The sequence below is a fragment of the Hippoglossus hippoglossus genome, chromosome 13, assembly GCF_009819705.1.
Source record: "Hippoglossus hippoglossus isolate fHipHip1 chromosome 13, fHipHip1.pri, whole genome shotgun sequence".
Taxonomy (NCBI): Eukaryota; Metazoa; Chordata; class Actinopteri; order Pleuronectiformes; family Pleuronectidae; genus Hippoglossus; species Hippoglossus hippoglossus.
The window spans coordinates 6,433,803-7,010,518 of NC_047163.1; the positions used below are offsets into that span (position 1 = coordinate 6,433,803).

The 576,716-nt window shown below is 43.7% G+C and overlaps 2 protein-coding genes across 17 annotated transcripts; one reads left to right on the forward strand and one right to left on the reverse strand.

The window, feature by feature from the left end:
- Positions 1 to 32,276: 32,276 nt before the first annotated feature.
- robo2 (roundabout, axon guidance receptor, homolog 2 (Drosophila)) lies at positions 32,277 to 291,163 on the forward strand. Of its 9 annotated transcripts, none has more exons than XM_034605253.1 (31): positions 32,278 to 32,859; positions 147,998 to 148,324; positions 234,034 to 234,191; positions 234,497 to 234,617; positions 235,150 to 235,288; positions 244,810 to 244,946; positions 246,149 to 246,160; positions 250,055 to 250,179; positions 251,900 to 252,071; positions 254,391 to 254,596; positions 255,549 to 255,630; positions 255,763 to 255,928; positions 256,028 to 256,194; positions 257,406 to 257,527; positions 259,320 to 259,551; positions 262,353 to 262,477; positions 262,576 to 262,747; positions 263,790 to 263,978; positions 264,914 to 264,940; positions 267,684 to 267,726; positions 271,697 to 271,824; positions 272,694 to 272,966; positions 273,962 to 274,087; positions 278,220 to 278,379; positions 279,942 to 280,205; positions 281,207 to 281,424; positions 285,340 to 285,522; positions 285,988 to 286,146; positions 286,276 to 286,542; positions 287,821 to 288,015; positions 288,469 to 291,163. In XM_034605253.1, coding segments are annotated over exons 1-31 (4,821 nt in total). In that variant the 5' UTR covers positions 32,278 to 32,735; the 3' UTR covers positions 288,471 to 291,163. The 9 variants fall into 9 exon arrangements, with proteins under 9 accessions (XP_034461150.1, XP_034461153.1, XP_034461144.1 ...); XM_034605257.1 differs by lacking the exon at positions 32,278 to 32,859 and adding an exon at positions 133,336 to 134,097; XM_034605259.1 differs by lacking the exon at positions 273,962 to 274,087 and having other exon boundaries at positions 32,277 to 32,859.
- Positions 291,164 to 313,989: 22,826 nt separating this feature from the next.
- Positions 313,990 to 525,030, reverse strand: robo1 (roundabout, axon guidance receptor, homolog 1 (Drosophila)). Of its 8 annotated transcripts, XM_034604195.1 has the most exons (32): positions 524,642 to 525,030; positions 505,310 to 505,434; positions 451,925 to 452,014; positions 420,601 to 420,927; positions 355,020 to 355,177; positions 350,268 to 350,388; positions 349,034 to 349,172; positions 348,722 to 348,849; positions 344,502 to 344,510; positions 343,401 to 343,525; positions 343,016 to 343,187; positions 341,150 to 341,355; positions 339,206 to 339,287; positions 338,877 to 339,045; positions 338,613 to 338,779; positions 338,380 to 338,501; positions 336,463 to 336,694; positions 335,425 to 335,546; positions 333,688 to 333,859; positions 331,527 to 331,727; positions 329,021 to 329,047; positions 327,531 to 327,573; positions 325,780 to 325,934; positions 323,012 to 323,401; positions 322,145 to 322,261; positions 320,837 to 321,026; positions 320,373 to 320,606; positions 319,159 to 319,658; positions 318,894 to 319,055; positions 315,775 to 316,050; positions 315,484 to 315,677; positions 313,990 to 315,287 (listed from the first exon to the last, which is right to left on the reverse strand). In XM_034604195.1, the coding sequence occupies exons 2-32, from the start codon at positions 505,395 to 505,397 to the stop codon at positions 315,273 to 315,275; spliced, it is 5,133 nt and encodes a 1,710-aa protein (XP_034460086.1). In that variant the 5' UTR covers positions 505,398 to 505,434; positions 524,642 to 525,030; the 3' UTR covers positions 313,990 to 315,272. The 8 variants fall into 8 exon arrangements, with proteins under 8 accessions (XP_034460086.1, XP_034460081.1, XP_034460084.1 ...); XM_034604190.1 differs by lacking the exons at positions 505,310 to 505,434; positions 524,642 to 525,030 and adding an exon at positions 469,988 to 470,877; XM_034604193.1 differs by lacking the exons at positions 505,310 to 505,434; positions 524,642 to 525,030 and adding an exon at positions 469,988 to 470,876 and having other exon boundaries at positions 320,882 to 321,026.
- Between the last annotated feature and the right edge of the window lie 51,686 nt (positions 525,031 to 576,716).

Sequence of the window (576,716 nt, forward strand, 5' to 3'; positions counted from 1 at the left end):
ATTTAATCCTCATATCTTACAGAGACAAGGCCACTATGCCCTTTGCTGTCAAAGCGCTCCACTGGCTTCCATCCCTCCCTGTGACTTGTTTTATTTATAGCATGGCAGGAATTGCTCCACTAACAAGTGACAAGTTCTCAAAATATACACACACACACACACACACACACACACACACACACACACACACACACACACACACACACACACACACACACGCAGCACACACGCAGCACACACACGCAGCACACAAGTGCCAGTTTTCAGGGGTGGTAAGGGGCAGCAACAAGGTTAATGCACAAGAATTGGGAGTAGTGTACTCAGCACTTATAAAATGAGCTCTGATTAATGGGCCTCAGCTGTGGCATATGCCAGGGTGACTCGTGTGGGAGGACAGGGAAGAGCCCGACCAGGAGGAGACTAGAGCCACAAATATCAAACACTCACCTGACATTCAGAGGAATAAGTCCACACTTTCCATTTTCTTATTTTGAAAATGTTCCGTCAGCTCGTTTCTCTGAATGAGTATCGAGAACTTCCCCCACTTGTGTTTAAGTTACTTCCTTTTATTTAGCAAACATCCTTCAACTCTTAACTTGTTGCTTGTTACTGTTTATTTTTTAGCAGTTCAATATATGATCATGTGAACTGTTAAGTGTCAGAGATACACGTGGCCAGATTGTGTGAAAATGGAATAATTGTAAGAATACACATGAGCAGGGTGAGTGTGAGTTTCCTATGCTTCAGTTTACCACCGGCTCTATTGTGGGTGACATCTGGCGATTAGCTTCTCGGCCCTCCCATGCTTCTTTACCTTCTGCTGCGAACACGATATTGTTGTCAAGGTGAACTATCTGCTGCAGAGAACCAGTCAGGAGAGCAAGCTCGTCCAACACGCTCACAGTTCGCTGTGCCAAATGTGAATATGACAAGAGACAAATAACTTTTAAGACTAAATGTCATGTGAGTGTTAGATTAAATAGAAATTCTTTATATTTCCGATTTTTAAAATGTTATGCGATACTTTTATTTTGCCATAAACAACAAGAGTAATGGATGCTACGTTGTTGTTAAGCAGATACTTGATTCTTTTTGCTGGATTAGTGGGTGTGTGAACAAGATTTCTATCAAAGCACTAATTCATCTCATAAATTTTCCCATAATTCATCATGAAAATTGCACAGGTACGGCCATTAGACACCCACCCCCCCCAACCTCCTCTGATGTTTTTTAAATGAATTTGCGTCGGGTTAGAATTACAGAGTTAAAGTGCTGAGTAAACACCGGGGAAAATGCAATACCCATCACGCAGCAGATATTAAGAATCTGGCTTTTGAGAGATTAATGTTGGATGTTTTTCAAAGTGTGCGTCCCACAGGGCTTTGGATTACTTTATAGGATCCTTCATTTTCTGCTGAATAAAGACGAGGCCGTCGTGTTTATGCATCTTTTACTGTTAACTGCAGGGAAAGTATAAGGATAATTGCAACACAAATTATTTGTTTTTGCAGCACTGACTGTATTAATTATGTCCTAAATCAAAACAGAGACAGATTCACATTCATTTTGTATCTGTGTGCTCCACAGTTAAGTTGTGTGTACGAGCACAGCAGAACTCTTATTTGTTTGTAATGCCGGTTACATTAGACATAGTGGGAGGATATTAACGTGGTTAGGTGTTCTTTGTGTTTTGCAGTGCACTGATTTGTTGTGATGATTGTAGTTTCATATTAGTACTGACATACAGTTTTGAAATTAATTATCTGTGGTGTTGTTTTCTTTCCCCCTGTCGGTCTCTTTCCTTTGTATCGTGGCTTTTCTTGTCTGATCACTTCCACCCTCTGGAGTATAGAATCACGCAGGCGTAATCAAATCACGTGGCGTGCCTTATGGGTCTTTGGGTCCAACATTATTCTGTGAAAAATTCATTATCTGATCATATGTTGCACTGAAAAAAAAAAAACGAACATTGGCAAGATAAAGATCTTTAACGTGGTATAAAAAGGCAAAATTAAAATCGTACAAAATAGCCCGGGAGTCCTGAGGGTTAATTGATGTCAATTATTCTTTCACACTTTCCTCAGCATCTACTTTGTTTGATTTCTGGATCAAGACATCATTCCGTGGAGCCAAATTATTGGCAAAACATTACAGCAATTTGCTTTGCCCTTCATACTTTGGGATGATGTAAATCTCTGTGATATGAGCTCATCATACTTGTGCACTCGTTCTTAATTGGTTCTGGGAAGGGGAGCATCTAAAATGCTTCAACTCCAAAGTGTGCTGTTCATGCTGTTCTTGTGCCGTCACATTAAACTGTCATACAGCTCAATTACATCTGTTGATGGTAACTCTGCCAAGTCACGATCCCTGATTAAACAATCAATGTGAATGATATGCAAGTAATTTCTCAGATGCACTGGACAACTCTGGGTGCATCACGAGAGGCACTTCAGCTGCCGGTAATGTGCCAAGAGCCAACTCTGCCTCATCAGCAGCAGCGGATGTCTGCCAACCACCTTGCAGATTGATTTTTTTATTACCGAGAATAAATGGATATTGAATCTGTGAGTAAGGGAGTGACCTCGCAATGAAGACACTAATGTATTTAGGTCCAGTGTTGGATAGAACAGTTTGACAGCCTGGCTTGATTCCATTAGGTTGTAGTGTTTTACATTTACATAATAAAAAGTGACCAATCCTGCGACACTGAGAGACTCATTACACAACGGTCATATTTTTAAAACCTTTTTTTTAAAGTAAAGTTTTTAATTGTCAGGCTCTGTTTGTGTAAACTGTCACTTTATATGAAACGTGTATTTCTAATCCCCACACTTTATTGCATCATAAGCGCTTCTTTCAAACTTCTTCATATGATGTAATATAACGACAGTCACAAGTACAATTCTTGCTCACACTCACAGTACAGGGTTACTTCCTATGATAGAATAATAGAACAGGTCTGATTGGCTGATGAGAACCTCTTGTTTTCTAATAGCAAAATGTAAAACTATACACCTATGAAATAATTCCCAAATATTCATTCCACTGGAAATCAAATATTGTGTTTGCTTGCATCAGTGCAGCGCCATGTAGGGCTTTGACAAAACATGAGTCAACCTCGCTGTCGTTACCAGGGCAACTTTTGATGCGATGTCCCTTTTTAAAGCGCGGACTGTCTTTGTAAGTGTTCTGGGTATCATGTTTCTTCCTCTGTCTCTAATGTGATGATGAATCAGGTAAAGATGTGCTGATATCCATCAGAAGAGGCAGGAGACGACTACGACCAATGTTTAAAAAAAAGCCTTGAGAGAGCGTGGCAGACATTCAAAGTGGAGGCGTAGTGGAACAGAGAAAACAAAAGTGTGGCCTTGCTGAAACAACAGCGCATAGCTCCACCAAGGCCCAACAGTCCCCTTAAGTTCAATCAAGCTGCACCAAATTGCACACACTCTAATATATTAGTCCCCTAAGTATGCTGGATTAAAAAAAAATAATATCCCTGAATTATTCCCTGTGAAAATACCCTATCTTGCAATGTTGTGGATGGATCTGCCCCTTTATCTGGATCTGTGCCAAAACTGAACCTGTTCTTGGTTCTTTCTGGGCTCATATCACATCTTCGGGGTCATGATCTGAAAACAAGATGGCAGAAAAATAATCTAGTAAAGTTTAATTTATGTGGAGCTCAAGTCTTCAACATAATAATCGTCATTTTCCCTCTTTTCTCTTTATGCATTCTGTGATAAGCACTTTACTGCATTTCTTAACCTGTGTTACCTCTCCAGGATTCAACATAGTGGAACTAACTTACTGATTTAATATGGAGAGGCAGAGCCACTATGACATTGATCGTATAACCTTGGACGGATGACTTCTTTTGAAGAGGTTGCTCTCAGCATAAATATTGTTGGTGAATACCAGTATTACCAAAAGCTGCTGCCACACAAACCCATTAATACTTAATTTATTGAACGCCTGTCACCATAAAACTATTTTTCAAAGAGATAGTTTGTTTTCGAAGCTGCTGGTAGAATGAACTGTCAGTCAGTGTCTCGTCTTTAGTTTTCTGAAGGACCCTCTATTAGTCTTAATGCCACTGTTGTGTGTATTCGTTCTTTGTGTTGTTTTATATTGCATCTTTTGGAGGATGTGCCGATCCACTGAGAATATGTTCATTATGTCTTCTCACACTAGATGGCAGTATTGCTTTTGTTTAAAAGCTGTTATTCAGCCTACTTCTCTAATGTGAACCATGAAGTGTCAAGAGGACATATAGGGTTTGATGATTTTATAAGTACTCTGACGTGATGTGGCTGATTGTATACATTGATTATATTCTATGCCTTTGCATTATTTGTTTTTATTTGTGTCATGAAGCGCCTTAATACACACATTTCACAAAAGCGTTTCTAATCTCTGAAAGTGTGGTGATTCTGTGAGAGGCTCTGCAATCTCCCTTTTAATTAAAGTGTGGAGTCAAAGTCATCTAAGATTCATTAGCCCAAACATGGTTGCTGTAGTCAATTGGAAAAACCCGACAACACAACAGGGTGCAACTCCATTACAACACAAATGACTTCGACGCCATCTTGTGAAAATCACCATTTAGGGAGTTCCTATCAGATGTTCGTGCTTATTTCCATGACCCTAATGTCACAGAGCTGGAAGGGTTTGTTTTAGAAGACTGTGCTGTTCATCTGCTTCACTCTGATTTACCAATGTCTGGGGTCATGAAATATTAGCGGGTCATAAAAAGCCACAGCACATCCACTGCCAGTGCAGAACAATGAGAGTCAGGTCCCAGTGGACTGTGTCACAGTCACCACCTCTGACTCCCTCCACACACCAAGGCCCATTAAGTCTAAATATCTGGTTTCCCCACGTCCCACCAGCAGCACCTCTTCTCCAACTAAAACTGCTGTGATAATAATGTTTATTGCATGTGTCAGTGTAAATTGTGACACACTATAAGTTTATATTATGAGGTTGTGCCCTTTACATTGTCTCCCTGGAGAAGTAAAAGAAGAGTAACACAGAAAATGCATTTGAATTCATTTTAGTCATTTTGACCCAAGAAACCTTCTAACAGATGTTTAAAATCTAAATTTTGCCTTTCATAGATCGTATACTGCGGAGATGATAAATGATATGACCAAGAAATCTCACTGCAACGTCCATTTTTAGTTGATGCTCTGGAGCTTTTGATTGTGTCACACGTTCTCAAGATGGAATTTCCCCAGTTATTGCGGAGGTTGAATATTTCTGAGCACTTTTAATGTGGCACTGAATGAACACCTGAAGGTCTGTTAACTTGTTGTGGAGAGGATTACTCTCCCTGTGGACGAGGCCATATCCTTTCTTCTCTGGCTCAGGTCCTGTCTGACTCAACCCATGAACACCTCTGAAGATGTGACAATTACCACATGGATGAAGTGTAGCACTTTTCTTTTTTGTCATGTTGCATGAAATAGAATCCTGCATTTTTGGATCTTGACTTATTCTGGGGAGTAAAAGTTAAATGTTTCCCTTGCAAACCTATAATTTGTGGGAGCTCAGCATCAAATCGCTGCAGTACTCTTGTACAGACTTCTTGTCCATGTTGCCTTAAATTCACTCTGAGAAACAGAAGTTTACAAATCCAGTCTAAAAATCAAGTTCAGTTATTCTCTTCACTTGATCTTCTTCAGCAAGTTTAATTCTATTGACCTAATGCCTTCATGTTCTAGATGTTTTGGATGTTTGTAGATCCACTGTCATGGGATCCAAGTAAAGGTCAACCACGTACTCCTAGCAAGGACCTATAGGATAACCCTTTACAGCAGAGGTTTAGTTGGATTAACAGAAGCAAACGGTTAATGGAGCGTGTTACTGCGGACTGACCTGCCTTGAGGGAAGAGCTAAAGCTGCAGAGGGGAGAGGTCCAGTTAACCTTGTCATCCTACACAGTGGCTCCTGCATTGTGTTGGCTTGTGTAATGCCCCTTTCTCCCCTGAGAGGAGCTCAGATCACATTCTCTCATTGTGATCCTCGGGCTTTAATGGCTGTGTACTCAGGATTTAGGCACCACCACTGTATGCCCTTGGAGAGACGATCATTAAGCAGATATGTTTGATTTTTGAAATGAGACCCGCTGACTATGCATGGGAGTTTTTTTTTTTTAATCTCCTTTGCTCGCCAGTGTGATTATGAATTTAGGAGTATACTGCCGGAGTTGGAAGACACCCAATGTCCTCGGAGTGTTATGACTGTTTGTCCTCTGAGCCTGGTGAAGGGGCGTGGCTGGGGCTCCTGCTTTTGGCGGCAGCGCTGCCACTGTTCTTCAAAATGACATCTGAGGGAGGGACCTTTCACCAACTGCATCACAGTCTCATCAAGTGTTGCAGTCTCCCCAGATTAATGGGGCTGCGAGCTGATTATGCAGAGCTGTACATCATGTCTGGCTAACTGCCTGCTGCTCTCGCTGCCTGTCAATGATCCACCATCCTGTATCCTTTTCTTTCCCTCGGAAACTGGCAGGGCTCAGAACTCCTATGGTTTACCCCCCCCCGACTTCTGCAATATAAAGAGGTTGAGCCACCAACTGAATTTTAAAGATGGATGACAGGACAGCTCCCCAAGAGTGAAGCCAAATGATCTTTATCGCTCCCTGGTCGCTGACTGTAGTTATAGGTCATAAACCTACTTTATGTAAGCAGATGGGACATGGACCAAACTAAAAGGTCCAAGTACATATTAAATAAATTGTTTGTCATTTTCGATACTTCTTCTTACACTGATGTATGTGCAAGTGATCGTTAGTAATTTGATGCCATGAAAACGGGGTTGAAATGTCACTGGCTCCAAATCATGTCAAAAATGCAAGATGGCGACACATGGATATTTTAGCTTCACTTATTTTACAAGGAAGTGGAGACGTGTTCATCTTTATTTAAAATCTACGGCAACTAATTTGTAAAGTTATACAGCTTGTGTGCAGAAGGATAATGTTATAGTCATGTATGTACAAATATTAACAAGTCATATAATGTAAAGTGTGTGTGTGTGTGTGTGTGTGTGTGTGTGTGTGTGTGTGTGTGTGTGGTGGGCTAGTAGTTTTAATTTATGATGGTGTCAGACTGTAAAGATTAAAGTGTAATTAAATGGATTGGAACTGCTAATACACCGATATTTTACAACTGCAAAGGCCTAACTGCTGTGTTTGGTTACCTGCACGTGTAAATTACCTCTGTTGCCACATCCTATGAACCCAGCCCCGTGTGCAGAATGGATTAATCTTCCCAGCACATTATTGAATGTGTTCCCTTGCTTGGAAGCAGCCAATAAATTGTGCTTGTCACAATGGCTGTGCACCTGCTCTCCGTAGCCTTGGAATTTTCTAACAAAGCATCACATTTCTGAACACAGCTCTCGGGGCTATAAAAAAATAGTCACAACGTGGATGGAAAATGCTTTGGGGAGGATGGGAGGGGGGGGACTGGTATGCGGAGGAAGGAGAGGTAGATATAGAAAAACGTAGAAAAGGGAGGTGTCTCATCCTAGTTGGTGCTTTGCATTTATGCCGTGCGTCATGCAAACACATGCCATAGAGAGAAGGATTTTGGAGGAGCAGTGTGGAGGATTTAGGGCACTCTATTAACAATCCTTTATATTTTAGATAATAAAAGTGAGAATTTGGGTGTTTGTGTCTCCTTATAACGGCCTTCTATACGTCCATCTGCACAGCTGTATGTCTACAGAAGTCCGGCATTCACAAACACTGGCTCCAGACAGGACCTTTCATGTATTCTTTCCAACTCAAGGCCACCGTTCTCCTGCAAGCTTTGAAAAGAAGGGGGATGAGGGGAGGGGGGGTGTTCAGTCGTTTCCATTCTGCAACCTCAACTTCTCGGTGTGACTAAATCCTACACGCTGACCCTCTGAGCTCAGAAGAATCTTCTGCAAGGACATACAAATGTAATTATTCCCCATCATAGCTGAGCCAACTTCAGATATTTTACACAGATATTGTGTTTGCCTTCAAATCTGACATACAGCTGTTATGGGCACTGTGATTGTAGTGGCCCGATCCTGAGCCATTTACAGCTGTAAACAGTCCACTGAGCAGAATTAACCAGCCATCTCAATCTGATGCCCTAAAATACATGTCCACTCTGAATATTTTACATTTGAAGACAAACACCAAATAATCAATGGGCTCCCTTTACACCCTGACCGCTGCGTAACGATTAACTCCCACAACCTTTTTTAAATTTTTTTTTGAGCCAGTCCTCCCCCTTGCACCTTTTCTATCCAATTATTGTCATCCAAATCAATATTCTCCACACTCCATTTCATTCAGTGAAGACTATTGAGTTCATGAGAATTTCTGTTTGGCTCCTGCTTTGCTGCTCGACTCAGAAACATTCTTCATGCATAAAGCCTAATATATAATTTAACTGAATGATTGGTGAGCCTGAAATGCTCCATCTAGGATTTGCACTGAGGTATGTGGGGTGAAAATGCTTTTTCCATCAATAGGGGGCGCTTTCACACTTATCATCACCCATGTTTCCTTCACAAGCTCTTCTAATTCTTTCGTCGTGCATCTTTATTCACGCCCCATCTTATAGCCTTTTATTTTACAGCTTTTGTTTTACTCTCCCCCTTAAAAAGGTCATCTGCTGTATATCTTCACTGCTTTTGTTTGCTCACATTGGTTGTAAATGGTTTGCAGGGCTCACACAGCAGTGATTAGTGGAGTCAATAAAAATATTGTGTTTCCTAAGCAAGACCATTGACACCAGTTAAACGAATTTCACTACACGTCACCCCTTGTCGTTCATGTCTCTTTGTTTTCACTCACTCACTTCTCACTTTGTCTTTCCGCCAGAACCACCCCCCCCCCCCACCCCCACACTCCCCCACCCTGGCTGCGCTCATGCAGTTTCATCCCCAGAGGTGAAGAGCCGACTCCTATAATTACCCAAGTGTCTGTGAAATGAATCATTGGGCGGCTGATTGAGCTGCATGATGGGAAACATCCATCCTGAGTAGTACGACTGAGTGTTCTCAGCCCTCTACCCCTTCTCTCTGCTGATGCCCAGGGCTGGCTCATGTGCATACTGAGCTGAGAGAGAGAGACAGGGTGTGGTCTGCAGCCGCCTCGCACTGTAGCAGGAGCCACGACAGCTATCAGGGAAATGTAGTGATCATCAACAGTGTAACATGAACAACGCCTTGATTACTACTCTTGAATAAGTCATGATTGGTCTATTAGATTCTTAGTTTGTATGATTTTAAAATGAGCCAAGTAAATACACAAGCCAGATAATGATTAATTGGTTATTATTCAGTTTAGGTAATTATTCTAATCAGTTTGAAAAAGTTTACATGTTAGGGCTGTCACAAGGTCAAATTGAGCTGCACTGGCATATTATTCATACAGTTTTATTTTAAAATGTCTACAATGTTTGCTAGGGCTATAGTCAAGCAAACAAAATCTCGGTAGACTGAAATCGTACCTTGTCCTCACCAAGTTGATTATTTACATCAAATTGAACCATTTTAACCAACTGTTAGACCAAAAATATTGAAATATGCCAATTCTGACATGTTCAGCCTCATGCGTTAAACACAAAGTTGATGTTGCATCTTAACACAGACAAGTTAGCGCACAGTTTATTAATAATACGCACAGTTTATTAATAATATGCCATGTTCAACAAGGTGCCAAACTAAATCGTTGTTTATCTTAAGAGATCAGATCAGTTATAAATTATAAAGCACATGGAATATGACGAGTCCAGCACATAACCCTCAAGGTCCAACTGTCTTCGTTCACTGTCCATATTTACAGCCTCACTGTGTTCGTAGATGCTCTCATACACACAAAGAAGTGTTTCTGTGTACTATCTGTAGTATTTTATTTTCACTAGCCTGTTTCTTGATATCTTGAACAACAATGAACATTTGTGCTTTGTAATTCCCACATTTACAATCGGCTTCTCACCACAACGTAGAAATGCTTCAGTATATGTACAGACTTGGAGTCTCGATATCTCAAAATCTTATCTAATGTTGACCTGAGCCACAACACTCTGGTGCAGTCAACACAGATGTCAGTATATTTATATAGATTTCTATCACAAGAACACAGCTGAATAAATATGTTTGTCTTTTATCTACAGTTAAATCTTTGACTTTATAAGAAGACATTTGCAAACTGAGCGCCCATCTTTCTTGTTCTTTATCAGTGAACATAATTGCTGCAAAGTTACAAACTCCTGACTTTATCGACTCCTTGTACATCATTGAATGAATGTGTCACCAGTGACCTTATTTAAACAGCGATGAATTCCCAAGAGACAACACCTCTACGGTCCTTAAAAAACACGAGATCGTTTACCTGCGGCAGGTGACTTGTCATGTTTTTAGGACTCGACAAACAAATCAACCTTTACAGCAACGCCTCTCTGTCTTCTGAGCCACTGGATGTTGCCTGGTGATTTCCCACGAGAAATAAATTCCATGACTGTTTATGTGGCTGACGGCTTTAAGTTCCTGGAGACCGTGATCCGACACCATCCGATGTGATAACACCCTCTTCTTTGAAATATAACAACAGACTCCATGTACAAATATGAAACCTTTTAATTCATCTGTAACAAGATTTACTCGTATGCCACTTTCTCCATTTAAAATAGCAACTTAACTGTCGGTGAGGAAAAGCAGTATTGTGTATTGTGGATGCTGTGCACATTATAGTATGTAATCCACCAAAGTTATCGTCACTGAGTGTGGTTCAGATTAGGTTAAGGTTAAAAGTGGCTGGTTCTCGTGTCTCTGTAAGTGTGGTGGTCTCCATGAGAGGACAGAGCACAGCACAGCTGCTAGATGGCAGCATTAGCAGGATGTTCAGGCCGTGTGTAGTTATGCTGAAGACACTCCCACTGAAGTGCTTATTGGCCGGTTGAACAGAGCTGGAGACTCATTCCGCCAACGCCCTCTGGTTTGGGGGGATTGCAGGGTTTTAAGATGCCTGTTTGAGAAATGCCATTAATAGTGCCTTCCAAGATTTTTCAGATTCTATCTTTACCTTTTTAGATTAGCTGACAACCCAATGTGCCCACTGGTGCTTAGAGACATAATGCCATGTGAAAGACTAGAGCTTGTAGATTGTGAGTCTGTGCAATTAATGTTTTGCTCATCATACAGGCTTTTTATGGTTTTAATTTCACTGGTCAAAACCACTTCTGTAGCTTTTCAAGTGGACACTGCGATGCTATGAAGGCTTTCTAAGAAAGACCGTTTGAAAGTGTGCACCATTATCTAAATTTGAGCGATCATTACTTTCAGTCATACATTTCTGACAACAGGCTTTTTACTCTTCAAGCGTGTCACTTTAATACTTTTGTAACTTAAGCTGCAGATTTGTTTGTTTAAAGTCAAATTAAAAGGATAAACAGCCGTCTTTACATTATATACATTTATTGACTGTGATTCAAACTTCTAGCTTGAATAATCAGCCTGGATTATTATGCTAACTTTATATATTTTTGTTGAGATTGATATATACTTTGGGTGACATTGCTATTAAATGGTTGGATGGAGGCAAGTCCTTCTCTCTGTGCACGTTCCTATATATCCTCACACCTTGTTATGATTAAGTGCTGTGTCCAATGGCTAATTTCTTGCATCCACGACATAAAGAGAAAGTTGTGAGGCACTTTTACAGATGCAACTCTTCAGTACAACTTCATTCATGTTTGTGCTCAGCAGTTTAGCTTAAACTCAACACTCAAAGCTGTAGTTTGCTCTCAGAGCTCAGCGGCTGCCGCTTTGATGCTGACTCTGCTCACAGAGACGAGGAGAGATAGGGGAACAAACAGTGTGAGACAACAGTCCCTCTCCCTGGCTGGCATTAGACATGGGACTTTATAGTGGGAAGAGGATGAGTGCTGTGACAAAGTCAATAGGACAGAGGAGGAATGGGACTGCATGGGTTTGATTGTTTAATTAGACTTCACTTCATGGCATGCCAAGCCAAATGAAAAAAAGAGGAAACTGACTGACTGAGGGGGGAAAAAATCCAGACTTTTTCGGCCAAAAGTCATTGTCGCAGACTGTGATGGGCTCAGGAGATTCTGGTGAGCTGCTGATAGTGTTGTCATTGTACAGTTAATAATGACAACTTTAGATTCAGTTTATTTTTGAAAGTGTCAGCAGAGTCGTGCAGCTCGACAGTGGGGCTGTATACGTCCTTGTGCATCTCGTCCACTTCAGAAATGTCACTCGTTGGTTTCACCCCTTTTAAAGCCGGGATTAGACCTGATGTCATCTTTTCCATCGCTTCATAAACTCATCTAAAGTTTGCTGTCACTGAGCACTGCCTCTGTCATAGTGAGAACCTGGTGACATAGACCCTGCTCACTAGAAACTCAGGCCAATAAAACCTGAGGCATGACTGGAAGCTCTGACATGAGTGGGCACTGTTGCACTGACAACTTCCAGACAGGGGCCATGGAACATACGAGTCCTCTTCCCAAACACAGCTTATAAAGATGATGTGCATGGTTTTTAGGGTTGATGCTGATTAGCTGGGTCCCAATTCAGGGACGGCGTTGCGTCACAGCAGTGTGACTTGGCTGAAGGCTCCTTCAAATGCGGCTGTCAAATTCATCCTTCCATTCCTGAGCAACGACAGGGATCCAACAGGTGGATCCAGGATTCGTTGTGTGCCGGTGACAAAGACATAACAAGCTAGGTACTGTATGTGGATGGCTGAGCTGCAGTAAGTAAAGTAGCTAAACATGCTTTGGTGAGGCTGGTGACCTTTGTCGACCAGTCTGTCTCATTTTGGCATGACCATGAAGGACGTGGGTCCTCAATTGGAGTTAACATTAAAGGCTGAAGAATAATGCTGTTCTAAATGTCTGTTCTTCTGCAGTCATGCAGTCATGTTGTCATGTTGAGATGTACTGGCTGAAGGTGAGCTAAGCAGATAACCTCTCTGCATCACCATGTTTTTTTTTTTCTCCTTTTCATTTGGGAGGAAGACTAGTAGATCCGAGGAAGAGTTTGTTGATGTGCTGATTTGAAATCTTGAACTGAAAGTCCCCTGTGTATGCTTCACCACTTGTTCTTTACCAGTAACATGTCTTTTGGTCCCTGCTCTTAACACTGCAGCATGAAAACACAGAAGATATTTCCCACAGGCTTGTCTCAATATACTGTGATTCACCTGTACACCTGATTTTACAGTAACACCGATTGAACAGCGATTCCCACCTGCCTTGAGAAATTGACAGCATGCTGTTCTGTAACATCTGTTTGCCGTTGCTGGGTACTCTGGGTAATCCAGTGCGTTTGTGTGGAGCAGCACCCTGATAACTGCAGTGGCTCCGCAGCAGTCTGAGAGGGATTAGGACTGTATTGTGGATTTACCTGACTATTGTCAGAGCCGGCACCAACGCAATTTCACCCAGCCATCACAGGATGAGGAATGATTGAACTTTCAAAAATATTAAAGTCCTTGTGTCCTTCATTTTTTTTTCTGTATTTATCATTGACAGTCTTTCTCAGTCTGCACTCAATGAACATCTATACTTATTTTCCAACGTGAGAAAAATAGTGAAAAGAAATGTTGACATCAACTCTTATTTTAATTATTGTTTTGTTGACTGGCGTACACAGTATTTCTGTCCTCAAGAAGAACCACATATTGCGTTTTTCATATGGTTTTCTGCTCAGAAAACAAACAAAAGATATTACTTTTTTTTTTTTTAACTCTTTTTCTATGTTTAATGCATTACTTCTTGAATATAAGTGCCTATAAGGCCTCATGCGGTCTGTGATATGTGACAAAGTGTAATATCACTGCTGTAGCCATTGCTTGTGTAACCACTGTCTGAGATTGGAACAAAATGCCTGCAAGGATAAGCTGCATAAGGCGGCGTGAGATAGACTGTGAGTGAATTTGCACGTATTTATTGAATTTTCAATTGGAAATAGGGGAAAAAAAACTATCAAACTAATAAAACACAACAGGACATTTTCCTATAGGGCAATATTTATACCTTCAATAAGCACCTTCAGTGCATTTGTCTGTGGGCTATGTTGTAATTATGAATCCCCATCGCCCTGCTAAAAAGGGCCAGTCACACAGCATTCAAAATGACTTTGGTGCTGCCTTTTATTCTCCTGTCACACTGACACAGTTATATTCAGACTTCCTTTTCATTTGCTTCTCTTTATTTGAAGCATGATTTACATATGCTGCACTTTGGAAATAAAAATGCTGAAGTGTAACAAAGGAATGAAGTTCTTTCGCTGTACATAATGTGAGTTGTACACAGAGATAAATTAGCCTGAAATAGCCACACGTGTATTTCATGATCTGCAAATGGAAAATAAGATGTGTACAATGACTTACGGGAACCAGTTAAACCAAAATACTTATAGCAGAATAAAGGCATGACTTTGTTGTAACTCATTTTCACTTTCAGATGTATAATTGTGCTAAATTAAATGCATAAATATAGATGCTGCTTATCCAGATCCAGTGCACTTTTTAAAACATTGCTCCCTTCAGAGTTCTCAATCAAAAGATGGATTCCATAGAAATATAACTCTTTGGATTTGTCCTTAAATCACACATCGACTATCGTAAGGTCCTGTGGATGGTGTGTTTTTCTTTCACACCACAAAACATGACAGAAACCATTAAAGAGAGTCCCATTCCAGCAGGGGGAGGTCAAGATAGCTTGGCTTCACTTTTGGGGAGCTGTCATTTCGTCCATCTCTGCATATGGTCGATGTAGTGTCAGATAAAGGTTTTAAAGTTGTTTTGACTCACAGCCTTCACACATGCCTATAAACAAATCAAACCAAAGAGGCAAATGCACAATAATCTGATCTGAAAAGCACTTAGGGCAAATGTTTAAATTGCCTTATAAAATGAACACCTTTTTAAATGCTGTTTTATTCTATTTTCCCCCTGATGGCTGGGCTTCGACTCAATGTCATACATTAACAAATTGTTTCAGAAAGGCTCAATTATCCTCATCGAGACCTTATAGAGCAAGACATCTCAATTGAATAGCTCAGTCCACCCCCACCTCCATATCTCCTCTTTTTAACAATGACAACCCTCATCACCAGAAATTGATATTTTAAATGCCAAGTCTGGAGCTTCATTAAAGTGCTGACAGGGGCCATAATACATATCTTTAAAGTAAGAGGAAATGTGTTAAATAATTACTTAAATGTAATTCATATTGTCGTGTTCCTGTGGAAGCTATGAGATCCTTGCGATTGGCGTATACCTTTTTGTCTGGAGGCTGAAGTGAGCAACGACCCATATTTTTGTTAAGCATGATATGAAAGCATTAATTCTCACCGGCAAAGCTGACAGAACAGGGCTCCTCGGGGCGAGTTAATACGAAATGATCACATTTTCAGTCATAATCAATATTGGTCAGTGACAGTGGTCCCCTATTTTTCATTCCGCCAGTTGTCTGGAGAGAATGATATGTGGCTCTTTCCCGGTAAAGGGCCCTCTCAGCGTCTCGGAGATGGAAATGGCATTTTTAACAAGTGGCCTGGGAAGCTATTGATTATAGTGCCATTTCTTGTGCTGCAGTTTCTGTGCCCTGAGAGCCTCCTCAACTGTGGACGCCTGTTGGTTCTCAACGGATTGAAAGCAGGAATATTGAAATTGTGTCCACTGTTACGTGTCATTTGCTTTGTTTTTCTTGAGTTTGTCAAATAGTTTTAAACTTAGTTTGCCTGCCTGGGCTGTTTGTAACTAAAGTTGTCGTAGTGTTGTGTTTTCTCTGCTTTTACATTTGTTTAGAGATTTAAAAAGATGAATGCAGGCCGTCCATCTATTGGACGTTTGTATTAATAAAGATAAGAACAGCTTTAACAGTTTTCTGTCACGACTGTTGAAATTACAAGACCTAGAAATCTTTGTGGCTAAACACGGATTTATGTACAGCTGCTTGTTAAGTCGACTTCAGGCATAGCTCACTTTTGCAGCTTATTTCCCATATGACACCTTTCCCTCATTGCTCCCAAGCCTTCTATATAATCTTGTAGCACTGAGAGCAAAAGCAGTCTAGTAACACAGCAGCATAGCAACACAGATTGTTTTGTGTTTTTGAAACCAATCTGAGAGAAGTATTAAAAACCATTGATGTCCATGGTTTTTCCAGAGGGATGGGATCTGGGCTAATCCAGGGATAGTTGGCACAAACTGTCAATATATGAAATTAAATAAAAATATAAAGCTGTTATTATTCTGTCAACAAACCCCATGATTGCTGAAAATCATCTTGTGACCCCTCCAGGAGGTCCCGACCCCTGGTTTACGAACCACTGGCCTACACAAGACTCAAAAATTGAAGCGTTCTGACTTGAAACTCTTACCCATCTCTCATGTTCGATGGTATAATGCAAAGCAGAAGTGAACAAGTGAGCAGGACCTACCTACTGGCACACATCTATTCGCCAGATGGTGGATTCACCTGGGTAAACAGATTTGCTGAGTGTGATTGTGTTATCCTGGTGCGAGGGTCCACAGAGACACAGCTGGCAGGAAAGAAAATTGTGTATTTGATCTGTGGCACGAGTCTTAACCTGCTTTTGAGGGGGGGGGGGATTTGTCACGATATTAAACCTACGAATGATTATGTGGGGGACAAGGTGTGTAATCTGTCGCAGTTATATCTTAAATGTCTATAAGATGTCACTGTGATTGGTATTGGACTAAAGTAAATAAAAATGTCTACTCTGTAGGTGTAACGTGAGGAGCCAGTTAGCATGAGCCTCAGTGCTCATCTATATTTTATCTCCACGGCTTATTACTGTTTTAGAAACACAACCTTAATGACTCCTTTCAGTCCGGTTTTCATAAACCAAATTTAACAGATGGTGGGAAATGCTCATTATTAGTTTTAACTTCAGCTCTGCCTTTGATACAGTTGGCCCAAACTAGTTGTGGGTATCCCAGGTTCTGCCTTGGACTACTTCTCATCCCATTGTTGCTGACAGACAATTTTTTAGTCTCTATGGTCCAGTTCACGTCAGACACAGTGCCTCAGTATACTGCCTTGTGGACAGGTCATTGGTTGTTAAAGCGGCATCACTTATATAAACCTGGTGAGAGTAACCAATTGTGCATTTTAAATGAATGTTTGGATGCCATCAAAAGGGTTATCAGGCCAATCAGGCTCTTATGTCTCACTGCTTATCTATTTGCTTCTTACCGGCTCTTCTTTGTCTGTGTTTGGAAGTGCATCCTCATTTGTTCTGAATCTTTGCTATTTTTAACATGTGTATTTCTTATTAATGCAAAGTACTTTGGGATTTTGCAAAACGCGTTAACCTCAGTTGGACTATATTTCTACTTTCCACTTTTTTGTCATATTTCACTTCGATTATCTATAATGCATGGGCAGTGTTTTGCCTGACAGTCAGTGGAGTGAGTAATTATGGCAGTGTTTTGAATGGATTCTTGGTATTTTCTAATTGTCTGCAATGGAGAAACAGGAGTGTGAAGAGAAAGTGTGCACAAGATGACAAGAAGCAATATAAAACCCTTTTGAGTGGATTTTGCTTTACATTCTGAAGGATGAATTCATGATTTATAGAACGACTGCAACATTTCCACATTGGGTTAATGATGGTGTTTTGCAAAAGTGGACCAATTGGTCAAACATGGGTTAGGGTTCAAAGTCAAGGTGTTGTCATTGTGTACTTGTGATCATTTTAATTTAAACAAAAGTTAACTTTAAGTTATTGTTGCATAAGACAGCTTTATTCCGCCTGTCAAGATAAATTGATACAAAACATTGTACATTTTGCCAGTCAGTGTTTTTAAGCTGGATTCTCTGTGACCTTACTGCCCCTTAACTTTGTGTAAATGCTTAGAGAAGCATTCATTTTCATTGTTCATTAATTGCCTAATGACTTCCCAACTGTCGTTGTTCCAAATGATGGCTTTCTGACCGAGAGGGCAAGTCTCCCAGCTGGTGTTTGAAAACATCCCATTAATCCTTTGTCACAGCGATGTTACCAACTTGCTGGCACTAGCAGTTGATTTCACTCTCATAATTTCAGTGTCGGTTTCCAGAATGCAAATTGTGGAGAGTATACAGGCAAGTCAAGTGAGCCTTGAGTTATTATTGAAGGCAAATAACAAACGGCAGCCAGCAAAACAAGAAGAACATTATAATCTTAATGAAGGAAGAATTTATTTGCTCGGCTGTTCTGTGAGACTGTGTCAGCTTTAGCTTGTAGCAGTCACCTGTGATGAGGGGACATCAACTCAATCATCACTTTTACAGTTTAAAAGACGACTGGAAGCTCAAGTCTAACAATTATCTTATTCTACACAGACCAACACATGAATGAGTTGTTTCACGTCATTGCACTGGATGAGCGTTAGTTGGTGAATGGTTTGGCTCACCGCTCAAATCTAAACAGTTTCCTGTTATCCAGCTTTTAATGCTGTTAAAATTGCTGTTGTACTGTTTCCTCCAGAGAGCTGCAGTGCACACTTGTGATTTTTAACATGTTTTAACAGTTTTTTAACAGTCTATTTTTGTATGATTCACTCAGTGTCTTTTTGTAAAGCATTTTAATGTGCATTTCTTATGAATGGGTTAAAAATCAATTCGAAAAATTATACTGTTTCTTGAAAGTTCTGTCATCACTTTCATAGCATCCGCAATCACACAGACACTGTTGCTGGGCAAACATTGTTAAGGTCTTAATAATGTTAATGTGCAAATTGTATTGACAGTAGTGAGAAGACATTGGTAATATTTTCAAAATCCCTCGAGATATCTTATTACCTTATTACGCCCAAACCTATTTTTTCATAGTACACATGTTAAAGAAATGCTATATGTTCTTGTGACAGGGTTGAACAGGCAGCAAATGGAAATATACAAGTCTCCAAACATGTCGGATCAGTTGTGTTAGAAAATATGACTTGAAAATAATTTACAGTTTTAGAGACAGATTCTCATTTCCCCTCGACATCAATATTCATAGTTCCCCAAAAATTATTTTGACTTAAAATTTAAAATCTATATTTTTGATCACAATCCTTTCAAATATCTAACAGTATTTTAAATTTGAGTCCCAGTGAATTGAAACTGCGCGTAGACTCCAAGTGGAGCTTATTCTGAAAAAGGATTTAATGTGGTGGCATAGCAACCACTTGCACACCACCATGTGTGAGATGATAATCACTCTTCTGTCCTTGTGTCCTCTGTTGTTGTTACATGTTGCTCATTAAAGCTGCTTAGTGTGGGGCCGGGCCACAGCTGTACATGTGCGGCCATATGCAGGGATCCTCCTGTCCTTTCTCCTGTTTGACACATAAGCTCTGCTGGTGCCAGATGAGCTCTCGCTGACAGCTGGATGTAGGCTGGTCAATCCTCACGGGTTCACCTGTCAGCCCGTGTTTCTCTTTGCCTTCCAAAGCAACGCTGACACTTCCTCGGTTCCCTCTCCTCCACTCCTCCGCTGTCACTCCCTCTCCGCTCCTTCACCTTCTCACTTACTCGCTGACTCCTATCACCAGTGCAGGGTTAATCATGGAGCTGCTTGGCTGGGCCACGTGTCTTTCCAGCAGTCGAGATCATCCTCCAGAATGGATCCGTCTCATAGTCTCCCGTCTCCTGGACACTCGCCCTGTCCCTCTCCTTTGGTGTGTGTACAGTCAGTTTGTTATCTGACGACACAGGATGCTTTCACTCTAAATTCCTTCATTTATTTTCTGCCTGACTCATCACCATGTAGTAGAGTAATTGGTTTGCACACAACATGACATACATTTTATACAAAATACCCGTTTTACAAAATGTTTCACTGGTATGATAAGGCGTTATAGAATAGGCCACACCCAGTCTAACTCGTTCGCTCATGGTTGGATATCAATGAAGAATTTGTTAATACATTTTTGAAAAGCCAAAACTGACCAAGGTCAAGCAAATAAGTTCCTGATGGCCGTGAGATGTGGAAACCACACAATGGGGGAAAAAGGTTCATGGCTTATTTTATTATGTTTAAACCATTACTTTTAAACGGCTGCTGGTTAGAATACCTGTTTTGTTTCGTTTTGTTAAGTTTCTCTTTCAATCTGTTCTCACTGAACTTGATGTCATGGTCTTTTTGTGTTTTATATTATTTTTTCAGTTTTATAGTCATCCATGCCCATAGATAATATTTTTCACAACACTCTGCCAGAGAGTTAGGTAGAAAATGTGCACACTATAGCTAAATTAAACAAATATATTAGGGTGTAGGTTTGATAGCTTTTCACAGATTGTGAATTTGGATTACTAGAACAAAAGTCTCAATGTTAACAATGACATACATAGCTATAAATAAAAGAGCAGTCAAATGAAGATGGTTTGTGTTTGGTAATGAAAGTCAAACGTTGAGTCTACTGGAAGTACTGCCTGTTTTTGTGCGCTAACATGTTAGCCATCGGTACTTGAACACGTAGAATTCTGGGCTTCATTTCTTTGGGGTTGTTTTGGTACCTTCATGCCCCCTAGTGGTGTAATATTTTTTTTTACGAGTGTAAATAATCTAAAAGTTGAATTCTCATAAATGTGCTGTATGTTTTTAAGGGTTTGACACTAACAGTCTCCATTTGATGTCTAGCTCTGGTTGCATTTGTTGCCCCAGTTGGCAACCACCTTCATGCCCCCCCCCCCCCCCTCTCTCATTATGGAAAGTTGAAGTGCTGCTGTTGCACGTATTTAATCAGGCAGACACGATGAAAGCATTGGGTGTAGTGAGCATCAAAGAATAACACAAAATCAATTAAGGCAGCTTTAATAATATCGAAACAGCTGAACTTGAACAAAACAGACCACTGGCAAGCAATTATATACGTTACTGATGAATGTGTTGTATGACACTACACAGTAAGGTTATCATGCATTTCATTATATAAAAAAAAAAGATGCTTAAATAGCAAATCTGTTTTGTTTGGCATGACCGTATGTAAATGATCTTTTCCACCATATTGAATTTGGTTTTGTTTCATGTGATCATTGGAGCATATTTAGCCTGGTGGTTTATTTGTTATTCTTACCCAACGTAATGTCATGATAATTAATCAGCCTCGCCTTTTCACCTTAATTTGAGTTATTGCTCTTCTACAAAACAACATATGGGCACGTCATTTATCAGGAATATCTGCTGTTGGTATTAAAGTTCAAATAACAGCAGCATGAATTACAGAATAGATGATTGCAATATACAAAAAAATGTCACAGTTACAAAAGAAACAGATAAAAAAAACTGATGCTATAGATTACATACACCTTAGCTATTAGGCACGTGCATATATATACATGTAGACCTGCTCAAATGCACTGATGTCCTTGGGCAAACTGTAGTTGAGCATCTCAGTATGTACAGAATGCTAGAGCTTTGCAGTTGCATTTCAATATCCTTCAATAGGAAAAACTATATCTAATATTATTAGATTTACATCATAGAACTAACACATACATTATAGATTTGAGGAGGACAACAATGAAACCACAGAGGGAATTGATCAGCTTGTATTTACTACAACAGCACGTCCGTATGAGAGAGAATATTAAGTGACTAAACTGTCAGTGCACATTGGCTCTGAGATAATTATTTGCACACTTTGTAGATCATAGATTTTTATAGTTCATATCTTTGTTGGTTTATTTAATCTCTCTGTCGGGATGCTTTGTTTGTAATTGCTTGAAAGCGCTTGAGATTGTTTTTTTAATATTGATGCTGGCAAAAAAATTTGTTGAAAAGCAAATCTCACTGGGAACAGGACATTTCCAAAGACTGATGTAAAAGAAATTATAGGAGAAATTTAAAAGAGTATTTCACTATATTCACTATGATGCACTTGTCAGATAAGAATGTTCCACCTCACTCTGACTCAAGCTCAAGTTCGATTTCTCGGCGCACAGCCTGGTTTTAATGCTAATGGGGGGTTGTATCAGTGGGGACAGTAAAGGTGATGGCTAGCCTGAGTGGACCTGTGTCCTGTATAAAACCCTATCTCCAGATGGGCCGAGGAAGATTTAGTGAGGAGCAAAGGGGTCTTTTAAATGAGGGAGTGCTGGAAATGTGGAGACACATCTCCACACCCGGCCATTTGGACTGGAATGGCAGAGGGGTGAGCACGGAGGTCCTGTCCATTTGGAAGAGTGACAGCACAATCAGAGACGTCTTAATCACCTCTGGTTGTCTCGTTAATCAACCAAACTACTGTTGTGAAATGTTCCGCCTCTGACCGTCACTGCACCAGTGCGTTTCTGTTAATAATTTGGCTAACCTTCAAGGAAAGTTCTTTCACCGAACACATCAGGAGAGGCTCGCAGCCGATTCACTATCTGCTGTATTTCTGTGTTTTTAAACATCACAAAGCAACATTTTTTTAAGTGCTGATAAAGCAATGATGGTCTGGTTTTGAATATTTGATTTAAATGACATTGGAGATTTTGAAATGCAAATTAATAGTCTTTTTATATATTTAAAATAAAGAAAACCTCAGAAAAACAAACATGTCTATAGCAAAAGCACAACACCCGACGACAGCAAACTTGCATGTTACAAAAAATGTCATCAGTTCAGTTAGGAACCTGTGAGTATTTGACTGAGTAGAGAAGCCAAATAGTTAATGTACCTAAGTTTATTTCAAAGTGTAAATGCATGAATTCCCATGTAGTGTACTGGTAATAAATATTTGTCAGAAACCGAAGACGTCCATTTAAAACATTTAAAATATATCTTGAGGAAAACATCATGTTCTTTTACACGTACTTCCAGAATCTTTTAGAACAGTTTTCTCATTTTCACCAGATTTCATTCATCCTCCTAACTGCTGTGACCTCTCGACCCTGGACAAGGCCGGGGTTCTGAACACCTGTCTGTTTCCTCGCTGACTGACCGGAGCTGTAGTAGTCGAACACCCCTCCTGAATGTTGGCCCATGGAGCATTTCAATCATTGCAGGAAATAGAAAGACGTCTGTGTCCGTGAGGCTTGATAACACGAGAACATAAATTCTTAATAAAAAATTGATCCACAGAATCAATCATCACCGATCAATACTTGCGGTGCAACACTCTTGGTGTGGATGTGTATTTTATCCCACTCTCTGTCTCGCTCACACGCTCCTTTTGCCTGATGCATCGATATTATGTTGTAGGACAAAGGTTGTTTTCAACTCGTGGAAACATGTTGACATCTTTGTACAGTAAGGTGCGAGGTTCAGCCGGGGATAAACACACAACACGGGCTCGTGATGAGCGTCGGCTGTGACCGGGTGACAAGCAATTTATCTCCAAAACATTCATATTCAGCCTTGCATCATAGCCCATTTGATAAATGCACTGCAGTCAACTTCCTGTCCGGCAATTTACTTCTGTGGAACAGGATTTATGGACTAAGTCACACTTGTTTTTCTCAGAATCGAGTTTATACATTTTTGTTTGTAGGTGTTTTTAATTGAAAATCCAGCAATGACAACACAAAAACAAAAACCCACTCCCGTGTTTTTCAGGTGAGTTTCAACCGCCTCTCTGCAACCTTCAAGTCGGACTCATAAAAGCTGGCTAACTGTCACTGCTGTCAGCACAGTCTGAGAGGTGGACGAGGCTTGTCATCCACGGCAAAATTTAAAATGTGTTTTGAGGCCCGCTAGCTGAGTGGCTGCCACTCTTTCTCATCCCCGGGCAGATTTAATGCCCGGCACTACTCCCGAGAGCGATGGGCCCACCCCGGCACATAGAAGGGTGTATTTCCCTTCTATTTCTCTCCATCTTCCTCTCCGTCGATGTGGATGTGGGACCCAGGTGGGGGAGGTGGGGGGCTCGTATTGTGGTGCTGAACCTTGAATTCCCTCCAGCGTGTTTCTATAGGTCAATAGATTGACCTTTCTGCTGCCTGTTGAAGGCATCTGAATAGGAATGATGTGTTGTTTGCCCACACAAGGTCATCATAAACAGTGTGTGCCTGCAGTTTAGTAATGATACGCCATACCACCGATCAATAGAATAAGTTCATAGACTAAATAAATGTAAAATGTTTTTGTAATCTATGGGAAACTGGGCTGCTGCCTCGACCATTAACACATACTTATAGATTTTTCTTTAATTTTCATCAGTGTAAAGTGAATATCTTTGTTTTGGATATCACTACAGTAGCAGGGATGATGTGAATGTTTTGCCATTTTCTAGTATTTGATAGATCAATAATTAATTAATCCTGCCTCATTTGTAAACATGTCCTCTAATCATAGGGAAGTACTTCTTTTAATCCAAAGCATGGTTTCCTTGAAACCCCAATCAAGTAGTTTTTGTGCCTAAAGTGTTTGCGTCTCAGGCTTAACCTCTTGTGTGCATAGCAGTGATCCAGTATTCCTGGTGCTGCAAGAATGCTATTTCAGGAGACACTCGAGCGGGTTGTATGGGAGCACAGTGACAAACGACCAACATGGTAATCTGGGGGTTGGAGAGTTGTTGGCCCTACCCCATATTGTGCTCCTTAACACTGAGATCGTAAACTTTGTGGTGTGCTGTCATTTTTCTCCAGCAGCGTTGAGATTATTAAACTGCGGCGAAGATGAAGCGGAGACAGTCGTGTGCAGCTCACAATTTATTTAAATCAGCTGATGCAAAACCCCAGAAAATGGGGCCAGTTTACTGCTGTATGGGCTTTTATTGTTGACTTAGATACATGGAAATACGAGCATGTTTTGAAATGCACTTGCACCTTATTGGCAGTATTGTCAGTCTGGACAGGCAGGTACGACAGCTGAACAATTTTCCCCTGGTAGAATATGGATCTACAATGTCAACAATTTACTGGTATTTATCAGTCACACTTAAACATCTCAAACCAGTGTGTTTATAAACTGACACCTTTTCAATATCCCCCCCCCCTGTATGTGTGAATAAGTGAACGGCTGTAAGCTTCATTTTGTTCCCCACATGAAACGCGATGCCATTTTCTGGGAGTGGGCAAAAGAGCGCAGAGCGAAAATATGTCATTAGGAAACACCTGACTTCGGTCTGAGTGCACTTTTCTCCTGCTGTTTCTGCATAGTCAAATTTTGAACTGGATATAGGGGGGGTAAATTTCATATTGACTGGCTTATTATGCTCATTCAATTTGCAGCGATCAAAAGTGTTGCTGAACTGGGAGGACGAGCTGTTGGCCCGGGTGACTGTATGGATGCGGGTTTGGCAGCTCCAATAAAAGCCTGAGGGGGCTCAGGTCTACCTGGAAGTGTCTGGGAGATGATGTGATTGCTGCTGATGATATGGGGTAATGGATGTGTATAGCCTTCATTCTGCCCAGCAGTCTCTCCTGCTCCTCTGCCTGTATCCGAGGATCTCATTTTTGTAAATACCTCCAGAAAGTTAGTCTCTGCGTCTCCCGCCTCCATCCATCTGACTTAACAGCATTTGCACAATGCTTTGGGTGCGTGTTTAATAATGAGAGCTTCCTTCGCTGATCCCAGACCACCTTTTGGCATTTCAGCCACAGTTATTTTTTGTGTTTGATAATAAATAACTTTGGTGGAGTCTGTTTATATTCCGAGCGCAAACAAGCCTCCAGACTGTATACAGCTGATGATCAATCGGTGAACAGTCTAGTGGTTTGCAAATGTACAGTATTCAAATGAATGAGACTGTGCAACAGCCTGAAGCTAAACTGAGGCAATGATTTATGTCTAGTGGTACATCGACTTCAGATAAGCACAGCCTATTTCTCACCTTTCCATAACATTACCTGTGATGGTTCTTTTCTACTTGATGCAGCAGTATTTGTTAGAGAATGTGCTGTGTTCTTCAAAACACAAATGTTGTTGAATGTTTGAATGACTGAAGGTAAGGAAATTAGTGGTGTAACTTATTAGGGACTAGTTATCCGTATCTTGAAAATACAGATTGAATTGTACTTTAAAATGAAAATGAAATTAGAGTGGATGTGGTGTTTTCCTTAAGGTACAATTATAGTTTACCATCGTACTTGTTATACTTGATGTTAATACTATTCAGATATATATCTTGACCTAGCATCCAATTTGACAAATGTCGCCAGCAGATTTGATCACCTTCAGGCAATGAACATTATCAAATCTTATTAGATCTGAATCGTGTGTCTCTTTCAATCTGTAACCTCAATATTAGCTCAGCATCCAAAGCTGAGAACAAAACAAATGTAATATTAAGGGGCCATCAGATGTATTTATCACAGGTAACGTCATATTTAATTTACTCTGACTTTGTCACTGCTGTTACAATTGGACAGCCTCTTTTTAAATGCCATCACAATTAAATAAACATTCGGTCGGAAATTCCAAGCTCCGAGGTTTAATCGACATCGGCATCAGACCTGGCACCGACCCGAGCTGGAGGGTGAACGACGAACAGGTCAGTGCCGAGCCTCATGTTGCCCTTCAAACCACCTGTACCTCGGCATCATTACATCAGCGTCTTGAAGGACGAACATGTGATTAATTATATAACCAATATTGCTACATTCTACCAATGCGCACTACCATAAAACAGGAACTTACTTCTGCAGACCACAGCTCAGTGTGTAATTGAGATTTCATAGTGTTTTAAAAATATTAGAGAGATGGAGAATGAGGAGAGGGAGTTGATAGCGGGGACTGTTGAAACCCAGTATTTAATAGAGTGTGTGATATAGAGAGTACAGTGCTTTTGGTCTGAAGAGCCGGTGACCTTGACCAGTGAGACCGGTGATCAGGTGAATCTCTTCAGCCAGAGAGGGGATGGGAGCAGCATCCACATCTGTCCATGTTCTCTTCACCTCCATCCCACTAATGGAGACCGGAGCCGCAATAAAATGATTCTTCTCATTACAGTTTTATAATGTGCTTGCATTCTAGCACAGGCTGTGCATTGTGATTGTAAACAAACACTGTTAGCGCTGTAATGGTTCATAGATGAGTGCAAATAATTTCTGCTAATGTGTGCATCACATACATCGCTATATTTCTACTGAACAATAATGCCCCCCCCCCCCCCTGCCTTTTTACTTTGTGTTTTCTCCTTTGTTGGCAGGTTAGATGTGTGACTGTGCACAGGATAGACTGATTGTCTGGATTGATATAGACCGATGTAGCTCCAGCCTTGTAGGTTCTGGCGTGGTGAAATCACGTGACGTGTTTTGGGTCCAATTTGTTGATATTCTATGACAAAATGAAAAATGAATCGTTTGATCGCATGAACAATATCGTGCTGAAATAAAAAGACACAAACATTGGAAAGATAAACATTTAATTTTGAATGTTAAATATTTAAAAAGAGCAAAAATAGCCCAGGACCCCTAAGTGTTAGCCACATATGCCTCAGACACATACCCTCTATTCGATCCCCTGTCCCCATGTGACTGTCATGTATTGACAGCTAAACCATCCCCTGGGACAAGTGAATAGGCTGCATCCTTACAAAGATACTGGTGAAAGCTGAATGAAGCTCGTAAGTGGACCTTAAGTTCAAATGATTAGTTTAACGTGTTCAGCTTGTACCAGACCATCTCTGGATTGTGTCCACCTCATATTCATATTAATGCCATATTTTGTGTAATAATTTTTTTTCCATTACTCAACCGTGTGACGTCATTAATAGGATTTCACCATTGCCAGTGGGTTGTTGGTGTGGGTTGTTTTTGTGTTGAGGGGGGGACAAGGGATTGATGAGCAGTGTGGGCAGGTCTCCGAGCTTCAGGCTGGAGCCCGCGCTGCCACCAGAATACCTTATACTGTAAGCATGACGCTGTTGCTTTTTTTAGAACCTGCTTTCCAGTTTGCAATGCTCTATTAGACAAAATGTCTATCTGCCAATATATTCAGAATGCAGTATGGAGGTTATTAACATGCCCTTGGCAAAAAAGGCTTTAGCTCTGTGGGGCAAGCTTCTCCATAAATCGCAGCAGAGGCAGTTTTATTACAGGTTGTAAATAGAAGCCCCTGCCATATTTTATGACAGCAATCACTAACTCATTCTGATTCTTATTACCTCTCTGTTCTTTGACTTGCGGGACCGTTCACAGACACATTCCGTGCGCGAGTTTATTCGGTATAAAGGATTGACTGTGAAGGAATTTATTCCTGATGTAATTGCGCCCTCAGCTTCGTGCCACATTTTTTGCCTCCGATTGCCACGTTTGTGTTCATTGTAACGAGTGCACCCGGTTTCCGAGTGCATACATATAAAATTTACATACCGATAATTTACTAGCAATTTGACTCAAGAGCTGTATGGAAAACACAACACATTTTGGATTAGTTAACAAAATTGCATTGTTCACATTAGTTTGAAGGGAGCACATATATTTCCTGTTTACAGATACAGGAAGTGTTTATTAGAAAATGATAAATCATATACTGCATTTTGTAGGAGTACTTTATGTAATTGTTTCATTAAGAATTGGCGCTACCTTTAATCAAACCCCAGAGTGTTTATTAATGGACACTGTTTACAAGCTGTTGTGGTTCCCAGTTTTCACAGTGATCAGTCATGTGACCGAATAGTCAGGGGCGTATTTACATTAAAATCATATTCACAAAGAGTTTTCCACAAGCGCTGCCCTTTTATAGTCTGTCTTGTTTACTTATTCGAATTGGCTGACAGAGCCATAATCAGCTTATAATCTTTAACATTTGTTTGCCAGGAGCCAAACTGGGAGTTGTGCCCTATTCAAATATGTGGCTTTGTGGGCCATAATCTAAAGAGAAAATTTAAACAAAAATACAAACAAGCAGCTGGCATGCATGGATGTCTTAGCTGTGATGTATTAGCTTTGTCCATATTAGAGACTTTCAAAATTCTGGAAAAGAACAAAATTCAGCCGCAAACAAAAGAAAGGCTCCACCGCTGATTGTCTGATTGAAAGTTGCGGGGGTCTCTGATTCTGGTAAATTATAATTAGAGTGTTGCTCATTACCTAGAGGTTAGCAAGGCAGGAGAAAAAAAATCATTTCAGTGACACATAACAATCATTTCAAGAGCGACAAACAACCAAATCTATTCCATTATAGACCTCCAAACTAGCCTCCTGTCCCGTGCTGGGACACACATGGGCGGAGTGAATGGGGATGGTTGGTTGGATTAGGAATGCCGGGAGCAAGTAGATTATCCAGTATCTGGGCAGGCAGATGTGCAGAGGAGAGAACAACTGCACAAAGAGCCAGATCTCCATCAGGGGATCAATTCATGGTGCTCGCTCTGTCACTTCCTGTGAAAAAGCAAATTTCATGGTGTGTTTTCAAGGGGCTGGCGTCGGACAAACATCAAGAAGACGGCTTCTCTCTCTCCGCCTCGCCTCTTTCCGCTCTCCTCGTTCCCATCCTCTCCTCTTCCTGCTCCACACTCCCTTCCTCCCCTCTTTCAGGTTCTGTAGTGAGATGTGCAATCAAACGTGCACACATGCACGGTTACACTTAAGACACATGAATGCATGCATACATGCGGTAACCTATATTTGCTGAGTATGGTGGATGCCTTTGTGTAAATTTTTTAAGAGGTTTAGCCAGGAAGAGTTGGAATGAACATCGCTGTTGGCTGAGTTTCTCCGCCCGGGGCCCCTCGCCTCACTCCCCCATTTCACCCAGTAGAGCTTCATCCTTATCGCTGTCCTGCACCCCATCACTGCTGAAGCTGGGCTCCTCTCCTGCTTGACCACATTTATCCAGGGGGCTCTTGTCTGGGGGTGATAAGCTGTCTGACTTACCAGTATGGGTGTAGTAGTCCCCGCATCCCCTCCACTTCACTCCACTCTACTCCTCTTTACTCCTTCCTCGGCAGCAAGGACTGTTTTTGGTGACACCGTAAACCTACTCGACGATACTTCGCTGCTGTTTGTTTCTGTGCATCTGCCTCGACTATCACACCCTGCACAGGTTCCCCTCTCATCCCTCTTATCCCCTCTCCTTCTTCCCTCCTCTGTTTTGCATGACTGTATTAAAGAGGCAGAAAGTGTTTTTGAAGCAAAAACAACTTTGAATGGTTAGTTTAATGGGCTCACAGGGACCTTAGACAAAGACACTGGATGCTAATTCCAGCTACACTTCACCAGATTTATGTCTGTGTGAACTAATTTTACACAAGAGGCGGCAGACATCAAAGTCTGTCGCTTTCATCCGCTGATGACACAGGCGCAGAGTTTGTTTTGGGAACATCTGTGCTGTTTTTCTGTTTCTGACATTTGAATTTTGAACTTTTTTTTCCCCCATCTTTTTTAATACGTCTGCTACATATTCAACTGTTGAAAGGGATTACGATGCACCATCCCCTCTTTAAATTTGCCTCGTTAAACATAAATATCTCGTCTTTGATGAAGTGAAGTGAACTCAGTGATCGGTGTGGGAGTTAGTTTTACCTTTTACGGTTAAACCGAATGCTACGCGGTAATGGCAAGAATGCTACTCTTGTTATAGCAGCGATTTGCTTTATGAAAATGCACCGCTGTGGGACATAGGCTCTAACAAATGGTCACTATAGACCACTTAGAACCAGCTAAACCACATTCTCTGTGTATTTCCTGGTCCTCCCCCCACTAACTGCTTGCATCTAAACTACTTTGTGCTTACCCTTGCCAGCATCATTTAAATTTGGAGCCCAAGGTGCCACACCAGGCTCTTTATATGCAAAAAGAATAATCTCATGAGTATTACTGTTCAACACAAAAAGCTCCAGGTTACTGATTAAAAAAACCCTCCTTAGAAGTGTCGACATGGGGGAAGACGTATTGTAACATTAGGGTTTGAATCTACCATGTCTGGTGCAGATTTTTCAGATTTTATAAGTCGATTAACAGGAGTCTGTCAGACGTTAGAGTTGCGTACTTTCGCTGTGTTGCAAGAGGCCACAGAGAAGCAAACAGCGAGCTTGTTTAATCCGTCGTGGGAAATGTGTACAGCCAACACACGTGCTCCTGCTGGTGTCTAAGAGGAAATACACGTCTGTCTCTCTCATGTGCAGAAAGCTTAATTATAGTTCCTGGTGTCGTCGCAGGTTGTTTTACGAAAGGAACCGAGACGGCGTGAAGGAAGAGGAGGATGGGGGTGGGCGGTGTGGGGGGGTTGAGCAGGTAAGATATGAGCGAAGATCATGTGTGGACTCAGAATATTAATTTGCGCTGTGTATAAAAAATGATGGACTTGATCATGGGTTTCCACAGAAGCTGTAATTAGGACATTAAAGCCGTGGTGTGTGTACCAGACTGCCGGCTCATACTTGTGAGGTACTTGTTTTATGAACTTGTGAGCATAACGACCTTGGAGCTTTGTCAGGGAAATGCGGCTGATCAACAGAGTGCCTCGTATCTCTAAAGATCTTGGCAGCTAGTTACAAATGAGAGAAAAATTATATGTTTTTAATTAAAATATTATATTGCATGACTTGTATTTTTTTTCAATTGTTGGTGCGTTAGAGGAGCAAAAGCTTTTCCAATATTCTTTAGCATGAATTGGCTAAAGAAAGGTTAAATAACAGTTTCCCATTGCGTCACTACCACAGTCACAAACCCGAAGTTTCCTCTATAGTTTGTTTCGGAAATTAATACGTTACGAGTTTAATGATGGGATTTGTGATTTGATTAGTTTTGTCTCTGTGGAGTTTCGGAGGAATCGGAAAATAACAACTTGGCCAATGGGAATTGCAGTTTTCACTATTTTCAAATTGGTTTTGACCAAATACTCATCTTCCAAAATGTGAAATAAATACAATTCTCCTCAATAATGTTGATTGACTTTGTTCAGGGATATTTATAACACTATTTTTGTCCATGTGCTGTCACTGCAGAGGGGGTTGGGTCAAGAAGCAAGGACCCTACAATCTCCCCACCAGTGATCTTTTCTCTTTTGGTTTTTCCCGCCCAGTCTTTCTCCTTCTCTCTCTGCTCCATTGCCTCGAGGAATGTTGAGCCTTTCCTTACTTTGGCGATGGTCATGCTATCCCCATGCAAATGTCTTACTCGTAAAGAGCATCCCTACAAATTCATCTGCCTACCACACTCACCAGCTACCTGCTATCCTTACTTGCCTGTCAGCAGGTTCACACTACCAGACTCAGTCTCAGTCCAACACCTCCCTGGAAACTCCTTTGTGGAGTGCACAGGGGGGGGGGGTGTCGTGCTAATCTCTGTCTTCTCCACAGTTTGAGGCTTGGAGCAAAAGAGCGAGCTCAGAGGACTGAATATCCCCTGAAACCTAGAGTGAGGAGGGCAAGAAATTATTCAGCAGCAGCTCCCGCAGCAGCATCGACAGCGGTGGCAGCAGTGAGCGTGAGAGAGACGGAGAGAGAGGGAGTGTGTGTGTGTGAGTGTGTGTGTGTGTGTGTGTGTGTGTGTGTGTGTGAGTGTGTGTGAGAGCGAGTTCCTTTGCACTGTGCCGAGCGTAGCTGAGCTGTGCCGTCGCGTGGCAAGCTGTGTGTTCCTGTTTGGTTCCCATGCACTGTGCTGAGGCAGAGCTTACAGAAGGGAGAGATGCGGCTCCACTCGCTGCTCCAGCATCAGTGAAGATCAGCACCCGGCCGGGGCATCACTGAGCAGCATGGTAGGACTGGAGACCCACTGCTGACACCAGCGTGACTGATGATGACAGCCCACGCGTGGGCTACCATGCGCCACAGCCGCGCCGTTCTAGGAGGAAACACAGCCATGTGAAAGTGACTCGGCTGCCAGCAACTCTTGGACATGTTTTCCAGGGCAAAGTCTGGATTTCTTTCTGTGTTTGAACTTGTTTTTTTTCTCTTGGTGTTCTCTGGCTGTCCTGAACTCACCTATCAGGCAAGGACTAAAGGCAGATGGAACAAGGGCGGTAAGTGATGATGGACAACCATGATACACACGTCTATTTATTTGTAGATTTTGCGTTGTGAGTATCTGTTCTGGAGCTGAATGATTTTGAGATAGTTTGAAGATTTGATCTGCAGGTGATCATGGGTAATAAATTTGGCTGACACATTCCCATTCCACACTGACCTTGCTTTTAAACACTTTAGGATTTGGATGTTGTGTTCCACCATATTTACATATATTTGACATACAAGTCTGGACTGGTTTACTTATTTTTGTGGACAATTCTGACTCACTGTGGCAGCTGAGGTGTGTTCATGGGAAGTTGATGTGTGTTTTTGAGCACAAGAGGAAGTGATGACCACTTTCGTCCACTGGATGTCCTAACTTTTGAGTGCTCTCCACAATTTCTCCGTTATTGGCGTATTCGCAACTATGTTACTGTCCCGCTCGTATCGTTTTGTGTGTTTTGAATCCCCCTAACACTCTTAACACACACACATTCCCACACACGTTCCCACACACACCCCCTGCCCGCTCGCTGAGGCGGAGTGTGTTAGGCAAGATCACATTTATCTGTGCACCCTGGTATGTTTGGTTGACAGGACATGCCACCAGTGTCTTAGAACTGTGATTTTTGGTTTATAGACTTAGATCTCCCGTATTGAGCAGAGGTGTTAATAATTCATCTCATCCCCTCCGTGGGAGCGGCCCTCTCGCCTCTCTTGTAGCATTTAATCCCCTTTTTCGGATTAAAGGAACCTCTAATCTTGGTGCTGGTGCTCAGCGAGAAGCCTGAGAGATGCTCCCTGCAGCCTATCAGCATTGGAAGCACACGAGACTCGCGCTCGGTGGGATCCTGGTTGTCTTCAAAGAGGCAGTCACAACTGTGATCTATCTTAATGATTCCCTGCCACTCGCTCGTGCTCGTGTCACCCACTCTCGATGTTTTACATTTCTTCAAACAAGTCTCTTTTACACCTTCCTGTCACTATACAGTTTCCATGCATTTCTCACCAACACGGATCCGTAGCACTCAGAAGTTCTAACTTATTGACGTGGATCAAGCTCTGGGATCGATATCGCACACTTAATTAATGGATGATTAACAAATCTAGTTGTTCTCTTGCTTAAATCACTTAATATCTATATATATTTTTCCGACTTAAGAACTTACGATAGAATGTTGCAGAGACAACGAGATTGAACATAGAATAAAGTGTCAGCTTTGCCGGCGCTTTTGTGAAAGCAAAACACGTTTTCAGCCCAATGTTTAAATCTCTTGGAACAGTGGGTAAAATGTGCTCAAGGTTGGAATTTGATGTGTTTGGTACAAATATGAATCAGCAATCTCTAAAACCAAGGGTAAAAACAGATCCATTATGAAATCAAAGCTGTCGCCTGCCTCTGGTGAAATCGAGGGCACTGACCTCCCTCCACGTAATTAGGCCATAGGCTCCGTCCCTATATCTATTCACAGGTGGGAAAAAAATAAAATCATTCCACAGCCAAATGTAACCGTGCTTGGTTAATTATAGTTTTTGCGACACATTTTTTTGGAAAGATTTCTATTTTCCAGAGATCTGTACAGGGTTTACAAATCTTGATGGATATTGGGTGGGAAGAAGTATTTAACATTTAATTTGTGTGCCAGCACTGTGTCATTGGATTTCTCTCACCAGTGTTAATTCCCATTGACTATAAATTGCCATTCATTATCACATTTAACATCACAATTTTCATGCATGTGTGATTTGTCCCTGCACGGTATGGGCAACATTATTAACCCTTTCCATACTGTTAAAATGTATATTGCTAGGAGCACACTGGAGATATAAACTATTTACTCACAGTATTATACATTATGTGGCAAGCCTCCATGTTACACAACTACACACCAGGCACTTTATTAGGAACAGCATACTAAAACTGGATTCCTCAAGGTGTTGGAAATATTCCTCCAAGAATCTTTCTCTTCCACCTCCTTAAGTTGTTCTGTCCGATTCGGATCTTGCGACAGAAAAGGCAGTTGAAGTGCACTGAACTCGACGTGTTCATGAAACTACTTAAAGATGAATTTGGCTTCGTGACATGGTGCTTTATCATATTGGGAGTAGCCATTAGAAGATGGTAAACTGTGGCTATAAATGGATGCACATGGTCAGCAACAATACTCAGACAGGCTGTGGCATTCATCGACGATTGATCGGTGTTAACGGGCCCAAAGTGTGCAAAGAAAACATTCCCCACGCGATTAGACCACCACCATTCGTCTGGACTGTTGCTGTTCATGCTGTTGTGAACCTGCTATCTGCCTGTCTCAGCAGAAATCGAGATTCATTAGACCGTACCACGGTTTCCCAATCTTCAACTGTCCTGGTTTGTTCCGTGTGCACCCTCGGATTTAGATTCCAGACTGATGGGAGAGTGGAACTTGATGTAGGTCTTCTGCTGTTGATCTCCAACTTTGATGCGTTGTGCATCCAAATCTTTCCTGCTCACCCCCAGTTGTGATTGCCTGAGTTACAGTATCTATCAGCTCCAATCCGGTCTGGTTTTCTTCGTCTGACCTCTCTCATCAAAAAGACGATTTTGTCTGCAGAACTGCCGCTGACTGGATGTCTTTGTTTTTCAGCCCATTCTGAATCAAATCTAAAAACTCAAACTAGCCCCACTGGCCATAACACCCTATCAAAGTCACTTAGATCCCTTATGCTTTACCCATTCTGACATTTGATCTAAACATAAACTGAAGGTTCAGTGTTTGTGTGATCGTACACATTACACTTGGCTGATTTGCCGGAATGAGCAGGTTTACATTTGCTTGGTGATTTGCCCAGTAACATTGACCAGGTACTTTCCCTATACTATGTGCAAGATGTTGCCTAACATGCAATTTATTCATTGTCTCACACACCAAATATTAACACAAGCCGCAAAACTTTCTTTAAAAGCAAGCATTGAAGTGATCATCCAACAAATCTGCCTTCTGAATATCAAACACTCTTATCATCTGTGGACTTGAAAGGTTGCTGTGTAATTTTGTTTTTCTTTGCGTCTGTGGCTTCAATTCCCGTCACAATGCAATTCAGTGTTTAAGTGTCACGATGGAAAAAGCATCAAAGCTCCCATAAAAAGATCTCAAATTCTTTTTACAGTTTAAATAGACTAATTCCCCTGTCATGTCCGTGAGGCGTCGAAGCTCGGCTGCTGTTGCTCTGTGAAGGAAGAAACTCAATTTTACTGCCACTTTTCAACTATGCAGGTGACGAGTGTTTGATATTGAAAGATTTGTGTTGGCGTACAAGATGGATAGCACAAAGTGATTTTTGGGGTTGTTAAAAATACTGATGTACAAATAAAACTAAAGAACTGCATTGCATGCCACAACTGCAGCTGACACTTTGAGGTCTGACTGTGGGGACGGTAAAAACCTCATCGACTGTACCGCGAGCATGTGGCTAATAGTCATTTTACTGGTGCATACGACAACACACACAACATAATTGCACTGACACTGAGATGTTCATACTGTTTCAATTAAAATAGTAAGTGTACACTAATAATAAGCTCAAATATTGTGAAGGTTTTCCCAAAATAAATGTCTCTATATGTGTATATTGGTCTTAGTTGGTTGTATCAGACTATGGAGAAGTGTTAGACCAATATATACAAATGAATATGAAAGAATTGTGGAGGTTTGTAAAGCTCGCTTTGTATATTTATGATTTGTTGGAATCAAACTGTGTTTCACTTCCACTTTCCCCAATACCTGCTGCAGTGGAATCACACCAGGTGCACCAGCTGCAGTAGAGGCGGCAGCAGAACGCTGCTTGTTGTCATCTCATTTCTAAGCGTCGAACACTAGTTCTTAAGGTCTTGTGATCAGGAAACAAAACACTTACTTCCTACGCACGATGTCTGACATCATCCCGAATACAGCAAATTACTGTTCCTTCATATTCTCCTACTGCCCTGCAGAGAGAGCCTCCATAACTAATATCACCCTGGCAGCAGAGATGGAAGTGAGCCTGGCAGTTGGGGGCAAATTCAATTGGATGTATTACGATCCCACCCAACTGTAATGCATGGTAATGTGAAGACAGTACCAGGTGGAGAGGAGCCTGGCTGTGTTCACACTGAGCTCTGAAGCCAAACAATTTCAGGAGTAGCCCAGTATTAGAAAAAGGGTCATTTTTTTGCAATGTTCTCAACAACTGATTTACTAAACAGGGGCCTTGCCGAGGCAGTCAGCGAGAGAGTAATGGTTTAAAGAAGTGACCAACACCTATTACAGAAATACCACTCTCACTCCTCTATCTCCCAGGGCCGAGGGTATCTGACCGGCTGGGATGGGAGTGAGAGACTATTAGATTTATAGACCGGGGCAGGAGAGGAGGGATTAATATTACCACTTCCTAATCACACAGGAATAGTGTAGCCTAGTACGGATCAACAGCCCAAATGGCTTACTTCATCATTGTTTGCACACAGGCCGCAGCCGTGCAATTAGTGAGTGCTATTCAGGGGCTGCTCAGACCGCCAGACAAAATGAAGCAGCCATCTACAGTCAGCTGAAAATGTTCCTCAACAACATTACCATAACAACGTTTACTGAGCTTTTCCTCGATTCTAACTGGAATTAAAACTCTTATTGTGAATGATTTAAATGGCAAAAAGTCACCGATCAACTCATTAAATTAGTGTCCATCCTAATTTTGATGCACTTCTACTGGAAGGATAATTCCTTTTAATTTGTAACGACTAGAGCAGAGTAAGGAACTTTTTTTTACATCTCAAGGGCCAGTTAAATTTTTACGACATCATCCGCCAGCTCGTACCAAATTATTGGACACACATCACACTAACCTCTGTACTGTAATGGCGATCTTTAATAGTATCTGTTATCTGCTGCTTCAATCGCAGACCAGAGAGAAGAACAGGAAATTTCTTTCAGTGTCCTCCTCTGTTTTTTTTTTCCAATATCTTGTTCCATACGTATCAGTGATCGGCTCAGTAACCGATGCTTAAGAACAATTTTACTTTGTTCAGTGCAGAGCAGCAACAACTGCCCCTCAATCAGGTTTCTGATTCTTCTCTGTTAGCTTGCTTATAATCAAACCTGCCTGTATCCACAGCTGATTGTCAGGCATCGACAAGAAATTCATTCAAATGCCTTTGTCCTTGAGAACTCTTCTGTATTTCTGAGTTTCTTTTTTTTTTACAAATTGCCTTGCAGGGTCATATCATGTATATATCACAGCTCAGTCCTGCTTTAAAGTGCTGAGACCTTAGATTAGCAGGTTATTTAAAACTAAAAACCCCAAACTGAAGAAAACAGTAAAACATTTTACCCAGATAATTTTGTATCTCTTATCCATGACAGTTTACAGGCCGCCTCTGGTTCAGATTTGCTGCAGTGGTTCTAACAAACTGTTTTTTCTTGTACAATGAGGGATTATTGCTCATGTTACCTGTGTTTACTTTCCCCTTTGCCATCTAATGAAATGGGAGATAATACACTTAAGCTGTTGTCTTGTTGCTTGTGCTTTGAGCTACTTAAAAAAAAAGACGTTTAAATGAACCGGAATTATTTTGTAATGCTTCATATTCATAGCTTCTACGTCTTAGATTAAATGCTTATTCATTGTGGCTGCCACAGTATAAATGTCAATGTAGTGTATGTATTACATGTTGGAAAGCATATTAGTGACTAATTGTATCTCAACTGGTGGAAAATAACGACACATTACTCAGCATGTCTTTGTTTTTGAGTTATTTGAGTAGATCTAGTTTTACAGCTTGTTTTGCATAGTTTTCTCAAGAGTTAAGTTCACTGCTTTATGAACCAGTCTCCTATTTATGTCGAATTACTGTTAATGGACCCGCCCCCCCAACTCTCATACCCTGGCCCGAGCAGGAAGTCCACACTGACAACGGGGACAAAAATAATAGGGGAAAAATTAGGCAAGAGCCTGACAGGGACAATTGCATCACTGTCATTACGTTCAGTTAATTTGTTTTGACTTTTGTCTCGGGGCAGGGAACAAAGGGACCAAGGGGAACATCTCTCACTATCTGTTCCTGTGACGTATTGCTTACACACTCTGACTCAGTTCTGACTGGTGAGATCTCTGGAGAATTGTCTCCGGCACATCCCGTGTGTGCTAATGTAAGAAATGTAGGCCAAGTTTTCAGTTCTGCCAAACATTTGATTTTTTAGAAACAAAATGTTTACAAGACAGACAGCGAGTACATCTATAATGAAGTAGACTTGGCGCCCTGGTAATTACTCAATCATGGTGAAAAAGGCTAGAAAGGCAGAAAATGCGCCTGCTGTTCCTCGTTCAATCCAATTAGATCATTAAGCTTTGTGCCACTGCAAGTGGAGAAGAATCAGTTTCTCAAATGTACTTGTCTTCATTTTGTACGCCTACGCCTTGTTAGAAATAAATGTAATGCATACGAGCTGAAAAGTGTGGGCGAGATTACAGATGCATTGGTAACAGGGTTGAGTCGACATTAGGTAAAAGCAGTTCCTCCCCAATTTAGAGCAGCAGAAGGCTGTTATTGAATTAAATCGAATGGTAAACAAGTTTTTGTAAATCTGTGGTTCTGTTAAAACATTGCTCTGCATCATATAATATGCAAAGCCCATGTGAAATAGACCTAATTTAAGAAAAACAGTTACCTCACATTGACGTCATTATCAATTAATGTAAATAAATCATTGTTTCAAAAGGTAACTGTGCTAAAATGTCATTGTCTTTCCAAGACAAAAGTCAATTTTATGATTGTGTAACGCAGTACACTTTTTAAAATAGCGTATGTCTTAGATCAGGATGACAGTTATACATCCTCAGTTATTAAAACAATAATCAAACATGCATGTTGAAATATGATCACTGTTATAAAAGCTACCTGTTGGAATTTATTTTAATTATTACAATTGAATAATCCCCCAAAAAACTAAAATATTCAAAACCTAAAATTAAACAACCTAAAGGTAACTAAGATCATTTAAGGATTATAGATTGTTTGTTGATTCACAGAAGTCCGTCAATTACTCTGATTGCAAAAAGGACAATAATAATAATGATAATAATAAAGATATTATATTTTATTATAGGTGGTAATATTGACATTTTTTGTTTCACTCATTACACTAACACGTTCTTCCTTAGATGCCAGTCATTATAAAAATAGCTCTGGTCTTGCACTACACTATTATCAGGTTAAATAATCTCGATATTACACATTTGAACCAATAAATGATCATTTACCACCTATCTTTCACAATCTTTTAAATGATGGATTTATCTTAACATTAAAAAATGAAGCAGTTGCAATTAAAGACTGATGCAGTGAAATAACTGATTGAGTAAATGGCTAAAGTACTCTCACCGGGTATTACGTTTCCTCCTCCTCCTCCTCACCACCCCAATCACAAATCCACTTGCCATACAGCGCGACTTAATTGCCACATTCCAGTCGCACGTCCTCTAATGAAGCGGATTACTAATTGCAGAGGAAATTACACATTACAATAACAGTGTTTTATGGCTGAATTTCAGACTGTAAATATGACACCTTAGAGTGATGGATAGAAGTGTGCACATTTTATGGTCTAGGACCCTTTCACCTCGTTCTTCCTTGACTTGGCTACAACTAACTTGCAGCGTAGCCACTTGATCGCGTGTGTTCGTGTGTAGTAGTGAATGTACGAGCGCCTCACCCTGCTCCCCGTGCCTCTCGTGTTTCAGTTGTGGTGTGTTGATGATCGTGATGGAATATTTCTGGAGGTGTTGTTGTTAAAGTTTTTGATTTGTATATGTTCAGTGTAGTCGCAAAAGGACAAAGATTGCCTGCAGACGAGAGTGTAAATCTCCTCTTTAACTCGCCCGTCCCAGGCATTTGGTTTGTGGAAGATCTTTGTTATTCCCTTGGAAATGTCAGCAGCGAAGGAGAGGGAACAGCGTCTCTGGCCAATTGAGTTTTACCACTGTTGCCAGGAAGATGACGCTGTCACGGTCAGAAACAGAAATCCTTCACAAAGAACGGCAGCACTGCATTTCACTAAGCCTTTTTTTACCTTATTTGTGCCTCACTCTAACTCACTTTCTTTCGATATACCTCCTTACCTCTCTCTGCTCTGTGCAATAAAACTTTAAAGAGATAAGAAGCTTTTTTCTATTTCAGGGTCACCATTAGCCTGAATAATGCATTGACAAGAGAAGAGCAGTTTGAGTTCTGTGGAGGATAGAAGCGCAGCCTTCAATTAAATTATACATCATTATCACAGCTGGCAAGCCTGGTGCGACGGTACCCTCTCCATCCTCCACTAAATGTTCCATGTTACTGTCTTGTCCAATATTGTGTGTCTAGCAACAGCCTTTCCCTGTGCCAGCACAGAGCTGGGATGCAGATAAGACCGCCAGTGCTGGATGGAGACACACATTACAAAAAAGGGGGGGACAGTAATGCGGGGACATAGCTTAAAGGAACTGATGTTATTCTAACTCACTGTCATTAACAGAGATTGTCCCTGTCCCTAATAGACAATGACCTCTAGTTTGATGCTGTTGAATTGACGCAATCTTTCAGTAACAGCTCCAGTCAGATGCTAATGCTGTTTCCTGTTTGTGTTTTGTAATGAATGTTTGGCTGACAGTGTTCATCCTTGATTCGTGCTTGAGCATCTGTGGCAACTGACTAACTGGAGCTGAGAATTGTTTTGTCCACATATGGTTTACAAGATGAAGGGGTACCTTTGAAATGTCTTTCTGTTTATTCAAGGCACTCGGATAAGGAGGCACTGATTGAGTTGGCATTGAAATATGGTTCTTACCCAGTGTCTTTACTGTTCCAGCTCATGATGTCACCCACAGACTGTATTTAAAGATGGATGAGGCGACTCCACCTCAGCAAGGATACGAATGCCTCCATTTTGAATCCCTGACGTAATTTAGAGCAAGTCCATTTGCAAGTCAGTCTCAGCTGTCAATCATGGCGTTTCACCACGTTTTTATAGCATCAAATAACTGATTACAACCAAACTTACCAGAAAAATAAGCACGTGAACAAACATCAGTGTGATAAGAACTGAATTACAGAACTGACAGAAACCATCTTTGAGAAAAATGTATTCAACAAGTATATTTTATTTCAGTCCATGTCCCACCCACTAACATTGAGGAGGCTGGGTCAATGACCGTTACTGCAGCCAGATACCAGGGAGCCGTCATGTTGTCCATCTTTAGATACAGTCAATGGTTCCACCTAATGTAGGGAGTAGTCCCTCCTCTTTGTAATAAAGGAAGCAGCATCTGAACATACAGGACAATGTATAAATATTAAGCTATTTGAATAAGAGACATATAAATTGCTTTAGTGATTTTAATGTAGGTCTTTAGAGGAACACGGCTGCACAGACCGGCTGTATTTTTGATCGTCTGTGTCGGCGGTTGGAACATTCAGGGACCAGGACTACTGTGTATACATGCACGTAAAAAATTTTTAAACACATGAATAAAATGTGTAAACCCCCAGTAATGCACTGATACAATTCTTTAAAGTAGCTGCAGACCGTCTTTTAGGTCTGATGTGGGTCCAGGGATAGTGAGCGAGGCGGCATTTTGCCTCTCAACCGTGCAGTGGAAAGGATGTCCAACCAGATGCTGAATGTCATTCTGGACCCCAGGAGATGCAGCAAGAAGCGCTGGCTTTGTGGGAAATATGTTAGTGCAGTATTTATATGAAGCGAGGGATTTTCACCGCTAAATTAAGGTGTCTACAAATGCCCTCTTTACATTTTGCATTAGTGTGCGTTTTTATCCAGATCCCTTCTCCTGCCCTCACAAAGATACCACTGAAGCGGCTCATCAGCAAATTCTGAAAATGCGTCTCTTTCTTGGAAACTACTACTATTCATTAAATGGCTAAAAGCTGTAACTTTTTAAAAACTTGCATGCTCCATGTTTGCTGGTAACATCATAGGAAGGAGGTGAGGCAAACAGTTTACATGACTCCCATGTGTTTTTAATATGACAAAAACATATGTAGTAGTATATTATCCATGCACATCAATCTGCGATAACTGTGAATACTGATTTATTAATAATAATAAACTTTATTTGTATAGCAGCTTTCATACAAGAAATGCAGCTCACATACTATAGAGATACAAATTTAAACATATTAAAATGTAATTCAAATAAGAAGAGAACAGGTTTGAAGACGGAGCCATGTTCCTGGTTCCATCTTCCTGTCCTATTCTTGTAAACACGACATCACATGAAACACTGTGAGGGACTCAAAGAAAAACTGAGATTTTGAAGGTCAAATATAAAAGGTCAAGGCCACCGTAACCTCACGTCCATCACATTCTTGTGAAAACCATATTCCGGGAACGCCTGAAGAGAATTTTCCTCACATCTGACACAGAGATCAACTGATTTGAATTTGGCTGTCAGAGGTCAAACATGTTTTTGCCATAATTCAAGAATTCATAGTCTAATTATTTTCTGTCCTTCAAAGTCGACATATTACCTGAGTCTGGACAGACATGGATGTAAACTGTAAACGTGACTGGTTGGAAGAGACACAGAACTCTGAGGTGGTTTAGTGATTTCTTTATGAAATGGATGTAAATGTTTTGAAGCAGTTGCTAAGAAGTAGGTAGATGTTATTAGTTGTCCTGTGCTGTTAATATTAAAGAAATCTCCTTGTTCATGACAACTGGTTTCTGCAGCAAATTCACTTTCAGACATTGTTTTGGATTAAAACCTCCAGGTTAGATATACACAGGTCATACAAACACATATAGTCCATCTTAAAGTCAATAGCAGCTGGACTTAGTTGCAGGGTTTTAAATATTTCAACTAATTAACCAACTAATTTCCCATGTCTTTTTACTTTGCTACTTTTAATCAGTAATTATCAGTAAAATAATTGTACTAATGACTGATTATCATGCCACCCTTTCATTTCATTGAAATGTGAATATTTTACCGGGACAATGAATCGGTCAGTGGTGTTGGAAAATGTGTTTCGGGTGATTAAGCTTAATTATGGTAATGGGAGGGCGGCTGGCATTCATTGCATTTTAAGAAACTGTAAATTGCTATTCTGGTGATTTCTGTTGTAACCGTTCAATAAAAGGAAAGGAAGGAGTGCCATCCCGACGATGTACATTCTACTGCAGAGCAACATAAAGCAGTGTTAATGTCTGTTTATCCTGAAGAAGACATTGTAGAGAAACCGAATTGCCAGGATATATCTGCTGCTCTACTCCGAGCAGAACTGAAGGCTGGAGTTGACAGGGAAATTTCCAAGTGTGTTATTACCTGCCCTATATTAGTGCTGCATTATTAACATTGTCCTTAGCCCACTGGTTAATTAACCCCAAAGACCTTAATTTACCGGCGAATAATGCATAACAATGGATTAACTTCCTGTTCTCATTACTGAGATTGATTGATTAAAATCACAGCTGCGTTATCGGTCATGTTTAAATATGACTATATTATCAGTGAGCTGCCATTATTGAGGTGCTACCTGTGGTGAACTCTGGCAGCAAAGAATTCACTTTTCTAAAGTGGGACTCCCGGTGAAAGCAGACACATGAAAGAAGTTTTGAAACTGTAGACATTGTAAGTTTCTGTTTCAAGTTAGAGTTTAATATCTTACCCAGTTTATTCAAGTTTTTAAAACTCTGAGACCATAATTATCCTTTTTTTATATAAAGGTTTAAATATGGTTTATGAGAAATTCGATTATAATAGGTCATTGTATGTTGTGTATCTGTTCATCCAAAGTCCAATGAGTGGTGCTCGGGTATTTCTCAGGGCCAAACACAGCGTGTGATGGAGAATTACACAATTAATTAACGTTTTATATTGTGTCTGCTCTGGCAAAGCTGAAAACTGGGAGAAAGATCCTTTAGCTACAAATCCGACACACATCGGCTTGAATGAACCAAAGGCACAGTGTGTTTTTGGTGGTAAAGAAAACCAGCTATAATCACATAATATTTCTCACAATTTAAAAGTATTACACTAATGAATGCTTCGAACTGCACTGAAGCAAGTTATGCAGTCATTAGTTATTTTAAGTCATGTGTATTTATACGGCCCCCTTTTAAATATTTCGTGTACTTCCTGCCACTGACGGTGAAATTTAATTAAGATTTTTTTCTAAATGCCCAAATCTCAGAGTATGTTTAAGAATTTAGTTTTGAGAATATAACAACCAGCGGCTCTCTCCTCGCAGTATTAAAACAAGCATGCTGATTAATTGCAGGTTTGGTGAAAGAAAGTCCTTTTATTGTCTTCGTCACAGTGAGACAATCTAACTGTTTGGGTCCCTACTCGGCTGTTACGCCATATAGATTTCAATTATAAAAACAAGTGATTGTGTAATGAACACGTGCGTGTGAGTGTGACCACGGTATTGTTGGTTAGCGCCGTGCTCCTGTGACTGGCAGTGTTGTTTTGCAGGTTGTCGGCGTGAAGTCATATTTAGTGCAGCATTATGCCTCCGTGCACTTTTTGTGTGGCTGGATTAGATTGCTTATTGTCCAATTTATCATGTTCAGTTTGCCTGGCGTGAAAAAAAAATATCTCCCTATCTCTGAATATGTAATGGCTCTGCTTTGCAAATACAGGGCAGCACATATTAAGAGGTGTGCTAAGCCGTCTTCCAGCTGATACCCCGCAAAGGTTCGAGCGCACGGTTTCCTGCGGAGACCGAAATAACTTGTAGAATATTAACCTAAAGGAAAATGTGTGTAAAATGAAGTAATCCCCAGGATATTGCTTTACCTGCCAAGGATCATTTTCCGTTTAAGCCGGGAAAATGTATGAAATGAGAAAAACGTTGACTCGCCGTGAACTTTCTGTTATTGTTTCTTCTGTGTCGCAACTGTTCCGGTGGAGGCTTCTCACCTTTGCTTTCTGTCATAATGGCTGGCGAGGACGCACGGGCAGCATGAAGTGATATAAGACCGCGGATGCTTTGACAGATGAGATGGTGGTCTGCACGCTGAGGCTGGATTAGGAGTTTAATGACTGGTAAAATTGTGGCATTCCGTCCAAGGTGACCCCTGTGGAGAGGTGATCGTGCCAAAGCGAGATGAAAAGTGAAGGTAATCCTTTCTTCCTCGTTCCCACATAGCTGTCACCAGCGCCGGCTTCGTCACCGAGGCCCAAGGCATGTAATTACACTTTTATTGGCTTTAGGGTGACTGCATCATTCATTTAAAGAATAATCTCACTTGTGAGCGCAAGCCACAGTGCAGATACATCATACCTGCATGAGAGCCTCTTGTTCTAACTCGCTGCGGATTAATGGGCTTTTATGAATCTAGGTTTGATGCATTGTTAATAGTGTGTAGGCTGGTAATACCTGAGTGTTATCCAGAAATCATTCCCCTCTCCTTCTCAGATGGACGTTTTTGCGACTTGAAGAGCAAGGTCCTGCGAGTGTGACAGCGGCAGCATGCGAGTGTCTGGGTCCACTGCCAACCAGCCTTGACACCATTAGCTCTGGTGACACATTAAGGTTCTGTTTGCCTTGTAATTTGTTTTGTCTGTCAATTTGATGGATGTCTTGTTTGCCGGCACTTCCTCACACATTGGGAAATGGTGGCTCGAGGACATTGTTAAACGAACTTCAAAAAGGGGAGCAGAAGGCATTTGTTTCCCTCAAACAGGTTTTTGTGTTAATGGGTGTGTGCAACACTGTCTTGACTCCATGCCACGCCAAACACTGGATAATTAAAGGTGAAAAGCTAATTTGAGGAGAAAGGCTGGGCAGCTCCAGGGGCTCAAGCGAGCTAGAAATAGAGATTCCCTTGACATTCTTGGCGTAAATTTCTCACCTTGCAACAGTGTGGAAATCTTAACTTCCTGGCTGGCCACTGCACGCCCATATTTCCATTCAGAAAAACAGTTTATACCAAAGTCTTGCTTGTAAAATCCGCATGATGTCAATTCCATCTCGTCTTTCTTCATCTAAACTAATGTTTCCACCCGAGTACATTAATTTCACCACTAAGTAACCATCGCTTCTTCCACTGCAAATTCTTTGTTCACACTATTGACCCGTTCTCTATGACGGATCCGCTGAGACATCCATGTAACTGCAGTTCGGCACACTCGAGGAAGTGTAGAGGTGTGACATCGAACGGCTATACCTGTTTCTGCTCCGATGACGGGTCAGGCAACTGGCAGCACAGGCCTGTTGAAAATGTCCCTGCTTGACTACTCGCCCCCAGCTGTGAAGTGTGGGAAGCCATCAGAGTCCTCTACGCTCCCGGCTGAGGAAATGTTACTGACACGCCAGCAGCTCCGCTTAATGAAGCACCTCACTATTACCTACAGTGTATGTAACGTCCCGGAATGTGAGAGAATAAATACAAGGACAGTCCACACCGTATTTTTTGCTCAAGCTAATATCTTTTTCAGGCATGAAACATGTAACATAGCCAGTTTCAGCTGCTAAAATGATGACTCTTGGGCATTAGGTTGTGTCTCAGATGTGACGTGCTGCTTTCGCACTTTCACTGCAGCCCTGAACTTTCCCAAATGTCGGCACGAGCTGTATGTGTGAGCGCAAATGTCCGAGTCAGATGAACCGGACAGTAAATAGACTGTACCCTGCTAGCTCCCCAGTGCTTAGTCAGTGTCATGTCTGACCAAGCTGAGGTGTAAATAGAGACAAGTCATTCTCAATGAACGAGTGGGTGTGCTGATGACGTCTCTATCACTTCTCTTTGCCGCTGCTGAACATTCTTGTCGGTGAGAACTTGTTTCAGATACACAATCCATACTTTTGTGCTGGATGTGTGAAAGGATCATTCTGGACAATGTCAATATGAAAATGGCGAAAATAAGAAAAATATTCAGACTTTATCTCTTTATCTCTATATCAGTTTGCATGTAACTGGAATCCTTGCACAGATATTGTCGTTAACTTATGCTTGATGGTGATTTTGTCAGACAGTGCAGCCTTTTCTTTCTGTACGTTTCTGCACACTATTCTATTTTACTTGTGCCTTAATGTCTCGGAGATATTAGTAATCAAACCTAATCAGATACCATTGCGACTTTGCTTTCATCTTTATGTACGTAGGTTGCATGTCTGAGAGGCTTTGGTGTTTGGGCGTGTCTTCGTGGGCTCAACCATGCATGACAAATACGAGGAAATAAAGACTGCATAACAATTTGAAGACGGACGTATTTCTTATGCAAGTTTTCCGCCCATTTTGGTCCAGGGCACTGAAAATGCAGATGACAGTGCAGAAAGCAGTCAGGTGGCCATCTCCAAAGCATACAGCTATTAGTAGGAGCTAGGGAAACAGTGTGTGGTGGGATATCAGGTGCCACTGTACTGTTTTGTTCTGTCAGCTTCGGTTGACGGCGTGAGAAAGCACAGGCCATGGAGGCACGCTTGCTCAGTCTCCAAACCTGACTGAAGTAAGTAAGGCCGGTGTGTCATCGCTCTTCACTCTTTTTCCCCCGGTGCTTTCATTTGTTACAACAGACCTTGAAATTTGAGACATTGTGTGAAGAGCAGTTGTAAGACTGGAACAGACACATCACAGTCTCCAAGCCATGGCTTCCCCCTCCATTTTCTTCCTTCACATGTGGAGAAGATAATATGTCACAGCTGAATCTTTTCACAACTCTAATCCACGGAGCAGGGGGATGAAATCTTATTTAGGGATCAGCACCAGTGCATCACTGCCATGATAGCGACAACATGCAACTCTGCAAGCTCGGTTTAAGAGCGTTAGAGCCCAGGAATGAATCAGTCAGCAGAAATACCTCTTTGCTCAATTTTATTTGTATTTGTCAACTAGAACAAAAGCGGCCAAGATTAAGTCCTAGAGTATGTAACTGAAATGAGTGTTCATCTCTCATCCATTCACAGTGTCAACGATATCAGCCCTTAAATGTGTCTATACATTGAATATGGACGCCTACTTGCGTTGCCATAGGAAAATATTTGCGACAGAGAGCCTTGGATTATTCAAATACAAAAGCTTGGGGAATGAGCTTTGCTTTTGTATGTGTTTGTTTCTTTTTCTGTCCTTTTGAATCTGAAGCCAAGCTTGTCTCAGAAGGATATGCAAATTCAGAAGAAGAATGGCTGTCTGGCTCCCTGAGAAGCTCTTATCCTTTACTGTAGCTTCAACGCCGACTAGAGCGAGGAGATTTTAATGTGCTACAAGGTGCTGTTTGGACAAACTCTTACATTCGAGCGATGGAATAAATGTTTGTTCGTCTGAACTGGACCCTTTGGTAGAGATTAAAGCGTTTGTGTCTCTCTGCTCGGTTGTGGGAAGTCTGAATTACTTTGTCTCGTCTATAAATAGCCATCTGTTATCCAGGATTCTGTCAAACCCCTTATTTTCAAATCTTATTTAAGGTGCTGACGAGTTAGTCTTAGCTTGAATAACACCTGCACCCACGATAGAAAGGAGGGCACCTAACTCGATAATGTGCAGAACCATCGGGGGGGTGGTGAACTCGCTGCTCTGCCACACTCACCATATAAATCCGGGGGGAAAGAGTCGTTGCTGATAATCGGGACGTTGGCAGAAGTGTTACACTGCAAAGAGCCTAGAAGTAAAAAACTGCAGAGCTGCAATATGACGATGACGTTCAATCTGTGTAACTCTGACGTGTAACTCAAGTAGCTGCTGTATGTGATTTTACACCTCACGTATAAAACCTCTACTGCTAAAAACCCTTCCAATGATTCCGGCACCGAGTCAAACACATTCAGAGACGCAGTAATTTGGTTTGTCGAGACCGTCAAATTTTTTTGCAGTCAACATGCGTTTGCGATTAAGAAGATGGCATTAGCATATTGGAGCACTGTTCCAATTAATAAAGATAATTTCATCCATGCCCACACATGCCCCAGATCTGTGCATGGTGGCAGCCTACAGTAACAGCTGAGAGGATAGACTTTGACTCAAACAGATGAATGAGCAGATGTGAGTTGACAGTTGGCGACCGCAGGTGAATCTAATGATGGGGATATTATGGAAAAACAACCGACTTGCACCTGAGAGTATTAATGGTGTGTACTTTCCAACAATGTCGTGCTTTACTCTTACGTGTTTATGAGCTAAATATTGTATTACTATATTATATTTTTGGTTGTCCGTGTAAATCTATATTGACTAATTCCCAGTGCTATATGTCATGAATGTTATTCTTAAAATGGACCATGGTTATGAAGATTTTTAGTTTAATAGCTTTGCCAAGCAGATGAAAGAGTATGATACATATTCATTAGTCATATACTGTAATTTATATATACTGTATTTCACTCTGTCTTAATCTAACTACAGCCTTCCAGACAGATGCTAACAGTGGCATACTGTGTTATCCACTCGGATGAAGGTGTGGTGCTACTGTAAAGAGGCCGTCATGATCACATATGAATATTTTATTGTGTGTGCTGTAATGGGTTACTTCAGCAAGGCTCGAGGGAGGAGCTTTTTTTTTCAAACTCCACTTCCTGGTACACAGCGACCATAGCTGCCGGGTAGGTTAGGTTTATCCCTTGTAAATTATTCTCCATTATCTCGAGCCCATGGTCATAAAACTATGGATAATAGGTACTAATGTTTTATCTATTAGTACATGCATTTTACTGTTTTTGTTACTATGTCTTTATGAACACATTTAAAGAATAAGTTTGATAAAGTATTGCTCTCGATAGGAGCCTGTAGCTGAATGAATCATGTTTGAAAGGACAGATTCACAGGATGTTTACACTGCTCGCATTAGGACATTGGACCTCTGAAGGCAGGGGTCGTCACCTTTTGTCACCAAAGTTGTAAAATAGTTGACCCGTCTGTGACTGTGGTTGCACCGACTGTATTTTCAGGTAATTATAGGCCTGAGTGGCCGACACCTCTATCACAGCACAGACATGTTATCGCTCCAAGGCCATAAAAGTCCGGATGTGGAACCAAATCAATTGACACCAGCACCTGAATTACTCCTCTTCAAAATAAGTGAAAGTCTAAATAATGCCAGGACATTTTGAATGTATTGATTTATCAAAGAAACCTGAATTTTTAAATTTGGAGAAGCAGGAGAGATCACCCTTTGTGGAGAATTCACTTTTTCCCTCACAATACTTTTGTTGGCTTAAGCCCCCTACTCAGTAAAACCCTGAAAACCAGACAAGAGGCAGAGGGATTGGTTTTATCCCCAACCTCGTCCCATCGGGATGATGCGCTGTCTTTGTTATCTCACACCCAACATCAAACTCCTGATCCCAATCACAGCCTTTTTTTATCTGTCCATGCTCTGAGAGCACATTGCTCCCCCACATCACCCTAGTTGCTCTAACACTACTCCTCAGATTAGAGAACTCGCCAGCTCCCAGCTTTATCTACCACCGTTCCCCACCAAACAAAATTGGCTCCAGAGGGAAGTGGGGAGGAGAATCACTAGGAGACGAGACAGGGTGGCTTTATCTTAATCAGCAACAGACATTAAAAAGTTACACAGAATTAGTTTTTTTCTCGCTCCTCTCTGACTAGGGTCATTAGGGTTAACGCAGTAAAGAAGGGATGGGATGTAGGAGCGATTTGTTTCACTGTATTGTGACTTGTAGTGCAAGGCTTCAAGGACAGCTGTGAATTGAGCACAGCTGCTAAAACACGGTGGCGTAAGCACGAAAAGAATTTATACAATGTTTAACAGCGGTTTCTGTCTTGGTTCTGGTGTCAAAGGGCTCCTGAGGAAGGCCTATTGTATAATTAGTTTTGTCATTATCAAATGTCAGTTTCATAACTTGGATAGTTTGCTTCACTCATATCCTCACAGCAGCAGATTGTGTGGGTGAACAAGGCTTTGTTCTGAGACATCTAGTGTTCATTCTTGTGCTGAACTTAAAGATGTTCCCATTATTTTCTTACTAATAAAGTTAAAACACACACTTCCTATCCGCCATAACCAAGAGATGACGTCATCTACAGGGCCTAGGGCAGGTTTTACTTATATGGAGAACAGAGATAAAAAATGACTGATTGACCTAGAATGAAATGCATTAGTGTACTTGGTCATTTGTTTGAATGGATGATCTGAATCAGAACATTTTATCTGGAAAAGGAAAACAAAATTAGTACAAAACACATCGCAGTCCCAGTTCAGTAGGTTTCTCTCGGACTGGACTATAATTTGATCTTGATGTGAGACTGTCCTCCTCTAGTAAAAAGGAAATGACCCCATAGGTCGTCCGTACAAGGAGGTTTTTATGACCCACAGTTACGTTTTATTGTGAGCCAACCTTTTAGTGGTTGTAGTAATTATGACCGGAGCAAGGAAGTAAGTCCGATGACAAAGTATAAAATGCAACGAAGTCCATGTTAGAATGTTGGGGGTGAATTAATGTATCGTCAAAACAAGGGACTTTCACACGGAAGACAGCTCTTTGTTTCCCATGTGTAATCAATATATTTCTTTTATTCATGACCGTTTAACAACCTTAACTCCCTGTTTATATTGTAACAATGATGACAAAGATCCTTACTTTCTCAAGGAAGTTCTTCCTACTTAACAACCTTGTACACATTAGTTGTATTTGTTTCCAGACCTTCCTCAACCATACAAGCATAACTGTGTTCATCACTATGGTTTATCATGACAGTGAAGGTCTGATACGTCATCTGTTGGCAGGTTCCTAATTCATTTCCAAGGTAATTGGGACAATCAACTCACAGTCTCCTTGTGGAACGTGAATTCCTGTTAATGTTGTAGACATTTCGGTTTGAAACAAGATCCAAATTTCTGTTTTTCATTCTGTCTTCATCATCTTGTCCTGCAAGCTTAGCACACTGGTTTGTCTTTTACTTCAAACAATAGCCTTTAGGAAAGCACAGCATTCTGCATCTACATTTCTTTTCTCTACATTCACCATGATGCTTCGGTGATGCAGCGTAACATCTACTTGTGTTTCACCCTGACCGAAGCCCGTAAGCTACATAGCCAGAAGAGGCCACACTGAAAGACACATACATTCCAGATGCTTTTGGATGTCTGAGTTGTTAAAACGTACACATTGCCTCGTTGGCCAGATCAAATAATTCCGGAGGCAGTATATGGCCCAGATGTTCTCCACTGCTGGTTTAAACACTAAACCTACTGAACTACTTTTACTTTTACTTTTTGTTGAAGACTACACATTTACAGAAAACAAGGTTGAACCAACATGAAGACCAGTGAGCTGTCTGTGCAGAAAGCTTAGAAAAGAGTGAAAATCAATCAGCCCTTACAAATGAATGCCATTGCCAATAAAACAATTTTGAATATCCAGAAAAAGAAAGATACTTCTGGTGTCCTGAACAACAGACATCGAACTGCAGTTGATGACGGCAAGATTGTGAGAGCTGTGAGGAAAAACTCAAAAAACAAAAGTCACATCAACACCAACCTCCACAGGGCAGGGCTGAAGATATCACAATCCATCACTGGAACAAGACTTAGAGAGCAGAAATATAGAGGCAATAACACAAGATAAAAACAGTAGAACACAAGAATCACAAAGCCAGTTTGGAATTTGCAAAGAAATACAAAGATGTGCTGCATCAGTTCTGGGTTATAATCAGTTTGGTGATGTCACGGTCACAGGGTTGATGCAGTCATTGCAATCAAAGGTTATGTAACCAAACAAAAATATATTTGTCTAAAATGTGCAAATGATATTGTATATAACACCCATTTTATACATCCAGGAATATATGTACAAACACTTTGGTTGGTGCTGGATGGTATTTACTGTAAATTTCTCTCAAACTATCGTTAACAATCACGTTTAAATTTGAAACATGGTTTTCTGTTATATCCCTTCTGCCTTTCCAGTTTTAAAAACCTCCCAGTTCTACTCTTTTCTGCAAGCCTGGCGAAAGTCTAATAGTAGAAGATAATGCATCTTATCTCAAATTTAGTTTAAGGTATTTAAATTGTATGGTGGCTGTATAAGAAGCAAAAAAGGAAATGCATTGCATAGTTTCACTGCCCTTGACCTGGGTCCAGCAAATCCACCGGCTCTATCTCCCTAATCTGCATATTGAGATCCAATCGTAATGCAGGCAGAATTGCGACCCATATAAAGACCCATGATTCGATGTCATTATTGAGATAAAGCACCCAGACACAGACCGTATTTCAGACACAGATCACCACATTTTAATACTAGGTGGAAATTGGGTGTAACTTTTATCCAGTAGTTTTTTGTTCACTTTGAGATTACAAATCACATCATTTTACTGTAAGAAGAAAGGTTCATAACTGGTCTGGACCTTAAACGTGTATGAAAATGGACTAATTCGAAATAAATGTTTCTCATTCCTCTTAATTTGTCCTCCTGCATCTTTGGGTTTTCTTCGCGTAATCCAGTTTCCTCCCACAATGCAACACATGCAGGTTAACCGGGGACTTTAAATCACCCGTAGGTGTGATTGCCAGCGTGAATGGTTGTTTGTCTCTATCCTGAGATATGACAGCAGCCTGTCCAGGGTGTAGGCCGCCTCTCGCCCAATGTTGGCTGCCCCCAGATGAATGGATTCTCCTCAGTTCTCACTGAATCAATTGTTCTGGTTTGGATGCGAATGAAAAATCATTGCGGACCAGTGTAGATCTCCCTGTGGCCCGGATTGAAAAAGATGGACTTCAACCAAGACAAGCGGAGGGCAGGGGTTATGGACGGTACCGAGTCCCTCATCAAAATTTTGATTTGAAATGATAAGACAGTGACAGATTCACTGTGACCTTGACCCCAAGCTGACATGGTGACTGTGATGCACCAGTGAAAAAATGCCTCACACACGTCAGGCCTACTTCAAGAGCCCTAACCTAAACGGGATGTTTCTCTTTTCACTCGTTGTTAGCTGAGACGTTGCCTCGCTGCCTCTCTTCTACTCATCCTCTCTAACTCAATTCTCTGTAACCTCTCGAATCAAACCTCCCATTTGGCCTAATTTTCCCATGAGCTGCTTGTATTAATCAAGCCCAAGGCCTGATTGACAGGAGTTATCACCGGTGGATCAGTTTAGCTCTGCCTATCTGGGCCTTTCTGTCTGACTAGGAGGCTATCTGAGCCTCTGCTATCTCTTGCGCTCGCAGCCAGCGTCTACCACGAGGAAGGGCTGGTGCATCTGTGGCTCTCGCTTATCTCTTCCATTTTTAAACATCCCACAATCAAAGAGCCTGTAGCATTTCCTGGCTAATTGCTGGAGGATAATAAATTGCAAAATACCCCCCCAACACCCCCTCCCCCCACCCCGATCCTCTGCCTTCACCTCCATCTCTTGTGCTTATTGTGACTCACTGGCAGCAGGTAGCTAATAACCCGCTTCGTTGCTGCCGCTCCTAATCGCTTGACTGTAAGCATATTCAGCATTAAGTTACACGTGGAGTGACCCACTTTAATGGAAACTGTACCTGAATCCCCGAAACACATCAAACAAATGAAAAATTATCCCGAGCATCATTAGGGCCCCACTGGCCCACTCTATCTGCCAAGATGGAAATAAGGAGCACAAAGGCAGAGCTGGAGTTTTTATTTAAAGATATTGGTCTTTCTCATTGCCCCAATTTACAGGATTACTATCTTTTCATTACGAGCCAGTTATGTTACACCAGATTTACTGTATTTAAACAGATGGCATACGAGGGTGTCAATTTTGCTCGACAGGATTAGGCTCATCTTGCCATTTGGGTGTCTTTAAAGAGGCAGACGAATATTAAAAACACGCGCATTAGGCAAGATGCTTTCATGCAGTCTTGCTGAGAGAAGTACTGAGGGGTGATAATTACCAGGGATACCCCCTTGGTCCTAATAATGTAAGGCTTAATTATTCTTTGAAAAAGAAATGTTGCCTTTGGGCAACTGATGAGCTCAACAGCATTTCATCTCAGCCTTATCTAGATTCCTATAGTCTTTAATGGCCCTAATTCAGCATTTGTAAGCTTTCTGATATTAGACAACACTGGCCCATTGAGACTTATCTGTGTCAGGATGTTCTCTCTGATTATCACTTTAAGAGGAGCAATCTTCATTTTGACTCAAGTGTGACAGCTCGTTATTAACGGCATTAATTCATTTTGAAACCTCCCATAAACAAAATGTTTTAATACACACGCAGACACAACTCCACACAACTCCATCTCTCTTTAAAACAACATTTTTCACGAAAAGCATTTACCGAATGTTATTTTATACTCTGTGCTAAAATGTACGACAGATTGTGTTGGTGTTTGGATTATGCCGTTTTTTTCAGGTCTCTAAGATTGGCACAGAAATGTGAATTGTTTTGGGCATAATCTCTGACTCATGAGCAAAGCTGTTGTGAAGCATCTGATGAATATAGTTCATACGTATAAGCTGGTGAGAGCTGGTTAAGCCCTTGTATTTGTATTGAGAAAGCACTTTATTTAGCTCCTCTAATTATCAAAGAGGAGACTTATGTCACATTACTTATTACAAAAGAAAGTTGTAATCAACAATTATCTTTTGGATTTAACGTCATTTATGAAGTTTAAACAATAATTGAGGCATAATCTGAAGTTAAATCAGTTTACGGATAGATAAACTATGACTATGTCTCTCTAAGAAACTGATATTTGCTTATATAAAATTAGTTAATTAATACCTTCATCTTCTGCCCTTCAGTTTAACACTCTTATATGCTTAAGTATATTAACCTTGTTAAAAGAGCTGCTACAGACACTGTTATCTGTCTCAGTACTGCACTGACCTCCTTGTGAACATTTTTGTAAACAACACTGCAGGCAGACATTTTGCAAAGATCTACATTCACACTGAAAAACAAATGTGTTTTTACAGAATCGTTTCATAATGAACATAGTTTGAATAGTTGAACACAGTTTAGTAAAATACTGTAATAGAAATGTTATAGTACCAGTATTTATTGCTGTACACTCTAGGGATGGGTGTGATTAGTCATATTGACAACTATACATTGCTACCCCTATGGAACCAGAAATACTCGTCAGTTATACTACTTATTAATTTCTGATTTATACACCTGCCCACCAGTAAAGCCAAGTGTTGAGCGAATATACTCTATCTCCAGGTGTTGTTACTTCTGTTGGTGTGAACCAGAAAGGTTGTAAAGGTCAGGGTATCCTTCATTGAGATTATCTGCGACTTTTCCATCTTCAGTTTTGGTGAACTATCATCTAGATATTGTGAAATCAATGGACGCAAAGGATGGAGTCCCATTTCACCATCCCTGTTCACCGTGAATGTACCAAAAAAGGAGCGAACCTGTTGCGTATTCGTGGGGACGCACATCCGACAGCTTTCAGTTGTGAGTGCACTTGACATACATCTCCATTGAGAGTAGTAAATTTCTGTGGACAAACCCCCACCCCCCCCCCCCCACTACACAGGTGCCATTGCTTCGCTCCTTGCCCCTATCTGTCACGTTTGGTCTGGCCATCTGGGCTACCAGGAGAATTCTCACTGCATCAGTGGGCTGCTGGACCATCAAAAAAACCATAAAGTTTTTACTGCCCCTGTTTGTCTCTTTACAACATTTGCATACCACTGTCCACTGAGCAGCTCTGTAGCAGTTAGGAATTAAAATGTTCTGCAGTTTCAGCGAAGAGGTAAAATGCTTCTACATCCAGAGCTGTAACAAAGGTTTCACTTAAAAGAGCAGCTGTCAGATCTTTGAAATGTTTGCTCCAAATATGTGATGAACTAAAAATAAAGCTGCTTTGCCGTGATTTCATTTTTAACCCTCAGAAGAATAATCAGGCCGGCACGAGATAATTTGTTTGGAGGTTTGTGTCATGAAAGCAGAGCAGAGATGTACTGTATTTCAAACCTAACACATGAAGTACCCAAGGAAGTCATAAGTAACACGCTAAAGTAGTATTTTATATAATAACTATATAATCTGTTCTTTTTAAGACATAGAATGGGCTAAAACCTTATGCTTGGTCATTGATTACACAATTAATTTAACTTCTGAGGAGACCTTTGACAGTTATTATCACTATCATTGTTAATTTTTTAATTTTAATACATATTGACGGCATAACCCTTTAAAATAAACTTCATTTTATGGCTGTGAATAAAAAGAAACAACAGCCAGTTAGTCTCATAGCAGTAACAGTAACAACAACATAATATTATAGTGTCAGAACTTCATCTGTGTCTCCGTACATTCAGAAGTGTCCTCAGGAGTATGCACTATGCCGTGCCTGTCATTAGGGGATCCCTGTTTTAAACCCCCAATCATTCGCCTCACCATTCCCCTGTCCCAGTTCCCCCATCCCTTTTTCCTCTGGGTGCTAATTAATGTGCGTGTAGGCTGAGAAGTTAACCAGCAGCCACGTTATAGCAGCATCCCTCAGTCTCCACGGCTCCTCCCAGGACAGGAGATGCTACTTTTGATAACACCTGAACACACACCCCTGGATCTCGTCCTTATTTCTCAACTCTCCTTTCATCACTTTTGATCTCACTTACTTAGGACATGCTGACACAAATATACAATGTACACAATACAAATCAGAACTTTCCCAATGCTAAGCTAAACCCCAGTAGAAACCACTTTGACACTGTTTCTAACTAACTTTATACATACTTGTTATTTCAGTTTTCACATAGTCTTTTTTTCTAAGTCATTTCCTATTTGGCCCAAAGCAGGAAAGTGCCATTGCTCAGAAGTAACAAAGTCTCAGAATCTCATTTAGCCTGCATCTTAAATAGGCCACAATGTCTTTAATACCTGTAATAAAACTTGACAAACCGAAATAAAATGCAATCGATCTTTAGTAGACTTTGTCCATTTAGCTCATAGAGCAGTAGTTCCTTTAGATCCGATGGGCGTAATCCCAACACAGCACAGTACTAATGGACAGAAAGTCTGCTCATAATTAAAAGCCTTGTTGATACGAGCACTTTTTATTAACTTAATTAAACTGACCCCAGGAAACCACATATGTTGAACTCTAAATGCGAGCATGACCTCCATTATGGAGCCAGTAATACATGCTTTAGAATCACTTGACTTAGAGGCTTGATGTTCTACTATGGTCTGTCAGTCCTTAGCTCTTTAATAATCCCTTTAAAAAAAACTTTAATAACCTAACGTGTGTATGCATGGTGTGAATGTATTGCTTGTCACTACATGTGTAAATGTTCATGACTGTACAATATTTTTATTAGTGTTAAGGCAAACGTGATTTATCTCTCATATTTGCAGCCACAGGGCTGTTATTGATAGCAGCTATTCCGATATTTAAGAATATGAATCCTTACTTACTGTATTAAAACATACTTAATCATGCCTAATAAGAATTATGAATTATTTGTTTAGATTGTCGTGCCTTCAGCCTAAACTATATAGAACATAAAGAATGCAGCCACTTACGAAGGAAGTTGTTTGCTAATGTTTGTGTATAGCAAGTGCTGAATGCATTATTGAAGTTTTACCGTGCTGCATGTAATAAATCCTCTTGACTCCTATTATTCATTGCATAATGGCTTCCATTCATCATTGAAAACATGAGGTAAATTAGCTGCTGGAACCTGGTGTTTGGCTCCAAGGCTTTTTCTGAAAATCTTTCCAACTCTTTGTCTGTTCAGTCATTTCTGAGAAAGAAATTAAATGTTAGGCATCTATAATGTTGCTTTTTGTGTAGTTGCACTTAAACAAAAAAAGATATCTTCATACAGTGAAATGTTGTGTGCTATTGATTGGGAAATATTTCTCAGACCTCACACTTTACTCATGAGATAAATCTCACATTTGTGCTGTTTTTTTTTTTTTATCATCTCATTGCTCAGATGTAACGTGTCTGTCTCCTCCCATTATATTCAACCCTTCCCCCAAAATGATAATTAAGTGACGAATGCATCCGAAAGCCTAGAATTAAAGTACTTCATTATGCAGCCTTCACACATGCATTTTTCATGGTTTGGAAATCAACATTCTTGAATATTCAAAACTGCAAAACGTATGAAAATGTAACGTGGAAAAAGGCAGAATGTATGAATACAGGGATGAGCAAAACAAAATATACATGCAGGTGGTGAAGTAAAAGGTCTAATGTCACACAGTGTGCTGCCAGATTTTCAGTTCATTCGGTTAGAAATGTGCATCAAGGAAGGAGAGTGGGTTTAATAATCTGATTAAGAAGTGAATTCAGGGCAGATTAAAAGAATCATCTCAGTGGTGCATGAAGAGATATTTCACCTGAAACAGCTGACCTGCTGGGATCATATCAGTGGGGACGGAGTGTGGTGTGTGTGTTAACTTATCTCTGTGCATCACACACAGGAGGGAAAGTTAAGTTATGCAGAGTCTGTTATTCATTTGAGGTATTTTCCCATTAAAGCATTTAGCTCACATTCAGTGCAATTGAAAATTAATTAATTGCACCAATTTAAATATTTGCAAAAGACGAAAGTTCACATTTGAATTCATACTTCAATAGCAACAATGGCTTTGTATGTGTGTCACAAGGTCTCACTAATGCTGTGTATGCTCTGTTTGTTTGTGTATATACATCGTGTTTGTTTTTGGCTAACACCACTATGAAACAAACTCTATTAGTCACCTTGACAGTGAATGCATTTCCACTCCACTCTCTTGTGCATGTAAATGGGTTTCAAGTTTATTTATTCTGAAGGTCATTCTGAGGTGAAAGGAACAAAACCGTTATCTGCACCTCCAAAAGTCTTCTGACAGTGACTCTGTAAACCCCTACCCCAGGAAAGAGCTGTTACTGTGGCTGAAGGTCAGTCAGGCAGGTCGGTTGGGATGAAACAAGGGCTCCCAGTATGTTTCCTGGCCACTGCTGCTTCCGCCACCGGCCCCCAAAACAAAGACGGTGGCCGGAGCCAGCACTTGGCCTCTCTCTGGCCCTTGAAGTCAATCACAAGCACATGTGCGCCCGTATATGCGCGCATACACACATTACTGTGCAGGAGACTTGACCAAGGGTCCCCATGAGGGTCTTGGCCTGTCATCTGACAAAGCCTAACAATAGCAATGAGCAGATGCCTGGGTTCCAGGGCCAAACAGATGGATGGGCCAAGTGGCTTTGGATAAGAATCACCCTCCTAACCCATAAAGGCAGCTTGGGGTTCTGGCTGTCAGGGTGCTATGTTTTTAGATAAATTAGCACAGTGAGAGAAAGAAACAGTGGGCTTTGCAGGAACAGCTTGGAGGAAGGCAGGCATGAAAGAGAGGCTTGCTCAGGGCCCAGAATCCCACCATGTCTAATCTCTCACCCATGGCTCGGAAGGCCAGAAGGGAGGGCCAGAAGCTCCCTGTGAGCGACTGAAATATTAAAGCAGTTATAGACCATCAGACCGGCCCTGTGTGATGGCTGACTTGGAGTGGTCACTCGATTTGAAGTGCCAGCAGCAGTGTGAGAATAAAACGACTCATCACAAGGCGGTGCATTAGTACCAGATTAAAAGCAAATGTCGCAGCTTCCACTTCCTTCTTCTCTCGCTTTCATCTCTTGGTAAAATTTGGCTTCTCTTCCAAGCTGCTTATTTTCTGTGCCTGTGTCCTATTTCTACATTTGCTATTTGATCTTTTCTTTTCAACCACATACTGCCAGCCTTGCCCACCCCATAACCTGTGATGTGAAGACACCAGTGAAGACGAGTCTTCCTCACAGGAGAACCCCCGATGTGCTGCTGATGCGTCACTGTGGGGCCTGTGATGAGGCCTGTGTTGGCAGGCGGCTGTAATTTGAGGAAAAAGGACGTGTTGGCTGTCTGACCCCCGGCTTGTCAGGCAACCCTCACAGCATACACATTACTGAAACTCTGGCAGTCAAACAGGGACGGGCAGGCGGCGTAATGGTCTTGAGTGGAGTGGGAGAGGGTGCTTAGCCAGGGTAATTTAAGAGCAGGACATACGGATGGGATTGAGGGCACAGGAAAGACTCTGCAGGGCAGCAGTGATTAGACAGAAGGGCTCTCTTGAGTGCAGCGATGGAACTTTGCCACAATGACAGCAGAGGTGGGAGGAAAGGGGAACCCACCCTGTGACATCGTCAAAAGGGGTGAAAATGGCAAAGGGTGCTGACCGTAGAGTTTGGGGAATTTATAATCAAAGGCCTCGTGTCAAGTCCTAATGACACCGCTGATCACGCTGTTTGTTAAAAAACAACTAGGACACCAGGTTGCTAGGCTCAGTGAAAATGTCCCTGTGGTCAGCAACGTACAATAGAGGTTATTCCCACAGGATGAGGACATTAGAAGGTAAACAATTACCAGCCCAGCAGTGTGATGCTAGACTGCAGCACACAGGCTCTGTGCACACGCCATCAGGAAGAATTAAGAAACAGCAGCAGTCATCATGCAGTGGAGCTACAGGGTAGTTAAGTAAACACCCTGAGGTTCAAGAGGTCATTGTTGATAAGGTGGGAAAACATGGGAAACTTACTACGGGAGGTTTGACGGCAGGATGTTGTCGACCTATCGAGCCAAGCTATGAATACACAATGCTCGTAGTCATTGAGCCCCCTGGCTCTTATTTATCTAAAGGTAAAACATAAATGGAAAACTGCAAATGGCACTCAGCACCTGCATGCTGCCCATGTCTTTTTGAACATTAGGTGTAATGAAAGCCACACGTCCCCTGTCGGGATGGATTGGAAATGATGCAGCTCAAATGAACCTGCCTCTCTGTTAAATGTTTTCACACTTCACACTCCATTATGGCGGTGCTGATGTGAGCGGCAGCAGGTGAGCAGCAGGGATGACGGGCTGTCAGCGGAGGAGAGGGGCTGTGGTCCTTAGAGTGGGAGCGGGAGAAGGGAATGGGAATATAGCCACAGCTCATTGGGAACATCAACCTGCTACAGGGAAGAGAAAGGAACATGACTCATTAGGCATGGCCCTTTGCACTTACTATACTGAGCTGCATGCTAATGTCGGGAAGACATGGCTGAACTAGGTTTCCAGTTCCAGACAGTCACAAAGCTAAAGAACTAAAGCTTTTAGCATATAGTGAATTCAGGATAAAATAACCTGACAAGGTTCTAAGAAGCTGGTCAGTCAACAACAGGTTTAGAAAGTCATGCAACAATCAGATTGATTGAAAGTTGACTTGAATAGTTGATGAGAGAAAAGTCTTGGATCACACACATTACATCCGTTGAAGAGCACGTGAGCCTTGATAGAGACCGAAGGAGAGTGAAAACCTTTATCATACTAATGAGGGATATTAGCCATACTTTCCAGGCTTCAACGATGCTGACAATTTTACACTTGACATTAATTGCCTTTCAGAGCACTGAAAATCTTTTTTTCACCTCAAGAGTGTCATTTTATGTGGCTGGGTTAGATATTGAGGGGGCTGGTAATGAATGGGGACACGAGTCAGCCAGAAGTTTTCTGTTTGCAAGGTTGAGATGTCAATAAAAGGGCTCCTGCGATGGCATTACCACACACACACACACACACACACACACACACACACACACACACACACACACACACACACACACACATTTCTGTTTGTAATTCTAGAGTTTTGAGTAGTAGAGACTAACCAATACTTTTTGGGGCTAAAACTGATATTGGGAGGTTAAAAGATTTCCAACACATTAGATTCTAGTGAGTAGACTCATTGAGATAAGTCACTCGCTTGCCCCTAACCTTAACCTTACCCATACCATTCTCAACTAATATAACCTAAACCTAATTTTAAGATGAACCCTTAAACCAAGTCTTAACTCTCACATATCGTCCATAGTTGTGAGGACCAGCCAGACGGTCATCACAATGATAAGTTTTAAACAAAAACCTGTCCTCACCACAGGAAGATGAACTCATAACACACACACACACCTTCCTGTCCTGTGTGTCGTGTAGAAATGAAGACAAGGTGACATCGATTCCGTCACGGGGCTAAACCACCCTGTAAACGATTTACTCCGCATCAAATGCAGAACACGAGGATGAACTGTGTTTAAACACCACATAACAAATGAAGGCTTGTTTGCTCCTGAATTTTCTTTTCTTTTCTCGGCGAAGACTAATTAGATGCTGGAGGATACAACTGATTAAACAACACGCCACTCTCAAAATTAAATGTCATGTGCAATTACAATGAGTGGAGTGACTGATCCTCACACTACGTAAGGCATTTGCATATATCTTTCCATCGTCCTACCAGCTCTCCTTTTCTGTTTCAGTTTTTCTTCTTGGCCTTTGCAAAGGCAGTCATTGTGAAACCTGTGCTATTATTGATCACCAGATGCCCTTTAAAATCTTACGGTATTATATTTCACTTCACTTCAAAGTCAAACCACGGCGATTGAGTGTTATATGAAAATAGTTATATTCTAATCTCAAACCAACTGTTTTATTCTCAGTACTGTCCAATTTCTCCAGCCTGTCTGTGTCTAGATCATTTCCTGAAACAGCTGGACTCTCAGTAAAACGAGAGTGATTTTATTAGGAGCAATATTGAGCAGTGAATTTGGCAAATATTTATGGCAATGGATGTGGCATTGATTCAAAATACACTACCGTGCTTCTCTGATATGAAGGAACATGTCCCCCAGTCCAAATGTGTTGCTTTACACCGTAGAGTGTTGATAATGATAGACGACATGATGTCTCCCTAATAGAAAAGCCAAAACATCTTGATTGCCTGATGGCTGGCTGAGTACAGGTACATCCCGCCTCCTCCATGTTAGCAGATGGGACATGGGACAAACTAAAAGGGGAAACTACATGTAAAATACACCTTTTTTTCTAAAGATTGTGTAATTTTCCATAGTTCTTATCATACTGATTTGTGTGTATGTGTTCATGTTTTGAGTTAGTTTGGGTTTAATGGATTTTAGTAATTCGATGTTACAAAAACAGAATGAAGCGTGATGATTGACTCACGTTAGGTCAAGCGTGCGTATAGCTAGCGCTAGTTCAAGATGGCAGAACCCATATTTAGGTTATCCTGGCACCGTCCATCTTTGTATACAGTCTATGCTCGTGACACAGGAAATAAGCTCTATTTGAATGCACGGGCAAAACTTGTCACAGGGATCTATTCATTGTTTAATTTCATCTTTTCACAGGGTTTGATAACAGTAAAGAGAATTGAAGAAGTTGCACTTTAGACAGCATACTTTATGTGTTGCTGATGGTCCTATATTCTAAAAAGAGATGTCCCAGTTTCAAACAGATTTATATGAGATTTAAAGTCCCCAACTGAGGTAGTGAACATTCCCTCTGGGCGAAAAACTCCCACTCACTCATACCAAAGCGAACAACAACTAAAAGCGAGGTCCCTTTGCAACCTGTCTCCAGCTTTGCGAGCTTTCCACTGCATCACTGTTGTGTTTTGCATGTTGCTCACCTGCAGTGATTAATGTGTAAGGTGTACGATTTTTGCTATCATATTTTAATCTTATTTTTAGGTTATTCCTCCCTGCAGCAGGTGCAGGCTGGTAATTGGACCCAAAGCTCGTTGCCACAAACACCTGGCACACACCTGAGCCTGTTGCATTATGGGGCCATTTCAAACATATTCTATCACCGGGTCCCATCTAGACTCCTTTTGAAGAGGGAGTTCTGACTGAAGTGTTTTTTGATTTTGACTTCCACGAGGTGACTGTTTCTTTTTATCACAGCTTAGCCTGCAACAGTTAATCTCAAGGGGTCTCCTTCAGATTCCCTCCTCTCCCGCTGCACTGCTGTGATCAGTCACCTGCTCTTAGTTTCACATAAAGCTTGCGTGGGCCCTGCCGGCGGTTCATCCCCAGCGCTGCCATATAACTGGGAGAGGCTGCTTTCCCCATAGTAATCCCGATTTACTCCTCCGTAGATCCTGCACACCGCTGTCTGGATGGCTGTGGAGTTGTAGCATGCAGCTAGAGCCACCCTACTCGTCCTCTCTCTCTCGCACATTACCCCACCCATCTTACATGCTCTTCATCTGTTTCCAGAGGTGAGATTTGGAACTGGGTGGGAGTGTGTCCAATGGCATTAACCCACAGTGGAGCTTGAATCACAGATTAGAGCAGAGGAGGGACTGTGCAGCGTTGGGTTGGGTGGGAGGTGATACAGTGGGGAGATGGGGCTCCGGGCGCCTAGGGAGGGTGGACAGCTCTCATCAGGGCCAGCAGGGATGGAGGAAGAATACAGAGATGTGGGGCTTGAAATCCAAAAAGGGATAGGCTTAAATCTTCTTCTATTGATATGGAGCTTTGGGGCTAATAAAGGATTCCCTTGAAGGGAGAGTGAGAACTCGGCAGCCTCCAGAGTTGGTAGTGTCCCTGCTGGTGCCGGAGAAGACCAATTTATCATCTGTGTTCCTTCTGAAGGCTGCCACATTCATGAAGGAGGCAAATTTGCCTTCATGTCAGTGTAGTTTAGTCAAAAGTTATACTGAATCAACAGTGTCTTATCTAACGTGTCTCTTTAAACCAGCTTTAGGACGCCATATTGAGACATATTGAACCGCTTAAGTTCAAGGGCTCATGGAAGGAATATTATTTGTCAGTTTATTGAAGATAGGTTTTCCTTTCCTTTCCTCACAACTCCATCAGCACAATTTACAGTTGACCCACATACATTTTTAATGTCTAATAATCTACTTAATCTATGTTTCCTTACCGTGCACATTTTTCTTTTTGCTTGTGTTGTGTTATTATTACTATTGTTATTATATTCAGATGCTTCTGTTTTCTTCTCTTTGTTTTATTAAAGTCAGTCTTGTCTCTGTTTGATGTATTTGAATTTAAAATATTCCATTAGGTTACTAGAAGTATCATTAAAAGATATACGATAATCATAATGTAAATTCACCAGTCTGATCGGAAGAAGGATTATAACACACAGATATCACCGGAAAAAAAGTTATATATTGTTTTTTGTTTATTTGTTTGTTTGGTGGATTCTTTTCTTTTCTATTCTCAGCTTCACTTTAACTTAATAAACTTAAACACAGAGCAAAGTGAGGAAGTGTGAAATATTGAAGACAAACAAAAACTATCACGCTTATTTATTGGGATTTCTTGTAAACAGAAATCAATGTTTAGTTCATAGTACGTTATTTTTCGCAGGTATTGGCAAAAAGACAAAAACAGAAATTCTTTCTTAATATCCCCTGCTTCTCACAGCATTAATATCAGTCAGTAGGAAGAAAAATGCCTTTTTATGAACATTATTTATATCTGAGTGAACTTTCAAAGTGGTAAATACATAAATCTTATACATTCTACTCTTTCCGTGTGTGTATGTTTCGTGCTTTTGTGTGTTGGGGGTGAATGAGTCCATCAATCTTCTTTGCACTCGTTAATAAGAGTCAGGTTCATAAATAACAGGACCAGGAGGGGGTTTGGTGTTTGCATGCCAGTGGCATCCTCATGTCAGCGGCATATTAACGCCTGTCAAAATGCACAGTTCGTCTACACATGTGTACACGTTTCCCGTCGGCACACTCATGAGAATCACCAGGAGATCTGTCAATAAGGATTCTCTTGAAGAGTGTAAGTAAGATAAGAGGCAGGATGAGCAATTGAAAATGCCTCAGCTGTTTGGTAGCAGGTGTGCGAGTCAATGTTGAGTAACTGAAAAGTGAGGCACTGTGAACATTAGGGTGAAGTGCGTGGGCAAGAATGTTGTTTGTGCTACTTGAATATTGCTGCAGCGTTGAGCTGGTGCTTGATGAATAGCTTCAGTTGCTATTATTAAATTGGCATTTGCAGACAGGTTATTTGGAGCAATTTTGTCCAGATGTTTTCAATTTATGTTTGAAAAATGTGGGAAAAACTCCCCCAAAAATCTTTGAATATCATACAATGTTTTTTTGCTTGGGAGAAGTGAAAAAGTTGATCTATCGATTAAAGGAAAACACGATGGAATCAGATTCAAGAAACAAATGATGATGAACAGAAATCACATGATCACATTCATCTGATTTTGTTGTCCACTTCTCCAGTGGTAAATTAGAGCCACTTACAGTATATATCAATGAACCGTTGGCTAAAACATAACTCATAAATTTGCACTTTGTTTTGCCTTTTTTTGGTTGAAAATTTGCAATAGAAGTAGATTGAAACCTGACTATTGATTGTTAGCTGTCAATTGTCTGGTTCTAAGATAACAAACAAAAGCTCAACAACAGAGAAAAAGCAGCAGATCCCCACATGTGAGAATCTGAGCAAGACAAATATATTCATCTTTATTTTGTTGTAACTAGTGCTCAAAAACTATCTTTGCATTATATCATGGTACATTTAAATATTTCTAGTAATTCTTTTAAAACATTTTAGTTTATAAAAAGTCATATGACACAGTATCAGTGTCAATAATTTGTGGCTTTAGTTTGTCTTTCTCTTCTGAATACCTTCAGTAACTCCTTCAGGAGCGCAACCTGTCCCCCCCCCCCCTCAGGATAACTAGCCATCGCCAGCCAGTTATTTACACTGCATTGAGGCAAGTGTTCATTATTATGCAAATTCATTCAATTGCAAAAGTGGGGGTTGGGGGGAGGGGGGGTAGTCTTATGAAGACGAGGAATTGCAGATAATTAGCAGCAAAGCATTTTGTTTGAACCCAGCCACTTCGACTCGGGGATGCGCTGTGAAGGTTGGGTGATAAACAAGCAATGGAAAAACACAAGGGAAAGAGGAAAAAAGACAACATGCTCTTTCATCTAGAAGCTCACAGAGATAAGTCTGAGGAATAATCAACTGTTGTGTTGCTAAATGTTGCGAGTAGACAGCTGTGGAATTAGCCATCTCCAATCTGATTGTCCCCAGCACTTTAATCCCTAATGCAGATAAATATGCCTGTGAAGTCGTCGGGGGGGGGGGGGGGGAGAGTGGCTGCAGCAGCCCTGGGTCTGACCATCTAACAGCTCCTGTCTAAATGGCTTTGACTGTCGATAAAACGAGGCAGTGGCAGCGGCACTGATGTGATGTTAGCTTGCTCCCTCTGTTTGTCTGTGTGCCCGCTTGTTGTTCACTATAGGTATCATTGTTTCCATTCCATTTCACAGCAATCAGCCTTGGTGAGGGAAAAGTGCTTTTCTATCCTTGAGCTGTGTCTTTGTCATATCAAAGCCTCCAGCTTGAGCTTCAGATTCTGTATAAGCTCTGTGTGTGTGTGTGTGTGTGTGTGTGTGTGTGTGTGTGTGTGTGTGTGTGTGTGTGTGTGTGTGTGTGTGTGTGTGTGTGTGTGTGTGTGTGTGTGTGTGTGTGTGTGTGTGTGTGTGTGTGTGTGTGCGCATGTGTGCGTGCTTTATCCACAGTACATGCCTTAAGTTACTGCAGTTTCACTTCATGGTGCATCTTTTTTTTCTGATGTGTTGGAGTGTGTACATGCACAAGCACAGAATATGCCGCGAATGCTGATGGATCTATTTTGGGCTAAAAGAGCTCTGACAGAGGGAATTGCATTAGTATGACAACATACATTTCAGGCTTGTTGAAAGCACAGTCAGTAGAATAAAGAATCATTCCTCATATTGAATCCACTTTTTACAAATTGTATGCAAACACCTTTTGTATTTTAAAGCTGACGAAAAGTATTTTCTGGGGCTATTTGAACCGGTACGCTTTTTTTCCCTGATGGATGTGAATTCAGGTGCCAGCTGATATTGTCGAGTCCTCAATGTCGCCAAAATATGAAGCAAACTCATTTATGCAACTCTGGAACCCTGACAATGTTCGCGGCTGATTTCTTTTTCATTTTAATTGCATCTCGATAACCTTTTGTTGAATGGTGCTAGAGGTAATTAATCACACACCTTTTTTTTTTTTGTGAGTTCGTTCCTAACCAACAAACAGACTCACAAAGGGACACGCAGGATTGTAGCGAGGTGATCGATCAACCTGCGACGATTCTCCAAACGCACAAACATTCCCGCCATGGCTGCTTTTATCAACAGGCTAATTTGTCTCCCTTTGCAACCTCAAACATTATGAGTCCTCACACATTTAACCCCACACCTTTCCCTTTTATCTTGCGTCCCACCACTTAATACAGCAATTAGAGAGCTGTGGAGGTTGCAGGTTCTCATTAACACTTGCCAGCTCAGGCTAGTTGCCACGGTCACATAGTGTAACCTGTCGCCTGCTGCAACAGCAAAAGGTGTTCGGCAGAAAAAAGGCAGCGGGCCACCTCAGCCCAGTTCCTTTCCCTTCACCTCTTCTCCGGCTCTTCTTTTCATTACACACCCTGCTGATATTACCATTTTCTTCTTGCATGCAAGTATCATCGATCTCCCTGCTTGCAATTCTCCCATCTCCATGCACAGACTCGCTGGGTTGACAAAGCAATCACCGCCGCCGTAGCATTAAATAGGTAAACATATTAGCACTGCTGATGTGCTTTCTCCGCCCCTCTCTCGTTTCTTTATAGTTGCCCACATCTCATTTCTGTTTGGCTCCACGTCGCTCTCCTCCGCTCTCGTTTACTTCCCTGCTTTCATGTGCTCCCCTGCTCGTGCTCTGCCCTCCTCCCGCAATCTTTCATGTTGATTTCAAAACTGGCAAGTCCGCAGACGAGAAGTGGAATGGAGTCAGTTGAATAGAGCCAATTTCCTCGTCTCTTGTGAAGATTAGCCGAGGCTCATTGGAACGTATGCTTTGTGTTAAAGAGCCTGCCAAATGGCGGAACACGGTTGGGGGATTCATAATTATCTTTTTATTACTCTGCATGTATAATGACTGCCCCCATTATCAAACTCAAGACGATGTACACAATTACATTACCCCAGACGGCACTGAACCAGGTGCATCTATTGTACATTACAGTTGATGTCTTTTTGATAACATGTTCGTTTTGTTGGTTTGTTGGTTTGAAGTAAGCGACTGACTGGCAAACGTGGTATTTGTGCAAATACCATTACATACTATCAGATGGCATTTTTCTTATTGACGTGGTGGACGTACAATGTGCAACGTGTTCGAACACTACAGACAAAATGAACGCAATTTTCTTCACAGAGCGAGCAAAGCTGTTTGCAGTTTTCACCATATTATCTGAATTATGTGTAATTTCGAGAAACAGTGAGACCTGGTGGTAAATAAAATATGAGGGCTCATAGAGGGTAGAGCATCTGTTATAGCCTGTAGACATTAAGAAGTTCTGTGGATTACCATACAATAGAATAAGGACTGTCTTCCTCCCTGCTTTACCTCTATCGCTGTATAATTTAAAACAGGGTATGGAAAGTCTGCACAATGTACCTGACTGAACGTTTAAAAGCTTTGAGGGATCACAGGAGAAAAAGAGGAACATTAAAAAAGCCGGGGTGCAGTCCATGAGTCAGCATTACATTCAGAGCGGTTGCAGATCTTGCCTTTGACACTTTTTCTTTTTTTAACAGACACACACTGCGAATTTCAGATTAATAAGTATTTTTCTTAAAATGACTCCCCCCGTCCATTTTTTCATTTCCTGTTTGGTGGCCTGTCTCGCAGACCATGAGCATTACATCGGCCTGATTATTTTTGTTTTGTTTGTAATTATGTTTGTGTTGCTTTAGAAAATGTGTGCAAATGTAAAACACAGCCACCATGCGAGCGCACGTACATGCAAACGGCCCTGCCCATCGCGCAGATGTGAGCGAGGATCGGCTTTATGGGTTTTTGAACGAGGATGGGAGCGAGCAAATGGGTGGTTTGGCCGTAGTATTTCTGTCATCGCACCACAAACAGAAAAACAACAGGACTGCAGGCTTGTGAATAGACTTCGTTATTAACCCCATAAATCACTGAACTGCTGATGGATGCCATATATGAGACAATTCATCAGATTGCCTCCCTCTCTTTCTCATTTGCAGTCTCTCTCTCTCACACACACACAGAAAACGTACGCACACAAGCATACATACACATGTGCGAAAACTTAAGCTTGAAAGATGGGAAATGTTGCACATCTTCCACACACTAGCATGACAGTGCATCTTGGTCAAGAGCGCCACTTCTTTTACGTTTTCCTGCGTATCCAGAATGAGAGGGATGATTTTGTGTAAAATCCAATCACATCCTTATTGGTTCGAGCTAATGCTGTGAGACAAAGCATTTGCCATTTGGGCTACTAAGAGTAAAAATACATTCTCCATGAATAATCCTGGTGATTCGCAAGAAAGAATAGAGGGTAGATAAGATTATAGGTAATGAAGAGGAATGGATTGAGGCAAATCCGATGGAAGTGGGGACGGGGGGGTTGTAGTTAACTTCCTGACCAGCAGCTTTGTGATAGTGATTTAAGAGGTCAGAGAAGGAAGATAAAGGCTGGTGCATTATTAATGCTGAAGGGATCTAACTGGATGTGATTGGAAGTTTCTGCTGCTCACCCAAAATTCATCAATTCAAGTGCTGGCGTGTGTCTCACATCAGCGCCTCCTGAAATGATACGACATCTGAATCTTTATTTGAGTCCTTTCCCGTTTTGCATGGAGTAAAAATAGCTCAGACCTAATGCCTCCTTTTTTTCTCTTTCGCTAGTCGCTCTTTTCCCAGGATGAAAGTCCACGTGAAATGAACTAAATGCATCAAAATTAATTTTTAAAACCGTGCAGGAAGAACAATCCTATTGTTTTTTTTATGAAACCAGAGAATTCTTAACCGGAAAGGAAAGTTTGTGCAGAGCGCCGGTGAACTGGCACACGCGGTCAGGTCCGTGTGCACGTGGATCGGTCCTATGAATAGTGTTTGCATGTGTTCTGTACATATTTGTGCAAGTGTGTTTGCGTGTGAGATTGAGTGTGTGAGCTTGTGGTTGGCTGTCGCCCCCGGTGTGGATTGATGGTTTACAGACAGGAAATATATGACCTCTCTGTGGCTGGCAGGGAGAAGGGTGACACACGACTTTCCCTGCAGATGAATAAGCGCTGCTCCCGGGCCCACACCGCCTCACCTCTGCATGTTTGTGAAAGAACAGATTAAGCTCTGGCTCTCTCTCTCTTTTTCTTTTCCGGCTTCTCAAAGAGCTCCGCTTTCTGCTGATCTCCTCACCTTGCTGTCTTTCCTTTCATTCCTCATGCTTTTCAAAACATATTTCCCCAGCCCCCCCCCCATGTCCTTCTTTTAGTACCACGTACCCTTCTACCCTCTCCCACCCTGTTCATCGCCCACCTGTGGTTGTCTTTGTTTTACCCCCTCTCTCAGCAGGGAGCCGGGGACTTTAACACGCCAGCCATCATTTACAGAAATGTGGTGTGAAATCGATCTCACGCGAAACCCCGGCTGCAGCCGTAAATTTGGGGAGGGGGGGCTGCAGATTAATTTCAAGGTCTTTTGGGTGAAACACGTGCCCTGTCTGAAACACATGAAGGTGTGATATTATATTGTAATTCATCATGTGGCTGTTATACTCTTTTCAGCCTGTGTGTCTGTGCCAGAGGTTTATCGAGGGGAGAAGACGGTTTCATTTCAGCTGAAATAAACATCAAACAGTGGCCGAGCTCAATCAATCCCTTCGTCCGTCCAAGTAATTCTTCCCGAGAGAGGAAAGCTGTACTGAGCCGGGCGGCAGCAGCAGCAGCAGAAGTCGAATGGCAGAGAGATGTGTGTGTACAGTGGTTGACTGATGAATGAGGAAGGTATTACACCGCTGGGAGGATGTGTCATTTATTGCCAGTTGCCTGTCTTTCGTTGCGTGTTGTTTCTTTTATGGCCGTGATTACAGAGTGGATGCATGGGCAAACAGCTCCCTTAGAGATCCCCATCAGCCATATAGGACACATACGTGCACACTAACACACACACACACACACACACCTTCCACAGAGGCACCATCAGGGCGGTCGGCACACGATGCAGGTTTGTCATCAGTAAAAATTGCATGTGTCAGGTCTGCTACAGGACCTTGTCTGTCCCTGATGTGATGTACACACGTTCTTCTTCTTCACTGTAGCAGGGAACTGCTAACAAGCACAACCCCTGTCCAGGAGACATTCGTGTGCCTATTTGAGTCAGTGGCTCTTTCCCTGGTCAGTTTCTGATAGAGCTGGAATTTTTTTTTAACAATAGAGATATTTATATTTAATTAAATTGATTAAATTTACACAAGGAGTAAAAATATTTGACAAAAAAAAATCAAATGACCTGAAAAGAGACAACAAATTACAATGTTAGTCAGCAGATGGAGTTTGCTCGTGTGATAACAGGTGGTGGAATATGGAGATGTGAATGTTCTCCTTAATCTTTCTTGCTGCCAAAAACTCCCAGTCGACAAAAAACATAATCATATATGTGACATTATTAAGCTTTTAAACTGCGTTGCTATTAAATACTACCACTACGACTTACTACCTACTTTGTTGGCTTTATGACATTCACTTCATGCCAGAGTCTTTAGAGTAAAATAAAGAAAATGTTACGCATAGAGTAGTTTGGGGTATAAAGGCTTAATGGTTTTCTGCACCAGTTCTAATGTGATATCAGAGTTTTTTTTCTTCCAACACCAAAACAATAATTGTTTTTTTATAATTTACTTTCAGTTTGATTAACTCTTCTACAAATACTATTAACCTGTCACACATCCAGTAGCATGTGTTTGAAATATGTTTTCAATCTCTTATCCCAAGGACACAGTTCTGGTGGAACTGAAAAAAGTTTTGCAGCGTGATGTTGTGCTCAGTTGCAACTTCCGAGGTGTGGCTCTGTTCAGCGTTTTCACACATCGTCCCCTGGCTCCGCGTCCCTGACTGAGTAAATGACCACAAAAGGCAATTTGCTTGCTATGGCTGCACTTCCTTTGCGCCATGGCAACAAGAAAGATGCAGCACGGCTCGGCCGTAATTTTCCGTCCAAGGACAGTGCCAATTTAGTGGTGCCTGATCCTGACACTGTGCCAAGCCAAGCTCTTCTTTGTTGTCCTATTTTTCATAATACCACTTTCTTTCAGGGCTAAACAATAACAGAAGGGAGGGACTATAATAAGCCTTCGTCTCAGCCCTGTGCAGCTCAGGGGCTTGTGGCAGCAGTAACTGTGTGTATTTATTATTGATGGCTAGCACCTCGGCCCTGTGTTTCCAGTGGAGGAACGGAGCAGGAGAGAAACCAGGTCATCTACTGCACAATGGAGAAAGTGCCTGAGGCCCAGCTGACTCACCCAACCAGCATTATTGCATTATTATTGCATTTCTTTCATTACTGCTATCACCTGGCTTTTCAATACCTCTGGCTTGGAGTCACAGTTCCCATAGAGTTTACCTTATGGCCTTATGGAGAGCCACTTCTCACCACTACGTGTACTCTTTTAGAGAGACACACACACACACACACACACACACACACACACACACACACACACACACACACACACTTTAATGTTTCTCTCCTCTCAATCCTCTCCTCTTCCACCTTGTCTCTTTTTTTCTTTCCTCTCTTCTCTAGAATTATTTTCCCTCCTCTTTGAAGAACATTGATTTGCCTTGGAAACGCACCACTTCTATAAACGTTTACACAGTGTTTTACTCTGGGGTAATAATCGAGGCTTGTGGATTATTATTTCCTATTTAACAGCCTGGTGTTACATGTGGGTCTGTGCTGCGGGCGCAATTAGAATGGGCAGAACGTTGTTGTGGAAAATTATGTTTTGAGGTCAAACACACAGTGAAGCACCTCTGATATATCGCGTTGACCTCCTGTGTGTTGTTTGTGTTTTAGAGGGGAACATTAACTTGTCGTTGCTGGAATTATATTACACTGCATATAACACCCACACATTTAAGGTGGAGTAATTATAATTTGTGGGTTGAGGATAATGGTCGTAGAGTTTGTAAACATTGAGGCTGAAATTTTTTTAACCTCATTCTTATTGCTCTCTCTGTCTCAGAACGCCGTTGTGGGCGTTTGATCTCATTAATGTAGCGATTAAGTGTTCATTGTCTCATATTTTTCAACTAGAAAAAGATTTCACTCTTTATGTGCCCGTGAATTGTAAACGTAATGGGACCAAATGATGCTATCACGTCCAGTAATGGCTATTACTGTTTCAGGGTAATTGTGTTTCCCCCCGAATTAGCAGAGGGTCGACCCATACTGCCATCACACCCGGTGATCAAGGAGATGAATACAGCACGGAAATCATTCCTACATTCAAACACTTCAGATATACACTTGCAATGCGGTAACATTGCAGCCGTTTCAGTTTTCAGTCGCTGTCAATGTGATTTCGTCATTGTGGCATAAGCCCAATAGACCTTGACATCTATGTTGTTGATATACAATGTGTCAGGCATGAGGGTTAGTGCTCTTTTGACATAGAAACGTTTTTTTCAGAACAAAAGAGCGATTCTGGAGGCCAAGACCAAATGAGGAGCTCGTGCTTTTGTCACAAGGACAAGGTTTGGGCGTGGAGAGTCTGACACAGAGCAGAAAACAAGTACCTTGCAAATTATGCCACAGACGGAAAACTACGGATGAGTTGAGAATCAAACAACGTTTTAAAACTGAAACAATCGCTGTTTTTTGCTTTGACCATTCACATACACTGGGTATTGATCGTCTACTCTGCAGACAAACAAGGGACAACAATGGTAAAAAGTATAAGGGATTTATTTTCTCGGGCTGACCATGAGGTGGAACTGTAACTGACAGTAAGTGTTAACTACTCTTTGCCTTCACCGCTGTCAGTGGAGTCATGAGTCTTCACACTGTCTTGTAAACTGTTACGTCCTGGCCTTGTTTAATGGAAGGGGCAGGGCCATTAGAGGCCATGCAAGGCCAGAGGTGACCAGCGACCACACATTCCCTGGGTCAGTCATAATTACCCATCCTACACCCAAGGGGCTCCATTAAAAATGAGATGGGTCATCTCAATCTCTGCTGCTCAAGCTTTTTTTTTTTTCTCCCTTTGCTGGTTTTAAATGTATTCAGCGACCCCCCACGACAAAGTGCTTCCATAAAACACCATGCAGTGTCCCTGGGCGTCAGTCAGGAGTCAGTCGTGTTGTCTTCTTCTCCTCCTCGACTATTTCCAAAACTAGTGATGCATGAAGGCGTCAATGTAATGTTTCTTCTCCTCTGTTCTGTTTTAAATCCGGACTCTGGAATCTCTCGATGCAGACTTAGCTGTGCCTTCCTTATTGCACAAGTATAATACAGTTTTATTAAAAACCTGTATGCCTAACTAATAATTATTTATTTTCTCACAGCTGACTACCATTTATGTAAGCAACATTGAGTTAAGCGCCGTGCAGAGATGTCTTGCTCTGTACAAAAGCTCGGGCAGACTTTCTTTTAATTGCAATATAACTTTAATCTACAGCTGTCAAACTGGAGGATTATGGGCTCTGCTCCAAAAAATTGCAGAGACAAAGAGCCGCACAGAGGGAGATACAGGAAATGATTATGAGTTTGCGTGGAACAATCTGAGGTCAAAAGGTGTCAGTGAATCAGAGCAGAGTGGTTCCAGCATTATCGCTGTTCAACCATGTGATAAACACCCTCACAGAACACCAGCAGTGGGAAATATGGTTGTCTTTGTCGAGACTACGCATATCTAAAGGAACCACAGTTGATTTTGTCCCCAAGAACATCCTTTTCAAATAATCAGCTCTCTACGACTAACTTGCTCCCCGCATGTCACTTTTAAGTCGTCTTGCTAAGCTCATCATTTATCTTCAGACTCCCACAATATCCAGACGGTCATGTCTTTTTATGGCTATTATTAGAAATGGTGTCTGTCTTCAGAAGCTGGCACAAAAGTGTGAGTGGTCCCTTGGGCCCTGTTTCATATCAAGGTTAACTTGGAGTGATTAGGATAAGGAGGCGAGCAGTTGCCATGGGGATGAGGGAAACAGCACTGGAGAGGATGATAAGAGTGGAGTGGCAGAAGTTTGATGTTTCTGTGGCATTGTATACAACAAAGCCAAATATACTCTTGTATATTATTTATTTCTCCATGTTTTTTAATCCGGGCAGCATTAGTCATGATATGATGACACAAGCACATAAAACATCTCTCTTACATAATGATAGTTAAATAGTTAAATAATAGCATTCTAATAGTTTGAGATGCTTAAATTCATTATTTCAATCGTCAAACTGAACGTTACTGTAGTTTATTGTTTAATTCTGAAAATGTAACAGCCCGCTGACAGATTGTTCAAAAACTAATCAAGGCTCTTAATATTTTCCATTCACTGATGAGTTTTAGTCGGACAACTGATCTATTGCTTTGGGAATTGTGCCATCTGTCATCGGAAAATATGTTGTCAGGAACATGAGTTGCTTAATGTAGGTCAATTTACCATTGAAGGGCTACTTTGAAATTACCATAGCCCTCAGATATTCCCTGAAGAGTATTTCATCTACGCTACTGTAAACACTGAAAAGATCAATAATCCGCCGTCCGTCTTGGATGAAAACTCTGAGAATTGCTATTCTTTGACTAATTTTAGTGACGATTATAGAGTCTTTATAATAAATCCCCTTTTGAATCATAATCCCAAATTATGTAAAAACCCTAATCTCAATCTGTTACTATCAACTGGGTTATCTAGAACTGTGTATTTAGCCAAGGGATAGCTCCAAATTATAGTATGTATGGTTTTATAAGGGAAATGTAAGTCTGTTTTCATTTGGTCACTTATATAATACCCTGTAGGTTAAGTCGTCTCTCTCTCAATGCACCTCCTCCTTCGATTGAGTTGATCCAAAATCCTCTTCAGTGTACTTTTCCCTTGGCGGTGCCTTGAAAACTGCATGGATAATCCTTGGAGGAGGGGGCTAATGCCCCCAGATCTCCCCCTTGAGAGGCACTATCCTTGCAGCCCCACTGCAGAGCGCTCTCCTCTCCCTGGTGCCGTCCCCAGCAACACAATAATTAATGAGCTCAACCAGCCTATCGCTGCAGAAACCTCCCTCCCCAATCTCCATTATTCACATCGTGCAATGATCATTTTACTTACGTAGGTGCTAATTTCATATTAGTTAAGAGGCAATTAGGAAAATGTGTCTTTTTGACGGGCAGAGGGATTAAGGCTAAGCTGTGATGCCACTAGTCTTCAGAGGGTGCAGGCTTATACTGGCTACGAAAGGCCCCTGCTTGGCAACACCCATTATCGGTCATCGCATTAATAACCTCATATTCCACATCTCCATTTGATGTGCTACATTTAATTAAAGTGCGAGGTTGTGTGACGAATTAATGCCTAATTGGAAAGCACCTTTTGAACATTCCCTTTGCCCTACACAAGATGTGGTTAATTATGGGGCGAGGGGAAGTTGTCTTATTTCTTTCTCCTAAGCCAAAAATCAACCCTCCGTTCTCAATGTCCCCGCACGGCTAGAACGGACAACACATCAGTAGTAATAGTATGTAGTGAACACTGATGCATACATCGCTGTACTACCTACAGTATGTACAATATATAGCATTCTTCTTTGTTTCTTGTATGACTCAGCAGCTAAGTATTCTCAAATTAATGCTGGATTTTAATATATCATATTGTTAGTGCTAAGTTTAGTGAGTATTTAAACAAACATATACACACCTCACCTGCTGAAGGTTAAATCCCACTCTGCATTGTTGTGAACTTGGACAACTGACCTCCATCTCCTTACGCATCTGTTATCCTCCATTAGTTTAAATCTCATAAAAATGTTAATCTGCCATACAGGGGTGGAGTGTGTGTCGAAGATGATTTATAAATACCTCAGACGAGCTGTGTGTATTCCTCGTGCATTTATTTCTCCCTTTGAAGGCTGGCGGAGAACTGGGGCTAATCTGACATTTCATACATCTCCGACTATTTTAGGAGATATTTGATGATAGAGGTATTATTTCCTCTCCTATACTTCAACATTCCCAAAGCGGTAGGAGGACGATTATTATGGATTCGCAGGGAAGTGGTGTTAAGAAGTTAAGTTTCCTCCCACTGTTTAGAGGCCAAAAAGCAATTTTAACCGCAGCAATAACCGTGCAGGATATTGAAATATGATCTATGCTCTGTGGAATTCTTTAGTTCTTCATGTTCCTCAGGACTTTCTTGTCTATTGTTTCACCTGCTGTTCTGTTTAGACCCAGCCTCTCCTGACTGGACTGTTTGTCTTCTGTGTTCTGCTCTGAAGGAGACATAACAAATTAAATTTGCTTTAGAGCAGCAGGCAAATGAAGTCCCATTACAAACAAGTTAGCCCCATTTACTCCCTCGCCTTGTGCAAATTAAACCCTTGATTCAAACTTAGATTGGATGTTAGATTTCATCATGTTGCACGACAGACACTTTTTCTTTCCTCCTGTTTGTTGTTGTGTGTGTGTAAGACTTCTCCAAAGTTAAAAAGCCCAAAGTAAGCAGTAAAGAGAGACCCCCCCCCCCCTACACACACACACACAACACTGTTCCTGAAGCTTCTGAAACTCCTCGCAAGTGACCCGATCAATACTCAAGTACCACCATGATGTCATGGGACATCACAGCTAGTGGCTAGTTCGACCCTTAACAAGGCCAAGAAATGCGAGAGCGGAGGTAAACATTTCACACATGTGCTCGAAGTGGTTGACCAATCACAACAGAGTGAGCCAGCTGGCCAATCACTGCAGACCAGGCTTTATCGGAAGGGCGGGGTTAAAGAGACAGGACCTTAAAACAAGCGTTTCAGACAGAGCCTGAAAAGAGGATGAGGAAAGTCATGTTTTCTGAACAGTAAGCAATAAACCTAATTCAAATAATGAACCTTAATATGAGCACATGTCTCCTTTAAGACTTTTCGAGGTAGCTAAAATCACTTTGTTTCAACTTCCGACAACTTCCCACGTTAGAAAGCTTTATTTCAGTCTTTTCAGACGACCTAATTTTGGCCGTACACCTGCCTATGTTGCACACGCTGCAGAAGCTGAGTGGGGATTAGAGACTTTTCTGTACACAGCCGCCTAGTTAGTGTCCTGCATGTGAAGCATTTCAGGAACATCTATAGATTGCTGCACGTACCAGTCATCTGTACGCGAGGCAGAAGGGGGACATCGGTAAATTACAGCTACAGAATACAACCTCGGACCCCTCCCACCCCCCCAAACTGCACGGGTTACGTCTTCGCACGAATTACGGTCGCACCGCATGACACCCACCACCCCAGATAAATTCTCAACCTGTGGGAAACATTGCTCCCCCCCACACACCCAACCCACATCAGTCTCCTTTTTTCATCATTTGTGCCTCACACTGTGCTGTAATGACTCCCTGGAACTTGATTAATGCAAGAATCGATTTCATTGTTAAATGCGAGATTAGATGCATGGACTCTATTGCTATTCATCAAAATGCACTGGCATACAAATTGTCTGTTTATATTTTATGAGTGTGCACATTTATTAAATATTAAAGTCATGTTGGTGTATTTCAGCCGCAGGATAGTAGCAGAGAGCAAAGGTTGAAGCGTGACATCCATCTCGGGTGGTGGAGGTTAATCTGAAAACACAACATTAACACAGTCTCATTTGAGATGCCCGGTGGAATTTACTGCACATGAGGAAAGGAAGGATATTATGGGAAAAAGCTGATGTTAAATAAGTCTCTATAATACAGATGCACAGAGTCTCTGAAGCTGTAGCTACATACAGAATTTTTAAAAAGGCATTAAATTACACAGTAACAGTGTTTTGAGGAAACTGGGGTCGCTGGAAGTCCAATGTGACATTTCATTTTTGTCTATTTAACAGAAATGTCACTTTAAGAACATAATCTGTGGGAACATTAGAAGAAGAACCAAAGCTGAATTATAAAGTAAAAGCTAATAACCTTTCGGGAGCCGGCTCGTTTTTTCGAGAGCGCCATGCTTTTATCTCCAAGTGAGTCACCTGATCCGCTTTCTCATTCCTGATAACATCCTCTACTCTTGGCTCTCTCCCTTGTCCATCATCCCTGCTATAGCTATAAAAAACACACACACATACCCACCCCCACACACACTTACACCATTTCTGGGTACTGGGATTATGTACTATGTCCCAGTGCATCCATATTTCAGAGTTGTATCTCTTGTGTCACTCCACATCTTGTCTGTGGAGGCAGCATGGAGGATCCAGCGCGTGTTTAAGCATGTTTACGTTGTTGACCCACTTACTAGATTCCCACCGCATTATATATTTGGACAGGGTGGGGCAGCAGCGTAGGCATCATTTATTTCAATTTAGCTCTGCATTGCAAAGTGTGCACACGCATGAAGGTATATGTGGCTACACAATGCATGCAGTTATGTCGACACAAACACACGCATCTCCACAGGAATAAATATGTGACGTGCACTTTCCGTCTTAACCAAGCTGTTAGCTGTGATTCTCACATTAGGTGTGTGCATTACTCATGCTATACGCCAAGCACGCGCACCTATAGAATGTTCATGGAAGCTGTAATCTATAGCTACAGGAGTAGAGTACAAGTGAGCTCATGATTGATGGATAATTAAAGGCCTCAACTGTGGAGAGGAAGTGTTTAGATAACCGGGGGAAGACGGAACCATGAGGAATGCTCTAACGTTTCCCTTCACTTAAAATCCAATGTATTCAATAATGTAAAAAGCCCTTTGAAAGCTCAGCCGAGTAACAAGGTTGGGAACGTTCGAAGGCACAGCTTGTACCGAGCAGTGTTTGTGGCGAGCTTGGAAGCCAGTGTGTTGCGTATCTGTGTGTTTGTGTGTGTGTGTGTGTGTGTGAGATGAAGGTACAGAGATGTGAATGAGAGAACATGTAAGTGTATGCTGTCTCAGGATATGGTGAAATCGCATGAAACGACAATGGGGCCTCTTCTCATGCTTAGAATCTTTGCGTTTCTTTCAACCACGACTGTTTTTATGTTATTAAAACTACACATTGATGTTGAAAATGTAAATATTTAGTGAATACTCGCTCTATCCACGAACATGTCATCACCCTGAACAGTCAGAAGATGAAGTCATACAGATGGAGTCACCGTCGGTGTTCAGGCTCTTTATTCACTACAACCTATATCACCAACATCTATACGATACGTTCTCACAGGGAACAGCAACTGCGGTTGCCATCACTGACTGTTCTAGCTTGTGGTTCCCCCATTGTGGAACAAGCTACCAAATACTACTGGGACAACCTCTTAAGACTGTGAGACTATCTCCAGAGAACACCTGCTCCTCTAATACATCCAACATTCAAATATGCCCAAATTTACTGTTGCTCTTTTGATCTCCTTTGTCTTATGGAACTGATTCTGTCCTGAAGCTTAAGGGTTCTCTCTCAGTTGTAAAAGCCACTTTGGATTTGCTAACAGAGACAGGACCTAAAAAACAGGCGTTTCAGACAGAGCGTGAAAAGAGGAGAGGACAGTAAGAGGAAAGTCATGTTTTCTGAACACTGTACTTTTCAAGTAATAAACCTAATTAAAATGATCAACCTTAATATGAGCATATGTCTCTTTTAAGACTCTCCAGGATAGATAAAATCACTCCGTTTCAACTTTGGTAAATCCTGTGTTAGAAAGCCTTATTTCAGTCTTTTCAGACGACCTAATTTTGGGCCATACACCTGCCTGAGTTGCATACGCTGCAGTTACTGAGTGGGGATTATCTTATTGAACTGATTCTGTCCTGAAGCTTAAGGGTTCTCGCGGCAAATGTAAACGTAAATGTGAAATGACGTAGAACGTATTCCAATGTATTCAATAATGTAGAGAGCTCTTTGAAAGCTCAGTCGAGTGTTCAAGCACAGAGGTTGTCAGCGAGGTTGAGAACGTTGAAGGCACAGCTTGTACCGAGCAGTATTTGTGGCTCGTTTGGAAGCCTGTGTGTTGCATATGTGTGTTTGTGTGTGTGTGTGTGTTTTGTGCTTTTCACACATTTGTGATATTGTTATGTTTATTGATACAACAAAAATAGCAATATTGTCCTTGTCTCTGGTCACACTGAATGTGTATTTCATATGCCACCACTCTAAGCTGCAGTAGTCGAGTGTTGTCTCCGACCTTTTTAATTGAACTGTGGCAGCTTTTTTTCCTGTGAAGTGGTCCACTGAGTGTCTGGACCCATCATGTTCTGCTGGATCCCCAAATAATGAGCCGTGTCATCACATGTGAAGAGCCGGGCTGTCTGTTCTCTGTGGAGATGATCTGCTGCGTTGACAACACCGATACCACACACACACACACACACACACACACACACACACACACACACACACACACACACACACACACACACACACACACACATTGACACATGGCTCACTCACCACTGTTGATAAGTGCTATCAACTTCTTGCGGGTCTCAAAAAAGAGACATTTTCCCTCTCGTGTGAACAACGGATGTACATGTGTCATGTGGAACAACTGCATCTTTTACCGTGTTTATCAGCATTAAGGTGGGTTATCACCAGCTACTGATTGATACAAGCCACAAGCCGATTTACCCTCGATCTCACTGTCAACACAACGATCTGTGTCCTTCACGATTCTGCTGTCGTGTCGTGTCGAACGTGTGACACCTGTTGTCCTTGTTGCAAAGCCTGCTGCTCAGATAGTTTTAGCAGAGATTGATGTATTCACAAACATTTACTGATGTCTCTCCCCGTGTCTGCCAGAGAGCTCAAATATTAAGAATAGCACCGTTATCGTCTTGTCGTGTGTTTGGATCTTCTCCCTTTGAGAAGACACCAGACAGTTGACACCATTGACTAGCTCCCCTTTTTCTTTTCAGCAGTCAGGATGACACCATTTGTCCTTCTGCTCATGGCTCAGCAGTGGACAAGTAGAGTTATGGTGAATCCTTGAGGACATGTGGGTCTGCCAGAGACTCAGTGACGTAAATGTCCCCATCACAGCGTGCATGAGATGCTCTTTGCACCTTTGTTACAAGGACGTCAACTGCGCATGTGCTGGAAAAAAAACAAAATGGCTGAATTTGAAGAGTGGCAGCGGGAAGGTCTGCAACCATCCCTGTGTGCATCGTCACCGGAGCATAATTGAGGCCTTTAGATGGTCTTGGCAGTGCTGTCTTGGGAAGTAATTAGAATACACAGTCCTTAGGTCCTTACACAGATATGCTAATCCTCTACATTAATCTTGTCCCCTCGCATGTAAACGTGGGAGCCAGATGCTGCACCAGTCGCCGCTCACACTCTCAACTCAAACACTTTCCTGTTTTGCTGGGAGAGAGCAATCTGCTGGAAACGAATCAAGGCCGCCTGGCTGGGACATCACTGTGGAAACTCCCATGACCCCCCACTGCGGAGGATCAGAGCTATCTGTGGATTAATTAGGACAACGACTATGAGTCTGCCCCCTTCCATAACTCTTTATCAGTGGCCTCCACTCTAGCCGCCGGTTACACAGTGACCCGACGTTTGGATCATTTCCACCCCTTGTTATTTTAAAATTCGAAAATCTGTGGTTTATTTCAACAACAGTCTAAAGTAAATTAGTAAAACTGGTTTGCCGGAAGAACTGAATTAAATTAAGCCATTTTCTCCTTGTAGTTTGTGGTGTTTCTTTATAAATATGTTTCTTCACACCAAAGTTATTCAACAGCTCTGTGATGCTAAATTAATTTGTCCGTATTAAAACTTTATTATGTTTATTGGGTTAGGTAATTATTTTTTAAAGAATTGTTTTTCTATTGTAATTAATGTAGAGATGTATCAGAATATTTCCATATTCACAGACTTCTTACACACATATGCATAAAATGTACTACTCAGAACCCACTACACAGTAGTAGTATACATTTCTAAAAAAGAATTGGAAAATACCACCAAAAATACTTCCCTCACCAGAGCTAAAAACACACTTGGAATTTCTTACATGTCTGAAAAATTTAAAGTGAAACCTTTTTTATTGACAAAGTCATAACAAAACCAAAAATAGATATCTAAAAAATTTAAATACACAAGCAACTCATTTGTGGCGAAGGCAGCTACTACTTCTGAAACCAAATGACGGGGTTTCTATGAATAAGAAAAAAAAACACAGGCCATAGAGCAGAGGGTTTACTCTGGTAATTAAAAACTGCTCCGTACATAACGCATCATTGCCCCACTGTTTATCCACTGTGTAAATTCATGTCACCAGTAGTTGTATAATTTGTTTTGCCAGCACTCTGTGTACACACTCCTCCAGCGAGTCTGCACTGCCTCTCCACAGCTTTGGAGCTACTCTGGACCACTGACCATCACTTGTAGCTGATCAACCACTTTATCAGCTCCATCAGGTGCTGTGCTGTTTCATGGGAGTGGGGGGAGCGGGCATGGTGGTGGGGTGGGAAAGCGGATGAGGAAGGGCGGGCGCGTTTTGTTTTCTTTATTCACTTCATGCTTTGGTAGCCACAGCTTTGTTGACCGGGGTCTGTCTGTGTGTGTGTACTCTGGGCTTGACAGGACAGTGCGGGATCAGTGGGAGAATCAGTGGAACAGAACTTGACAAGAGAACATGAAGGTTCCCACTGGAGGAGGTTAGACAGAAAAAAAGAGTTTCTCTGTGAGGGAGATATTTCATTCAGTGTTTGTTCGATCCCCTGTTGCTCTGTGTTTTTACCTCGGAGGAGTCCTGATGTCTGATTTCAGATCGTATCATCCCGCCCTTCAAAGTGTACACTCTTTAGATTGTGAAATTAGGTGCTCTGGATTATACAAGAACCAGAAATTCTGAACAACATGTGCTCTAAAGTAATAAAACATATTTTGAGTGTAACCTCTTACTTAACCTATTTTGCATTTCGAAGTTTGTTTCCCACAGAACTACTCTGTACTTGCACTGAATTTTTAATCTGTTTCTTTTAAATCCCCCAAGACTATAAATGGAAGGAGTGCGGCTGAAAATAATCACTTAAAAAGTTTTGGCTACTGACAACTGATATTATTCAGCTGCCAAAGACCCATCAGACGTGTCGGAGAAGATCAAGTTTTGTTGTGGTCCAATCTGTTTGGCCAAATGATACGAGCATCTCATTAGCAGAAGTTGGAGAAGAAGCGGCACAAAGCGCAAAAGGACATAAACAACAAACTGGATTTGAAATCGGAGGCAAACCTTTTTTTACAATTACGAAAGTGTATCTACGAGATGCACGACTTCAAATATAATAAGAAGGAAATACAACTTTCATCAGTGGAGTTGTCAATGTTTTTTCAAGACACAATTTTTTTATTTCTTCTTTGAAAATACAATTAAATGGATCTTTCCTTTTTAAGGGGTTGAATAAATGCCACAAGTGAATCAGTCACACATTAAATTGCTATATTATAGTGTTGATATTACTCCTGATATTGGATCAAGCAACCAGCACCTGATGCTGATAAGCTTGGTCACTCATTCAGGAATATTTTTGCATTATTCTACAAAAAGTAGCACGACCATTTTCTGCTTATTAAGAGATTTCATAACATCTCACTGTGACTGCGTCTGTCTCGTAGGACAGACTCATTACTAGTTTCACATTCAAACGATGATTACCTTTTCAAACTTTGCTGACGTGCTCCGACTGCAGAAGCTCTGCACATTGACGTGTGTGCGTAAATATGATCTGCTCTGCAAACCCTGATTTGTCACTTGGCTGCAGGATCCCCTGCATTGCTGGCAGTGTCACTGTGTGTGATGGCTGCTGTTGTGATGAGTAGTTGATTATGGCTCATCTGCCTGCCAGCCTGCCCTCAATCAACAGCCACAACTAAAGGGATGAGGGAGAGGGATGTTTATCTGGGCCCGGATTCTGTAAATGTCAGCGTGGAGACATAAGCCCTGCATGCCTTATTTCTAAGCTCAACTTTCGCTGCCTCCTCTCTCTCTCTCTCTCTCTCTCTCTCTCTCTCTCTCTCTCTCTCGTTGTCTGACTCTTGCTCTCCCTCGCTCCGTCTCATTCTCTCCCTGTCAGCTTTCTACCTCGCTCCCCCCCCCCTCTCTCCCCTGTCCCTCCGCCACAATCAGAGGGAAATGTTTATGAGCCAAGCTTGAAATCATGAACCAAGCCACCCTGTCCCTCGTCTCCATCACCTGATGTGTTTTTCCTCCAACCTCCTGTCTTTGTGCCAGAGTCAAATTGGCCAACCCTTAACATTTCCTGCAGCCCCAGCAGACAACCTCCTCCCTCTCCCCGTAGCCTGGCTCAACCCAGTCTGCCAGTCTGCTGTGCTGTTCTGTGCTCTACACGCTCCAGTGCGCTGTCGGCTGGTGACAGGCTATTTGGGATTTACCCACTGCTGCTGTGCCTGTCTCTTCATCTGCAGCCTTTCATGGCAGTAAAAAGCAGTCTCTCCTCCCCCTTATCCTTTTCCTCCCTTCTCTTCTCCCCCCCCCCCACGCTCACCCTTCAGCTCAACTCATTCCACCATCCTCCCACTGTCCCTCCCCCCCTCCCACCACCTCTGCTCCTAATCCCATCCTCCTAAAGACTGTAATTGAGCAGCGCGGCATGCTGGGATTATGACTGTTATTGGGGGGTATTATCATTGCAGGAGAAATTTGGGTGAAAGTGTGGGCAACTGGAATCAGATGCGAGCAGATGGCGGGGGAATGTGCAGTGTAGTGAGAAAGGGAGGGGGGGTCGGGGGGGCTGACTGTTCAGAGGTGGCGTCGGCTGAGAGAACGGCCGCCACTGGACCCCTGTTCTGACAAGGTCGATCTCCAGGTCACTGCTGATATCCAACAAAGTGACAGAAAATCCATGAAACCATAACGCTTAAACAATAAACCATCAGCGCATACAGCCCAGTGACATCAGATCACCAAACAATGATAGACATATAGTGTTCTCCATATAGTATCCAACATTTGGAATTACATCTCACCACTATGATTGGGACCATTAGGGTGATTGATCACTTTGATGGGAATCAGAATGGAACCATGTCACACGGGATGATCTGTTGATCTGTTGCGAGATGATGTGTTATGTGCCGAAACTAACGTATGTCCTGGCACAACTGGGTCCGTGCTGGAGATTTACCGATTGGCAAGCAGCACTGTTAGATGTGTTTGCCAATTCCTATTGATCAGGTCTTTGGCTTTTGATCCCGAGTTGCAAGGCAACCCTTTTATTTCAGCCCCCATCAGGAGATAAGATAAAAGAGACTGCACAGAAAGGCGGATATGGAGTTGATTTTTTTTTCTCCCGCTCGCTCCCTGAGTTAATTGAGGGATTTGCCGTGACCCAGATGAATATTGATCCCTAATGGGAACTAGACTTCAATTGTCATGTAGGTAAAGCAGGCCATTGAAGCAGTCGATAAAAAAATAAGAGCGTTGATGCATACAGAGCAACAGCCAAAATAGTTCAACGTTGTCATGACGCTCGATGAAGTTTACATTTGCATTGAAATGTGCAGGTTTTTTATGATCGACGAACTTGTTATGTGGCCAGCATGAGGTGGGATGTCTTCAGGATTTAAAAAGTCTTGCAAACTGCTGTGGAATCATCAAGTTTATTTCCCTGTACTTTGTAAGCTGCTTAAGTCCTGTGCCAGCTTAGCATTGCCATATTAACATCACCCAGTGAGACAGCTCTGACAAGCTCCCTTCCTCCATAGCTGCTTCCTGCTCCTATACTGCCTGACTGGCACAGGAGAAAAAAATACAACTTCTGAACTCGCACATCCAGCCCCGTGAATACACATAAACACACAGTTTTTTTTGCCACACACAAACACACTTAAATACACGTCAATCACACGTCGCTTTACATACCTTATATCCAGGCTTTGCATTTTGATATTAACGAACACTTACACAAGCCGGAGCGTTTGGCAGAAATGTTTTTTTTCTTTTTTTTCTCTCACCTTAATGATACAGAAACGTAGCTGAGGTATGTAGATGGGATGATTGACAAAGCTTAATGTCACGTTACCAGCTGATCAATGCCGTTTTGCCAGCACTCACGTCCCTGGCTGGATTCCCTGTTTTCTGACTGCTGAGTTCTGTGCCAACATAAACGTCGGGACTTGCAGAGTGAGGATTATAAAGTCACTGCTAAGCAAACATATGAACACAGCGCATTTCAGTGCAATGGGCTGTTAATTAATGACACTGCATGTAAGTAATTTGCATTACATCATCTTACGTGATGAAATCAGCAACCCTTTGACTGGACTTATGGATATGCTTGTTAATTTTGTTTAGCTCCAGGACAGTCACTGTTCCGTGTTTGCCAGTTTCATGTAGCTGTTATTGTCGTCGTAAATATAGAAAACGATGGCTGGACCCCGATATGAATATGTAGCAGCGCCTATTTATATTTACAGTCCGCCAGATGTGGTAAAACACTGGCGCTCGTTTTCTATAAAAGTGTCTTGACACCTGCAGCTTTCACCTGATCTCTGTGTCAGTCTCGGCAAAGTAAAAAGAAAATATATGTCATGTCTTTTGGAAGCTGTCAGACACTGTTACTTAGATGTTCGAGCTAAATTAAACCGTGTTTCACTCGATGCAGTTATAGCAAATGTCAAGTGTGTCAGAGCGGGAGCGGCCCGGGTGAAGGCTCCTACAAAATCATATTAGATTTTGTTCAAACTAAGTAGAAGTTATTGATTGCGTTGCTCTCGGTTTTGGTCGGGCGTGCTTTGTCATGTAATTTCGACCCTGTGGACATCCACATCTGACCAGTTTTTATGAGGAAGAGAATTTAAAAAGAGGTGAACACGAGATTCGGCTTCTGACAGGTCCATCGTTTCCTCTCTCATCCTGTCGGGGGCTAAACGCAACATGCATAAGCCTCTTACCCAACACACACGAAAACAAGATGGACTTTTATTGGTTCTCACAAAACAAAGGTATCATTATTACTGCTTGAAGTAATACGCCTGCACGAGTATGTTTGCCCTGTCAGACTGATTTCTGAGGCGGTGCAAAGCAATACATTTGGCGAGTGAGAATGTAATTCTATTCATGGCATTCTATATTCCCTCAATAGTGTAACATTTATATTATATGCCAGGCTGCTTTCCCTCTGGAGGCTCTCTTGTCAAAGCTCAAAGCTTTCTGTTTTCATAATGAAGACCTTATAATGGTTCACACACGCAGCACTCTGCATTTCCACATTGCCTTCTATCAGTGATTTGCAACTTTTAAGCATATTCCTATGGCCCACATTTTAACATAAAACCAAATATTTACTGCAGACCCTCGTCTTTTCTCTGCAAATGACAGCGGGGAGAATGGAGCCCTGCGCCGGAGTGTAATTTATAACACGCACTGTATGATTTGTCTGCGTAATGAGAACAGAGCTCTTTTCTAAGCTGTTCCACCCACCATATGCCCTGATTGATTAGGGCCTGCTGAAACAAACTCCATGGATTCATGCCTGCCTTAATGCTCCGGACCCCAAGCTGGAATATTAACCTAGATGTATTGCAATAAAATATTCACCTCCTTGCGCCTTATAAATCACAAAGTGGGCAGAAATTACAGTGAATGTGGTTGTGGTGTGATCAGGGTCAGCCCCCATTTTCTCCTTTCTTTCTTTCCTTTTTTCCGCTGCTTCTTTTCATTCTCTGTGTGGCTTCCTCTCGGCCCAGGCAGTAAGAGCATGTCAAAGACAGACCACAGGGTGGGGTAGGAGGACACAGAACCAGCCATATGTCTGCACTCTGCAGCACAGCGGCCATTGGAGGGGATGGGAACGCTTCCTAATGCATCACACAGTTTATTGCACAAATGGACAAACAGATCTCATTTGTTAACCTTCATTTTCGGGGGAAAGCTGTCTTTCCCTCCTTTCTTCGTATCTGTCTTAATTAAGAGTTAATAGTGTTTGTAATTATGGGATCATGTTCTGGGACTGTTTTTTGTAATTGATGCAGGTTTACACTCCTTTGTTTATCATTTTCCTACAAGAGAGACATTCATGCAAAAAATGAATGGCTTGCATCATAAGCCAAAAGACACGCATTGCTACTTTTGGTAGCCATGTGCATTCCTGGTGTTTGGCAATATATTCCATCGGGCACTGTGCCCTGAGGCGGTGTTGTAGGTGAGTAATGGGGGTGCAAATGTAAACATTGTGTTTGGGAAGCAGTACAGTCATCAATCACGGGTTCACGCTGAGACCTTTAATATTCAACTGGAATTTCAGTTTGACATAAACTTTCATAAAATTGACAAGAGACATATTAACACAGCCACAAACATAACGGGCTGAACAATGCCCAAAGCACGCACGCACGCACGCACACACACACACACACACACACACACACAAACACAAACACAAACAAACACACACACACAAGACAAGAAGACAAACAGTTCCTCCGATCAGCGTGCCACATTAATGCAATTCAGAGAAGAGTAACAGCGAGAAACCGACAGCATATTATCAACTAATGGCTTCGGTTTTGCAATCCATCTAAAAGCAAATGCACATGCTGATATAAATAACATTACCAACCGTGCTTGGAAAAAGAAAGGCGAAGAAATGAGTGTAAAATAGCAAAGAGCAGTTATATGACGGATGAATAAAACAGGTCAGGTTCCGCTATAATGTTTAAATTGGACAGAGACAAAGTGTAGACGAGGAAGATGGACGGCTTGTGTTGAAGCTCAGACGTGAAGCTTTTCCACATGTGTGAAATGACATAGACGGCTGACATCAACACAAGAGCAGCAGGATGAGGGTTTTGTGTCTCTAGGTGTGGGTGTGTCTTGACAGCAGTCACATTTATCAGTCAACAATATGGATCCCTGGAGTTTTCCTGACTGACGTTTTATCAGTTCCTGAAAACAGCTTTTTCTTCCCCGGGATCACACTGGTTTATTGTTGTCAAACAGTGATTATAGCTCAGTGATCAGGTGTAAATTTCACTCTCTCTGTCAGGTTTCATCATATGTTTCTCTATAATTGTGCTGCTCCTCAAATCGTTTCAGGTTTTATTTTGGCGGAATCAAACGCTGCTTGCCAACTTTGATCAAAGTGCGACTTCAAGTAAAATTGAAAAAAAAAAAACAGCTTCAAGTCTCCCGAGGGCCATATTGTGAAGTAAAAGTTCTTTTTTGACTGTAGGTTCCTAGATACAGAAATATTAAATTCAGCAATATGTGTTCTGCTTTTTCTGTCACTCAGGAATCCAGCAATCAGCAGTATGCGCTGTACTGCACCGGACTGCCATTAAAACGGTGGAAATACCGAGTTGCATATTAACAAGAGGGAATGAGATGTACGTTTCACAGGCAGACTTTAAGCCTGCAGCAGTGAGCGTACCTGAGAACGAGTGCTTGAGTGTCTCTGGGTTATTATTGTGCCAGTCCTCCCAGGAAGGGAGCTGGTGGCAGGAGCTGCTCAGAGGTACAGGGAAACTAACAGGATTAGCAACTCCATCCCCCACGCGCCCACTTTGGCCCTCACATGTGCATAAAAGAGGCCATTTCTATGGTAATGCACTGTTTACATGAATGGAAAAACAAAAATCTATTATTTGCCATTTTAGATATAACAGGGCAAAATTGTTAGTTTTTTTTCTTCTTCTACACCAGATTCCTATCAGTTTTGTTTCTATTTTTAGTTTTCCAATGGAAAACAAATTGATGTCCATGCTGTTGATAAATCAGACCCCCAGGATAGTAAATAACTGGAGAGCAATCTCACCTTCATCTCAGGAAGCTTCCCCATCCCTACAGCTGGCTCATTTACAACATCTTTGTATTCATTTATATTCTTAAAATACAACACTCGTATTCCCCTGTTCATCATCGAAACGTTATTTTTACAAGTGGGTTATTGCAGCACATTCAAAACAGTCCTTTTCATTATACTCGTGAATGAAGAGCTAAAGGAACAACAGTTATTGTATTGAACACATGTAATACAGAGCAAACATCAAAATTGATTTTTACATTCTCACCGAGCCAGATAAGGGTTGTGTTGTGTTTGTGTTGCTTTTCACACATATGCAAGTCTCCATAGCCTGGACACGGAGAAGAAGATTTAATTAAATTATACATTTGCAGTAAACTAATCGGTCAGTTCCTGGCTTAATTAGCTGAGTCAAGTATCAGTGACAACAGGGCCAGCGACCTTTTCATTCATTTCTTTGTTTTAATCATAATGAGCTATTAACCTAGATGTTGTGTAACTGATGCCGTACAAAAGCTAAAGATGTACGTGTGAAAGAAATGTAAAGAATGCAGGTGTAATGGTACATCACCAGTGCAGCAGACCTGACACACTGCAACAACCCACAAAGAGTAGGAGCAAAAGTTGTGTTAACCTTGATGGTCCCTGTTGCTCGCATATGCCCTCCATTGTTGTTATCTTATTCTTAATGATTTTATTTCAACCGCACATCGGCTGAGTCAGTAGCTTAGCATTAGCTTGTAGCAGGAGCAGCACAAGTACTTCGTATTCTTGCAATAAGTCTTCAAAGAAATTAGCAGTCCACAAACGTCCTGGCTGCCACGAGACTAACGCTGGTCACTTAGAATTAACTATAAAGTAACTGTAAAGCCTAACATGTAAAATAATGATCCCAGCCTCTTCCACTCAGTGAAATATACAACTTACTGATTAAACACAGTTATAGGATCAGCACGTGGTATCAGCCGATACCTCAACCCTTGCATCAGGAGAGAAAACAGTGGTGATTTCCCTGTTAATGAAATTGCCCATACTGCAAATATATGCAAACATTCTGAACCAGGGTTCTCTGTGACTCTGTGTCTCCAGTACAGACTCTGATACTGTTTCCTGTGTGTGTGTTTGTGTGTGTTTGCAATACGAGATGGAGGTGGTCTGTGCAGGTGCAAATACAAGCAATTTCCAAACAATGATAAAATTACACATTGCTGCCTGATCTGTGTAACTACCACCTCAGCTGTGCCACTCCATCCACCTCCGGAGTCATGAAATGACACAAAAACAATGTGTGCAAGCACAAAAACAACACTTGAACTAAACAAAATTGGCTAACGTACACAGCGGCTTTGCACCAGTAGACACCATTAGAGCCCACTGAAAAAAAAGCTTCAGTTTCACGGGTAATGTAATCCAACAGGAAGCAGCTTCAGAATTAAAAAAGGGCTTTTTCTTACTGCAGGTTCTTTTCTGATTCATGATCTTTATCTAGAATGATTTGGACAAAAGTTGTAATGAGCATTTTAATTTAGATTTATGAACACACAATATGTAAATGCAGATTTATGAATGTGTACTATAAATAATGATTTGTTATCCTTCACCATGGCAGAAAACGCAATTACATTCTGGATCATTTTTTGGACGAGCACAGTCGTTTTGCACTGACAATTTTACACCTATTAGAATTTTTACCATGAATGAGTGTGTTTGCTCAGTTTCGACTGTGCACTGGTTAAACAACCCTGAGGGTTGAACTGGTTGGCATCGCTCCACATGGAAAAGAGACTGGTGAGTTGGCTGCTGTCATGTCTGCTAATAAAGACATCACATCCAATGGGCACGCATGCTCATGTCCTTGGTTGGCATGACAAATAATACCATTAACCCCACCTCCCAAAGCAGCCATTTTGATTGATGGCAGAACAAAAGTGAATGGAGTGTGCGTAAATGTGTGCGTGTGGGTGAGTATTCCTCGTGTTGTGGGGACCTAAATCTGTTTGTACTGACACATCAAGGGGATTATATTCCTTATGGGGACCTTAGGTTAAGGTTAAGGTAAAGGTGGTAGCTACGGTTAAGGTTGAAGTCTGCAGGAAATAAGTGTAAGTCAATGTAATGTCCCCTGAAATCATGGAGACACAGCTGTGTGTGTGTGTGTGTGTGTGTGTGTGTGTGTGTGTGTGTGTGTGTGTGTGTGTGTGTGTGTGTGTGTGTGTGTGTGTGTGTGTGTGTGTGTGTGTTGCTTTGACCTTTCTAATCTGTATTCAGCTGGTCAGCGTTCCAATTAAAAGTGTAAATGCTGAATGCGACGATAATGGCGCTGAACCCTGGATCAGATATTTGTTTGATGCCTGCACAGATTTACAGCTCAGCTTTCACTGCAGACACATGGGCTGTCTGGGATATATCACCAGGTGGCAGTATTTATGTGCAGAATAGGCAACAGCTCCAGTGGGTCTGAACTCAGCCCTGTAGACTCATACAGCTCAGCTAATACACAGTACAGGATTTCTGCACATTTCATATTGGAAATGAAAACTCTCTGTTCTGAGGACGAAACATCCCGATGTCTCATAATTAAAAAATGGGAGACATTTAACGTGTATAAAAATTTAATGGCTCATTCATAATTTACAACAACAGATGGACATTCTGGCACATGGGACTGGGTGCATGTTAAATGCTGTCACTTTTCGGGGGGGTTGTTGTGTGCTTTGCATGATCACAAAGTGATGGGGGTCATTTTTGTTTTGTTTACCCTGAAAATGATCCACTGTCTCAGTTAAACAGGAGGTGGTTTTCGATTTGGCGAAATTACAGTTGCTGAAGGTCAGTGGTAGTCAATGACGCTCGATTGTCCACATTTCTGCAGATCATATTCCAGCAGTGACTTTTTCTTATTTTACTCTTTTAATGCAAGAAGAGCTCACTCTCCAATAGCATTATTGATTAAAAAGGTTAAGAGTGAGTGTGGTGGCTTATTTTAGTGGAAGATATTCTGACTCTAGTTTGACTCCACTCTGACAGATGCTCCCACACGTTTATTGCACTTTTTTTTACCAACAGAACGAGTGCATTGTGAGCACTTGTGGCCTTTAGAGCTGCGTACGTCACCATTAAATCTGTCATTAAACAGCTTGTGAAATACACATCTGCTGCATTACAACCCCCCCCCCCCCCCCCCCCACCCCCCCCACCCCTCCCCCCCCACCCCATCCCACCCCATCCCTCTGTCGCCTCCAGCAGGCCCCTCCCTTCGGTCAGTAGATGCTGTGCAACCCAAACTCTGTGAACAGGACTTGATGTGTATCTGACCGTTTTAATAAAGGAAATTGCAGTCAGAACACTCTGGATCCAAATCAAATTTGAGTGATGATGATTCGACTTCCGGCAAGACACGCCGAGAAGTCTTTTGTGTCCTGTGCAGCATGTGTCTGCGTGGGGGTACGTGCGTGCACACACACACACGCAACTATGTGTGATTTGTGTGGCTGATTGCATTAGGTGCTAGGAGTTAGTCCCTGCGGAGGAGCCACATGCTCGTTGTACCCCAGCTGTAGCTGAGATCTAATATTCTTCCAACAGCACCATTATGTCCTTGATGGGCCAAACCCAATCTTCTGCTTCTTTGTGTCTGCCTGGCAGGGTGGAGAACAGAACAAAACATTGTGTGAGGAGGAAGTGCATCACATGCAATATTCATTTCTTATGAAGTAGTCTTACAACACCGGCTGGAAGGTAACTTCAGTTCAGGATTTTTCTGTTTCCTGTGCCTGGGTTTTGAGAAGCACGGGAGGTCAAACACTTGTCTGAAGAGTGACACTTTAAAAGGTTACTGAACCAGCATGTTGCTATTAATCATAGTCCTGAATAGGAACAATACTTTTTTTCCCCTATATTCATCTTCCGTATTGCGTCTACTGCGGCAGACCTCTAACTTCTCGGTTCACTGCTTTGTTAATTTTCTCATTTCAGGAAATAGGCTTGCATCTATCTCTGCTTGTAGTTGATGTTTCCGTTGATGTTGTGCCTGAGGCTGTTTGCATGAATGGTTGCGGTGGCATGGTGTAGTGTGGGCGGGCCAGACAGAGGGCACTATTGTTACCTCTCTGGAAAATGAAAGTGAAAGCCTCCATTAGTCAGCGTTCAAGCTGTGCTCGATATCTCCATCTACCCAACGAGCAGCCCCCGACAAACAGAGAGGCACCGTCCTCACCGTGTGCACATCAGCCTCAGTCAGCCAATTCAGTCTTCATTTTAATATGCTCCACCATGCCAGATGGTCTAAGTGCAAGCTATATACCCCATTTAGGATTAATTCTACAGCTGTTGCATTTGTTTAGCATATAATGAAAAGGCTCTGTCTATTTTAAGAGACGCGGTCCTTTCCGATCCCTCTGTTCGCCGCCGTTATGGCTGAGAAATTGGCCTTTTCAGCCTGTAATCTCACTCCATTGTCTCTGCTGATTCCCATTATTGTCATCAATTCATAAGCAGTTAGAGTGGTGCCATGTTAGTGTGACAGAAGCAAGTTGAGAAGTAATTAACGCAAACAGCTGGTTAGAGAAAGAGTCGGGGACTGTGTCATCCATGAGGGACAAGAAAATAAATTCTGTCAGTGCAAATGCTTCTTCGTGTTGGGATGAACGATGCCAGCTGATACAAGCATATTTAGAATCTTGGAAAGTACAGTATTGCAAAACATATGGTATCTGCAGGCATTTATTAACTTTGCCAAGGAGGTTGTGTTTCCGCCTGTGTCTGTTGGGTTGGTAGTTTGTAGGTTTGTGAGCAAGATTATGGAAAATCTTAAAATCAGGCATATTCAGGGGACTGATATCTACAGGTGTGTGCAAGTTGATGCAGCTTGATTGGATGCTATGGGCTGTTGGGCCTTGGCGGAGGTATGTGCTCTAGTGCCATTTCACTTATTGTCATTGAAATTACATTTTTGGGATATGTAAACAGGCTGTTGTCTTCAGTTAACACAAACATAGTTGTATACAGTTCCATCGACCACATATCTTTTTACCTTTACCCATCTCAGTTGTGTGGTATTTTTTTTGCTGCACCAAAATAAGACAGGTCATTATACTCTTTCAAATATCTATTGGCAGTGCTAGGGGACAAAATATTGTGTTGTCTGAATGATTGGGGTGATTGAACTATTTTCCCTATTTCGTTGCTATGGTGACACTTTTCATTCTGGCACCACAGAAAGGGTATTGAAGACAAATTGCCCATTTGCCACATGTTGGCTTTTTTGCCATATGTGCTCATTTCTGACTCCAGATTTATTCGCACGCATGAGCAGCACTTAAGATACAATGTCTTTATACCGAGGTGTAGGTTCATTCCACCAACGATGTGCTTGTTTACTCACATCTGCCTTGGCGGCAGAGGTGCTGTCCTGACTGAAGAGTAAGTGCCATCCTCCCGTCCAGGACAGCTGCCAAGTGGCCGGTCGGTGATCGCATAAACCACTGGACTCCTGACAAGATTGATAAATCCAATAACACCTCAGGATTTAAATGTGTGAGCTGATTGCTATCATGATTGGATGCCCTTAATAAACAGAGGGCTACATGAGAGGACGTCCCCCACTGGGTCATTTAGAGTCGGCTGGGCCCAAACATGGCTGCTCAGTGGCCAGATGTTGGATAACTGACTCTCCTCCATGGCAACATTTCTGAGCTTGTGTAACCTTCATTTTTTGGGGTATAATTAACACAGTGAGTCCAACCATGGATATGTTGTTTTTGCCTTTTCTTTAAAGCATAGCCTTTACAACCTTTTTTAATAAATGTCTCAAATCTTCATTGGATATATCGTTTTATTTTTGACAACTTGAGTTTCCTTGAAGTTTTAATTTCGATCATTTTTGACAAAATGGGACCTGGGGTCGCAGAAGCCTCTCAAGATCAACGTCTGGGCAAAGAACAGAAGTGATTGGTTGAGTGAAAAAGATTGTAAGACACCGTCAGCTCTTTTTATTTTTTATAATTGTGTGCATGAGGACAACACCAAAATCACCTAGTATTCCAACACTCAATCTTTAACCTGAACCTTCCCTTCTCTCAGGACATGTCTGCAAAGATCTGTATTCCAAAGAGTTCATTAGATTATATGGATAAAATGAAAGTTTGCGTACAACCTCTATTGCCTGAAAGCTTGTGTTCCTTATCTTGATTGACTTGATTGTATCGACGTCACTGCTTCTCCAGATCTCAGCATTTAACCCGGTGAGTAAACTGGTCACTGAAAGGACACGTTGAACAATGGGACGCTGGTGAGAAAGCAACATTGTGGTTGTGCGAGCCATAGTTTTGTGTTTTGTGAAAATGGTTCTTCTTCCAATATCTGTAAGTTTGGACATTTTCAGTTGAGTATTTCAGTTCATCACAATCACAATTGATTGGATGATTCATTTGCCTATTGGTGATGTAATAAACAAATTGGAGCTGAGATCTAGACATTGTCGAGCTCAGCTTCTTTTGATTGTTATATTAGTTATTTTCTGCTGTTTCTGTTGTTTGTCTAGCAGTGTAATTCAGCGTCATTATCTTCAAGGGGTGTTTTGATCAGAGATGGAGGCAAAAGTCGAGTGTAGCTGGTTTGACCGAATGAAAAGGAAGAAATACGATTTAGAATGCTTTTATTTTGAATTCCAGCCTGTTTTGCCAATGGATTATAACATTACCCAAATCCACAGTTCATTTCAGACCTCGCTGTATGATCCACCATTCATATCCATATCCACCATTTTTCTTGGGATGTCGGGGAGGACCAACATGTGACCACACTGATGACGTGAACATGTTCAGGGTAGAACCAGAAAATTGTTATTCTTGAGCTATTTAAACTAGTTTTGATCAGGATTGGACCAAAGTAGTCACATGCCTCATGCAGTTGTAAGATAACACAATATACAGCTTGTGCTAATTTTAAATAAAACATCAATTTTGGATTAACATATGTTACAGTGTTTAATGTGACATGATAAATTAGTTTTGTTACATAGTAGAGTAATGAGAGCTCAAATGTCTGATTTGGCAGCTTTTGGTTCTGTCATGTATTGTAAAGAGAAATTGTGTCCGTTTGAATTTGGTATTTGCTCTTATCTGTATCGTCATGCACCTTTTTTAATTCAGCTTGCGTCATCCAATTTTTTTCTTCTCTTGCTATATTTCACGGCTAATTTCAAAACAAGTGCCAGACACCAGACGTCTCTCCACCTTTTAATAAACCATTAGACGGTGGGACAAATCTGTTATGGCTGCTAATCCTGAAATATTAAAAACAGGAACGTGATTATTGAGATATTATACAATTTTCAATATTCACTTCATGCGCTGAGATTATATGAAAATGTTTTATTGAGGTAATTTAAGCCTCCCTCAAATTCACGAGCATAGCTTTAGGACATAGATGAACTTGCGCTGATTGCGAGAGAAAAGGCAATAAGAACAAAGACGCGGGGAATAACCTTTGATGATGATCTTCTTTGTCACCTCTCTTTGCCACCAGCACTGTTTCTGGCGAGGCAAAAGCTAATTTCATTAAGACATGGGGGATGGGTTGTGCTTGCCTCAGAGTTATATCATTAAAGACGTATCCAGTGCTTTCGCAAACGAGGAAAAGGATGATGGGGACATGGTTCTGTTTGCTTTTCACACCAAAACAGGGTACCGGGCCAAGTGAAGTCTAATTTGTGTACGTGTGTGATTTTAACCACTGAAAATCACAGAGGGTGGGAACCTCACCAGTTCAAGGTGTTCATGTGGCCAGTGATGGGAACGAGAGCCCCTGCTTCCCTTAATCTACTTTCTTGCTCTCTCTCGCTTCTATCTTTGTCCTCCCTGAGTTCGGGGTGTGCGGCGCGCGGTGGACTGGAAGTGGCGAAGCACTCAGAACACGACTTTATCACTTTTCACCAGCTGCTCTCTGCTCCCATCTATAGAGGGAGCAGGGGAGGAGATTGCCGTGCTGTGGCAGGACTAACCCTGGAAAAAAAGAACGAGTCACAGTGACAGTCAAGTCCCGCAGCATTGGAAACCAGGGGGGGGGGGGTGTTCGCTACAAACCAATAATCATGGCTTATACCTTCACTGTGCCCCAACATGTGCTGCAGTATCACCTCTGTCACAACTTCTCTGCACCACCTTACTTTTTTGATGAAGGTGCAGGGCTCCTACTGTACGCACAGTTGTGTGTGTGTGTGTGTGTGTGTGTGTGTGTGTGTGTGTGTGTGTGTGTGTGTGTGTGTGTGTGTGTGTGTGTGTGTGTGTGTGTGTGTGTGTGTGTGTGTGTGTGTGCGTGCGTGCGTTTGAAGCAGACATCACACATGCCTGCCGGGGGGGGGGGGGGGGGGGGGGGAGTGACGGTGCCCCTCTGCTTTTTCCTTTTCAACATGTTAATTAAAGAATTATTAGTGCTGTTCCACATGTAGTCAGAAGCTGGTGATTAAAATGAAAAAAAAACTATGTTCAGCTTTTTTTGGGGGGGGGTTCTAATCTATGACGCCGAGCCTCTGATATATAATTACAGCTGTGATATCGTTTAGATTAGAATTCTGCTGACATTCAAACATCTCATTTGAACACGAGCAATGTCGGATCCAAGTTAAGTTGAATGACAGCTATCTTTGAGCGTAACTATTAAACATCCAGTCACAGTGGATGGAGATAGATGGTAAACTCTGACCCGAGCACTTGAAACCTTATCTAACATATAACGTTCATGTTTCAATGCAGATACGGTGGCTGTCCTCCCCCTGACTTAGAAGAAAAAAAACTGGATTCTTGTCATGTTACTTGACTATGAAATAAAATGTAAAAAACAACACTCGCCTTTATTTTCTGCGGATTTATACAGAAAACTATCAGGGTCAGGCAGTGGGGAAAAAAATGAGAGGAGGAAGATTTTATTTTTAATTTGCAGTTCGAGGATTAAGTGGAAATGTTGAGAATAAACTTGAAATTTCATAGGTATAGGCAACATTAGGTGACGTGGTGGTGGTGTCGTCTTTTTCAGCCTTAAAAAGCTGCAACTCCTCAGACAGACATTTTAAAGTGGATTAAAATATAACTGAACAGCATTTTCAAATTTGGCTGTTTGTGAATGCTCGAGTCGACTGGCTGTTTATTCAGATTTTAGGATCCTTTTTTCCAAACGGGATTCAGGGAAATGGACTCAGCAGAAATGGGATCATTGAGTATTATTAGTGCCTCAACATCACAGGATTTTCTACTTACAGTAAATGCTGGATTAGCGCAGGAAAAACGCCAGGAGCTTGCAGACATTTCCAGGAATGTTGTGTGCTTCTTGTTTACGTACGTGTGACTGCAGATATGCAAGTATGTTTTGTAAATGGTTTTTTTCCGAAGGTGTGTATTTGTGTGTACATGAGCATGCATGTGAATGTGTGCGGTCTTGGATCTTCACTGTACCTGTGTGGAGTCAGGGCAGCCGTGCCGTCCTGTTTGCCCGGCCGTGGCAGAGCGGCAGCCGCTGCTTTGGCTCGCTCGCCGGCTGCTGTCACATTTCAGGACACACTCTGACTCATTCAGTTTATACCCTTCACTGCTCCTACACCTCCTCAGGCTTTTCACCTTTCCAGTGGGTTACCAAACTGACATCATCGTTGCATATGAATAGAAGTATACTGGGGTTTAACTTTTTTCACACCATTGCCAGATTGGTTTCAGAATGAAAATTGAATCTGCACTTGTAATGTATTCAGCCATATGGCGACAGGAAAGCAAACCTAAATGGAAATATTAACAACAAAATGCAGTTTATTTATATGTCTATATGACACTGAACAACAGATGCATTTGTATCCTGCAGATAAATCTGAGTCCGATATGTTTGTGTTGGTCTCCACCAATTGCCAACGAAAGCATTTTTTTTATCCATAGCCTGCTCGATGCTCGATTTGTGTTCACCCACTGGTCTCTGATGTTGTCTGTTTGCTCTGTGCAGCTTTGGTCAGGTAGTGTTTATCAGTGCTGTTTGTCAGGAATATAAAGCTGTCACAGCTGGAAACCAGGCGGGTGAGAGCGTGGATCTGTGGCCTGGAAAATTAAAACAATGATCCAAAATAGACTAAACGGGCTCAGCGGGACCACGAGCCAGGTATCAGAGTCGAGTAATGGTTCTCTGGGGTTTGATCCCTACGAGCGATCCTGCTCATATTATGCAAACTATTCATTTGTTGCATCGCTAATATAAAAAATATTGATGAGCAAAGCTTTTGTTCTCTAGGACTATGACTCTGGCTGGTTTAAAAACATTTTATATACCCAATCACATTTAACTTTGCAAATGAAAAATATACTGATGTCTGATTATGCTGTTAAAACTGCTTTAGCATCTCCGAAGCATTAAAAGCACAGATGCACAGGCTCACAAAGAGTTTCACCGTTGCCACTCAAAAGACATGAGGTTTCTCTTCATATATATTTCAGTGTTAATGAAGCTGTAGGGATTTATTGACAATAAGCAGGTTTTATTGCTTTGCTGTGTCGTGAGCTGGAGAGCCAGAGGTTATTTAAACAAACCCCCTCAAACCAAGCACGGCTCGGTTTTTGTTTATCAGCGTTAATGCTCGGTTATTTAGTGCCGCGGTCCCGGAGGGAGCAAGGTTCATCTTTGGGGTGAATATTCATTTGGGACTGACACCTGAGACTCAGCAGCTCCTCATCGAGCACCATTCGTATTGACTGCATTGTTTCAGTGTTGTCAACACATTCATATTCGTGTCAGTCTTTATTCCGTATTACTGTCGGCACAGCTGTGTAGAAACGTGCTCGATCATTCTGAGATCCCCCCATTTTTTTAAACAGTTTAAATAAAGCAATACAGTTAAGTTCATGAGAACAAGATTTACAACAAAACGTAACAATGTCGAACCACAATATGCTCTTTTACAACATTTAGATTTAACAGTGTAATTTCCCTTCATGTTAGTGAACTGGGAAGCATAGAATTGCGGCGTCTCTGCTTTTGAGCTTCCCCAGACGCGTCATTGTGTGGAATATAATGAAGGCATTGAGTGCTTTATGAAATCCATTTCCCTCTAGATCAATCTGGCTTAATGTCATCTGTCTCATTCACATCAAACGGCCGAGGACTGTATTAATAATTGCATCGGCTGTATTGATTCCTATTGACTGTCAGAGCAGGCCTCTGTGAAACACTGTAGTCTTCAAGCGGCCTGACCCTAAATCAAGTGACATCTCATTAGAACAGACAGTGGCTCTTAAACAGATCTTTTCCGGCTATAAAAATGGAAATGGGAAACAGCCACTAACATAAAAGAGGATTGTTTCTTCATTCTTTGCTGCTATGTCATTCCCTGAATTAGTCAATATGTCCCCTGTGAGGTTCACAAAAAGTCTCTTGTCTTTTTAGTTATCAATTAACCTGAATACATGAATACAGTGTTTATATTTTATCCTATATTCCCTGTCTACACTTTACAAGAGGGGGGGGGGGTTACCTGCTTTTGCATTGAGACTAGCTGGCATCGTTGAAGTCTGTTTTTTTCCAACGCTTTTTAAATCACATGGCTCCATGCTGACACGATAAACTCATGCAATTTTTGGTTGAATTTTGTTTGGCCATGTATTCACGCTGTGCAGCTCTCATTCCGCCTCGCCCCAAATATTCTGTATTGGGTTGCTTTCTGGAGGTCGTGTGAGCCATTGTAGTAAAATGGAATTGCTGTCATTTTCCAAGAGCAATGTAGAGATTGAACACATCTCCTCCGGTGCCTCGTATTGACAAGTTGTTTGTTCCCACATTGAAGCCTCTGAATGCTTGTTTTCTTTCATTTATTGCACCATTCTGGGTAAACTGCTGATGCTTGTAATGCATGACGAATCCTGGGAGGTTGTTTGAGATGAAGGGAATGTTACTGTTTGTCCAGGAACAACAAACTCATGTAGATCTCAGATCCTTTAAACCAAATAACTTGGTTATAAAAAAATACTGAACATTTTATATGAATACGTTAAACTGTTATACGTTAGCCTACATTCACCATTTGTGTCGTAAAGATGTCAGGAAATGCGAAACCCAACAATCTAACGTATGCTGGGGCGAACAATGTGAATCCTTTAAAAGCTTTTCCAACATTCCTCAGTTCTATACACATATTATCATCGATGCTTGTTGAGTCTGAACTGAAGGCACTACAGTCTGTAGATAAAGATTGACAACATGACTGCTCCCCAAAAGTGACTGCCCCCTTGTGGCTGGGTACAGTATAAGTCATAAACCCTGCCTCCTCCATGTTAGCAGATGGGACATGTACCAAACTAAAAAGTCAAAGTACATGTCAAATCATTTTCTTTTCTCAATGATGGTTCCTGTAAATTTAGGCCGTTGTTATCACACTGATGTTTGTTCAAGTGTTCAGTTTTTTACAGTAAAGTTTAATTAGTTATTTCATGCTGTAAAAATGGAGTGAGAATCACGATTGACAGCTGAGACTGACTCACAATTGGTTGAGTGTGTCTTTCGGCATAAATTGGAAACCACGACTCCACACCACGATCACTACTGCTCCAAATGACATCAAGTGTTTATATACAGTCTTTGGATATGCAGGAGAAGTAGTAGCAAATGAGAGGAGATTTGTTCGTTGTTGAATGAATTTGCCTTAAACAACCCCATCATACCTGTACAAATATGTACTGGTCTAACTTTCTAATTCCTATTTTTCTCTCTTTTTTTGCTGCTGGATTCTTTCTTTCTGTGGCGGATCTTCTCCCGACTAGGTAAGTGCAAAAACACAATTGTACCATCACCCACCAATTGCTGCGACACATATTGATATTCATAATAAACCAAAGGAAACAGAGGGAGCACGACTTCAATTGATGAAATATCACAGTGGAACGAGGGCAGGACCTGTGATTGTTAGAACTGCTTTCTCTCTCAGTTTAATGAGTCGCTGGTGACTGGCTGCCGCTGCAGGTTAATCTCTTACTTTGGTGCTCTCTTCCTGAGCACTGTAAAAAACAGACCTGGACATGTTCATTACATCTGGTTCAGTCACATCGTTCCTGCTAAGGCTGTTACCATCTTAACCGTCAAGAACATTCACTTAACACATTCAAATGGCACCTTAACAATACCAGAATCATTTATTTTCATTTTTGACTGGTGCATTTGAAATCAATCTTACACAAACCTCCTTGTCATAATTGATTTCATATTGACATTTTTATATACATATATACAATTCTAATGTCCATTTTGCTAACATACGTCATAAATCATGACTTTTGAGGTTTATCAGATGAAACTGTGGCATGTTTTTTACAGTGAAACCCAGGCCAATATAAAGGATAATTTGTGGATGTGCTGCTAAATGAGCGCTTTATGATTCAGTGCTGCTCTCTCATGGCTGAGCTCGACTCGGTAATGAGTTGGTAATGAAATTTGGGTTGGTGGGTGCTGGGTAATATGGCTAAGCAATGCGCAGGGGGCCCGTGGTGTTTGCTCCCTTGGTTGTCGAGCCCCGGACTGTGATGAAACCCCCACCGGTTTTAATGTTTCAGCAGGTTTCTTGCATTGGGGGAGATGGTCTAACGCAGCCTTATTGCCTTCGGATAGAAGATTATTGACAGAGGACAGACATCGTCCACATCTCACCAAGTTGCACATATGGAGTGATTAATGATTAATGAGATAAATAACCCATTTAATGTCTCTAATCATTTTCTCCAATTTAACAATATGGCCATTCGGTCTCCCAGCTCCCTCCCTCCGCTTTACATTCCAATCCTTCCATCAGACGGTTCTGCTGAAGGCAGCAAAATGGGAGCGCTCGTTTTCACGTCTAATAGTCGTTAAATTTGTAACGGAGCGACAGCTTCATGAATCCGGAAAGCTCCTTTATTGTGTTAGTATGCTCAACCTTGTAAATTCCTTTGTGACTCCGTATAAATTTAAGGCATCAATTACACCGTGTGGTGAAGATCTGTGATAAATCTGTGAGGGGCGAGTGTCTCTGTATGTTCAGATAGAAGATCGGTGTTGTTTTTGCTGATATCCCGAACCAGCCATGCGTTTGGAAGAAAACCTCACTGTGATGTCAGTATGTAAATGCATTTGTATTCATCTCACTTTTTTCATGATTGATTGACTATAAAGTGTAAATGCTTACCCCAACACAATTCATCCGCAGTACAATTTAAAGGCACATTTATAAACAGAGCTGCCTCAAACCTGGAGTGATTGCATGTATGCATGTGTACTAAACACAACTTTGTCAACAATCCATCAGCCCTCTAATGTGACATGAAATGAATTATTGCACTTTCAGTTTGTTGGTTGCTCTTGAGGAGAAGAAGCTGTTTCTGTCAAAGTCAGAACAATAAAGCGACGATTTCAACCACAGTCTTTTACTTAAACATAAGCCACTTTCCTGCACTGCCAGAGTCGAGCCCAGCTAATCCACTGCAGACTTGCCTTCCTTTCTAGTTTGCTGCAGTTTGCACTGGACGTGTATTGTGTATAGCACAGGGGCCACGTTTGGGCTACCTCCACCAGAGGGGAAGAGGAACTCCTGTAATGACTCGATGAGAGAGCTGCATGAAAGGAGCACAGCAGAGAATAGAGACCAGAGAGCAGAGCTCAGCCGACCTAAAGGATCACGCTCCGGTTTGGTCTCTTGGGGTTTAGATCACAACCAATTGTAGCAGCCCCACTGTGCAGCCCTCACACACAGCGTGTTCTGAGCACGGCTGTTCACAACCCCACCGCAACCCTGCCGCTATCTTTCCATATATAGGAGCTGAAAGCGCAGGTCTACAGGGATACATTATTAATGAAGAATTAGATCCTAACTCTCTTCATCATCCCCCAGGTGATAGTCGCTGTTATAAAGTGCCCTTTTGCATTTGTCACACCATTAGATTCTACCTTATTTTCACTTTCCTGTAGTGTTTCAGGGGGTATTTTTTCTCCGCCCTCGTTAATATGCAACACACTGACAAAGCACAAGCAACTTTAGTTCTGTGAACCTCATTTAAATGGAAATTGTACAGTTACATCCCCTGTGAAACTCCACCACTGTGATGAGAGAATTGAGACTTTTTTTAATGTCAAACATGCATTTTTTGGTAATGCTGAGTTTCTCTTCTCTTTTCCGTCGGGAGGGGGGGGGGCTGATTAAGGTGTGTTTCGCTTCTAAACGCACTCCAGAAAAGATAATGGCAGCTATCAAGCTTCTTTTTTTTTTTCATGAGGCCCACATGCAGGGAGCCCATGAGCCTGAGTTGCAGTAGTAATCTCGTTTCCTGCATGACTCCCCACCTTTAACTGGGCTAGGCAAGGCCTGCTGGCACAATAGCCTCAGCACTTATCATAACCACCTGCCATTTACCCACAAACACAATCCTGTTCCCTGACTAGGTAATTACTGTGTTTGCTGCATTGTTGTGTCTCCACCATGCTGATAGTGATGTCCGGAGATGACAGCTACTGCTGGTTCCCCCGAAGCCTCTCTCGAAAGCAGAAGTTCCATATGCGCCTCTTCGATTATTGTTTATCATTTTGAACCCAGAGCAACTTAAATAGACAGACATGTACCGTATTACATTTTGTTTTTGCACTTACAAACAACATCTACACCCATTTGCTTTGTTTTGTGTCTGTAAATTGAGTCTCTGAAGTGTCGGGGGTTGTTATGCACAACCAGCAGCTATTCTTCCGCTCGACACTCCTCAGGTAGACTGTGCAGTTGAAAGCATTCTTTTTTTTCCCAGCATGGCTACAGCTGCAAGATGTTTAGTTCAGGCCTCTCCGTAAATACAAGGCTCCTCAACTGCCCTGGATTAGCACTGTGGGGAAGGGAGGTTCTAGAAAAAAGAGGATGGGATGCAAATGCGGTTTTTTGAAGGGAAAGAGCAGCTGTTTGAAGACTGTAAAAGCCTCCGTGATGTAGGTCCTGTGCACTTGATAATGATGACCCTGGATCCCATTACTCCAGAATCAGGGAGTCGACGTCCCTGGCCTACAATTTAGAGGCAGGATTCCAGTGTGTAATGAGAGGCCCCTGGTCTGGACTGCATTGGACGGCCACATAATACAGGAAGTTACCCTAGCTCCAGGTCACACAACAAACACACTGACCTCACTGTGACAGCTACTGCCCATCCATTAAGTGCACGACTGCAGACGTCAACCGTGCATTTAGTTATATGGAAACCCTAATGATATAGCTTACAAGACCATTACGTGTGGTGGGTCACTGTTCATATTTTCATCATATCTGTAAAACTATAATGGCTTATTAAGTGATACTGGATGACCACATCTTTTAGGAGACCTGTTGATGTCACCTCTATTAACTAACTGCAGGGTAATATATGCACTTTTTAAAAACAAATAGCTTATATGGTTTTATCTATTTAATCCTTTGTTTTTTTTTATATGTGTAAAACACATTTATCTTATTTGAAGATGTCGACGGAATTTTGTTCAGATTCCTAATTTGTGTTTACTCATTTATTAGCAAAATAACCTACATAACCGATGTGGAGCAAATCAGTGGACTCCACTGTGATTTTAGATAATGAGTAACAAAACCTTTCCACAAGTGAATCACACTGTGTGTTTTTGCCAGGAAAGCTTGTATTACTTATCTCAGGGGGGGGGGGAGACAAATAAAATAATTTTAAGGAAGGACAATTGGTCTCCGATGAATTTTAAAAGTCATTTACTGTCTTTTGCCAATTTTTGACAGATGGGAAAGTGGCAATTCTGTTTATCTCCCCGCAGACTAAACAAATGAAAAAGAGTGGGGGTCACTGACGAGCTCCTGAGAATGAATTAACGCCACCCTTCTCATTATTGTTCTAGAATATGTGCTGTGTAGGTTTCAGCTTGATGCACCCTGCCATTTTACGCAGACCCTGACCCCCCCCCCCCCCCCCCACAGCTGTAATTCACATCAGGATTAGATTTCCCATATTTTTTTCCGTTATATATATGAAACTCCATCTAGGTGCACCAGCATCCTGACACAGTTGATAACACAGTTTATTAAAACCAACCACGGTGGGCTTGGTGGAATGGAGGTCACATAGGACACTCTAACCTGTGTCATCTATAATTCATTGTCAGAATATGCTCTTCTTAGTGGGATTAAACTTTAATAACTCCACGGGCTCTGTAAATACCCCTTTGTGCAGAGCTAGTGTCTTGCCTCGTGGAGGGACAGGTGCGGGGACTAGATCTTGTGCTGAGTGGGGGGGGGGACTGGGAGAGACGTGGGAGTATCCGCTGAGGGAGAGAGAGGAGGTGCAGTAAGTCCAGGTTAAGCCCTGGGAGCCCGCCGTCAGCAGGCCGGTCTCCTGCGTGAGGACAAGCCCCGGCTGAAATGTGTTTCCCTGCAGATAAGGTCCAGTCCTGAATGGGGGCATGGATGAGATGTGGCCTCATATCTGTTATGGTTCTTATTGTGTGGGCGAGCGATTAGGTTAGAGGAAATGTAATATGTCTCTGAAAGATTTTTGCTATGTATGTACCTACTGTACTATCTCTGGGTGAGGTTAGACAGGGTTGAGGACATACTGTATATGTCACTACAAGAATCCTAGACTTGTGGTTTTACAGTCTAATGATCACAGCGATATATGTTTAGCAAAACTGCTTATTTAGTAAATCATAAAACACCCGAAACACGTGTTTGTAGCATGACTGAAGATACTGAAGTACATAAACCCGACTGTGGCTGTTTGGGATTCTACAGTCTCAGAGGAGTGGCTTTGCAGCGAGATGCCTGGACTGTCCATGGCCGGGCCTGTCGTCGTTATTGGGTCTGTCTTGTTTATGGCTGCATTTAGCCAGTGGACTAGGTGGGGTCACGGAGAGGAAACAACCTCTATTTGACCATCACTCAGCTGTGCTCCAGCACTGTGCCGCAGAGTTTCCCCTACAGCACGCACTGCCCAGCTATCGCTAACTGAATTATCAGTAACTTATCTCTGATTGAGGTTGCACATCATAGCACCACTTCAGTGAAGTGACCTTTCTACTTTATCCCTCTCCTGTTAAGACGTGCGTCCTTTTGATCCGACGTGTGGACATTTGCCAGTGGCTGATTGCTAAATAGCAGTGATCCGACGTCCCTGGAAATCTCTTGAAGTATGTCTACGGTCCCAGCTCGGATTCGGCTTCTGTTGGCTCAGTTTGGCACCAGACCAACCAATTAACCTCTCTAAATGGCAGTTTGGATTGTTTGAAATCCTTTTCGTCACATTCGGACCCCTGTGGTTTCTATCAGGCAATGGCGGGTAAGGGGTGGTGCGTTGTTTGAGTGTGTGCCCCCTTTGTGCTTGAATGTGTGTGTACATGCAGTTTCTCACCGCACTGCACAAGCAAAGAGTTTAAGGTGTAGTCTCAGTGCTATGGCCCAGTAATTTAATTTTCTCTTTAATATAGCTTGAAATCCCTTTAAAGCTATAGATATGTAAATGCACTCCTTCCATTTCCCCCCCTTCGTGGCCCCTCTCTTTCAGCTTTATGGAGCACATTATGGTCTAATTGCTTTGATTTGGATCCTGCTTGTAAAACCAAACCTGTGGTGGTGCTCTTCAGACCATCCCCTCGCTTCAGAGTGGAAATCTATCCCACCCAACGCCCTGAAATAACTGCCGCGGCTAGGTGAGCAGGAAGAGAGCTTCTCTTTTAACCCATGATGTTGGCGTTAGATTGCAATTATTCATGATGAACGGGTCAGAGGAGCCTTTCTTCATCCTGAAGAACTAAATTCCCCTTCATCCTGTTGTTGCATCTTTCATGCAAGCAGCATGAATTTATGTGTTCTCCTGTTTCTCCTGTGTGTGTGTGTGCTGTGTTAGCCTAGTGGTCTCACCACATAAAACAACTTGTTTTCTGGGTCTCTGGGGGGCTGATCCTTTGACACAGAATAGATTAAACACTGGTGGAGATATAGCTTTTGTGTGCTGCACTGGGCAAGTGGGCAAATAGTACACCAGCCAGGTAATGCTAGTGTAATGCATTCCCACCGCACCCCCTGCTGCAGCTTTGAGAACGTGGCCAACAGTTCCGCCGCAGCCCCGAATGACTGCTGCCGTGTAATTTGTCACAAGCCTCGTGTTACAGTTCAGGGTCGGTTTGAGTGCAGAACATTCACACAATGCTGTAGCAGAGCGCTCAAGGAGAAGTGGTGAAGAAACACTCTGCCTGTTTCCATCACTGCCAATGAAAGATCAAAAGCCATTTTGGGCAGATAAAAGCTCTCGATACTGTTTCTTCTGTGGTAGGTTTCTATTACCTGCAGGAGCGGGTGGGAGTCTATCGCCTCAAAATCTATTAGAGACAAAGTTCTGCCTTTACGAACATATATCATCACATACAACATGTACATCATTTTCATTTTTAATTCCTGGCTTTTTCCTTCATACTATTATCAGATTTAACGAAGCAGACATATAAAATGAAATCAAAGCACCAAAGTGTCTTTCAGCTGTCATTAAATTATTTTTATAAACTGAAGGAATTTGTGATAATCTGCAATTAATATATATATATATATATATATATAATATTAAGTAAAATAAGAATGTTGTATTGATAAACTGGTGAGTAAGTATGTAGCGGTGTGAACATGCTGAATTGTTAATGCAATGCATTCAGTGTATTGATTGATTTCATTTGATGAATTGATTTGGACTCTTTGCTTCTTGGTCTCGGAGTTCAGGTTTTTCCTCTTGGCTGAATATCAGCCTCCTCTTTGTTCCTGTGGTTGATCAAGTGCGATTGTTTTGTCAAAGATCGTGGCCGGCAATTCATCTTCCTCAGAGAACAATTGTAACCAGGAGACTTCCTGTCTCTGTTGTTTTTTCTAACTTGTCTTCATTTTTCTTCAGTATGGCAGCTTGTTTTTTAGAATTAAGCTAAATCATGTCCTAACCCAGACTTCCTTGTGGTATATTCACACAAACTTTATTAAAACCAACTCATTAGTTCTGTAGTCAGCTGCAGTGGTGTGATGCTGTAAACATTAGAATCCAGCAGAGGGCACATTTTGCAAAGCTGCTTTTCTCTTTCATATCACTTTATCTTTAATTTATCAAACCCCCCCTCTCTCCTTTACTCTGCCATGACTGAATGTAAAATAAGATATTGAACTCACACAAATGGCTAAAAGGCCTAAAGCATTTAAACCTTCCAACATTTCTCTCGCATGCTGCACATCTGATTGATTTTCTTTTTTCCAGTTTTTCTCTTTGAGGTCAAATCCATGATTGGAGCTGAAAGAAGTGGCCGTTTGGTTGTGGGAATAAAAAGTAAAAAGTAAAAAGTTGCCCCAACAGGTTGACTTACACAACGTTCTTAAACTTAGAGCTTTTCTTTAGATGACATCTTAATGGTCAGATTGTAAATCATTTGCGGTGTGCCTGGGTTTAAGTTAAAATATGAGAAGCGTAGCGACAGCCTTGGCCACCTCGCTCTTAAACGCACTCCCAATTTATGACCACCAACATCGGACTCCGGGGACAGGAGCTCAACATTGTGGCTCGACAGCAAAAGGGAAATACAAAGCACCCCCCAGTCACAAGGGCCACAAAAGTTCAATACTTGAAGCTCAGGGAGATATTTTGAGTTCCGAACTTTTAAAATCCTCAGAATTTGCTGTATGTTTACTCTTTGTGAGACAGCTCTCTCGGTGACATTTCCCTTTTAGAGAGATCATGGTCCTCTTACTGCACGGCCCCCATTAGTGGAGCTTCACTGGCCTTTTAAAGGGATATTTGTGTGGGCTGCGACTCGCCTCCAGCTTCCTGGAATTGCAGCAGCTCACAAGGACAGATAAATAAAAACCTTTCCGTAGAAAATGCTTGTTTGGCAACATGAATGTATGAATTGATTTTTTTTTTTCACACTGTTGCCACATTTGCGGCCAATCAGAATTTCACACCACATATCGGGTTACACACAACTTCTGAGAAATGACTCCTATTTCTGCTTCTGTAATGGATGTATTCTTTTCCTATAGAAATATAGAATTAAGTCTTCAATATCAAGCTTAAGTTACATTTCTTTGTCATAAGGGTTTGATAAAAACATGTTAGGAGTTATTTGATTCCATTTACTCCATTTTAAACTCCATATTAATTGGTCTGTACATATTATATAATGATAGTTGTGCTTTTGATGAACGCATTTAAATATCGGCGAACAGATGACCTTTCTAAAGTGTAGTAAGGAATTGTAAAGACTTTGAAAGCCTGTAGTTTTGACTTAATTCCCCCGAGCCTGTGAAATGTAGCACATTCAAGACAACCTGCTGTTAGTAATAGTTGCAGCTGATAGTAGTAAACACAACAGTGGGGAAAAGCAGCTACGGAAGAAGTGCTGAAAGCAACAACTTCAGTGGAACATAGTCTGTAATATGCAATGTGTCCATGTTATTTTCTCTCAGTGATCGATATCCAGCACAGGTTGAATTCTGAGTCTTGACAGGAACAAACTGCAAATATAAGGTGAAGCATCTTTTAAAGGTTGCACTAAACGATTTTGTTACATCAACGACTATTCATTTGAAAAGCGATTGAAATCTTATTTCTTCAATAAACATCTTTAGGAATCATCATTTATTTTTTTAATGCGACATTTTGTTCATATTTAACCTTTCCAGCAAACTCATTTATTTTTTACTGGCAGTTCTGTAAACACAGTTAATGCTTCATGGCCAATGGTTTGTAGCGGTTTAATCCGGCTGTGCTATACCGAGGCGTGACGCGTCTCCTTGTCTCATCTGGATTGACTAATCTGATTGTAGAATTTCAAGTGTGTCGAAGATAAAAATGCAAATCCACATGCCAAATATTTTTTTATGTATTTGTTCACTCATGTTTGTCTCAAGACTGCATTGTTGAATTTGTTTGTTGGAATCAGGTCACCATCACATACTCCTGACCTACTTTTACTTTGTGTATATTGTGATTATACAGTAAACGTAAACACCAGGGTGGTCATACTGTGAAACCCTTGTGTCGATTACAGCCCGTAATCCTGATCAAGCTGATAAAGCAGAGACATTGGAAGGTCGGGACGTTAGAGCCAAAGAGAAGTGAACATTCATCGTTGTTCACTTCAGAGGTGTCCCAATCCGTCTCTCAGGGAAATAACACAGCAGAATTTACTGCTACTTCTTTTAAGCCCTCACCTCCATCCACTTATTTTCTCTTTCTCTCGTTCTTTGCCGATAACACCCTCCAAAAACGAATTTTTCAGTATTTACCAACCAATCAAAAGCATCCTTCGCTTGTACTGATTTTCTCTTCACTTCACTTGACTACGACATTATCTTTGTAATGGCGAAATGCTTCTTTGTGCCGGATGAGCAGGCTTCTCTTTCCAAGTCATGTCCATCGCGCCTCCGACCGCCTCCGTGGACCTGCATCATGACCCATAATCACCATCTCTGAAGAGAACATGCATCACATCATACCATTACACCCACCCTCCTCGCCTTACAGCAGCAGTAATGCCACTTTTTTAGTGCTTGATTATATCCTTAGGACAGATCAGACAGTGACCACATTCCTTTTGCAAACTAATCAGCTCCAAAAAATTACTTATTGATCCCAGGCCGCAGCATGGAGGGGGATTTAGTGGCGGGGTCAGTGGGAGGGCTCGTAGTGCCTGATTGCCAGCCAGCATTTCTGAATCATGAAACACACACACTCTCTCTCTCACACACACACACACACACACACACACACATACACACACACACACACACACACACACACACACACACACACACACACACACACACACACACACACACACACACACACACACACATATGTATATATTTTCCTCCCCCAAAATGAATCAGTAACAGCCCCAACATGTATTTCTAATAAGCTCTTCTTTCACTAAAAAGTCCTGATGGTAACTGGATCTGGTTTCAATGATCCCCAGGCACAACATCTCTTCCTCTTAAAATACATAAATTGAAAATTGATTTTTTATATATATATATATAAATATATATATATATATATACGGTGCATGACATTTAGCCCAGAAATGTAATATGATGAGACTGGAATTGAAAAATCATCTCCAGTAGGAATGTTCACTGTATGATCCTATTGAGTTTTGTAATAGCTCACCGCGGGAGGTCAGACCTTCACTGAGGTGCTGAGCAGTTTTGAGATAGTCTTTTCGCAACATGCATTTCACGTTACTGCCGTCACATCGTAACTGTGTTATTATGTGGATGTTAGAGTTTGATACTCGGTCCATGTCCAGTGTTGCGATCATTGTGTGACCAAAGCCTCGCCTCCATGTTTTTCCCGTCCTATTCCCACAGCACGGCAACTTTCATCCCAGACAGCATTGATCGGATCTTTTAGAGATGAATGGATTAATTACAGGCAGTGAGAGGAGACGAAATACAGTCTGGCATGGGGGGAGAATGGAACTGAGGGCTGGGATTGAGAAAGCCATTAAGGCAAATTGAGGGCATTAATGACTGTAGCACTGCCAGGGGGGCCCCAGCGGCCCACCCTTTTCCCTGGCACTGTGGCTGTGTAATGGCTTCCTCAGCTGCTCTTTTCACATATTAGTTGAGCAGCGGCTCTGTGGCAGCGCCGCTGACACGATGTTCTTTTTCACACCTCTGAGACTTTGCGAGGTCCCCAACAACTCGCTGTCAGACACCACGAGAACCACCTGCACCACGTCATATAAAGACATGAAGCCAAAGACACTGGAGGTGCAGCACAGGTTAGAAACAATCATTAAATATATCAGACCTGGGGCACTAGTGTCGAGTTCACATATATACTATACTTCCTGAGAAATACTGATGTGTGGCTTTCTTTATAATAGAGAGAAAATAGGCGCAACTAAAGAAACACAAACTCCACGAATCATTAAGCTCACGCCTTGCAGCGGTATGCTGACACACATGAAACAAGAGTTCAATAAATAATAGATTGCAAAAAGGAAATATGGGCCTTGTGTTTATCTAATTAAACAACATCAAATATGAATGGCAATCAATTAGGGTTTGCTTCAAGGCTTTAAACAGCACCACTGTAACATGGACACACGTCTCTTTAAAGTCATATAATTTACAATCTGCAATTCACGCTCTTATCGAATAGATGGTAACTAGCGGTTGCCAGTTATGCTGCCACAATTAAATGTTATGCACACGAGCTTTGTTGATGCAACGATCAATGATATAGGTAATAATAGCAATAATTTAAATAACCGTAGTCTTTGTGCTTCTCTTTGTTCTCCTCTTGTAAGTTTGTTTCAGCCCTTCTCAATGTCTAGGTTGTTTAAATCTAATCTAGCTGAACACATTACTTCCCTCACATGGCCCCCAGCTGAATGTAGCAACTCATAAAAGCCCAATGTTTCAGCCATATTGATTCCTCTGGTAAAATTGGTTTGAGCAATGAATGTGCCTCAGCGCTATACACTGAAATGTTTTGCAGCCTGGGGGGGGAAAGTGTGAGGGTGACCTTCAATGTTTTTTACCCTCTTACTTTCATAGCAGCTTTTTTTTTTTGTCCTTTCACATTCTGCCTTTGAGCGTTGTTTCATGGTATTTCTGACATCCTCACGTACGCTCTGACGCGAGTGACCCTTGGCACGTCATTCACATTATCTTAACCTGAATTACGATCTCTATTCATGCCTCCTGAGAAGAGAAAAAAATAAAATATTTGGATTTGTTCCCTAACTTTGATTGCGAAAATGCCGTGAAGCGGTTTCTTGTTTGATCTCAGGTGCAGATCATTTATCTGATGGTTTCTTTTCATCTTTTTATCTCTTGCAGTGAATGTTAACTCTAAAGGAAAGTGTGTTATGTGCTTGTATGTGATCCCTGACCAAGATTTCAGCTGCATTTCTCCTACAGCACATTGAGTAATACACTTTGCTGATTGGGGAATGTAGCTTACAAAGGCAGTTCAACCTAAAGACTCCCGATTAAGCTCTCTGGAACACTCGGAGTGTACATGTGAACAAATTCTGGTGAGGCAACAGTATTGTACACATCAGTTGCACTTTATCCCCCAACTTCATTGGTACAGACATCTGAAATATCACTGCTGCAGTTGTACTGTTATGTACAGTAACACTATGACTATTATAGATAAGCATAGTTAGGATTTTATAGATAATAGCATTGGCACCAATACTGTTCCTTGGTATCAGACCCCACCTCTCTTATCAAGACTCTTGTATCAGTGTTCAATACCATGTTTTGTTTGTTCCTTTATCAGAAAGGGGGCGCAGCTGTTAGAGAAAGGTGTGAGATGTGGACTAACTTGGTTACTTGCTGTTGGGACCAGTGAGTCAATGTTTTGGCAGATGGTTGATTCAAAATGGATAATGCATCATATTACATTTAGACCGAAACTGGAACTTTATAAAATACGAAGCATACAGCACTTTTTAAGAGCAGAGTTCTGTTTCCTATTGACCATCAGACCACTAGAAAGATGTGTTGGCTTTTATTCGATAAAGTTAATAACTGTGAGGTTGTTACCTTGACATCAAGACTCGTCACGTTACTGGAGCTGCTTGCCAACATTTGCCAGAATATCCCGGAAACTGTGTCATCATTAAGAGCCAGAGTCTGTTGCAGTACTGAATGTGGATTGGAGCTTGAGCAACCAAAATTACAGAAACAATCTTTGGGAATAACATATTTGACTTTTTAGTTTGGTCCATGGACCAACTGCGAACATGGAGGAGGCAGGTTTTATGGCCTACACTGCAACCAGCCACCAGGGGGTGATGATTGTTTTGTGTTTCACTTTTTGGGAGCTGACAGGTCATTCATCTTTCTATACGGTCTGTCACTAGCCTGATGTGCTGCCCACATTTTACGCATCCGTTCACCTTTGCTTCGCCCGACAGTATCAAAGCAGTTGACAGACAATAAAGACACATGTGATAAAGCCTCGCCACAAAGATGGATGAATCATCATTAACAAACCTGTCAGTACACATCCTTCAGTAACACTGATATGTGTCATTGAGGGTGTGACTCCGTGCATACTTGTGGTGAAGCTTGCAGAGCAAAGTGCATTGCTTCATGATTTCTGTATCACACTGTAACCTCCCTCTCTGTGTTTGTCAAGTCAACCTCTCAGTGTAAGTCAGAGGTCGACTAAGGGACAGTCTGCAGTGAGAGGAAATGAGCGGCGAGTGTTCCTCCAGCTTTCCGCTGGCCACAATGCTCGATTGTGAGTATTTTAAAAGAAAACTCGGCTCTATTGTACGAGTGCACATTGTGCTGCGGCTGGGTCAGAGCTAGAAGTGTAATGTTGAACTGTAATAAAGCGAAGGGGTGAGACCCAAACTCGGGCTGATGGAAAGAAGCAGGAAATTGTCTGTCGGGATCTTCGGCTGCGGGTCCATTGTGGTGCAATTCTGCAGCTCTTGAAAAACAAAAAAGTTCCTCCTGATGGATATAAATTGGCTGGGGGAGTCGGTACTGAGCCGGAGTCTCTAAAGGCCAGACCCGGCTTCTAAATGGCTCAATTTAGCTTTTGTGAGAGCCAGGAACCGGCGCAGGTCACTGCCCCGCAACCTGCCACAGTGAAAATCAATAGGTAGTTTCAGAACAAGGGGCCTTATTAAAACAGGTCCTTTCTCTGTGAGGTGTTTGGATGACACTGTCACACAGAAATCATTAAGCTCAGCTCAAAGTGCTCACCACGTTTAAATTGTTACAATCCCTTTTTTTTTGGACCCACACATCCTCTCGAGTTTTCTCTCATATCCTCTTCCTGATCCTGAAGATAGTGGGAGTACAATTACAATCCGCTGTAATTGTACGATACCACAGACTGTGGACATTAGTTTTCTCGGACACAAAAGGACAAAACTAAATATAGCAGCTCTCCTCCAAATATAGCAACTAAAAATATCGGCGATGTGGATAAACTGATTTACAATATCCCAGATAATGCTGTAAATTGTATATATTTTTCTATCTACTAACTTTTACATTGTTTTGTTTTTTTAAATGTAGCACAGTTAGATGTTTTCCTGTCTCCTCCCTCTCTTCTCTCCTCGTCTCTCTCTCTGTGCTGTAAAGGTAACAACCTCATGCTTTTAGAGCAGAGATGACCTTTTCAGTTTTATGTGTTACACCTTAACGGCTCACAGTAAAGTCTCAAGGCCAACAGCACTGCACAGCAGGGCCGCCCATAGTAAAAATCCAAATAGTGTTGTTGACCCAAGGGCCACGTGCCCACACACTCCTTCTCTTCTCCTCCTCCTCCGCGGCTGCAACAATGGCCACAGCGACGTCGTGGACATGCGGAGCCTTCAAGCTGCTAATTTCCTCCCTGATCATGTTTGGAAGTAGGTTGCATGAGTCACAGCCTCACTGCAGAACCAATTCACCGCTTTGTGATTTCTTTGTTTGGTTGTACCTCCAGTCCACATTCATAATCTACACCTGTAGGGAACTCGTGATTCACGGTTGTGTATTTTAACAGTGTTGCGTGTTCCTACTTCTGTTTTGTTTTGTGTAAACTTAACAAAACAGTGGAAGAGATGAGTCAAAACGCCAAGCGAGCACATCACATTAATCCTCACACAGACACAAATATTGGCATTGACAGACATTTCTTTGTGTTTCATTTCTATATACGATTATATACACCTACACCCGTCTGATAAACCGTAACGTTTTTTCTTAAGCGTCGCCTTAACACGCTTCTTCATGCAAATGTTGCATTAATGACTATTTCGCTCATTCCCCAAAATTATACGAAAGAAATTAAATCTCACCATAGGACAATGAGTGCGTAACGAGATTTCATAATTAAAAAGGCACTGACAGCTCTCGTGTAACTTAAGTAAATCACGCCTGTCTAAATCGATTTGAGTACTCGGTCCACACGCTGTCTCGCGTTTTCATCTGCCATTGTTCCCATTCTATATTTTTTGGCTTTAACGGTCGAGTGGAAGACAAGTAACAGTAAGTGGGAGGATGTTTTAAGCAGAAGAAAAAAGGAGACGCTAAAAGCCGGTCTCTCAGCTTTCCTGTTTATTTTTAAAACCGTCCCCATCCACCTTTTATCTCGTCGTCATACACATGCCAACCTCTCCACCTCTGTTCAGCGTAAAACCCTTTTGTGATGTGACGGATGTGTACTTATGCTGAATGCCAGCCTGTTGTCAGGATGAATGAGCAGCCAACTTCCCTTAGCGCAAATTATATATCTCTCTATAGCTGCTTTCAGACATGCACTGATCTCCAGATATTCTCCTGAGTTTATCCGGAGGGGCTGCACGTGAGAAAGCAAATGTCTGAATTTCTTGCTCCGGACATTTCCTAGAAGATTCTCCTGCCAGCCCCCTGGTGAAATCTCCAGAGAATGTCTGTGTGAGCCAATGTAACAATACAATAAAAGAGGTGCCATACCCGTATAAGATGCCAATGAAAATGTCAACTTGGGAAGAACACTTGTTGATAAGGGTCAACACTGGTTTCATTGTACTCTAAACAAAAATTTGTGATTACCGCAGAACTTTGACGCTACATCCTGCCTCCTGCGTGCTGCATCACCCTTCACCTGATCCCTCAGCAGATTTTCTTCTTGTTGTGGACACATCTGACCTATATGAGCTGCATTGTTCATATGTGGAAGGCAAAGTCCGAAGAAGGCCCGGACCCCATTGTGTGGTTATTTCCCGGAGTTCATGTTTCAAAACTTTGGTTAAATAGTCCAGATAATACAAGACACACTACTCAGTGTAGGAATTGGACGGGGGGTTCGAAGCAGGTCCTCGTGGTGAAAGCAAACAGCCTTTTGAAGCATCATTTTAAATCATTTCATGAGACAAGTCTCTTCATGACAAAACAACAGTAAAGCTCAGAAGGGCTTGGACCCTGTTGCAGTGAACACAAGGACCAGAGAGATGTGTTGCCAGAAACCAAATGGTGCTGAGTCGGGTAAATGTCGTAACAACAAAGTTGTCCAAAGGAATCATGGTCAACTTTTATTAGTCCAGATGTGACAAAGCTTTTAGTTCTGTCGTAATACCAGATGTTTTTTTTCAACTCTTTTCTCGAGTAGCAATTTCCTTTGCACTGCTCACCCAATCTACCCATTTCCACTGAGAGCCACTAACCTAATTGATTAATTAATAAAAGGTAATAAAATGTATGTACTGCTCTGTCTTTGCTGAACACCCCCCTCCTGGAATCCGGTGTGAGAAAGTATAGCTCAGTTTTTACAGCTGATGGGAAAGTGACTGTAAACATTACTCGTAAAATGTTCATTCAGACAATATAGTAAAGGCCTGAGGCAGGATTGGTAATGTTGCTGTGATAAAAAACGAGACAGTGAACCTCGGCTGGCTGTTGTAACGGCTCACGACTGAAGAAAGAGCCGTTCTTGGAGGACGAGACGATGCAGTGTGGGTTGAGAACACACCAGATTAAACCACAAAGGCAACGGAAAACAGTCATTTAGTGCTGCATTAAAACAGATTATGGAAGGATGTTTACCAACTTCAGTTGATATACGAACGTACAGTATGTGTTAAAATATTTTAGATTTAAGCAGAAGTGCAGACCCACTAAGCTTCCATGTTGTTTGGCCTCATTCTATCACCTTTCACTGCCACATAAATAAATTAGAGGAAAATGCAGCATTTCCCTTTCAGCATATAAATGAGTAGTTTGACTAACATTGGTTGTTTCCTTTTCCAATTAGAGAATCCTGTGTACGCCGCATAAACCACCCAAAGCTGTGCAGTACCGAGCACGTGTAGTTTAACATGTTTACACTATTTAAAAGTGCAATAAAACACCATGAATCAAGATAAATTCAGATTAATATGCTGTGTAACTATGACACATTTTAACCCCCGGTGCAGCATTTTCTGTATCGATGACATCATGGATTTACAGGCTGCTGTTTGAACAGCCGTTGTGTATTCATAGCTTTCAGGTCTGTTTGGCTTAATGTCCCAATGCTGCCGGCAGTATTTTTGGCGTGCTGCGTAGTCTGACTTCTTCAGTGCCTGTAATGGCTCTGTTGGGACGGCGTAAAAGTGCTTCTTCAGCGCTCATTAATGGAGCAAATTGAACAGGTCTCCCAGCCTCGCTCCATAATGAGGACCTCCTTCTTCTCTGTTCTCTGCCCCCCCCCCCCCCGGCCCCACTGCCACCATCGTCCTGCAGTCTATTGTTCACCTACGGTTTGGGTCAGAGCTGCAGAGCAGTAATTGTATCACTCTGACCCTCTTTTGGTTTTTATTTTGTCACAGGGACCTGCGCTTTATCGGGTGCAGGCCATCCCTCAGGTTGTAAAAGCCACAGTGCCCCTCCTCCCACACCTAGGGACAGGGGTGCTGCCTGCCTGCCTGCCTGCCAGCGATCAATATGCCACTGTCGTTAACTGGATTTGTTGCTGTGGTGCTTGCTTATGAGGCAGCAATTAGAGTGTGAAGTGGCAAGGCCAGGGCACGAGGCTGCGGCTGTGCGAGGCTTGGCCCCGGGGGATGGAAATGTCAGGGGCACAAGCCCAGTTTCATTAGGGCCTGAAGAGACTATGACGATCCATACTGTCTGCGTAATTCTTTCAGCCAAAAGGGGGTTGGAATTATTTGTGGGAGACAGTTAGCCAACACAGAACGAGGTCACAGGTTAGGAGCAGCTGTGGACACTTGCTTGCTTTGAAATCCACTTACACGCTGTGGAATCCACTTACATACCTCCATTGTTTTATCACCACATCAGTGGTCGGAGGGGGACCTGAGTGAGACTGAGCTGCACCAGCTTGCTATGCACCAACTTCACTGTCATTTACAAAAGAAAATCAATCTATCCTCCAGTGTATTCTGAAGGTTTTGTGGAGTGACATTTTTTCCTTAAACATTATCACCTGCTGCTTTTAGGCTTTTATTGTGTTTCTCAGTTCATGCCTAAAAGTAATTATAGGCCACCACGGCCATTTCCAGTGATGTCTGTGTCAGACCATCACTCAGCTTCAGGTTGGTGACATTGAAGCATTTATGGTTGTAGGGGTGGCCCCGGGGGCCCCCCGGTGTCTGGCTATTTCTTTCTCCCCCAAAAGGGTCATAGTGTCTGTGGTCAAGCATTGGGAAGGGGTGCCTTTATGTGTCGTTGGGGATCGACTCTGACCCAGGGCTCTAAATCACTTTCCATTCCAGGGGACAATTAAGTTTGAACCTCTGATTTGTACGGCCCTCAAGTGATTCTGTCGATAGCACTCAGCATACAGGGGCGGGGCCGTCTGGTTAAGTGGAATAACCCCTCCATTTTCAGAGCCAGAGTGTTTTATTCAATCCAATGCTTTCGGCTCATCTGAAGGTATTGATGAGTGAGGACCTAAATGTAAACAACTGCCTCCGAGACGAGACATCCCAAACATCTAATGTGTCATTTCAGCTCATTCACAACCGTGCGTCATCCCAGGGAATCGCAAATAGCTCAGTGTAGCTGCACAACACAACGTGGCGGACCGGAACTGTGCAACAGCTAGTTTGTTTGTTTCTGGCAACAGGGGGCAGCAGATGTTCAAACTGTCTCAGGCCAAAGGGGGTCACCGAATCCAAATATTGAGATGAATGGTTTCCCCTCCACCGGCCGACTGAAGGTGAGGAGCAAGGCAGGAGATTTAAAGGACGTGAGGGGGTGATGCCGTTTTTATAGTCATGATTACAGCCAGTTTACTGTGTGCGGAAGGGGACAGGGCCATTGAAAAGGTTTGAGTGGAGACAAGACAGAAGCAGTGAGAGAGGCACTTTTAATTCTGGGCTCTGTTCCAGAAGTGAGTGCACGGTGAGAGTGTAATGGCATATACATATTTTAAATACGTTATCTCGACTGTGTGCAAAAAGAGGAACAGGCTGTTAGCAGATAAAAGCGGAGTTTAATGCGAAACACATTCATATTCCCTGGAAATGGAATATGTACCTATTGCTGCAAGAGGTGCATTTTAATGTACAGTATTGCAGTTAAGTGTCTAGCACAGTGGGTGCCAAACACAATTAAACACAATAGTATGTATACTATATACCCCCCCCCCCCCCCACACACACACACACACAAACAAAGTGAGTGAGTGGACAGCTCTAAGTACAGGTGGGAACACACTTAGATCAGATAGTGATCCGATCACACCAGACCACATGGTCCACATTCGTTTAACAGTGTGGACACAAATCTGTCCTTGGCCACATAAAGGACCTCCTACTCGGCTGACTTCCTCTGACCCGCTGCAGTTTCACTATGAATCGAGCGTATTTTTAACCTCAGCCACAATATCAACACTGATCACCACATACTGATCAATACTTTCCTTAAATTGGCAAAATCTTTCTTCTCCCCTTAGCTGCACGAGATTCATTCAGCTCCTCTCTCTCTCCACCTCTCTCTCGCTCACTCGCTTTTGCGGACACACAGGCGCACACAAACACAGACACACACACAACACACAAAATGACAAGGGACACACTTGTGTTCTCAGACTGGGTAAAAACGTGGTCTTCGTGAACAGAAACGATGTACGTGTTTATTTGCATATAGGGCGGGGAAATGAGATCCGATCATGAGACGTGGGTGGGGCCACCAGGTGTGATTGCACACACTCAGATCTGTCCACTTGTCATCGGATCACATAAACCACATGTTAATAGCAGGTGTTTACGGGGCCTATGTTTTTGCCTCTGTCCTTTTGTTTGTCACCAGGATTTTGCAAAAACTCCACAAAGCTCGGTGGAAGGGTGGAACATGGGCCAAGAAAGAAGCCATTGAATTTTTTTCACTTCCTTTAACATTGTGAGATTGGGCACATCTTGACATTTAAGGGACTGATATCCATGAGTGTGCGCAATTTGGTGCAGTTTAATTGAATTCAAGGGGACTGTTGACCCTTCAGCTCTACTGATTTCCGTTCTAGTTTTTTAGAATTGTTTTTCCCCACTGCACAGTTGAATCATTTTTAAATAGCAGCCATAAAAACTATTCGACTATTTCAATTAAATAGTTACTGATGGATTCAATGTGTGACTTTTCCACGACAGGGTGAGAGGCTACTTCCTAAACCATAAGTTATTTTCCATTCCAGGCCTGTGGAGGCACAATATAATGCAATTCAATATATCAGTATGATGTTGTTTCCACTGTGCATTTGCTACCTGTTAACACAGACAATTAATTACATGACTTCCGGAAATTGAATATCTAGCAATCCTTAAATACTGTTTATTGATCACATGCCACCAGTGGAAAGGAGGTTTAATTAAAGTCTTACTTCATGCTCACACCCACTCTGCCTCCTGCAACAAAGAATAAGGAATATTTACAGCAGTTAATGTAAAGACAGCCTTTACACAGGAAGAGCTGGAACATAGGTACAAATGAATGAATGTGGTGCTGTAGAAATTCAACTTTTTAGTATTGGCTATATACGAGGGCTCAGGAACATTAATGCAAATGAGATCAATTATGTCAACACATTAAATTACATGTTAGAAATAAAGGGCTCAGTGGATATACTGTTGTATGTGCTAATGTAAGTGTGACAATGCTGGCAAGAGGCTAAGTGATACAATCATGCTAACGCTGAAACCTTAACGAGATAATCTCATCCTCCTCTTATCAAAAACCTGTTTATTTCGCGAAATTGACAAAACAAACACTACATTAGGAAAATGGTGCATACGTACATTGTATTTTTTAATAAGGTTAAATCATGTGAGGAAGTCAAAGCGTTATTTATGGTTACTCAGTAGATCTCAGACATTTATGTGGGGGGCTTCCTGTGTTGTAAAGTTTATTCCACCAAACATGACTTGTAAATTCTTGTTCCTGATTGATGGTGGCTCCTGCCAAGTCTTGGGGAGATTTGCAGGGATGTTTTTAATGAGGGGGGTGACGATGAATAAATGGTGTTGATAGGTTAAATAAATCAACTTATTTTGGTTTCACGGGTGTTTGTGAGATCGAGTGTCTTTCTCCGAGTTTCCTGCAGGGGAAATGAAAATGAATAACTTCCCGTTCTTAACAAAGACAGCTGAATATGAGGTTGACTCTGTGGGTTTCCTCCTGACAATCAAGAAGCCACGGTCTTATCAGTGTTCATAGTGTGGTCGGTTGTGCGGGGCAAAGGGGTTTTCAGACCAGAGGAAACAGATCCCGCTCAGAGCCAGTCTAATGATGTCTGAGGAGGAAGACTGCAGGGAGAGGAAGGACGACGTCCGAACTGATAAGGAGGTTGGAGAGATACTTGAGAAACTCTCCTCCCTTCCTCTCGTTCCCTCCCTTCTGACTCATCAGGGCTCAAGTATTCACTTCTCACTCATTAGCGGCTGCTGCCCCTCACTCACTGGACCAAAGTGTTTATCCCATCCTGTCATGACAATGACTAGCACCCTGTTATCAAGGTCTGCCCTAGGTGGGGGATGACAGCTGTGATGAGTTTCCACAGAGGCAGATTACGTGGCTACGTTCAGAGGGGGGGAAAAGTAGGGCAGCTAATTAGCTGCAGCTCTCAGGACCCGGAGAGGAGGCTGTTTTTCACCGAGACAGGGAAATTCCATAAATGACAGGAATGTGGTTGAAGAGGAGAGGCTGGAATATCTAATACGAGTGGGAGGAAAAGAGAGGTTGACATGGAACAGTGAAAAGAAATGGAGGCAAGGAGACAGATCATCCCATAACGTTTATGCAACTGAACTTATCTCATCTCACAGTGCACCTCGTAGATTCTCCTGACATTTGTTAGACGTATCTTTGAAATGGCCTCTTCAGGGGGAGAAAACAGATGTAAGCACCTGTGTGCGGGACTAAATGTACAGAAGTTCATCTTCTACATGGAATGTGTTTGGTTCAGTTGTACTGACTATGTGAAGGACAGTGTTTTCTGTATATATTTCCCTCAAAAGACGCTGTCAGATTTCTACATTTGTGTTTCTGTCCTTGCTTTTCTCACTGGTTTGAATTAGGCAGAACTCGGATGGGGAGAAAAGGTGGTGTCTTATTTTTCTGTGCACCGCTCACCTTTTGGCAGCATGTGAATCAAAAGGTGTTGCGTCTTTTGCTCATGTTGCCCAAATCAGATCAAACCACACTCACAAAGTCCTGATGAATAAGAGGAACTGAGGTTTCGAGTGTTAATCTAAGAAGAACTAAGGATATCTGTCTTCTAAAACTTGTAAATACACATGGATATACATGCAACTGCCTCGTAGCTGCTGTATTCATGTTCGCAACAAAAATCAAATACTAACAACTCGTTTCTTCAGTCGTCCGCTCGATGTTAAAAGCATAAATTCCTATACAGTAATCCCCGGTTTAGCAACATTTGATAGGGCGCCCCTATCTCACTTCCTGGGCCTTCTCAGTGAACGCAGAGGAAGACGGGGCGATGCATTACATACAGAGTGCGTGTCCTGCTGATAGAGGCCTCCCTCCACACCGAGCTCAGGTGTCGTGTCCTCCATACTTTCTCCATCTGTCTGGGCCTCCTCCTTAAGCCCCTCGGAGGGAGTATCAGAGAGTACAGAATTTAACATGTGTCACACCGGCTTCCATTAAATGTTTTATTGCCCCGGATAAATCCAGATCAGCTGTTTAATGTCTTAAAAAAAACATGGGTTCTTATAAAAGTCTCCCACTTCCATGTATCATATTAAAGTCACAAGCCCTAAATAGCAAAAGCAGCCTTTTCTCGCTGTCCCTCCTCCAACATTTCTGCCCTTTTCTGGACAGAGATTTGACTAAATCTGTAGCCACATAACCTCCTCGTAACCACATGGAACTCATTCAGTTTATGCACAGAGCGATGTGCATTTTTGGACAATGCATCACTGTGAGAGGTGTGTCACTATTTCAGCATAATGTGGAAACGGGTTGTGTGTATTAAAGAGTCGAAAGAGAGGAGAGGAATAGAGACGTCTAATAGATCTATAGAGTCGCTGTCACGCCGGAGCGGAATCGGAAAAACTTGCTAAATAAGAAAGTGATATTTCAGCGGATGCTAACGCACATGTAGGGATGTGTTTATGGGTGTGTGTGTGTGTGTGTGTGTGTGTGTGTGTGTGTGTGTGTGTGTGTGTGTGTGCCTGTGTCTGTCACTGTATTGTACGGCGTGTTCCTATGTGGGTGTTATTGCCGAGGACAGTGCAGAGCAGAGCACAGCTTAATATCTATGTTTGACATGGAGGCCCATTAATAAGGGTCTGATCCCGGCCCAGTGACAGGACTGCTGACAGAGGAGGATCATGGGGAAGAATCATGCCCTGCTGAGGGAGTCTGGGCTGCAGGTAGACCCATTCTGCCTTCCCCAGGTGTCATTACGGATGCTGGGGAGGGAGCAGAGGAGGCCGGGCCGCCTACTGACATCTACATTAATCACCCCTCCACATATCAACCCCCCCCTCTATCCGCACACCGGCGCCCCCCACCACCTCCAGCTCCTAATCATCCCCACGCAGAGACCCAAACCCAGTAAGGGGATACGCAGCCATGAAAGATATCCAGCTAAGAGCTCCCCAAATACCACTCTGATCTGATCGTGAGTGATGTTGCTACCTGAACCTCTGACCCGGCACACAATTAAAAACACTTTCCTCTCCCTCCCAGAGACTCGGAGAAGAAACGGCTTCGCTGAAACTACACATTTTGTCTCTGTCTTTCCCCCTGATTCATTGTTTGCATTTGAGTTGCACCTGAGTTGCGCGCAATTAAAATGCAGAAAATGTTTTGTGCTGGAATGTGTGGAGTCTCCAAAACCCCCATAGAGCGCTGCTGCTGTTGTGCACGCTCCTGATTGTGGCGTAGATATCACCCTCTCCACTCGGGGACCCCCTATTGATCCTCAGCTGTGCTTTTATCTACATAAAAACAACAACACTGCAGCACTTTATGTTCACATCGCTTCACTTTGAATTCAACCACCAGATTCTTAATCTTTCACAGGGAAAATTAGAGGACGCAGTAATTAAAGGCTGCAGCGCTTCATATAATGTGATTTCTGTCTTTCATTGAATCATAAGCTGCTGTTTTTTATACGAAGTCAGTGGACTTTGGGAATCAACTTGACCGATTGCTGCGGTGTCACTTGAGAAGTGGATGAGGATGGATGGGGGGGGTCCAGCCCAACAACCCTCCATAATGAATGGCCCCGCCCAGGATTCGTCAATGAGCAGATGTTCTGAGAACAATATTGGGGGAATCATCTGATTGATTATTAGTTTTGATCCAATTAAAGACACATAATTGCACAGATATGTGACAGTAATTGTGGCATGATTGGTTTGGGACAAAATAAATGATCCCTTACAACATCTATTGGTAAATTTAAACCAGTCTTTGCAGGAATGGAAACCAAATAACAATTGCGCATGAGACAGTTTTTCTTCTTAGTGTTTTATTATATTTGGTTTCATGTTGTTGAAGCTGTCGTTTCCAAACCACTGCTCGTGTTTTGCTTTACCCTCAATGACGTCACACTCAGTCGCGTGTGGTTACGCCTCATCTTGCACGCTGTCTGTTGTCGTAATGAAAGAAGTAATCAACCCAGAAAACCCTGTTTGTCTGTAATATTATGAATGTCACCCTAATAAGAGATCTGTGACATTCTCCCAACGGTGGAACGAAGCATAATCTCATATTATAGTGTCCCTGGCTTAGCCCCGCCATCTCCTTTTTTATGTGGCGTGCCTTGCCCTGAGTAAATGCAGCCTCCAGTTTAATTAAAATAAATCCACTTTCAGCTAATATTTAGAATGTCACTGCCTCTGCTACAGATACAGGGATTGGAAGTGGTGAATAAAAGGCTGGGCTTGAAGGAGAATTACACTCTACTTACGTTTCCATCAATGAAGCCATACACTCGGTTGTTTATGTTCGAAGTGGGCTTTTCTTCTTAGTAAATGACCTTTCTCCAATTCTCTTTTTTTTCTCCCCACTATTTTATTTCCCTCAAACCGTCAGCAGCACTGATGACACAATAAATTTCTGCCTTGGCTCTGTCTGCGTGTGCGTGTGCGTTTGTGTTTGTGTGCATGTGGTTACGCACATCTGGTTGAATCTAGGACACTACGGAGGCCCAGAGAAGACAGCATTTGCATGCAGCTCACAAACGTATCGGGATATGAAGACAAATCACTGTGTCTGGCTGGCTGACAGGGCCGCCCGCCCGCCCGCCTGCAGTGGGAGCGAGCCTTGCAAACTTGCAACATGTCACAGTTCCCAGTAAGGCCTTTATAGGGCAGGCTCCAACACGCAGCTCGACAAACAAACCATGAGCAGTCAAAGCTATTATTAACGGCAATAGAAGTGGTTTCCTTTGCCAAAGCCGTTCTGTCATGGTGTTGGCCCCTGTATGTTTTATTGGGAGAGTATGGTTTCCACAGACACCTTCAGGGCTTCTACTGCAAGATTTGGAGGCTTTGTTCTTTCGGGTGACTTTGATGTAAATCATAAAATGGGAAAATCTGAACCTTCGAGTTTGTCTTCCCGCTGGTGTTGTGTCTGTTAAGGTGGAAAAACAAAGGGAGTAACTGGTGAAATTAAAACCTTACGTCATTTTTATCTAGTGTGCTTGTATATACAGATGTGCATTTAATGTCGTGTACGGCTGCAGTATTTGCTTAATGTAAGGTCACAGTAAACCACTATACTCTGTGGGGGAATAAGACGGTGGATTAGATTAGTTGTTTAAAAGCTCCTTGTCAAAATGATTATTATCAGCAGCTTGAAGTGATACAGTAAGTTTTCCTTACTACATATAATAGTGATTACGTTTTGTTGTCTATTACAATGTGTTGAAAGAGCTCTCCCTCTGTGGTATTGATCAAATGTGTCTAATTCTCCTGCTGAATACAACAAACAAATTAAAGTGATGGCACAATTATGTGATAGCTCCTTTTTTTTTTTTTTTTAAATGTTGCTGTTGCTGTCTCCTCTTATTACACCTCTTGAAATGAGTATTAGAGAGCCTTGGGGCACGGATTTCTATGGCTGTCACCAGTAGGGGGAGCTCACAGCTCATAGCTCACCCTATTATAAACTGGTGGGTGGATATGAACAGGACTGCAGCTGGGCAGTGGCGCAGACCACATACACATCCACACATCCACCTCTATCTCTGCACATCTACATAGACCGGCTCCTGCCTTCTGTGTCTCATTATATTAAATATTAGATTCTTCACATTCTGTTTCCTGTGTGTTTCTGCACTTTTTCCCAGATGAAGACACTTGTAATGCAGAGAAGACGCCTCATGTTGGTGCAGGGCCTCGGTCACTCATTCATTGATTTTTGACTGAGATCATATTTACTCTTCTTTTCTACTATTTAGCATTTCCCCTCTGTGCATCTTTCATATGCCAGATATGGGGTCTATCGATCATTGGAAATTACATTTATAATCACACTATGTGCACTTGAGCTTTTTTCCAAATTATTGCCTTTACCTTTAAAATATTATCCTGTGCTCTGATACCTGTTGGCTCTTTTTATTTTGCCAAATGGATATTTTCTGATTTAATTTCCAGTATATTGCTCACGTTGTGTGATAAATAACGAATTGATGTCCTGCACAGATTTATGTGAGGCTATAAAGTAAAAAAGCTAAATGTGAGTAATAAACACTCGGTGTGGATTTTATCATCCAGCTCCACTGCGTCAGTGTTTATCACTTTTTCCTGCAGAAACAAACCGTGCAGCTTCATTTTTTTTATGACTTAGTTGGACTCAGCTCCAGACTCTCCTTGACTTCCTTTCCCTTCAGTCTCTCTCTCTCTCCCCTCCGGTCGCTTCCATCTCCCCGCATCCGTCCGCGTTGTGTGTGTGTGTGTGTGTGTGTGTGTGCGTGCGTGCGTGCGTGTGTGTGGATCGCCCGTGCGTGGAGCTCCAGTGTGGATCCTCAGTGCGTTTTGGTCTGCGAGCTGTGCCGGGTGCGCAGAGGCAGTGCGCTCCTAGCGGCAGCGCTGTTCCAAAAACCAAACAGACAGAAAGAGAGGAGAAGGATGTTGAAGTGACTTGTGGCGTGACTGCACACTTACACGTCTGTATTCCCAAGCACATGGGTCTTCTGGGAGCTGGGTCCCTGCGTAATAAAGCAACTTTTTGGGGGAGAGCGCAGGAGTTGGAGGCTGGTTGTGACCATGTGTTGAACTGGGGAGAAGATTGTGGCTTTTTATTTTTGAAAGGTGCCAAAGACGCGTCTCAAGGAACCGAGGGCATGCGGAGAAGTGCATAGCCTGTAGCTGCGTTTCTTTTCCAGCGTGGACTTCAATTCCTCCCCCCGACTCCCTGTGTGGGCTTCATCCTGCCGGGGAACCGGCGCAGCTTGCGGATGAACCCACCGGACACACGCGGATAATTTTACGCAAACACGGAGAGTTTGGTTGGAAGGGTTTGCTGGATATTCACACCCCGCGCAGCTCCGGGTGACCTGCGGTTCAATGGATCCTCTCTGCTTTTGGACATTTAAACTGGCTGCTGTCAGTGAGTAAACCTCTGCGTGTTCACGCCACAGAAACACGGAGCCCACTCGGCTGTCATTATTTTTTTTTTGGACATATTATTTTTGTTGTGCGGTGAGATTGGAGGATTTGCGCGCCCGCCGTGGATGTTTAATATGCTAGTATGGGTCCGCTAGCGTTCATCCTTGTTGGTGGATTACTGTATTTTCAAGCTGATGGTAAGTTTGAAAACGATTTGTTGAGTAAAAAAACTTCCTACTTGTCTTCAAATGATTAGTTTCTGTTTGGCACAGACTTCAAACACACCCATTTGAACGCCACTCGTCCACCTCAGCAGTGTTCATCTGTGCGTAATGTGCGTTTATGTTGTTGGAGGGAAGAATATATATATATTTCATCAATTCACTGGGCTTTGATGATTAAAGGATTATTAGCTGCAATCAGGGGATTCTGTTAATAACCTTGTAAAGGTGTGATTTAAATCCATGTTGCACCATCTCAGGAGTTGGTGTCTCCTGTTTTTAAATTTAAATTAAAGTCATATGTGAACAAGTAGTTGAATTCAGCTCTTCCATCCACTGCAGCAATTGTCTTTTGGAAGTGTCTGTCAAGAGGTTAAAATTGAGGAGAGAGATTTGTTTTATCTTCATATGCAACAGATAGAAGAAGCAGCACAACTCCTGTTTTCTGAGTATTTAACATTTAAAAATATATATGTTGTAGGATAGTATATGATGTGTGTTACGACAAAATTAATCAGTTCGAGATTTGTTTAGTAATGTTCCTCTGAGAGTGAGATTCTCTAATTCTGTGTGAAGCACAGATCTCTGAGTAGATTGTCAGGTGCTGTTGCACTGGCTACAGGTTCTCTCTCTAGAGGTGGAGGCAGTGTTTTGTTTCAGGATTTCTTTTTTTAATAACGACAAACAAATCCCACGCATGTTTGTGTTTCCAGGAAAAACACAAATGTCAGACAAAGTGCTCTAACACAGGAGAAAGTAGTTTTGTTCAGATCTGTGGACACGAGGAGCTTCACTGGCTTGTAGGTGTTGTGATTCCACACTGTCTATCTCTGCACTGCTGTGGTCATTTGGCTTTTAGGATTTCACTGCTGCAGTTGTGCACGGTGGTGTAAGCTGGCTTAAACCCAAACTGGGACAATGCCCCAATCAATTATTCCCATTTGTTTGATTAAACTTTAATAATGGTGATCTCTGGTGATTGCTGCAGCCAAAAGCTTCGGCTCCTTTTGTCCACTCGGCCCCTGACTGCAAAGTCAGCATTTTAAAAAAATATATAAAAGAATAATAATTTTACAGGGCTTTTTTGGGAATGGACGGCCTACAAGAGAAGTGGTTTAACAGGAAATAAAAGCACGTCAACTGCAGAGTTAATCTGATGACTTACATTAATCATCGAAATGGGTGGCTGGGTGGGTGGGTGGGGGGCTTCTGGGACAGAAATCGTCACTGGGATTGGTCCAACCTGTGACTAGTGGAATGATGGGAGGGGTGAAGACGTAGCACCTTTTTAAAAATGCGCTTTTGAGCTGGACACACCTTCGTACTCTCTGACACACACAAACCTCCACAAACAATGAGAACCCTGTAATGAAAAAAAAAGGATCACAATACTCCTGACCTCTCACATCCTGGGGCATTGTATCTGCTCAAGGTCGTGAGTGATGAGTCACACTGTAGTTTGCTTTGTGCTGTTTGTACAAGTTAGCAGTACGTAAAGCCCAGGTTTTCTTCACACTGAATGCAAGAGCCTGCAAGGCCCCATTTTTCTTTTCTTTCACCTGTCAACTCCCGCTTTTGTCCTTCACAGCTGCGACTTTTGCTCTTGAGGCTTTTTAGTTCAATCCTCGTAGCTTCTGTAGTTAGCAAATCCAGTCCTCTGTGTGCTGGGGTTTGGCTGTTTCTCTTTTTATACTCTTTCTTTTGCAATTTCTGCCGTCTTTCACTGTGCTCAGCCAAACCCACTGGTTGCTAGGCAGTGGCTGATGGCATTGCTGGCTGCCCAGAGGGAGAGGGTGCACATCTCCCCGGGAGCTTTGGATCCTCCCAATAATTTGCCTGTCACCCTCCTCCCCCCCTGACCGTTTCCTTGCTTCCTCCCCCGCTCCATCCCAGCACAAACTTACCCATCACCCAGCCCTTTTCAGAGGTAATCTGAGGGTCCTTAGAGAGGGAGGGGCTTACTCTAAGAGTCCACTTAGGCAGACAAAAAGGTCTGGAGTTGTATTCACTGGGCAGCGTAACCGACAAAGCCCAACCTTGTGAATGGCGTCAGTCACTGTTTAGGGTGCTGTGATTAATACTGCTAGTGTGTAAGGCGCGGAGAGAAAAGGTAAGATGAAGACAGAATAGAGGATGAGAAAGTGTGTTGGGTGTTGCCAGGGCTGGGAGAGCAACAGAGAGAGCGAGAGAGGGGAGGGATGTTGAGACCAAAGAAAACAGGGTAGCACACTCTTTTAGGAATCAGACTGATTGCAGGAGGAGATATTTCCAGGAATACAACGGTCAGCAGCTGCCTGGTTATCTCTTAAAACTCCGCTGTGCTGCTTTTGAAGCTGGATTAGAAGATGCTTTGCATAGGGACCGTGCACTCCTGACCCTGTGCTATTCTGAGATCTCCTGCAAGCTTGTGTCTGATGTAGGACCTGGTGACATCACGCCCATCCCGGGTGACACACCGAGAGGTGCTGAAACATGCTCCCGACTTTCGGGACTGTCTAATCTGTCTGAAAGGCCGTGGCGACGACCACTCTGGTTGTCTGATGCCTTAGAAAGTGCATCTCCCTCTCTCTATTTCCCTCAGCCAGCAGGGATGTGGTTTCACCAAGGCTGAGTCTAAAGAAACTGAAAGTCAGAAAGTGTCTGAAGACGCATTACAAGTGTAATCAAATATACGAATTGAGAGACAAGTTGTTGAACAACACAATCTTTTAAAAGAAACTTAAGCATTAGGCTTTATTACCGACGCTCCCTGGAGACTAACAGCTCCGTTGATGGTCATGATTGAATGTGAGTGGTTTGATGTACTGCCCTATAATGCGAAGTAAAGCCAGATTAAAATAGTCTCAGTGAATGATGAGGCAGGCTCAAGTCATTGTGTGAGAGCCATTCCGATGTCTCGTCCACAAATGTGATTGTTCTGCTCGACTTGGCTGCGTTTAGGCTGCGTTATTGTAATTGCGGTTCATTTGCTGGAATGGGCTCGCTCTAATGATGAACCTTCATCTGAGATCTACAGGAAGCTCTTCTCTACTGTCTCCCACGGTAACATCACTGTCATCGAAGCCACTTCCCTCTACATCGAAGGGCACCGCTGTTTATTCTCCGATTAACGTCAAGCATTGAGTGGAGAGTAAAGACAATAACACTCAAGGGGGTGATTGTTAGAGGAAGTGAATGAACATGGAAGAAAGAAGTAGGAAAATCAGTTTACAGGTCTTTGTGTGAGTGTGATAAGTGTTACTTGACCAATGACATGGGCCTGTCAACTCCTGTGAGACTTTAACAGCCAACTCTGGTTACTCTGCGGCTCGTGTTTCAGCGGCCATCAATCCCACACGTTCAGGATCGACTGTGAAACACTGCTCTGTGATCAGTAAAAAAAAAAAGATTCACAGCTGTTTTAAGTTCTTCGGTCACGCTGGTCAACGCCCTTACTCTTTTTTTTTTCATAGCGCAGAAGTGGAAGAGAGATGGAGAAAATGCACGTGGCTGATTTTTGCTGTGAGACCAGCAGAATGCAGCGGAGGCAATAAACCACTTCTCCCTGTTTTACCTCCGCTTTATTAAGCATCAGCCAAGCATACCCCTGACATTTACAGAAAAAAGGCCTAATGCCTCGATGTTTCTGCCCAGAGAAACAAAGACAAAGGAGGATTAGAGAACAAACAGGAAAATATGGCGGTTTAATGCTAACAGCTATATTGCATATATATATTTACTCCTGCATGATTTATATTTCCAAACTTCTTTAGCCCCATCCTCCTCCTCCTCCTCACATACACACACATGTTATCTCTGTGTCAGTTGTCGGTGTGCATGAGGGTGGAATTCAAACACTGAGGGGCGGTTGTGCACCTGCGATGGCAGTATAGTGGGAGAATGTGTGGAGTTAGGGGTGGGGGGGGAGGAGTGAAATGATGAATTGAGCCTGCTGACTGCAAGCGATGAGGGACTTCACCTGTCCCACACACCTGTACTTACAGAATACACACCTGCGCTCACCCTCCTGGGCCCCGATACAGAGATAATCCTCTCTCTATTCTCTCACCGCCTCTTGTTTCCCAAACAGACGACGGAGAATTCCAGGCCAACAGCAAAGAATTACTCTTATGCAACCGCTGATGATAAGATGATAGTGAACCAATCCTTATTCCTCAGCAGCAAACACCCAGCCAGCAGTTAAAATGCAAAGTGCCTCGGTGTAGGACAGATTAGTCAGTTACAGTGTGAATGTGAAGAGAATTCTTATCTCAACAAAACTTGATTATTTAAAGCGCACGCCAATACAGGAAGTCAGGAAGGAGCAGATCACGAGTCTGTGAGTCCTTAAACTCACTGGTTCGCCTTTAACAGCGTTTTCATGTTGCATGCTGCACTGAAACGTGTTTGGGGAAGCATCACATAATTACTCTGTATCTCGTCGCCCTCACTTTGCCCTCTGGTCGCCTGTTTCGCAACAACCTTCAGAAAGAGAAAGGGGGAATGTCAAGGTTGATTTACTCACATACATTCATGCAACCACAGTAATTATACATAATCATGAGCGTAAGACCGCACACGTATTGAAAGCATACACAGAAGCATTAAAACCTATGCAGGCGATCATGCATGCACTCTGGTGGCATCAAGCATTTATGTTTCAGGAGGAGAGAGTAAGGAGACATTAATGCACATGAGCTTAATGTGCTGTGTTAATTCACAGAAATACCCACTTCAATTCATTATCAGTCAATTTACCACCACATTCCTGCTTGTTTTTCTTCCATGTGTTTTCACTCAGTAACAAACCTTCTTATTTGTCATTGTCGAGCGTTAGCGTGACAGTTGCACCTGAGCAGAGTGTCTCACCAGTGTCTTGAGAGATGAGGTCAGGCCTGGTGATAAAAATGCATGAGCTGTCTCTCAGTGTGAGACACGTGAAGATGGACAGGCAGAGCACGACACTCGAGCACGCATCCGTCACACACAGCAGCAGTCCGCTGGCGGGGCCGCCGAATGCGTGTCTTGTTCCACCATCTCCATCTCGCCGAGCAGTCTGTGGATCACTCGGCCATGACAGCCCGGTGCCTTTTCTTCCCCGTAACATACTGGGGAATCGTAAACTACGAAATTGCATATACTCCAACCTACACACTATCACGATGACCAAACCATAGACTGTTGATAAAAGTGAACCCACCGGTACACATCGACTCTTCCACATCGACCAATGTGGAATTGAAAATTCCGGGAATATTCAAAGTTGGAAACTTTCCATGGGAATTAACGGGAATATACGGGAATTAATGGGAATAAACTGGAAACTTTGGGGTAATTTATACTAACTGTATTTACCTTGTCATATACAGACATAAATATAAACATTTTGCTTTGTCATAAGCAGACATGCATGCAAACATTTCTAATACAAATTTTAAAAATGACATTTTGACTTAATCCATTTGTGAGTAGAACTCTACCGTCTCTATGTGGATCTCAGGATAGAACCCGGTCAGTGAAAACTTATCAAAACCTGCAGGAACAATGGACTTAAATATGAAAATCTGACCTCAGCAGTTTCTTCTATGTGACAATATGTTGGAGATGAGTATTGGTGGTTTCTGAATATATTTTTACTTAAGAGGAAATGGATGTAAAGTGCAAAGGGGAAGTAGTTTTACACATAAACGTCATTTAATGGGAAGTAGTTCACAGGTGTTAAATCAGAATCAGAAGTATTTATTGCCAAGTAGGTTTACACCTACCTGGAATTTGCCTTGGTATATAGAGGAACATAAAACATAAAAACACAATAAGTACTACACACGTGAAAAAAACAAATATAAAATAAAAAGATATAAAAGATATATAAAAAAATAAAGTAAAAAGTAAAATGCAAAATGCAAAACATGTCTCCTGTGGCTCAGCGGAGGAGAAAGCGATGCTGATGACATCATCGACCATGATCAACCATGATCTTGGTTGTTTTAACCAAGATCATGCTGCAAGATCTAGAATTGCTAACGTTAGCCACTTGCCAGCAAGACAATTTTGTTCCTGTGGACTATAAATACAGTCACCTGTTTGCATTGTCAATCAATAATGGATACAGCCTGCTTTCTCGGACAAGAGGACTTCGGACTTTCATTTAACGCATTTGATCATGTCGGGTTGAGAGAAAAATAAAACAATCCATTAATCCTGTCAATTTGGTTTACAATAGCTAGCTACATCCTTGCCATGTTCATTTTAATACCAATAAACTTGGTATTAAAATGAACATGGCTTCAGTGTAACAAGTAATCAATATGCTAGGTAATGACAAAGACGTTCAACAACAACAGAAAGTCATAGGTTTACGTTTCTGGCAGACAATGTTCCCAACTAGCTGCATCCAGGTTCCAGCTGAGCTAGGCTTGCCTAGTCTTGTTTTCAACTACATTTAAGTCATCTGTTATAAGCTAACATTTCCAAAATTCCAGAGCTTAACTTCCCATGGAAATTTTCCGGAAATTTTCCGCCCCTTTGCAACCCTAGTCATGACCAGCAGAGGGCGACTCCACCGGTTGCAAAAAGAAGTCAGTTTCTGTAGAAATCTCTGAGAAAATGATCCAAATGCTCACAACATTTTTATGTGGAGTATATGTTCTCAGTAATTTCTAGTCCTTTGTAAAATATTGTTCCATTTAGAATATAATGTTCAATAAAGTTTGACATGCATTAGGGCAAGGAAGCTGTGTGATTGACAGCTAGCCCCGTCAGATGGGTGCAGGTGTAGCTGGGCATGAAGTGTCCTCCAAATATGGTTACTTGTGGTTTAAGAAAAGGTTTATAAAAGAATTGTAAAGTATGTATAATGGTGGTATACATGATGTGCTGTCTGTACTTTTTTCTTGACTATGGTACGTTGAAAAACATTTCAGACACAGAGTTATTTCCCTGGTAGTTTTTGTCCAGATAATCTGTGTGTAAGCAGATTGCTATGCTTTGATATGTAATATGCTAAACTATGTTAGCATATTTAAGTTAGCACTTCTAGCACAACTGACGGAATATGATCACACTCTTACAGACATAAGAATTTGATAATTGTGTGTGTCAGTGTTGTGGGAATCTGTTCTTGTTGTGTTCCTACTGAGAACACTTGCGGCACCACACTGTCGCCCGAGCCACCGCGACCAGGGGTGAGGTTATTTACTGTATGGAATGGCTCCTGGTGAGACTGGCTTTGTGGCTGAAGTCTCCGGGTGAAACATGGCACAAGCCAAGTGTCACACCCATTGTGGCAGAGAGGGAAAAAACGACTTAATCGCATCCTTGAACGTTTGAACTCACCAGTTTCACTTCCCTGGGGGTTGATGAATTTTTCTGAGGGCTCGCTCCCGGGCATTCGTCAGCGAGAGACACAGCGACACCCAGCCAGCGGTAGAATTATGAAACTAAGTGATTGTATGTGTGCGATTGGTTTTCTGAGCACTATTCATAACCATCAAAGCCTGTTGTTTGTTTTGTGTTGGCATGGCTATACGGGCCTGAGTAAATTTAATAAGACCTTCCTTCACATACTGCTGGCACCCCTGACCCTGTAGCCCTCGGCAAGACCAGATGAAGTGTCCCCTGGAATAGAAATTTAATAAATCTCATCATGACTTGCTATGCTGCACCCTAAAAAAAACACGACCAGTAAGCTACGAGGGCCATTAGATTACCTTGCAGTGCTCTCTGAGTCCATCACTCGGATGCTCTGTGATTACAGCTCTTATTCCTCATGTTCACCTGCGGGGCCGAGGGCCGCTGGAGGGGCTGGAGGGGCTGGAGGGGCTGGAGGGGCTGGCGGGGCTGGCGGTGGCGACTGCCCTCATTGACATGCAAGGACACTGCGATGTGTTCACTACAGGTCGGCGCCCGCAGCACACCTCCAATTATCCACTCATCTCTCAGCACAGTGTATCATAGACACCTGAAGGCCCCCATCCTCCACCCTCCCCTCCCCTTTGCCTTCATTTCTGAAGCAATAAAGCTCTTATTTATTTCCCCCCCTGTTCAATCTGCAGGGGCAGCTCAGCAATGCAGGTAAAGAGATTACAATGCTTGAGGGAGAATCAATTGATGCCATTCATTTCATTGCAGTCCCCCCGGTAGGAACTGTCAGAGTAGCCCATGCTTGAATGTATAGGGGATTGGTGTTGGGATGTTTGAGCCCAGCTGCGTCAACATTCACACATGCACACACACACACACACACACATCTTGAGAACATCAACATAAACACTGCTGCTCGCTTATCTGATTTTATAGAAAATTACCTGCTGTACCACACCACGGTTTTCTGCAGATGACCACTGCTTGACTGGAGCAAGTGGACGTTAACTAATCTTTATGGCTCCTCCACAATACAGGACAAGGAAAGGCAGACTATTAATCATTTAATTCACCTCTTTAAGTTTTATTACTTGGTCCGGGATCTGAGTCGTTGATTTTCCACACACACGCACTTATTTTTAATATCAAGGCTGCAGCCGTAGTGCAAAGCAGAGGCAGGCGAGCACATGGCTGAGCACAGGCTGCTCAGAAGGGTGTTGCAGGGGAAGAGCGAGGGATGAAGGAGGTGGGGTGGCGCAGCGGGCTACATGCTCGAGTGGCCCTGGCATCGGAAATCATTTAATCTGCATCACAAAATTTAGTGTCCCCACCGGTCGCCCGGCAGTCCCACAGAGCCGGTGCTGCACTCCTTACACTAATCAGCTGTTTGTCCAGAGCAAACAGAACCCTTATCAGCACATTACACTTCATCATAAACAGAACCCAAACTGTTCTCATGTCTTCCTTCCTCTCCCTCCCTGTGTTTCTCGTTTCCCTTCAGTAATCTCTCCTCTTCTGCAGCGAGCAATGTGCATCAGCCGTTTGCAGCAATATCAGATATTCTGTTTCCCACAGTTATCTATTTATATATTCCAACAGCAAGGGGGAGAGAGGGCAAATACACAGATGCAGAGTCAATACGACCCCACTACGCCACTGCCCGAAATATACACCCGGTGTGGAATTCAATCTAATGTTTGTTGGAGGCAGGCATGGATGCAGAGAGAGGTTGGGAGCATCTCCTAGAATTACCCTTGTGTTTGCTTTCAGAGTATAGATCTTAGCAGGAGAGGGGTGGGGGGGCCGTAAGCCGAGCACTGAGGTGGAACAGAGCCCATCATGTGAGCCCGCTAGCTGGCTAGCTCAGACTTCCTCCCTCTCTTGCAATAGAAGATGAAGCGGAAGAACCTGTGAACGCCCTTCACTTCACTCTCTGTGTCTTCTCTGTGAGGATTTTTCGCTGTATATCCGAGGCTGCACCCTGTGGCTGAGCCGGGATATTCTCCAGCAGATACAGTAGGTTGTCTTTAGTGACACCTCACCAAGATGAGCTGTGTGTCTGGTGTTGGGGGGGCACTGACAGCCCGCCATAAAGAAGATAAATCTCGGGTGCAGAGCGGGCTGCTCGCGAGTGTCATGGCGGGGCCAGTGCAGAGGCGTGGATGGCCAGTAACATCATCCCATCGCTACCCCCAGTTTCCCCCAGCCGCTCTCTCACATTTCCCCTCTGATGACATGACGGATATGACTCCGTCACCCTCACAGCGAGGCGAGGATATAACAGGACAGGGAGCAAGTGAAGGAGACGGAGCGATATTGGAAGGGAGAGGCCGAGATATATAGAGAGAAAGAGATGGAGTGGCAGAGGTTGAGGAGAAATGAGAGGCAGGGGGAGAATATATTTCAGGATGGACAACATAGATCTCATGCATAATTCATTCCGTCTGAAATTTCTTTGAGGTTTTCATTTTTTTCTTTTTTGGTATTCACTAAGCTCACTGGGCTTCAGCACTTTCTGCCTGAAATGCCTCCACCGTCTCCCACTCCACATTACAGTTTTACTGAGTCCCGCCCTGGACCTTGGTTTTTCCATGTTTGATGTTTTATGGAGCCTCAGCGACTGGAACTTTTTTGCCTTGGTCTATAAGGTTGCCGTTGGTTACCTGTGATCAGCGCACATGTCTGTTGGCCCGAATAACTAATATCTCTTTGGGGAGCCCTTCCTTTTATGCTCGGGCTGAGACTGGTGTGGGTATTGATTCGGCTGGTGGGCTGGTGGGCTGGGATTTCTCCTGGGAGCTAATAAAAATAATTACAAAAAGATCATCAAAGGGCTGACCTTCTGTTGCGCACATGAATAAATCTGTGACAAAGATAATAGAAAAAAAAATACAATTCTATGTGTGTGGTCAATTGAATATGAGGGAGCGTGAGCTGCGGTGTTTTCGTCCTGGGTTTGAACATCAAAATCGATCTATTTTTCTACATAAGTTCAACGTTTATATACCTTTAGTTGAATTTCAGTGACAAATGTGAAATGATTCGTTGGAAGATGGAAAAGAAACTAAAGTGGAAGCAAGCACTGGACATTTCTTGGACAGCAGCATTACAAAGTAGCATCCGATTTCAGTGAAGCTGACATAAGTAGCCTGAAAGAAAAGGCCGAAAAGGATCAGCTTCCACCTCAGTAATCCCTCTCTGATTTCACTCTCTGTCTGCACGCTTGTTTGTTTGTTCTCTGGTCCCTGCTCTCCTCCAGGACGGGGATGACTTCACAGCAGTGGTGAAAAGTAATGGTGGTGTTATTGCAGACAGGGGAAAACACAGCGTTTTGATTGGAGCGTGTGCCCCGAGACCCAGTGAAGTGCACTCGCCTCAGCTCAGAGAGCACTTGATTGCACAGCACCAATGATCGCATTAAAAGGGCAACAGAAAGCCCATTTACCGTAAAGAGAGTGAGAGAGGGGGCCCGATAGGAAGCTGAAAATTGACTTTCGCTTCTGTGAGAAGCTTAATCTGATGGCTGCACGCTGCCTTCCTGGACATCACACATTTCGGGGCAAATTTGAGCCACAGAAAGAAACAAGAAAAGACATGTACACACGCAAATATGTTAGGTTTTCAGAGTGAAACAGGGTTTACATTTTGAGGTTTTCAAATATACAGATTGATGAGCCTCTTTTAAAACATACTCCGTGGCATATGGGGGCGCTTTTAACCTTTTCTACCTCTACACCTGACTTACCCTCCTCTCAGGAAGTACACTGACCAGTCCCGTGCTCCCGCCTACACCTTTTCTGGCAGTGAAAGGACAATTGTAGAGGCATCTGCTCTGTTCATTTTAACAGGAAAGAGGAGAGCAGATGGAGACTCAAGGTTTAAGTGATTAGAGGGCACTAGATTGGAATACAAATTGGATTTAAAGAAATTAGACTGATATAAATCGAATGGAGTCACCGTAGTTTTGTGCTGTGCATGCGCCTCGGCCTCAGTGGAGAGCCACCGCAGGGCCGCTGGATTATGGGGGAAGCAGATGCTCCAGTAAGATAAGAATAAATATGCATTTGACACTGAGCGAGATGGGGGTCTCTTCATGTCTGTCCTTTATCTTGCCCCTCCATTTATCAATGTCACGGTGTTAATTACTCCTTCATTTATTAAGTCACTTCCTGCCAGAATACTAACTTGCCCCTGTGCCCTGTGGCCCTGGCTTTAACCGGGGAACTGGCTAATTTACCGACTATTGGTGAAAGACATTGGGTAGAAACTTGCCAGATACTGGAGGGTTGTGTTCGACTACCAATAGGTCATCTTCCGTTTTCCACATAATGCCAATGAGATTAGATCAGGGACTGCAGGACCAGGATATCAGCACCCCCCCCCCACTACAAACCCCTGTCTGTGTCCCCACTTAGTGCAAGACACCAGGGCTGATGACTAATCAATGACAGGGAAATGGAGGGAATTAGCCCAAATTAGGAAGAGGAGAGAATAGACTGCCTCCTGTTCTGGGGTCAATATGCTACTGTCTGAAGCCTGATCCCTGTTAATGCAAACAGTGGACTAGTGCACATTTACTCCGTTTAAATGCATGTGTTTGCATGTGCGTTTGTGTCTGTGTGCACACACATTCACCACACACAGAGTCTTTGAAGTGTATTTTGTGCTGATCAGTGGGATTGTACCTGCGCCTGTCCTTTTGCCCGCAGAAAGGACCGTGGCACAGCTTGTCCCGGTTTCCCCCGGGACATGCGAGTATAAGGGGTAGTGGAACATGTGCAAACCCAGCCAAACAAAGACCTGCACCCTCCACTACTTTGCCTTCCATCTCGTGTTGAAATTAGCACTTACATAAGCACAAAGGCCTACGTGGTGCACTGCTCCTCTGTACAGCTTCGTCCTATTACCCGACTGCACCGCACCGCACCGCCCTGGGCAAGGGCACAGTCATCAACTCAGCTCAATCACATGCAAACCTGCAACAACTCATTTTAAGACAAAAAGAGTCCAGTGCTGCACTTAATATAAGCGGCTTGTTAATGACTGAGTCAGGGTTATTGATGATGGGTATTGAGTGCGGTTCAAAAGAAAGAAGATGAAGAAAGAGCTGTTGGAAAAACTTTTCCTCATTCCCCATTCCCTTTGCTGTGTCTCTTCTCGTTTGATGCTGGATCAAACTCTTTGATTGTTGCATGGTTCCCATGGCCTCTGTGATGTAAATGTGTTGCTAACAGCATCTTATCTCCGCGGTTAAGACCCAGTCACAGTCGCACAGTGCACTCTGACTTGGGGGAGCATTATCTTGGCTGCCAGACCCCCAGACCTCTCCCACTGCAAGCTCTAATGAAAAGGAGTGGGCCGGGGTTTTCAGCCACCAGGGGATTAGCATTTGACATCAGTCTGGACCCCGCCATTCATATTCACATCACATGTGTACTTCAACAACAGTGGACTCTTACTTGTTTGCACCCCACTGAAAGCCAAATATGTAATTTACGCTTGTGTAAAGGTCAGATGTAAGCCAACTGTATGCGTTCATTCACTGTTCACTCATGGGCCCAATTACCCACAAGCCCTTGCATATAGGAGAAGACCAGATGGCAGCTTTTTGGCCGGCCTGAAATGGTAATTAAAGGCTTCAATATATGTGTTTCACATGGTTCTTAACCAAGAGAAACCTAAATAACTGCAGAGCAATCTGTCCAGTTTTCGTCTCCAGTGTGAGTTCCTCTGCTTTTACACCTAAATTTGAATTAATGTTGACTTCTCATTATCTTGTGAAAATGCAGATAAGTTTGGTCAAATTCTTGCAGATTTTTGTGCTGTTTTTGCGGTTTCCTCCATCTGTGCAGCTGCTGTGTTTGCATTGCTTCATTTTCAGTGGAAATGTTGCTCGATGGAGATGGTCTGTTATTCTTGTCCTTCACAGAACACATTGTTAACTTTAAAGATGTGCTTAAGCACAAGATGCTGCTCAGTACTTCGTAGCTGCGTTTGTAAATCAAAATGCATACGTGGCAGAATCATCTCCTCAAGAGAACACGTCTTGGACAGCAGTTTTCCTCGGAGGCGTGCAGATCATTAGATAGGAAAACACTTTGAAGTGGAAAAGTACTTGGCTACTTAATTCCTGTTTTTTTTAAAGCTTTGTTTTATTAACCTCAATATCACAGATTTGCCTCAAGGGTCTTTGCTATCATCTGTACATATTTGACAACCTCAATCCTGAGGTTATTTAGTTACTCTTTATTTATTTAGTCATTCAATGACATACTTCACATTCTGCTGTGTGTTAGCTTCATCTCAGCCACATCCTGTATATCCAGCTCCAGATGTCTTCTGAAGCTAAATGGTTCACTTAATGAATGTGTTGTTGTTAAGTGTGTTTATTCATTCAACCACTACCTTTCCTTTGTGTTCAAGGAAGAGGTTTTTAGCTTGAGAATGTTTGATTTAAATAATCAAACAGAAAACCAGCCTTTTCATGTGTGCACTGTTCCACTGTTCTTAATTACACGTCTTCTTTTTCCTCCAGGATCCCGTCTGCGCCAGGAGGACTCCCCACCCCGGATTGTGGAGCACCCCTCTGACCTGATTGTCTCCAAGGGGGAACCCGCCACCCTCAACTGTAAAGCAGAGGGGCGGCCGACCCCGACAGTGGAGTGGTACAAGGATGGAGAGCGGGTGGAAACGGACAAAGACGACTCACGTTCTCACCGCATGCTGCTGCCCAGCGGCTCGCTTTTCTTCCTGCGTATCGTTCACGGACGACGGAGCAAACCGGATGAGGGAGCCTATGTCTGCGTGGCACGGAACTACCTGGGAGAAGCTGTCAGCCGCAATGCATCTTTGGAAGTAGCATGTGAGTCAGGACTTTTTTTATTTTTCTCTTTGCTGTGCTGCTGAAATAATGTTTGCTCGCATGATTTATAAGTAATTTGACTGGACGACAAAAAGTCTCAATCTCGCTGCTTCCAGAAAATGGAAAGACTGGATTTCACATTCAACACAAGCTATACTGTATATATATAATGTAATATTCCAGCATTTCCTTGTTTACAATATACAATCTTTTTTTTCGATTAATACATGATGGGAACTGATATTGGCTGTAGATTAGGGAATGATGGCAAACAAATCAAGACAGTGATCAAAGTCCTGATGGACATTTGGCCCAGGCTGCCTGGACTGTGGTGGTGAGCACTGACAGGCAGAACCTGAGATGCTGCTCAAATTACCTTTGAAGATGAGCCTCCCCCAGCAGGCTCAGGCTGGGCTTCCTATGGAGCGGCTCCCAGGGGCCTCAAACTGCCCAGGAAGTGGAGTGGAAAGTCTCCTTGTCCGTCTGTTGTTGTAACTGTCAGTGCTTTTAGTTGTATAGCCCTGTGTTTCAAACAAGGTGAGTTTTTTGGATGCTCTGTGGTTCATGTGATTTGAACCTTGAGATCTTGAGATGTTTACTCTAGGGTTAGCATCTTCTCTTTATCTTCTAGCAAAATGCTAATCCTTCATTCTCTTTATAAGACAAGCAAACAATTTGTTGATTTAACATTTGGAAATGGTAAGAACAGAAGAGACAGGAAGAAGATTATCTTCCACATCATATTATACATGCAGTACAGTTGGTTCTAAGATGAGGACACGGTAATAGGACGAGTAGTTGGTTTGTGATTGGGAAATGGACTGTGCGTTGGGGGAGGAGAAGGAGGAGTAGAGGGTTGGTCCCCTGCCTTCCCAAGGGCCATCCAGCAGCCCCCGTGCAGGTGCTAACTGTGTGACAGCAGCTTGATCTATCGATTGCTTGTAAGAGGGTTCTCCTAGTCTAAATGAAAATTCATGAAAAATTGATGAAGTCTACAGATTATTTTATTTTTCCCTCCTCACACCGTTTCTTCACCTTTCTTTTCAGTATTCTCCCTCTCTCATGTAATGCGAGTTGAGCGGCAGACGGGGGTTGAATGGAGGCATTGAGTAGTTGCATGGCTTAAAGGTGAGGGGTGAGAGGTCAGGAGACGAGGGGCTCAAGAAGAGCTGGCAAGGTGAAGAAATAAGAGCATACAAATGATCGGTATTAACAGTGATACTGGGTCTGAGAGGGAGACAGGCTCAGGATGAATAAACAATTTTTCTTTAATAATTAGTCTCAGTGAATTATCAGAGTTCCTGTATTGTTCTGCACCAACACAGAATAATACAGAACATCGCAGCCAGCCAGGATCCTCTTTGGGCACAGACTAAATTAGCCACTGCCTGGAATGCCATTGCCACCAGAGGGAAACCAAACTTAGGCTAACTCCCCATCTACATTTAGTTGTTTGTCCAAGTGTTGTCCCATCATCCAATTCTTTTACAGGATGAACTAACAGTGGCACTAACCCTCACAAAGTTTTGCTCATTTCAACCTGATCCGACCCAGCTTGGGACACCAGCCTCTAAACAGAGATCCCACTACATTGCCATTGAGAAGACCTCTCATTATCCCAGATTTGCTCGTTAACTCTGAACCAATCAAAGCTGGCATAAGTGTGTTCTTTTTCAATTTTAATAAAAGCATGTCAGCCTACCAGAATCACAGGAAATGACAAGTAATGTATCAACGTCAGCTTCTATCCCACCATGTCGGCTCTGCCTGTTTCACACAGATGTTGATCTGCCTCTGTAGCTACCTCTGCTGTCGACATTAAGGCAGAACAATTCCCTCCATTCCACGTTTGTGCCTTTTATACAGAACAGAGCTGCGAGGCAGAATAACAGTGCAGCATGGAACAGGCTGTATAAAAAGGTGTATTGATTGTGATGAATCGTGGGTGTGGTGTCGGTGGGTCAAGTGCAGTTCAACGGGGACAGTCGCCACACTACTTGATCATGAAGTGCAATGAAGTTTTATTAAAGTGAAATCATTTTTTAATATCAACTGTTTTATCATGAGCTGATCAGAGTCCTCAAAAGAGCTTCACAGAAAGTGGAGGAGGTGGGGAGAAGAAAAGGAGTTTGAATTATGCTCGTAGGATATTTTACTGACTTTTTCTTTAATTTAATGACTTGCTGCAATTTTAATGACGAGTAATATTGGGTAGGGGATGTCCTGAAGCTGATCTACAGGATTCATGTCTGAGGGAATCAAGTGTCTGGTCTCAGGAAACAAAATGAATGGAATCGGCGCAGTCTAATTGGGGTTTAACACCTCAAATAGAATGTAGTGATGATCATAACTCTTACGTAAGTCCTCTGCAGCATGTTTTATTTTTGTATATTTTGGTTTTCGTTTCATCATAGACTCGAAGGGACATTTCAAAGAGGCCATGTCTGGTTTGTTTTCGGGCCTTTCAGCTTCCAGCCAGGTCTTCGGGGGGGCTAGGGAGGCAGAATGAGGTGGGCTGCCAAATCCCACAGCGCCGGCTTACCGCAGTGATTAGCCTTATCAGGTCTTGACATCCGTCTAGCGATTGTAATGCGAAAAGCTAATCTCACAAGAAGAAGCTACATGTAAATCTATAACCATGTTGAACTGGGTTTGTGTTTATGATATGTCTCTCTCCCCCTCCGGCTTCTGCCTCCCTTTTCTCCCTCCCTCCCATCGAACACACCTTTGCCCCCCTTCCGTTCACGAGTGGTTGAGCAGGACCCCGGCGAGATAATTGAATTGCAGCTCTGAAACAGATTGAACTCAGTTTCCACTGAGCAGAGTGGTGCGGCTGCATGCTGGACATCAAGCTGGGCAGCACTCACCACTCTCTCTGTCAGAGGAGGAAAGGTGGAGCGGAGAGGAAGAGGGGGTAGAGGCCTCGGAGAGGTGCCTCTGCATTATTAATGTGGGCCAGATTGGGGGGGACTTAGTCCTCCAACCAAGTGTTAGATGTTGAACACGTTTTTTTCACCAATAGATGGACGAGAGCATGAACTGCTTTGTGTTGTCTAAGTCAGTGTGGCACATGCAGAGTTAGAAAATAATACTCAAGCACCTCTTTGCTGCTTTAGGGAAGAGACGTCGTTAGAGCTGCTGTTCACTGTCCTGTTGTTAGGAAGACAGAGAAGTTGTAAAGTGCCTCGAGGGCATCGGAGCAGTCTGCTTCGTAACCCTATTCCTCCTCCTCCTCCTGTCTCTGCACAACCCACTGCAGGCCAGCTCCGTGGGATGGATACGCTGCGTATAAGAGGGGATGTGCCCCCTTTTCTCTTTTCAGAATAAACTAGGTCAATGAGCAGGTTCATAAATCATTGTGAAGCCTGTGTCAGAAATGCTAGCTGCAGCCACTGCAGCTGAATAAATTGCTAGCACTGCGGATATCTATGTATATGTAAGTGTGACAAGGCGCACCTGGGGCGATAGGCTCCCAAGGAAAATGTTAATTAGCCCCATCTCTTCAGGTGGATGGATAGCAGGCGTATGCGGTGCTCCAGATAAAAGTGTTTAGGGTGAACATGTTGCACTTTTAATTGAGTGTTGGATGTGACTCGGGCCCTCTGACATGTATGTGGTTGTATGTGTATTAAATGCATGTAATCGTCTGCGGGTGGAGGTGCAGCAGAGGTGTGAGGGCGCAGAACCTTGAGGTGTGTATCCTTTACCTCTTCATTTGTAACCTTTTAAAAATGCGAATGACAGAAATGAAACAGATGTCTTGGGTTGGTGCTAAATGCCATTCGGAATGCGATTGGATGACTTTAAAAAAAGGGTCCTTTGATATCATCTAATTTACCCCTACTGCAATTAAGTGAATCGTTAGGTAGCATTTGGTGCTCGTACAACAAGGTAATTAGCGGGAAAATAGAGTTGGGAGAGGTGTGAGTGGTGAAGAGAGGAGGAGGGTACCAAGCTGTTCCTGTTGTGTCCAGCATGAGGGGAAGCTAATAAAGGGACAGGCCAGGAGGAGCAGCCCAGGTGGGGAGTCAGGCTGAGCTGCACTGCTGAGGCTTTCACAAGCTCATCTGGACTCATTATTGCATTTCAGAGACGGGAGAATGGAGTGACAAGTGCACGCAAGCAACACACACTCGCCCTGACTCACACAGATGCACACACACACACCTGCCCCTGCGCTCCTATAAACCCCGGTAGGCAGAGGTTTAATCTGCAGCAAAGTCCTTGAGAAATAATGAAGGGTAATGAAGGAAGCGGCAACAATGCAGCCATTATGGCACATCAATGATGCATGCTACAGTTGGAGATAGAGCACAGTCCCCAAAACTTAGCTCTACCTAATCTGTATTTAAAAATGTTTTACTCTCCCAGCATGTCTCTTTGTTTGTGTTCAGATACATAAAAACAAATAAAATGCAATCATTTCTTCACCTTTGCATGGCAGAGTTGTGGTTTGGAGAAATTTATTATCTCTGGTTTAAAGAAAACCTGTTCATGACATGATGAGAAGGATTCTTCAACATTATTCTTTAATTTATATTGGGTCACATGGTGTCTCTCTCCTTCCACTTGAACAAAATAGATGTAATTCTGCTGTTTGAGTACTCAACATATATATTGGTAATTGTAATGGCTGTTGTTGTTGTTTATTGCCTGAGCAAAATTGGTATTTGCTCAGAGCAGATAGACGTCGTGATGTGACAGAGGAAGAGCGAGGGAGTATGGATGCAGAAAAGGTGGGAGTGTTGTCCTGCGATAAGAAAGATGGCGAGAGCCGGCAAGGGTGTGAGAAATATCTCGGCCTGATAAACCGTGAGAGTAAAAAATGCCTGATTAAATGTGTCAGCTCTGTGTCTGTGCAGCTGGAGTTTGCTGACCTCTGTAAAGAGGTGTTGTTATCTATTGGGATTTACTCACACGATGGCCACACACACACAGACACACACAGACACACACACATACTTGGGTTTCTCCGGCCATACAGCAGAATGCAGATTGCTCTTATCTCATTTATCAGCCACAGATGGCTCCGGTAAATGAGAATTTCCAACCACATCCCAAACCATGAAAGAGACTGACCTGCAGAATGGAAACAGAAATTTGAAGACTAAGTTCTCACAGGGAAATAAATCATAGGCATACACTGCAGTGACTACCGGCACTTTGACCTTTCTCTGACACACACACACACACATGGAAGTAGCTCGTTCTCACACACACGTTATGTCCTGAGACTGCACTTTTTACTATCCTCAGCGGGCCCTCGTGTCCCAGCTCTGACCTCCCCAACTCCGCCCTGGGAAATAGACTGTCTGCGTAAGCTTCTTACCTTCAGAGAGACTGAAGTGCTGAAGATGGGAAATATAGAACACCTATAGAGCACCCAGGCTGTGCCACTATGCTGCTGAGGAATGATAGCAATAGTGGAGAAGTGCTGTAAGAGCTGTAAAGTGAGGTGAGGAAGTATAGAATGATGGTTAAGAGAGAACCAAGTTTGTGACGACCTCCGACCAACTCTCTCCGCCCCTCCTTTTCTATCTATCTCTCTCTCTCTCCCTCTCTCTCTCTCTCTCCTCACCTTTCGACTTCCTCCGCCGTGTCACCTTCCAGAGTATAAACTGGATGAAACAAGTGTGTGGCACTCCGTCATGGATGCCACGGCCCATCAGCAGAGGAGTGAGCCGTCAAGCGAAGAATGCTGAGCCAGCCGCTTCTCACGCCCATTAGTGCCCGGCAAGATGAAGCACCCGTCGCACCGGGTTTTGTTGTGCCTCTTTTATACACCCTACTCTCGCTCCTTCACACTCTCCCTCTTTCTCTCTTTATAGTGACAGTGTTATTGATGGCCCCTCCACTCTGACAATGCAGGTCTATTGCTTTGTCTTTGCCGCTTGCCTCCTCTCTCCTTGCCCCCCTCCACCCCATGTGTCTCATCACCCGCGATTCACACCGTGGATGCTCGCTCTTCGGTGACTGAAAAAAATGAATCTTTGCATTAACATTGGCTCTCTGAATTGTACAAGCTGGGAAGTAAAAACAGAAAAAGTAAAAAGTGAGCACCTCCAGACAAGCTTCGAGAAAATATACTTGCCCTGGTGCTGACACTTCTTTTTCTCTAATCAGACGGTTTTCAATGTAGACGGAGCTGTAAATTATTGAAATCTGTCTGCAGGCTGATTATTGATCAGAATTAAAACACAGACAGGGTAAGAGGCGGCTGCTTTCATGGTCTGATTGCACTTTGATTTATTTTTTTCAATATTGACTTTTTCACACCCTGTGTAGTTTTCAGTTTAATGTAGATTTACTTTGATCTTAATGGTACCTTCTAGAATATACTTTACTTTATCAGTCCAACACTCTCTCTTTCTCTTTCGAACCTAACACATGGGACATGGTTGCACAGGTGTGCTACTCACCAGATGAATATGTCTGATGCCACTCCATTTGCTGACAAGTGGGCGAAGAGACAAGTGAGTGATAATAATATTAATCAAAAAAAGTGACCCTGAGTGAAATCCCTGTAGATCTGTGTACTGAGGGTGGCTTGCCATTGAGTCCAGCCAGGATTGGATCCTCTGACCCCTGAAGAACCCTTTGGCCTCTTCTATCCAGCCCCAGATCTCTGTCAAACCATAATTCCTTAACCCAGAGCTCCCCTCCGATGAATGTGTCCCCGTAGTGACTGACCTCCCCCACCCACCTTCCTCTTTCTCTCTCTCTCTCTCTCTCTCTCTTTCTGAGACTGCCAGAGATGGTAATCCATCATACGGAGCTGGGGAGGAGGTGACAGGGTGGAGGGCTGAAGTTCACGCACTAGGTGATATGGGTTAGAATCGAATGTCGCTGAAATTGATTCACCCTCTGGAGTGTGGAATGGTGTATTATTTCTGCACTGATGTCCCTGGTTCAAATGCCCATTATTTCCTTGGTTAGTTTCACACACACACACCCGTAAACACACATTTATTCACACGCATACATGCCTTTGTGCAACACTGTAGGGTGCACAATGCTGCGGGGGATTGATCTCATGAAAGGGTCAGGACTCGGCCAGACCCTCGATTCAACCTGTTTATTTTGGGTTACAACTGTCACACTGCACACTGGCCCTCTGATGGATAAGTCTTGTTGGAAGCAAACACAAGTCCACATATACACTTGCACCCACACATACCTTTTTAAGGCAAACAACTTTTGTGGCTGTTTTTCCAGTTGTGCAGACACTAAGGACGGTCCCTCATGAAAGTTGCCTTGTGTGAGACATGGTGTTCCAGCTTCATTAGATTTGGAACTCAACTGTGTGAATAGAGAGAAGGAAACTGGGGAAAGGGACACAAATTGCAAGTTAAGTATCTAGTGTGCGACTTTGTTAGCTTTGTGGTTTTTCCAAAAATTGTTACCAAGTTTCTCTTGGTCTTGCACCACAGCAGAGTTATCATGGGTGTGTTATGACTTTGCCACCTCTCGACGGCATAGATAGATATTGTGTTTGTCTTGGACAACGTTTGCTGCAAAGGACACCTATCAGCCACCGGAGCCCTGAACAGCTGCGGACCAGAGTTGAAACCTGATCGTCCTGTCTCTCTCCCTCTCTCCATCGCTCTCTTTCCTCTTTCCCCTTTTCCACTCCCTCCCTCTCTCATTTCCTTTCCTGCTGTTTGAAAGTGATACTCAAAGCATTTTGGTCACTTTCAAAAGTGAAGGGAGACAAGATCAAATGTTTAAGAGGGTGCTTTCTTAGACAGCTGTGGTTCCATTCCATTTTACTGTCTGACCTTTACATGACTGCACCGCTGCATCCAATGGGCATATCAGCAGAGGAAGTTGGTTGGCTGCTGTGTCTAGTTGAAGGTGACCTTGTGTGGTGAAGAGCTAATGGCTTCCCATTTCGCTGTGTCCCGACTGCTGCCTCTGCTTGTAAGACTGTTCTAGGATCAGTCCGAGGTGAAGGAGGGGACACAGAGATTTGTTGTTGTTGGTTCAGCGGCCACCAGTTCACTGCAGGATCCTCAGCGTCACCTCTTTCGAGAAATAGACGCCTTGGTTCTCTGCTTCAGGCAAAGACGTGATTTCATAGAGGGAACCTGGGTACCTCAGCTATGTGTGGTGCAGTGAGATGACATCACATAGTGGATGATACTGGGACTTGCGGTATGTGTGGCCACCTGCTTCTGCAGCTGGCAGGATGATTAGCAGCTAGCAAGGCTGATTATTAACCAGCCAAAATCTCATCCAGCCAAAGGGACAGACATACAGACCGGGACACTGACAGACATTGCACTTTGCCAGATAGGAGCCTCTACATTGGTTGGCACAGGAGACACCAGGCAGACTCGCCCAGACCACTTAAGCACTAGCATGGCCAAAGGCCAACTGAATAGAAATCAGAACACCCTATTCAAATGCTAAGCAGAATCTTATCTCTGTGCCTCTTGCTGCTGGCCCTTGTGCGCTACACTGTCCAGGGCAAAGCTATTAACCAACACGCAGGTGCCTCCTGTGTTTGTCTGTGTTTCTCTGCACTCGCGAATGTGTGTGTGTGTGTGTGTGTGTGTGTGTGTGTGTGTGTGTGTGTGTGTGTGTGTGTGTGTGTGTGTGTGTGTGTGTGTGTGTGTGTGTGTGTGTGTGTGTGTGTGTGTGTGTGTGTGTGCGCGCGCGCGCGCGCGCGCGCGCTCTCTTAGATGGGTGTATGTTCAGTTGTCTGTATGTGTCTTAGCTGTGATGTTCTATTCAGAAGGAAAACTATTGTGAAAGATATTGCTGGAAAACACATTGTATTGTTAGTGTGTTTCCACTGATTACTGTTGATGTACTAGTAGAAACTCGATAATGCCACACGGAACAGTACTCACCACCCAGTGAGACAGAAATGAAGGCGGTGAATCATCTTAAGCTCCGCTGTAATTGCGGGGATTTGTCTTGGATCCACCGAGATCTTCTCATTCCACAGGAAATGAAATCTAATGACACTGAGTGATCACCAAGGGGTGTGTGGCTAACTGATGAGCGTGCTCATTTGACTCCACCGATCTTTAAAAGCCATTAACGCTCTCCTGTTTCATGCGCAAATTAGGCCTCCGCACACAAAGGCACACAGGCACAACAGCACATGGATCTCTGGGACTCGTACACAACACCTGGTTTGTAAATGCACATGCACACACGTGTCTGTACCCACACGTGTACACACACAAACACACACTCTGTAACAGATTCCAATCTCCCTCTTTGTCTTCCAACTGGCACAGTGAACGTTTGCCTATTTGAGGCCTAAATGACACAGTAAGGCAAAAATGAACCCCAAGACGCCGTGTTGTAATGGAGCTGAAAAGAACATCTTAATTGGCCAACATAAGCCATGCCCGGGCATTAACTGTGAAATTTACATGTTCGCTTCTTTCCTGTCTTTCTTTTAAAGGTCCCCGTGGTATTCATGAGGAACAGACGCTTGAATTACAACTCTGACACTTCATGAATATCGATTTGGCTGCTGTTGCCGTGCGGGAGGTTATGGAAAATGACATTATTCAAAACATGTTGAGTGGAATACATCTGCAATTAATCTGTTATTAGTTTATGCAACTAATGTGTTATTAGTGTAATTGCCTGTTTTTGGGGAATTAACTTATCCTCTCTCACACTCAACCTTGTTCTGAGAAAAACATCCTGAACATTGAAAATGAACTAGTATTTAGAAATATTGTTTACATATTTTTTAATTGCTTTTACAATCCCTGGATGATTTATGTTAAATTGCTCATTCTTATCAAATTCTCAGACTCCAAGCAGAAGGGAGTTGTCCATATGATTTAAATCCATTCACAGGGTTGATTGGCTGCTTGTACCTCTGGGTCCAGATAGGCCGACCTCTGGCCGCCTCTCGATGTGACCTCTGACTGACCATCGATTGACCATCATCTGACCCCATCGCTTAAAAAACAGAGCTGCACACGGGTCCATTTAGGAGTCTGCAGATCATCTCATATGCTGCTAATGACGTTATGCTAGTGTTATTGGGAGATGTATGAAAGGAGAAATCACCAGGGAAGTGCAGGGTTATTCCTGTGTCAGAGGAAGAGAAGCACAGACAATTCAATAACAGGCTAAAGGATATGAGCAACCGTCAGCTTTTTCATTCTTATAGTACTCAAGTTATGTTATTACCGCAGTTACCTCAAAACTTAACTGCTTCATGACAAATTCAGCCCAGATTGGTTTTCCACAAACCTTTACCCTCCGTAATTTAGCCCGGTTTATCGTTTTACACTACACTTCTACTGTTTCTGCTCTGTAAGACATTTTGTGAAACTAAACCTTCCACAACCCTTCTACATTTGCTGAGTGCCAGACCAGATTTTGTTATCTCTCCTCAGCATCTTCAACCCCCATCCCTCCTCCGTTTTTCCCCTATCCCCCTAACTGCTGCTCCCTAACTGGCTGTAGATGATAACAGTTTCAGCCCGGCAGCGAAAACGCCCATCCCCACCCCCCCTTCTCACTATGAAAAATCAAACAGCAACCTGGTGACTGACTGCTAATAAAATTAGCAGAATTTCTCATAAACCTTAATAAGTAACTTGACTCGATAACGGCTGCTGATGAGGGCAGGAGACAGCAATGTAATTGGGAAGAGAAAATAGGGGGGGGTATCATTCATCTCAGAATCACTCAACGGTGCCAACTGGGGTGTTGATTGTCATAAATAATCCTGGACCTTCAATTTTCCCCCCCACCCCCACCTCACCTCACAAGAGCGTCTCACCTCTTCTAACTGCATCCACACGCCAGCAACACCACTCTCAAGACTCTCTCTCTCTGTCTGCTCGTGTCTTTTCTCACATGCAGCGGGGGGATGGTTGGCCCAAGAAGGTGGCATCATTAACTTTGTTGAGTGGCAGACGTTAGACGTGCAGAGGGCTGTCCTGTCCCACCCCCCGCTGGGTGTCCCTCGACCCCCATCACTCCTCACTGTCATCCTCCGTCTCTGCGCTTCTTGCTCCTTGATGCTCAGTCAAGGGTGGACAAGAGGATGCATGAAGAGTTCACATATCTAATTTCAGTGTCATGGGTGTGCCATGTGATTTTTGACATTCATTTGTGTCATACATGTTTCCGTGTGTATGTGCGGTCCTGAGAATATATTTGTTGGCATAAATATCAGCCTATTGGATTGATTTGCTTTGACCCAGGACCTTTAAAAACTGTGGACAGTCCACTATACCGCACAGTGTCAGGAGTTCTTATTGTTCCCACCAGTGTGGCACGTGCTGCTGAGTTCCCTGTGGCGTGAAGCCGTGTCTCATTAATCACACGCCCTGTGCTGGAGCCCTGACAACCCACAACCTGGTGGCCTACCACTTCCCCTCATGTAAGCTGGGACGGCTCTGCACTGTTATCTGTGCACAGAAAGAAGGCAACACAGCAGTGACAGAGGCCCCTGGTCATTTGAGCCAACCCCCCTTTTTTTCAGTTGGAACTCTTCACGTCATATGTCTCCATCCGAGCTTTTTGGCTGTCTCCCTCATCTCGGGTTCACATGTTTTGAGCCTCCAGGGCAAAGGTCAGTGGATTTGTCAAGTCATTACGGCAAACTCTCAACAGCATCAGATGTCAAGAGAGTTGGCTGACCGTGACGGAGGCAGGCACAGACCTCTGCTTGGCCGGCCACTTCCTTCTGAAAGGACAGCAAGTGAGAGAACTGTCTTTTTGCTAAGCCCACTCTCTCCATCTTCCTTGGCTTCAGTTTGTGACCGGGGTGATGGGGGTTGTGGTAGAAGGGTTTTTAGATATATGCGGGGGAGTGTGAGGGGCTTGTTGGGGTCCAAATCAGGCTTGTACTGCGGGGTGCTGGGGCTTAAAACGGTGCCATGGTCTAGTTGTGTCAGCGGCGTGTAGCTGAGCTGTCACTTGTCTCTAATTGGCTTAGATCATCCCACGAGAGGCTCAAAGCTCACTGACCCACCCTCTCTCTCCATCTCTGCCCCTGTTTCTATCTCTGCCCCTCTCTCATTAGATCTTTTTCCTCTGCCAAGCCAAGACAATGGTCTCCACAGGGTCCTTTCCATTGGGTAGTTTGATCCACAATCTCTCTCTCTCTCTCTCTCTCTCTCTCTCTCTCTCTCTCTCTCTCTCATTGCAGCAGGGTTGCCATTCTCTGCCTGGATCTACAATATGTCCTGTTATTGGGCGAAATCCTCACAAGGGACAAGCTACTAGAATGATGAGGGAGAATGCAGAGGGCAGCTTGATCTACCACTGATTGGAGACCTGATAGATCTAGGCCCCGGGGTCGACACAGGGTCAATACACGGACTGATGATAGTACGGTTCATCTTCAGGGAATAAATCTATGGCAGCACTTTCACATGCCATTACACCTCATATCAAACCAAACAATTTATATGAGATGTCTCCGTGATCACAGTTAAAGATGCATCCGAGCAACTCGTTTGCCAGTGCTGCAATCAGTCAGCCTTTCTGAATCCTGCCAGAGTGGGTGTTCCTTTCTCCGGCTGTGTAGGATTTACGATGTGCTACACGGGTTCAGGGAATGACCCTCTAGTGTGCATCTCTGATGATGTTCTAATTGGATGGGGTGACCTTTCCTCACTGTAATTTTGAAGCGTCCTTGGTCCTTGGGGGTGGGTAAGAGATTAAAAATGCAGCAAGGGTGGGCTGATTGATGTGTGCTGTGGTTGGTGTGGCTGTGGATGGACAGTGACAGGTAGACGGACAGTAACATACGAGTCCACAGCTGTTGAATGGGAAGGGATATACAGACTGATACATGGGAGGTTGCTACAGCCAGCCAGACTGATTGCTGCCTTCTGGTATATTATCCCTTGCAATGGCTACAAGGAACTGCTACGACTGAGTGGTGGGGGAGGTTGATTGTTTGGTCGGTGTATGCATCAGGGCTGTGTAACATAATTCATGACAACACCAACAAAATGGCCATAAAAATGGGTCACATGGTCCATGCACCATGATTAAGTGCAGCATCATTTCCCATAAAAAGTATTTGTGTCTTTGGTGGATTGGTTGGGGTTTAAAACCTGAAAGAGCTTCACCAAGGCCCCACATGGTGTCGTCTAATAACTGAATTGATCGTGAAACAAGGTGCATCAGGATCTGTGTGATTGAGCTCGATGACTGATTGATCACATTGAGTGTGAGGTTGTATGTGATTAGAGAAGCGAACTGCAGTGTTGAGACAAAAAGAAAACCTTGAGCTGAATGAGGAGACATTGTGTCGGTACCCGGTCGGGATATGTGGAGAAAGAAAAATCACCACACTCAGATATTTATATACAGTATACATATTTATGTAAAGATATTGAACATTATACTTGCATTCCCCCATCACAATAATACCCTGCAGTAGCATATTATTTTTATAGATATAAATGTTTGTGGGATAAATATGGTTTGTGTATTTGTGTTTGTGTGAGCGGCTGCGAGTTTATCCCTGCATGATGCTGGCTTCTATTTTGCTTTGCATTCATGTACATCACTGTCGCTGCGCTCACAAAGCTCCCGGTATATATTCGTTTATTGTGTCAATATGAAATTTGCCTTGCTTTTCTTTGTAGCTGGAATGAGTTGAAGTGTGGTGAATGGGCTTGTTTTGGTGCATTGACTGGAGGATCCTATTTTGACAGTGTATGAAGCTGGAACTAATTCCTGCATATTTATTTGACTTGGTCTAAGCAACGTAAGCACTAACCCTACTTAATATTCCGGGGCACGCTGACAGGAACACCCTTTTGGTGTTTCAACAGCGTCAAACAGCCTTTGGAAGACTGTGAGTGGAAAAATGCAGCTGCCTCAGAATGTCAACATAATTTATTCTCCTTTAAATGAGCATGGATGCATGAATTATTTTTTGAAACTGTAAGAAATTTGCTTCCCTGGCTTTCTTTTACTATTTTAGTCCCAGGCTAATATGTGAAAGCTGTGCTAAAGTGCTGAGAGGAAAGAATCCCCTAAATAACAGATAGCCTTCTGCCAGAGTATTCCTGTGGCCGTTAACTGGATTCATCAGCTTGTGCGCTTTTATTGCTCAATATAGATCACGAGTCTTATTGTAAATATGTTGTCGGGTCCTTGTGTCCCATTGTATGTTTTATATACGTACAGTCTGTGTGCTGCAGCGTCTTTCTTCTCGTGTTCAGATTGATGCACCACACATTGATCCAGACACCCAAACAACCAAGTTCATTTAAACCCTTCATCTTTATGTCCCCTGCATCTCATTCAACTCGGGACAGTGAAATGGGTAAAAAAAGATAAAAGAGCACAAGGAGGGAAGAAAGCCTCATCCCTTTCTCCCGGCCATCTCCAGCAGGCTTGAGGCGCTTTTTTGTGTGTGTATGTGTGTGTGGACTGCATCTGAAAAGATCAGCTTTAACAACCTAAGCAAATATCCGTGAAAGGGCATTGAACCTTCTGTAGAACAGGTGTGTTTTATAGCACTGTATTCCTCCTTTGGTCTTTAATGCTCTATAGGCCCACATTTTGAATGTGTGTGTGTGTGTGTGTGTGTGTGTGTGTGTGTGTGTGTGTGTGTGTGTGTGTGTGTGTGTGTGTGTGTGTGTGTGTGTGTGTGTGTGTGTGTGTGTGTGTGTGTGTGTGTGTGTGTGTGTGTGTGTTGGTGGCTGAAGCTCCACTGTAGCGGTGAGCCAGCAACAGACCCAGAGTCAACCCTGTGCCATGCGAGAGCTGCGGGGAGCGGGCTAACGAGGTGTCCAGGCAGCTGACGGCTTTGTCCCGCCGCCTGTGAGTGGCGACGGCACAAAGAGTATCCTGCGGAGAGTCCTGTCTGTTCTTTGTGTCTGCCTCTCTCCTCTGTCCAGCACTTTGGGCTTTACAAAAGGAAGCAGCGCCAGGCAGCGTCGTGGCATCAGGTGGACGGGGCGCTGCGCCTGTCCCCCATTTTCCTCCTCCTTATCCGTTGACTCTCTGGACCCCAAAAAAAAAGCATATGGCTTTGATTTTGGCTATTGTGTTTGGCTCATGGGCTATTTTCACTGAAGCCTTGGGCAAATATCTATCATTTCATTAGCTCCCCCATCCTCTTTTCTTGTTCCACTCTTCTTTCTCTCCTTTTCTGTCATATTATACTGGAGTGAGTGATGATCCAGAGGAGCAGGCAGCGCTTTGTCACGTGTTTGCCACTTGTATTTGCTCAGTCTTCCATCTTCCTCTCTTTGCTTTCCTCTCTAATTTATGAACTGCTACACTTGAGTGGGCCTAGTGCCTATTAAAACCAGCACAGCGCCCATGTTTGTCCTGGCCTTTCCTGCTCCACAGGAAGCTCATCCAGAGCCCCCCCCCCACACCACCACCACCACCCCCCCCTCTAGTTAACGCCACTGCAGGGGGTGAGCGAGAAACATGGACACTTTTGTGGATCCTCTGCCCACTGGAGGGAGAGCTTTGACGCCTCTTTTTAAAAGGCCAAAGTCATTTGTCTTTGTTGTTCTCTGTCTCCCAGGGATTGTTTAGAGAGAAAGAGACAGCAAGAGAGATAAGGAGTGAAAGGGAGTAAGAGAACATCCCTTTCTTTGTGGATATGTGAAGGCTTTTCATCCTGGCCATTGTACTCAAAGCTGTGTTTTGCTCCATTCTACATTCAAGGCCTTCTGATAAATGTTCCCAGCTTTGTATTGCCTCATCCTCACAGTTCAAAACATAAGATATAAAATGAGAACAAATTCCACTGTCATGTATTTGATAGTTTATTGTTTTTAAATTGCTCAGGTTTTTAGCATTTCTTTACTGCTATAACTCAAACTTTCCCAACTCCATACCTGTGTTTATGACCCTGTAAGTCCATGTTTAATCATTTAGACAGCAGGTCTGAACAACAGTTATAGGATTTATGGCACCTCCGAGCAAAGACTCAGATTTCCAACCCTTCAACCCGTGTTACAGTCTTCTCCAGTGGTCAGAGACGCTGTTACTGCTCTGGTGAGTCAGCTTCATGATCTGAAAATCCATATGGAAGCCAGACATGCTCCAGTCATGTAGAAGCAGACACCAGTTCTAACAAAGAATCCACCCCGTAGGCATCAAGCGTTGGATTCACATTGACAGCACAGCATCACTGCAATGTTTCATATGTGAATGTACCACTTGCTAAGCTCAACCGTAGTGTTTTCATATTGTTGTAGTAATCGGATTTAAAACAGAGGAACACGGGGGCAGACAACCAAGAGAAAACCACAAGAATCACAAAAAGGTTAGAATGGATGTAGTCCCAAAGGACTACAAATCCCCACTCCGAAATCTTATTGTTTGGAAACCATGAAACCGGATTCCTGTAACAAGTCTCTGATCAGTGGAGCCTCGGCCCAAAGGACTCAATTAGACCAGAACAGCCCTCTCTGACCAAGCCTTTATTTTGCCTCCTACCCTCTCACAGCATGCTGCTACAACTGCAGCAGAGCTGTTTAATGCCCCGGACTGGGAGCACGGCCATACAGCACACTGAGCAATCGTATCGCTCAGCCTTTGCCCATCTCATTACACCGCAGCAGGGCCAATCCGCACCAGGGTGTGTGTATGCAGGCACGCAAGTGTTGCTAAACAGTAAACCTGTGGCACTCCCCTTGACTCTGTGCTTTAATTGGCGGCACAAGTATGGTAAACATATATTAACAACTCTGGCAGAAAATAGCAGTTACTGAAAGATCCTGCAGTTGGAGGCAGTAATCCAGAATTTAATTTCAGTCATTTTGCCCTCCTTCACTTATGATTAGACTGAATTATGATAATTTCTTGATTATGGTTTGGCCTCTGCCTGTGAGCCGGAGGACACTCCTCGTCTGAGCTCAACAGAAGACAACAATAGGGAGCGTGTGCAACCCACTGGATGTGCACTGTCAAACACTTCCTCTGAAATTCCATAAACACAACCTGCGCTCGCTGTGCAAGCTGCGGCTCCTGTAGCACAAGATGGCAATGTTTCAAACACACTTTGAACAATGGCTGGTAGAAATATTTAACCCTTCGTCCGTGGCTCCACATCAGATGCGTGTAAGTCACCTGTAAAGTTAATAATAATGAAAGGTGAGAAACAGGGAAAACATGAAATAGCTTGGCTGATATCACGGGTGCATGAATGATTGCATTTATGATAATGTGTGTGTGTGTGTGTGTGTGTGTGTGTGTGTGTGTGTGTGTGTGTGTGTGTGTGTGTGTGTGTGTGTGTGTGTGTGTGTGTGTGTGTGTGTGTGTGTGTGTGTGTGTGTGTGTCAGCAGACAGGCCAGCAAGCTCCTTAACTTGCCTGCCCTTGTCTCAAAAAGCAATACCACAGTGCTGATTCACATCCAATCAGTGATTCAATCTGTGATTCAGATAATACAGACTGGATCAGCCATATTGCTTTCTTCACACGAACGTCAATTAGACCTTCATTTAAAAAGCAAAATTAGTTGTTATAGATTTAATAAGTGACCGGGGCCAGGGCGGACCGGGCAGAGCCTGGGAGACAGTGGCTGGAGGTCCGTGGGGAAATGAATGCCTCCTCACCAAAGCCCAGTCGTAATGACTTCTGTTTAGTCTTGATAATGTCTACTAATTGGTTAATCAAAGACAATGGCTCTCTACATATACCTCCCACCTTAGCAGCTTCTGCGTGCTTCATTGAACAACAGCTTAGAGTATAAAGCCTTGAAATCCCCATTCACTCACATCACTGGCAGACACACCTGGTCGGGTTTAGTCTATGCCTGCAGCAAGATGTACGACACATGCATTTGCTGAATTAATGTTAATGGATGTGCAAAACCTCCCCAAAAAATAGGCAGTGTTCTTTTTTTTTTGTACATCGTGTAAGAGGATAATGAAATATTATAAAAGTAATACACTTCATCTCATGCGAGGTGTCGACACTGGTCAGACGGTCGATATAAAGACCCTCCGGGCTGGACAGGCACGAAAAACAGAGCATTGACAAAGTGTCTCCGCGCCCCTCGGAGCTGCCATCATTGGGTGAGTAATACTCTGTTTTCTCCATAATCAATTAGTAAGCCTTCATTAGCTAGGCCATTCATTATGTTGGCGTGTCAGGGACGGGACATGGTGCAGTGGTCGCCCCTGGTATGGGCATGTCAGTGGGTGCTGATACATGACGGGGCTCCCACAATCGCTCTTGCATCTAAAGAGGACACAGCCATTACTTTGCTGCACAGCCAAGCAAGCAGGACTGTGCGTGGCCAGGTCTGCATTACTCTGTTGTTACACCGCCAGCCAAGTAAGCATTATTCACTTCACTTGCACAGCTAGAATAAATATTATTTACCGCTCTCACACAACTAAATATTCATTACACTACATTGCGAAAAAAAACATTTGCTTTACTTTCCAAGTAGAAAAACTGCATCTTGTCAACATGGCTGCTGACTTGGCAAGTGTCTACGTCGCATTCTTGGGGATTCTTCAGATGAGAAGGTGCAGGCACTCCCGTCTGTGGCTTTTCACTTGAACTACATTGTAAGACATCTTAAACACATCCCAATTACTCTGGTTTGTCATAGCACTAGTGAATATTACAGTTGCCTGTGAGCTGCACTAGGAATCATTAATGTAAAACAGATGTTAGATGCGTTCCCTGGTGCACCAGCTCTCACCACTGGAGTCTATGCCACTGCATCATCAACTGCTCTGCTTGTTTGGATGCATATTTAACAGCGACATCATTTATTCTATTATATATATATGTGTGTGTGTGTGTGTGTGTGAAAGTGTGTAGATCTGTGTGTGTTGGTTGTCAGCATTTGTGTGTTGGCAGTGTTAAAGATGCCCACGGCACAGTGTTAGTCCGCTCCCTGTGCGTAATGGCTTGTGCTATAGAATTATGATGAGGGGCAGACAGAGATTAAAAGAGTAGGATATTGAATAACCCTATGATGGATGAGAGCTGTTTGGGGATCAATTAAATAATAAGAAATTAATCCTGCCAGCGACATGCTCATTAGGGACTTGGTGAAAGGAAGGCAAAGCGAGGAAGACATGTGTCACTTCTGTATTTTATAATTTTGTCCTTGCAGTTTTTTCTTTTATTACCAGATTTCTGAACAATATAGATGTAAGCAGCAGCAATCTTTTTTAGTGTATACAAAACATTCATTATCAAGCACAAAGGCACAATACATCAGTTGTTTGATGAATGATATGCTGTTTGCATTCTGTCTCCAGAGCTTTCCTTTATGTTCACCATATTGCTGACCTTGTGTAAAGGCCATAGCTAAGTGCCGTTTTCCTTCTTCTCTGAAAAGAAGACAACAAAAACCTTGGAATCAACGATCACGTTGCATCTTTGTCTACATACATTTTCATTTTTAAGTGGCGTGTTAAAAAAGAAAACGACATGACTGACAACACGTATCAGACTAAAATGCAAACCTAAGGTTTTCATACTAAAATGGCACCATCATTTCCTAAAGTGTTCGGCTTGATAACTTCACCGCAGTGTGAATGCCATGCAGGCGTAAATGATGCAAAAACGATGCATTTGAAAAAGCTCAAATGGGTTTGTGCGGATGCAGCCTTTGTGTCGCCCGCTGCAGCTTGATTTGGCTGAGCAGAGAAACAGAGGCAAGTCAACTAATTACTGGAGCAGCTCGTATCAAAGGGCCGCTGAGCGCTGCAGTTACGGGAGCCAACAGATGTGAGCAACAGCTGTCACGTGGAGTGTCAACCTTCGCAGGGCTGTCAGTCTCCATTTGCCCTGTGCGCTGGTAAATAATGTGTTGTCTTAATTCATTTGCCTTCGCTCGCAACAGCCGGAGTGTAATGGATTCTAATATTAAACATGATCCCGTTCCAGTGTACAATTAGTGTGTAGCTCCACCTATTAATGCTCACATATTAATGGTGTCTCCCAGGGATTCCTGAATGGTGGTTGTGGGCCTAGTTGTTGTCGGAGTGGGACAAAACAATTGGCAGGCGCCAGCGGTTTGGGACCCATCAGTCCGCCTGCCATTGAAAGCTCTGTGGAACTTCTCTGGTGCCATGGCAGAGTCACCCCAGCAGCCCCCCCCCCCCCCCCCCCCCGCCTCCATGGGGAAGGCCATCCTGATGGTTGGTTCGGGGGGGGGGGGGGGGAGCACACAGACAGGGCTACTTGCCAAGCCGGGCCAGGCCCACTCAGTGCGCTCTCTGTCTGTCTGTGTGTGCAAGTGTCTGCTGGGGGTGTGGAGGGGGGTGGATCCGATGTGGATGGAGTGCTAAGAGAGGATGTAGCAGGGGTGTGGCTGCTAAGTGAGAATGGCCGAGGGTGCACACTGTGCAGATGGGGGGGGGGGATTGCTTGCTGAGCAGATGTTTTAGGGGTGTATGTTATTCTAAGGGGTGTAAAGGGCAGTCAGAGGACTATGAAAAGGACATGTGTTGTTCAGTCTGCTCTTGTCCTGAGGCTCCTCGTTGAAAAATGGGAAAAGTGAGGCCGGAGATTTGACAACTGTTTTTTATCAACATTATTAGAGCTAAATCGTATCTTGTGTAAGATTTATGTCTCAATGTTTATGTATCAAAAGTAATCAGGTGACTGGAACCACGCCTTTACTCCTGCAGGGTTGTGAGATGCATTGATCAGATATAATCATCAACTAGTTTTATCCATTGCCTGTCTTTGTGTCTGCTGTGGATAGCTGTTCTCTGGTGCACAGAAAAAAAAAAACAGATGGGAGTTTTCTTTAAGGATGAAAAGCTGTCAGATCAGTGACAGCATTTGATCTGGACATATGCTCTGATGTAGTGGAAGCAAAACCAAGCCTAGAGAATCCCCCAATAATCTCCATCATTCTTATTCCATCATTCTGCTTCCGCCTACATTTATATTACACCTGCAGTCAAAGAGAGGTTCTCTGGTGTTTGCCTGTAGCTGTTTTCCATATTTGGTGTATTTTGTTTTGTTATAATTGGTGGATAGAGACGAGTCTATGAGTATGGATCATAGCTGTGTAATGAGTCTCTCAGTGTGTACGGGTGTGAGTGTAGGTTGTGGACCAGCGCTGAATGGGAATGAGATGAATGCTGGGTGGAAATGAATTTCTAAAGGCCATGGTGCTTCATCACGGGCCCAGCTCTGCCCATCCCACTCCTGCCTGAATAACAGCAGAATTATCACTCAGAGGGAGGAGAGAGCGATGAATACCTCCAGCTACTACACCCTGGGGACCCTGGTACCCCCCCGCCCCTCCCCGCCGCTTTCCCCTCTACACACACACACACACACACACACATTACTGAATGTACTGCACATTCACACAGGTAGAGATGGAGGGTGGGGGGGGCAGCAACATTATGCACTAATGGTGCGCTCCATTAATCATACAATGATGAAGGCCATTTCCTTTATTTAATTGGCTGCCAGTATCTCAGTGTCTTTGTTGCAAGTCACTTCAGACTCACAACCGGCAGTATGTTTGTGTGCGCCTCATTTTTTGGGAAAAAGCAGAGTCCTGCACGAGGGCTTTGGCTGAGAGCTCTGTACAGACACATCAAACAAGTGTCTCTGTGTGTGTCTGTAGCATAACGATAATAGTAATGTCAATAAAAACAAGACCAGAAAGGCTTCGTTTCCTTCAGGTAGTTGGATTCACTTGGCTCAGAGATATGGACATTAGAGATCAATCAATAATAATCATCACAGAGAACCTGTATCTTAAGACTGATGTGGCATACTCTTGTTTAAATGTGTTAGAATATCAATGTTTTCATTCTAGAAGCAGACAGATTGACAGCGTCATTTAGGAGGGAATAGGTTTCGGGGGGGCCGAGGCTAGCGCAACAGAAGCTAACAGACGGCGGGTGAGACCAGGGATTAAACAGTGACAGCAGTCTGATTTAAAAGGATCGAACTTCTGCCAAGTCCTACTCAGGGTTCCTGTGCAAAAGTGGGTGTAGATAAATAAAGTTTGTTCATTACTGTCAACTTTCCAGTTTTCATGTGTCCCCCCCTGTTTACTCCACTTTAATCATGTTTTGGCCGATTGTGTGTCTACTGTTCAGCTGCTGGCTGCTACTGAGGACTTTACACAAACAGCCACACTAACACATAAACGCAAAGAGCAAACACACACCAGCAAAACCATGCTCCTGGTTTTAAATAGATACACAATCACTGTGTTGATTTACACTTAGCACTTTTGAGACACATACTTTATCCCAAATTCATGTTAGCTTGTGGCGTACTGAAATTTATTTTTCTCCAGAATTACAGACTGCCTGTGCACTCGAGTCTTTATCTATTATTTATACACCAGAGGAAATGGTGGTACTTGTGTGCCACTGAACATATTTTACTTGGCTGTCACTAGAGACATTTTTCTTCTGCCACTGGTGGCCCGCTAATAGAGCTGCATGTTAATGAAAATGATGTTGGGAATTAGACTGACAACAATTACAGATATTTTTAGTTAACACAACATTTTTTTTACTGTAAAAAGGAGTATTCATGCATCATTTATGTGTTTTTAGGATTAATAATCATATTTTCTGGTTTTTCCTAGCAGAGTTCAGTGCTGGGGAACAAACTGTGAGCATGATAATACAAAGATTTCCCCACAGTTGCAGTTACTTTATTGATCTGAAGCTTGATCCGATTTTAGCTGAAACTCCCCCAGAAGGAAAAAAAATGCTGACGTTGATATGAACTACAAAATAGTACAGCAACTGTTATGAATCATATCACAGGCTGTTCCTAAATCATAGTTCTTAAGAGTCCTTACAGAGAATTCAATTCTAGTATATTATCTTTTTGTGCTGCTCCTAATGAGACAACACAGCTCTCACATTGCAACAATAAGAGAAGCATGAGAAAAAAGAGGTTATACAATTATGTACTATACTTACAAAGGCCTCTTTGATTCACAGAACACTTGGTAGCGGATTCAGACGGGCATGTCTATTATCATAATGCATGCTGCCTGTTCACAGTGTGGGGAGAAGAGCAGGAGATGCAGAATGCTGCGGTTGGCTTGTTTTGCTCTTTGAAGGCTGAAGGAGGGCATGGCAATATTTACCGAGAGAGAGACCCCCCCCCCCCCCCTCGGCCCCACCCTGCTAGGCTAGCGTTAGAGCCTCTCAGCCGGAGGATGTGTTTTGCACCAGTACATCTCTTCCCCCTCCTCCCCCACCCCCCACCCCACTGCAAGCCCTCTACGGACACACTACACAGGGACACCCACTTCCTCATTAAAAATCCAACAGCCATTAATGTTAGATGAGGGCAAGAGGAGCTGGAGGAGGGTGAGCGGGGAGAAAGAGGGAGGTGTTTTCCCCTTGATCGACTCCTAAGGATGCATGATGAATCCTCACAGACACACAGGCCGACACGCTGAGAGAGGGGAGGAGATGAGAGGCTACAGACATTTTTTCCCAAAGACGGACCGACTGACATAATCGAGGTCTCGTAAAATGGCTGCAGCGTCTCGTAGATACACGTACGGAAAAATGGATCAGAGATTGAAACGGGAAAATTGTCGGAAGTATAGTTAATGACTTATCTGTTTAAAAACGCATCTCCCTCCCTGTCTCCCCCTCTTTTACATACACAATGAATATGGAAGCATCTAGTGCCCCATAGGGCCGGACTCTTAATACCCTCGTGCCTTTGCTCTGCAGGTCTCAAAGTGGAAGGCTCCCTGGAGTCAGAAAGTGACAGGGAGAGGAGGGGGGGGTGGGTAGCACCATCTCAGCCATGTTTATGGGCAGAAGGATAAAACACAACTTAAACATAAACGAACATGCACAGGCCCTACAGGCACACCCAGATACAAGAGAGAGTTCACAAATCTTTGACATTGCCGTGCTTTGTTTCTTTATAAGAGTGGTTCATTCCCTCCAGGCATTGACCAGTCTGTTGAGACCCTCGTCCTCGATTCCACATCCACCGTTTCAAATGTGATAGACAGTTCGGTCCAGGGAATCAATGCCATCAATATTGTGATTGACCCGAGCAGCACTGTCTGTAAGCACCATAAGCACACAGGCTCAAATCGTAAAAGCTCTGGCTTATTTAGATATTTACATGCTGGTAGTTCATATGCATCTGTTTTGTTTTGCTTTGCCGCGGACAAGATGATCATCGTTGTGCGTGTTGATGTGTGTGGGAGGAAATTGGGGTCATTGTTATTCCACTCTTTTTATAGAGAACCTCCAGGAAGAAGCAAAAAATTACATCTCACAGCAACGTGGGTGGATGTTTCAGAGGGCATGTGTGTAGTTGTATTAGTGTGTGTGTGTGTGTGTGTGTGTGTGTGTGTGTGTGTGTGTGTGTGTGTGTGTGTGTGTGTGTGTGTGTGTGTGTGTGTGTGTGTTTGCATCTTTGCATGCACGTTTTTTCTTTCCTCATATTCATCCAATAGCGTTTGGCTTGTATGGAGAGTTCCAGGGCCCTGATGGGGAGTGGGGGGGGGGGCATGGCTACAGAGCTGCAGCCCTATAGCGGTGGCTGGTCTGCTGGGAGCTTACTGAGTGTGTGCGTGTCTGGAGGCCCTGTCTGTGCGCACAGAGTTGGGGGAGACAGAGACGGAGAGTGCGGGCAACCAGAGCTAGCTGGCTGGGTAATGAATTTACTCCTGCGGCACTCTTTAAAGCATAATTACACTCATCAAAGCCAGGAAGGCCTGTCTCGCCCACTGACTCTCAGCTAAAACAAAGGCAGAACAAAAACACGACGGCTCAATTCTCTTTCCATATCACCGTACCACAGTTACCACCACGAAGCATCATCGTTATGTCTTTTCATGTCTTTCGCCAGAATGCAGACTGAAAAGGCAGATTTTTCTGTGTAGAAACGACTGGCCACGATCATTTGTGGTCAAAGGACATAAATACTGTAGAGATTCTTGAATCTTGAATCTTGAATCTTTAAAAAATACAGGAAAAAGTATTTTTCATCTATAGTCTTCATAAATCAGTCCTCTAAGCATCACCGTCATTGCTTCTTGTGCTTGATCAAAGTTCACATATCAACTCTGCCTATCTGTGTGTCCCTGTTTGACTCTCAAATTAAACCTCACATCCCCTTTGCCGTGGCTGTCCATCCCCCTCGTTTCCCCCTTGATCTTCCCCCTTTCACCTCCCATATCTCTGGGAAAAGGTCAGAGTTGTGTGTGTTTCCACGCACACGAGGGAGTGTGTGGTTAGCATATAAAGAGAAACCTTGCAGGGGTGTAAGGTGTAAGCCCAGCTACACCTGTTGTAGCTCTGGTGACGAGCGGGAGGCAGAGACCAGGGGAGCTTAACACCACCCAGCTCTAAGACTGGGATACAGAGGATCAGACACTAGTGGGCGAAAATGAATTCACACAGACATACACATGAGCACACGCCCATTCATGACTGCATGTGCAATGTACACTTTTATATAATAACGCACACTTTAGCAACCTTTCCCAATGATGACCTGCCTGCAGATCAACCCCAAAGAATTAGCCAGGGGACAGATATGGCTGACATCTGTGGGAACACCACTGTGACATGTCACCAGATGAGTGTGTCTCTCTCTCCCAGCAGTCACACTTCTGGAGAAAATGAAGCAAAACGCCTCCACTTTGATCAGCAGACACACTTCAGTTACACCGCGCTCATTACATGAACCATTACGATTCCAAATCATAAAACTTGACATCTGCAGAGTGAGAAACTAATTAGGTGCAAGTCCCTTTTCGCTCTATACGCGGGTATGAGGGAAAAAAAAGTGTCGGTGCAGAACCGCAAAGGTTGTGTCACGGTGCCGTACAGATTAAATATTTCTATAACCTAATTGCAATAAAGGCGACCACTTTGTTTGTGTTTGTGCATGCAAGGTTTTTGTGCAGGGTGTGTTTAGTCTAATTACTGCAGCCTTCTGCAGATTTACACATTGTTTTTCTCCTTTTTTTTTGGGTGGTGGGGCGAAGGGTAAATATGAGAGAAGCACTCTCCCTGTTTTCTCTCTTTCTCTCTCTCTCTCTCTCTGTCACCCTCTGTCTCACTCAATCTTCAACTTAACATAATAAACTGTTTCAGTGCTTTGTTTTCTCCTGCAAGGCCTCGGTGTCTCTGGAGGATTTATCGTCTGCCTACAGTATTTTAAGGGTTTTAATCTCCCACCATTTGATTACTACCAGCTAATTAAACAGAGGGGCTGCCAAGCAGGTGACAGAGGGATGGAACAGTGAGGTGGCATCAGTCCCTGCCCCACAGCCAGGGCTTCTTTCTTATCCTCTGTTTCCAGTCAGTGCAAATACTAAGAAATTGGCTTTGTTTGCCGACTATAACTGTACTAGTATGAATTTTAGTGTGTACAGTGAAGTATTTGACGATATCTTCAGATCTGTCCCATGTTGTTTTTCTTCTTGGTTAAACAGACCTAGTTTTTATTTTGCTTCGCCCTCACTGCTGGGCTGCCTGAGGCCAACGAGAGGGAGTAGGGCAGGATTTCAAGACTCTGCGGCGGAGAATAAAGAACTGCTGACATCAGCAATCCAAAAGTCATATTAGTGAGAAGCAAAGCAGGGCAGTATCAAAAAAAGCTTACAGATTTATTTCTGTGAAAATATATATATATATATTTGAAATTGGCTGCATTTCTTTTCTTTTTTTCACCGCAAAGTTCAATGTCCCTTATGGCCTTTGAGCAGCAAGTACAAATCTTTACCCGTGCATCCATTTGGCGTGACACCTTGCCACCCACGAGGTTACTTAAACGGAGGGAGCAAAATGGTGGCACACAGACAGATATGAAGGGGACACTGATAAATGTCACCGATGACAATGACTTTGTCAAAGTCGAGAGTTGCCCTTTTCCCCAGCCCCTCCGCAGAGATGCTCTCTTCACAGGTCCCAATCCCTTGTCAAGTGGTTGAACCTGCACATCCATATGCATACTGCTACACATGAAACGCCGCGCATCTGCTTGTCTTGCGCTTGTGTCTGCCGTGGTAGACAGGCAGACAGGATGTCCTTAGCCCCAAGGCCGGTGAGACGACACGGGATCTGCTGACCGGGAGAAAGGGGCCACAAAGATCCTCAGGGCAAACCGATGCACTGCTCTGACTGTGGGTGAACTCCTGTATCTAGTTTACAAAGTAGATTCTGTCAGCAGACCAGCAATCACACTGACCTCTTCTGGCAATCGCCATTTTCTTGCTTATGGGGACGTTCCTTCATAAGGGGGTAAGGACCGTGGTAGTTATTAAGGTATAAGCTTCTGGAAGAGAGCTGATTTGTAATCTATTGTTTGTTATACTGATAAGTCGATATTTCCTGAAGAGACATCACTACTCAATTCTTCTTTTTTTCATTTTAATAATCATTACAAATTATTGCGTTTACGTTTATTCTTGCAAATATGTTTCTTTCCATTTGGATCCTACGGGAAAAATATGTCTGCCACTAAATTACTTCTGTTTAATCACGACCATAATCATCTGTCACAGCTGGAACTGGTATTCATTAACCATGGGAGAAATTGGGATATCTTTTTCATAGGTACTATCTGGAAAAGGTTGACTAATGGTGTAATCTTTTTCAGCATTCTCAACATTATTCAATAAATTATCTTTAAATTATGTTTTTGTATGGCTCTGCACATTAGCAATAATAAAACCCAGTATCTCCAATATGAAGTGCCACCAGCGACACTTAATTAATCCTAATGGCTTCAAAACAAGCCCGCCTGCAGAATCCCCTTGTTTTTCAAAATGACTCTTCCCTCAACAATATTGCATACAGCCATTTTTCCCCCTGTCTTTCCCAGTGTGATGAAATGCTCTTTCCGCTGCTATCTATTCCTTATCCACTCTGTTCTGCCACACTCTCCTCTCCCCGGCTGAGGAAAAGCTTTCGGAGGCTGCCAGAGCAGACCCGTCATCTGTTGGCAGTCTATTTGCTGTTGTTGGTGGGGGGATGAGTAATGGCAGCTCCGCTGTCCTTATCACCAGTCCACACACCTGCACTCCTCCCTGTGCCACACACTTAATTGTCCCCCCCGTACCCCCACCCCTGCTTCAGGCCTTGATATCTGCTTATGCTCCACATTCCTGGATAGAGGCCTTATGTCCATTAGTGCTGTGGATGTACAGGATTTATAGGTTTTCCACGGCCGGAGAGCTTGGAATCAACATCTCAGGCTTGGTGGGGCTGGGGGAGGCTGTTGTCATGGTGAACTGGTGAGGAGGGTCTTGTTTTTATTGAGAATGGCCATGGAGCAGTGTCATCTTCCTTTGCTTTGCACTGGATATGCTGAAGAAAAGGAGTTGTGACATTTGCCTGTGATTTCCAGGGCTGACAGATCCCCAGTGCTCAGGGTCAAAGCAGGCGTACCTCCGAGAAAAACAATGAGGCGGGGAAAACATAAAACAAATACTAACAGAAGGCGTGGAGGAGCATTGAAGTGTCGTCCACACAGCACCAGACAGGCAGTCCCAGAGTGAGGGTCACAACAAGGTACATGCAAATAGAACAATGGGGCCCCGTGCACGTGCCATGAACAAGCTCGAGCAGTTGGAGTGGGCTCTCTGCTCGCTCTGATGCATACCCTGCCCTTTGCTTACACAATCACTTTCCTTATATTTCCATGCAGATAAAGCAGATTTAAGTAAGCTATGAAAGATTGCTGCCCAACAGAAGGAAGCTTAGACACTTTTCCTCAGATTGTGCTATTCCTTTCGATATCAAGTCAACCCAGAATCAAGCTTTGGGATGATGCAGGCAGTTTTAAATGGATCTGCATCAGTTTAAGTTTAGAAATGTTTTTATAATGTTGTGAGTGAGTGGACTGTGGAGCAAAGAGAACCAAAGAGTCTCTGCGTATTTGAAGGGAATAACTACCAAAATGTTCTGTTGAAGATGATTGTGATGTTCAGATTTTGAATTTGATCCTCACAGCCTTGTATCTCCCAGGTATATTGGATTTAATTGCACCTGATAATAGGTTGTCTGTCCAAAAAAAAGAATAGGAGTCATTGGCGCAACAACGGTGAAGACCAGAGCAGATATTATATGTTATGTTTCTTTTTGTAGCACGTGCAGGACCAAAGAGCAGAAGCGACCTGTAAGCTTCAGTTGAGCTCTTTCTTTCCAAGGCAACGTTACCGCGGGTTGTTGAAAGGTAATTGGAGATTTGAGGTCCTGTGGTCGGAGATTCCTCGAGCCCACTCCCTTATTTGACAGGCCAGTAATAGCCTTGTCTCTCAGTCACCAGGAGACCAGTAGACTCGACCCAATCCATCCTCAAGGCCTCGTGGAAGACCTCTCTCCGGAGACCATGATTGCACCTCTGTCTATGTGCATTATCTGTCTTTCTAATAATGGAGCGGCAGAACGGGGTTATTGGCTCGATGGGCATTTGACTTTCCTGATAAATGCACTTGAATGCATTCTCCTTTAAAATGCCGTTCTCTCTTACGTTTCAAATGTCAAGTTAGTGTTTTCCCTTAGCACCTCTTTTTTTTCACTTAGGGCTTCAACACAGAGAAAATGGCAGGAAAACCCCAGACATACAAAAATAATCCTGTGTGTGAGATTGATTGCTGACACTTGTTTGAAGCGACGTGCATTCTCAAATAGGAAAGTGGCAGCCGTGGATGCAGCTCTGGCCTATAAAAGGCAGGAGCAACAGCTTTAGTATCCATTTAAGAGTCTCCATCCTCTGCTGGGTGAATGCCCCAGAGAGCCCCTCCATTAGGGCTCCAGCTGGAGACAGTAGCAACCACAGTTACACCCTTGTCCTGATACCAGTTTCCAGGTCAGGAGGGTGCTAAGATGCTGCTATTGGCAACAAATCCCTCCCCAGTGATAAATATCCACGAGCTCACAGGTTGACACCAGATTTTTCATCATTAATCCGAGCCATTATGAGGCTGTTTCCCCAACATTGATCCCCAGTCCAGTGCAGCTGACGCAGCCCCTCCAGGCTGGATGTTTGTGGTGAAGCGGTGGGAGAGAGGGGGGTTGTTATCACTGGGGGAACTGGGACATAGCCAGGCTGCCCAGTCAAGTGCAGGGTGGGAAAGCGAGGATAAGCACAGATGTGAAATATTGCCTGTGCATACAAATTAGCCTGTGCTGTACAACGTGTTTAAACATACAGATATAAACACAGTATAATGCATGCACTGTATATGTACACAACACACATATAAACACAAGATGCCATGTCTGAATACATTTAATTCTGCAAGGAATGGGATGTTATGAATCAGGGCCAGATGTCCAGGTGTTTGCTGATAGTAAATCCTTAATTATGTTCGCATGCGCTGCGCTGAGAGACCATTGCCTTTTTTTATTAAATTACACACACACACACACACACACACACACACACACACACACACACACACACACACACACACACACACCAGTAAGCTCAGAGGGGCAGATGCACAGCTATTGTCTTAATTTCATTCCCCCACTTTCTCTCAATTTGCTCGTCGGCCTGCTGTCGCGAATTCCCAGTATTCCAGAAAATGAGACAAACCAAATGTATTACATCCCAGTGGAGTGAGGGATGTCGAGCAGGGAGATTTACCTTCTTCTCTTTTTACAAATGATATCAAATCGGGGAGAGGAAGGTCTCTCAGCTGTGAAATTACAGATCATCCAGGTCTTTCTTGTTTCCGCTCATCGAGAGAGAACCACAGAGAGCAGAGGAGCATCGGAGGAGGAGAGGATGGGAAGGTATTTTGGCTCAGTGTGTTTTCCCAGTCTCCCATCTTCCTCTTCCCTGTCATCAACGGTTGAGGACAATCTTGCAAAGGCTGATTGCATGTCCACCTCCTCTGATGAAGCCAGGCGCTGAGATTGTCATTGAGCGGCGTGCAGGCAGTGAACTTTACCTCCAGGTTGACATTCATCATAATGAGTATTGTTCGCCAGGCATTTCCTTTCACATTCACCCTTAGTTTATGATAAAAACACCCAGAGATGACCTGAAGGTTAGAGTTTTAATAGAGCTGTGCGTCCGTCCATACCATGCACCTTCAGACCAGTCAGCTTGGTCAGAGTGGTGGTGGTGGTGGTAGCGGCGGAGTCGCGTCTAGAGGGGAGGGGGTCAGATGGACGCGGTAATTACTCAGATCACTGAGCATGAAGGTGGGGCCATGGACCGCTGTCATCACCAGGCTAACAGCTGGAGGCTAAAGCCCCTTCAACAGCTGGGTGATTACACACACACTCACACACACTCACACACACTCACACACACAAACAGTCCACAAGAATTATCTTCACCTGCACTGAAAAGAGACGAGTGGCCGGTGCCGATCGGTGATGTCAGTGGCACAGCCAGCAAACTCCTTGACTCTTTACAGTTCTTCACACTGAACTGAACCAAACAGTGAACATGGGAGATCGTCTCTGTCTCATACTGTTCATACAACCATTAAGATTGTATGAGAGTGTGACCTCCTCCATCTCCTCTCGTCTTCCTGTGTGTTTTTGAGCCGTTGACGTCCCCGTCTTGCTCCTTTATCCTCCCACATGAGGAGAATAGAGACATTAATGGAGCCGGCAGTCCTACTGTGTGAGTTATTACTCTGCTCTTTCCCTAATGGAGAAAAATTTAATTATCAGCTAATTTGCTGTGTTGTCTCTGGTGACATGAAGTTCCCCATAGTGTCGGCTCCCATTAAATGCCCTGCTTTGACTCCTTTATCCAGAAACAAGGAGTAAAAAGAACCCAGGTATAGGTGCAATGCAATTCTGAGCATTTTGCCTTTTGTAGAGCACATTGCTCTCATTGCACCATATGTCCGTACGTAAGCAATTTTAGAAGAAACAGCTCTTAATGGCAGAGTTCTGCAACCGATTATCAGTCTCCACTCGTGATCATATTCAGACCTGATCAGAGGTGACGTGAAATCACATAATGGAAGTGAGGTTTTTGGTTAATTCTTTTCTCCGTGTTCATACAGTGGAGTCTTTTCTCATTTGTGTGCCGAGTGTTTCAACATGCACCACAGTCCTCCTTTCACAGTAAATTGGACTGACTTCATGATTACAAAGCCCAGATAAAATAGGAACAAGACTAAATCCGCAAAGTAAATAATTCAGTCTCCTTTGAAAACCATACACAATGGACCTATTTAAAAGTAAGGGGCCTGCGTTAAAACCTTCACGGAGCCCGTCTGATTGTTATCCAGTACGTGTGTTCTGCATTTATCTGTCAGTTTCTGCATGTAACCACCGGGTATAATAATAGTCAACCGTGGAGCCGTCTTCCTTTTCACGTATAATGCGGATGCCATCCAGTGGGACCATTAAAACAATGTGTTATGATTGGGTGTCTTGAGCAGTGAAAAGGATTGATTTCCATTTACCCCCCATTAAATTCTCAGACATCTGGCGTGCCTTTGCCAGTGCCTTTCCAACTCCTCCTTTTTGTTTTCCGTTGAAATATTCAGGTGTACCTCTTGCTTCTTTGCTCTTACTATCTCCCTGTCAAAATACACTCAACCTAATTTATTTATTTCAATTTAGGGTGTGTGTGTGTGTGTGTGTGTGTGTGTGTGTGTGTGTGTGTGTGTGTGTGTGTGTGTGTGTGTATATACTCTGAATCAAATTCAAGTGCCTTTATGTGACTCTGTGATTGTTTTACATCTCAGTGTCTAAGTGTGTTTTTATACCTGCAATGCATGCATAGTGTCTGCGAGTGAGTCTGTGTGTTAGTATGTGGGTGTGTGTGAGACTATGCTCGTGCTACAGTGAGGCTCTGTGGATGCTGAGGTTGTGTTGTTGTATGTTAGACCTGCAGGCCAAGCGTAAAGACGGAGGGAGCACATGAAAAATACATGATAATCATCCCGCCACAGTGCACACGAAAGCCTAACTGGGGAGAGGGCTCCCTCCTTATTTGTGTACGGAGAGAAGTGGCGGAGTCAGTTCATTAATCCTTTGTTTTATCTTTACCCTCAGATACTTGGCTTGGGTTTTTTGTTTTGCTAGAGAGCCAAAAAACAAATCTGCATTCAACACCGCATTGTGAAATCCTAGATATCGAATGCCTCTTTAGGATCATTTGTTTTTTTTGTAATCTATTGCTGAGCGTGCATTTTTTATTTAGTTTTATTTGTTCAATATCATTTTCCAAATTGTTTCACTAAGAATGGTGCTTCTGAGATGTGAATATCACAGTGGCTGTTATCGAATTGGGCCTGAGGCTCTGTCAAAAGGGGGTGTAAATATATGGGTCAGGAGTGCGAAGTGTCGGGCGGTGCTCTGCTCTCTCAGCCATTAGGACTAACACCACACAGCTGCTTATCCGTGCATACTTCGCCCCGCAATACAATATCTTATCAGCTGAGAATCCACACTGGCCAAATCAATTAGAGCCTGTGAATATCTATGGATCTGCAGTGTGAATGCATCAGCACCCCCTCAGCCCCTCCTGAGAACAGCTGAATTAATAACCCCTAAGTGGATAATGCCCTTGCTCCTATCAACATCAAAATTGAATTCCTGCAAACAGCAAAAATAAAGCGAGGGCAATGTGGCATTGTGGTAGTCAGCATTACAGGCTTCGCTTTGATAGCCGGGTATCCTAGGGTCTTGCTCTGCACATTGAAATTTAAAATGCTAATTCTTAACGGTATCTAATTGGCAGGGGGTGTTTAGTATAAGTGTTCCTGGAGCCATTTCTTCCCAGACACGCAGCGTTTGCCGCCGAGTGGCTCTGCTTAACAAAGAGACTGTGAGCAGGGATCTGCAGCGTAGAGAAAGTGCCATGTCGAGCAGAAGCGGGTCAAACAGAAGTCAGGTCTACTGGCTAGCGGTGAAATCCGGGTCTCTCACTGAGGAGAGCGGGATCCTAATGTTCTTGGAAATAGGTGAAAATTACAGATAAGTGGTTTTACATAAGTAGCCAAACCATTCACTTTTTTTTAAACTACCCTCTTAACTGTTGAGATCGCATTGCAGTCTGTTGTTTGTGCTGTTTTAACATTCATTCAGCGAGTCCTTGTATTGGCATCACATAGACTCGTCCCATTCACATGTGCCATGATGGCATTGTTAGGAAAGATGCATTTAAAATAATCAGGAGGACAAAGCCACTTTCCTGTGTTTCGTCAACAGTATTTGAAGCAGCAGCTCATCAGAAGAGAGTCTCTGTTGTTTGTCCCCTGGAGTTTGTTAAAGTTAATGTGGCTCTGATTAGTTCTTTTAATAAGATAAAGCGTCCGCTCTCTGGAGTGATTTATTCCCAGGAAACAGGCTTCTATGAGGCTCCCATGTTGTACTTTCCAAGGACTTTATGTCATGTTTTACACCCTGTCATAAATTCAACTCAACAATGACCCTGATTCATACGCAGCCTCTTCCTTATCCTGTTCAGTCTGTTTTGCTTAATGAAGTTTTTTTGCTCATTTCAAGGTCATATACTTCCTGATTACTTTTTTCTACCTCCCCTTTCCACTAGTCCTGCTCACCCCCTCCCCATCTCTATCCCTCTGGATGTCCCCTATGTCCTTCTTCATTCTTCTCCATCATGAGTGGATAGTCAGACTAAGTAGTTCTTGTCTTTGTGCGTCTGCAGCATGTCATCCACGATGGCCCTTGAGATTGCCAAGAAAAATAGATAATGTGGTTTTTTTTTTCAACCCCTTAAAAGCTGCAACATGGACAAAGAGGGCACTGGCCTCTCTTTTTCAATGTCAACAGAGAAGCAGTGGGAAACAAGTAGTAAATAGCTGAAGTGGAAAATATATAAGAACCAGCAAAGATGAAGCCATTGAGAATATAAGGAATACATTTAAAGATGTGTGGCCAGCTGAATTTAAGTGAAACATGTGCCTTTCTTTAACATGCAACACATAAAATAATAAAATAATTGCACTCTCCATGGGTTTGTGTTAAAATACCACACCTAAAAATCTTAGCCCTGCGGTCTCTCCCAAAATGTTCGAAACCTGCACGTAGTCTTTTTAGCTCTACTGATTTTCTTGGTCATGCTGTGTTTTAAAGTGGTCAATGAGGCGGATGAAGGGTTAAGAAAGCCGCCGTCTACTCTCGCCTTTGTCCCCCTCATGCAGCAGTGGCTTGTGAAGTTATTGGGATCCGGCGTGATCTGATAGAAGGGGAGATGGGGTCAGGTAATCCACTGGCCTGCCTGCAAACACTCTTTCATGCTAGACTGCCTTTCAATAAATAAGAAATGGTGTCTCCCCTCACCAATATAATATTAACCTGATCCCCCCCGTGGAGAGTATGGGGGGTATCTTCTGGGTTAGGGGCGGTAGAAAGGCCTCTAGGCCACACTGCTAATGGATACACACGAACACAGTGTTTGAGGATTAGACGAAAGCCCATCTAGAGGGAATATAGTTCAGGAAAAACAAAGGGGGGGGTTGTTGGAAAGTAAAGGCATCTCATTCTACTAATTTCAATGTCAAGTCACCGCCACATACTCACACCTGGTGCTTGTAGAGTCTGCAACTCACAATCTAGACGAATGTGACGTATGTAGAAATGAAAACAAAGGTTTTCTCAGTGAAAAGCCTGGAGAATGATTCTGTTTAAAACAACATTTGTGCAGAATTGACATACGGAGGCGGAGAGAGCTGAACTTGAACTGTGAAACAAGGATGGTGGGATGCTGCAGCTCTCTGAAGTGGCTTCATGCCGAGTTTCCCTTTGAATATCCCACACTTTTCATTCCTAAATTCACTTTTCTCTTGGAGACAATCTATTGGTCACAGTCTTGGAGTAAAGCAGCAAAGCTTAGGCTGCCGAGGATGAGCTCTCTGATTCACAGTCAGCGCCAAATACCTACACTCCTATTCGGCTGATTCAAATCATTTTGAGGGGTTAAACAGGATAAAATATTATGCTGGAGACACAAAGAATAATTACTAATGGTGGTTTTTGAATAGCCTCATTCTGGAAATGAGAATAAGGGTGACAGAGAATATTTCATGTCTTTATCTTGTGCTTTCATTAATGCAAGTTTAATGGAAAGGATGCCGAGAGAGGAATGTTAATTATCACCATTCAGCAGAAAAGGCAAGGATGGTTCCACCGGAACAAAGGTGATTCAGACTTGTTGTTCTCTTAACTTGGGCTTCTGTGCTGACAGCAGATCCGTCTCATCGCATGTTAATTTCGCCCACAATTGGCCGCTCATAAGAATCCATATGATTACATCCGTTTCTTATTTTAGACAAAGAAAGCTTTTTATGCCCGTAGTCAGTCAACAGTCATGTGGAATTATTGATCTACTGTGAGCAAAGAGAGAACAAAATCTATCTTTTATTTATATCTCCACCGGGTTCTGATGTGGAGGGAAATTGTCAGAAAGGTTGTGTTTGTGCTTTGGTCTGTGGAGGAATGCAGATGTGGCGGTGAATGCAGAGTGGATGCACCATTGTTCACTGTGTGGGACTCGTCTATAATTTACAGGGTCTCCACCCCTTTCCGTCACTAATGGATGGGGGTGTCTGCTCGGAGGCTGAGGGGGTTTTGAGATAGGCTGGAGGTTCGCGTTCTTGAAGACCTCCCTCCGCCGCCGCAGCAGATAAAGAAAGCCCCCTTCAATTCGGCCCCCGTCTATCCCACACAACGGGTTACCAAAGATACCGAGACAAATCTTGAATGCGGCGCTAAGGTTTTGAGGTGGGACACATCTCGTAAGGGGGTGAATATTTGAGAGAGGAGTGATGGAGATATGGAAGGGGGGGTGGTATTGTACAATGTAGAGTGTACACAGATCATTACCATCCCCTATAGCTCCAGGGCTCGTCATGCTGAAGGCAGGCAGATTGAAAGGGCTAATGGGAGCCAGGGTGATGCTGTGCGGAGTAATTTAGTGCAGGAGGCGTGGTGGTGGAGAGAATGGCGGGAGGGTGATAGACCCTTAATCCTCACCATAAAAAAAAAAAGATATAGCGTTTCACCTCAGAGTGGGGGTGCACCTTCCATACATCCAGGACAGGTGCTCAGCTGGGAGAATGACGCCGATCACCACGGGCCCCCTAGGCTATGTTGAAATGACTGTACGCTGAAAGCTGCCTGTCCGTCTCTCCGTGTAGCATAAGCTCAAAAGAGAACAGCCTTTGTTGTTGGCCTGTTCAGAGCCTTGACACCAGATGTGAGTGTCAGCCACAGGATGAGGAACAGCTGCTGTGGGGTTGGGATGGAACGGCCCGGGTAAAAATACTCCTTGACTGTTTGCCTGTGAAGTTCAGTAGCCATGGTGATAGCATGGTATGGCGAGGCTTGGTGGGCTGGACTGGGCCAGGCTAGAATTTGGGCTGAGTTCGATTTGTCAGTGGTAAACAGGAAACACCACATCTACAGCAGCGACCATCACACAGCAGCCTACATGTCACACTATGGACTGACGCTGACATTCATTCTTCTGTTTATTATTCATTTATTTGCTCTGCTCTTAGATGGACTAACCCCACTCTTCACTTCTTTATACAGCGAGGCAGAGACATTTCTCTCCTGCCGGCTAGAGGAAGGATCAAGAAACAGGGGTTCCATCCAGATAGCTTTAGGCAGAGCCATGTGATGAGAGCCTGATGAAATCATTGTTTGAATCTGAAGGACACAGAGGAAGCTGTCTGAAACCGTTAGAATCAATTTAATTTGAGCTTTGGGATCAAAGTCAGGCCTCTGGGCTGCTCAGTATTTTTAGTCCTGCCTTTAAAGCCATCAGTCACTTTCAATCCTGATTAACTTGTGGAAATCACACGATATTTTTGAGGTGTTAATTCTCATTAGGTTACTGGTGGTAGATAATGACAGATGCATTATTTATGAAAAAAAAAGACAAATGTTCTGTATAACGCTACGTATCCACGCCTCCTTTGAGAAGACCATGAGGTGTCATTGAATGCACATGAACCCGTGACGAGATATAGAGGTGTATTAGTATTTATAAAAGCAAGAGGGTCAACATACTCCAGTGCACCGGGATTAGCTTGTGTGGCCTGGTGGGCAACCTGCTGTTTTCTGCATCATTTCCAACCCGGGCAGTTTTCAGAGCGAGATTAGGACAAGGCCAGATTGCTGAGTAATTGGTGGAGAGAGGCCACGGCTCCCTATGATCCCATCACACTCTTCACACCTCAGTGGGATTCCCCTGAGACCGGTGTTACACAGATAGACGTGAGAGCTATGTCTGTGCATGTATGTGAGGGTGTATTAGCAACTCATGTTTATGTGTTGCAACAGTGACAGGAAAACAAGAGGACAGGATGAATAATTAGAATAATAATGATTATGATAACATTTATTTCTGTCCCTTCTTCTCAAAACCATTTAGCAATATGTAGAAAACATGTCAAATATCCTTGCTACTGAATACTAAGTGTTATTTTTCATATTCAAACAAGTGTTTACCGTCGAGATCCCTGTCTGTGATGTTGGTGTGCGTGAGTGGAAGCTATCTAGTGTCAGTGCTGGAAGTCTGTTGACCTGTGCGCCTGTCCCGGGGTTCACGCCTGGATATGCAATCTTTCCCCAGCTTCCCCCCCACTTTTGATCTCAGACGGATACATTCTGCCTGACTGCCCCTCAGTCAAAGAAAAACCCAGAGGTGGGTTAGGCAAGGTCATGTTGAGAGAGGGAGGGAGGGAGGGAGGGAGGGAGGGAGGGAGAGAGAGAGAGAGAGAGAGAGAGAGAGAGAGAGAGAGAGAAGACGAGACAGGAGAGGAGGCTGCGGGGCAACAATAAAGAAAACAAGACACCACAGAAAGTTTCACCTGTCATCTTCACACATTGCCTCAGCACTATAGATGGGTTTCATCACTGTGCAAGCTGTTGACATCTTACTTACATGTCTGACCCACCCTGCTGTTCACAACCAAACAAGAGTAGATCCCTTTCAAACAAATGAATTAACTTCCATTCATCACTGCTGGCAAACACGCGCCTTCTAAAACAATTTGAACATGAATACTTTCTTTACAAACAGTGAGCGAGCCCAAATTCCTTGTTAAGACCAGTAGATCACAGGGATTAGCAGACGTAATACTAGCAACGGGCCACAGCTACACAAATACCATCAACTTCCCTGCCTTACCTGCCAGCCCACATTGACTGTCCTTATGTATATTTGCTTAGTGGTTAAAAAGACACTGAGGCCTGTCATGTTATCATCCAGCAGGGTTCTTTATTTATCCAGCCGTCTCTCTTTTATGATTCTGCTCATGACTTACCTCTGTCCCTGACTTTATTTCTTTTGAAGTAGGTCATTTTATAGACGGGGAAAGGTCATTCCCTCGAACTCCCTTGTGCAATGTCATGTTGTCTTGTTCTCTTCCAGAGTCATTGCTTTAATCTATGTAATGACTCCCCACTGCACTGACCACCTATCTATCTATCTATCTATCTATCTATCTATCCACTTACTGTATCTACTGTATCTACCTGTTACTATCTTGGCAGTTGTGAAACACATGCTGTATGTTGCTGTAATGCTTGGACTTGGAGAAAGAATGGGGAGAGAAGCAATATTATTATAGTGAAATGCTAATATGCAGATAATGTTGTTAGTGCTGTGCAGTAGTTCCAAGTGGTGAATGAGTGACTGTCAGGGGTCCTCTGCTCTGACAGGCCTGCTGACAGACTCTGTCCACATGAGTGTGTGTGTGCGTGTGTGTGTGTGTGTGTGGTTACATGTGTGCAAAGAGAAGGCATTCTTAGCTTTGTCACTCTCTAAGCCCTCGGCCTTATAGTTTGGACACATGGACGCATTCTTGCAATTAGCACGGACACGCACACACAAGCACATGTATGCAGTGTTACAGGCGTGTAGACCTTTTGTTATGAGGTGTCATTCATTCAGCCAACGAACGTCAAACGCCTCTCTAGCGCCCACTTAAGACGTCTAAAATCCGACCAAACCTCTCGACGGACTCCATAATGGACACACAGGCTTTACATTACGTTGGTGGTGGTTGTTTTATATAGATGTGGCATCTGCAAAGGGATCCATGTGTATCCTAGCAGGCATGGGTGAGGAAAATAGCGGCCCCCAGTGGACTAGAGGAAAGCGTAAACTATGATTTTGCTTTTAATCAGTCTAACTGTACATATACAAACTTTTCTTCTATCGTCCGACGAACATTGATGAATTCTTGCAAAATCTCAGCAGTCCATCTCCTTTAAGATCCCTCAGTTGAGTGCTTGTTTTCATTTTCTTTGAAGATCGTATTTTGTTGTGCCTTTCTTCTGGAGTCCTTTGTGCTAACAAGTCGAGTGCTGAAGAGGTGAAGGGAAAACAGATGCACACACAGATGCCCTCTTTCGCCTGCTGTTTACACAAGTGGTCTTTCTGCACAGCTACGGGCGTTCAGGAACACTCAGTAGGTGTTAGGTTGGAGGTTTGACCCAACCACCACCAGCAGCTCCACCTCTACCCCCCCTCAATTCCGTCTCCGTCCTGACCGACATCTCTCTGTGGGGCTGTATCCCCAGCAGCGATGGTCAATAAACCCCTGCCTGATCCAGCACTTCAAAAAACAACCCGCCCCAGTCCCTGCTCAAGCCAACAGCATCATGAATAACAATTAACACTCTCCAAAAACAGCCGTAACCTCCGATAACTCCGGCCTCTCTGGCTTCTGGGGTGCATTTGCATTAATGATTCTTCTTCCTTCATCATTCTCTCTTAAAGCCTCTTTTCTTTGTCCCGCTGGCCCTTTTCTGTGTATCTCTTTTTTTCCACATGCTCTTTACCTTGTGGCCACGCTGTGGCGTTTTTTTTTTTTAAATCTGTCAAATACAGCTTCAGAAGGAAGGCTTGTAATGTAGCTACAAAATGCTCCGATAAAAGATCTTATGAGGAAGGTTGTCTTCATTTTCTATCCACTTCTTATTTTCTGCCAGGAGCCCCCAGTAGTAAACAATATTACGTTTTTAGATGATGTGTAAATCCAGTCTGTTTCACTGCAGCAGTTAAGAGGCAGCATGCATTTTAGAGTGAACATAAAATACTCTCACAATCTTTTTCATATTTATGAACCCCAGTACTCTGCCTAATGTTTCCTCCTTGTCTCTTCTCTCTCCTCCTCCTCCTCCTCGCTGCTGCTGCCTGGTGACGCCGTCCCTTCCCAAATCTCATCAATCAGGTGAGTCATCTTCAGTCCTATTAGTCATTTCCTCTTTATTTTATAAGTGATTGTGTTAAAAAGTTTTAAATCTTCAATAATTATGTGCGCTGAGTAAGTTTTTCTTCCTCCTGCAATCACTATAAATCACAGAATGTGTAAATGCAGTTCCTGAGTTTTCACTGCACCCAGAACCATACACACACAAACTGTATAGGCACATATACAGAATGTGAACATGCAGACATGCACGCCTCAGTCACATCTACACCGTAACTGCTGTCTGAATAAGCCGATACTGGAATTGTCCCAAGGGATCTGGCTGAAATAGCTGTGATATTTCTTTAAAGGCTCCTTTAGAGTACAAAATAATGGACCGTTTCAGCGAGCCTGTATTTTGTGCTGGGAAATTGTCATGCAGTGAGAGGAACAAGATGGGAATCTGACAAGCTTTTCTTTTTTTTTTGTCGAGGAACACATCCTGCATACTTCACTTTCTTGTTTTTCCAACTTTGCTCATCTGCCTCTGGTACCTGCTCTGTGCTTTCCCCTCACCTTCTGCCTCTCCTCCCGCCTGTAGCATCCCATTCCTCCTCCCTCGTCCTCGTTTCCATATTTTTTACCCTCATACATCTCCCTCGCTCCCTCTTTTTTCTCCTGTCCTCCTCCTCCCCCCCATCCTTCCCTCCATATGCTGTGTCTGGGCTCGTTTACATGGCTGGAGGAAAGGAAAGGAGAGGGCCAGTCTGAATTATACATGCGGCAGCAGCAGAGCACCAGAGACCCACCAGATGCTTGCCCTCCAGATTCAGAGCTTTTGTCTCGGTTACCTCTCTTTACATGCACTCATTGTATCGCTTTTGCTTTTATTGTCTGTGTGTTTTTATGCGTAGCCCTTGTTTAATTATTTTAGAGTAGTTACACAAACTTTTGTTTGCTGGGCAGTCACCAGCCCTTGAACATGTATGTCCCTCATTTGTGTTCATCATACACATGAACCCAACCTTTCTTGTGGGTCCTGGGGTCGCTGACTCCTATTTCTCAGGTGAATTTGATCAGAAGCCCCTTCCTCTTCAGACGTGTGTGTGTGTGTGTGCAGCGTATGTGTGTGTGTGTGTGTGTGTGTGTGTGTGTGTGGACGTGCGCATGTACCTGTATGTGTGACGGGGAGATTTACATGCTCTAATGATGAGGGATCAGGGTGAGGACAGGGCCTGTCACCGCCCCTAATGAGAGAGGGCCCGTAGCCTGGGGCCAGCGTAAAGAATTAGAGAGGAAAATGGGTGAGGGCTAAGGGGTTGCACTAAGCAGCGGGGGGAGGGGGGTTCCAAGGCGACAGAGGCTGGCATCTGTCTTCGGTGACACTGCCCTCATCGCTAATTCACAGCACCTGTCCTGAATTCCTCTGTACAGAAATGATGTGGATACAAGAAAGAGGTGCCTCTCTTCCGTGGAAGAGGACTCCTGATTAGGGGCTGTGGTAGACTCAGCGAGGATTGAAGCCTTTTCACTCAGGCACACAATGTCGTCCCGCTGTCTCGGCTCTCCTAAATTATGCTGCTTATTGATTCAGAATTCAGCAGTAACAACCCCATGCTGGATAACAGGTTACAGGCTGGAAAAAAATATATATAAATGAATAAAATCAAGCATCGGGGGTGACTTCTAATATTTATAATCTATTGGAACCTGCCAGTAGTTGTTTATTGATTTCACACAGACGCATTCAATGGTTTAGTGTGGAAGTATTTTTTTTATGTTTGTGCCGAACAAGGCAGAATCCCAGGGATTAGCTGAGTCTTATACTAAGCCTCTAAAGATGCCCTGTAGACCTGAGGAGTTTCTCTACACTCACATCCACCTGAGGGACTTTTTTTTCTCAGCTCTGCATTAGTGTGAGCTGCTGGTGTAACATCACACCTATTTCTCTACCTCAGGCAGTCAAGCCAAATGTGTTCAAAGCAGAAATAGCAAGATGAACATCCCCAGCATGCTCGATGTGAGATAAATGTGACCTACCCAGAATTGACTCAGATTATTACTACAGCCTGATATTTTCTGTATTTTCTTAATTTTTATTTTGTTACTAAATCTAGGGATGATAATTCTGGAAAAGCTGATCACACTTTTAAATTATCCGACCGATACACCCCCCCAGGTGCTGCAAGGTCTTCAAAATATCCCTAATACGTATAATGACATAGCAGATAATGCGAAGTGCATTAAGGCAGGCCATCGACTTGACCTTTGACACCAGCAACATCCTAAGGGCATGCCCTGGCTGTCGGGAGATCTCCCATGATACACTGAGGCCACTCTGTGTCCACACACGTTGCAGTATAGCTTTGCTAAAGGCCATTGATAATTCAACTAATGAGTGTGAGGGGATGACCAGGATTAACCCTCTTTAGCATCCCACTGTCTATCTGCCTGTCTGGCTCTGCCTCACTGAGCCGGAGCAAAAGGACAATCAATATCTCAGATATGTCACACGGAGCCACTGATCTGTTCCACCACAGGAGCTATTTTGAGCAAAAAGAAACCGTTCCAACAACCAGAAACTAAAACCAAAAATAACAACTGCTTCTTCAGTGCCAGTGTTATGCAGAATTTATGCCGTGCAGCCGGCTCTGTGGTGGTCCCAGTTTGGTAAAAAGGCAGAGAGGATAAGCATTAGAGGGACTTTTGCAGAGACCAGCGCAATGTTTCCACATGCAACAGGCAGGGCGCTGTTTGGGGATGAGTCCTGGGCCTGATTTCACCACATCAGTGGAGGAGGCCTCATCCAGCAGCCCTCTCTCCAAGCTCTTCTCCACCTCCCAACCGAGAGGACCCAGCTCGGGCCCTGCCTCCACAGCTCTAATTATAACAGGAGCACCACAATCTGTAATTTATAAGTCTAAAACACTGTAATTAACTACAGCTTTTATAGGGAGTCATAAATAATGCCAGGAGTCTTTTTTTCTATAAAGCTAACTTCTCCGCTCTGCTCTTTGCTCGCCCTCTCAGTTTGGTTTGCTGTAACAAGGGGAGACCTGGGATTATTATTCAAGCCACCCACCTCATCGAGCCTCATAACATCCCACTCATGCAGACGACCTCAAAGACTTTGGGAGTTTTTCCGACGGGTATGGGGGATTTTGTGGGGTTACCCAAGATTACGTCAGAACATCTTGTCAAGTCTTGCCAGGTTTGGGATGTTTGACTTGGTGGTGAGGGGGGTGGGTGGGTTGAGGAGCATTGGACTCATTTGCCTTTGGTTTTCCAGTTCTCCAACTTTGGTGAGGGATCCCCCTGAATGATCCTGATATATTTTACTCTGGAATAGTGATGTAATTAATGACTCTAACAGAGCAAGCCTGAAAACCACAGAAGGCAAGGAAAATGGTACCATATGGCTTAAGTAAAGGCAGACTTCTCTATAATGCCTTGAGAAAAGTATAGGACATGGTGATGGCGCACACGTGCACAGTTTTTAGATTAACAGTTAAGAAGAAGCTATATTATTTGTAGCAGCAGTTAAATCCCCCACTGTCTCCCCCTGCCTTTTTATGGATGTTAGTCGTGCAGTAGCAGATTTTTCCAGGGTACCTGAGATAGTCGGATATGCAAGATAGACAATGGAGCATATGGATGATGGTCCCTGCTCTAATCAGCTGCATTGTCTAATGGCTGTTTTCCTCCCTGCCTGTTTGGGTGGCTGGTGATTTATAGGGTGGTCTTTACATTTGGTCCTCAGGGAGGGACAACCAGCGAACAGGCTGGAACAGCTCCGCCCGACGTTCTTCCCCTGTCACAACCAGTCTTCCAACTTGTTCTCCAGAAAACACGAAACAACCCCTACAAAGAAAGATATCGCCCTCCATCCCCAAAAAAAGAGGAAAAAAATCTCTCTGTTTTGTGTGAGAAAAGGTTAACAAAAGTGAGATACATAGTCAGACACAAAACAACAGCAAACAAAACCGAGTGTAACAAAGCCTGAGGCTGAGGAGGGACAGAGAGGTGAAGTATGGGATAAAGAATGGGCCACCCTGGGCACAAGGAACGCTCTCAGCACCCACTCCCCAGGACTCAACAGACAATAGTCCATCTGCTGGAGACACACAGGCGCATTCAGTCTGCTGTAAAGCCCCCTCGTTTGGATTCAGCCTCCCAGTATCTTTCTCTCTCCTCCCTTCCGACCACCCAGACAGTGCCACCACCCCATCTCCCCGCTCTTGCACATCGCACATATGCAGGGGATGATTATAGTCCTCCCTGTCTTGCAGCCCTGCCTCCAGTTTTTTTAGTATCCACTGGAGACAGATCCTGCTGATAGTTCAAGGCGTACAGAGGAGCTGTTTCGGCTGCAGCTTAAAGCCTCCTCTTTAGCTGACTATTCAGCTCGGAATCAGTTAATCTCAAGCCTGCCTGCTAAAAAGGCGTGGAGGAGGGATTTTATTTGAAACCTGAATTTTGTGGGGTTTTTCCTGGCAGCTGAGCATTCTGTGTTAGGTGTTATGAAGAGCTAAATAGAAAACTGATCCATTCCACAGTCTGTCTCAGGAGATAAAGAGAAACACTGGAAAGATTCTCTTTCTTCCTCTTTACTTTTGAAGATGCATATAATGAATGTGCACACATATGTCAGTCTGCTTGGCAGTCTGTGTTTCTGCTTGTTTGTTTGTGCCTTTGTGTGAGCAGTGCCGCGACTGGGACCGAGTGTGGCCCTCAGCGGAGCGGTCGGGCCTCCCGGGACGTGGCTCTGGGGTTTCCTGCGCTCCCCTTGCTATGCCACGGTCTTTAATGACAATATGGTGACCCAGGCAGTGGCAGCTCCTCTGAGAGAGAGAGTGAGAGGGGAGGAGGCGGGGTGGGACGGGCGCTGATTAGTGAAGAAGCCAAAGATGTTTACCAGGCTTTACCGCTCACTGTTTTAACCCCTATCAGCCGCTCCGTGGAGATTAGGCTTTATTTTGATTCAGATGGTGTGCAGCTTAGCTTAGTTTAGCTTTCATCACCTTCGCTGATTCTGATCTGTTGTGAAATAGTCTTTTTTTGTTTGTTTTTAATTTATTTATTTCTCTATGTAATCTTTCAAAAGTAACGATATGCATAGAGTAGCAGGTGCGTTAAATCTTATGTGCACTATACTATCCACCAGGCTCCTAAGGAATCCTGGGATGTTGCGGCCTGGATTCTAAATGTTTTTGGTGGATTTATAATTTGGGGTTTAATCTTAATGTGGTTGGCAGTTTGCCATTGGTCCGGCACTGTTTCTGCAGAGGATAACTGAAGTAATTTGATGTGTGTGTGTACGTGAACATGTGTGCATGCGTATGTGTGTTTTTTATGTTCTAGTGGATGTTACAACCAGAAAGCTCTTGACGTGAAGTAGATGTTAATCCTCCCTCTAACTAAGCTGCCAGCTCTTGGGTATAATTTGAACCAATCCAATCTAAATCTCAGCGTGCCCCTGCACTAAGTGGTGGGTTTGCGGACGGCAGTTTCCGTCTGTGCGAGGCAGCTTTTCTTTGATGACATAATGTGTTGACCCCACTTCTTGTGTTCCAAGCACTGGGCCGCTGGGTCGTACGGCCGCATAATCTGGAAATGAGCAAGTGGCAGGGAGTGGGGATGTTCTCTCTACAGCTAAGCTATCTGCCGAGCAGTGATGAGAGGGTTCAGTGTTGGGATGAGAGAAGCTCAGCACATCCCTGTGGTCTTACTCCTGCCACAGCCACTTTTCGGGGACAGACGGAATGGATGCTGGCAGATGAGGACAAGCCGCCTCCTGTCGCTGCTTCACAGTAGTTCACCACGATGAGTCTCTATGGCAACACAAAAACACACACACACACACCTGTAGGAGAAATAGCAGCTGCCTGCATGACAAAAGCAAGACAAGCTGCTTATCACTGTACAGTTATACTTCAGAGTAAAAATATGTTTCTATATTTAATTTATTCTCTGCTTGTTTCGTTATCAAACGCTGTAGTGCTCTGAACGAGTTAATATTTACCATGTGTTATATGGGGTGGTGCTAGACAGTGGTTCCGTCTATAATATCTATAATCAAAAAAGGACCTACAAATATGCCTCTGGAGCTGAGCAAGCTTGCCATTCATGACAGAAGTGTTGAGATGTAGCAGTGTGCTGAAGAAACGGAATAGATGATTTATTTGCTGAGGAAATCGCTGTCGCAGCATCCCTGCTCTCAGCTCTTTCCCCGGGGCCCAGTGGGCCAATTAGACCAGCCTCTAATCCAAGGTACAACACCTAACTATGCCACAGGAGAGGAGAAGCACACACAACACACACCGGCTGCTGTCATACACGTTTCAGCCTCGGAAACTCCCCTGCTTTTCCATTTTGCATTCTTTGCAACCTCCCCTCTGTCTGGGTTTCTTTCCCCCTCTATCCATCCCTTGTGGTGCCTGCTGCACCGTGGGCCAGTCAGGCAGTATGGCAGTACGGGCGTTTCCGTATGGTCGCTGCCATGCTCAGGTGATTAGGCCTCATTATGAAGACATCCGTGCTACACTAATTAACGGGCCTGACGTGTTGCCTCTCAACCTCGCCTGTCCTTCCCTCTCTTGTGCCGGCCCAAGTTCAGTTTGTGCTCTCACCTGCTCCACAGCTTGATGTTTGTCCTTCCTCTGTAGCAGCAAGCAGATTGTAGCCTTCACACTGTGGCTGGAACAACCAAATGCTGACAGTTCATTTGAGTTCACCTTAATAAAGAGCAACAATAAATCAGAAATGCTGTGACACTCAATCAGTGGACATTGGCTGTGTGTCAAACATGGCTGAGGGGATGTTTGACACTGTTTTGAACAGATATTCATCTGTATGCTTTCATCCCACACTGCGGCTGATTAGACAGCTCCATGACTGACCAGTGCAAACGGTCAGTGCTTATCAAGAGTCATCTCTGGCAGCCGTTGGAAAAGCGACAGCCTTCTAATCACTGCACTGTTGCGTACTGAGAAAAAAGAGGCCCCACCCTGTCAATTCAGACCATAAAGAATGTGAATATCCAACAGAAGGGTCTAGGCTTCCGTTGTTGCCATTGGCCTTCCCTTGACAGCAGCACCATTAGCAACCGGTGTCAGGGCAAGAGCGAATCAGGGCGAGATCGGACGGTCTCCAGGGGGGGAGCCGGAGGCTATGTGGTGGCTGAGGACAAGGGGGATGGGCGTCATATTGCAAATCATCAAACAAAGCAATGCGATTACTGGCAGTAACCGGTTTTAATATTAGAGTATAGATATTGCCACAATCTCCACTGCGGCAACTTAAAAATGTCAAACATGATTTAAAAGGTTATTATCCTGCCTAGTGGGAAGAAGACAAGATATTGTCCCCTGCTTCTTCAGTCTCGTTTTGTCAGCTGTTTGATTCCTATAATAAATCTCACAGTTTTTTCTCCTCTACCACCATCTAGTCCGGATTCTGATGAGTGTATTAACAGCGAGAAACATAATACTCAGTGTACCGGCTGTTATGCTCCAAAACAAGTCTTTCAATTGGATATATGTAAAAGAAAAAAAAATACATTCTACAACATAATGCAACACCATATACAATACCAGATCATAACTAATTCAGTTCAAAGTGTGCCTGCATTATTTAAGGTCAATACAGCATTAGGTTTCACAGGGGGATGGTCCACTAGTCACCACTTTATGAAATTAAGTTTTGCCAACCAAGCGAGCTCATTACAGAAACTTAAAGATTGTAAAAAAAGAGATCCATCCATATAGGCTCTAGAAATCTGTGTATGTTGTTAAAAAACAACTTGTATAATAAATACAATATAAAGCTGTGAAATGTCCAATGTACAACACAATAAAGCTTTATATATGCCCTGAAATCTCTCAGACATGCTTTATAAATTGTCTGGGTACTTCAAGGCCATCAAAGTATAGTTCCACCATTTTGTTCTCATCAAACACCTTGTCACTTAAAAGTGACGTTTGAATTCAATTCACCTGCCAAGTTTGAAGTTGATTGGACGAGCGGTTGTCTAGAAAATCTGAGTAGAGACAAAAGACAGACAGAGGATTCTCCGTTTATTCATTGGAGGAATGTTTCTCCAACAGAGAAATTCTCCTGTCCATCTGACGCCCTTTGAAAAGAGCATTTTGTGGTGAATGTATCAGCTGAACTGTAGCTGTCCACTGTACATGTCAGCGATCTGATCTCACCCAACCCCAGTTATTTTTGCTAAGATTTGCTTCACACGTAGTCATCACAACAAGCGGTGTTGGATTGGGAGGTCCCTGGTTTGGTTCTCATGTGTTTCTGGAAATACGGCTGGAGAAAGTAAATGAGCACTGAGATGGAGGGTTTAATAATCAGCTTTTAAGTTTGTCAGTGGGAAACTGTAATGGACTGGGTTACACCTCTTGTGTAATCATACCTGAGTAAATCAATGATTGAAAAAAATCACACCCTGCCTCCCAATGAGTCAAGATACAATATACAGACATTTCAGCCTGATTGTGCAGTTGCTCCACAATGACTCACACAAACAAACACCATTGGCCTCCCATCGTTGTCCCATCCTTGTCTCCTCCTAGTGCTCGGGAATTTTGTCAGAGCCAATTGTGTTCCCTGCGTGATGCCTGTATGATCTAAATACACAGGATGCCTCCCATCCTCTTGTCTAACTGTGTTGTTGACATGGGGGCCCTCTGTAGGAACAGGCATTTCCAGGGGCAGGCCTTTGATACTCGCTGAAACCATTAGATGTCTTGTTAAAGCACATTAGTTCCGGTGCTGACGGGGGACGACTCAGGAGAACGGGGGTGGCTTGTACCTTGATGTTGGGCTAGAGAAATCCCTAGTTAGGCTGGAGAGCAAGACAGGCTGGTTTTCAAAGCCTAGACTGGGTTCAGATAGGCTACAATTCGCCTCAACTTCAATTCCTCACATCCTGCAGCTTACTGTCCCAATTGAGTATTAATTTTCCTCAAGCTAAAGCTTGCTGTATAAGTCAGAGCATCCATATGCAACGTTTTCTCAATCCCTCTGCACCTGCTCTCCTCTCCCCACTGTTTCCACATATCAAGGCTTCTCAGGGGACGAACAGAACAGATTTTCTTGCCACCCTTACACTCCCACCCATCACTACCAGTCAATCTCCTCCTCCTCACTCGGTCCGCCCCTGCTGGAATGCCAGCATGAAACGATGTTTGATGAAATATTGAGAAAGGGAAGAAAAGGGATGCATGCTAATCTGGCCTGCTGATGTGGCAGTATATGTCAGAATCATACTCTGCTGCTCTAAATGAACCCCCCATCTTTTTTTCAACCCCTGCATTCAGTGATCATTGTAACTTGGCACTTGCGACAGGCTGGTGGGAAGAAGTCCTTTGTCTCAAGCTGGAATTAACCCCATCTTCTTCATTTAGAATTACATTATACTAGAAACTTGGGACCTGGAATATAGAAGTGTATGTGTGAGTCGAGCCAGCAGGCTGCGTGCTGCACGTTCAGCTCTTTTTGTCTGTCATCAGCAGGTTTGGGGTGTGGAATGTTGAAGTGGTGCATGCTCATTTACAAATTTGTTTGCTTCATAAATCATTGGCTTCCTCCACAGTCGATGCAGAGGGGAAACTGGCAGAGGGTGAAAAAGTACTCTTTAAGCACCCCCAGCTGCTCCGCTGCCCTACACTTGGGATCTTCCTCATACACAAGTGAAGACTGAGGCGGTGCAAATTGAACCAATCCATCAAACATGCTACAATTTGTTTAACCTCCCTCTGTCAGATATTTGATGCATCCGCTATTACATGTGTTGCAAAACGCCTCAAATATACAGTTGTACCCACTTAAAAAGTAATAGATATGAGTTAAAGCAGGAACAGGCCTGGTTCATATATGCACAGACTGAGTGACTAATGGAGTACCGATTGTTGCAGGAGGCGTGTTGAAGGGAACAGAAGAGTGCAGCTGACAATACAGTAGCAAAGAGCATCAGACAAGAACCAAAGAGAGTATGCCGGAGAAAAGGAAAAAAGTGAAGGAATAATAAAACAGTCCCTGGAAGGCAGCCAGTCGGAGTGTGAGGGCAGGGTTCAGATAGAAAGAAGAATAGGAGACTTGGAAGTCCGCCAGTCAGATTTCACAGTTTCTTTTCCTCACCTCCCCCCCGTTTATTGTCAATGCCAAGATCTTTTGCCAGAAAGTAATGGAAACTCCCTTGTAGCTAGTGTTCCAATATTGCAGAAGAGCAAGTCTGTTAAAAGGCTACTTTTGACTACTGTTGTCTTATATATGCAGTTTGCATGGTTTGCTGCGATGGAGTCGATAAAATTCTCCACCGTTGTGGTATTACTGTACTGTAGCTGTCCACTGTACAACCCCACCAATCCAATCTCCACCCAACGCTCCCTGAATAAACTCAAGGAACTCCAGCTACGGTTGCTATGTTTTCCTCCACATGTAGTCATCAAAAACCAATGAAAAGCCAGAAAGAGTCCGTCCCTATGGGAAGTTGGTCTGGTACTGGAAGGTCCCCAATTCGATTCTTATGTGTTTCTGGAAATGTGGCTGGAGAAAGTACACGAGCAGTGAGATGGAGGGTTTTAACGCCCAGATGTGGAGTTTCTCAGTGACAAACCATAGCAGACTTGGGTGCCTTTCATGGGTCAGTGTGAATACGTGAATGCAAAGCAGACTAGTGCTGGAAAAAGCCTACAGCCTACTCAGATTATCTTACCTGCATAAATAAAAGATTGGATAACACTTGCACCCGGCCTCCCAGATATTCACCTTTAAAAGACAGAAGACGGGTGGGACATTTGCCGCCTGCTTTTGCTGTTGACACAATGACACTTATTAAATCGTAACAAGCACGCCCTTGGCGCCCCATCGTTGCCCCCCCACGGTCCCCACCTCCTTCCAGAGCCCAGAGGATAGTTACAGCACCAGGAGGAAAACGCTGACATTGTGGGCCGCTGCTGTTCCTTGTTATTGCAGCCCGCATCTCAGAGCTGTCAGGAGCTCACTGGTGGTGACATGAGGAAATTGGACTGACTGCTTTCTGGAGGGCACCCCCCCCCCCCTACTGTGCCCTGGCCTGAAATATGAGACAATGTCCACTAGTCACTGGACCATCACCTGTAGTATTTGGACAAGCACTGGCAATGGTAGCTTAACTAGAGGCGGCGGTAGCCAGTGTTTGTATTTCAAAGTTTATTTAAGAAAGGAAGCTTGGCCTTAGCTTTTTTTCTTCCTCTCTCTTTCAGCTGAGGCTGAAGTGAGTCTTAAGAGAGGGATCTTGAGCGGGACTCACCAGTGGAAAGAATTTATCAGCGATTAGTAAGATTGGATAAACTAATCCGTGGGAGCTACCTCCAGGCTTCTCAGTCCCTTCTCCTGGGGGAAAGGGGCTTGTGTGTGTCCAAATATCCGTTCACAAACACAAACTACTAAAAACAGCAGTGCAAAATAAAAGGTTGAGTCATTAAACAAGTCTTCACAATAATGCAAATTTATTCAGATGTTCACACACATGCACACAATGAAACGCGCAAATTCATGCACTTCCCAGAGAATCCCTTCTCCACCACCTGCTAACCCACATCCATAATGTTTTCCTCTCCCCTGCAGCTCATTAGGGATTAGGGAAATTGCCTGGAATGAAAGAAATATGCTCTTTGATGGGCCCTTTTTCATGCATATGGTGGCACAAGACACAGCTGGAGGTTCTTTCTGGAGCCAAGGAAGAGGGTTCAGCTGCAGCAAACGCAGTGAATGACAGGGCGTTGTATCCTGTTTTCTCACTGCTCCAATATGGATATACTTTGTGGTGCTCATTACCTTCAAGTTTACCCTCTTTTTTATACATTTCTGGCACTGTTCCGGATTAGGCACGAGTTGTTTGCTGGTGAGGTTTACCATGTGCAGCTTTGTATTCTTTCAGCAGATGTTCAGTGAATTGGGACATCCTCCAACCACAGTTTTGCCCACCTCTAATCTAATTGGCTCTCCAGCTTGCAGAACTGCAGCAAACATTTTCTGCTGCGGTGCTGAACGACGCCGCTTTTATTCCACAAAGTTCACATTGCTTCTCCCTCAGTTGCACAACATGTGGGCAACAGAGCTCAAACTGCCTGGCCAACTGGATGCCAGCAGCCTGATGGCGAGGATAGAGGTAATGACCCCCCTGTGCATACGTGGGTGGGGCTGAGAGGTCGGACGAGCGGGTAGCGGTCTGTAATTGTACCCAGTGCGACTGCATGTTGAGTGTTTCAATCGGCCCATCTCTTCTTGATGGTCTGCGAAAGCTGTGCATCCTGTTGGGGGTGTTGGGGGGGGGGGGGGGCAGGGAGGTAATTGAAGGGTGTTTGCCAATGTGCCACACATCAGGTTCAGCGTTAGCACCGCAGGAGCCGAATACATAAACATATGAGGGACATCTGAGTAACTAAACCTCACTGCTTCCTGAGAAGGAGTGAAAATTATGCAAGATAATGTTTCAAAATTGCCAGCATAACGTCAGATATGCAGTAATGTGTGTACGACTGCATCTTTCCTCTATACAGCCTGTTAAGCTATAATACAGTGAGGCAGTTAAAGATGTGAAGGTGACAAGATGTAATCAGTTTAATTGTCAAGGAGAGATTTATGCAGCTATGAGTCATTTTTATGCCCCCACTCTTCATTTGGCTGCCTCTGCACCAGTCAATGGCAGTCGTAGCAAACATCGATCTATTAACAATGTGTACATATTGACAAGCTGGGCAGTAATGTATATTCCTGCAATTACTGGGCGCCTGCTCTCATCCTTATGCATTTCCTCACCTATGACCTTTTACACAGCCGCAGGCACATAGGCTATATTCTGATAAATACATTCTGCTATTGTAAGAAGAGACGGAGAAGGGCGTCATGGCTCGAACAGTATTCAGGTCGCCATGCAAATCTTCCAGAAGCTGATTTATGAACTAAATTATTCATTTGTGATATACTTTTAAAATATAACCTTTTATTTCTGCTTGCATATTTGTTCAGCTTATGTTGTTCTTATTAGCAATCTTTGTATTTTTCATTCTGACCTGCCCTTCTCTTTCTGTCTTTCACTTAACGTAAACATCCCGTTGTGTGTCTTTCTGCGGGCTCCCTCTGGATGTTGGCTTTGTTCAAACCACAGCAGAGAGGCTTTGATCGTTTAGAGATGGACTCAGCTTATTTTAGGACATGTATTTAAAGTGTACGTTAATGATCAGCACAGAAGCAGATGTCTGCAGCAGAAACTGTATAGGCAGTGCAAAGAAGGTAGCGAGCGTGTAAGGAATAATACAGAGTACATGTGTTTGGGCATTTGTGTGTTTGTTGGCGTGTTTCTTCCTTGTGAAAATTATACTGTTAGTTTGGAGTACAATGTGGCCTCTCCACAGACTTGGTGCTAAGGAAAAGGGGGAAAATGTTGCTCCATACCACAGCCGTTTTCTTGCCCTAGTCAAGTAAAGGGTGGGACGGGGGGGGAAGCAAGCCTGGATTGCAAGTGGACTCTCTGCAAGGGCTTGGTCCAAGAACCACAATCAGACCAGAGCTACTCTCTGTGGTCACCTCAGCCTTGTAGCGTCCTGGCACAGGCCAGTGGCACAGAAATAACAGCAAAGAAAAGGGAAGTCGTTATGGGGCCTGGGTTAGTGCTCACATTGGATTATTATGATGGCGTCCAAAATAAACATGAACACCACAGTTAGTTGGTTCATGAGAAAAGGGGTAAAATAATCAGGACTGAAATATAAACGTAATTATAAAAAAGTGCAATCGTATTTTATTTAAAATGTATTTTCCGAATTCCCATTCTGCTTTAAAATAAACAAAGAGTTTGAAGTGGGTTCCTAAAACACTCGACATAGTGTTTGAATGTTTATGTTTAATGTAGAAAGGAAAATTGAATAGATATAGTTAAGAACATTACTAGAGAAAATGGATTTTGGGGGAAATTGGTGAAGAAATATAAAACGGGTTAAAGTAGTCCTGTCCATGTAGCTCTTTTCTACCTCTCTACAAATATGCTGAACAAAATTTTGTCCGACACCCATACAAACACAGGTGCACATAACAGAGACCTTTTCCCACCCTGCTAATGGAGGGCTCGTATCTTCTTAGTCCCACAGGAAAGTTGTGCTCTATATATTCCCATTGTGGGGCTAATCTCTTGTTTATGGGCCAGGAAATGTCTCTTTCCAACCACAACATCTACTCCTTAAAAACTCTCCCACAAACCACACCGAGTTATATCTCAAGCAATTAAGTGAGCTAAGCCCAACACATAAGCTGCCTGCTCCCGGGCACTGGGAGGCTAAAAGACAGCACTTGCATGGGGTCCTGGGATGGTGACTGCCCTGGGGGCTATTGGAATTGATTGGATATCCTTACTTAGGAATGGCCGAGTTTCTCTAAGCGCTTAGCATGCTGACCTACGAAAGATGAGGCCAGTGTCCTCCTGGCAATTTCCGCACAAATCCACTTCACTACACTCCTCTGAAGCTCCTGACTTCAGTCGGCAGCTTCTGTTCATTTTAAGCTCAGAGAGAGAGAGAGAGAGAGAGAGAGAGAGAGAGAGAGAGAGAGAGAGAAGATGTGTGAAATGACATTGGGGTGGTGCCTCTCCCTCATCGTCTTTCTTACTCCTCCCTCTGTTGAAGAGCAGCATAATGCCCACCCAGGGTCGCAGCATCAGGCCCGCAGTGTGAAGGTAAAGAGATGTGGGGAGTACTGAAGCAGATGAATAATGAATGTGGGAGTGTGCCATGTGGTGCCAACATCCCGGGGCTGGCAGGAACAGTGGGGTGCACGAGGGCCTCTCGGCCCCCGGGGTCAGAGTACACATAGTTGGACGGGTGCCAGCGCGGCCAGATCACAACAGATCAACAACAGAAGGATCCTGATGTTCCTCTGATCTGCTCGTATTAGAGCTTATTGGGTGTGTCTGGGACTCAAGGGAGTAGACGATTGGGTGACGCTGAATAGAGTGAAGGGAATTCTTAACAAACTAGTTGTTTTTAAATGCAATTTCTTGTGATAAGTTGTTTGTTTGACAAACCTTTATTTGTTTGTACTGCCTCTTAACCGCAAATTGTATTAATGCAGTTTAATGTTACTTTTATTTTGCACTTTTTAGTGACTAACGATTTAGCCTTAGAAAAAACGAAATCACAAGACCTGTCACAACATAATTTATCCTCATCATCCTCTTATAGCGGTTGTAAAGTTGACCAAATACAGGGCCCTTAAAGTCATACTGCTTTGGGATGTGAAGCTTTGTGCTTCAGCCATCTGGGCACAGTCCAATGAGATAGCAAGAATGATTTAGTGTCTGTACGTCTTGTCTTCTGACAGGGAGACTCTTTTGATTGTGTTCTCATTTTACAGAACCTGCTTTTATGTAGCAATCACTGTTAGGAAATGGATCAAGATTTCAATGTAAAATGGAAGAATGAAGTATAATAGGTTATAAGCTGCAGTTCTGCTTCAGGGATGCAGGTGTAATACTTGAGAAATATCTTCTCAAAGATTGCCTGTGACATTTTTTAGGCTATTGAAACCTTTCTCTTTTTTACAATGAAAAATCTTTGTCTCTTGTCCTTTACCTTCTCTCTCCGTTGGGTATTTCTAAATTGTCTTCTCTCCTACACGCCCGAGAAGAGATCAAATCCTTGCTGTTAAGTGTGGGAAAAAAAATACACATGTTGATCCTTTAGAGAGCAGAAAATGCTCTGACCAGGGGTTTCTCCAAGTTTTGCATGTTTCTAACGGCCTGGCCAAAACCAACATGCAGCATATACGCGTTATCTGACAGTTTGCTTCATGTGAAAATTCCCATTCTCTGCAGGTATTAAGTCAAATGTAATTGCCACAAATGTATGCTGCGAGTGTGAAAGATGCCTTTGACAACCATGAAATATGGAATAAATAGCCATTTCCTGGTAGGCCAAAGGCAATATACATAGCTTATTATTGTGTTTGGTAAAAAATCACACAGCCAGACTATCGCACCATTGACACACATCACATTACAGCCACACATCCTTCTGTATACCCCCATCGGCTTTAGCCAGCAAGTGGATGTCAGTTCACGGGTATTTAAATTGTTTTTCTTGGCCTCAGACAATGGAATGATAATGGATAATGGTGATCTGCCAGGCATAAAGAGGGAAAAGAGAAAGAAAATGGTCAAGGTTGAGAGAGTAAATTTCCCGGGGTCAGAGGTCTAGGGATTAGCAGATGTCGGAGGGGAAACTGGAAGGATGTGGTGATGCATGGGTGGAGGCGGAGAGGTAGAGGGCATGTAGGAGTGGGGCAGGGAATACGATAGTGGTCTTAGACTGGGTTCTCACAGTAAACCCAGGTCAAGGTTGGTTCCTTTTAGACCCACATGAAATGCAAGGTTTGCACCTATTCCTTGCTCAGTGAAGATTGCTGTTGCTTTCTGTTTGCTACAATCTAACCAGTTCCCATCTTTTTCTTTTCTTCCATGCCTGCTCCCGATGATCCTTCTCTCTTATGCTGATCTTCTAGGTAAGTGAATATTGATGTTTACAGCATGAAAGTCACAGACATGTTGCCACACACGACAACATTGACAACACCTAAAAAAAAACAACCAACCTCTTGATAGAGATGCAGAGATCATGACAATTAGAGAGAGTCAGAGAAGAGCAATCAGTAGGTTTGGCACTAATGCCTCTAACAGGATTTTCCACATATGTTCTCAATGTACCCCAAATTACACACTTAAACAAGGATCCAACCCAATCCTCCAAGGCTGAGCAGTTAATATTTGTTCTGAGGAACTGCCTGTGTGTGTTTAAGCCCAGCTGGGGTCCTGGTGGGTGTTGCGGGAGTGTGAGCAGGACGCCGAGGAGGAAATAAAATCTACAACAAAAATCAGCTTAATTGGCTTGAATTAAAACGACACAGGAGGAATTGGCTCTGTGGTTCTCTGGAATGGAGCACTTGTACAAATGTGTGGGTAAGTGTGGGAGGGCGCCACAGCAAGTTGCAAGTGTTCTCTTAGTTCCTTCCTCTTGCTTGCTTGGCACCAGATGGACTCTGAGTGCGGAGCAGCTGAAGAGTTTGATGAGACCCGGCAAAGGCCCCGTGCCGTGAAAAAAGCCCCGCCCTCTGCTCATGTAGCTCCACCAGGGGGGTGGAGGTATACGACCCTTGGGAGGGCTGTTAAACTTTCATCTGCAGTTGTCCTCCCACCCTCCACAGCTGGTTCAGCCCATATCTGTGGTCCCAAAGAGGCCAAGAGGAGGGTCACCAACCCCTCTACAGCCATAAAATATACATCACTCCCACAGAGGAGGATGTGCCTCTTCTCAACTTTCTCATCTGCCTTTATTCTTGAAACCGTTTTAGCAGATTCACCTTTGCAGCAGTCTGGGCAAACTCTTAGTTTCCCCTGTTGCTATTTGTGTGGCTCTATTTTGCCTATACTCTGATTTCACTCCAGCGTTTTGCAAGCAGGCAAAATAAAGGTCTCCACTGTCTGGTCCGCATGTTGAGTATCACACTCCCCTCTGCCCTTGTGTCTCAATTTCTTACCGGCAAACAACATTCCTCTCCACTTGTTGTTATCTATCCAGGGTCACTGTCAGGGGGGAAAGGGAGGTGATCCAGACAGACTCCATCTTGTTGGACCACAGTCAGATAGCAGCAAGTCAGGGCCTCCTTTGTTCCGACGACCTTCTGTATCACAGAGTGCGGGACTGAGAGTAGACAAGAAAAATAAAGACAGAGGAGGGTAGTGCTCTGTATTTCTGTACACTGGTGTAGTGTGGAAGGGAAAATAATGTGTTTTGCAATCCTGCTGCTGCACTGATTTATCTTGCATGTTTTTTATTATTACCAACACTTGATTAGACGGGTTGTCCAGAGCAGGAGCAGCATAATGGAAATCAGTCTCAGACCAGCACTGATTGTACCCTGGCAGTTTTCTCTAAAGCATGCAAAAACATGGTGGTGGAGTTGTTGTTGAGGCTGTATGATTTTTTTTTTACTTTAACTATTTCTTAAGCAAAGTTCAAGTTCAAACCACATTGACAGCCAAGCTCCAGACGAGACACTGAATCACTGTCAGCTTCGAGAATGTTGGCCGACTCTGAATTACAGTGGAAAACATTCAAAACACTATTCCTCAACAGGCTGAATATAACAAACATGAAATAAACTTATTAAAACTGAAAGTCTTAAGAATAATGTTTGCCTGCATCAGTGCAGAATTGAAACCAGGCTTTATGTGGGCCCTTAAAAACAGGACTTCTCTTGAGAGGCACTTGATGACATAAGCAGAGTGAGTGAGAACAAGTGAGAGGAAAGGACCGTCCATAAAGATCACATGTTTCATCTGTTGTGTTGTGATTATTGAAGGAGGCAGAGGAGGTTGTCTGGACCTTTAATGGTCCTCCTCTCTTTTTTGTGACCTTCTGGATGGACTGATACACGATGTCTGCCAGCAGGGAGGCTCCTAGCCTGAACTGTACTCTGTGTGTGTGTGTGTGTGTGTGTGTGTGTGTGTGTGTGTGTGTGTGTGTGTGTGTGTGTGTGTGTGTGTGTGTGTGTGTGTGTGTGTGTGTGTGTGTGTGTGTGTGGGTTGTATTTTATTACTATTTTATTTGTTTATATTTCACATATAAAATTGGGTTGGACTGAGATAGATCTTCAGCAAGAGATGTTTGCTAAATTTGAAGCAATTATTATTAATGTCATAATCATATTCAAGTTTTTCATTAAATGAGTTCATGTTAAGACCTTTGAGAAAAAAAACAGTCATAATACATAATATTGAATGTAAATATACATTTGCAAACCGAAGCAGTCTAACATTAATGTGCTGCTGTATTTATTTTCATGAATTATGTTTATGCAGCAAACAGGAGTAGACAGGAGACTGAGCTGTGTATAAGGCTTCTCATCCTCTTTTTTTTTTTTTTATTGCTGCTCCATGTTGCACTCCCCCGCTCCTTAATGCTTGAAAAGTTTCCTTCTCAGATGACATACAGCAGCTCAACCACATACTGGTTCTTCATCTCTGCCAATCCACGGCAGCTTTTGCAGTTGGAATAAAAACTGAAAAGTTTACAAAAGTAGTTTTGAATTCCCAGGCTATTGTTGCTTTGTGCTTCCTTGAGCTCTGACTCTTCATCCTCCTCTGAACTCGACAAATGCAGAGGGCAGGAGAGGGAATAAGATTTAGACAGGTTTTTAGAAGTAGCTCTCCAGCCAAGCTGCAGAGGAACTCTGAACTGCCTGTTCGCTAACCCTGTCAGGACCAGACAGAGGACTCCTGTGGAATGAGACCTCAGGATGACTTGTGTGTCACTCTTGGCTTATATCCTCTTCTCCACTGCTTTAAAGCCAGTGAGGAGACGAGCTGAAACACCCAATGCGTTGAGCAACATTCCTAACGTTGTTGCCTGAGCCAGTCAGAGATAATTGTTTATTTGAATATTCCAGTGAAAGACAGCTTCCCCATGTCACTTGCTCAGAAAACAAATTACGATGAGCGAAGCGGTGATGAATGGACCTGAAAGTCCCCGTCTGCAAACTTAGCAGAAAATCCTGCAGTTCATACAACACCCTTGTATAAACAGACAGGATTTTTTTTGCTGTCTTACCTGTAGGGAAATGCAATCATGCCCTGACCCGAGTATTTAACCTGATCTTTTTACTGACTCTGCACACGTCCTACCTGCAGAGGGAGGAGAGGACACAAAGTGGAGTGAGCAAAATGGTCCGAATAAACATTGCAGACCTTGGATTTCCACATTTACTGTAATAACTAACTACACTTGAAGTTCTCCCATGGTCGTGTCTTTGCCCTGATGGTTGTGTCCACACAGAATGTCAGTGTCTGGCGACGGACACATCAAAGACTGTTTACCCATCAAACAGTCGGTGCAGAGTGGGAGATGTTTATTCGGCCCTGGGCTCTCATTCGGCTAATACGCAGGGCTTCACTCTTGATGAATTGTCAAAAAGAAAGTACCACATTCCTCCTCTGATGGCACTCTAAGAGTGTTATTGCTTTTTTATTGCTTTCCTCCCCTAATGAGTGGAAGGGAGCCCAATTACAAGCAGAGGCCATCAGGTTTCATCTCCGTAACGCATTTCAACCAGCGAGTATTATTATTGTTCGTTAGGTTAGGGCCAGAATCTGCGTAGCTAATGAGAAAGCTCAGCAGCCAAGAACCCTCATGTACCAACAAGACCACAGTTCAGTTAATTATAACATACTGCCTAATAATGCCTTGAGAGAGAATGGCAATCATCACTCCCTATTTCCTTTTCTCTTCTTCCTTGAAAGACACATCACAGTGACTTGCCTCGTGTTTGTTTTAACAGCGACTCTCAGAAGGAGTTGAGTTCAGCGGAGGACTGTTGAAAGAGAGCTCTGTGTGTTTGTTGGCAATGAGAGGAGATTGGGAGTGGAGGAGGCCTGCCAACACCGCTGTTTAAGTACACACAGCATTATTGGGTTACTCCAGCGGGGGTGGGAGCAGCCTCGATGGGCTCGGATTAGCACGGGGGCAGAGAGCGGACAGCTGGGTGTTTCTGGTGGCACACGACAGGGCTAGGTATGTGTTCATAAGGCGGCCCGAGAGGAAAACACAGAAGAAGGCAGACAGCGAGAGAGAGAGAGAGAGAGAGAGAGAGAGAGAGAGAGAGAGAGAGAGAGGTTGGGAGCATGCACAGCTGCCGCTCGACCATTTTCCCTGCCACATTAACTCCCTCTCCTTTCACGGCCATTTGTAGTTTACACCGTGGGGTGTAAACAGGGAGCGACTTCCTTCCGTGTGAGAGGGCTTCAGGTGAAAAAACAGAGGCTATCACCTCCATCTCCGTCCCCACTGACTCACCTCCTCTTCCAGTCTACCGGCTCCGAGCCCGCCAAGGTCTAATTAGCTCACCGACACAGAAGTAATTGCGCCGAGTGTGGAAACCCGGCCCGTAGCAACCTGGCTAGTGTACACACAAGGCTGCTCAAATAACGCGGTGCTGTGGCAGACAGCCACCACAATCTTCTCTCCTTTATTTATTCACTTACTCATCCATTGAGTCACTTAGCCTTGGTTGCCATCCTCGCTCTGAGGCTTAATCAGATTTACTACGCATTTAGGTACTGTTTCAGACTTTATTTTTGCTCTCTGTGGCATTACTGATTTGTTTTTAGCTTTTTATTATTATTATTATTATTTGGAACCGTCAGTCTTTCTCCCCTTTTCTTTTTTTTTTCCTGTCATTTTCCTCTTAGTAACTCTTTGACCATAATGGTGCCATTTGGGTCATAAACGCTGATCCTCTATGATCCTTTAGATGCCTGAGGAATCTCTCTCAGCTAATTGCTCTACACTTTTTTGAGAGAGTGCAGAGGTTGACCATGCAAACACTGGGAAACCCTGAAATCCTGTTTCTGACGATCACGGTTTCACTCAAGCTGTTGCAGTTATTTATAAGACTCCAGTGTTATGACTTTTAAAGAATCACGAACGAGGGAACGATAGTGTACTTTGGAAGTTACATTGTGGTTTTTGAATGTTTAACAGTCTCCAGGATTGTGCCACTTACCAAATAAAAGACCGCAAACACTCTCACATACAGAACAAGGCACACAGGCAATGATACAGACTGAAACTCATGCATAGTTTTCACACTGGATAAGCAAAACAAAGTATTTTTCCAAAATAAATTGAGAGACTATTCACTCCCCTCTGACAGCAGCATTTAGTAAATGTCACCTGGGGCTAGTGTGGAGGGGGGTCAGGAGTCAAAGGGGGTGAAAATGGACCCATCTAACCTTCACCATCGTTCATCTTGATGGCTGGTTTAAGCAAGGGAGGTGGAAAAGAAGAAATCTAGATTAGAGAGGAGTAGAGTCGTAGCATGGGGGGGTTTGGGACTCAGACCTGGCTTCCCTCTATGATGGATAGAGGATGTTTAAAGAGAAAAGAGCGGTTGATGGCGGTATAACTGCAGAGCCAATGCGGGGAATAAAAGAAGCCAGAATGAAATGATTCATCACGAGGGAAAGAAGGTATTAGGCCGATTGAAGGAGCCGTTAAGAGAGTAGAGGGGGGGTGTGACATAATCTCAAAGGTGTAAAGGTGAAGATTTGGTAAAAAAAAGAAGGAATTAATGGAGGAGAGCAGATGGAGCACATTTCATTCAGTGTTAAATAATCATGTCTGAGGAGAGCAGGAGAAATGGGTCTGTATTGTCTTATCCGCTGCCTTCAAAGTGCCATTTTCCCCCTGCTGTCTGTCGAGTGGTGGGTCGTGGGTGTTTCGGGGATTATGAGGGTTAAGATGAATGGTTGTCCTTTTGGATTCAAGATGGTCATTATCATTCCCACATGGTGCCACCAGATAAAGCCCCCAAATCCTTTTTGATTCACACGGGTCTGTTGTCCGTCTCATTTTTCTTTTGTTTCTATGTATTCCCAGTTAATGTGGTACTATTTTACACCTCCTCCTCCAGCAGAGCCAAGCCTGTCATAGCCCCGCTTTTTATCTAATGCATAATTTCCAGCAAGAAATTAAACAGTGCTTTTCATTCTGAGTTAATGCAAGGACATATATTAGGGTGGAAATTAATTGAGAAATGATTAATTTATGGTTGGCCAACAGATAATTAATTCTAAATTTAACATGGCATTATATAGATGCAATAATAAGTTTTCACTGGTTTAAAAGCTAACATTTCTTTACTTATGACTGTTTCAAATCAATAAAAAAACATTGGTGTACTAAACTAAATGAGCGTTTCCCACACTCTAATTTGATTCGAGGAACTGATGGTTATCTTCTGGAGTGAACGATGGCTAAGAGATATGTCAGCGGATTAGAAATAATTGAAATAATTATTACCCCGGGGCATGTTTACTCTTATAGTGACTTCATGAAAGCACAGTTGTTTTCTAAAAGGAAACTATTCGTCGGCTTTGTCATGTGTTGCATTCTTGCCTTTTCTTTTCCCTGACATAGACCTTGGCCAACCATTACTTGTGTGTATAGTGGAAGTCGCCAATATTTTATTTCTCCATCTGTTGCCTTGGTAGCAAATTACAGGGTGTACAACTATTTCTCACATGGATTCTGTTAATGGCCGTCTCATTCTTTTCCAATCAGAGGCCAGTGTGATTAGCCATGTCAGTGGTGAAAGCCGCTCACACATAGTGGCCTCGGCAGTTTTCCGTCTGAATAGACTTGGGAGGAAACTCTCCGGTGGCAGCCTGAACACTGCAGCCATTCATATTCACATCCGCTTTTTGTAGTGTCACTTCAATATTGCAGTGTGGCTAAGCATGTTGACATTCCTCTCCACTGGATTATTGTCAGTCCCTTTGTTGTCCAGTCCGGGTGAGCTGCACATTATAAATAATAACACACCCAGCCTCGCTACATGATACTCTTGGATGGAAATGGGGGGTTTAACTGACAAGGAGATGAAATGTCAGGCAGTCTGGCAAGCTCACTGATAAATGTGACTAGTTGAGTTCAGCCCAGTCTGGGTGGTTTATTTGTACTTTATATATGTGTGGTGTGGACGGCTAGTGCTCATCCATGCATGCTGTTGCCCTGTATTTGTTCATGTTGGGAGTTAAGAAACACAAAGTTACCTCCGAAAAGGAGGTTTTGTTTAGTTTTTTTGTTTTTCAGCAAGATTACGCAAAAACTAATGAACAAATTTCAACTTCCTTAGTGGAAGGATGGGTGTTATTTCACCAATTTCCCAGGGAATAGTGCATGAATCTTGAGGGGAAAACATTGTCTAAATTAGGGGACTGATATCTATGAGTCTCTTATTTTCAGCAGCTTAATTTGAATTTAAATGAATGGGCCTTGGCAGAGGTGCTCACTGAGTGCCATTCACTCTGTTGGGGATTTTGCTTAAAGCCTGGTTTGTACCTCTTCATCGGATTTACACAGACCCTATGCAAGTGGCCTTAGCTATTGTAAAGCTTTATTCATTCACACGTACTTCAAACAATGGCAACTGAAACTGAGCAGATCAGGTTGGAGTTGGAGTAGTTACATTTCTAGGTAGTTACACGTAAGGGTACTGCGTAGGGTACACGGCTACACCGTACCTATGTTGATTCAAAGCAGGCGTATATATTGGTCTCAAGCTTTTCTCTACCCCTTGTCCTTTGTGCTATGTTTGCTTAGCAGTGGACAAAGGCCTCAGCTAAGAGCATCTGCGGTGCTATGATTAAGTATTAATTCAGTCTTGTGATCGATTTTCCTCCAGCAGCTGCCTAAGAATTGAGCACAGTGGACAATGCTAAAAAACCCTAACTTTAATTAGAGTTTAACACGTTTTTTTTCTGTTTTACTCTGGGCACAATATTCACTGCTAAGCTGACCAGACAATACACGGTAACAGGAATTGTTCTGTTCTCTAACATTATTATTTCATGCTAACATTATTATTTCATGCGGACATAATTACTTCATAATAATGAATAATAATCTAACATTATTATAAAGTAATAATGTTAGAATAATTCCTCTTTGTTTTCCCCTCTCCAAACACAGGCCCCCTAACACTTGTCAGAAGTGTTGTGGAATTTCATTTCTGCATGAGTCTGTGTGCCCACCATAAATCAAAGCACTGCTATAGTGATACATTTTCCTCCCAAGATAAGACTTAATATTTCAGTCTTTCTGACAGTGGCAAACACGGTATGTCTCAGACAGGCTTCCCTATCCCTTCACCTCTTTCCCAGCAAATCACTTGATCTCTGACCCCTGCTCAGGATAGATTGACGCTCACGCCACTCAGTCATTGGTGAGGCCTCCCCACCCCACCTCTAACCCTGCAGGTCACCAATTAGGCTGTATGTCCGTCATCCAGCCAGCCAATCCCAAACCTCTTTTTCCTGTAGATGATACCTCACCGCGGGGAGGCCATATTGGTCCTGTCCATTTGTCTTCATCAGGATCTATCACAGTGGAGGCCTTTGTTGCCCCAGAGGGCCCCTATCTCTGGCTGTGTCTCACTCACTGCCTCTAACTTTCCCTGAGAGGTCCATGCATATTCTCATCACCCTTACCTTGAGAAGCAAGTGATGGCAGGTAGAATGGCAACCTATTACGTCGAAAGCAGTTTTGTTTTCACCATGATAATAAAGAGAGGGAAACGGGTGCAAACAGAGGACACCACATTGGATAATGATGGCTTTGGCGGGGCCGTGGTGCACTGGAGCATACAGTAAGGCAATGCAGCCCAGTATATTTCCAAGGAACAGGAGGGTGTGGAACAAGACTGTAATGGCAGGCGGAGGCCAGTTAATGGCCCTGTCAACACAGCCAACCTTGCTTAGAGTTTACTGTTTTAGTATCTTTTTATTTGCCTGTGTGCGCTTCTGGTCATGTGGCCGTACATGTTTGCTCACACGTGTGCACGAGGGCCTGCTCCCTCATCACTCAAGTTGAATGGACGTCAGCCAGCAGTGAAATTAGACTCTCTCTCCCTCAGTGGTGGACTGTCACTCCTGAGATGGAAGGAGGGTGAGCGGTCTGGTCCCAAGGCACTGTTAGTGGGGGCCCATTTTGAAGCATTTAATGTTTGACACACACTGACACACTGTCAAAAGCACAATGACCTACAAACAGCCATACTCTCCATCAGAAAGGTATGGCAGAGCTACAGCATATATGGGGCCACAAACTCAAAGTCATGTCGCCATTAAACCAGGCAGGCAGTGGCTCTTTCCTTCTGTTTATCCAAACACCTTTTTTGGCACCAGCTCTGGAACTAGCTGCTCAAGTTACAGTAAGCCAATCCATTTGATTGCCCGGCACAGTAGGGACAATACCTATTGTTATTCAGATACAGTAATTCTTGGAGTGGGGGCATTTATTTTTATTATTATATTCTTGAGCCAGAGACTGATTCCATGCTCTCCTCAAGGATTACTTCAGTGGACAAAACCGCCAAAAGAGCCTCCCTGAGTTTACGCTTGCAGTAATTTTAAAGATAAAGATATAAACATCTTTATCTACCCATGAAACTCTATATTGCTACTTCCATGAGTTACACATACACATGCATCTGTTGGCACGTGCATTTCAAGGCCCCTTTCTTCACAAGCACATGATTATAAAGTTTTGGTAATTACCGTCGACATAATCTTCATACTTTGCTGTTTGTGTGACTGCCGGCATTCCCTCCATCACTCTTTATGCTCTAGACATTGAATATACAGCTCACTCGTTTTATTCCCTTTCTTCTTTGGAACCCACACACAAAACAGTTATTTCTGTAAACATTCCTTTTTTTTTTAATTCACTCAATCATTTCAGTGTGTAGAAGCAGACAGGGGGCTTTGAAACGGCTGCAGTCGCACGGCATGTTGCTGATATTGCTCATGCACTCCCTACAGCATCTCTTTGTCTGACGGCTAAGTGGAGTGAGGTTACAGTCTCTTATTTTATCAGGCTTTTACCACTCCTCCGCTCCCCCCCCCCCCCATTAAGGGTCATCCTGCGGCATCTCCCGCCGCCTCGCTTAAATGTTTAAAAGCCTTTTCCTCTTCAGCTCTACTATTTGTTTACCTGTTTATTATTTTATCATGCCTCTCATTTATAATATTAGTCTATCTCTTCTTTTTCTCCCTTTGTGTCTGGCTTGTTTTTCTTTTTCACCGTCTTTATGTTCTCTGATAAGAATAAGTGCTTAGCTGGGTACTTGGCCTGTTATGTATACGAGCCTTACATTGATCCTAACACCAGACCCGATATGTCCACTGAGAACTGAAGAAGCTGCTTTTCCCTTATATATTCCTCTGGTATTTTATAAGGTTATTGGATTCCTCGGGTCCCATTCACGGCCTGTGATCCTCTCGTTTATACAATGTCTGCTCGTCCTTCCAGATTTCGCCGCTTTAATTTTGCGGTTGCCCATAAATGCTGTCTTGATTCACGGCTGGTAATTTAGCGCGTGGCCACGAGGGGAGTGGACGGGCCCTGGTTCCTGCTCATTAATAGTGAGCCTGCAACAGAGTGAGAGAGAGAGAGAGAGTGGAAAGTCCTCCAGGCTCCATTGATTCACCGCCTCCATGCTGCATACTGATGATGCAAGCAGCCATGCCTAATGCCCTAGTTCAACGACCTTAGTGAGGAGCGGGAGCATGAGGAAGAGAGACAAAAAAAAAAAGTGCCTTGGCCTGACACAGATTACTGTCTCCGCCGCGAAGGATCACAGCTTCCCTCTACAGTTACACCACCACTCTCCAGAGAGGTGACTGCACTACACCCGGCCCATGTTTCGGTCTCTTAACTCCCCCCCCCCCCCCCCCCCCCCCGCTGTCAGCAGGTTTTTAAGTCATCTCAAAGTTACTTGTTTAGAACAGAGAGGTGTGTATAGCGAGCTAGCATTTTCACACCTCCAGTTTGTAACGATACGTTTTGTGCCGAAAACAACGGCTCATTAGCTTCCACCTAACCACTTTTGATGTTCAGTGAAAACAATCATGACCTGGATGGCCCCTCCAGTTGCCCAGGGGCTCAGGCGACTGAACTCTGAGGGGTTAAAGGTCGACTGAAACAGTTAACGGAGCAAGAGTCACACCTGACCTGACCCCAGTGTGAACTGAGAGGCAAAGATTGGCTCCTACCTAGAGTCCCGGCTAATCTGTCACTTCGGACCCTCTCCTTTTAGCACAGCACACAGACACACACACACACACACATGTAGCAGGTCAGGAACAGTGGAGGAAGCCATATTGAATTTGTGCTTCTGAGTAGCATGACGGACATCTGGAAGTGCAGGGTGTGTTTTGACAGAGATAGAGAGGAAGAGAGAGAGATGTCACTCAATTGTAATTCTATTTCTGGGATGATATTGTTGGCGTGCCTCAAAAAAAAAGAAATGAAACTTTGACCTGTTTGCAGAACAACAGATACCTTAACAGATTTGGGAATCAGGAACATGTGCATATGGTTGTTTTAGAGGCTTCCTCCCTTGTGCTCCAGTGTGGTGGCTGTAGCTGTGTCTGGTTGGCCTGTGTCAGGACCGCTGAGGCCCCCGTCCCCTCTCCAGGGAGTCTCCTTCCACACTCACTTCATCCTCCTGCTGTTGCTGCCCAGTGGGACACGGAGGCACACACAGAGCCCAGATTAAGCCACTCTTTCTTGGCCCTTCTCCATTTCTCCGACGACGCTAATTACATCTCAGATGGTAATAGATGAGGCCTCGTTAGCAGCTTTCACTCTGTTGAAAGATTCACAAACATACATCAGAGGGGCCACTGATCGGTCTGAGCGCTCTCCTACAAAGGCCGGACTTCACAGGGAGCTGGGGGCCCGATTCGCTAATTACACCGGCAGTTCCACGCTGCTGCCCCGCACACCGCCTGCGCCAAGCAGACGGCTCTTCTCGCATCACCGGCGCCGCGCTTAGACAGGCCTACCCTCAAACCCAGGCCAAGCTACACAGGCGTGATAAATCTATAATTCAATGATTAAATTAGCTCGATGGCTATTTTTGTCTCTCCGTAAACCAGCTGCTAATGCAATGACACTGCAGAAACCAGTTACTTCATAGACACTGACAGTTTTAACCTAAATTTTGGAAACTCCTGCACATTGCAGAGAGCGGGCGAAGAGCTCTGATGTCATTATAGTTCTTGGAGAAAATGCTGACATCTGTGCATTAAGTATGTCATTAGAGCTTCCCCTAACAAAATTACCCTAATTATGGATGGAGTTTGTTATTTAATTATCTCACTACAAAGCATTCTCGCTCGATATTAGAAATGCGATTTTACTTTGTAGAGATCCACTTAATGGAATGAAAATAGATCTAAAATTTCAACTCAAGTGTGTCATCACTTTCTCAGATGTGTGTGTGTGTGTGTGTGTGTGTGTGTGTGTGTGTGTGTGTGTGCATGTGTGCACGTGTGTGCACATGTCTCCATGTTTCGCAAATTGTTAATTTAATTATTTTACGTTTTTCACCTTCCCCTGATGAAAGCTGCCAGTACATGATCCATCACTATGCAAAGAAGATGCTCCTCCCGCTTGTTAAACCTATGTGCTTGTAGGATATTGACTGGCATATACATCTATCGGGATCTTTATTGGTTCAGACCTGTGGCTGGGCTCTCTTCATTGTTTAAGTGATTTAATTCCACACAATCCCATTAGATTTCATTATCATTTGTGTTTTATTCGCCGGCTGTTGTGAAGGAGATGGAGTCAACAAGAAGATTAGACGCCGCTCTAATTGTGGTGTGGTTTACAGTGGGCCTGTTTGCCTGCATCGATCCGCTGCGAGAAATAATAATAAAATGGAAGCAAAGCGATGCAGGGGAGGCGGGGGCGGCCAGCGAGCAGGGCCTCGTTACTGAAGGAATGATGTATTGATCGCGTACGACAGGGTGCTGTGGACCAATCAATCGTGATGGGCAAGAGCAGCCTGTTAGGAGATTCTCCTGGGTCGTCAGGGTCACTGCAGACAACAGGCGATGGGAGAGAAATTAACTCATCAAGGAAAATGTGGAGATGGAAAGATGGATGGCCGCATGAATAATCAAGAGGGGAAAAAAATATGTTGGGGTATATGTGGAAAAAATAATTTTGTTCGGCATCGTAAGGTGAGGAGGTTGTTTTCGTATGAATAGATTATTGGTCAGTGACACCCATACAAATGAAGCCCCTTACCCCTGAACCAATCCATACCGGTATGGGAACACAAACACTCATTAAAATGTGACGAGCGATGCGGTGTGTGGACATTTTGTCCTGCAGGTTGCTTCTGTAGACGCTAAGTGGCTGCCTACTGTTTTAAGTGATTTAAAGTTAGTTCACCTTGAGGAAGAAGGGACTGCGTTGTGTCAAAATAAAAGTAAATAACCAGAGCAAAGAAGATCCCTGTGTAGAACAGGTGAGTAGTTTTAAATAATGAGGGCGGATCAAAGCAGAAAGAGGGAAACGAGAAAAAGTTATAATAGCAGAAGAGACACGGTATCATCCATCTTCCATGTCCAGCCTCCGTCCAGGATGCCTGTCTCCTTTCCCCTTGAGTACACTATATGTCTGGCCTCGCCTGAGCTAATTGATAGCTTGTACGTTAATTGAAGTCAGACATGAGTGGTTGCTATTAATGAAGGTGGAACTCGCTGGCCTGACAGTGAAGTGTGGCTTCACGGGAGAGTGATCTACAGCCTGAGGCGCGGTCTGCAGGCGGACGCTGGAGTGTGGAGCGGGAGCGGCCATCGCATTTCACTAACACATTCACTGGGAACTTGGAATGAATCAATTTTCATAGTAAAATCACCTCTATAAATTTGCCTCGGACCGATTTTCAGTAGAGTTTCCCCCCCCCTCAATGTGCCTGGACAAAACTCATAGAGGATAATGGTGAAGTGAGCAGGAGGACTCGCTCTCTGGCAAGCGAAAGATTGGGTATGTTTGCGCTTTATCTGCTTAGATCAATGGATGCGTCCAGCCTGGTATCCAATTTGCATTTAGCCTCCATAATTGCTGGCATTAATAGCACACACATTTGCACAAGTATTGTCAGCCATGAAGTGATTATGGTAATCAGTCGATGATTTTCAAAAAAGGCAATTTCAAACTGCTATTTTTTTTTTTTTCACCTTCAAATGAGTTGATTGACTTCAATCATCTGAGTACTCCTGCCCTGAATTATCTGTGTTAATGACAGGTTTTTAGCTGGAACACTGTTTGCACTGTGATGTGACAAAGCAAAACACACATGTATTATTTGTTTCAGCGTGTTTGTCAGCAGCACAATGCCGAAGGGTCGTGTTGATGCAAACCATGCAATAATTACCCGGCGAAATCGGACTCCTTGGAGAACGCTAAGTGTTAGTTGTCACCGTGGCTCGGGGAGGTCAGGGGTCCCTTTCCTCCGCAGAGTGCTCACATGTCACCTTTCTGCCGTTTAAACAGCGGCTATTTGCCCCATCTGTTCTTATCTCCCTTCTTTCTTTCTCTCCTCCCATGTCTCCTCCCTCATTTTTAATTCAGTAGCAGTCCAGGGAGCAGGAGAACCATGTCGCTCTGTGCGGGTGACTCCTCAGAGGCCGGACCGGGGCAGCTACTGATAATTTTGGTCCCACTCTTAACAGCATTGCTTCTCCCAATGACTCATCTCAGAAGTAGCAGACATTTCAAGCATCTTTTGTTTCGTGCATCCAGTCGGTCGAGGAGGGGTGGGGTGGGGGGGGCGGGGGCGAGGATGCAGAGGTCCATGCTGAAATGGATGCAGAAGATGCAGTCATGCATGAGTGGAGCTTCTAGCTCTTCATTTAAAGACCTCTTTTGGAGGATGCTTTCTTGTGGCTTGTTATGTTTCCCCCCACATTCAGACATGCTGTATAAAACTACCTCCATCCCTGCTATCATGGATTCAGTTATTCAGTTATTCATGGCTTGAGGCTGAATAATGAAAGATGGTGGAGAAAAAAAAAACCCACTTCACTGTGTTTCTCTCTCTCTCTCCCTCTCTGTCTCTTGACTGGATTGCCACACTCACGCTTTTACTCCTCGACGGGGCATCAGTACCAGTGATGTCAATAATATTTGAAGTCATTAAAAGTGATGCCTTAAATTCAATAATGCTAATGCAAATTGAAAATGATCAGCTAATCTATACTAATCCAATAATGTAAATCTGTCTACAGGGCACACGTGCACACTGATTCTCTCTGTGCATTCCAACACTCCAGAGGAATCCTATATGTTTTTACCCCATGCAGCCATACAGTACATTTGGTAAGAGCATCAGCATCTCGACAGTGATCTGTGCCATCAAAGAACTCGGGAGTGATGCGGCACATGAATGCAGAAGTAGCTCTTTTGATGGCTGTGGTGCAGCAGAGGCTTGCATTGCACGGCTGCCGCGATTGCCACCTCTGTGTTCTGCTCTTTTTATGTGGCTGTGGGAGATGGAGGTGTTTGAAGACGCAGATAAGCTCGGTGTGACAATGTCAGCCGCTGCCTCGTTCCCTCAGCCGCAGTCATTTGAAGGCAAGAAATCAAGCTCAGAGACGGAGGGGAAACAGCCGTAATCTTTATTTGATTACACGTGATACAGATGGAGGTGCTTCTCTTACATCACCTGAGATCTCGCTGCTTGATTCTGTGTGTTTCAAGTCACATGCAGCATGTGGTTCTAGTTGTGTAGTGGGTGTCAATTATTAGGGAGGGGTTTCTACCTATAGCGTAATTAATTATCCTTTACCAAAACAAACACACAGTAATTTAACACTCATTTATATTGATTAAGAACACATTAAAGCACATTACCTGACACCTCCCCCCCCCCCCCCCCCCTCCACATCTAACTGTAAATACAGGGATCTCTGTCTGTCTGTCTTCGATTTTCTCAACAGCCACTCATCCTGTCAACTTCAAACTTGGCAGGTCTGTTCCTGAAGACCCAAGGCTGAGCGGTGTCGACTGTGATGTCTTTGGGATGAACAGTTCTCCACAAAAATAGAGATAGAAACAGTAAAGGACACATTTACGGCACATCGCAAAAAGACGGCTGCGCCCGCTCAAAGCATCGATTCCTTAGAAAACAAGGTTCAGTTACGCAACCTTTTCACTGGATCATGTAAATCGTGGGGATGTTTTACACAGAGACCCGGGCTTTTACAAATGGATGATGGCTCATCACAGCAGCTACAGTGTGCACGATCACCTGAAGCAAAATCATCCTGCAGTGCTTCATTTTAAAACACAGTAGCAGCAAGACGGCGCCGCTTTGTTTACTTTTAATGTCCACCCAGCAGGATTTATCAGGATTATTAACAGGCAGAATTACTCATTTATGCACAGCTGCTGCTATACTAACATGTTATTACACCACGTGCTGGTCTAGTGCTCACATGGTCTCGTACTGAACTGAAGCTGTAATGCTGTGCCTTACTTGTAAGTCGCTTTGCATAAAAACCTCTTCCAAATTAATAAAAGTAACATATTCATTGCATATTTCTTTCCCTTTAACGGCCACGTATGAGTGAGAAAAGACTGTAAATCGTCTAATGGTTTTCTTGCTGATGCAAATGTTTCCCAGTGATTAAATAAATCCACTTCATATCCACTTTTAGGTTTGAACGTAAACCAATAAAAATACGGATTCTCTCCAATGACAGTGATTGAGTTTATCTACACTCATTTTCCGCTCGCGTGAGAAATCATCGTTATTAATAACTTAACCCAACATTGACGTTAAAGTTAAATGTGATGACAGAAAAAAGTATTGAACTTATATCAAGAATTTTTTTTTGCACTGCTTAATACTTAATTAAATCTCTACATGTCCCTGCTTGGCTTGTGTGTGTCCAGGAGGGGGCAGACCACCAGACATCTCGTGGAGGCCGTTATCTGTATGTGTAGCACTAACTGAGAGCGCTGATAAAACCACATGCACTAATTGGGTTTTACAGCGACCACAGTCTCACAATGCTCCTTCATTACCCAGGGGACAGTGTGTCTGGTTGTTTCTGTGTTCAGACATATGGGGGGTTTACAGCATCGGTGTGTGTGTGTGTGAGGTAGGGTATGTGTGTGTGCCTGTATCATAGATATGTGTGTCAACTACCCCCACTGATCTGAGAGTGCAGTGTCTGTGGGCAATCAGGGATTCCGGCAGAGGCAAGAAGCAGCTCAAGTGGTGTCTACCACGCTAAATGTCCACCCCAACTACAGACGTCCCCCCCTAATGGCTCCCCAGCGTCCTGCTTTCTGGGGTTAGTCATGACGATTTCAAATGTCATTGTATCAAAGTGACCTTCAAGGACCTGGAATTAATCAAAGAAAGGAATGTGCCTTCTATCTTAAATGGCAAAAAGAGTCACCTCTGCTCCGAGCCTGAGATGGAATCATTTTCTGAATTAAACTGATTTTAGGATGGTTCAAGGTCTACGTTTACTCTGAAGAAGATAAATCAGCTTTTGTGGGTTTTGTCATTACCTTTAAGAGAAGTAGTCACAGTAGTGAAGTGTACACAAAATGAGATATTTCAGTAATAATTTAATATACATCAAAGTCATTTCCTAATGATTTAACTATTTATTGTGGTACACATTAAAAGTAGGACAGTAAGAACAGTTCAATTTAAACTCAATAAGATATTATTATTGGGAATTAAATTGTCAATATATATTGAATATATTATGTGAATCTAAACCAATTTAACACGTAACATCTCTATTTCACTTGCTTCTTTAAAAAAAACTATGGACCTGTAGTAGAAAACCAGTATTTCCTCACTCATAGATTTCTTATGACTACTTTCATGTCTAAAATTCAAAATTTTAACTTGAATAGTGTAAGAAAGCTGTGTTGCTTATTATCTGCAAGAGTTTGTTAATGTCCTCAATGCCTCTAATGTTCTTCTGTGCAGATAAAACGCACAATAGAACAAGATTTTATCTCCTCACTCTCACCAGACGCCTGCACAGAGCTTCAGTATCAAACACGCACACACAAGCATAATCGACAGCAGTCATGTGGCAGACCTCAGCCAAAACCCACTCCACCCCCGTCCCACCTTCTATCTTTAGAGGTTTGGGCTCAGTAGTTATAGCTCATTGAATTATTAGCTAATTGCCAGGTGAAAGCAGTATTGATCGTGTGTTGCACAGCGGCGGCGGCGATAGGGAGTATATAGCTGATCCCAAACTGGATTTTCCTACAGGGTGATATGAAAGCAGGGGGACTGTAAAGATAAAGGACGCCGCATGGGTGGGAGTGGAAATGCTCTCTCACACGCAACACACACAAACACACACAAACGTGCATACGGTGTGTATTTGTTGTTGTGTCTTTGCTGCAGAATCTGTGCCCTGGAGAGCTGTGGGATCACTGTGCTGTGCTGCTGTTTAGCCACTGTCTTGTCCTTGCTATGTAGGTCATCAGTGCCCTCCAACGATATCTTATCCCATCTGCAGTGCAGTCAATACTGTTGACAGAACTTCAAATAGCTTTGGATTAGAAGTTGCCTCATTAACTTTGTTCCTTTGCCTAAATGATTAACCTCACATCTCCGGCCGACAGAGATGCGTCGGACAAGTTTCGTGGTACGAACGCATTACGAAACAGGGCTGATTAATCTGCCTTTTTTGATGTGGTGCCTGAGAAATTTGAAAGTGGAGGGATAAATCAAGAGGAAACGGAGAGGTTAAAAAGAAAGATGGGGGCGGGGGGGGGGGGGGGGGGGGGGGGGGGGGGGGGGGGGGGGGGGGGGGGGGGTGGCTGGCTGAGGGGAACAGGAATGGTTTAGACACTGATCCTGAACATGGCAAGCCAGTGGTGTGTTTCCGATTGTTTTCCATTTGCATGATAATGTGAGCATGGATTGACTCACACACACACACACACACACACACACACACACACACACACACACACACTCGTCCAGCAGGGTTATTGCACACAGACTGGTGGTTCCATGCCGGCCAGATTACCTGAGTGAGTATCCTGGGTTTTACTCCATGCCCTGAAATGAATGAAATCCCCCCCCCCCCCCCCACCCCCCCCCCCCCCCCCCCCCCCCCCCCCCCCCCCCCCCCCCCCCCCCCCCCCCCCCCCCCCCCCCCCCCCCCCCCCCCCACATTAGCACACGGGTTACATAAGCCTCATGTACAGGTATATCCAGCCGCACTGAGGCAGTAAGCTGATTACAGATGGAACTAACACAATTACTCCCCTGTAATGCAATTAACACGAATTGGATTGTGGAATAAGCAACCGGACTGTCTCTGGGCTTCTGTGAAGATGCAGAGCTCTTTCACAGAATGACGCCAGTGAAGCCGTGGCTACAATAAATCACTGGGAAGCTCCGTGAAGCTAATGTCAAAGCATGTCAGCACACACCCTGAAGTCCTTTGTATCCTGTGTAAATACACAAACACGTGAAACAGGTATACAGGAAATCTTAGGGTGAGTTCTTTGCAGGATTGTTGTCTTAAAAGATTTGTTGTGCACTACACATCAATGCACTATAGAGCGATCAGTTTGTTATTAGTGCTGCTGTTTGTGCATTTCTCTGCCGTATGCTTTTCCAAATAAGCCGAGAGACTCTGCAGCTCAGACACTTGAGGTTGTAATTTGTTCGTGTGTGAGTGTGTGGTACTTAGGTGAGCCTAATGTAGCAATGCTTTGCTGAGCAGGCAGCATCACTGCAACAATTTATTCCAAGTATTTAGATATTATGTGCAGCATTCAATCATGCTTCAGCAGACGCACATAAAGTATATAACACATCTCCTGGATGATGGCGGCGCTGGTTGCACTGAGGGGAATTTTCCGATGCACATTCTGACTAAATGGTGAATTACTTGTTCTCGCCGAGCCATAAACAGCTCACAGATATACACCCTGGGATGTGGAGATGGAGGGGAAAAAAAATCCCTCTCCACGGGCGAGGCTGTTGTAAAGGTCATCCCTGCATCCCGTTTAATTTTTTGCTCTTCCTCAAGAGTTAAGATCTATAAAGTGATCAATAAATCTCTTTAAACGTCTGAGCATCTCGGCTGCATGTGATTTAACACCTGCCCTGTCTGTTTTTTATTTTTTTTCTTTCCGTTTGCCACACTGACAGACCTCAACCTTCCTCCTCTCACAAATCTAACTGTATCACCCCCTGCCCCGGCCATCCGCATAGAAAATGTCCAGACCTTAACATTTGATGGATGTCAGAACTGGTTCAAAGTCCTTTACAAGGTTCTGATCCGGAGCCACCGGATGAGTCCCGGTATGGAAAAAGTGTCACCTGTGATCTACTGGGGGGAACAAAGTGTCCTTAGGTGTGGGGTTGTTCCTTTCAGGCGGTATTGATTGAAGGAAAGATGATCTGAGGAGGCCATTAGGAGGATTGAGGAGTGGGGGGGGGGGGTGCAGGCAAGGACAGACAGTGATGAACACCTCTCTAATCATTATGCCGTGTACAACATTGCAGACATCACCAGCCTCACACGCAGATATACACGCACACTCTCACTCGCACAGCAGCCAGACAGTAAAGTAGGATTAGTTCAGAATTTACAGCAGCAGTCTGTGAGATTACTACGCTCTCACGTTTGTTTATATTTGCGTTTGCTCCTATTTGCTGCCGCCATGTTGTTGGGCTGCCTCCGCATCTGCACCAATACTCACATGACTGCACACCACTGATGGGTGGGGCACTGTCACAATGAGCACAAGGAGACACGGCTATGGCACACACACACACACACACACACACACACACACACACACACACACACACACACACACACACACAAACACATTGCATTTTTATGATGTCTCCCAGTATCTTTGTGGTCCAGGCATGCAAGATTGGTGTCTGGGGAGGGGGCTAGCTGAATACAGTAAACTGGAGCTATCTGCAGCTGTTGTGAAACACCTCCTCTCCTCCTCCCGCTTGTCCTGCAGTATGCCGCGCAGCACACTTGCACTCGGGGCTCATCAGACCAAGCTAGATAAAAGCTGCTCAACTCCAGCCGAGAGCTTAATTAAACCGGGCTGCCATCGCAGAGTGACACCTTTTACAAGCTCCTAACGGCTCTCCGCCCGCCGTTACTGCCAATCCAATTATACACCAAAACAATAAAACAGACACGGGAAGGAGCTGCGGCAAATAGGCTGGTGTACAGAAAAAGTGGGGGGGAAGCTATTAAAGATTATATGAAGATTCGCACAGTGGACCGCAGAGCCAGGCTGCAAGGGTTTCATTTTCACCAGAGATGCCTGTGTAAGTGTGCCACACCGGATAAACGACTGTGTGTGTGTGCGTGTGCGTGTGCAGTGTCTGCGAGAATCCAGCCCTGTTCTCTCAGCCTGGACACAGTTCAGCAGCATCCAGGGGATTATATTTCCCTGTGGAAGGACACGGTCTCAATGTCATTAGGCCACACACTTTGACAAACACACGCACACACACACACACACACACACACACATACTCATACACACACACACACAGGTTCAAAGCACATTTCAGACTTTTTTCAGATCCAGACAAATTTCTGTCCCAGTGGCTTCTAACACTGTTCCCATTTTTAATGGAGTAACTCCTCTGGTTCTTCTCTGTGCCACAGCTGGATTTGTGACTTCTGTTACACTCGAACTCTCCTACAAAAGAGAAAACTAAAAACTATGGGGTTAAACAAATTAACTATAACAGAGGATGGAAAAATACTGAGATATTATGTTGTAAAATGGCAGATTGGCATTTTGTTCTGTATCATAGAACATTCAGTTTTTACTCATGAGGGAAAAAGTTCAGGGAGTGTGTTTTTAATTTTCCATTCTAAGACCTGTGGGTTCTCCCAGACATAATAAATGTGAGGCTGAAGGCTCCATTAGAGTCCAGCCATTTGGTAACTCACAACCAAAGAGTCTGACTTAATGAGAGACCCATGCTCCCAACGTGTTACACAGCGCTAATTCAAAGTGACGTGTCTCTGCCCGAGTCTCCCCAGACGTTGGAGGCCCAGAGACCACTAGAGTTAAAATTACCTTCTGGGCAAGAAAGGAAACCACGTCCAACTTGTTTTACAGACTTTAATTCTCGATAAGAATCAATGCATCGAGTCATAACAAGATGTGGAGAGAATTTTCCTTTTTAAATGTTCCAAACTACGTCATCCGACTCAACTCCCAACACGCCCACTCACTCGTTCTCTGGCGTAGTTCTGTTGCACTAATTAATCATAAAGCTGCATCGTTCTCAATACCCCCTGCTCATGTCCAGATATCACTGATGCAATAGGAGTAATAATTTCCTCAGAGGGAAAACATTAACGGGAGACATTTCCCCCGTCTGCCTGGATGCACCATCTCCTCTCCTCTCCTTCCTCTCACTTTACTTCCTCTTCCCTCTTTCCTTCACCCGACGCAGGAAGCAGAACCACCCGCTCTATCATGACGCCTCGCTACCTCTGTCAGTGCTGTCTCTGTGCTGGAATTGGCAGGAAATCAATCCTACTCTCATCTACCCCTTCCACCCCCCCACCACCACCACCACCCCCCCTGCCTTCTTCTCCTCCCCTCACGTCTTACTCCCCCTTCCGGCTGTAAAGTGTCCGTTCTGGACGGAGCACGAGCATCAGCACAACCTCGCGCCTTATCTGAGCAGGCACAAAGACCCATGGGCACATTGTTTGTCAGTATCAGCCAGCTCCAGTTTCAGGGCACTGTGTGCATCTGCCAAGCCCCGGCAACACATTCACGACCGTAAACAAGACAACAGAATGGAAGCTGGAGTGGCCACCAAAATCATATTTTGGGGGGCAAAATGCATCTTTAATTGTAGCGCCTGTTAATTACTGAGTGCCACGAGAACGGGGAAAGATAGAAGCAGGATACGGCACATTGCTATTTATTATGTAAATGTATTCCATTTTAGAAACAATTAAGTGATTAGAAAGCTGTCGCTCTCTGCCGTCTTTTTTCTCCTTGTCCTTACGTGTCTTTTTCTTTTGCGTTTCAGAATATTACTGTAATGAAGCCATTACTTCTTCAAGTGAATTTTAATGAGTTTTTAACTAACATTTTAATGAGCTATACATTACCATAAAGGATGGATTAGGCTAAATTGAATTGTGTGTCAGTGTGTGAATGTTAATGTATGTGTGTCTGTTGGTGTTGTTAGAGGGTGTAAAGGAAAGGGGTTCATTAAGAGTTAATTATATTGTTTCTCAGGAGCCGCGGCGGCGGCACACATTTTTCCTGGATCGGGCAGCAGATTCGCCCACTGAGGTCCTGCTGTCATTACTGTGCTGCCCAGGGGCTTGTTAGGCCAAATTAGCGGGTTCTGTTTGAAAAATGAGCTTTGAATGGGGCTGCTGTTTAAATAAAGACGTTTGTTTAGGCTCATCAGCTGAATCGGAGGTACAGGCACAGTATGTGGCAGCGAGTTTGATGGAATTCACTCCATTCATGTACAGTCGGCCCCATCTATTCAGCACCTTTGTACTTCCCACCACCTCCTCAGTTTGACCTTGATCAGGCATCCTCTCCTCATCCCCTGTTGTGTGCTGTTGTGTCTTGCCTCTTTCTGCTTTCTCACAACAGCCCACATGCTCTGGCTCTTTTATTCCCTCTAAGGCTCTATTAAAGATGCACATTTCATACGATATCACCACCTGTGATTTCTCTCCACTGTGGTATCACTGCCAGCCATATGATTCCCTTTACCGACACTCTTTACCATATTTCCTGCATCTTATCTGCCAAAGTGACAGTGTTATTTACAATCCCTTACCTCAGGATTTTCAGATAGGGAGAATGGCGCTGGAGATCATATCAGGCTCGGCCATGGTCTGTGGAGAATGATCTGTGTGCATGCATACGGCTTCATCTGCAGAACCTCATCTGCAGTCAGTGCAGTGAGAGCGCTGACAAGCCGGTGGAGGAAAGTGGAGGGGGCAAGATGCAACACATGGGACAACGCTACGGGGGCTGGAAAAAAGGATGAACCGAGAAAATGGAAAGAGAGAGAAAAGAGAGAGAATGGCCCCCTGATGGTGGTGGGAGGGAATAAGACAGACAGAGAGAGAGATGGTGATGAGTTGTGCTAATGATGAGAGTCTCTGCTCAGTTCTCGGAGGAGGTACAGCCATAGGCACCGCCAGACGGCCATATTGTTGCAGCTGTTTTCCTGGTCTGACCTGCAACCCCTCAGCGGAGGAATACGGGGGATATGTGTGAACCTGCTGCTTGCCTGCCTGCTGAGGGGGTAATTTCTGCATCTGGATGGGGGGGCAAAGGTGAGCTCTGGCCGGTGGGAGGGCAAATGAGCGAGTCGGAGCTGGAGAAGGGTCTTGCATCCAGACAAATGGAGCACATCTCCTTTCACAGCGTAGCATCGCACAGGGTGGCATTATCCTTCTCCTGCCCTCAGCGTCAACAGTAATACAAAACACCAACGACAGCACATAGAGTAGGTTTGGTATGTTTTGTCAAGTGACATATATATCGTCTCTCTTCTCTCAGGCTGGAATTGAAAATGGCGTTATTGTAATAGCACTCTGCCGGATGAAGCGCAAAAAGCACTCGAATGAAATGATATTATAGCTTGGAGCTACCACTCCACAGCTCTCCCTGTTTGTGTGTGTGTGTGTGTGTGTGTGTGTGTGTATGTGTATGTGTGTATGTGTGTGCATGGTTTATTTTCTAATCAGAGTGTGGGTAGAAGGTGGTGGGTCTGCCTGCTGGGTTATGGCCATGGGCTTGAAGCTGTTGTAATCTCTCGTAGTGTTTCTTAGCCCTTGACCCGGGAGAATATCTCTGAAAGCACAGAGGGTCTTTTCCTGCAGTAAATAGGGAGGGAAAAATAATAACAACCGCAAACATACACAAAACTCCACATTTGCCGCATTACAAAACGATACCAAAGCCCTGCAGCTTTTGTAAATGCCTCTCAGTTTGTCAGGGTTGTGTGTTTTTTTTTTTCAGTGTGTGTGTGTGTGTCGAATGTCTATCAAAGTGATGTGAATGTCAAACCGGAGAGGAAGGGGAAAAAAAGAATTAGATTTTAGACATCAGTCGGTGGTGTTGTGGCAGCGAGCGCAACCTTTGTGAACCAAAGCTGGGCTCGCTCCTGTAGGTGAATGTGTTTGTCAGCACTTATCTCAGTATGCTGGCTGGAAGCTTCAGTCAAGGCTCCCCACTAATCTTACCGACAAGCGGTGTCACCCTCCTCTGAGTAATATCTTGGGCGGGAGAAGAGGGCGCACTGTACAAAATATCTCCTCTCATCCCGCCCTTGCCCTGCCAACCCCCCGCGCTATATGTCAGGTGTTTGTGCTGTCGTGTATCCGCGTCCGGCTGACTTTGTTTTGTGTGCTGACTCTATCTTAAGTTAGAACACACACACACAGAGACCTCCCTAATAGTTGCCCCCCCCCCCCCCCCTGCCAGTGTAGGACAATCAGTTTTACAAAGTTACTGCGTGGGTGTCTCCTTTGTGTTTTTATTTTGGCAAAGACCTCCACTCTCAACCCCTCGGCTATTTCACACAGTGCAAGTTGCAACTCGAATCCCTCCCCTGTAAGTTCAAGGTGTTGAAACAGTGCCAGCTGACGGAGCAGCGAATGTGCCATGCTCTGCCCCCTGCCTGCTGCTCCTTCATTCAAATCAGCCCACCCCTCCGATACTTGGGGAAATAAATAAATAAATGAAATACAAGGCAGATTAATTTTTATCTTTTTTTCAGATATGAGTTCTTTTTTAGCCCGCAGCCGGATTGGCAGATGTAGCACTTAGCCAAGAGAGAGGTGTAAATGTAAAAATATATAAATATTAATAAGCGAGTAAGCAAAGGCGGCAGAGTTTGGGGCCTGCTGGAACTCCGCGGGAGGTGAGATGTTTTCAGTCGAAGAAGAGTTGCGTGTTTCATGGGGATAGAAAGGCAATTACCTTACGTCTGTCGGCTGATTCGGGCCTGAGCGCCTACAGGGCCTCGGAGTTGGAGCCGGAGTTTATCCTCACACAGCACATGCACAGACCCACTTAACGATTCACTCATATCGAATGTGCCTCACACGGACTAACAAAGGAAACTGGCATGTTCTAATTCTGATATTAAAGCCTTCTCTTGCCGTATGATTGCCCATGACATGTTGCAGTTGAGCCTGTGGAGGAGCCTGTGGGCAGCCGTGGAGGGAAACGCATGCTTATACTGTAATAGAGCAAGGCAGACCTTTACTGAGGGGATCAATATTTGAGCCGAGTGTGTGCTTTAACTGTCAGATGTGACCTTGATGCCTGTGGCCTTGTAGTTAGGATTAGATAGTGGACTAAAGTGTATTTGGATTGAGCCCACCCCTCATTTACTTAGTGAATGTACTTATTCACAGTGTGTGTATCAGCGAGCCTTGAACCAACACACAGGGCATAATCCTCTGACCAGTGTTGTGTCATCTGTCTGTTTGCTTAAAGCTGTTTGTAACCCACTGTTTATCCTGCCCTCAACAATGTGTGTTGTGTTTTATTTGCCGCAGTGTGTGTCTACTCTGTTTTTATCTGTATTTATTTAGATCCCAGTGTCGGGATGCGTTTACTGCCACACACACGGTGTAGTATTAGATTAGATTAGACAGCATGGCACTGGCACCGTAATGATGCACCTAACCAGTGTTTCTTTTGTCACTGTTCTGTTTCAAAGGAAATTGATTCTGACAAAAATCCCACGGGTGCCATCAGCAATGAATGGAAAGGAGCAATTAAATCCAATGTGATCTTGAAAACAACAGGCAGTGTATGGTCCAAACCAGGCTATGATTTTAAGCAGCAGGACTTCTGTTTGTAATGCAAATACGCGGAGCCCAGTGGTGGTGGCTGTTATGCCCATCATGGCCTGGGGGGGGCTGCCTCACTAATTACCTTAGCTCTTTAGATTAGAGGGCAGCCCTGCATGAGAGGGAGAAAACCTCTACCTCCTTGTTTTATTCCCTCCTATCACCCCTGTGTAAAGATTCCATTTGAATTCACGTCACACAGGAGTCCCTCTCGGTGCCCCTGTGCATCCCCAGGATAATTGGGTTGAAAGCTTCGTCTCTTCCTCCTCCCTGCTTCCTTTCGTCTAAATAAATAAATAAGAAGACAATGGCTGCTCGGCTTGCTGAAGACAAGTGACTGAAGAGATGAGAGGAGCCTGGACCACGGGGACCAGTTATCCCTCTAATAATCCTGGCCCTCCCTGTCATTGTCCCCATGTGCCACGAGGAATTTACATAAGAACCTGTGGTGGTGCCCTTAATTTAGCCCTCCTCAAGCATCTTCAAACATCCTCCAACGAGCTCGCTCCTTTCATCCATTAGAGGCACCACGTGCCCCCTCGCTGCCGCAGAGACGGACACGCAGCTGCAGCCGAAGTTCCTATAGTGCTACACCAAGGATGAGATTTATTCTAGATCAAATGGAGAAAGCTCAGTATGAGCACACACAGCAGGCGAGACTGAGCCACCCCCTGTTTGTACCTTTTAAAACTTTTTTTTTCATTCCATCAGGTATTTTGTATGTTGGCTCAATTTCTAAATACACCATTAATTTAGGATTAGATTTCTTGCAGTTACTTTAGTATGTTTTCGTACATGTTAATGCTTTCATGTTTACATCTCTGTGCTCATGCGTTTGCTTGTGTGTGATATCAGCTTTTCTGATTGTATAATGAGCTGGTATTGTGTGTTCCACTGAGCACCATGCAGGGGGGAGAGGCTATCTCCATGGTGCAGGGCTTTTACCTGAGGGTGATTACATGCAGGGCCACAGTTGTTCATCAGACCACCCACTGTTTTTGCGCGTGTGTGTGAGAGCACATATCTGGTTGTGCGTAAGCGGGAGCATGTGTACATGCCAGTGTGGCACCCTGTGGGCTCTCACATGTGAATGACACCAGGCTTCAGGGCATTCTGTCTCTGTTTGTTCTTCCACCTCCACAGGGACTTCCATTAGCTCCAATTAGTTTCTGTTTGTGCTTGCCTAGTCAGATGAAGCTGCACATCCCATTTGAAAAGCCACGATGAATCCGTCCACGCTGCGCTGTGCACACAATTTAAGACATATGAAAACATTTGAAAAATAGTGAATATTTAGACAGAAACAACATAACTGCACTCGTCCTGAACCCTTTCCTCCTTTTTCCCCCCTCAGTGCTACGAGATGACTTCAGACAAAACCCTACAGACGTGGTGGTGGCAGCAGGAGAGCCAGCGATCCTCGAGTGTGTTCCTCCCAGAGGCCATCCGGAGCCCACCATCTACTGGAAGAAGGACAAAGTGCGAATTGATGACAAGGATGACAGGATCACAGTGAGTGGCGTCTGTTTTGATAACCACTGAATAGGAAGGACTTTTTCGGTCGATGTCTACTATTAACTTTTTTTTTGTAGTGTCTGGGCGCGTAGAAAAAAGCCCTTGCTCCTTGAATTTGACAGTGTTTTCATGTGTTGGAAGCCTGGGAGGGATCCTTCCTTTGTTGCTGCCCAGCTAATGGTCTGACAGGGAAGAAATTCTGCACATGGACGAGAAAAGGAGGAGAAAATTGGAAAACCGCAGGGAACAAATCAAAATGCACAATCTGAGTATTTAAGTGATTTTTCTTTTTTTGTCTTTAGATCCGAGGAGGGAAACTAATGATCTCCAACACGAGAAAGAGTGATGCCGGCATGTACATCTGTGTGGGCACCAACATGGTCGGAGAAAGGGACAGCGAGACTGCACAAGTCACAGTGTTTGGTGAGCTTCACTTTGTTTCTCCTCAGTGATAAAGATGAGCCACTTCCATGCATATTACTACATTTTCCCTGTGACGGTATAATTCTCCACCCGCAACATGTCTCCAAAGTACATCAAGCTCAAAAGTGGTAATACTTTCAAGGCATGTGTTTTTACAGTTGAATTTTAATCCCTGACGACCGTTCTTTTCTGAAAAACCCATGTGCTGTACATCATATTTAATGTTTGACCATTAAGCTGTCAAGAAGTTAAATGAAATTTACGGTGAGTTAAAAAAAATCCACAGCTCCTATAGTGTCAAAGGAGCCAGTTATGGGTGTCGTCGTGCCGTTGCTATATTTCTTCGACCACATAATGACCGCGGGGTAACAAAAATTACAAATGATCGCAGAATGTTAATGAACAGAACACCACTCATTAGAAATTTATTATTAGAGATTTATGAAAGATTCTGTTGGAAGAGACAGCTGCGCAGAATAATACGCCTACTGTATGGTCACTGGAAATGAAATGATCTACTTTCTTCCTGCAGAGCGACCAACCTTCATCCGGAGGCCCATCAACCAGGTGGTCCTGGAGGAGGAGACCGTGGAGTTTCGCTGCCAGGTACAAGGAGATCCCCAACCCAATGTACGCTGGAGGAAAGATGATATCGATGTTCCTCGTGGGCGGTAAGCATTAAAATAGGCTCGATTTCAGGAGAGAACATTTCTTAAGACAGTGATACGATTATTTCCCTTCTTGAGCAGCCAGTGTGTGTATTCATCTGTGCATGCCTGTGTGTGTGTGTGTGTGTGTGTGTGTGTGTGTGTGTGTGTGTGTGTGTGTGTGTGTGTGTGTGTGTGTGTGTGTGTGTGTGTGTGTGTGTGTGTGTGTGTGTGTGTGTGTGTGTGTGTAGTACGGATGTGACAGGCTGCACTTAATGCAAAGGAGCTGTGGAGGCATTGATGTCAGCCTGAGTGACTGTTTCACACTAATGATAACTCACACTGCCAGCTCTCACCTGGCTTGGCTGCCACAGGGCAATAAATAGCCCTATTAGGCTGTACACTACGCACATTACACATTCTGGATAAAATGACTCCACCCGTGGGTGCTCCAAAAGCTGGCTTGCACAGTCATAGGAGGGATCGACGGTGTCTCGTGTCAGGGAAGAGCCCTACATGAAGACAAACAGATTTTGAGCTACACAATTAAAACTGAGTGACAGGTAAGGTGGGAGGGAAGTTGCAAGAAGTGTTGAGAAAAGAGACAGATAGAATGACAGGAGGTTCGAAGAGACGGAGCATAGATGCTGACATGGGCTTTAAGTGTCTGCGTACAGGTGCAGCTGCTCAGGTGGATCTCGGCACAGGCACCTCGGAAGCATGGAAGATAATCACTCCCCCACTTATGCATTTAACCCTTTGTCACTTGCATTCACTCATACTAGAGACGGCAGAGAAAAGCAGTCAAAGTCTCAAAGTTACAGAAGCATGCCTCCACCATCGCCAGCTCTAGACTGTCTGACTTCCAGTAAACAGCCACTGATGATATGGTGATACTGTTGTTGTTGGGTCCCCGTGCGTCAGCCTGTTGCTCCACCGTGACTCACTGGACTCGCAGTCAACAGCAGTGTCATTTTCCGGAGTGGACTTCAAAGAGACCAGCGCTCTGTGCCCGGCCAGCAGGCCAGTCACACACTGCTTGGATCACCTCATAAAGCATACACTCAGCGGACCTGACATCTCTCGAGGCAGTAGCTGCAGAGCTGAGCGTGGGCGGGTTGTTTGTGTCTGATAAGGATTTGGATCGCTGGGCAGTGGGACATGAGCACTGTGCCAAAGCAAACACATAAAAGTATTTCACTCGTGTCTTTGATAGGGAGTTGGCTCTGGAAGTGACTTCATTTTGTACACTAATTAACAGACTTATGTAGGATGAGTGTTATGTGCCTGTATCATTCCCCCTTTGAAGTTTGGCCTTATTTGGAAATGGGAAAATAACTAAATACCTGAAAGAAGAAATACTGCCGAAATGAATAAACAATAAATATTGCAGTGTTTGTAATTACATTGGAATAACTTTTGTTTTCCTTTGCAATCATTAATTCTCCAGTTCCGCTTTGATGCACAACAGCAAGCACAGACACTGTGATATTCTAATTTTGACATTTTCTGCCGCCTTTTTTCGCCGCGTGCCAAAATGAGGACTCTTCATATTGTTAAGTGACGATCTGTTCCTGCTTCCTCTGCTTCTGATCCTCTCTTAGCAAACATCAAACATGGCTTCGCTCTGACTGACAGAGGAGCTGTTTAAAATTCCACGCAAGAATAGTTTCCAGTATGATAACTGGCAAGCGCCCTGGAGAGGAAGCAATAAAAAAACAGCTACTGTAGCGCAGCCATTGTGTCATTTACACTGTGGCCTTCTGTTGCTGTATCTGTAGCGGTCGTCTCCATAGGCGCAGCAGACGACTAAAGATCAAGCACTCCTATATGCAGTGGGGTGGGTGGGGGGGGCTGGTCTTTGTTTGTTCTTAAAGCGAAAAGGTTACACCGTCCTTATTATTATGATAAGCTATAGATCGAGAGATACTTAGTGAGGCCAATTCTTCTTTAACATCAAATACTTTCAACTTGTCTTGGCTGGTCCCTTTACATGCATTGTGCACGCCTGTGTCTTTCTGTGTGTGTGTGTTGTGTGTGTGTGTCTGTGTGTGTGAGAGTGACACTTTTATACTAGGATGAAGGCAAATGGAGCCTCAGCTGAGTAAACAGGTCTTTAATATGCTCAGTGGCTCCAGTAGCCTCCCAGGCAAACACACACACACACACACACACACACACACACACACACACACACACACACACACACACACACACACACACACACACACACACACACTGGCACACAGATATAATGTACGCAGGATGGCACTGGCTCCAGTCTCTGTGGGATAGAACAGGAGATAGAGACAACACAACACTGGTTTCAATTAGGGGACAAAGACAACAGTGCTGCTCTTTTTTTGCCCCACTCTGGGTGTTTCAGCATGTTTGTAAAACTCTAATCACCAAACAACCTTATCTATTCTAGGACACTCATCAACAGGCTTTGATACGGCAGCATCATAAAATAGGTTAATTCCATATCCAAATCCCCATAGATATCCCAGTGAGACCAATAAAACCACCGTACAAGAATCTGCATTGAAACCAGAAATAAAAAATGCCAAAATTCAGGTGGATTATTCAGGATTGGGAATTTAGATATCAGGAATTACTGACACTGACTCTAAGAAGATATTTAGGTTAAGTTGTTTACATGAGTTTTTAAGCACTGTCATTGAAATTAATGCCTCTGTACTTAACCTTAAATCTTATTTGTGGTTTATATATTTGTCGACAAATTGTACAGAACAATTCATACAAACCCAGTTCGGACAGGATTAATATTCCATGGGGAGGGACTGGAGTAAAAGTCATTCCACCCAAAGCCAAAGGACCTGTTCTTTTTAAGAGACAAAGATTTTTCTTTTTGCCGGTTACAAGTAAGGAGAGGGTCTTGGAGGCAATAGTTATATACACCTGTAATTAGTTATAGGAAGGCAGAATGGCTGAGACAGAATAATTACCTGTAGCTGAAATTAGATCAGCCCATTTTATGAGCTAGTAGGTTCTTGCTCTTTTTAATGGCTTTTCTTTTTACATTCTTTTTTTAAAATATTCATCATGTGGGCTCCCAAATAGAACTGCATGTTGCCAACAGGTCACAAAAAACCTTTTTCAATTTCTCACATCGTCACGCACAACTCTTTGAGTTCTGTGCGACAATGTGCTGAAAGAAACCAAATACCAGGTCTCTTATTAGAAAGGACCTAAATTGTAAGAGCACCAGTAAGTGTGCTGAACAATGGTTGGAAATTGGGGCTTTTATTATCACCAGGGTAAGAGGAGGAAAATCAAATATATCCTGCTCTGGGCGGGATTAAAATCACTGACCAGCACATGTAAAATTAAAATCACCCAACCTCCCCTAGAGAAATAACTCCAGCACGAAAGGGATTCACTCTTTTTTTACTTATATACGATTAGATTCAGAGGGTGGAGTTGTGTGTCGTCCCTGAGGAAAACCTTTGGCGTGTGTCTCCGAGCAACTGAACAGCAGCAAATACTGTCAAGACTGAAAGACAGTTCCTACTGAATCTATGATGCTTTTCCATAATTTTGGGAAAAATTGATAACCTCCATATTTGGCGGTGCTTACTCAATTCTTACCATTTTTTAAATTTGTGAACGTTTCATCATTTGGATTAATATCAGTATCAGAAAATAATATCCGCCTGTCGAGCATCTCTGCCGAATCTTGGTGAAAACCCAGAGTAGCTGCTCCCACAGCCAGGAGAGCAATTCTGCAGAGAGCTCTGACTCCAAATGGAAAAGATCCTGTCGTAGTGTCTGAATCCCGGTGAAAAGACTAAAGGCAGCAGTGTGTGTTATCTCCCACTGCCCACCAGCTCAGTATGTGGCCCAAGTCTGTCCCGCCTTTGGTTTCCCTCTCCTGCCTCATTTGCACTGGACCCTTGTGCCCTCTCCTGAGCCTTATCAGAGGCCCTTTGGTCTCGCAGTCTATCTGTATTCTACCCCCCCTCCCGTCCCTGTTGACCTCCACAGCACAGCCCCTGCAACATTCAGCAGAAAAGCTTCCCTTTCTGACTCAATCCCTTTGTGGTGTGCGTGTGCGTGTGTGTGTGCTAAGCGTGTGTGTGTGTGTGTGTGCCCGTGTGGGTCATTCTGTTTGAGGGAGCTGTTAAAGCTAGTGTGACAGGAGCGCTTTTGTTATGCTGACCGTCCGGTTTCAGTGATTTCTCACCTCTGCAACTCAGCAGAATAAAAGACAGCAGACTCTGCTTCCTGTCTCCAATACTTCTCTTGATATATAAGTGGATACATCTGGTATTTATGAGGGCGTTTGTATACGGGGGGGGGGGGGGGGGGGGGGGTAAGAGAAACGGCAGCAGGGTGATTGGAACTGTAATTTATCCTTTAGGTTTATTGACAGTGATTGTGTCAATAGCAATATAATACCTCATTGTGTGTTGTAAGGACTATAGACAACAATGATTTAGCATTAATTAGGAAATGTGCAGTCACTCATTCATTATGTGTCGGTGCTTTTCATTGCTATTCAATCCTATTCTTGCCTCGCTGCATCGCCACTGCAAAAATATCGGCAGGGTTCACAAGTGATTTGTAAACGTCGGTATCTATCCACACATAAGAGTGATTGGTCTTTGATAAATGTGGCAGCTGAAAACAATTGTCATTTGAATATCTCGCTTCTTGATTTATAGACTTTACCCCTAGAGTGTACGACATGGATATGAGCAACTGACGCAAGGGGACAAACTTCTCTATTATAGCTTATATCTCAATTATTTACATTTAGGTTAAGAAAAAGACACAAGGACATATAATATTGTGCCATATGAAACATATTTTTAGGTGAATACTCCAGTCTTAATACACAGTATGGTCTAATATCAGTTCTCTGACTCAGCCTGATAAACTCTGCTGCAGTGAAGTCCACACTGATGCAAAAACACACATGCTGACTTGAGATGTATCCGTAGCTCCTGCTCACATCCACACTGATAAATGGCCGAGCTTTAACTAAAAATAACCATAGGCCCAGTTTTCTGTCATTCATTAGATTGCAAGTGAGGGCGATTTTCAGGCATCGGTCAGTGAGCTGTACTTTCCTTTTTCCCCGACATATCTGTTGCACACAACCATTCCATCTGCTCCAAACCACTTTAGCAAAGTAAAGACTGCACTGCTGCAACTGTTGCTGTGGTTATGGAAAGAAGGAACTCTTCTAAAGACAAACTTAGGATATATCTGCTCTCCACAACCCCCTCACCTGGCCACAGGGTGGAAATCTTGCCAAACGGATCTTTGATTAATATGGGATAAGGTGATGAACGTCACTCGGACGGTTGAGAAAGCCCTGACCCCGCTAAGCCATTAGAGGTGCCAAGGCGGAGGGGAGCTCTGGCTCACGGCCTCGCGGAGGGAAGATGAGAAGCAATAGCTGTTAATTGATTCCCTCTTAAGGGGTGACAAGGCTTGGCGAGGTGGACTCCAGCCCCTTTGATCAGGATGAGGTAAAGTAGCAGTCAGATGGTGTAAGACTGGATCAGACTGTCAGAAATAAATGGAGCAGAGAGGGGACTTTGTGTCAGAGCAGTCAAGCCAGGCTGGATTTAGCCCTTCACTGTATCTTGAGTCTGACTCATGTGCTCAGTTTGGCGCACGGCCCTTCTGCTTACTGCTCGCCCTATTCACACGTACACAGAGGAGAGGCCCGATAAGATCCTCACAGATTGAGTCATTTTGTGGATGAGTCTAACCATTCACAACCCAAGAGATAAGACTCTCTTAATGTGAGTGAATTGCACAAGTCTGAAGGTTTAACATGGTCGACTGTGTTCCTGACAGACAGTTCAAAGGCAGGACCTTCAAGATGATCTGCGGGAGTTTTGAAATCTAGTGCTTTTAAAGTGTGTCCAATAAAGTTTTCATCTCTGCCGCAGCCTTCTGCGTGCAGCAGACACATCGAGTCGACAACCCAGAAAAATGCAGTTTCGTCTTGGCACTTGCTTACATTCCCATCACTCCTCATCTTCCTGCTTGCATGAATGACTCTGCACATGTGTGGATATGTGTTGGATGATTGTATACTTTGTTCTGTGTGAGTGTGTGTGAGTGTGTGTGTGTGTCTGTGTGTGTACAGTGTGCCTTTTCTGTTTAAAAAGGAGGATGAATCTGGCCGGGCGAACTTGGCTCTTCTATCCTTTCCACAGCCCTTCTACATGTGCAATTACATTCCTCCTCTAATAGAAAACAGAGCTCTGCCACAATCCACTCGCAATAAAGAGCTACTGTTCCTTTGCCCTGTGTACTCGCATGTGTGTGTGTGTGTGTGTGTGTGTGTGTGGCCACAACTACCTCTTATCCCTGAGTAGTTCCACTCATCTTGTCATCCAGGCTGATTCCATATAGGAAGCTGATTACAGATTGATTGGGCTCGTGTTTCCCTCTAATATGTCATGGACCGGCAGGAGGTTCTGTTTTGAGAGACTGATAGAGACAGGACCAGGAACAATAAGCATGTTGTTCAGTGTGTGCACACGCAGGTTCTCCACACTGCAGAGAGTTGGTCATGCAGTTGTTGGATGATGGCTGTTGGAAGCCGTCCGAGCAGTGAAACTGTTTGTGTTTCAACAAGAATTGACAAAATATGTACTTTTCATGCCTGGTCATAAAGTAAGAGATCAAAATTGAGTTGAAAGCATGGATGGATCTTTGCATGTCAGTTCCATGTCATTCATTTGATGGGTCCAACACTTTGTTTCCAAACTGAAATATCTAAAGAACTATTTAATGGATTGCCACAGTTAAAATGAAAATATTTGTGGTCCTGAGATGATGAACTCTGGTGACTGGATGATCCTCTGATTTCTACTTATGTGCCACTGTGAGGTTGGCAAGTAGTTTTTCTGCTGTTTGCTGCATTACCACAAATTGTGATACAGACATTAATTGTAGGAATTTCCCAAAACTTGCTAAACATCAGGCCACAAATCTTAGTTTTTACTTTTGGTTTTCATTCTCTTAAAATCTTGGCTCTATGCAAAACTAAGGATGTTCTTATCAGCCTTGTCTGCACTTGCTAATCAGCAAATGTTAACATGCTGACGTGCTAAACTAACACGGTAAACATGTCTGACCTAACATAACCTTAAGATCAGCTTGTTAGCATTGAGTTCAATGCTGTACAGCCTCAGAGAGCTGCTAGCATGACTTGTTTTTACAATATTTTAAAGAGAAGGCTGCTGTAGATCCTCTGTGTGCAGCTTCTGTATCTGCAGCTGTTGATTTGAAATAATTCAAACCTACGTCAGGACTGAAGCAGCCAGAGTCTTAAAGGAATCATTGCCTTCCTTCTTTGGTTCCGTTGGTAAGAGAAGGTTAATTGAGAGCACTGGGAACTATGTACTTGTTCACTTGTTCTCATAATAGTTTGTTAGGGAGTCATGATGTTTTCCCTAAGCCCTGACTTGTTGCTGTCACTCTTTTGCTCATCTCTCTACTTGCAAGTCAGGACTTCATGTTGTCTACCCATCTTATAGCTGGAAGGCACAGAATGTGGAGAAGCACATTTCTATTAGCTTGTTTGTTTTTCATCTGAGAGCAGACTTGTCCCGAAAGGTGTTGCCTCATTCCTTTGGATGCCACTCACTCAGAATCAACAGTAAATGCTTTATTCGTGTTCCCTACCATTACCTGAACTGTACATCCCCTCTTTCTAGAACAAAGCATTCAGTCATGACTCAGTCAAATAATCATTATGGCTCTTTAAGTACCTGTGTGGAGAGGTGGAACTGGCAGTCAGAGTTGAGGAATGTGCTTCAATAAAGCTGCCTTTGAATGGTTGCTCAGGAAATGTCATAACAGGAGAGGGAAAAAATAAGACATGGATAGACAGCACAGATTAGTTTTGCAGCTGCCAGTGGCAAGCAGCCATCAATACACCTGATGGTCGACCAGAGGGGTCTTTCTCCGCTCTGAGGGGAAATGGACCGTAGCGAACTGTTACTCTAAAGTCGCTTCAGAAAGTATTGCTTTGTAGTTTATTGCCACATCTAACTATCCAATGTATTATCCAGAGTAAACCTTTTTTTATTTTATGTTCAAAAACCAACTGTAATAAATGTCTTTATCTTTTTCATTAATCCCTATCTTGCCCCTATATATCTGTGTGACCGAAACTGATGCAGTTTTTTTTCCTTTAGCGCACCGTTGTCATCCAGAAGCTATTAAAAGCTCATAAAAGAGTCATGCTGGAGCGCAGGGTGGAATATTTCTTCATTATGATCAACATGGACTGTGTAGTTTGTTCTCGAACCGCTGTGTGGCTGCACTTTCAATCTCTGAGCGGTTACCTCTGCGTTGGGCAGATATCACTGCTCTTTTATGTGTTTTTAACAGTTGTTATAGTACAAGTTTGGGGTTTTGAGGCTCAGAGGCCTACACTGTAATAAAAAAAAAAAGATATTTAAAAACCTTGTGTGAATTGTGACTTGTGGGATTATAAGTGGTAGGATAAAAAAAAAGACACCGTGGCAGACTGCAGTGCTTACTCTGCTGGAAAGAAGAAAAGCAACACTTGCACTAATCTTTCTACATATTCTATAATCAAATAGAAATTAGCAGGATGGCTGTAAAGGGTCATCATGGTGTCAAGCTCGAACGGAGTGGCCCTTTATCTCTTCATCTCAACTCTGCTCTCAGTGTCTGTGAGTGACAGACTGTGGACAGCAGAAGGCTGTCAGGCTGACAGACCACCATCACACAGCCCCCACCACCCCCACCACCCCCGCCACCACCACACTACTTACTCACTGCCAGGCCGGCACCCCCTTCAATTACAGAACAAACAAGACCAGAGCTACAAACCCAGACCAGCATCACCCCCCCCTGTCAACTGCCATACAATTTATATAGGTCCAGGGGTACAACCACGTGTAAACACACAGAAACACAAACACGAGGAAACTGCAGTCGAATGGAAATCAGGACCAACTTTGCCTCGGTGTTGTTGTTGTATTGATTCAGTCCCTCATAATAATAACCAGGTGTTGCTGTGTATAGATTCATTGCAAATGTACGTTCGTGAAAAAGGCACAGTTATATACCACACACACACACACACACACACACACACACACACACACACACACACACACACACACACACACACACAAACACAAACCTCTGAATATGGCCTGAAAATATATACACACACAGACACACACAGTGAACCATTTCATGAATATTGAACAAGTTTAGTGCGTTCCATCTGAATGCACAGCTCCGTGTACTGTGTGTCATTGTTGAATAATTGATCCTCCTCCCTGCAGTCTCCATTTGTCATAATGAACAGTTGTACTTGTGTGCACCTCTCCAAGGAGAGAGATACACTTTTCACAACCACTGCCAGACAGTCCAGCCGTCGTGGTTGAAGTCTAGGATCACATCTTATTTGTCTCTGGGTTAATGTTTTAACTGAATTTGTATTTTTTTTTTGCATGCAATGCTGAAAGGGCAACTTGAATTTCATGATGCAACATTTTTTTCGTTGACAGGTATGAGATCAAGTATGACAAGGAGGACTATGTGCTGAGAGTGAAGAAGGCTTCCGTCAACGACGAGGGCATGTTCACCTGTGTGGCAGAGAACCGCGTGGGAAAGCTGGAGGCCTCGGCCACTCTCACAGTCAGAGGTATTGTGTTCTGTTATTTTTTCACATTAGCCAGCACATAGCAGCACTTAGAGAAGCCGTGGACCGCAGTGGTTACCAATACGAGAGTTGGATTGACAGTTTGCTCCGTAGGGTCTACCTCTACACAAATGGAACTCCAGAATGCTGACTCCCACAGCCGAGAGAGATGTAGACAGTCTATGAATCTGTTTAATTATTTACGTTTCCAAGTGCGGTGTCGACACACTCCGCGACCCTCCCCCTTTCGAGGTGGTCTGCTGGCCACGCCACCCTTTATGCTGCAACCACCAAGTCAGCAAAGCCATTTCACAGATTACTGGTGCACACCGCCAGTCTCACACCTGGGGTTTGCAAGGTTAATAAAAACATTCTAACCATAATTTTCCCTCTTTTCACCACTCTTCTTCCCATTAAATCCAAGTGTTTAAGGTCCCAGTGGAGCGCTTTAGAGCGACACAGGGGGCCACAGGGAGGTAAAACAAAGTCTGGGTTCATTTTTTCTTTTTTACCCTTTTTTGAGGCATCTTTGTGTTTTATTTGACAGCGAAGACAGATACAGTAACAGAGAGAATAAACTACCTACATCAGCTCTTCTGGATACAGTATGGGGGTTTCAGAAGCCCTGAATTCAACCCACATGTTGTCTTTAAGCTTTTTCTCTTCCTTACCTCCTCTTCCTCTCTTTTTTCTGCCCTGTACATCAGCACCAGTGACAAACACATCTTCACCTTGCGATTACAAATACACTCCACCCGTAGAATTTTAGATTTCATTAATGCAAGCAGAGAAGATCCAATAGCACATTTGTCTCTAAAAAGCAAAGCGACTGCCCCACAGTGATTTCTATACAATTGAACATTGTTGACCTGTAGTGGGCGCTCATTCCACAACCCCGTAATCACTGTGGGTCGTGAGAAACAGAAGCTTTGACCTAAACAACAAAAGAAAACTGTCCAGTGGACAAAAGCTACTGAATCCTCTCTGTCATGTTTCCCTTTGCCAGAAATGTGTTGACCCCAACACAACATGTCATTCGTTCTGACTTTGATTTCTTTTTTTTGTGTCTTATTTTACTTTGTTTGTTCTGTTCCTCTTCTGTCATTCTCTCTGTGTGTGTGTGTGTGTGTCTGTTTGTTTGTGTGTGTGTTTGTGTCCTATTTTGTTTCCTTTGTGTATCCACTCCTTCATTGTTGTGTCTCCAGCTCGCCCTGTCGGTAAGTACCCATCCTTCTGATTTGATCCCATCCCGCATGCCCTCATACACGTTACTGCACCCGACTGCTTGACAATCAATCACCATTGCTTAACATCACTGTGTTCGATTAGAGCTGGTGTTACATTACATTGTCTAGCCTTAAAAGTATTGTTTGCAAATTGTGTTCCTTGTTTTTGAAGTCTAGTAGTTCTACTTTGTGGTTCTATGTGTAGTTCTACTTAGTTTACTAACACACAAAAACACGACTTTAATATGAAGCACATATTAAAAGGATATTTTATAACATCAGGTAAGCATTAGTTAGTATGTCCTTCAGTATGTGAATCCCACAATATAAACGCCAGCCACAAAATAATCGTCTTTGCCAAGTGCATTACGTTTTTTTGTAGGTTTTTTTTTATATTTGAAGCTGCGATGGTGATATTTTATGTGTTTATCTGTGTTTATCTGTGTTTATCTGTGTGTGTGTGTGTGTGTGTTTGGAGGCACCTACTCTGCTGAAAACAGAAGCGGTTTTCAGTTGGCTGCTGTCATGAAACTTTGCAGGTGTGCAATTGAGATCAAAATGAAGGCCATGCTCGGAGACGTGTGGTCCTACCCATGAGTATCACAGGATTGACTCCTGAGTTATCACTACTGAGGGGTGTTGGTAGTGTTGGGGGGTGTCGCAGCTGTTGTGCTGTCTCAAGATGCTCTAGTTATGACTTTCCACTTGATCTCAACCGGCAGCTGACGTTACCGCTGCAGGTTTCAGTAACAACTTTCTACAGCGCAGATTTATCAAGTGTAATGACTCAAAGGTTCAGTTACTAGAGCAGCTCTGAACTGAAGGCTCTTTAGATTCTAGACCACGTCCTTTACAATGAGTGAGTGGGCTGGCAGCGTGATAGTCTCCGACATTGTCATCTCATATGGTCCAGAACGTGTTTAACTCGCAAGTCTTGAGGCCATCTGTGGATTGTTGGAACACAAAGCAGAGATCTGTTTGTTTTGGACGAGCTTCTATCCTTTTGAGCCCCGCAACACTGAGCAGAGAATCTCATTTGATTTCCCCATAGATGGGGGAAAAGGTCAAGGCAGAACCGAATCTGATACACTTAAGAAATAAAATTGTCAGAAGAAGTGAGTGGAAATAGGCGTGTGTACAGAAAGGTGGGTTTTTTCGAGTGCAGAAATCTAGAAACAAAAGAAATAGAGGAACACGCCGCATACGCCAGGACAAAGAAGGACGAGGAGAAGACTGACAGAAGTGTCCGTCAAGACAGACTTGGCTGGCAGAAAAACCCAGACACAGCCTTACTGGCAGGACTTTGGTTGCCAAAACAGCAGTGGCTGTTATACGATTGTCAAACTTTCAGCTTGGAAGAAGATGGAGGAAATTACACAGTTACCCTGCCTGTGGGAAGAGACAGTAATTGCTGTCGACTCCTGAATAAAATATGATTGAACGTGGGATTTTTAAAGGAGGAGGTAGAATTGCCTCTGAGTGGGTTGCACTGAATGGATGTCTTTCTCGCTGACCATTTGTTCTCTTCACCCTGACTGCTGTTTTATGCCGAGATCTAGCCGAACCAGGCAGATGTGACTTGTCATGAATTAAATATGGGTGCCTGATCATGTGTTTCCTTAGGAGGGGACAGGAAGAAGCCTCTCACATGTCATTAAGGGCCTGTGAATCAAAACTGGGCCAGTGTGAGTTAGCCCTGAGCCAAGCTGTGAAACTGTCACACACTGACTTCCTCTTGATTTGTCTGCGTTTTTGATCTATGCTTCTCTGTGGGCCTTCGCCTCTTAAAGCATTCCCCGTCAGTATTTAATTATTTTTTAAAGTTAATTCAAAAGGTAGAATGGAAGATTGAAAGTAGCGCCGCAGGTATAGAATAAGCTCAAGATGAAACTCAGGCCACCAGGAAAAACTAAGCAAAATACGTAAGGTTAACAGAGTCCAGCACCATATGAAACATCTTCATTTCATTCAAATCTCAGTTACGAAAGACCCTCCTTAACTTACATGAATGATAATATTTATTTCTAGTAGATTGTCTGAGATCTAACTGAACAACACTTGAGACTTTGTTTTTGACACCCAGCTATAGACAATCATCCATACAAGCAAAACCCAATTATAAACCTTAAAAACATCCACATACGCATTTCTGCTCTACAGCGCTGAGTGTCGTAAATTCAGAGGTAAGGAAGGGAGGAAATACTAATGAGGAGAGCGTGAGAAAGGATGGTTCTGGCCCGCACGGTGACAGGACCCACTCTGTAAGGTGTTAGACCTTACTTTTAGTCAGGAGTGTATATATGTGGGATAGAACAGAAGAGAGGGGAGGGAACTGAGTCCTTGCCAGAGCATGATTTAGGAGCTCTGTATCAGGCCCAGCATTGTGAGAGCCACAAGATATCCAAGCTGCAGAAGGCCAAACGGAAAGGCAGTAAATCTGTAGCCATCTGTACCATTCCCAACTGTGTGTATCTTTGACAAATACACATCCCCCAAAAAGGAATTACACGGAGAAACCAGCCAAATGGGAAGAGCTTGGCCTTACTGGAACCAGCTGGCTTGTCAGTGAAAGGACTTACAAAGAAATCTAAAGAAACAAAGAGTGCAAGATGTTGCTTTGCAACAATTCAGATTTCTCACAATTTTACAACAATCTGTAGAATTTACTTTATGTCTGTCTATAGAAAATGCCTTTAACGACCCATTGTCTGCACAGGTTACGGCAGGAACTTTTTAATTTGTTGACTCTCATTATCTCTGCAGGAACCATGTTTCCTCCTTTATGTGATTGATGTCTTATCTTGGCAAACACTTGTCAACAGAGAACCCCCCTCAGTGACAAGTAGAATAAACAAGTAGAGGTCTTGGGTCATGCAGTAAATTACCTCAGGTCAAAGTTCAGACATGTTCAGAGTTCTAATTTTATAGCTGCAGTAATTGTGATAGTATCCTAGAGTTGCACATCTGATGAGCATTTGCTGTATACAGTAGCTGATATTGAGAATATGAAGAATGTTACATTTAATTTCTGTGCTGTGCTGGATTCTTCATCATCTTTACACAACAGTACTAAATGTCTGGGCTTCAGTGCGTTTCTGAAAGTAGCTTTGCTATCAGGTTGGTCAGGAAGTGAAGAGAGACGACGGTGCACACCAAACGAGCTGGTATCTTATCTCTACACTCTTCACTCTCTATTAGTGAGCTGCGTCTGTCGGTCAGAAATGTCTCACTCTGTCTGTGACTGAGAGTGTGTGACAACTGCTCTGGCTCCTGATGGAGTCGTAAATATTGACCGAGAAAGCTTCACACTCTGTTTTTGAATAGTTTGATAGCGTTTCAAACCACTTCTCTCTTCGATGGAGAGTTTCTGTCTCACACTCCCCCTTCTGACACAACTTTGATCAGCCACCTCAGATCTTGACTTTTATATGAGATCCTGCATATGAAAAGTCACGATTAGCCCTGTATGTCTTTACCTGTTCGTAGATGTTTCCAGGGCATGGCTGTGCCTTTGTGTTGTCTCAGATCTAAACGCCATAGTGACCAAGGAGCTTCCACATGTGAATGCCAATGTGGCTGTCATTCATTCAGCCTCTGTCTCACCTGGATGAATGGCCAACCTGGTTACCATGGACACGATAGTGATTGGTGTCTTTCCCCCCCCCCCCCCCCCCCCCCCTGTCCAGAGCCATTAGAGAGCAAACAGACAGATACAAAGCTGCATGGAAGCTCTGTACAGCACTCCCATTTTGATTTGACCATATGGTATATTGCTTGTTTTTGTGCCTGTAATCCCTCAAGCCCTGATAATCTCCAGCCCTGATGTTTGACCTCCCTGTGGATCGCTGCTCTACTAACACTGCTGCTTGTGCCCTTTGACTCCAGCTGCACCCCAGTTTGTCATCCGTCCAAGGGACCAAATTGTGGCTCAAGGCCGCACTGCCAGCTTCCCGTGTGAAACCAAAGGAAACCCTCAGCCTGCTGTCTTCTGGCAGAAGGAGGGAAGTCAGGTAAGAGCAAACGAACAGTGTGTAGAAAAAAATGACAAAAAATGTGGAAACATCAGCTCTCTTGGTCGGCAGCTTTTATGTTTACTGGCCATCAAGTCTTATTGCTCAGTACCTATGATTCTGCTGCCCTGAACGCACCTACACACACACACACATACAGTATAGGCAGCACTTCAAACTACACTATCTGTCATCAGTATCTGTACTACAGACACACACATGCACCTTTGTTCTCGGGAGCAGTCAAACGACAGTGTGCCTGGCGAAGTGCTAATCGGTTTCCCCGTGACCCTGCACTGATAAGAACGATCCTATCCCTCAGTCGAGCAGATAAGCCATTCAAATACCTGGGTGTCCTCACACCACTCAACAACAGTGCCAATTAGGAGCCTGTTGAGGCTTGTAGATGAGCCAGAGATATGATTCAGCTCTGGCTAAGGTTCAAACACACATAAACACACACACAGAGGCCAACAATTACAGCAAAGTCCTCCCGAAAGAGTAAAGAGCAGCGAGACACACACGGTTACATGTTCTCACAAACGTTTAGTGGGATACTTACCCACTTTACGCCTCACCAGTGGGTGACCTTAACGTGTGAGTAATCATTAACATTACTCACAGCTGAGTAATGTTGTGAACGGATTCATATCCAGCTCGTGTCTCACATTGTCATTAAAGATGAGGCTTTTGAAATGAACGCACCACAAACACTTTGGTACAAGCAGTTGCACGTCCGTCTCCCCACTTGTGTCTGTGTTCGCTGAGGTCTCCTCTGCCTCCGTCACACGGACGTATATAATGTACAAAGGCATTTGTTGAGAGAACAAATTAAAGCTAATTAAGTAAAGTAATTAAATGACAGAACAGCCCTTTTCTCACTCTTGAGGATAATGGACTGTATATCTCATGCGCTGGAGATGCGTAGTGCGTAATTAAAAAAAACATCAACATAATTTGTTGCATTAGAGCGATTAGGGGGAAATTGAATACAGCTAATGTATTTGCTGGGTTACATTTGGGAGTGATTATGAGGAAAAAGGGAATACTAAAAGAAAGAGCTTGAATAAGGTGACAGAACAGGTCAATAATAAAAGATAATAAAAAGTAGAGGTGATGATTTTCAGTGTCATCGATTCCTCTGATCCTCTATATTTACCCTCAAATATGTGAGATTGATGAAAGCAGTTGAAAGTGCTTTACATAATGCATGAAAACAACACGAAAAAGAAGGAGAAGCATTATAAAACACTAAAATGGAAATCAGGAGAATATAAACCTTATTTAGAATATTGAAAAAGTTAGTTATTTGGCTAGGTTTATGTGTTCTCAAGATAAACTGTACAATTTTCAGCATAAGTTCAACGTGTGTGGGGTGAGTGTGAGTTAACCGCTGTGGACTGGAAGCAAAAATGAAAGAAGTCATGACGAGGAAAAATAAGCTTTCATAACACAGTGGAGCCTCTGGCTTGGCCCGAGAATAATTATGAAACCAAATCGTCAAACTGTGGACAGGTTGTGGAGTTTGTGAGCTTGGTTAACCAAGCGAGTGATTCAGTTGCTCAGATTATAGCTCTAAGAGTCTGATGTGTGTGTGTGTGTGTGTGTGTGTGTGTGTGTGTGAGTGTGCAGGCGAAGAGAGTGTTAGTGTTTTGTCTTTTTTCCAGGTTGTACTGGCTCCATGTTCTCACTAATTGGCTGTTTGTTTGTCTTCCTGCAGAATTTGCTCTTTCCAAACCAACCCCAGCAGCCCAACAGTCGCTTCTCAGTGTCGCCCAGCGGAGACCTCACCATCACGTCTGTGCAGCGGACAGATGCTGGTTACTATATCTGCCAGGCCCTGACCGTTGCAGGCAGCATCCTCGCCAAGGCTCAACTGGAGGTCACAGATGGTGAGGGGGAAAAAACGATGTGTAACTTCTTCAGCGCCAGAACACTACAGCATATTAAGACATGATTTAACACCACTGCACTGTGGTGACGCTGGTGCATGATGTGGATATAAACACAGATGTATATCCTCTTTGCACGTTTGATTCTCTTCCACATGCATTTCATCATTTATCCCTCAACAAATAGATTATTTTAACTGACGTATGGTTTTAGTTTGAAGGTTTTCAGTAGGTACAAAGAAGTCCAAATATTTTTTTTCGTATTCCATGTAAAAGATTAAATTCAGCTGTGGTTAAAGAAACTCGAGTGTGCCCATGACTTTTAGTTGCTGGGTTTTTGCTCTCAGGTATTTGTTTCGTTTTTTTACCTGACACAATTTAATTAAAAATGTCTTACTTTTCCTTTCGGAAAGGAAATAAAGCATTGCCCTTGAGTTCCCTCAGGTTGAATGATGAGAGCTTGGATGAGTGGGCGAGGCGCAAGTATGTGTATGAGGGAATCAGCCACAGAAAGAGACACAGAGAAAGAGGAGGCATGTGATTGTGTTGGTGACTGACAACGGTCTTCTGTGGAATGAATAATGTTGTCCTGCGAGCTGTGGGAGTTGTGATGGCGAGATCGACAGCCATATGTCTACTGAAGTACTCGCTCGCAGAAAGATTAAAAAGCACCACAGGAGCTCTTTTTGGAACAAAATTGGTGTGTCGTTCAAATTCAACATCACATTTCACACACGTTCGGTAACTACGCAACCGACGGCTGAGCCCTTTTATTTGTATTTACTGTAAGTTTTTGGATTCAAAATGTTTTTCTTCACGAGGGCAGAGTAACAAAAGCCGTGTTAGCAAAGACAGGTGCTCGGCAGGTCGAAGAGGAAAACAGGGAGAGGAGGAAAGAGTACGTCAGGGCCAGGGTGAGGTCACGGCCACACCTGCTGCAGTCTTTATGTGATTTACTACCCCGAGCCCTGACAACAGTCTGTGGAGTTCAAGGAGATCTGTAATGAGAAATTCCAGATCCAGGGAGCGAAGGCTTCAGTCGAGCCTCGCCTCCTCCCTCTGTCACTCCTGCACGCCCCCCCCCCACCCCCCCGCATATGCATCAGACACATCGAGTCTGAGCGACGCATCCGGCCAAGCACTGGCATCTGTCAAAATTAGCTTCTTGTCTTCCCTTAATACGGAAAAGCACCAACATCATCCCTTAAACACGGATGCACCTCATGATGTAAACTATGGAGTCATGAAACAAAAAACTTCATATTCAAATCATTGTATTTGCCCCTAATATACTGATAAGTTGAAAATAAGTGAAATATCATTATTGAAACTGGTGTCTGGTTTCTTTCTGCGTAGCTTTTCTCTTTCTGCCGCAGCTGACCCAAAGCAAGGGGGCGATCATACCACAGCATTAATGCATCATCCGAAATCACTTCCTTTTGTCAGATGTGGCTGCGAGAGAGAAAATAGGGGTGGAGCTGAGGGTGTAGTAATGTGTTGAAAGGTTACGAAGGTAGACTCGGTAATTAGCCCCTGCAGGTCTGACATCATTAATCCATACCTTCTAATTAATGTGGGTTCTGGGATGCCAGGGGGACTCCACATTATTCAACTCTAAATATATAAACTGCCGGTGTGCCCCGGTGCCAAATCTCTCCGTGATCACCTCTGACACCTCCAGTATTTCACAGGCGGACCCCACCGGCTTTTTGTGTCACGTTGTAACAAATGAAATTTCTCATGCAATGGAATTCATCACAGCATTAGCATTCATCCGACTAGAACTGAGCGAGAGCGAAATATAGAAGGTTCCTGCGCTCTGATTATTTGATGTTAAGATTGAGGTGGTGCTTATATGAATATCACAAGGGTTTTTTTAGTAACACGTAGTTGAAATTGACCTTTTATTGTGCCCCACACTGCACATAATGAAGTATTTATCTGAACCACACTGAGTCAATGGGCAAGAGTCTCACCGCCAAACTGCACCACAGAGTCTAGAGAAGTGTATAAAAATAAGGCAGTAACTGGAAACCGCTTAGCATCCCTCCGCCACATCAATGGAACGAGAAAACGCTGCTCAGCTTTTCTTTCCCTGCTTCCTGGAAATACAGGATATGGTCATTGTTCTGTGGTGCAATTACAAGACCTGCAGAGAAAATAGTCCACTTTACGATAGATAACCACATCCACCCCCGGTGCATTTTATGAGCAGTGCTGTCACTCAGTTTATTCTGTAGTCAGACGCCTTATGTTAACACGTCATTCAACTTCACAGAGATACAAGCGCGTGCTCACATTTTTGTCTTTGTTCCCCAGTGCTCACAGACAGACCGCCGCCCATTATTCGCCAAGGCCCGTCCAATCAGACGCTCGCGGTGGACAATGTGGCACTTTTGAAGTGCCAGGCATCGGGAGACCCCATCCCCTCTATCAGCTGGCTGAAGGACGGGGTCAGTCTGCTGGGAAAGGACCCGCGCATGTCTCTGCAGGAGCTGGGCAGCCTGCAGATCAAAAACATTAAGGTAGAGGACTCCATCGTTCTCTTGGTTCTTGTTTTCTTTGATGCAGATGTTAATTACCACTCTATTTTCCCTTAGTGGTCAATAGCGTGTATGTATCTTAATTTAAGATGTTTGTGTGATCTTCCAACACTAATGTATGCAACGTTTATAGGTTTAAGTGCAACTTTGATGAACAAGAGGTATCACAATACCTCAAAGATGAATTGGCAGCATTGATTTTTTTGTTAATTGTTTGACAGAGTCACTTAATGGCACGACAGCTACAGAAGGGCTCAGCTGGGCAGGGTGGGACGGACTCCAGCTGTAGCATAGAAACATAAATGCACTTAGAGAGATATACACATGTGTGTATACACGTACACACTTGGACCAGATTAGATTTAAAAGGCTCACATCTTCTTTTCCGCACTCTGAGGCCTCGGTGGAATATCTATTATGCTTGATAAAGCTGCCGACCACTGACATGTTATTTAATAAATGGAAGCAAGGCACAGGGACAAAAAACCAACAAACAACCAAAGTTCCCTAAGAGGGATGGAGAGTCAAGCCAGCTGTCATCGGTCCAGGGGGTTCCAGCAGCCCACCCTAAATTAATTAGCCTGGCTTTGTTGTGGTCGGCAGGACAGTGGAGAAACAAGGAGGGGGAGTGGAAAAGTGATGGAAGGGTGGTGAGTGGAAAATGGAATTCATTAGGAAATTAGTGTCAGCACTTTGAGGCACTCACATATGACACACAATTTGGCCGGCACAAGGCGAGCTCGTGAAGTCGCCCCATCACTTTAAGCGTTTCTGCAGAAGATCCCATATATGCAGTCATTGATCCTGCTCTCAGAGTGTGTGAAATGAAATTGTCCTATCACTGCAAAGTGTCATTAGATGAATCATTACGTTTTTTTGTGTGTGTGTATATGTTGCTTTTTATTCATATATGTATGTGTATTCTGTGCATCAGCTCTCCGACTCTGGGATTTACACGTGTGTGGCCACCAGCTCCAGCGGTGAAACATCATGGAGTGCTTTCCTGGAAGTCAAAGGTACAAGACGGCTTCATGATTCCATGTATTTAAATACAGAACAAATAGATTTTTTTTTTACAACTCGTCACCTGGTACTTTTTATTAAAGAAAGTGGGTTATTTATCTGTCTCCTCCTCTCCGTCCATTCAGAATCCGGTGGAGTGATTGTCGTGAAGAACCATGATGAGAATGAGCTTCCAGGTCCACCATCTAAACCCCAGGTCACTGACGTCACCAAGAACAGTGTGTCCTTGTCCTGGCAGCCTGGGCTGACTGGGGCTTCACCCGTCTCCTCCTATGTCATTGAAGCATTCAGGTTTGCTCACTTTAATTAGTAAATGCACTACAATGTACCACCTGAATGCCTTTGGAAAATAGTGTGGAATAACCCCCCTCCTCTTCTGTTTGATTGCAGTCAATCAGTGAGCAACAGCTGGCAAACGGTAGCAGATCACATCAAAACCACCCAGTTCACTGTCAAAGGTCTCCGTCCCAACACCATCTACCTGTTCATGGTCCGAGCCGTCAACAGCCAGGGCCTCAGTGATCCCAGCCCCATGTCGGATCCTGTCAGAACACAAGGTAGCTTACATTGGCATGAATATGGAAAGTAGTAATGATGAACTGTGGTGATTGTCGTGTTTATGGAACACATGTATAGTTGTTTCAGGACCTGTAGTAATCACTTTGACTGTTGGTATGTGGCTCTCTTTTTCCTGAGTGTAATTTCTGTTTCCACTGATGGGGTAAGGTCATTGTGCACCTCTTCAAAGTGTGATACTTATCAGCCCCTCTCAGCAATTTGCTGTGAATAGCTCCACTGAATCACCGGACAATTTTGCAGAGGTCAAATTCTCCATCTGAGGCCAGCTCATTAAGGCTACACTTTAGCAATTATGTAAAATAACCATGTCTACTTCTGCAAGGCCTAACTGAGTTAGTGCTATCCCTGCTATGTTAATGATCATAACAGGGAAATATGACTGCCTGCAAACCCAAAGACGATTTGATTACTGCACCGGACAGACCACAGTCTCCAGATTACACTGATATGATAAGTCCCCCTGCAAAAGATATAATATAATAAAAAAAGCAACCCGTGGCCAAGCTCTGTCAAATACAAGCCAAGGGTGTGTTTAAAAAAAAAAAGGAAAGTGGAGTCAGTGTGAATTGCTGAATATCTCTCTCATGCTGCGGTGAAGGTTTTGAGTTGATATATAGACGTGTTTATTGGCGATGGCGTGCATTGATGACAAATTGATTTTTCACTTCTTTCTAACTGTGTTTGGCCTGTCTCACCCAGTTAGTGGGGCCTGTGATTCATGACAGTGTTGGGTTGTTTCAATGGAGCTTTTTTTGGAAATATAACTTCCTCTTGTGAATTTTTTTTTTGTTGCTTTCCTTCAGTAAATAACTCAAAATGTGGTTTCCTTCAGCTGCACTCAGTATCTCATGCGCTGGAGTATTTTATTGCTTGTAACAGGGAACAAATGCATGTGCGAAATGGGAAATGAGCTGGAAAATAGTGTTTTATTTTCCATTTTTCCATTCAAAATGTGTGGGAGTCTCGATTTCAGAGTTTGTTCATTGATATAGTTGTTTACAGAAAAGTCACACATCTAAGAAACTTCATGGACCCTGGTCCGTTTTCTTTTTCTCCAAACCAGACAAGTTCCTTAATACAAAATGTAATGAGGTTATTTTAATGCAGATGAAGTTGCTCCTTTTCAAATGAGGAACTGAGTGAACCATTTATTTTCTTTTGTGTGCATTTCTGTCTCGCTTTCTCACAGACATAAGTCCTCCAGCTCAGGGTGTCGACCACAGGCACGTGCAGAAAGAACTTGGCGAAGTCATAGTTCGGTTGCACAACCCGGTCGTTCTGAGTCCCACAACCATTCAGGTCACATGGACGGTAAGTGCAAGTTGTCATTTTGTGAATATAACTCTATTCAACTGATGCTACACCAAGAACATCATTCCTCTGTTCAAGCTCGAGTCTTCCCACTGGAAGAACTTACAATAGATACATGAAATCATTCGCTTTCTCTGGGTTTCTTGTCTCTGCTCTACTTTTCTTTGATTTTTCCAAACTGAGTCATAAAGTCAAGGTAGTTGATGTTAACATCAGAATTCCTCTTTAAAAAACCAAGAATCTTCTCCTTGAGGCAACATTCTAGTCAGGTTGTTCCCCGAAGCTTTGAAATATTGTAATTGGCGACTTAAAAGTAAACCGAACATCAAATGGTTGAAAATAGTTTCTTTGAACCACAGGGAACATTAAAAGAAATGTCAGAGACATCTGGTTGTTCATCAATCTTCCATGTGTCTTCATCTGCTTCCCTCTTAAATCAAAGACTTGCACAGATAAATTAGCTTGAAATTGTAATTCAACTGTATTTTGTGGAAGTGTTTTTTTTTTCCCGCCTTGAAGCGACGCATTAATCTTCTTTTCAAAAACAATACAAACACACATCTGCTGTTCCACCATACATCCACACATATACACAAGAATCAGCAATGTCTCAAAATTTGACAGGTTTATTAAATGTGAAAAATGAACAGCTACAGCCTCGTCTAATTTTTTTTATTTAATTGTATGGTAATGAGGATAAAAAGGCTATTTATATTCCTCAAAGCTCAGGCATTCATACAAACTACGTGCTTGTTTGTTCGGATAAATCACTCAGATGCAGGTGTTTACAGTACACAGCCCTCACTTAGTGGCACGGGGAGCCGGATTCCATTTTCAAATGAACCACATTAGCACTTTTCCTGGAGACATGTTTATTGACCCCTGTAATAAGTCTCCCCCCTGGACTTGGTGACAAATTTAATGCTGAAGCATTTCTTTATGATTGTAATGTACAATCAACACGAAACATGGCTACATAATCAATCAGGGGCCCTTTCTGCAAACAGAGGGGCCACTCTCAGAGAGCTTTTATATTCCCAAATCATTCCATTAATAAAAGTCCCGCACTAAGCAGGGAATCCATTTTGCTGATTTACTCAGGCTACACTTGCGGAAAAAAAACAGCTGCTTAATATCCCACTTGAAAGCCCTGCTCACTTTTTCTACTGTTAACAAGCCATTACAATGAGTTGTGCACCCACTCCTCTTCTGCATAAATTCAAATTTTCTGTCTAGCTAAATGGCCCAAGTTTTAAGGGAGGGGTCCTCTGCGGATTGCAGGGGGGCTATCACACTTCCAGTCCCTCCATCTTTTCTATGGGACAGATCTTTTGTTATCACCTCTGCTGCGTATTCCCCTCATGTCCCCGGGGTGTCTGTATTTGCTGCTGCATGACATTCGCGTACTCACAGCCCTTATTAGATGTGGTGAAGCCTGATTTCCAGTGTCACCAGTTAGTGTTTATATTACACGTGAGACATGAATATGTCCTTTAAGGCGGAATTACAGAAAGTCTTTGTAATGGAGGAGGGAACCCTTGCTTTGGGGTAGGAGCTGTGTGTACGAGGTAGTGGCAGGGTGTTAATTGAGCTAAATGTGTCATAGCTGGTGATAAAAGGCCCATTAAACCAGTAACGGCCTCTTAAGAGTCGTGAATGTGATCCAGTGAGCAAAATATCCTATTGTTTAATCTAGTGGCGGTCCCAGGTAATGTCAACCAATCTCCTCCAATCAGCTCTTTTCTTTTTGCAATGGAATACAGACCTAATGTTTTACCGTTCACTTTCTCAGGTGGATCGTCAGTCCCAGTTTATCCAGGGTTACAGAGTTCTGTACAGGCAAACATCAGGACTGCCTTCGCCAGGACCCTGGCAGACCCAGGATGTGAAGGTCCCTTCTGAGCGCAGCGTCATCCTCTCCGCACTCAAAAAAGGAATCGTGTACGAGATCAAGGTTCGGCCTTATTTCAACGAGTTTCAAGGCATGGACAGTGAATCCAGGACGGCACGGACGACTGAAGAAGGTACGAAGAGAGAGAACTTGCTGAGCAGTCAAACTGTGGTGTGTCTGCACAAATACAGGGTGGGGGGGTAATGACCCAACAGGTTGCTTTAATGTGTCTCATGATATCCCATTAGATTCTGAGAACTGAGGGCGGATGGTATATGTGAGGATGCATGTGTGTGGATGTTCCTGCTTGTCTGTCTGACCTTCCTGCTGTGCTTTTTTCTAATGATTGGTGGTGTTAGCCAACCTTCCTCTAATCCATCACCCAGCAGCCGCGGGCTGAGCTGTGATTGGACACAACACACACTTCCTCTCGCGAAGATGATCTGTCGCCCCAAAGCTTGATTCATACAGACTCTGACAAGGCCACAGAACAGTGTGGGCACAAAAAACGCTCACACAAACTGGTCAGTATTTGAATGAATTATCTCTGTCAAAGCGGAAATGCAGCCATTGGCATTGCACCATTACCTTTCCTCAACCTTCAAGTCTAATGAAATTAAATCTGGGATTTGATCTGAAGTAAAGACGCACTGTCCCACTACTGCACAAACACAGGCTCCTTGTGCTGGAGACAAAGCCCCTCTTGCCACAACGTATCCAGGCGTGCGTGTACAAGAGACAGTTCACATCCTGTCGGGGTGACAGACCCATTTATTTTCCACTTCTCAAAGAGACCCTATCTCCTGTGGCCAGCCAGTGTACCCGCTACTGTAGTGCAACTGCCATCACATTACAACTGTCCCCAACACACACGCCCACACTAAGACATGTATACAGTAAACCCATACATACCGACACACCTCCTCTCCCCGAGGCCTCCAGAACCTGCACGTCACAGCTATTACCAATGCTGATAACACTCTGCGCTCATGCTCTATCTGCATCCCAGTCCCCCAGAGAGCTCGGCCACTTTCTATTTCTGTCACAGGCCTGCTGCTGCACCCGGTCAGCTGAGATAGCTGATACAGCGTCAGCAGCGAGGCTTTTGGCTCCTCGGAGACCTTGGGACTACTGAGAAGGGAAGTTAGACGGATAAGAGGAGAAGTCTAGTTCAGAGGGTGATTAAAACTTGTTCGATACCTAACGCAATTAGAGAATCCCCAGAACGGGTCCAGGCGGATTCTCAGGGCTCAAATGCTGTGTCCGTCCAAGGCGTCTCTCTCATTCTTTTTCACCCAATGTCTCACTTCCCCTCTGGACAGTCCTGTCGTGACTGATGCTTTAGATGAACTCTGTCTTCCCTCGGATTCCGACTGAATGATTGTCTAAGAATTTACTTTAGATTCCCATCAAATATGCAAGATGATGCGTATTTACGTCAAAGAAAAATCACATTTTTCACATATTGTAATTTCTAGTGGACTAATCCATAATGATGGAAGGTCCACATCTTTCCTCCCACACTACCCACTGTTTTACATTAGCTGTTGGCTTCTCTGTCTGGTTATGGTATGAAGTTATTCCTTCCTTCATGCAGCATAGCACTGTGTGTGCATGAGAGACAGGGGGTCACATTCCTGCCTGCCATACATCACACCACTAATGGCTCTATTAGCACAGCCTCTGAGGACGCTAATGAAAAATGTGTATTGTTTAGTGCAAATATGCACGATAATAAGCTGCTAAATCATTCATAGCATTAACTTTGAACGACATTGTCGCTGATGGCTGCCACGCACCATTCCACCACTTTGTCACCTGGATGTAATTCAGCGGTGGAGAGCCCTGAGCACGACGGTTGATCAGATGCTCCCTTGGTAGATTGTTTCTAATCTGGCCAAGGTGCTGGGTTCATCATTGGACCCATTCGTCTTCCGCCGTGCCAGGGCTCTCTGGCTCTCTGGGGGACTGTGTGGCCAATCGCACTGAGGGATGAGCACAGATTTACAGGGTGACACGTGCCATTTTGGATGGAGGCGAGGTGAGGGAGAGGCAGCTCAGGAGTAATTGACCTGTCAGTATTCTGCTGTGGTGCCGCTCCCCTGCCAGCCACTGCGGAAATGAGAAAACATTATTTTTAAAACGTTATTTCCAGTTGGGCCAACTGTTATTTATTTTTTCCTCCGTCACCCCTTGTGGGGTCAGAAGATTGTTGCCATCAGAATAACAACAGAGTGAGGTTTATGAAAGCTTGGACTTGTCTTGTTTCTATACGCTCTCCGTTTGTCTGTGGATAGAACTGATTCATTTAGATGAGCCCCGCTGTGAAGCGTCTGTCTTATCCTTACCTACTGGCTTTAGTTTCCTCTGGCTGATCGATGGAATCTGTCAATATGTTTACTGAGACCATGTTTCCTTCCCCTAAAATGTTTTTTTTCCATATTCCCCTCTTGTCTGTGCTTCATCCTATAAGCCCGTTGACCTACGTGCTACCATGGCTCGGTTAATACTGGAGTCTTAGCCTTTCTGAGAGCTCTTGCCTGACTGTGCCAGGATGTCATTCCACAAATCAATACCAGTATTCTTTGTGCAGCTCCACCACCCCAGAGCAGAGGGTGAGATATTAAATCATAGTGAAACGTTAAGGATCGGCTGCAGCCATGTCAGACCTGCCCTGGTCCTCATGCAAATCCCTCTTTTAATGAGACGTCTTGACAGCCTTCAGGCACCTGGGCCATCCCCAAAGAATAACATTCCTTGGAAAAGTGTGTGTGCGCTTGTGCGTGTGTCTGATTGTATGTCTGTGCATATTTCTGAGCTCTAACATATTCAGATGTAAAATACTACTGTGCATCCCAATTAAATACTCCCTGCCTGAACTGTAAAATAGTACATTTGATGGTTGACCTGGTTATCTTGTGTTTCCACTTTTAGCTCCCAGTGCTCCTCCTCAGCAGGTAACAGTCCTGACCGTGGGAAACCAGAACAGCACTTCCATTAGCATCTCCTGGGACCCCCCTCCATCAGACCACCAGAACGGCCTCATACAAGAGTACAAGGTTTGTCCCCCTAGCAAGTCAGCGTGGACTTTTTCATTTCAATCACACAGAGCCAAATGGAATCAACTGCAAATCTGTTTTCTCCCTCTCCGCTCTAGATCTGGTGTTTGGGCAACGAGACACGTTTCCATGTAAATAAGACCGTGGATGCAGCCATTCGCTCTGTGGTGGTGGGTGGGCTGCAGGTGGGAGTGGTGTACCGAGTGGAAGTGGCTGCCAGCACAAGCGCGGGGGTTGGAGTGAAGAGCGAACCTCAGTCTATCATCATCGGTAAGACTGATTGTTATAAAGCATTCAAAACTTTTTAACTTCCGATCTGTTTTTCCCCATGATGCCATCAGTGTGCACATAAAACAACACTGTATTCCAGTGTGACAGGAGGAGTTCAACAGTAGAGAAGACGGTCTTAATATTTTCATCTAACACCAGGAATTACCAAATTGATATTATTCTTATAATACCACTATTTTGAAATGTGGCGTGACCACGTGTGATTTATGTGGAGCCGGGGCAGATTGTGCCTGATTTGACCCATAACTGATGGCTTGGCCTGCAGCATGTTCTTATTTCCCCAGTGTCACTCACATAATCCATCTCCCAGAGCAGAGCCCCAAGTCTGCAGTTAGAATATGTTGTGTGTTTGCGATTGGGTAGTGTTCATGTGGTCACACAGTAATACGATAAAGAGCTTTTGTGCATCTTTACACGCGTGCACATTTAATATTTAGGTTTTTTTGTCACGAGTGTGTTTTTGTTCCTGTTATGAGGGAACATTTGTTTGTGCTCTGTGTCTCACCGGGCTCCAAGACATAGTGTCAAGCAGACAAGTCAGGGTGAGCTTGCGATTGGAGATCAATACAGACCAGGATCCTCTCTTCTCATTTCACATGGTGTGTTTTACCGGCAATAGAGTGAATTAGTGGCTGAGCTAAGCAAACAACCTGCTCATCTGGGGGTTTGTTATAAGCTTTTAGGCTTTGTCTTTTTCAGTCTGCACATTATATTTCACTGCACATCCTGTAGATCCTGTCCTGCTCCCTTTGTCAATATCTCTTGCTGAAATTCATCAGACCTACTTCCTTTGAGCTTAATCTAGCCCTAACCCTGCCTTGATGCATCTGTAGGTGTTATTTTCCACGGAGTGAAAAAGTGCAACACTCTCAGGGCCTTTCGGCATTATACGGGCAGCTGTCTTAACTTTCACCTTGGAGCAGCAGCTCATGCACAGCAGCATTGTTATTTCCTGTTTCCCTCCAGTAGCTATCCGCCCAGCATCACATTAACGCCTCCTGTTTTTCCCCTGTGCCCTCAGGTAAGGAGTTTCGGGACGTGATTATACACGGAAACCGGAACAACAGCATCACGGAGCAGATCACTGATGTGGTGAAGCAGCCTGCTTTTATCGCGGGTATCGGCGGGGCCTGCTGGGTCATCCTCATGGGCTTCAGCATCTGGCTGTACTGGAGGAGAAAGAAGAGGAAGGGCCTGAGCAACTACGCAGGTCAGACTGATCATAGTCACCTATGCAAATTGCCGCCGACATTCTGCTCTCCTGCCTCAGCAAACAATGGGAAATTGGTCCACCACTCAACAAATAATTATGTTTTTCTCTATCAAAGCATGAATATTTTACCACCACATTAACATCTCGCAGTCTTAATCAGCGCAGATATAATGGAATAATGTAGAAGCTGCTAGCGGTGAGGTTGAGATGGCTGTGGTGTGTGAAAGCTCAACAGGGAGACATATGTCAGCGTGAATCATATCCACAGGGCTACACTTCTTGACAAATCCACCCACGGTGTTGGTTAATAGCCCAGGGTGGTCGAGCTGAGTGGGCAGACTGGACTCTCTGCTGGTCACTGAAGCCGGAGGTCGTCCAGCTCTCCTCCCACACACTGACCCTGACATCTTACTTGAGCGACCCCCCCCCCCCCCCCCAGTCAATACTAGCAACCACCAAGTCCACATGCACTGCCAAGGGTTCAAGATTTAATTAGAGAACAGAAAATGGTAATGAGCTGACGCATTTATGTTGTGTGTGTATGTGTCTGTGCAGCATAATATTCTAACATTAGTTCTTCTCTTATTAACAAGCAGAACTTCCATAGAAGCACACATTTATGTCTCTATTTGTTTTACTAACAATGAAAGAGTATGTCCAGAGTTTGCTTGGTTAATTTGTTTTTTTCATTTCTGTTTGTTACATGTGTGTTTTCTTTGGTTTGTGCCACCGTCTCTACACCTCTTTAGCCTCTGAGCTGGCTGCTTTCCTGCCTGACGCTCTGCACACGGGGTGACAATGTGGTCTTCCACTGTCTGACCCCCCCGGGGCCTCTCGACTTGGCCCCGGCCCCGGTGTGCAGACAACCCCTAAAGCTCTGCTTATCTCTGCAGGCTTTTAACGCACAACTTCTCTGTCTTCTTGTTTTGCAGTTCAGTCCTTCACCTTCACCCCTGCAGGTACTGTTCATTTGTCCCGTCTCCTCACCCCAGATCCATCTTCCGCCCGCTTATAGTATATGTGCTTGGATTGTCAGACTGATGGTCATGGCTAATGCAAAAAAATCCAAACCATATACTAATGAAGGATTTTTAAACCCGGCAGAGAAACAAATTTCAAAGTCAAATGAATCCACATTTGTTATTGGCCATGACCAGGGCCCCGCAAACTTCAATTCTTATCCCCGCCCAACTTTCCGCCTGATTTACATGTTGTGTTGTATTTGTGTGTATGTTTGCTTATGAATGAAGTGTCATCTTGTCTAGTGCATCTTCCTTTTTTTCCCCTCTAGAATCATCGAATCATTGTCCATCTAACAGATCTATTTCTGTAGGTGTCATTTAGGCAGCTCGGTGGTCGATTTGATTGTTTCCCCTCTGTTTACTTGTGATCTTGTGACAAAGGAATGTCACCTACTACTGAACGTAATGGCAAAGAACAGCCACTCTGAACGATGTCCTGTCACCAGCTGTTCTAAGCTTAATGAAGTAGCACCTGCAATGCACAAATCATTCTATCTGTGGATAGAGTGGATCAAGTCAATAGCTCCCGATCAAAGATAATGTGTTTTCAAGTGCATTGAGTTTAACAAAATACAAGACATTGAGGATTAAATTCAAATGATTCCTTTGTTCTGTATAATATCAGTGGAGCTGCAGTACACAGGGTCAGGGGTCAGCACATTCTTCCTTCTGTTCCCTGGACTTTCTAACCATCACTTACTAATGACATGTTTGTTGAAGTTTGTGTTATGTAGTCCCCATGGAAATGATTCTAGCCTTTCCAACACTATAACAACAGATATTTGAACATTAAAATGTGAGATAAACTTCATGTTAACTCACTAAAGTATAAGAGATAAAACAGTTGTCAAGGAGATATTTAGAACCTGAGCCACAGCACGGCTGAGGAGTCGCTCAGTGCTGCTCTTCTCTATATTGACAATTAGTTGATATATCGAGAGTGTCCTGTTTCAGCCTCCTGTCAGTGCAGGAGAGGTAAATCACGACACTGTTGTGGCGCGCAGCCAGCAGGAAAGAGATTTGATGGAATTTTTATACGCTGATTATGTCCACCCCCCCTTAATGCTTATTAAAGGGGATTAATCTGTATTCATACTGGAGAAAGTGCTTATCTGGAAGACAGAGGCGAGAAGCACAGCTGTGCCGCCATGTCACTCTGGCTAACATAAAAGTATTCCACAGCAGCCTAGAAATGTGCCTGAGCGCAGATAGGGACTTCAGAGGCCTCCCCGCTGCCGAGTCTCCCCTCGCCGCCACCTCCTTCTCCTGTCAGTCCTCTCTGAGGCGACGGAGAATTCTCCAACGCAAGTTTGTTGGTGGTGGAACAAAGACGAATGGCTTTAGCGATGACTAAATAAAGAAACCCAAGTCTGCCTCAAGCTGTCAAAGCTGCGTTGTATTCACACAAACTTGCAATGTTTGTTTTATCTGAGTAAAACTATTGTTAGCAGTAAGCATTTTAATTCCGGTTGCTTGTATGCAGTTGCTTAAATCTGAATGCAGTAAATAAACCCCTAAACTGTTTTGACATGCTTGTTAGACAAATTTTGAATTGTGTTTTCCTTGCTTAGAACTCGGAGGAAATTGGATTAAATAAGCCTAGGTTGTGTTGATGATGCATTAAAATGTCCTGTTAGCAGCCTCTGTAATCTATTGTGGGAGTTTCCTCTCCCTGTCATCCGCATTACAGCGTCACCCACAGAAAAGCCCCCTCTCTCTCGCCCGTGCCCGGGCTTGTTGTGGAATCAACCTGAATGAAACAGAAAAGGGAGGAGGAATGCCGCCTCCTCTCTTTAATCTCCATCTGTGGAGCACATGAGCCAAATTACTAACAGCTCTCCGTCTCTCTCTTGAGTAACCCCCCCCCCCCCCCCCCCCCCCCCAACCCTCTCTTTCCCTCTCATCAGTATGAGGTGGTTTCCAAAACTCTTGCTGCTCCTCCGTGTTCCCTGTGATCCATTGAAGTTCTTAACACGCTCAGAACTCTCGGTGCTGCTTTGTCATCGTGTTTGTTGAACGGAGATAAAATGGATCTTTCAAATGCCGTCGCTCACTTTGAGCCACGGAGTTTCGCAAACCGCCGTCAAAGAGCGGCCCTTGTTATCAGTACATCACTGTAATGGAGCAGGTCACGTGCATGGATTCTGGGGAGCCCCTGCAAGCTGGAGCATCAGCAACTCAGCCATCGCACTTCCAGATAGAAAATCCAACGTGATTAATGAGCCCTCTGCCTTTTCTAATCATTTTTTGGCTGAGAATTTAATCTCAAATCTGATAATAACTCAGCAGCAAAACAAGAAAGATGAAATGAGTTTTCCCTCTCATCAGGCATCTTGTCCTTGAGGAACACATGACGTCTCCACTTAATGCAAAGCAATATGCAGTCCTCATCTTTGCACTTTCTTTTTTTTAATTTTCATGAAAGGCATTGGATGCAGAGGGACAACCGCAGCCCTTAGTGAAAGCATTATCTCTCCAGCTGTGTTAGAAAAGTGAACAGATGAATACATAGCTGCTGAAACACATGGGAAACAGGACAATACTGAAAGTGCCATGTGTCTTACTTATGGAAATAAATCCTGCTTGTTTATTGTGAATACTAGAAAACTTAATATCTGGTGTTGTCTTTTTTTCCCCCCTCCGTCTTCTCCCTCTTTCTTTCTTTCCGTTCTGTCATCAGTGACCTTCCAGAGAGTCGATGGCGGCCTGATGAGCAATGGAAGGTGAGTGTCCATCCAGAAACAAAAACCACAACACCAAACCAGACCATCAATATTTGAGCAAAAACAAATCTTCCCATCATTACCATCTTTACATGCCTTTACGCACTTCCTCCACAGTCATGCATCACGTCCACCGCGAGCTGCTCTCGATCCTAATGCTGATAAACGACTGATAGATTGATAGATAACCGATACCTGTTTGTGTGCCGACCACGCAAACCGGCGTGCAAATCTACGTTTCTACCACATCTCCATCCATGCATCGACGGATGAACTCGTAAATCTCCTCCACAGAATTAACAGAAACAATTTAAGCAGAGAGTGTTTTTATTTTGTCATTTATCTTCGGCTGCCGGCTACAGGCAGCCCAGGAGCCCTCTGGAGTGATAAATTTGCCTGTCACCTTGCGTGGGCGGCTGGGATCTGAGCACATGTAATAATGTAAAAATAATTACCCAGGGGAGAGGTGCGTGTGCAGGTACCCCACTTGCACCCCAGTATAGCCTGCTCCATCTCAGTGTGTGTTAGTGAAAGAGAGAGAGGGGCACATCTCAATGACACCAGTTACTGAGCCTTTGTGGGTATTCAAGAGACTCCCTTGAGAATCTTGTGCTTCCGCCTATCTACTGCTCATCACACCTGACTAGGTAAAACCTGCTGGACTCGAACCCTCGACGAGACACCGCCGACTAAATCTGACCCCGTGTGTCTCTGGGCTTCTGGGAATGTGTGCGCTCTGCAGTCTGGCTGCGGCATTTCTGTATTCATGCTTTTTATTTTTAACCCCCCTTTTACCTTTACGTGCATATGACTGGATGCCACAATGGACAATTTTTGCCTGTATTGTTCTGCGAGCTGCCAGCAAGCTCTCAATGAATTAGCCACGCCACTCGTCGTTGCCTTTTTCTCATCTACGTTCTGCTGCAGTGTTTTTTTCCTTCAATTTTCCACATAAGTGCTTCTGATTCTTAGTCCAGCGAATAGGATTTGAAATGTCTGTATTTGCGCTGCTCTGTATTTGTCATATCTTTAGTCAGCAGCAGCGACTGCCACAATTTTTCACACCCCCGGAATAGGATGCAGTCTGGAGCACTTATTCCAACGCGAGCGTCTGATCCGTTAGTCACTCTAGTGCCATCGAATCCCAGATGTTGCAACTTCCCCATCTGCCCTGAGAGTGAAAATATGTAGCACAGTATCAGAGGCAAAATGTGTTCATTTGTTACATGAAATGTTCATTGCATTAATTAGACAATAGCAAATGAAGCTGCATCTGTTTCCAGTTTCTCATTGGCTCTTGCCAAATTGCCCTGACTGAACAATTACACTTAATCGATCACAAAATAAATGATTCATGGAAGATGAATAGGCTGCAGATCGGTAGGTCTGGACCATTTGATTTTGGCTGCTCAATTGAAATTGATAAAAGCCGATATGGGCTCATTCGTTATCCCCCTGCCAATAGGGAGATGGTAATTAGGAGGTAGTAATAACTTCCTATCTCGGCCCTGATCAATATTTTAGCAAAGCACATTCGCTCCTATAGGCAGAGTGAACAGGTTTCACTGACACTGTTGCTATGGAGATTTCTTTTACAATCCGGGCTCCGAATGCTAAATGACAGCACGTTGCCTGAGAGTTCATCTAGAAAACTAATCCAGGTTTCTCATTGCTTTTAGTGTTAGCTAATGTCTAGACTTTTAATCCAAGTTCCATTCACTAGTCCGCGGGACCATAAACACCTGATTTATGAAGTTGCTTTGGAATTAATGCCTCTCACTTGGCTTATTTATGGGAAGCTCAGTGTCAGGGTCTGAGGCTGTATTTATGGTTTCCTACCCATCACAAGGAACTGAAACGTCTAAGAGGAAGCGCTCCAAATCAAATTTTATCTGCCAAGGTTGCTATCCATCCAAGCTAGGTGTCTACTTTTCATTAGACATACGACCCAGTGTCCACCTCCCGCCCGTTCCCCCATTCCAGCACCATCTCACACACACACACACACACACACACACACATAACAAATATCCCCAGAAGGAATCAGTCTTATTCTAATTATCCCTGAGCAGGAATTCTGCTGTGTGATGAATGCAAGGACGATGCAGCCATTTCCACTGTCAGCTCCTTGTCTTTCAAATGGTCTTTCTGTAGTGGGGCTGGGGGGAGGACTTGCTGGAGCACACAGGGGCAAGTGAGAGCGGCGATAAGACAAGGTCATGGTCTTTTATTTTAGACCGTGTACGTTTGTGGTGCAGCCTTGCTGGAGTCTGCAAGAGAGACGGTGTCCTCTCTTTTTGATCTGCTTTTGGTCCGACAGATGCTGAGCGCACAGGAGTGGTGCAGGAGGGATAAAAAGAGGAGATGGAGGTGTATGTTGGGGGGGGTGATAAAGGGAAAAAAGGGTTAGGGAAAGATGGTATGGCGAGAGAGAGGGAGAGAGAGATAGAGAGAATGATGGCAGTTTGGAAACATTGCAGCCAGAAACAGAGGGAGAAGGATGGGGAGAGATGTATTACCCTATAAAAGTGCATGTGTCTGATGCACAGCCATCAATTTGAATGACTTGTCTCCCCCGAGGGCCTGTTTTGGCATTCAGGAACCACAGCGAGGGTTCTTAGCTTGCCAGGGCTGCAGTTCATTTGGACTCCCCCCGCTGTAGAAGCTCTTCTCATTTCGAACCTGTGGCTGAGGGAGAAACTGACTACAGCGCGCCCATTACCTGCCCTTGTCCTCGGGGCTTGACTCTGTCCCAGTCCCTCGGAGCCAACACATCACCCCAGTGGAGCTGAGACGAAAAGCCCCATCAGGCAGCCAGACTGCTAACTACTGTGTTACACAGTCTTTCAGAATGCACCAGTCTGTCTGTAGTCTGCTACATACAGCACTGCCGGGCACTGACAGCGGGGTGTGCTGTGTTTCTGAGAAGGCGGTGCCATCCGCTTCATTGCACGTGCTGCTTGTCTGACCGTTGCAGGGTTTAATTTATCTGAGAAAATGTCTGTGGGTCTTTTGTCTGTTTGTATCCTTCCTCCGCTTCGTAAACTAGTGGTTATACATATTTTAATTGATTTCAATGCTAGGTAATTAAAAACAAGTGGAGTATGATTCATCAATTGAACATAAACAACAGCATTTAACTCAACTCCATCTGTATTTCCCATGGTAACGAGCCTCAGACGTGATTGTACAGTAAAGTGGCCCTAATGGCCTCCCAGCAGTCACCCATGACAGGTTAAAGTCTTAATGGCTGCTTTTTATGGACCTCACCCCCTCAGGAGGGACGCAACACCTGTTCAATGGAGCTGCCCTCACCCATATGCAGGCATCCCACAAGTGGGTCGGGGGCATCACGGTGGGGCGACGGCTGAGGTTTGACGTCTCATCAAATAAGATTGAGACTGTCTGGACATCACCACAAGGGGTTGATGGGAAAACACAGCAGAATGCCCCAGATATTAACGAATGAGGGAACGTATGCATGTGGGTGTGGACGTGCATTGCTGCACATGTGTGCACAGAGCGAATGTATGCATTAGTGTCTCCACGGTGTGCTTTTGCATTAATAACTCTGGGAATGTGACAAAGACACAGCAGGAGAAACACAGAGATAAAGGGCTGCGTGTGCCTGAAGGAATTCCAAAAGAAATGTATCCGTACAGTTCTTACCCGTATCTCAGATGTGTTTCATTAGCTTCAGAGGCTTATGGCAAGCTTATCTCACACAAACACACATTCCTGTGCACAACTAACATTTAAACATATGTTTGATATTTCTTTGTCTTCATATTGCCTCTCTGCTGATTGCTGTCATGTTTTTCATCTTTTATTTCTAAATCCGGTAACATAATGCCAAATTCAACCATGCATAATAAGGAATAAGGGATGTTGTTAGTGCAATAAACTCTGATAGTAGTGTCATTTCACAGGCTGTGTTTAATCCTGTGTTTTATCTTGTGTTTCTGCTCAGCCGGCCGGGACTGTTGACTGCCGGTGACCCCGGCTACCCCTGGTTAGCGGACTCCTGGCCAGCCACCAGCCTGCCTGTCAACAGCGGCTCTGGGGGACCCAATGACCTGAGTAACTTTGGGCGAGGAGGTAAGTGCCCTGGTGCCATCCCAGGCGGTTTGTGAAAAGACTGACAGAGATAAAAGATGATGACCTGCTTTCCTTTCTGTTCTACCACGAGCTCCTGTTGTTCATCATGTACATATATGCATGCGAGATGGATACCTAGAGTATATGCGTATTGCATGCATGTTTGGATATACATTTATATATCACATAGGGGACAGCTAGAGCATTAACATTGGGGGCCTCCACTGTCACCAGGCTGAGTAATGGCAAATAGTCCGGCTTGGTGTCATAGCCCATACCTCAGAGCAAGAGAATGCGAGGGGAGAGACAGGAAGAGGAGCAGGGGGTGGATGGGTGTTTGAAAGGATGGTGTTGAGCAGCCAGTCGTGAAGGACAGGCGCAGCTTGACTGGCGCAGATGCGGACACTTCCGCCATGGCTCTACATCATCTCCCCTTCACTGGGCATGCAAACCAGGCACTACGGAGAGAGTCTGCTCGCTCTCTCCCTCCCTTCCTCTGTCATCGCACACACATGCAGAGCAGCAGCATTGTCCCTGATGTATACGAACAGAGAAGGGAGGGGAGTGAGATATCCACACATGTGGAGGGGAACAGGGCTCCGTGAAATACATAAATAATGGGGATGTTTTCTTTCAATGAGATTTAGCTGTTAAGTGCTGTTTCTTAAGATGTTCGCGGACCTGAAAGCACCAGGACGCAGACTGTAATTTCATGGAGTGTCAAGGAGCCTTTGCCGGACATGCACTTGGATAGTCCTGTTCTGTCTATCTGCCATAAAAACAAAAAGCTTTTGATTAAGTACAGCAGGGATAAAGGTGAAATGAAATGGCAGCTTTCTTATTTTTTCCCCCCTCCTTTGTCTTTGCAGATATCCCTAACGGTCAAGGGGATAAGACGGGCACCATGCTCTCTGATGGAGCCATCTACAGCAGCATAGACTTCACCACCAAAGCCAACTACAACAGCGCTGGCCAAACATCCCAGGCCACGCCCTATGCCACCACTCAGATTCTCCACTCCAGCAGCATCCACGAGCTGGCTGTGGACCTGCCCGAGGCCCAGTGGAAGGCCTCGCTCCAGGCCAAGCAGGAGATGGCCAACCTGGGCTACTCCCTGCCCGACAAGAATTCCTGCAACAACAGTAAGTTATACTGAGAACGCGAGCGTGCCAGTGTGAGGTTTTTCGGGGACATTGGTTCCCTCGTGTGTGGGAGGTTTAGCAAGTTTTATACGATTGTGAGTCAGCTATAGAGTCATTATTGTCGTCCGGTGACATCAAAAACAAAGCCGTTTAACCACGTTCTCACACTACAAAGTTTACGGTTGAAAAAAACATGGTCATTTGGTATTTAAACTTTTCTACCCAAAGACTCTGAAGCCTTTTTAACCCGGCTGCGGTGGTGGGAGGCTTCCTTAAAAAGACTCATTTCTCCTCCAGCAGACATCAACTTGGTCACTCTCCAAGGTTGAATAAACATATTTTGAAGGAGAAGTACAGTTTAGTCATCCATCCCTTTTTTCTTGCTGGGTTTTCACGATATTACCGCTCCTCCCTGGGTTTCAGAGTAATTGCCAATCTGTTTTAACTTTGAGTAATATTTTGGAAAAGGATCCAAATTAATTACAGAGAATTAATTATGGGACTTTTAAAGCAGACCGGAGCTTCACACTTAAGGTGTGATGAGCATTCCTTGACTGTATTCTGATACATATTTATGATCACATTTTCTAAAGTCTAAAATTGATTATTTATGGTTTTTACATAGTCCCCACTCCTAATGCAATGGATCTTTAAGAACTAATTTTCTAAATCTTCCTGGCATCATTTTCAGAAATATGATCCCAAATTATTTGGTATGATTCTCTCTCTAGAAGGTACATATATTGAATTAAAATCTCTAGCATTCACTCATTTATCAATTTTTTTAGATCAATGACAAATTATGTATGTCCAGCAAATGTTCAGTCTGTTGCCTACAAATCCCACAAAGTGTTGAATCAGTCCAGCCTGTTAAATGTGTGACTCCTGAATATATCCTGCTTGCTTGATGCTCTAACTGCATGTTTGCATGTGCTTGTGCTAAGAGCCAATCACCTGACGCCACTGTGGTTTTTGCCCTTTAACCCCCACTGTAGCCCTCCTTTTCATTCCTGACTACCGATTGGCCGATGGATTGTCTAATAGAATACCACACAACCAATCACAAGATTTCAGCACCACCAGCTCTCACAACAGCTCAGAGCGAAGCGGCAGTCTCTCAGGTGGGTTTAAGTCAAAGTGAACTGGGAAACTCTCTGGGGCTCTGCCGCTTGACTTTATGATTGATGGGTATCTTAATTGCTTCATTGATCAGTTATCTGCATGTACAAACCTGACATCTAAGATTTGTTTCTTCACCTCGTCCCTTTCCTTCACCAGAGATGCTTTTCTCACTCAGCTCCCCCTGCTCACAGTGCAATACATCTGAATGCTATGTGGTTATTTTTCAACTAATATGGGTTACTGAGTATATAGGCGATCACTGTATTTAGTGATGTTGTGATATGGGAGCTGGACATCAGTTACTGGAGCATAAAGAAGCAGGACTTTTAAATAAGAGCGAGTAGAATAGTGCTACGAGCTCCTGACAGAATATTGCTGCAAGTGCTAATCCTGGGTTTCTGCCATCACTGCCGCTCTTTGTTAAGGCTTTGTCTCTCACTGTGCGACTGAGAAGACGGGAATTGGGGCAGAGGGAGTCTTTCAGACAGAGTGGACTATATACACACACACACGCGCCATTAGAGATGCTTGGCTGGGTAAAGTGGCAAAAATACCTCCCTTTTTCCCTCTTCTACTAATGGTCACCGACTACACTAAAACCTATGTTCAGAGAATTACAATGTCATTTATAGGACAAGGCAGCCCTCTGCCTGCCTCCCCTCTACTCTCCTCTTTTATCTAGTTACAAGCCACTGCCTTAACTGGTCTCTAATTCAGTGCTCCGGCACCCAGTCGGCTGGAGAGAGAGATGTGAAGTGGCCGTGCCTCACAGGCAGATCCTTCCCATAAGGAAATCTCTAACTGGGCTCAACACATGCTGTATTTTGATTTCATGGATTGAAAAGAAACATGGACAAAACTAATGTGCTTTAAAATAACTGCTTTTAAGAAGCAGAAACAGTTTCCTGGTTATTGTCAATAAACAGATATGAGAGTGGGATTAATCTTGCTTCCAGTATGTGGATATTCTCAGTTTTCTTAAAGAATTATTTTTGGTTTATTCATTTTCACTTATACTCAGAGATAGTCTCCTATAGTAAAATGTATATTGTATATCATACAGGCTTCTACAACCTCATAACTTCTTTTAAGGAATTACTCAGCCAGTGATGGTAAGAGATAAATATCTACATGAGATTGAAATAACCATCCATTATTTATACCTCTCCTGTTGAGGGTGGACGGGGGGCTGGAGCCGATCCAAGCTGACATCAGGCAAAAGGTAGCCCAGAGTGAAATAATAATTCAAATATGTATTAATAACGCCATAAAAGTGAATGGATTAACATAGGCTATGATATTCTTCTCTATAAAGAATAAGGGATGAGCATCAAACTGAGTTTCTGACTATATATCTTCTATATAATACAGTGCGTGTTATATACAGTGATGGAAATTTGAATCAGCACAAGCTGGGCTTTGATTCAGACCTCAGCCAAAGTAAACTCACCATTTGAAAGGGGGGAAAAGTAGAAGTTGCAGTGTCTTGCGCTCCCTCCGAGGAGATGGAAAGAATAATGAATGTCAGGTCTGAAGGAGGGGAGCGGGATGAAAAGGAACTGAAATAGAGCGGCTTTTATAGCAGCGTGGATCTCCACTGGGGGCATGGAGCTGCTCATTAAAACCTTTCATAGTGTAAGGGAGAAGATGTAGCTGGTGTTTTCTCTGTTTTCTGTGCCTGTTCGAGACCCCGAAGACTCCCCGTTCCCCTCCACTCTCACTTATCTGTCTGTGAGGCTGCAAAGTCCACGATCATGTGGTGAAGTCCGTGGTTTGTGTGTGTGAACTGTCCTGCACCTCCTGTATGTCTTGCATCTCACCTCATCGTGTAACTTGTTTTTTGGAAATTAAGATGAAACATGATGATAAATGACTACCCGTTGATTCGTCCTCTTTTTTAAATATGTAAGTTACTGGCTGCATATTCCAAGTCTCTGCTCTGTGGCTTCCCCCTCAGCACTGACGCACCCAATGAAAACAAAGCAAGCTCAAGGCTTTGCAGCCCTACAGTTATAGGCTGGGGCCGCCCAAACCTTGGGTATAAATACCCAAAGCTGAATCTATATTTAGTGCGAGTTCCCCTTTGAAGAGAGGCCCAGTTTTGTCATAGGGGATGGCTTCGCTGTGTAATTCCTGTATAGCTCCTAGCCACAGCCTCTCTCTCTCTGTATTTTTCATATTTGGGGTGAGCTGTTATAATTCCAGTGCCAGTCCAGCCTTCCCTAGAAGAGGCTCATTTACAATATTGATGGCCGGTCTTGTGTGGAGAGACTAAGGATGATTGAACAATCACGTCAGCTCACCATTTATTGGGAAAAGTCAAGCGTCGCCCAGAGGTACAATTAGGAAACCCAATTACTTTCCAACTATACCTACACTGGTGCCGCCTGCCTTGGGCTTACAGTTGTTTCTTTTATCACTTCCATTCTTTATTAATCTCATTTCGACTCCTCTTGTATCTCCCCCTGCCTGAGATTTCCCTCTCTCTCCTCCGTGCTCATCTTAGAAGTACTTTTGTTTTTCTTGCTGGGAATAGATTTTTTCAAATGTAATATGATGAGAATTATCTGAACTTGAAACATACAGCGTTCATGACTTCTCTGCCATCTGGCCTCCGTGAAAAATCAATGGACATGTACCTCATTGCTCCTGTAAGTTTCTTTTGATGACAGTGATGTACTTTTGTATACTGCGCCTGAGTCAAGTCCGTTTATCAAATTACATCTCAGTGCATCACGTTACATTGCACAAGATGCAATATTGGCAGCGTTTTTGTGGCGCTGGGGGAAGTGATTACAGGCCTTTGGCAGGGAAGCCTAACCAGCAGATGACAGATACAAATGTGTTCAGCAGAGTTTCCCAATGATGGCTTTCGCTCGTCTGTGTGGCCGCTGACGTCAGCTTGAGGTATTTTCTGGATTGAGATGTGAGGTGTTTCAGCCACAAATGTATTTATATATATATATATATTCAAACGCTATGTATCCTTACTTTACCCATATGCACAGAGGAAGAACGACATAATGCATATATAGAAAAAATAATTATAACTTTGCGCTCAGAACAATTTGTGTGGTATAGGGTTGCCGACTTTGAAATAATGTACTAGTCCAGTGTTTAACCTTAATGTGCAAATCCAACAATTTTATGGATGGTGAGAGTTGGCTGCTGTTACATCTACTTACGATTCTCAGTAAATTCTTAGAAGTACATTATATAAAATAAGAGATATTGCAATATTCTTTTCATGATAAATAAATTGCCAAATAGATCAGAACAAAGGACACTGAGGCTCTAAAACGTTGTTAAAGTTACTGTTAATATGCTTTTAAATCTAAACCGAGTTTGAGTTTATTTTGCTCCGGAGTGTCTTCAGGAAATTACGAATACTATATATTCCTCTTAAGTTGAAAACGGATTACGGCCTGAAGCCAAATGTGTTTTAAAGAGGAAAAAAAAGGTTTCTTCCACAGTGACCAAATCGTATAAAACCCAGTATTGACCTGGCTGGCAGATTTATAAAGATGGATGGGACAGGGGAGAATCGGGTGTTGGAGGGATATGAGTGGAAATGGATGGGGTTAGCAGCGCTCTGGTGTAATAAAAGAAATGAAAGTAGTAATAGACTCTCAGTGAATTCCATTAGGGACACACTGACACTACACAAGCCATTCATTATGATGATGCTGTGAAGTGAGATATTTCATTGTGGAGCCCAAAGCCTGGTGTGAAAAGGGGACACTGAGGAATGGGTGGAGCACAAAGGTCCGCCTCAACTGCGTTTACTGCCGCTCTCTCCTGTTTCTATGGAGATTTGAGGCTTTTCAGCCAATCAATCAATAGAGGCACGCTTTTCATCAGGAAACCTTGAACTTTTCTGTGGAAACACTGTGACAGGCCAGGAGCCCATAAAACCCTGTGTTTGAAAATTGTGTATGACTTTCTGAGAGTATGTTGAAATTGAGTCCAAATGGATCCGTAAGTAAGGTGTTTGGACTAAATTGAGTTTCTTTAGAATACACATTTACACATCTAGTGTTTTTTTTTTTGTTTGAACCCACTGTTATATTCGTCTTTTACAATTTATGTTTCAATGACTGTTTCTCTCAAATACATCCTTTCCTTTTATAGGCGGTAAGGGAGGAAAGAAGAAGAAAACCAAGGCTGGCTCCAAACCCACCAAAGCCAACGGCTCGAGCTGGGCCAATGTTCCCCTGCCCCCTCCCCCTATACACCCGCTTCCTGGCACTGAGATGGACCATTATCCCAATGAGCACCATGAGGGAGGAGGGTAGGTCTACTAGTGATGAGTTCTAATACACATGTGAACCGATAAATGTGATTTAAACAGTCACAATTATACAAGTGACTGAAGATATATATTCGTTTTAGTTATTCATCATGGTCTGATATTGAAACCTGGGACGTTGCATAGCCTGAAATTGAATGAAGGGGCCGTGTTAAATGATTTTATTATTAACAATATAAATTATTTTATAGACATTTTGCATATTTTGTTTTCAGATAAACTTGTACATAAACGAATGAGCCGTTATTGTGCATTTCCTCTGAGGACGAGGAGAATGTAGTGTTTTTCTCTCTGGAATGAAAAAGACAATGCTTGCCAACGTGCACAACACTACACTTTGTTGTGTGTAATAACAGGGTTCAGCTCTGTTTTCTCTGCTGCTAATTACTGTACTACTGTACATCTGGAGAAGAGTGAAGGATCAACGTGTTTGTTTGTGTGTTTGCGTGTAGCCACATACACACAAACACATCCTCACTTACACACTCTTTCGGGGAAAAACTCATATACAGATGGCTGCAGATCAAACTATTTGCTAATCCTGTCTTCAGTCTATGGGATGACTTCCTGACTGGAAAATAAATGGGAAAAAAAATCCATGTTGGAGCAGACTCCTGCTGCTGCTAGCGTGTAGACACACAGATGGTTTCAGATAAGTCTATCTGCTGAATTCCACAATTGCAGTTGCATTGTTTCATAGAGAGAAAAGTGTCAGACAGAGAGGAGGATTTACACCAACACGGTTTTATCCACCAACTGAGATTGAAATAGACAGTAAGCTATCAGAGTGCGTATATACTTTGTCTACTATACAGACTATTTACATGACTTTTTCAAGAACAGCCAAGATCCCACTAGTAGCAGCAGCTTATTCAAGTGCCGTCATGTGTCTTTGGTCCAGCAGCTACCGTGTCCTCTTATGTCCCATTTCCAATCTGGGAGAGTCATCTGCTTTAATAGTCTATCTGGCAAATGAAGAGTCCAGTGCACTGTAAATCTGCGGCTGCTCTTAATGGCACCAGATTAAAACAGTTAATGTCCTAGGGAGTGTGCGGTGACAAATTCTTTTAATGAACATTTTCTTTATGGCCAGTATTATCTCAGCATGTATAAGCACGGCTATGAGGAAGTGAAGCCTGATTAGCTCTGCAATCCCACTCAGGACACTCGTATAACAAATTCTTGAAAAGGTTGGACAAGGTCACAAAGATCTGTTAATGTGTAAAAATCCCTCTCAAAATATTAATGTTTCTATGTCCATTATTTTTTTTATTTCCAACTTCCTTCAGTTACATTTGGAGACCTTGATAATATCACACATCTTATTGTTGTTTGGTTTCTGTATTACTGCTGCTGCTGCTCGTATTTGAACTAAGACCAACTGTACGTCTCACATCACGTAGATGATTCTTTTATTAACTTTCAAAGCTCAGCGTGGGCTGAATAAAATATTTGTATAAAGGTAATGGATCAGGCTGATTGCTCACACAATTTCACACATTGACTGTGAGAATGTGTGCAGTAAACATCTCTTCTCACCCCAGGTATGAGAGTGACGGTTGGGGCCCCCCCATGCCCGTGCAGACCTATCTTCATCAGGGCCTGGAGGACGAGCTGGAGGAGGAGGAGGAGAGGGTCCCCACCCCACCCATCCGAGGAGTCGCCTCCTCCCCGGCTGCTGTGTCCTTCGGGCAGCAGTCCACGGCCACTCTCACCCCTTCTCCTCGGGACGAGATGCAGCCCATGCTCCAGGCCCATCTGGACGAGCTGACCAGAGTTTACCAACTGGACATGGCAAAACAGACATGGTAAAGACTGTGATGTTAAAAGAAGGTGGACCGATTGTGTCTATCTATCAATCAATCTGTGCATCCATCCATCAGTCCCTCTGTGCTGAAGGATTTATTGTCATGGTTGATAATAAATGCATTGCTGTCATTTTAAAATGCTTACTGTACATTCCGCCCTGTGTGTATTGCTGCCTGGATTTATTTGGGCCCTGCAGTATGTCAGCTGTGTGTCAGCTGTGTGTCAGCTGTGTGTGCAGTGGAGATATAAACCCATTTATCGTACCATTTTAATGGGCCCGTGCTACCACTTAGGTGGCTGCTGTGTTTTACTCACTCTAAGAGAAACAATTTCCCAACCAGTTGTTTACTCCTCCTACACCTATACGGCGAATTTCCATTGTTGTTGCGCTCATGCAAGTCAGATGAAGACCATTCTTCATTCTGTCGGGACCGCAGCATCCCGAATTATGGCATTCATTCATAACAGTGAAGCGGTGCTGGTGGTGGTGGTGGTGGGGGGGTTTGTCAGGAAGGGTTGTCATGTTACCCAGTAATGACTATGTTGGTTAGAGAGCATCTCTGACAACACCAGAGGGCCGGTAATTACAACCAATTCCCACTGCAAACTGCGCCAGAGACGCTGCACTCTCCGAACAAACGTGGCTGTCAGCAGAGTCGGCCGCCGCAAGAGGTGACTGCCATGTGTCGACAGGCCGGGGGAGCGTGTCTTTGTGCCATCTACAGCAGCAATTAACAGGTCATTGTGTTAGCATGTTCGTAAGTGGCGCTGAAGAAGAAGTGGAATTTTGTAGATTTATTCAGCACTTCACGTGTGAAAGCCGACTCTAAAATGAGCTCTACATCGCCACGTACACCCTCGTATATATATGTACCTCACCTTCCGGCATCATAACTACTGAATAATCCCTGTATTCTCTATATTCAACTCCCCTGCACATGCCTTGATGTGTACTGAGTGCACACCAGCAGGATAACATGTTCTCTCGTTCTCTTCCCAGGCACATGCAGGGAAGCTCCCTTCCTCCTCAGGCTCCCGCTCCTCCAGTGGGCTACGTGTCGAGCACAATGGTTTCTGACCAGGAGACTGACCTGCCGGATGAGGAGGAGGAGGAGGAAGAGGAGGAGGAGGAGGATGAAGGCTACGGAGCCAGGCATCCCCGCGGGATTGAGCACACACCGGGGTCGAGCATGGACAACCTGGACAGCTCTTTAACAGGTAAGGTGTACTGGATAATGAATTGTGACTATTGCGATGTGGTTTATTACTATTATTGTTATTACCTTTTTATCAGTGTTACACATTTTTGATCAAATACAAATTAATTCTAATCACTTCGACTGTTTCTATTGTTGTTTATACAGTAAATGGATAGTTGTTCATGACATGTTTTCCATGAGACTGCTACATATTAATTTCCGATGCCTACATGCCTACTGAGTGCCCCTCAATCAGTTTTTTAAAGCCCTTTTGGGAGACTCTGGAGAATTATAATTATCATTCCACCAAAAAAAGAGATAAGAAAGTCCATGAATTTTAAACAGGATAGTGAGCGGGAAATTAAGAGGAGGGAGAAGCAAAGCAAGCAGGGGAGAGTGAGTGTGATTGAACCAGAGGCACCCCCATCCTCCTGAGGAGATTTGAAATAAATTTCACGTGCGGCATATAGAGGCCCCATTTCCATTTTTACAACTCACTGAAAACTTTTACAGCCGTCTGTCAGGTGGGGGGGGGGGGGGGGGACACATGAAGGGCACGGCAGCAGCAGAGCCGGGGCTCTGGTGCTGCTGTTCCCTCACACTGACCAGGCCACACTGTCCATCTGTTTACTGGAGGTTAGCGGTGGCTGTAAAAATGTGTGACATGTGGCCATCATGTATTTTAGGGACAGGTTTTGATACAAAGTACTGGTGAAGTGTATTCCAGTGAGTATCTGTCAGCTCTTCCATCAGTGGCTGTGAGTACTGAGAAATACAAATCTATAACGGGGAAATGTATGTGTGGAAAGAAAGTTGGAGTGAGGAGACAGTAAGGCTGAAGGTGGAGGGAGTTGAGAATACGACTGGTTGGTGGTGCTTCTTCTAGGTCTTCCCTGTCAGCAGCAGACCTAAAAAGTAGTTTTCCATGGGATGATGGAACAGCGGTTTGGGTAGCGCTGACACATACTACTGCTGATGTATTTAGAGGAATATAAAGCAGCAGCTGGGCCCTAATCTACTGCATCTCTCCTCCACTGTATTACTCTGAAGACAGCACTATTTCTTCTTATCTCCCTGAAAGTCTGCCTCGCACCCCATCGTTTGACAACACAGACACGGTCCCAGCTCCGGGGCGAGCAGCAGGAAGAGAGGGGGGATAGGGGGGGGGGGGGGGGAACCCGGGGAGATTTATTGCAGCCACCATTTTGTAGACTGTACAAATAGGGGAGGGTTGGAGTGAGACTCCTGTCAAGCCCTGCTCGATAGATTTGTCATTGTTTTAATAATATGGAAATAGGTCTGTTTTCGTAATGTTACACCAAAGGCCGGTAAATCAAACATTTTCACCGATGCTCCAGAAAACAGAAGCAGCTTCGTCCTCTGGGGCCATTTTTCATCACAGATCGTCTGCACAGGCCGACGGGAAATTATACAACAGACTTTTTTTGCAGATAAATGTAAATGCTGATATTGGTGGGTGCTGCACTCTGGCCTGAGTCAGAGATGAAGGGAGCAGGTCGGTGATACCCGGCTCCCTGTGTAGGAGGTGCTGGTCATGTAAAGCTGAGATGTGGTGGCAGGGAAGCTGTTACAGCGACAATGGGCTGAAAGCGGAGCTGTTCTGGGCGATTACTCTCCCATAAAGCCGTACCAGGTTTGTGAGGAGCGGGGTCACGTCTCCTGGCGGCAGGTAGAGACGCCTGCTCATCACAGGGAATGATTCTCCTGCTTAATGACATGCAGATTAGGGTTTCAGTCCCTATAAATCAGTTTTAGTGGCAGCAGGGACCTGAGCTGAGGTTTTTTACTGCCCCCCAACCATCTCCCGTTTACTGGCCTTGCTCTGTCAGTGTGTGGAGCACGTCAGGGACCAGCCTGGGGTTTTTAGAAAACACGGTTTGGCCCATTGCTGAGGTTCAAGACATGATGAACTGACTATCAGGGGCTGAACCTAGGTCTGGAGCATCTGGAGAAAAATCACATTTCTGTGGCAAAAAAGAAAAATGGATTGTATTTTTATCAAATTAGAATCCAATGATCAGCGTTTGATGGACTCTCATTCTGAGCATAGAAGTGCTCCAGAGGTTCAGCAGCAGAAAGTGGCAGGTAGTACGACAGAAAAGTCATTCTGTGATGTGATTTGCTGAGGCAGTGTTCCTTAGCTGAGCCGGAGGAGTTGGAAGCTTCAGTGCTTTGGCTCACACGGCCCATACTTCATTATCTGCTCTATTCTTTGTGGGAGGATTGGACCCAGTGGAATTGCTGTCTTTCTTTCTTGAAGAAAAAAAAAAAGAATTTCAAAGAAAATTGCCAGACTAGATGGAGGGCTCAAGGTAGTTACAGCCGTGGAGTTCAGTTAGCGCAGTGAAAATGGATTGTGTAAGGAGCTTTTCTACCTTATGTAATCTTATATTTTATAGAAGATTCCAATAATCTGAGAGTATTTCACTGCATTAGGTGTGAAAATCTGTTGCAACTTCAGCTGTTGAAGGTGCAACTGCCTGGAGTCACTTCAAGTGACTGAGTACCCGCCTCTCTGAAACATGCGATTAAAGCGGAAGAGATTCACAGATGGAAAATTGGAAAAAACTCTTTGAAAGGGACGTCCGAGTGTATCTCAAAAAAGAAACCACACGTTCCATGTCAGAGTTTAAATGTTGTTTTTCCAAGAGGTGGAAGAGTGTCGTCTGAGAGCAAACTCTGCAGCTGAGTGTCTGGTTGTGTTCATTTGAATCCCTTTATATCACACTCACCTTTTAATTAAGACTGCTGCTAACTTTTTGTCCCGATCGCTCTGTCTCAACAACCTTTACCCCCCCCCCCCCCCCCCCCCCCCCCCGTTCTCTGTTACACCAGCCTGTTCAATCACATCACTCCTGTGTTCTGTGTGAGGGCGAGATTGACTGTGTGTGCGCGTGTGTGTGTGTGTGTGTGTGTGTGTGTGAGAGAGAGTGAGCGGAGCACTTGGGTTCATGCCACTTCAGCAAAGTCTGCCAAACCAGTCCCACTGAAAGCTGTCACATTAGCCGACTGTTCTGTGTTTTTGCTTTGCTAAAGTGCCATATTTTTATTGGCAGGCTGATAGTTTTATATTTGAAGTGCTGGCCTGGCCTTTTTTTTTGTGTTGGTGGAAAAAAAATCAAATAAATCAGAGCATGAAGAAATAATTACAGTAGCGCAGATATAGAAGCCAACGGTCAAAAGTTGTACAATATATATACTTCTCCCTCTTGTGTGTTCTGTCAGCCCCATCAAAGAGCTGATTATGTTTGTGTTCTAATATAAAGTTGATTCAATCTTCCATTTTCACCATCTTTGAAGTAGAGGTCCGTGTAACTACAGCAGCTTGTAAGTGACACACCTTAATGAACCTTTCAGTCAGTGGTGGCTGTGCATTTGAAACAGCAATAAAACAAACTCCACCAGGTGTTGGAGTCAATACACTGTTCTGTGAGAAGCTTCATCTGTGTCACCTGAGGCTGTTGTCGAGCTCACACGGCTCCACACAGGTGTGCTCATTGTTCTCGATAAAAAAGAGGAGTCAGTTGATTTGCTGCTGCTTCCCTTGTAAACTCTGGTGTGTGTTTATTTACGTTATGTTGTGGGTGGGTGGGTGTGTGTGTGTGTACTCATGCAATATATGTTTTGCATGTGGTTGTAATAGATGAATAAGGGCAGGCCAGAACAGAGTGAGTGCACAAAACTACCCACCTGCAAGAAGAGAGAAATGCCCTGCAGCAAATCTGAATTCATTCAAGTCTAGATATTTATCTCATCTCTAACATCTGTAAGATCTATCAAAACTTCCATTCATCTAAATCACAGCACAGGTGTAATTATCATATAATTTATCCACTGATGGAAGCATTCTGAAATAACATAATACACAATACAATACAAATCCAAAAAGCCTGTAACCTGTGGTGTTCCCCAGGGTCCATGGTGAATGGGTGGGGCTCAGCCTCGGAGGATGACCGTTATTACTCCAGCCATAGGTCCAGTATGGGCAGTTCATCCGATGGCTCCATCTATACCCACTGCAGCTTTGCCCAGGCCCTAGTGGCCGCTGCAGACAAGGCAGGCTACCGCCTGGAGGGCACTAGCCTCAGCAAGAGAGGTTGGTGTGCGGCGGCCAGCTTCCCACTGCTGGACTGGAACTTCTTCCAGCGGCAGATGATTTGTTCTTTTCTGCTCTAATTGTTCCCCCCTGTCAGACACTGGCTGGTGTTTCCCACATTGTGCTGGCTTGTGATTTCCTCTGCTGCTTGTGGACGCTGTGCCCAGGTTGTGCATGGGACCTGCTGTTTATGGCTAGACTGCGGGTATCTATCTATCCTTTCCCCTGACTCAGCCCCTGTGCTCTTCTGACTCGGACTCTGACTTTGTTCTTGCTACATTCTTATCGGCTGCTACCAGAGTGCTTTCTCTTTTAATGAAAACCTTCATCTTTGTTTTTCTAAAAGGTTTTTGGATCTTGATTAATAAAATCTTCTCTTTGATGACAGCCTCAGCTCCACTGTGTGTTGGCTCCTTTATGTCTTTATTAACTAGCAGGCTTTGTGGTCCATTATCTTTCTTGCAGGTAAAGGCTTGTCCCACCGGCCCCGGCCCAGCAGTCCATTCTCGACAGATGGCAGCACAGTCGGCACACACAGCTTGGGCCACCAGAGGGCCCCCAGACCCACACGCAAGCCCCGAAGCCAGGGCACAGCACCCCACCGGAGAGAGGCTGCTGCAGACGGTGAGGCAGCGACTGAAAATACATTTTAAATAGTTTATGTGGAAAGTTCTTGAGGTTTTGTGTCGTGTGGACAAAGTTACAATTTCTGAATAACTTATGAATTAATTTGATTTACTTGCATCGACACAGACCTACCTCCTCCACCTGAGCCTCCTCCCAGCCAGGGGCAGAGCCGTACCCAGGGGGCCCGCAGCGCAACCAGCGTGGCGCCCCCTACAGAGCGGAAGGCTTCTTCTCTGGAGCGTCCGCCATTATCAGGACCCCTGTCTGGGCCGGAGGACATGAAGAGCTCCATCGACAGACAGACACGCACTTCTCTGGAACATTATCGCCAGGGTCAAGACAGGCTGGGCTCCGTGGACCGGGCTGAGGATGGACGCAGGGGACAAATAACAGGTACATGTGAAACTAGACCGAAGCCTGCAGCCGTCCAAAACACACATGCTCATTAACCTGTTAACTTGTACGTTAACATGGTTGTAGTTGCGATCGTCTTATGTTTCTCTTGCTGAATCAGCGTTTTAGCATTAGCATGTTAGCATTCTGACATGTACTCAGAATGTACTCCAACAAAACACTATCAATAAAATAATTTGGCTTAAAACTAACCATGGCCAAAGAAATAAAAACCATTCTGCTGAACATTCTAAACAATACAGAAGATCTGAAGTGGACATTTTCTTGTTTAGACTTGAGACTTTATTTGAGTAAAGAGATCATTTGTTTCATTAAAGCAGGACGGCAGAGTTTTTCTGCGGCTGAGCCTTTTGTAGTGAGCCGTTTCTCTCTGAGTTCTTGTGTTGGAGTGAGCTTCCATGCTGCGTTGAGACCAGGCTCCCATGAACAGATTGCACTGTCTGCCACTTGCTCTGGTTTCCAGAATGCCCCCCCCCCCCACCCCTCAGCCCCCACCCCCCCAGCCTCCCCAATGCCCCTGTAACTGTTGCCAATATTGGCTCGCTCTGCTCCAAGTAAGGCAGGAGGCCCCAGCCACTGAAATGCACTCTAATCGCTTCAGCTTTCATTTTTCACACAAACAGGAGCCACTCTACACCCCATCTGTGTGTTCATGTGAATATGCATGTGCGTTTGTAACCATTAAAGATCTCCATGCTGTGCACCCTGTTCTCTCTGAGCCAGGACTTCCTCGCACAGTTCATCTGAGACTGTGAGACAGAGACAGGTGCCACAATCAGCATCTTTGCTAAAAAACCCATAGGTAAATTCCCATAAGTGTCATATTGCTGACTGATTCACAGTGGCATCTACTGAGGTCGGGGCAGGCTCCATTACAGTCATTAGCAGAGCAGTGGGGAGCAGTTTGATGAGATTTCATGCAATGACGGAGACTGCTGAGGGTCAATGTTATGCTGCCCTGCAGCGGGGGGTGCCTCGGCAGCCAGTGGTCCCTCTGTTATTGTATTTACCCCCTCATAAGGCTGGTAGCTGCAAGGCCATGTGTGAGGCAGAGAGTACTTTCCGTGGCACACCCTGGCTGCGCCTCTTGGCAGCGCCACTCTGCAGATGTCCGGAGGAGAGGGGCTGTCCAAAGTGCTCTTTGTCCCCATGCATCAGATGTTAGATGTTGTTCCGCCACAACAATAAAAGTCACGTGATGTTTTTTCTTTTCAAACTCAAACTGTGCCTTCTGGTCCATCCTGCGTGTGTTTTCAGAGGAAGGGTGCCTGCCATACAGTAAACCATCGTTCCCCTCCCCTGGTGGGCAGAGCTCCTCCGGCACAGCCTCCTCCAAAGGCTCGACGGGGCCACGGAAGGCCGAGGGGCCACGACAGCCACAACAGTGGACCGCCACAGAGCACGCTGAATTCCTGGGGGCCAACGGACAGGGACAGTACTCGGGGGAGTTATGTGAGTAATTCAGTCATTTGATGTTTTAGAGCACTGTTTTTTATGAGATACTGTCAAAAAGGTCTGAGTACTCTAATCCTCTGATCATATTCTAATCATAATATGACAATAACGATTAATAAACAAGACACAATATGCTAATTAATGCTTTAGAGGTGTTGCTCTTGCTTTGTAGCTGTTTTCTAGTCTTTTAGCTGTTTGCTAATATTTGTTAAACTTGATAAAGTATCATTGTTTAGCTGTAAATGAATCCCGTGCCTTTTCTTTCAGTGTAATGACAGCTATTATAGGCTATTATAAAAATAAATTCCTTGAATTTGGCATATTTTGCCTAAAAGGTTTATTTCTGCTAAGCTAAGTCAATCAGCTCCCTGCTCCAGCTCTGCATTACGCGCACAAATATAAAACTGATATCGTTCTTCTCAACTAATTTTCATGTCATGTTTCTCACAGAGTGATCCGCCCGGGATGTGAACTGGAGGAAACTCAGTCTGTCCACGAAAGAATGACGCCCTCGTTGTTGGGGCAACGAACTTTGTCCTCAGCTGTGAGTTCTCAGAGGGAAGGAGTGCAGCCGAGGGCACGACGGAGAGCAGCAGTGTCACAGAACTGTAAATGTGATGTATAGACACAGACATACTGTACATCTCACTATGTTTTCGTCCTCAAGAAAAATATTTTCCACCTCCTACCTTACTTTGATTTTTCTTTTTGTTAGAAAAAGGCAAGTTTAACAAAAAAAAAAAAGAAAACATATATGAGAACAAATTTTTCTGATAACTGCCCTCGTGAAAGAGGGAATTCTGTTTCCTGTAAATATAACCTGTCACTTGTTGTTGCATTGCTATGCAAGCCTAATTCAGTTTGAGCTTTTTATTTCCATATACAGGAACAGTTGGTTTTATCTGGTTATTTGTATTATATGTGAATTGCGTGGCTGCCGTGCCATAAAAATAATTGTTTTATAATCCATTGTTTGTTAATAGCTACCATTAATTATTATTATCATTATTATTATTATTATTATTAATTATTGTTTTTGCACTGCAATTTTTTGGTGATAAGCACAAAAACATAGCTCCTGCTGACATGAAGAACCGGAAGAATATGTGAAGAGGAGTTTCTGTACTGTAAAGAGAAGAAAATTATATACTAATGTACAGAGAGATATTAAAGAGTAAGGCTTTGCTGACACACAGCAACAGATAACGTGCCCATTTCCATAGTCTAGACTAATCGGGTGGCACACACAAGGTTCCTGAGGGTCTGAGGAACAGATACGAGGCTGGAAGAACTATATGCAGACGATACTGTATTTATTACTGATGGTAACCGAGTTGATCATGTAATTCCTAATTTTGCTGTCTGATAATAATTGTTTATCAGAAACATTTAGAGTTCAGTGCTTTGGGGGCGGCCCCCAGGCTTTTTCCGAGAGAATGTTGTGTTCTTTTCTTTTCTTTTTTTTTTTTTGTTAAATGGTCTCCAAGCATTTCAAGTTTTATTTTTTTTTCTCTTGTGATTTACTGCCTAAATAATTTTTTAGCCGCACAAAGTTTACGCTCCTCGTTCGGCATAACAGCGCACTCACCATAAAACAGTCACAGGGAGGGAGGAGCCGCTGGGATCTGTCGCTGTAGCTCAGTCATAGCACTTACAGACAGATTTATGATTCTTCTCAGGCCTTAATAGGTGAACACACATCGCAGGCAGAGGGAGGATTTACTGTGATCAGTATCGATTATACTGCCAGACTTACCTAAAAATATCAGTGGAGCAATATCATTTGTTTACATCTTTTTTACATTTTGGATTTTTTTTTTGTCTTTAATTTCCATCCATTTTTAATGTTGTTTGCTTTTTAGAGCACTTACCGTTTATTGTTCATTATATGACACTGTACACGGTCGTTTAAAGGAAACAACACATCGACCTGTTCAGTTCAGCTGAGGGCTGTTAAATTCAGACGATCCGTTAAAAGCAGTTAAAGTTCGGTGCCTGAGTTACCAAAACCCGATGATCAGCACAGTCACGTGTCAGTAACTTTGAGGGAGAAATTGGTGTGTGTGTAGGATTGTAGCTTTTGAGTTGGTGTTTGATTCCCCGACGGTGGAGCGATGGCGGAGAAAAGCCTTGTACATTAACGAGCAGGTCGGCTGCTTCATGTCTCCAGTCACAGTGTGGAGCAGAACACTTTCTCTCTCACGCACGTCTGCCCGACTCCTCAACCTCTGATTCTCCAATTTTTTTATCGGTTGTCCTTTTATTGATGAAAAGCTTGTTTCTTCGTATGCCTTCTAAAGACTCAGAAACTCTGATTACAACAACGTTTTTAATATTACTGTTTCAGGATTTTTGTGGTTCGATGACTGTTTGTTTTTTGTCTTTTTTTGTACTGCTAATGTTGATAAACCGGGGGGGGTGGAAACTAAAGGCCGTCAGATGCTGTTGTACTGTTGTTGTCATGCCATCGTCATTTTATATCCTCCGCCCAGTGGCCAGTGTTCTGGAAATGAGGTGCAAAGAGTATCTCAGGTTATTTTACATTCTGGTGGTGTTTATGTATGTGTATATATGTGTATATATCCATATACATCTCCACTTGATTATGCCATTCCATTGTCATTGACAGAAACGTCCCTCTCACGTCTGATTCTTTCATCCCCTCTTTTTCTTTCCTGCTGTGGATTTTGATTCTGAGTATAATGTGCTGGCTCAGCCACCTAAAGACAAGATGTCAGTTAAAGAACATACCAAATTAAGATTGATATTTCTAATGTCTAATGCGTTTTAGTGTCTCTTTAATACTCATTGTTTTCTTTTGAATCACAGTGTCGTTTTGTATTTATTAAAATGATAATAAAAAGTATATTGTGAAAATATGCATAAAGATTCGTGGGATATAAAATGTGTTTTTTTTTTTGTTCCTTGTAAAGTTTTTGCTGTCAGAGCCGAGCAGCGAGGAGATGATCGGCACGCTGGGCTCGGAGCACGGTGAGGTGCCGGCTCAGTGGTCGTCTGAGTCACTCTTCGTCCTGCATGTTCACCACACTGCTCCTCTCATGTCAAAACTAAAGAAACTAAAAACCTTTCTGAACACATGAGCCAAAAACTATGGCTCACAATTTGCTTGTCAAGACAATTGAGGAAAAAAAGGTCTTTTTTGGAAGGATGAAAGTACTTTGGCTTTCCCTCTCTTTTCATTTTCTCAATATCGTTGGTTCTTTGTAGCCTATCTGTGTGTTGCCTTTTTGCTATAAAACAAGATTAAAAATGACAAAAAGATCAAGTTGTTGGGTGAAGTCTTTCTGTACAGTACGGGGGTGAGGCGACACCTCAGTCCGACGCCATTTCTACAGTACAGTACATTCTGCCTTCTTTTCTTTTTCTGTAAACCACCTTCTTTATTCACTTGCATGTCCTTGTCCAAGAAGAGAGTGGATCAAGAAAATAAAAACTTTTACAGTCTCATCCCCATGTCCTGTAAGATAAATCCATGTTCCTTTATTTCCTTGTACCTGGATCAATATCAAATAAAATATTTTTGAAAAATGAAAAAATGCCTGAAATGATTTGTATCTGATAGAAATGTTCTGCTGCAGCGGAATTAACAGATCCAATCCATTGAGTGTAAATAAAGATGGACGACGTGTCTCTCAAACAAATGGAGTGATGAGAACTGAAAATGACAGCAACCATCTTCAAGAACAAAATTATTTAACGTGTGCTTTGACGTTCTATTTTGGTCTCTGCCCAATTCACTAACCTGGAGAAGGTGGGATTATGACTCATACTGCAGATGGCCACCAGTGTTATGTCTTACACATTTCCAAAAGTTATCTAAACTGAAAGTAAGAGTAAAAATAAGGAATCACATTTATCTGTAACTGAAGTGTTTGCAGGCTACTCTGTTACAGCTACAATGAAATCTGGCAAGTTTGCCCGTTTCTCCGAAAACATGACCCCTCTCGTCTTTATAGTGTCTGACTCTGCAAAAACGTGTGCAGCTATTTTGTGATGTGTGTGTTTGTGTGTACATCTGCACTAAAGACGTGTAGCTGACTGTGTGTGTGTGTAAAAGAGCTCCTGACTCAGCTGTGCTTTTCATGTCAAACCGAGTCCGTACCTTGATCCTTGCAGAGGAGCAGCATCAAACACAAACTTAAATCTGCTAAATCACTCTCACACTTTCAAGCTTCCTCCCGTGAAGCTCAAAGGGGAAAATGACTCATGGAAGAAATTATGCAAAACTGCTTAAAATAAGAAACAACCGTTGTGATCAGAACTATGAGCAAATGTAAATGAGTTGTTGTTCCTCATCTCCCCACTAAACATATTCCATATTATCGTTGTGGGATCAGTCTTTCTACTGATCCCAGTACAGACCACACACGTGTTTCCCCGTTTCCCAGGCGAGCAGTGAAACGTGTGTGTAGCTGCTGTGGTGAATTGTTCAATGAGCAGTGTGATGTGTGAGATGACCTCAGAAAGAACAGTGTTCACCGTCATCTCATTGATTCTGGGCTGGTGGAGGACACGAGGTTCAATCTGCTGGTGTCTGACGATCATCATCATTCGTTTCTTCAGGGAATGTTAACGACGCTGTCCGACCTCCCAAATGATGTGAATGAGGAGAATGAAGAAGAAGAAGAAGTTGTTTCTTCTCTTCGCCGTTATCCTGACCGCAGAGGGGCTGCGCTCTCCCTGCAGGATTTGGACGTGGTGATGGAAACTCTGCAGCTGGAGCCGTTTCAGCCCCTTCACATGTTCGAGCGCCAGCTCCAGAGGGTAGTCTGCTGTCTGAATGCTACGTGGAACTAATGGGCCTTACGGCGTGGGATGCTCCTGCCTGTGTGTGGTTTGAGGCCAGATGTTTGGTGTAAATGACAAATTCAAGGGTGCAGTTTAGTTTTTTTCTCAGATCAGAGATTAGAGTCCACTTCACGATCCTGCACATTCAGACAGTAAAACACTGGTGTTTTGTGTTTGGAGATGGCAACGTTGTTATTTTGAAACAAGAAAATCATTGTTGTTTGGTCCAATATTACACTGACATCGTTATAGCATCATCTCTCCCCTCACAGGTTTAATCATAATGGTCAAAATATACACTGGAACCATGATATCACATCCCTTTGTGGGGTTTGATCTTGATCTCAAGGTCAAAGCACCAGGTGGAGACTCAACCATTTGGACAAGGTGGCATCTGCCCGGCAACAAGAGAGCTCAGTTACTAGTAATGACATAACTATCTAAGGCAATATAATGTTTATGTATAAAATCACGTTTCAATTTGCAATTGACATCCTGCTGCAGTGACTCCTTACAGCTCTGAAAGTGATAATTTAATCGATCTCTCTACCAACATTGACTCTTTTTCTGTTTTTCTGCCTCATTTTTTTTCTAAAGTTTTTGAAGAAATAGTGTCCAAAGGTTAAATGTCGTTACCTCTAATCTTTTCAGACAAAGAATTATAAAACATTAAAGGTCTATGAGCAGAGTCCTGTAGAAAGATGACGGGTAAAGCTGCGGCTGCACCTGCCCACATCTGGTGAACTGTTCCCGGACACAGAGAGAAATGTGTTATTAACTGGTTTAATGGGAAGAGAGACGGTTTTGCAGGCTGTTTATTTACTGGTGTGGTTTTCTGTTGGAGTCGAGCCATTTTCAGTTTGGTGGCAGCTGCAGGCGTCTGAAGGAAATGCAAAATATAAGTGACTCACCGGTCTGAGGTATTTTTTAAATGATCTCCTACGGCTAAAAAAAATAGATATATACTGTGTTGACATAGAATTTATATCGTATGATGACTGGAGTAGAAATCAGGCTTAGATCCTCTCTACAGTCTGAACTACTTTATTTATTCTGTCCTTACGTTGAATATATGGTATATGGAGTGATTTTGAAGTTCTCCTATAATTTCTCTCCATGATGAAAATGTAACTCATTAGAATCTAATTTGATTAAGTGATCAAAGGTAATCTGGTGTTTTTGAATGAATTTAGATTCAACTTTCTCACTGTGTTTCTTGTAAACGTCAATAGTTTTCAGTTTTTTTGGTTTTTATCTCAGCCGAGTATATTTATGCAAAAAGACAGAAAAGTGCTTCTTGTTTATTTGGCTGTTTATCTGTTAATGACTGACGCTGCGGTGGGAGGACATCCTCCCCTCAGTTTATCCTCATGTGTTCATGACTGAGTTTTAAAAATTGCCTCCTGTTCTGCTGTTTAAGTTTTGCATTTAGAGTGATTACCTGCTTAAAGTGATCCTGTTTTTCCTTCGCTCTGATGACACAGTGATTCTTAATCTGTCTGAAGTGACTGTCAGGCCCTCACACGTGTTCGAGCCCATATTACTGCAAGATTGAACATTGTCTTTTTAAAAAGCAGAGCCATTACTGCAAAAAACATGAAATAACCCCACACAGAGTAAAAAACGGTTTGAAACGGTTAACTGTTTTTTGATTTCCTATTTGGAAAAGGTTCAGCAGTCCATCCCGACCCTTTAAACAAACACATCAGTATATGGTCTGCAGGATCTGCTCCTATTTCACACCTCTTCCTCTGTCTGTGTGTGTGTGTGTGTGTGTGTGTGTGTGTGTGGTAATGACTGCTCTGCTCTTTGCCAACAAAGCAACTTTCCTGCTCTCATCTCCCATCTCTTGTTTCCAGCTGTTTACCAGTGTGCACTCTTCCACCTCTTCCTCATTTCTCACATTGCTCCGAATGTGCAGCAGATCTGCAGTTTGTGAAGTTACCTGTTTCTCTGCTTTCATACGAGCGTGTAATTGTTGCATCAGACATCGGTGGAGATTGTCTGCGGAGGGAGAAAAAAAACTGGATAGCCAGGCAGAGGGAAACGAGCTTTGCTCAGCAAATACATAGTGCAGAGATACAAGTTATCAGGGTGTGAGTGAGTGTGCATTTGGATGTTTGGATGTTAGATGAGTGTTTGTACTGGGAGAGGGGAGCTGTTGTGTTTGTGCATATGTGTGTGTCTATGACTTGTGTGGATATTTTTTGGTTTGAAACCTTCAATGTGAAGCAGAGTACCAGAGGGTCATACAAGATACATATTTAATATTCTTAAAATAATAGTATTTAAATGCATTTACAAAGGATTCTGGGCAGGATTCAATACCCTGACATTATAGATACATGTATCGTCTGTAAAACACATTCTAACTTTAAGTGGCAGCAGAAATTAGTGGGTTCTGCCGAGGACCAATTATGTTTATACAAAATAATACTTTTATGTGGGCTGATGGGATTTTGGGGCAAATCACAACACATAATAGCTTCATAAATTCCCACTACAGCTCCGTAATCATCAGTGTTTCAAGACGTGTGTGTGAGACACAGATTTCTTTCCTTTCCTTTCTGTAGCCTTCATCCTTCTTCCGGTGAATTTGGCATAACATCTCAGTGTGTGTGTTTTTAAAAGTGTCTCACATTTTGAAGTTGCAAGGACAGACCAAAGTGTCCTCAGCATTGTCCTCAATGTTGGACATTGACAGCTTCAGAGGTCTGTTTTAGGATTAAGGTTAGAAGAGGTTGAGGATAAGGTTAAGTGCCTGTGATGGTTAATGTGCGAGTCTGTAGGGGAATGCATTATGTGTCCTCACAAGTAACGGAAGACTGTGTGTGTCTGTGTGTGTGTGTGTGTGTGTGTGTGTGTGTGTGTGTGTCTGTGTGTATGTGTGTGTGTGTCTGTGTGTGTGTTTTGATGAAAGGAAGCATCTTCTACTCGTGCTGCGTTTCTTTCCTCCTCCTCTTTGTCTCTGTGCTGGTGACACAGAGTGGAGGTGAGAGGGCAGCACTACCAATGCAACACCATTCATCACACATGTCAAACAGCTAAACCAGCTGCTGGGGGCAGGCGGCATGGATTTGCATTTCATCCCTCTCTCTCCCTCCCTCCCTCCCCCTTCCCTCCCTCCCTCCCTCTCTCGCATCCTTTATATATTTCCATCATAGCTCCAGATTTGATAAACGACTCCTGAAGCCACATGATTTTCCAGCTGTTAGGACGAGAACGTTGCTTTATTGACCAACACGTTTCCATGTATTGAGCTTTGAGTCCCAGAGCAGCCTGGTCTCCTGTGGGTCTTCATTAAGAATCAGAATCATGGGCAGTGTAGTCACCGGGTCTGAGGACTGGTTGTACTTAGTGTGTTGGAATGAGAGTGACTCTTGTTTCTGGTTCATGTTAACACAAGGGGGAACATCCCTGAGTTATTGGCAGTGATTAATATGTAAATAATTATTACATTAATCCTCTATTCTGTCAAATTGGTAAAAGGCTGAAAAAAAAATGACTATCAAAATGTTATGAAATCAATTAAGAGCGAAATTGAATAACAGTTTTAGTGCTAATCTTACATAAATATTCAGCTTTTTCAGCAAACACTGTGTTCTATATATATCCTGCAAATCCCTCTACACAACCCAACAAGTACAACACACAACTTTACCTTAACAGGTACTTCACTTTAAATGCATCGGCGACAGGTCACCGAACAAACATTTTAATCTCAGAGCCCATCTGCAAATTGTCTGAGGCTAAATTAACCTCTGAGGGCAACAGACAATATATCAAATGTTTCTCCTCTTGAAATAAAACCAGTGAAACTTTTTCTAGGTGTTTTAGGTCTAGATAATATTCTGGCTAATCTCTGTTAACAGCTTTCTGCATATGAAACCTCAAACTAGAAATCAGAACTTTTCTTGGACAGAATCCTGTCTCTCACCCACAGATTTTGAACATTTACTTGCAGAATCTGATTTATTACATTTCACACCCTCCTTATTAAAAGTAACCTGTGTTTTCTAACAAGACAAATGCGGTGACATGCGAAAACAGAGCTCAACACATTTACTCACAACACGTTAGTATTGAATAAATGTGATACTTTCATTGGACTGAGCACAGGCACATTATTCTCTGTTAGAGGAAACCAAATTACCAGAGTGTGAACTGTGTCTATCATATCATAGAATATCCCTGCTGCTTCATATCAGTTAGAAACTTGTGAAGCTCTGCAGCACGTGTGTGTTTGACACATGTGATCATGCGTTTGGCATGATAAGCAGTAAAAGGATGCACTTGTGTCCCGGGCCCAGATGTGTTGACCTCTTGTTTTTCATGAGGTTTAAAGAGAGCAGGTTACGCAACATTTCATAGTTTACATGCTGCTGACGGAGAATCAGCCTCACAGAAAGTTTTAAAGTGTTTATAATTCGTACATTTCCATGACATGTTTAGATTTCTCCGGCTCCTCTGACAGACACATGTCTGTGCTCTTCTCTGCGATAGTAACCTGAAGGCTATCTCTCTGTACGGCTCTTCTGGCACATTTTTCATCCCACTATATTCTTTTCACATTCACCGACATCCTTGCCTGCCCACACGTTTTCCTTTCTCTCCACTCATCTTGCTCTCCTTGAGATCTGCAGTTGAGTTGTGTTCAGGTGTGGAGTGGGAGGTGGCCTTACGTTTCACCTTGCAGTCTTTTCAAACGTGGGACTATTCAGGCTGAGAGCAGGGACGTTCGTGAAAGCTGAGAGGGTGAATTCAACAGGAAAACCGTGTTGGCAGAAATAAACAGTAATTGATTGCCGTACATTGTTGGACGCTGGAGAAAAGAAAGCAGTGTTTGCATGATTTAAATTTTCTGACGTGTGTGTGTGTGTGTGTGTGTTTGTGTTGCCACTGGATGTTTGTATCTAAGTATACTTGTCGTATACTGACAGAGAGCACAAGTGTTTGTGAGTACGGAGCCGTGGGTGCTCGGCATCTTGCTCCTGTGGGCTTTTAATCTGCCACTGGCGGCTGGTGGGACGACTTGATGAACAATCTCTTAATCAAAGCCTAATTGTTTAGCATGATCCTGAGTGACCTGCTTAATGGAACCCCCCCCCCCTTGATTAATGATGTGTGTTAACGAACACAGTGGGAGACACCCCAAAACCTTGTCCGACTCTCGTTAATTAAAGGCTGGGCCCCAACACTGTCTGAGGCTGGAACACGCCGCATAACGTAATGGAAGTGGAAACATAAACCCCCTCAGCTGACTGATGCCGGTCGTGGAGCTGTGATAGATTTAATGTTAACATAACGTTCTCTTCAGAGGTTTTCTGCACGTTCCGTAAATCATCTTATTTTATAGAACATATGGTTTTTTTACTGCACATGCACCGTGGTTTATATGTGAGAGAATCAAAGAGTAGAGAGATGTTTTCTTTGACCGTGAGTCCAAACTACACATGTCCCTCGTCCTTTAAATCTTGTCCATGAAATCAAGGCTTTTATAAAACCCTGCGCTTGGCCGTGTGTTTGAAAACCACACGGAGGAATAAAGAAGCAGCTCTGCCACGGCCTGGTTTTGTCTCTGGTCGTATGAAGTGGGGAGAAAATATGCGAAACCATCCTTTCCTGCCACACACACACACACACACACACACACCCACACACACCCACACACACACACACACACACACACACACGCTCAGATAAAACAGACTGAGAGGTTTTCTTCATTCATGTCTAACTTTTGTGGAAGCTTGCTCATGCTTTTCATGCAGTGGCACTTCAACACATGTGATGGGCAAAGGTTTTGCAGATACGAGTCTTCGCCAAGGACTTTGAAAGTTTCAAGGCTGCGACACACTAGGTTTCATCAGCGCTGCCACTTAAGAGCTGTATTTTTATATAGTAAAATTTAGATTTTATAATGAAAAACATGAGTTAGTCTAATCAGAGTTTTTTCAGAGTGAGCTGCACACATTACTTAACAATTCAGTTAATGGACATTCTATGTCAAATGACTCATTCATCATACACTTATTGTTAGAGTCTAGAGTCTTAGAATAAATATATAATTAGGAGTCAATGTTTTACAGTTTAACCATCAACTGTCTTATGAAGAACTGTTAATAAAAATAACATATTTTCTTTATTGGTTATTCTGTTAATATTAGTATTTAAAATCTGCAAACATACACATTGATACCATTATTACTGTGGCTCATAATTGATGAACTTTCGTAATGTGTCACGGTTAGGTTAGCTATCACGGTCTTTGCTGCCTGTTCCTACGTTGTGACTCAAGACTAAAGGTCTTTTACAGTCAGGGCCCCTCAGCTCTGGAACTCACTGCCCGAGGATCTGAGACTTATAGAATCAGTGAAATCCTTTAAATCACTTCTTAAAACCTATATTTTTAAAAGAGCCTTTCATTAATTCTTGGATAATGTTGGATTGCCAACATTTTATCATCATTTACTTTTCTTTCTTCCTTTTCCTTTCCTCTTTGTTTCTTATCTATTGTTTTTGATTTTTACTGTTGGTTGGTTTCTTCCATCATATTTTCTGTATCATTTATTTGCCTTAGTCTTGAAATGTCCTAATCCTTGTTTATACATGTTAATTACTCTGTAACTTAATTTTGAAAATTGCCGCATAAATAAACTTTATTATTATCATTATTCATGTGCTGCATGTTAAGAAGTTATGTGTCCAGCAAGGAGAAAGGCCTCCAAGCCTGAACGTCACCGCTCAGTGAGCCATGATCACTTAATCTCTTCCAGTCAAGAACGGTGTTGGGTTCACACGCTGCCCCAACATCTATCTTCTCCAGCTCGGGCCACACAGGCTGGAAATGGAAAGGAGGCTGAGGAGGGGATAACGCATACGTTAAAGGAATATGTCGTATTATCCTGCATCTAGAAAATGTTTTGGGTCTCATGATTTATTGCTTAACTTCTTAAAAAAGAACCTTGTTGTATACGTTTTTATTTGACCTGTCGTAGCCGTTGTGGCTCTGCAGTTATCTGGTGACGAGGATGAAGATGTACCTGCACGCTGCTCCGCTCTCAGAATTCCTTTTCCACTCTTTTTTTCCACTCATTACTTCGGTCACGGTCAATAGCAGATGGTGCAGCTGCTGGTTTAATTGTCTTCATTACCAAGGCATCTGCTTTCTGCTTTTTTAAACCCACAACACTGTGGCATCACCCAGGCAGTGGAGGCCATGTTTGTGGAATCAGAAAACACACACGGACAAAGAAAATGAGTTTCTGACGACTGCAGTAACACTGGCTCTCAGCAAATTACAGTACTTTGTCTGTACTTTCGGGCAGAACAGCGCCGCAGTAACCTCTTACATCTCCAGTGTAAAAGCACGACCAAAATAATATTAAACGTTATTGTCTGGCTATGTTTTCCTCTTGCCATCTGCCTTGCATGTGACGCCTACACCCTAAAGTCTGTAAACGAGAGAAGGAGAATCCCTGTGGCTCTGTTCGGTTATTTTCTTAGCTACCGAGATGAGTTGTATCAAGCTGAGGCTGTGGGAGAAAAAAACCAGCAGATGTTGGGCTCCGACAATCCTCTGTGCCTTGGATCTGCGACAACAAAGCAGCTGAGGGAAAATGTCACCGGCGCATCATCCTCGACGGCCCTGCATGAATGAATAATTACTGCGACTTTGACTCAGGTCAGGGAGACGAAGGTAAAGACACCCACCCTCACCCTCTTTCAGCTGAGAAGCCCTGCATCATGACGTGTGACAGGACGCCGCCGCCGAGGAGGCTGTGACATGCTGAGATGCTTCAGAAAGAAAAAGATTTTTCTTGTGGCAAAACGCTCGGGGAAATGAAATGATTCATCCCAGCAGCTCGGTACGTGCTCTTTCTCACAAAGATGAGACGGGGACACGGGGGGTTCATCTGCGCCAGGGAAAGGGGGCAGGAGGACGTCGGTGGATTGGCTGGGCCCGTGTTCGAGCTAACTGCAGTCGTGTCAGGAAGGAAGCAAGGCTTTGGAGATGCATCATTGTCGCCATTATGCTTAATAATTTGAATGACATCTCAGTGCGTGACTCACAGGCACTCGTACGGGGGCTGGCGGGGTTATTAGAAAAATGACTCCCCCAATGATGCGTGTCACTGAAGCAGCAAATTAACATGAGGAGATGGAGGCACGTTGAAAGCAGCAGAGGAAGGGAGGGCGAGGCGGAGATGGGTGGATGTGAAGGGGAACCGGGGGTAGACGTGCACAAAGATGTTGCTATTTTCACCCTCTTTGTTGGCGGCGGCGTTCGGCTCGTGGTGAACCAGCTCCTGCTCTGCTGAAGCTTCCTGTGAACACCAGGTGCTCCCATTGTGATAAATGATTCTCAACTGTGCCGAACAATGGCAGAGGCGCCCAGACGTGTCCCTCATCACGCAGCTCCGCAGATCCTCTTCCACCAGCTACGTAACAAGCACACTGCAGTTGTGCCAGTGGTTGTTTGTCTTGCCACCGCTGACGACTCAAGGCTATTTCTGCTTCCTTATGAACCTTGTTGTTCTCATGGGAGCTGACAGTCCCCTGGAACACACCGGAGGATTGTTCTGCCTGTTTTCCGACCAGCTTCTCGACCTCTCTCTATCTCTAATGTCCTGTTCTCCTCCTCCCTCTGCGATGTTCACCTCACATCCCGCTTCCTTCTTCCCTCTCGTCGCTCAGCCCGTGCCGCCCTTTGTTTCCCCGTCTCCCGCCTCTGACAGCAGACAAGGCTTGATACATGCACATGCCTTCACCTTCTTCCACCCAGTAATTTATGCTGTCAGGGGTTTTCCTCCGTGTGGATGGCCAGGCTTTCATGTGTGTGCAGAGGTGTTGACATGTTCCTTCATGCTCACCATGAAACAGAGTGTAGCAGGTAATCAATGGGGGGGTTTACTGCCACGGGCGTGCAGAGCAAACTGGGAGGGAACCCGACAATTAGACGAAGAGAAGGTGGCAAACAGAGGTGCAGGTGCTAATTGTTGATCATGTAACTGAAAGACCAACTGAAACATCAGCAACACAAAGTTGTCCACTAAGTCCTCTGAGCTAAAACTAGTCTTAACACAACAGTCACAACTCCACAAAGGATATAATCCTAACTTTTTGTTTTCCATCCGATTTACATAACTGAGATTGAGACTTCTTCCACATGTCTGGGTACAAATTGAGATTGAAAGTACATTTTTTACGTCAGAGATAAAAATACAATTGCTCAATATTGTTAGACGACCTTTAGCAGCCAAATCAGGACGGGAGCAAAGGAGGAAGCTAGATGGTGTTTGCAGTATGTGATAGGAGGACTCTGACACAGGAGACTGTCATTAATTTCCCATTGGAAACAGATAACACAGTATTTTTATCATTGTAACCATGGCGACAAAGTTCCTCTGACCTTAAGAAAGTACTTACTTTAAGCCAAACCAGTCTTTTTTTCTTTTCTTAAACCTAACCATGTAGTTTTTAAGCTTACGCCAAAGGAAAACGTGCCCATTATCTAAAAATAGGTAAGCGAGTCACAGAAAAGTCAGTTGGGAGGGGTGAGGTGTATTGGTTTGTATAGTTTCCAAGTGTAGCCTGCTCTTGCTAACTTTTCCAGGATCACCAACCCTAGCTTCAAAAGATTGATCAGATAAATAGTAATAAATCACAGATATCACATCCAGCTTATTGTACACTCCCTATTAGGGCTGGACGATTAATTGAACTTCAATTACGATTATGGCTTCGAATGATTATGAAAACAAAGTAATCAACACAAAATACAATTGGTCTCTAATGTGTAATATTTCCATAGTCAATGAGTTATCGTGTGGATTTTTCTCATACTCCCTATTGCCTGAAACTTGTTGATCCTAACCCTGCAGTGTATTCCTGCAACCGCTCCTCTGCTTTATGTCTGTGAGGGAGCTCATATCCATCTGTGTGTCGCCACAATACCTACATGCTTCAAATGAGACCAGCTCTCCCAGACCTCCCTGTCCTCAGAGGAAAAGTGCCTCCTCCCCATCCACACAATAATCCTGTTCAGTATTCAGCCGGGCATATTGGTCAGGATTCTGCCAAAGTGATAAAACCCCATTTATCAGCTGCAGCGTCTGCAGACTGCAGATATTTCCCATCTCTGTGCTTTTGATGCTGGTGTCACACCAGTATGATTCTGGCAGGCTTACCTAACCCCCAGTGGCTACGCGCTCAAGCTCGAGATCTCATTACCAAGTGGTGTTACTTGCTAATGAATTTGTTTCTAATGATCTTATTTGTATGAGTCTCACACAACTTCGGGTAAAACACGCTACAGTTGTCCCAGCAGGAGCAGAAGTTAATGCCCCTCTGTGGAAGACAACTCTTCAATCCATATTTTTTGTGGTTGATTTGGCAGTTTATTTCCAAGGCATCTAAATAGGAATCCTAATTGGAACAGTTTTGAAACAGTTGAATGATGAAAACCATTAGGATTTTATTTTCATTATTTATTTACCCTCCATTGAAAGCAGCCTGAGCCTCGGCTGTAAACTTCGGTGTCTTCTCTCCTATGAGCTGACGTCGAGTTCTTCCTCCCACCTCCAGGTTGATTACTGGACCTGTTAACATTTGATCATAAACACTACGCATATGTAATAAAGCTTTTTTTTTTTTTTAAATGTGCCCGAGCAGCATTGTTCTAATCGTTTTGCAAATATTGCCTCAGAGGAATAAAAATCGCATCACGCTTAAATCCAATTTGTGCTACACTCACCAATTACTTTCACGGTCCACTTCCCGTCTAATACAGAAAGGCCAGATTATCCGCTGGATGTCTGGGTGCTGCACACCCTAATTACAAACACAAATTGGAAAAACGCAACTTGTGACAAAGTATGCAGAATGTGATTTGTCCTCTTCCCAAGAAAAATATTTGCGCTAATTTACTTTGTCTCTGTGTCCTCGATCAGATTACGTGGAGGAGCTCCTTATGTAAAAATGTGATGAGTCTCTGATCTTTCTATTGGTCTTGTAATCAGATAAAGCTGTAGCGTGGATGTGCTGTGTAATTGGGTTTAATTAATCTTAACAGCAGTACCAGCGTAGTTCATTACACGACTGATTAAGAGGAAGAAAGACAGAATATGAGGTTATCAAATACAATATAGTGTTGTGAAGAGCTGTGTGAGTTCTTTAAAAAGCACCAGAACTCCATAAACTGACGGTGGCTCTGCACTTACAGCTTGTTTTGCTGTTTATTGCTGTTGCACGAGCTCGGTGCAGCTTCGCTTCTTCCTGCTGGCTGCACACATCTCGTGCCGGGGACTCGCAGAGGACACGAGCGGTGAGGACGCCAGGGCCGATCGCGGTGCAACTGCGGAGAGAACCAGTGGCGTCGAGTGGGAACGTTAATGCATGTGAACTCGGAGTCACATCCATCGGGGGGCTTTGCTCTTAACGCTGAGTCAAGCTGAGGGACGGGTCCAACCTACAGACGCTGAGACTGTGACACAGGAGACTTGATGGGAGGTTAAGTGGGTCACAGATAAAGAATTATGATGAGCACATTAAAAGTTTACAGGCGGATCTTACTGGGTTTTGAATTTTCTTCTTCTTGAAAAATGGCCTTAAAGGAGGTAATTAACACGTCAACAAGTTAATTTGATGGATTTATTAAATCTTTTGACATTTTTACTTCCAGTTCCATTCATTCTCCATTAATTGCACCTTTGTCTGTTTATAACCAGTCATTACAATCAATGAAACAGACTGATACAGCATGTAGACACAGGTTTTAGCACCACAAAGTTAAGTGTGTGTCATTTTATGCTGCTGAGTTCACACCAGCCAAACTCAGAGCAAACTTTCCAGAGACACAAACGTACAGATGAAGACACACAGACCCTGAGCGAGTCAGGAAACAGCTATCGAGACGGAGGCACTCCTCAGCCTTCCAGGAGATAGATGCGTCCTGCCACCGTATAAATTGGCTGTCGGAAACATTGTGTGAGGAAAAGCTGCAATTGCCGGGAAGTTAGCGGCGAATTGACAATGATGGAGAGATGAAAAAGGAGGGGAGGACGATGCGAGGGTCAAAAGGGAGGGAGGTAGTGAGGTGAAAATTGGGAGAGGGCCAAGGTCAGTGTTGAATGAGATTGCGAGACAACCATTTCAGGATAGACGACCAGCGGGACAATAAATGAAGACAGAGACGTTTTAGATTCAATTATGGACGAAGAAAGCACAGAGCAGGGATATTTGATTTCTGTTGTGGAGTCAATCTACAGCGCAGTCAGCAACAAACGGGTATTAAAGCAAGAAGTGCCATCATTATCACATTCATAATGACTGCTGTTGTTTCTAGTGCCGCTAGACTTTACTCACAGAGCGCATCCCCTGTGAATTACTTAATAAAGGCTGCGTTGGAGCTGAACGGTGACTGGCCTCAACTCAGAACAATAAAGGAAAGAGCCACACTGTAGAGGAGCAATTATTCAAAGGTTTTGGCAGGTCTGATAAAATGAATGAAACCTTATGACTTGGCAAAGTAGCTTCATGGATAATGCAGGACTTCCTGGACGGAGGTCAGAGTTATTGGAGGAGTGTTCCCCCTGTGGGATCGTAGCAGTGATGTGGCCGCGCTCTGCAGACGTCCACCTCACAGAGAAGGAGAGATAGGAGTCGTCTGCCGCAGGACGGAAGACGTGAGGAAATGAGACGTGGGCCCGGGGATCAAACTATGACCGGGACGCCAGTGACAGTATCAAAAGAGCAATGCCAAGAACATTGAGCAGAAGACAGACACAATGGTTGCATCTCCATTTCTTCTCCTTGTGTGAGATCTTATTTGAAACCATTTAGAGGATCTTCACCTACAATAGACAGAAGATAAATTGGCGTCCCAGTAATTGCCTGAACCTTTAACCTGCAGGCAGGATGTGATCACATGACCCTGGGAGGGCTAACGTTTGGCCTCTATCATAGAACAGCATCAGCTATTGACACGCCGCAGTAATGGCCTACCTGAGGGCTGCGAGCATCACGCAGAGTAATGACGCCCCGTGCTCTCCTGCAAGCTACTGCTTTTCTTCTCATCGATGCAATTACTGCACTGAGGCATGGCTTGGCCGGAAGCCCCCAAAGCAAGGAGCGAGATCCCAGTTCCCTGCTGCTGGTCCTCAAGCAGCAAACAGCACAAAGACCAACAGGGACGCTCTGTAAAGGTGCAACGCTAATTGCTTGATCTGTGATATTGAAATAGATATGGACGATATTCTGCACACAGGTTGTTGTGATGCATTAATTATCGTTTACGCTCCTTCGCGTGTGTTTGGCCTCCAACCAGTGAAAAAATGAGATGACAAAAGAGGTAATTTCCTCTTTCTCTCAAGATGGTGTGTAATTGTGTGAGCTACAGTGTGAAGGGGGCTGGTGGCGGTTGGGGGGACTGGCAGGGGAGGGTCTCTGTGAGGCTGCTCCCTCCCCATTCCTTCTGACAAAGACTTTAATTCACCGTAATTATACAGATGGGTTGAAATATACAGCAAGACAGGGAATCACTCCAATTATGCAGAGTTGATTAAAACTTGGACCCCATGCCAGGCTTCTGCGGGAGCATAGGAGGAGTCAAGATGTTCACGGCAGAATCGCTGAACACATAAGAGCGGTTAACATCTGCACCACATTGACCGGCTGAGGGTTTCTGCGTTTGAAGCCCGAAGAGTAACAATATACTGTTTGATGGTCCGGTGCATAAGGACGAGTTTCTGCTCTTGACAGAAGACAAACTCCCTGTGTTGAAATCTCATCGCGTCCTAATGAAGATGGATCAACGCTATTCATTTGCTGACAACCGCACACAGTGTCGAGCACAGCCCATCTCCTGTGTTGTGTCACCGCGTATATATATATATATATATATATATAGCTGCGGCGTTTTCACACAGTCGCAGGGATAAGTCCTTGGCATCTGGAGACCATGGTCAGCGGAGGAGAACGAGGGAGAGACAAAAGGGAGGGAGGAGAAAAAAAAAATAATGGGAGATGGTGAGTTAAAGGGAAACAGACGCAGAGACAAAGAGAATGAGAAGGGGAGAGGAAAAAGATCACAAATAGGGAGGAACGGAGCGAAAAGGGCAAGACATTTGTCACCCGCCCCTACAGGACTATAGGAAGAAAGAACAATATCATTAATCTCCTGACATTTCAATATTGTATTAACCTTTCTAGTGGAATTCTCTGAGCTCATTAGTCTTTTTCGAGGGGGAGAAGAATAAGAATCGATAAAACAAGCTCTGGACACGATCTAGAAATATACACCAGTCAAATAACATACAACCCGAAGCCAGTCATATGACGGCGGCCTGTCGTTAGCCATCGCTACCCTTTATCTGCTTTGAATGAAAAGATACAAACATACCTCGGGAAAAAAAGATAAATGGAGGTGAGAGGGTGTAGCTGTTGCTCTCAAGTAGGTCACCGTCATAAAAGAGAAGAATTGCCAGACTGTAAAACAACAGCTTTAGACGGCAACACAAGCGCATCAGCCGTCTTAAGATGGAATAGAAAAAGCCCCAAGGCCACACACGCGGCGTGATGAACCCGTGTCTCGTCTCCCCGCTCGCTCAGTCAGTCAGTCAGCAGCCGGCCAGCGACACGAGGAAGACGAGGGCGGAGAAGAGGTGAGATGAATCCAAAGGTGCCGACACCCTTTAAAATCCACAGCCATGATCATCCCCCCCACCCCACCCCACCCCACCACGTGCGACACCTCCACAGCCCCCGCTCACCCGCGTCCTCACCCTTCATCCATCAGCGCCTGAAGAGCACCCGCCATTCACATCACACCACAACTCCCCAGGTCATTTGACTAAGAAAACACTCTAATTTACACCCATTATGTGGCCTCGCTGCACATTAGGCACCGCCAGGCCCTTTTTTGTCTGTCGCCATTTACATTGTTTTCCATGATTGGTCGTGTCATGGGGCTTTCTGAGCGTTCTCGGTTGTAAACGCTGAAGTGAAAACACGTCACTTTTGAACGGTATGATTGTGTGTTTGCGTTGGACATTCCAAACCTCGGGCGGGAGCAACATGGGGTGAAAGGTTATTTCAATACTGTCATTACACGTTTACCCAACACCTTGAATAAGACAAGAGCTTTTCCAGTGTTTTCCTCTGGATTCACAGGGAAGTGAGTGGGCGGCAGATTCACACAGTGTTTCTCGGTGTGAGGGGTCTTTTAATTAGGGCTCTGTACTGTACCTGTAACAGGAGAAATGTTTTATTCACAGGAGATGGATTAAAAACCCACAGGGGGCAGACAAAATGATGTTCATACTACTAAAGGATCGTGAAGTCGACAGAGCTGAGGTATCTGTCTTTAATATGAACGCTTGTATTAAACCATCTGGTTATAAATCAACAAACACGATGATATAGCATCCGTCAGATGAAAAACCTTGATTGGTCATGTTGTTAATTTGTTTTTTAGCTCAAATATTCGGTACTAATTAATCAATAGCAAATTACAAACCAACAATAATGATAGTCTATCATTTTAAGTAATTAATCAAGTCAAAATACCAAACATTTACATGTAATAACTTCATATATGTGTCAATTACAGTTGAACTTTTGTTAAAGTAGCTGAATTTGCACTAGAGCCTGACCGATAAAAATCCTTATGACACAGAAATGTAACTGAGATATGATATTTTACAGTTATTTTTAATAACCATGAATAAAAAGAAAATGCAAATGCTACCAAATATTTAGAAGTTTAGAAAATAGGAAAACAAATTTGGCAGAAAATGTTAACGCACATCTTTTCTGCATCATTCGATCTGTTGTTGCTGTTCATTTCGGTGCATATCGGTAAATGTACGCTCTGCGTGGGATCAGACCATTTAGTGCCTTGTACACAATCATAAGAATTTTGAAATCAATCCTGCAGCTGACAGGAAACCAGTGTAGCGAGGCGAGAACGCCTGTAGCTCATATCGACAGATTTTTATTTGACAGCTGATAAATCATTTTGGCTCTAATTTGCATAAGTAATTTTGTAGTTTTTTTTACTTTATCACTTAAGTGTTATAGAGATTGCTTCGTTTGTGTTTGTATTGCATTTGGCATATAATAGGAGATATTTTAGGAGAATTACTTTTTTCTGTTTAGTTTTTTGTTTGTTTTGTGTACTTCTTTCAATTTATGTGTTTTTTCCACTGTTTCTATCTTGTAAACCTAATATCCACTGAAGTGAACTATTCCCACATGATACAGATATGATTTTTGCAATATAAAACTAAATAGATATTATTGTATCCATATAGAAAACATGTCTTTAAATGTCAGTGTCACATGTGAGGTAGTAGCATCAGCATCACTTTTCCATGATTTCTGCAAGTGCAGTGAATCCTGTAATTTCCCTGCGAATCAAAGGGCCTATACCAGTATTAATAAGTGTAAGCACTTTCATAAAGACCATGACTCATTGGTAATATTAAATGGTTGATGGTGGGTTCAGCTGATGATGCAAAGAGGACAGCAGAGAAAAAAGCTGAGGTGGGAAAGATCCGAGGAGACGGCACGAGGAGGCCATATCCCTCTGGGTTAATTGTGCGGACCCCATCGGCACTAAATAAGGACGGTTAGAACGACTGGCTAAGTGACGAATGGATGAACAAATCACCCAGATTACTTCCCAGTTATTAAAAAAAAAAAATCGTGGATTTGGCCGGCGTCCACCCTCCCTCTCTCATTACATCTGGCAGCGTCGCCACTGACGGCCATCTTTCACCGTAACTCATCTCACTTCAATTTCCACAATTTGGAAAACGAGCGCGAGTGTTTAACATTGATTAAGAACAAGTTTTTTAGTAATGATGTGAAATTGCGATGAGTCGGTTGGTGAGATCATTAAACGTAAAAAATGAATTTTGATTGATCGTGGTGAAGAGGTGGCGTCTGACCTGCAGCTGGAGTGTAAATGGCTGTGGAGAGGTGCTGGTGAGCCGTCCACACGCCGTGCACCTGTGCCTGGCGGCTTCCTCGCCGGCATTCTCGCGAAGTGGCGGCGGCGGCGGCGGCAAGACGAGTCGTCAGACGGTGCACAGCTGTTCCCTTAATTACCTCCTAGTTTTGGAAGGAGGTTAATGAAGCAGATTGGCGATCAGAAATGAGAGACAGCCTGAATGTGCACAAAAGAAATTAGTTTCTGGATGCTGGGACAGAGTTGAAAGCGGCGGCGGTTGAAATCATTGATTGCATAAAGTGAAACACTGAGGACATAAAGAAAGAGGAAGCTGATGGAGGTGGAGAGGTTGGGGTGCTCCACAGATTTGTACATGTTTAGCATTTCCCTCCCTGTGCAGGGTAATTAGGTGTCGTGCTGACGTTGGCTCTGAATGTCTGTGAATGTACTTCCTTCTGAGAAATTACTCATTTTCTTCTCTCTCTTGAAACTTGGATTAATGCAGAAACAGTGAACGTGATTTGTGAAGGTGTTTTATTTTTAGTGCCGAAAAGAATATTGTTTCTTCAGCTTCTTCAGTGGACTGGTAAAGACTGTGTGATCTTTTTGGGTTGTAAAGATTATTTTAGCCTTAAAGCATCATTGTGGGACTTAAGGTATCTTTACATGGAGCCTAATATTCTGATTATAAAAGAGCAAGTCAAATTTTAAATGCTTTAACACCTCAGTTACAATAAACAGGCCCTAAAAGATTGAAACAGATTGATCAGCTGCAGAGGGAAAAGTCCCTCTTCTGATTAAACACCTAAATATTCATCTGTTTCTAAAAATTACATATTTGGACGTTTGTTCCCCGAATGTCAATTCCTTCCTTGACTGTAATTGAGATTTAACTCAACATCTTTTTCTCATTTAGTATTTGTGCATCCATAAATATTCAAATTAATCAACATTCCTCCTACTTAAAGATGAATTGGTTTCTCTGCAGAGAGTTTGCTTTTAGTAGACACTAGAAGTGAAGAGTATTGGATAATAAGTACAGGATAGTAACGACAGACAATAGATCCGTCATCTGGGAGCTGATCAAACACGTGCCAAAGGGATGAGATACAGACGAGAGATGAGATACAGATGAGAGATGAGATCGCCATTAAAGAAGAGGAATGTATGACATGTTCATCACTTCTGATGGCGACACCCAGCTGCTGTTCTGATTAAATGTGTCAGCACGTGTAAACACCAGACTGTATTAATCACATCCAACGTAAACAGTTGATCCTCAATCTTCAATCAGAATGAATTCTATCAGAATAGAAAAAAAAAACTGTACTTGTAACTGTTGTTGTTGTTGTTTGTGCTTTTGAAGCAATCAGCTCAGTGTTAGTATAGTTTGTCACATTTTACATTTCATCCCAGTAAAAACATTTCACTTCAGAATTTGGTGCAGATCCAATTAAAAGTCTGGCTCTAGTGAATCTAAATGTAGTTTCATATGTGTTTGTAAAACCAAACAGGTTTTCTCACTGTTAGGTTTTGGTATATGGACTCTACTGGTGGCCATTCTAGTTTTTAAAGTAATTGTGTGTATATGATATGTACAGAAGCTTAGGTATTGTTAATAGTGAGGGAGACAAAATACAACATTGTAATAAATGCACCTACTCTCTGTAATTCTACTTCCCCCAGTTTTAATCCTGCACACATGCCACTACACCTCGGAGCTCCCCCCCCAGCACACAGGTAGAGTAACTGTAAGGGCCAGACTAAAGACCCTGCAGCCTCATCCTGCATATTCATGGCTTTGTGGGGGCAGCCAGTGTATCCGCTTAATATCCTTAATCACCTGCATCTCATCGTGGGGCCCGGACACACCTCCACTCATTAAAATGATGGATGGAGGCATAAGGGGGATGCTCTCCCCTGTTCCAAATTTGTTCTTGTTTAGAAAGGTGCTTATTAGAGAACACCTGGGGGAAAGAAAGGAGGGGGGGGAAGGGGCCTCGAATGCTGAGAGAGCTGAGGAGGAGGAGGAGCAGGAGCAGGAGGAGGAGGAGGAGGAGGAGGAGGAGGAGGAGTGGGGGGGATTCAGAGACCACAGTTGTCATCACTAAAACATTACTGAATTACACCGATCTGCTTCCAATTTGTCTCTGTCAACACCGAACGTCAGCAAAAATGTTGTATGATTAAAATTCTTTGACGACACGTATTCACTGCTGAAAAACGCTGTTTCCAATTACATGTGTAAATTCCTGTATTTTCTCCTTCAAAACCCATCTTACGTGTCTTTAAATGGGCCCTTTTCAAACTGGGGCAGTCAGTGAACAGAGCACGTGGACTCTCTTGTCGCTCTGACGACTCGGAGCGGTCGGCCTCTCGAGGCTCCACCGCGTCGCGTTGGGCAGCACTCTTCATTAACTTGTAAAAACAGGACTTCCATTCCAGTTGTGCGAGGCTCAGGAGGGAGAGTGAACGGGAGGAGCCACCTCTCTTTCTTCATCACCGGTGTTTGAATAAGCCGGGACGGACAGCGGTCGACATTAAAGACTCCCATTGGCCGGGTTATTGCCTCTGTGAGGACAAGCAGTTGGCAGGTTAGATGTAATAAACTGGAACAAATGTATTTCGCTCTCCTATTAGGATAAGCCGCCGTCTGGAGTCGCTCTGCGGCAGCAATAATGTCATCTTCTGATTCTGGGGATATTTTGTTTTGCCGCGTCAGCAGCTTATCTCGCCGGCTATAGTGAGTGATGACAAATAAGATGAGCACTGTATTCGCTCCCTTACGTAACCTCATTGAAGCCTCCTCAAGCCTAATTGGCAGCAATCTAGGCCTGTCAAATCGAATATAATCCCGTCACCATCGGTTTTAGCTTCCCTCCGTGGCCCCAAATGCCTTTGCTGAATGACATGGGATGCTGATACTGGGAGTAATGGAGAACGCTAATGGAATTGGCGTTAGGTAATATATCTGAATAGCTACTGTACGGAACAGAAATAGCTGTTTAGACTCCGAGCCGAGGATATTGATAGTTCCCTCCTTGACGCTGCTGCTGAAGTACATCCTGTCCTTTCGGGGGTGAGGCCAACTCCGATGGTTTCACATTAAAATGCAATAGACGCAATGACATTGAGCTTTATTGTGATGCTTTTCAATTATAGCTGTAATAAATGTGTCAGTAGAATTAATTTATCACTTTTATTAATATTTTTTATCCCCGCAAATTTTAGTGTTGTGTACTTTTTCACGTGGGGTGATAACAAATCTGAATCACTACAAATGGAGGGTTGTTTTTTTTTACCGCCGCCAAGGGGATGATGTTTTCACCCTGTGTGTGTGTTTGTGTGTTTGTGTGTTTGTTGGTTGGTCACTATGCAAAAAATACTGAACAGATTTCTACAAAACGTACAAGGATTGGACATAGTCTAAAAAAGATGTCATTAAATGTTGACTCTGATTCCGACAAAGGGGCAGATCCACGATTACTTTTTCACTTCCTTTAACGCTGTGAATTGGCGTTTTTTTGACATTTTTACCCGAGGGAATAATTTATGGATCTTGTTAAAATAAATCTGTCGTATTTAGTAGAATGATGAGTGTGTGAAATTCCTTGCAGCTTGATTGAACTTAATGGGACTGTTGGACCTGGGTGGTGGTACGTGCTCAATACCATTTTAGATTTAACACTGAATTAATAGATTCTTTGATCAAAATCTGAAATAATAGGACAAAGAAGGATACGGTAGTAAAATGTCTATATATTGTCAATATAAGTAATATTAACATAAACTAGGTTGTTTATTACTGACGTTTAATGATAGGCCTATAATATTTGAGATATCACAGGAACAGGACATTCATGTCATGGCTGCAACATGTATAGTAACAGGCTACTAGCTGGACTAGCACTGTTATAGAACCTTGACAAACCAATCAGATCTATCTATCTGTCCATCCATCCCTCTATCTAGTGCCCAGATGTTAAGAAAAGTACTTTTTCCAAATTGAAACTTCATGTTTGTTAGCGTTGTTTAAAAGATGTGTCTTCAGTAAGAATTCATAACTGACAGGGCAGGGAAAGGGTCAAATATTGAATCACAACAACGATGCAGGGTTTAGCTTGGAATTTTTTGCAGTGGAATAAAATCCAGAAGAATAAACCTTTATTCCTAATGAAGATGTTGACAAATGACAAGAGGAGCGTGAATAGTTTGAACCTTTTTATTCATCATTTTTTTGTAGTTCTTTTTCCTTTTTTGCTTTACGAAACAAATGTTTGCAGATGTTCTATGAATAAACAACAGCACCTTTCTTCTCAAAAACAGGGAGGCGACTGCCCCTGCCTTCTCGAGAAAAGAGACCCTTCTTGTCCAATAACAACCTCTCCAGATTCCCAAAGTGACTCTTTATTTCCTGTATTTGAAATTCATTTAAGTGCATTAGTAGACGACGTAACCATTTCGATTAATGTGCAATAGCTGAGTTTATGGTCAATGCGAAAAAGATATTTACATTGCAGCTACGACTCACATTAACTGTCTGTTTTTTTTTTCACTGGAGCTAGCGTCAGAACCGGAGAGGGAGACAATCAAAAATGAAAGGAGTCTCCTTTCAAGCACAGCCTTCGTAAACAGCAACCTTTACCTACATCATTATCATCACCATCATCAGGATTAACTAGACTCTCTTGTCGTACCTGTTTTCCTCCAGTAAGACAAAAAGGTTAATAGATAGAATGGTTTAAAATAAAGTTTAGTGATTGTGCTTTTAAAACCAAAGTAAAACAAAATGACAAACATTGACGACAACACGAAACATAACAGTGCATTACAAAAACAACAAAAAAAGAAAAGAGAGAGAGAGAGAAAAAAAAAAGAATAATCCCAAAGTGGCACTTTCTTGGGGGGGCAGCTAAATAATATTGCAATTTACAACATGAATGGAAATGATAAAATAATATTTATATTTACTGGCATAATAAAATTAGAATTCGCAAAAAATGAAAAACAAAGGAAGACAAATTCGAGGTACCACAGTGGGTAAAACAAGAGGACATCATGTATACACGTATATTTACAGTCCACCTCTGCTTGCAGCTATTTTATTACAGTAACATGTGACTGTTATGGGCTCTGCAAAGTTCTTGTCAAGCCGAGTCATGTCAATGTCTGGAGTCAGATTTCACTCCATATTGCATTGGAATTAAACATAAATATACTACTGCGTATTTTTGTTTTGAATGCACCGTTCTTCTATCTTCACACACGCTCGCCTTTTTTTTTTGTCAAATGGACATAGAAAATGAATAGTTAGAAAAAAAAAAAAAAAAACATAGGTCTGATTTCCAGATGTAAAGAAACACTACTGATGTACAGTATGATGGCAGCAAACATGACGGTGAAATACTGAGATATTTAAAAATGTAAGAGAAACAATGGTGCTTCACTCTTGGAAAAATCAGGACAGCTCCTCCTTTGTCTCCGTGGATCTTCAGCTTTCTGCCATCTGGGGGAAAAAACACAAAAACAAGCATTTTGCTCAGCATCCATCTGTCAAAACTGGAGACTAGACTGAAAAATCTGCCAATACTTTTGTATATGTCACCCGATTAGAAAAAAGGATAATAAACTATCAATATTTAGTTTTTCAAACTTCCAAATATCAATATTGAGCAATGGTCAGATTAGGTGATATTTTGTACCTCTAGCTCTTCATCTCCTGGTTGTAAGGCCCCCGTGGTGATGAGGCCCATGTCTGCTTGGTTCCTGCGGCCTCCCTCTCCTCTCCGCCGGCCCCCTGAACCCCGAGAGGACATGGAGCTGGAGGAGCTCGGGTCTCGGGGGCTGTTGACTGTTGGGAACTGTGGTCTGTTGTAGGGCAGAATGTCCTCTGAACCTGGGGGAGACGGAGGAGCGTGTTAGAGAGAATTGAGACTTGCGTGATCACAAGTAGTGCACGTGTCGCTGAAGGATTCCTCCACATGTTGCCGTACCTGCATGTTGGCGTGCCTTGCTGGCAGTGCTACTCTCGTGTCTATTCCCTTTCTCTCCATGAGCAGTCTTTTGTCTCTCCTGAGCCTCCTTGCGTTCAGAGGAGCTGGTTCTGGGGTCCGAACCCTCTCGGGGGCGGTAGCCTCCTGTCGCTCCTCGCTTGTCTCGACCCTCGCCCGTTTTGGGGGAAACCACCCCCCGGCCCTCCAGTGCTGCCTTGGAGGGATGTGTGGGGGACTTGAGCCCTGCTGGAGGAGGGATGGGAGGAGGGGGGAGATCTAAAGGATAAACACGGGAAGTAAAAGCACATGAGCCACCGACATAAAAAAACTGGGGTTTAGATGATTGCACAAGACTGAGGACCGAGAATCTGTGTACTCTTGAAACTTCAGTGTGTATCATCTGCCGCTCAGCTGTCTCACACCTGCGAGGTGATACACAAACACAGCTGCAGTGTGTGCACATGCACTTATATCTGCACACATGGAAACAGTAAACAGAACAGATAGCATGAGACAGCCCTAATCTGGCCACGGCGCTATGAGATGGGAGTGTGAAGAGGACGAGGGGAGCGTGATGGTCAGCAGCTGGATCTCTGACCCGCTCCCCTTTCCCCCTGTTGATGAATCAATGCTGCTCTTCTTTGAGCCATTAGTCACATGAGGCCAACCAGTGGGCGGCCGGGGTCTCTCACACATCACAGACATCTAAACGAAACGCAGAGAGAAAAGTCTTGGGCCTGTGATTTGATGGCTCTAACCTGCAGGATGGTTTTGTCGGCACCCAGACCGATAATCCACATTGGATTAGAACGTTAATAAAGATAACAAGTGCCAACACATTGTCCTTCCTTGCATCCCAATGGATACTCTGGACTTTTTAAGATTGTACAAGAATCAAAGCTTTAATGTAATTCATTTTTGTATTCAAGTGTTTTAACACATGAAAGGCTAATGAGGCAGGTGATGTCTTTGCTCCTGTCTTGTTGGCGGAATCAGGTACCTTCAATACACTATTCTCATTATCCTCCACCTCCGTCCACTCCTGAATACAAAAGGGAGCCAGTCAATATCATACAGCAGAGAGGCGTCTGCAGTTTTTTAATATCTCTCTTGCCTCCTGAGTCCTGGCTCAGTCAGAGTCCGATCAATGCCACAGTCTGTGAGATATAGCCCACTGCGAGGGAGGAGCCGAGCGCCTGTGAGATTTATGAGGAAACATCGTGGAGGACAGAGCTCGGCTCTGAAAAGTGTCTCTGGATTTGCCAGGGAGAGTTTATCGGAGGGCGTGGTGGTTAATTAGGCGGACAAGGCCAAGACAGATGAGGAGACAGGAAAGGGTTAAGTTCAGAGAGGGGGTAGACAAAGGCATCACAGTCAAACCCAATATGAGTCAGGGGGGGAATACAACTTAGGTTTTTCTACATCCACTGTGTAAACGTGTGAAATGATTATAGGTCAAAGTGGGGTAAGAGGTAAGGAAGGGGGCTGATCCCATTGCTCATGTGTTTTCCTGCCTTTTTATTGCAGTCTTTATGTACTATAATGACGCTGCCTGCATAGAAGTCCCAGTGTGGAGTAATTGGAAAGGTAGAGCGACATAAAACAAACAATATAAACACACATTACATTACATTGGGTGGGTGGAAAACATCTGGGTTTTTCTTTGTTTTCTATCCTCCTTTACATTTCATTAAATCACCTTCTCACCTATCACCTCAGCACCGGTCCTGCAGACCACAGACAGGGCATGTCGGGTGGGGGTGGAGAGAGAGAGATGGGGGGGGGGGGGGGGGGGGGGGGGGGGGGGGAGGCAATAACCTCCAAATGAAAAACAATCCATTCAGATCAAATGCAATCAGCAGGAGAACTGATGGACAGACAGAGCTGCAGAGCTGTCAGTCCACCCCCTCGCTGCTCAAACAAAGACAGAGGAGAGGGGAGCAGGGAGAAGAGCGGAGAGGGATGGAGATCACTCCAGAGGGAGGGGCAGTGGATGGGGAAGAAGCCAGGGTATAAGGATGATGGCAGGAGGTGGGGAGGGGGGTGTTGGATTTTCTGCTGTGATATAGCTGGTCTGGCTCCTAGTGAGCTGGATATTAAATCTCCCTGTCAAGTGCTTCCAACCCTCAAGGACACCTGACAGAAAGAGGAGAGCCAGCTCTGGGACTGCACACGCTTTACAGCAGAGTGAGGGGACACACAACTCACATGTAGATACATAAAGAAAAGATAAAAGAAAGAAGGGTTTTGTGCTGTAAGTTGTAAAAAAGCTGATGCAATAGAAAAGTAAATTGCTCTTTTACTTAACCAGACTAAAGCTCTTCTATCTGTGTACAGCTGCTCTGGTATTTAGCCCCTGTTTGGTTTATGTCCGGCCCCTGCCGAGTAAAAGGTGGCACTTCAGAATGAGCCAGAGCACCTGGATCAATTTCATTAGTGGCTAGAGTGGAGAGACATCCCAGTGTCAGCACTGCGAAGCCGGGCAGCGCTCCCCCGAGACAGCCCCCCCCCCCCCCTCCGCTCCTGCCCACCACTCGCCCGATCTGTTCAGCAGTGCCACAGATTAGGAGTGATGCCACGTATGCATGTGCATGAAACACATGAAAGAAGATGATTAAACCTCTGGCTCGCGGCACAGCAGCGCTCCAATGCATTACAGTAAACTGCATTTTTCACTTTCATTTCTGGAGAGGGAATAGAGGGAGAGCCACTGATACAAACCGGCCATCTGTGTACTACAGCTGACCCACTACTGCGGCTACTCTGTCAGGGTGTTGGCTGCATTGAGTCATTCACGTCTTTTGCAGACCAGCGAGTTCAAACCTGAATACTTACAGTTTCAGTAATATTTGTTTTAGGTCGACTGTGCATATTTCAGAACAATGTTTGCAACGAGCATAATCACAAACACAGTTGTTGTACATCTATAGTTTGTATACACATATAACCTCTAAGAAACCACAGCTTTAGCTAAAACACATTGAAAATACATAGCTTCATATTCATTATTTGGGTAGGAGCCTACAACAAATGCATATTTTAACAGAATGTCTTTAATTGTGAAAATCATTTTGATAAAGGTTTTTTTTAATAATCCGGACATGTAATTATGTGTGTACCTTCATTGTATGGATCACGTCTCTGGTTGCCTGGATGGACTGCAGGATGCTGTTTCTGCTTTTTAGGAGGCCTCCTGTGCACCGCTGCCATACTCATGTTACTGTCTGTAGACACCGGGCTGCCTGGACGGTGGCCTGATGGGTTTATTTGGTATTTTCGTGCTGAAAGAAAAACAGAGATATATTTTGGTCTTTTCCCATTCCGCGAAAAAAAAAACCTTGCAATAACATTTCTCGTGGTTGTGGCCGACATTATTAAACCTACCTGAAGCTCCTCCAACCTCCTGGCCATGTGTGTTGGGGTACTTGGCCACTCTGACGCCTGAATACTCTGCAGCTGCAGCGACCGCTTGGGCAAAGTCAGCATCAGTGAAGAAGGATCCATCTGAAGAGCTGACTGCACTAGACCTCCCCGAAGAGACATTATCCTCTTCAGAGGCCGACCCCCATCCGTTGATCATAGAGCCGGTCACTGAACTCTCTAGGTCACCCATGCTGGACGCAGGCGTCTGTTCGAGCCCTCGTAGCAGCAGCCTTCGCGGGTGCATTTGGGTGTGGTGAGGGTGTGTGTGTGTGTGGGGGTGGGTGTGGTGGTAGTGCATCTTGGCCACCTCTGCATCTGTCTCGTCCCCCTCCTCGTCTTCCTCCAATATGTCGTCCTCCTCCATGCCGTCTGTGTCCAAGGCCAACGGGCTGCAGTTGTACCCATATGTGTGTGAAGGGGAGAGGGGTCTTTGAGGCGCTGGGGGGCTTACACCATGGCGCCTGTTAAAAGATGGAAACACGTCAGAATGTAGAATATTTTCAACAAATTACACGCAAAGTAAAATTCTCCTGCCTATTATTATGAGAAGGTGCTGGTACTTTGCATTAATGCCAATAATTTTTTTTAAATATATGGATATAACATTCAAAATTTGAGGGTTTACAACTATGTTATCCTGAAATCGGACCCATAAATTAAGCTATAAGAAACCAGAAATGCCAACAATGATGTGAATGTGATAGTTTTGTATTATCTTTACAGCTATATAGCTTAACATAACTTCTTCTGGCAGCTCATTCCTGAATTTATGATGATGTGTTTTTTTCCTTATGTGCTAACAAGGATGAACAGTTCCTGCTCACAGCTCTATTAACACGCAACAGTAATATATCTTTGACAAAAAAACATTAAATGGACTAAATTCAGACTGTGACGTATGACTTCTTTTCAGACAACTTTCTAATCGCTGCAAAGTTGATTTTCGTGCTGCACTGCAATGAAGTGAAACTAATGGCTCCCAGTGAGGTAACAAATCAAGAGAAGATATGCTTTTGAAAAAATGGCCAACAGAATATACAGAATTTGGAATTAATGGGCTAAAACTAAAAAATGTATGAATTTCAATTACGTCGGGGACACATTGTTTCTCTGTGAGGATTTAAAGAAACGCTCATCTTCTGCTACTTGTTATTTTTGTATCCTGGCAGATGTACCTGCGTTCGTGGCTGTCGGGCGCGTCCTGGAGCATCGGCCGCATCTCCTCCTGGGGTGAGGGGGTGAGAGTGGCCGTGGACTGGTGACTGTAAGACACAGCAGCAGGGGAAGATGCCGCCCCTCGGATGGGAGGAGTGGGGCCCCGCTCCATCTCCTCTTCCTCCTCCTCCAGCTCATGAGGCTGCAGGTACATGTGAGACGGGGGCATGGGGCACTGCATGTCTGGGTCACAGCTGCCAACAGAGAGAAACAAGCCTCGTTACCTTCATATCACTCACAAAAAACACGGATGTTTATACATTGAAGGCCAGAAAAACATGCACTTAATATTCATGCCATCCTTCTATCATGAACCTAGCACTGGTAGATTGAGCACCCTTGGGGTAAATACATGTAATGAATGCAAGAAACGGGAGAAAAGGCTGGAAGAATGAACGAGCATGTACAGATAGTGTGTGCACGCCTGTCAGGTTGTCTGTGTCTTTCGGCCGGCGCTGACATGTCCCACCTTTCTTCCATTGGTAGAGAGTACTCCTCCGTGCTCCGACTGGGGGGTGGGTTTGCAGGGGGAGGGGGCAGCAGGTCAGCCCAATTCATTGTGCTCTGTTTTGGTAGTTTGGGGGTGCGCATTCCCTTCTTCTGGCCCTGGCTGCCTGCTCCGAAGAAATGAGAAAAAGAAAAGCGTCCATCCGTCACAACACACCTACAGACGTACACAATACCTGTCTCTGGAAAACACATCAATTATTAATGTCGAAGGAAATCTCAAGTTAATGAGCGAGGATGTGACAGCTGATAAAACGCTTTAACAGGACCGGCTGACAAAGAATGGATTTTTTTACACAATAGAGTGCTGGGGCTAATGCAACGCTCCACTTTATGCAAGTGTGCACACAAACCTCGAGGTTATTACATGAGGGGGAAATACTATAAAACACAGTCATTTCCATACTGTGGTGTTAACCAGTACTACGAGAGAAGGTAGGAAGGGAACAGCAGAGAGGGATCTAATTAATACCAAACTATTAGGATTGTGAACCAATGAGCTGTGAGGTGCAGTGAGCACTAAAGGCTTCTCCTTAATGGCTTGAACTTCAAACGCAATATCAGAATGGATACATGGCATTAAGGTGGCAGTGTTGCATGCCGTCCGCAATGTGTTGTCATTTGTCCTTGTCCACAGACAGACATTGAGGCCCTGATGAAATTAGGCTGCTCCCATACCGGAATTAAAGTAAAGCCAATTAATATAAGCAATGCAAAATAAGCAAGGACAAACAGAAATAAAATAGAAAGCAGGAAAAAACTAAACAAAACAGGAAGCTGCTTTTATCTAATTTGCTTTAAACATCCCTTGGATGACATTGCAAGCAGGAAACAAAAGGCACAATCAAATGTCTAGCATGGCGCTCGTGCCTTTGTTTGACGGCATTGTTGCCAGGTTCCTCCTCTCTTTATTCAGCAATTTTCCACTCTCTGAAGGAATCACCCTTTCAATTTCTCCTCAAAACAGGCTGACATGGAAATTAATCACATTACCATTTTAAAGCAGGCATTATTAGCATCTCAAAGTGATTTATTGCTTCTGAGGAAAACTGGGATTTTTTCAAATGGAGCTGCGGGGATGTATGTGAATATATAGTTCACAACAACAATAAGCTGGGAAAATACTCTGCCAGTTGAGTTAAGAGGAGCGAAACAATAAAAAGATAATTGTTACAACTAAAAGAAGGAGAATGAGTCCTTAGATATACATTGTTTTTGTTCTTACCGGAGGTACTACTGCTGCCTCGGTCGGAGCTGTTGTAGGAGCCCCCAGTGTGGCTGTCATGGGTCTGGTTGTAGGGGATGGTGGCCGGCATAGGATTGTCTCCTCCTCTGTAGCGGTCTGATGGTGGGAATGTTGGAGCGCATGGTTAGTGTGGCCCCAGGGAGACATCTCACAAACATTCAAGCAAAGCAACCGCTCACTTGGTAATGAAACAAGGAAATTAAGAACTGCATTTGAGTCGCAGCACAAAAATCATTTCACGTGGAGAAATATGGAAATATGTATACCATGAAATGACTTTACACTGAGCACAGTGCTACACGTGAAAAAGAGCCATGCAGTTAATGCTTTGTAATTTTCAGGTGAGTATGAGAACACATGCAAACATCTGCACAGAAATCTCAAAACTATCACACCACATGTGGCAGATCCAACGAGGCGATGATAGCTTTGTTCAAAGCATCTAAAGACCCAAGATTTATCATCGTCTTGCCTTTAGAAATCTGACACCCAAAATAAACCTTCACACCTGCCTCCACCACAAGACAACCCAGATACGACAGCGGTTCAAGCATGGCTCACGTTTAGCGGCACAGATTATACATGATTGTAAGAAGGGGTGATGAGGTGGTTACATGAATGAACGAACAGACGGGCAGAAAGAAAGAGTGATGACGCTTGTGTTGATTTGAAAGAGGAGCGAGACAGAACCAAGGAAAATAGGAGCATGAGACTCTTCTACAGGCTTCCACAGTGAGGCTGGAAGAGCCGGGAGAGGAGAGAACAGGGGGAAAACCAGGTGGAGGAAGATCATGGCTCGGAGATGACCTCTTTAACCATTGGCTGCTGGGTATTCCACACACTCACCCTTGTTCAGCTTGTTTTGCTCCATGATGATGTACTGCAGCTGCGAGCCCATTTCCTGTTTCTGCTGCTGCTGGACCGGGGTGGGCTTCCAGCAGTGTTTCTCATTCAGCTCCCCTCCACCCCCGGGCCCACCTCCGCTCCCTCCGGTGCCTCTTTCCGAGTTTATATTGTTGCCCATGATGGAGGACTGGATGAGCTGGGTGGTGGCGTAAGGTGTCGGCTGGCCCCCCGGACCCACAAAGCGTCCGTCTTTCAGGTTGGGGCTGTTGAAGGTCTTCATCTCATTGATCTTGTTGGACAGGTCCACATCTCCATAGACTCCCGACTCCGGCACCAGGAGGTTGGTCTGCTTGTTTTCCATCTGGTTGTTATAATTGGCGATGCAGTCGGCTGGAGAACACGAGGGTAGAAGCTTTGAAACAACAGGGCCTCGTCTGATCTACTACAGAGTTGAAAGCATTTACCTGAGGGAAGCAATTCATTTCAGGGCTTTTGAAAAAAAAAAAACCTCCCTGCCAACAAAAGAGAGATCTCCATTTAAAGTATTAGAATTGTTTGCCAAATAATGTTCTATTTAAGGTGAGTGACACAGGTGGTATTGCACCACTGTCGCTCAGTCTCTCCTCAGCGTTTCAATGTGGGTGTCATCTCTATTCTTTTCCAACTGACGGTGAGAGCGTCTTCTCTCATTGAGAGGGACAGAGCGACATGTCTGTATCAAAGACTCGGGATGAGGCACGCAGTAAAAGCACAGCTCCCACTGACAGATCCAATTTTCCCTGGCTCATAAAATATTCAAATCCTCCGGCAGATCTGAGAGCCAGCCTTGCGGTAAATACCAAGGACGGCCATAGGCGCACGCTGCACGTGCTGCGCGCCTCGCATTTCAGCTGCACGGCCCAGATCGACACATCAATGGGTGATCTGTGAAAGCGCCCCTATGGCTGAGATAAAGGGACATTAACTCCCATTTCTTTGCTCTGTCACCTAGTCAGTGATCCTCCTAATGTTCACAGAGTTTAGGTTTGGCACACACACAAAGCATGCGTCTGGCAAGCTCCTTAGTGTCATACAGGGGGGGGGGGGGGTCATGCGAGGAGTGAGGGCTGCCTTTAGCCTGTTATTCCCTGTTAAACATCTCACACCGCGTTAAGGTAGAGTTCAACACTTCAGCCTCAGAGGGGTGATTAGCACAGAGAAAAAACTGAACTTGATGACTAGAGTCCACAGCATGAATTATTAATCCTCATTGGGGAAGGTATGAAGTAAGAAGAAACTACTGAACGGCTGGATGGATATTAGGCCAAACAGCTGGATAGGAATTATGATCTGCCCTTAAAGGCACAGTCCCAAAGTGCATAATTTACAACATAAAGCATTTCATTACTCTCCAAGTTTCCAAGGATAGTTTCTTTTTTTTTTAAAGACTTTGGTCACAGTTGAAAAATGAATAACATTAAGCTCTGTTTCATCCAAGCTGATGTTTTTGGCTCCGAGTTTTACCCTGTTCTCTTTTCAGATAGGTCACAGTGTGCCTGAGCGTCTGCATATGCAATAAGGACGCTCATCGCCATCACCGAGGCCGACACGACACACATCTCAATGCATTGTCAATGATCCGATACATTAGAGCAGCATTATGCATCTGCTTTACCCTGAAATAACAGCTTCAAAATCAGTTTTACGGTACAATGACTTGTAACAGGGAGAACGGGCCCTCTTTCATTCTGACATGTTTGTTACAGCACTTCCTGTTCGGGAATCACGAGGAATATACATCGTTCGGCAGCTCAGTGAGTGCGACTACACAGTACGGTCAAGTTAATGATGAGATTTTGGTGATGTTTCTATTTTTTATCGCGTCACGGCATTTTACAAATTGGATGCATCGCTAAAACACTGAATTTGTAGCAATTCCCAAATTCAAACTAATCTCCAGTGCATACTAACACTTACTTTTTTAATTGGTGTCAACTTTTATGCATCTGCACAGATTCTTATCCCCATTATACACAGAAGTGACTTTTGTGTTGTAATGTGTGTTTGATTTTGAGGGTGAACTTGGTCCTTTTTTTGGTGACATCTCTCGTTGTGCTGAATAAACTTACAGGCCACCTGCTGGTGTTCTATACATCACTTCCTCTTATTTCCTCTCCACCTCCCCTACTTTATCTCATTCATGCTCTCCTGCACTCTATGTGTATGATTTAGCATATACTCTTTCTTCATCACTCCTTCCATCTGGTCGACCAGGTGCACCTCTCTCTCTCTCTCTCTCTCTCACTCTCTCTCTTTCTTCCTGGCCAGTCCAGCCTTGACCTCTTCGCCCGCTGCACATTTCTTAAATAACTGAGCACTTAAGGGAAATTACATTACAGGCTATAACAACAGTATGGAAATCAGCAAAGCAATTCGATTAGCAACAGAGTAGAGCCATAAGCCCCTCTCAGTGTGCTCCTTTTATTTCCTGCCTAAAACAGCTCTACTTTAACCTCAGATAAATCAAACACACAAGCACACAGCCACTCTTAATCCGAATATTTCTCCAGGTTTTTCTCGTGGAGACCTACACAAAGGAGAGATACACAGAAACAACCCTCCAGGGAGCTAACCCAGATATCAGATTTTACTTCCTTTTGCGCTGCAGATTCCCCCGGTGCCTACATTTCTTATCTCTACAGTTATTTTGTCAAGGGCTGCATCATTGCCTTTGAGGGGAATGTTTATTTTGGTTGTTGCCTTCGTACGGCGGGGTCAACACGACATACCTGGTCGGCTGTACGTCGCCAAGTTACTGTCACTGTTGCCGTTGCCAGCGGTGCAGCAGTTCATGCTGCAGTCGTTGTGGTTGGAGCAGGAGTTGGGCCATGTGTCCGCCAGCCAGGGCTGAGTGGCAGATTCCCCGATGTTCAGCAAACCAGGCCTGTAAAAAAAACAAAAGAAACGGGACCAAATGGTTAACAATAGTAAGAGACAACACCACAGTGACATTTATGTGACTAAACCGAAACAGCCACAGAAACAATATCTTAAAGAGAAGATTATGTGGAGTTTGTTTATCCAGCAGCTCACAATAGAAAAAAAAAAAAAATAGAAATCCGGCTTTAGCTCTTTTTTGCCTTTTGGCCAAACACGCATGGTCGTACGTGCACAGGCCCGGGGAGCACATTAGAAAAAAAAGCCCAGCTAAATAGATTGTGTGTGCTTGACTTGCCCACAGCCGATGACACTTTCCCTGAGCCCTCGTGAGCATTAGCGATCCGCCTGGATTAGACAGCCAGAGAAAATTCACTCCCAATGTTGCGAAATGCGTGTCCTGAACAGTCAGTGAACCACGAATGCTCCCAGAGTAGATTCCATGGTGTCACACAACATCTCTATCAGTTGAAAAGTTTTTTTTATATTTGCACAGAGGGAAAGAAGAGAAATCCAAGCACCAGAGGAGAAACCCATGTGGACCAGTGTTTCACATCATCGTGTGGCCATCCATCTCTATTGTTTCCGTGTCTTACGCCTGTTTCTTGGGCTTTAATCCCAATACAATACAAGATCAGCTGTGCAACAAGATTCTACTGTACAACCTGACCTCGGGCCAAACACGGAGAATAAATAGCCTCCTTTTGCTCATGAAATGAATCAATCCAGCGTACAAAGAGAACGCAGACTTCTCTTGCAGTGCCATATATTGTTTCGGTATTCAAATCTCCACAGAATGACTCCCGGTTTGCATATCCAAACACTGAAATTAGCATTGAATTACATTTCCTCATTCCCACTCAAATGACTCCTTTCTTGGATTCATTTTGGGTAATGAACACATTTGTCTTGTGCAGCCAAATACAATCTCACAATGGCTCCTCAATCACCCGGGCAGTTGTATGTTGTTATTGAATGGCCATTGTCTTTGTACAGAGCTGAGACAGCCATGCTGCATATGGGATTCAGTCACAGAACAGGGCAGTATAATGAATATGGATTTCCTGCTGAAGGCTCCAAGCTTAGTATTCATTAACACATAAACAACACACGCACACTTACAGTACAACACTGTGCATATTCTATATTTATATAGATGTGCATTAGCAAGTTGATGCAGTGTTTTCCCTGTGCAGTCTCACTGTTTATGCACAATGCACCATTCCACAACATGAAGAGTTGTGTTGTTACTGCTGTGTGTGTGTGTGTGTTTGCATACATCTCCTCTAAAGTTGTATGGTGTTGCTATGGCACAGCCTTGTGGCTGGATGTGTCTCTCCACTATACGGGATGAGGATGGGCTCCTGGCACACTATATGGGGCTTTGTTCCTTTTTGCATCACGCTTAAAGCACCTCCTTACCCCTCCTCAGCTCTCTGCGGCTTTAGAAAGGCACAGCACTCCCCCTAGTGTCTGTCAAACAAAAGTGCATGTGCCCAACTGCACTCGTCCTATTGTGTTTGTGATTAGATGCTGTTGAATTTACCATCTGTGTAATATTTCTAATATTATCATACATGATAAACAATGAGTGAACTCTTACCTTCCGGCGCTGCTCACACCTTCTCCACCTCTCTGATATGCCACTGAAAAGAAAGAAAAGAAAGAGTGTCCAACTGTTACTTCTGTCAACACAGCAATCAGCATCTATGCCATTGTTACACAAGGTCAACACACAATTATTCATTTGATTCTGAATCATCAGCCTCGCCAGCGATGACGGCAACGCTTATTTTTTTTTACGGGCGAGTGTGAGGCATAATTTGGGCTGAGTCACCCGAACAGCAACAGGAGCAGGAGCAGGATATGTAAGAGGCTTATGAAGAACAGAGAGGCAGAGCTCTTAGGTTGTCTGGCTCGGGTTCAGCGGGTTTGAAGCTTCGTACGCTGCAAGTTGGACTCTTTCAAGGAGCCATAAGCTGCCGGTGTGTGAAGGAGAGATAAACTTCCAACTTTAATTACAATCTTTTCCCTGAGAGCCGAGATGGAGGAAGAAGGGTAGGTCGGGGGACTCGGCTATATGTCGATTCCCTGTCTCTTTTTCAAAACAGGAAGTGTGTGTGTTTTGGCCCCTACATGCAGCGGGAGGAGCTCTTAGATTAGCTCTCTTTAATGCAAAGTATCACGATCTGCTTGTAGATTAAAACCATCACAATTCCCTTGTACATCCTGGGTTGAGAAGAGTGCAGGGATTTTCTCCTTCAGACAGACACAAACCCAACCACACAAGCAAGGCGCGAGTCTCGCTTGAAAGATTTCAGAGCAGATCAGGAAACAAACTTGCAACTGCAAAAATTATTCTGCCTGACTGGAAGCCTTGAGGCAGACACAAACAACACGGCTACTGTTAAGGTGCAATCTCTGCTCAGACAGGTTCAGCCAGTGTAACCGCAAACACATAGTGCACAGTTTTGTCTCTTCTTTACTTCCCCTCACACATTCAATGGTTCGCACTCGGCCATTGCACTCAGCCGCGCCAACACCCCTGCCACACCTCTGGGGAACAAAGTATTTCAGACGGATGAAAGTCCACGAGTGAAAGAAAAACGGAAGGCGAGCACTGTAAATACAAACTCGCAGAGGGAGAATGATGGCGAGGCGCGGAGAGAGCTTTGATTTTATCTGCTCTACGCTGTGTCACCTCAGTTCACAGATAACCTTCTTAGCTCTGCTGCTGCTCGCCTTTCTAATTGGCGCGTTGGAGTGCTGCTGGTGTGTCATTCTCTCAAATCCCATCTGAGGTCGGCAGCGGCCCCTTTGATCAAGTTGCCACGAGTTTTAAACAGCGTTTTATCAGTCGTGTGGCCGGCTCCTCGACGAGCGCTGTGTTCTGACACGAGCCCCAAAAACATCTTTTGGTGAAATATATATTTGCAGATAGATCCTCAAACGGTGCTGAAGATTAGAAAAATGAAGTGTCCCTTGCTGAATTCTCTGCAGTCTATTACACTGCGATGGCAATTAAATGAAGCGCTTTACTAACACGGGGGAAAAGGATCGAGCACAAACTGTTAAAAGAATCTGAATTCTTACCTGTTGGTGTGAAAGTAAAGGACGGCACTGTAGGGACAGAAACGAAGGATATTAAATCATTGTTGGATTAAAATGCCTGGAGTCAGTTCATGTGACAGTTTCTATGCTTCATCACCACACAACATCTGTTCAAGTAAATAAATCCACGAGCTGCATTTCAGCCTGTATTCACATGCTTCCTCGCTGCCCTCAAGTCTTTGATTACCTCAGACATGTCTGGACCCCGACTGAGGGAAAGTGAGTGTTGTGACAGCTGCTGGTTCAAATCCCGACCCAGACTATCAGAGACCTGCTGGGTGGGGGTCACACACCAGAGAGATAGCTGTTGCTCTATCTCACACCCACATCATCACCCACACATCTCAATTACTCCACCTTTGGCACGGGCGGGGTTCCTGTGTGCGAAAACATCAACCCACTCCCGGTTGATTTATATTCTGTAATAAACGGTGTGGTCTGTGGTTTTTCTTCTTTAAAATGCACTTTGTTTGTTGTTGCTCTCTTTGAAGAAGTGAAGAATGCTACAGCATGCACTGCAGCTGACGCAACGCTGTACCATGCTGGTAGTCATCCAGCGCTCGGCCTTAAAATATGCACATTTTTAGAAACGCTGCTCTCTGCCTTTAACCTAAAACTTCATCTGAGGAGAAAGAAACTGCTGTTTTCACATTTTCATTTCCTCAAACCATTAATTCATTCAGAACCTGCGCCAATAAATATCCTTTGAATAATCTCTTGATGCTTAGAGAAGTCGAAAGATTTGAGAAGTTGGACGACTTTTATCTGGTTGATGAATGTCTCTGAGGAGCAGACTTTATCACTTTGTAGTCAAAAGTCAGAGAAACGTGGCTAAAATACGTGAGTCAGATTTCTCTTCCGTCGCAGGACTGTCACAGCTGCTCAGTCTCAGGCTGTATGGAGCTGCAACTGAGCTGTGACGATGTTGGGTAATAGCTTTATGTTTTTGTAGCTTATTTGTTTGTATTATTTCAGTTATGAGATTCTTTTGAGCACTCCTCCAGTGTGACATTGCAAAATGCGCACTATTCAACACAAAAGCACCATGTGGTTCGTACGATTGGATCCATTGTCGAGGAAATAAGAAAAAGCTGTTTGACTTTCTTTTCTTTTTCTCCTTTTTGAGTTGACAAATTGAAATATGTCATCTATACTGTTGCACTCAGACATACACGTACAGTCCCTCTTCAACTCGTTTCACCCCGAGTGCAGATCGCTGCTTCATGTGGTTGCAATTATACACTTTTGAAAACATTCTTCGTTACCAGTTCCAACAAAGACCGTGGCCTCTTGTGGTCTGGGGACACGAGGAGGAGAAGGAGGGGGAGCGATGCTCGCCTACTGTGCTCCTGAAGAGCTTTTTAAGTTTATGAGAGAAAACATAGAGAATCACGCAGGACCAGAGGCTAATCTTAGCCGACGCAGTATGACCGTGTACTACTGAGTCACCTCTGCTCTCAAGTTCCTTTGGTTAAAACACTAAAGGCAACATTTAATTTTGTTCATAGGTTCATAGAATTTATTCCCATAGCAACAAAAAAAACAACGTTATCTGGGATTGTGAGTGTTTTCAAGTTGACACAGGTATTTTTTTAAAGGCCTTTTAAGGAAAACCTTCACAATTCCCACATTTAGCTGCGGTGCCCTGGTTTCAGAACATGGATAACCTGTGTTTTCTGTGTGACAGCCACAGATTAGCAACAGCTAAGTCGGTCGAGTCTCTGAGTGTGTTCGAAGGGTTGAAGGTGGATCTCCTCTAACCCTGGTCGTCAGCGGTAAACCTGAGCCCAGAAGTGAGTACGGCGCAGGTAGCTCTCCCAGGCAGCAGCTGCACAGCCCAAGGCTACACATTAAGCCAGTCTAAACACAAATGAAACTCAGGAAGAAAGGCTAATAGCTCTCTTTATACTCTAACTATTGTGGGCAGAGGTTGGGCATGTCGTGAACCCTGTCACTTCCACTCAGGTAAGAGCCCAATGGGTTGCTCTGTGGCTGCTCTAAGAGAGTTGCACTGCGGCCCAAACAAGTGGAGTCAGCTAAAAGGGGTTGTTGCTAAAAAGGTGGAGGCTTTTGGACCTCGAAATGTACTTTACTAAAAACACACCTTTGTGCAGAATCAGCGTGACTGAGGGGGGGGGGGGAAGAAAGAAATGAGAGATGTCTTCATGCGGCGCTCTCAACAGGAGCTCACATCACATTTTAAAGTGCTCGACAGGAGAGTACTTTCACTCCGACTTCACCTCGAGCGCTCTATAAAGACATCTCTCTGTGTGTGACAGGGAGGTGTGAGGGAGGTTGGCAGTATGTGGGAAGAAGATGATGGCGAGGACTGGATTGACACAGAGGCGAACACACTGATCCCTGCACCGTGTTTTATCCAAACCATTTTGTGAGTGAGAAAACCTCTTGCAACCTCAAACCAGCAACCAGCAAAGCAGAAATTCAGGTAGATCCACCTGATAAATGCCACGCACACGCGTGCACTGACCTTTGCGGATGCCTGCATAGCTGCTGGAGAGGCCATTCCTCTTCTTGCGGTGTCGGTACAACCAGATGCTGAAGACCATGAGGATGATCCAGCAGGCGGCTCCGATGCCGGCTATGAAGGCCGGCTGCTTGACCACGTCGGAGATCTGCTGGGACAGGGGGTTCTCTGAGGCGTCGGGATCTGTCATCCGCCCAGATGCATCTGAGGACACACGAGAGCAGGATTCAAATGATGTTTGGAGTTAGAATGAAATGAGTAAGGACGCAGGCAAGAGATGAGGAGAAAAATAAAACTCAAACCAAAGTGGAAAAAATCTGAAATAGGGGAAAAATCTATGTGAAATAAATGGAGTCAGCAAAAGTTCATAACTATGAACGTTCCTCTTTCTCCTGACGCAGAGAGAGAGTCTTCATCTCAGCGTGTGTGTGAGACACTGGGTTGTGGAAACGGAGTCTTTTTCTCTGTATTATTCAAACGGCTTTCATCACTAATCTCACACAACAATAGCAGGTGAGCAGGCGAAAGCAACCGGAGACATTCGAACGCAGCCCCCGTGCACCGAGGCCACCAAACACTCCAGAGAGGAGAATTTTCCCTGAGCAATGGCTGTTTCATAATCATATAAATAAATCCAATGAGATCATCCTCTGAATCCAGACTCCACGGTAATTAGCAAACTGAGGCACATCTGTGGAGAGCTGAGGTGTGAAAGGCTTGAAGCCGGTTCCACTGTGAAAAGCAGTGAAGCCGGCGTCTGTGTGGCTGCTCACAACAACCCGCTCTCGGCCTGTTTTCCTCATCTCTCCATTCTCTCTGTGCTTTTCCCTCATGCGTGATACATGAAAGGCCTCTCTAGGATGCCCCCCACCCCCGCCCGCCATTCTGAAATTTCGTCATGTACGCGTTACTCTCCTTCATATCTTTTTCTCCAGTCTTTCATGTTGCAGCCACTCTTATCTGTCAACTCTCGGAGCCGGAGGCAGAAACACTTCCCCAAAAGAGACCAGCTCCCTGCCTTTACCCCTCCACATCCCTCCGTCTATCTTTGTCTCAGTCACTCAGTCCATGTCTCCATTCGGGTGCCTCCCTTCTCACTCCTCTGTCTCCTCAATTTGTGGCTCCGTCGGGCCCGGTGAACAGAGCATGCCAATGTGACTAAGCATCCCACGAGGGACTGTACAGGTATCTAGGCTGAGATGACGCACACAAGCTCAGAGTGTGACAAATGCATTTGGGCGAAGTGCTGGTCCCCAAAGGCGCATTGTTCCACTCCAGCGTTGGAACATGGCAACAATCACCACAGGAACTCTTCGGAGTGAGAGAAATTGTATCAGTTACAGTCGATGCTTCTTCATGCCCATCCCATCCCATTCAATCACACATTTAAAACCAGATGGAGTTCTCTCTCTTTCTCTCTCTCTCTCTGTGTCTGCTTCATCCTGCTATTCATGTGTTTTCCATCTCTCTCCTGAGTAGCCCTGCCCAGAGCTTTGGGGAATAAGAGCTGACAAAATATCTCAAAATATCTGTCTGTCTAGACTAAAAGGACAAAAACAAGGAGTAAATTATAACAACTAGCCTCACTGCAGGCTGCACTGTGTTCCTTGGTATTAATAACGTGTCAAGCCTGAGCCCTGAGTGCAGGATTCATTATTGCCTTTGTTGTTTGAAGTGAAGCAGAGAAAGAAAACATTGCATCCTTGACTGGAGAATGGAGCAGGGTGGGGCAGCCAGCTCAACAGCTCCCACCGTACACAAATTCAAAGTGCCTGTGTTCATTATAACTCCCAGCTACTGGAACTAAAAAGCCATTTCAAAGTGCAGGAAAACTGTAAAAGTTCCCAGTTGCACTCATCACACTCCTCTTCTTGATGATGTCTGTAGAACAGTAATAACTCACAATTACAGTTTTTAAGTATCCTTGATAATGGAAGGGAAAAGCAGGCCGAGGCTTGAACGTGTGCATTACTGCAAAGAAAGGAATTGCATAATTGTCTGTTTACTTAGCAAAACGATGATGACGGGATTAATGCCGTTATTATTTATCAGATGATTGGGGTTTATTCTCTGTGCAAGGATAGCCGGAGGACAAACTCACAGAAAAAACAGTAAATCAGAAAAAAACTGAATAAGACGGAATTAAAAGGTTGTTCCAACTCACCGAGCTGGAAGAAGGTGGTATCGCTCTTGACCCCAGGACCCGCCCCGGTGCTGGCCGCTACCTCCACGCTGTAGCGGATCCCCGGGGCCAGACTGGGGATCAGCACGGATAAGGTTGAGCCGTCGACTGTACGGTTGATGTGGTACCGACTCTCGTTCCCCAAACACCAAATCTGCCATAACAGAGACAAGGACAAAGTGGAGATTGAGGGAATGTTATGAGGGTTTTCCTGACAACACCAATCTGTGCTCTCGTAATTGGTTGCTGCTGTTATTGCAACATTTTCGAGCACTGCGGGTATTGCGTTACATCTCCGAGGAAGCAAAACATTTTACGACACGATTCTGGCTTTTACAGGCTGAGCTGAACACAGAGTCAGTTATAGTTGAGGTAGCCATAACATCTCAGTGTAGCCTGAAGCCCCTGAGAAACAAGTGGGGATCAGTAATCACCCCTATAACCCAATTACAGCAGAAGCTAAGAGCTGTCACTCCCAGGCAGGAGAGCCGAGCCTCAGTTGGACTCGAGCCACGGGCACAAAGAGAAGTTTACATTCACCTCAGCTCCAAGGCCTGGAGACCTCCACATCCTGGAGCCCTGACAATCTGCTTTCTTTGCTCCCCACCTCCTACCAGCAGTAAACTAGGTTAACACATACACTTCCTTGGATGTGCACTATCTATGATGGAGCTAGAAAGCCTTGAAATTTTCTCGCTGTGTATCTTAAAAAATTGCGGCGAGTGAAATTGCCGCCAGGCACCAGGGCTCGGTAATGAGCAGGGAACACTCTCGGGCCGGACTTAAAAAACATGAAATTACTCTATCACCCTATCACCAGAAACATTTACCTGGGAAATTAACAGTGGCTCTGCTTCGGCCTCCCTTCCACCACTAGCCTACATCCCCTTTGACACACTAAGGCCTCCCAATTAAAATACAGGACTTCCACAGCATAAAGAATGAGAGGTGTGTGCTCTGCAAAGTGGGGCCATGACAAAAAGAGCATGCGTTGTCGAGTGAGGAGGAGGAGGAGGAGGAGGAGGAGGAGGGGAACCGAAGAGACGTGCTGTAGATTTAAGGATGAATTTAGTACAGATCCGGATCAAAGAAATGAGGATGTCATTTTATGTCATTGGTCATCATTATAGCCAGTTGTTAAGAAAATACTATTTTCTGCCTCTGCATTCAAATCTCTTCTAAATTCTATCAGATCTACAGCTGAGTCAAGTCATTTACATGCAAAATTCAATAAATTGTCATTTATATCAGTAAAAATACTTATTATCCAATGAATGAAATGCAAAGCCTAAATTTTCTCCCATTGTCTCCCAACACACAAGGATTGGAAATCACTGGTTAAGGCCTAACTACCACTGAAGGGGAAAAAGAGAAAGATCAGTAGTCCAGCAGAGATTGTTCCCTGCGAGTATCCACGAGCCTGCTCTCTCCACCAGATGGCACTGGTTCATAAGAGTTTCCAGCAGCTCCCCTGCTCTGACTCCTTTCTTCTGTCTGAGCCTCTGTCAGCACACAGAGGAGGAGCACCGAGGAGCGTACAAAGGTGTGCCTCAACCAGGAATTCATTACCTTTCCATGTCTGTGCATTGTCCCTTTCTCGGTTATCTGCTCTGCCTGCATCCCTGTTTGTTTTTCTCCTTTGTGTCTCTACAGCACCGAGTCCCTCTCACGCTCAGACCTGGTTTTTCTGCAGGGTGCATTTTTAGTTGTTGTTGTTACCTTGTACTCCTGGACCACCCCATTCTGTTCCTCTTCCGGAGGGGGTTGCCAGGAGACCACGATGGCAGTCCCATTGTCCCCACTCTCCGTCACTGTAACCTCACGAGGAGGGGCGCCGGGGGCTGAGGGTTGGGGAGACAAAAGATTTTTAAAAAACAACACACCTTCATACATGATACCGAGTTTTTTTCCATAACTGCATGCAGTCTCGCCCTGCCATCCCATTTAGCTGCTGGAATCTATCCTGTATCTTTGTGTGAGATTCAAGCTGAGGTGACAACAAAGCACTAATGATGAACATTACAACCCTTTTATCAGATAATTGAGTTTGCTTCACACAAGTGTTTATGTGGATGACAACAATAAGTGTTTACTGAAAACAGACAGGGAGTTGTGACGGTGGGGTGTGTGGTGGCTCGCGGACGTCAACCTGTGGCGCAGTAACAGTAATTAAGCTGAAACAATTACCAGTCCAACATAAAAGACGTGTGAGCGAGTGTTACAAAAACAAACGTGCATAAATCTCCAAAAACAATTATAAACTAAATTTGGAACAAAGGAGAATTCAGCAGAAAAAGATCAAAACACTCTACACTGCACATGCAAGACCAAATTACACACACACAAACACACACACACACACACACACAAACACACACATTCCAGTAAACACCCTCGCTCACGTTTCTCTTAACTGTTTGCCGCAGATTACAATTTGCAGTTGGTTCTCGACCAAACCTCATGAGACTGCCACAACTGCCACACCCTATGAAAAATTAGTATAACACCGGTCCTGCAGTGTTGTGTATGGTTTTCCATAGGGCCTTTTAAAGAGCTCAACATCCACTCTAGCATGCTCGAATACACCGCATCTGAACCTAACATAATCCTTCCCTCACTGCCCGCTGTGAACAGCTGTTGTATGCTCTCACACATACAAGCTGTGCACATAAAATTGTGTAAACATGAAAACATGCATGCACACATGCAAGCACTAAAGCACACTTGCAGGCAGTCGCACACGTTCACATCCCCCACCTTCCTCCAGCGTCTTGCCAATTTTGACATCGCTGTCTGTTCCCTGGAATTCATTGAAGAAGGGGCGGAGTTTGAATTCATATGTGACTCCCTTCCGAAGCTGTGGCACGACGGCGCTGTCCTCCCCGGGCGTGCGCACCTCGAACACGGCCCATTCGCTCCTCTGCAGCCCCTCCGGTGAAGGCCTGTACATCACCTTGTAGCCCTGTATGTACTGAGACTGCTGCTCCACCTGGGGAACGGCACAGCAACACAGACAAAGACGGTGTCAGCTTCACTGGATTATATGCTTCACAGTATGTAGTGGAAAATTATACAGTAATGTAATTAATTGTAGAACCACTTGACTCACGCAACTGATACAGCAGGCACTGAATGGAAAAGGATGCTAACTCATCATATCACCCTTCTGTTTATTCATCCACATCTACATCTCTCTTCCCTGTCTGTCTATGCGCCATTTGGAGCAGCAGCGATTTGTGCGAAACCACAGTATGAGGTCATTGGCCAGAGGTTCCTCTAAGTCTGGAGCTGGTTAAATAGGGCCCAGGCTCCCACAGCAGCCTGTCTCATCCTGTCCTGCTCTGAAGTGCCCTGACAGGCTGCTGAAGTCCAGGAAGGCGCAGAAAAGTGGATCTTTATTCGGAATATCAGAAGTTGAGAATGCGACTATTTCAACAGCATGTGATGCACGGTAGCGAAATACATGGGGTGAATGCAATAGGAAGGGTTTTGTCTGTTAGTTTAATCTCGGGATAATTAATGTTGCTTTGTGACGCAGCATGGTTGGAGAAAAGAATAACCGCTAACCAGTATGCTAATATCCCTGTGGAAGGCGAGCAGCACTGGCTTGTAAAGATTCTAGTGATTTCATTCTCCCATGTAAAAAAATTGCTGCGGCTCAGGTGGTCTTCATTAGCCTGGAAAACTGTGCTCCATTTACCTTTACACAAAGAAATATGTAAAACCAAGGAAAACCGGGAAAGTGTGGAGTTTAACTCCAATGTCAGTCACCGTCGTGTCGTGTGTTTTCCTGGAACATTCCACGGTGACAGGGTAACTGGGCAGTAACGTTTTGAATCAGTCTTGACATGTCACTATCCTCTTAACGTTTCCTCCGTCCCATTCATCACTCACTGTGGCACTTCATAATAACTGGGAACGTAGGGGTGGCCTTATGTCAAAAGGCAAAATGGGCTGTTCTTTCCCTTCAGTGAGTCATCTCACAGGCTAATATCTCGGGTCGACAGCCATAATGTACACTTCAGTTGTGTTGTTTCATAATTTCAAACAACTGCACATGAACCAGATCAGTTGCAGGTGGACATTCGTGCTCCACATTCAGCTTGTTCTATCAAAGAAGCAGCAACATGAGCTCCCAGTTCTACTTCTACTTCCTCGTCTCCCACCTATCCGCTCTAACATCTGCAAGCCATTTCCACCTAAGAGCATGAGTTGGCCGCCTCCTTCTTCTCGCTTGTATTATTTTAACAGCCGTCAAGTGTTTTCAATCTGAGAGGGCACAAGCTGGCACGCCACACGCTGCTATACGGCCCTGCACGGCCGCTTGCAGAAGGCTGAGCTCTGCGGTGTAGATTTCGGGTGGTTTAGAGGCGCGCTATGGAAAAATGTGCAGACTTTTGGATCTCTCGCCAGCTGACCGGTCACACTCGTGCCAGATGGATTTGAAGAACACTAAGAATGCGTTGCAGGCTGATATCAGCAATGTCCTTCCTGTGTGCGGGTGTTAACGCATTAGCTCGGCTGAGTTGCCTGACAAATTGACCATAGGTATATCACTAAACTAACCTTGGAGCATCGGTGGCCAGTTATACCGATGAACCATACGGCAATCTGTAACTGGCTGCAGCTGTGTGAGAGTGACAATAATGCAGTCATGGAGAAAATGATACTCACTGTCCACTGCACCCTGACAGACGAGGAGGAGAGGATGGTGGGGTTGTGCAGGTGGATCAGCACTTCCCCCAACTCCCTTTGGATCTGACGGTGGTCCACACCCTGACTGGTGGGAGGGATGTCTGCAGAGGAACAGGCACCAAAACTGATTTACACTCCCATAAAACCAGAGAAAAACACAAACACTGCTGTGCAGCATATCAACTTCATATCAGTAACAAGGCAGTTCTCACCTTGGGTTTTCACAGCATCAGTGATGGGACTGGGATCACTCAGCCCATAGGCATTGGCTGCCCGCACTAAGAAGAGGTAGACTGCGCTGGGCTTCAAGCCCTTCAGTACAAATGACTCAGTTTTCACATGCTCTGCCAAGGTCTGCCAGCTGCTCCCTGATGCATGACTGTGGACACACAACAGAGGAAGTTTAAGTCTAAAAGGTTTCAAATAAAAAAGAAAGGAATAATTTGCGTGTTGATGGTGAAGTTGATTAGTTGTACCTGAAGGCCTCTATTATGTAGGAGGTGGGCGTGGCTCCGGCGTTAAGGTTAGGCTTCCAGGAAAGGGTGACGGAGGTGCGGGTAACGTCAGTGACCTCAGGTTTGGAAGGGGCACTGGGGATCAGGTTGGGGTCAGTGGGTCTGTTTGGTTGGACTGAAACTCCAAACTCTGGATGAAGAGAAGGAAAGAAACGAGTTAGTTGAGTATATTCCAAAAGCCAAAGGCATTTCACAGAACTGAATAAATTATATGAAAATACACCCTGCAACTGAAAAAAAATACACTTCTTAGAAAGCTAGGAAATGGGCCACTATTGGATTGAGCTTACCGTGAACCTCTAAATAAGCTTTCCACGAGGCCTCGCCGCTGGGTGTGGAGGCGATGCAGGTGTAGGTGCCAGTGTCACCGAGCTGGAGTAGAAGAGAGGAGGATATTAGTTAAATGGAAATCATTCAAATATGTGTTACAGTTTCCAGAGAGGCAGCAGTCTCTTTCCTGCTTCCCCTTGCTATTTCTCCACTTCACTGCCCCACTTATTGACAGTCTGCTGGAGTCTGTAGCAGGTCGCTGTCAGTGCCTGATAATCTCAATATCATCTCTTTCAAAGCAGAAACTGGGGGGAAAGCAGCTGGAAAGGCCAAGTGACAGAACCATTCCTGGTCAAATGGAAAAGATTTTCACAGGATCACAGACTAATTGGAGACCTTTTTTTTTCTCTCGCTACCATCCCCCTGACTACCAAACATGGAGGCAGCTGCCCCGTTCAACAGATGTGTGGACAATCCAGCGATACATGCGGTCAAACCTCGATTATTCATAAGCTTTAATATATGACTGTGTTGGGAAAGGCGGAGAGTGCACGGAAATGTTTTGTTCATTTTGGAACAACAATGGAAAAGCACTACACGAGCGCATACCTCTCTCTCCACCACGGCTGAACCATAAGTTTGGTAATTGCAAATGTGATCTGAATTAGATCTGGATCTGCATCAAAATACACAGCGAGAGACAATCATGGTGCGCTGCCAGGTTCTTTTTCGCTGAAAGTGCAGGAGTTCATGAGAAAACAGAGACAACAAAAAGAAGCTCCTTCTCTCTACGGATTATTAGATCAGCACCTGAATCTGAAGCCGGACCAAAACAAATCATTGTTTCTGAGCTCATGACCGAAATTTCCTCCATGTTTACAAGTTCCTGAGATATTCTGCGAGCTTGAGGCTAATAAACAAAACACAAGCCATAACCCTGCTGGCAACAGTAAATGACAAAATTACACATGTTTAAATGTCTGTCCTGTCAACCGCAAAGTCTGAGAGTGAGACAAATAATTCTTTTGTGGTTTTTACTGGTGATCCATATTGAGCTGGTGTGTCAGTGAAAAGAGAGAAAGAGATAAATTGAGTGTGAACACGTCCCGAACAATGGCCCTCAAGGTTTGTATTGTTTTTTGTCTGGCAGGTAAAGAAATGCATTTCTCTCCATAATAACATTCATGGAACCACATCAATAAAATAAATTACCACACTCATCAAAACTTCTTCATTAAAACGTTGTCAGGGAGAAGTGACAATTCCATTTGCGCGGTGCCTGCGGAGTTTCCCCGGCGACGACAGGAGAGGGGGTTCAGATGCATCTCCTCCTGCCTGCCTCGCACCGGCAGCCCAATCATACCGCAATCTCGTCACCACAAGACATGCCAGCGCTCATCAGAACACCGCAAACTGACGCGAACTCTGACCCCGTGACGCCTCCATCTGGAAGACACGTCAGCGGCCGCCCCCCCACATGCTTGCCTCTCTCCAAGAGTGTGTTCAGCGTCACACAGTTGGCCGTCTCAAACACACAGCTCAGGCGCAAAAATCACACACACAAAACCCACTGCGCCTACTGACTGACAGGAGCTACAGACTGTTCGACTTCACAGACTCCATTTCAAACCCACGACAACTGACTGACAGTCCGCCGAGGGCTGGTTGCTGGCAGGGAACACATGCTTTATTTACCGACCAGCAGGAGTTTTCTCAGCACATTATGGATGTGATATGTACAACTTTGAAGTGTATTTGAATGGGTTTTGACATTAAAGGCAACCTAATACAAAACCTTGATTAAAAACATATTTATAGTCTTATATAAATATAAAAATACATGGTGAGTTTATTCATTCAAACTCAAATTTCAAATCAACTCCAAATGTCACAGACCAGCACTGGGAACTGTTTTGCTTGATGTTAAAATAATCCGAGCATGTTTTGTGCATGTGACGTCTCACCTTTGCATAGCGGATCTGCAGAGCGCCCGTGTCCAGCTGTTTGACCCTGGAGTCGTGAGTGGACACCAGCACTCCATCCTTCCTCCAGAGGATGGTAGGAGTGGGGTTACTCGATGCCATACAGTTGAGAACCACCGTGCCGTCCACGGCCACCGTCTGATTGGTCGGGCCTTGGCGGATAACTGGCGGCGGGCGATCCGACACAACTGTGGAAGGAGTAAGGAGAGTGAGTAACTGTGTGGAGAGGTGGAAGGTGCAAGACTGTGAAGGTGTTCATGTAGTGAAAACAGGCGCAGAGAGAACAGAGGATTCAGACAATTACATCCAGCTTGTGAGAGAAAACGCACAAAAGGCCGAGAATGGTGAGAAGCTGACAAACAGCATGTAGCAATGTAAGCATGTGAAAACTGCAAGGGTAGTCGGAGAGGAATTAAATCCAATTTTAAGAACTGGAAACAATTTTCTAATCATTCAGCAGCAGGAGTCAAACTCAGCCAAATAAAAGCAGCGTAATTAAAATGAAACAGCCTCAGATACTCAGAGTCTTTTCGCTGCAGCGCCGCCAGATGCCTGGCACGAAGCAGAAGAACGCTCGCGGCCAGCAATCCCGTGACCCCTCCCCCAGCCGTAAAACACACAAAACAAGGGAGAAAAACGCTCAGAAACATCCATCCAGAGAAGACGAAGTTATTAGCATGAAGACGGTTAAACTCCTGCTCCCTGCCCACTGGGTGTTCATCCAGAAGACACAACAACAAACAGCAAGAAACAAGACAGAGAGAGAGCATGTCGTGTTTGACATGAAGAGAAACGCTGTAATGAGGGAAGAAGAAGCAAATCAAGATTTAAGAGAGACTTTAATTATATGCGCCAAATATATTTTTTTTCCCAGTTTTACTTTATCTCTACTGAGTGTTATTCATCATGGTTCTGCTGTAGGTTGTCTGCCTCCCCCGGATTATTATCATTATTCATAGCTCTATTGATGACCATTACTGTCAGCTCCACTGATTTACCAGCGAGTTACATTCAGCGAGGAGCGATCGAATTAATAGCGTTGTGTAAAGGCAACACACAAAGATGAATGTACGTGTGCACGCATCCTCAGACGCACGCCGCGGCGTAATCTCTGGGACGCTTTGTCTTTGCTTTTGTGCCGGGGATGATGCAATTACTAAAACACTGTCAGCGTGACCTGTAATTACTACATCTGCCTGCGGAGAAGTGGTGGCCTTGGAGCGGCCTGCTAACTTTAATAACTGTTATTATTATCCAGAGAGCACGACAGAACGAGGTGGAGAGGAGGAGAGCGAGATGGAGCGTGCCATTGTTGGTCTGAAATGAAGAAGGACGTTTGGTGAATGCAGGGATGAATCTAGGTGTGTCGTCGACGGTATAATAGCTGCCCAGTCCCTGTGGGATCGGTGGAAACGAAACCGAGGTTAGTCCACCAGGCTGACAGGGATTGGCTAAGCGGAGTAATTAGAGGACTCGATCCAGACCTCACCACACAGCCACAGTCTTCCAACGGTAGACAGCAGCAAGCCATCCATGGAATACCAAAGGAAACATTAGCCAGTGTGAAGCCAGTGAAGCCAAATACTGAGCCACGGTCTGGGTGCACAGGCACCAGAGAGTCTCTACCTCTGACAGGAACACACTGAACAGGCCAGACCAAACCTCACGAACCTCATTTCAGATATTAATATGCTCCAGAGTGGGACCACAGCATTTCAGATGAAGAGCTTTATCCTCATGAGCCAAAGATTATCTGAAATACCAATATTCATCCTCTCAGTGTTCCTCTAATTCTCTCTCGGGCTTTGCTGTATATGCAGAAACTGTGTTTAAGGGAAGGCCGCTTACCATCAGTGACCTCCAGCAGAGCCTTGGTGATGACACTGCCAGCGATGTTGAGGGCCTGGCAGCTGTAATATCCCACGTCTGAGCGTTCGGCGTCAGTGATCGTCAGATCCCCAGTCTGGGATACAGAGAATCGACTGGAGGGTTGAGGAGGCTGGTAGGAGAAGAGCAGGTTCTGTGGAGAACAAAACACATAGAGTCAAACTTTTTATTTGGCAAGAATATATTAACTGGAGGGGTTGAATGTTTCACTGTATGCAAACATCTGTCTAGTGAACTATGCCGACAAAATAGTTATTTCCAAAGCTTGTGGTTATGTTAAAATGTGTTCCAAGTGGATAAAGAGCATTTTGGAACGAAAACATTTATCATGGTTTATTTTGCTTACCTGACTGCCTTCCCGCTGCCAGAAAATGGCTGGCTGCGGGTTTCCAGTGGCCTCGCACTGGAAAGTGACGGTTCTGCCAACCCCAACCACCTGGTTCCTTGGTCTCACCACAAATGCCGGGGGCACTACAGGACAGCCATGACAATGGTTAGCCATTGAATAGACAAACATGCCATAGTGTGTTATTATGGTTGTCATAATATTACAGTTACAAGTGTTCTGGCTTATTTGAACAGAAGACAAAGGAATTTTGACAGAAGCGCTGGTGCTTGTAGCCAATTCAAATCAGTTCTTAGAGAAACGGGCTCTCGCTCAAAACTTCACATGGAGCGTGCACAGCAGATTAAACAGTGCACTGATCAAATTCAAAATGCAGCCATATTATAGATGTAATGAAGAGGAAAAAAAACAAGGGTTACTCCAATGCCCCTGTATTTGCATTGGCAAGGGCACCATTAAAATTTACATGGAAATTGGGAATAAATTTGAGCCATCTGTCCACGCTGACACCCTCCAACAGCACAGGCCTGAGCCAGGATGCAGTATCCATCTTAATGACAAATTCCATTTCAGACTAAGTGTGGTGTCACAGTCCAATGTCACCCGTGCACCCGGACTGCAGACACCAGGCCTTGGTCTAATAGGCCATCTATGTGAGGAGACCCTCTGATTGTAGAGCTCCAAAGGCTGGACAGTTTACATGTTCATTTCAAAAGGGCTATGGATATTTCCTCAATTGTATTAAATCGCCCAACATTTCAATCCATTTCTTAAAAGGGCTGTGTCGTACATAAATAAAAGCAATCTGAAAGCTGTCATCTGAAATACAGACATAATTTGTCCATGAATAAGATGGGGTGTTTGGCAATGCATAAATGGGGGAAATAATAGAATGAAATGATGCGGCTTTACCTTGGAGGCCCATGCTGAGCATATTTTTTTACCCATTAATGTCCTTTTGTCACTGTTGCCCATGACAACAGAAACATGAGTGCTGATTGGAGGGTGGAGAGGTGATGGGAGGAGGATGAAGGGGGGGCTGTGACAGCTTCCTGTCTCTGTCAGGGCGGTGAATAGGTGACGGGTGATATTTCAACTTACCAGACACGACTAAAAAGGGAACAAAAAACACAACAACAAAAAAATGTAAAGATGAATAACGAAACAACAAACAGCATGACAGTGAAGAGAGATAAGGAAAAATAACAATGTGATGTCCATGGGTACAAATCATTATTATTCAGTGAATAAAAGACATGTCATATTTCATCCTGGACTCATACCCCAGGGAACCCATGCTGCACACAGCACAGAATAATTACCATAAATGACCAGGAAGGCATTAAAAATGCACACACACAAAGAAATAAAGAGGGGAACATCTGATTCAACATTCTTTCCATACACTTAGGAAATGCTCTAGGACAGGAACAAATAAAAGCTGGATCAAATAAAACGAAATGACAAAAATACACACAGGCAATACAATGAAACACACACGACAGATGTTTAATGTCCACAGCGTCGGGCTTTGTTTACTTTTTGCCCGTCTCTTTCCAGGTGTTGTGTGAAGGTGAACATCCCTGTGCCCTTGGTGAAGTTTAGAGCCCCCAGAGGAGCGGCTCCATCACGGCCCCTCAAACACGGCCTCGCAAATGTATACACAGTCCATAAAAACACAAGGTGAATGTTAACTGTCACTCTCCGGCCATAAATCTCCCCCGGCCAATCACTCACCTTATCTAATCCGTCTGCTCCAACAGCTCCCTCGGAAACATAAACGCCGTCAGTCAGATTAATGACCGGCCCCTCCCTCCTCCCCCTGCCCATCACTGGCCTTTAAAATGCAGATAAGACTCAGATCAAACACTCCTGGAAGAAGACGCTCAGCGCTATCCATGTGTGAGAGGCTCCGCACACACACACACACACACACACGTACACACAATCGTGAGAACATACCCCCTACAAACACCTACACACATCCATTCATGTGTGTCTAAGCCTTTAATTAGGTAACCCTACCTCTCCCCATGCTGCTGTGATCACAGTTGTGGACCTGAAGGGGAGAGGTGAGCCTTAAATCTGACCAGGCTACTTTGTTGTGGCCTCTCTGCTGGCTTGCAGCGCATGAAGGGAGTCTCTATCAATAAGCTGATCAGAGCAGCGGAGGGAAACACACGGAGCATTGTGGCCTCCAGCCCAATAGGAGGCAGGCTACGTACCAAGGACCACAGCAGAGATATTAATGGGGATTTGAGTGGTGGCGGCTGTTCGGTCCGCCTGAAATCCACACTGGTGCTCGCAGAGGATTTGGTGTGATTAATAGTTTCTCCCAGTGGAAGGACTGGAGGACGCTTTAAATATCCTGCACTGCTCTGAAATTTTGTCATCCACTGCAACTTTGTGCGACAGCAAGAAATACACAATGACAGTGTATTTCATGGTCAAGACGAATGAAATGGAGACAAACTGATATACAGTGACACAAAGCCTCCGTTTTGGCACCCAACCAGGTTTAGGTGTTTATCATCGCTGTAACACTACGCAGACTGCTGACGAGGAAGTACCTCTGATTCACTGTATTTTGGCACCAGTTCCAAACCTCCTTCCAGACCCTTTACATGGCTTATTAGCAACGCCGCTCTGGGGACCACCATTCCATTCAAGACCTTTCTGCACATAAATCACCGCTAACGGCAAAATTAACCAGCTGAGAAAAAAACATAACACGTTGATTTTCTGAAATGCGTCCAACGCGGTCTGTATTTACATTCCTTTGGTGGAAGTTCACTGGTGAGGTTTAATTAAGAAAACACTGTATAAACATTATCTAACCAGACCAGACCAGACCCTTCTGTCTGATTCTTAAATCTTTTAAAATACACACACACACTCAATTATGCTACAAGCGAAGTAGACCCAAGAGCTGAACAACCCATCTCACAACTGTACTCTCATGTTGCTTAGATTAATGATTTTTTTTTTTTTTTTTTACGACAAAACCATAAATGCATTGGGTGACTCTGTCCAATTATGTTCTTCAATCAATAAATTACATATTTTACTTGACATGTTTACAAGGCAGCGGAGGTGTAGCAGACTGACAAACACATGAGTAAGACAGTGATTCACTGATTAAGTTAGGAACGACAGCAGAGCGCATTGAAAGAAAAAAAACCCCGGGCGCCGCTCCCACAATGTCGACATTATTCACTGACAATCTCACGACAGAAGTTGTGAAACCCCCCCCTCGTCTGCACAGAGCTGGATTATTCTCATAAACTGTCCGGCTCTTTAAAGGGATTTCCTTTGAAGGACAATATCTTCAAATACTCTGTCTCTTACTATCAGTTACACACAATATATACTGCTGTGATAAGCACATTGTGTAATGACATTGTGGGGAATTACTTCAACACTTAAGCATTTTTCTAGTTGGTTTTATCGTTATTTTACACATCAGAGCGGATTTAGCAGAAATATTCTTGAGTTATTTACATTAATTCCACTTGGGCCCATTTTACTCATTTTGTGGTGAGGCTCTCTCCGCCAGCAGTTCACCGCTGAAATGATTTTACTCAGCTGCTCAGTTATTCTTATGCCGGAGCTCAGCAATCTCGCCATTCTTTGACTCTTGATGTAGAGCGACAGCGTTGGCCACAGAGCCCACAGACTAAACTCCCGCCCCCCCACATTACTGTTGTCTTCACTACTACAGCGACATCTTACTACCTATACATGGTTTTTGCTAGTTTGGCCTGTTTAGACCTGCAATTACCCGTCTTTTCTTTCCTTTCCTGCGCCCGCATCTGTAATTAGAAGCATGTCATTTCCGGGCGTGGGACTGTGGCCTGCTTGCCTTTAATTAGCCGGACTATTCAGTGCCCACAGCTTCCCTGGCCTCCTCACGTCCTGGTCTGGATGCAACTCAGGGAGCTGAAGAGTAGCTGGAAATGGTTCTAGGAACTTTGAGAGCTCCGTGGGTCGGTTCAGATTTAACTGTGACTGTTATAGGACGATCCTTTTAACCTGATTTTACACTTTGAGAAAGCATCAGGATTTGTCCTTTAAAGCTATGGAAGAGCTTCTTCTTTGTGCTTTTACTTCAGTTTTCACGCATGTCTGACTCGTATAACACGGGGGGTTGAAAAGGCACAATGTACGAAAAGAGGGTCAGTGCCTCGGCTCTGCATGCAGACCACAGGGAATTAGCCTGAGGTTAAGACATTTCATTTCCACTGAGGACAAAGGAGGCTTAAACATTGCAAATATGATTCTAAGCCAGCAGAACAGGCTATTGAACCAGGGCATCAATGTTGTTCCCTTTCATTAACTAAGCTTTCATCAGGGAGCGGAGAAGAGTGGAAAAAGGCAATAAGAGGAGCAGATATATTGACGGGTGTATTGGCAGGTGAGCCCAATCTTGCTCCTCCAATCTGAGGAGCGCTTTCCTGGAGAGAAAATCAAGAAATAATTGCCATGTGTAGTCATGTGAAGATGAAGTATCTGTGTTTGCAGGTGGGGGTCGGCAGTGTAATAGAATTGCCTTGTCTCTTTATATCTCCACTGGGCTGACTTCTGGGAGTGACATTAATATGACTGACCTCACCACATAAAGCCCCCCCCCCCCCCCTCCGTCCTCTTCACCGCAATCTCCCCCAGACCCGTTCTGCATCAGCGGTGAGTCGCCACCAACACCGTCATATTCACTGTCCTTCCATCCAATCCCAGGGTCCCATGCCACCAGCCTCCGCCTCCTTCCCTCCTCTAACCCGACTCCCAACATTCCCATTAGCTTGGCGTTAAATAGCCCCTGTGTTCGTCAGGCTCTCAGGAGAGTTTGGGGGTGATCCAGCCCCCAGTTCCTCTGAATGGGCTCTTTCTGAATGTTCACACTCTGTGACCGGCTGCTTTATATTCCAACTGTGTTAATAAGACGTCCAATAGAGAGAGGACCACAGAAGACACAAAGATATTCTATAGGTCCACAAATAGTACTGTATGTCTTCAAAACGTGAAGAAGGACAGGCCTCCAGAGAAATGCCACTTGTATTGGCCAAATGGAATCAATTGCTGTTGAGCTCCCATGTGTACTGCTCTATAGCTGGTATCGATTTTTGCGTTTCTTTTTATTAGAAATCAATCAACTAATTGAGAGAGAATAGTTGAAAGGGATGCCCGTGTACTACTAAAACCGAAGGCTATTACTGTGATGTGGTGTAGCCGGGCCCAAATTGCGTTGAATTTAGAATGGCTGTTCACAGAGCTGTAAATCACATCGTTTGCTAACGGCGCAGTGCGAAAGTCTGGTGTCTTACCGTGGACGGTGAGCGTGGCCGATGCTTCCGCCTTGCCCACCAGGTTCTCAGCCACACAGGTGTAGGAGCCCACATCAGCCGAGGTCAGACGACGGATCTTCAGGGTGTGGTCCTCGCGAATCTCATATCTGGATTGAAGAAGGGCTTCATGTGGTCAGGATGAAATTTTACATGCACAGACTCACTCATTGCAACATGTGTGAACAGGCAGCACAGACAAAAGAGAGCAGCGGATCACACAAACACAGCGAGAGGGTGAGGGAGGACAGTATTGTGCCATGAAAGGTGACCAGCAGATGAGTCATACATTACCTTCCTTTGGGCAGGTCACCGTCGTCTTTCCTCCAGCGCACGGTGGGAACTGGGTCACCCCGGGCCTCACACCTGAACTCTACGCTTTGGTCCACTAACACCACCTGGCTGCCTGGGCGACGGACAAAGCTGGGACGCTCTGCGAAGACAAACCCAGCACACACATTAAACATCATGAAGCGAAGAATGGCAGCACTTAAATAATGTTTTGATTGGTTTTAAGTCAAAATATCTGTGGTTTTGGGGCTATTCAGACTATTCAGAGTGAGCCACGTTTGAATTTAAATTTCAAAACCAATGGAAGAGATTAAGCATTGAGAGAAACTTTGTTTAAATAATTTCATTTGAGGTGTTCTGACCTGAAATATTGGTTTGAAACATATCATAAGAGGTTAATAGTGAAAACACAGGTCAGGACAGAAACAATTTAGTGGTGCAGTACTTGGCTTTGATTACACACGACGGCAATAAATGAAAGGAAGACAGGACAATGAACAAGACCTGACACAAAGTCAAACTCCTCTTGTCATCTTGTTAACCACAGAAACCTGAGGCAGGACTAACTATAGTCACCGAATCCCAAAGGTGCAGGGTCGTGACAGAACCTCCATTGTTTATTGTTTTTACAATTTCCAAGGCTTTAAAAAAATCATGTTTTTCAGGTTGCTCTGATCAAATTCCCTCAGTCTCGCGCCCAAAACCTAACCAGGGTCGTTGATGATTAACCAGAGTTTCTGTGTTGCGATACTCGCTCATATGGGCAAACACAAAAGCAACGAGCTGGCCCAGTTTCAGCCCTGACAGGATTATTTCAGTGTAATTATTTATCTTTACGAAACTGCCTGTGTTGTTGTTCCCTCTCACAGATTATAAGAGGTCTCTGAGGAGAAGGGGGGGTGGTGGAGGAAGTGAGAAAATGCCGGCTGTAAAATCAGGAGTCTGGACAAGCTCTCGGCTCGGGACGCGGGAGAGTATCAGGGTCAGAGGTCACTCATGGTGAAATAGGGTGCAGCTGGTGAGAGGAGGGAAGCTACCGGGGTCAGTGTGGGATTCGTAGTGAGGTGTGAGATTGGAGGTCATCTCACACTCTGTCTGATAAAGGTCAGCGACACCGTTTAGTTCTCTAGGAGATGAACAATCAAAGCTTAACATCTGGATTCAGGTTTTTCACCACAGACAGAGGAAAAAACCTTGGTTGTATGTGGACAGCAAGCAAAGTATACATCGCACTTACCGAGCACTGTAAGTTCAGCTATTTCGCTTTCGCGTTCTCCAACCATGTTTGTGCCGACACACACGTACTTCCCAGCATCGCTCTTCCGGGCATTTGTGATCATCAGCTTCCCGCCGCGTATCTGAGGGAACAGAAGAGGAGGCGAGAGGGTAAACACTGAGAGGAACAGCAGCTATATCAGAGTCGGAGACACACAAGGCCTGTGGTTGACACAACATTAGCAAACATTGCAAAACATTTCCTGATTGCTGTGAAGAATGCCTGTGAGCACTCATTACAACACAAAGATAAATGTACTAAAAAACACATAATGGCTTAGCGCTAGAGTTTTTCTCTTTTTTTTTTTTGCTCTGAGCTTACAGAGACCACTGGACTACTTGATCTATATCTCGCTCTATGCTGTTCCCACTCAACTTCCACTTGAGGCCTGAATCACTATCAGTCGGCCTGCTCCTCCTCAGGGTAAGCTGAGCCAAAGAACACTTCCCCAGTCCAAGACAACCGCAGGTCCCTGAGGGAACACCTGAGGCACTGCAGGACCACAAGCACTTTGCTGGAGGCCTCAAACAACTTCAACGTTCAAGTCTATTACTGAGCCGGGCGGGGGAATGTTTGAAAGAATAGGTTTCTTGATTTTTTTTTCTTCTTTCTGTGTGTGCATACAGCTACAAGTGAGAGCAAGTGAACATACATTCAAGCACAAGCACAAGCACTTACGCACATGCACACAGCAGTGAATGTGTGTGTTTGTCCAGGTGAATGTCATGTCTGTTATTTCCCAGGGCTTTGATTACAGGCCAGAGGAGGTGCTTTGTTCTCAGGCAGTCAGAAAGGCAGCCCAGGGCCCAGCACAGGCCCCTCAGCCCGTCTCTCAGCTGACAACCACGCCAGTCATAGCCGACACAGACAATAGCCTGGTTAAGGTTTTAAATGCACACATCAGCCTGCGAGACGTGGACCACCACCTGCAAGTATGTAACCGATACCCTCATTAGAGAACCACTGACAGAGAACTTGACACACAATATTGCAAAAAATCTGCTTTCCCAGTGACTAACATGTTTAAGTCAAGCCCTCCTACGCGTGTGTTCACTTGCGAGCTGTGTCTCAGCAAATCTACATCACGGCACCATGCAGTCTTCACGGGAAACAAACTTCAGCTGGTGTGCAAATGGATTTTAGCTTTCATAAAGCAGCCAGGGGAAGTCTGAGAGTCTGGATGCCCAATTTTGCAACTGGAAATGTTCTTCTGGTTCAGAGGCATTCCTGAGCCCTTCACCCCTGTTTAATATTCATGGTGAAAAAGCAGGCGGCAGAGGGACGTGAAGAGGCTGTAGAAGGCTGGTTTATTTAGGGTACCCTGTGGTGCAGGAGGGGTTTGAAGTATCATTATGTTACTGTTTGTTTGAGGAAAGGCTTAACGGCTAAAACACTGTGACACTCACAAAGGCCCAAGGTCAGGGCAGACCAATGCGGCAGGGGAAGAGGGGGGCATAATGTTGGTTCCACTGGGCTTCGACATGAGGATCCACTTAAAGGCCCGACCACTCTATCCATATTCCTACCTCTGTGTGTCTGTGGCAGTTTCCCTATTCTCCACAGGCATATTTAGAGTGCCTGAGCAGCAGGGGCTGGAGTAAATGAATGCAGCAGTGGTCCTCTTTTTCTCCGCATGCATATCCTCTCCACACAGCACACACTCTGCTGAAAGCCCCAACAATCTGACCATTATCCCTGCATTACGGGGAGATGGCTCTATCCTGCTGCCTTTTGTCTCATGTCATTTGGCAATGCTGATAATGCAAAAGCCCCCATTCAGCGTGCACTCTGTTGGTATTCACACAGCGCTTCATTTTCCAGGCTGATAATTAGCCACAACTACATTTCACAAAAGGGGACAATGTGCAGCATTTGGGCCATTTGTGATGCCGCCGACAGACTCTTGCTCTAAAATACAGACAATGGTCCGGGCTTAAATACTGGCATTTTCTGTTTATTTATTGTTCCCTAATTGTTCCTGAAAGACCTGTTTGGCCAAGATGAGATGAATGTGGCCAGCTGCTGCTCGTGGCACCGCACCATTAAAGGGCAAAGCCCAGTTTATACTTCGGCGTAGATCAACATAGATCAACGTTGAGAGCATTTAAACATGTTTGCTGGTGAGCTTGCATCATTTTGTCGTTACGGAACCAGATCACTCGCTGGCTGTGGGTTTTCAATGTGTTTGAGTCTCTGATTGAATGGTTTTGAATTGGCGCCATTAAATGTCGAACAACAATTACTTTTATTTTAGAGGAGATGATGTGGACGACCATTGAAGTGTTTGATGCAGTGTTTGTCCAGCCATTGAGAAACATGTTGGGAGAAAATGCAAAGCAGCCAAACAGCCCAATCACTTATTGCGGCCTGAGTGGTTGCAATGTGTATTTAGATTTCTTTGGAGGTCAGATCAGGCTATCGTGTGAGCTACGTCGTAGAAGTTACTCAAAAGAATAAACTGGCCTTAAGGGTTTTACCTGACTTTTGTATGGCTCAGTGTGAAACCTTTTCACAGCTGCTCCACATGAAACCATGTATGTATGCGAGATTGGCACGCGGCATGTCATCGATGTTTATACATGGCTGACTGAAATAGATAGAAAAACACAAGAGCTTCCTCTGAAGTATCTTTTTCTCTCTGAAGTTCACTCCCTCGTCTTTGTGCTGGAGCCACCAAAGTCAAGCCGACCCGACTCCAGGAAAAGTGCAGTGCTAAGAGAAAATCCCCACTGCAGGTGGTTCGGGACCCCGCTCTGATCGCCGCTGATCACCAAGGAGACTGCACGTTCAAGCGTGTTGCACTGAACCGAGCACAACAATGCAGGCTGGACGAGGAGGGCCCTTTGAGGAGCTCAGCTGTTCAACACATAAAGATTCCGCCCTCTGCCTTTCCTCTCGTCAATCACATATTCCCTCCGACCAAATTTACTGTAATGTAAACACATTCTTCACATTGGCCCCTTGATTGTCCCGCATCCAACACAACTTGATCTGTTGACGTGGGCGTGGTGGACTCCCATCTGTCGCCACAGCTGATTACACATACTGCGATGGGTCATACGTGACGTCTAGCGCTACTTTCAAAGTGGTCATTTGGGAACACTTACGAGTGTGGGGTTTTGTGTGCATGGCAGGAAGTTTACGGTGAGCAACACCAGCTGTTTAATGTACCAGACGCTGTTTTCACTTCCACAGAAGGCCCAACACTGCTGCAGGCTACAAGGACACAACGCTGAGTCGCTTAGGCTGCGTTACAGCAGCAGTGTTCACAGCGCGTACTCAAAGGATTTCACCCATCGATGCCCAAGATCACATATACAGCAGTGAGATAAGTCCCCACTTCCACCATGCAGGGGGTGGAAATGATGTTACTGTGCAAATAAACAAATCAAATAGTGCGTGTGTGTGTGCTCAGTGGAGCTAAAATATAATTATGGGAGAGGCCATGTGTGCAAGAGTCATAGAGGGATGCTTTGTCCTCAGTGTACCTCACCTACACTAACCACTAAACTCAAGGAGCAGATATGATTTAATTCCTTTTAAACTAGGTTATGCGCTTGTTTATTTCAGTTATGCTGCTCGGTGGCCAGACACGGACTCTCAATCTTCTCTCAATCAGAAGGAGGGAGGGTACTCGCACGGTTAAGGAGTTACAGTCAAGGGCTCAATGTGCGCAACCTCAACTGGCCCTCAGTGGGAAAAACAATGTTTAGTCATGTACAGTCCTCTGCTGAAGACTCACCAGCAACATCCCCAGTAATGAAAATGAAAAGTAGTCCAGGCTGGATTTTCCTAAGCTAGAATGCTACAGGCAAAGAGAGACGACCATCGTTGGTGCCTTGTATTCATTATCTGGGGAAGATGTGATTTTCCATGACTGTACCGTTAAGTTAGCCACCGTCAGCACTTGGGGGCCAAACTATGTGACTGTGCAATGTGGGAACTTTGAAACCCCAACAGTCAGATTTGAAAATGGGATCCAGACCCACCGCTAACTTCTTCCTTCTCAGTACCTGCTTGTGTTAGCCGAGTGCTGAGTCAGAGCCTTTACTTCCCTAAAGCCCACATCCAATCAGTATAATCAAACACAACTACAAGACTCTTCCTGCTGAAGGGAAAATGGCTACGGACACAAAGTAGTGTTTGGTTGAAACTGTTTGAGCTTGAAGTATTTAAGACAGTTTTTAAGTAAGCAAGCCAGTAGAGTTGATTGATGCAGCAGTGCTGGCTCAGTGTTGTTTTAATTAAGGTGGTTAAAGTGGTGGTTTCACTGTAAATCCGATGTCGAGAGTTGTTTGGATTCTGTAGGTGCTGCTGCCGCTGAGTACAGCTTTCTCCTCTTAGATTCCAGTCAGCTCATTTCTCCCTCCTAAACTATGCTTCTCCTGGTTGATTCAATCAGCAAAACATCCCAAATCAATGCCCTGCTGCTGACTAATGAAGCACGACCGATTCTATACCGTCGTCATTAAAGGCTGTAGCCACCGAAATGGGCTGCTTTGGGTTCGGTAATTGCAGCACGTGAATAATTAGTCAAACAAATCAATCTTTCAACAAACACTGAGGTGTTGGAAACGACTTGACTCGCATCACTGGGCCGTCATCATCATCCTAATATACGAATCAGTCTCCAGGCCATGATTTAGGCTGTGTGTCAGCAATATAAATGTTAAAATCACTGCAGTTTTCAGAAATAAATGTCAGTTTGCTTACAGTGATCCTCTCGTCTCGGTCGTCGATGTTCACAGCATCTTTCTTCCATGATATGGTGGGTTCAGGATGTCCACGCGGGGGCATACACTCCAGGACCGCTGGTTCTCCGGCCGCCACGATCACATCTGCAGGGTTTTGTCTAAAGTCGTCTCGTAGAACTGCAAGAAAACAGAAAGGGGAAAAAAGTCCTTCGTCAGGAAAAGAACAGCAAGTCGAAGAAGCCAATGATTGCAATGTACAAAACAATTAAAGCTCTTGGTACATTCATAAAGGACATATTTTAATAGCCGGCTCCCCCATAACGTTACTGTGAATAAGCTTTACAACAGTAATGATGAACACATTTGCACCCATCATCATCTCTACAAGCAAAGACCTTGTTCTTTGTTGAACGAACCAAACAGACCTACTTGCAATCAACCACACACACTTCAGTACACGCTGATCACAACCTCTCCATCACCGCTTCCTCATCTCTCCCTGACACTCTGTATTTACATCCCCCGCCCTCATACACCCATGGTGCCTTGACACAGATGAAAATCTACATTAGATCCAATCCACCATCGCTGCCTTGCTAAGAACTTGCGAAGGATATGACTCTTATTTGCATTGATTTTCCCCGGAGAGGGTGGTGTAAAAAAAGATGACACAGCCATGGATTTCCATTATTTGGACATTAGGGGTTCGTAGCTTCTCATTCTCATTGGCACAAATTTGATACTAATAGATGGGAAGATTTGAAGAGATTAAATGAGCAAATCGGATTTTCATTTGGGGCCGAATGTAAAATTGCAAAAAACCCGCCTCACCTCAAATCATTACTCTTCGCCTGCCTGCCTTATCGGAATATCACATCAATATCATTACTAACTGGTAGTTGCTACAAGCAGATAAATGCATATCTACTTTCCGAGGGGCAGAGGACCAGCAGTTCTATGGCCTCCAACATCTCTGGTGTTCAAGATAAACTGGAGCTTTATTGAGAAAGTAATGAAAAAGCAACAAGCTCACTTCTGCAGACAGCATGCCAGTAATCATTTTCCCAGCTCCAGTGCATACACTTATAAAAAAAAAAAGAAACAGCGCTTGTAAATTTCAGGCTGTAATTCAGGCCACACACAAAGTATGTGAGGTCAGCGCCGTGTGTGCACGTGCATTATCTCTTTAAATGCATGTGAATATACGCTGGTGGGTTATTTTGTCTGTGTTTTGGGGATAAAACAGAGCTTTTGCCGTCTGTTGTCTCACGCTCTTCAGTTTGCTCTAAAGTCACCTTAGTTACAGATCAAAGTCTAACTCACCCCTGGACCCCTCACCTACTGACAGCCAACAAATTCCTGACTAAACCCTTTAAGCCATTTTCTGTTAGATACTTCTCCTTGCTTCATCTTCCACCGAGTTGGAATCCAATGCAACAGTAAGGACACGACTTTAGAAAACGACGGGCAGTATAATAGCTTTTCCCAGTCTTTCGCTGCATCATCACGTCCCAACCTTCATGTGTACAGCTCCGACATTTCTTCAATGCTCAGCGTAGAAAAAGTATTTATTAGAAACAAAGCAAACGGCTTCATCAGGATGAGGGAGGCATCTGCAGATGTATGCACACTGTGCTGCACAGAGATGAATAACAACAGTGTGTGTGTGTGTGTGTGTGTGTGTGTGTGTGTGTGTGTGTGTGTGTGTGTGTGTGTGTGTGTGTGTGTGTGACCCCCTTAACTCTCTACACTCGCTCTGATCCAACCCAAACTCAGTGGTGCAGCTGTGTGGCAATGAGCTCATTCGCTGCACTTAAAAGCAGATACAGTCATTCAGGAATGAAAATGTAAACAGTAAACATCCGATCCATTAGAGCACCAGCTCCATCTGAAGAAACACCGTCTCTGTTTGTTCCAGCGAGGTCAACCTGTTCTGAGGAGCGTTATTGTAAAAAGTCAGGGAATCAAGGTGAGTCAAACACTGCTGGTGCCGTATATGCAGCCTTCACTCCGATATATGCAAACGTGCATTTTTCTGTTCAAACATCTCTCATTCTTGCTTTTCTCTACTCGATAAAAGTGTGTAAAGACTAAACATCTTGCGTGAGCGATAACGATTGAGCAATATCCTGTTGATCGAGACCAAAGTGTTCTTAAGAACTCAACAGTGCAGAGTCTGTCAGAGAATTCATGTTTTCCCTGCATGACAAATGCAGAGCCTGTAATAAACGCTTGGATGAGCGAGCCCAGGGACTTTAACTGTAGCATTAAGTGCACCTCATCTGCTCTCAGTTGGTCTCCACCTCCCCTGCTGGCCTCGCTGTAACTCTTTCAACTTACATGCAGATGCATCTGTCCCTGTGGAAAATGAAAAAGGGATGTGTGGAGGAAAAACAGGGGGGGGAAAGGGATGCTGTGCTGACTAGCTGGAGGCCAGAGGGAGAGCTGGCATCATTCAGTGTTTACACCAACAGCGCAGTGACCTCCACCTCCTCCTCCGCAGCACTCACTCCCCCACCTCGCTGCCCTCTCTCCTCCTCCAAACCAACACCTCTTTGTTATAAACACAGCTGAGTGTAGCGCGGCAGAACAGCCCCGAACATCTGTGTATCTGAAAACAAAATCCTTTGGGATGGAGGCAGCGTGAGTAAGGGGGGGGGGGGGGGGAGAGTGGCAGCCAGACAGTCTAACAGACAGACAGATGGACCCAGATCTGGATGGGGTACAAAGCCCCGACTCTTCTGCCAGAAGCCCTGTCAGATCCGGAGCTGTGGAGGAATTGGTTGCCTCTGGCCCCCCTGGTTTAAATAAGGTATCCAACGACTCTCCTTCCTGTATTTATCCTGCACACGCCCCCCCCCCCACACACTCTCCTGACTCCCTCACTGTTCCTGCTCTGGGACCCAGAATTGGGTGAAAAAAAAGAATGGGATAGAGAGGCTCTCACGCTGTGCACTGTCCTGAAAGTGTGCATGTGTGTGTGTGTGTGTGTGTATCTGGTGTGGTCCGTGTCTGTGTTTGGGATAATGAGCCTACTCTACCATTCTGTCTCTCTAGTGAGCCTGCAGCTGTCCCCCAGCAGATAATATTTCCTTCACTATTAACACAGGCCAAGCTCCATGTGTGTGTGTGTATCCGTGTGTTTGTGTGTACAGATTTTTTCAGTTTGTGGCTTAATATGTGAAAATGGGCCGAAGTCACAAGTCCCAGCATGAAGACGCCTCTTTGTCTGTCCTGGATTTTGCTCAAATATGCCGATGATGGGATGAACACAGTGAATATCCGGAGCTGGACATTTGTCAATACACTTTGTCGGGATAAAAGATATCTATTGCATTGTGTTTCCACCGCTTTTTCACTAAAAAACAAAGCACATTGTGTCTCATCTGGCCGGCGTGTCTCACTGCAACGCAAACAGCTGACTCTGCGTAAAACAACTACATCTATCAAAGCAGAGGTTTAGTATGCAGAGGCAAACATCTGTTGGGTCCTGCCAAGCCAAGCCTAACCACACTTTGCTGTACTGTATGATAAATCGCTCCCTGGGTCCACAGTAGCAAAGTGGAGCTGCGCTGAGGCTAACGCAATTAGCCGCCATCATTTCTTACACCCAAACCCTCGTTTAAAGGTCAGCGGAGATGGCTGCTCTCAGCTCTGACAACTCCCAGGTTCATCACCCCCACAAACTATCCCTCGTCCACCCACCCCCTCACCCGCACACACATGCACACACTCACGCCGTCTTCGCCTCAGGAAATTGAAAACAGATGTTTAAATGTCAAATTAAAATGAGATTCCCGTGCTGCCCCTCCAACATTAATGAAAATGAAGACTTAATGCCACACACAAGTCTGGGTGGGAAGATCAGATGAGCTTTGTTCTGAGGAAATTAAACCAAGTATAACAAGCTTCCCGGCAAATCTTTGGATGGATACAAAAACAGACCCACTAGGGATTTAAGATTTATCAGAAGGCACCCGGAGTCAATCCTGCAGAGACACTGAGCAGAGCATGGGTCTCGCCTTTGGCTCTTTTTTTATTTTATTTTCCCTTATAACAGAATGGACAGGGAAGGGAAGGAGAATGAATGATAACAGCAGAGAAAAGGAGCCAAGAAAGGAAGAACTGTAGAAGCAAAAAAGAGAGAGGGCGCCACATATAAAGAAAATAGAACAAATTAGCTCTATTTGCTTCACAAGCTGCCACAGTGTCGGGCTATCGGGGGTCAAACATCATCAAATATTACCTGAGGATACGAAGGAGGGATGAATGGACTGTAAAATGAATACAGAGTAAATATCAAATGGCTAAGCAGCCCCAGATGTTCTTGGTTATACGCGACCGCTTCCAGGCCCAGCTGCAGCAGAATAGGTCTTTCTTACTTCCTCAACACTACGAAGCAGCGACAGGAAAAAAGTTCATGTCTGGAAAACAGCAAAATGCAATATATTTTACCGCATAAGAAATAAAACCATAATGGGGAGGTTTCCGTTATATTTCACAGGTGAGGAAAACTGTCACATTTTCACGGTAGCGGAAATCGTATTCAAATCTGCTGCATTCTGGTCAACTGACAGGTTTATGGGTATTAAAATAGGTTTTTACAATGGATGAGCTCCCCTCCGGCGCAGCTGTACTCACGTTACAACATAATTCCTCCGCTCCTTCATGAGAGTTGTTTATGCCACAAGCAAAAAAGAAAATCTGCCTTGTTCACAGTTAGTGCGGCGGCTACGCTGTGTGCTAGGCCCTTTCCATATCGATGCTCCTCACCTTGCCTCCGGCTTTGTCTTGTGGGACAAACACCTCTCGTCCTCTCCCTCTATGAGCCTCCCACTTTGTCTCTAGATTTCTCGCTCCCCTCTCAGCATTTGACCCCCTTGTCTTACCTCTCTCTCTGCGCGCACACACTGAGCAGCTCGCATCAAAGACGCGCTCATAGCGATGGTGTGCTAACCCATGCCACTCTATTGCAAAGGCTGTTGGATAATGTGCCAGCGGCGTGTGTACAGTGTGTGTGTGTCGTTGCACTGCACAACTCTGTAGTTTGCTGGTGGGTGTGAAGATACAACAACACTCCTGCTGTCCTCTGGAGAACCGCTGCCCCCCCCCCACCTCCTCCTCCTCCTGTTCCTCCCCTGACCCCACCACCAGGGAGATCGGATTGGACATGGCAGACTCCCCTCTCTTTCTCAATCTGGCTCTCGTTCCTCAGCTCTGAGCTCATGCCCTCTCGTCCACCCTGCAGACACTCTATCCTCTCCTGCAGCACGCAAGCTGAACCGAGCAAGCCCACAACACGGGCTGGGATTGGTGATTATAGATATACACTTCACCTACACTGCACATTTAGAGATAAAACAGACGAATTTGGAAAGTCGTAAATAATCATAATGAGGCCATCTCCTAAATGTTTTATTCTTTTGGGATTTAACAGATTTCCCATTTATTTTCAAATGCTGCTTTGATCAATCACTCTAGAAAACAATAGCAGCTCTCAAGACTAAGCGTGACATCCAATATGAGGTCACATCTGCAGAGTCACATTGGTTCAAAAATGCTTGACAGCCTAAGTGCCTGGTTGACCGCAAGATACCTCGTGGACACCCGTAAATATGTCAGCAGCAGCAGACGCACTATTTCCCCGGTTGGCCTTTAGGGTTTGCACCTGCACACCTTGGATGCCGTGAGGTCATCCTTCACACTCAGATGTCACATCATTTAACGGAGACAGGATGTCGAGATTAACAACTGTAAATATTCAGAGCCTTAATAATAAACCGTGTGAGTCTATTAGTAAATAAACAAAAAAAACGCAGGCTTACCCAGCGCGAGTCTGTCAACGCGATCTTTCAAGTGAAAAACTGGAATAAATGGAGGGAAACTCTGTTTGAAAATCTTCTGAAGATGTTGAAGATCTGAGGAGTGTGTGACCCGGTGTTTTGATCGGCTTCCAGAGAATGAGCGGCACATGTGCTACTAACTGAAGAGATATACAGAAACAAATGTAAACCACGCCATGTAGGGAAATGACTCAGCCTGTCCCAGCTGCTGTATGTGTGTAGAGTAAAGCTGGGGTGAGATGAAGGGGGGGGGTAAAGGCATTTACACTGCGCTGTGCCAGGTGATTACGGCCCATGCCTGGCACCGGCAGCCGGGGCAGATGGCTTTACGGACCTTTCACTGGCACAGCAGAGGACGTGTCTGCACTCGCTGTGGCCCAGTGAGGTTACAGACAAGACGATTCAATCTCAGCGCTTCATTCTCTACGTTACACACCTCGACAAACACACACAGGCCTCAAGTGCATTGGTATCCAAGTGCAATTAATTTGTGTACATAAAGAAACACAAGCGTGCACACACACACACACACAAACACACACACACACACACAGACATTTACCACATAAAGGAAAGCCCTGCTGCACAGCCGCACAGACAGAGAGGCCATTGAGTGCCTGTGTTTGTTTAAATGGTCATAAGTCTTCTCGTCAGGCTCGGAGAGGGAGAGATGGCGTGTGGTGAACACGGCCAAAGGCACAGAGGGCATCGGGGAGGCAGGTTTATGTGAGTGACTGAGTGAGTGACTGAGTGACTTGGCAGCTCGTAGTTCAATAAACAGAGCCCGTGTGATTGGAGTGCTGGGTGAGCCGGAGTTTGACTTAAAGAAAAGAGCGTTTCCAGAGTTGGAGGAATGTCGGAGAAAAAAAAAACTCAAGCAAAGTGTTAAGAAAATGTTAAAAAAGAATTTAATGTAATAAAATCCTCACAGGAACAACGATCCCCGCAAAGCAAACTGTGTAATGAACACATGTATGGGATTATCACATCGAACGCAATGATTGAAAGGAATCAACGAGCCATTTGGGGGATTTGTCAGCCCCTGACAGATCAGAGCGTACACTCTGTCTTCATATGAAAGTGATTTCATGGCTGTTTTGATTCTCAAGGACATCTTGTCACCTGCTGTGGCAACACTACATCAACTATTGTACTTACTAAATGCCTTCAGACGTACATAGTTTTCTCATTCGGGGCTGGATAAGCTGAGTAAAATGTTAAATTTAAAACAGTTCAGAGCTGATGCCAGTGGAATTCATTCTGTCTCCAGCCTCACGCTGTGTTTCAGGAGTTTCATGTTGCAGTAAAATAATAAAAACGGGAGAAGTAGGTAAATCAACATATTTTACAAGTACAAAAATTGCCTCCATTCGCAAAACCTTTACCACAGAAGATAAATGATGTGGCTGCATCAACACCGAGCTCTCAACATTGAACTGCAGCACTTATATTATGTCGTCTCTGCTTTTTAGGTTCAAAGGTATAAGCTGTGTGAGTAAAGCCGGTCCTCAGCGTTGTAAGCTCTGTCTATAGGTGGAGCTCTACCACCTGCTCCCAGGGGAGGAGGAGGAACGGAGAACCCCAGTAACCTGGCTCTTCACCACTCACTGTATAGCCTGGAGCCTGAAGCTCACTGCTAAGAGACACAAAAGAGCAGATGTAACACTATCACGCACACAAACATGTACACCTGTACAGTGTGTTCCCTCATTCTCCGGCTCTTTCTGCCTTTCACACACGACACAGACAGAGGCCACGGGGACCTGCTCATAGACTATACTAGTGAATAAGCTGCTTCCTGCATACATAAATGAAATATACACACTCTACACAGAGGGATCATTTTAATTTATAAGTTATTATAAGACAAACCTCCAGTATTCTTAATTATTTTTTAAGGATTTATTGTATGGGTTGTTGTAGGTTATTGTAAACACGACCCAGAGGAAGTGTATCTGTTTATAAGGGACCTTGGTGCAGACATTTCCATTGGTGCTAAATTCAGCTGAATAAACGCTGCCTATGAAAAGTGCTGACGGTGTGTAAAGCTCTGTGGATTATCCCCAGTAATGAGGGCATTGATTCTGGAAGGAGACGTTGAATCTTTAAATGTCATTCTTCCACGAGCTCCTCTCCGAGCACCAAAACCCACTTTCCTTGTGTTGAGGTAGAGGCAGAAAATAGATGGATTTATTAAAAAATAAAACTAGCTATCAGGCGTGACTAAATACTACTTACGATACTCGAAAACTATATTTTTTGTTAAATTTAGGACGACTGACCCTTTGTGAACTCTTTCTTCGCTATTTACATCTGAATTTCTCACTCTTTTCACAGTGCAGCGCCTGTATTCAGCCTCGCTCATCGGTCTGAGGCGCCGCAGCGTAATTGGATTTTACACAAAACTGGTGAGAATATGCAGATTGCAGATTTGTTGCCTTGAATGCTCATTACAGTAAATCTCTTTACCTCAGGAAACGCAGGCGTGAAGACGCCAAGAGCCGTGAAGACGCCGAGAGCCGTGAAATATTTATCCACTTGTGCCTCTAAACCCTGCTACGTGTTTTGCACAGCTCAATTCACATTGTGTCGGCTCTGTTTGCTGACAATATCTCACTGTGAGCTGCCCTCCCATCTGTGTGGCCCCACCAGCTCGCCCTCTCCCAGCATCTGCAGAGATGAGGGCCTTATTAAAACAATCTTCCCAATTAACATTCCTGGTCCCTGGAGCCCCACTGGCCCTCCCCCCCTGCTCCTCCAGACCTGACCCCTCCTCGGCTCTACGACGACAAAGAAGCTGTGTAGGACCCAGACCGGCCACGGGACTCTTGAATATAGAGCGAGGGGGGGGGGGGGGGGGGGGGGGGGGGGGGGGTGAGGCAACTTGTTTTTCCTCCTGAGGAACCAAAGTCTGTGTGGTTGTCTGTTTTTACATGTGTCTTTGCTTTGTATGTTCATATTTATACCGTTTGTGTGTGAAGAAAAGAAAATTGGGGGGAAGGAGGACAAGGCAGTTTATATTTCTAAAAGCACCTTTAATACACAGAAGTAGATTTAAGGTGCTGTAAAGGATTATTAAAGAAAAAGAAAAAAACTTATACAAATGGAGGTCTGTGTAAAATAAACTAAATAATAATAGAATAAAACAGATTTTAAAAATTGCAATGGATGAGGCCTTCCTAAGAGCATCAGGCAGTTGGTTCCTGTGCTGTGCTGCACAGTGACTAAAAGCTGATTCACCATGTTTAGATTTTACTTACGGCACCACGAGCAGACCACTCCCCAGTGATCTCAGGGGTCTTGGAGGGTTACATTGGACTAACATGTCTGTTATGTATTTGGGAGCAGCTCTAGGAAAGAATAAATACGTTAGCAGCAGTCAGGCGGTAGATTCATCACAATCGCTCTTGATTTGACGTGACAGGCATTGATACGGGCTCATTTGGGAAAGGTGGACGACTCGTGATTTTGGGGCTGGGGGGGGGGGGCACTGTAAGAGGAGCCCGTCCGCTCGCTAACTCACACCATCAGAGAAATTACGTCCATAAACACGGCATGCTTTCCTGCAGAGTGCCATTTGACCTGCAGCTTACCCTCATCTGAACATTATGGAACTCACACATCTGCTGCAGATCTGTTCCCTTCTCTATTAGCCCCAGATCCCCTGACCAGATAACAGGATGACCACCAATCTTCCGCTCATCTTCCAAAAACAGAGAGATATCGTCGACAAACAGCAGAGACTGACGGAGTGTTATTCTGCAGAGGTCCTGTGCAGACAGAGCCAGGGCGGGGGGGAATGAGATCCTGGTGTGGAGCTGGAGATGAGACAGTTAATGTTGACCGAGGGTCTGACTTTGCCTCATGTCAGAGATAATGGAAATCATAAACATTATACAGCTCCCGCTCATTCCTTTGCTCAGCTGGACTCTCCAGTGGTTAATGTACAGCTTCCATGGCTTCAGCGCAGGATTCTCGTATGTTTGTGCGGGCAGGTGTGTTTGCTTGTGTTTTAGGACTCCCGACTGACTGCGCTGCCAGTCTGTTTGGGCTACGCCTTATTAATACATGCTTAATGAGATCCAGTGCACATGCGGTGCGCGGATGCCTCTGTAGCACATGTCAAACAACGTAATTCAAAGCAGAGGAAGCTGGAAGTCTCTCTTTTATCTTCAATTGGCGTAATGGAAATCTCAGCCTAATACACTTAGTTTCCAATGAAAGTCTAATTTGATAGATGTTTGGGAAACGGTAGTGAGCGAGCAAGCGATTGTTGTGGAGAACAGTGTGGTCATAAACTTGGATTACATCAGCGGCTGTTGCGGAGGTGACTGCAGAGGCGTAATACGATAGCGGCTGTGTGGAGGGAAACAGGCAGGCACAGAGGAAAAGGGGGAAGGAAAAAACACAAGGGGCTCCAATGTAATGTTGCAGCAGATCCCTCAGCCTTTCGTCATGGCCACTTTCATTTCCACCGTGCCGATCCTCCTGCAATCACTTTACCAGGCACAGGGGGAAACGGGGAGACGAGGAAGGAAGGAGGAAGAGGGACAAAAAGAGGGGAAGAGGTTGTGCGGATGAAGTGTGGAGGTGTGTGTGGCGGTGGTCCTCCACAGATACAGGGCGCAGGAACATTAAACAGGGCGAGACAAAGCAAACGAGGGATCCAAACATGTGCTGCATCTCCAGAGGGGCACATCTTTCTCTCATCAGTTTCTGTCCCCATTTCAATGGTTTCCACATGGACCCTAAACTGTCCCAGATGGACCCCGAGAAGATGAAACGATGACCGTATCCCTATCTCAGAGGGGATCTGTTACTGTGGGAAGTGATAGGGAAAGGAGCAGAGCGAGGGAGCGCCGTCAGCGGTAGCGTGCCAAAAAAGAAATGGAGAGTTGAAATTTCATCTTTAGCACTTGTCTACAATGGGAATGTGCACGTGATCACTGCCAAACACTTTCGGTGCTATAGCTCTTCACTGCACTTGTCAAGTTGTCCAACATGCAATATTGAGTGTGGCTGATGCCAAGGAGAACGTAATGGAAGTGTGCCAGAAATTACCCTGATCCCTGTGAAATTGACACTGTGTAAGGTTTCAAGACTGATGCTAAGCCCCAGGATTTTCCATCTTTACATTTTCATTAGAGCACAGACAAAGAAAAAGTTTTTCCTCCTTTGTTTTATGGGACACTTTGCTACTGTTAACATGGCTGAAACATCCTGGTGAGGTGATTTATGATCCCTCTCCCCAGGGTACAAAGCCAAGCCCAGCGGCAGCGAGGGAAATTTAAGGCTACTGCACCAACTCTGCTCACAGAGGACTCGAAAATATCTGCTAGATTTATAGAAGTGGGAGAGAAATCCTTTCCTCCCTCTGAGGTGCTGCTCGCTTTTTCTCTCGACTCCCTAAAGTGAAGCTCGGCAGCCTGAGACCGATGAATAGAGAGGAGCGTGGAGGGGCATTCTATCTAAACATATTTTATGTGTGTGATTCAGGTTTCTTAACTGTGTTTCTGCTTCAGCGTTTAAACAGCCTCTACATTCAAAGTCTGTCTTCTCCATCTCTTTATCCTTCCATGAAGCTCATCTTTCAGAAACTGCTGAAGAGACTTCTCCCGTCACGTTATGTTTTTTGATCCAATCCCCAAGTCAGCAAATTTCAGTCTGAATGAAAAACAACTCACTCGTTCAATCGTGCCTGTTAAAATCATTTTCAAATTAGCATTGTAATAAGTTGCTGTGAATTAGCAGATAATAACTGTCAATTAAGATATTGATTGTCAAGGGGGGGGGGGGGGGGGGGACACACACACACATGATAAGACGTTTTTTAAATACAGGAGGAGCTTGATTGAAAAATTACCGAGAGATGATGGACAACTGCCGCCTTTACTGGGTGACATTAAAAGGGAATATTAAATACTGGTCTCATATCTTCTCAATCCCATCCCCAGCAGGCTGCAGTGAGGCTGCTGATGGGTCTTCAAAACGTCTGAAAAATTAATATGTGAACACCTAATCACATTGAAGGAGCTTCCTCTGGCAGTTAATCCTCATGGGAAGAAGAGCGGCCTTGGTAAGGATGGTATAAAACCTATCAAATGTTCAATATAATGAACTTATTAAAGATCAGCCGATGGCAAGTTTCATTTTACTTTTAATAAGGCCAATTTATCCCCCTGGTTCTACTTTCTATTTTATTTTCTCCTTTTCATTTCTCTGTTGCCCAGTCTGTTCTGCTAAAATGTGTGAAAATGTGTAAGTAGGTATGTTATTTTATCATTCTGATTTTTTTTGTGAAACCCTGACTCTCCAGTCTTATCTCCCCCCCTCTCCTCCTCCCCCTCCTCTGCATTGCTTTGCTGAGCAGGTGTCTACAGGGACAACCAGCGGAAGCAGCAACCTCCAGTTCACCTCTTCATAAGGGAGAAAAAAAAAAAAAAATACCCTACTCAACATGGATGCCATTCCCAACATCCAAAGGCATGTGGTCAGCCCAAAGCCCCTGTGCATCATACACAGATTACTCTGACAGGAAAAGAGGAGCCCATCTGGAGCAGGAGCAGGGGAAGGGGGAGAGGAAATTTAAGAAATGGAGGAGAAAGACCGAGCTGCATGATTTGGAGGATAACGAAATGCATGTCAGGAAGACAGAGGAGTATTTGGGGGGGATGGGGCGGGGGCAGATGTTTGAGGAGTCTTGCCAAAGGGGGATGCAGGGACGCATGAAAGATCTACAGCACCAAGTGGGATGTGCGGTTCAAATCCGGCCTCAGAAGAGAGAGGCATGACAAGGTGAATAAGAGATTGTGTGGAGGACAGTTTAAATCTAGGAAGTCTTTGATTATTTAAACGTATTTCAACATCTTCTATATGATGATAGATATAGTGTAACGTTGCAGAGGACCTACTGCTGGATGCTCGGCTGAGTTTGCAGTGTGCGTGAAGCTGCAGGTTTGAGGGAGTGACAGGTCCGGTGTGTGTCCGAGGTCAGCAGCAGTGTGTACACACGGCACTGTGTTAAGAGCTGCTGGGCTGTGTGGTCAGTGGTACATCTCATTAGCACCCGCGGACCCCGACCAGTTCACTGCACTCACCTCAGGGCTGGGGCGTAAAACAAGCAAGCGCGAAAGCAAACATGAAACACTCTCCTGTGCCCGCAAACAAACTGTCCCCTGCCATAAAGAGACAGAGAGAGAGAGAGAGAGAGAGAGAGAGAGAGCGAGAGAGAGAGCAACAACCATCATCCTCTCTCTCGGTATCTCTTCAACAAACTAAACAACCTCAGCACAGAGAGGTCAGGACCCAGCGAACAGATAAACCCTCCCTCCGCTCTTTCCAGCTGTCCTCAGATAAGACATGCCTGACGTGCCTCACAGGAGGAGACGATTCCACCACGAAACGATGCCGCTGCCTCCGCTCAGGGCAAATCATCCAGTAGATCCATGTTTAGCTTCCGCGAGGCTCAAGTATGCCAACAAAGCCACGATGAAAGAATGTGCAGCTCAAAAAGCTACATTGTGCTCAACAAAGGGGAAAAAGCTAACCAGGGCCAGGATGTGATGGGACTTGTTGGCCTCTGGAGCAGCAGATGAGGGTGTTCGGCTTGTTGTGGAGAAGGGTAAAATAAAACAGAGCTGTTCAAGTCATGCGGGTCAGACCTGCCTGGGAGCACAGGCCATATGGGTGACATCAATAAAATGTGCCTCCACTATTTCAGTTGGGGATCGTGTTTTATTCGTTGTCCTCTCTGCTATAGTCGTAGGGACTGGACATATCCCAGCATGCAACATACACAATGTCCCACATGTCGTTGTTTCCGTTACATCGACCGGAGCAGCAACAGAGTAATGTGACATGCACGGCTGCATACATGCCAAGGCAAGAGGGATGGTGGTGAGGATGGTGTCATTCCTCTGGCTCCTCATTGCACATCACATAGTTGTGAAATATGGTAAAGCTGTGTTAGGGATAGCGTGATAGTTTGCTTTGTCTCTCAGTCAAATCACAGGATGGATATTTAGACTCTCAAAATGCCAATACATTCCTTTCCAATAATAGAAACTCATCACTTTGCTATAACCATGGACACAAAGTTCAGAGTATCTGCAAGTTATGACTGATGGATCCAGATAAAAATAGTCAAATATATATAGTTTCGTGTAGTTTCGTCCTACACAGATCATCATGTGGCAGCACACACACATAAAGACACTCGACAGACATTTATAGTCTGTATTCAAACTGATTCACATCTTTCTGGAATGTGGGATCAAACTGGCACAGCCGGGTCACATTATGCTGGAAGGAAAAAATCTGCACATATTTTAACTCGACTAAAAACAAGACATTACATTCCCCTGAACCAACTGGATCTGCCTGCAACGTTTAGCACTGATTGCAAACACTCCCCCCTTCTGAGTGCACATGCCTTCTATTGTCTGAGTCCCCACCATGTTGTCTGAATCTGCGAGAGAGATAGCATCTCAGCAAAGGCCTCTCTGTGGTGCTCTGTGGTTTCCAGAGACCTTCAGAGCCTGTGGGAGGCAGCACACCTGCACGACAGACAATGGCAAACGCTCCTATAGATCCCGCTCGTCTTTTGAAGTGGCGACGGATTTGAGTTCAATACCCCGGCTCCTCTTTTTATCATACACTCATCACTCTGCGGTTTCACCACACAGGCTTTGTGATGAGAGACGGCTCTGAGATGAGTCGACCAGAGCTTTTAGGGACATTCAAGTGTTTGGTTGACCAGACAAGGTGTTCACATACGATGCAGACAAAGCAAAAATGGCTCGGGAGCGTCTATAAGGGGGAGGGGGGGGTACGTGCTACGGTGGATATCCACTGCGGTCGGACCTGCCAAATTTTCATAGCACAGTTAATTGGCATTGGGTCAGGTATCCGAGCAGAGCCAGTGAAAATATACATACGGTGGTGGACAAATCATGGAAGATAACCTGAGAGCTACAGTATGTTTGGGTTGGGGGGGGAGAAACACCACACAAACAGAACTTTACATTCCGTACCCGACTTACACAGCCACAACCAATATCTCTCCCCTCGGTTGGTGGCGTCTGAAAACGCTCCCAAGCATAAACTAGCTGGGAAATACGACATCATAAAAATCAGTGGGTTTTTCGATTATGAAGAATCGATGAATTATTCAGAGGCAACTTATGGCAAAATTTGTATCCGCATCTAGCTGCTTCATCCCTGTCTCATATTCTCTCTCTTTGTTTTTTTTCTCTCCTCGCTTTACTGCTGCTGCTCGGTTTAGCTCTTTCTCAATATATCACATTTTCCACCCCCCCCCCCCCCCCCCGTCTCTCTCGTTTCTATTCTGTCTGATTAGCAGCACAAACCTGAGGGAAGATATCAGGGAGGAGAAAAAAAAAGGAGCACACTCTGGGAGGAAGGGAGTGTTACACGGTGATTGACTGGTGCTAAAGTGGACACCTTACTCCTCGACAAGGCTACAACAAAGTCAAGTGAGTGGAAACCTCGACTAGTCAACAGAGACGTCCCACGCATGCCAGACGCTGCACCAGCGACAGCTCTGTCATCATGTGGCTGAAAAACCGGCGGTGTTGTCCTTACAGTCGCGGTGTCTGACCCACTATCTTTCACCATGCATTTTACTATGCCTCCTTAACTGCACAGCATCAGCACACCGCCCCAGAACAATGACTCTCTCGCTGTACATCACAGGAGTTTACTCTGCTCGCAGACGATGCTCCAGCAGCCACCGGGGAATGAACTAGTCAAAGAAGTGCATCTTCTCTCCGCGGTGACGGAAAGGCCGTACTTCATGTCTCTGCACGAGTAATGATCTCTCTCGGGTGCTGTTCCTGGCCACATCTCATACTGTACATATTTATTTTATTGTATGTCCTGTTTTCTAGACGTGCACACAAAAAGCAGACACTTCCCGATAATATTCTACTACAACCTTTCTGCTGGTGTGTAGTTAAAACCAAAGCATGTGTATAACACCTTAAAACACTAAATTTAAGGCATTTGGTCAAAAGTCACGTATTATGTTTGCATGTTTCCCAAATGTAGACTGTGCAGCTTCATTATCTGCTCTCAGTGTTGCTGGTTATCAGTGGTGGAGTCTGATTCATATGCAAAACACATTTAACATGCTTGAATACTGTTGAACGGGATGATGTATTGCCTTAAAGTTCTTAAAGGGAAATATAAATGAGTTAACTACACAAACTAAAAGCTTTTGTTGGCAGTCGTCTGCATAGAGCAAATCCATTTTAAGTCTGTGTACATTCTGACAAAGCCTCCACAACAGCTTGAACTCTGAACGGAATTGAGTGAATATTTACTTGGCCCACTTCCCGCTTCCACTTTTTTTGTGCTCCTTCCAATGATGACAGTTATTACTGGGTCAGGAGTCGACAATCACTGTTAATGAGTACATGGAAATATGACTCAGTGGAAGTCTTCTTCACCTTTTGGCTTTTTGCTTCTGATTAAAAAAAAACATGATCGTAATGAGCCAGTCTGACGCACACAGGCACAAGCCAAGCTACAGAGGAGGACACAAGCCATGAAAACTTCATTTCCTGAACCACAGAACATTGTTTCACTTTCTGTAATAACTTCAGTAATCAGAAAGAAATTGAAATGACTTCTAGCAATAGATGAAGCTTGACTTGTATTCAAGAGCTTGGCAAGATTCTTCGGTTCTTTCATTCATTCCCTCATATGCACAAATACCTTCTATTACAAAATGCCATCCAGGTGTAAGCAGGACACTGGGTGCACTGCTAAGAAAACACTCCAGCACTAATGTGCTCCCAAGTATGTGCTTCAAATGAGTCACTACTACTAACAAAAGCCATTGTTTAGAAATGGGTAAAGTAAGGACTGGCAGTGATCACCCTGACTGATGAAGTACGAGCAATCCATGGCCACTCCACAGGAGATAGAGGAGCAGTGCCCAGGCTGAAGAGGCCCTCCACCTTCTCATCGGTCTACTAAAAGCCCTCTGTCACTGCTTCCTGCATGCATCCTCATCCACCCACGCCCCGCACAAGCCCTTAATGAGCCCTGGGCTAATGCATAGAACAACACAATTAAAGCCAAAATGGACAACTCCCCACTCCAGTCCACCAATGAGCACGTAACAGAGGACTCGGAGTGCGGACGCATTCGTGTGCGACCCACGATGTGAGCTTGACCACTCTTGCATGTATATTGTGTCCCTCTGTGTGCGCGTGTTAGCTCTGAGAAGCACAGCGGAGTTGACAGCTCCAGCCAGTGGCCCTTTGACCTGTGGCCTAAGGGCCCAGCATAAGACGACGCTGCTGGTTTGCAGCTAGTTCCTCCCTCTGGCACAGAATCCTTGGCAGGTCACCATGAAACACAGAGGCCACAGGCACATGGACCTGATCCAGGATGCCACGCTCAGTTTGAACTCTCCCTCTTGACAAAGAGAAGAAAAAAAAATATATATATTTCCCTTTAGAAAATCCTGGAAGAAAGAGACCGGGGGAACAGTCCAGCAGCACGCCGCAACGTAGTCAAAGAAATCTAAGTCCGATTTCTGCTCTAACAGGCCAACCCCAGCTGATAATAATAATATCACTGAGGCAATATTTGCTTCCAGCTACAGTATGTACCAGTTAAATTGCCTTCACAATGGCACATTTGTTATGACCCCGATATATTTGTCTTCCTCTGCCTCTCTTGTCTTTGAGCCATGAAGAAAATTCGTTCTTGGTTTCTGCGCTGCTTTGCTATTCCCCATTTCTGTCACAGCTATTATTTCATGAAATCTGACTCCTGGTATTCTGTTTCTTTTCAATTTCCTTTTCAGCAAAGACCACGCGCTCCCTTCTCCTGTGTCAACCCCCCCCCCGTCGTCAGCGCACAGCACAATGTGCCAAAAATATCCCTGTACCAAGAAACAATGTCAAATCTACATTCAATTAAATTTTTCCCAGTTCAAAACAGAAGGAACACGCTTTGCTTTTCCACAAAAAAAACACAAGGAGAACTCATCCTGATATTTCACTCTGCCTTTGCGCTTCATCTCTGTCAGTGTGTTTATTTATTCCTCGGAGAGTGTTTGTGTTTAAGTGCTTGTTTTGGACAGACAACATGCGCTCAGCAGACTACCAACGAGTCCCTGACAGCCCTCCCATGATTTCCTTTTCCCAAAGATAATATACATTCTAATGTCGAAGAAGAAAGCAGCTAATTGACCTGAAATCAAAGCTAATTGGCTTCTATTTAGCCTCTTCCTGTCCTACAGCAGTGTACACACTGAGGGAGTATTCTTCGGCCCACTTCAGAGAGAACCACCAACACACAGCAGCGTGATACTGGACTGTATCTGCAGGGTGTGGTGCGCCCCTGGCTGAACTACTGGGTACAGACGACTTGACCTGTGCTTGTGCAGCGTGCTGCAGACGTAGCTGATAGACATCTCTGTCTCTGGCAGTTCCCACGATAAGGTCTCCTTCAGAGGGTCTTAGTTACCCTCAGACCTGCCCCCCAACTCCCTGTGGATCATTTTCTAGATTTCCTTCCGGTATGATGTTGTTACACTTCCACAGCATGTGTGCATTTGTGTGACTGTGTGACAAAGGGCATACTTTACACTGGGGAAAACCGTACCCCCCAATAAGCTTCAATAAGTGGAAGCCACATTTTTTATATCCCCTGGATTTTGCCTCTCAGGCTTCATATAAAGGCTTCTCTGGATTTTCAATTGAATTGAATTTTTCTCCTATTCTCCAGAATTGATCCCTGATAAATTATAAGGTAGTTCACTTGTCTTTGTCAATAATACTGCAAAAGAAAATGAAAGTAATTACATGTTCAATAATAGAGGACATTGTATAGTATTTATTATACATTTGTACAGTTAATATTACTGTAGAGAGCACTATAATCAATTTGATAAATACTAGATTGATATAGTTTCATTTGCTTCTACTGCTGCTTTCATTTGAAAAATCGTTGAATAACTCATATGTTCATCTGTGTCCTCCACTTCTAAAATCAAACAAATGCCCTATTGTGTGGCTTTCTGGTGAATAATGTGTGTGAGGCCCGCAGAGAAACATTGATTTGATTCTATCTGAGCTCCATCGGCGCATTGAAATGGAAGAGACAGAGTGGAGCAAGATCCTCAATTTGATCTGCGGGGTGCAAAGGCGGAGAATTCACAGTACACGATGATGGGTAATAAAACAAATGAAGCACGACTCAAATGCTACTTGCGCCATTGTGGCTACATGACCTACATCAGTGGAGTGGAAGAATGCTGATCCTTATCTAATGTAGGATTTGGCCTGAGGATAAGACAAGTCATCTTGGCACACAAACCTCTGTTATTCACTGTATTATTGTCCTCAACTAGAACAGGGAGCTCCAGGAGTCGATGAGTGTGCCGCTTTAATTGATGCAGCAATAGGGTTTTGATTCATGTTACGTTCTACGAGGAGAGAGAGCCATGAAGTATCCGATGAGAGCTGGGGCAGGGTTACATTAAAGGCATTCCCGTGAACTCTCAGCACTTCACAGCACAAGATCCCAGTCTCCGCTTTCCCCTTCCAGACAGATGCCAAAGTCATTGTTTTTTCTGAGCCGGGTTTTCAGAGAGAAAACTCGATCCCACTGGCTGCCAGTGTCACCAGTGGCCCCCCGTCCTCCCGCGTCATTCAATCCCATCTCTCCTCCTTTCAGGAATGCACTTCAGTCATTCTTCCTTAGTCTCCCTCCCTCTTTTCTCTGGACCATGGTGCCCGAGGCAGTCTGGGGGAAGTGTGTGTTTGGTTGGCCCAGATCTATTCATCCCTCTCCGGTGAAACGGGATACAGTGACCTCCTCTGTGTCCGGTGGTCCCGATCTCAGGCTCCTGTCTGGTAAGTGTCAGAGATCGACAACCTGCGAGGGGAGGGGGAGGTAACTTGATGGCTGGTCAGGAGACAAGCCAAGAACATGAGCCTGTCAGACACCACAGAGGGATGATACTAAATCTGAGTGAAAGCACCAGCAGGAATGTTCTGCAGTGAGTTTATGTTAACTGTGGCTCAACACTATGGACCGAGATCTCAGAGCCATCTGTTGTGCTGTCATCGTTTCTCTTCCTCAAATAAAAGCAGCAGAGAATATCCAGCATCCAAACCATGGCTAATAAACAACGCGGATTGCTGGAAGGTGCCGTGCCGTACCTCACAGGGGGATATTCACATAAATGCATCCATTTCAAGGTAAAAAACTGGGGACAATTACAGGCAGGTTTCCTCTACTATAAATGGGGGTATGTATAGCAACCCCTACCTCACCAGACATGACAACCTCTCTGCACCTCACATTAGCATAATCTACGTTCACCATGTGCGCTGCAATTTGTCTGGAAAATCTTTCCCCCCACAGGTTCATTATTGAGAGTGTGTCCATTAAAAATAACTGAATTACCATCACAACTGGCTCACCGTCGTGTTGGCAGTCTTTGAAAGAGTAATTGGATCCATTAAGGCAGGAAAAACTGAAAAGGACCGAGATCCATGTTCCTTTGTGTTTGTATGTGTGTGTGTGTGTGTGTGTGTGTGTGTGTGTGTGTGTGTGAGAGCGTACATGCATGTGGGTATGTGTATGGATATGACAAAATGCCAGTACATGTCAGTTCCTCTTGACTTTCTCTGCAGCAGCAGCAGCTGAACAATGGTTAATTGGGACCAATTAAGATAAAAATTCATAATTTAATTTAGAATTCTTTAAAGCATATTTGCAGGAAAGTCATTTCAATTACAATTCTCAACAAGCGCAGCACTGAACAGACTTTTGAATGTGGCTGTCGTTAAAACAAATGCTGCTCGCAAAACGAACTGCCACACGCAGTGGATGGCTTTCCTGACTTTTAAGCAAAATAACATAATGGCACTCAGTGGAGCCCATACTTCTGCTTAATGGCTTTTTCCCTTAGCCATACTGCATCCTTCCCAAAGGTTTTGTGGAAAGTCCTTCAGTTGCTGAACAAAAAAACACCAATTCTTGTTTTTACACATATTTTCTATATAATTTAGAGGTAAGTATGTACTAATAATTTTTTTTATTTTGACAAGGACAACCATGTTTGTGCCACTGCAGTCAAATATTTGTGATACTGGTTCTGCATTTGCCAATATATTTTACATGAAGATACCATCTCATCATCATCTTGCTGGTTTTACTTATCAACCATAGCTATCTGCTAGTTTTCAGAGGTTAAAACCTAGGATGATCCATTGGGAGACTGGTCGCCTGTGCACAGCAGCCCCGTGATGAATCCATTTCCAGTTTCAATCTAATAAAAGACCCTTTAACTTTGCAGCACCTGCACCGGACAGCTCATCTTGCTAATGTTAACGAGGCAAACAGGAATCCTTGCTCTGTGATAAATCTGACCACAGCAAAGCTCCTCCAAACAGCCCTCCCCTAATGATGAATGAACAAACCTGCGAGAGTCCTTGAAGCATGGGGGTTACTAGGAAATGCCACAAACCTATCTGTCTCAATTGTGTTCAACGGCCTGTGATTTCTATGGGTCCATGCAGGAATGTGTGTGCCTCTGTGTGCATGTCCTAAAAAGAATGAATGCTGCAAAGCCATTACCTGTCTGAAATGGTGGCCCAAACTCCATGAAATTGATTACCCATACACCTGCACCTCATTTGTGACCATTATTCTCCAGCTCCCCTGTCAGCGACTCTCCGCAGGGTGCTGTTCATTCCCCACCCACAGAAAAACAAAACATTTTAAAAATGCTTTAAAGAAGGCAAACATTCTGATATTAAATCCTGGACACAATGACTGGTGATGGGTGACAAAACTGCAAAGAGAATTCATCTTTGCTGAAATGAAGGAAAAATCCAGCAACAGCGTTTTTACACCCATTTGAGAGAAAGCAAGAGGATATGGACGAGATAAAAACAGAAGGAAAGAAACAAATAAACAAAAAGATACTGAATTATCATCTTGGTGCCAACGTTGTCCTCCTCCCTATCAACTGCAACCCTGCTTTTATTGAATTCCCTCATTCTTTTCTCTATTTCTTCCCCCTCTGATTCGGACTGACCTCCACCATTAGGCTCAAGGTTACTGGGGTGGGCACAAGGACATTCCTTTGAGACCGACGGCAACGCTTGGTTGCCACTAAATAAATAGAGATGTTTTATGGCTGCTGGTGACAGTAAAACTATATAAGATGACAAATCTGCCAGATAGGCTAGTCTGAACATGCAGAGGGGAAATTCGTTTTATTGCTGAGCTAAGGATGAACACTGAGAGGTTTTACTACAGTTAATCATCTCTCAAAATATACCAGTGTTACCAGTTTATTATTCAGTGACAGGATTGGAGTGGTTGAAATTTCACTAGTAACAGTAATAACACAGTGAGTAGAAAGTCGATGGCGGCCTCCGGCTCTGCTCTGCTGTGCTTCTCTGTGGTCTGTTACAACGGACCCCTCAGTTCTTAGTGATGGAACAGATTGGTGGAGGTGCAGCTCCTGGAAATAAGAAGCCTATTTGCGTTCTGCTGTTGACCTCCGTCACTCAGTGGGAAACTCTCTGGGGACGGCCTCCACTCTCCATCTCTCCATCCTTCCTCCTGTCCATTCCTCCCTTCAGCGCTGACTGCCCAGTAGCTATGCTCACATATCTGCTGATAATGTTACAGGGCTTTTCTCTCACAGTGATGCCTTAGGGGGAAGCAGGATGACAACACAGTCAAGTCAAATTGCACGCAGATGGCTTGTATCACTGGCTGTTGCAAGCAAGCACCAATGTTGAGCTATTTTTCTCTGGGTCCAGTTTCTTGGCTTGATCTCAGTTTTTCTTCCGAGATGGACTCCGGGGAATGTCTCAACTCCCACTCAGTGAGCTCAGATGTGAGAGGATTTTGGCCTTGCCTGCTGGCTGTGCTTAAAACATAGGGTATGTGGAGGGACCATACCGAGGAAAATGTGCTCGCACCAGAACAAAACTCACGAATGGCAGCCGGTGGTAGGCACACACAATAATGGCGAGAGGAAGAAACGACTGCGAAACAAAGCTTGGGCAGGGAACGTGTCAGCTCCGTCTGGTAATGTGTGTGTGAGGTAAGGAGTCACGCAGTGGTGGGTCCCACACAGCAGTAGCTGGTGAGTAAGTCTGGCGTTGGGCTGACTGCGAGGCGACCTCTCCTGTCTCCCCTGACTGTTGTTTTGCATTCTTCATAATTAGAAGCGCCCAAGCATGCCAGGCATTCCTAATAGAGGTGTTTTACACTAGCGGCTGACACCATCACTCAATCTGAAGCCAATGGTCCTTTCCCAAAGGTCAACAACTCAGCCTTCTCTTACTCTGAGCTGCCTCCTTCCCAGAGATGGGGGGCCCCACATGTCAGCATGACAAAGCCACACGCCTCCTTCTTTTGTTCCCTCCCTCCTCCTGCACTACCTCTACAGACCCTGGCAACCAACACTAGGGCCTGGTACTAGTTAAACCAGGACTCCCTATAGAGATGGATGACTCCTCTTCTCCCTACACCAATGAAGACGAATGCTAAGCATGAATTATTAAGGGCCAGAGCAGAGGGGAATATTTTGATATTGAAACCTTATGAATAATTCCAGCAGGGCTACCCCAAAATGAATTACCTTGTTCTCCGTGTACTGCTGAAGGAGATGCGGCTCTTCGTCTCCAGGGGTTCAGGTAGTGGAAAGAGATGCTGGATGCAATATGCTGTATATAAAAATGCATGCCATACTGATGTTTGGTATTGTGAGCGAGGTGAAAGCAGACCGAGATGCAATGTGTTTGGACTGGGTAGGATTGTATATTCCTTTTGATCCAGTGGTCAAAGACGGGTCCATGGAGAGACGAGGATGAGGAGTGTGTGGAATGCAGAGGGGGCTGCAGTGATTGGGATGCGAGGGTTGGGGTTGCATGTCCAATTATCTAGCAGGCAAGGAGAGAGGCGAGCTGGCCAATTAGAGGGAAAAGGAGAGAGACCTCTGCCACACGGAGACAGACAGGCAGCGAGACAGAAACATAAGCCTATAGAGACATAAGCAGGAAGGGAAACTGAAAAAAGGTCAAGATAGGAAAGAGAAAGAAAGATAGATTAAATATATTTCTTTTTTTCTGAGAGGTGAAGGAAAGGAAATGTGAAGATTATTTTTTCGTGTTCAGGAGAAATATAGCATTAACCCAGTCTTCCCTGACTGTATAACACAGTGTATCCCTGATTGCTTAAGATTCATGACGCTAATAACATCCATATATAAGTGAATCTGGGTAAAACCATACATTTCTACAATTTATTTATTCCCTGGCAACTAGACCCTGGTCAATATGAGCCTTTCACACACATCTGTATCTGCATTAATATTTCTTATAGGCAAATTTGTAAAGTTATGTAAGTTGGCCTCTCTAAAATTTGTACTCCTTAATATTGGTATTGGCATCAACCCCCTAAAAAATCAGTGTCTGTGGGGCTCCACTGGCAACATTTCAGGATTTTACGGCGTGGGTCCCCTCTGTTAAAAGATTATACTGCACGCCGAACACTGGAAACTAATTATCATTTAATACTCGCAATTTGTTGACACTGAGCTCCAGAAAAATTATGATTATAACCTTAGAGAATCTGCTGCGAGCCAACTCCTTGACTGAATAACTCTTAATAGGGTTATTACTTAATAAAGTCATATATCCACCTCTACAATAACTCTCTGTGCTGCTGCCAGTGTTCATGAGGTTTACTATAATTTACAGTGAGGCTGACTGTAATTACCCTCCTTCTTAAAGACACTTGTCAAAGTGATGTAGGATTAAATCTAAGGGTAAACAAGGGGCAGGGCAAAGTCCGATTTTGACTTGGACAATGCCACTCTGTCTTTCCCTGGATATTTCATTGCCTGTCAAGTGGAAATATGCTGTAATAATAGCAGTAACAGTAATAGTAGTAGTGCCCCTCCAGCACATAAAGGCAAAAATGACAAGTTGTCCATTCTCACTTTCTATTTGATGAGAAAATGAGTTATTGAGAGGTCATATAGGATGGTGTTGTGAAACCTTCACATGCGTAGTATAGGTAAATAACTTTATGTTCTGGTGACCATTGAAGGAACAATTAGGTAGGAGCCTTGTTAGCCAAAAATAACTGCTAGCAAGGGTAACACCAAGATGGCAGCTGAGTGATGAGACTCACCTCCAAGGACTTTGGTATTCCTCAGATAAACCTTTTACAAGCGTGATAGAAATCATCTTAAAACACCTCGACAGTTACAACACCTCAGTTCTCAGGAAAAACCTCAGATTCTATCTGTGGCAACTCATAGACCTTTTCACTACCTTCAAAGTCTGTCAGTCATTTGATTCCTCTGCTCTATCATTTCTATGCCCTGACGATGCTGAGCGATGGTTCACTCACTCCAGGAATGTCTGGTGACTTCTCAATGTCTCATTTAAGTCTAAGCAAATTGAGGGGTTTTGAACTAAACAGCACTTCACTCTGCGGCCAAGTCAAGTCCAAACAGTGGATTCTGTCGTTTCAGACCAACTGTATAATTTCTGACACCACAGGAATGGAGCCACGACTCTAAACTGAGACAATGCTCACTCGCTTTGAAAGAGGAGTAACACTGCCTGTCTGCCAATCCGCTATCGCACACTGCGATAATGGGAAAAGGTCTTCACCGCAATCACGAGCGTGGCGTTCGTTTTTTGAGGCACCTGCACAGCGCCGAAGACTGGAGGACAAACCCAATCATCATCAAAGGGGCAGCCTCCATTTCCATCGAGCAAGAACGCTCCTCTGTGATACAGAAAAACATGTCGAGGCTACAAACAGGATATTAAAGACCTTGGTCCTCTCGTCTTACAGCTGCTTCTCACTACAAAGGCTCTCGCAAGCCAATAATTAGCCACAGGTCCACTTCACACGCTCGCCCTGACCCCCGACCTATTTTACTCACCACTACTTCCTGTGAGCATATTTAGGGTCCTGTTGTAAATGACCCTTTGATGGAGGAGCAGCACAGATGTTAATACATGCAAAGCCATTAGTAGACCTTTGTGCTTAAATACATCATAATTTGGAGTTAAACAGACAAAGGTCAAGAGGGCACTCTGGCCTGACCTGGGAAGGCCCTGGGCGCTCGATCAGTGGTTAGTCTTTAACAAGCCTCCTGAAGGAGAGCCAGTGTGTTGGCTGGGAGAGGATGACGCAGGGAGCTGCTTGCTGATGTGCGGAGAAATGCAATTTACCTCTCATCAGAACAGAGATTAGAAGTAAATGCAGGGAGGAGGACGGGGTCATCCGTCTTTTAGCCCTCAAGGCCACTCCCCCTGCTTGCAAAGCCACTTTCACAACTGCCTGTGCATAATTATGCTGAATAGAAGTCATACAGAGAATATACAGAAATGAAGCATGATGTCAGTCTATCTATTCAATGTATGAAAGACAAAAATGTTGAGGGCGGGTGGAGAACGAGCTTCTTTCAACGCTTTGTGAATACATTTTGGGAGGTTTCTGAGATGTGAAGCCAACAGGCAAAGGTGAATCTGCCGGTGCATTGCTCATCAGCCGTAACCACAGACAACGTGTTGCCATTTCATCTTCTCTTTTGTTTCTCCTTTCTATCCACATTCTGTCAGTCATTCTGTCTTCCTCTGCTCTCTTCCCTGGCCCTTTGCCTCAAACTCCATTTATGTCTAATGTCTATGTTGTATCTCTCGAAGCCACATAAATTATATTTTACAAAGTAAAGCCTGTAGTATGGGATATATCTTCCTTTCTATTTTAGGTCACCCGAGTTTAGTTATTGCAGGCACACAGATGGGTCCAATGTAAGTCATCAGAAGAGCGGCAGTTTGTACACTGTGCTGATGTGGATATCAAATGAGGACATCAATAAAAATTAATACAAAGTCTGAAAACGCATTAAGAACTATGCTTATAATAATAAATCAGTCCATTTCTATGCTGTGGCGGATTCTCTGCCAGCAATCACAAAGCTGCACAGCACATTCACTCAGAGCCATTCATCATGGAATACTCTGATTTATGCAGAACCAAATAGCTCTAATAATTCCAGCCCCTTCCCCGGCACTCAAAAGACTATAAACACTTGAGACAGATAAAACAAGATGTATTAGCAGAGGACGTGGCATGGGAGAGGAGGATTGCAGGGTGGCATCTGGACAGATTAGGATGCAGGAATTTTTTACAGCCCGGCATCTGTCTTCTGTGCCCTCTGGCTTAAAGAAGACCTCGGACTGTGCATCTTTTCTGATTGTAATCTGCGGGTGACCGCAATCAATGAAGACCTCTGTGTGCCAGATCAATGGAGGACAAGAGTAGGTGATGGAAATTCATCATGCTGGAGTGGTTTGGGGTAAATGTGTTTGTGTTGCATAATCACGATGCCACTCATCTGAGTGACTAGAAGAAATGAAGGATGATTGGTAATTGTCCCTCTCACTAATCAGGCCTCAGGAGCTGCATCCCCGAGGCGAGGAAGAACACACATACACACACACACACACACAAAGCAAGAGAGAGAGCGAATTGTTTCAGAAAACACACAATAATGTGTTTTAACATATCGATATATCGATCACATTTTTCGTTCATGTGCAGCAGAAGGACCAGACTGATTGGAGTCAAATAAAAAAAGGCAAAAAGCGATGAAGGGAGCCGAGTCCATCCATAAAAGGCTGGTCTCCAAGAGATGAGAGCAGAGAATGTAGGTTACTAATCCTCCCAAATTAAAGGCATAAAAGAGATTATATCTACCAAAGCTCTCACTTGTAGGCCAGCTCGCTGTTAGCCCCTCCACTCTAAGCTTGACTAACTTCTGTGTAATCAAACATTAGGTTTTTTTTCTATCCCACTTACCACATCTGATCCATGTTATCTTCTTGCAGGCACAGCAAGAAGATAACATGGATCAGATGTGTGTCATGGAAACACGGTAATGAAAAGACAAAAAGTTAATGGGAATTTATGTAACCAGAGTCTTAAATCTTGTGCATATTCCTTCCACACAACTGTACACATGTGCACACGCTGATACATGTGTGCCAAAGCGTGCACACACACATTGTGCAGACTTGTCAAGCAACACCATGAATTTACTGCAATTAGCACAGTGAAAATGAAATAAAGACACTGTTAATTAATTACCAAGGGAATGATATAACCCTATGAGGGGTTTAGCTGGAATATGGGTGTAAACACTACTTAGATGCATTTAACTCCCTTTTAACACCTGTCCAACTACAGCACAACATTCAAATGGCTGTTTATGCTCGAGCGTAACACCCCTGACCTTGCTTTCATCCTTGGGAGGATTTTAAAATAGAAAAGCCGCATCCAGCTCGTGCATATGTTTAACACACATACATATTGACCCAGCTTCAAGGGGAAGCGTGTTTTAGGACCAGCTATTTAAGAGGAGCTTTAGTGTTCAAGGGTGGAAAACAACACCCCCCACACTGACCTGGCTATTTTGAGTCATGAACCTTCACCTTTAGACAAGGTGATGTCAAACTTTGAACAAAACCAAACACAAGCTCAAAGCCCCCTTTTTTTTTTACCAGCACAAGTAGAGCACGTGATCCAACTTGTAGTTAATAAAGCAGCCGTTAATCACACAGTAACTCCATCTGACTGATGTGTATGTGGGCTAAGCACGCCTGTATCATATGTGGGCCACATTTAAGTGAGTGGGAGAATGCTCTTCCAGTCTGCAGAGCATTGACTGCTTCTTTTCATGTAATGAGGCTACGCGATGCAACTGCTCATGAAGAACAGCGCACAGACGAGTGTAAATACCATTCACTCCCTGTTGTGTCTACTCGCCTCACTGAGGGCGCAGTGGAGAGAAATGAGAACGCTAATGTGAGACCACGGCGCACGTAACCTGGAGCAGTGCATGTCTAGAATAACCGTTATTTGCATGCGGGCCAAATAGGAGAGGAAGGAAGAGATACTACAGCGCAAACTGCACCGCGAACCCCACCTCGGTGGCAGGTAATGACAGAGCAGAGCTTCAGAAATTAGTAGGTGCGAAGAAACACGTGGAAAGACAAGTGTGTTAAAATAGGGAGAGAGGGTGGGAAGACACACACAGACAGATAGTTTTTATCTCGGAAGGAAAAGTTACCCAAAGTTTCCCTTGAAAAGAAATGTTCAAAAGAAGGAGGGTATCCTCAAATCTCTGGCGCTCTTTTCCTATAAACCTAATTATCACCAACATATCTGTCAGAGAATGAGGCCTCAAAGAAGTGTTTTGTCAGAGAAAATACATAAAAGATGAAAAGAGTGGGGAACTGAGGAAATATTCACTTTGATGAGAACACATTAATGCTGGTTATGGGTGTCTCTCCCCGTGTTGTGTTTCCATTGCCCTCCGTCATGTTCAGTGAAAGTTTAAGGTCTCCTGGAATCTCCCGAATCTCTGTCGGCAGGAGGGCTGCTTTGAGAGCAACCACATCCTGAGGGAATTGCACGATGGGAACGCTTTCATCCCTCAGAAATCTGTCTCTCCCTGTACGATGTTTATCATAACTGACACACTGAGATTCCTCCCCTGAAGTGATGGCAGGGTTCAGGCGGTTCGCAGCTCGGTGGGTTTTCCAGGAGGCGAAATGTGCACAGGTATAAAAGGGCTTTTTCTAAGAAAGTCATTACCTCTGACAACAGCACAGGGCTCATTAACAGCATCTACAGTATCAACTTGTGTGATAATCTCTGCCCGTCTCATGCCTCGCGCTCGACACTCTGCTTTACTGAAAGGTTAAGAGGGAGGTGATGTGTTATAAAGAGAGGATTAATCCAGCTGTCTGCCCACCACTTGGCCGCGGGACTGTGCTGGTAACAGTTGCCTTTGTGCATAAAGCGGACGTGGACAAATGAACAGTATCTATATCCATCTATCTAATTCAGACATAAATTCATGCTGGACAAAACCAATGCCCTGCAGATTCATCCTCCATTTATTCGATCAAATCCGAAATGAAAAATCTCACAACAGACATGTGCACATATGTGTCACATGTGATTACTCAAGCACACAGACCAAACATGCACTCATGCAATACACAGAAATAGCCGAATAAAACACAGTTATACCTAACTTGTCCCAAAGCGCCACTCGCAGCGCACAAACTATGACAAGAAATGTGTTGCCTATCTCCCTTTATATGATAATTCGCCACGGTTGACGTGCGGGAAACCAGATAAGCCAGGTCAGGCTGAGAAGATAAATGTGACAGGGGACCACTGCGAACATATACTGAGTTTATTTGGGGACAGTCTGGCGTGAAAGTGAGGATATGGCCCAGTGCTCCTTCAGGTTCCAGGTGAGGGCGCCGGCTATTACATTTAGTTTCATTACGGCAGCAGCAGCAGCTGACATCCACCATGCAGCAGCCACAGCAGAATATCAGCCTCACACAGGTGATGTGGATGGGAACAGAGCTCAAGTCTAATCTGTGATTTAACTTTTAATAATAAATGAACAAGCCAAGAACCATTGTTTATCCAGGCACACATGCTCATGTGAAGCAATGGGCTGCTTCACATTGAGCCAACAGTCTGTCACTCTTGGCCACGGACCAGCTCTGCTAATGTAGCTGGAATTTAAGTGCACCTCAACGGCAGCTGCTGAGAAAGCTGAGAGCATGAAGGTGGCAGTGTAGTGGAAACAAGATGGAAGCTGGCTCAGGCCAAATAGCTTGATTTCCTGTAAAAAAAAAAAGAAAAAAGAAGAGAGGAACCATGGTGAAGTGTGTGCCGGATACTCATCCCTAAAAAGTTCTCATTTACCCTCTTTTAGCATCAGTCAGTATTACTTAGGTCACTGAGACTGTACAGCAGGTCACCTCCTGTAGCAAGTATGAATTATGAGCCATTATGGATAAATGATCCTCGTATAAAGCTCTGGTAAAGATAGCTCAGGTCACAAGGCCACCTCGGTAACCGATTTCACTGCTATATATATATATATATATATATATCAGTAAAAACAGCTTACTAATGAAATAGATGATAGGCAGGGATAAAGGGTTATTCCCTTCGAGTCCATGAGCCTGTATTTACTTCCATCAGGACTCAGCCGTCAGGAATAATAACACGGCTACGGGCGGGCGGGTGGGCGGGGAACCTCAAGGATCTTCTGCTGATAGATGAAGAGACTGACAAGTGCTGCGGAACAATCCTGATATGCAGCTAAATGCGACCAAGGGGGACCAATAAGTTATTAGGAGCTACGATCATTCACACTTACCTGAAGATAGTGATTGAGAATCTTTCAACACTCCTCAATTTATCTGAGTGTGTGTGTGTGTGTGTGTGTGTGTGTGTGTGTGTGTGCGAGGAAGGGGGGGGGGTGCATGAGAAAGAGCGAGAGAGAGAAAGATAGAAGGAGGGGGGGGGTTGCACACACATCCCATCAGACTTTGAGGTATGGTGATGAAGTGTGGCAAACAGACCTTATTAACAAAGAGTAAAGCTCTGAGGCACCTCCTCGCCCCATCTCCAGCAAAACGCAACAAAACAAACAGGGTGACCCCGCTTTAACCCCGGCTCCGTCCATCCATCACCCGACAGAACACACACACACAAACACACACGACCACAGCACATATCTCCACACTGTCGACATTAGGTCTGCGCCTGTGGAGGGATCCATGCTGCTTCACTCCATTAACAGTTCCAGCACACACACACACACACACACACACACACACACACACACACACACACACACACACACACACACACACACACACACACACACACACACACACACACACACACACACACACACACACACACACACACACACACCATGAGCAATCTAACAGCAGTCCCACATTTTAACGGATTCGTATGATTTCTTCATTTTTAAAATTGACAGCACACTGTTCAAGTATAAGAGCTGCAGGTTTGAGATTTGTACATTTAAAAGGCTCCACTTGTTCTGTAACAGTTGGAATTGTAAGTTTGCACTTTGATAAAATATGATAAGAAATATAGCTCCAAAAGACTATTTCCCCCTTATTTCCTAGAACATATTTTCACTGTGAAAATGATATTTCCAACATTTACAAGGAATTTGAACTGAAGAGGAGGGGGGGGGGGGGGGGGGGGCTATAATAAGGTGTATCTTCCGACTTACTGCCAACTCTCTTTCTGATCTCTTTGACTTTGATTTTCAAAACTCAGTTTATTATATTTCCAAACTGTGGGTACAGAGCTGGCTAGTTGGATGGTACTTCTACTCCTCATAACACCAGACAGACAGATACAAGATAAGGGCTTAGACAGTCAGACGTGGTCAGTAAGGCAGAGGAAATCCCTATCATTTGTCTAAGGCCTGCAGACGTATGTTCAAGCTCAAGTCCCAACCCCCCGATCTGTCTCTTAGCTTCCCTTACTGGTTGAAGGTTCATGTGGAGGTGAGGGTTCCTACCTCCCCCCTCCCTCTCCGGTGACCCCTTGCTGTTGCTTAGTGCAACAGATCCCCTCAGGGAAAGACCTCTCTGTCACACACACACACACACACATGTTGCTTTTACGTGCTCTGCAGGTGCTGCAACACACACACACACACACACACACACACACACACACACACACACACACACACACACACACACACACACACACACACACACACACACACACACACACACACACACACACACACACACACACACACACACACACACACACACACACACGTTAAGAATACCGACAGAGGGCCGGAGAGAGAACAGGGTGATGGTATGTTTCAAATGACAGGTACGGCCTGTGCCTTCTATTGTTCATGAGTGGATTTGTGGGATTTAGACAGTGCTTCATGTGCCCGAATCTTTCAGAGGAGGTAATTATTGTAATGCGATCCTGAAAGGCGCAACTACAGAGGACAAACTAGTATTACTGCTTGGTGGGAGGGCGTTTCGGGGGCAAGGGGCAGAGAGACCTGAGGTGACCCCGTGATGCATCGAGAGAACAATCAGTCAAAATGCCAGAGCGACTTTAAATCACCAAACATCTCACTAGTCGGCCTTTGTCCTCGCACATGTGATGAGGGATATTTCACAGTGGCACATGCTGTCCGGGTCATGCATGTATTCCCACTTACCCATAACCCCTGAAGATTCTTTCTAGACTTTTAAACCGAATCATTCTAGTAGATACAAGGCTATAAAAACTAAACTCAACTCAACACACTGTCCTGTATGCTGGACTTTGAGTGTCCAGCAGCTCAACTTGCAGTTACCAAGTGCATACACACAGATAATGCAATGCAGGGCAGAGAATCTAAATCAATTTCCATCAGCTAAAATCGATACCAGACAGTATTAAGTGTGTTCACCCATGAAAATGCGATGTTTGATTGTGTCACTGCCGGCATCGGGCCCAGACGCAGCTGCTTCACCTCTCGGTGCCCTGGCAGCACCCCTGGGCGTGAGGTGGTAATGAGAGGGCAAGGGGACAGGCAGCCTGAGTTCACCCGTGGAGCAGGGGGCAAGGGGCAGCCGAGAGAGGCCAAAGGATATGCAGGCCTGACATGCATACTAAAAAGGCATCAATTACAAATTCCATTGCCAGCAATCTTTGTCAGGGCCCATCACAGCTAATAAAATTGCCCTGTGATCTAAAACCCCGCTGAGCACAGAAAATCAAGAGGGAGCGCTGTGCATATCTTAATCCCGTCGTCAAAGGCAGCACACCTCGACATTAACCGCTCTTGTCACCTTTAGCGGGGAAGGTTGACAGGAGGCGGGATTTTCTTTCAATCATAGTGGCGAGGGAGAGGCGAGCGGAAAAAACATCCACTTCTTGGAATATGTTAGGATAACACATTGAATTTAAGACTGGTTTTATATTTAACACTAACATATGGATGTCTGAGGTTGAGGGAAAGAAAAGGGGAATTTATGTTGTGTTTTTTTACCCATGCGCAGGGCTGTGGGTTAAGTGACAGCTTGGGCCCATCACTGAGATGAATGGCTCTGTCCTACCCAAGGCCTTTTAATTAGCTCTAAGACTACGCACACACGTTCGCATACACACACACCCACACACACCAATGCACCCACACACATGTGCTGTTATGCACATGTGTTCACAAGCATGTGCCCTCGCGTAAAATCAAAAACACCAAGATACAAATTTTAAGGTTTTGGTGAATTTGAAAGGATTTGAACAATTTCTGTGAATGTTTTTGTCACAGTACAGATGCACACACACACAACATCAGCAAACAACAAAACCTTTGATAAACCACAGCTGCCATTTATAACCCAAAAAAGGTGGGTGTTAAAGAAGTCATTTCCGCTGTGTGAGATCAATCCATCATCGTGTTAGTGGCAGAAAAAGAGGAGGGTGGGCTGCAGTGGTGGATTGGGGGAGGCACCAGAGGGGCGAGCCACCTGGTAACCAGACTGGTGCCATCGAAACCAGGACAGGAAGCGAGAGATCACAGTCCTCCTCCTCTGGCTCCCATCCATTCCCTCCCTTTTCCCTTCTTCTTCTCCTCCTCCTCCTCCTCCTCCTCCTCCAAGAATCTTCCTCCACACATGGTTGAGAATGAAGCGCCCAATCCACCATTAGAGTGCGGGTGGGGTTACACCAGGGCTTGGGAAGGCTACAACCAACCACCGGGGCTGTTCCAATTACAAAGTGACTGATACCAGATGATGAAGCTTGCGGCGTCTCACATTAACATCCACCATATCCGCAGCATCTGCAGAGATGAAGGGCGATGGAGGGACACTGAGCTCCGTGCACGTACAGAACCATCCAATTACTGGGGCTGCTATCTATCCAGCATAACATGGACAAAAAGAGGAGTGCCTGAGTAGGACTCTGTCAAACCTGAGCCACTGAGCAAAGCAGCTGTAATTGTGCTACAGTACACGCTTTTATTAGAAGTAGGCCCTTCGCTGGGCTGAAGCATTATGGCGAAGCAACGTGTGGGTTCAAACCGGTGAGATGGGAAGAGAAAAGGCAAATCGTAGAGAAAGAAGGAAAGAAAGAGATACTTTTTTCGATTTGATTCAGCCAAAGACGGTCAGTGAAGGGCACATAACGGCTTGATCTGTTATGCTGGTCCTCTGGAATGTTCCCTTTTTCATCCTCCTTACCCAACTCGTTCAACCGCTCAGACACACACACACACACACACACACACACACACACACACACACACACACACACACACACACACACACACACACACACACACACACACACACACACACACACACACTTACACTCACACACACTCATAGACAAAAAGCACAGCAATGGGGCTTACGGTACATCTGTCACACTGCTGGAGCAAACACTGTAGCCTCACAAGACACCACCAGCTGTTCTGGAACCCCGACTGAAGGTTGGTTTACAACCCCATTTTTTTCTCTGTCCTGTATTTCGCTCCTCAATTTCAATTTACTCAGATACACGCTAACACAAAGGAGGGCAGTGTGTCAACGCCCACAGCTCTTTGAAGTGCGGACTGAATGTTAGTTTAGACATCAGAGAGCAGCTTTCCAGTTAGCGTGCTCAACCCCTCCGTCTGCTCTGCACCCGTTCATTGCGCACATTCGGAAAGTGAGACTCTCAGAGAATGAGAACGGAAAACCAATCTCCACTTGCCGCTCAGTGTGACCGTCGGCCGACCCACACTGCATCATTCCTAAAGATATGGAGGTGCAACAAGAGCAACCTGATGAAGACGAAAAGGAAACACACTTAAGGAAAAACCAAGCGCTGTAATATAATCTATATTGAACACCTTGGAGTGGTGTGTGTTTCTACCTCTCATTTCCTCACCTGCTCCCCGTGGAAATAAAACAATCCTTTATCAGATCTCTTTTAAATACTGACAGTTCCATAAACCTGTCAGGTGCGCGGTGAGTAACTGCATTCCATTAGTTCAATGCTGACATTCTGCATGGAAAATGGTCATAGCTGCCGGGCAAGTCAAACAGATTTGATTTCACTTATATCTAGTAACAGTGCGTTTTTCTTTCCCCTGCCCTGGCTGTAACAGAATATGCCTTGTTCCCTCTTGGCCTCGGGAGAAATCTTCTGCCTAGCGGGGCCAGAGATGGACAGAGAGAACCCTGAATGACTGTGTCTGGCGGCGGGTCTGCTGGGAGCGGGCTCATCAGCACTCGGTTGGAGAGGGAAAGAGGGATGGATGGACAGAGAGTCGGGGCGAGGAGAGGAGGAAAGGGGGAAATCAATAAACCAGCCAAGTGTATCCTTTCTCTGCTACGAGCTGGTCCAAATTTCCCTTTTTCTTCCTTTCGCATAAAGGGACGCTCCACAGCACTCAAATCACAGAACCACTCAGGAAGGGATATCTAGAGATAGATGTTACAGGCTATCTTGGGAGGACAAAGAATCCAATCATATACGCTGCACACAACCTTTCTTAGTTTGCGCCAAACATGTACTTCCACCAAGAAGAAGAAGAAGCCTCTTGGATGAGAGGTGAAACGTCTAAGTCCAGTTGCCTACGTACATTTGTTCAACTTCTGAAGAAACCGTGACCTGGATGACTGAGAATCTTCACAGACATACTTCCCCCAAACTTATCACTGTGAGAAGGTTATAGTTCTAGATATATCTGCAGGCGCAAACCAAAACTAATATTGCTGACAGACTCATGGTGTGCTTTTCTATTTTCTTTTCTTTCCTCATGGACGCATTTCTTGCCAGCATGTATGTATGCACATAATCCTTCTGTCAGCGTGTAGATATATATAAAGTTTTGATTATGATAAGACATAAAAAAGCTGGACTCCTGGGGGATGGCAGTAAAAGACAGCATGCCCTCACAAGCAACCTGACACCGCTTCAGATACAACTCGGGGGAAAAACAGACAGAGGAAAGCAGAGCTCTTCCTCCATCTCAAGTAGTTATTCTGCTTTCGAAGCTCGAGGCAAAAAATAAATCACACAGCAATACAGCCGTGTCTGACAAATTCTAGATTGTAATCCCACTTGTTGGTGATGTGTTCAAAGGGCATCTCTGTAACCAGCATCATTAAGAGAGAATGCATTAGTCAAGCCGGCATTGGGACACTTAACCTCTGTCCGCGAAGTCAGCAAACGGCCTAATCGATCCCTTCAGATCAGTAAAGAACAGAAAACAATGGCCAACAATCAGTGTGGACTCAGGGCTGAGGGCAAGGCCGAAAGCCTCTCCCACAAGGTCAACACTGGAGCTACTCTACCCTGATAAGAAGCCAATGGGTGATAAAGACGGGGGCAGAGGCAGGCGAGAGTTGACACAGCGGTACTTTCCAGGCAGCCTGATTCATGAAGAAGATGATCTCATATCCTGTTTATGAGTGTCCATCTCTCCAGGTCAAGAGTCCTGAATGACTTCTATTTGATAGAACACAGGAGGAGATAGCGGAAGATAAAACCATTGATCCTTGCTCCTGTCAACAAAGTCATGTGTCACTGCAATGCAAACTCAATCTATCTGAATGGGCCATGTTTGATGAAAGGCCAGCTGTCATATTGGGGGGAAAGGTATAAGTAGCATGATGACAGAGAGACGCTGAAAGAAAAGGGGGTCAGCTGTGAGACACTTGCGAGCCCCCCCACCGAGGGGGGCCAGGATATTGTTCGTCAACACGACTAACCCCACGGGGCTCACTGAAAACAGTCTGGCTCTCATTTAGCCAGTCCCGGCTTCTCCAAGTGGAACGACAGTACAACAAACACACCAGCACTTAAAAATGGATATTGGAGATAGAGATTCACCGATAAGCTTTTTTCATTCTATATGTTATAGGTCATTTCAAGAGCGTGATGATTATGACTAGATGAACCAAACATAATTGAACTTATGTCAAGATTATACAGATTGCAAGGGGCCTCTATAGAGACAAGGGGTAATATGAAATGTTTTAACTGTTATGAACAGACCAAAAAGATGTGAATCTGACTTTATGAATTGGTCAAATGGCAGCATTTGCTTTCAGAGAGGAACTATTGTGTGGATCTAATTATTATCTGTAATAAAAGAGGAGTAATAGAAATTTGCTAAATCTAGTCTTTTCCTCAAAGTAAGATACATACGTGAATACAAACTGAAACAGAAAGGGCTCTTCTTTGAAAAGTATCGAGGCCAGGTGGTTAAATATCAGCATGCTATCTACACTTCATCGACATTTTCCTGGCACTAATTTCTGAAATGTTGCTGTTTCGGCTTCCCAGTTTCCACTCACTTTCTGTTTGAAGCCACCGATGTGTGATTTGGCTCGCGTAAAAATCCTGAAGTCTAACAATGAAGGAAATGTTGAACAAGCCAAGACATTAAAACTAAACCAAGACAGTAGCAGAGGAAAACACAGCAAACACGGGACTTGTGTCTTGTTGGTTTAGTTTAACATGCAATCATCTTTTTTTTTCTTTCTCCTGACATAAAAAAAAAAAACACACCTCAGTTGAACAATAGAGCCGTGATTGTTGTGGGCACAAAAGTGAAACTTATCTGTCATGTAGCCTCCTTCCACTGCGCAGCACTGAAGCCTTTAGAAGGAGAAGAAAAGCCAAAGAAATGTCCCTCTGGTACAATGGCAGCCTTTGTCAAACTGCAGGCTTATACATAGCAAACAAAATGGTAAATGTTTGAGCAATGAAACTCAATCTGTGCTCAGTGCTCAAAGCAAGGCCTAACCTGCTCAGATGTTTGGCAGGCTCTTTATGTGTCTGGGGAGAGGAGAGGCAAGTAAAGGGAAGCGGGGTAAGATACAAAAAAGCATTTTCAGAGCTCAACAAAATACCTTGCTTTTATCAATTGAAACGTCTCCTCCCTCCTGCAAATACGCAATTTCACTTCATCCCAAAGGTCGCTGCATGACTTCTTTTAAATTGCTAACCCGATGACCCTGCAGTATTTCCACATTCGGTTCTCTGGTGACAAACCTATGTTTGACTTTTGCGCTCTGTTTGGATTTGGGCCCCTGATCTCACACTGCCAACACATACAGTGCAAGTTCATAAGTCACTCAGCTGGTTCCTTGAAGGAACCGAGGCAATGAGTTTCTTTGGTCCAAGTAAAGAAAAAGCTCAGATGATGGAGGCTTGGCACAAGGCAGATAATGACCACTTTCTTTGCTTTTTGAATCTATCTAAAGGTCCCTAAGACTTGGATGAGGGCCCTCCAGCATAGATGGACTTTGATTTTTTTTTTACATGAAGAAAGCCAGAGAATTCCTCCAATCTCAAGGGACTGTGATTTGGTACCAGCCTTTGACATACTTGTCACGATTCAGAGCCGTGGCCATGTTTCACTCACTGAGAATATCCAGATTGACCCTCTTTCACCAAATCTCAGGCCCGGGATACAAATTGCGTGTGACATGACACGGCAAAGACGCTGAGCAGAACTATGTGGAGGGAGGTATGGACAAGAGGAAGGAGGAGATGAAAGGAGGCAGCAGGAAGTCACAGTGATTCTATTGTGGATTTCTTTTTTCTTTCCTCGAGACCCGATGTGCCCTTTTGCAGTGGGAAATCAACCATACCTTCCTGTGAGTGTCTGGTAATGAGGGTGTCCAGCTAAGCTAACAACTACCAACACATGAACAAAAGAACATTGCCAAGACAATTTTACTACTAAAAGCAGCTTTGCTTAGTCTACCTATTCACATTGTATAGTCCCTGTCTATAAATAGATGCAGCCAAATGGTACAACATAAACTTAAGACTTGAGTTGTGTCCCTCAGCAGCATCTGCCCGGGGATAAATCTGCCTACAGCCTGCAGCTGTCAACAGGAAGCCAGAATGACCTCCACACACATATGCTCTAACAGTCAAACATACATTCAGAAACACACACACACACACACACACACACACACACACACACACACACACACACACACACACACACACACACACACACACACACACACACACACACACACACACACACACACACACACACACACACACACACACACGTCTTTCATCTGCCCATGACTGGCCCACGTCCAGATCTAGTGCATATCAGTTCCACTCCCTTGTAATAAAAGTTAATATTCAGCCCTGTTCAGCACCAGTCTGGGCTCCTATTACAGCCAAATTGAATTAGTGAAATAAATTCTGTCAGTGCACTGCTAGGAAATAAGCAAATGAAAAAGTGCTATTGGACATTTTATAAACACATGCTATATTTAACTGCGGTGCCAGCGCAGATTCAGCCTGTAGCAGAGTGCCGACACACGCGTGTTCTCAAAGGGTTTCTGGTTTTTGTCACCGCAATAGCTCCTAGCACTTCAAGTGCCGTGGCTCGATTGTCAGTTCGCTCATATTTTCCCCGAGCCTGTTGGTAGGAAAATTTACAAGAACGGTTTTAACAGTTTGTTATTTCATGGGCTGGCAGAGTCAGTTTTGCTGAGAGCCTTGTAAATGTCTTTTAGGACCTCCAATAAGCAGCGGGGCTATGGGCACTTTGCAGAGTTGAGTACATGAAAGTAGAAGTTTCCAATAATCTATGGGGGAGAGACAGAGTGGAAGGAGTGTAGTAATTGGTGTGTGTGTGTAAATGTGTGCATGTTTGTGACTGCTTCCTCTTCAGCCTGCATCAGAAAGCATCTTGTCTTATTTTCCATTTCTCAAATCATGAAGATAAGTGGGGCAGTTGTGACGGCTCCAAAAACTGCCCGGCACAAATCAAATCAATCATCAGTTGTCATTAAATAGACAAGTGAACTGATCAGTCTACACACCTGATGAAACAATATGTGCACAAACACACACACACACACACACAGACACACACACAGACTCACGTGCACACTCAGCCCACACATTAGCAAAGCAAGACAGAGCAACAGTGATCCATTAACAGTAATGAGCAGATACCAGTTAGGATGATCTCAGGGAGTGACAGCGGTAGAAAGCCAGGGGGCGTGCACCCTGTTTCAGTGCCAACCTGCCATCTGCGCTCAGCACTGGCAGAGTTAATGAGGGGATTAGACCCACATGCACAGCCCTGGGACAGGACCCCTACCCTGCCACCAGCAGGAGCCCACCACACCGGCACTTTAATATGGCTAACATGACAGAGGCAAGGTGGGCTACTGCACACACACTGAGCAGAAGCCCCACTGATTTTCGACATGCAAGGACATGTGGGTAGTCTGTTTGACCCGTCCCTTGATGGATGACACTGTTTACGTGTGTGTGTGCATGTGTGTGAGTGGTTTTCACGGATGCTCTAATAAAGGACTATAAATGTGAACGTGAGGAAAGCTACATTGAAGCACTCAGCACAGGGAACAAGGGGAATCACTCCTCATTTGGCACAGACAAAAGAGCGGCTGGATGAAAGAGAACCAGGAGGCAAAACAAATCTGTTCACCTCGAAAAGATTAATATTAGGATAGAGGGGCAATCTGTTGAACAAAGCAGGGAATATGTTGGCAGCTCTGTAAGGCACTGACCCCTGGGAGCAGACCACTGTTTACACCCAACACGCCATCAGCACCACCAAACCTCCTCCTGAGACCGAGTATCGTGAAGCTAGTAGCAACATCCCTATGTGTTACCGGCTTCCTTCTCACTGCCATCACCACCTCTGCTCAACATATAACACAGAGGTAGCACTCTGCTGCTGGAGGTGAGGAGAGGACGGCTGCACCCAGTGACTCGGATGGCAAACAGCCACGGAGAGCCAAACTGCCGTAAAACAGGCTGCTTACAAAATAAATGAACGGATAAATGATTAAATCCACTGACCTTGGGTGCAATTAGACCTTAATCACTTCACGCTATCTGCCCTGAGAGATACACTAATTAAAAATTACAATGGAGGACGATAGGGGAGGCTTTGTGTGGAAATACCTGGCAGCAGAGGAGAAGATCATTATAGGTTTTGGGAAATAATAAAATGTTATTTCCGAAGAAAAAAACTAAAAAACGCCACTGGAGATGCATTACAGGCCTTATCCACAAACATGTACCAGCATTCACGTTGGACATTTTAATTCAAACCTTTCATACCCAATATTGCCTCCCGACCACAGCGAGGAAACTTTAACCACTAGTCAAACAGGGGTTTGGCAGAAATGTTAATTTGCCCTGTCCCCTCTGACTGAGCTCGTTTCTGTCCACAAAGCTGCTGCTGGTCCTGCTCCCGAAACTAAGATGGACGTTCTTACCCTGCTTCTTTCCTCCGTGACTGTAGAAGCCATCATCATCCTGCCCACCACCCACAGAGCTACAGAGCAGCGCGGAGGATGAGAGCGGAGACAAAGTCCAGACGTAACCTTTTATCATTAGGAACACAGTGTTTGTTTCTACGTCTGTGCCATGTGAAAATAAAGCAGTCCTGTTATATAAAGTGCCAGACTTCCCATGAAAGACACGGACAGTTATGTTTATGTCACGGACGTCCCGCTCTCCCCCCCCCCCCCCCCATGGTCTGCCTGTCTCTCCACACTGACTGATCAAGGCCCTGGGAGCCCTGTAATAACAGACTGTTTAGACACTCATCACTGATTGTCAATTAGAGGTCCTGTCTCCTGTGACCTCCAACACAGTAACTTTAAGGAGCCGCTGAAAGGCCCAGTCATCTCTACCTGGTTAGTCACGTTCTATTTAAAGGCTACGTCACCTCAAAACATCCACGTAATAACGCCGAGCGTCCCCGGAGCAGCCGAGACAGACACAGTTTCACACAGTGTTAGCAGGCGACCAATAAACAGTAATGCACAAAGCCGGAGCCTAATGGCTGAATGCACTATGTGTTAAAAAAAAAAAAAATAACCGAATAAAATCGCGGGCACTCTGCGATGTTGCATGAGTCATCACTGTTTAACTAAAGCCTAATAAAGGAAAACAGACCCCGAGAATAGCCTGAAGTGGAATGAAAGGCACGGCTTCTCTGTGCCTCATACACAGCCTATCACAGCACTGGCAGGCCTGACGGAACATTGTCCAGTGGTGGTGTTTTATTGGAGGCTTGTATTTGTTAATGTGTCTGGGCTCCTGCACTGTTGAGAGAGAAAAAAGTTGAACAGAGAGGCTGTTGTGCATGAGCCTGGCTGAGCTCCACTGTCCCGTCCAGCCAATCTAGCATATTCACACTTTTTTTTTTTTTTGATAAAGCTTTATGAACTGTGGGCACTCTGTGTGGGTGAATAGTCACTCTACCTCTTCACACACACAGTACTTTTTTTTAAAGTTCACAGTGTCAGCTGGGCTGAGAGCAATTGTTCCAGTGAAAGTGCTTTTGCTTTTATTTTCATCACCTTTCCTTGTCCCGTTTGCCTCCGAGTCTTTCTGTGTTGCTGAATAGCTGCCTACACGCCTCTCTTTCATGGCGTCCTCTCTGTCGCTGGAACAGAGACGCCTAGGCAGGGCATGGGTCCTAAATAAGGGCCTGAAGCCTGACACATGTGGCCTGTGAACTGACAGCAGCTTTGTGGCAGAGGCAAGCAGGGTGGGAGTCGGGGGCCAGGGGCCAGGGACACTTGGAGAGGAGAGACAAGCTGAAGGAGCCCCTTGAGAAACGGCCCCCGCTCAACAACCACAACAACACCTCAACAAGGGCTCCAGTCATCCAGGGGAGTCAGGCTGGAAGGAAAAGGGAGAAATGGTACCACCGCTCAATGCCAACAGGAACCAAGAAACCCTGCGTCAGAGGGAGAGCTGGTGAAGGGCAGAGGAAAAGCTTAAAGCGAGAGTGGATAGATGATGGACTGAGGGTTGTAGAGAGAAAGAAAGAGAGACTTGGTGGGCTCACCCCCCCTTATTGTTTGTTACAGGCAGGAAGCTGGAACAAAGTCTGAGGAAAACAAGTTGGGTAAAGGCAGAGTAAAAGAGATGTTGTGAAGAAATGGAAGCAGACAGGTGAGCGAGGTAAAAAGAGAGCACCTTGAAAGTGTGCTGCTTGTCACAACACATTGCTGCTGCATTCGCCTTGGTACCGATGAAAAGGCCGGCAGGAAGAAAAACAACTCCAGAGGATACGATAAAAAAGCATCGGGAAATAGTTCAACGTGACAGCAGGGAGGAAACACAGCAACAAAGATACAGATTTAAATGACAATGCATTAGAGAATCAAGTTTTTTTAGAATTAGACGGGGATAATTACAAATTGGTAGTATCGGTTGTCACCAGTAGTATTTTAGCGAAAGCTACAAAGCTGAAAGAACGTCAACTCGAGAGAAAAAGAAAAGGCGAGAAGGAGGAGTGGGTGGTTTTCCAGGACAGCGGACAAAGAGAAAGACAATTACAGAGGCTCTAAAAATCTATTCAGTGAATTTTGCTGGGAACCGTTCATCCTCCATCTCTCTCGCTCTCCCCGTCACCCTGACTCACTGTGCCCTCCTCTGGCCTGATCCCAGCCTAATCCTCCACTTTACCTCCATCTCAGATGATTTCACAGTTGTCAGTGAACACTGAATTTCCTCTTTCTTCCCACAAATGTTAACCGGGGAACATGCCAAGATGGTGCCCGGATAGTAAACTGGTTAGAGGGGAGAAGATGTGTCTCTCAAACTGGCAAATGTTTCCCTCACGGTTGTTAGCATTCTCCACAACACCGAGTTGAAACACTTGGCCGACAGTGTCATTTAGAGGATGAAAACATCCAGACTGGAGCCGCTGTTCTTTGGAGGGCCGTGCAGGAGAGTGGCCGCAGCAGCTAATGTCCTTCGTTTAACATTAGAACCATCAACAGCTCAGTCACAGGACAAGAGACCCTCTCACTGAAGGTCGTGATGACATCTCCACCTGTTCCCCACCCATCAACTGATGTCCACACATTGTAATGGGAGTTGTGTCTGTGGCTGGTGGTGCAGGGACTGATCAGGGCCAGGCTCTGTCTAATTGCAGTAAGCGAGGTCAGTGTCCCTCCTGCAGCTAATGTGGATTTACCGACTCTAAATCCCGCTTTAACAAGCCACAGAATCTATATGACAGAAATGAAAAAAAACACATACAGCTGTGCAACATGGACAGTTTGGGTAACAAGAAAGGAGACAGTAGCTAATGGTTTAAAATGCCACTGAACATTAAATCCCTTCTGTCATGTCCACAATTGCTCATTGATTCCCTCCTACAGCTGCAACACTGTTTTGTTTTCTACACTTCACATCTCTGGAGCTTTGTGCCATGAAGCTATGCCGCTGGTATGTGACTACCGCAGGCGGTGGAGTGAAATAGGTCTGAAAGGGGGTCAGAGTAGCTGCGCCGGGGTAATGTTCTTGGCACAGACAGGACCATGTGTTACCCGGCTGGTTACCGCTACACACAGAGAGAGAGAGAGAGAGGGGTGAGGTGTGGTAACAGTAAACAGCCCAGACGTAGGAATGCACAGGGCAGTTAAAACGCTACACAGCGCCATTCTTCACAGCATCCACATCTCAGCGGGGACACAAATATCAACCTTTCACCCGCGCGCCCTGTTCAGCGCACTTCTAGTCTCCCACCGTCTATAATTGCTTTAGTGTCTATAACTGACTATCCGACATTCTTTCTGTCTTTCACTGTCACGCATGTCAGCGTGTCTTTTTTTTTTCTTTCCGTTATTATTATTAATAGCTTTGTGTGTAAACCGTTTGTGGTTTAGCATAACGCCACATAGGCCATATGCCATTGTGGTCACCTCAGGGACAGACCCTCAGAAAACAGGCTCCAGACTTGGGGGGCCACAGCAGCTGAGGCTTGAGAGACTGGATAACAAACATGTTTTCAGGGATGGCAGGGGGACAAGAGATGTCACTGGGAATAACACTCCAGTGACTTGGTCTGCAGTGATACTCAACGCGAATATGAGTCAACGTTTGTGTTGACTAACCTGATAGACTCAATAAAAGCAAGTGTCTGTGACCGATGAGAGGAGGTGCGGTCCATATACAGCGCTATGGATCATTTAGTGCGCTGTCAACAGAGGAGGGCGGCAGAAGTGAAAGCATGTGTGACATTCGAGGAGGTGTCCGAGCGTGCGCGTGTTTTTTGAGCGCGTTCGGAAACTGAATGTACGAAAAAAAGCCAAATGTTTGATAAATCCAAACATTTCTGGCCAACTTAAACACAACACAAATCTGTCCTCAGAGCAAGGCAGCAACACAGAGACAGAAGAATCAAGACAGTAAAAGCAAACAGTGACAGCCAGCGCTACGCATCCTTCTCCATGGCAAACAGAGTCACTGTTTATCTCAATTTAACCTTTAAGCCTCTATATTCTCTGGATTCCTGTACGTCACAGCGTGGCATAAACTCCAGGAGGAACGAGATCCAGGTACACTCATAATATGGAGCCACATGTACTGTGGTCCAATTAATTCAGTGATTCCCTGGGATATTGGGAAGGCAAATGATTTAACAAAGAGCCGGGATTAGAACAGCGTGGAACAAGGTGCTGGAAGCGAAAACAAAAAAAGGAAACAATGAGCGATAAGGAAGACTGCGCAGGGAAGATAATTAATGAATAGCAGCGTCAAATAATACAAGCTGTAACAGTGGGACCTCTTGTCCTACTTCTGCTGTGTATTATGCACACACACATGCACACACGCACACACGCACACACACACACACACACACACACACACACACACACACACACACACACACACACACACACACACACACACACACACACACACACACACACACTAAATTAAGGGGGAGGAGGAGGAATTAAGAAGTGGTTCCAAAAGGAATTTAATAGTGATTTACCAACAGACTTTCCCATAAAAATGTCTTCAGGAAATAAAATATGAAACAGCAGGGGTCATTAGGAAACACAGGGAAACGCTGGCAGACGGGGACATTCTTACAATAACGATGGTGAGGCCACACTGCACTCGATGAAAAAAATAAGAAAAGGTCAGACAGTGGTAAAACCAAAAACCTTAGTTGATGTGTGTGTGTGTGTGTGTGTGTGTGTGTGTGTGTGTGTGTGTGTGTGTGTGTGTGTGTGTGGGGGGGGGGGCGGGTTTCGAGCTCACATTTCTTTGTTCGGCTGTGTCGAGACACCCCCGAAAAACACTGGACAGAGCCGAATGGACTGAGAACTATTTTATATGGAAATCCTAAAAACACGTTTGCATGAAATATGCAACTCAGACCAGCATAAGAAAAAAAAATAATACATCCGCTGGGCAGATAATGAATCCAGCTTCCAGTGGTGTGTATTTAATATAGGATGTAATTTGTGAATTAATATTCAAATATATTCAGTTCACGGGGTCCTGCCTTGAATTATGTGAGGTAATTTTCCCAGTGTGGAGAAAGTGGCCGATTTCTGTGGCAGGTAATTGAGAGCAGTGATGTGAATAGAGTGTCGGATACGGTGAAGGCCTGACTCTCCCTTCAGCGTCAATGTCTCTCTGAGGCCCAGGAAGGAAGCATTGTTCCATCAAGGGACACAAAAAAAGGATTAATTTGAATTTGGTTTACAATGCCATGCCTTTCAAGTTAATCCATCTGGCCTGTGCCCCGGAGTTGCCAGCTACTCCCTGCGTTGTCCATTCATTCTGCCAGTGCTCTTTGTCTGCAGGAGGGGTAAATGTCAACTCTGCCGCTGCTTAGACAGACGGAGCACTGAGAGACACTGAAAGAGAAAATTAAGACGGAAAGAAAATAGTCTGTGTTTGCTGTTTTTTTTCTTTTCTCTTTTTTAATCCTTGAAATGGTTTAATATATAATTATTCTGATATGTGCCTCACTTCATTTCGCTCCATACTAGTAACTGGTGTATACACAGTCAGATGCATCCAATGGTATAATATATATGTAGTTAAAATCTCTCTGAGTGCAGAGGAATTAGGAATTATCCACAGCGATGCAGTAATTTTGCTTTAACAGATGGAGATCTGGCACTCCGTTAATAACAGGCTGTGTGAAAAAAAAAAAACACAAAATAGTCATGTCCTTCCTTCCTGTGAAGTTACTAAATGGCCCGCATTATCCGGCACCCCTGCTGAGAGTGCTAGGACGAGTCTCCACATACAGCCATCATGTCCGCTTCGCCCCCTCCCCCCCCCAGAAATACGGATTAAACCAAATTACTATAAAGGCTGAGGGAATGTTGGGTTGCTGTTTGTTTCTTTGTTTCTTTCTTTACTTGAATTATTTCTTTAAAAAATATATTTTCTGACACCTAAACTGTTCTTTCAGATGCTGTGGCATTAAAAATTATAAACATGGACACAACAAAAAGAAAAAACAAATTTACAAACTGCTCACATATTGTGGTGTGAGGAGAATCCAGATCCTTCACTTGATAGGGAAAGTGGTTTCAGACTTTTGTACCCCACTCTGAATATAATAATAATGCATAGAGTGAGCATAAAAAACAAATAGTATAAGTTGCTTTACATGGAAAATGAAACCCGCATAATGATAATAATAAAAAAACAAGATAAAATAAAGATGAAAATAGACTGGAAATAACATAAAAATTGAAAATAAACCCACTGAACTATAATACAATTAATTCAAACTATATAATTACATATTCGCAAGAACAGAATGGATAGACAACTCAAAAACAGAATATGCACACCCACACACTCACTGATATCCAGACCTGATGATTGTGAGGCTGCAGTGAGAGAAGCATTCAGGGGGAAAACGTATCATCACTGGCCAAGATACAAAGTACAGCCTCTCGTTCACTGTCTTATCCTGAGGCTGCAGTGGGACAGTGCAACTACTGATCTGTGTCTTTGCTGCACAATTCCCAACACACCTCTGAAGGACACACACACACACACACACACACACACACACACACACACACACACACACACACACACACACACACACACACACACACACACACACACACACACACACACACACACACACACACACACACACACACCTCGGCGGATCAACTCAGGCCAAATAAGAACAGTTGCGGCAGACATCTGCACGGTGGATGTGATGTGGAGTTAAAAACCGGGGGACACAGATGGGGTTTTTGAAGTCTCCTGGCTGTTACCTTTCATTAACAAGCCTTTCAATTAGCAGGTACAGCGATGTGCTACTGCAGATCAATAAAACACAGAAAAATGCTTCAGTTGCAGCTGAAATAAATGAATAATCATTAATTAATCCAGCTCCAGAGAGAGCAAAGTAAAATACTGATAATATACAGTATACAAAGAACAATGGAGGGGAAAGATTTTTAATTAGAAATGTTTTATCAAACTACTCTACCATCTCAGGCAGATGTCCTCCTGGCGCCTCTCAAAAACTCCCCTGCATTAGTCAGGCAGCTCCCAGGCCAGTAGATAATCAATGCAATGTGTCTGTATCTCTCCACGAATTACAGAACACGGCAGAAATTCACTACTTCTCGTCATTTAAACTTCAGCACTTCTTACTTTGTCCATATTACAAAAAAAAGCACCATAACAGCAGTTGATGTGAAATGAAGATTAACAAAGGCCGCTTTGATATTTTATTTATACGTGTACTGTAGTTATATGCTACGCACAGAGCTTTTCAAAGGCAGCGATTCTCTGCACAATTTTCAGATTCATCCAACTTTAAAAGGTTTTTCGTGAAATTGACTGTCAAGACGATGCAAAAGTGCACAAACCATCTCCAACGTATATTTAAAACCCACGGAAAAGCTGTGTGGTTCTTCCTAAAGCAAGGCTCCAGATGATGACTGAAAAAAAAATGTATCATCTAATTAAATTAAGATAAAAATAATAGTAGAATGCCAACTGTGCTGCCTGAGGGGAGGTACTATACTCCAATTACACATTTGGATTTTTTTTAGGTCAAATCTCGGTAGCATGGTGAGGATTTAACTAATATTCAATTACACAGTGGCTTAGTTCTAATATAAGCCGGCAGATTTAGCTGTCGCTCGGTGTCTGACAGCATGCAGCATGCAAAACTGGACTAAATAGACATAGTGCTTTGGCCATGTCAGATGTGTTTAACCTACAAAGATCCTGCATCCTGGGTGCACTTCCAGCATGCTGTCAACTTTGTTTACCAGAGCTCGTTTTACACAGGCCTCAAAATGTCAGTTTTATGGCCAGTGTCACAAGTCAGATTGATGTTGCATGCTGCATGAACTGCGCCGTGATTTCTTCGACGCGGCCATTCTTCAGTACAGAATTTGACACAAAACATTGGGAGGCTCAGAATCGGAGAAATGCAGCGCACAGCCCCCACACACAGTGACGAGGTGTATTGAGGTAGACAGCTCATACCACCCCGCTCTCATACACCATTAGTCCTGGCTGTGTGTTGCACATTCCAGCCCCCCTGAGTGTGTCCGGGAAGTGGGGCCCCACCACTGTGGATCCATCTATAGAGTGCTAATCCACCGCTGGGCCATGCAAAACAGGGGACGACCAAACATAAATAAATAAGAACGAGCTGAATCCCTGTCTACTTTTCCCATTTCAATCAAGTGCGGGGATGGAAACCAGACGGCACGGTCACATTCAGGGGTCAGTCCCGGCTCAATTAGAAAGGCCCACACTGAAAACACTGTGTGATTATTTTTAAGCCCTTAAAGTGTCTCTCCCTGCTGGCTGAGAAGTGGGGAAGTGGTGCTCAGGAAGAGGAGGAGAAAAAAAAGAAAAGTTACTTTGCCCCTAAACCCACCTTTCTCCCCACACCGGCTGTCAAAATGTATAAGGTTTATAAACAGAGACAGACGGGATTAAAGGTGCAAGGAGGGAGGTCAAAGAGAAGGGAAAGGGAGATTGAGGAGCCCCAACCCTCCCACTGCCAGATACCAGTCACTGGCAAGCGCCAACTCGAGGCTGGTCACCAAGACCACACTTCTGTGGGGAGAAAGGACTGGGATCAGTATGGTCTGGAAACTGAAGCCAACTATTTATTCTTATGACTGGTTTTGCATTCAGTTCGGCTCCAGTGTATGTTGTAATATAATAAGGCACCATGCTGAGGGAGAGGGAGTGGAGTGGTGTTAGTGGTTTATATACCCAGGGAGCATTATCATGTAAATGGTAGTTACCATACAGTAAAAACCCCACTTTTACAAATGATAGCAGCTGAGCCTCGGAGAGGGAGGGATGTATCCTGAACATAAGTGCTCTTCAGGGACTCTATCCCTGCTTTTTGTCTGCTACATCAAAGAGATGCCGCTGAAGAGCTTCCATTTCCATCGCTGAACACTATGTACTCTAGCTATGAATCTTCCATATCACTGTCTCCCTGACAGTATCCATGTGCATGCACAGGTTGGGGAAAACCAACGATCCCGTACCTGGCTATGCCATGTTTCCTATTATCTCAAGTTCTCCTCGGCACACATTTGGTTTCCATAAATAACCGAAGAGGCTTGTGAGCGGCTCTTGATTTGTTAACAGATGGGGAAACACTTGGAGGATTCCATTAAAACTCTGCTTGGAAATCATTTGATTACCTTGAGGACAAACAACCAGTTTCGTGCTCTGCAGCTGAAAATTATTAACACTCTGCCTCTATCACCTTTCACTCATCACACAGTGTAATTCCACCATGAGCATTACACATAGCACAACATTATTTTATTAATCTAATTCCAATCCCTTTATTGTTTTTGCAAATATGATGACGACGCTTCTTTGGATCAGGAACAAAAGGAATACAAAGGACAGCTGTAGTCCAGTGATGCAGGATGAATGGTGGATGAGTAATTTGAGTTCTATCTCATTGTAGTTGACCACAAATTATCGTCTATATCATAGGAGCTGTGACCCAAGGGCCAATCAGCCCGAGCACCTCTTCTACCGGTCGGCTCCAGAGACATTTAACTCTGTTATCCAATTACAATCCAATGCTGTCAGCAGGACACAGTGATGCTGAAGCCCCCTGATGAATACAGGAATGCCGAGGATATAAATGGGTTTCATCTGGAGTCGGCCCGTGCATCCACACTGCACACACGCACACCTCCACACCCACATTCTCACACACACACACACACACACACACACATCCCTGCAGAAAGATTTTCCCCTGGGTGTCATCTGTCTCACTTTGTTTCACAAACTCACTTGTGATCGTTTGCAGAAGAAAAAAAACCCTTAGTGAGCATCTGTTTAACTTAGTTCTACAGGAGTCCAGCCCGAGAGTCTTTCAACTTGACATCAAAGCTGACCGATGGATATAGTCCCCACAGTACTTATCAACTATGAAAACTCGCTACAGATCAAGTACGATTACTGTCTTGTAGTGGCTGCACTTTTAAGTTTGAGGGTGTAAACAGTCTGTGCTACAGAGTGAGACAGAAAGATAAAACCAGTTGCATCGCTCAACAATGACAAAAATACTTAAATAGACCCATTTGAAAAATCACCAGATCATCCTCGTCCTCTCCATAAATCCCTAATCTCTTAAAGTCCCAAAAACACAAGACAAATGGAAAAACTGTTAAGATAAAAAAAAATATTTTTCCTAATACTGAATTCCTCTGACAGGCCAGAGAGTTGAGGTAATACAGATTCGTATTAAATGCCTAGTCTACCATTTCCTTGCAGCAGATCTTTTGTCTACAAGCTGGATGGATGCTCATTCTCCATCTGTGGCTGAGAGGATTAACAGTGGGGCTAAGGGAGTCTTATCTCACCTTGCACAGATAAATCAAACGGGGACACACAGCACCGCTCGCACTCTGCTCTGTGGAGCAGCGCAGAGCGAGGAAGGCATTTGAACAGAAAAGCCACACACAGCCACCTCGCCAGACTGTTTGTTTAAAACCTGCTTTAAGGGTTTACGCTCGGCTCTGCCTGCCCGAGGGAACGAGCAGCCAATGGCTAAAAGCTGCAAGTGTTGTTCGGAATGGTCACCTTGATCTCTTCTCCCGTGACAGCTTCCAGACAACATGAGACAAAAAAGCTGTCTGCCGAGAACTTGGCATAGATTTTCTCTACCTCTGACCAGCCTCTGATTTTTTTCACGCCTCCCTGGAATATCCTGACACCTACTCACGTACGCTTGTTTTGTAGTCCGAGCAGAAAAACGACGTGTGAAGCTGAGGAATCGAAATTCACACATAAAAGATCAGAAAACACCAGATTTACAGGCTCCCCAAGGTCACAGCGATGTGTGGCAGGCGACCAGCAATTCTGCAAAACGACACTGCTTTAACTGACACCCGCATTGTGACATATACACGCTGCTGTATTACTCGTATGCGGGGACTTAAATGTGCAGTTCTGCATCACAAAAGAGTCGAGGGCTGACATTTTCCGTCCCCTGCATGCCAACGTGAACGTTACAGGACTCCTTACAACTTTATGGTCAAGTTGAATAACAGTTGATGTTCAGAATAGATATATATATAGTTATATGAGGACAGCTATAATAACATCTGTGCGACTGGAGGACAAAGCGGGTTTTATGTGGCTTTGCCTCAGGGGAAATAGCTTGAATGTCGTGCGGGACGAAAGAAAAAACATATTTTCTGATACAATTCGTGCTTGAAAGCGTTGCAGCAGAAATTCTTTATGTGGCAAAGCAAATCAGGAAAAATGACCATGTCTGTCCGAGTTGTGTGCGATCGAGTCGTTGCTGAGGATTTGTTCTCGGAGAGATGATTTGATGTAATTACTAAACAAAAAAGAGATTTTTTAACTGTTTACTGCTACTACTATTTAAGCACAATTTCCATTAGGTGGCTGAGGATGGAGATTTAAAATACCCCAAGCAATTAGAAAATTATTGATCGGCAGAATTGCCTCAACAACTGGTAATTACAAGAGCTTCAGTCCAAATGATTACCTGACGAGAGGCACATTCAAGGGAGGATACACTAATAGGAATCTTGAATCTAGTCAATGCGGCTAAATGATGAAATATCTGTGCCCAATGGGCTGAAGGTAAGTGTAATTATGGTGCTGAAGGGATGTTCAAAGTCATTATGGGACTGTTTTAACAGCTGAGTAGATCAGCAATACTCTCTCCGCACTGTGATTCAGATGTGGTGGAGGCCATAGCTTCTAATGAAGACCGACAGGGAATGATATATTTAGAGATAGGTGGAGATGCAGATGGTGCCTTTCATCTTAAAACACTATCATCAATTTTTGCATATGAAAAAGTTCCATGCCATAAAGAGGGTGCGCCCTCGTCAAGGTGACCTCTGGGCTGTGAAACATCAATGGATCAGGTGCAGGCCAACTGTTCCATTGAAGGTGGGAAGCTGAAAGGAATCACTGCGACTTCAAAGAATCCGCTGGCTCGACGCAGAAAAAAGAGGACGCTTATAAGAGTTGACATCAATCAATAATGGTCCAGGAAATAGATTCTCTTTGTGTTGACCAGAAGCAGCGCTGGAGGCTAATCTTCATTCTAAGCCTCCACCAGAGAACAATGGCCGCAGAGTGTTTAGGAGTGTGAATTAAATTTAAGAGCAACTTGCATTTTGAACTAACTCGGCTGCACCGAGGGATGACAGCCAGCTGTCAGGCCACAGTGGTGACTGAGTGCTGCACCACTGAGGACAGCGTCTGTTTGCCAACAGCAAATAACCGCCTCTGGCCCATTTAGGACCTGCTCTTTTTTCTTTTCTGCAAACAAAAGCAGTCTGCCACTGAGATGACACAAGCTCTTCTCAGTGGCGACCACTACACCGCCCCGATCAAACACAGAGCTGGACGTGGAGCAAGCCCAAAGTCAACACAGTAAAGAACTCTGAACTAACCAGAGTACATGAACACTACATAGTGCCAGGCCAACAAAGACGAATTTAAAGTCCCTTCTGCTTTGGGCTCATTTGAGATCCCGGGATCTTCTTTGCATGGAAACAGTTCATTGGCCATTAAACTGAGTTTATGAGAAACTCAACGCAAACAATTATCGAAATTTTTCTGAGACCAGACTAGAAAAAGTGCAGAATTTGAAATGTCGGTTTAAAAGTGGTACAGAACTCGATGCAATATTAAACCTAAACTCATGACAGACATATTAACATTAGTCTTTGCAGGGAGCTAGGTACGAGCACCAAAGTAAACATCAGACTAAGTAACATGACCAGACCACTCCTTAAGTTTTAAGTGGATCAGAACAGGAATCAACCTGCTTGGCTTTCAAGCAGTATTGCTACACACACAGGAAGAAAAAACAATAGTAGAACAGACTGGTATATAAATGGCCATGGGGCTGCCAGTGAGCAGAAAAAGCACAAGGAAAATGTAGAACAATATCCTAGGTGTAAGAGCTGAGACTTTAGGGAGATATCTAAGCTGGCAAGTGCCGAAAGACCCCCCGAACGCAAAAGCACATGCACCTATAAACACACACGCTCCGACAAACAAATGTCACACGAACACGCACACACACACACTCTCAGGGACACGCACGCATACATTCTGTGGCAGCACGCTTACAGCGAGAGAGTTGCCAGCTGTCGGAGATCTTTGAGAGAACAGAACACCACCTGTCCCCTTATCTTCCCCTCACGAGCCAAGAGAGACTCTCCGTCCAAATCGGAGCCTCAGCCTTCCACTCTCTCATCCCACGCTTAATGGCAGCTTGTCCGCTATTTTCTTCTCCACGATTTATCCCCGTCTTTGTTGTTCCTTCCCATCTCTCCCTCTGCGCGTTTGATCTCAAAGCGCCAGATTCCATGCAATTATTTCAAATCGGATCAAGCCGTTTCCGACAGGAGCGAATGCTGTACCTGCGGTCCCCGTCGCGATGATGAGGTTGAGATGAGTGAAGGTGGACAGTTGTGCCAGATGTTCCTGTTGTCGCCAGATAGGAGCAGAGTGTGCGTGATGGGGTGCAAGGTCAACGTTTCCCTGTCTCTGTGTTTACATGATCTCACTCTTTCACCTCTACTCCTCGCTGGGCCATTGTTTTGCTTTCGGTTAGCCGAGTGTTTGTGTGCAGACAGGTTGATGGAAGCCAGGCTGGAGCATGGGCAAACTCCAACCACAGCTAAACCCCTTTTTTGACTGCAGTCTGAGTAAAAACAAGCAAATGCTATACACTCAGGAGTAAGCACGGCAGGGAATGGATTGTGTTGCTAAATGAGAGCTTCATCAGTTCTGGTCGGTGACTGTGGGATTGAAACAGTTACTCGGGTCTGGGGCAGTCGATGTGCGAGTCTGTGCTGGTGCTGGCAGCTACATGGACATCAGTCAAATAAGAGCAGCACGTGCAGTTTCCAGGTAACCAGCTGTAGTGAGGATATGTATATGAAGGCAGTGCTAATGGGCCAGAGTTCCTTTGAGTAACACACACACACACACACACAGACCTTCCTGTCCATACTGTACACACAGGCACACACTGCACAGGAGCACTTAAGCGTGGAAGGACCAGTGGAAGATATGAGTGCTGGCCTAACCAACCATCTGCGAGTGATGGTCTGATTCGTGGAGACCAGGCTGATGTTTTACAGACTACTTGAGCAGCACTACAGCAGATGGAGGTCCCCACTGGGTAGCATAGCTCAAATTAACCCTACAGCTTAACATAAATTAGGCCGGGCCCCTGGGCAGGTAGCTTGAAACCGAGAGGATTGAGGCGGGTGCAGGGCAGGGAGCACCAGGCCGACAGGGACCGGGCCCCAGCTGAGGAAAGGTTTCATGAGATCAGGAGGGTCCCCTCGTACCCAGAGCAGTCACTCCAACTCCTCTGAGGTTGAAAGTGAATTTACATGGCAGTGGTGAACCTTGGGTAATGTGATTAAATCCTGGCAACACACTGAGCAATGATTAACTTATTCTCTCCCCTCTCTTTGCCCTTCCATGCTGCCTCTTGCATTTCTGTCAGGCAATCAATAAGCTATTATAGCTCCAAACAGTGGGGCAAATTAACTTACAGGCTCCACCTGCAGAGTCGGCACTCTCCCCTAATCCCATTGGCAGGGAAAAACGAGACTGGACGCAAAGGCCAGGACCCAAGATCATCTGCTTCCACACCATGACTATCGGCATGATGCTGGCATAGAAAGCAAAACAGGTTCGAATGGTGCAAGTGATACACTGCAAGGCTCTGGAGAAGTGGTGGGGTAGAAAGTAATACTGCACTACGGGTATATACAAGAATAACACACTGACAAAATAAGTGTTGAAAACCAGCATTAGCGAGTGCTTTAGCCTTGGTTATCTTCAGGGATGTGAAGAACTATGGGGAAAAGACTAGTTATGTCCCACCCGGTCAATGAGGGGCTTTCTATCCCATCCATCAGATAGTAAAAATTGGCTAAAAGGAGCCGAGGCACCACTGATAGATGAGAATCTGATACTAGTGCGAGGCGGAGAAAGAGAGAGGGGTCTGGAAGGGAGAATAGAAATGTCACCCCGGAGCCTAACAGCAGCACTATGGTCATACAATACCGGGTCCCCACTGAGTCAGATGTCAGCTATTTCAAACTTACCCTCAGCAACACCGACTACTGTTTGAATTTTCAATGGATCCTCTCTACTTTTCTCCTTTTACACATGACGTCCCCCCTGTCTGTCCTTTATCCGACTCTCTGCAGTATATGGTTACATGGGGATCCCTTTGTGTCCTTGCCACACCCTGTTCAGAAAGGTCAAGCCGGCACAAAGAAGAGGTGAGGGTGTATCTGTTCTATTCACCGCTCACTCAAGCACCCCTTTTCCTCGTGGTCCTAATTAGACTATTGTATGTGTTTACATACACTTCAAGGAGGATGATTATGTTCGCTAGCTGAGCCTGAGGTGCGTAAAGTACATTCTCCAAGTTAATAGGACGAGACGGATGCTTCAACAAGTCCTCGCAGATCTGACCTGCGCACGTTCAATTACGTTCGGTGTCAGCTTGTGGCTTTTTTTGTTCATCCATTTCTTTTTCCGTCCTTCGTCATTAGTACTGTGGTAATGAAGTCAGGCCCCTTTATTTGTAATGTGAGACCAAGTATGCCGAGTGTCCAGGGTTTAGAAATGAACTGTGAGCATTACAGAAAGGTCATGATAACAAGAGAGCTTGCATAAGAACGACACGCTGATAATGAGCATCAGCTCTCACTCATACCGCTCCTATTTTAGAACCCACTCTTGTATCCGCGACACGACAAGGAGAAACCAATTTTGTCCCAATTGTTGCATTAATGATCAGATTAGCTTCCCCGGCAACCAAGGGCAATTAGATGACAATTGGATGCCATCATGTTTCCCCTGTTTGCCTTTGTCATTGACTGATGGCAGGGCTGCGACTATCCACAGTCAACAGCAAATAGACTGCAATTCATTTGTAGTCAGATAGCAGAAGGCAGATCATTATCAGTGTTTGGGTCTACTGCTTACCTCACCGGCTCTTCCTGCCTGTCACGCTCCAGGGCAAAGAACATGCTACAAGTCTGATAACATTTCAGACTTCCTTTTTTTCCCTGCTTCTTCTCCCATTCTCCTGTCCTTTCTCTGCCTCAACCTTTGTCTCTCTATCAATATCACAGGAGACAGAGTGAGAGTGGGTGGAAAGTAGAAGGAGAAACAGAGAGGAAGGTAACATATATCAGATGAAGGCTGATATAGCACCACAGACTCTTTCCCATGTTATCAGTGCATTGAATCTGAAGAGAAACAACCTGGAAGCAAACCCTTGCTACCCAACGCCTCAGCGAACCCAACAAATCTACAATTTAACAGATGTCATCCATGTCGAGGATAAAACGATGTGGGCCATATACTCGCATCGAAGATACTGCAGTTCATTGTCAATGTCACTTAAAAATCCAAATGAAACCCATCAGTATTTTGGGGGCGAATTTGTCGAGTATGTGTCTGACATTTCACTGCTCTTGTTTTGTGCCCGTGCTGAACTTTTCCAGGAGTTCACAGCTGGATGTCTGCCGTTGGTTGAGAGTTAGAGGGTACGTGATAAAGTATCAATTGGTGGTGAATTGGTGGCCTGTCTCCTGGAAGTAAACAGTGAAGACAAGGGGGGGGGCCATCACAAGGTCTGTGCACGCTCACCTTAAGTTGAGAGTGTGCCCCTAGTGCACATTTTTCTAACTTTGCGAAAATGTTGACTGAAAATCCCTGAAGTTCCAGTCTCCAAACCCCTTAATCCTCCCTAACTCCATCGTCTCGGAACGAGGAGCATGATAGAAGGTTTCAAGTAAAGGCTTAACCCAGGTTTAATAACCAGAGCATGTCCGCAGAGCAGAACGCCTCGTCATATGACCAGACACCACAATGCAGGCATGTACGCACACACTGCCCTCGCAGACACGCAAACACACACATGCGCGCAGCCTCTCCAGCCACGGGAGAGGCTCCAGACCAAGAGGAGATTACACCTCCCAACAAGAGTAATACCCAGGTCCCGGCAGAAGAAGTGGAGATTAGAGTCAGCAGCATCCATTCATCTGGTTCTCACAAGCACTGACACACAGCTTACCACCAAGAGCATTTATCACACATGGATCAGGGCCAAACACACACCTCGAACAAATATGGAAAGAAATTGATAAAGGCCGCACATAAACATGAACTAACTGCACACTGAAACATGCACACACGAGGACAACAGGGACGGTTTTTAAGAGGAGAGGAAGTGAGGGCACTCTGCTATCAGTTGTCCTCCAGAGTGGTCGTAGAGGACTGGAACTCAAGAGCTCACATACTGTATCTTATCTACTCTAGACAACCACTTCATAATGTTAATATCATACTTCACTATCCTGGGACCCAGCGCCCATCCCTCCCATGTGTGCTGCACCGTAGCCAGAGCCAAGGATTACACAGAGATGAATAAGCAGTCGCTGTGGTGACGGTGGGGGGAGAGAGAGAAGCTCTGACGCACACGTTTTGGGGGGTGGGGAGTGCCCAGACACCCAGAAAGTAGGCTGTGCGGTGGCACTACTTTTTTCAGAGACGCTCCCGAGATATCTGGGAAATGTCATCGCGTGTAAATGGACGGGCTCCAAAAAAACCTCAGCAGAAACAGAAGAAAGTGCTTAAAGTGGATCCATAAGTCAGCATCCCCCTGCCTTGTTAACAGAGACATTTCCTACATGAATGCACAGAGCTGAGATCTGAGCGGGGGGGGGGGGGGGGAACAAGTCAGTGTGAAACAGCTGTGTTTAGCACATCTAATGCATTTCATCCTCCTATTTTTATACACAGAGAGAGAGGGTGAGATCAAAGAGGAAAATATTTATCACACTACATAGACCCACTCAAGTGTCACCTACTGAGAGGTATTTTAAGTTGCCTTTAAAAAAAAAAGTACCTTATTTACCCAAGGTCTGTTTATTGTTTTATGGTGCAATTTCCTCCCCACAGTAAATTCCACTGGTGATAAACTGATAACACAAATGATAAAGATTCAGAGTGGAAATTACATGAAACAAAAAATTTAACGGTGCCAAGCTTTGTCCTCATTTGTTCTTTTGTTTTCTCTCGGAGGAAAAACCTTCAAGTGTACTTCAGGAGGGGGAACGTCTCATCTCTTTCTTGGCCCAGTGGGCTGTCAGAGACGGGGGAGCATGGAGTGATGGATGGGACTTTGGGCAGGCTCTTTTTTACCCACGTCTTTACACCTGCCCCTTTAGCTCATGTGCAGACACCTTCACACAACTCTCTGCTAAGACATTGTTCACTGGACCAGTTTACACATGTTGACAGATTGATGGAATCAAACCACAGACACAAACACAGGAAGTCCTGCATCGCCCGATCTCGTTCTACCTACTGTCTAATACAAACCAGTCAGGCTACTTTCTCTCCCTCTGCAGGATGTGTGTTCTCTTCAGGCGTGGTGCCAGTGTTTGCTGTAAAACAGCTCAAAGCACCTAAAACTCTGCCCTGCTTCTCTGCTCCGGCTCTTATCCACTGCTGCACTGCTCTTTCCCTCGCTGAGCATTTTCACCGCTTGGCCTCGCATCTAGCCAGCAGTATTAGTTTTGGTGGGGGAGGGCGATGTGTGGGCGAGGTCACGCTTGTGTGTTTGTAAAAAAAAAAAAAACATGTTCAGAAAATCCTGAATTTGCCGTGACACTTGACAGATTCTTACATGACTGAAAGAGACATGGGCGCCCTCCTTCCCTTTACTCCAGGCTGCCGCCACAGCAGGAGTGACAAGTGCATTTAAGGCGAGTTATGTCAGCGCATATATATGCCAAGTTGTGTCTGATGTTATGTTTAATGAATGAAGCCAAAGTTTGAAGGTATGTGTCCAGCACACTAACAAGCAGATCGTGCCATCAGAGTCACCACACGCGTCGATCTCGCAGCGTATCGGAGGAATTCTTCACTCCAGATGACATTTAAGTATTGACCAGCAGCAAATAGATGCTCCGGGTTTAATTACATGTATTGCATTGATTTATGGAAATACCCTGAAGTGGTAAATATGCTAGGTCAAGCACGCAACATGCATGTTAAAAACTGTTTTCTACATATATGGATTGATAGAAGACGAGTTGATATGCATGTGCTGAACATATTTTCTCAGCAGAGGTTTCACATAGTCTAGCTAACAGTTATGTGCTGATGGGGACTGTAATTAGACAGAAGCCAGTTGTTTCCCATGTACTATAATTTCAAGATTAACGGCATTGGACTAAAATAGCCTCGACCAGCAGCACACACCCATCGACTATTCAGAAAAAAGATCAACTAAAACCAAGACATAATTCATCAAATACTCTGGGATTTGTTTTAAAGCCAACAGCATGCATGTAAACCTTTGTACACTCTATAACAGACTTTTCTCACACTCACACACACAGACACAGACACACAGACACAGACACACACACACACACACACACACACACACACACACACACACACACACACACACACACACACACACACACACACACACACACACACACACACACACACACACACACGCGCACACCACTGGCCCTTGAGATTGTGGATAGGGGTCTGCATTCCAACATAAAACAAATTAGAGCGGAGGCCAAAAAGACTCTGTGGTGTGGAGCCCACGTCTCGGCTGCATGTTGACTCATGAGGCCGACCCTGGCTGTGCCGTTTTCACCAATTTGCTCTGAACCTCCCTGAGACAAATAACTGCCACAGCGCAGGAACACACTCGGCCTCCGGTCTCCTGGCAGCTTGCCAGCGCTCTCACTGCCGATTCTGCCGGGCTTTAGCTGTCCTGAATTTTTTTAATGTTTAATCAGCCTCTCATTCTTTGCTGTTTCTTTTCCTTACATCACTTCCTCTTACTTCCACTCATTGTCTCAATTTATGTTGGAAACTTCTAGTTATTGGCCAAAGTGAAAAAAGAGGTTAAATGCTGTCTACACAACACCCAAAAATAAACAGATGGACAGATCCATGCTGCCCTGTATTGTCACTCTTGTAGTAGTTGAATGAAAAAACACCATGACAAATAATAATTACTCTGCCACCAGAAGGTGGAAAAGCCTGGTCTAGGTGCAGGGCTTGTTCTTGTAGATAGCAGCAGAGAATAATGAAGAGTCGGGAGGAGAGACGGTTGAGTGCAGAGAAGAAAGAAATGTGAGATAGAGTAAACTCAGATGGTTTGTGTCAAGAGGAGGGGGTTTCGTTTGGGAGGAGTTGAGCTGCAGAGGGACACCATTAAAGACCGCAAGTCTTTGAGAGCCAACAGATGTAGTACAAGGGATTTCCTGCGAGAGAGAGACAGGCGGACCCCGGATCAGTGGGAGGTGGCGCTGGAGGTGGTGCCATTCGAGTGGCGCATGCCAGCCAACTGTCCTCCGCTCGGCAGATGACCCTTAGGAATGGCCCCAAATCTGTCAGAATGAACCCTGCCTGCTTCAACACATCCGACGCCCCCCCCCGACCTTCCCCCCACTAATCAGAGTCAGTGGAGCCAGCTGGCTGCTCATGCTGACAGAGATTTCACGGAAGCATCGAGATCAATGAGAGTCACAGATAAACTTGGCTGAATAGTGATATAAGCACTGGGCCAGATTCGAGTCAACGTCTCTCTGCTTCTGTTGTTAGTGGCTGTAAAAAAAAGTAAACCCTTCCTCTGGAGAGCGGAGTCTGCATGTGTATACAAGGCCTGCAGCCAGCGCAGTGTGGTCAGCACGGTGCAGTCGGCCAGGCCACTAGACAGCAGGCCCTGAGGTTATCGCTTTCCTCGAGTGGAGCAGTGTGCCGTCCATTACCTCACTTTACTATCTCCGCATCCAGGAAAAGGGAAACAAGCTATTCATAGAGCCTCTCGGGGCCTCATGCAGAGCAATGGATGAAACTCCTCTGACCTATCACAGAGAATACCGCACACATATTGTATTGTACAGTGAATGCTAAATAAGAGTGGGCACATTTATGAGAACAGCATCCAAAGTTTTTTAGGTATAATTTGAAAATGATCTCAAGAAAGCTTGGGAAGACTTAAAATGTGCAGTGCATTATTTTCCCTTAGTCAATCTTGAGAGCTTTGAACAGTTTTAACACATTTTAATTTTGTTCCTTTAGAGAAGTCATAGAAGTCAGAGAAGTCATAGAAACTGTGTTTTAAATAGCATATAGGTCAATGTGGCCCTTAGTTCCTTATCAATGGTCGTTTTGCACAAAAGTTCGTTATTTGAAGAGAAAAAGAAAACGTGAACAAAAGGATAATCCTAGCTTCAGCTCATTTTAAAACACAAGGCAAACATGATTCATGGTAAGTGCATTAGCTTAGGCTTTGGGTTAAGAGGCTGAGATATAGAGATTGTGGGCTGCACTGTACATGTGGTTAATGATAAACCAAACAAACTGGGTTAGCGCTCCTAGCCTGGCAAAACAGGACTTGTTGAAACTTGGATTATGTTAACAATCGCTGGTGAGCCAGGGAAACTGTGGAAGCCAGGCTTTAGATTAGCGTTTCCAAAAAGCTGTGTTTTTAGCTTTTAAAGTGAAAACGTTCGCGGTGAGAGCTTGACAAAGTAAACACAAATTAAAACCGCGACTTCCCGCTTTGGCGTTTCATTGGAAATTAAAAGCTTATAGCGGTGCCCTCAACTCACCCTGACACCAAGTTAAACACACTGTCGACAATGTTCAGCACAGAACAGTATTGGCATGACGAGCATCTTTAATGACAACAAGGAGTCCAGAGAACTTTCTCATATACCCTCAGGAGTCAGATTTATGGCGAGCTCTTTCTACACTCTGCCTTGTGAAGAAATCTCAGCGTTTCTGGGGTTTTTCTTTTTTTTTTTCTATAGGCCTCTTTTCTCCGGCAGGGTTCCGTCCCGGTTGCTCCGACAACATAATTATACGTAGTTAAGCATGAGTTGCAGAGAAGGGAGTGAGAGACACCAACTGAGCGAGAAGGAGAGAGAGGGCTGGAGCACAGTGGCTTGTCATTATGGGTCTGTTTGAACCTTAGACAGAATAAGCAGCCCAAACTTGAGACTGAGCCAATGGCGCTGTGTACTCTGGTCCTCACATGTCCCGCCAAGTGTCTTGTTTTTCTTCTTGAAAAATCCACCTCTGAAATAAACATGGTATTTCATCTACTGGGGGAACATATTTTTTGCACTCTGACCTGTGGAAACTACGAGCTAAACACAATATTTCTTCTCTTATTTGACCACCACTCTGCACCTCTCTTTTCATTTCTTCCACTCATCTCCTCTCTAATCATCTGAATGGATGCTTCTCTGCTCAGTTCAAAAGCAAAGCTCATTAAATACACCATAAACAGCCCAGTATATGATCAGGAGGCCTCTAAAGGTCTCTGATCTGCATGATGCTTCACACTTTACATTTCACTGAGCTGACATAGAAGGTGGAAAATATGGCCAACACCATTTGCATGAGAACAGTCTCATCTGTTCACTCCAGAGGTCCAGCTACAGCTTAAATTCAAAAATACACAGCAGGAAGCCATGTTCGATCTGACTAACACCTCATACCAAAGACCATTACACTCAATACACCAGCAGCCAATGCAACACCCAGTCATGTCATTCGGTTACACACACACACGCACGCACACACGCACACACCGTTGTTTCTTTCCCCATCTTGATTAGATTACAGTGAGCGGCTTGGTGACAGCCTCTGGGCATGCTGGAGGAGCGGTTGATATCTGAGCTTTCCTCCTCAGCCTCCGCTCTCAGCCAGTCAAGAGAGCAAAGAGATAATACATCTGAAGAGCTGACCTCACCAGTGAAAGCTGCCCCTTAAAGAATCATGGGAACAAATTTGTCAACACTGGTCACCACTTACAAAAGAGAATGACGATTATTTACTCTTCCTACATTATATTCCTTTTGATGCCAATTACTCTGCTGGCTAATATGTCTCAGAACCTGCATGTTGACCCCAGGAATGTTTGAATCCACTTCACATCAAAGCCGGCCTGTCATTGCACGAGAGCTAACGATAAACAAATTTCTGACGATCTCTTAACTGAAACGATGACTAAAACAATGACTTAACCCAAATGCAATAACCTCATTTCTTTCGACAAAACCACTTTTATTTATATCTACCTCTCTGACAAAAAGCAGAAGCCGAGCCAAAACATAAAGGGCTTTGTTCTCATTGTGGCTCCTGACCACCTACCAAGGGCCCTTTAGAGGAGCACTCACCCTGGAATGATCAGGCCACTTCTCCCCCAAGGCTCTGCAGGCTTGCAGAACCCGCTGGGGCAAACACATCCTGCCCATCTCCTGAGAGATTATCCAACTCAATGAACACATTGACTACAGAAACTGTGGAAGAAACTGGAGCCTGCTATTCAGCTGCAGCTAAACCCAAACTCTAAAATTCACACCCACGCTAGAGGCCAGGGAAGAAACAGAAAAAACATGCTGCACTTACTGGCTACTTCCAGTGAGGCATTGTGGCTCACTGCCTCTCCCAGGTAGTTGCGGGCAACACAGACATAGGAGCCTTCGTCCGGTTTGCTCCGTCGTCCGTGGACGATGCGTAAGAAGAAGAGGGAGCCGCTGGGCAGCAGCATGCGCTGAGAACGGGGGTTGTCCCTGTCCGTTTCCACTCGCTCTCCATCCTTGTACCACTCCACTGTTGGGGTTGGACGACCCTCTGCCTTACAGTTGAGAGTGGCGGGCTCCCCTTTGGAAACTATCAGGTCAGAGGGGTGCTCCACAATCCGGGGTGGGGTGTCCTCTTGGCGCAGACGAGATCCTGAGAAGAAAATGACAAAGAAGAAGGTTCACAACTGCTATAATTTACACAGCTTGAATAGATTTGAATGGGAATCCTTATTCAACTGTTTCAATAAGATACAGGACACAGGGCCCATGCTGTCTTGCTCAAGAGGAAAGTTTTAAATACAACAATAGCGATGTAATTAGCAACTGATGGTGGACATCTTTTAAATACCTCACATAAACCACTCTACCAGATGGGGAGTATAGTTGTGTTGCAGCTGGTTATTGAGCCTCCATTCACTTCTGCCCATATTTATGTCCATGTTCATAAATTATTAACCTTTATGTCATGTTATACTATCCTGTCTTTTTATGTTTTCAATCAACTCTGGGGACTCAATATGGAGCATGTTAGGATGAGTCATGCACTATTTAGACGTGAGGGTACTGATACATGGGTATATGTACAAAATACTATTTGAAAGTAGTGGAACATAGTCTTTTAGGCACAATAACAGGTAATGCTGATAAGTAGTAAAGTAGTGAGGACAGACCAGATAAACTACCAATCTGTGTGTGGAGTCACCCTTTAATTACAGAAACAGCTCCTTTAGTAAAGCTGAGCACTGCTGCAGCTACGCGACTCTGTCATTGTTCACTTCAAAGAGCAGAAAAGAGGAGAAAAGAAGGCAACAGTAAACAGGAGTATGACACACCTTAAAGGTAAAAGGAAATTAACAGATGAAAGATATGATATAGGTGCACTGCATAGTTTAGCAGTAAAAAAAGGAGCAGGAGCAAGATTGCATTGTTGAAGCAAGACAGCAGCCAGCAGCAACGCCAACAGCAGTAGCAAGGGGGTTAATGCCCCTGTGCTATCTCAGGTCATTATTATTGCTCTCTGACTAGTCAGCTGTGGCTATCAAACCTGCTTTACATGCAAATTAGCTTCCTGTTGTTAATTTCTGGAGGGTGGGACCTGGTTGTGAATGCATTGTGTGTGCCTTTACACACAATAGAGAGAGAGAAAGAGGGGTGTGTGTGTGTGTGTGAGAGAGAGAGAGAGAGAGAGAGAGAGAGAGAGAGAGAGAGAATGAATTATTTCCTCCTTCCCGTATCTCAGAGCCTTTGGAGCTCATTCAGCACCAATTAAAGAGAGTCGGGTCTAATTGGAGGCACAGGCCTGCAATTAATTTACCCAGTATTCAGTGAACTTGCACCGCTGCCTCATTTCTGTGCCCTCCGCCCATCCTCTATTACCCCAGAAATCTGGTGCTGAGGAGGCAGCTTCCTGTGGTCACCACATATTTCAGGTCAAGTCAGCATAATTAGTGACAGCTCGGTGGAGAGATTAATAACCTCAACACTGTGTAGAGTGGTCAGTGGAATATAATTAATCTAGCTGCCCAATCAAGGACATCATGATTGTGGGTCATTCGTATTTTAACGAGCAAAGGCTGCGCAGGATTTAGAAAATTATTTTGTCGGAAATAAACTTATAAGAAAAGAGTTTGTTTTGACTCTGGGCAACCTCTACACGTTCTCACACAAATCCCACACAAACACTGGGCTGTCCCTTGAGACTAAATGCAGGCTCCTCTTTGGGGATGTCTCAGGCTGCATATGTATTTTCAAAATCTATTGGTCACAAATATCAGTGGTTGTTTATGGCTGCAGTGACAGCAATAGCAAACTAAAAGGGCGCTCGGATCGTGCATACGTCTGCCAAGGCTAACGCCCTATCTCGCCACTTTAAAGAAAATGAAAAAAAAAAAACATCTCCCAGATCTGCACGTTTATCCGGATCAGTTCCAGAATTGAATGGGTTCTCTCTGGGGTCATGCCCCACCCCTCCATAAAACCTAATGGGAATCAGTTCCGTAGTTTTTGCGTAATCCTGTTAACCATCAAACACACAGACATGAAAACCTTCTTGATGGAGGCAATGAGCTAATAAGCAGCAAAATAACTTGTTATTTCTTCACATATCAGTTGGGGTTTCATAATTTAGTGGCTAAATTACAAATAAGGTGAGTCTTGGTGAGAAATCCCTGTAATTATGAAAGTGTCTTTGTCCTCTGTGTCATTTTATAGATAATCTGTGGGAATGAAAAACATATCTGTGGAGATTAAAGCATTTCTGAGAGAAACAGACGGGAGTGAGAGCGCGAGCGGCAGATGAAGCCTTTAGCAAGAATGAATAAGTCTCATATCTGAGGCTGAATAAAGTTTATTAAAAATACATACGGGCTATTGGAGTTGTCTGAAGCACAACTAGGCTAATTAACTCCCATTAGTAATCTGCACTTTTCAGCGTACTGACTGTGTGCTGTGGAGGCCCGGCCCTTTGGTCAGGCAGGAGCTGATCTTACACTGCTCACTACGCACAAGGCCATTACCACCACACTGCACCAATACCACCACCAACCTCCACCAGACACGGCAGACTAATATGTTTTATTAAAGAGGACTTTGAAGAGCTGCACCGCTATCTGCTCTGCCCATTGCCTTCCTGATTCAGATAGTTCCTCTCTAATTTGAAATGGTCTGAAGTTTGGGGTTTTATGGGGGGGGGGAGCCATTAACTATTTAGATGTGGGCCCACGGTGAGGGGAGCTGTGCAGCAGGCGGTGCAGTGTTTGATCAGTGGCTGCTTACTGTACACGATTACATGGAATCTGCATGATTAAGAGGCAGACTGATGTATAGATACAGTATTGTGTTACAGCTGGTAGATGCATATTCAGCAGTTCATCCAAGGTGTAATAATACACGCTGTGTGTCTGACTCCTGCGAGTGTGTTTTGGGCAGTGGGTCTGCGAGTATCAGTTACATAATGCTATTATACTTTCTTTGTCCCTGATTGAATTCATTGTGTGTGTAGCGTGTTTGTGTGTGTGTGCTCTGCCACGCTGATCCCATCTGACACTGCGAGTGACCCTACTTACTTCAGCCCCATTACCTCTCGCCAGGGGAAAAAGACACAGGCGGTGTAAGGGATTATTCTGTCATTGCACAATCAGTCCCCCCCCCCCGCTACAGGTGCACGCCATTAAACGAACTCCACTCCTTTCGCTACAACGAAGCGCCCAATACCAAATCTGAGGCAGACACAAGAGAGGAGCAGAGTGCAGCCTCCGCTTCTGAGCCCAGCTGTTCAGCATCTCTTTTCTCGCTTCGCTTTGAGTCGTCTAACGTTCCCCTTCATTTCAAAGCGCTGCCCTTCCTTCTCCTCCGCCACTTTCAACCACCCTCTCGCCTATTTTCTATCCCCCTCTCTCCCCCCCCCTTCTTTGCTTCCAGACAGAGAATGTGAGATGAGCTAATGCAATACACAGCCTCACCAAAGGGAAGCTGGGACTTCTACTGCAAGGATTGGATCGATTGGTGCCTGAGGCAAGATTCTCCTTCTCCCTTAACCCTCACACTTGCCGCAGCGCTCTGTGTTTCTTTTTTTTCTTCTCGTTTAATCACTCACTCACACACACACACACACACACACACACACACACACACACAAGCATGCACACACACATATACACACAAAGTTAAACTATGCTTGAGGGAGCTTTTGCTCGCTGAGGAGGTAATTAAAAAAACCTACAATTCTCTGTGACTTTTCTCTCACTGCTAAAACCAATCTCAGTAATGAACAACAAACCACGAGGGCCCGACAGCAACAACAAGCACAGTGGATTGAGAAGCCTCAGACCCCCCCATACAGCCACCACAAGGGTCCAGACCCAGACATTGACCCATGTACCCACACTCTCTGTGTGCACCACACGATTCAGGAAGACCTCTGGGGTATTCTGAAAACCAGACTCCCCCCCCCCCCCCTCCATTCACTGATAGAAAAGGCATAATCATGAGATTTGCGATGGTTCTAGAGAAGCCAAGGTCAATCTGCTGGCCTTTAGATCACTGGGCATACATCGTATATTAACATTATGACTACCGGCTTCATATCGATTCATCTGTGTCTTAGGGCTAAACTTGAATTTCACCCTCTGCAACATGAGTTGTGAATCTATATTCCAGGAGATGAGCCCCCTTCAATCTGATCTCCAATCGACTCATCTTGCAAATACTGTATATCATAACAAAACGAGATCCACAGAGCAAGACACTCTGGATGTATCAACACTATTTCTATTACTGGAACGTCACTGTTGTGTGTAATTATATCAGGCCTCTCCGCGTTAGCAGAAGCACAATTTCATTGAGAACATTTATATGAATAGCAAAGATGTGAGCTGCAAGAAAATGCAATAACGTCGACGAGTCTGCAGCTTTGCGGTGCTACAAAGCTCATAGCAGCACGGAGGCTCAGAGGCAGCGATCGATCCAACTACTCCGACTGAAGGCCTAGAAGAGGAACCTGGAACTCCAACCTAGAGTCTGAGCAGCTCAGGACAAGGAACAGCCGGACAGGGTCAGCGCTGTCAGGGCCAGGGTCACTCCTCAAACACAGCATGTTTGCCCTTTGCAATTAAGAGCTCATGTACCCCCACAGGCAACATCATGTGCACGGCATCTTTATTACTAATCACTAGTCTTGAGTTTGTCTGTGTATGAAGGACAGAGGTAAAGATGGAGAGAGGGGGGGGGCAACAAACAAACAATCACCTCGCTGCAGTAATGACTCCAGGTTCAGTGACTTTACGAGTAAATGCGCCTCTGTCTCTCACAACTTTTTTTTTTCCCGTGGCTCCTGTCTTGGCAGAGTGTGAAGGAGAGGCAAGCACCTGCCCTTCACCCCGGAGTAATCACAGGGGAGAGGGACAGCGGGGCAGTTTAGAGCTGTTGTCAGTGTGGTCCTCTGAGGCAGAGAGACGGGATAATGTGTCCACTTCAGCGGATGATAAAAGGACATCATTTAGACCTATTCTCGCCATCTAACATATGATCCCAGACTAGGATTGCTTGTCATTGCATGAGCGATATAGCGGTGAAGTTTAATTTCCCCCAGACAGATATTTCAAGGTCGCAGAATGTCATGAAGACAGATGTTGAAATTGAGAGATGTTGCAGGAGGCCACATCATCACACCCCGTATCAGTTGACCAGCTGAGCAATGGCACAGATATAGAATATGGATCAGTGATGAGGGAGGCTAAGCACAGTAGGGCACTCCCTCTCTACAGCCCCATTAATCTGTGATTAGGGGTCTTAAGAGGGATTTATGGCAGAGATAAGGGCAGAGGGCGTGTCCCTCGGGGGGGAAGGCGAGCGGAGTCCGGAGCCACGCCTGCCCGGGACAGGGCCGGCCGATAAATGAGAGCAGAAAGAAAAAGGCACCCTTTTCTGTGGAGTTGGAGAAGATAACCGAGAGCGAGGGCAGAGATAAGAGGTAAACCAGGGGAGGGACGGAAACCGAGAGAAAAGGCAAAGCACTATACTCCTGCTGATCAGATGACATTAACGGGAAAGTGAAACCGAATCTTTTACCGTTTCAAAATCAGGATCCCAACCCTGGAATGCGTCGCATGAATGACTTTGCGGGTTGCATCAGATCAGACCTGTTTTAATGTTACACAAGGCTATCACTTACTCTCCTAAGAGGCAGGATTAGAGCCCTGTGTGTGAGTGTGTATGGGGGGGGGGGGGCCAGAGGTGGGGCGACGGAGGGGGATGATAGATATCTTCATGGCGTCTTTCTTTCCTCAACTCTTTGTCTCCGTTTACCAAACAGAACGGGGTAAGGTTACATCACTTATACTTCAGCAGCGCTTGAGACCAAATATCAAGTTTCCAAAGAAATAGGACCACTGTCCAAATTTGTGATTATTTTTCCCATTAAATTAAACCTTTAACACGCTACAAGTTTACACACATCACAGCAACCCAGCACTACACTATTTGATGTTGATCTGTATTTGTTGTTGTAGAAACTGTTTCTACAGAGGATTACGACACTGCTGTAATGAAACCATGACACAAGGCTCCTTTGTTGTTATTAAGGTTAAGACATTGGGCAAAGATAAGGAAGTAATGCGATAAAAGATAACAAGGCTGCCGACTGTGCTGTCCCTGCCAGGCTCTCCTCATAATGTTCTGATAATATATGTTATATCAAGCAGGAACCATAATGGTTTAAAGTAGGGCAGATGATGTCTTAACTTCCCGCATTAACGAATAAACTTTATCAGCTTTATTGATGTTTGCCCTGATGCTCCTCTGTAACCTACAATTAAGAGGTGAGAAATCCATTGATGATATCATAAACAGCCGACTCTCCTTCCCTTGCTCAGGGCCACAGTTCATCACAAGCTCCGGGGCTCTGGCATTATCACGATCGCCCATCAGGACGAAGACCTGAACAGAGGTTTAAAGTCCTGGAGCACCAGCCCCAGCTCCTGGCTGTGTCAGCTGGGAAACACATCCCTTGCTCTCCCCTGGCAATGCAGGCCAGGCTGGGAGTGAGACAGCGCAGCAGAGTGCTCCTCTGGGAGGCTGGGGCCCATCCTGCTCTGGGGCCCCCATCTGGAGCTAAGACAATAGGAGCAGTATTTCCAGTTCTGCTTCAGGCTTTTCCCAAACAGGCCTGACACATTTGGAAGAGACACCAGACTTGACTGGGTGTATGATAAAAGAGTGTTGATGCTCGTGAAACACCTCATAAGTCAACTGAAGACAAGAAGGAGATCTTTGTTTCATCAGTCTTCAAAAACTCCTGAACAGGAACTATTAAGCTATGCTCCCACAATGTAAATATCCGTAGTAATTTGAGATATACTCTCAGTAGCAATGTGGAACGACTGCGAAAAGACATAAATAAGGGAAACATGCTATACAATAAGGATTTTTCATCAGAAACCCAGGGGACACAATTGTGGATGAGCTGTAGCTCCTCCATGATGCCGTGCTACTCCAGTGAGTGTCATTAGACACAAATAAAAGCTGTCAGAAGCAGCAGAAGGCCACGAGGGCAGAATTCATTCCTGCAGGATAAATTCAATTTTTTTTATTCACTGACACAGGGAGGAAATCTGCAGTGGAAAAGACTGGAATGCTTGTTAGGAAGCTGCCCATCAAATTGGCTCTGGAGACCCGGCAGATGGACTGAACAGAGCAGTATGGATGCAACCAGAGAGTCAGGCTGTTATGTGTGTGTGCCAGTCCGTCTAGTATCTATCCATCCAGTGTGACTTCCATCAGACTTTGCAAACTCCTCGAGCTGACCCTGAGTATTCACTGCGATGACCTGCAAGGAGAAAACCCATCACATACTTCTCCTGAAAGACCTCAAACGCCAGTGTCGAGGATGCCATTGATTCAGCAGAGCAGAGAAGCAGGGAAAAGAGCTGTAATTAAAATGGAGCCCAGATGCTGTGCTCAGACCCTCTAATAGGAGGCTTCTGCGTGCGTCGAAAAGAAGCACGGCGGAGCACGAGTGGGCAATTACTTCTAGTTTTTTGTTTTCTAGCATTGCCAGTTTTTAATGAGGTTTGACCAGTGCAATCTCAATGATACATCAAAGCAGCTCACAACGGCAGCAGAGGAGAAGCAGGGGTAATTGAATAGGCTGGTGCATTTATTTCCCAACAGGGGACGGCAAGAGTCTCACTGCTGACTTCTTCCAGGACGGGAAATCCTCAGGAGATTAATAAATTGTATTTCAGAAAAGCAATTTGTTCAGTATTTTGAAAAACAAATACATCGTTGAAAGGGGCTTTATGAGCACACGAGATGGTTGCGACTCTATTTCAAAGACTTTATGATGCAATAATTGCACAGCCAGCACTGTAGGGTTAATGTAAATAAGGCTTAATTTAATTCCAAATCTGCTGTCTACTCAGTTTTGTGTCCATAACAATAAGGGGGCTGTAGTCCGCTCCTCCCAAGGTCACTCTGAGAACTGGATGCAGTTTCTCTCCTCCCCGGTCATGAGGGGACTGTGAGAGGTGACACGGAGCAGAGGGAGGGCCGGGAGGGGAGCGGGCCGCCGGGCGCTGAGGAGGAAGGAGCAGCACACTCAGCTGGCACGGCCCAGCCACACGGAGTATGACATTTGGGCTCAGTGCCAAGAGAAAGAACAGCTCTGATGAGATGCCAAAGTGAATTGGGGCAGGCACGGCCAAAAAGCACCTAATGCTTTTTAAATGTTATTTACTTGATGGCAGCGGCTGATACTGGCCTACTGTTGGACCGGTGTTAAGTTTCAGTCCCCGAGAGCAGAGCTGATGACCTTAACCGCTTATGTGGACTATTCTAAATGTTCAGCCAAACGCATTCTAGAGCCAATCTCAGACAGCTGGGCGTTGAAAAGTAATTTCAGTTACAGCATTCAGCCGGGGGTACAACGGTTATGCCCGAGCACAGAAACTTGGCACAATTCTTTCTGGTGCCCTTTAGGTTAAAAGGGTAAGCACGGAGCACATAGCACCGAAGTGTAAATGTGTGCAAGTTTGCCTGTGTGCATGCATATATGTAAGAATGGTTCATGCGCTGTAGCCGCGGATACAAGGTATTATTAAAGTGAGACGTGGCTCCCACAGGCGAAGCGTAGGTTAAGACTCAGTGGAGCCAGTTTCTCATGTGGCAAGAACCCAGAGACACCAGCACGGGCCTGCTGAGTGGGGCATGGCCCGCGTCCAGCCAAATGGAACACAAATTGCCCCAAACTGTTCAAAAACCTGGCCTGGAAAAATGAAAGTGGGATATAAGGCATGCCACGTGATGCACAGTAAATATTTGGTCAAAATTAATGAAGGGGCAAAGTCTGCCAAGAGGCCTTTTTCTAGACGTCCACAGAGGGGAGACTGTGCCCAGTCTGGCATTAAAAAGAAATTTCCTTCTGCAGACAACTGCTCACTGGCCTGTCTGCTTTCCAGCACCCACTTACCACGTCCTCTCTTCAAATCACATAACAACTGTCCAGGTACACAGTGGAGCTGGTTTCTTTTCATGCTATAACGGAAAATGACTTGACCATCTGTCACTTTTCTGTGTTTGACAGCAAACACAATTTGTTAAACATTTGAATAAAATGTCGACGAAAGCCTGTTGGAGCTGGATACAGAGGGGGAGGAGAGTCAGATCTGTGCAAGACAGCTGTGATGACAAATGCAAGAGAGGAGAAACCCCTCCCTCCAACAGCCTTTCAAACACCCACACTGAGCAATTCATTGATTCCTCGAAAATTCTCCATTTAAAAATGTGAGGCAGCCAATGCAGAGGCAGATATCACAGACAACACTTTATAGAGTTTGCATTCCAACATTTACGCTTTAATAACTTCTCCCCAAAAATTGTGTTTTCTGCGCTGCTATCCCCCAAAAACAACAAATAGGATATGACAGCTGCTGGAGGTCTAAATCAAAACTGACAAATTTCTACCATGCAAAGTTAAAAAAGCAAATAGAAAGAAACGAGGCATTAACGCAGCTCAATCAAAGCCACGGGGTAAAGAAAATATGTTTTGGCTTCTGCTACTTGGAGAGAGGAACCCAAACACACTTGAAGATGTTGAAAGGATGCCCGTCATTATCATTGCAGCGCCGAGCTGAGGTGGAGACAAAAGTGAATAGTATGCTCTGATTAGAGGCCATAATGAGATGGGATAAACACTGGCTGTCAGGACTGAATGCCAGAAAGAATCACAGCAGTCAAATAGGACGACATTTATCACGGAGCACCTTCACACATTCTGCAACAGTGTCTTCTGAGCCAAAAAAATGTGAGATTACTCAAGTGCCTGGATGGAAATGGAGGTGAGGCTCTAAACCTAAAGACTCTATTATTAGTTTGAGCTGTGCCGCTTCTGATTAAGGCCTGAAGACAGACACGCAGTTAAATTCAAAAGCAATTTTGTGCTTAAAGCCTGAAGAACCTGTCCCTCACCTGGTGACAATTGTTATTCAATTAGGGCTTTCATTGCACAAGCAAAGCAAGGGACGTGGGAGGGAGAGCGAAGTGAGTGAATAAGGGGGAGGATTGCACAGTGGAGGGAGACTAAAAGGTGACAGGGAGAACTGATAAACAGCTCGGCAAGTCCCTCAAAATGGAAAAAAGTTGAGTTTAAAAGCTTTTCAAAGGGTGAAAATCCAGAAGCTTTCAGTCTAAGTCGCAAGCATCATTCCTGCTCAAAGGGCTCAATGGTGTTCGCGCAGAAAGTGAAACCATGCACATTATCCACAACAAAGACATTGAGAAACTGTTTGGGATTATTGTGTTCTTTTCAAAAAGGTGACTTCTTGATTCAACAATAATGTCACAAACATTTTCAGGAAGCAGGCACAGCTCATAGCATATCGGGATTGGAGTTAATCTCCCAACTCGTGGCGCCTCGGTGCTGGAAATTCACCCAGTTATTTGAATTTTTCCCTCACCATGGTTACGGCTGAATGGTGGGAGCGCCTCCAAAAGCAGTCCTATAATAGTGAATTTCAAGGTCACCTTCCCATTAATTATGTTTTCCAGCGCTTCCTCTTAAATAGAGCGCACCCCTCCTACTTTTATCGCTGTCCTTTGTGTGACAGAATTAGCCCCCAGGAGCCTGTGCATAAAGTTGCTGATGCAGCTCTTTTGAACACAACTCTCTGAATGCATCATTTGCACTGTGAGGATTAAATATATGTTTAAATTATTTTTTTTTAGATAAACATTGAATTTTGATGGAAGGGGGGAGCTTGTCACCAGAGGAAATCTTAACTACAACAGCAGAGCTGAGAGGGGGAGGAACCAAAGACATTAATCAACTAATTAGCAGTCTCTCTTTTAACTGCTAATTTAATCTATTCCTCTCAGCCTCTTTAATACTATTTCCCCCTGTCAGTTATAACCAAAGACAGGTTTAGCATTTCAAAAGTGTATCCAGGCCTTGCAATGAGAGGGTAATAGAATGGTCACAGGGGCTGGGAGGAGGCCTGAGCTCTGGGAGTGAGAAAGAAAAGAAGGGTACTGGGGAAAGGCTGTCCTCAATGCCGTCGCTCAGTCTTCCCCAGTGGCGGAAATGAAAGGGAGGGCGGGCTGAGCCTCTTTAAAATGCACAGCGTGGAGAGCACCCCACGGTAGCATAGCTTCACCACCACAGCAAACGCCAGGCCCGAGCCTTCTGGGAGTTCCTGAGCATGCAGAATTTAGACGCACGAGGGAGGTTTGGTCGTACACTGCATTTCACCAAACCAAACCCTCAATGCCACACAGAAGCCTTTCATTTACGCAGCACTTCTGAAAATCAACCTCACCTCTCCCTCAGATGTCCCACCTTTAAAAGACCAAAAAACAACACCAGGATCCCCTCGCCTCACACTTTTCCACCACTATCGCCCTCATCAGCACATTCTCCGCCACGAGGGAACAGTGAGAACATGCAACGCTGGCGCAGAGAGCTGGATCAAGAGAACTCCCAGAGCTGATGTATCACGGTGTGTTTGACTGCTCCGTCCTCCACCTTCATCCCACACACTCCCCCCACTCCCCTCCACACCCTGGGGTAGCCTTTGTGTGTAGCCGCGCCCCCCCCCCCCTCCACCCTCCTCACACACCCTCAGTCCCCAGTGAAGCTTTCTCTTCCCCTCCTCCATGCCTCACAATCGCCCTGTTAAGGCGACACAATGTGGCCTCCCCATCCCCGTCCCCACAGGCCTTTTCTGCGTGTCGGCCTGCTTTATTCAAGAAAGGCTTTGCGCTGACCAGTCACAAAAAAAAGGCACATCTTAAAAAATTGGGCCAAAACAAAAAATGCGGGGGATGGGTAAGAGGATGAAGAGATTCCTTAAGCCCCCTTTCACCCCCCCCCCCCCCCCACACACACACACACACACACAAATACACCCCTCCTCTCTGTTTTTCCTTCCCACTCACATCTATATTAGTGGAGTCATGGGGAAACTAATCCACGGCGAGGCTAGATTGGAGTAAACATGCATATGCGGTGTCGAATCAAATGTGGATTAGCATTATGTAATTTGCTCGTGTATCACCGCGTCTGCAATACAAGCTTTTTGCATTTTTCATAGCAGGAAGCAAAGCGGTGGGAATTCTAAGCGTGTCATTTGTGAACCGAGACAGAAACCAGACTGCACCTTTCATCCTGTGAGGACACGTCATTTATCACTTCCGCACCAAGTGGCAATAGGGAATGTTTGTCCTCCACGTCAAGTTCAGAACAAGATGCATTAACTCTATATACTGACTGACCCGTGAGTCTATCACAGCCTATATATCCCGGCCCCGCCTGCTGCCTGGTCCTATCAGACAACTCTCGCTATGGATAACAAGTTGTGTTGCAGAGTATTCTTGGTGTAGACGCCTTTGCACTGTCTCACTCTACACTTTTAGATCTGAGACTGACAGACAACTTCATGGATAAAGTCATCCTAAAGCTAAATAAGTCGTACGAACGTTGTGTGCGAGCGACGAGCGAAAACAACCTCAGTTCTCACACAGCTCATTTCGGAGGAATTTAAAAACACAGAGAGGTTGACAAGAGGCCACTGGGACGGATTCACAGTTTCATGAGATGATCTCAATCCTCTCCTTGCTGACATGCTTATCAGTCAGACTGCAGCCACGGCAAATTACAAACCATTGACGTCAGATGGACTTGTTAATTAATCCAATTAAGCAGTGCTTTTAGGTCGTTAATTGAAGAGCAGTGTGGGGAAAGCAGATCATTAAGAGTCACCGCCTAATTTATCTGCCCTCAAACAAACTGCTTTGAAATGTTTATCTAGTCACTCATTAATGACTTAGCCGGGGTTCTCAGGAGCAGGAAGAGAACTGCCCCCCCCCCCCCCACACACACACATTCCTCCATGCGGTTTCACTAAGCCAAAGTCTGCCTAATCCTGGATCTTAGGGTGTGAAACCCTGCTTGATTTGGATTAGGAGCAGATTAATGTGCATTAGTAGAAGTTATAGAGATATTGACACTTGTCATCTCACATAGGTGTGAGATTTTTCCCCCTCAGGTAAAGAGGTGACCTGAGACAGCGGACAACTAGTGCTCTCACCCAACATCCATTAAGAAGGTCAAACCCTCAAAAACAACATGATTTTGGGGCCTTTTTGGAATAATGGAGCTATTTTTCACAACGCTGATAGAAAAAAATAAGTGGGAAGATGTGAGAGATGGCGAAGGGAAGAGGTTGGCTCTAATGAGTATGCTTTCAGGCCATGTGAGAGGTAACAGGAAGAAGACAGGAGACAGAGATGGGTCTCACCTGTGCTCTCTGGTCATTAATTGGCTCAGCAGCCTTCTGTGTCTTGTCATAGCGTCGTGATGTAGGAGGTGGAAGGGCTCCGCAATTTATCAGCACTTACGAGTCAATTTGTCAAGACCTCAACGGCTAGGTGCTGCTGGAGCCTATTACCCAGACACCCCTCCCTCCGTCCATACTTTCATCGGCACTGTTACATACTCACTGTTGAGCTCGGATAATCATCCAAAGAGAAAAGAATGCAGATGTTATTTAGTTATAATTTGATATATAATGTTCTTATAAGTAAAACTGAGTGGGAGAAGTGTAGCCAACTCTTGCATTCATCGGAATCGAACCTCTGAGGCGACGATATTGTCAGCACTTTGAGGAGAGATAACCATTTGGTGTGTAGCAGCAGGACAGATCACCTGATAACATAGCGAGACGTGATGTATGGAGGTATCAATTTACCGCCTTCAGACGGAGCAAGGCAGCAATAAGCACGTCACCACAAGTTGGACGGGGGCAAAGGTCTTCCAATCTCTCTCTCTGTATTTCACACATTGAAGTGGTATAAAAATACTTTATTACAGCCGCGCCAGCAATCTGGAAACAATCTTGATGTGATCCGTGGAGATGTTACGAAACACCATTAAGTGTTTTCTTAAGAGATAAGATACCATCTCTGCACTAGAATGAAGTTGTTATCCCTTCAATTACCAGCAAATATGAATTATTTTCCTCGCAAGCTGCATATAATCCAATTTTCCTCACACTAGTGTCTAATCCACGACCAATCCTGTGAGCGTTTGAAGTCTAGTCCATCTCTACTAACGGGCTCTATTCTCACGCCTCTCCCCAGACAACATCCCCACAGCCAGGCGTAATTGGAAACCCCGGTGTCCGACGGCCTTTCCCACAGGACGGGACCATTACTGGCTGAGCTCGAGCTCAGGATCCCGGCTGGAGGTGGAGCAGCCGCCACCTAGTCCTCAATGCTCACCTCTGACCCTACTTCCTGTTTAGGTGCTACAGTGTTTCCTCAAACTGAGGTTGTCACAGGCTTTCCCCCCGTTTCATCTCCGCCCGTCTACACAAACAAAGAGCCAATTCAGGAAGCACACGAGGAAGTGACATTTATGATGAAGATCTTAAAACAAAGACTGACTTGAGCGCAGTCATCAGACACAGAAGAACAACCTCATATAGTGGTTTTAAATGTCTTACAGAATGCACTGGTAAAAGTAGAGTCATTTCATTTAAGACATGATGATTTAAGGTCTCTGACTTTCACACGGAAAAAAACTTCACTTGTAGGGACATCTGGGATTTGACTTTGGACAGGTAAGTCATTACGGCTTTTCAGGTCTAAACTTGAAGACAAATTACACTAGAAGGCTACTTAGGCAATTAAATAGGTGTGTTGGAGACGTGTTAAACAGCAGTGGACGGCCTGGGTGTTTCTGCTTTTAATCATTTCTTAAATGTTTTATTATCTAGTTAGTTTGTCTTAAAGGGATAGTTCACCCAGAAATGAAAGTTCACTCATTATCTACTCACCACTGTGACGATTGAGAGGTGGGTGAAGTGTTTGAGTCTAAAGTTTCAAATTAGACTTTTTCTGTGGTTTTTTCATGTTTAAACAATTGGTCCCCAGTTCCTTTGTAATTGTATTGGATTTGGCTCCAACACTGTTTACCCCTGAAACTACAAAAGTGTTTTGTGGACTCAAACACTTCACCCACCCCTCCATCGGCATAGTGGTGAGTAGATAAGTGAATTTACATTTTTGGGTGAACTGTCCCTTTAAACTAGCTGTTTTTTTCCCAGGTTTTTCTTTGTGTAAAACACCATTCTGGGCTCTGCACTTATAAAAGTGTGGCAGACACTTCCTCATAACTCAGAGGCAACTGACCTGGAAAACCCTGAAAACCCTCTCATGGTCCAGGGGCTTTATGAAGACACCCATGTGATGTGATGCTTGAGGAGGAATAATGTGAAGGATAATAAGGAACAATACAGACGGCGTCACATGACAAAGACAAGTGAAACCAGGCTGATGTTGCTCCACATGGGGTTTGGAAGTGGCACAACCATGAGTTAAAACACTAAAATAAAAAGAAATGTATTAAAACCTGCCTCATTTTATATGCAGCTGATTTCCATTTTAAAAACAATAAAAAGAAATGTTGCACTCAGCTATAATATCATCCATGGGCAGAATCGTGGCGTGCATGGAAACCCGGTCTCCGTTGGGGTTTGTGCTGTCGGTTTGACCGATGATAGCTGCTGCCTCCACTGATCCCACATGGCTTCAGCACTCTATGTGTGACTTTGTGTGTGCTCAGCTCTTAAAACTTAGACAACTCCTTTGAGTTTGACTTTCTTGGTCCGGAGGGAAAATGTCACAGTTGTGTGTCAGAATTTGTTTTGCCTTCACCATGAGATGAGCCTCATGTTTATCAGAGCGAGGCCTCAAACAAAACTCTGTGTTTAACAAAAAGTTCAAGATGTGTTTTCTAATGGGTGGGAAAGTTTGTGTCCACATGCCCTGAAGTGACCATTTTTCACTGGGAAGACATATTCCTGTCATGGATTTTAAACTTCAATAAATTATATTGAATTAAACTGCTTTGCTCAGCATTTATGTGAATAACTAACACCTTTAGCTTTGCAAATTATAAAATTGATTTTCATCTTCACAGTAAAGGAATGAATTGGGGGTTTTTTTTGTATCCTCTTCTTTTTCTGTTTCATAAGTCAACTTGTAAAACCCAAATAAAAACCCATAAAGAAACCAGATTATTGGTAATAATGGTTATGAACTTACCTGAGCACACATGGAGAATTCCTAACAGAAATGCAAATCCAATAAAAGTTGGAGACATCATTCAACGCCTCTCTTATGGGAAATATCCTAGTGTAATCCAAATTATTCAAAAAGCAGTTTAGCCATCCACTCCTTCATGTCAAACTGGAAAACTAAATCTCAGAGTCCACAGTTTGAACATTACAGAAAAAAGCAAATGATCAGAGCAGGAGCAGTTAATTACGAGCTGGCTTCTTGTTTCAGATGAGAAGAAGTATTAAAAAAATTTAAAAAATGAGCTCAAACAGTTCCAGGGATATCAGCACATGTTCTGTTTCAGCCGGAGTGAATAGTTTGGAACCATGGATGAACAGAAACAGCTCTATCCTGTCTTTGGATTCATCCCGTTACTGCCAAAGCGCTCAGTGACCAGCCAGACGATCCCATTCAAATCATTTAGTTCCTTTGTGCGCAGGAAAAAAAAAAGGATGAATAATAAATCCAGCGCAAACTGAAAGTTCGCTCGAAACTCAGGGAAAAGACGCAGAAGTCCACGCGTGAAAAAAAAGGCTCCGTCCCCTGCAGTCACATTATCTCCGTCCAGGTCTGAATCTGTCACTTGAGATCGGAAACTTTGCGAGTTCGCCCCGTCCTCCCTCATCCACCAGATCCGCGCACAAGATCACTGCAACTTTTCCATCACTTTCCGCCCCCGGTTTCAGCTCTCGACCGATCCCCAGCGCGCGTCGCAGACCCCCGGACCTCAGGCGAGAGGGGGCAAACACGGATTCATACCCACAGCATTTCATTCAAGGAAAGCGGAATACCTCGACAATTTGGTATGCGCCTTTCTACCCCCTCCATAGACCCGACAATGTTTCCCTGAGAAGAGAGTTAACCTCTTCGCGCCTGGATCCCAGTGAGCAGCGCAGTTACGCAGCGCGCACCGGCACAGTCTGCTGGGTTTTCTTTAACTATGTCCAAGAATAAAAGAAAACCTTAGAAAAACTATTGACTTAATTTCATCCTGTGCAGACTGAAACCAACTGTAACAGCCACATTCCACTAGATATCCCTAAAGGGGTTTAACAGAAAGCGTTTGGTTATTATCTAGCCACAATGCTTCTAACATACTTTATGGTTTGTTTTGTCTCCTTTGGTTTCATACTCCATTAATATCTCAGTATTATAAACTAGTTCGGCTATTAACTACTATTTTTCAGATTTAAGACAAAGTAGTTTAGCTCAGCATGAGAGAAATGACAAATGCTGGTGTGCTTGTGGTTATAATTGTACTGTTTCTATTCAAATACTTTTAGTTTTACATGCAAAACCAAACGACTCGAGTCTCTATTATGAACTGTGAGGTTTTCGTAATGTTTCCAAACAACTCCCATCCAGTTTTTGATAAAATAATAAATCCAAGGAAGACAATTTATGTGTGAGTGCACTATTTATGACCACATAATACTACAAAGTACATACAGTTCACTAGATTACACGTTAAACTTTGGCTTCCAATTGATCTGGAAATCCTTATTCCTAATAACAAATGTAGGATTCACCGTTAACATGCGTTTTTTGGTTGTAGTTTAGAAGCCATGCCTCTCTGCACTGCTGTGATACTTTAGCCTATATTTATTCCTCCATGCCGCTGTAGCATTACTAACTTTAGACACAGAGCCTGGCACAGGGCTACATAATTTATAACTGTGCAAGTTATCCTGCATTAAAGCTTCTGAAACGAATGAAAGGCATAAAAAGGGAAACAGTGGGAGAGAAGAAGAGCAGAAGATTTTCTCATTTGCTCAGCTCAAAGCCTCTCTCTCTCTCTCTCTCTCTCTCTCTCTCTCTCTCTCTCTGTCTGTCAACCTCACTGTGCATTTGTTACCCAACAGCGCCCCCCAGTGAAGGCTGCCTGAACTGATCTAACGAGAGCAGCTGTAATCTGTCTCTTCTATCGGACCCAGTGGCACATTAGTCATCATGCCCAAGGTCTCTTGAGCTGTTTAATGCACAAAACAGATAATTCTCTGAGCAAACACCCACAACTAATAATGGCCTTTTCTGCATCCATCCATCATCGGTAGCATTTATCCTTTGTGGGCCACACAGCCAATCCCGGCTGACATTGGGCAAGAGGTGGTTACAGCAACACAAACAACTCCTCACACCCTTTACACTTACAGGCACGTTAGAAACTTCAGTTAACCAGATTTGCATGACTTTGAACAGGGGTTGATCATTGGGATAGTGAAACAAAATGCTTTTAATCACACACATAATAGATACAGCATCTTGTTCTATGCTCAAGGTTACAAAAAAGAAGTTAAGTTAAGTTTACCCCCTCAGTGTCTCTTTTGATGAAAGTTACCCAACGGACATACTAAGACAAAAGAGCCTGTCTTTCGTCTGCACACATTTTCATTTCTCACTCATCCTTGTGTGCATTATCTTACAGTTTTACACATTTCATTTTTTCCTCATGTGCCCTGTTTTCCTTGAACGCTTCTACCGCCCAATCCAAAAGCAAAAAAAAGAAATTCCTCGAGCCAGCAGCAGGAAACTGTGACATAAAGGCAATTATCAGCACTTACACCCACCAGGAGACGAGGGTGTCTGATTAATACAAGAGGATGTGAGCATTTTAAAAGTTTGATGTGGCACAGCAAAGAATAAGATGGTAAAAAAAAACACACACACGCAAAGGCAGATACTTATGTGTCTCACAGAGCTCTCATTTCTCATATGTAACAGCATAAATAGAAAATGAAATGTCTTATTACTATTATTAAATGTGTATATTACAAAAGGAGACCCCCTCAAAGTTTGCAGTGTGCTTAAGAACTACTGTTGGCCTCGGTCATACCTTTAAAGCCACAACTTCCTAGCTTGACGGCGTATGAGACCCTTTTGTATTCAGGCTCAGTTTCACCCTTCATCTTTGGTTGTCAAAAAAAGAAAGAAATCCCCAGAGCACCACAAGTTATGGCATCTGAGCCCCATGAACAGGGAGGCTCTCAGTCCTCCCCCTCTCCCCTGCAACCTCCATCAGACCGGCAGAGGCAAGAAAAATGACAAACTGTCGGGGCTGTAATGGCAGCACAGGGAGCGGAGAGCTTTTAACACCACAACCAAAATGTTTTGCACTAACACTTACAAGAATATACAAGGCACAGAAGGATTAAAATCCCTGACTGCAGAACCCTACGGGCATTTCAGTCTTCAACAACCACTAAAGAGAACCAAAACAACTTTGAATATAATATCCATCCAATTATATTGACAACAATTGTCAAAGATTTGATGAGTCATTATTTTTTTGGGGATGACACTTACGTAATACAGCACTTTTTTGTACTTACTGTGAAAGGCCTGGTTGCATTTGTGTGGTTTGTTGTGGGAGTGCCTCGAAGTCTGGCGGTTTCGTTGCAGTCCAGAATTATTAGGCAGCCGTTTGCACAAGAGAGACTTCTGTAACCCGGAGGTGTGATGGGCTCTGTGTGGACCCTTGTGGTCTATAGGGACTCCCAGCATCACCAGCATGGCAAACAACACCACCAGCAAGCACATAATCTGCATGGTGATGATTGTGGACAGCACCACGATAAAGAATACACCTTTCCTCCTGGTTCGGTGGCTGCGGACTTGTCTATCTCAAGCAAAGGAGCGTCAAGCAAATCCCACAATTCACTGTTGCCCTTGTTGAATCACAGGTTTTCCTTGAGAAGGTGCAGATGATAAAAATCCAAACCAACGGTCCTCTCGAAAATTCCAAAAGACAGCAACCGACTGCAAACATCGCTGCACTTCCCACCAAGAGCCCTTCATGCTTCTACCCTTGAGATCTGCCAGATACACAAACCCCTGCGGTCTTGGCTAGTCTCCTAAATCCAGTGACAATGTCCCCCCCCCCCCCCCCCCCCCCAGCGGACGATGGGATCTTAATGAGGGCAACTCTATATAATGTGCACGGTGAAGTTCACTCCCTTCTCCATCTTGTCGCCCCATCGCTCAATGGAGGGACTGTCTCTCATCTCCCTGGCCTTTTTATTTCCAGTAATTCTCCTTTCAATATTCAAAAGAAGTTTGTGGACGTTCCCTCTTTTCTTATGATGTTTCTGATGCATGCAGCAGGACGGGGGATCCTGTAGGCGACACGCTGGGACCCTTTTCAGACGTGTTGGACTCCCACACAAAACCTGGGCCCCCTCACCATAGAGGTTATGGGGTGACACACAGGCGGGGTAAGGCAGAGGAGCCCACATTCCCTTTTCCCTGACTAAGACTATTTAATGGCTTTCATTCCCGTCTCACCAGCGCACCAAACAAGATGGAATGAAACAAAAAACGTCCCCCCCTGTTGAGAGGCAAACACAGCACTCCCAATAGAGGGTAAGAACACTTTTCCAATCCTCAGAATAAGAGATGCATTTTGGGATTTCCACAGGCTGAGATCTGCCTCCTGAAGTAAAACAGAAACTTGTCAGCGTTGCAGCTCGAGTCACCTTGGACAGAACGCAGCCGTCACTGTTTGAGCTCCCTTCCCAGAAACTTCAGCTGGATGGTTACCGTACTTCACTTGCCTCACATTTACTGCAGCCTTTTATCATTTATGTCCCGTCCTTGGGGAGACGTCCTTTTATTTATTCATCGCACTGCTTTTTCTTTTTATGAAACAGAGATTCAAATGTGTGGTCTTCGTGAGCCAACAATGGGCAGCCATCATTTAACAGCCCTGCCCACATCTCGTCACCCATCTCGGCGAAGGACCACAGGTTTAAAGTAGAGGAGTGTAAACATATGGAATAGCATTTATTCACCTGAGCCAACATTTATCCAGTTGCTAACTGCACATGGAAATCTTTTATTTTTAAAACTTCCTGTAGGATGTAACGGCTGCATGATTGATGTGTGTGGTCTGCAGGATACACGCATGTTGAAGGAGGACTGCTTTTTTTTTTCATGCGCAGGTTGAGGAGCGCTCTCCCCCTCTCTCTGTCATGGAGAATGAGATGATTTTCAGCCAGGATGACAGAGAGCTAACATGGGAAATGAATCGACTGAAAGGAAAGGGGGTGGACTTCAAGGAGTGATGTGAGGGAGGAGAGGAGAGATGACCTGAGGTGCAGAGGAGGTTAGATCATGTTGGTGTTTCTATGCCACTGCGAAAAGAGGCAACTTATCATTTTTGATTGGTCGCTGAGGGAGTGATGAAGCTTCAGGACTCCACATCTGTAGAGCAGCCTCACATTTTGATGTAGCCCATGTCAGTTTTGAAAAAGTAATATGGTTTGTAGTATTAATAACATATAGCAGAAAAGTTTAGTGCACGTTTCAACAGAATTTTGACATTAGTGTTAAACACAACCAGGGGCCAAAGGGGCGATTCAAATAAAATCAACCATATTTAGATTTTGCCAAAGAGTTGGCAGTCTTGTCATATTTCTGGAACTTCTGCAACAGTAACTTCGATGATTGCCAGGCCATTTCCTCTTACCTGTCCACTGTGGACAACACTCTCACCCCTCAGCCCCACACGAGAGCCAAAGAATATATCACTCTGGGCACCAACCCAGAATAAATCCCTTTAACCCACTGAGATGAACCTCAGAAACAAGCCAAAAAGTCTTTTAAAAAAGAGGACACGACTAAAAATGTCTCTTGTCTCCATTATATTGAGAGTATGCCAGAGACGAGAGAAAGGGACGGGCTGTATAAAGCACGAGAGATGCAAAACAGAGTGTAACAAAACATAAACAGGAGAGTGAGAACATTCCTCTCCTCACTATAGCCTCTCTGTTCAGCTTTCAGACATGATAAAAAAGAGAGAGAGAGAAGGTCCGATGAAAGAAAACGACAGCGAACTGAACAAATCTGTTCCTGTTCAGGGAATGCCCCCATGCATGACGCTGCTGCAAGAAATGTGAGGCGGTGGGGGGGCAGACACAGAGGAGAAAGACAGAGGGGCGAGCTTCAGAGGATGCCGTGACGAGGTTTGCAGCACAAAGCAGGATGAGGCGATAAACAGGCTGTTGCTTTTCCGCTTCCCCGCGCACACTCAATCCCTTCTTACCCTGTGTCTTTTAATGGGCCTCATATTAGCATCTGTTTAGCGTCAGGCCTCGACATGGCCTGTGGAGGCTGATTAAAATAACCCAGCTATCACATAACATCCTGGCAGCAACATCAAGATGCAGACTGTCGCTGGAGTATTTGCGGCGGCGGACGTTAACAAAGTTCGCATGAGCGTTCTGCACTTCAGAAAAAATGCTAATCATAGATAAACGCAGTGCTAACGCATTTTTAGAAAAGACGGAGTTGGAGAGGAAACAGTTTCACGCATGGTAGAAAAAAACTTGATGGCTCTAATAAGACGTGAAAGCATTAAGAGTTAAGGATGCAGTCTTCTTGTAAGTACGCATCCTGCAAGTAAACTAACAACATCACGACACATCTTGCTCCCTGCTAATTAACATGTTATATACAACCTTTAATTTCCTTCACAAGTTGTTTCAGTTTAAAGTTTCCTCCTTTGAGATTCTGTTCCAAACGGAAAGATGCTCAGTTTGTTCTGTTAATTGCAAGTGTTCACCATCAATATTACTATGCAGCAGTATCTACTTTGTGAATATCTACGCACGTCTGCACTGGTGTAACACAAAGACCGGATCTGAGCACGATTAGACGATTAGACGGTCTCTGACCGTCCTTGAGTCGCTCTTCTTTTTGTCGAACGCAGCTTGTTTTGAGCGACCTGTTGCTCGCTGCCTCCCCGCATAGAGATGCGTGATGTCAAAACTAAGCAGGATTGTGTTTCACGCTTAACTGGCGTAATTGGTTTAGAGACAGGAGAGCTTTAACGGCTGAGAGTGGGGCTCAGGGTGAGTGAGCCAAGAGATTCCTCTGTTCTTATCACTGCTGGACCTCAGCCAATCACGTGGCAGCGAGAGAGCAGGGGACGAGATCCTGACCGAGAGTGGAGCTCAAAAACGTCTTCTTTATACCCGAGTCATGCAACTGCACAGTTTAGCTTTTCAAAAGTAGTTTTCTTGTTCAGCCTTTAAATGTTTTTGGTGAACGAATGTGACAGTGACAGCTGAAAACAACTGAATATAAGAGAAGCAGCTGCACATTCCGGATGTTGTCACTAAAATGTTAAAGTATACGATTGACTCCAGACATGAAAATCTAGTAAAAACGTTATGTGATGGGGGAAAAGCATTGTCATAGATAATCTAATATTCACAAATTACTTTAGTCAGTTATCAAAAACATATTTTGTATTTTGAGACTGCAGTTTATTCTTAAAAGACTATCATGCTATCATCTCTGTGAGTTTGTACTCATGTTGCTTTGAGCTAAATGCTACCTCAGCATGCTAACATGCTCACAGCATGCATGCATGTATAATGGTTAGCACTGTGTGTTAGTGAGCTAATATTTGTTAATTAGCAATATTTAATTGGTTTTGCAGACATTTGGTCATAAATTAGAAATTGAGCTGATGCTGGCACCAGATGAAAAGCCAGGGAGTCACATAATGAGATAATAATTCATTCTGAGCAGGACACAAATCCCCTGCTGCCAGTTCCTCACAATCAATCCAATAGCTGTTTTGATGCTTCACTCCAAACTGTAAAGTCAGTCTCGTGTTGGATGAAAAGGCAGAAGATCACTAAAGTCATTTTAAATTGTCCTCTGAGGATCATATTTATCTGTGTAGAATGTCATCGCAATCCATCCAGCAGTCGTAGAGATATTTCAGTCTGGACCGAACTAACCAACCGACAAACTGACATTGATATCCCTGGAGCGACACCACTGCTGCAGATAAAATGTCAGTTGATGCCCGGATCAAAATACATTCTCTAGTTTTTTTGGGCTAGATAAACATACCAAATTCAAACCGTTTGGGTTTCGTATTATTAAAACCAAATCAATCAAAGAAGTAAAAACACAAATTGCTCCTTCAGTATTCTCCGCAAACCTCGGCTGCAAAACCCACAGTGCCGCAGAGTTGCGAATTTCAGGGGACGATAATATTTATTTTCTTCCTCGAAGTTAAAACGTCCAGAAACTTTCCAGAGCTGTACTTAGAATATCATTCTGCAGTAGTTGTGGTTTCAATTGGGGCCTTAGAGCCAACATCGGTGACTGATCTCTCTCTGTAGACCCTGAGCAGAGAGAAATGCAAAGACACTGCTCATGCTAAAAAACATTCCTCCCTCTCTCAAATAAAAAGCCTATTCTTCCTCTCTCTCTCTTTCCCTGGTGCGATCAGCTGCCAAAACAAACTGGCGCTGGGACGAATGTAATAAATATGATCGATGGGATATCTGGCGCTGCTGACCTCACACCACGCGCCGGAGTCCAGGGAGCAGGTGCTGCTCAGATTTACAGCCGTCCCCCAATCTCATGATATTCTCCTCTCGTTCACACAGACACTGAGTCCTGCTGAGACACAGTCGCACTGCTGAGTCTCCACAGGCCACAGGGCCCCCCCCCCCCAGCTCAAACCGCGTCTCACAGACACAGGCCTGCGTGGCTCTGGCTGAACGTTAACGTGACTAAGCATGAGTCACATTACTGCTAATAAAACCAGAAATTGTTTTTTCTACAGATCATCAAGCCGCCAGTCATAGTCACAGTTATCAGAGTCATTTCAGCAGGGAGGAGTCCACAGGGCTGTCAGTGAAGTGGAGAAGCTCTTTCTACGTGTTGGCTCATGAAAATGTCTGATCGAAAAGCAAAGGCACCTTTGGAAAAAGAACAAACAAATAAAGTCAAAGACGATGCGTTGGTTATTTAAAAAAGCTGTGATTTATAAAGGTTGTACTGCGTCATAGATGGATTTGCATCTTCAATACATTTGTTTAATAAAGTAGTTCAATTTTAGATTTGAGATAAATGTAAAAATAAGTAAGAATATATAAATTATTACGATTTTATCGACAGAGTTTAAAACACTTGTTATTTTAGTTAAAAAAACTAATTTCTCTTCAAAGTCCGTACAAATTTGTGGTTTGGATTTTATGGATCATTACTTATTTAAGTTGTTTGGTCCAGCAAAACCAAACACCTGTGCAGCCAACATTATATAACACTGGTCTGTTGAGGGAATTCTTGGTCTTGGCAGGAGCGCTAAGCTAATACAGAACTGACCACACTGGTTTGCTGTCTTGCTGTGTCAAGGTATTAAGGATGAAAAACTGCACGTTCCAAAATGGCCCCATTCTTTTAATATAAAAGGTGTTAATGGGCCTCATGTGTCACATATGTTTTGCAATGTTTGGGCACATGAACCTGTGGTTTACGTACATTAGATTTCCTTTGTTTAAACGTTCCAGGCTTCTCACACACATGAGAGGTCTAAAACTATTTACTGATACAGCTCCTCTAGACTTTCAGATTTCTATAAGACAGAAAGGATCAAATTCAGATCGTGCAAGAGCCAAGAAATTGCTCTTTTGGTACGATTTTCTTTTTCTTTTTACATTTTCCAGAGAGTAATAATTATAACAAAAAATGTTTTATATATGTTAGTGATGGACAGTCAGAGAGATCACAGATCACATAGCACGAATGTGAAATTAAAAATTCAGAGTTTGTGTTACAGAAGCTACGTGAACCATTAACTGTTGCGTTGAAGGAGCCACAGGATTCCCGTCTGTTCCCATTGAGATTGTGACGAATTTGACCAATTTGCACCATAAGAAAACACTTTCACTGAGACATTAAAGTGCGTTTGACTGGGCAGGAGCAGCTGATGACTACAACTTAACAAAAGCCTACATCCAATCTTCTCCCCAATTATCTTGAGGACGCTCGAAACGTGAATCTGAATATTCAAATTGAATTCTCATTGTCTTTTGGTGCTTTTGGACCCCTGCACACTGGCGCTAGCTCCCATCTCGAATCTTCAGTGCCTCTTGACCACATTACTCCGCACGCTATCTTGACAAGAATGGCTAATAGAGCTATTTCCTGGGACGGTGCTAAGCTGAGCTGTGCGGCTCAGGGAGATGAAAAGAGATTGGGATGGGGGGGGGGGGGGGCAAACCCTCCACTGGCCTAAGCAGCACAGAGGCGGTGGGGGAGCTGCATGTCGGACATTAGTGCATGGATATTACTAATTATATCTCGAGTGAATTGCTCCTCCAGGCGTGGCCGTGGAATCTTTCTCTATTGTTACACTGGTAGGAGATGAGTGCTGCTGTACTGGGGATAAAATGTGAGAGTGCGGCTGGATGAACATGCAGCACTCACTTTGTTTTTCGCGTATCACGATTACTCGAGCCCTGAGACTGATGAACATTAGGTGAGTGGCGAGGAGACGTGACACACTGATGCTGTGGTGACTCCTGGGTAATATACGTGGGGGTGACACTGTCAAGGAAATTGGTTTTTTGAGGGTGGGGACTCAAGGCGAGAGCAGCAGCCAAGTAACGAGTGCAAAGGACGAATGGAGAGTGAAGCTCTCCATCTCCTTCATGCTGTAAAGCTGTTAGTGCCATGTATTTACTCCACCTTCAACTCAATATGGAGAGATCGGACAGCCTCTCTCCACCCACTGACCTTCTGCAGAGTTATGAATGTGAGCAGAAAACTGTTGTAACACGATCTTCTCATAAAAGGTGGATGAGTCTATGTGCAAGTGAATGGGAGTTAAACTGTACGGCGAAAAAATATGACTACATTCATACCATTTTAGAGATAACGGCAATGTGGCAGATTATGTTTAATCTCTAAAACAAATCAGGAGTCAAACTGCATTAATAGTTAAACAGTCAGAGAAATAAATATGGAGAGAAATTAGTCACAATAATTGGGACCAATAAAACAATTGTGTATCTCGCATGCTTCAAATGAAACGTTTTTATCCCATCAGATTATATTTTTTTATTTTATTATATTTTATTAGTATTTAGATACATTACGTATTGCTAAAGCACTTTAGTCAACCAAGTTCTTGTGCTATATAGGTCAAGTTGACATTGACAATTTGTGAGTAATGTGTTGTCCAATCTACACAAATAAATAAACCAATCATCAAATGTAAAAAAAAAGCATCCCAAAATTGGTATATATAATCGTAGTTATATTTTTGCTTTATACGCGTTAAATTAAGATTGTTAAAAGTGTGGGTCAGGATTATCTGACACATGTGCATTGGGTTACGTTTGTGTGTGGAGCTCTAACTCGCCTCAGAGTCGCTGATCCACAAATGTATGTTGCTTTTAATTGTTGGTGGAAAACTCGAATATCTGTTTTTTCAGTGGGATCAATAAGGGGAAGTTATTTTCTCCACAAAAATTAAAATGTCTCCACTTGCCCAAAACCAGCAGCATAATGGTGCAAATGCCTCAGTGATGGTTAGGCACACATCAAAATACTTGTTGCCAAATTTTTCTTTGCGGACACTCTGTCAAACAACATTTATTAACTTACTGGAGGACAAAGGAAGCTGGAGGAAACATGTTTACGTCTTTTCTGAAAGCAAATGGACATTTTTTCTGAAAGCTGTTGACATCTAATTGGTTCCACATACGTGGATCTGCCACATCCAGTCACAGCTATGAGTTAAAAACACCAACAGGTTCCCATCGCCTATAACCACTTAATAACAGATTCTTGTAAAGTATATATGAGGCTTAAGGCTAATGTATACTTCAGTGGAGATGTGTCATGTGACAAAGTGTCAGCTGACAGAACTGTGTCACGCAACACTTTGAATTCATAGTTCAGTGACGGCATTTGCTCTTTCTATAGCAGCCGCAGGTCAAACTCAGCAGAGCCCTGTTTATATTCTCTCAGAGAAAAATATCAGCGTGCTAACTCTTGGATATTTTGGAGACAAAAACAATGTCATGTTTAAATTTGGTTGCAGGAAGGAAAGTGATTCCCGTCTGGAGAAAGGATTAATGTATCATAAAGGGCATTTATCTTAAAGGACAGGTTTTATGCTTTTTCAGTTTTTCTCTTTCCTCTAGTGTGTTATATTGTTTTTTTGTAGATAAAAGTTTAAAAGTCTAAAGTTATCTCCTCTCCCTGAAAAAGAACACTTCTCCTGATGCTCCTGAAACTCCTGCCAGTTATTCGGCTGATACTTCCGCTCGGTTCAAACCTAACGGCTGGCATGCCCCCCCTAACAAATGAAACAAGAGCTTCCTAAATGCGTTAAAAATGCTTAACCAATCACAACAGGGTGGGCCAGCTGACCAATCAGAGCAGAGTGGGCTTTATTGCACAGAGGGTCTTAAAGAGACAGGAGCTAAAACCAAACATTTTATAAAAGAGGCTGAAAAGAGGAGCTGAAGCAATGGACAGTGAGACGATGAAAACCTTTTCAAGAAATAACCCAAATTGAAATTATAATCCTGAGTATGAGTGTAATATGTCTCCATGGTACTTGCACCAGTCTCTTGGGTGGGTCAGGTTCCCTTCATACTCAGTAGGTACAATATTCTCAGTGAATAATCCTACATTCACTCATTGGAGTCTGTGTCTTTTAAAACTGATTGACATGCAGTGCTGTATCATTCATCCACCTAAAGGTGCAAATGTTACAGTTCATCATAGTTATACAAATACTTTTTTTATTTTTGTTTAAATCAGTGGCTGAGCACCATTTAAATTATCACCATATGGATATTTATCAGAACTTGGAGATTTGTTCAGCAACATTCACCTCTCTGACTCCGCAGCTCTCAGTGAGCCTTGTTTGTTTTCACGTCACTCATCTCTTCACCCTTCAGTCCAGTGAATGGTTCGTTCTAGACGTAGGGGGACGACCACTTTAAAGGGAAGATTTAAAACGTAGTATCACAGTGGTCTGGACCCTTTATCCTGCAGCCAATCAGCGGTGACAGCTCGCAGCCCTCGGTTCCCCTCACTTATTTCCATAACCACACAAATGCGGCAGCTCTCCAAACTTGCCGTCTTTTGTGATGTGTGACAAAACGCATTGGTCGCTGTCAGCGGAGAGGGAGGATATATGCACTGATGGGCTCTCTGAAGCCACGCTGAGCTTTTCATGTCACGTCACAACAACCAAAGATCTGTCTCCTCTCCCTGTGTTTTCCTGCCAAGCAGCGGCTAAAGCAAAGTGCAAGAGTTTTAGCATGCCTCTCTAATCCACTGCCTTCACACAGGTCAGTCTCATTTATTATGAATGGAGTTCTGTGCAACGCTCTCTGATATCGGGAAACAATTTAGAGCTGGCTGAGAGTCAGAGTCTTGGGGGACCGATGAAAAACACTTGTAATGTATTGCTAACTTCAGGTCAGCATGTGGTTCCTTATAAAACTCACAGCTGTGTCAGTCCCGGGTGACTTTGAGACGTCACCAGGTCACTGCCTGGTGCTGTGCCGGGTGGGTATTGTTTTATATGAAGCCAAGAACGTCAGGTCTTAGTATCGATCACGCTCGTCCAAAGTTCTTCCCTCAACTTGACGTATCTCGATCCTTTTTTCAGGTTCTAACAGGACAGATAACTCTTGTTCCTCAATGTCATGTGAGGAGTGTGATCAGATAAACGGAGGAACTTACTCTTAAATCAATGAATCTCTTTCTCCATGAAGGTCACTGAGATCACATGGCCGAGACTCACAATTACACACAACCATGCAGGCTCCTGAAAGTCTCCTTCACTGTAACGTTTGAAGGTGAACTGCATGTTCACCTTGGCTAAAACTGGCAGCTGTCAAGATTATCCTCACTTTCCCATGCGTCGAGTCACGCTCTCTGAAAATGGAGTCTTTGGCAGCTGCCCACTTTATTCTATCAGCGGCAGACTGAGGTATTAGACCACATTAGTCTCATTTCCAATTCACTGGCTGGGCCAGATCGCTTTCCTTCATTTTCATGCACAGATGGGATTAAGAGGCCAGATTGAAGATGAACTCCACCGGACAAATCAGTCTAAAGATGAACCCAAATGCAGTGAGGCAGATGTGACAGGATTTTCCTCTTTCAAACCCTCATTCAAAGCACGAGAAGGCTTTTAAAAACTCAAAAGTTTAAATGTAAATAATTAAGTACTAATATAAGTTTGGGCTAAAAAAAAATTCTTGTTTAAAAGGCCCAGTGAGATTCTAAAGATAATTGCTTATTGCGTGAATTTTATGCAAAATAAAATCTCAAATTGCCAGGCTAACGCACACATGGTAGAACTAACAGTTTTGGCAGTTAATGTGGACTTCCCTTCACTTTGCTGAAACTGTGTGAGGTCCAGTAAATCACCAAGGGAGGAAGGTCTCCGTGATTCCACGACAAACTGAGAACACCCCCCCTCCCCTCCCCACCTCACTCTGTAGAGAAAGAGCCCGAAAACCCAAACAAAACACATGCGTCATCAGTAATTTTCTCCAGACTTTTCGTTTGCTCTTCTGTCCCTCATTTCTGGCTCTTCATTTCCCTACAGAGCTCCATGGCCTGTGTAGATACTGGCTCCACCAACATTTCTCCTCCAAGACTCCAAACTAAGACACTTTCAGCTGCAGCCACATGATGGAGACTTTATATATCTGCCATGGAAACACATGTGGAAACTCCTGTCCAACGCCGAAGCTTATTTATTCTGTCCAAAGACTTCTCCAGTGTTGGGTGATTTCTGATTGTAAAATGTAAACAACTGCCCCCCCCAACTGCATTTTGCTTTGATTGCTTTTCTCAGTGAAGGCTTATATATAAGGGGTTTGTATAACTTGTGTTATAAACAACACATGCCTGTGTTGCCTGTGTGCACTAAACAGCCTTCAGATACGGTTTCAACATCAAAATATTCTGATAGTCATTGCAAAGTTCAGAGCTATGAATTAAATTTCAAATTATTCTTCATTTCAAAACTTTGCTGGTCAAAAGATGCTTCCTTCTTCAATAAAAACATAAATTCTCAGTCTGTGTGTGCTGCAGTATCAAGTTTCCACATCACACATCACACAGCAGATGAATGTGAAAACAGCCACATATCTATCACTTGGCTCAGTGCAGGACAAACATCCAAGTGAAGTCACAAATAAGCAACACATATTCAGTGTTAGGAGGAAGTGGGAACGCAGCATCAGTACCTGTGTAGCCCAAAGAGTTGTCATCGTCGTGTTCCGCGGTGGGAGCTGGTGTTGTCTCATCGTTGGCCCCTTCCTGAGCGACTCCAATCTCTGTCAACAATAACACCACAGGGACTGAGAACCCAGACGCATTCTGTCCGCTTTCCCCACCCGTGGTCCAAACCTCCAGCCCTCTGCCTCCATGGAACAAGCAGAGCGCAGACACACTAAGAAGAACCAGGCCCCATCCTTGTAAACTCTGTCTCTGGCTGCAGGATTCAAACACCCACATTGCAGCAAAAAAAACAAAAAAACAATCATCCACGATCTCAGCGGTTGTGTATGATGAAAACTTTGTGTCTGGGACGAATAAAGTAATAACCTCAGACACGCGTCAATCAGTTGTTGGGTATAGATCCATAAAAACTATAGGTTTCTGCAGTCGTCAGTGTTCAGCTCCTGTCTGTGCTCAGCAGGAGGTTGTTCCCGTTGTCCGCTGTTCAGCTTGGGCGTAAGTGTGTGGGTGTCAAACGGAGTCATGTCTGCTGTATCAATAGCCATAAGTGGCTGCTCCCTGGAGAGAGCACATGGGCAGGGCGGCAGAGGCAGGGCCAGGGCACACTCTGCATGATTGACAACGCCACTCTCCGTGCACCACATACACCGTGCACGCAGTCCCGATGCAAAATACAATGATGCACCATTAATTGCTAATCAGCTTCTTTTGATACGCGCTCGTCTTTGTGCCTGTGTCTTCTTCCAGTGTGACAGGTTGAGTGTGTGACAGGCGGTGAGAGGGCGGGACTGGGGGTGGGGGGGGAAGGAGAGGCCAAGGGGGCCCGGGCGGTGTGTGTGTGGCTTATGGGGGGAGATGGGTGGCCGACTGTGCCCTGATGATGGCTCAGTGTGAAATAAATCAGACTCGGCCATGCCCATTCTCTTTGTGGGCCAGTGACAGGGGGTTAATTTGGGCAGGGAGGCTGGGGTGGGGCGGTAAGAGGAATCTTAATCAAAGTGCATCCAACCCCTTTAGCTGACAGAGTGGCAGTCTGTCGGAAGTATCTGTTTCCTCACTGCGATCTGGCATCACTTCTGATAAACAGCAGACGGGCCGACAGAATTGTTCACCGGAGAGCACTTCAGACCGGCGGAGTGCGAAGACGGGGATGACCCTTCGTTTCGTCTGCCCCGCCCACCATTAGAGAATTGAACGGCATAAATCAAAGCACACATTGCAAACACAGTGATGACCCCGAAACCCCACTTTACAGCATTTTATGGGCACATTAATAATAGTAAACACAAGAATACATTCGAAAATGCAGTGATGGTGTCCCCCTGCTGCTCCTGTAGTGTTGCAATTAATCGGACAGTTATAGTGTCTCACACTGAGCCAAACCTTTAAATCTGGCTCTTCTCAGTCTGTGTATTTATCCAAACAGCAGCGTCTGACTGAAAAAACCCTACAGGAGAGCAGGGTCTCTGTGTCACACAGAAATAACCGCGTAGGTTACTCAGACACATGCACATGAGTGAAGTGTAATGATATGAAATGACAACATGAAGATCGAGTCTGATAAACTGTCTGACACTTGCAGCTTGACACCAACAGCTTTCATATTGGAAACAGACAAATTAGATTACAACATCTGCTCACGACAAAGCAGGAGTTTGGCACCGACAGCAATTACGGGCTGGAACAAGTATCGACATACAAATGTGTTCAAACAGAAGGAGTTTTCTTTTCACACAAACAAAGTTAACACACCACTTACAACAATTGACAAGCTAAATTCCATAAAACATGTGTATGTGCGTGTATGTGCAATGTTTACCTCCACCAGTGTTTTTGGATTGTTTGTCTGGCAGATTAATCAAACACCACGCAACCGATTTCCATGAAATGACCCAAGTAAGTATCCAATAAAGTTTGTGGAGCACATCAGGATAAATGAGCCGATCAAGGAATGTATTTTTTCCTTGAACACGGTGAGAAAGGGCTTCTTTAGTGGTGCGTACTTTGAGCACCCCTTTAGTGAAACAATAGTTTGACACACAAGTCTCATCAAACACTTACAAATATGAAGTGCATGAACTGAGCATGAATATTTTCGACTTTGTAAATGAAAGGTCGCTTCAAAACATCAAATTTACATTTTTAGACACTTAATTAATGGTAGTCCACCTCAAAATGTACAATATTATAATAATTACTGATGTTAGGATACACTTCTTAAAGGGGATAATATCATTTATTTTGCCTGCAAGCCTCATAAACTGCATGTGGCCACTGTTCCTCTGTCTGATTCTGTGGGTGGTCCCCAGTCAGAGGTCCAATTAGTGACCACTTCAGAGCTCATTAACAGGTGGTGTACCCAGCTGCCCCTGGGGCATCAGGGCAGAGAGCTGTTGCCCCACTACCCCGTTAGCCCCGACACAGCCTCTAAACCGCCGCTCCCCTGTTGGTTAATTAATGGGGCACATGTGCTGATAAACCGACCGCTGACAAAGACAGAGCCTGGACCCCCCCCCCCCACCCTCCCGCAGTCCTTCCTCCTCCTGGCCCCCCAAGTCCTCCTCAAACATGAGAGCAAGTCCTCCTCTCTGGCTCATAGAAGCCTTTCTTCATGGAACAATCCACAGGCCAGCAGGCAGGCGTTTGGCTCTGTTTTCATACAGGAGTTATGAGCTCGAAGCAAACAAATTAGATTTGACTTGAGTGGCTATTTGCAACACTGCGGCTACCGCATGTGGACCGCTGGTCTGCTCTTTAGCTGCCGTACAACCCGACGTGACAATAAACCTGATGTCAAACTCGGCTGTTTAAATTGACAAACACTGGGAACTCGCAGTAGAAGCCGGAGAGACTCGCTGTCGTCTCGTTGTTATCTTGTCGTGTAACGGCAGCAGGTCTCCGGCCGTGGCAGCTCGTATTAGTGATGGATGGGCCTGGAATGATGAGCGCGGGGAGCCTGACTCTGGGGCTTGTTAACAGGACGGACTGATTGTTTGCTGTAGGACAAGTTCCTTCACAGAGCCTGATCCGAGAGGCGGCATATTTCTGCAACATGACCTCAAGCAATTTCAGTGATTAAATTGGTTTCTTGGAAAATGTTCTCCCCTAACATCTGTTTACTTTTTGTCTGACGACAGAGAGAGAAAATAGGAACAGTCAGCAAGAATTCTAATTGCCGGGTAAAGCCAATAAGTTTTCACATTTTTTTCATTCTCAAAGCTGAATATTTAAACAAGAATCAAACCAATACGATCTTAGTTGTATCTGAATTATTTTAAACCTGGATTCAATAGTCCATTATTTAAAAGGAGACAAAAGAGTGACAAAAGTCTTTCAGAAAAAGGCTTTGTCAGCAGAAGCTAGTCCGTCCACTTCATCTGTTACCGCAGCACCATCACTAATTTCCATTCTGATTATACTTTCCTTGTTTTGTGCATGACTAATAGAGTTTTAATCAGGCCTTGATATTATATATGCATATGCAGTGAGCACACACTGCAGGAGAGAAAGAGAAAAGGACCAAGTCAAAGAGGAAAAGAATTAAAAAAAATTACAAATGAAAACCTTCTCTGAGAAAGAAAAAGTCTTACACGGCAAACGGCACATTTAACCACAAAGCCCTTGAGATTCATGTCGAGAGATGAATAACTGTTATAAGTAATGACAATAACTGTGTGATTAAGGAGATTACTGCCAGTAAAGAATTTAAAAAAACAGCTCAAATAATTCACCATCTAATCCTTGTATTGCTTTTACTGGGGGGGGGGGGCACTCTCACGGGTTGTTGTTCAGGAAAGAAAAGCCGGGGATAGAAAGTCATCACACAACATAACTGTGTAGATATAAGAAAACATGGTGTTCAGCCAAACTACTGAGACACAGGCTTTTCTCACAGAAGACATTTTAAAGTAGGAAAGGCCCAGAGAGTGATAACATGGCTCTGCTCATGTTCATAAATCAGATTCATTCATTTTTATTAAATCACAGCTGATTGTTGAATATGTAGCAGTTAGCTTAGCGCTGGGACCACTGCTCACTAACTCAGTAGCTAAGTTATCAAGACATTCAGGGAGAGTCGAAGCAATCTGCTCATGTAACTTTTGGCAACACAACAAATACTCCAACTTCCCGATTCGCGCGCGCGCACACACACACACACACACACACTCACACACACACACACACACACACTTTTATGATACTCTGTCTTCACAATCTCTGCAAACTATAATATACATTAATAGCTAATTGATAATACCTTTAACAGTGAGCATGCAATAATTGCTATAGCCAGAGTCATGTCATCTAAATCACTTAAGAGGGAAAATTTATATATAGTGCTCTACATCGTTAAGCTACATTTTAGGTCTCACTGCCAAGTCATAGTCATACTCCAGCAATAAAAAGTCCTATTCATGTCTGCAGTATAATTGCCTATAACTTGGTCTGTGACTGATTAAAACAATTTATTAACCAGTTAAAATATAAACACGGACCAATTTGTACGCTATAAGAACAAGATTGGCTCACATACTGGAAAATTATATCGATTTTATGTGTGTTTTTGAAACTGTATGTGTTACTGAACGAGTCAGAAGAGGAATGAGTAAGAGAGGAAGATATTTGATCTCGTCCAAACTCTAGTTTAACTCACACACACACACACACACGCGCGCGCACACGTCTATTTTAGATTCTAGCCAGAATTGTGACAGTGACAAAATGCAATAATTAAGACTCTTGGTTTCCATGGGTGAACTGCAGTGAAAAGCAACGTTTTGCAAAAAGCTAACATCAAGTTATTTTAAAGATATTTTTCCACAGAATCCCGTGATGTCTTTAACAGTCACAGTTTCGTGAGTCACTGCTGCAGCTGGAGGAAACATCAGTGCGATGACAAACAGATAACCATTCTGATCAGACTTGCCAGTGAGTGAATGGATGCATGTCGACAGTTACTGCAGTTGTACATATTGCACCTCCTCTCCCAACAGGGGTTTCGTTGGTTACAAAAAACCAACAGTAAATACATGCACGTAAATCCTGAAAGCTGGAATGTGACTGATTGTGGTTGAATAAAAGAACGAATGTCAGGGCTAAGGAAATACGTGCCAACTCGCTTACTGATAGATTTGCTTGGAGGGCATCGGCAACAAACCACAAAAAGCAAAACAGAGACAGATCCAGGACAAATAGTGTTGATTGGCTGGGACGCTGCTGAATATTGCATGGTCACTTGACTAAACTTCTGTGCAATCACTCAGTGCCACGCAGACACAATGAGCTTGCAGCGCACACTGAGACTGTCACGGCTGCTGTCAGAGCGGCGTCGTCCTTGTTGAGTCTGTTAAATTGAAGGAAGGACTAACGCTGCACTGATATCTTCTTCCCTACACCTTAACGTTGCGTAACACGTATTATTATTGTGCCGACTTGAAACTTTGCATCTCAGCTTTGCTCAACAGCACTGACGTCAACGGAGTTCAAAGTCTGCGAGGAGTCTGAACTCACTCTGACATCCCGGTGGAGCTGAGGCAAGCAATCCTCCGAGCTGCCAAAAGCCCAGATGTCCATCTCTACGACACCGGGAATACTTTTTCATTTCTGGCCAGAGAGAGAGACAGACTGATGGAAAGAGATTTGTTCTTATGTAGGTGAGAAAAATAAGGTCTTTCAAGGATTTGAAGTTGTGTAGCCAAGGTGAACAGCTTCTGAATACCTGTTTGTGTATCACTCCGCTCTGGCAATCGCGGCTCATGGTCATGACTCATAAGCAGCTTCTCGGCAGCCACAAGCAACAGACGTGTGACCTTCTATGCCTCCTCTCTAAGCTGCATCTTAAGCACTGTAGCAGCACTTAACTCAAAGAGTGGGAGGATTCTTAGCGCGTGGGGGCAATTTGACTGAGTAATGACAGTTGATACACGTTTTCTGAAACTTTCTCTGCTCCTACATCTTTTGTTCCGCAGAATCTTTCTAAAAATATTTCACCCTCTGCTTCGCTAGCCCATTACAAAGAGGACAACGGATGAAAAGAGCCAACAGTTATTTATAAGGGGAACTGGAGGCATATGACTTTGGCGAATGTGTTCAGGGGGAGTGGAGCAGATAATTCAGATTCATTTCAAGGCCGCGGCACATTAATGACAAACTTGATGCTACCGTTTCCTGCTCTTTGATTCATGTAATCAGCCACATGTGCTCTAAACACACACACACACACACACACACGCAACACACAAGCACAAACACACCAGTTCAAAGGAAAGAGCCCTCAAATTGAATCCACATATGTCTATTGTATAACTTTTGAAAACTCTGTCAATATCTTAACGTGACCAATTCTTTCTCAGGCCTAGAGACCAAATATAAACCTAATCTATCAGTTTCTGGAGATGATCCATTGACGACTCCTGACTCTCCAGACACAGCGGAAATGTCTCTTTGGCTCTTTGACTTAAGTGAGATGTGCTCCACAGTGACAGTCACTGTTTTCACCCAGAAAATCTCACCATAACCATTTAATTGCGACTTTACTTTGACTTGTATACATATTTAAAATTGAACTGTCTTATATTTTGCTGAGCAAATAAGAAAAGTCTCTTTAGTTATCACCCGTTCATCTGTGTCCTCTGCTCCTGGTAACAGTCTCCTGGCTGTTTGTGCCATAAACGTGAGCCAAGGGGAATTCTGCAACTTTTTAATTAGAGATCGAGAAAGGGGGGGAAAGATCCACCAGCGATGCACAACCTTCACAGTCTTAAATGTAATGACAGTCGGCTTTCAGTTCACACTGAAAGCACCTATTAATCTCTGTCTCCTCTCAAGCTGTGTTATGGTCAAAACAAATGAGCAAACAGTAAATTCCTCCTGGTTTTTTTTTTTTTGTCAGCTGAAAAGCTCCAGTGACAGGCACTTTTTGCTTCACACTAGAATTTGTTTATTTTCCCTTAAAAATGTGTTTAAAAAACAGCCGCTGAAAAAATGTGCATGTACATGTATTTATTTATTCGCTTTAAGAAAGAGCTGAAGTTTATAAATGACAGATTGAAAAAATACACATGTACAAAAAACATACATAATATAAATGAGTGTATTTAACAATATAAACATAAGTAAGAGAAACATTTTTAAAATAATTTAATGTCACGCCTTGTTTTTTTGGTTTTTTACATTTGTCCCAATAGCTATTCGACTGAGTTCAAGCCTGATACTAACATTTAGAAATCTACTTCTCTGACTCAGTTCTGTCATTGTTGTAAACTACTATATTCTCTTTTTTTAATAGCGATTTGTCACTGGCGCACGATGAATCTTGGGAGAGGTTGGGGAAGGCTCCATCCATTGACTCCTTTGTTGCACTGGGAATGGAAAAAACATGTTTCTTGGCCGAATATGAAGCAGCCTTCTGAATGGGACGGCCTTGTCACGCTGCTGTGACGCAACAGCTCTTTAAAAGCAGCCTCTGAAAGGTTGAGGCCCCAGACTCAGACTCCTCAGACTATAAAAAAACGTAATATGAAAAAGAATCACAGCTCTTTTCAGACAAGTAATTTTGCATAAAGCAGTTTAGTAATGACTTCAAGGTCATGATTCTGCTCATCTTTCTGTGATTGCCTGTGTCACAGTTCAGTCCCCTGCATCTGATGTCAAGCAAATTGAACAAACAGCAGGCACTATCTCCCTTTCCCAGCCAAACACACACACACACACACACACACACACACACACACACACACACACACACACACACACACACACACACACACACACACACACACACACACACACACACACACACACACACACACACACACACACACACACACACACACACACACACACACACACACGCCCTCTCATTCCACCACGGACTGGTGCTTGTCAGGGAGGACCATGTGTATGCTAATTTACTGGAGCACACACACTAACTATTCACAGTCCAATGAGAGAGTGCAGATAAACCAACGTGTGCCCTCAGAATGTCTAGTCCTGATTAGAGGAGCTGGAAATGAGGCCTGGAGAAGAACAGTGCAGGCATGCGGCCACTTTCTCAGCACTGAAGAGAAGACTAACATCTCAGTGGACAGGCCAGATCAATACTGGCAGCTTAGGTAACCGTGGCCGTGCCAGGATCTCAGCTCTGTGTCCACAGACAACGATGACAAGCATCGCTCCTCTTTTGTTCTGAGCTACAGGAGTTTGCAGCTGGGAACATGGATGAAATGTCAGTAAGCCGATGGCGTGGCTTTGATTTGGGCCTCTGGGACACTGGATAAGATAGTGAGACACTTCTCACGTGTGTCAAACAGTCATGCACAATTTATGATATCATTTTTTTGGGGGGGGGTGAAAGAAAACCCGGGGATTAGAGCTTCAAACATCCACTGACTCACTGGAAAGGAATGTAAGAGAGGTTGTTGGTAAGCCAGCTGAGATTAGACCCATTCATGGTCTGTTTCAAAGCCTTTGGCATTGTCAGGAAAGTTACACTGCGCGAAAAGAAAAACAGATGAGGTGTTAAATGTGCTGAAGTGATATTCATTTGGCTGTTCAGGGTAAAGGAAGTGTAGTCTGTGTTTCCTGAGGCAGGTTCTGAGTCAGAGTTCTTGAGAAAGCCGCCTGGATCAAGATTTACAATGTGCAAACTCTCCGTCTACTTTCTGTGACAGGTTTTCCCCCCATGGAACTCTGTGAAGCAGTCAAGTATGTATATTATTGAAAAATGTCCAGAGGATTTTTAGAGGAAGATATCAATCCAACCACCTATCAAACGACATACGGCTGCTGACGATACAACCTCAACTCATTCTTCCGAGCAATCTTCCAACTGTCACCTCATTAAATCAAAGCTTGTTTCCACCTGATATTGTGCCAGGGGGCGTTTGTATGAAGACATAATTATAGTTTTTATATTGTTCATAATATCACATTAGACGTACGTCCCAACTCTTTTGAGTGGAAATAACTTTCAGTGAGAAAGACGCATGCGATTGATTCTCAAAAAAATATTTCTTTCAACATATTTATTAACCTTCATTATCACAAACGTCAATGTATTGTAAACTTGTCTGCGTCAGTGAAGGCAGCGTAAAATGTTGGCATTTCTCCACATTAGGTTAAAGAGAGTATATGAATCATATTTATCTGACGGGCACCACCTGTGAGATCTAAGCCTATAATTCATATGGAAGTTAAAACAAGATTACATATAGGAGCATAGGAAGTCCTGTTTGTTGCCTTGGTTAACCCTTAATAACATATTCTCCACTGTCGAGTTTCTTCAAAGTGCGACTGTGTCAACTTTTGCTGCGTCTCACTCTCTTCGTGGGAAAATGACTCGGAAAAATCCGTAATTCTTTAAATGTTGAAATATCTGCGTCTATCACCTAAAGAAATCATAGAACATGAATCACTTTGGAGAGCTGCTAGTGTCAAATGGTTCCTGCCACAGGCATCTCAGAGATGATGGTTTTTTGCTCTCCTACAAAGCAGCGGTGTCACATGACACATGGAAGTGCCGAGGCGATGGGGGCCAGAGGCTGCGAGGAGGAGGAGATCGTAAATCCCGAAAAAAGGGCAAGAAAATGCAACAAAAGACAAAGTGCAACTCTCCACACCTCCTGCCAAGGCCTCCTGCAGCTCCCCCCCCCCTCTGTCACCCCAGCACCACACAAAATCAGCCAGATTTATTAGGGACAGGTGACTTTCTGGACTGCAGCTACAGCGCAGGGGTTTCGCATTTCCATCTTTTTTGTGTTTAGCTCAAATGCATAAAAAGCGTAGTGAAGTTTTTGTTCCAAAGAATCAAGTCATTCTGTCCTTGAGAGTTGAGGGAAAAAGCGGCCGCACACAACACAATGGCTTATTACGATTGTTCACAGCCTCGTAAATCACGGCCATCAACAACATTCTGTCACATTCATGTGTTCGAGAGAGGACTACGGGGGGGAAACGAAACGCCACGGTGTCAGACATCTGGTGGTAATATGTCCAATAGTGTCTTCCTGTGGTGTGCGACCATTTCTGAGCTGTTACACTTACATCCTGCAACAGGGCCGAACTCCTAATGCTGCGTAGTTGAGTTTTAAACATTGTAGAAGACGAGAGTGCAAAAAAAAATAATAACTGAGAACAGTCTTTTTAAAAATGAAGCTATAAAGAGACTGTTTAATATAATACCACCAGCCCTGTCTCATTACAGATTTCCAATTAGCATATTAATTGGGGTTCATTTCGGGTTTTATGAAGTCCACCGCCAGTCTTCATTATTGCTGATTAGTGCCACTAAGAGGGCACTGACTCATACGTTTTGGATGATTACCTTTTATTCTATTATTCACACGGCAAAGCAGCAAACTATTGCGGGCGCTGACATCGCAGTGCTGATGTTTCCGCAAGTCAAAAACGTCTCATTTTACCATGTGATCTCAGAAACTCTAGACACTTTGAAGCAGAGGCAGCCTGCTGGCGATGAAATACTCTCAAGTGTAATTTTCCTGTATTTTAAATTGTGCGACTGCTAAATATGGCGAGAATGAAGTTTAATTTAGCGTCAGGGATGTAACCTGTGCTCAACCTCGGATTCTGCATCACCCCCCACAGCGATGCCAAGTGTCAACTTCAATCCCAAATTCTGTCTGTGTTGTGGAAACAGATGGCTTGAAAATCTCTGCACGGATGCAAAACACAAGCTCAAAGTAAGGCAGCGTTTTGTGAGTAATGTCTTTCCATCATGTCCGTGCTGATGGACAGAGCGAGGGATTGTTGCGAGGAAATGATGTGTGCAAACTTTTCTGTGTCAGTGATGGAGGGATGCGGATGCACAGGATCTCTCAGTTCCCACCATGGACGGACCAACCACTGGCACAGCTGGAATGCACTTACATGGATGTGGATATGCGCCACTAAGGGAGAAAAAATATGTCTTTGTTTGATAGTTACTTAGAAAAGATCAAATGCAACAACGGTATAACCATAAAATCCTTCAAACTGGATGAAAGGTACATCCATAAACTACATTACATAAAGATTTGCTACATATGAATCATATCCCATTGGTCCAAATGTCACTAAGCCAGAATCCCCCTTGCTCCACGACCAGTTCTGCTTGTGTTGCTCATTAACATCCAACTTGTGCAAGTCTCAACCACTCTGCCTCCGGTCAATAGCGTGACCGAACTGTGTCAGAGACAGACAAGAAAACAACAGTGTCTTGAGCCTGAAGCTGTCCCCAGCCCGGAGGTGTGAGGCCTCTCCTATAATTACCACTTCATCAGTGGAGCAAAGGGAAAACAGAGGCCCCATCAGATTCTGGTCTGGGATGGTAAACAGCTTGCCCCGTCTTTGCTGTGGTTGGACCGGGGGGGGGGGCTCTTGATGCTGTCAGCCAGACAGACCGCCTGGCCTATATGTGCACGTCTATGTCTGAGTTGCCTGCAGGATGTATTTCAGGAAACCAAGCGAGGCTGTCTCATCAGCAAAAAATGATAATGAAAAAGCTGACAAACAGTACATGAAACTGAACTCATTCTGTCAAATGTGAATATTTAATTTTGTACGCAGAAATCTGCAGAAAGGGTTGAGGTATTTATTTTTCTTTTTAAAATGAGACACCAAGATGACAATAGGTGTGTTCATTCGTCTAAAAATCTTTTTCTCTTTATTTTCATCCACATTTTCAATTTCCCAGCAGATTCACTCTGGTTCAGCCTCCTCTGCTCACAGTGTTGGCCTGGTTATCTTCTGATACACATCCTCGAAGTTTTCTCATCACTTTTCTGCAAGAAATATTGATCTGATAAGAACCAAGGTTCATACCATCCAGCTCAGACACATCTTCAGTGTAGAAACTCTGAACAACTAGTACAGCCAGTAGCACCAAACTGGAGGGACAGGATACTACAGTACATGGACACTTGAGAATATTTTGTTTTGTTTCTCTGTTACTTCATTATATGAACAGATATCACAAACAGCTACATCCAGCTGGTGGAGATGGTTCGCTTGCAAAAAGCTTCAGCCAAGGTTATAATTTGAAGCTATTTCTTCAGGGAATAACAGAGACCACAGTGACCCTGAAATCAAAGATGGGTCTACAGTTGGTTAGCATTCTAACTTTAGTAGTTTAAAGAGATTTAGCAGCAAAACAAGAGTAAACATTGGTGTTGCCTTTTCCCTGGAGACGGCACTTGGTGAGTGAAGTAAGATAGGGTAAGAAGATTGTAAGCAGCTAAGTAAAGTAAGTCAGGGCTAACATTGGCTGTGTAGCATAAAACTAGCAATGCTTAATATTTAAAACTAACCTATCAGACTTCATGATACCTTATTCCAGCATAGACCCACTGAAGTGTTCACCACTGTATTTACATTAGCCTATGATAAATTACATCACCATGATTTACACACATCAGTTTGTGAGTCATCATGTTAACCTCTAAGTTCCTTTTGGTTTTGCCACATTGTTTGAGCACCAGCTAACAAATGAAAATAAACAATAATGGCAGCTGCATCATATCTCCTCCCCTGTGTTTGAGTTGTTTATAGAGGAGATCTCATGCATGTGATGGTGAAGCAGTTTCTCAGCATCAGACCTGACAGAAACGCCCGGAGTAGTTAGACGTCCACAAAGTGAAAGCCGTCAAACGGGTGTCAGGGCCGAAGCAGAAAAAACACACGAGAAGCAATCGCATGTGTTTTTTCTTCAGATTTAATTTGTCATTTCATACGTCTCAGCTCCAGATGTGGAAACCAGGCCATTTGTATGTATGGACACTTGCCTGTAAAAACATTACGAGTGAAATTGGCGTGAAAAGGGAGGAATTAAACATCAAGGGGCGGTGCCATTTGATTTTTAACCTCGAAAGACCTGCCCCGGCACTTAATGACCGTTGACCCTGCATATACGCAGAATCCCGGATCCCAGTGCTTTCACTCGGGCCCATGGCTGTCTGAGCCCCATATTTATGAACCGTGTCTAATCGCGGTTTCCACCTGTTTTTCCACTTCTCTCTGCTAAAAGTTTCAATTCTTCTCATAATTCACAGCATACCATGTTGTTTTGAATGCAACAAGATACCGAGCGCTGCGCATTTTCTGCAAAATGCCCATAAAATGAGTACAGGGGCCGTCTTTGCAAGATTGTAAAGTCAGCAAAACCAATAAACAGGCTTATATGAGGCATTTTTCTGTGAAAGTGAGAATATTCCTAGTTTATTTTTCACGCTTTTTACTCACTATGGTACGAGGAATAGACTCAGATCTGACTTCTCCCTTTGCTCAGCCACTCACTTCACCACTAACTGACCTTCCACAGCATTGTTAATGACCTCGGGTGTGAGGTGCACTAATTGAGATTCACTTAATGTTACCTAATTAAAATTGTCTGAGACATTGGAAAAGCACAGACTGACCAAAAAAAAAAAAGTAAAAAATAACTGCAGGAAAAAGGAAAACATCTGGGCCTTGGTGCTCATTAACACGTCCAACAGTGAATTAGGGCGCGAGTGGGAAAAATTTACTTAATTAAAATTAGTTTTTTAAATAAGATATGATTAAAAATATTCAAATATGATGTGATGTAAGACTGATATGGAAGAAAACATCTATTACAGTCGGAAGAAAGATATGGACCTAATGCTCTTGATATAAATATACAGTATCATGCATTAAACATACGTGCACGTAACTGTTCTGTGCCCGTGAGGGTTTGTGACGACTGTGTGCCTGTGGTGGAGACTGTCTGGTCTCCATCTGGCCTCTGACCCAAACCACAGGATTCAGTCCACGGCTCATTAGCACTCATTTATTCTCTCCAGCTCCACAAAGCTTAAAATGCCACTGTTGCCATCTATTGGATACATGATTTCTTATCCCTGCATATGCAACTTACCATGGAAAAATTCTTCATGCAAACTGCAGCTAAAAAAAGACATTTACAGTATAACGTTGGTACAGTTTGAAAACGCGCTCATAGGGAGGTCGAATGAAACCAGAGACCGATCCAGACCAAACCTCCTATATGAAGGCAAAACATACTTTCATATACGCAATCGCTAGATAATTTGTCTTGACAGTATTGGAGGCAGAACTGCTTTTTTCACACAAACCACAAATGTAATACAAGAGGTAGCAGCAACTGTAGACACACAGTTTAAACCCATCTACTGTATTTACTCTCCTCGCAGGAATAAACAGAGGGAAAACCCCTGAAAACAGCATCTGTGGAGAATCTCTGGAAACAAATAGGATTCGTATACTTTGATTGAATTCTGGGCGGGCAGACGCTCATATTCCTGTGGCCTCTCTGCGCATTGAGAGCAGAGTAAATCAGCGGCAAATCCTATAATCTTCCTCATCCATCATGAGGCAACGTCAGAGAGAAAAACCAAAACCTCTGAACAGGACAGCGGCCTGTTTTGGGGACTTACAAGTTCAAGCTGGACCAAAGCTAATTTTTATGCTTGAGAACCACAAAATATGCTGGAGGCTGAATTATGGATGTCAGTTTTGAAAGAAGGTCAGCCCATCGGCTTGCAGCAACACAAGTATAACCCGCTCCCGACTGGTCCGTCTGACTCGTCCAACAAACTGTCGGACTCGGAGGTACAGGATGTGCAGAGCGGAGCGTTAAGTTGCAGATGTTAAGGAGAGTATTGCACCAGGGGGCATATCTCAGCTGTGTGGACTCGAGGTGACAACTGGTCGCTACAAATAGAAAATATGATATTTTATTCATTGTGTACACACACACCCACACATACACATACTTAAACACGTGCACACAGAAATCCCATTTTACGCATTGGTTCTACTGTGGGTTCATGTACTGGCCAGTGTTTGTTTGTGTGTGTGTGTGTGTGTGTGTGTGTGTGTGTGTGTGTGTGTGTGTGTGTGTGTGTGTGTGTGTGTGTGTGTGTGTGTGTGTGTGTGGCAGAGAGAGATTTGGAGACACAAGGAAATAAGAAACAGAGTCTACACCAACTACAAAAGTGCACATCGTGCTCCGCAGAGAGAGGAGAAGAGATTTAGTGTGAGGTAGCAAATAATAGCTGGTGACATTATCACTTACATCAGCAGGCTGCCCTCATGCATATCACTATACTCTTTGTGCGCTGCCAAATGGAACTTCTGTGTGCGAACTGCAGCACGACACATCCAGTATCCGAGAGATAAACTCAGTCATATTTTTTTTAGGTAGCCTGGCCCTTTCACATTTTATCACAGATAAAGTTTTCTTGAACTGGATAAGGTGACAAGATTCAAAAACACCGATACCCAAAAGTCACAAAAGATAAGTTGCAGTGATTCTATCATAACATGGACTGGGAGGACACACACATAATAAATGAATGAGGCACATTTCGATGGTGTCAGAATTCAAGCTCAATGTTCAACCGAGCAGAATCTCCAAAAGTAAAAGTTCCTGTTAAAGATTAAAGTGCACAATAATACAATATGAAGGAATATATGAAGCTGTAAACACACCACTGATGTCTTAGCTTTTAATTTGGAAGTCAAAGTTGTTGTTGGCAGTTGCGCACGTACACATCTGGCAGATATGAAGTAACATAAGTCCAGGATTCACAATCCTTTCAGCTCCGCTTCGCTCTCCACTTACACTTCAAAAAAAAGCATCTGGCTCTTAAGCAGCTATAAGACTTTCCACTCAAAGTCGCACCCTCATGATTAAATATGCCTGGACTTTGTCAGAAACTAAATCTGAAATGACTTCCTGGATTCGGAGCTGAAATCGAAAGCGGCGCTGCTCACCTGGTCAACACAGCTTGAGCACAGGCCTGCAGAGCTCATAACCAAACCGTGAATTTATAACTCCCGCAGTAAAAACGCAAGTGTAGTCAATAAAGTTGATTGACTGGGAGAATGTGCACCAGCTTTTGTGTTAAGTGCTGTTTTACATCTCTGGAGCAAGTGAGAAGGTTGAGATCCGAGAACGGTCCCCTGAAATACGTAAGGGGAAAAGAGTCTCACCTATATTTTATCGACAGCTCCTTTTACAAACGAAAGTGGACGAGAGACTCTCAAGTCTTATATTAGATTTATTCACAGATCGTATCAAAACAAAAAACGATCTCCAAACCAAACCTGCAGTTATTTTTTTGTGTGATCTGTCCTCAATATTTAAATGTCATATTTTGTACCACAAACATCTTAAAATCACATCAGTGTTATTTTTGTGTTGAAGCTCATTTCATGACTCATTGGTCAAACCTGAACACACAAACACGACACACGTATTTTTAGATTCAGTGTGACTTACACTTTCCAAGAATATAATTATGATGTTAATTGGAAATGAATATCAATGAATAAGCTTAGAAATCCTCCTCATAGAATCATCACATTTCAAACTTTCCCTCAGCGTCATATTAATGCAGTGATAGTTGTCAGCCGATCTAATGGTAAATGCAAACAGAAAGTTATGATATCTTATTCAGCATCCTTTATTTTTAATCATGTTAATAATGTCCTCATGTTGCAGCCTGCAGCTCTCCATGGTAACATATGTCCTTTTCCTTGATAAAGTTTGTTTATATCTGTTAATATTCGGGAGCATTCAAAGAAACATTATCCAGCAGATTTGTTAACATGCACGTCGCCCACGGCCCCTGATGCAGACAAACTTGGCAGCAGCGTAACTCATTTGACTGTTGACTGTTTAACCTGTTCAGCAAATTATTATTGGTGCCATAGAGGCGGCGGGATGTCTGCGTTTTTGTATTTGTTTGTTTTTGGAGCTGATCTACTGTGAAAAGATGTGTTTGTACAACGGTTTGTATCATGAAAACTATTCAGTCGACCTGTGGACGATCTGGAGTGACCTGCGTGTTCTTTTATATATTTTCAAAAGATGCAAAGTTTTTCAGCACAGTTCTATATCCAGATAGAATATTTTAAAATATGTAAAAACATTCCCAATCGAAGATAATGTTGAATCCATGACTTTGTTTTGTCGGTAGATAATGCACCTGCGTTTCCTCCCAGTTCAACCTTCACTGAAACTCACTGTCGATTTAAACCAAATTAACAGTAAACCGAGAAGAATCTATGGGATTTGAGAGCAGCGTTGCATTTTTACAGAATTAGCAAGTAGCTAAATATAACTTGAACCCTTGACTTCCACTGCCACTGCCATCCAAACCTGCGAGAGCTATCACTTTTCATGCCACCCTGAGACCAGCTCATGTCTCCTTGGCAAGTGACCTGCTCCGGGGTTGACTTAGTGCCTCTTCCATCCCACTCTGGTCATTTAATCTTGGAGCGGTATCAAGACTGCGATCTCCCTTTAACCTCCACAGAGGGGACGGACACAAAAGGGACACACATCCCACTTCATCACTCAGCGTCAAGCAGCATGCCAAACAATCCCATTAGGCAGCAGCCAAAAGCCAGCAGCAATGTCCTGAATCAAACCGCAGCTCTCTGCTCACTTCAGCATCCTCTCTCCCGACATCCATGCACTCATGTGTCAGCATATGTAATGAAGTCACTCAAAGCTACACTCAGCTTTCACTCTGAGGAAATAGGCAGCCCCCATCACTCGGAGTAGCTTTTTACAACTCAACGCTGATCAATTAATGACTACGAATGAGACTCTGAGAGATTTTCATACAGGAAAATTAGAGTGATGCTGAGGGAAAGAAGAGCACAGGGAGAAGGATAATAAACCATGAATTGCACCTCGCAGCAATCCCAACAGCAGAGAAGCACTTCCACAGTCACGTACGTAGCGAGAGCTCTTAAAGCCTGCAACACATGCCAAGGTCGCTGGCCTCATATATGCGATTTATTTCATTCTCATATCCAGGTGCCTGCAACAGAGAGATGAGCTGAGACTCCAGCAGCAACCAGAGTAATCAAAGTGTGACACACAGCTTCCTGGATCATACTTCACAAGTCCAGGGAATGAAAAAGGATAGTAGAACAAAGTACAGGAAAAAAAACCCTGTTTGATCCTTTTAAGAAAAATTAAAGAGCAGGAGAAGGAAGGAAAGCAAAAACAGGAGTAGAGCGAGTAAAGTGCAGCAGAGAGAGGAGGAGTTACTCACGGCCCCTGTCTCCTTTCCACCTCCAGCTTCCCTTGTACTTCCCCGAGCCATCCCCTGGTACACAGACTCCACTCAGCACCTCCGCCAGCACCACCAGCAGCAGCAGCGGCATCTGCCCACTGGCCATGCCTGCCTCTGGAGCTCGCATCACGGCTACAGCACGGAGTCGAGGGCCATGGGGAGCGATGCACCCCCCTCCACAGTCATACCCCACACAGCTGTAGCGAGAGATCCAAAACAATAACAGGCAGCTGCAGCACTGCTCAGCTTCTCCTGGAGCGTTTGCCTCTGGGCCACAACACTGACGCCCCAGAGGGGTCACACACTCAGTGCAGACATCCCCCCCTCCTCCTGGGGGATTGGAGGGATCCTTCTCAAGGTGATAGCTTCACAGAGTGGCTGTAAGTCCAGCACTGGTCAACAGGCAAACAGCCGGGATGTCCAGATTTTTAACTCCAAAATATTGGTCTTGACTTTTCCTCTCTTTGCACTTGTCCTCTTCCTCTTCTTCTTCCTCTTCCTCTTGTCACTGCTCCTTGTTGATGGGGAGGTATTTATTGCTGTGCTGGTCAAGGCTCAAGCTGAGCTCAGAGGTAACAGCTCCCATGAGCCGAGGCAGCACAGGAAGAAGAAAAGTGTTCGTCCTCTAGCAGAGCAGCAGCTCACAGTTTGGAGCGGTGACACACGACTGATCCAGCAGCAGCAGCCAAATCTCCTCACCTGCACCAGGCACGGATGGATTGAGTGAGTGTGTCCAGGAGTGTGTGTAAATGCAGGTGTGTCCTCCCCCCCCCCCCTCTCTCTCCCTCTCTTCATCCGGCTACAGCACCCGTCTCAGATCACATGAGGCAGTGTTGATATGAAAATAAGAAATAAATCACAGAGATAGTTCACTACAGAGCAGCCTTGACTTTGTCAACAGAGCGTCTGAGAGAGAGAGAGAGACACGGAGTGAGTGAGAGAAAGAGAGAGAGGGAGAGTGCATCTCCGAGCAAAGGAGGGAGGGAGATATGGAGAGAGACTGAGTGAGACAAGTGTGGGGGGTGTGAATAGCAATTTCTCAAGTGCAATGGCTGTTGCTCTTTTGCACGGCCGTCATGATGGTTCATGAGAGTATTTCCACCGCAGATATTCCACAGCCCGACTGAGCTCAGGGGTTGTAACCTCTGCTCGACTGTGTGTCTGTGGGTGTGTGTGTGTGTGTGTGTGTGTGTGTGTGTGTGTGTGTGTGTGTGTGTGTGTGTGTGTGTGTGTGTGCGTGCGACTGGAACAGGTTTACAGTGATCTAATGTTTTTCTAAATTCAAAAACAAACAAAAAACCGTGCTACCCGCAAGCCCCGACCAACCGACCCTCCCAGCATGCACCTGTTTAGACATGTACGCAGACCAGTTTGAATGAGTGTTTATGTCGTCGGTAACTTTAAAGTAAGACCTCTGTACGACTGAATGACATCAGCTTTGCCAAACAGTTGTACTGATAATTATTGTTATTCAGTGGTTGTGAATAATTTACTATCATGCAATCACAAATCTGAGGAAGACTAAAAACCTGATGTACGGGTGTCTAAGGTGTCTGACACATTCCCTTCATAACATAAGCTACACTAAAATCCAGAGGTTTAAAAAACTTTACGCTGATTTACACTTGATTTACACTCAACTACAAACCCAACCTTCCTCTATGAAACAAATTAGTAACATTTTAAATAATCAATCTGTAAAAGACAGTAGTGTCTCACTGACAAAAATCATATTTTTCTTTATCTAAAGTGTCTTACAAATGCATTATCTGTAGTGTATTGACACACACACACACGCACACGCAAACACACAAATGCCACAAAGACTATTTTTGTGAAAAACAAGCTCAGCAAGTCTGGGTCTAGAGTTACATCGCTCGTTTCCTCCGCCTGTCAGGAGGCAGGTGAGTGCAGGTTAACGTGGGAAACAGGAGGTGTCAGCAGCACCTCCCCCTTCCGCCCTCCCGCACGTCTCTCTCTCTCTCTCTCTCTCTCTCTCTCTCTCTCTCTCATGCCCTTCATCACTGTCGCATAAAATGCCTCCAAACAAACGTAATGTCATCCACATAAATGGGAATTTACAGTGTGTGAGGTCTACGTGAGGATGAACAGAGCATAAACCTGTTTGCTGACTCGTTTGTTTGCTTTATGTCACAAGCTATTCACTGGAATACAGTCTGCAAGTCACTCTCTCTCTATACATGTACTGTTCTCAGATAAAGTCAGACCACCTGATGTCTTTAGTCGAACACTGGGGATGATGCCTTACACAAGCATCTCTATTCGACATGTAATCCTGGTGTAGTGGCCCTTAAGGACCATGTTCCCTGAGATATTATTAATCATGTTACATTAACCGCTGATGGAGGTCTGATTAAAACGGCTCTCTAATGATTAGGCCTCTGGAATAATTACCCCTGCAGTATGGACGGGCCACTTCAACCCCTCGGGACGCCAATCTAACACCGCTACCTGCGAAATGTCACCGCTAATGCCAGCCGCTCAGAGACCTGGACAATGCAATGCAAATTCCACGCAGGAGGATTTAACGCTGTGGCAGCATTTAACAAACTGTCCTCATCGAGCCTAATGCGTATATTTATAGAAATGACATGTATCTTTGTTAATATGCAGAGAAGGAGATTAGCTTCATGTTTACAGACGGCAACAACAGGTGGATAACAAATACATGAAAACTGTCAGTTTACCAGAGAATAGATGGACTGATAAAAGATTATTATGTCAGTAATTATAGACTTAAGTTGTGTTGATTTGTTGTGCGCAGTATAACAAAGAGGTGCAAACAACACAAGAGGGGAAGAACTGTTATATTATTTGAATTGAGCCGAGTTGCTCCCATTCAGTCATTTCCCTGCAAATGCTGTTTCTAACGTGCTATGTATCCAGTGTATTACTTCTTTAGATGGGTCATAACATATTAATCACGCATGTTGGATTCTAATATGCATAGAAAAATATTATATTGCATATTTAATTTCCCTGCCGTATTTTGAGCGAACACTATAAACTTCACCCAGCAGAAAAAGCACCACAGCTGTGTCACTGAAAAATTCAATCGCACACATACATTACTTCAACTCACGCACATATTCACCCAGGGTGTCATGCTCTGACATTTTTGCTACTCAACATTAAAGTTATGGACGGCCTCACTGCCTAGCTACGTGTATTTTTCACATGTGTTTTACAAACTCACTCTCATGTCATTTTAACCACCCGTCTGAGAAGGACAAATACATAAAGTGTAACACATCCCAGGGACATTTTGTCACGTTTGCTGCTGATACTGCATCCAGATCCCAGATCGGTTCATTTGCACCTTCGTAACTCAACAGCACTGTTCATCTCTGGCACCACCCTGGACTTCTTCATTTCCGTTTATCCACAGCATTTGGCAGAACTCACAGGTTCGGCCCACATCTTGTCAGCTGTGGTGCTCCGCGGGGTCAAACCTCTGCCTCGTCTTGTCATCCTCTACACGCTCTCAGTTGTTGGTGCCAACAAAGAGCGTGAACTACCGTTTCATTTGCATGCTGATTGTTAAAAAATGATACGAATAAACTGCTCTTTGCTGAGCCACAACAATATTTTTTCGCAAAAAACTGCCTTGAGAGGGTGAAAGAAAGGATGAGGCACAATTATTCTCGGGCAAATAGCCGCTCCCACACATTGCCAGACTCAAGCCCAATTTTAAAAATAGACAGATGAGGCTTTTTCAGTGTCTGGTTCCTCTAGAGTGTTATATACCTTTATCTGTGAACGTGAAAGATCTGCAAAGTTAAAAAATCCATAAATATGAGTAGATGGAGCTCTTCTTCTCCACAGAAACCCCTCCTCAGTGGTCCGGCTGATACGTCCACACCATTGTGATGTCACATTTGCATCATGCACACCTTGTGGCTACTCTGGGATGCCCCCTAACAAAGCCTGGTAAAGAGAGAGGCCAACATTCCCAACACATAAGCTGATGACCGTTCACAACATAGTGGGCGAGCTGGCCAATAAGAGCGGACTAGGCTTTATCTGAAATCAAATGTTCTAGACAGAGGCTGAAAAGAGGAGCTGCAGCAAAGGACAACGTGAGGACAGCGATATTTTCTGAACTTTAAACCTTTTGAAGTAACAACATAATTTCAAATGATAAACCTGAATTTGAGACTAACACGTCTCCTTTAACCGCAGATACAGGAGTCAACCCTTAAGGCCTAACTACTGCAGCACACCCTTCTTAGGGATCCTTTGCAGGAGTCTCCTCTTTAGTCCCCTTCTGTGATCCAGACAGTAAAAACCAAATCCTTTGTGCCTCAGCTCCAGCCGACTCTCTGACTCATTCACCTGACTGTTCAGCACAGACTTGTGTCTGAAAGAACTGCTCACCCCTGCAAACCTCAAACCCTCAGATCAGGTGACAACCCTCAGGACTGAGCAAAAATGCTTATGCTTAGAAAAGTATTAAAATGCTAAGTAAGTCCTTGCTCTCATGTTAGTGGAGCAACAATAAGCTGTTTGGTTATTTCGCTGCAGAATTGTGCTGAATAGCTTCATCTGATGAAGAGAAACACACACGTAACACTTTGAACACTCACGTGATGTGACAGCAGGGGTTGATGGGTGGTACAAAGACACCCAGCAGGGACGAGCAGGCGATGGACTGGACGTTGGTAGTTCACAGCTTGGAGCTCAGCTAGTGTTTCAGAGGGGGAGCTGGCACCCACTTTGTACCACTCACACAAACTCACACACGAAGAAAGGAAGGGGAACAATGGCCCAGGGGGAAGAGAAACTACAGTAAAGTTACACATTTATCTTTGAAAACTTGAAGATTTGAAGTTTGGACTTCATGGATACAGGGAGAGAAGGATCTGAACATCCAGCAGCAAGAAGTCAAACCCTCAGCAGACCACAGTTTATCCTCAGATTCAGTTTTTTCTGCTCAGTGTTTTCTTGAGGCAAAAAAAGTTAAACCAGCTGCTTCCCCCTGTTCCCAGTTGCTAACTCGCTCCTGGCTCTGGTTCAATATTCAAACACAGTCAGGTAGAGCAGGCCGTCCACGAAACAGACAGTGGGTGGTTTGATCCCCAGCTCCTCTATGGTCCACACGCTAGTGTGCGCAAGTGTCCTTGGGCAAGACAAACCGTGTCTTCAAACCGCGGGAGTGATGTGTGATAGACAAAGTGCTGCATGTAGAGGTGCTGCATGAATGTGAATGGAAGTGCTTTGAGTGGCAAAGCGCTGTAAGGGGGTCGCCCACGCTGCCCGGTGAGCTAACAGGTGCCTCCTTACAGCACTTTCCTACCTTTTAAAGACAGAAAAGCGCTTTATAAATACAGTCCATTTACCAGTTACCTGAGGAGATATCAGTTTGTAAAGAAATGTGTCTTAAAATGTCTGAATAGTCCTTTGAATCATCAGTATCACCCACAGAGAGCCACGTCAATAAGCTCCAGAGTATCTGCTCGGTGCTGTGTTGGCAGGGGCGTTCAATTTATATTGTGGTAGCTGATGATTTGCCACACTAACGGTTCCCATTGTAAATTTATTAAAAGGAGCACAGTAAATCTCAATGTGCTTTTGTAACATCACAGCACATTAACTTACTGTATATATCGCTGTATGTTATTTTTAGTGCATTGGATTAGAATTTTCATGATAGTGTTTCAGAGAAGGGCAGATGGAGCATAAATTAGCCATCAGGACTCTGGTGATTCTGTTATGACAGCTTTTTTTTCTTTTTTCCCAACCTACATACCAGAGATGTGAGTGATTCATATTTCATTACTGTCTCAACCTCAAGAATCCAAAGAGAAATCCACGTTTGCGGAGATGAGGTGTTGACCCCAAGTAAGAGTTACTGCCTGACACACGACACACTGACAACCAATCTACAGGTTGTAAATACAGTTCATCGCCGGATCTTCAGCACCACCGCTCCAGTGTGTGCACGCCGGGGAGGAGAGCGGTAACATTATTGTTCTGTGTATCAATGCTGCAGAGACCGTGCTGTTTGTGAATGAGTTATGTTCAGCGTGTAGCGGCCACACCCAGCATTCCCTGCATGACCAGGTTACGATGGTCCACTCAATCAACACCAGCGTCCCACCCACAACTCGCTCTCTTCTCTGATACACACACACACACACACACACACACACACACACACACACACACACACACACACACACACACACACACACACACCAATGTCACTCTCTAATCAATGAGAAGTCACAGGAGGAACCTGGCTGAAGGTTAATGTGTGCAGGGGAAAAAAAAAACCTGCATGTGATCACATACTACGACATGAAGGGAAAGACACACCTGACCTCACACACGTTTACTGTGGCTATATATCTTCCATTCTAAATAAGAAACTAGCTTTAATCTGAAAAGTGTTGCTCACCCACACACTTCACATTAGATGGTGAATGTGCGTTGCTGTTTGCGTGCCACGATATTTAAATCGCTCTGAGGTTTGACATGGATTTTACTGAGATCGCAGCCGTCAAAATTAAAAGGTTTTCCAACGGGTAAAGAAGGGACGTCGGTTTTTCTGTTTTCAAACATATTGAGTGAAAAGTTCAAAAATCCAAATGAAGCAAACAAATGTGTTAATAAAAGTGGCTTCAAATTCTGATCTTTAGTGGAATTTACAGTCTGTGGGAGAATGATGACACTAACAGTGATGCTAAAGGAAAATGGAGACTGACTGTAAACAGCACATTGTCATTTATACCAGTTTACACATTTCTATAACAAATGGTTGTGCTAATGTTAGCATCTGTTTTTTTATAGAGACAAACAGGGCCGATGCCATTTGCCTCCCCGCCCTGAAGTCCTGGTTCCATTCCCAGTAATGGCTGTCGTCAGCGGCGCAGCCTTGCTGTGCGATACCAGCCTGCAGCACTATCGTCCATATCCCACAACGCACTGTGATTTACAGCTGCTGCTGCTGCTGCAGGGCCATCTGGACCATAACCACTCCTGAACACTCAGCGTTAGGCTCAAGATCGCTCCCTCCATCTCACCCGTTTACTCTCTCTGTGCATGCATTGTGTGTTTCCTGTACATCTCCTCTTTTGAATGAATATGTCCAGTATTCCTTGTCTTTCCTACATCAACGTATAAACACGCCTTTTGGGTCTTATTCCAGCTCTTAGATCTCTGTCTTCAAACTCGCTCCAAAGACCCTGATGCTCTTTTTTTCTTTGGTACCAGATAGTTCCTGGATTTCCATTCAAAATCATGTACATCACACAAAATTAGGTAAAAGATAGAAACCAAAGCAGAGGTATTTTAATTCAAAGTCTCACTGCAAATACCTCAAAAATAAAATAATAAAATGAAAGTGAGTGCACATAACCAGAATATATTATTTATTTTACTAAACTGACTTTCACAGTACATTGTAATCGCTCTTTTTCTGCCCCTCTCCTGTAAACACACTGTCACAACATCCACGGTTAACCGCTCCACAGTCACAGCAGTGGGTAAATTAGCTTTTCCTCTTGGAAAAATCTGCTTTTGCTCACACAAAAAAAGCTGCCAGGAGGCTCTTGGGTTGTAAATTATGTTTGATATGGGCTTTAAAAATGTCTGCTATCAGTGCAGAGTTCACTTCAGCGAGGTTTCCCCCTCAGGACACCTGCACCCTCCACTGTGGAGAGTCCACACAAACACCGTGGGAATACACCATCTGAACTCAGACACACTGGCGCTGGCATTTCCCCAAGTACACGGGTGATAATCACATAACCCTCAGTGTAAATGTGCCTCATTCATGATTATGGGATTGTCATAACTGCGGATATGCATCTTTTAATGCCCCGTGCCTCTGGTTCAATGTGTCTCTGAAGGGCCGTCTGCTGCAGCTTGTGCTCGTTGGACTGTGTGATGAGAACCAGGTGAAACATCTGGTGTCGTATAAAAGGTGTCGGAGCATTAAAAGTAAAATTGCACAAGCTTCAAAAGAGATGCCGCACACTGCACCAGCTCCAACAGATGTGAGTGGGGGTGCTGTTGAGGTCAGCTTCTGTAATATGGCTGCTCCCCAGCAGGAGGCAGTGTGTCGCCCAGTCGGTATTGAGGCGAGCCACCTAGTCCAATGGTTCAACCCTAGGGAGGCTCAGGGACATGTGAGGTCGATCAGGGTTTGGGTGTTGACGTGACACCCGGCCCTCCTGAATCAGACCCTGCTAGATTAGATCTGTAAATCAGCTTCTCTCCATCTACACGTTCACTTACACCACGGATTGATTGGAATAAATTATTTACAGCTCATACGTTTGTGCACAACCTTCCATCGTCTGAGAGCATCGAGGACGAGCAGCTTCTCCGGTGGATCAGAGCAGAGGAGCATGTGAGACGCACCATCACAAATGAATAGAAACCGACAAAGCAGTGATCTGATGTTGCACTTAACTCAAGGACGGTCTCGTTCAGCAGCATCCAACACAGAGCACGAGAGTGTTCAACGCTAGACTATTACATGCTACATGTGTCTGGAACCACAAAGTGCAACTGGAAAATATAATGCACACATTTCACACAAAAAAGCAGGTTTTTTGTGTGAAATGTGTGTAATATTCTTATGGAAGTGGAGGATTTGCAGGATACACAACAGAATAGATGCTCTTTCATTTTTATGATGACTTCTATTTCTTTCTGGCCTCAAATTTACACCTCAATTTTGAAAAAGTCAGCAGAAAATGTGTGTTTGTGCTCATTCAGCACATGTACACAAACACTATTTAATGATTGTGTGTGTGTGTGTGTGTCTGTGTGTGTGCGTGCGCCTTTCCCATAAAATGTTGTGCTGCACAGAGGGACACTTCAGACAAAACTGCATCTCACTATCTTTTGTGCTGCAAACACATCACACACACACGAGAACCAATCACTAAGTGGCAGCAAAAGTTGTAAACATCAAACATTTGTTCCATAAAATTTCCCATAATTGTCTCACATATATAAATATTGAAGCTGTGTTTATTTGTATATCACATGTAAGTACCTGCTGTTGTGTGTGTGTGGCAGAAGATAATGGGACGGGTACATGAAATATGCAATCTAGCCAGGAGGTGGCGCTCTAAACCAAGCTGAGGTGAACTAGAGTAGTCTAAACTGAATCTTCATTAAGCCTTTTAGTTCAGTGCAGATTGAGAAATAGCTCTTTGTTGATTTATATCAAATAAACAATAATATTAATATTAATACAAAAAGAATGAATCGAATTTACAGTTGGATTACTTCTGTATTTAAAACATATATTCATGTAAAAACTCATGCAAGAGTCTATTTATTGATGCACGCACATGAATCATCATCTTTCCTTTTTTTTGCAAAATGTGAGGTTTATATTTGTTTATGTTTGTGTCTTCTCATCTTTCATTGTGTCCATCGAAAATCTGCAAAGCCACACGGATCATCAGGAGTGATTTTCTTTCCTCTTCCAAAAGAGGGCAGTAGAGTGTCATGTTGCGAGACTAGCAGGGGCCACAACTTCCTCACAGCTCTTGCTATAGTTTCCTTGACCACATCCTCCTCACGCTGACTCATTGGGACTAATTACAGTGTCCTTCATGAAAAGCAAAATGTAAATGATTAATCTGGTTTGTTCTCAAATTGATGCCAAAATGGCTGCAATGGGTAAGCGTTCACTAATTGGTCAAAACACACACACACACACACACACATGCACACACACACACACACACATACAGACACACACACACATACTCAAGTCTCTTTCTCCTCCTCCTCCCACCAGAGGCCTCAGTCTGCTTTATTCCTCCATCTCTTTTACACTGTTTCCTCTGTCTCTCGCTGTGAATTGACAGACCAATAAGCCTTTAATCCCTTTAATACAAACTTCCAACAGAATCACTTTTTAATTGCATAAAATAAACAGTGAACGCGTAACCAGATCTCCTCTCAGGATAGATTTAGTTCGGCTACAGACGACGGATTAAGTTGAAAAGTAAGCCTGCGAGTTATCTTGAGGGGTAGAAGAAAAAAAAAAAAAAAAAATGGATGAAAGAGCGGGCGAATAGCGCAGGATGTCACAATAATTCCTGTGCAGCGAGGAGTTAGCCAATGCATGAGGAGAATAATCATATGGAGATGATGGTGGTGGCTCTGTGATTAATGGGCCCATTTTCGTTGCACAGCTTGGATAGTGGGCCTACTTGGCCCCATTAGGAAATATGCCTACAGCCACCCGGTTCCTCTGTACCCAATTCATCAGGCAGATACGAGCAGCAGAAATGGTTTATTCTCCACATCTGTGAAATATGCAGCATGAAATATACGCAAACACATTCCTGGATCCCCTTTCATGGCACTTTTTTTGATGTGATCTATGCCGGTGACTATGTGGGACAGGATATCACGTCTGTGGTATTCAAAGTGAGATGCAGAGCAGAGACATGGCTGAGCTCCTATCTCTCATGATTGGATCTACCTGCGGTGGAGAATTGGCGACGGGAACATGCTTGTGTACTTCCTCCCCTGCTTGATCGACTACAGGGAGCGAGAGCGGCCAACGCTGGCCAGACAGCCGCAGAGACATGCCAGTCCCCCCCCCCCCCACCTTTTAGAGCGGTATGCAAATCCACTGTTAAATTTCATTTTTCTAATCCCTTTAATCAGAAACAGGGGAATAAAGCCAGCTGGTAGGAACCCATGTTAAGATGTAATTAAGCATCTGATTGAATTTCAGTGCATTCCAGAGTGTGTATGCCAAGGCAAAGGCAGGAGACGGAGGAGGGGGATAGAAGACGGACAGGGGGAGGGATGGGCACTTATACACCAGATTGAGAGTTGGGGTTGGCAGGGGGACATGTTGCCCAGCGATGGGGGACCGGGAGCTTGCGGCGGGCTTGGTATTTTCCAGCATGCTCCACTGCATGAGTGCACAGTGATCAGAGGCACATTTTTATACATTACCAGGAAGGCTCCCATGTCAATCATCTTCCTGCTGGCATCGGAATGGCTTTTTACTGCTTGAATCTCAACAGAAGGTCCCGGAAAAAATACAGACAAGTCGCCTCTATCAGCAAATATACGTGAAGAAGAGCAGTGCAGATGATGTGATGGCACATTGTTTGGCTGTTAAGTGAATTCTGACACGGCCTTCCCATTCTACATGGGTCTGCTATCACCACCCACTTGTCTTTTGGGGTCAGTGCTGATAGATTTACTGCACGCATATATTCTGCAGCTCACCTGGGAACTGGCCAAACATGAACACAACCTAATGCTGGTCTAGTTGAAAAAGGCACATGTGTACAAGAGAACGCACTTACACACACACACACACACACACACACACACACACACACACACACACACACACACACACACACACACACACACACACACACACACACACACACACACACACACACACAAGGGGTCTGTAATGAAATTCATTCATTCAAAATGTATTCACTCCCAGTAAGAGACAATATAAAACCTGGTCTGGGGAGAGAGAAGAGCTGTCACACCAGTTTAGTTGGGCTTGGATATAGAAAAGATCCATTACTGAGGCCTTTCATCACCACACAGCGCACGCTACCTGTGGGGCTCAGACACAGAGCATGAGATGAGGGGGGGGGGGGGGGGGGGCGGTGAAAAGAAGAAAGGCAGACAAAGACAGGTGACGGTCATGTGTGTGTGTGTCCTCCCACTGTCCTTTCCTAGTCATCCTTCACCCTTTGCACTGCGCTATGGCTGTGCCCAACGTCCATCTGCTGAACAAGCTGCCTGGTTAAGACCAAGACTTTACCATAATAACTACATCCATGCTACTGCACATTGTTAAACCAGCGTCGGCAGCCGAGGGGAATGCTGGTTGTTCTCTTCTGGAAGGGCGTCATGTGATAGGAGCCTGTTGAAGCAGCAAACGCAATGTCGTGACCGAAAAGACCCGATCACAAAGCAGTTGTGATTGGGTCTATGTCACCGATTCCAAAAATCTTTGTTTCTGCCCGTCCAGGCTAAAACACAGCAGCACAGTTTTCAAACTTAAACGAGGCCAGCAGCGTTTCCAGACTTCTCTCTTTTAGCGGCTCTAAAAATGTAGTAGTATGGATGAAGCCTTCAGGTTCCCCAAACAGCAGTTTACCCTTACTGGTCAAGAAAAGAATAGAAATGAGTTTCATCCTTTACCAAACCATTTCTAACCTTTAGAAATGTGTATTTTTAAGCTTCACCATCAAAATCATTACCCGATCTTGTATGGACTCCAATAAAATGACCATATCCCACTACAGATAAACTTACATTTACTTACAGCTGAATGTTCTACGGCAGCTCAACCACCTTTCAAAGATCATTTCCTTTTCGAGTAAATCAGCACATCCACACTATGACGTTTTATTACAAGCAACATGTTTTATCACGTTAATATTGTCTAAGAAGAATGAGTCTGTAACATCGAAAGACAACAACAACATAAAAACTTCTCTGTCACTATGCTGAGAGATTTAATGCCACATTTTCACAACCATGTACTGTATGTGTGCACAGAGACAGAAAGGCTCTTTGTCCACAAACCATGTGTGGAACTGTTATGTGTTTGTTTACAATTCACTGTTGCGGATCCGCAGCCTCTTTCCTGGAGACAAAAGGACGGAGCCGAGCAGTAGTTCAGAGAGAGGTGATGTATGATCAAACGTGAAAGCGGTATTGATTCTCTTCAATTGTGTTTGCTCCGTTTGCCACTATTAAATATGGATTCGGCGCAACTGCCATCTTGACTTTGTCTTGAAATTGACACTCTCTCTATAAAGGGCTATAGCTTTTTCAATAAAGCCCAGTGTCAAGAGAGATCGGCCTGACGCAGCCGGAGACTCCACGTTTGATTTGCTTCAGAGGCGGCAGGCAGCCGCTCTCAGGTTCAACCGCGTCAAGATCAACGGCATCAAACGCAGAGCGGATGACAGGAAAGCAGAGACAGGAAGTGGGGGATGTTACACTAAAAAGGACACTGGCTGCACTAACTTTTACTGAGGTTATTAATTCATTAGTCTGTGCACATGGTTCTGTTGTTTAATGACAAAAAGGTTATGAAAATAATGCCCAAAAGACCCTAAAAGACATGCCCCCCAAATAAACACCCAGTAAGTGAAAGAGATTAATCTGTGTTAGGTTTGTGTTGTGGTGCCGCCCCAATCCCCCAGTGACACTGAGCCTCTGTCTCCCGCCCACTCCTTAGTTACTGTTACTCAAAAACTGGCCTTCAGCTTCAGCGTTATCAGGAAGGATCTGCTCGTGGACAACAGAGATCAGACACAGACGCATTATCAAAGGGGAATTTGAGCAGTTTAAGCGTTTTGGTTTAAAAATAAATAACATAGCCTTTAGCGAAATAAACCATTTATTTTTTGTGTTAGTGCATTTACCAATGAAGTGAGCGTTAAGTGAGCATATTTATTCGACAACTGTATCCTGGGGTTACAGCACGTTGGACTGATTCCTCTAAAAAGGAGAACGATCTTGGAGAAATATGGCGGTGACCGTACAACAAATGCTCCCTGCAGCCTCCATAATGGCCAAACATCCCATTCACCGCTGTTCCTGCCTTTGTATGGAGATGAATAAATCTAAGGTGATGTCCATCTAATGCACTGTTTAAAGCCATTGCCTGTGACAAATTGCACATTACCGTGGATGCCGTGTCCTTGTGAAGCTGCTCCTACATTGTAGAATCTATTTGTTTGATTAATTAAAGAGTTTCTCTGACCATTAACGGCAATTTCAGCTGTAGGTGCAGCTCAGCAGAGGACCGCTGAATAAGGGAAGTAGGAAGCGGGAGATCTTTACAAGTGACAAGATGATAAACGTGCAAATAGTCAATCGCGTTTAAGGCACGACCCATGATCCAAATATAAACGTAAAGGTAGTTCTGGGATCACAATTAGAAAAACAGGACTGCGTTACCCAAACGTGGTGCTGCAGACACATTATGTCTATTTTAAGTGTTTTGGGTTTGGGGCTGTTTTTCGTAGCAAAGTCCAATTATGGAAAACTTTCCTGCTAATAACACAACAAACAATGTGGAAAGTTTTGTTTTTGTTTCTGTTGCACTTTAACGTAATTGCAAAGTAATAAAACTAAGAACACAAGAGACAGTAAGAAAAGTATATGCTAAAGGATAAAATGTAATTAAGTAAAAATAATGACTAAATGAAATACTGTGATAAAATCTGTGAAATATAAAAGCTTCATAATCTAAACAAGAACAGGAGCTATATGTTTTCATTGGAAATTTTTGAAATATACAAAATTGAATAAAACTGCATAAATCATACTCATGTGAGTGAATAAATAGGTATTTTTAATTTGATTTATCTTATTTCCTTTTACAAATTGAGCTGCAACTGTTGCCTTCATGTATGATCTCATAGTAAAAGCACTAAGAAATGCTCTATCCACATTTTGACCTTCAGATCAGTGTACAGAGACTCACAGATGTACCCACATTGAAATATGCGCGGACACACACACACACACACACACACTAGCAAGTATATACTCATACAGGTATGTTATCCCTACAAAGCTGGTCTCATTATTCTGTGTCCCCTGACATTTGAGCACCACAGAGAGCTCCCATATTAATCTCCAAATGTCTCCTGTTCGCTGCACACTCCCGCCCCTAATGACAGTTTTATCATAACTTATTATTGCCGCCCCAACCCTGGGCTGAAATTATGTTAATGCCGCATGTTGGGTGCGGAAAACATCTTTATGTGTTTCTTCGCGTTCGCTCAAGCGGGAATCTAATTCTGCTCTCCGACAGTCTGAATGAATCGGCTTGTTACGGGTTGAATAACGTCCGTGCGGTGGGAGACGGGCTCGGCCGGATGAAGGTTGAGAAGGCGAGACCCACTTAGTCAGGTGCCGCCTTATCGGATTGTATCCCCGCCTCATTCATTACCTTCCATCACGTCCCTCATTTGCAGTAAGCAATATCGTTACAGGATGATTTGCCTCAAACGTGGGGTTGAGGTAACATCTCGAGGCAGGAATAACTGCTTCAAGATTTGTAATTTGCACTGCGAGATAGGGCGCTAATAAAGCTTCAAATTCACTCTCACCCCCTCACCAAGCACGCTCTCTTTGTTTTGCCTCTGCCTCTTTGACACATCGAGGCAGGCGTCTGTGGAGAACAACACACAAACTCAGCTGGAAAAGGATTTCCGTGAACCCACGGCATCGTAATAGCTATTAATGTTTTACATGTGTCCACAGTTTCTGCTTGTGTCTGTTTGTCCGTCTCACCCGAGTCAGAGACATTTAATTTGTCTCTCATTCTGTCTTTCTGCTGCTCATACTCTCCATTCGTCTCTGTCTCTACCGCTCTCTGTCCCTCTTCTAACAGCCCCATTTGCAGTCATTGACACCAGACTCTTGCCATCCAATTTATTTAGGTAGTTAACTGAGCAGCCTCACTCACAGCCCGGCCTGATTTCCAATTACGCTGCGTTTTTCTGCCTATGAGAACGTCTGTGGCCTTGAGAAGCTCAAGCACCACTGCGGCTCGTCTAGATGTGCGAGAGCCTGCAACCCTCGAAGGCTACACCGAGATTATATGTTCAATACGAGCAGAGTTTGGATCTATACATACGTTTCTCTCCTGCTAGTTATCCGTCCTATCACTGCACTTGACAGCCATGCAGGGTTGGTTCTTGAGTACAGTCAACTCAGCCTCAATTTGACAACTTGGACCGGCTTAGTGAGAGCGAATGACTCTCACCCACTCCTGCCACCATGTGGTAAACCATTGGTGGGCACGTCTAACGTCTTAATGGTATCCCCTGAGCTGGAATCCCGGCCCCTGTAATTAGACACATTTCCCCTAACCACCGTTTCAGAGCATGCTGGCGTGGTCGAGAGTGTGAGTCCCAATAAATTAGCAGCTTGTGATGAAATTAAAAGGATCCTGGACCTATTTTGAAAACTAAGCCTCGAATCCCCATCATCCATCACTCGCAACGCATAGAGTCTGTTCACCCAGGGAGCCAAATACATTCAGACAAGAATGAAGAAGAAAGCTTGTGATGTGCAGTCTCTTGTTGACATTTAACAGTGCACACGCTTTCCTTTCTGAAAATGTCACTCCAAGAAATTAAAAGTTTCTGAATTTGTGCCCTTTGCCGTAAAGTTGGTGCTAAAAACACAAAGTGTTTTGGGGATAACGTTGGTCAGGTAGGACCAGAGAGAAAAGAGCATGATGCTAATCAGTGGCTAACAATTCCACACATACCTCTTGTGAAATTAAACTGGTTTGTAGCTGGTTTTGTTTGCTGCTGTGATAATAACAAGCATCTCAGTCTCCCTTCTCCCTTGTCTGCCAAAAAACGTGCATGCGATGGCGGATGGGGTTCAGTGGTGGGAGGGTGTGAGCTATCGGAGAAAAAGACAGAGGGATATAAAGAGAAACACCCAAGCGCCTGCTGTGGGGCGTTTCTCCCCTGGCGGCCGCATGGACATTGATTGTAAGACGGCTGAGGATCTACGCAGCAGCCTGCAGGCAGGGACAGATGGGCCGGTGCCGCTGGAGCACCAACTCTTCCTCTGCTGTCAGGGCCAGCCAATCCCAGACGGGATGGCAGAACTGGGGACATTGAATTATGAGCAATGCAAAACCACTGGCAAAGCAAGCTGGAGCATTTGTCATGATTTGGGTAGGTATATAAGGGAAATGGGTTTACAGAGCACTGACGGAGTGATAGAGAATAAACAAATAAATATACATCCAGTGAGACACCGAGGTTGATTCCCCCACATGTTCACAGAAATCCTGGACAAGGCAAGTCTACTGAGAGAGCACTCTAAGTTGTGTTTAAGCTTTTTTTCAATTTTTCAGGTGCGCTTGTTACATCTCTGTATTTCCCCTGTTTTCCAGGTCTGCCACAGTCGTAGCTTCTTTCTCTAAAAATAAACAAAGAATGGCCCCTCAGTCGGTAGTAGCTGGAGTGCTTCTCCTTGGCTCGAGGTCAGGGATTTTGTCCGCCAGGGATTCCGACTTCTACAGGCTTCTCAGTACTCTAATGGGGCACCGAGGGAGAAGAGGTTTCAGTCGGGGGGCTGTCCTGTGGCAAGCTTAATTGGGTATAAAGAGATGTAGCCCCCCTGTGCCCTCCACCTCGGGGTAAAACGTACGATATGTTTAAGTAAAGGCTCCTGACGTGGTGTGCAGGTTAAAGCTTGCTCCGCCTGGAAGGGGGTGATGGAGCTTGCCGGTGCGTTTGTATTCCTGAAGTGTGCAGGACATTACTCTCAGATGAACAGTTTTCAGTTTTTCCTGATGACCACGGTGGTGCACTTACGGCTCTGTTGGAATTACCCCGGTTTCAAGGGGAAACTGGCCTTTACATTGATGAATGGACTGGAACGTCACTGCTCTCCGCTTTCTTCAATTCCTTCTTTAAACAGATAAATCAAGTCAGAAGACACGGGATATGTAGCAGCACTGGGGGCACTTCCTTTTGGTACAGCCGAACATAAAACCTCCACACAAACAACAAACTCAGTGAAACAACCCAATAAAAAATGCAGATAAATCACTCGGAATCTGCAGGTCAATAGAATCGAACAATAAACGTCTTTTCCACCGTTCCTTCATCAGCGTTCAGAAAATATAGGGCGGCAGAGGAGATGTGGGGGGCGGGTGGGCTTCAGCATAGAGGGATGTGTTAATGTGTGCTAATACACTAAAAGCCATGAGGCCTTTTGCAGGTGATGGATTGTCACTACTAAATTAGTGTGTGTGTGACAGCTCCAGTGCTGCACTTTAGGTCAGGAGGAGAGACATCAGCTATGGCAGGTATAAAGAAGGATCTACAGGTTCAGTTTATTTATATTAGAAAAACATTGTTCCTGTATTTATAGATACATGGAGACAAGCATACAGCAGCAGTGACTTTTTCTGATACTGATTCATTACCTGAATTGATACGGTAATGTACTGATCACGTACTGATATTTATACCTAAATGAACTGCATTTATTCAAATGTTTTATCCAAAGAACTTAACAATATTCCTCCAATTCTCCAGTTAGTTTACAGGCTCACGCACAGATGAGCTACTACTGCACCAAAGAATCTTCACATGGATTGGTACCCTTGGAAGGTAAATATTGGCCAAAGTCATATTTAGGATTCAGCAGACTGGGTGAGTGCATTTCAACATTAGTATCCGAGTAATGATGTTTGATAAGATGAACAGTAAATCCGCTGGTCGATAAATCAGCCAATATGACCTTTTCACAGACGTCAGTATCAGCGTACACGTTTGATATGCACCGATTTGAAAACTTTTATTTTATAGAATAAACAACGCAGACAAGATGTGCAATAATGTTTACGTTGTACATACAAATGTTTATTTTTTGTTCATTCAAGTTCTATAAATGTGGTTGTATTCATTGCCTATTTTCAAAATGATAAATTTTTTGTATGTACTGTACATCAGCCAATACATATCGCTATCTGATTTGGAATCAGCCCATAAAATCATTTGGGCTCTAATGTTTTCACAGTTCAAGTTACTGAATCTGAAAAATACATTGATTTATGCACTGAAATGAAATTGCAAGTCTGGCAGTGGTGGTAATGAGGAGGAAACATCTTATTGTTGCTCTCATCTTCCATCACTGCTGATCAGCTGAAGAGGGCAAATCAAGCAGAGCAGTAAATGCTCTGTTAAATGAACTGACTGCTGAGGTAAGTCAGTTAGTGCAGAAACGGCAGAGATCAGATGAAATGTTGACACACTCATGTCTAGACATGGAAGTCTGTGTGTCCACTGTTTGCACTAGGGACAAGTGTCGTTCATAAATTGAAGACAATGTCCACCTGAGGCAGCAAGAGACAGACACCGTGGAAACAGCTGCAACTCAAACACAACGAGAATAGCACTTACTCAAAGGAGGGATTTAAATAAGTAGATTTCTTCTGTTTCATGTGAACGTCATATCGTGGACATGATCAAAACCAGGTTTATACTCATGTGTGCACGTAAACACACTCAATGAAACAGATAAAAGCAGATAGAGATGAGAGTAGATCAAATATAAAGCAATGACAGACTGAGAAAAAGAAAGAGCAGAGAAAAATGCAGTTTTCCTCAGAGATGTTATTTTGACACAAATACGGACGGCACATTTCCTTCCCCCATTATCTTTCCTCTCTCGTGAGACACATGTAGAGTATTTCTCAGCGCTGGGCCCAGCATAACCACATGACTGATGGTAAATCAATACTAAGCGGCCCAGTTTCCATTGAACATATGGCGGCAGAGCAGAAACATCTGGAAATGTCAAGACTCCTGAAAGCCTGAGCAGGTCGACAGGTACAAACACAATACACAGTAAATGTGGATGTATCGCTGATTGTAAAAAGCTGACTTGGCGAACACGTCACGGCCCCAGCAAAGAAAGTGATGAAATGGAATCAAACCGGTGTAAATCTTTACCGCAGATGCCTTTGGGGCTGATGCGGTAAAGCGGCGAGGGGGTCGTGTTTGACGGCACATGTCAGACATACTGAGGACATGTCACGCAGGAGTGATGTGAGCCCCGTCAGCTACTCCCTCGCACGCCGTCCCAGTGAGCTGCGTCAGCTACCTCACTATTGATTGTCAGGCTTCTTTGGGGAATTTGGTTTTGATTCCGTGGTCGAGGGAGAAGTAAAACCAATTCAATAAAGAAATCAGATGTATAAATAAGCAATGTTCTGCATGAGGGCGCCCAGGAATGACACAGTCACATAGTCACCTTGACATAACCCTGCAGCTCCCTCCCGGGGCAATCAGCCCTGACCGGCGCCGTAAAGCCTTGACGCACTGACACCGCTAATGACCATATGTGCTTTTAAATAGATAGAGAGCCAATGTCTTTCACCGGGTTCAGTCGGAGGGTCCTTTTTCCAGAATGCCAGAGAGATTTCTCCATCGATGTATATTGCTACTATAAAATTATAAGACAAGTGTTAAATCTGTCATTAAAGGGCTCATTAAAGTCTGTAATTGCTGAGCTGGATAACATTTGGTGCTGTTAAAAAGACAGTGTCCTGTCATTCATTATTGTTACTGTCACAAGGTACTAAGAATATGTACAGCCCTGTGCCAGGAGGCTCGGCACTGACAGGCGTCTTGTCCCTGAGTATAAATATCTAGAGAGGGAAACCTTTTTAATCAAGATGCTTATCATGTGTAAGACGAGAGACAGAAATCTGTGCCTCACCTGTACATCTTCAAGTTTCTGCAGAAACTTAATTGAAGATGACAAAAGGAGATTCAAATATATGATTCATTTATTCCTCCCACATGTTGCGACTCGCACTTTAAGGAGATTCGAGCGGCGTGAGTACACAGAGCAAGAAAATCCTTTCGGTTTTCTTATTCATTTCACTCAGCGGGTAAATCACACACGTCATCAAAGCTCATGAATAACTTTCTCTTTCAATTCACTTCTCTGGAATTCATTAGACTTTTTCCTCAAAAGTAGCAGAGTTAATAAAAACACAGGAGTGGAGGATTAAAGGACATCGTCTCAAATGGGAGTTCACAGTTAATACTGGGACTGAGGCCCGGTGGAGTGGGAGTCGAGTCTTATTCTCATCACTATGCTTCTCGCACGTCCGTTGCTGCTGCCGCTTGCTGGGTCAGGAAACATGAGCTCAGCACCTTGGCCTCTCCCTCAGACATGTAGAACGGCCATGTCAGCACACTCTGAGGACAGCCGCAACCACGCTCCACTGGTCCAGCATACAAAAATGTTTACCAAGCTTTACTGGGGATATGCAGAGTGAGTGCAATAAAGTGGGGATGCAATGATGTGACCACACCAATTCAGTACGAGGGGACGTTGGGGTTCTTTCACAGTTCTGCTTTGAGAGTTAAGTTCCAATCAGGCGCAGGTAAAGATGAGGCACGCTGTGAGTAACCTCCTCTCAGCCCACTCATCATCAAACACAGCTCTGATCAAGTGATTGGATGAGTGGTGGTGTGAATGGGTTGAAGCCTCTGAGAGCCTGGCCTCCCCAGTTTCCCTGCGCCGACAACCCAGGGCGGTCCGGACGGAGCGAGGGAGAGAGAGAAGCGAGGATGAGGCCAAAGATATTCGGAATGACAGTTCAACTGACAGCAAGATTAATGACCCAACACACAGAGCTCGGGGAGCAGCGGGGCTTTCCGATAAGACGCCCTGGACCCCCTCCCGCCACCTGGCTGCAATTCATGTAAATCGAAAGTCCTGCAGATTCCAGTGGCCAATTAATGAGCGGCCCCGGCGAACGATACTGTCCCTCACACCCTCTGTCCCCAGCAGCACTTCATCCAGAGAATCTGATACTGTATCGCAGACGGAGAGAAGAAAAAAGACCTGTCAGAGATTGTGAAGGGCAGTTATCTATGGTAATGTGCCGGCTTCAGTATGGGCGCGTGGAGAGGAATGCGCGAGTAACTCTGTGCATGTGCGCACGTCGGCGCGGTGCAATTTATGAGCAGTGCAGAGGTAAGTGTGCAGGTCGAAGGCCTCTTCAGCGCTGCTGTTCATATGGAAATGAGAAACAATGAAGTCAACACTGTCAACTTCACGTCTCTCAGCATTGTCATAGCAATAAAGGGCACGCGAGTTAATTCATTTCAGGCAGAACACTGAAGGCAGAATGGCGGAGAAATGATGTCACAAACATTGAAGGGAGGGTATTGTGCTTTTGTCAAGGTTTATATCCTCACAAATCTGTCACACAGAGACAACACGGGTCTTTAACCATTAATAACTGTCCACGCTGTCTATTTTCACATTAATTTATAACAATGCAATAGAGTATTAACAGCGTCGCCAAATCTCTGGGGCCAGATGCACAAATCCCATTGTGTACATTGAAGATGCCAGTGAAATATGCATAAGCAGCCTTTGCACCAAATGTGTAATCCCTTGCATACACATTGTTGTACATCTCGTTATCTTCTTACACCGCAGTCATTGTGAAATCATGCACATGTGCGGGAAACTCACTAACAACAGTTAGCCTTAGATGCATTTGGCCAATTTAACCATGTTTGGATATTAACCAGATTCATTCTGACCTTCATCCTGCACGGCAGCGTCCTCCAGCCCCGCCCCGGCAGCCGTTGTGTTGTTACACACAGCTATTCATGCATCAGCATGTTGTGAGCATATTGATCGATGACACAGGCAAATCAAATTCATGATCTGATTTGTGCTTTCATTTTAAAAATTACCGCAGTTTGACTGACATCTCCTAAGCTTTAAGAAAAGGGATTTTAGATTCATCTATAAATACTATTACACGCAGCTCAAGTCTCGAAACTGTCGTGACCGAGGATGTGCTCAAAAGGCCCCCGGATAAATAGTTTTCATATAATCCCCCTATTTGACACACTGGTATATTTGCCGCTGACCTCAGTTCACTTGTAAAATCCCACGCATGCATGGTGTGAAGCACATTTAGAAGACCACACAGCTCGTTCCTATAGGAGACGACCGCAGCTTTTAAAGTTTGTCTGAAAACAATACTCACGTGTCCATATGATACATTAACAGTGTTATCACATGCTGTGTTTGTTCCTCTGCTTTGTATTGAGGCTGAAAAAATCTGGACAAAAGACAAAATTCACAATTTGCATCCTTGACGAAATTACTTGAGCTAATACGAGTCTTCAGAAGTCCCAGTTCGTCAAAAACAAGTGGGTTAGAGTCTTTTTTATACAAATGTCAGTATTTTATTTCACTGTTTCTCATGGCGGCTCTGCAGCTTCCAGTGACACACAAGGGAGGGATTTAATTATGTAAAATTTGTATTTTTATGAAATATCTGCTTGATTTGTTGAGTAATTAAAACTGCTGAAACCTCACATTGACTTCTGCTGAAGTTTAGAAAGTGTCTTTGCACGGAGAAGGGACTGCAGATTTTGTCGTCCATCACTTAAATTGGATTCGATTAGGAATGGATCTTTTCACAGCGAGTATAGACAAGTGGAACAATTACAGCGACCACTATCTCATTGGCTTTGCTATATGAGCTTTGGAGTGTTGTAGTAAGAGCTACGGAAAGATTTGAAGATATGTTTTGATGAAGAGAACATCATAGAAACGATTTTGTACCTTTTGCAGACAAGATGAGACGTATTTGATGTTTCTCCTTCAACATTTAAATACATGCTGACAAATGTGTAGATTTCAACAACCTTCAACAACTACCGGAACAACAGCAAGTTACTATCAAATCCATTCTGGCATAAAAAACTGTGACTAATACTAATGTTATACCAATAAAATTGGCGTGAAGGATATATCAATATATCGTTTTGAATAGCTGCCGCTCACGGGGCACTGTAACCTTCAAGCTCCACTTTGTGCAGTCGACTCCGCGGAGCTGATAAAAGCAAACGCTGAATACACAGCCGCAGTTGTGCACCAAAGCCTGAAGGTGTGACAGACACAGGCAATAAAACTCGGCAAAGAGCGGCAAGACGGTGGAGGCAGCCCCATTCCCGCTCACCCTTACCCACGAAGACATGACATTAATATGAGATGGAGAGAGACGGGGAGAGAGGGGGGGAGGTGCATCATATGGATTCGGAACGAAAAGGATCGGAACAGAAAAAAACGACACTTGATATAAGTCAGCTGAATGCAGGTTCTACCAGCATCAGCGCCATCACCATCAAGCTGTCTATACAGACAAATGTCTACACAAACTGAATTTACAAGGAGTACATGCCGGTGTGTGTGTGTGTCGTGCACCTGCGTCCGACAAAGTGCATGTGGGTTGCTCCCTTCTCCTGCATGTTGTGGCCCAGCTCCGTGTGTTTAACCCCCCACACTTGGCCCCGCCATATCCAGGCAATCACATGACAGAGGCCAACGTCCTCTCAGCATCCTTGAGCGCCTGCGATGAGCGCCCAGCCGGTGACTGATCACCCGCCCGTTCCTTCTCGTCAGCACTTCTCGCTCGCCGTCAATGCTCCTCAGTAATAAAACCAATGTCATCCCGCTCCTCGTGAAGTTCACGTGCCGAGATAAGGCTGGAAAATCTGCCAATGGCTTTTTGTTCCAAATTAATTTCCCATTGTCTTTGTGTACACCGTTTCCTGGGCGGCATTTAGTGCTGACAGCGAGCTAATCTCCCGTTTCTTCCTTCATTAGGGAAATTTGCTGCTTTAGAGCAATTTTCTCTTTGGAAGCGTGTGTGTGTATATGTGTGTGTTCCTAAATGGAAATAATTGATCAGGTGAGCTTGTTCTGGAGCAACAGGGGCCCCTCTTTCGTTAATTAAAGCTGCATGAGGCTGACGTAAACATTAGGGAAATGGGGTTGTACATCAGGCTTATGACCCAGACATGAAGTGCTGGGACTTTGTTCAGGGAAATATCTCAGAGCCCATCAAACAAAAAGCTTTGCTAGCGCTAAGTACACCTCGTCTGTCAACCTCAAACTCTGCAGGAGAGGAAAATGGGATCCTTATACTCGTAATCGAATTATGATAAAAAAAAAGAAAAATAGTGGTCAAATACTGAGGGAAATGGAATAAAGGTTTTGGTAATATCTGGCCATGTAAGTTGGAGCTGTGACAGGCCCATTTTCTTATAATCTTACTTATATCTTTCTGCTTTATTATATATCAAAACAGGAAAATTCCTCAAGTCTAGGCGGGAATCCTATCTTCCAATGTCCCCGAACGTTTCTTATCCAAATCATAACGTGTGCAGCGACGACGACGGCAGCAGCAGCGTGCTGGAACTGGGCTGGGAGAGCCTGGAGAGATTATGAAGGGCGCAGGTGGGACAACAACATTTAGAGGAGATAAGGAAAACTCATAAAAAATAGCAGTGTTTCATTTCCTAAAAACACAATCGATGCCAGGGGCTGCGTGACAGACTGCTATCAGCTGGTGTGTGGAGTCAAAGCTCGGTTATCGTTTCTGTGAATGGGAAGGTAAACCAGGAGCACGTAGGTATACTGCAGCTGGTAGGTTGATGCAAAGAAACTTATTGTGTGGAAACCTAAAGACTTTAGTTAAACAATGTGGAAGTTAAGCTCAAATGTAGACAAACTTTTGGTTTAGTTCAGTTGCTGCATCCTGTTCCTGATTTTAAGACTTCTTTAAGACTTGGAGACATTTTTCTCTGCATGTACCTGACCTTCTGCTTTCGAAGCACAGAGCATTTAAATATTTCATAACGAAAACATTTAAGTTTCGGCGTTGAGAAGTCTCTACAGCACAGTGTACAGTCGTCTACCTGCATAGAGCTTTACAGTGCAACCACACAGATGCTTTGATTGTAAAACCTATTGAACCCCCTGGAAAAGTTCATATTTTATTAATCTAAAACATGTAGAATCTGTTTTGTTTTTTTTAAATCACTGTTGCAACCAATCGGTTTTTAAGACCACAATTAGTTAAATGGACGATAAAACATGAAAACTTTGCACTTTTATTGATAATGTGCATCGACTCTTGAGCCTGGACAGCAATTTCCCCACATTGTGGAGAATTATGAAGTACTTCATTTCCCAAAGGATGTGTTTCTGTGCATTGATTTTTTATTTTTTTTTTGCAGGGAGCTCATTACATTTATATCATGAAGAAATGACTGCAGCAGAAAACAACTACGTGCTTCAGTTTAATCAAATCGAACGCAAATGGGTGTTTGCCACGTTGTCACTGAGAGAACGGAGACACAAAGTTTGATCCTTCTCAACTTTTAAACAGAATCACATCACGAACAATATTATGTGTCTTTAAAACACAGTGCAGTGAAGGAGCGTGTTCTCTTTCTTGTTGAATTGGCGAGACATCTCATTATTTATAAGTGGTAGCTTCATTTATAGAAATATATAATCTTTAGTCTATATAGTTGTGTGGATGTTTGTGCATCATTATACAGCTTCAGACTTTCTTGGGAGCAATGATGTCAATATATTGGACTATTTCAAACAATAATGAAATATCACGCAGATATTTTTACCACGCTTCATAAATGGACACTGAGGAAGGGCACTACAGGTGGATTTAACCCCTTGGGTTGAATGCTGCAGTTTACACTTGAATAAGAAGCGAGACCTCCTTCCTCCTCTCCTCTTCCTCATCGATTGTCTGCATGTCTGCCTCCGTGTCTCAGAGCAGCAGAAGCCAAAGTGATGGAGACAAAAGGCGGTTTGGGTATTAATTCAGCGCTCACGTCTTCTTTCAGGATCCTTTCACATGCAAAACGTCCGGCTGCGCACTGGGCAGAAGGGGACGCTGACAATTACAGCCTCACATTGAGACACCGTTGGAGACTGACTCTTCAGACTGATTGACAAATGAAAGGGCTGAAATAGATTCCATTTAAAACGGCCACTTGCCAGAATAGCGGGATCATCTCCAAGGCCTTGTCTCAAATGGGAAAAAGGAAAAAAGATGAGCGTGCATGGGAAATTGAGCTCACAATTCAGTGCTTTACAAAGGCCGTTTAGGCTACATGCATGGAACACCCAGTGGTGCTGCAGATCCTTTAAAGCTCAGATTCAATGGAACATCAAGATAGAGCGGCGACTGTCAGGGGAGGTGCGGATTTGCATCCAACTGTTCTCTCCCCTCAATCTAAAAACTTTTCATAGTGACTAATCCACTGCCATGCACATACACAGATGAGCATAAGGGGGTGCACACAGACATACACTGATTAACCCAAATTGCCTTGTTTATAAAGTGAAAAATCAACAGATATGTCTGGGAGATCTCTGCTTGTGATTTCTGCAGAGACAAGCAGAGACGTTCATTGTCCTGCCAAGCACGCAGACGCATAGATTTCCAATCATGGATGTTGCTCAATTTGTCTGCTCGTCCCTCGGTGTACGCAATCTACACAGATGAGCCCGGAATCCAAATCAACAGTTTGTGGAGATGCGTGCGGGACGTGTGCCTCATCACACATAACACCAGAATGACATGTGTGTTGGAAATGACAATGTTTTCTCGCTGTGGTTCTTTTTAAACTCACATTTTCATGCATTTATGACAAAATGAAATGATATTGGACTCATAAAACAACAACAAAGACATGCAGACGAGTGTTTCAGTGACATAAACATGTCTTGAAGGAAACGGTGTAGTCGAGGCAAAAGTAATATTACTGTGAACCTCAATCACTGGAGTCAAAGAACCAGAAAATAACAAAATATACAAAAGATAGAAACGGTGGTTTTATGTGTTGAAGGGCTGGATTATCACGATTGTTTGTGTTCGCCTGAACTTTGCCCCTCATGATGTGCGGCTCGAAAAGCTAAAAGGCCAGAAAGCTTCCACAGTGGCATTGCAAAATATCTAAAAAGAGCCACAACCAGTAAAATAACAGGAATTATCCATTAATAAACATGAACAAAGACACATCCAAAGTAATATCAGTCCTTCTGTTAAGTGCACGAGAGGCATGGTAGCCACAGTAGACACAACACAGGTATAAATAACAAGTACTTGTGTGTGAGAGCACAAACAGCTGCAGGGCAGTTCTGCGCGCTGCTGCAGGAGCACAAACAGGTTCTTTAATGGAGAGAGGGATGTGAGGAGAAATTCATTTCTGAGATGACACTCTCCCGCAGCCCCACAGCACAAACCCTGGGAGAGGGGAAAGCTGCGGCTCGGAGGATGGGGGAGTGGGGAGTGGGGAGTGTGTGTGTGTGTGTGTGGGGGGGGGGGTTATGCTGGATGCATGTGCGAGGGGTGGGAGAGAGGCAGATTCAGGTATGGGGTGAAAAGATGCTGAGGTGCCCCGTGTCATGTCTCTATGGAAATCAATAAACTCTGCTGCATGCACAACAAACCATAATACCGCATGCTTACAAGTGCACGCACCCACACACACACCCACACACACACACACACAGCACAGCGAAGGAGGAGGTAAAAACATTGCAGCTATACTGTGTTGTTATCCGTTCCAATATTGATTGATTTAAAGTGTATTTCTTTTCATTCAAATTAATACAAAGAAATATTTATCATTAAAATATTGATTCAAGCCAATCAGTGTATCAATGTTCAACAGAAAAAAATATCTTATTGCTGCTTGAAGGATTTTCTGTGTTAGATTAATAAACGCAGCAGAGGTTCCCAGACTTTGAGTCAGAGGTTGAAGGTGCATGTGAAGCTGGTGACTATTGGATTAGTCAACATATTTTATGATGACCTTACAGCTCTATTGCCAATGACTAACACACTCTTGTGGGGTCAAAACATCAGATAGTAAAGTTTCTTTCCCAATTTTATTAGAGTTCATCTTGATGTCTTGTTTCTTTCTAACTGCACGTCCATTACAGGACGTGCAGCTGGTCCTGAATCTCACCTTCCCCTTGGGCTCGGTTATAGATTCTGCTTCAACAGTGACAAGTAACGAGAGTCAAGGTGAAGTCGCACCGGACACACATGAAGCTGTAACTGCAGGCGTGGAATAAAGAAACTGAAGCTCAGGACATCAAATTTCAAGCCTGAGAGCAAAATATAAGAGGAAAAAAACAAAGCTGTGCATGCTGTGTGAAAGACACACAAACACACACATTCATGGGAAAAAGAGAAAAGGCTGGAGAATAAAAAGGAGGAGAATAATAACACAACAAATGCCCAAACCTCCTGGAGCAGATTTTTCATCATTAAATGATGGCCTGAGGGCGGAGGGAGTGTGATGAGGAAACACTGGCTTGTGCCCTGCTCTGTAATTAAATGGCGGCCGGATGGAGTGAGAGGCAGGGAGATGATAAACACTGGGCTGCGTGCCCCGGGACAGACGCATATTGTCAGATGCTTTAAACAATAACATTATCTGTGAGCAGAGCTGCTGTTTTTAAACAGAAACAGAGATGGCAGAGAGACTTCTTCTGTTTTTTAATGGAATCACAACAGCCCCTATTAAAAATGTAAAATAAATCTAAAGAGAATAAGGTTGACAAATATGCAAAAAAAGATAATGTTGAATATAAATGATTTGAAATATGCTTGGTGAAACAAGTAATGACATGAGCAGATTTAAAGGAGGTATCAGATACAAATCTATAAAGGAAGCCTCATGGTAAAACCTTAAAAACAATAAATTACTGTACATGGACGTCCATCCTTCCATTATCTGTAGTGCTTCTCCTTTTTGAGGGGAGCAGGAGCCAGCTGACATTGAGTGAGAGGTGGGAAACACCCGGGACACGTCACCAGTGTATCGCAGAGCCGACACACAAACTATTCACACTCACATCTACAATAAATATAGAGTTGTCAGTCTTTGGACTGTGGGAGGAAGCCAGACTACCAGAGAAAAACCCACGCAAACATGGCGAGAACATGCAAACTCCACACAGAAAGACCCCTGCCAAGTTTCAAACTGAACTGGGAGCTGTGTTACTGGGAGGCGGCACCACTAAAACGACATGGGAAGAAATGTTCCTTTTTTTTTTTCAAGTTCAGCAACAGAAAAAACAAATCTCATGTATCTGAGTAAAACTGTGACAACAGCGCAACATAGTTTATTAGTAGATCTGAGATCAATGGAGTTTTTCTCCACAGGAATCTTCTCCAATGACACATTACTGGTCCAACACAATAACACCTCTCAAGAATGTTTTTCTGTAAAATGAATAAAATCATGTAAAAGTATGACAACAGTATGAATATGTATGAGTGTTCACAGCATAGTACATGATATGAATAGTAGCATGGAAACAGCGGAATGTAACTTAACTACATGAGGTTTTTTGGTGAGTTATTAGAGATATTTTACTTATGCCTACAATCACATTGCCTCAAGGCCAGGCTGCTAGCGATTCAAAAAAAAAAAAAGAGCAAAAAAAAAAAACTCCAATAGTTAATCTTTTCCATCTTCTGTCCTGCCACAAATGTGGAGTGTACACATCCGCTCAGAGAACAGACATTATCTGCATCCACACATCAACGAGCACAAGAGATCTCCTGACTTTGGATTCAAGGCTTTTCTGTGCAAAGCCCCAATAATGACTTTGGCTCCAGAGTAAACGACTGCATGAACACACCTTGTTGTGATTCCATTGAAGACAAAAGCAAACACTTTGCTCCCTGAACACAAATACTATCATACATCATACTTATAATGGAGGTGTTGGGACAGATTGAATCCCCCCCACACACACACAACTAATAATGTAGCCTTGAACACACAATAAAAGGAGCTGATATGGTGTATGGGAAAAAAGGGTGAAAGGGGAAATAATGCATGGACTAACAACTGGGACAAGCACACGAGCAGTTTTAACTTGACAAGGCTCCGATTGGTTTGCTCTGATGAATCAGTCTGGACAGTGTTCAGAGAAAAAAGGTTTAGTAAAGGTTTTTCCTTGACAAAGCTTTTTTAATATGTCTTAATGGAATGAATGGTGTCATGAAATTATATCGTTCCAGCCTTCAATCCTTTCCCTTCTCCAATAATGGCACCATCTCCCTTGTGAAAGAAGAGTAAAAAAAGCAGCGGTGAAATGAGGATTTTTCACCTGAATACAATTACGGGACATTCTGCAGAGTGCTGCATAAAGCAATCAGAGATCCCTCCTGAAAGTTGGCAAGGACGAAAATACTTTGTTTTTAATGCTTGAATATTTTATTTTGACATTTCATTGGTAAAAAGCTTTTGTCTGCCCTTTGCCAAGCGGAGATTGTTGTATCGCTGCCAGTCAGGTTTCCAATTCTCTCAACGGGGATTGAAGATGAGTACAGTCATCCCTGAAAAATGGCTGTGACTCCACGAAGTCGTGTGGCCGATGCCAAAGTAGCCCGCTTCATTTTTCTGCCTTTATTTTCAAATTAGATCCGACATCGGGAACGACCTTCACGTCTCATCGAAAGCCAAAATGCTGACGAGGTTGCATCTGAGAAAAAAAGGCCAGTGATCAAGATTTATGGAGTGAGGCTTCATTGTGCAAAGAGTGATACGCGTCTCATCAGCAGTGAAATGAAATGTCAAATTAGTTTATGCGGGTGCGTATGTGTGTGTAGCTGTGTGTGCACAACAGTGAGAGACAAATAGACACGAGAATCTGCCATCAGATGAGACCCTGAGTGGGAGAACGCGAGGAAAGTGTGAGTGTTAAATATGGTGCTTATGGTGCAGACGACTAATAAGGAGAGCGTCAGCAGGACATCTATTCTCCTCCGGGCTCCTCTTGGCAGTACCTGTTATAAACTTCCTCTGCCGTCTTGCACAATTGGTTCTGTAATTTAAAAAGGTCAGCATGGCTCCTGTGTAATTCAATACTCTCATGGTGCTGTATTAACCACATATTTAATCACCTTTGGGGTGGCGAGCAGGCTGAATACCGAATGTAAAGGGAATATATGGAACCCACGGTACAACACAGGCCTGGCTCTTCCACCTGATATATACTTATATATATATGACTCACTTCATGTGGAGGGTGAACACTTTATGCTCGAGTATAGCAACAAAAAAAAAGAAGAGCCATCTGGAAAAGTGAGTGTTTTCAACGAGGAGTTCATCTGTGAGAGTTTGTTTTAATTTGTTTGCGCAGAGGAAGAAAGATGAGTAAATCTAATTTGGTCAAGTTGCACTGTGGCTATGACAGATCCAATATCTGGTGTTATGGCGTCGGGTTGTCTGGACAAATCGAATCAAAGGGCAGGTTCGCCGATGAAGGCGCATCAGCGGAATGAAGAAAACAAGATTAACTATCGTGACACTTTCACACATAAATATTGCATGTGTCAGTCAGTCTCAGACGCTCTGTGGGTCTGCAAACGCTGTCGAGATAAATTACATCAAACCTCACAATCCAGCGAATGTAAGAACACAAAATCAGTGATGCAAAGCAGAAATTTTAAGTTAAAGCTAATACTAAACAAACATTATACGGCTCTGTCATCCTCCCCCAACACAACCCACCTCTAAAATTATATGAGGCGCCTGTTGCACAGAGGCTGGTGGAGCAATATGGAAAATTAATGATCAGGAGGTAAATTACAGTGAACAGACAACCTCTTTATCTTTATAATTCTGGTACAATAAACGTGCGCCTGCTTAGCTGAGCAGATGATAGAGGATTCAGTGCAAAGTGAAGAAAAGATTTATGAATAGAATTGTCAGTAGATATCAGCTGCCACCACTTCAGAGAGTGTGTATGTCCAATCTTTTTTAAAACAAGCAAACTAAATACATTTACAACACTGGATACAATATATGCACATGGTCATATGAACGCAGCTTTAATATTTTACTTTTACAGTGTTTTAAAGTTTTAACAGAGTTTATGCAAACTTAATTTTTTTTTAATATTAATCAGTTATCTGCTGTGATTGTGAAATATTCAGATATTCTAAATTTTCTAGAGTTATCTTTGTGTCGGCATGTTTTTGTTTGCTTACATACAGTATATGCCATGATCACACATCATTTAGCTCTATACTGTCACACTGATTCATCTAAAAACAACGTCCATACAGATCAGCATTCAGCTCCATATCAAAATAAAATCTGTCCACACTAACACACTTCAAAATGTATATCATATATGATAATTCATGTATGCTGGTCATGTATATGCTGATGTAAACAGGAACTATCCACTGCAGTTGGTTGCTTGTTGGTTACTGAAAGTAACAGATCAGCGTAAACTGGTCAGACAACAGAACAAACAGATTTAGAGGTTGTCTGATAGAAAATACAGAGCAACATTTTAAAGAGCTATCAGGAGTATTATACATCTCCAGACGACACAGAACCCAGACAAGGTTGAATCACAAAAAGGTTTGAGGAATGAAACATCGTGACTGACGGGACTCAAAGTAAACATTGCGTATCTGCATCATTGTTTTCAAAAGTCTCAGTTTCTTCCAGACTAAAATGCAACCCTGGAGTTTTCAAACTAAAATTGGACGATCACATCCAAAAGTTTCCATTTGAGGGATTTAAAAACTGGAGGCCATGAGTGCAGCAAAAGACAGATTGGAATTTGTCTCTGCTGCCTCACCAGAACACAGACAAGACAGAATACACACACACTCAAAATACATCAGAGTATGAAACACAAGTAACATCCAACCCTAAAATAAATGTTATAATAAATAAGCCAAATGTTAAAATGAATAAAAGCTCAACAAATAAAATGAATAGATAAGACGCTAGAAAAGTATGTTTCCTTCAAACTCACATAAAAGTGCTTGAAAGTCAGAAAAACTCCACTAGTCCCATCCATCACCCTAACCTCCTCATTCTTATCATTGCTTTTGGGAACTGCCAGTGTTTACTGCGGAGACAAATTAAAAGAGCTGTCAGTCAGCAAGAATGCAAAGAAATAAAACCAAAGTGATGCCTTGACACTTCTCTCTCTCACTGAAAGACATCGGGAGATAGAAGGCACGCGGCCCGGGCGGAATTCGGATTTCCCCCCACATCTAGATGTTTATGACAGTTTCTCCTCTGTGCTGACACATCTGCAGAAAGCACAACTCATGACTCAGATCTGACATCCCTCTCTGGTCCGGGCGAACTGTCACTGAAGCTTAACACCTCGCTCGAGGCATCGAGAGCCTTACATAAGAGGGAATATCTATTTTTTAAATCTTTGTTCCCGACGCCGATACACGTGCAGATACTGTACGTCACTCTGCCGTTATGATTCTGACGGATGTCACCTTGTATCTTGTTATCTCAGTTGGAACTGGAGCAGAATATGAGCAGGAAGTGTTATGGATAAGAGAAGACCTGGGTTATTATAGCTCTGTGATGCCATCGGAGTGTTAAGCAGAAGTGTCAACTCACCACAGGCTGAATTCAATCCTAATAACTGCTGCCAGTCACAGACCCCGCTCCACGGGTGATATTAAAAGCATTTTTGCCGAGCTAGTGATCCCTCACCCGTGCACACGAATACTCACAAACTCACGGGAATGCACGCACACACACACACACGCACACTATTAAATCAGAGTCGAGCGAGCCCCACCCTGCCCCCTGCTTGACATGTAAATTGCCTCCAAGATAGTGTTGGCAAAAGACAATACGAAGAGAAAGAAGGTGGTGCCCATGAACATGGTCAAAGAAAATGAATGAGAGGTGAAAGGCAATAGAAGGAGCCAGAATAAGTAATAACAGAAAGCAGTGGGTGTGAAATGCTCTGCTAAGCAGGGCTGCGTGGACCCGTCATCCAGTCTGATGGGAGCTGGGTGGAAAAGGAGTGAAATCAACAAGGTGTAACTGATACGACCGCCGATTGTGGTGACATTAAAAATCCTGTACGTGATTCTCTCATCTAGGACGGGGAGACGTGGAGAAAATTCTCGAAAACTATTTCTTGAAAAGTCAAACTGAGCCATAAAAGAAATGATACCTGTATCTCAAAAGATCTGAGCAAGATATGAAATTGTGTATTAATCAAGACAGATGAGAAAAAGAATCAGACTAGAAAGCTGATTAAAAAGCGCAGCTCATTTCCACACGAGAGAGCACAATGACATGTTGCTTTTGGAAAATGCATAATCTGATCTAATTAAAATAATAAAAAGCCATTTAGAGTATTTAGCTACATTTACCAAGTGTTGGTGCATTTCTGCACATCTAATATAACTTCTATTGTAGCTCAATGTTTCAGATACGGTGGAGGCATCGAATTCTCAGGAAATGGCCTGAATAGTTTGAGATTTTTAGAAAGTGTAGGTACCACCACTGAGATGATTACTGTTTATTAGTGCAATATCAATACAAGTCAAAACACAAGCTCAAACAAGAAGCAGAGTTGTATACACACAACTCTGACAAAACTGGATATGACTCGATCACAGCCTTTAAACTAACGTGAAATTTTCATTTTGACCTACTATGCCCCATTTTTTATATCCTTGTATCGATAGCTAGAACTATCAACCTCAAGAGATGTGCATCAGCAACAAACTACTCTGACCCGTCCTCCCTCAGACTGGTGATCGGTCTCAGAAAATGATTTATCACAGGGATGGTGGTAAACCCTATAACCCTAAAAGACTATAAAACCATATGTGCTGATGTTCGCATTAACAACACAACAATCTTGGTGCCAACTTACTTATATAACTCCTCAAACTTTGAGGTTTATAGTTACTTAGCAACAATAAATCACTAGAACCAGACCAAAGGTGTCAAGCTTGTAAGAGTCAGACAATCACACAGACTCGCTCACAATCCATGATGATGGAGCCGGAGCATGAAGTCTTTATCACAGATGAGAGGACATGCTGAGCAATATGAAATGTCTTACCTGGGACTATAGGAAGCTCTTGTCCCCGGGCCATTCCAAGCAGGAGCATTATGAAGAGGGGTGTCACCCCTGACCACGCACCACGCATCGTGCTGCTCACTGTCCTGGCATCACTGGGCGTCAATCTGGGGAAAGACATTAAAACATTTAAAGGGCGGTCATGTTGGTGGAATATCCCTCTGTCTGCTGGGTTAGAAAATTAATAAGAAATATCCAAATTTGATTTTTTTGGTGCAAAACCGATGAAATACAGTACCAGGAGAAAAACGATTACTACAGCAGCATGAACACAATAGCGAAAACATCCCATAACAACAGTTTAAAGCATTACTGAACAGGCAGACAGAACTAAATTCTCTATTGACTCCCTTTACTTTGTAATGATATGGCAGATGAATCCATAATTTGTAATTCTTACAGAGTTTAGAGATGATTGTGAATCGACTTTTCCTCTGCTGCCGAACTTCTTTGTTTACACGCACTCATGCATGCACACCCCCCCCCCCCCCCCCCCCACACACACACACACACACACACACACACACACACACACACACACACACACACACACACACACACACACACACACACACACACACACACACACACACACACACAACACCAATGCCTCTGTGTCAAATTGATTTCAGACAGGTGAGACAACGGCGTCAGAGTTTAGTGGGGTGTGTGAGACGATGCCGCGGCGCTGACATCACCTGCGCACAGTGACAGGGACCGTCTGTAGCCTGGAAATAAATCGGAGGATTCTCCGCATCAGCCATCTGTGGAACAACCTGTTCACCCTTGTTTGATTACATCCAGCAGGCCAGGCAGGCTCGGCTGCTCCGTCTCCTGCTCCGTCTCCGTACATCTCTCTCTCTCTCTTTCACACTTTCCTCTCTGCACCGCTATGCACTCTGATTTTCTCTTTGCAGCCCTTTTTCCCAGGCATGACATACTCCGAGAATTGGATATGCTTCGACTAAAATATGATGGACTAGCTTTATCATAAATTCCGAGGCACTACAGCAGTGACAGTCTCTTCAAGCCTTGAATCTTTTGAGATGATGAAGAGCATTTAATATCACCTCCTCTCAATAAAGAGGTGAATGTGTGCAGTAATGAAAAGGACTGCTCCGTTAGCAAAGCTACCGCTGCTCAGAAAGGTTTTTGCACTGTGCTGCGTATTCTACTTTACTATGTTCTCTTTCCAATCATGTGTTAAAAGCCCCTTTAATTTCTTTTGCAAACCTTTTTAATCCACACCAAAAGAGCCAATTATTTGTCACTTATTGGCTGCTCCTTTCTACGCCACCCCCTCTCTTACTCTCCTCTCTGTAATGGGTTTGAAAGCAGAAGAGGGCAGAGGAATACCAATATAGCTTTTTTTTCTTCTCCCAATCTTATCAGCAGGTACTCGGTGGACACTCTTGCAAACCTTTATATGCATTTCCTGGAATTTGAAGAGCCTCTGAAAAGGCCGTCTATCAGATCTCAACCACGGGGAGCTCATTGCGGCAGCGTTCGTTATCATCACCTCTCATTCCTCCAATGTCACAGCAGAGCCGGAGAATTATTATATTTGCACAATTGCACCATTTGCATTTGACGATGACGAGCGCGCTCCCAACTAAATGTGTGATAAAGAGAAGTCTCTGTGGTTTCCCCCTGTGGATTCCAGTGGTTTCTCTTCGGCATGGCCACCTGCACCAGTAGCAGGCCAGTATCCAGGAGGAGCGGCGAACTAGGTTCTCCTCATTTTTCTTGATAATGGTTTCAGATAAACAGTGCATCTTCCTCTCGCAGGCAATCTGATAAATACCCAATTACCAGGCAGGAGATGGCGGCGACAAGTGGGCGCCAGGGGTCTTTGGAAACGTGGGACATGTGGAAGTGAGCTGGCCTCCTTCACCCAGAAGCAAGTGGTGACTTTGACTTTGTAATTCTACTCATCACCCTGTTCCATTTGATTAATGAAGGGACAGATTAGAGATAAAGGAAGATTTATTTGAGCCCTCCCCTCTGGAAACCACAAACAGGTACGTGAAGATGCATCACTTTCCAATCAATGACCTTTCCTCTGTAGTCGTTATTACACCGGCTTCCATCAAAGGAAATGAGCATGTTTTACAAGAGTTGTTTTAGTGGCCTTCTCGGCTTTCACTACCGATTCGGTTTGGAGAGGAATGAAAGGCCCTTATTGTCCGTCCTTATCTGACTCAGTGACTGTTGAACGGATTGAAGCCAATTAATCAGCAGTGACAAGAGGCATTGCTGCTGGCTCACTGACCAAGTCCCACAAAAGACAAGAACCATCAGCAGAACACTCACTGCCCACAAATTGATTTTTGGATGCCTGCTAATCCCGGACAATGTCATTCAAAACCTGTGGTTTCTCATTATGACACTTCCACATGACCCAAGCACTTCAAGTCAATCGGATAATTGTGGGGATCACACCTTTGTTTCCACAGACGAGCAAAAACATAACCTTTCCACTTCATCTCGCAGATGTTCCCGTCGATGCACTAATGAGACGCTCGAGTGCAACATCCCTGAACCTGGACAAGCGTCAGGTGAAATATTTAAAACTAGGATTTGCGGGTAACTTAAGGTTAAGCTAGTTGGAGAGAATCTGAGAGTAAGAGTGAACTTCTTATTACCTCTGACTGGGACCTCAGCACCTCACTGCTTAATCCATTTCTCTTTCATCTTCTGCTTTGGTGCTTCTGAAGCCCAGTGCACTTTCTTACACCGACAGACAGAATGTAAGGAAATGTAGGAAGCAAAAGCAGGAGGACAGGAAAACAATAGAGCAAGTACAAATATACTTATAAATATACCTAATTATAAGAGCATTCATATTTTTTTTTGTACGGACAGGATATTACAATTACTGCGTCCAGCAACTCACAACCTACATACAGCATGTGAGTATTATATTTAGACAGAGTTTAAATAATCTAAACTATACAACCAATTTTCTCCACTGCCGTTAACGACCCTGCGTTCTATCAAACACCATTTAGACTTCAGAGTTCATTTTATTCATAATCCTATAAAACGCATTTTCAGTAGAACAGAAATGGAGAGATCATACATAATAAGAGACGTCACAGGGATTGCACACGCTAGCACTTAAGGAATGTCTTATGGTATTAAAAAGCTGAGTAATTATAGGGATAGTAATGATTAGTAAGCTTGAATACAGTACAGCACATGGTTCTTATGATATTCAATCTGCGGTAAAGTTGATAGATTGAAGTTGACACTGATGCTTTCAGGGGTAAAGCCTGCAGTTACCTTTTAACTCGTATACTGCAGCAGTTTACACCAACTACAATGGTCACAGCTGACAGTATGTATCATCAATATTAAATCTAATATGTGTGCTGCAGCCCATTTTGATTCTGGCAAAATATCGACTTTCAGCACATTATAACTAGGCCAAGTTTGAGTTTAAAAAAAACAACCGGCTTCAATGAAGTGGCCAAAATTCACAGTAACGTGAGGCTGGAAGAGCAGTGGAAATAAATCGGGATTCGTCTCAAAGTGTAGACGCAGAAACAAATCCCCTGAAGAGTGCGTTGTTGTGTTGTGCTACGTCAGCTGATGTCAGTTGATGGATGGCTCCTGTGGCTCTCAAGCACTCTGTCCTGCATGTCACCATGGCTACTCCTTCCTCATAAAAATGCCAACACTTCCTTAAGCATCTCACATTCACAGCACATTATGCTCCATCACTTCATTACAATAAAAGGATTAACCTGCCTGGCATCTGTAATGCGGTTGGTGGGGAGGGTGGACAACACGAGGCTGAACCGCCCCCCCCCCCCCCCCCCCGAGCGTCTATAGATCACTCTGCTCGTGCTACTAATCATCCAGACTCCTGTGGGGGCGACGGTGGCAACATGCGGGGTTCAGAAACAAATATGAAGCCATTAGGATGTCCTGCATTTGACATACATATTAGAATATGCTCTGATACACTCCACTGGGATAGACCTGGTTTCACTGCCCCAGTTTATAGTGCTGGCCACTGTACGTCTTATAGAGTAAAAGAAGAAACACTTTAAATGGTAGAAAACTATTTCAGACACTGTTCAGTCAGGCCAACATCTTTTTAATTTTCCAATCTGGGATTGATGTTATTAAATTGCTGTAATTTAATAGAGGTAAAGGGGTCTCTTCATCAAAAAACTGGCAAATCGATGATATGAGGGAAAAACCTGAATTACAATAAATTAGAAGAGCCGAAAGCACTCCAGTGTGACAGGGGAGATGGGCTTGGTCACATGAGGCCTCCCCACAGTGATCCGTCTTCTCATGAATGTGATCTGTGATAAATTAAAAGCTGATTATTTCCTGGAGGGAGAAGCCAAGCGCTTGGCCCCCCAGCCCCCTCACTGGCGGTGATGGATTAGTCCAGAGTCTGCACTATGGACCTGTCCCCACTGACTGCACAGCCACGGACGCCAAGGGCCTAAGTGCCTCCTATCAAGATGCCATCTCTGACAACTCTTAATTTATTTGAATAAATGCTCCGCCATCTCTTTAAAGGACAATTCCATTTTTCCGTGCGACAGATGGATGGTTCTTTGATTTTTTTTCAACATCCAATCCCTTTTAACACTGGTGCGTGATTCCGCGGAGACATATTCATTAAAGCTGGGAAAAGTGATTTTATGTCATGAAAACAACGTTGACTAAATACAATTTCAGCTGCATTGTATTTGAGTGACCTAAGCATATGAACGAGGGTTTTCATGATTAAAAGCACATTTTTATCCTCGTATTTTCCGTTAAATTTGGTCACTGTAATATAATACGCACTAAAAGTAGCATGAGGGGCACAGGCTAATTCCTGATGAGAAACGTGTCACAATGAAACAGTGTTATTGCAGTCAGAGAGGACATGGCAGCTATAGGCTCAGTGTGCGAGCTCAGGTGCAGCGTCCACGAGCTGAGCTTTTTACATTACGGGCCCATTCACATGTGTCTGGACCATTTTCCCTGGGTCGGCATCATTTGGATGGTGCAACAGTGCAATTTGTCTGCAGTGATTGGGTCTGCCCGTGTGGGAACAAAGGCGGTCGGTCCGAGCCATTGTGTCCTTTTGTGTCCCATATGTCAGAAGTCTGCTGCACAAACAATGCAGCAACTGCCAAGAGCACAATAGTCATTATCTCCTCTAGAAATCACTGCCATTATCCGGCTGCAATCATAACTCTAATTACAAAAGTTGCTTTGTAAGCAGGTAGATTATGCAATGTTAATTACCCACGCACAATGCTGCAAGTGCGTGTTCGAACGCCACTCACTATTGTGGCCCCGCACAAAAGCAGCACACGTTTTACCCTCTGCCACATGCGAAGGAACGTCAGGGCCCCTTGATGGCTGGATGGAGTCCTCGTGGTACAATCACACTCTTCTCATTAATAATATCTCATTAATAATAGTGGTAATAAATCATTCATAGGCAGATCATACGACATGAACCAATAGATCTGTGTGTGCGGCTTGAATTGATGAACCTCATCCTATACACTTGTTCATCTCATTAGTCAATCTCACCTGAAGCATCAGCTGCAGAAGCTGAACTGTTTCAGCATTTTCCAAGATTTCAGACTCTAACACTTGTGTTCTTTTTCATTCTGAAGGTGCCACTTCCCTTGTTCCTGCATATAGATAACGTCATTGACCTCTTTCCTAACATACTGAGCTTTAGAATCAGTCACAGCCACCACGGGAACAGGCACAGAAACATGCTGCGGTAATAAAGGTTCGAACATTTACAGATTGAACTGACCAAAAATTGACTATGCCATTGTACTAACCTTATAGTTAATTTCAAGGTGAATCACTGTATTTATAACCCACTTTCAACTATGCATTCTTCAACATACAGATGCAGCAAAGGTGTCAAAACGTGCATGTTGTTGTGAAAAAAACAAGGAGTTGAAAAATGTGTGTTCATAAAAACGCAAGTTTCCTATAAACACGCTTGACTCAGGATGACTCCCTCGCAAATAGCACAACAACAGCCTTTTTGCATTTATCACCATAAAGGTGCACTTCACCGACCCACTCTGGCAAATTAAACCCTCAGAATAATATCTCCATCATTGCTGTATTTCTGTGCCCTGACACAAGCATCTATCTGGCTTTGGAGAGCAGCGCAGCACAGCCTGCCAACTCGGAAAGACCTGAAACCATGGGGCAATAAAAAGTGACATCAGCAATGGGAAAGTTAATAGTGTGTTTCAGATGCACTTTCTGGAGGACGGGAGCAGCGGAGGTTTCATTCACTGTAAGTGACAGTGGCTGGCAATCTCCCTCTGCCTTCCATATGCCCTTATGAATTCCAACCTGCTCTCTGCAATAACTTATAAATAGGTAAGGCTTCCACAGGGGCTTATGTGAATATCACGTCTGGGTACGCACGGCATTTATTGTCTGTGTACAGCGTTGATGGTAACAGCTTGTTCTGCTTGTTCGTCTATCTCATGGTGCGGCGTGTGATTGCATCCGGCAGTTTGCAGTAAGTGTCACACTAGTAGTTATGCAAGGCTATCGACTTGATACGATTCCTAACTTTGAGGAGCTCGTTTGGGCACAGCTGTCAGCTGTCAGCGCCTCGAGCTGAATAAACAGAATACAGGAACACGCAGGCAGACTGACGGCAACATGACTGCAGGCGTCTGTTTCAAAGTGGGCCACGGGCACATTTTGTTCTTCTGAATTCAGGCCTGGTTCAAATCTGACATATACCGCTCATTGCATGTGATTCCGATTTTTATCATTTCTCTTTATGGGCCAAGTTAACCTGCTCGCATTAGAGGACTGTGACGTACAAAAGCTAATACTTAACTCTGTGTTCCACAATAAAAAAAACAACACACACTCCTACAATCCAACATTGTGTAACTGTTTCTATCAATTTTACATTTCAAGACCATAGACTAAAGATGGACGACGTGGCCACTCCTTCCTCCCACTATCCAGAAAGCCAATATATATTGAAAACGAACGCTGCCATCTTGACCCGATGGTCATTTGCAGCCAGAGTCTGTGCAGCAGCGATTGAGTGATGGAGTCACGTTATGAGGTCATACGGATAGACCAGCTCGACCAATCGCTACTCAGTCTGAGCTGTCAATCATGAATAATCTTAAGTAACCTACTGGAATCATACACCAGTATGATAAGAACTATAATGACAGAAACCATCTTTGAGATAAATGTATTTGACATGTATTTACATTTTTTGGTTTGGCCTAGGTCACATCTACAAACACGGAGAAGACAGGGTTTATAACCTGTACTGTATCCAACCACCAGTGGGCGATGGAGACACTTTGGCTTCACGACATCCATCTTTATGCTCAGTCCATGATCCAGATTTGTCAGGAGCAGCACGACTCAGCAGGTGTGGAAGATCTTCTGTGGCTCTGGAGGAGCTTTGTCAAGTCAGAGAAAAATAACCCTGATGGCGACATAATCCTTTTTTTCATCAGGGTTATCAGGCCCCGGGCTCCTCAGAGACACCGAATCAGGAAGCTTGAGTTAAAACCTGGGGAGTGGAGGGGTCTAATCACAGATGTTTTTGCATTGCATTAGAGGAAGCGTGGGAGATTTTGAAGTTCGACTCATATGGGAACTAAAAGAGTCAGAACACTCTCTGCTTTTCAGATTCTGTTTTAAACTTGTCACACGTAAGAGGTTTAACCCACTTAGGACACTTCTGACTTCTGTTATGATAAATATTTTACCGTGCGTCAAAAGAAATATCTTGTATTCCTAAGTTTTCGTGTAAAAGTAAAGGATTTTTAAGTTTTTGCTTTTTTCTCTTTCACTTCAACAAAAAAAAGAAATCATTAGGCCTTTTCCCAAATCCTTCAAGTGGTACTTTATATGTCAGGAGACGGACTAGTTTAGCTGTGAAACTGCTGCAGTTTTTACACTCACACTGGGCCTGACAACTCACAGCAGTAAACGTTCATGCTCCAGGGAACAGCAGACAAGGATCAAATGTGTGACGTGAAAACCATACGTGGATAATCAGCTGCAGAGATCGTCGCAGAGCGGGGGAAAGACGGAGAGAAAACTCAGGTAGATAATGAGAACACAGAGGGTTTCGTACTGACTGACAGGAGCAGCGGTCCTGAACATGTACGAGGTTCAACAAGCCCCTGACATGAGCCCTTCTCCTCGGGACTCCCAGCCTTCAGCAGAGCACATCATCTCTCCATGAGGATTTCATCACATTAGCCTAATCCAGGCACGGAGATAGCGGCCGCAGCCACACTGTACCATTCACAGGCAGACACGCCGACAATAACCAATTAGAGCTATCACGCGTACTGTAATTAGCAAGACTGACTGATGTGAGCTTGTGTAAAATATATTCATATTATCCAAATTACAAATAAGCACATTCATCTAATTAGCTCACATAGCTTGCGAGCTTAATTAAAGTTAATGCATTATGATACCCCCAAAATCCGGAGATTACAATACTCCAAGGTTCTTGTTAATTAGAGCATTCACACATTGACAGACAGGGATCACAGCCTTCTTCTTTCCCCCTCAGCCAATTAAAACTGAGGGTCAACATGTTTTTTTTAATTTTTCTACAAGCCTGATGAGAATATTTTCAAGTCCTCCAGCTAACTCTTGTTCTTTTGCCAAAATATCCTCTCCCTTTTCCAATCCCTCCTATGAAATGGAACTACGAGCCAAATGAAATTGGCAGTAAGAGAGTCTGTCGTCCGCACAACTCCGCCTCGATGTTTGTTTACGAGAAGTTTACAAAAAAGGCGATTTTCACTTTCCTCCCTCTGTATTAATCTCGACTGTGGCAGGCACCCGGAGAGAAGCCTGAGCTGAATGCTCATTGTATCGCAGAGGACTCTCACACTTTGCAGAATTACCTTTGCTCCCACGTTTCTCTGTGAAGCCGCATTAACATAAAGGGGCTCATTACAGTATTGCCCGGCTGTGGGGTTCAGCTTTGTTATTAATGTGGGTGCATCTGAAAGTATAGCACCAGCGTTAATTTGTTGCTGGACCTGGGTATAAATCAGATAGAGCAGCCTCCTCATGATGTTGCCCTTGTTACCGCAAATCTCTGGCAAAGAACCGAAAAACGCCCGTGCTGTAGTAAAACGGATCATCTCTGCTGTGTTTTATAATTTGAGAGCATATGAGGGCAAAGATCTTGAAAGAATGAAGAAAAACTGCCTCCATTAATAAATTGTCAAGAGAGAAATATAGTACAGAAAAAGATGGGATTTCAAAGCTGCAAAAGTTTCACTTTTTCAGTCTTTAACACGTAAAGGAAAAGTTTGACATCTTGGGAGAAGCACTTATTCCTTCTCTTGCTGAGAGTGATTGATAACACTCATCTGTAGCCGACACTGTACACGGAGCTGTACAGCCTGGTTAACCTATGCTAACCTAAGCTAACGATAGCAAATGAGGGATCCACCTCAATGTGGCTTCCAAGGTCTTAAATAAATAAATAAATGATGATGGCGATGATGATGACACCCACTTCAAACACCACTTAAAACATTGACAAGAAAACTGGAATTAAAAAAAAAAAACTAAAATATACTGCAATGAATCATCACCATTGACTGTCACAGCATCTGTCTTTTCTAACGCAACAAAACGCTCTAACTGCCGTGGTAATGCTCCAGCTACAGATGCTCCTCTATCATTATATTTTGCTTGACTCATTCTTAAAAGCTTTACCAAGTGCGTTTTAGTGCTTGGGGGGTTAGAGATGAAGAAGAGCCGTCCACGGCGCCCAAACAAGAGCGAGCGGCGGACTGCGGAGGTTTTCTATTTATAGTACGATCATAAAAGGGTACAACAAGTAGGATTGTTCCTGTCTGGTGGCCCCAGGAGCTTTTACATGTTCCAACAGGGACTAAATGAGGGAAATTGAAAGAATTTAAATGCATCATTCAATGTCAATGTTTAAATTTGCCAATTTTCAACTTGTACACCATTATTTTGAATCGGGAAGACATAAAATCATATTTCCTACAAAATATTAAGCACAATTAAATATGGTGTATGATTCCTTTTAGTCTCATTTTTATTAGTACAGAGCTGGATTGAATTACACTGAACAGTCCCCAGTCTTTTCCTCTTAAGAACAGAAGATCTCTGGGAAATCATTCTACTATCTTGTGAGATTGACTGCAATATAATCTAGTACAGTTTAAATAGGATAGTTGATTCGAGAGTTCAAATCTGCATCTATAAGACTGTATGTGCTTACATTACTGTTGGCTGCAGTCATTCAGTAATACTCTGAGGAATAAGGGAACCTGTTTTTCCGCAGATGAATTGGTCATTCAATACAATAAACATCCATAAATTACATCCCGGGATAAAAACGTTAGCTGGAGAGCAATATGCTGTGTAACTTAACCAGTAAAGAACTTGTTCATAAATGCATTGCGTCACTTAGGGTAACTGGAGATACTATATGCAAATGCTTCAACTGATCAATGGATACTGACAGCAGAAGGGTTGTTTGAATACAAAACAAAAACAAATTAAAGTAAGATTTTAGAGTTGCTCATGCATCATAATAAGATCAACGACCGCGTAAAGGCTTTGGGCTTCGTCATATTTGCATTTACCAAAAACAGAATCACTTTGGGGAGCTTAATTGACACTGACAACTGTTTTGCAACTTACTTTTGCAACTGTATTTTATAATCCCAATGTTGTTCAGCACTAAGACAGAGAGTCACTGTGCATTTACCAATGAGATTTCAGTTACCTTGAATAATGGACAGGAGCCAATTGGAGGCATCCATGTATGGTTGCTTGCAAAAGCATTATTAGTAGGCTGTTATCGTCGAGTTGGATGCATCACATTCACAAAAATGCTTCATTTCATTAGTAGAAAAAGCCCATTTTGGCCCGCAGACAGAGACGGTTTATTTCACAGTACGTGAACTTGCATTAGTCATCAAATAAAACAATAAAAAACGGGAAAGAATTGACTCAACAACAAACCGCATGACTGAGAATAAAATCCTCAGGGAGCACTGTGATGAGACAGAACTTATTCTACATTTTGCTTAAATACACATTGAAGATTGGCTTTTCTACATTATCTTTCTATAACAAAGAAAATAAGATTCATTTTTTGGCTTCCACAAAAAAGGAAAAAAATATATATATATATATTTGATCTAGTAACACTTACACACTGTTGTTTCCGTACGTTCACTCGAAGAAACGTTTACACAAACACAGACAGACTCAGAGGGTATTCCTGTCTCCTGCACCCTGATGTAGATGGATGCCCCTGGCTGCTGATCCTGAATCTACATTAGGTCATTACAATAAACAGCGTGGCCCAACGACGCCTGTAAAGCGGAGGAAGCCGAGCAGCTTGGGAGGAGAACTACTCTCCCAACCCTGTGGGGAAACATCGTTGACACAGTCATCTGTCTTAGTTACTCAGGAGTTAGACCTGCTGACACACACACACACACACACACACACACACACACACACACACACACACACACACACACACACACACACACACACACACACACACACACACACACACACACACACAGAAGAGCCGGGGCAGCCCCTGCAATCCTGCTATGTTGTTATGATACTGCATTAAAGGAACTAATAGAGTGCATCAGAAAATATAGAAAGCATCACAGGGAGAGAAAGCAGTCGGGCCGGATTTAATGATGACAAAAGTATTAGGTTGTTGGGGGGTGGGGTGGGGTGGGGGGTGGTTGTTTTCTGGTCAGCTGCAGGCAAGGTGCAGCAAGGTTAGACATAACCTCACTTCAGCACAGGTGACTTCTGACCCCGGGTATCAGGTGAAAGTAAAGTGGACCAGATCGCAACAGTGATGAGAAGACTGGGGAGGAGGGTGGGAGGGGATTGTGGCGTGGGGAGGGGGGGTGGAGGAGAAAAGGCAGGACAAGGGCGTCACTGCGTTGAGCTCTCACTCCGTCACCCCGGGGCTGCCGGTGTTTACGGAGCTGTCAGTCACGTGGTGAGGCCTCTCCCGGGGGACACAGGCCACCGGGGCGATGAGAAAATAATAGCTCCTTCTGTCAGAGCTTCGAGGGACAGGGGTCTGATGGACACCGCTGGGAATTAGAGCCGGCCTCCGGGACACATCCCATCCTACACTTAAACACTGGCAGGATAGACAGTCGCACACGGGACAAGGTTCGAGGAAAAACACACCGCTCTCGCCAATGATATCGATATCTGTGCGAGGACCCCCTCAATGTCCGTGATGTCCCCGTGTGTCCTGGTGGTTTTACTGAGACGTCTGAGGTAAAGGCGATAAAGTGAGCAAACATTGTACGCTCCTACTTTTAGAAGCACGATGATGCAGCACCTTGTATCTTTTCTCTTTTATCTAACCAACCTTATCTCTGTGAACATGTGGCTGTGACCACAAGGACTTTTTTTGGAAACTTGAAGAAGTGACCTCAGCATTTTGAAGTCGAGAAATAACAAAGTACATTTATAAAGCCTCTAGGTGATTGAATGTATTCCTGTTGTTTGCCTCCTTTGATTTTTAACGCATCAAAGCTTGTCAGCCAGCTCTCAAACCTAAAAAAGTCCTTGTACTTTCCTGAATGCATCAGCAGAGTTTTCAAAGTCTTAACAATTCAACCTAAGTATTAGAAATGCCATCTGGCCCGAAAGAAATGTGATTGATTATCTATCTCAGAAGATTTTCAAGCCTCTGCAGTCTAATTTTCATATTGCACTAAAATGAACGGCGATCAATGGCCGCCTGGCAGGAAGGAAATCAATCTAAAAAATTGTTATGCTTTGGAAGATGATCATATGTGGAGTACAAACAGTGAATGGGATACAACTACAGGTTTGTTTCTGAAGCAAACAGCGCCACACTTGATACAAGACAGCAAGGAGGACGTGCTTCAACTCCACATAAGGGCTGCAGCATAAAGAATTACAGTCATGCTTTATAAAAGAGCTTCAGCATGGCCCTCGGTGATGAGCTGGATTGGAAACCACTGCCCCATCCATAAAATCAGACTTTAAATCAGGCTGAACCACCATTAAAAAAGGGTTGAGAGAGATAGCCGAGCTCATCATTAGTACAAACACTCAGAAATCATCGGGTAGCATCTGCTTTCTGCACATCCTCCCACATCAATGCTCGGAGCAGTACGCCTCGGGGAAGGCTGCATTCGGAGGGCTATTCCCCCGTCTCTTACCATGAATAACAATCTCTCCCTCCAGGTAATTAAAGGGGACAAACGATGTCCACAGGGCCAAGCCAGCCCATTATTAAGCAAAGCAACTATTACACAGAGTGTGTACACATGAGGAGAAATAGGCTCTTCACACACCAGTCCAGGAAACATAATGGCCATTGATTTTGAGTGGACTCGCAGAGAGCCGGTTTCACTATATCTATTACACAGATTAGTCCATGTATCTTTTTATCTACCTGCATTAATGCAATGCTGCACATTATATGCTTTGTTCTCCGCTGCCTGAAAGGGGGCGTCTAATGCCTTTGTCTCTGCCGGGGAGCCCAGACAAGGTGATGCGCTCTTCACTGATGACCTGCCCTCCGCTGCGTGTTACCACCGATCCCACAAACTGCATGGACACAACACAAACACTCGCACAGACACACAAAAGCAGATTCCTTTGCATTCTCCCCGCTGCACACTGATTATGCACATTTATGTATGCAAACACACTATACAAATGAATGCACAAACACACACACGGAGTGTATTTGACTTTGTTACAGAATTAGAGCAGTGCAGACATCTGAGGCACAGACACACCGAGCACACCAGCCAGCTGTGTACTCTCCTCTCATCCCAGTTGGAATTGGTTATTGACATCAAACACTGAGCCTCTGCTGAGCATGCACAAACTCTGACACTATGTTTAAAGACAATGCACGAGACAAAGAAGCTCATTCAAACAACAGCCCTCATCCTGAATGCAACCTGGCATGTAGAAACACTGCAGAAGTGACCTTGCCATGGTTTTTTTTTTTTTCTTATTGATGGATTGCTCATCCCGTCTATTGTCTGTGTTGCACCACAATTATTCATGACATTATGTATTTTACGGGCAACAGGACTAAGATATGGAGGTAATCTTATTCCATGCAAGATAACTAGCTCTAGTTCTGTTGTATCAGAGAGACTTGGGGCTTCAGAACATAGAGGAGGCAGATTGACGGACAGAATAAAAGGAAGGACATTCCTTTGCTAAGAAACATCTTGCCCTCATCAGCCCTTCGCTGCCTCATTTCCACATTTCAAACAATGTCCAAGTACAAGTCCGACCCGAATCAAAAGACACTTTGCAAACCTCAGGAATGAAAAACAACCCACATCTCAGTGTCTCCCACTGGGACCTGAGCGTTTTTTACGTCTTTCAAACCTGATAAACAATACAGCACCTAAGAAGAATCACAAATTAATAGACCACACATATCCTGCCAAAGGCTGGGCAGTGTGGGTGGATGTCCAGACTGTAATAGAGATGTTTATCACAAGATGACGGAGGTGCAGAAAGCTGGTGTCAGAGGAAACAAAAAAAGATACGGGTGGTGCATGAGTGAAAATGAATCTTTATACTGCACCTATCGTGATGTTTGCCATTATTTTTAGGGTGTCTAAATGTTTTAAGGGCAAGAAACACATTTAAATTCATATTTTTCTTATTAAAGTTGAACTGACATTTGAATTATCTTAAATGTTATTGTGTGGGAAAATGTTAACTATGACGACACTGCAGCTGTTGTGCATATATCTCTGTTTTTCAGAAGAGTTTAAAACCGTGTAAGCTTCGGGCTCCTGGGTGGGTGTTTTTCATTGCAACTGTTGACTGACATTTGAGAGCCAGCACTGCTAGGAGCCCTGGATGTGCTGTGGGAAAAGTGTTTTTTTCCCCACTCTTGTAATAAAACAAGTGCAAAGTTATGAACTATTTTATATTTAGAACATTCAACATGGTAGGACTTGTAATCTACTGAGAAAGTGGAAGTTGATGTGAGCCTATAGGAATCTAATACTAATTTCAGTTGGACATTGAACTTTGATATCATCTACAAGTGTCTGCCCAGCACCTTGAGGTTGAGTGAAGAGCTTTCTGCATCCTCAGAACGGTTTTCTGATCATTTACATTGGTGCGTAAGCTTTTCAACATAAGTAAGCCTTGTTCATGCTGAGGCGGCATGAACAGACCAGGAGCTTATCTCCCGATGCAGGGGGCATGAAGCAGCTTACAGCAGGTGTTCAACACAAACCCATGGATAGGACAGCAGTCCATCACAAAGGCTTACTCCCAGCACATGTGCTTGTATGGTCAGTGGCTAAGATTGTTTGAATTAAATCAAATAAATATTGTTATAGTGAGGCGTGGGACTGACCGTCTCAGTGCTGACGACCACTGATCAAGATCATACTTTGGGAGCTGTGGAAAAAGCAAATGCTCAGTTATCCTGAGACAAATCACAGAGTCCGGCCTCAGCCACATTTTCAATCTCTTCCATTTCACACATTATGGAGCTGATCACTGGGATGACATTGTCGATTTGGGAACGGAACAAATTCCTCAATCATGACAGGAAGGGAGAATGGAGTGTCGCTGTCCTCGAAATGAAAACAAACCAAACTGATCCAATAGACAACAGAATACCAATGGCAGCTCTCATTAGTAAAACCATAGAGATTTCAGTATCATTATCATGGTTTCACATCTATTTCTGCCAGCACCAGAACCTGAAGAAAGAGATTATGCTTGAAAATGAGTGACAAATGAGATTATCTGTTAGCTCCTGCTGAATGCGCACACACAAACACACTCTCACACACACACACACACACACACGGGGTGTATTATGATGAGGTTTTTTTTGTTGAGCAATCTTCCAGGTACTTAACAGCGTTACCATGTGGTGCTGTAGACTGTCTGCTTGATTTACACAACACTGAAGCTCCTCGAGAGGTAAGCGTACGTATCTGCCTCCACGCCTTTGATCAGCTCCTCCGCCATCCCATTTCCTGTTCCCCTCTACTCAACAGCAGCCACCCTCTCCTCCTTTCCCCGTCGGTATTGTTGTTGCTGATGAAGAAGTCAGTTATTCTTAACTCGCAGAGCACATTATTCTGCCAAAGTCCTCGGTGCATTTGACTCCTTGTCGGGATGACGAATTAGCATAAAAAAAGGAATTCACAGACTCAAAGAGGAAACACTCATCATAATCATGATGCATAAAGCAATTCAAACATTAACATGATGCACAATTGTTGGATTTAAACAAAGAGTCCATATGCTAGTTTTTATACCTGAGCCCTTTTTTGACATAAGGTGTATAAACAGTAATTAAAAACTGTAATCTGCTCCCTCGCGTCTCTCCACCTGCAGACGACTGACAAGATCCAACCAGTAAACAAACCCGACTCCCTCCAGACATGACTAATTGACTTGCCACCACCGGTGACTGACATGCCATCCAGAGGGCACCATAATGGCCATGTCATGAGGGAATGATGAGACCTGTCGACGGCGAGCGTCTCTCGACCTTTTGCATGTGAGGTCGGGTGTCAGAGGGAACACGATCCCCCTGCTGCCGGACCCCAGCGCCTCGGGGCTCGGAGTGGATGAGCCAGAAATGACGGGGGACCACAGCTTTTCAATCAAGCAACCTTGCAGGACAGTGATTTCATTCTATATAGTGTCGGAATGAAAAATAAAAACAATAAAACACAAATCAATCGGAAGCAGCCTCAGGCCTTTTAAACATCTTGAGGGTGGAGGGAAGATGAAGTAGAGCGACGGTAACTTCCTCCATCATCTCGACCTAACAAAGGGTTATTATCGTGGGTTGTTGGTTTTTTGTTGTTGTCGGTTTGTTTCTAGAGCAGAAATGTTTTCTGTACAAGAAATATCTCAGAGTTGGTGTAAAGGATTTTTATCAAAACCAGTGAATATGAATAAGTGACAATGAGTTTTGACAAACAGGAAACGTGACTGCACACATAATCACAATAATCAAATGACAAGCCGTGTGTGCTTTTTGAATAATCTTTACACACATTAGTTTGTGCTGTTGTTTTTGTCTCTATTCATGCTTAGTATGCCTCTTGTCTTATTTCCAAATATCACTAATCCTGTTGATGAAATCTGTTAATTTTCTGCTTTTGCTGCCATACACAGAATTCCAAGTTTGCCAATAAGCCCCAAATTCACGGTGGGTAAAGTCATCCATTAAACCAACAAAAGTAAAAAGGAGCTACAAATATAGTCATTAAATTTATGTTATTATTATAGATGAATGATTTGTCATTTGTTTCTTTGTTGTATCTAATCTCTGTGTTTGGACTTAATTATGATCCATTAAGATCCAGTGTGATATATTCAAGACTTCAATTCAAGACAAAGAAAATGATAGCATACTGACATGTAGACCTGACGAGCAGTGAAAAGAGAAAATGTCAGACAATGGGGCAAAAATGTTCCTCGGAAGCATTTTCTTTGCAATGTAGAAACTAAAAAATAAACACAAAAGAACAATTGATAACTTGATAGAATTATGTTAATACGGCAGGAAGAGAGTTTTAGTCTCATCTCTTTTTAAAAAGCAACAAGGCCTTGTATGAGGAATCTAAAGTATCATTATTGTCAATAAATAATGTACAGTCTAAGAAGAAAGAAACAAGTGATGCTGCATAAATATATTTTTACACAATGCCTATAAAAAAAGGCAGACACGAGTGCTTCTGTGAAACAGAGAAAGCAAAGCATTGATTTGAAAATCCAGTCGACAACCCCCAACCATCATAGCAACTGATGTAGAGCACAAAATATAAAAAGGTTCTTAAGCTCTCTGGGAAAGTGAATCAATCTGGAAAGATCCACAGTGGCGAATGCTGCCAAGACCTGTAAGAATCACAGTATCACACAGGGCTGGAGCAGAAGAGGAGAAAATGTAAAAAGATGGCACAGCAGCTGCGTGGACAACGCTCCACCTGTCCACATATCCTCACAGCCATGTTGTAAATCTCACAAGTGCAGAGCGTCAGATTAGTGATAGGAGCAATCATTGGGAGGAGGCTACTCACAGTGGGCGGCAGGGATAAATACACTGCACCGTTTACACCTGAGACATGTTGGGCAACATGTAAAAGACACCAGACCTCTTAGTTATAGGTCGGCAAAGAAAAAGTTCAGGGTAGGATGGATTAAAAGAGTCATGCAGAGTGTTACACCACAGAGTGGATATATAAGACGTTTAACTGAAACCCGATGAAAAAGCTAAATAAGGATGAAAAATAGAGGTTTCACCTTCATATTGTAACATAAGCGAGAATATAACCTAAATCTTAATACTGTAAATTACAGAGCTGGACATTTTATTGGTTGTCCATGAAAGAGACTTAGTCTTTTAGAATTCCTCCTGTGTTGATCCACAGTGTATTGATTCATCATCCCTCACTGTCCACTGCAATCCCCGCTGAGATCCTGCTCTCAGTACGCCAATACAGTGCTGCTGGCTGAGTTACAAGCATCCCACAACACAAACCATGCATCAGTCATGCCGAGCAGCCCGGTAGATAAATATCCTGGTGGCGTTTAGCCTTTAAATTTCGAATGTCTGTCTTTGGAGAGAATAAAACCTCCACCTGCAGGTTCGCTTCATTCCTGTCTGTCTCTTTCTCTGTGGTGCGTGGAGTCGTGCGGGGAACTTTCAGCACCACGGAGAGGGGACAGCTCCGCGTCCCGTCAGTCTGTCAACAGGCTGATCTGACAGGTGACACACACACACACACACACACACACACACACACACACACACACACACACACACACACACACACACACACACACACACACACACACACACACACACACACACACACACACACACACACACACACACACACACACCTGTCAAACCAGACACACACTGCTGACAGGAAGCCTGTACAATGAACTGCTGGTTTTATGGCACCGTGACATGAAAGCAGTGACACATACGATTTGCTGTATTAGAATCCGGTCTCGTCGTGTGCCAACTCTGCGTAAAAGCAGCTTTACGCAGAGTCCGCTGCGAGCTCCTGAGTCGGAGCCGTATCTTCACTGAGCACAGCTGCAGAGCCGTGATGGTATGAATCATACAAACAAACAAACACTACATACCCACAGATAGCCTCCACACCGGCAGACAGACCAACACGCACCATTTTCACCAAATTGCGCAGCACGCACACATGCACAAGCTCTATAAGCTCGTGAGATCCAACTTACCTCTCCAAAATGATGCGAGGGCTGCTGCACGTTTCTGCCACTTAAAATCAGAGGTGATCCATAACCAGCGCGCCCGTGAAACTTTTATTCGCTGCGCACGTTGTGGAGAACGACAACCGGGGGGATCTACAGCCTACAACTAGTGATGGAGCGACTTGACGCGGACGCCGGTTTATCCTCGTTCTAGACACAAAGCACTGGGAACTCAGAGCAAGGCAGGGTCCTTCGGTAAAGCTTATCCTCCAGGGTGAAAAAGAACCCAGAATATCCCGTGTGTCGTTACGTGCGGTGCAGTTAGTGCAGCGGTGAAGAGCCAGCGCTCACAGATCTGTCCATGCTTCTTCTCCTTCCCCTGCAGGGAGCAGCCGCGTCAGCCTCCCCGGGTCCTAGAGCTGCGCTAAACTAATGACACCGGTTATCAGCCTCCGAGCCTGTCAGCAGACTGGAGCCGTGCAGCCTCTTCAATCTACTGCTTTTTAAAGAGCCACTGTGAAACAGGGTCTCGGGTTTCTAATGAATGACTCACAAGCGTGTGTGAAATCTAACAAAAAGGCATCACAATCCATTTCCCATAATTACCCATTTTACTTTGTTTCAAGATGATCCGTCTCCGTGAACCAGTGGAAACAACTGAGATGATGTCATTGATTTGGCTCCATTCTTTCCCAACAGAAACTGGAGGCTTGAATGTTTCACATATAATCTTTGTAGTTAATTTACTTTAAATCTGTGAGATTTCCCAACCAGCTTCTCTGGTGAAGCAACAAACTAATCTCTGGAGAAGCATCATCACTAATGATCACATGGCTCATCGACCAGTTTAAAGGTTCACGTGGATATAATTTAGTTTCAGTGCAGCTTCCCCTTGATGCTTGATGGTTTCACACACTATGACTATCAATATGATGTGAGTGACTTAAAACATTCCAGCTGTTTGACCTGTTTACGTATCTAAAGTTTCACCTGTGCCATCATGTCCCTTTAAGCACAGCATTGTATTGGCCAAGGCTCTGAGCTTGTGTCTGGTGGCTCTTGGATTCTTCCTGGAGGTAAATCACTTCATGTATGCACAGCGTCCATGTGCACACAAGCACCGTGTAAAGGGGGAAATAAATAGGAGGGTGTGGCCATTAATTATTACCTTCTCAGCTGCATTACACATCTCATAAATTTTAAACAGCCCTGTGACAGAAAGGGCCGACCACATTCAAAGCTCAGTTCAGACCAGATTTCTTTATTTATCAATGTCTCAAGATGTCATAAACTCTGACTACATAATATTATAAAATATATTGTACAGAAATGGATGATAGTAACAAATAAATTGTCAATAATTCACATTAGGTAAATATAAAGAGGTGATTAACACTTGTAGTATTGTACTTTACTATTTACTCATTTTTACAAGCTGCTAAGCAGGGATTGCTTTCGTCCATCCTTCTACCCATCCATCCATCCATCCATCCAGCCACTCATCCATCCATCCACCCACCCTTCTACCCATCCATCCATCCATCCACCCATTGTTCTACCAATCCATCCATCCAGCCATCCATCCTCATATCCATCCATCCAGCCACTCATCCATCCATCCTTCTACCCATCCATTCAGTCTGTTAAATCATCAGAGTGTGACCATAAGCTATCTAGGCTGTGATCCATTAATTTCAAAGTGTATATTTGCCCGAGCCTATGAATGTTTTAAGGCAAACACACTCAGTGCTCATCTCTTTGTAATTTTCCAAGATTAAGTTAGAATTTTCTTTTTCCCCACTGTCAAAATATTCTATTTGGCTTCAGAGCAAATCTCTATATTGATGTATTCCATCATCCTCTTGAATCATTCCATCAACTCATGCATTATGCTTCCTCTTCCTTTTCTCTCCCTTGCTTTTTTTCAAACCGTCCCATGTATTTCTAAAAAGGTAAATATGGATGTAACCTCTCCCCCCTTTCAATCACTGCAGAAGCCGCTTTTTGAAATGGACCATCAGGCTGCTCCCCTCGTCTCCCTGCATCCTAACAGGCTGTCTGCCGTGTGGTCGGAGAGGGACAGAGGTCACGTCCAGAGGGAACCGAGAATTGAAATCAGTCTTAATTCTGCCCACAAACTCTTTATCCCACTCACAGACCTTTGGAGACCCTCACCCCCTTGCCCGTTATATATATATATATATATGGTGTTTGTTAGGCAAAGGTTTCACATCCAAACTGATTTAAATGCACTGAAGGGGTGATAAGTGCTGTGCGCTCAATTGTTTCATAACAGTTATGCTTCATTATATTTTAGGATAATTACTTTCAAGGTCCTTGTTTGGAGCTTAACATGACAAATGATTGCCAATATTAAACTGGACAACTGCATAGTGGTTTATTATCAACATCTTAAAACATCATAATAATACAGAAGCATGTTCGTTAGTGTTATTAGTCAGTGTTTTGGTTTCATTTCTTCTTGAAAAAATACAACCAAGTATGCACCACCATATACTTCCATGATCAAATCTGATATGGTTCTGTGAATACTGGAGGATTCTTTAGCTTTATTCTCTCTCTTTGAGTATAAGCTCAGCTCAAAAAACATACGTAAGGAGAATATTAATGAATAAAACATACTCTTTGACAGTATGTATCAATTCAAAGTTGTCATAAGCTAGAAATTAAATCAAAATGTTACTAAATTTACTTTTCAAGTCTTAACAAAGGTAACTTGAAAATCAAATTAAGACCTAAAGCTGAATTTGTTGATATTTTTGGCCACTTGAGGACAATGGAACAAGCCGAAAAAACAACCTAATGAAACATTGTTCCATTATAAAGTCACTGAACAGCTACATAGAATTTATTTATTGTGTTTCTGGAGACTGGGTAGATGTTAAGTATCATGTTCATTCTGCATTTATCCACACAAACATCTGTCTGTTTAGCTGCTAAAGGCTGCACTGTGTTCACAAGCTAGTAGCTACCTTTGTCCACCTGCCATAGGGTCAAGCAGGTGGCAAACACTGAGAAAACACTACTGCTGCATCAGAAAATGGGGAGTGTAAAACCGAAACAATCAACTAAAAGAGGCTAAGATGCACCATGGAACTGCAGATATGGATGCTATTAATAGTGTTGCTTTAACATGAAGGTATTTCAGTAGGTAAATGTAGGTGGGAGGAAGAATGTTATGTCATGAAATACCAGACACATTATAGGTTAGAATAATCTCCTGGGATCCTCATTATTTTCAATATTGTTACATTCATACGTTCATTTTGGACCTGTGCAATGTCACTTCCGGAGCCGGAGACATGCCACTGTGGGTCCTACAAAATGTCAGAATGTGATGTTGAGAGGCAGCTAAAGTTCAAATCCATTTACATTCACTTGGTGTGCCTGGTTTAGAGAAGAAAACTGAGGAGTCAGCTGCTGACACCACTTGATATGCAGGATAAGCTCCTACATCTGCAACTAATCATATAAAAACCAGGAAAGCAATGACACACAATGCGGTCAAGCATCAGTCTAGGATGAAATATTTATTCATCCATTATTCATTATTTGTTCAAGAAGCACACAGGTGATGCTGCAGAGAGAAAAAAAACATGTATAATCCAGGTATTTACATGTATAAATATTAACAGATTGCAGAGTAAATACATTACCGCATCCATCTGTAGGATAAAAGCTCATGAGATGGAGGAATTAGTTGCGATGACTTGTGCAAACCGCTGTCTCACATTGTATTGAGCAGGTTGTGTGGCAGCTGGTCGGTGGGACAGTGTGAGATTGAACTTTTCACTGGTTCTAACAGGACTTTTAGCAGAGATCTGATCGTGGCATCTATGCTTTTATCTTCTTTGAAGAGGTTGCAGCAGTAACTGAAACTGCCACCAGCGAACCGAGGCCGGAACTTCACAGGTGCTGTATGAAATCATGAATTTTATGCTTTTCAATTCGGTTAACTTGCGGCAATACATCTGAAGAAATGTGTGTGTGTGTGTGTGTGTGTGTGTGTGTGTGTTGCAGTAAGAATGACTTGACATGAACATTAACTTGCAGAGAGATGACACAGGTCAGCTTTCCAGGAAGAATAACACACATTTGGATTAACCAGCCAGAAACATCTTTCCGCTATTCCAGTCCAAAAATACTATCACACTACTGCGTACTGACAGAAGTGGATGGACGTTCCTCATCATTAAACTGTAGCTGTGAATATTTCCACACAAGTTGCACATATTTCTCCGAGTGAACCGTAAGAGTTGCAATACCTGGTGGGCAAATGTGGGAAGACAGAAAAGTCCGACACGGTAGAGTTTGCAAATGGAAACTCACTTTAAATAAATGAAATGAAACCTCTCTCTGAGGAGTGAGACGCCAAAGCTGGCAAAGTCGGTGGAAAAGTACCAATTGGAAAACGTTGGACGCAAAGGGGGGTCTCTGTCTTTGTAATTAGACGCCTAAGGTGTGATGTCTTGGACAAAATTGGACCTTAATGAGTAGAGAAAAGTTAGAGTTATCCTGAGAATTTACAAAGGTTCATAATGAAACATCTTCTGACACTTCTGGAACTAAGAAGTATAATCACTTATGATAGGAGTTGGTTTTTCTTTGTTGCTTTCTACCTTTTACTGGTTTCAACAAATACTAATCTCACATCTAAGTGAGTCGTTTTAAAGATTCAGGTCTTAGATTTTAAACCCTGCTGACTGGAAGGTGGCCTTAGTGCAGGTCCGAGATGTGCCTGGATGATAATATGCATCTTCCCTGAAGTGTTTGCAAGCACCTTTGAGTAAAAGTACGTTTTGCATGTCTCGTAGATGCGGTGATCTCAACTTTGATTAATATCAAGAGAATGCACGTACAAATTTGCAGACAATTATCATGAAACTAAACAAAACCCATCTTGGCTTCGTTCTGCTGCATCTCAAGGATGGAGCGGACCATCGTCAGGCTGCTTTAAACATTCAAGTTCAACTCTCACGCTAATCAGCACCTCTCCGGCATATTATCTGTTCATTAAAACACATTTTTCAGGGACAATTGTTTGGTTAACTCACTTTCAATGTAACGGATTTTGCATGGTGAGTCATTTCTGCAATGTTAAGAGGAAAGCAAATTTCTCTCTCCGTCCTTAACTGCCTCCCTGAGCTGCAGAAAGGACACGACTCAGATAAAATGGGAGCCCTTTGAATGCCTGCTGGCTCGGTGCTCAGTGGGATAAAGGCGTGAAATACAGTATGTGTCAGAGGTTTTCATCTACTATCCCTTCTTTTTAAGCCCTGTGCAGTGGCGCTATGAATCCTGTCCTGGGGTGGTCTGCTATCCTATCTGACTGGGACGACTGGAGAAGAGAACGTCTTGCTCTGTCCCACTCCTTAGGCTCAGATGATTCTCTCTCTCCGCGCTGGGCCTCTGAGCTGATTTCAGACTCCCTCACTGCTTCCTACAGTCCTAATTGCTTGGCCCACTTATGACTGTGATGCTGTCATCTTACCTCACAACAGCCCCCGGTGTACCAGGATCTGCCACAGCATGACGAAAACATTTTTTCCCCTCAGCCTCACCACTCCAAATGAAAGAGTCAGCCGTCTATCCCTGTGCCATGTTTACAAAAGAACAGAAGCAGCTGTCACAAACCGATCGTGGAGTCGATGCCGTCGTGTTTACGTGTTACTTCCTCTTCCTCCTGCCTGCACAGGTGAGGAGGCCGACAGTGGAAGCTGCCTTGTTAGTTCGATAACTATTGTTGCTTCATAAAATACATGTCGTAGGCCACAGTTCACAGACATCCCGTTGTACAAAGTAAAGAAAAATCGGACAAACATAGCTCAGAGATGGTTGATGAAATGTGAATCAATAAGATCGAGGATCACAAAGTCATTAGGAATCATCCTCTGGTCGACTGAATGTCTGTGGAGAATTTAATATCCATCCAAAAAGTAGTTTAAATATGGATGTTATTAGTTATTTCCATGTGCAATATCCCATTATAGACAATTTAAATAATAAATGACTGATATTGTATAAATGATATGCAAACAATAATATACTGTAAATCCATCCAGCAGCTTCTAAATCATTCCTTTCAACTATCTGGTTCACACTCCAACATGTACAAGTTATTAGGGTGGAATTAATAATTAGAAATATGTCTCTTATAGTGAGTGTAGGAGATAAAGACACAATTTTATGCCGGGCACAATTAAAACTTATGCTACTATTATGAATAATAATAGTGATTCAATACATTATTAGACAATTGGTCTATTTATGATCAGTCTGGAAAATGAGTTAATCATTTATCTGCACAACCGCTGTAGGTATAAGAATTTGATGTATTTTGAGCATAATTCATTTGCCAGAAATGAGATAAAACACACAATTAACAATGGTACGATAACAGACAAATTATTGGTGCTATAGTTCAAACAATATATTATTTTCTTGAATAGTGAAAATCTGATATTGTGACAGCCCTACAGTACAAAACAGTACAAGCATGTATTTCGGGCATAACGTGGTAAAGTCCTCCAGACCTCAAGTGTAGTTTCAAACTCTACAAATACAAATATACACATGCATAAACAAAGTCTTTGTTAAAGTAGCCGAGAAAATCCTCAGATAAACCACAGACGTCGGGGTGAAGTGATATTTGTTGTACACAAAGACGCTGCTTGCCTCAGTAACTTCTAATTGTCCGACGCGGACCTTTCTCCTGGCAGACATTTCGTCTTGGTGAACACAGATGTAGCTAATAGCATTAATAATGGCTGCATTCCATTTCCCTGTGCACGCTGGCTCACTGGCTCGGCTCACCGAGGCACTGAAATGGAAATGGGCCGTCATTAGACTCACACCTGTGCTCCCCCTGCTATGACAAGTAAAAATGTCTGCCGTGCACGACAAAGGATGATTTAGTTCGTCGACAATAATTTTTTTTTTGTTTTGGCAGGAGCAGATTACAACCATTGAGCACTTTGCGCTCCTTGTACTATTAGCAAAGGCGGTAAAGTCTGAGGCGCGGAGCGAGAGGGAATCGGGCTCAATTCTACTGTGATAGATTCTCCTTAAAAGTCGAGATTGCATTTTTATTATGGTTTCCGCAGTGCACAAAATCCATAGGCATTTAGTGTTTTATAGGCAAGCATCAGAGCTTTAGCGCTCACCTGGGATGCCCAGAGCTGCACAGAGGGACACTCCTCCCGATCGCCAGCTCCCCAGCTAATCGCTTCTTTTATTGGAAGTTAATTCTGCAAAGGAATTGAATTGTAAACCACGTCCAATCAAATTCATGTCAAGCGACAAGCAGGTGTTGGATTTTTTTTTTTTTCAGTTGGTAATCTAACACATGAGCCCCCTCTCCTCTTGGCTTAAGGCCACACCTTCCATGTAATGCACCCCCCCCCCCCCAACAAAATTCCCATTTCAGGAGCCATCGGTACGGAGGCACACGGGGGAGAGCAGCACTCCACTGATAGATTAATGTGCCGTCTGAATGTGGATCCATGGAGAGCAGCTTTCAGCCCTGTCCAAAATGTCCAAGCAGAAAATATTATCTTACACATCTCACTGGGGGATTTGACCTGTTAAAACATTTATTCTCACATTCAAATTACAATTTGGTTTCTCATCAAAGAGAAGAAAATGACTATGTATGGTATCACCATGGGATATAGAGACAAATTGAGCCTGATATCCAGCTTGATGTTGCCAAGCAAATAATTCTGATACGAGTAAAAATGTTCACTGTGCGCTTTTTCCAATTTAACGGTATTGAATTAAAGCTGGATGTGTGTGTGAGGTGGCAACATGTTGAATGATGAATGATGGCGGCGGCTTAGTTCAGTGGGAGACGGATCGAGGGAGCCCACCAGTCCCTCCATCTTCCCCTGCGGGACACACTCCCCAGACACAAACTATTGATCCAGCAGGTTGAGCTCGGTGTCTGACTGACTGTCACTGGAACAAGATTCCAGGGATCTCACATCTGAGTCCCTTCAACAAGATGTATAAATCACACACGTTTACAGGCTGCTCTTCATAAAGTGTACAGGTTGCTGACTCCGTTGCTGTTGACTTACTTCATCAATATATCGGGTACGTACCCGATATTTTGACAACAGCTGACAAACAGGATGGATTTGTTTGACCTTAATGTTATTAAGTTTCATCTCAAAACATGTGTATTGCTTTAACAGCTTGATATTTGAATTAAAGCTTGGGGATGGAATTACTTTTTGCTCAAATTGCAACTACACAAGCAACTTTATGATAACATACTTTACATATCTATGAATCCATTCTATCTATAACTTTTTGGCACACAAAATCATTTATTATATTTCGTAATGTCTTTATAGCCCAAATACCACATTTTCTGGGACAAATTTCACCCCCTTAAATGTACAAGTTTGAAGGCGAGGTTATCAAGATTTAGGTGAATGGAATCAATCCTAGTGATGTTTTTAGTAGTGTTTCATCCAAATTGTACAAATTCTTGTTTTCTTTACCCTAGAATGAGCCCTTTATATTTAAATGCTTTATATTTTCATCAGGAGCAGGTCCTCTCTACGGAGGCTACCATGTTTTTTACATTAGCCCAGACTGGACAAACTAAACACCTTTTCAGTTTTTATGACAACTGAAGGCTACCACAGGTTCTCTTTCATGTTTGGAAGGGGAGGGCGAGGTGAGGGGTATTCAGCTGCAACTTCACCACTAGATGTCACTGAATTCTGAACACTGAACCTTTAAATGTACTAGTAAAAAACGTGAAAACAAAAATGGATGATTTTGCATATTACAGAGTGTGAGTATGGGACCAATGCAAAAAACAATTTCTCTGGTCACAATTGATTTCCTGAGAAAAATGTCCAACTTTGCTTCACTCGTCATACAATCGCTGCAGGTGAGTGAAGTGAAAGTTAGTTTTTTTTTCTATTTGGATTTTTCCCTAAAAAGAAAAAGTCGTGGTGTGAAGAGCCACATGTTTGCTGAACATTGAACCAGTCCATCGAGGGGGGGAGGACAGATCCGTGAAGGCTTTTTAATTACGATGAACAAAGCACAGCTTGTTAAGTAAATAAAAACAGGAAAAGGGAAAAGTGCTCTCTAGCCTGACGAAGGCCCGGTGAGCTGAAATATTTTTGCCAGACTAATTAGTCTGTTTGGTAAAAGTTTGATGCATCGATATCCGTGCATGGAGAAGATGAAATGTATCATTTGATTTATTTGGCGTTTCTTACCACTCACACCCTCCTCTTCAAACATGTTCATGTTTGCTCTCCCCCACCATGTTTTCATATCGATGTCGGCGAAGCTTCAGCACATTTGCATTCTCACATCCCTCTCAGATGTGGCCACGAGCACAAGAACCCTGCATAGACTTTGAACTTCACACAGATGCACGTGCATGCAGGCGCAGGACAGAGAAGGTAAAGAGAGGGGCAGAGAATACCTAATGCACCTGAAACCTGCACCCTCCTCCTGGTTGAGTGGTATAGGCCGCTGCACATAATGTGCTTTACAGTCAGAAGAGGTTAGCAGTAATGCCGCTGAACCCTGAGGAGGAGGAGATTGCAGCGAAGGTGTGGACGGCTGGTTATCTGTGGCAGAATCACTGGTGAAAGGAGCTTTTGCCCTTTGATAGAGAGAAGATGAAGGGTGAGGATAAGAAATGGTTATTGATCGACGGTTGCTTTATCTGCCTTAACCTCGCTGACCAGACAATGCAATCTAACTTGGTGCAGAAAGGTGCAAAGGTGCTGATGGGTTTTCAGAGCACTTTATTCTCATTTGTACAGTTTATATCGTCTAAGTTTTGTCACCTCACATTTGGAGGCATTTCACTATTTCGGTCCGAGAACTTGAAAACGAAACAGTTTATTACATAAACAATACGCCTACTGACATATTCTACCATTACTGACAATAACTCCTCAATTCATATGTCATTGCTGCTCCCTTCAGCTATATCAGACATTGTCTTATGTACAAATACTTTAAATACTGACACACGTTACAAACTGTAACTTCTAATCAATGTTGTTCTCTCTCAGGTTTCTAAGTTTTTTCGCCTGTTATACGTTTTTTGGGGTATTTTTTCTTGACTCTTGTTGAGGGTTAAGAACAGAGGATGTCACACCTTGTGAATCCCAATGAGACAATTTGTGATTTCTGAATATGAGCTATACAAATACGTTACGTGCCGGGCAGCAAATGGCACAAATGGCAAATACAACTGGTTCAACTAAAATAAATATTATATCGCACAGCGTAGTTTCTTCCTGCAGCACTGTGAGTATCTTCCGTGTTCAGGTTCAGTATTTTCTGTTTCAGGAATTGAGTTTAGCTTTGCTGATCAAACCTGAATCAAATATATATTTCCTGGCTGCACTCCAACTGCAGCTTATTAAGTGTGATTGCTTAAAGAAAATGCACGGGGCGGATTGCATTTGCATCCCCTTACACATTACCATTCAATAAACAGAAAGCACTGGTATCGTGGGAGATGTGTGCTTTATAATGAGGAGCCACACTGATGTTCTCAGACGTTCCATAACTCACAAAATTCACAATTCCAGATATATACAATCACGCAGAGTACCTACACACACGGACACAAGCGCACACGCACACACACACACACACACACACACACACACACAATAAAGTCAATGAGTTCATGCCAATAAGAAGAAAAATAAAAGACGGTGCTCCGATCCTCTCTACAAGCAAAGATCATTTTGGGAACACTGATGGAATATGGTGAGCCCATGTGGCTCGAGGTGGATATCAATTAAAATGATGTATGGCCCCAGTGTTTTCTAATTGGGACACGGTGATGTATTTAATAACACACATTAGAACCCTAATTACAAATAAATTGAGCTGCATCCCTTTGTTCACTAATCAACACACTGGGTCGGGTGGATAAATATCCTCAGTCGGAGCGTTTGTGTGTGTGAAGACGTCTACATTTCAACAGACATCCATTTGATTCCTTTGGCTCAGTTTGTGTTTCACTTGTGAACAATCAAGCTCAGAGTTGAGCAGTTTCTTGGTTACCAAAGAAAACGTTTACATCCTGTGGTGATGCTAGAACTGAGTGGCACTTGATATTTATTTTTGATGATTTACATCCACAATAAAAATAGCTGTTTATTTAATAGATGATGAAATACGTAGATTAATCAGGATGAATTATTGTACAGAGTTAACAGCGCAGTTTTCCTCTTAACCATTCGGCATGCTGGACTTCTCAATAAGGCGTCTGTGTACGACTGCAGATTAGAACCAGAGGGGGGTGATATCTGGAGAAAAACATCTCTGATCCAGTAATTAGACTGATCCAAATGAAACAATGTGCTTCCTCTACTTTAACAGCAGTCTCATTACACCACAGACGCTTCCACTATGTTGAGTATTGAGCCTGCTGTGGACGGTGTTGGATACTGAGAGAAATACATCTAACAGAAAATAATGTCTTAAATAATGTAAGACAATGCTGAGTCTATTTAAAATGACATGTTAGGGTATATATTCTGTAATCCAGAGGGAAATACATTTTCACTTAGAAATTTGGTTCCTTGGGGGGGAAAATGGCTCATAATCTTTTCGTCAAATATCTGTGACTTTTGGCAAATCCCTTTTTTTTCTCAAACATTTTATAATCTCAGAGAATATTAAATGTTCCTCTTGTAAATTTTTAACTTTTATCCTCATGCTGGTTAAAACCTACCATGGCCCTAATACGCCTGCGGAATGGTTTAGAACACTCTTGATCATTATCATTTCCTCCCTGAAAAAAATCCCCTTGTGTAAGTAGGTGATTGCCAATTGTGACTTCATCTCAGACCGGGAAACAAAGAAGTCAAATCAAAGTCCCAATAAAGCAACCAAACCTTCTCCCACTTGGCAGGAGGTGCCTTCCATTACAGATAATTGGAATAACGTATATAAGGATGTAATGTGAAAAGGACTCCATAACCTTTACAGTGAGTTAATAGTGCATGTGCTGGTTAAACAAAGACAGCCATGTATAGAACGTATGTGGAAAACATTATTTTTCTTACAGAGACAGAATAAAAACAGCCTCTTGTTGTGTTGAATCCGTTTTTCAATGTGCTCATGAAGGATCATCGTTGGATGGGGAATGTCGAATGAAGGTAGAATAGGTATCCATATCACAGGGGCTTGGATAACAAACAAAAAAAACAGGGTGCTTTTGTGCTGTTACAGTTTCTCGGGGAGGTCAGCAAACTGTAAATAGCAGTTGTACATCCATGCTGACTCCAGCGTAAAAACCCCTCTGAGCACATTTTATGGATCGGAGAGAAACGTTTGACAAGTTCCCTGCAATCGGATGTGTCAGTATAAAGGATTATGTGTTTTATGGGGCCTGGTCCGAGCAGCAGATCCGCTCCTATAAACATGCACTACAATTTAGCCCAAGGTGTGCACTGAAAAAGGTTACCCAGCCGCCCCTTTGAAAGTGCCTCTCAAAATGAGTGAGTGCCTCGGCTCGAACACGCTCGAACCGGCGCTGTGCAAACAGAGCGCTCTCCCATCAGCGGCTGGAAAACAAATAAAACTTTTGTCTTAAAATATTCCCGACTCCTGTCTTCATACATTTAACTGTTTTCCTGGTGTAACAAAACAACTCTCGCCTGCATTTTCTCAAACGGGGGCGCAAACACCCAGGTATTGATCGCAAACTCACTTGTAGCCAACTGTATTGGTTATCTATATGGTAATTCAGGGCTGCGTGTCTCATTTTATTATTTCATCTTTCTCTGTCTCTTCATTACAACAGTACAGCGCTGTGAACACCACCTGCGTATCTAGATAAGCCTATTTGAATGGATAACACATCCTCCTCTACATAGAAAGGGTTATCTTTAAAAGAGCAAGCCCACCTGCTCCTGCAATGCCATTCATCATTGTAGCCATGTTCTCCTTTGTCTTGGGCGGATAATTAACATAACTTTGCCAGAGAATCCCGTATTTAGCGGCAGAAAGATAGATAGGTGGATATTATCTGTCGGACAAGTTAAAATGTCAGAAACTGTAGCATCGCTGGGTACGTTTAGAGAGCAGTTTAAACATGGAGCCACATAATGGAGGGGTTGTACTCAAGTCCAGAAATATTCTTTGTTTTCTACAATATATGTTGACATGCTGGAGTACAATCACAGCTAGAAGATTCCCTAGATGCTTCTCCCACATCTGACCATCTTCACACTCCTTTTCCATACATTCGCAGCACAACACCAAGTCTACAGGGAGCTACAAGATACAGATATGTGACTGAAGTGAAGCCTAAAGTGGCTGTAAAAGAAGTTTGTAGTTTGCTTCATCATGGAACACAGACGCTGTCAATTTAGTGAAATAAACGTCCAAAGAAAAACTTCCCATTCCGCCTAATCCACCTCTTCACCGTCCGTCTGTGAGCACTGTGTGTTCCAAACAGACTCGCTTTTTTCTAGATTTCTTGGCCAAACACACGGCTTCTGTCTCAATCCCAGTCCAACATGTCTCCCAGAAACTCAATTTATACAGTATCTGCTCTTCTGATTTCACAGAAGTTTATGTTTTGAAAAAAGTGTAATTCCACCTCAGCAGTTTTCCCTCAATATAATTAACCCATCTTTAGTATTACTCATATTTAATACTTATAGCATATCTGAGAAATCTTAATTGCATTCATCTTCGCTGAAGACTTATAATAGACAGAACATATAAGTGCGCAAAATATCAAGTACTTAAAACATACACATTACAACATAGTATGCATTCATAAGTCACACAGTGGATAGGATGAGAGAAGTGCAAACCGGAATATTGCAAAAGTGCATTGAGAGTGCAAAAATACTTCATGGGAAGTAATGTTGTGTACATGTGCAGGATGTAGTAAATAGCAGTTTAGGATAGCAGCAGTTGTAGTATGATAGAATAGAAAAGACCATGTCCTCTGTTTTTCTGCATAGAATCAAACTCAAATCTTTTTAACATTCACCTTTCAATCCCAAAAGACAGGGTTTAGTTGCAGCATCACCCTTAAATCTAAATCATTTTCTGAAAAATCTGTATTAACAACTGCAGCAGCCATTTCAAGATGAACGTAATGAGCATGAAGGTTTATTCACCGAGTTGTGACACAGTCTTCCCGTGCTCCAGGCAACGTGCTGGCAGCGGTAAATATAGCAAATTACATCCTCTGCTCCACTGCCTCTTTATCCAAACTCAGCAAGACACAGAGCTGCCCACCCAGCACTTCATCACTGTGAACCTAACTAATAGGGACCTGATATACAGTGCCTTGCATAAGTATTCACCCCCTTTGGACTTTTCTACATTTTGTCATGGTATAACCACAGATTAAAATTTATTTCATCGTGAGTTTATGTAATGGACCAACACAAAATAGTGCATCATTTGGAAGTGGGGGGAAATATTACATGGATTTCACAATTATTTACAAATAAAAATCTGAAAAGTGTTGAGTGCATATGTATTCACCCCCTTTACTGTGAAACCCCTAACAAAGATCTGGTGCGACCAATTGCATTCACAAGTCACATTTGCAAGTCACATAATTAGTAAATAGGGTCCACCTGTCTGCAATTTAATCTCAGTATAAATACACCTGTTCTGTGACGGACTCAGAGTTTGTTGGAGATCATTACTGAACAAACAGCATCATGAAGACCAAGGAGCTCACCAAACAGGTCAGGGATAAAGTTGTGGAGAAATATGAAGCAGGGTTAGGTTATAAAAAAATATCCAGAGCTTTGAACATCTCTCTGAGCACCATAAAATCCATCATAAGAAAATGGAAAGAATATGGCACAACCGCAAACCTACCAAGAGGAGGCCGTCCACCCAAACTGAAGAGTCGGACAAGGAGAAAATTAATCAGAGAAGCAACCAGGAGGCCCATGGTTACTCTGGAGGAGTTGCAGAGATCCACAGCTGAGGTGGGAGAATCTGTCCACAGGACAACTATTAGTCGTCTACTCCACAAATCTGGCCTTTATGGAAGAGTGGCAAGAAGAAAGCCATTGTTGAAAGGGATCCATAAAAAATCCCGTTTGGAGTTTGCCAGAAGCCATGTGGGAGACACAGCAAACATGTGGAAGAAGGTGCTCTGGTCAGATGAGACCAAAATTGAACTTTTTGGCCTCAATGCAAAACGCTATGTGTGGCGAAAACCCAAACACTGCCCATCACCCTGAGCACACCATCCCAACAGTGAAATATGGTGGTGGTAGCATCATGCTGTGGGGATGCTTCTCTTCAGCAGGTACAGGGAAACTGGTCAGAATAGAGGGAAAGATGGATGGAGCCAAATACAGGGAAATCCTTGAAGAAAATCTGATGCAGTCTGCAAAAGACTTGAGACTGGGGCGGAGGTTCATCTTCCAGCAGGACAATGACCCTAAACATACAGCCAGAGCTACAAAGGAATGGTTTGGATTAAAGAATGTTAATGTCTTAAAATGGCCCAGTCAAAGCCCAGACCTCAATCCAATAGAGAATCTATGGCAAGACTTGAAGATTGCGGTTCACAGACGGTCTCCATCCAATCTTTTTTGCCAAGAAGAATGGACAAACCTTTCCATCTCTAGATGTGCAAAGCTGGTAGAGACATACCCCAAAAGACTTGCAGCTGTAATTGCAGCGAAAGGGGGTTCTACCAAGTATTGACACAGGGGGGTGAATACTTATGCACCCAACAGATGTCAACTTTTTTGTTCTCATTATTGTTTGTGTCACAATAAAATTTATTTTGCACCTCCAAAGTACTATGCATGTTTTGTTGATCAAACGGGAAAAAGTTTATTTAAGTCTATTTGAATTCCAGTTAGTAACAGTACATAATGGGAAAAAGTCCAAGGGGGGTGAATACTTATGCAAGGCACTGTATTTAACCTGACTGACAAATGACTTTTTACAGCAGCCATACACTATATACAAGGACTGATCTCATATCAATGATAATATGGGTTGATCTTAGAAATTACCCATATGATTGTTATGAAATGATTCATATTCAGTGTTTTCTAATCTACCACCTCTATGGTTAAGCTTGGGTTGTGTTAAGGCAATTGCAACTGCTTGGTTTAAGTCAGGGCTACGTCTCTCTATATGCTTGTGGGAGAGGACGGTCACTATTTGCAAAACTGAAAGAGCTTTCAAAGCAAATGGGTCATAAACACAAACATTTACACAAACAACTGATGCGGTTTCCTCTCTGGCGAGGACAATCTATGAAAAAATGATGTGCAAAGGAAATTATGTACATTTAAAATGAGCACTTGTAATATTTGCAATTCAAAAACAAGAGTGAACTCGCTGCAAATGTGAGGGAAAGAAATGATGTTACATAAACAGAGAAATGCAAAACTTGCTCGGTCCAGATAGCTTGATCAAATGCCCACCTGCCTTAATGTATAAATCGCGATTGACCTGAATTAAACATAAAATATTTTAGGTCCATTTCCCATTTGAACTTACACGTTCAACTTTTCAAAAAGTTGCTTAAGTGCAATGCAGCAATTTCCGCCGATTTAAATGTCGCCATTAACGCTTAGTAGTCAAACTGCTCTTCCTTCCTGATTTACAGTTTGATTATAATAACATGTCTTTGGATTTTAGACCAACACGTTCCACATTTCTTTGATTATGAATATTTTATCAGACGTTGCTGAACCAAAGAAACATGGAGAGGAAATTAATGAAAGGGAAAAAAGTTGCTTCTGCCGTCATTGTACGAGCAGTCCCAAGGTCAGTGGCTCTGTGCATGAGGGAGAGCGAGAGGGAGGGAGCGAGGACTAAACCCGACAGAGGCCAACGTCTTTATTCTGGACGACATTACACTGTATGAAAGAAGGATCATATAAGGATGACATGGGATTCATTCCCTGTAATTCCTCTCTCATCTCTGTGATGGAGTACGTCTCATTTACGGCAGCTGAGAGAATTAATTTCCATCTTCATTCAAACCGGGGCCACTGCCTATTTCACACACTTGACTCTCCACCTGAGTCTGAATATGCATTTAATTAAATGACCATCCAGTATTTGCAATGTATATTCAAATTAATCACAGCATTCGCGTGCATTTAGTTTTTCCATTAATCACGTCGAGCAATAAACCATTAATCATGTTATTACAACGCTTTAATTATGTAACAGAGGCGAGAGACGCGGCGAATTCAGCAGCTCCGAGGTGTTTGCGTTTAAAGGTCAGGTGTAAATCCAACAACCGCAGGGGGCAAAAGCAACTAACCGGCGACTTTTACAGCCCAGACATTCATTGCGGTGTAGTGCACGCTCAAACGCGCACTGGTGTCATGTTAGCGTCAGCATGTTTGACAGGTCGGCTTGGACCGACGGGGGAGCTCATTGATCACGGTGCGGACACATCTGTGAGGGGCACGGATCTAAATGGCCGAGGAGACGTAAACAGCTCCACATTCAAACTGTGCCCACTGAGCGAATGGGAGAAGTGGAGGAATAATGAATGGGCACATTTGCAGTCATTGTGTGAAACACCCTCGTTTCTCAGACCGATGCTCATTCACATTCCAGCCACACACGCGCTCCCCTATACCCCTGCGTCTCTCTCTCACACACACACACACACACACACACACACACACACACACACACACACACACACACACACACACACACACACACACACACACACACACACACACACACACACACACACACACACACACACACACACACACACCTGCATCTCGGCTCTTCTCTTTCTTATTTCGCCCCTCAGCCCTGCCTGCCCGACTCCCTGTAGAAACCAGAGGTCACTGGTGTTAGAAAGAGGAGCTGCAGGATTCAGAGAAAGAGAGAGGGGGAGAGAGAATGAAGGGGATACAGGTTCTAACCTCAGATAATCTCATATGACCTCTGACCTGCAGCCTTCACATCAGCATACGTGCTGGAGAGCAGCCTAAGACATACGTGTCAGCTAAAACCTACAGTGGAAATGCCATTTAGTGCAATTTCAGAGTGAACATCGCCACTGTTGGTTTTAATATGTGCACCTTATTAGAATAACTATGAAATGTAGGGAAATGTAATTGCTGCTTGGACTGCAGGGGTGTATGGCGGTTGAGTGAGCTCATTACACTACTTAAACACAACTAAACAAAGACAATATAAATACACTTGTGTTGTTTTCCATGTTTGCTTGTGATTTTGGGATTTAACGAGTTGTCAGACCGGCAACTCTGTTTCTGGAACTTCTTCTTGAACGATCCGACGGAGGAAAGTAGGTCGGCTGAGTCAGTCGTTTCTTTTAAGTCCCTTCTTAAGAAATACGTTTATCAAAGAGCCTCTTCAGATTTGCTGCCTTTTTGAACATTTTAACTTTTGCATTTTGAATCTGATGATTTTGTGAATTAGTTGTTGTATCTTGTGGGGCTCTTTGTAATCTGAATTTTGAAAAGTGCTCAGAGATCAATATTCTCAATTTACTTTGCTTTTATACATTTGCAGAATTTAAGAGCTTCAATTACTTGCTTTACTGCCACCAAATTTTCAGCCGCTCTGACCGTGACATACTGTGCAGGGCAGAAAAGAAGTACAGAGGAGGTCTGGGTGAACAGTACAAAGCTCTTTGACACAGAAGATTTCTGTTTTTGCTTCAGGCGCACGATGCCTCCGGTCTCCGTCATTGTGAGCAATGACTTTTCATATTTAACCAGAGCACCGTGAGCATAAACAATCATGCTCTAGATACAGGGAAGGGATAATGTCGAGATTACTCATTTAATCCAATGAGAGTAAATATTTTTGCAGTTAAATTCGTTATTAAAATATTTGCATTTACAGTAAAAGATCATTTTGTTGATATCTCAAATGGCATCACATTTTGAATGTATATGCTAACATTCAAGGGCGGATTGAGACAATAATTCAGGCCCCTTTGACTCTATCCTAGATCTCCTTTTTCACGCAAAAGCACCAGACTAGTTATGAATCAGGCCACTATGTTCATTGAGGGGGAAAGTTATCCAAATCACAAAATACATAAATTTGGGGCCAACCACCAAGTACTCTATAATACTGAGTTTTCAAGGAATGCTAAAGCTATGGTTGAACCCTCAAAAACTCCCTAGGAATACAGCAGTCATAGGACACACAAATGCACAAGGCTAGGCACGCAAAACTATTAGCCTACACATTCAAAAAGTAATTATGACTAGTCAACCAGTAGGCGGCACAGTAACTCACTGCTCTCTGCCATCTAGTCAATGACGTCACACGGCGGCAGCAAAGATTTTAGATCGCGGAGCTGTAATATCTTTGGCTGTTATGTGCGTCACCGATGAGAAAAATTACGTCGGTTGCCAGATAAATGGATCTGAGACGTCCATCAACTGATTCCTGCTTGCTGTATTATCGCTGGACAAATTGACTGTGCAAGGGCAGGTCAACCATCAGGCCACTGGGAGATGTTCCAGTGCTCCAGATGTGCAGTTCGTAAAAAAGAGTTAGTAACGGGACAGCGTTGGCACATGGATTATTTGATGCATACCAAGAAAAATTGCATTTTACTTTATTGAAAATACAAGAAAACATTGAATCAGGTGTGTAAAGCTAAACTTTTAAGAACATTAGCTCTCTCAAAGAAAAAAATTATAATTTATTTAAATTATGTGACATAGATTTCGTATCATGAAGCACAATGAGTTTGCTTTACTCTCAAAGCAAACAGGCTGTGTTTATCATACACAACATTTATTTTTGAACTCCTCCTCCCTCTCACTTTCTCTCCAGACGGTCGCAGCACATCTCCTTGTTAGTAAATAAATCATATTCATAGAACACCTGAACTGGTGAAGGGTGCTGGGTGGGATCAGGGTCTCAGGTGGAATAATTCAAATAGCATTCAGTTTTTTTGCATTGACAACACACACACAAACACAAATGTTATGGTCAACCAAACCATAAAATCTCATTCACATACATAGTCTGTCTTGCTTTCTCCATTTCCATTTCCATCTCTTCTGTTCAGAGATTCCGCCATATTGCCATTAAGAAACTTACTCACTGTGCCAGCTTTGCCTGTTAACAATGAGCGATTTTAGATATTATGCTGGTGCATGATGGGGGCAACGTGAAATACCGTTGGGGAAGAAGAATTCAACACAACACGGGCTCTGTGACGACCTACACTGCCGGAATAAAGGTGGAACAAAAACACCCCTTTATTCCGTGTTTGTACCTTTTATAAAGAACAGTGAGAGGGAAAAAAGGAACAATATTCCCACCTCTAACAGGCTGTGTTACAGGAGCTTCACACACACACACACACACACACACACACACACACACACACACACACACACACACACACACACACACACACACACACACACACACACACACACACACACACACACACACACACACTCATTAACTGACAGCTCAACACTCTCCCAGGTGGAATTGTGGGGAGGAAGAGGATTTGCATTTGTATTTTTCCAATATTTCCTCTGGACGGAGGATCATGAGCTTACCATGAGAGACAAAGGAAGCGGGCAGGACTGCCTTCAAGATAAAAAAACAAAAAACATTCATCTTGATTTTTTTTTGTGTATAATTTGAAGCGGGGAATGTTGGACCTGTTGTCGGTGGCTGTGGGGAAGGGCAGTGTTGTTGAGGGGATGATGGGTTTTCCTCTACACATTTCATACTGGGAGGAGAAACACGCAGTTCAAACCTGAGGTCACACACACACACACGTGAGTGCAGCCGTCCTTGTTAGCCGGCTCTCAGACAAAGGGCTGCTGCTGCTGTCGGTGTGTTACTGGCTATGAACTAAGATCTCATGGATGCTGGACTTTGTGGTTTAGGAAAATAAGGTACATAAATTAGCATCATCAATTCAACTGAGCAAAACCAAAGGGGGTGATTTTGATCATCTCTTGCCTATGTCCTATAATTTATTCCCCTTTGATAAAAACCAGTAGTAAAACAGCATGTCTCGCCTTCAGCAGGTGATACATTCGGAATATAACCTCTCTCGAAATGGTCAAGTGACTTTTGACAGTTGATCATTTCCTCTACACTGGGTCTGTTCTTCTTGATGAAATATATGACTTGAGCTGAGGCTGGTGCACACACTCCATCAGATCATGGTAAGTGATCAAAATCCACTTGACAAATGTCCCATATACGAACCAACGACCGTGTGAAGGACACAGCTTCAATCGCACCACATGGACAATTCAAACCAGCACCACTGTTTACATCCGTGACATAAAACCACCATGGACACTCACATTTTAACAACCTCAACAAATCGAATGCCAAAATATCGTCTTTGGTTAAAATAAAGAAGTGTTTTCTAAAAACACTGCCAAAATCAGGACGGCATAATTTTAAATTCCAATCACTGTTGGGAAAATGAACCTATTTTACAGAAAAAGTAAAGTAGAAACCTTTATCAATACTAACAGTCAAACTAATGTGCAAAAAGTACTTTGGTGTAATGAGAAATATTATGAAAATTAGTACATGCACACACACACATTCTTATACTTGTGTCTTAGTGAGGACCCTCGTAGGCACGATGCATTTGCCAGCCCCTTACCCTAATCTTAAACATAACAACTAAATGCCTCACTCTACCCCTAACCTAAACCTAACCCTGAAAACAAGTCTGGACCCTCAAACAGCCCATTGAAAAAGTGACGACCGGCCAAAATGTCCTCACTTTCCAAAAATGACCTCACTCCGTAAGGTCTATGCTCAAAATGGTCCTCACAAACATGTACACACACACACATCAACCATGCCATCACCCGCAAGGCTCAAAACAATAAAAACAACATGGCTTCACTTTAAATTCATTGACTGAGCATAATATAAATATTCAGCCTCTTTATTAGGCGGTCAATGTTTATGACTCAAACTGGACTTTCTCACTCGGACACTGTGGCTAAGAAAAACAGCTCCGTCATGATCTGATCCGAGTTCTTCATATTAGGAATAAGACCCAATTCTAAACAGAGAAATGTTGAGAAGTGAGTTTGCCGGATTATACTCATTTAAACAGATTAGAAGTTATACAGTTATAGTGAAAAATGTCTAAAATGTGAAATCATACCTGGAAGACACTTTATCTCTTCTGGTGGATGGAAGGAGGAGTAGGGAAATTGGAAAAATGGAGGGCGGAGATAACAGTACTTTCATTCATACTTCATACAGAACAGAACGGTGCAGAGATAATAGTCAGAAACATTTAAAGGAAAATCCAGGAGGAAATTTGCAGATGGAGGCTTTTTTCTTGATCTTTACTTTGAGCTCTACTGGAGTGACGGAGAAGTACAGGGACTTAAACCTGAGTCTGTGTGCCAGAGCTCAGCTACAGCATGTCCTTAATGCTGATGTAACTCCATTAAGTGACTGGTGTCAGCGCATAAGATGGTTTATTATTCCAATTAGACCTATAAGAGGTTTCATTGAGGAGTATGGATTAGTCGGTCGCCAGCGGGAGACATTAACTGTTCCACAGTCTGACCGTATCAACTTCGGATTAATTACAGCCCCGTCACCCCCCCAGCGGTTTTTACTTTCAGGTTAGATACGATGAGCAAACACTTAGAATGATACGAATCTGGGGTTTGACTGTTTTGATAATAGATAATGGAAGAACGGTGCAATTATGGGAATTTACTTTAAATGTCAAAAACCAGCCTAATGGTGCCAGGTATGACATGCGGTGTAAAACTATACCAAACTGTATCAATCGCATCTCACTAAAACTACGGAGGCACTGAATAAAAGAGGTGTGATATTTGATTCTGCGTTTATCACCCAGCTCTGCTCCCTGTTTTTGTTCTTACTACAGATTCAGACCCGTCTTGGATATTCCATACAACTTGAGTGATGGTACGCGTGTGTTCAGTTCAACTCATTTTGAGGTTGGAGGCAGTTTCATCATTCATGTGGTGCAACGATTCTCAGGTTAGAAAACACAAGAGAGCAGGTGTTGCACCATTTGATGCAACACACCCGAGTTCTTCTCACAAGTCAAGGCCGAGGACGTCATCCACTCTTATCGAGTAAAATTACAACCTACTGAGAGGATCACGCCGATATCACAACCAGCAATGACTTATCATTAACACGTACATTTGTAGTTTAACAGACATCCAATGATCTCATGTGAGACCAGATGTGTTCAGTTGAGAACAGTTAACAAGGATTGGATTTCTCCCCGTTCATCCTGAACTAATGGCACCTCCATTGCTTGTCCAAATAAATGACACGTCCATGAGTGTTTTTTCAATCAGATGCCGAGGGAAACAACTGCTGACTTGACAAGAGCAATAATTCAGGTATAGATTTAATTGTCAGCTAAACATTAACACAGGTCACTTTTGGCATTTTAAATAAACTAACCGAGTAATTGTATTTATCAGGGAGAGGAATCCAAGTGACACTCAACACATCACATATCAACCCTTTAAGAGATTTTGATCAAATTCTAGACACAAATCTTTAAAATGACTAAAATTACTGAATTAGTTGGATTTGAAACATATTCTATTTACAGAGTTCAATGCTGACTTCTCTGTATATTCAGGACTTTACACCTCCACACAGGCTACTTTGTGGAGGAAAGGCGAAAAACAAGGAAAAAATACCAAAAGCAAACATATTTTTCTCAAAGTCTACATTATTAAAAATAATGTAAAAAGCACCAATGAAAATAAATGGTTAGGTTTATCAAATGTGTAATAAATGCACATGGATTCATACAGAGCAAACTCCAACTCCTCAATCTAAATCTGTAAATGTCTTCAAAATGTCAGTCAACTGTAAACACAGAGTGAGCAATCCGTGAACCTTTATCCTGCAAAGTTTTCGTGATAGAGAAAGTGACCTGAGCAAACAAGCCACAGAAAAAACTAAACCCACACAAGAACAAATTTCACTGCCTCCATACAAAGAGATAAGACGACTATGTGGCCTCTTTTGTTTTTTTGGGGGGGGAATATGCTCTAATTTGTTGGATTCCGTGAAGTGTGAACTCTCGGAGATTGATTTTTTTTTTTTTTGGGAGACGCGAACACAACAATCCACTTGAATCCATACGCTCACTCTACTTGTCCCTCCTATTTTTAGTTGTACTTTGTTTGAATGCGTTCAAAGTTGCATTGAGTTGTGCGGGGGGGGGGGGGCGAGTGTGTGGAGGGGCTGAAGCCATCCGCAACGGCATTACCACCATGAAGAAGCCGGCAGGGGAGAGGCTATTGATTGTGTCACCTTTCCAGAGGCCCGAGGCTGTGAGGGGTCTCTTTGTGGGTCCGGCTCTCAGTGGAGGACTCAGGCACTTGTACATGAAAAGATCGGGTGTATAAAGCAGCTGAGGCTGAAGGGGGGGAAGCTGCACGGTGCTACAAACCCCTCTTTTATGTCCTGCCGTCTCTCTCCCTCTGCATGTCTTACTCGCTCCCAGCGCTCCCACATCTCTCTTACTCATTCTCCTACGCTTGCTCTCTCAGCTCTCAGAGTTTTTTTTTTTATTGGGTCATTCCGACAATATTTTATCTGCTGCTTTAATTTGGTGCTTCTTCTGAGAAATGCTCTCTCCCACTGCTGGGCACATAACAACAGACAGCAGTTTATTTTTGGCAATAATGCCGTCCATGTATGCTTTTTTTTATTTTTTTTTGTATATCTGGGACGTGCACAGATATGAAAGCAGTGATTGGAAATGTAGTTTCTGTGGCAACAACAGGGCCAGATGGCTTCAGTGGAGGACAGCGGTGCTAAAGTGGTGCGCTCTCTCTTTAATTTACTTCGGGATTGGAAGTGTATTGTAAAAAATAATTTCTTTTGTCTATTTCCCCATTATGCTGTTGTCAGAGGGGCTAATTAGCTCACTCGAAAAAAAGGTTCCACACAAGCCAGACAGGTGCGTTTAGAAAAAAGAAGCTGAAGCACGTGAAGCCATGTTTATCTCACAGAGGCCGGAGTCATCTGCATTCATGGCCAACAATCAGCCTGCAATTACAGTGTAACCTCGGCTAATGGTTCTGAAGAGTCACTCAAAAACTGTTAACAGTATATACACACACATACTCACACACACACATGGTCAGGTGCTGTAATGTTTGGGTCAAGTTCAGTTTTGAAAAACAAAAATACCAAAAACATCCAGTGACGTTCTGGTGGGTCAACAACTCAAAACTGTTTTTCGCGTACACGATGATAGTTAGTTTAGTTTAAAATGATAAGATTAGAATCCATTTGAATGTCAGGATAGCTGAATATATTCCTTCATTAGTCCCACAACAGGGAAATGTGTCGTATTGCAGCAGCAAAGACATAAAAACAAATAGAGGCATCAGTAAACAAGTAATAAATAAGTAAACATGCAATATAAACATAAGGGAATTCAAAAATAGCAATAATATACTCAGTACAAACAGGATTTAAAGAGTGTAAATGGGATTGAACATAAACATATTGAAATATTAAGGTTGACAACTTGTGAAAAGACCCAAGGATTAGATCTAGACCAAATTCATGTGTTGATGAAGTAAATTAAACACTTTGTAGAGAGAGAGAGAGAGAGAGAGAGAGAGAGAGATGACATGCAGCTTGGATGTGAACCATGGACGTTGCTTGATGGTGATTTGCCAGTGGACCGTGTAGACATCACACAGCTACAAAGTAAAGCCAGAACAAGCTGCTGCGTGATGCTGTCGGACTCTTTCAACCGTACATGTTTGAAGAGGAGAAATTAAGAAAACTGTCAAAAACACATGTTTAGATAGAAAAACAAACATTCTTCGCCTCATCATCACTAATGATTAAGTCTAAAAGACAGAATAAAAGAAATACCAGATCAATGTGGGAAACCACAGAGCAGAAGATTAAGTCTACTTGTTAATGAGGAAGATGCAGTTAATCCTGAGCTGCCTTTGTTCGAGTTCTGATGATTTAATTAGATTTGTAGAAATAACTTCACCTACACATGAGTCAATGTTTATTCTGAGCATCACAGGACACTCGGTTCAATTTCTAATCTTCTTACATTCCATGATCGCACAGAATTTACACCTTTCCCTCGTACCGCTGCTGAATCAGTCTGTGAATCGGACCATGTCTCAGCAGAGGAGTCTCTCCTTCCTACTCGGCTGATAAGGATTATATTTATCGCAGCAATGGATAGCTCATTAATTTCTCCAGAAATACCATCCGGCGGGGACAACATCAGGCTGCAGTGCGACTTAAACAAGGCCAACACACCATAAACTTACTAATCAACCTCGTGTACACACTTGAAGTAAAAAAAGAAGAACTGTTTAGTGTTGTATTTTTTTTCCTCTTGTTCGAGAGTCCCTGTGAATTCATACAAAGCCACCGAGGAAAAGGTCAAGCTGATTGAGGGGGAAACGACCCGGCTCAACGCCACACGGCCGCGGTAACAAGAGCATTCTGGGGCCTTCTGAGTGGCGGGATTGCATTAGACACCTTGTCAGGTTGGAGACGCAGTCAGTCCACCCACTGACCTGTTGGGTGAGATGTAATTATCCGCTGCAGTTCTGCTACGTTACAGGTAATTGATGCTTATTTCCTGAGGAAGGGTTGAAATCTGTATTGATTGTCAAGTTAAGCAGACTAAGTTTATCACCTGGCTCTCTTCCTCCTCCCAAAAGAATCAATACAGTTTTCACCCAACAGCCTCCTTCACCCAGCTTCACCAGCCTATAAGAACTGAAGGTCCCACTCATGCTTATCTGGCCTTTACTCTTTAATTTACAATGCCTTCATAGCACAGTGCCGTGCCACAAAGCTCCGCTTTAGCTCCTTAACTCCCCGCTTCATGAAATCTAATTACAGCCTCGCCCTCTAATCTGGAATTAATTCACTTTAGATGAAGGTGATTGATAACGGCCCATGGAAAAGTCACCTAGGTTACTCATCAACAGTCTGACTTCACAGTGAATAAAGGGGTTGAACTTGACTGATCAGGGAGTGGACTGCTGTCCTTCCCAATGTATCCACTATACATAGGTGTTTGGGGCCAATGTCGATCCTGAAATAAATAAATCGGCAATGGTTCGGTTACTAAGATGAGATCAAACCCATATGACAAAGAAATGTAATATAGGCAGGATATTTCACAACTTAATCAGAAATAACTCTACACAAAAAGAAAATGAATGCAATGAAACATACAGAACCAGAACATACAAAATAAATTACTAATATATTCTATAAAATTTAAGTTTTCATATTGACACATATCTGAAAATATAAATGTTTTTACCAATATATCTATAGATTTTTGTTTTTTTACATGGATTTTGTATTTATGGACAGAGCCAGATTTGCTAATTCCACTGGTTCTAGTCCTTATGCTAAGTTGCTGCTGCTTCATATTAATTTACAGAAATGAGATTGGTATCAATCTTCTCATCCAAATTTGGACGAGAAAGCAAATAAGTAAAAGTAATAATTGCCAAAAAAACCTTTAACCTTTAAAACCCATGTTAAATTCCTCACTTCTTACAGTATTTAGAAAATCCAGCTCTCCTAATACAACAGCTTCCACATGGTTTAAGCCGCTCAGCAGCTTTTCCCATCAGGGACAGATAGTGACAGAGATACAGTGGAACACACTGAACAATGATATGGGCCGTATCCTTCCACAGAATAGACAACAATCTAAGTTGGAGTCTGAGGCTGATGAACACCTCCTCCCCTGTAGAGCAATAACGTGCACTGAGCCAGAACCTCAAGGAGAAAAGCAGCAGGGGTGGAGGGTAGAGCAGCCCTGCCTGAATAGTGCCCCATGAACTGGCTGCAGGGCACAGACTGAGAATCTCCTTTGCTCTGCTCCCACCACGTGATGCAGCCTTTTAAATGTCCAGTTTATTCAAATTGCCAAAGAGCACATCTATGAGACTCTTGCAGAAGTTTGGAGTTAAAACAACTGCTTGTAAAAGATAGGGAACATGTGGTCAGGGTTGGAAAGGAACCAGCTTAGTCTGATGGAAGAACATGGAAATCAAACAGAGATTGTCCAACATTTTGGTTTTGACCCCAACCTTCTCCCTGAATTTTGACCCGATGTCTGAGACGCATGAGTCTGACTGTATTACAGCTTCATCGTGCATCATTTCTCATGCAATGTTCAGAGGAGAGTGAGGAGAGTCAACCGGCTGTCGGATGAATTTCGGACAGAAATTTTGCTCGGCTGTTTTCATGCTCTTGCACAGTTAGTCACCAGTAAATTTCCCTAACCCAGAGCCTAAGACTAAAACCAGGACAAGCCATGTGAACACAATGAATCATATCAACAGAGAACATATAAGCTGCGCCTGCCTGTTTCCTCCTCCTTCTCTCATGACTGACATACCATCAGTGAGACATTCTCATTGTGACGTTCCAACACACAGAATGGCCCATTTGTGGGTTGGCAAGATGTTCCTCCCTTGTTAGCTTTGTGAAAGCAAACAAACGTCCACTTCTAACTCTTTGACGATAGCCAGTCTGGTCCAGAGGGGCCACACACAGCCTGAGCACATAAATAGTGAGCTCTCAAAATGACACAAAGATTTACTCGGACAGCGTGAATAGAATTTAATAACACTCTTTCCTTGTTTTACTTTTTTCTTATATTTTCTAGCATTTGCAAACATTTATCAGTCAAATATTTTTTCTTATGTCATGTTGTAATGTCATAAGTTACAGAATTGAAATTAAAGTCACCTCCATTGGGATGAAAATAAAACTTTAAGAGATGGAAATAATCAAAACCTACATAGGTCTTTATTTTCATGACAGTTTAAACTCAAAACCTGAACTATATCAAGTGAGACCTTGAGGGCAGGAATGCGGAGGAGCATTACTCAGGGCATCTGTTACCACAGAGCAAATTTCTACCTGGAGGCACAATGACAAATACTTCAACTCTGGTTTCATCCTTCATCCTTTCAAACTTTGCAGGTATACAAACACGTTTTTACTGCACGACTGCAATAGAAAATAAGATCCAGGCACTTCACTCAAGATCAGCTCAGGCATGAGAACTGATTAAAAAAGATGGAAAAAATAAAGATGGAAAGATAAAAGGCAAAGCATCGCACTTCAGATTTAATGGACTCTTTGACTCCATTTAGACACTTCATTTTGCCTCATTGAATGAATAAAACAAACTGTTATGTTAAGAGCTGTGAGGAAAGGAGTCAAAGCTTAATTATGACTAATAACGGAGGTGAATTCATGACAGTTAAATTGCTTTCAAGAGGGCAAAGAGACTAAAAAAAGACTGGTGCCACTGATGTCACTGAGCAGAGCCTGTACACATTATTACAATTCTCTGGGTGACTTTATTATTATATGTTAATAAATTATTGTGTATCAGTGATCCAATAATAAAAGTCTAATTCCTATGTCCAAGAAAAGATTAGTTTGAAGACATTTCATCTCTCATACACGAGGCTTCTTCAGTTTCTATGTAACTGAGTATTTGACAATTAAAGTCCATCAGGCTTGGCAGTTTGCACAATAGATGGATGTTTTCGGTGTGTAATTCAATCAGAGGGTTAAAGCTCCGATGGGTCGTACACATTCAGCTCTTCATTCATGGCCTGACGCACACATTTGTATTTTTCATCGCTGAAACAAAGCTCGTTCACTCGATCTCGGGAGTCCCGGCTGCGAATGAGTCACTCCTGTGGCAGTGGAAGAAAAGGCCGAGGGGAGCGGAACAAAAGCAGGAATCAGGTCGTGACTGCAGAGGAGTCATACATCTGGAAGATAACAGTGGTGTTGAGGTATTTCTCCAGGGGCTTCAGGGGTCTCAAGTTACTGCCATGTAACTTTTTGAAAAATTAATGAGTTACAAAGAATGCAGACAAAAGAAAACCCCTTTGCAAACTAATACAGCGCCACATACTGAGCGCCTCTGTCATGCCTTACATGCTTCTCTATTCATAAGGCTGTGATGGATATGCCTCGTTTTTGCTTTCCTCTTCGCCTCTGGAGGGGTGGAGTGATCTCTGTGTAATAAATAAATTGTGTGCGGGTTTTTCAGCCGTGAAATGCTTTGCTCTTAATTAGCAGAGGGTCTTTTTTTCTGTTAATCCCCATGCATGTCTCATTCTGTCGTGGTGTATCCTGTTCGCACATCTAAATATATGAGGTTCACGAGAGTGCAGGGCTTAACGAGATGTGGTGGCATTGAGAGGAAGTACAGACACTTCAAATTCATTATCCTTATTAAATTAGAGGCTATGTGAAGCTTATAGTAAATAAACACATGGAGGTTTAAATCACTGAATGTGATGGTTGTGTAGGTTGTAATTATTTTTTTACAGTAAAACAAAATTCTGCCAACAATGAATCATGTAATACAAAATAAGCAGAAACAGTTGAATGGAGATTATTTAAGGATTTAAATCAATATGTCAAATGTAGTTTAATTGTGAACCAAACTGCTGCTGTACGTCTGTAACTAGCAGGACTTTACTGTGCGACTCTGGTGCATGAATGTACCTGGTGACACCCCCCCAAGACTCGTCAGTATTCTCCACCTGGGTGGATGTGTGGGTCGATACAGCATTGATTCAGCACTGGGTTAAGTTTAACCAGGACCCATGAAAATCACTGGTTTACCGATCAAACCCAGAAACAAAGGACCCAGGGTTACTTTCATCACATTACTGTGGGGTTATTGATCCAAAATGAAATACAGCTGTTTTTTTAATTACACATACAACATGTTACTTCAGCCACTAGGGGTGTCTTAATCAAAAGAACACACAAAAAAAACCTAGTTTGATGACATCACGAAGCAGCATGGGATCATGGGAGTTGTTGTCTTCATAACGATTGCTGAGTCACGTTGCAGCAGGCGACAATGAATAATTGGGATCCATTACAAGACACCAATAAAACCAGTGTGATGATAAAAGAGCTGACTGGCTAACAATGTTCTTCCTTCATCCTACGTCATTTGGCCCAGTAGTTATAAAAAAGTTGTCCAAAATGAAAGGTTGCCTGATTAAAATTGGAGACTTCTCTTGATTTCTACATTGTTGGAAACATTTTGGATAATGTAAGTTCACAAGTCAACAAAATATACACCGTGGGTCGTTTTTAGTGAAGTATATCTTTAACTGTACAATTGTACAACAGTTTGGTTGAAGTTGTTGTGTCCAACATTTGGTCACAATGTGTGATAGGTTGATTTTATGAATCATTTATGTTTTTTATCCATACTGGATATACTAGCTCAGTCATATTATATTAAAGCTGTACTGAGTTGTAGCAAACAGGCAGGAGAGGATAACTGCTTTCTCCTGTGTTGGACTGTAGAGGCTGTGGCTGTTTCCTGGAAACAGTACAGTGCACATCCAGTATATAAGAAATGTTTTAAAAAGTCTCAGCAGAAGAAAAAACTTGTTTGTTAAGAGAAGCTCTGCTGATCATCTGTCTCTGGAGTTTAGTTTCTTATCTGTTTATTTAATCTTGAAAGTTGAGTGTGAAGAAGAACCGCAAGCTTACACATTGTAATCTGTACGAGAGGTGGCTACCCTGGGACCTGCAGCGGCTGGCTGAGTGATTGAAGAGCTTCCTGTTTTCCCATCTCTCCATCTCAAATGACACCAAAGGATGATGAGGGGTGGCTGGTACATCAAAAGTATCCCTGATTGCCAAGCATCTCAGAGAGAGATCCATCACTGACATTTAGAGTTAGTCTGACGGCCAGAGATGGAAAGGTTACATTTCAGATGTTTTAGGCTGAACTCCCCGGTAGGGGTGCAGCCGGCATGAGAGCGGATCAGAATATAAATTGGCGGATATCAATTGACCATAGACAGGAGCAAACAAAGGTTGAATTCATAAAGAGCTATGAGGAAAAGTTATAGTGTAGGAGGATGCTAATGGAATATTTCCTTTCCCTTGTGTGCACTGAATATGTTGGTTTCCTTATCACAATCTCTAAAAATCCTCGGCTGAGGGTGGGGCTTAAATGAAGGGTAGAAAAAGAAGATGGAATTCCTCGACTATAGCCAGCAGCAAGCAATTCTCCTCATCTGGCTGGAAAATAATGAACTGCAGAAAAAAGAAAGAAAAAATCCTCAAACCTCATTTGTAAACCTCTCCTCAGACCCGGCTCCTATTTTGCACATGATAACATCACCAAAACAACAAAAGGCCGCTGCTAACTGTTTATCAAATTGAGTTTTGTTCACTCACAATGAAGAGAAAAACATCCTCCTCCTGTGGACACTATCATTTCACCATGAATCGCAGGACAAAAAGCAATTATTGATATGGAAAAATGTTTTTGGCCAGTCCCAGTAATTGAAATTATATTTCACAGCTGCCATGTTTCCTTGCATCATTTACACTTTCATGAATATTTGAATCCTGGCTTCAACAGCTGCCAGAGTAAAGTGTACAACGTCGACAGTATATAAAGGAAAAGAACAACAGAACTCTGGACTATATATCTTCGTCTTGTGATTTCTCACATTGAGCTTGACCTTAAATCAAGATGTTTCTCTCAGCCTGCACATTTCCCACCAACTCACATGCAGATAAGATATATTCCAGGATGCAATATGCTCAAAATATAAAGAATTAATGTCTAATTGATATGACGACCAGCTTTGCCTCCCAAGTGAAGCAAAGATAACACACAAGTGGTGATGTGATTAACGCGAAAAGGACATTTTTAATAGAAACCACAAAAACCCAGATGACATGCTCCATCCATGTCCTTCCTCACCCACTGTGTTTACCAATGAGCCCTGCTCCCGTCCACTGGGAACTGCTTGAAGCAATGATTTTCGATGCATAGCAGATCCCTCCACCATCCCCTTCCTTTGAAAGCCCACACTAATTCCCTTTCCCTGTGCACACAGAGCTAAGCAGGGTTCCCAGCGGACCAGGACCATGCAGAGTGGGGTTACAGCTGAGCTGACTGGCCAAGCATGGGAGGCGATCGATGGGAATCATTGAGAAACCTCCAGGAACAACAGGAACTGAAGCACAGCCGTAAAGGCGGTTTGTGCTTGACTGTTTTTCTCCAGTTCAACCAGTTCATCGCTCATGAAAACACCACAAAGGTCCACTGAAGTCAACTGGGGAACGGTAAATGGTCTGTATTTAAATGGCGTTTTTCTAGTCCTGATGACCACTTAAAGCTCTTTTCACACTTTCATACATAATATGCATCTATGTGCAGCCCTTTGTCTATGAGGAGGGGCACTCTGGGGTTCAGTATCTTGCCCAAGGACACTTCGGCATTCAGAATGGGTAAACTGGGATCGAACTGCCAATCTTCTGGCTAGAAGATGACCACTCTAACCCCTGAGCCACAGCCCAGCCCACCAAATCAGCTGATGAGTCCCTGAAACAAAAGAAGACGCTGCACGTGTTGTGTTGGTGAAAGTGCCAAAGTATTGAACATTTCACTCTTGCATATGAGAACCTCATTATATTATTCACACAAGTAATGACAGAAGTCCACAGTGTTGCGGAGCTGAGCTCACACAATTAACCTGCTGCCAGAGAATGAAAGTAATCAACCCCGGCAAATCAAAATGTATAATTAAAATGCAAATCCTCAGGGGCTCTCCACAACTCTAAATGGATTATTTCAAATTACCTGTCATAAAAAAAGGTGCCATTAATATTGCATCACTAAAAGCTGCTGAAATTCTGGGATAGATGGAACATGAGTGAGTAAATATTAGACCCTGGAAAAGAATTGTAGATTTCCGGAAGCCGTGTTTGTGTAATATGAATGTATGTATTTATGAATTGAGATGAATCTGATACATTTAGAGAGTTTATTTTGTGATGATTGAGACTTTTTGTTGCCTTTTTTGTATCCATTTGTGGTTCTTTTGCTTCTCTTTTGAGTTGTTTTGTGTCTTTGTCATTTGAGCTTGTCATCATTTTGTCTCTGTGGCTGTTTAATGTCTGTTTGCAGTTCTTTTGCTTCTCCTTTGAGTTGGGTTTTGTGGTTGTTAGGTTTCTGTTTGTGGTTGTTTTGTGTCTCTATGGTTGTTTGTTGTCTCTTTTTGGTTATTTTCTGTCTTTTTTTGGTGTTTTCTTTTGTTCCTGATTGTTTTGTGTCTCTTTGTAATTGTTCTCCATCTTTTTTTGTGTTCATAATTTTGTCTTGCAGTAATTCTGTGCCTCTACAGCTGTTTTGTTCCTTTGTTTGGTCATTTTGTGTCTCTTTGGCAATATTCTGCATCATTTGCTGCTGTTTAGTGTCTCTTTGTGGTTGTTTACTGTCCCTTTATCATTATTTAATTTACTTTCCAACAGCTTTTTTTTCAGTTCAGAGGATCTGGCCGTGGGGTCGATGTCCATTCAGTAATCCAACCATGCCTGCACTGCCTGGTTATTGAACTACAGATATAAATTCTCCCCGAATCTGCTTTGAAAAAAGTCCAAACCGACTATTCACCAGCCAAAACATTGATCATTGTGTCCCCTCCACATAATGAAAACTAAACAGCACATTAAGTCAGTGGCGGACTCCTTAGCCATCTGCTGGTTCTGGGAGTGAATCCGTAGTTTAAACAGAGCCGTGTGGCAGAGCCAATGTGTGTTGGTTCACCATCTCATGGTGCGGATGGGAGGTGGGGGGGGGGGGGGGGGGCTGTCTCTCATCTCATCACCGTCACCTCTGAAGTGAAATGAAGCGCATCTGTGCTTTTGAGGGGGCTATAGCAGAAAGATCAGGGCATTGCTCATTTTGCTTAGCAGATTACCAGGGGGGGGGGGGGGGGGGGCACAGCGTTGGAAGGTATTATGAAGAGTGATGAGCAGGAGTAGGAGGATCACTAAGATGTAAAGTGCTTCATCTTGTGCCTCACTGAGCAGTAAAGAGATGGGGGCCAAACAGGTGGTGGAGCTCTCCATCAGAGACTTCACTCCGCCTGAGCGTCTTGAGTCAAGACACTCAGTTCAAACTGTGTGGGCAAGCGTGTGTCCACTGATTAGTTCCACTTGTCGTGTCTGTACCAAACACGAAACTTTGAGAAATATTGTTGATGTTACTCGAATGAAATTTTTTATTACATCGGACAATGGAAAGATCTCCTTAAGAATAAAAATAGAAAAATGTTTCTTTGAAATATAAAACAGGGACAATTACTCAATCTGTAGATGTGTCAAGACTCCTCAGTCTATTGATATTACATCAATGCACAAAACTTGTGGCTACAGCGCAAATAAAGTTAAAGAGAACACATTATATTAGTATGAAAATGTATGTATGTAAAAGCTTATGTTTAATTTGCATTCAATAAATTAGGAGAAAACCTAATATTCAAAAAAAGCTTCACTTCATAGATCCATTAATAGCTGAAGGGTTTTTAAAACAAGCGACAACTGAAATAACTTGAAACAACACAAACACTCCACCCATTTATAATGACAACCTATCCTGCCATTACAGTCGATTTAAAGATACTATAATAAGAACCATCTACGGGTACAAATTGGGACAAAATTAGGAAGTTGTGGGTTTTATCAGGATGTCATTTGTGGACTCTCCCACTCCAACATCAGAGACTCCTGATGTCTTCTTCCTGAGCCTCACACAATAATCTCCTGCCCTCTTTAATTACACACACAGCCCAGGCCTAAAGCATCTCTCCTGTCAATCATCATTCCTACTCAATCCACTGCCATTTTGAAGCACGAGTAATATTTGCCAGGACAGCTCTTGGGATGAAATGAATAAATATTGCTACTGTACGAGTTGACCTGTGAACATCTGAGGCTGGCAGTGTGTGGAACTGTACTGTACAACGCTTTCTTTTTTTTCTTACAACAATTCAACATCCTCCTCCATCCTGCAGCAAATTGGAATGAGTGAAAGAATGACTTATCTATGTACGAGCGTGGCTCTCATGCCCCAGGGAAGTGATTCTGCATTAAATTGCTATAGTTGTGATTGAAAATAACGCAGCGACCGCAGGACACATCTCTGTGGACAGATGGGTTTTTTCTTCACCAAAGGCTATAAGCCACTGCCAAGCAAAGCAGAGGGGCATTGTGTGCTGCTTGTCTTGCAGTGTGTAGCGTCTTGTAGAGTTGAAAGTCCACATTTTCCTGTGTACCGATAAACAGTCAGGCACAGGTGCTAAAAATGTGTCTCCTCCGGGCTCTGCAGTACGGATTAAAAGTGGGGGTGTTATCTCCCTGATGTCTAGACAGGTGGCAAGCAAAGCCCAGAGTCACACAGCCAGCCACCTCTTGGGCCCCCCCGCCTGCTTTCTGTACATTTACAGCCCGAGGCAGAATGGAGGACAATGGGAACTTAAGAGCCTGACAGTAACCTGCGGCACTGTGTGAAGACGGCGATGAAGGTAAACACACGAGGCACAAGTCACCGGCAACTTCAAGGTCAGTGGGAGCGCCGTCTCTCTTAGGGGGGAGCTGTCCGTCCCACTCTGCCCTGCATCTCTGTTTGTCAAACATCTACTGCAGCTCGTGTGTTGCACTGATCCCTACATGCATGTTTCATCAACTCCCCTCCCCCCACACACACACACACACACACTTTCCACTATCTGGCCGCAGCCGCCTTTTGGGAGCGAACGTACGTAAAAGATGTGCACTGCTTATGCTGAGAGCGTTGCCGCTTTGCTTTGCATTCACAGGGATGCTCCTCTGTCTCCCCGTTTCTCGGCTCTGACATTGAATTAGTTGCCTGAACAGATTGGCCTGAACATGGTGATTGAAACAGCCGAAACAGTTGGAGATGGCTTCAGCTTCCCCCCCCACCACCACCAAGATTTTTGGTAACAAAATGCGTCTTCATGCTGTTCCCCCATTTCTGGTTCAAAATGGGCTTCAAACTGCAATAATGACGCTCCTGTGGGACGGCTGGATTTTGACCGTCAGTGGGGTAATGTATGCAGATGATCAGTCAACCAGACTAAAGCGAGGTGGGGGGGCAGCCGGTGCATGCGGCTCGTATCCCACTGCTCGACTGGCCTCCAGCTGAAGCTATTCCATGGCACCGCTGACATGAAAGTGCTCACTGCCGCGCTGGCACTTACTACAGTGTTTATCATTAGTAATGGAGGAGGGATACAAATAAATTAACTAAAGGCCATATAATAAAAGAGAGAAAACAAAACCATGTCTGACCCGACAGGAATTATGTTGTCTATGTTTAAAGACGACCCAAACACGAAGTTAAGCCAAATTAAAGGCACATGCAGTGTAAAAGCCAATCACCCAAAACCAAAACAATTTTTTGTCCAAACTCAGCCCAACCCATCAGGTCGGTTCACACCGGGTATCCACACTCAACTATGATCCTTTACAGAAAGCCAACATCTACTTCTCATGTCTCACCCGTCTCCTAGAAAACACATTCATAAACTACTGAAATGTTTTTCCAATCAGGTTCTGTTGGCAATGTGATTACATTTAGATGAAAGGAACTAAAAAACATTTACAGTTACACAAAGATTGTGTCCAGTATTTCTAAAATAAAGATGTGGTTGTTATATGGACAAAAATGAAACCATAACCAGCATCTCAGTGTTGGACGTGACCAGAGGTAACCTTGCATCATATGGAGTAAATAGCCTGTGAGGCACTTCAGGCAAACACCTCCAGTTGTGCTACGTTCACTCTCTCTACTCGCTGCTGTGCATCATCAAACAATGGCTGCAGCTCACTGTTGATCAAATTGAGTTTTCTTCCCTGCTCTTCCCACCTGTGGGTTCTGTTCCCCGTGTGGAAGAGTTTGTTACAGTCACAGACTTGATGCTAAATATAACTCGGTGTCCTCTGTGTTCACTTGATATTTAATATTTTTCCATTACAAGAAAAGAGGCAGCATAACTTCCACATTTTCAGCAGTTCTAAATACATTTGCATGAAACATTGGTCACTATTTCTCTTACTTTTCAACATTATAATATATTATTATCAAGAATGATTTGTTATTGTTGTTTTGTAAAATTTTAGAATAGAGAAATTAAAAAGGAGCACCATGCAAAGGTTTGTCCCCACAAGCGATCTAAGATTTGGTGTCAGACATTGATTCGTTTGTTTGGGCCGTGGCTTGTTCACGACCATTATAAGGAAAGGACAGGTGATGCATATTTTAAAGCTCTATGACTACGCTCACTCACAAACTGTGCAGTAAGATTTTCAGGACAGTTGTTTCTTATATGCTCATAATGTAATTAGGAAATGGCAGTAAACCGTAAAGGTGGAGGTCAAGTTGAGGTCGGGCAGAACTGAAAAAGACTTCAGCAGAAAGGCACAAGACACCTGCACAAATTTGACTTTAATCGAAGTCAAAAGCAGAAGAAAATTGTTATTGCATCCTCCACACAAACTCCAGGGTCAGTAATTTGTAAAGGAGCAGGCCTGAGGCATTTTGTTTCTTTTTTAAACTAAGATATAACTTTTTACCTCAATGAACAAAATTTGCAGAATTTGATGAAAAGGACACCTCACAAGCAGTTACGCATTGGATCAGTCATGCTTTGGGCTGGTGTTGCAGCCAGAGGCAGCATCTCACTGGTCGAGGGAAGAAAAGATTAAATGAATTACCAGTGAATTCTGGGAGAGAAAACATCCCGAACGTCTGCAAAAGAAGCTGAAGATAAAAAGAGGATAAGAACACACCTTCAAATCCCATGGACGACTACCTCAAGAAGTGAAAGGATCTGTCATGGCCCCCACAGACGCCCGACTTAAACATCATGGATGAACTTTCCTGAACAAGAAACCGAAGACCGGGAATAATAACGGATGTTTATAAATACTGTGGATGTAAAGTTAACATAACTTTCAGTCGGCTACCGGCCATGGTGTTGTCATAACCAGGTAAATCTCCCTGTAGGTGTTTGCTACAGAAATACCAGATATGTCCCGATACAGCACCTCCTCTCATATTACAGGGAGAAAATAAAGAGCATTTTGAATCCAGCCTCTGAACGAGTGCAGTGAACAGCACAGGAAGCTGCAGCGACGCCAGGTTACTGGAACAGCTGAACCAGTTCTGATTAGAGAGAGCGTGTTCTGTTGAGAGTTTGGAAATTCAACCTGGATTTAATGAGTTGAGTCTGTCTGCTCGACCGCAGAGCCGAGCCACATGGACACCTTGTGGGAGACACCTGTGACCATGGTAACTACACCAAAAAATGCCTGTAGTGTCCCAATGCTTAAAAGGCTTTGTCAATGCATGACAAAAATGTTAGTGACAAAAACTAAAATGTCTTTAGTTAACTGTAAGTGCTAAAAATCTAATTTCACTAAAACAAATACATATGTTCGCAGAAAGACTCCAAAACCCGTAACTCAGTGGAAATCATGTGCCTGCTCTCTTTAATGTCGTTATCCATCTTCTCACAGATTTGTGAGAGCTGCAGCAAAAGGGTGGTTTGGAGGTAAATGATTTATTAATCTCATCTGCGTGAGATGAAGCTGTGATTAAGAGTTATGTTGCTCTGCATCATTTGGGGCCAAAAAGGGGTGAACGTTGTTTTGCAAATGGAGGCTTGATGTTTTTTTTCTCTCACAGTTTTGATGTTGGTTTGGAAACTTTGTCACTTATTTCTTATCATTTGGGTTGAGTTTTTCATTGGATTTGCATCTATTATTGATAAATTACTTTTAGTGCAGGTCTGCTCGGAGTAAAAGGGAATTTACTGTGAATATTCTCAGAAATATGTTCATGTCCCTTGACAGAAAGATTGTTTGCTCAAAGTTAAAAAGAAAAGCAGCACAGTATCTATCTGTTGTGAACGGTGGTTTGGACTCAACTCTTTATGAACAAATATTTGAGAGAATCGGAATAAATGGGCAGAATGGAATTTATTTAATTTGTTTCACTTTCATTAAGATGGCGAGATAGGGTGTCAGCATGGTAGAGATGCTCCGATACCATTTTTAACTTCACGATTCCAATACCTGGACTTTGTGCATCAGCCGATACCGATTAAAGATCCAATAACATTTAAAATAACAATTTACATGATGTATTTTAACAGCTGTATTCTACTGACGCTGCATGGAAGTGGTGATTGCTATTATTTTTGTATGTCCTGACTCAGGAGTAGAGACAAACTATTTCTAAACAGCTGTTAAAGTGCAGCCAGTTTGTAACATTTATAAAAAATAAAAGACCTTTTGAGTTTTAAACCGTAGTAGTAACAGTATGAAACAGTGGAACTTCAAAACAAAGGAATCTAGAAATAATTAACAGTGTTGCTAGGGTTGTAATTGGCCCCTGGAAACGGACACCTTGCATAGAGTACATGTGGGACTTTCCAGTGTGAAATTGCAGACATTTTAGCCCTGGTTAACGCTCCACTGCAGCAAATAACTTCATCCTCTCATCATGGAGCGACGAAGAAGAAGTGATTTCCAGGATAAGAAAAATGCAGTTTTATGGTATTTCATGGGTACATGGGTACCAGGCATTTTCAGCCGTATCTGAGGCATGATGCTGGTTTCAAACTCGATATCTAGTTTGATTTGAGTCGACAAACTGAAAAACTTCAGTATAAAAGACTTTCCATCTTGCCTCCTTTAGTTTTATATAACGTTTGTTCACTGCCAAGACTCTTAGCACCAAAGTTGGCTGTGTGAGGTCGTATAAGACTGTTCAACAGAAATGAGAGTCATCAGCTGTATTACATAAAGTCTATACAGAGTGAAATGATTGTAAGACGGTTATCATTATATTAAAATGTGCTTCTGTAATATAATACAGTGGGAATCAATCTGATTAATTTTGAATCACAGTTTTATTTGTGACCAGTGCCTCAGTCGTGGAGCCATAATCATTCATTATAATGGAGGGCTTTATGCGCTAATTGTTATCATGTCACTGATGGGACTGCAAGTTACGGGGGTGTGGTAATGAATGAATGTTTCTCTTTACCAGTTTAATTTACCCCCCCATCCTTAAATCTAGAAGGGCCATTAAGTGTGAGATCAGGGCAGCGGTCATTAAAGTCATAGGAGCCATTAAGAAGGAGAACGAACCTTTATCAGAATCTCCCTCCTTCTGCTGCATGTTCAACGCAGCATGAAGGGAAAACACTGCTTTATGTGTGCAGCAAGGGCGGCATCATGCATCCTCGCCTTTCATGGACCTTTTAGGGCAAGTTCCCCAATTAACTTTAACGGCCAATAATATCATTTTATGCTTTTCACTCTATTCTCTCTATTCTCTCTATTCAAACTCCTCCATGAATCCATATTGCGCTCCTCCGCGCCCTCGGCCTCCCGTCCCGTCCCGCCAGCTCCTCCTCTTCCATCCTCCACCTTCTTTCCACCCCTCTCCTGCAGTGTCAATGGTTTAAACGGATTGCTCACGCAGCCAGTTAACCTTCTCATCCCATAAAAAGTATAATTGGTTTACTATAGAAAGGAGTCTTATCCATGCTAGGGATAATCCCTCAGCTTGATTAATGCTTCTCTAATCAATTGATGTCTGGGAGACCCGCCTCTTCAGTCACATCCTGTAAAAGGGGAACAGCTGGCCTTTCTAAAGGTCAGGGAGTGGGGGGCACCTGAGGTCAGACGGGCTGATGGATCAGGCAGGGGGAGTCAAACCACTTACACACATTAACAAAACTGCTGTGCGACTTTTAGGGAGTTGTCAAAGAGTGTGTAAAATAATCACAGGGTTTATGTTGCATGTGTGTGTGTGTTTGAGTCAAGTAATGTGCGTATACGTTTCACCAGCTTTTATGACTCAAAGTGGCTCATCGGAAAGCAACCGTTTTTCCAAAGGATTATGATCACAAGGAGCACAGTTGTATTTTTAAGCCGCGGGGGTTTAAGAGAACGTCTTTGAATTTGAAATCGGGTCCTGCAGGGTAAAGGTTAAGTTTAGGTGCAGCGATGGGGGTCACGGTTAAGGTCACAGGGTCAAGGAATTGTAATGGGATATCCCCAAATGCATATTGCAAGTATGCATCTGGTGCGTACGTTTTACCATGAAGGGCATCTCATGCGAATTCATGGACGTGTCTAGGTGCGCACAACTACTTCATTCATATTCAATATGCTGCACAGTAAATACCCAAAGAAATGGAGGAAAATACTTCATTTGGACAAGATTGCTGCGAGATGTCTCGTGCGCTGACATCACGCGGAATGAGAAAAGATCCCTGGGTGTATTGCTTTTGTAATTTTCCCTTCAAACAGGACGGGCTATCATCCTCGCAACCAGCACTGCTGAGAGGTTTGTGCTCCTTTCAGAATAGATTTGAATAAAAGTTGAAAAATTGACACAGAGCCTGCTGCGATGTATGAATATCAATGTCACCTCTGACGGAGCCGGATGGCGGACTGGGAAATATCAATTCATTAGGAATTCTGGATTGGGACAAACTATTCCACTTTCAACATAGCTGATTGGTTTCTGTGTTCCTATTCTTTATGGAAGAGGTGACAATGAAGTTATCGCCACTAAAACACTTTAAATCGATTCACATTTTACCCCGACAGGCGTTTAAAAGATGACCAGGCTGAACCAGATGTCCCCCCTGAGGACTTTGAATGGTAAATAATGAATCACTACATTAGTTCAATGTCTGTTGTATACATTAGCATTCAAAGTGGACATCTAAATTACTTTGAATCTATAGGCGTCACTTGTCACGCTGAGATGATGTATATGCTTTTGTGTCTGACATGATCCTCGTGGCTTAAAAGAGACAAAAAGAACTGACCTCACTTACTGTATGTGAGCTTATAGACTGTTCGGCAAACCTGGAGACCAGTGGTGCATTAATCTCGGAGATACGCTGACACTAATGACCATGGACTGCTGATGTAACAGAGGCAGTGATGAATTATCTCACCAATCATTCGCTACAGATGTTTTGCAGGTATCAGTTCACCACCGCTCTCTTGTTCTCTCCCTCTTCCTCCTCCTTTAACTTTCCACCGGGTGTCACAGATGATCGGCCGGTGATTTAGTTAAACTTGTAAACAACAGCAGCCATCTGTCTCCATCAACTTTAATAACAGCTCAATGCTTATTCCCCTTCTTTATAAAAAAAAACAGAGTGCAGGCAGCAGGCGCGTCGTGTTGGCTTAGAGGGAAATCGCAGCGCGGCCCGTGTTAGTATGCACATACATGCCTCTCCTATACACGGACTCACTGCGACAACACTGCAGGCAGAGATGGGGGAGATGGTGAAAAGGGAGTGGGGGTGGATAAATGGGGGGGGGGGGGATAAAGGGAATAGGAGGGGAGATCAGTGTCTGAATACACCCACCGTCTCCTCGAGGTCAGTAGTTTGCACTGCGAGAGGCACACGCACAACATCACAACATCTTTAATTGGAGCCCGGCAAGGTGTGCAGGATAGATATTTCACCCACACACAGGGAAATACAATTGATTTGCAATGGCTCTGCGGTGAACTAGTAAGCGAGCCCCTCATTGTGTTGTTTTATTATTAATACTCCTGAGCCAATGGGCTGTGCAATATGCATCGAGTGACCTGCCCTTCCCTCTTCTTATGCTAATCGTCATTGACATTTCCCGCACATGGCTCGCCCGTCCCGGCCGCTCTGCAGTGGACCAGAAAACCACCGAACATTAGCAACTATAAAACCCCTCAAACGGTGCAATAATCCACCCTGAGACGGATTGGAATCACCGCCGGCCGGCATCGGACGCTGCGGCGCCCGGCTGTGAAAAGCTGTTGTTGTCATCTTAAAGGTTTGATGGTCAGGTAGTCTTTGTGTGTATGAAGGGCTGCAAGCATTCATCTTCTGCCCATTTATCATCCCTGTCTACTTCTCTCCACTCCTCCATTCATCTATCCGTCCATTCATCTCTCCATCCATCAGTTCATATAGCCTTTGTTCCACATGTGGACCCATCCGTCATGGCCTGGTGATGCCTGGGCTGTTTTATACAGACATCTCATTCCAGCCGTCCACCTTTTTTTTTCAAATTGCTTAAAAACACTTTGGTGCAAGTGCTTAGATTTTATTATTATTATGATTATTAATGTGCAGGTACAGAGTATGATTTTTCTCTTGGCAGGCCATAATTTTGACCATCACCATGACAAAAGCCAAGTGGAAAACTATTTATGCTCCATGGCTACCAGTTCAAGTAATTCCTTGGACTATTTTTCGCAGGACTCTTTGGCACCATGAGTGGTTTGTTTTGAATTACAGCCGCAGAACGGCCTTCATGTTGGATACTGCGTCATTTCTCCTGCGTCACCAGAAGCCCAGTATCTTCTGCAGGGAAAGAAAAGCCGGTTTATGCCGGAGAAATGAGAAACTGAATTTCCGCTTAAAAGGTTCAGTGTGTAAGTAAATTCCGTATAAAATAATCCAAGTGATGTTTTCACTGGTGTGTAATCATCTAAATTGTTTGAATGGTTGTTTTGTTAACCCTAGAATGGACCCTTCATATTTACATCTGGAGCGAGTCCTGTTTTTTTTACAGTTGCCCAGAAGGGACAAACTAAACTAGTTCTGAGTTTTTATGACAACTGAAGGCGGCCACAGGTTCTCCTTCATGTTTGGAAGGGGATGGGGAGCTGAGGGGTGATCACCTGCAACATGACACTTCACCACTAAATTCTAAGCACTGAACCTTTAAGTGAATCCTCTCACATCCCTTCTTCTTTTCACCACTATGCTGCCAACTCTTTCCTCTGTAGTTGTAACTTTTAATAGACCAGAATTGGTCGTCATCTCAGACGTCATCAGAATTTAAATGAAGGAGCAGCAAAAACGTGTGCAGCTTTCACAATGTCAAGATTTGTCTGCACTAACTCATAAAGCTATCACTGTCTTGCTGGATCGGATTCATAATATCTCTTATTTTGTGATCAGAACAAGGAGCGATCGATGAGTAGATAGAAGTGGAATCACAATCAAACTAATTGGATTTCCAGGCTCCAATTCAAGCCAATTAACCTTAAACTGAGGCAATTAACAGTGAATGGAGTGGTTCAATATCACAAATGTGAGAGCCGCCTAGAAGTTATTTGCCGATTGGTTTATCTCTATTGAGCTGCATGGTGCCAGTCTTATAGCAGGTGATCCACAGCCGTCGCTGTAACCAGCCTCTGTACTAAGCGCTAAATGTGACCCTGCGCCATGTCATCCTTTAATGATGATTCATGCCGGGCTTCCTGCCCCTGCAGTTGCATACTCCCAACCCCTCTGCATGTTAATGGTGACTTTCCTTCCGACGGGGCTCTGTAGGTTCATCCAGGACAAAGAGTGGGTTTATGCGTGCCTCACCAGAGACCCTCTGCAGACCTCACTGTGATAAACACATGATTAGGGAGACAAATGATATTAGGGCCAATCATCTCCCGCCCACTGTGGTCATTAAAACACCACACAGCAACAATAGATCAGTACTAATTGGATGCGGAATATGACCATAACAACACATTGCTCCCATCAATCACCGAGTCTGTCTTTGAGGAGAACTTAAGTTGACCTAACGATTTACGTGGTGGTGGTTGCTGTTATTTTCTTTCATGAGTGCAACAATAAATCGGTCGATGGAAAAGATTGTTTGTGTTCTGTTACCCTGACAAAAGATCTCTGTTGTTGACATGACGTTAGATCTAGATCGGCTTCATCATGGACCGACATGGCTCATGATAACATCATTGTAATCAGGTTGTCAGCATCATATAGGAAAATTAAAAGATTATTTTTGATTAAATTTGTTGATTCTTATATATTTTCATCTTCTTTTCCTTCTTTTTTAAAAAATAATATTTTAACTTAATGTTTCCTGAATAAATCTTAAGAGGATTCTTATAAAACCGACATGCCGGGAGAGCGAGAGGCGTAAATAAAATAAAATGCATTGACAAGCTCCTCACTCTGAATCAAACTGGGGGCTTTGCAGTTATATGGTTTGTGCCTCAAACCACATTGCCAACATTTTTACATGTCCTCATATCAAAATATTGCCCAGATGAGCAACACTGGTCTTTACTGGCTTGAAACTTCTGACTTGATACTTTGTGGACTCTTCATATTTCTTTGGCAGCACCTGATTTTCTTGTGTTCACCTGGACTCTTCATTGTCCAGTATCATATTTAATCTTGTGTCTTTAGTCTGCGGCGGAAGATGTGCAGACTTTCTGCTTCCCTGATGTCAATGGGGAGCTCGTTCCACCATTTGGGAGCCAGGACAGAAATCAGTCGTGATTTTGTTTAGTTGCAGGTGTCCCTCGCAGTGAGGGAGCAGAGCGAAGTGGACGGGCTGGGGTGTAAGGTTTAACTATGTCCTGGATGTAGACTGGGCCCGATCTGTTCGCTGCACAGTAAACAAGTACTAGTGTCTTGAAGCAGATGCGGGCAGCCACTGGTAACCAGTGAAGGGAGCGGAGGAGCGGAGTAGTGTGAGTGAACCATAACTTAGGTTGAAGGCCAGTCGAGCTGCTGCATTCTGAATGAGCTGCAGAGGTCGGATGGCACTAGCAGGCAGACCAGTGAGGAGGGAGGTGCAGTAGTCTAGGCGTATAAATTATAAATATCATTTCTATTTATTTGTCTCCCCTTTTCTTTTCTCTCTCATGACATAATCATAAATATACATTCATAAAAAAACCTTAATAATCTATGTGTAGGCACCTTTGGCTAATTCCTCTGGATACTTCCACAGTTTGCTGCTTCTCATTAATAACATCATTTAGCACAAAACTTCTATTGATCAATGTGTTCTCCTTCTGAAGTGAAGACGCTCTGACACTTTCCTTTCTTGGAAAGTCATTCTAAGCATGCTTGTCACAGTTCAAGCCAAACCAAGGTGAAATACTAAGTATATTCAGTGCATATTAATAACAGTGCGATACATATTTCTAGAACATAATGACCTATTTAAAATTCTAATCTGATTTAATATTGGTAGCTTCCTTGGATCCCATTTATTAGCTGCAAACCCCTCTAACCTTGTAATAAGTTATCCCAGTCCTTTTCTTTGCATCAAATTATTGATGAAAATGTCAGACTTTCAGACACACTGTAATATTAAGGCTAATATGGCTTCTCAGGATATTATCAATTAATTGGTCGGGTGGTCTCTAACCCCTGAATGACCTTCACAAGTAGGCGGCACTGCCCTCACACCTGCCTCCTCCACAGATACCATCATCGGGTCACAGGTGTACGCACCAGTCACCTGTCAAATAGAATTGAGCGGTGCAGAATAGGAAGTCAATGACAACGCGCTGTGATGATGCTCGCACGCTTCAGTCAAAAAGCTGACAGTCAATTGTGAAGAATCCAATAAAGGTTGAGTCAAGGATGCGATGGCCACACTGGTGCAGTCGTCAAATAAGAGGTCAAAGTTCCGAGACAGGCGGATCAAAACCCGGACGCGTGCGAAGTGGAAACAAATTGCGATCAGGTTATCGACAGGGAAGACGATGCTTTTTCGTGTGATCGCTCAGGTGATAGTCAATCCACACTGTGCACTGCTGAGTAAAAAGTAATGTAAGAAAACAAGTCAGCGAAACATCCCACAGAGGGGGAGGAGACTTTGATCAATGACCAACAGCTATTGGTAATTACCAGTGTTAATTTCATAGATTAAAACAATGGCTGTGTTCTAAGAGGAGATGAGGACAAGACGGCATTGACGTCAATAAACAAAATTAACACCAGTGATTATTCTAAAGAGTCAGACCTGTCACCTTTTTCAGCATTGGTCTGATTGTTAAACAATGATTTATGGTAACAAATATTGAATCAATGTTTAAATAATAATTTAGAGTTCAATGACCTTATATAAACTATGGGATCCACAGAGTGATATGTTGGTTAGCATACGTGCCTAAGGCCTGTTTGCCTTATAGGACATGGAGGCCTCAGGCACATTGTGCATATTGTATATCTATTGTTTAACTTTGGAAAAGAGGATGCAGAGGGAATGGAAAACTGGATGGAGACGAGCGGCAGATTATTTGAACACATCAATATAACCACACATGTGTTTGTATATTATATTTATTTTTACGGCTGCAACTAATCCTTAGTTTCAATTTTCAGAGTTTCAATTAAACAAATTAATTAATGGTTAGTTTATTGAATGTAAAAACACAAAAGACAGATCACTCTCAGAATTCTCTATAGTGGAATGTGACATCTTAAATTTGCTTGTTTTGAACGACCAACAATTGAAAGCCCAAACATATTTGGTTATTGGATCAATTGATTGATTTATTGATCAGTTGATTGATTGATTGATCAGTTGATTGATTACTTCTCTGGTTATCTTGACCTCAATCATCAGGCATCAGAACTTCATCACTATGGGACACAATGCCTGACCTGTTAGCAGATACTAGATAGTTGAACATGTACATATACTTTTATCCAACATTAGGTTTTATGAGTGGTCAAAAAACGTTTATTAGACTTTAATTCTCATGGATATTTCCATACAGTCCACAAGAGGATTAATATGTATTCTTAAAAAAAAAATCTATAAAATCCACCGCGGCAGACACGCTGGACGCATCAAGATTAAAAAGTCAGATTGTGGAACGGCGCATAGTGCGGACCTCTGAAGCTACGAGGTGAAATTAGATTGGAAGTGTCCATTAATTTGTGTGACAGAAAGCCCCCCCCCCCCCACCCTCCTCTCAGCATGATCTCACCTGTTAAATGACCCACATGAAAAGTCCTGACGGGGGCTGGCTCCGTTAACAACTGTGTCTTATTACCTTTAAGTAGATGTACTGGTAAACTCCCTCAGGCTGGAATGCAGGATGTTAATATAACAGACTCACATGCTGATGAAATCGTATTTCGTATATTAAAATTATAATATAATCATTTACAGTTTACCATCAGTGCACATTCTCCGGGGTTTATAGATCTTTTTTTCTATCTTTCAGACACCTGGTTGTGTTATTACCTCCACCAAGGAAGTTGTGTTTTCATCCTCGTGTGTCGGTTTGTTCTTTTGGTTCGTTTTCAGCAGGTTTAGACAAAAAGCTAAAGAATAGATTATTGACATTTTCACCAATGTCCCAGGGACTAATGCATCAAAATCAGACATATTTAGAGGACTGATATCTATCTGTTGGGCCTTGTTGGGGGTTTGCACTCATAAGTTTTATTATGCCATACAACCCAGAGTGCAGTTTGGATGAAATACCATGAGAGTAAAAATGTTGCTGCCTCTATTTGTTTGTCAGAGTTACATTATCGCGTTGAGCACATGCAGTTTCGTGCTGTGATATTTGGCCTCCTATAATATGACATGACATTGTTTTAAGGTCATTTATTTTAGGTATTTGAACTTTAGTGTGTTGCACAAAAGAGGGTACATTCTTAGACTGGCTTTCCAAAGGATAACACAAAAACACAAACTAAAACCTGTAAAAACACTTGATTTGTGACTTCAACCTACCCAAATTTTATTAGATTTTAAAATCAAACAATCACTGTTGTTAATTTTAAATGATATCGCTGCCAGTTGTATTTACTTGCAGGTAATCACCAGCACCCCTGACTTTTGCATCATCATCACCTTGGAGCTTGAAACACAAAGAGGAGGTTAAGTCTGAAAGTGAGTTTCTGAAATCCAGACATCCCACCGGGAGCGGGAGTGCTGGTGGTGACACCTTTATCAAATCCCTGATGATTTATCACCACCATTTGTGCTAAAGGACAGTAAAATCTTACTTAACACAGCTTTGAGGTACATCAGCGCTATAAAAACACCGTAGGGTGATGTTAAATCTTTTATGTGTGTGAATGGGGCACACCCAGCCTCTGCTTTCCCCCCCTCGCCTCTCTCTCCGTCCCAGCTTCTGCAGCGACGATTGTGATGACCGTTGCTGAAGGGCACTCCGGATGAGTTTATTAGAAAGTATCATCAAATGGTACTCAGCTCCCACATCTGACAGCTCGCAGGTGAGTAACTACCTGTAAAATAACAGTTTGTCCTTCAAAAGCCTAATGCCAAAGACATATACAGTGTACAGTGACGTGAAATATTTTAGTACCCTTCATAAAACCGCACTTTCTTCTCTGTCCCTCTTTGAAACATCTATTTTTCTTTGGGATCCGATGGCTCTCGTTGGAACTCCTAATTGGCAGTCACTGTACCGAGTGTCCTTTGAGCTGCGGTTTTTTGCTATAGGGGAGATTTGAGTGTTCAAACCAGCTTTGAAGTCCTCAAAAGTGAATTCTCTCTCCACTGCTGTGGCAGCAGAAAAAGCAATGGCCAGATGGGATGGTAATTGAATGGGAGAGGTATAAATGGAGCCAGTGTCATAAGTCCACAACAGTGTACTTCTCATTATTACCGTGGCTAAACCAGCGCCAAAGCTCTCACAAAGACCGACCAAGTCCACTCTGCTCCTCTTCCGTACGGACCCTCATGCCTTTGTCTGTGGGTCAGAGCACTTGATGTTCAGAGCGAGAGGGAGGCCTTTCATGTCTTCACTTCCCCGTTTCTTTTAAACAAAATTGTTAATTGCTTCTTTTTTTACAATGTCCAACAGGACATTTCCTTTAACCTTCTACACCCTTTCTACACAAATGCCCCAAATGACCTTATCCAACGTGTGTAAAGTGAATTTCATCATGTGCTAAATGCAATGGGACTGTACACAAATTATAGCAAATAACCACTGTTGTTTGAGCAAAGTTTAATTTGCATGACGCAATTTTCCAAGAGCTGCGTTTCCAGCTCTTTCTGCACATGTTCGGCGCCTCATGTCTGCATTTCCAAGAAATGAATCAAAGAAAATAATTACAATAAACTCGGGCTGCGCGATTAATCATCTCCGAATCGTGATCTCTCCAATCTCATGATTACACAACAACAATTCTGTCATGTTTGCGTTAGCGGGGAGATCAAACCGAGCGGACCCTTTTCTCCATGAACCATTACAACAAATGACAGAGCTGTGGTTTGATCTGTGGCGAGGAGGAGGAGGAGGGAAAGTTCTGAAAACAAATCTAACGTGTGCGTGACATGATGCAATAAAAACAAAAAAACGCTGCTGTATACAACTTGTCGCTCATGTTTTACTGTCACCAGTCCGAGGGAGGAATAAATTAAAATGCCTCTGTTCCTCTTTGAGGCCACAGAAGGATGATTTATTAGACAGCTGGCGACAGAAAAAGGACACGATCAGGGTTTACAATGTTGTCGTTCGACACCGTCACGTTAGATCACACAGCACAGTAAGTAATGCTTTGTTTACATTTGTTGTTTACATTGTGAGAAGCTGGCACACTGCGCCGAGATGATGAGTCGTCATTATTTATCCATCTTACTGAGGAATTGATGTGACCAATATAGTGAAAAGCATCAGAGGAGTGATGCATACCCTGCACATGTGCTGTGTATAACCCAACCAGGCTGAGCTAATACCAACTTCGTATTGTAATCATGCCATTTCATAATAATGTCATTTATACCGTATGATGACCAATGACCGGTTCATCTAAATGAGCTGTGGATGTCTTTAATTTCCTTGGTTACAGCAAAAGTTACTTCACACTAGACTTCATAGTGACGTCATGATGGCTTCATTCCTTCCATATTATCTTTACAATCTATATAAGCTCTATGTCAAACTATGCAGTATGACTTCATTGTGACATCTTCATGACATCACTTATATGACATCATATGATGGGGAATCATATTCTGATCCATAACAATAAAGACATATTTTAATGAAATAAATCACTGTTCTTACTTCATGAAGGTAATAAATGTTCAGTTCATGTTGAAACTGTAAAGAGTTTTGATTTGAAGTCATCATCCTGTGAAAGCTGTAGTCCTACTGAGAAAGACATGATTAATGAACTGAAATGGAACAAAAGCATCGGTGCTGCTCTCTGAAATCCTTTTATCCCTATTTCTATATCTGTTAACAGTAAGATGGAAACATTTCTTGTACAGATCTTGTATATAGAGAGAAAAAAGCAGAGTGAGACAACACTGCGCGTGCAAAGTGTCTGAATCCACAACGCATTGTTCCAGTATATGACGGCAAAATATGCTCAGGATTACTGTT

Coding starts and splice junctions, on each gene's coding strand:
- robo2 (XM_034605253.1), top strand. CDS start 32,736: ATGTTTTCCAGGGCAAAGTCTGGATTTCTTTCTGTGTTTGAACTTGTT. Junction 263,979..264,913: donor GGGCCTGAGCAACTACGCAG/GTCAGACTGATC, acceptor CTTGTTTTGCAG/TTCAGTCCTTCACCTTCACC. Junction 281,425..285,339: donor CCTGGACAGCTCTTTAACAG/GTAAGGTGTACT, acceptor GGTGTTCCCCAG/GGTCCATGGTGAATGGGTGG.
- robo1 (XM_034604190.1), bottom strand. CDS start 470,135: ATGCGAGCTCCAGAGGCAGGCATGGCCAGTGGGCAGATGCCGCTGCTG. Junction 338,780..338,876: donor TACATAATAGAGGCCTTCAG/GTACAACTAATC, acceptor GTGTGTCCACAG/TCATGCATCAGGGAGCAGCT. Junction 319,659..320,372: donor CCCGACAGCCACGAACGCAG/GTACATCTGCCA, acceptor ATCTTTTAACAG/GCGCCATGGTGTAAGCCCCC.